This window comes from Anastrepha ludens, chromosome 3 (genome assembly GCF_028408465.1).
Source record: "Anastrepha ludens isolate Willacy chromosome 3, idAnaLude1.1, whole genome shotgun sequence".
Taxonomy (NCBI): Eukaryota; Metazoa; Arthropoda; class Insecta; order Diptera; family Tephritidae; genus Anastrepha; species Anastrepha ludens.
In genome coordinates, this window is record NC_071499.1 from 82364428 (window position 1) to 82941143 (window position 576716).

Consider the following 576716-nt stretch of genomic DNA (forward strand, 5'->3'; position numbering starts at 1 on the left):
ACCAATGACATACAGACAAACATTCATATTTATATATAAGAGAGCACGTAAAAGCTGCATTCATAAACTTTTGTAAGTGTGAACGGTCTTGTACTCTTCTTTCTTATTAAAATGATAATGAATTTCCTCAATCAACTGATCTCTTAAATTTGCTGACTATTATGTCTGGTTGGTATTTCATATGAAAGAGAAAGCATGTACATAGTAACATGCTACAGAAAAGAGAGTAGTCTAAAATCTATGAATATTTGGTTACCACCGCAGTTAAGCGGTGGCCGCCAAAGCCGAATGTGTTGGAGCGTGGCTACCATAAAAACCATTTGCCGTTCGGAGTCTTCTTAAAACTGTAGATCCCTCTATTTGTGGGGTCCGCTCTTCTATATTACTGTGCAATATTTTTAACATCGTAAGGAAGTTCCCTTCGTTCTGTGTTCCTGCCCTCATAAAAATATATCGTGTATCAAAAGATCAGCAGTGTACTAAAAGATTGCGAAACAGTACACCACGAATAGGATCTAAAGCCTTCATCTGAATATTATCTGTTGGGAGCGCTAGTTAACTTAATCTAATTCAACTTGAAGTATTCGATCAGCGAAAATAAGCCTACAGCTATTCTAATATTGAAACTAGCATTAATAACAAAGGGTCTAAAAATCTCTAAACATTGATTTAAAATTGACGCTTAAACACAAGAAGTTTAGAAGATAATGTGAGTAATTGTCGTGAGTTTGGTTCTCTATTGAGGTTAAATTTTCTTAGCGAAAAGTGAGAAACTTGTTAATTGTTAACCTCTCTTTTTATTTTTGATCCTTATTTTTCTGATATTGACTGGTGATAATCAGAAAAAATGCTTCTGTTTTGTAGCTGCTTGAACTATGAAGCCACCTTTCCGTTCTGTCCCTAGACACCGTCTCCTTTCTTTCATTCCGAACAGTTCCGCGGCAGTAACTAAACGAGAAAAATTATGGAGTGAAGAATCGTCAAACCAACCCATTCAAATACAAGTTGGGGGTTCAAATACTGTTCAAAAACAAAGTTCACTAAGACAGAAATTATATTCGAAGTATTTTGTATAATAACAAGTAAATGAACTACGTTTTTAACCAAAAAATGTACTTTTCTCTTATTGTAAAAAAATGTCACAAGGTGGTACAAAATCCTATTCGAGTTACACGACTACGCATGGATGCTTCTTACGGTAGCATTAGTTTGATTGGAGCGCCAAAATGGGTCTTCCGCTGTGACATCAACTAACAAAGAGATATTCAAAGGGTATTCAACTATAGAACCCCCATCATATGCAGTGCTAAGTCATTGGGTAGTGGCAGTGCAGCCTTCAGGCACCCCTAAGAATTAGGAGTTCCCGATCTCTTTTTCTACATAAAAAGCAATTGCATCCACCATTATGTATGCTCGTCTATTTTTTTTCATAATTCTGTTGTAACTCTCAACGATTAAGTAAAAATTAAAAAAAAAAAAATTTCTAATTAGAATCATTTTCCCTAATTGAACATTAAAATCAATTAGCTACGAGCCATTGGCGAACAAAGCGCGCCCAAGTCGTATAAATCGCCTTATGTCCATAAATTCGAAAAACCATAACTTTGAATTAAACTATTCGTATTCTCATTATGTACATGAGCGGCTGCAATCACTTAATAGTATTAAAATGACATAAATTAACATATTTGTATGTAGTGGGTCGTTCAAGTTATAGCGTCTTTTTTAAATTGTAATTAAACGTATATTTTGAATGGGAGGTCATTATTTGCTTATTGCCTGCCGACGTAGTCGTGTGGGATTTTGCAAGACTGCCATTTGATGAAACCGGATTTAAAATCCACAACGGATTATAAAACTGCGTACCTATTTTTTTTTTAATTCTGGTTAAAACTTTAAAGTTTTTATAAAAATTTGTGTAATTTTTTTTCTATTTTGCACTAAACTTTTATTTACATGACTTTGCTTGATGAATGAATTTTAATTTTAAGAAAAAATGTAAGAAAAAAGTAAATGTCACAACTTCACACATATTGGGAATTCAGAATACATTATTCCTAGTAAATTAAAACCCACGCATGAAACACCAAACGATTGAAAAAGCTTTTTCAGTAATGGCGGTTGCAATGCAATGGCAAACCTCCGAGTGTATTACTGCTATAAAAAACTTTCCCATAAAATACCATCTGCCGTTCAGAGGCGGCATAAAACTCAAGGACCCTCCATTTTTGCAAAAACGCACACCACAAATAAGATGAGGAGCTCGGCCAAATAGCGAACAAAGGGTTTAAATGTCAATTATTATTATTATTATATTGAACACCGGAGTATGTAGTAGAAGTTCCCACGCGTACGCAATGTCGATTCTCTGGTAAAATTTTGGATAACAATTGGACATAAAACCTAGCGTTTTCGGCGGCCAAGATGGTGGTTGGTTATGTGAATTCCCTTATCGTTACGTGGCTTGCCTCATTATTTTGTTGAAACCACATATCGTAAACATAGTATCATAGCGTAAAATGATGCATCAAATTTTGTACGAGCTCCATTGCTTATCTGTTTGTATATTGGATAATAGGGTGATTAATATTGCGCCTCCTTGAATGTTACGTCCGTTTACAAATCGATCGAGGCGTCGCTACTTACAGCGTCACTGTACGTATTTGAATTTAACTCGGAAAGTTGATGGAATCTCCCTATGAAACTTTCAGAGAGTTCAGACAGCATAGTCTCAGCTATTAAAAAAAAAAATATAAAAAAATGTGGGGAGGTTTTTTTCACAAATGCGAAAAAAAAATGTTCCCAAACATTTTGAATAAAAAACTAAATTACTTGGCAAAGTTTGCCAAAAAGTTCGAAAAACGGCAATCGTATTCCCAGCTGTATGTTCGTTCCACTTGCATCTCTCAAATTAAAGGGCTGGGGGCGGGTCAGCCGGCTCAAATTTTTGATCACTTATTTAGTTTAGTCTCTGTAGACGGATTTTAACGACCGAAAATTTCCACAATTACCATAAAACCGAATTTCCGCGGATCCACGATTTTCGTAGTAGATTTTAATTCCTTATACGGCTCTCGAGCGGAATCGAGTTCTTCGTAGTGAAATGATAATATTCTGCTTAACATCTGCCAAAAGGAATGTTGTCAAAAAACAAAAACAAAACAAAAACAAATACAGCTAAACGCAAAACTTAAACTATAAAGACCCTTACAGGCAGTAGCAATACGAAGTAGTAGAAGCTTAAACGATTTCAATATAGCGACCACTAGTACAATGAGGAGTATAGAGCAGCTGAGCAACCAACAAAATATTTTTATTTTTATTGGTTGATTATTTAAAAATCTTTATAAATTATGTAAGTATCAGAAACTCTTGTGATAGTAAAGAATTAGTAGCTGCATTTGTGACTACGACTTTCTTTATTTACCACCAAATTATCGTAAATGGCTTTTTGGCTTCTGTAGTCATTCTTATATGCCTCAACTCGACCATTTACCATAATATGAGTTTAAATTTAATTAATGCTCACAGTTATCGGCATTGAGACTTGGATTTGAAATGGAGAAACTTTGGTCAATTATTGTTTTCCAACCATTAATAAGCTACTGTTATTAAATAGATTTTATTTTACCTTCTGCGTTGATTTTATTATTGCAGCATTTGTAATTAATTGATGGCAATTCAAGATTGATTGGCGATAAAATATTCGCGCAACAATAGCAATTGTTCGTTGCGAGCTCTAGAGAAGTTGCACAGGTGTTACCTCAAAATGCGACTATAAAACTGAATTCTCCACTTAAGTCACGAGCACTTCCACTAAAACGAATTGAGGAGTGTTGTGTGGAAAGTGGGGCGAAAAGGCGGATATTTTCATCATTAGCTACACTTGAGTTAATTACCCGAAAGTACAAGCAATTAAACAATAACAAAACGAACAGCCAATGACCAATGAGGCGACACCTCCCCACTAACTTTCGCTCAAACAAACTTCGCAATAGGCCACTTGCAACGTTTGCAACATTTTCAACAGCTACAGCAGCAGCGCTCGTAACTGGCGATTGGTTTGGTCTTAAGTAGCTGCAGCCAGTTGCCAAGAAGTGCAAAAAGTGATGGGCTGGTTGTTTTTACTGTACCCTTTACTATTTTTCAAGGGCTGTAAGTACTAAGGCTTAAGCTGCATTTATAACGCTCATCGCTAACATGCAACAAATACTATGTATGCAACAAAAAAGGTGCAGCAATGAAATGGTCAAATTGTTTTCCACAAAAGAGGCACTTAATGTCTGGTAATACCAGTTATTTACAAATTTCGTGTAATCACAAAATAAAGATGAATTTCAGTGTAGAATCTGGTGAATTTGAGTTGATTTGATTTATAGGGGAAATATGGTAGGTAGGTAGGGTGGTTGTCGTAAGACACACTTAGACCTTCGGCAGGTCCATTGTGATACCACTGGAGCTTATCCTTACTCTACGTGTTCCCTTTCAAACCATCCGGTTGCTTTAATAAACGAGCAGAGCTTCGTTAGTTTTAGATGGGCTATATCCGCTATATCGGTTAGAAATGCTGTATCGAGGGTGCGCAGCCTTCTCCTAACTAGGCTTTCACACTCACATAAAAGGTGTCTGACTGTTTCCTCTTCTTCTGTATTTAGACAGCTTCTACAGAAGTCGAAGTAAGGTAGTCCTAACCTTCTAGCGTGGCTGCCTATTAAACAATGACCTGTTAATACACCTATCATTTTTCTTATAGATTCCCTGTTGAATCTTAGCAAGATCTTCGATCGACCGCTGTTCCAGTTCGGCCATGTCTGTCTGCTTAGTTCGCATGTTGTGAGGTTTTGCCAGATTGTATTTACCTTTTTGATGGTTTCCCTGTCTATAAGTAATTTACAAGTGGCTATAGGCATGGGTATCAGCGCCTTATCCGGTTCGAGATCGAGCGTTGTACCGGCTCTAGCAAGTTCATCCGCCTTACAATTTCCTGGAAAGTCCCTGTGGCCTGGTACCCAGATAAGGTGCACGTTGTAGCACTTGATACGTCATCTAGTAGTTTAAAACATTCTAGAACTGTTTTTGACGAGTGCGTTTTTGATTCCAGCGCTTTTATTGCTGCTTGACTGTCCGAGTAAATGAAGATTTCATTTGTGGATAATACTCTCGTTTTTATTTCTTTAAGCCCTTCTTTTATGGCAGTGACTTCCGCCTGAAATACACTGCAATGATCAGGTAAGCGAAATGATTGGCGTACTCCGAGTTTGTCGGAGTAGACCCCTCCACCTACTTTATTATCCAGTTTTGAGCCATCTGTGTAGATGTTTAAGTCATTTATCTTAACAATGAGCCCGTTATCCCATTTAAGGATTTATTAAAATTGATGTCCTTGGTCCTACAGAAATCCGTTGAGTTGGGAATGCAGGGGAATTGTTCTAAAATTGAGGAGTGTCCTCTTTGGTTCGTTCTGAGTAGGCCGATTTCTCTTAGGCTGAGAGTTGCTTTGGCAGCTGTTTGCTTACCGTACTGCTCTATTGGTAAAATGTTAAGCATGATATTTAGTGCATCTGTGGGTGTGGTTCTGAGGGCCCCGCAGATGCAAAGACTGGCCATTCTTTGTACGTGTGCCATGGTTCTTTTAATGTACAATTTATCTAAAGCTGGCCACCATACTAATATGCCGTATGTTAGGATAGGTCTGACAATTGCCGTGTAAAGCCAGTATACGATAGATGGGGAGAGACCCCAACTTAGTCCTATCAGCTGTTTACAAGAGTATAGTGCTATTGTCGCCCTTTTTACTCTATCTTCGACATTTGCCTTCCATGTTAGCTTTCGGTCTAGTATTAGACCTAGGTAGCGGGCCTCATCACTAAATGACAGTGCCGTTCCACCTAGAGTTGGAGGAGTTATATTTGCTATTTTGTGTTTCCTGGTAAATAGGATTAGTTCAGTTTTATTGGGGTTGACGCTTAGCCCATTTGCTTTTGACCAGTTTTCAACCATATTTAGTAAATCCTGCATGACTTCTATGAGTGTATTGGGGAATTCCCCCCTTACTACCATTGCAACATCGTCCGCATATGCTACTACGTGTTGTCCTCTCCCCTCTAGGCTTTTTAGCAATGAGTTTAGTGCCAGCACCCATAGGAGAGGGGACAGCACGCCGCCTTGAGGTGTACCTCTGCTAACTTTTTTCTTGATCTCTGAGGCCCCTAGGGTTGCGATCACAAATCTGCTCAAGAGCATGTTTTTGATGAACTCAACCAGAGCGCCAGAGATCCCGAAATCCGTCAGTGCCTTTATTATGGTATCCGGTAGGATGTTGTTGAATGCGCCCTCGATATCTAGGAAGGCTACCAGTGTGAATTCTTTATTATACATTGACTTCTCGATTTCTGTAACAAGTGAGTTAAGTGCTGTTTCAGTAGAGGAAATATACAATATAATCCTTTTTTAATTAGCACACTGGCTACTAGAGTACAATTCATTTATAAGACTTTCACACAATTACTAATATTTATAAAATTATTTACATGGGACCTATTTTTAAGAGCTTGAGAACTTAACATGATAATAGATATGTATAATTGACGCTTACACCCTTTTTTGGGTACTTGGCCGAGCTCCTCTTTTTATGGATTGGCAACTAAGTAAATACGGATTTTTTTTAGAAAATCAAAGACAATTTTTTCATGAAACGAAATAACTTTATTCTGTAATGTATTGCGCATTGTGGTCAATGACCTTTTGCCATCTTTCAGGAAGTATCATAATCCGACGTTCATAAAACTTCTGGTTTTTATTAGCAAAAAACTGAATCAGGTACGATTTGACATCATCATCATTATTGAAATTTTTACCACTCAAGGAGTTTTGTAAAGATCGACGAAAAGTAATCAGATGGTGCAAGGTCAGGAACATATGGTGGATGTGGGAAAACATCCCAACCAAGCTGCAATAAATTTTGCCAGTGGCCTTGCATTGTCATGACGGAATACAATACTTTTTCGATTTGTCAATTCGGGCCGCTTTTCTTCAATTGCATTGTTTAATTTCATTGGTTGTTCAATGAGGACATCAGAATTGATCGTTCGGTTGGGTGGTAAAAGTTCAAAGTAGACAATTACTTGTAATCTCACCAAACTGATAACAAAACCTTCTTCTGATTAATATCAGCTTTTAATGTTGTTTGAGTTGGTTCACCTGATTTTGTTGTAAACAACCCATTTTTCATAGCCAGTTATCAGTCGTTTTAAAAATGGATCATTTTCATTACGTTTCTATACCAAATCCCCGCTGTTAATGCGTTGCGCTAAATGTGTTTCTTTCAGTTCGTGAGGAACCCATGTATCGAATTTTTGAACATACTCAAGTTGTTTTAAGTGATTTTCAATGCATGTATGAAGCTTCCTTGCAATCTCACGTGTTGTGCTGTGATGATCCGAATCGATTATTGCTTTGATTAGGGCGTCATCAACTTCAACTGGACGACCAGAGCGTTTTTCATCTTTGTGTGAAAAATCACCAGAACGCAATTTGGCAAACCAATTTTGAAGAAATATGGGCCAATGATTCCTCCAACCCATAGACTGCACCAAACGGATGCATAATGGCTGTTCTTGAATGGGTTACTCTCCAGCCTAAATACGGCAATTTTGCTTATTGACATAGACATTGAGCCAAAAATAGGCCTCATGGCCAACACACAATAAGTTGGCCAGAGCGCGCCATGAACACTTTTCACAGAGCGTCGATTTCCGTAGTGTCCGATTTGTAAACGTTCTTGAGGCGCAATCCTTTCCATGATGAAGTGTTAATGAATACTGGAAAAATTATATGATATATTTAGTTTGACAGTTTGGATCTGCCAAGTAAACCCTATTGAAAAAGGTACCTCCAATCTGATCACTCTTTTGAATAAAACAATTTGTGTAACCTAGAAAAAGTGATAATTCTTTTCACATTAAAAAACCATGTATGTAAAATGTAATAGAGACCTACTTGCATTTCCGCAACAACTGTATTGACGATCTAGGGCTAGTGACAAAATGCGAAAACCCAAGAGAATATGTGAAAAATCCAAGCGATGCAATAAATGCTTTTTGAAATTACGTTGCATCATTGTGCGCCTGGGTATTGAGGCTCCCATGTTACCATCCTAAGGTTAATGTAGCTTTAGTCGAAAATTTTTTAAAAGTTATTATTGTAAATTCTCTACTGATGCCCTTGAGAAGGGGGTGAACATCAAAAAACTTGACAAGGTTCAGAGACTAGCATATGTTCTCATAACTGGCGCGATGTCAACCACACCATCGAAAGCATTATATGCGACATTAAACTTCCTGCCAGTAGATCTGCAGGCAAAATACATCGCGCGCAGCACGGCAATAAGGCTGAACACACTAAGCAAGTGGTCAAATAAGAGCTACGGTCACGGCAAAATCCTGGCTGGCACTTCGGAGATTCCCGGATTGGTTGACTATGCACTCCCGCCCACACTGGCCATTACATCGTTCACGACCCTCCTACCCTCAAGGGAAGAGTGGGAACGGGACGATGTAAGACAGGGCGAGTCTGTGCATGTATACACAGATGGCTCAAAGCTCGAGGGCAGGGTGGGTGGAGGTGTATACTCCGAGCATCTGGGGATCTCCTTCAGTTTTCGGCTCCACGACTACTGTAGTGTCTTTCAGGCCGAACTGATAGCAATAACGAAAGCCGCGACACTGGTACAGTGTGATGCGATATCCGGAACTGACAGCTAGGCGGCGATAAAATCCCTCACAAAGCAGTCGACAACCTCCAAGGTAGCCATGAAATGCCGCACATCTCTTAACGAGATGGCTGAGTCATTTCGCCTAAGAATAATATGGGTTCCTGGCCATCGCGACATTGAGGGTAACTGTAGAGCCGATGAACTAGCGAGACTCGACACCAAGTTGACCGATGAGTGCATAGACAATGACATAGGCATTCCCTTACAAACATGTAAGCTACTTATCCTTGAAGAAATCGTAAGGAAAGCAAACGAAAGATGGCGCAATGAAGCCACCTGCAAAATCGCCCATCAACTGTGGCCGACTCTTAGTGCTAAGCGCACAGAATCTTTGCTAAGCCGAAATAAACACAGTCTTAGCACACTGATTTCAGTCATAACGGGACATTGCCTAATAGGTAGTCACGCCCAAAGGATGGGTGTGCAAGCACACAACTTCTGTAGAAGTTGTCTTGATGAGGAAGAGGAGGAGACAATCTGACACCTTCTGTGCCATTGTCCTGCTCTATCCAGACGGAGATTTGCTATTCTAGGCAAACAATTTTTTAACGAATTGGAAGATCTCAGTTCCACAGAAATAGGAGATCTTCTAAAATTTTTGAAAAGCGCACAATGGTTTTAGGAGAAATAGGGAAAGCTCCCCCACGCGGCATCACAATGGGCTATGAGCCTGAGTGTGTCCCACAAGACAACCGCTTCAACCTAACCTATTATTGTAAGGGATGCAAAATTGGCACTTGAGTTGCAGTACGAAAGAGAGATGTGAATAAATCATTTCTACTTTTGAATGAGACTTGAATGAGGTAAAATCGCTTTTTTTGGGCAAAAATAGTTAAACTACTTTGTAAATAGCTTCAAAAACTCAAAAAGAAATCTTAATTTGATTGTTCCAAATAAAAATTGCGTTGCCTGTCATGCGTACCATGAAGGAAGCCATATACATATATCCGGGATTTAAAACTGTTTCTTGTTTTCCAATAAACGTGTTTTATATATGTACATACGTATGCAAATATGTACCAAACATCAATAAATGTGGAACATTTTTCGTCTACAGGTTTTGTCAAAAAAAAAAAAAATTCTAACGTCTAATTTTCATGCTGTCAGGATGGTCTTACCCCTTGGGTAAGATTTGGAATATTCAATAATTCAAACTGAAATAAAAGGCGTTGGAGAGGTAAATCAATGGAAAAGAAATATGTTGAACCTTTTATTGAGAGACCATCAATATGCAGCTGTGGGAGTGCCTTTCGAGGGTTGTCAGGCTATTTACGAAGCGCCACATGGTGATGCGTGAGCATACAACCGCAAAGAGGCAAAGCAGCGCACACCCACAAATATTCTTGTGCACATTCACATGAATACACACATAAGGGAATACAGGAAAAACCTACTCGAAAATGTTACACTTCAAAATTTGACATCATTGCAAGTGTTCAAAAATGTCACCAAGCAAGCCACAAGGGACACTCGGGACGCACACGAATCGGTCACATATGTGTGTATGTATGTATGTGAATATTGCATGCCGTATGCAATAACCGTTATCTATGCAACTGAAATGCTGCCTACATACAGGTATGTATATGCATACACATATAAGTATACATGTCTGCGTTTATCTAGCCGTTTGTATGTGAACACCTCCTAATATCGAAATAAATGATTGGCAATGCAATAGACATAGAAAGGCAGTCAGACAGACAGCCAGTTAGTGAGACAAATGGGCAAATGTACTTATGACCGGATAGCCGGTCATTTAGGGTTACGTTGCATGTTAACCACTCGTCCAGCTGGCTGGCTGGCTAGTTGGTTGGTTGCACCGTTGCATGTCAAATGGTGCCTACATACATGCTAGATAGAGCTCAGCTCGTTGCCGCTTATCTTTCGCTTGAGTGGCTTTTACGAGCCGATCGACTGGCATTGCGATTTTTTCCTTCATTTCCATTTCATTTCTCGCTGTTGTCCTCTTCTGATTGTCCACGGTGGGCATAGCGCCCTTCCTCGTGGTGATTCGGGTGTTGTGGTAAGACTGATAAATCTATGCTTGCAAATGTGGTAGGCTCAGCCAAATACTCACATGTACATATTTCTATATTTGTATGTGAGCTTGTGTGCGTTATGCAACGCATCACATGTTAATGTCACATTTTATTATCTGCTGCACACATTGACTTTGTACGAATGGGCTAACCATAGTGGACTCATTTGTATTTACTGTGAGTGCATACATATGTATGTGTATGTGTGGAGTATCAGAGCGCCTCGTTGTCATTCGTGGCTGTCAATTTGACAGTTGATTTATGATTTGCCTCTGATTGCAATTTACGACCCGTTTCGTGTTGCGCCGCCTCACACGAATGTGCTGAGGTCAACAACAACAAAAATAAAAAAATAAAACAGAAAAACATCAAAAACAAAAACAAAGATCAAACACCTTTAGAGTGTTAACTTTTCCCCGCCTGCGACCACTCACTTCTCTTTCTACCTCATGGCTCTGCTCTTCACCCACGCTCTGCGCCTCTGTTGTCAGTTTAGTATTCGTGGTGGAAAAGTTTTAATTGTTTCTTTTTTCTATTATTTCCAATTTTCAATTTCATTTCCTTTCCTTTTGCATTTCTGTTTGATTGTGAACATTTTTATGAGCTCAACTAAATAGTCAATGATTAAATGCGAATGTGTGTGTGTGTGTTTTTGTTGTACGATTCCTCTTACCTATACGCGGTTCCTCCTTACCCTCCTGCCCGCAATTCATTTGTGTGTGGGTCGCCTTAATGGCTGCATACATTAAATGTTTGTTGTTTTGTTGGTGCAGCCAATTAATTTGCAACCAAAGAGAAGCCCAGGCAACGAAATAACTAACCAGCCAGATAGCCAGTCAGTCACATGGACATGTGTCTGTCGCAATGTTCGTTGCAGCCAGGTGTGGCGTGTGACATTTCTCAGAATAGGTTTTGTGGCACGTACTTACATTAGTACTTACATAATATTTTTATTATGCTTTAGGTAGTTTTATGGGTTTTGTCATTTATTAAAAAATAGGCGAAAGGTCTGGTAGTTTGACTTTAATGGCTTTCATATTGACAATAGCGAACAAAACGTTTTCTATAATTTATTTCGTTGTTAGTGCTAATACTAATACGTATATATATGCTTATCTATATATTTTTTTAATATAAGTTTGGGGAAAAATGTTTGCCCAAAGGGTTTAAAACTGTTTTATGGTCGATATTTAGCTCCTGGACGATGCTGCGACTACTAACATGCCGGCCAACTTCGATTATTTCTGTGATTTTATCGACATTTTCGGCATTACCCACATTTTCTTAACATTAAAATGCCTGAACGGAATCGACGAAAGCAGAATTGCACGTAATTAACTGTTATAGTATTGGCATCATAAACACAATTCACAATTTCATTAATTTTTTAACAAATTTATATTAACTAATGCCCAAGCGTACTGGGATAAATATATGCGCTGTTCCAGGAAGTTTGAGAACTTAAGATTTCTCTTTTAAGGGTAATATCGCTATTCTTTCGGATAGCCAAGCGGCAATCCAGGCGCTGGACGCGACTATAACAACCTCTAAAGTGGTGGGGCAAAGTAGGAATAGCCTCACCAACTTGAGTGAAAACCATAGAGTAACCTTGATTTGGGTCCCGGGACACCGGAACATAGAAGGTAACGAAAAAGCTGATGAACTGGCAAGAGGGGGATCTGCCATGAATAGCACTCTTGCAGTACAAGTATTCACTCCACTAGGTGCGGTCAAGAACGCAATTTCCCTAAAATACCTTCGAATTGCAGATTGTAGATGGAGAGACCAGACGAAATGCAAAATCAGCAGAACGTTATGGCCCACCTACAACCTCAAGCAATCGTCGACATTAATAAACATGAAACGACGGGACACCTGTAGACTTACGGCAGTCATAACTGGCTTCTGGTCTATCGGAGAACAAGCCGCCAAAATGGGCAACCCTCACAACACATACTGTCATAGTTGGAAACAACCGGAGAAAAAACAAACAATCTTCCATTTCCTCTGTGAATGCCCTGCTCTATGGAAGGACAGAACGTTAACCCTGGGCAAACCGCTGTTCGAGAGTCTCGAGCAACTGTCTGGCTTAGACGTCAACAACCTAATAAGGTTCCTAAACCGCAAAGACTGGATATAGTCCTGCTGCAAATAATTGTTAAACAATTTGGTAACGAGGATGTGGCAACAAAATGGTGCGGAAGCGCTAGTTGGATTCTGTATGAATCACCACTCTAACCAACCAACCAACCAATACCTCAGAAGTATTTTGCAATGACACCTTTGCTTTCTACACTCAGTAGGAGGTTGATCCCTTCGCACGCAGTTTTAGTTCTAATTTTGGCTCTTAGTGGTAATTGTTGGAAAGCTTATTCCACTATTAATTTTGGAATTCTTTTGGTTATTAAAACCTCTTTGATTGCTGGTAAGGATAGTTTTTCATAATTTTTCATCAACAAATGTCCTGCCTTACAAAAGCCCTTATATTGTTTTTTAATACTAGGTTGTTCAATATGTTTTGCGATTCGATAAGAAAAACACAATTTTATAGTTTTAAATACACTTTATTATTCAGATAATCTCCCTGAACACTAATACACTTTTCCCAACGATATTCCAATTTATGAATTCCATCCCTGAATCTGGAAGGTCTGCAAAATACGCTTACACAGCTGCTATGGCCTTATCATCAAACTCATTTTCGAATATGTTTTTGTTGCATTGTTACCGAATGTGGCACCCATTGCAGCTTTCAGAACCCAATACTTTAGTCAAAATATTGTTTACACTGTCCAATGAGATGTCTAGAGTTTCTACTAAATTTTTTTCAGTCATTCGCCGATTTTTGAATACGACATCCTGAATTTTTCTACGATTCTAGGTTTATTTTTGTTTTTTACGTAAATTCGGCAACCCATCTTTCTACTGTACCAATTGATGGCGAATATTCCTTATACAGGACATTCATAAATTTCCTTTGCCTTTAAACCTTCCACAAATAAAAAAGCAGTCCCGATACTTGATTTTTTCCATTGTTGTGTGACACGGCGATACTAAATCGCTTCTAAACAAGGAAGGAATTGAATATTGAAATGAAACTTCACATACGTTCATATGAAAAGTTTATCTACACAGCAAAAAAAATTTAAGCTACTGAAAAGTCACATCCATCATTTGCATTTTTTAGCAATATTTCTTCAAAGGAAGAGTGTAAACCTCTTCGCGGATAACTAGAAATTAGACGGAAAGGTTGGTGGAGGAGCATTATGCAAGGAGCTACCCATCAAGCTCGAATTCAGGCTACTGGAGCACTTGCAGTGTCTTCCAAGCGGAGGTAGCCGCAGCCAAAGAAGCAGTTGATCAGTTCCTTACTTGTGCCACTACTGTCAAGATAGCTAAGCGAATTAGCGCCTAGAGCTCATTGGTGCGCTCGAAATATGCCGGGGAATGCCTGACCCGTCTTTCGACCACATCCAAAATCTTTGGCTAATTTTGGTCGTTGATCACAGAGATATTGTGGGAGTTTGCTTTGAACTGATTTCCCTGTAAAGCGAAAGGATTGGGGTTCCCTTGAAAACCTGTGGTCTGCTCTTGGACAGGTGGGATTCGCGTTAACTCAGCTTTCTGGCCACCAGCAGATCGGGGGCACAAGAGGAAGCTTCTAAGGCTAACAAAGCCGCAGCTCGTTGAATTTTGTGTGTATGCTTAGCGGATAGATATCCAAGCGCTGAAACTGAATATCGCATTTAGTAATTTCTGCAAAAGATGTCTGGAGGATGAAGTTTTCTTCTCCATAACCCAAACATAACTCTCTCTCCGCTATTCTTTCTTACTTCGCTCTCTTCTGTTTACCCCAGCAATTACAATGGATGGTATTACAAAAGTAATTAAAACGGACAAAATCTTGTATATTCGTACATGTGGGTCCTCGCAAGGGCAACCATCTTGCCTGACCTAACCTAACCAAGCAAAGCAATCGTTGGAAATTTGTAGGAGTAAATATTGCCAATTGTTTCAACATTTGAGACTGTGGTAGTTTTTCTAAGAACAGTGTTTGACTAGTATTACTTTAATCAATGATTGTATGTGATTATGTAAGTGTTTTTGAGCAAAAATATGCCTTCAATTTCAAATTCTTGCGCCGCTTAATCCTTCGCGTCGTTACATTTTATACTCCACTTGGAAATAAAATGTCAACACAAATATTCCACTTAACTAAGCAAGAAGCCACATCACTTGAATGGCGTACCTACCTCTCTTCTGACCAAGGCAAGCAGCTCTAATATCAATATACAAGTATGTATGTATGTAGGTATTCCACATTCATTGGCTTAGAGCGCCGCAATAACAGTTTGACACAAAGCCTTGCGAGCATTAGCTTCGCATCAAAGTATGCGTTCGCAAAGCAAAAGTTATAAGAAGTTGAAAAAGGAGCAATTTGCAATAATTTAACAATTTTTATGTTTATCTAAGGGCGACCAGGTGAAGTACAATAAATGGTGAAAGGGACAGAAAATTCACAAACTTAAAAGGACAAAGAGAGAAGAGCAATGGGAAGCGTACAGGAGCTAGCACACACAGAAGTAAACAGTATCTTAAGTAGTTTAACAAAAACAAAGACAATAATTGAATGCCCGCAGTTAAATAGCAAGACGTGGAAAGTGGCCAGCTACATAAAAATCACAATTTCAAATTAAACAGATAACTTTACCTAACGTACGAAGCACCAAAGGCGTTTTCACTGTAATTGAATTTTAAATACATTGCTCTATCAGGATATGAGCAAACGCACATATTCCCGTACGCCTTCGCCTTTTTCAAAGTACCCTGCAGGGAAATCAAATAGTGCAACGCTTGTGTGCTTCAACTGAATTGAGAATATTTACTTGTTAGTTCGCTTCCCTTCTCACTTTCGAAATTCGACAGATTAGTTAAAGTACCATCCAGTATTCCCTTTTAAATAATTCCGAAAAGTAAGAATCAGTTCACTTTTGATCGACATGGCCACCTTTCGTCTTTGCCCATTTTCTGCCACCGAAATATTTGTCTGTCCACGGCTTCAAAGGAACCTCTAGAATACTTTCCCGATAATATTTCGCATTAACCTTGACGCCAGGCTCGATGAAAACGATTGAAGAGCCCTCATCTGCGGTTACAGCGGCCCAACCATTACTTGTGGTGGGTGCTGTCTCCTGGTGGCTAGTCGATGACGCGTACGAACGGTCGATCAAATAAACCCTATCGTTTTGGGAGTTCACGAATTGCTCAATTTGGAAAATATTCTCGTCAGAAAACACATTGTTCGGAAATTGACCGCTTTCGGCAAAGTGAAGCAACTCCTTCGCTCTCTCAAGTCTGACTTGTTGCTGCTTTGGTGTGAGATCATGCACCATTTGGATCTTGTAAGGCTTAATTTTGAGATAATTTTTCAGTATGCGGCGGATGCCACTCAAGTCGCTTCTTCACTTTTTGAACCATTTGAAGTGACGTTGCAGTCTTTTGATGACCTCCTGCAATTAATACCGTTTTGGTTAATATGAATAAGCAGCATTTGTTTCGGGCATTCAATCGTTTTCGAGACAAGATCAAGGAGGTTATTGCAGCTAATGGAAATTTTATTGAATGATTTTATAGAAACATATAATACCAGTATCATTTTAACGAGTAATGGGGCGATAAACAAAAACTTTATTTGGTTTAAGTTGCTCGAGCTCACGAACAATCGCTGGTTGCGATTTTGCAGCCCAATATAATGCAATTCATTATTCCATACATTTGATATCCATTACTTATTTTCTTTTTTCGCGCTCACTCTCGGCAAAATGCTTCCGCGCGCATGTAAACAATACTCTCATTTAGCCAACTAACAGACAGCTAAGCTAAGTTGGTTACACTTCGAGCGCCGGACCCTGTAGTATAAGTGAGTTTGATAGAATCAGCTGTTAAAGTGGAATAATTGTAGAGATTTGTTTACATTTTTATGCCTACGAACAACTTTTTTTATTTAATATATTTTCTATTACTTGCTTATTTGCATTAACCTACGCTAACCTTTAATTTTTGTTTGAAAAGTATTCGCTTTTTTTGACACTTTCTTCTTCGTTCGCTCGAACACCTCAAAGCAACGCTTCCCACTGCAATCACCGCACCCTTATCGTTCTTAGCTCGATGACACTGCGGTAAATATTGACAGGGTGGAACATTGTCTTATAACTCAGACGGTAACCGGTTTGATTATTGGAACATTTCTTAATGTAAAATTTGTTATTTACATTTTTCTAAGTCGTCATCTTTCAAACTCGCAAGTCCAGCAATTTTTGTACAAAAAAACGTAGTAATCTCAATAATCTGCGTTGACTCAACAAATCCTTAGATTTTATAGCGGATGTCTTTACTACCCCAAGACCAACACTTTTATTGTCAAGAAGTATAATATATTTCAAAAAACGCAACTTAATGCTCTTCCTGGTTTGTTAAATAGTTTGTAAAAGTGGTTGAAAAAAGCGAATATCGTTTTACGATCGCCATTTTGAGATCACCACACCAGAAATTGTGGATTAAATAAATTTTAAGAGTGTAGAATAGTCAAAGAACTTTGTATCCCTTAGTAAATTGAAGCCGGAGAAGGCTTTTCTGTCAGCCAACAACGTTCTTGAGACGAGTTGTTAGGAATACGTGCATCATAATTTACATAATTACCTTAAAAAGGATAAAGGGACCACCAAGAACTGCATACTGCGAGTTTTGCGCTTGTAGTTTTCAATTCTTTATTCAGCCTAACTCTAGCTTAAGTTTGGCTATGTGGCGATTTGAAAAAAGGACCAATTCGCTTTCACCAGGACAAGGCCGGTGAGCAAAAATTTGCAGTCGCGCTGGCAACATTGCATGAATTAGGCTACAAAGTTCTGCCTCACCCAGCATATTCTCCAGGCGCTTAGAGCAATAAATGTTTGTTTGTCAATCAATGTTTGTACAGAAATCTTTACAGAAAGCAGTGTTTCGATTTATAGTGAAATTTTTAGATATTAATTAGAAGTGGCAGAATTGACTTGATTCTAAAACAAAAAAAATACCAGTCTAACGGTTAGACGCGATAGAAGTGAAACCTTCCGTAAAAAAAACTGAGAGAGAATGAGACGAAAGCAGCATTAGGAGCGGGATAATTATAGGTTCATTATAATATTGCTCTAAAGTTCATATTTTATTTTCTTCATTTTATTATTATTCATCCTCAATGTTTTCAATTTCAACAAATGATGGTTTCACATATTTCTCCCACTTTAGAGAGCTGAACAGACAGTGATTCTAGTTGCTGTGTATTCAGATCTATCTGTGGAGTTACAATACGAGCACCGTCATTTTGATTGTGCGGTTTTACAACAGATGGCGTAACTTGATTATTATTCCATCGATCCACATTTCCAAACATTCATTGGAGAGCTACTGTCGTAAGGCACAAACGTCAGTATAAGTTTTTTATTTGAAGCGTAAACAACAATATTTTTACCACACTTGAAAATGTCGAATTTCGTGCCAAATAATGTGTTTTTGCGGGGAATTCTTCTTCATTATTTTAATATGAAGAAAAAAGCAGCCGAAAGTCATCGTATCTTGGTGGAAGTTTATGGTGAGCATGCTCTATCTGAGCGAACGTGCCAGAAGTGGTTTGCACGCTTTAAAAGTGGTGATTTTGGCTTGGAAGACGAAGAACGCGAGAGTGCGCCGCCAAAGTTCATGGATACCGAATTGGAGGAATTGCTCGATCAAGATCCGGCTCAAACGCAAGAAGAGGTTGCAAAAACTTTGGGAGTTGATCAATCAACCATTTCCAAACGTTTAAAAGCCATGGGAATGATCCGAAAGGTAGGCCATTGGGTGCCGTATGAATTGAAGCCAAGAGACGTTGAACGCCGTTTTATGGCATGCGAACAACTGCTTCAACGGCACAAAAGAAAGGGTTTTTTGCATCGAATTGTGACTGGCGATGAAAAGTGGGTCCATTACGACAATCCAAAACGTCGGGCAACGTATGGATACCCTGGCCATGCTTCAACATCGACGTCGGCGCAGAATATTCATGGCCTGAAGGTTATGCTGTGTATCTGGTGGGACCAGCTGGGTGTTGTGTATTATGAGCTACTGAAACCGAATGAAACGATTACGGGGGATGTCTACCGACGACAATTGATGCGTTTGAGCCGAGCACTGCGAGAAAAACGGCCGCAATACGCCGATAGACACGACAAAGTTATTTTGCAACATGACAATGCTCGGCCACATGTTGCACAAGTGGTCAAAACATACTTAGAAACGCTCAAATGGGATGTCCTACCCCACCCGCCGTATAGTCCAGACCTTGCGCCATCCGATTACTATCTCTTCCGATCGATGCAACATGGCCTGGCTGACCAGCACTTCCGTAATTACGATGAAGTCAAAAAATGGATCGATTCGTGGATTGCGGCAAAACCGACCGAATTTTTCACAAAGGGAATCCGTGAATTGCCAGAAAGATGGGAAAAAGTAGTAGTAAGCGATGGACAATATTTTGAATATTAAATTTGTAACCATTTTACGTCAATAAAGTTTCAAATTACGAATATAAAAATACGGACGCAATACAGCAAATGCGGTTGCTATTATGAGCGTCGTAACGCGTATATTACACAGACGTACTAACATACACACAAACATTCGTAGGACGCTTTGCAAGCAAGTATTAGGTAGGATAGTATAGGTATACATAATGCCTTCTCGCTCACCGTGGCTCCGTAATACGCAGGCGCGCACCCATACGTACTAGCATAAATACAAACATACATGCGTGTGACGCTTGAACTAAACACCAAAGAAAGTAATAGGCAGTGTAGTATACATACTGCAATACTCACTATACTTGCGTGGCTCAGCAGTACGCAGCCACTCACATATACATACGTATATCAACATATAACGCTTCGTAGTGTCGCTTTTTCGTTTCATCGAGTCTCAAATCACTCCCAACGATTCTAAAGAAGTTTTCACTTCAAAAAAGACGCTATCCCCTCACACCAATTCGGTTTCCGAAAACAACATTCAGCTGTGCAAGAGATTCAGAGAGTAGTGAACAAAAATACAGACGACTTCGATAAGAAGAAATATTGCATTGCCGTGTGTTTGGACATCGCGAAAGCTTTTGACAGAGTGTGGCACAAAGGATAAAAGCTAAAAAACAGTTTACCACTTTACATATTTAATATCCTTAAAAGCTCCATGACTGATAGGCACTTCTTCATAAACTACGACGATGAGTGCTCTGACATCTTGACGGCGACAGCTGGAGTACCTCAAGGAAGCGTACTGGGCCCATGCTATACTTAGTATACATAGGAGATATAGCAACGCTCGAGGATCAATGATAGCTACATTTGCAGACGACACAGTTTTAATGTCAGATAACAACAATGAAGAAACAGCAGCAAAGAGACTGCAAGATACGCTATCAGCTACAACACAATGGTTTGAAAAATGGGGCATTGAGGCCAATAAAGACAAAGCACAACATGTAATATACGCGTAGAGAAAATCTGCAAGATATCCAATCCAAATTGGCTGGAGAAGACATAAAAATACACTCAAGTGCAAAATATTTAGGCATAACGATTGACTCAAAACTCACATGGAAAAACCACATACTGAACAAGAGAAACGAGATGAAAAGCAAATTCCGACAACTCTACTGGCTACTAGGAAAACAATCAACCCTAAGCTTATTTAATAAACAAATGATATACAAATCAATAACCAGACCGACATGAACCTACGGACTAGAAATTTGGGGAACTACCAGTAAATCAAACCTAAAAATCATACAGAGAAGTCAATCTAAGATGCTAAGAACAAACGCAAATGCAAATTGGCACATAAGAAATGACGATATTCACCGCGATCTCGGCATAGACACTGTCACTGAAACAGTAAAAAGAAGCAGTAGTAAGTATATCTTGCGACTATTAGAGCACAAAAACTATGAAATGAAACTGATACCGGAAATGGAACTTCAACCAAGAAGACTAAAGCGCAAAACATCCACAGATCTTGCTCGTACTGTAATATGAATAAAATTATAGAAAACTATGTTGTCAGTAAAATTGTAACTAAATGCCACCAAAGGCAATAATGTTCTCTTTCAAAGGGAAGGGACATTTTAATTCCAAACCCCAACACCAATTACTTAGTGTTAATATTAACAGATTGTAATTTATAATGGAAATAAAAAAAATAAAAAAGTAGAGGTGTTTGCCGAATAAAGTGCTCCCTTCGAATATATCAGAAACCCTCGTAACGGGGTTTACTTACTTATGACGGGCAATTACTTACTGAAAGATGATGTCGATGCACTCATGGCATGAAAACGATTTACAGACAGGAAAAGTTTGCTTCATCAGTAGAACGGCTTTCCCTGCAGGGTATTTGAGCCGCAAACGCACCATAAACAAGCATAAATACATTTGTTTAGATGCGTGTGTGTATGTGGATTGGTCGTTGTGATTTTTGCCAACCTTTTCATTTGCTTCAGTGGCTTTCACTTAAGTGCGCTCAACCAACTTTCACTCCACCCATTCTGGAGACTACAAGACGGCTGCTGCACAAGCATGTCGGGTATCTTCTTCCACCTGTTTAAATATTGATAACAAAGTGGCCAATCGCTCAAGTGAAAATTTACGCAAAATCGCACAAGAAAGCTCTTATTCTAGCGAAGACGCTTATGCGCAGTAACAAGCAGGAGCAGCAAGTGGAAAATTGCTTGGCAACCAGCTGGAAAAGTGTAATGAGTAATGTTAACAGCCACTGGGTTGGGCCCAAACTAATGCTGTTGACCTGCTGACTCTTTACTATACTTTGTTTTCATCTTCAGGCTTTCGATGTTACAAGGAGCAGCTATTTAGTTTCAGCCACAAGCAGCAAACTCTAAAAAACCGCTACACCGTACTCACTGCTCATAACTTTCAAGTCGGTGACCAACTCCTTGTTGACCCGAAGGCATTCAATTCTGCTTAGGAAATATTTATTATTTTTTTACGGACATACTTTTTCTTAGGGTCTCTTTTGCCCAACTCTGCATGGCATTTCGGTTAACACAGACACTTATTTAGATATATTTTTCAATATTTATTCGTTTACTTGTATTTATTTAACATGTTTTTTATTAGCTTTTTTATTTTGCATTCTCTTGGAAAATCATTGTTTTTGAAAATTAAATTTCCTCAGCTTCAGTTGAGTTGATTTTTCATTTGCCCCACGCGTTCACAAGCACATACATATACATATTCATGCCAAGAAAGGACTTGCATGTTTTATGATCTCCACTGCTTCCTTTGATTTAATTTTTTGTGTTACTCTTTTTTTGTTGATGTTTTTTTTTCTCTGGCTATCTAACTAACACACAGCTGCTGTCTTGTCAAATTTAACATATTACAACAGCGTGCAAACAAAGACAAACCTTCACACATTATTCGGAACATTTGCACCCGCAAACATCAACGCTGCCATACAAACTGGTCCAAAAACACACAAATGTATATATGCATGGTGGAGTAAAAACATAAAACGCAAAGCAGAGGAAGTTTGAAAATAAAATTGGAAACTTGTGAACTCGAATGAACAACCCTTTTTGGACCAGCGCATGTGATACGTTCAAATATGCGCAGGAATAATAAAATCCTTTGGGATATGTGTTGTTCGCCCATATGTTGTGGCATTCAGTATGGCTCTAAAAGTATTCAACATCTACATACTCGTACCTCTACATACAGATGTATTAAAGATTGTATAAATGTGTACACACATACATATATATATGTACTTAGGCTGAATAGCGCAGATTCCACTGCTATTGATAATTATGCACAAAACTTTGGATAGCAGTGGACCCTTCATACATATGTATATAAAGGGTGATTTTTTAGCTATTATCTTTTTAAACAGTTGGTTTAAACAGCTGACGCACGTTTCGTGTTTTGTTTCACTGTCAAACATCTTCACTTTGGTCTATAATTTAACCATGAATCGTCTTACAAACGAACAACGCTTGCAAATCATTGAATTTTATTATAAAAATGCGTGTTCTGTTAAGAAAGTTTATCGCGCGCTTCTTCCATTTTATGGTCAGTTTAATCGACCCACTGAAGCGGCTATTCGAGCTATTGTGACTAAATTTAGAACCAAATTTTCATTACTGGACATCAAACCACCAACAAGCTTACGTAGAGTGCGAACTGTAGAAAATATCGCAGCTGTATCGGCCAGTGTTAATGATGACCATCAATTATAGATTCGTCGCCGTTCGCAGCAATTGGGCCTCTGTTACTCAACAATGTGGAAAATTTTGCGAAAGGATTTAGGTATGAAGCCTTTCAAAAAACAGCTGGTGCAAGAATTGAAGCCGAGCGACCTACCGCAACGCAGAATTTTTGGTGAATGGGCTCTTGGAAAGTTGGCCGAAGATCCACTTTTTTATCGAAAAATTGTGTTCAGCGACGAAGCTCATTTTTGGACTAATGGGTACGTAAATAAGCAGAATTGCCGATTTTGGAGTCAAGATCAGCCAGAAGAATTACAAAAGCCACCAATGTATCCAGAAAAGGTCACAGTTTGGTGCGGTTTATGGGCTGGAGGTATCATTGGACCGTACTTCTTCAAAGATGCTGCGAATCGTAACGTAACTGTGAATGGTGAGCGATACCGTGAAATGATATCCAACTTTTTTTCCCCAAAACGCAAGAGCTTCACTTGCATGACATGTGGTTTCAGCAAGACGGTGCCACATGTCACACAACACGCGTAACAATAGACTTGTTGAGAGGCGAGTTCGGTGAACATTTCATTTCACGTTCGGGACCTGTCAATTGGCCATCCAGATCGTGCGATATAACTCCTTTAGATTATTTTTTGTGGGGCTATGTTAAAGCTCATGTCTATTCAGACAAGCCTGCTTTAATCAACGCATTGGAAGACAACTTTAAAGCATTTATATGTGAGATACCGGCCGAAACATTGGAAAGAGTGTGCCAAAATTGGACTAAGCGGATGGACCATTTGAAGCGCAGTCGCGGTCAACATTTGCTTGAAATAATCTTCAAACATTAAATTATATGGACTGTACTATCGATTTAAATATAAATTTCATGCATTTTTCTGAATTTTACGTGCTTTTTTGAAAAACGTTCCTATAGCTCTTAAAAAATCACCCTTTATATGCGAGTATAAGTGCATATGTGTATGGAAATGTTTAAGACAAGCCCTTGTTAAGCACTTCTGAGCCTCATATGCAAGGTGGCACAGAAGTAATCATACAATTTTATTTTTAATTCACTTTTTTACTAAATAAAGAAAAATGATTTTGAGTATTGAAAACCTTTATTTTGACTTTTACGCACTACTTTGTTTGTCTCTTCGGATACTACAGCTGTTTATTAGTTCACAAGTGTCATACAGCTATATGATTGACGTGCGACTCTTTTGCAAAAATTATAAATCATTCAATAAGGTGATTAATTTTACGCCACCTTGTATTTGACTACCATTCGGAAGTGCTTAGGTTCTAATCTCCATGCATGTAACACCAAAATGAAAGAGAAAGTGTTTTTTAATAGCGGTCGCACCTCGGCAGGCAATGGCAAACCTTCAAGCGTATTTCTGCCATGAACGTTTTCTCATAAAAAATATTTGCCATCGGGAGTCGGTTTAAAACTCTCTCTTCCTCCATTTGTGGAACAACATCAAGACGCACAACACAAATATAAGGAGGAGCTCGGCCAAACACCTAACAGAAATCTTCGCGCCAATTATTTATTTTTATTTATTTGTGTGTATTTTCAAGGTATCTGTATCAAATAGTTAAACATCACCTTTGAACAAATCTTTCTAGCGCACTCATTTTAACCGCACGCGTTTTTCGTTTGAAGGAACAAAGTAAATTTGTCTGCCTAAAATTTTAGTAGAAAAATTTAACCATTTGTTATTGTCATTTTGTAATAACCTTATTAAGTCCAACCTCGACAGGCGTTCCACTATGTAATGTCATCGGTTCAATATAATTTCGCATGACTCGATATTCAATTCCGCGGTTAGTGTAATCCTCAAGATCATGGAATAGAAGCAAAGAACCCAGATTTTAATGACAGTAAGCTGCCCTCTAGGCAGTGGCCACACTCTACCTGAAATTGAAATTTGAAATGTCGTGCCAAGAAGCACCGAGAGATTTGGTAATTCCTAAACCACTCTGGCTAAAAGACCCATTGCATTAAAGCTCTGGAAAGTAAAAGGATAAATAGTCAATGAGGAAAGGAGACAGAAGGAAAAAGATTTTTTTTTTTTTTTTTTTATTCCCCATTTATTTTATACATCTGTCCTTTGACGTTAAGTATGTTGTTTAACAATTTGGTCAGGATTTATATACATCGCTTAATGGCTAGTGTCAAAAGCGATAAAATTTAAATAAACGAAATAATAGCAATTAAATAATATACAATAATACAATACAAGTTTCACTTTACATGATTACATTTTACAACTATTTTTAATTATTTTTTTTTACATATTTATGGTTTTTTAGCATTTATCATACTAGGTCACTTGGTCGGGTTCTCTTTAAACGCCTTTTCCCGTTTCCTTCCCTTTCAAGAAGTTTGTTAATTTCTGCATTACTGTGTGTGCGTATTTTTCAAAATGCCTTGTTGTTATCTTTTTGATTTCTTCGTCTACTCTTGCTATATTAAAAGTCCTGTGGATGTCATCATTTTTCGTGTACCTGTCAGACATGGTCAAAATTCGAAGAATCTTTGATTGCTGTCGTTGGATTTTTTCTATATGAGTTTTTTTAGCCGTTCCCCACACCTGTAATCCATATAGCCAGATTGGTTTAATCATAGTTTTGTACACTAACAGTTTGTTCTGTATAGTGAGTCTGGATTTGGAGCAGACTAACCAATGAAGTTGTCGAAATTTTTCTTTTATTTGTTTGACCTTTTGCTTTATGTGGTGATTCCAATTTAGTTTGGAGTCCAAGTGAATTCCCAGATATTTAGTAGTTGATTCTATTGTAATTGCTTTATCATTTATTTTAATTGGAACTGCGGTAAATTTTGTTTTGTTAGTAAATATAACCTGTACGGTTTTGTCTTCATTTATTTTTAGGCACCAGTTATCAAACCATTCCTTAACTGCGTTTGGGTATTGCTGCAGTTATTCAGTAGCGATAATTCACCTTTTGTCTAATGCTAATAGTATTGTATCGTCTGCGAACGTAGCAATTGAAGAATTAGTTTCGTCAGGAGGTGGTATATCTGCGGTGAATAAAACATATAGTAGAGGGCCAAGAACGCTTCCTTGCGGAACTCCAGCAGTTATTTAATGAATACCTGAACATTGATTGTCATATTTAATATAGAAACTTCGGTCGGGTAGATAGCTTTTTATGACGAGATAGTAGTCAAAAGGTAGCATTCTTTTTATTTTGTGGAGTAAGCCTTCATGCCACACTTTGTCAAACGCTTTAGCTACGTCCAAAAATACTGCGGCACAGTATCGATTGTTTTCAAGGTCTGATTGGATTTTATTTGTAATTCTGTGGATCTGTTGAATAGTCGAATGTTTTTTTCTAAATCCAAATTGATGATCCGGTATTATACGTTTTTGGTCTAGAAGTTGGCTTATCCGATCATGCAGTAATTTTTCAGCAATTTTAGATATTGTCGGTAATAAGCTTATTGGTCTATATGATGACACGGTAGTTGGATCTTTACCCGGTTTTGGCAATGCAATAATCTCTGCCATTTTCCAGAGCTTCGGAAAGTATTGTAAGCGAAACATTGCATTAAAAACGTTTCGCAAGTATACATATGCCTTGGTAGGTAGCTCCGCTAATGCTTTTCCTGTTATCATGTCATATCCGGGAGCTTTTTTATGTTTTATTCCTTTTTTGATGCAAGCTATTATTTCGTGTGTATTCGTCCTTTTAATTTTTGTGAAATCATAGTGGAAATTGTTTTGGTTGTTGATTTTCTTTTCTTCGTCATTTGATAGAACTTTTTCGAAGTAATTTGCCGCTTTTTCCTCTTTTGTAACAGCCCATGAATTGTCATCTTTTTTTAGTGGTGGTTGATGTTTTATTTGAGTTTTTAATTTTTTAGTACAATACATTTCCATAAAGAGTAGTTTGTATCTTGATAGGGAGTCAGATTCTTCAAATAGTTTTCGATTTCTTTGTTATTTCTCTTATTTAAGGTATCCTTAAGAATTTTTGTAGCAAAGTTTAGTTTTCTCTTGTCGTCAGGTGATCTAGTTTTTTGCCATCTTTTTCTTAACTTTCTTTTTTCTATAATTTGCTGTTTAATAGTAATGTCAGTTGTTGGTGTATTTGTTCTATTTGCTTGCTTTGGTGCCGATCTGATCCCTGCTTCTACTACGTCATTAAAATGGATAATGGCATGTTCAATGTCAAGTTGCGTTTTTAATATCACATTTGGTATAAGTTGATCGTCAATATGGGGGCGGAATTTTTCCCAGTTGGTTCTGTCATTAAGTATGCGAAAAGATGTATCTATAGATTTTATATGACTTACATATTCAAGTAATATCGGCGAGTGGTCAGAAGAAAGTTCATAGCACGACTGAATTGTCAATTGGTTATGGCTTATGTTTTTAGTTATGCAGAAATCGATCAAATCTGGAATTTTCTTTATGTCAGTTGGCCAATAGGCAGGTTCTCCGGTACTTATAAATCTGCAATAGTTTTTGTTAATTGCGTTAATAAGAATACGCCCCTTTTTGTTGGTGAGTCTTGAGCCCCAATCAATGTGTTTTGCATTGGAGGAGATAGATACTGGTCCATTTTTGTCATAGATTTGTACTGTCGTGGATTGAAGATAAGGCGTTGAATATTGGAGTTGTTCATTGTGCATTATACTTGATTTAATAATTATAGCAGTCCCTCCGTGAGCTCTTCCATCAGGATGGTTTGTCACATACACTTTGTATTTAGGAAATTTCAGAAGACTTTTATCAGTGAAGTGTGTTTCTGCAAGGAAAAAGATAGGATAGAATAGAGGAAGTTAGACCTGTGAGAATTTTCCAGATTCTTTGATAAATCGGAGAATATCCTCTAGTTCGAGAGAACGAACTTTACTTGTTCTCATGGCATCGGCACCGAAAATGCATAGCCTTGCTATAGCAACTGCGGGACACTCACACAAAAAATGCTCAGTGCCATCCGCCTCAAGATAGTAAGACAGGCAAATCGGGTCTTCAATGATTCCAATAGTGGTCATATGCTGACCCCATGGACTGTGTCCTGTAATAATACCGACCATAAACCGAACGTATTTCATTCCACGTTGTAGAAGAAAGTCCGACAGTTTTCTGTTCGGACTTGTCACAAAATACTTTGCAGTCCTGCAGCGTTCAAGACCGGACCATCGCTCTTTATGTAAATTGCATACACAATCGCTGATCCACTTCTTGATTCCTGCAGAACTGGTTCCGATTCCGCTCTGGTCTCTGTGGGGGAAGCAATGATCCACAGTTGGCCAATTCATCGACAATTTCATTCCCTTGAACGCCGCAGTGTCCTGGAACCCATATAATTATGAGTTTATTCTGTCTTGCAACAGAATTAATCTTCTTTTTGCATTCTTGAACAATATTTGATATTTGCTTTCCGTTCTCCGGGGCCTTTAGCGCAGCCTGACTGTAACCATCTCCTCTCAATTATCCATTCTGCTACTTTCAGAACGGCAAAAATTTCGGTTGCCATTCCTCTCATAGCGATATGATACCTATTACTCCCGTTTAAGTACCATCCGGCTCCAGAACCTATTTCATTCTTGGACCCATCCGTAAGGAAAATATCCGTGAAAGCTCTTGCAAAGCACTCTGGATTAATTCATTACGTAAGCAATCTACCTACTTCAAAACTGGGTAAGGGCTAATCCAATAACACACTTTTTTTGAGTGCCTCGTAATATAACAACTGATCTTTTGGTCAGAGCAGATTGTGAGGAGTTCTTTCCTTGGTCAGAAACCAGTTATAGCACATTCTACTTCGCGATTGACGTGGCCCTTACGAAATGGATAACTATTATTTCACTCAATGTATTACAACTGTTCTAAAATTACGTTGCTCTCAGTGTCCCGGCATGTCGGTGCGTGCTCGTGCTGAGAAGCTAAGACAATTCACTCTCCCACTGTTTGGGACGAATGCGTGATTGTGATTGGCATGCATGATAACTCTGTTTTCCTTTGAGAAACATGTTGTGATATGAAAATCTAAGCTCTCCAACACCAATAATCTACTCTTTTTCACTCGGAGGCTTGCCATTGCCTGCCGAAGGCCGGCCAACATTAGAGAACACTTTCTGGATCATTTCGGTTTATCATGCATGGGGATTCGAACCTATGTACTTCTAAATGGTATTCTCGTACCAATTTACGTGGCTACGGCGGCCACCTAAAAATATTTGGAATAGAGACAGAAAAATCTCCTTTTATTAGCAACAAAGCAACATTGCAAAGCGCTTTGTGTTTACAACACTGTCGTTGTAGAAATCAGCTGGTTTTTGTGTTCAATGTCCAACTTCCAATTCACGTCAGATTGCTGAATTTTGACCAAAAGCAACGTCGAACGAGCATCGCTCAGGAATTGTTGAATGACGTCAACGATGATTGAGATTTACTTAAAAGAGTCATAATTGGTGACGAATCATGGGTATATGGTTATGACATCGAAACCAAAGCCCAATCGGCCTAATGGAAAAAAATAATAATCGAAAGTCGAATGCATGTAGCCCGCGTAATTCCTCTTATTTTTTGAGCACACTTCGTATATACATAAATAATAAAATCAAAGTTTGATTTTTCATTTCAAGTTTGAACCATATTACGGAGGTTCTGTATGATGCAAAACGAAGTCTGAAAACTCCAACGCTTTTAAGATTTTTTACATTGAGGTTTTTTCTACTTACCTTAAGCCCCTTTATCAGATATGTGTACAGTGTGGCATTATTGTGTGTATAATAGGACTATGAATAAGTTCGTTACGGTTTTACAACAGATGGCGTAACTTGATTATTATTCCATCGATCCACATTTCCAAACATTCATTGGAGAGCTACTGTCGTAAGGCACAAACGTCAGTATAAGTTTTTTATTTGAAGCGTAAACAACAATATTTTTACCACACTTGAAAATGTCGAATTTCGTGCCAAATAATGTGTTTTTGCGGGGAATTCTTCTTCATTATTTTAATATGAAGAAAAAAGCAGCCGAAAGTCATCGTATCTTGGTGGAAGTTTATGGTGAGCATGCTCTATCTGAGCAAACGTGCCAGAAGTGGTTTGCACGCTTTAAAAGTGGTGATTTTGGCTTGGAAGACGAAGAACGCGAGGGTGCGCCGCCAAAGTTCATGGATACCGAATTGGAGGAATTGCTCGATCAAGATCCGGCTCAAACGCAAGAAGAGGTTGCAAAAACTTTGGGAGTTGATCAATCAACCATTTCCAAACGTTTAAAAGCCATGGGAATGATCCGAAAGGTAGGCCATTGGGTGCCGTATGAATTGAAGCCAAGAGACGTTGAACGCCGTTTTATGGCATGCGAACAACTGCTTCAACGGCACAAAAGAAAGGGTTTTTTGCATCGAATTGTGACTGGCGATGAAAAGTGGGTCCATTACGACAATCGAAAACGTCGGACAACGTATGGATACCCTGGCCATGCTTCAACATCGACGTCGGCGCAGAATATTCATGGCCTGAAGGTTATGCTGTGTATCTGGTGGGACCAGCTGGGTGTTGTGTATTATGAGCTACTGAAACCGAATGAAACGATTACGGGGGATGTCTACCGACGACAATTGATGCGTTTGAGCTGAGCACTGCGAGAAAAACGGCCGCAATACGCCGATAGACACGACAAAGTTATTTTGCAACATGACAATGCTCGGCCACATGTTGCACAAGTGGTCAAAACATACTTAGAAACGCTCAAATGGGATGTCCTACCCCACCCGCCGTATAGTCCAGACCTTGCGCCATCCGATTACTATCTCTTCCGATCGATGCAACATGGCCTGGCTGACCAGCACTTCCGTAATTACGATGAAGTCAAAAAATGGATCGATTCGTGGATTGCGGCAAAACCGACCGAATTTTTCACAAAGGGAATCCGTGAATTGCCAGAAAGATGGGAAAAAGTAGTAGTAAGCGATGGACAATATTTTGAATATTAAATTTGTAACCATTTTACGTCAATAAAGTTTCAAATTTCGAAAAAAAACCGCACGAACTTATTCATAGTCCTATTATTTAACTATTACTTTTGTTCTGCACTTTAAATACTTTGACAAATGCAAGAATATTAATATATATGAACTCATATACATACATACATGTGTACACGTACACACATAAACATGCCTACATATGTATATAACTATCATACAACGAAATACTCTCCACACTTTTCATTTCCAGGAATATCCCAAAAAAAATGTCATCCTCCCCAAAGCAGATTTAACATGAATGACTAATTGTCAACCACTTAAGGTACTCACTTTTTTGGCTACGGCGCCCGCCAGCCGCCATCCTCTTAATGAGCCACAAAAGCGTCCAATTAAACTCATTTTGTCAGCACAGCAGTGATGGAGTATCCAAAAACAACACACCACACGCACACTCAACATGCGATACAAACGTAAACCAGGACGTAAAAAGAGGCATCAAATTTCCACATACAGCACAGAGTAAGAAAAAACATCAACAAAAACACCAACACACTTGAATGGGTGCAACGCAAAACAAAAACAATGAAAAATTATACGCACACAAACATACTAGAGGCACTCCTGCATATCCGCCTATCCACGCGGCAATCTACGGTCAATTTGTCAGTTGGAAAATTGTGGATGCATATGTAACTACATATGTACATACACACACACATGACGACGAAGGATGTGCGAGGAGTTTCATAGAGCAACCAATAGAGAAAATAATCAAAAGGAAGGGTAAGGAGAGAAAATGCGTTTTGGAAACATGTAAAATTTCCTATTTATTTATTTTGTGTGAGGGTTTAACGCGTTTTTGATTAATCGCCACGGCTACAATAGCATTTTTCATAAAGTTAACATTTTACTTTTTCCACCGAAATTCCAATGTACATACCTACATGTGCATGTGCGTAGCAATTTAATTTCCTTTAAAACGTGCAACGTTTCACATTTTTTGAGTTCATAAAAAACGCATTGGCTGTAAGATGTAAATGAGAAAAAGATAAACCCGTTCAATTTGATATATGCACATATGTATGTATGCGTGTATGCATGTATTTAAAATGGTACGGGCGTGATGTACCCTGTAGGCGATAAGCAGCATGTGGCAATCTGCAATACTTACTCTGAAATAAGCCAGATTACTGCCAGCTTCAAGACATCCAAGGCGCTGAGTAAGCAGCTAACAGTAAGTAGGTTAAAGGATTTGATGCTGCATAAACAACTCTTTCGAATGGGCCATGAATTTTTATAGGTTATGCGTGAAATGGTTTATTTGTATTTTTAGACGATCATACGCAAGCATTTCTGCATTCCAAAAGGATTGAAGGCACCTGCAGGCAAAAATTGCTACGTTAGTTAAAAAGATAGATATTTGTGGAAGTGTTTGAGGAAGAAGTCTTCAATCAACAATGAAATCTTATGCGTGCAAACAAAAAATATATTTCTCTTAAATATCAAGCATAATAACTGATTTGAAAAATTTTTTATACATGAAGGAAATAATATTTTGCACCCCTGCCAAAAGATATTTTAAAAAATTCTCTTCCTAATGTACACATTTCATTGAAAATATCAAAAATGTAAATACAAAAATTTTGAAATCAGTTATTTTGCGTGATATTTAAGAAAAATATATTTTTTGTTTGCACCCACCCATAAGATTTCATTGCTCATTTAATACTTCTTCCTCAAACACTTCCATAAATATTTATCTTTCTAACTAACGTAGCAAGTTTTTAATATTTTATGAGGGAAGTATATATATATGTATATATATATATATATACCCTATGACCAGAAAGCACCGGTAATGTTTAAATAAAACAAAACAGAGTTAAATTTCACGCAAATTTATTTTATCTCCTTTAAAATATGACCCCTTTGAAGCAACAAACACGTGTCAACGTTCAACCCAGTCCTCTATGCACCCCTGGTAGGCCGACATAGGGATGGCCTGCAGCTTCTTCGTCGCATTCTCTTTGATTTCCTCTATCGACTGAAATCTCCTTCCACGAAGTGGTAACTTCAACTTCAGAAACAAAAAGAAGTCGCACGGGGCCATATCAGGTGAATACGGTGTTTACACGATGGTAGTTACTTGGTGTTTGGTGAAATAATCCAGCATAATTTGGGCTCGGGGCGATGGCGCGCTATCATCATGCAAAATCCAAGAATTGTTTGCCCACATTTCCGGCCGGCCACGCAGACATTAATGATCCGATGGCGCTAAAAAGCGCCAGATGTGTGTCTTACAGTCCTACCAACATAAGAAAAAAATATGGACCGATTCCCACGTGCGCGGTTCGTTTAAATTAAACATTCCCGGTACTTTTCGATCATTGGGTATACCTATAATTGCGTCTTGATGTTTTTCTACACATTCGAGGGACTTACAATTTAAAGCCGACTCCGAACGGCAGACATTTTTTTTTACGAGGAGCTTTTTCATGGCAGAAAAACGTTCGGAGGTTTGCCATTACCTGCCGAGCGGCGACAGCTATTAGAAAAAACTTTTTCTTCACTTTGCTGTTTCACCGAGATTTGAAGCTACGTTCTCTCTGAATTCCGAATGGTAGTCACGCACCAACCCATTTGGCTACGACGGCCGCCTCATAGCCATAGTTAATTTAAACAAAAAACATTAAATTTAAACTTTTCGTTTTCACTTCCCAAAATGATGTATGCACAGTAGGCCGGGTCGATTTGTGGGGAGGCAAAAAAATCGCCCATTACTCAGTGAAAATCATATTCTAGAGATCAAAATAAGAAACTTTGCCGAAGGAACCATACCTCTAAAACGAATTCTGATGCCCCCCAATTTGGGTCGAAATTTTTAGTTTATTTTCTCATGTAAAGGCCAAAAATGGTGATATTTTGATATTTTGAAATGATTGTATGGGGAACCCCCCAGTGGAGTTCCAGGGTTAGTGGGGGTCGGTCATACATTTGGACTCGATTGGAGCACTCTAAATGGGTCAAAGTGGGATTTTTCGTTCGACCCAAATTGGGGGACATCAGAATTCGTTTTAGAGGTACATTTGGTTCCTTCGGCAAAGTTTCTTATTTTGATGCCTAGAATACGATTTTCATAGAGCGATGAGCGATTTTTAAATCGACCCGCCCTAATGCACAGGCTTGCATACATTTGTATTCACTTTTGGTGTTTGTTAGTTGTTTGTTAGTTACCTCTGAGGTAACTTATAACGCTAAATATCGTTGATGATTAAATTGTTATTGATGTAATTTGGATACATTTAATGAGTTTCAGTGAAGTGATAAGTGTGGCTGTTGTTGTGTGGGTTTTATTAGTTATTAATACAATTTTTATTCTCAAAATCAAGTCCTTAGAAATCTGTGATATGTGAAGTTTATAAAAATTTCGTAAATCTTACTTAATTTGATTAGGAACCTTAAAATCTTAATCTAAGAAGGTAAATTTTGTGGTTTCTCTTTTCAAATCAGCATTTCATAAATGTCTATATACCATATCGTTTCACCTCAATTTATGTATAATACATTTAAATGTATTTATTTTTGCGACTTGCTTAGCTAACTTAACATTTTTTTAGAGATCATTTTCAAGGATATTTGCTCTGTACATTAATTCATAGAAAAGGCCAAATTCTGAAGTATAATTCAATCGATATATAAATTTTTGAAATGAAACTTCTTTAGGCGCGTCGGGGGCCCCAAGGCAGATTGAAAATAGGCGAGTGAAACGGTAAGTTCGGAGCGCTACCGAAATCCGTCAAATGGGCGGGGCCAAGGACCAGCTGCTCCTTCCCACTCTCGCCTATTCTGAAATGTATATAGCACACAAGTAAGCATTGAAGTAGACTGGCGACATGCAGGCAACCGACAATCGACAACCGACAACGGGTATTATAGATAGCCATAGCCCGTGCAAATGAGTGCTGTGTGTGAGTATCAGATAAAGCGCCGATTGAATGTGTGTAAGCGGGAAAGCAATAAGAAACTGCTGTGAAGTAAATATATGGTAGGTATGGAGGAGACGAAGCGATACAATGAGTGCGTTTGCCAAACGAGTGACGATAGTTGAAGTAGAAGGTTGTAAAATGACATTTCAACCGTTTCGGTGATCAAAGCAAATTGATTAACGCGCCAAAAGTAGGCAAAATATACCATTGGATGTGCAAAGAAATGTCAGCGTCAAGTGCAACACTGCACCCAAGTGTCAAATTTGAAGCTAATAAGGACAAAAATAAATAGTACAAATTTATGTGGAGTGATATAGAAAAAAAAATATGAAAACCTGAATTTAACACGAGAGAGGGGGGAGAGATCTAAACCGGGGCTCCCATGCATGGAACAACCAACTTAGAAGTTTCACTTCTACCGTGCGTGAGTCTGACAGACCCTAGTTTTTATTTTTACAACTTCTCCTCTCTGAAAACGGAGCTAACTAGCTCTGGAAACTCAGTCGAAACTCAGAAACCTCGTACAAAACTGCCAAAATTATGCTAAGAATTTGGAACATGAAAACTGCAAACTATATTTTATCACTGTCTAGGAAAGACTGCAATACATTGGTTGGAGTAGGTACTGACGGGATACTGGGACTTGGGATTAGGCCAGAGCGCTGCGTGTAACTCATGCAGCACCTACTTTGCCACTGCCCTGCTCTCTGTAGGAATCGACAAATGTGCCTAGGATCAACGGATTTCTCATCCGTGAAGGATATTACTAGGAAAAGGCTAAACGGCTTGTTAAAATTCGCGAAGACGTGCATTAAGAATTACTTGAAATAATAGCTTCGGCTCCAGATACAAAACATTAGCTATCTAAGTGAAATCTCATCACCTAGCACTCCTAGGCCAACCACGCACCAATCCCATTCGGCTATAGCGGCCGCAGATTCGTCTAGAAATGATATTTTGCATTGAGGTACTAATTTCTACACCTACATAGTAAATATAACAGCCATCTCAAAATGATCTTGGGTTCTGTTGAAATTTTGGCCTCTTGATCAAAATGACGGAAATGGACTAATGTTTGAAATCTTTTTCACAGTAGTTATAGAGATGCAGAAAATTAAAAAGTTCCTAATAAGAGGTATTAAACTCTTATATAAGCCATCGTTAGAAAGGTTATAAGCCAGAAAGTAATTTTTCTTAAAAAATATTTCTTTAAAAATCTACTCTTTATTTTCCAAATTCTTTCCATATTTCCAAAGAATTTTCGGATAAGCTATATTCATTCAAAATATTTAAAAGTTGTATTTTAAGGGGGTAGTATGGTTAATTCGGTGTAAAACAAGCATATTTTTCCAAATTTTGTTTGTCGACACAGTTGATTTATTCAAAATTTTAAAATTACTTCATTATAAAGTCATATTTAAAGAATATTGTGTGAAATTTTCATTGATTTTTATGAAGAAATGAGTTGGTGGCAGCGAATCTTCGCGGACGTCTCATAAAAAAGTTTTATTGCGGTGTCCCTCAGAACTCATTACTGGATCAACTAAAATCAAAAAACCAAACACCCAAGATTTCATCAGCTAATAAAGTTTCGCAGGTAACAACGTCGAATTTTTTTTTTTTTTTTTTTTTAAATTTTTTAAAGCGCTTTGAAGTCAAAACACCGATTTTTCATAAAAAAAACTTGAAAACTTTGTTGTTTTAAAATATGACAAAATTTAAAAAAAAAAAAACTCGACGTCATTACCTCGTGAATAAAGTAAAGAAACAAAAAAACCAAATTTGAAAAGAATCGGTGCAGTAGATATGAATCTACAGTGGACACCGACCGTAAAAAAGGCAAGTGTGAGAAAAACGCGTTTAAAGATTTTCGGCAGCGTGAAATCCGGTTGGAGAGGTAGATACTTAATCCTTTGTGTCTTTGTCAATTTTACTCTAATGCACTTCAAACTTTCACACAATAATCTTAAGATGTTATAGAATAATTTAAAAAAAAAAAAAAAAAATGAAAAAAAAAAAATACCATACGACCCCCTTAAATAAGAGATTTTCTAAGATGAAGTATCAAAATCCTCAAAAGTTATGGCTGCTTGAAGATACACTACCAAACAGAAAACAATCGAAGGTAAAGAAATGTGTAATTAATAATTAGAACTTCTAATAATAAGAAGCATCCCAACTAAAATAATTGTGTTCAGAGCCGAACATTTCTTGAAGTACTATACATTTGTTAAAAGAGTCATGCCTTCTGCGGGTAGCTAGTAAATACTTCGTGGGAACAGTTATGTGAATTTTAAGTCCATACCAATTATATTGCTCATGCTTCGCGGTAAAGAGCGAAATATTAGTTTCTTCAAATTTTTATTAACAAATTGGTTAACTTCAGGCCTGGTTCAGGCCATGAACGCTTCACTGGATCACCAAACTCACTGCGCAAAATTAAAAGTCAAAGAAATACTTTCATTTATTATTCAGCATAGTATAAAAACTATGTCCGAGATTATTAACATATTTTTTTTGTGTTGTTTACGAAGTGTGCCGTTCGGAGTCGGCTAAATTTTATTGTGTAACATAATAAAACCCACACCACATATAGCAGCTCGGCAAAACACCCAATAAAGGGCGTAAGCGTCAAGTATATTTATATATGTACCTGTATATATGCCAGGCAGGACCAATTTTTATTGCGCATTAATAATAAAGTTCCTCAAATAATTATCAATGGTCAAATGCCAAACTTATGTTTCAAGTACCTTGCGACCTATGTAACACGCATTTTTTTTGCCAAAACAGTAAATGCTTAATTTATGGCAAAAGTGTAATTAATTATGAATTCGGCTAGAAGTAACACTAAATATTAATATTCATTTGTATACACGCATGCATTTATACTTACACATACGTCCTTTGTTAGGCCGAGCTTCGCCTCAAATTTGTGGTCGGCGTCTTGCTGCAAGCAAAAGTCTTGCTATAGTTTTGTGCCGCTTCTAAAGGACATATTTTTTATGTAAATTTTTTTTCTTTGCCCGCCGTAGTGCGATCGCTGTTACAGATGACTTTCTATTATTTGATGTTTCAAGCCAAAAGTAGGCACTGAATCCGGCATCGACTGCCTCGTAAGCACGCACAAAGAAACTTGTCCACGTCAGTCGTAGTTATTCGAATATTGAATGCCGATACAAATGCCATAAAATTTGCCATTTTCGAAATCGTTTTATGACCTCACTGTAGATGTAAAATTCTATTAGGAAAGTTGACTTTTTTTGTAATTAAATATTTTTTTTCTATATCCTGCACCCTAAACGCTTTTTCATTGGCATTTATTTTGTGCAACCAACAAAAAAAAAAAAAAAAAATGCTCACGCGACCATAAGCTAATAAATAATTTCGATTACGGAAGTACACAATTTTATGAGCCAGAATTTACGAGTGATGTAACTCATTATTGGAACTTTTTGAATAAACCAATAAAATTACGGCTTAATGACAATCTTATAACAATAACAACTACAATAACAATAGCAGTAGGAGCAATTAAACTTTACAACAAAAACGAATGGTACTCCAATGGCGATGCTGTTACCGCTGCAATTGTTGATCGAGCGGCCATAAAAAGGCAGGTGAAGGAAAGAAGCAAATTATGTGGAGTGATAGGTTTGCAGGTGAAAAGGGCCTTTGTGGTCGATTGCCACAGTGGCAGTTGTTAGAGCTATTGAAATCGAATTGTTTTATTCCCTGTGTACACTGACTTACTAAAATATTCATACTTTTTAATAAAAAGCTGCTATATTTCTAAAATAATATCATACATCTCAAAATTGGTTTCCACAAAAATATTTATTTATTATTGTACATAATTTACTATACACCCAATCCACATTACATTCAACAAAAAGTGATGACTTCCTGCCACATGGCCTTCGATTTCGCGCAAGTGTTGAAAATGGCTTCAATTCATGCTGGAACTGACGGGAATTGACATACGAAAACTTTGAGATTTTTTTCACACAAGTTATGGAGGCGCTAAGAATCAAAAAAGTTTTTAATAAGACGTGCTAAGCCCTCATATAAGTAAAAATTTGTTGATCCGATTTGCATTACGGTGGTATCGTTGGAAAGTTCATAAGTCTGACAGTATTCGTTCTTGATTGTCTTCATCATTTTTAGCACAAAATTGATTTTTAAAATAGTATACTTTTTAATTTTAAACTTTGTGCTCCATATTTCGAAAAAAAATTTGACTTAACTAAATTAGTAAAAATATTTACAAATTACCTTTTCAATTACATATTTAGAGATATAGTTACGACAACTTCAAAAGTTATGACGGTTTGAAGATGCACTGAAAACCAAAGCAAGAAAATTATCGAGTTTACAGAAAATAATTGCCCAAGATTTGCACCATGAAAACGCACCGTGCCACAAGGCTCATATTGTCAACACTTTTTTGACCACAAACTCGGCAAATATCATCAAACAACCACCGTATTTACCGGATTTAGCCCCCTGTTACTTTTCTCACAACTTAAATTGGCACTCCGTGGACGCCGCTTTGAGACGATAGAGGCCATTCGCTGAAGGAGCTGAAGAAGATCTCTTCAAACGTGTTTAAAAGGTGCTTTGATGACTGGACTAATCGTTGGCATTCAATTCCCGGTGCTTTTTTGATGAAATGTATTCCTATTTAAGCAATGAAATTATTTTTGGTTTTTGATTATATAGGGGTTTTCCATAAGAACGCACGAACTTTGTCTTTAAATTGAGTTACATTACCGTCTTTCATGGCTTTTGTTTTCAAACACATGCGATGAAATAATATGTAGAATATAACTTTGAGCTTTGGTGGTTCGACCTAGAGGACCACTTTTGAATGGCATAATCGCACAAATGTGGCTCAGTTTCATATAAACTTCGAAGAAATAAAAGCCGATTATACTGGTGAACCAAAATCCGCACCAAGTAGAGACTTTTCTATATGCAGGTGCGTTTAATGAATCTCCAGTGTATTTTCGTCAGTCCAAAAGGCAATATTGTCTGTTCACATATCTAGGTTAGGTTAGGTTAAATGGCTGCCCTAGCTAAGGGCGCACTTGGACAAATATTAAGAAATTCGTCCGTTGTGGTGCCATACATGGGAGAGGAGAAAGGAGAAGGGAAGGAAGAAGGAGCCTTGGGATTAGAGACGATGATGAACATACATTTTACGACGACGCCGACGGTGGCTGATTTGCGTTCGTAGTTAGCCGTAACAAGCTACTAATGAACTTCACCAAATTTATGATATTTATACCGGCTATACCCGCAGGCGTAGCGAAAAAGTGAGAGCTCAGATGTCTAAGTCTTTGCCAGACGAGAAGAAGGTGTTGAGATGATTCCACCTCGTCCTATAGACAGTTTCTGCAGAACGGACTTTAGGCGAGAGGCCCCATCTTTTGCCAATAGCGCCCCTGCAACCATACAAGGCTACTGTTGTCTTTCTGATTCTCTTCTCAATGTTTGTCTTCCACGTAAGACCTCTGTCAAGGATGAGTCTCAGGTACTTCACCTTGTCAGAGAGCACCAACGGAGCGCCCGCTATTGAGGGGAGAAACACTCTTGGTATTTTGTATTTCCTCGTAAATAAGACAGGCTTCGTCTTCAGACGATTTATCGATAGGCCGCAATTTGCGGTCCAATTTATAACTAGATTCAGATAACCCTGCATCAGTTCCATCAGAGTATCTAGAAACTTGCCTCTGACAATAAGTGTCACGTCATCTGCGTAGGCAATCACTTTACAGCCCCTCCCCTCCAGCTCTTCCAGCAGACCGTTCTGTTCACATATCTACTTAACCAAAAATTATCCTCATCACCAATGATAAGATAATTAACTTTCCGAAGGCAGCTTACGAAACATTTGGCATTTAAAAAATGGTGCACTGATTTTGAAAACAAATTCTAACAATTTCAACGGGTTTTGTAACATTCCATGGCTAAATCTCAAAACTACTCTAAATAAGTGTAAACGTGATAGCCGCTGATAGCTTTAGCTGGCGGCCGCAGTAGCCGAATGGGTTGGCGCGTGACGACCATTCGGAATTCAGAGATAACGTGGGTTCGAATCTCGGTGAAACACCAAAATGAAGAAAAAGTTTTTTATAATAGTGTAATGGCAAACCTTCGAGTGCATTTCTGCCATGAAAAAGCTCCTCATAAAAAATATCTGCTTTTCGGAGTCGTCTTTTTCCATTTCAAGACGCACACCACAAATAGGAGGAGGAGCTCGGCCAGACACCCAGAAAGGCTCTGCGCGCCAAATGTATATATATACATATATACAGCTTTACTTAGATGGCAGCTATTCACTGTCAAAGTTCGAGCGCACTTATAGAAAAGCCCTGTATTAAAATGCACAAATCAGTTCTGAACTAAACCTTTTCATTTGGAAATGGTATCAAATTTTGTGAAAACATAGAAAGTGTGTAAATACTGAGGTCAACTATTGTGTGTACACACATATATGTTTGTATGTATGTATGTATTTTTATGCGCATTGCGAGTGTCATCGTTAAAAAGTCATTAAATCGTAAAATTAACGACAACAATAACAGCAAGTTGCTCGCAACGAAAACGCAAATCGCACAGGCGCACATTTTTTCTTAAATTTTTGTTGCTTTCCAACAGTTTTGTTGCTATTTACATTACCCTACCCTACTATAAATTCATTAAACTAATTGTTTACTTACCAAAAACGAGAGCTTCGAATTGAAATTTAAATAAAAATAAAAATCGCATCAGTTTTATAACCCAATTAACTACGGACAGAGTGAGCAGGAAGCCATTGGGGGCGGCGCTTCCTCTGCCTTGAGAATCACACAAAAGAACAAGATATGTCTTCAACAATAGCAGGAAAGAATGCAGCTAAGCAGCTAGAATGGACACCTTCATTGGCTGTTTTTTGTTTTCTCAAGATTTTTTAATGCGTATAGTTACATACATATGTATATATTATACAAACATACATACATACAGATGATCATGAGTTTGTGTTTGGGAGTGCGGCTTGTTTATGTAAACATTTCTCAGCGCTGTTCAATAAAATAACGAATTTTATGAGCTGTTTTCCACAAAAAATGAAGAAACACTTCACGCAGGGGTACATCGGGGGGCCATTTACACGAAACAACAGAGTCAGTGGTCGTCTGCATTTGGCGGATGAATGTGTATGTATGTATGTATGTACATAGTGCGAACGACTGATCTGGACGCGCAGATCACCTTCGGTTTTTTAATTAGAGCAATGACGCACAGCTAGAAATACTTGGATGCGAAACGCATAGCCATGGGCGTAGATTATAAAAAAGGCGGTCCAATATAGGAGCGCAGGATTTGCAGCTTGTGAGGGGACACTTATGTATGTTTCTTTTCGATTTGTATAATAAAATTCAATATTGAAAAAATTGCATAGTAAATCTTTTAATTTAAATACAAAAAATATAAATATTTTATGTAAATGTTTAGGGGGTCTGAAATCCACAAGGCACTGATTCTATTGCATTCATCGAATGTGAACATGCTGTTTTAAGGCGGCAAGTAAAAATATTTCATTCGGTGGCCATAGAGGCCCAATATTGTGTACAAAACAGAATTCTCAAGGCCGATAATATAGTAAATCAAGATTACCCCACTTACTATTATTAGGTCAACCACTTGTGCAAACACAGACTGGTCTGCCTCCGAAACATCACTATATACGAGATCTTCCAGGTCGAAGATGTTTTGTCGAAAAGGTTCTTGGGATCTGCAGTATTTTTTTTTTTAACTACATGGTTTTATTTGCTGGATTACTTAGAAGTAGAGTTAATCCTAACGGTAAATTTTTTAATCTAAATCTAATTTAACTGATTGTTGGCCTGAGGGGTGAGTATCTTTTTTTCTACATATGTATCCCTAACTAACACGAGGCGATCTTTTCGTTGTGAAGTGAAATGCCGATGGTGTGTGGGATTGATACTTTTCTTTATGGTTAATTTCGTCATTTACCATGTTCGTGTTTTTGTCTTACTATTGGGCTGCAGATATTGTTCTAAATATCTTGAATTGTACCCTTCGTATAATATTGATATTAGTAAAACATGTAGAATAGCTTGACTAATTACCACGAAATCGCTGTGAAAACAGTGGCATAGATCTCGGCGTAAAAAGCATTGCTGTGGTCTGAAAGACTCAATGAGATTGACCCAGGTCTAATTTCACTGCTCATTTTTTATTCGCGTGTGAGGATTGGAATCTTTAAAAATGGCTATTAAAATTACCCGATTTACGATGCAATTTGGCGACTTAGGCTACTAAGCCACCAACGTAATTACTTCGTACCGGGTTCGACACCGCCCACTATGTACATGAATTTCACATGATTTTTTTCTAATAAAGGATGATTCAATGCTACCTGAGCGACCGGATTTATAACCGGCTAAGGATGCAGCAGCACTCCTTGCCATTGTGGGGACTATTTTATGCTATTCTACAACAACAACAAGGTTGCATTGACCAATATGTTTTCTTAACGGAGTTATGTTACTTACTTTTCCTTTAATTTCACAGCAGAATATCAGATTAAGTGCAGCGAATCGCGACCGGTTTTGCTAGTGATGTACTTAAAGGTTTTAAAAAAGTATTTGTTTATAGTTCACGCTACCGTCAACAAAGTGAATAATTCAGTATATATATTTACTTATTTAGATCTAATTTATTGAAAAGACTTTTAAGACATAAGTACTGAATAAACATACAAAAAACAGGCGTTTTTAATTTTAGCTGTAACACAAATTGAACATAAGATAAATCTAAATCCAACAACTTAAGAAAAAGTTAAATTCAGATGGAGTTTATTTATCGGAGTCTTAGCAGTTTATACTCTCATATTAAGGGCAACTCAGTTTTTCACAGCTTTTTTCTTAACCCCAAATCTCCAGATCCAAAGCAAAATAAAAAAAAAATAATTAGTCACTGGGTGTAATACCCCGTGTATTTCTGAGAGATCATGAAAAATGAGAAGATACGTAATTTCAATACTAAATATTTGTGTAAGTAATTTTTTTTTTCATTTAATACAATAAGGCGCAAAATTATTCGCCCTATAACAAGATTTCGCGAATGGTGTCGTACGTCAATGAGACAAGTAATGGAATGTGTAAAGGTCAAAATAAAGATTTCCATCAATCAAAACAATTTATTTTATTAAGTGAAAAGGTTAACAAATCAAAATTGGATGCTTTATTTTGCGCCACCTATTACTATCTGAAAGCCTGAGATACTATGGCATAAACGATGTCTGAAGTCATCCAAACTTCTTTTAAATATTTATAAGTCTTATACTGGAATATTGCTTATGCCTTTTCCTTTGATTTGAGCTAAAGAAATTGAATCCAACTATAAGCCAAACTGTAAAAAATTTGCAGCAACAGGATATTACTCCTTATGGGGTTAAGGGTAGTCAGAAAATATAGTCATTAAAGTATAATATCTTAAAAATATTGTCTGAAAATTTGAAGTGAATCCGACAAATATTTTTCGAGTTATTCAACAATTAACAAAGGGCGCTCGGGTGCTCCGGAGCCTTCGAGAGCAAGTAGCTAGCAGCAGCTGCAACCAAGCACGTATGAAAGTGGCAGATAAGCGCGCTGTTGAAGCTGTCATTTCTTGATATTTGACAAGTAGAAACCACGCCATTAATAAAAATGGAACGATACACGCTTAAACAACGTATTGAAATTATTAAAATTCACTATAAAAATGGTGAAAATTTGGCGGCGACGGTTCGCATTTTTAATCATCGTGAAGCACCTTGTCGGACCGCAATACAGAAATTGGTGACGAAATTCGAGCTGTTTGGACAAGTTAGTGACCCGTGCACGTCGTTCAAGAACAGCCGAAAACAATGCTGTTGTAGCCGAAAGTGTTGAAGAAAACCCAGGTTTGTCTATTTTTCGTCGTTCTTTGGAATTAGGCATTCTACAAACGTTTTTACATCGTGATTTGCATTAAGATTTGGGTCTGAAGGCTTATAAAGTCCAGTTAATACAAGAACTCAAGCCGGCCGAACATCAACAACGTCATGTCTTTGCTGATTGGGTCGTTGAAGTGCATGAAAATGATCCGGAATTCCATCGAAAAATCATCTTGAGTGATGAGGCCCATTTCCACCTCGTTTGGCTTCGTCAACAAGCCAAATTGTCGGATCTCAGAAAATACAAAAGTTATTGTTGAAAAGCCTCTCTATCCTCAACGTGTGACTGTCTGGTGCGGTTTATGGTCCGGCGCAGTCATTGGGCCTTACTTTTTCGAAAATGAAGCTGGAGCAACAGTTACGGTGAATGGATTGCGCTATCGAGAGATGATAAACGATTGTTTATGGGCGGAATTGGATGGTATTGTTTTGGACAACGTTTATTTTCAACAAGAGGGCGCTACGTGCCACACAAGCAACGAAACCATTGATATTTTACGGGAATAACACCTCTTATAGGAAAACCTTTTATTATATGGCACAGGAATAGATGACACAGTGTAACTAATTAAATAATTCGTATAACTCTATATAAATCGATAGAAAAACTTTAAAAGCGTTTTGCTCCAAACAATGTTTTTTTAACTGGTGATCACTGTAACTTAAAAACCGCTTAGTAGATTTCAATAAAATGTATGCTGCTTTTGAAAAACATAAAAAACCCGTGCCGATTGAAGGATTCTTTTTTTTCAAAAATTTCGATTTTTTTTAAACAATTAATTCTCGGTTTTTTTCTCGAAAATGTGAAAAATATTTCCTGAGGCCGCCATATTGTTAATTTTGGAAAAAAAAGTTTCGGTCAGGCACAAGATTATCTATTAATAAAACTAATTGCTCTTGTCTGATTGAGGAATCTCCAAGGACTTATGATGATTACCGCAAGGGCCTTTTGGAGAAACGGGTTCCACACAAACAGCGATAACTTTTAAAAAACTTTTGCTACAATCAAGTTGAAACATAATGTATTAATGCTATGTTTTTATTTTGTTAGCAACTGACTAGCAAAAAAAATCATGTGCAGCATCGTACATGTGGTAGAAGTGAAACTTCTGTGTGTGAATGAGTGTGAATAAGAGAGAGAGAGAGAGAGAGAGAGAGAGAGAGAGAGAGAGAAAGAGCGAGAGAGGAAGAGAAGGAGACAGGGATAATTTCAAAAGAAATTCAACAGTATAAAATTTGTGTAGCCAAAATTCGATTTTATTAACTATATATGCATTATGCTATCATCTGTTGGTGGTTCAATTGGTAATACTGATATAATTGGTTTGTGATAGCTGAAATATGAAATATATGTACGTGATTCAATATTTTCTAGATAACGTGTGAAAATTGCATCTAGTGTAGTTCCGGATTTTGTTGTTGATTCTTTAGGGTTATTGTTTATTTGCAAACCGAATGTTTCTCGAAGAAATTGAATCAACGGCAAAGAATCATTGGAATCAATGGAATTTTATCTTCGCCTCTTCCAAGTGCATTTGCACCTGCGTGGCTGTAAACCAGTAGTGAGCGGTGAATGAAATATATTATGTCATCAAGATTTTGGTTCGGTGAGGTATAGATGGCGGCTATGACAATAGTTTTTCCATTCAGGGTTTGACATTCTGCAATGCAAACATCGCCAACTGGTGTGACTGTTGATGAATATGACTGAGACTGCCGTGCAGTCATTTCCATGTTTGGTGTGACGATATTTACGCTATCGTCTTGATTGTGGTAGATTGCCACCCCGCCAGCTCTAACATTTAGTCGCTTATATTTGATGACTCAATTGAAATTTGGTATACTAATATCCTCGTTATCGTTTAACCAAGTTTCGGACAATAATACTATACTCGATTTGCGGATGACAGAGTCTGTTAAATCTGCGGAATGTGCTCGTAGGCTCTGACAATTAAGAGTATATACAGATAGCCCTCTTCTCTGAGTCATGAAATCAATTATTTGTTTATCCACAGTTTCCGATAGTCTCCGGAATTCATCTTGTAAATGAGACATACTGACTGATGCTCGTCGACCATGGTAGAATCTAAAATCATTTCCGTTCGTTATAATCCACAAGCCTTCAATACAAGTGACTCGTGATAAAGCAACGTAAACTAATGATTGGGAATGTTTTTTATCACATTCGTAAACAACTTCAGAATGCGTGCTTCCCTGAGACTTGTGAATGGTCGTCGCACAAGCACAAACTAATGGTAAATGTGATCGTTTAGCGTTAATCGTTTTGTTGTTGTTAAGCGGGATTGTTGATGTGCGTCGTCCGATTGGTACCGCTGTTTTACTGATATTGTGCGCTGCAACATGACCAGCAACTTTTTTTCTGATTTTTTCTCTGTCGCGTAACATTATGATATATAGCTCTCTTTCTCTCTATGTTATATATCTGTATACTCTGTCTTACAACGAAGCCTATGTCTTAGGTATAGAAAATGCATACCTTCTCCTTCTCTCTACGTTGTATCTTTTTTTTCTCTCTCGCGTAACGAAATCTCTAAACGTTACATTTTTTCCAATTCACTCTCCATTCTCGCTCAAATATCAGACCGCCGCTAAAGAAGTTTCACTTCAAAAAATTATTGAAAATCATAATTTTTTCGGGCCTCTGACTACCCCTAACCCCTCATATTAAGTTAAAAAATTATTTAGCTGCCACCACACCTAATATTGGGACTTAACAAAAATTTTATAAATGCTTTAGTTTAAAAAGGTGATGCATTTGGCTTATTCAAAACAATTTTTCGATTTTCTACTACTATTTATACTGCTAATTCATTTTGTTACACTCTGTAATCGGTGACTCGATGCATAATTAGCGCAAGAGTTAAGCATAAATAATCTAATAAATAAATATACCATACATACCCACATCTACACCATACAAATGCATGCATGCGTGCACATTTCTTACAGACTCATCTCACTTTTTTTCCGTGTGTTATTGGTTTAGAAAAATTTTATTAGAAAAAGTTGCTTGAACAAATTTTTTTACACTCCACAGCGATTTCTCGGACCACCTATAGAATACAAGTATGTATAAACATGCATATGTATATTTGTTCTAATTAAATATTCTGTATACTTCAACAGCTTTTCCCCCGATTTCCGCTAGCCCACTTGGTTGAGAAGCAATTCAATATAAGCCCAAGAAGGCGGCGAGTGTTGTATAGTTTGTTTACTCACAAAATGAGTTCGTTAGTTTTGTTCGTTTATAATTGGCTGGATTAATAAACAAATTTTTATTATAAGCAAAACTGCTAACGAAAATGCAAATTTCAATAGAGTTAATGCCTTAAGCAAAGCCAAGTAAGAGCAGTCAAGTACACAACGACGCCCGCGCTTATCGATTGCCATCATCAGCAAAACAGCAGACTTGCGGACTAGCAGCAGCAACAGCAGTATCCATCCGCAGCGACAGCAATAGCAATTTGCAGTGTCAGCAGTCAAAGAGGTAATTATTTATTTACATACAAACGCTTGCGTATGTGCATATGTATGCATACATGCATGTATTGAGCGTCTAATAAAGTAATCCCGAAAGTAGCATTTTTAATTAATTTTTAGGAGCCCTCAAATGCTGATGTTTTTTTTTGTTTTTTTTTTGTTTTCATTACAAAATTTCATTTGTTCCAATAACCCTATTTTCATATTCCAATTAGAATCCACCATCCATATATCTTTCAATTTCCTGTCCATATCATTAGCACCCAACTTTTCATTTCTCCTTTGTTTTTGACCCACTTTTTTTCTTTGCTTTTTCATCACTCCATTGTTTTTCTTCCATTCTCTGATTTTTATTGCTTTCGATTGAACTAATTAAGAAGATGTTTTCGGAATTTTTTAATTTAATTTAATGTGTGACATTTATGTGAATGCATTTGTTATCGCTGTTGCTGCTGTTCTCGCTTTGGTAGGTGCTTCTGCGTTTGTTTTTGTCGCTGCTATTAATGGGCGTATTAAAGTTCATTAGCGATCGTAAATTTTCATGCAAAGCAGGTAGGATTAGCCCTGTTCGAGACATTGAATTAACGTTTACGAGGAATTTTGGGATTTTATTCGAAATATGAGCGCGACAATTACACATACATACATACATGCATACATACATACATGCATGCTGTTTTATTATTATGATTTTTTTCTTTACATTTTCATGCAAACAATTTTTGCAAAAGTTTACTACTATATTTTCTATATATGTATGTGTGTGTAAACGGATTTGCATATTTATTTTTCAATTAATTGCTGAGAATTTACGATTATAATATATATAATTATATTATATTTTGTTAAAAAAAAATTCGAATGATATGTACGAGGGTCAATACTTATTTTACGGAACTGTCGCAATTGTGACTGTTGCTAAGGGTTGCATGTGCGTCTGCCCGACCTTTGCTCGAATCAGGCCTGAAGTCTTTGGTACTGATGTGTTAAGAAGTGACCACCTTGACTCCTTGGTACCACAAGATCTCAGATTTTTTCGGAGGTCGGGTAGATTTAAAGAAAATTGAAAAGGGCACCCGAGTGCAGTACAATGGACTTAATGTTGTCTCAGTGCTGTACTTGCTAGTTTGTCCCGGCAAAAAAAAAAAGGGTTGCTAAACAATAGACTAACTTGTCTAAGGAAAACTTGTTATTTGTTTAGCTTAAGCTGATGAAATGTTTCCAGAGCTTCTACGTGAGCTCGCTTACCAGTTTATTTATTTGAGTTTGATGGGTTGTAAGGCTTAAGCGCACATCAGTGTGATGCGATTAAACACCTTTTGATAAATTTATTGACTATTGTGATTAAAGAATTCTTGGAATGAATAACTTTCGAAAAATTGGTGGCTATTTTAATTGAGCCTTGTAGTTCGGGAAACTCTTGTAATGGATTCTCCTTCCCATTATTCAGGAGCTTATGTTATTTAATCGCGGTTAATTTTGTTTACACACCGAAAAAAAAATGTTTTCATTAGATCCCATGTAGTTAAATTGAAGTGCTTTTACTTGGAAAGAACAGCATGCTTATCCCAGATTTATTTGTCCTGCTCGCTGAGGACTGAGTAGTGTTCTGAGAATTATTTCCAGATATTTTTAATTGGCATCCGCTATTTCAATAACTCTCCCAAAAAGGTTAACGCCAGATACCGACTTCAATAGCTTCATAGTCTTACAACTTTTGCAGCAGCTCAGCAGCTGCAAACAGGTACATTTAACTTGCCGCTTCTCTTTATATTAGCCAGTGATTACATAGGGCTCCCAAGTATTTAAAATCTGGAGTTACCGGGGGTATGCGCTACTAGATCATTATCTGCCCCATTTTGGCCATCTTTGCCAGGAAAATAAACAAGTCATAGTATAGGCTAGGTTATAATGGTTGCCCGCTATGGGTAAAAATTAGGCCCCATGACCCATTGTGAAACCGGATGGTGGACTTACCACTATTTATCTTAAAACTAATGTGAACTGATCAAAAACTTTAGAAGACCTCAAGTGTCTATAATGCTGTTGTTCATTATTCGAATTATTCTTCGTTTTGATAGAGCAGAGGAAAATTGGACTTTCCTCTTCTCAATTTTTACTGCTTCTGTCGAATTCATGCGCCTGACGGCCTAGCTTCGTGGAGTATTTTTGCTACCATAAGTTCTGTTACAAGTTTAGTCCATCATAGATATTATATATATATATATATATATATATATATATATATGTATAGATATATATTTAATTAAGTAAATATTAAAAAAACAAAAATTTAATTTTCATTCGAAATAGCTTCCATGGGTATTGAGGTCTCTACTCAAACCACATATTGTTTGAGACTCTCCAAATTTCTGTGCTCTTTGTTGAACAGAGTACTGCTCAACTGCTTCACACCTTCCAAGACATCCTCATGGTGCACTCTTTCTGTCTTAACCTCTTTTTTGCAGAAATGAAGAGATGTAACGTCTTTACAAGACACTCCCCACCAAACCATTACGGAGGCTGGATGGTGGCCACGCTGAGCCCTTGGAATAACATTTTTTGCGTCTTTAGCAGTTTGTCATTTTGCTTATTAAAAACTTCATCTATAGTGAATTTTTTTTATCTGTGAAAAGAATATTTTCATGGCCGCTGAACGCGTGCCACCGAAGAAGCTGCTTGCATCTGCTGAGTCTAGTTTTCTTCAAGCGCGTTGTCGAAAGAGACCAGTTGAGCGACGGAAGGCTTTCATGTGGAGATAATCTCTAATTAGTCTTGACATAGATCAGGTCGATACATTCATTTCCCTGGACATGATTTTCTTTTTTATAAGGGGTCTTTCTGCGAATTCTTTCTCGAAATGCTTTTATGGTTGCACTGTCTGTCACTTCAAACGTTTAGAATTGTAATTTTCTGTAATTCATAAATCGCACTTGCCATGCGATTTTCCTTAGCGTCCCACTCCATTGTTAACGAGAGAAATTTGCCACGAAACTGAGTATAATTTATGAGTAGACAATGCATACGAACAAAAACAAAAATAATGGAACTTTTTTCTGCGAATTTGTTCTCGCCGTATGCGTTATAAAATTTGTAACAGAATTTATGGCAAGACTAAGTACATTTCCTCCCAAATAATCTGCAAGGTGTGAGCCTTGAGATGTTCAACTGCCATGAAGTTGCGTATCTATCTTTTACAGAGATCGTGTGCTATCCGGTACAATCAATAAAACTCCTTCTAACTGCTGGCTTTCGAGATGCCTTTCTAATTGCCAGACAGCCTAGAATAGAGTTTGAGCCACTGATTCCTCTTTTAACTTTGATGCCCAGCTCTCAGATGGCTCATCTTTACAAATGGCTGCACTGCCAGACAGCGTTTGCTAATTCTCTCTCCACTCTTTTTCACTTGGAATTCTTGTCTTAAAATAACACTCAGTCTGCGCTGTTCACAACAAAGCTTAACATTTATGATACGCAAGAGCGCATCTGGGTTTCAAGTCTCTGTTGAGATATCGCTCACGTTCAGAGAACAGCGAGTTCTGCCATTTCACGTATTGTAAGATCTGGAAGCAGGGTATTTATTTAGAATAACGTTCAGGCAATCAGGATATCTCAGGACTCCGTTTATGGATATCTTACGAGTAAATGGGGTCTAGATGATGCCAGTACCTAACACAAAATGTCCATCACTTAATATTTCATGACCACAGTGGGCATACCGGGTTCAACCGTATGACAGTCACGCATAAATCTACTTGACCATGCAGATCTTTTCTGTTACTGGCTCAGTAATCTGCATTTTGAAGTAAGATTTTTTATGACACATTTGGAGAATAGAAAATGGCTTGATTTGTCGCAAGTAAAACGAGAAAGTTTTTGAAGTGTTTCATTTACCATCTTAGATTTGTTTCTGATTTCAGCGGCTTTTATGGCATTGTAGTCTCTTCGCGGGAGGCTAACGAATTTGTGAGTCTTGTGCTTCCTCTTTCTCTTATTTTTCAGCAATGTACGATGTGAAGCCTATGGATTACATTCAGAGACTTACCATAAATAAAAAAAAAATACATAAGAACTCAAAGGCTTTCCTCTTTAACCACATTTAAATCCTTCAGATGCTCAACGAAATACTTTATTCAAGAATCGAAGACATATTTTTTGTACGCCTAGAGCATTCAATGCTTCAGCACACGTCCTTTGCAACACACAAAGGAGAGCATCGGAACTGGTGGGCGTGCGCCAAAGAGTACGCATTAAGGCAAACATGTGCCGAATATGAAAAGGAGGCGCAATGAGTGGAAGTACTGTATGTATGTGTGTCACGTTAATGCTCTAATTCAGTCATCCAAGCAACCAGCCGCATTTTTGGGTTAGTGATTTGGTGACTTCAGAGTGACGTGAGGGCAGCTAAAAAAGGGCGACATACCGCAATAAGTACAAATGAGCAAAATGCATGAGCGCGCGAAAAGCAAGCAAATTGGTGAGCACAAAAAAAAAAAATGAAATGGAATAAATTTAATGAATAAAGCGCCAAATATTTAAGTATTAAGAAGAGCCTAATTTTAGGGAAAAAAACGATTTTGAAGAAACACACACACATGCATACATGTAAAATTGTGTGCGCTTTTATAAATACGACTTCAAAGTCATTTACCGAAAGAGCAAAGCGTCGATTCCTTTCCGGGACAACGCGTCAACTCACCAGTTCAGCCAACGCCGAACGCTTAGTCAGCCCTCCAAACAACCAACCAACCATTCTCACATCGAACGACCAGTCAGCCAACTGTCGATTCAACCATCAACGCGAGTTTTTTTTTCTTTTTCTTGCATTTGTTAATTTTATTCAATGTTTTTTGGTTGTTTTTGGTTTTCATTTGATGCCTCGAGTTCATTATTCGCATTGCACAAGCAAAACTACGCCGAAAATTCGTCAAGAGGCCAATTAAATTGCAAACGAAAAATAATGGTTCATTGTTGTATGTAATGGCTCAGATGGCTGCAAATTTAAATAAACTGTGTAGCATACAGATTTACGTATATGTGTTCGAACATACGTACAAACGTGTGTGTAAATGACAGTGAAACTCACCGTGAATGTTGATAGGCGGTGGTGGAGAGCCTCTTCCGAAGGACCACCGTCGAGCGACATCAATACCAAAGCCGCCACTGCCAGCAACATCTAGTGCGGCTGGGTCACACGGGCCACACACAATTACATGGAACACACAACACACGCTTGGGTGTGTGGCTATTGATGTCGCAGCCACAACTTCCGCAATTGCCGCAAATTTTCGGTAATTACGCGTACAAATCTAATTTGCGCGTATGGGCTTGCAAATGTGTGCCGGAGTGTATGCACAGTTACATACGGGTTCGAGTTTGTTTGTGCGGCTAGTTTGTGCAAGCTTGATCAAAAAGTTCCCGGAACAACCGCAAGGTGACGCTCTAAGTCAACTGATTTGCGCTCTATTTTTGTTCTTTTTCGTCATAACTGTGTTTAACTTTCATACCAAAATTTGTATAGCCATTGATTGACATTTATACGAGGGCGGGTCAATAAGTCCGTGAATTTTTGTATTTCTGACCTCTTTACTGAAAAAGAAATACTGCTCCTGTCAACAGGCATCTGTCAGTGCGTCATGCTCACTGTTTTTATAGATTGAAACGGTATTGTATAATACGAATTTTCGCAAGAAGGTGAAACAGTTAATAAGGTTTATTACTTGGACGTTAGATTTGAAAGCATTCGTGGGAAACCAACTCAAGTACTTTGCACCATGATAAAGCACCGTCGCACCGAGAATTTTAGGCCAAAAACAAAACAAATAGCATTCAGCAGCCATCGACTTCACCTGATATGGCTCCCTGTTATTTTTTTCTGTTCTTTTCTGATCGAGCCACCTGCTTCAGCATTTTAACAGTCGAAAGGAAATAATGGAAAAATTTAAAGCGGCGCTGATGGCCATACCGAAAATGGAGTTCCACAAATGTTTCGAGTGCCAGAGCAAACGCTGGCATAAGTACGTTGCAGTTGATGGAGACAAGATGAGAGTATCAGTTTTGAGGCATAAAGTTGTATTTTGAGTTTTCTGAATATGTTCTGTCAAAAAAGTTCCGGGAATTCTTCAGTAAAACGCAAAATAATTGTTAAATCATCAAAATTTATTTTGTCGCCCTCAAACTAGGCTCCATTCAAAGCAATACACATATGTCAAAGATTAGTCCAGTCATCAAAGCACCTTTTAAAGGCGATCAAACTGATCTTCTTCAGCTCCTTCAGCGAATTCTCCTTATTGGCCACTATTATCATATCATATCTCAAAGCGGCGTCCTCGGAGTGGCAATTACAGTTTTGGGAAAGTCACAGGGGACTAAATCTGCTGAATACAGTGGTTGTTCGACGATATTTGTCGAATTTTTGTCCAAAAAGATGTTCACAATATGAGCCGTGTGAGACCGTGCGTTATCATGGTGCAAAATCCAAGAGTTTCCTTTCCCCCAAATTGGGCCGTTTCCTACTCACATTCTCTCCCAAACGGCGCATAACTTCAAAATAATATTCTTTAGAGTGCACAACACCATGATAATCAAAGAAAACGTGTAGCATGACTTTCACTTTTGACCGACTTTGACGTGGTTTTTTGGGTTTCGGCTCATGTGGATAGCGCCATTCAGCCGCCTATTGACTGTTGACGCCTCATCACCTGTTATGATGTGCTGAATAAACGTTGGGTCCGAATTCACTTGCTCAAGCATGTCTTCAGCCACCTTCTTGCGATGAATTTTTTTAAAGAAATTCAACTCTGTTGGAACGAGTCAACCAGCCACGCGTCTCATGCCCAATTGATGGTGTAAAATGTTGCGAATTGATTTGTGAGACACATTAAGGTTACGAGCTACTTCCCTCAAACTTAAATGCTGGTTTCCCAGCACCATTTCCTTGACTTTGACGACGTTTTCATCCGTTCAAGACGTTGATGGGCGATCCACGACTATCTCGGCCGTCTGCAAAAGCTTTAAACCACTCGTAGACCCATTTTTTTGAAGAAGCGCACTCGTCATAGGCTTTCTGGAACATTTTCAACGACCCAAATTTTCGACACACGAAATCCCGTTCAAAACACAAAATTTAAGACAAATTCTTTATTCGATATTTTTATTCATAGTGAAAAACGCAGAGCACACCTGCTGTTGACTGATATAATTAAATTTCAAAAACAAGTTAATTGACAGATCACTCTCAAACTCTGCTACACTATAGAGGACAGTTCTACCAACATTCCAACAAAAAAAATTTAGACTACACATCTGTCTGTACGCGCGCTTTTTAAATGAACGATTCCCGATATTTTTTTTTCCGGGAACTTTTTGATCAAGGTGGTGTGTATTAAAGATTTCTTATATACGTACTCTTATATATGTAGGTAGTTTACCCAGTAGTGTTACTTTGAAATTGCAGGCAGTCACTTTAAATGATTCTTAGTCAAATACATACATATACTTCTACAGATTAGCTTCCAATTACTGTATGGAATATTCATTATAATTTCTTTTCAGTTAGGATATTTTTATACATGAAGATCATGACAAAAAAAAAACATATTAGAACAACAAAACATAAAGAGCGACGTGCCGTCATTGATAGGCTTTGACATTATATCCGTCCGCTCACTGAGTTTAATTAATTTTTTTCCAAAATTGAAAATTTCAATGATAGTTTATGGACCATAGAAAATGAGCCGTATTCATAAAAAATAGGATGATATTTTTCGGAGGTTTGCCGTTGCATGCCGAGGGGCGGCCGCTATAAGAAAACACTTTTTCTTCATTTTGTTGGTCCATACAGGGAGATTTGTACCCCTGCACTTCCGAATGGTAATCACGCACTAGCCATTCGCCTATACCAATTAGCTGAGGCAATAAGCTTTAAATTGAACAGTAATCGCACACGTACAATTTAGATTATGCAATCAATATTAGATAGCTGAAAATGTTTTAATTTTGTTTGTGAACAATTCGGTGCGAGAAAAATGGAGAAACATTTACTCTAGAAAGAATTCTATTAGTTTATGTTATAAAACAGGTCAATACATACATTGAACTTTCTCGGAATAACTTGCTAATTCTTCGATTGGCGAGGTCAATTCCAACTGCGTTTCTCATGGAGATCCTCCACTAACTTTTCCCGTAGGTTGAGAACAGCGACCTCACTCCACTCAGCTATCCCAGTCTCTGACCTTTGATTATCGGTTTTTGGATGTGTATCAAAATAATTTGATTAGTAAAACAAATCTTCATTAAAAATGCATTGCTTTCTTTTTCCTCCAAGAATGGCTGAGATTTTGGAATGATCATTGGCTGTACCCAGTTGCTTGACTACCAGTTGTGGCATGGGAGTTAATACTATTTACCAGAAAATATAAACTACCTCACTTTAGACTTCCCAAATTAAACAACCACGTTCTCTTTTATCGCTTTTACGGGAAGTTAGGTGTCTTGGAGTGATACTTGACTTCAAACTCCATTGGAAGCTACAGAAGCTACATACTGAAAATTGGTCAACATAGCTTTCTACTCCTGCAAATCTATGTTCGGCAAAAAATGGAGACCCAAGGCCCATTTCTTTGGGTGCACAAAGTAGTGGTTGTAACAGTATGCCTGGTTTGGTAGGAAGCTCTCCGGAAGGGCTATAATACTACTAAACTGGGGCTATAATATAACTCAACAAGTATTAGCATCATCGGAGCATGTAAAACTTGCCGCAGTGCTGCCCTGAATTCCGTTTTGTACTTTCTTTTCATCGACTTTTACGCTATTTCCATCGCTGCTTAAAGTGCAATCAGGCTGCAACTTCTCAAGGGTCATGTTAGCATTTGAAGGCAGTTAACACCGCATTTCGTTGAACTTCGTACAGGTTCCTCTATCCGCAATATGAAGTTTGAGGGTCGTGCCAGAGCAACCTTTCCAAATAGGCAGGAGGAAAAAGCTGACCCGAAGCTGGTACCTCTCTCTTCACTGAAGGCTTCAAGATGGAATCGGTAGTCGGATCAGGGGGTTTCTCTAAATCAGCCAATTTCTCTATTTCCGTAAAACTGCCTTATACATCTAGGGTTTTTAAGGTAGAAGTCTTTGTGGTCCTATAGGCATGCAAAATGCTTAGGGGACATGCGAGCGAGAAAGATACAGGGTGGCTGATGAAAGCCGCTACCAAAAAAAAATTGAATAACTTTTTTTCTTTTTAAGTTATCTGTTCCATTTTTGTTTTAATTTGCAGATTGATCTTTAAAATTTATTAAAATGGATAACTGGGACACGCAAACAAGAATTTGGATAGTCCGCCGCTATCACGCACTGGAGGCCGTAGTTTTGGTACAGAGAGAGTACAGGCGGATGTTTGGCGGCGATCCCCCGAGCAGATGGACCATAATGAGACTGGTGAATCATTTTGCTGAGCAAGGAACAGTCGCAAGAAGGCCTTATCATCGAAACCCACCAGTTCGGACGGAGGAAACGATCGCTGCTGTAGCTGCAGCTATACAAAGCAATCCAAGGGTTTCAACAAGAAGCTTATCTGCTCAACTTGGTGTCAGCCGACAGTCTTTGCAAACAATAATGCACAAAGATTTAGACTTATTTCCCTACAAAATTCAAATGGTTAACAAACTGAATGCAGCAGACTTGCCGATTCGCTTGGAATTTTGCCAGACGATCCTGCAAATGGTGGAAGAAGACCAAAACATGTTAAACTGGCTTTTCATGTCTGATGAGGCCCATTTCGATTTAAACGGCAATGTGAACAAACAAAATTGTCGAATATGGAGTACTTCTAACCCACAGATACTCCACGAGACGGAATTGCATCCTCTTCGCGTGACAGTGTGGTGTGCGGTTTCTTCACGCTGTATTGTCGGGCCTTATTTTTTTGAAGAAAATGGTCACACCGTTACGGTTACTGGAGACCGTTATTTGAAAATGCTGAAAGAATTTTTCTATCCAGAACTACTCCGAAAGAGAATTCCTTTCAACTCTGTGTGGTTTCACAAGATGGGGCAACGTCTCACATAGCCCAGACTGTTACGACAGAGTTGCGACGAAAATTTCCCAATAAACTGGTTTCAAGAAACTCCGAGTTTCGTTGGCCCCCCAGGTCGCCTGACCTTACTGCACCTGACTTTTTCTTGTGGGGTTTATGTAAACAAGAAGTTTATAAAACAAAGCCAACAAATTTGGATGAACTAAAACAATCCATTCGGGCAACAATTGCGGCTATTCCTGTCGGAACTCTCAAAGCAGCAATGAACAACTTTTTACTAAGATGCCGCACTTGTGTCAACGAGCATGGAGGGCATTTAAATTCAATTATTTTTAAAACTAGTTAAGCTACATTTAATAAAATTTAATGACCTTCAACTTGAAAAAAAAATAAATGAATTCCATACACTAAAAAAAATAGTTATTTGAGTTTCTTAATGTAGCAAAATTCATCAGCCACCCTGTACTACTAAACTGGGGATATAATATAATTCAACAAGTATTAGCATCATCGGAGCATGTAAAACTTGCCCCAGTGCTGCCCCGAATTCCGTTTTGTACTTTCTTTTCATCGACTTTTACGCTATTTTCATCGCTGCTTAAAGTGCAACCAGGTTAACGGATGATGGTCTATGGATGCAACTTCACAAGGGTCATGTTAGCATTTGAAGGCAGTTAACACCGCATTTCGCTGAACTTCGTACAGGTCCCTCTATCCGCAATCTGGAGTTTGAGGGTCGTGCCAGGGCAACCTTTCCAAATAGGCAGGATTGGACCGAGGGAAAAAGCTGACTCGAAGCTGGTACCTCTCTCTTCACTGACGGCTTCAAGATGTAATCGGGAGTGTGAGCAGGGGTTTTCTCTAAATCAGCCAATTTCTCTATTTCCGTAAAACTGCCTATACATCTAGGGTTTTTAAGGTAGAAGTCTTTGTGGTCCTATAGGCATGCAAAATGCTTAGGGGACGTGCGAGCGAGAAATATAAAGCGTTTTTCAGTAAGAGCGCTTAAACTTTTTTTTTTAATAAAACACAAACGGTTTGACTTTTTTAACTAATTTTTTTTTTTATTATCGAGTTTGAACATATAACATACATTTAAGTATGAAATTCGATTTCTTTTGCATGCGGCGGCCATTCGACCGGTCCATTTCTGGAAATAATGCGCTCATCGAACTAACTCTTCAACAAATCAATTGTAGCGTGTGCTGTGTGGCTTGTGGCCCCGTCCTGTTGAAACCACATGTCGTCTAAGTCCATACCATTCAATTGCGGCCAAAAATAATCGTTTATCATGTCGCGGTATCGATTTCCATTCACAGTAACGAGGCGATCGTTCTCGTCAACGAAAAAATATGGGCCAATTACGCCGCCGGCATGTAAACCGCACCAAACAGTGATTTTTTCGGGATGCGACGGTGCCTCATGAATCACGTGTGGATTGCTTTCTGCCAAGTAACGCATATTTTGCTTGTTGACAAAGCCATTGAGCCAAAAGTGAGCTTCATCACTGAAGATGATTTTTCGACTTTAAACTTTCTTAACAGAACACCCATTTTTATAATGAAATTCAATGATTTGCAAGCGTTGCTCAAGTGTATAACGTTCCATGATGAAATGTATACTAATGATCTGACAACGCCATGATGCAGTCTCAAACTGGTCAACTCCTGTAAGGAGGAGATCAAATATCTTGGATGTAACATTTCTCTGATCTGGGTTCCAAGATATAGGAACATAGAGAAAAATGAAAGAGTCGACTGAATCGGTATCAGAGGTTATCCGCGGGCCTGTTGTTAAAGGGGAATTTCACAACTTATTTATCAAAAAATCACAGGTCTGATGGATCTCCATTTCTTTGTGTGTTATTTCAGAAACCTTTTGGTCCTATTGCAATAGACGCAGGGCCGTCATTGGATGATCGATTATGGACACTGGACGTCCCTTTCTGCGCCAGCCTATGGCAGTACGCAAACCTCAACCCCATCAATCTTCTCCATTCCAAAAATATCTCTGACTGGCTGTAGATATCTGCCTGATAGAGGTCTCATAATGGTATCGAAAAGGCGCTTTACTGCTACTTGGGGAGTGCCAGAGAGATACTTAAACATTTCGCGTACCTACCTTCTTATTTTTGTTTTTTGAGCTCAGGACCGATTTAACAGTAAAACAATAAATTCAATTATTGCTTTTATTTGTCGCTATTTTCCTCTCTGTTAGATGTCATGTTGCTGTTGTAGTAGCATAAATATTCTCCATAAAAATTTGGGGAATGCTGCTAGAGCCACATTCCTTGGTCGAATATAAACCCGGGCCGTTGCGGTAACGTTCTACGACTATCGCGGGAACGTAAAAGTCACCTCCAGAAAGTCATGAGGTTTTTTTCTTTCGAGGTATTTTCAAATCGGTCCAGCTCATATAAGTATTTGCATCTTATATATTAGAAATATTTTGGCGGAAGCCCAATCAATTTTATAATTTTGGTGAAACTTTTGGTGAGAGATCCTTTTTTTGGTGGGACACCCTAATGTAAATACTTATTTCAATAGTTAATAAAACTTGATGAGAATAGTTTTTCGTGGGCAAAGGAAAAATCACATCTACGTACATACAAACATAGAATTAATAAAATCTATCTTGTGTCCACCGCAACAAATCCATTATTTTTCAAAAAAGTTATTTTAAAGCAAATAAAGAATAGCATAAAATGATAATTGAAAATTCAAATATCAAAAATTCCATTGCCTTTAAGCCATTTGCTGTCACCAACCAAATACGTGTGTATGTATGTAAGTGTACGCGACTAGCAGCTAAGCTGACACATGCCAGTACTGTACGGTTAGAATCATGTATGTATACATATACATACATACCCACATACCTACATACAGACAAAGATACAGGCGCTTACTTGCATATCCCTGAACTGACACTAAGCTTAGTGAATAAGTGAATGAAATAGACAGAAATAAAACAAAGAGACTGAAATAAAAATTGAAACTGCACAAACTGATAACTGCTTTAGATGTGTGCAAGTCGATTTGTATGTAAGACTTTGCATGAATGAGAAATCGGATTAGAAATAAAACTTTTAGCTCGCAATTCTAAATTGAATGTTGAACTGAAAGTGAACTGTGGAATGACTGTTGGGTGTTGCTGCCCATATGTACTTGCATATATGTATGTGTATAAAAAACGAGTTACAATAAAATATGCAATAAAATACAACAATAAAATAAAATGTTAAAAAGTGAGAACTACACGTAAAAAGCACAACTTTCTCGAAAAAAAACTACAAGTTGCATATATATGCGTACTTTTTTGAAGTCTTTCAACCAAAATGAACTCATAGCGCAACAACCATTAAACGGAGAAACTAGTTCGCTAAAAGTTGACAGCACACATTCAAATGTATGTATACATACAACCCTACACATACATATGTAGGTATAAGTGAATGAGCTTAAGTGAAGACTATCTCCAGTTTAGCCAAGTCCAGTTTAGCTGTTGAACTTTCAAAGGATGACAATTCCCAGTGACGCAGTCACAAAAACTCAACAACACTCGTTCAATTTGCTTTGTATGCTTGCACTCGCACTCTCACTCACACCCACATTCACACAAGCACACATGCACACTGAATGACTAGTGGTCAATGTGCAGTGGAAGCAAATGTTGTCCCCCATTTCTTGTCAGTTTGTGTGTGCGGGAAAAACTTGTGACTTTTTGATTAGACTAATTCAATTTTGTTGCCGGCTGCCACACACTCATAAACTCAATAGCTCGGCAGTTCGCTCGTATATCTCTGTAATTCAGTTTGAATTTTTCTATTTTATTTTTTTTTATGAGAATATGTGGGTATGTCGACGAACTAACTGGCAATAGGTGCTCAGAGAAAAGCGGGAAAGATAAGGACACACAAGTAATTTTTTAGCAAAACTTTCGATTCAATAAATATACAAAAGTCACTATGACACATGCTCTTCTAGGTATATAGATAAGTACATATGCACATACATATGTATGTACGAGTATTTACATACATAGAATGACATGAATGCACAGCTGAGAAGAGGAAAATAGCAGTGCACCAAATAGCAATGAACGGACGCAAAATAGCAGAACTTTAAATTAAGAGACAGTAACTGCCAACTACTCAGGTCTTCCACTTCTTAAATGGTTCCTTAGTCACCTCAGCGTATTTTAGATACTTCAACAAATCTTTCTTAACTTGCTGACGCAAATTCATCAGAAACATCAAATGAAGGCATTTTCTTCTACAATTAACCTTTATAAGATAGAAGGTAATTTTTTGCCCTATCATCGACAGAAGCAGCAGTGAATAGCAATTCCAGGCTCAATCATCTGAGTTCAGCTTATACTCACAAAGATCGGTTTTAGCGCTCAAAAGTCCATGAACAACATAAAATGAGACATTTTTGTGGTGATAATGGGAAATGTAAATGGAGCAGAAGCATGTTAAGTGAGAAATAAAAATAGAAATCGAAAAAAGTGCAAAACAAATTTCAAATAATTAAAGGTTTTGAGGTAAGGATAATAAAGGATATTTCAATAGATGTGCCTGTTGTTTTTAAATAAAACATGTCAAAGTTTAGATTCTTTCAGGCTTCACTATTCTTATTCAAAATACGACTCTAGTAATTGTATGTGAAAAATAAAAATAAAAAAAAATAAATAATTGGCGCGTACACTTCTGTTAGGTGTTTGGCCGAGCTCCTCCTCCTATTTGTGGTGTGCGTCTTGATGTTGTTCCACAAATGGAGGGACCTACAGTTTCAAGCCGACTCCGAACGGCAGATATTTTTATGAGGAGCTTTTTCATGGCAGAAATACACTCGGAGGTTTGCCATTGCCTGCCGAGGGGCGACCGCTATTAGAAAAATGTTTTTATTAATTTTGCCTTCACCGAGATTCGAACCAACGACCTCTCTGTGAATTCCGAATGGTAATCACGCACCAACCCATTCGGCTACGGCGGCCGACATTTAAATGTCCACCATGAGCCGATTCATAGAAGCCTAATTGTTGAGAGCGTCGGAATAACGGTACTGAAGGTTGTTCAGCAACACTTTGCGCAACAGCAGCAATATTCTTAACAGAACGTCCAGATTTTGGTTTGTCAGTCCTTTTTCAATCCCCAAACAAATCAATTTCTTTAAATTTGTTATCCAACCTTTGAATTGTCAACTCATTTGGACGATTATTTCCACCAAAAAAAATTACAAGTTTTACAATATGTTGTTCTTAAAGATCGACCATTTTCATAATATGTTTCAATAATTTTAAAGTAGGGAGGCCGTCGTAGCCAAATGGGTTGGTGCGTGCCTATCATACGGGAGTGCATAGGTGCGAACCTTCGTCCACGAAACACTAAAATGATGATCTAAGAGTGGTGACCTCTCGGCAGGCAAGCGTATTTCTGCCATAACGATACATTTGCCTCATAAAAAAAATATCTGACATTTAGAGTCGGCTTTAAACTGTAGGTGCTTCTTCGTAGAACAACATCAAGACGCACACCACGAATAGGAGAAATAGCTCGGCCAAACACCTAGCAGAAGGCGTTATTATTCTTTTTTTTTAAAGCGTTGTTCTATTGTTCAAAAATATATATCTGTCTACTTCACAAATGTCAAAGATGACAATAAAAAAAGACACCGTCTAGAAGTTATTCACTACTGGCATCAAGCATCATCACTATTGAAGGATCCTTCATTTATAACCTAAAAGACTAGCGACCCCAGAGCGCTTAAAATATTTATGAAGAGCTTCCCTTTTTTGCCGAATTGCCAGCTAACAAAGCTAAGTGAAAAGTAAAGTAAAATTGGAGAAGGTTTTCTACAGCCGCACAGATATAATATTTTTACTTATCTTTAGAATACTGAAACTACCAATACCAGAGAAAATCGATGAGTTTTGGCTAGGCCAAATAGTTCATGGCTGTCATAAAATCACCCATTTTTTTCATTACTGTCGACAGAGTTCGATTGTTTCATAATTTAAAATCTTCACTAGCTTCTGCCCTCGTATCCACCATCAATTGAAACTATCAGCGAAGTTAAATACTTAAGTTATATACTTCAAATTTAAAATATTGAATATTTAGCAGTCTTAAGGACCTCTATGAAAATATCTTGTACTAATAATCCAAATAAGTATAATTCATAATCGAATATAAGCAGGTGGCAAAAGAAAAAATTAAGGCATAGGCATACTATTAAAAACAATTTAAGGAGTTACTAATTTAAAAACGCCTTCCAGGAGCTGATCAAAGTTAAAAATTAATAAATATAAAATAAAAAACTATAAAATATTTTTAGACGGCGTTTGCAGGTACAAATTCGTCGAAAAGGCCAGAGTCACTTTAAACTTATTTGCTTTATCCATGCACTACAAATTATATTTATATATTTCCTCAATCACCAATAACCAAACATTATGCCGGTTGACATTTTTCCCCTTCAAATCTCAAATTACCACTTTAAGGCACCATTTAGTCGGTTCAAGGCGTGCATAAAAGAGAATTTCGGTTGAAATCGATTCTAAAACAAGGTTTACAAAATATTTAAATGTTTGTGTTTTCTGAACAAACTTTCGTTTCCTTTGCTCGGCGGTAAGAAATTCCGCTCGAATAATAAGGTTATAGCTAAAACTGCGGCCTATTTTGAGTCAAAAGATACATCGTTCTACAGAAGTGGTATTGAAATGTTAGATCGGCGCTGGAATGATTGCGTTATTCTTAATGGAATCTACGTTGATGAATGAAGCTAATTTTGAGCAAAAAAAAAAAACGTTTTCCCTGTTAGACCCGCCACTTTTCAGCCCATGTTTTTATATGAATTATAAATCTTGCCTAAATGCTAATATTTTAAGGTATAAGTAAAGAACTGGCACCGTGTCACTGGAAAAAACCAAAAAGTGAGGTCCGAAAGAACTTCCGTGGTTTTTAAAAAACTAAAATTAAACTATGGCCTTCAAAAAACCATATTTTCAAATATAACGAAAATTTTTACTATAAAATTGTGCAATATTTGCCTGTGGCGCTTATTTTTTTTTTTTAATATGTACTTATAAATTTCAAGATAAAACAAATTTTTCATAAATATTCTGAATTAATAAACTTTCGTTAAATGCTCTCTGGGTTAACGATTGCGTTATGAATTTCTCTTCAACGATATTTCTGTTCTATTTCTGGCGCTATAGGCACCCTAGGAGGTTAGAACTTTCATAGTTATAATGGGGGAACCTTGCTCTTTTTAATGGGCCTGATGGGCGCACCTCCTCTTCCGCCCCCCAAACACCGATGGCAACCCAGAAGAAGACAGCAACCAGCGGCGGCAACAACTGAGCACGGTATTCTTTTTGCGCAGTCAGTTACCGCGTAGCCAATGAGATAGAGAGTAGGGGTGGGACTATTCGAATAAAAATTATTCGAATAATAAAATCTTTTATTCGAGAGGTATTCGTAATTCGAATAATATTTATTCGAATTTTTTATTCGTTTATTCGAATAATGCTATTCGAATACCTCACTATTCGAATACCTCACTATTCGAATACCTTACTATTCGAATACCTTACTATTCGAATACATCACTATTCGAATACTTCACTATTCGAATATTTTAGTATAGTAAACTATTCGAATAGTGAGGTATTCGAATAGTAAGGTATTCGAATAATGAACTATTCGAATTATTTGAAACGAATAGTATTATTCGTTTTATTCGAATAATGTTTATTCGAATATTATTCGAAAATAATCCCACCCCTAATAGAGAGAGCCGAGGGCGATAATTCAGCTATTATATTTGTTAATTTTGTAAGTGAAATAAAAGCTTGCGATTTTATAAAAAGAAAACCTGAAGCCATGCTTTCACATTATTGTAGTAATGGAAAGTTTAGCATTTTTTTATTATATATGCGAAAAGAAAAGACCCAGATAGAAAATCTTTCTTTTTCGAAATTTTTCTAAATTATCCCAATATTCGTATTTATTTCCATATATTTTTATCACCATTTGTTTAACCACAATTCTCAACGTTGAGACGTTTTATGATTCTTTGAGATCGGATGTTCCTGAGTCTCCGTAGCTTTTCCGCCGATTAAACGATCACCTTGACTACGCTGACTTCTGCCGTCAAACCTATCAAGAAAAGAACAGGGAGCAATTTTCCACGATAATATTATTTTAAAAAATGTTTAATAATTTACTTGCTTTTATGTCTTCTTATAGAGAAAAGATTGCTTATGAAATACAAAAACAAAAAACCTTTTTTGTTTAAAAAGCAATAGCAGCTACTCAAAAAGGGTAAAGCGACACTTTGCTCAAATTTAATCAAAATAACTCAGATGATTCTTTTAACACGAGGTAGGTAACTAAGGGGTTATTCAGTAAGAGGTGTTATTTTGATATTCAAAGAAAAATGATATTTTTTCATATAAATTATCGGATGTTTATTTCATTATAAAGCCGGAGGTATGCCGTTAATAGTGGAAAATAACATCAGGCAAATGACCACCACGACCATGCTTGCAGGACAATATCCTTTTCATGAAATTTTCTATAACCGAATCGAAAAGTGGCTGCCCCATGTCCTCGATAACCTCACGAATTCCATATTTGAGGTCTTGAATCGACCCTTGGCTGTTGGCGTAGACCTTTTCTTTCACGTGGCCCCAAAGAAAAAAGTCACAAGGCGTTAAATCACAAGATCTCGGTGGCCAATTGTGATCACCTCTTCGAGAGATAACACGGTCTGGAAACTTTTCCCGTAAAAGATCAATCGCTTTGTTGCTTGTGTGGCACGTAGCGCCGTCTTGTTGAAAATAAACGTTGTCCAGATCAATACCATTAAATTCCGGCCATAAAAAATCGTTAATAATAACACCTGTTATTGGAAAACCCTTCATATATCAATTTTAGTACTTACCATTCAAGGCACCCTGTATTTAAAAATTTCAAATCCACGCACTTATTAGCAGCAGTTGTCGATTGTGTTGTAATTCAGTTTGTCAAAGACTAGCGTCACAGCTTCGCAACTAAAGCGAAATGTATAAAATTATCTGCCACCCTCAGTGCTCAGCATGACAAATTTGGTATACTTTGATTGTATGTAGAGAGAAGCGCAGGAGACCGCCAACCAATATATAGTACATCAAACTTTTTATCAACTAATCCTTGCGAGTGAGACGCTTTGTGAAGTTTTAATACAAGCATCCATGAATCGAAAAAAAAAAAAATACAAAACAGCACAAACTCCAGTTCTCGACTGTTGAGGAAACCAAATTCCGATAAGCGCGCGGAAAGAAAATTCTTAGGAATTAGCGAAGTGTAGCGGAAGAAAACACGCAGTTGGTGGAAATTACTTCCGTTTTAATCGTATTGGTGGCTGCGACAATGGAAATAGCAATTGAGCGATGAGTGACCACCAACCGCATTGACAATCCAACCAATAGACCAATAGACCAGCAACAGTCAATCGTCTAACACACGGACCACACACTGCTGATGCTGCTGCTGCTGCCCCGATAGCTGTTAGCTGTGCGCTGCTGATCGCTGGCGTTTGCCAGTTGAATGGCCTTCAAGTCGGATTAGTGAACTTCCTCCTTCGTTATACAAAGCGAAAGTTGCATAAGGCCAAATACATGTATGTGCATGGGTACGTGGAAAATGTTACTGCCCAGCAGAATAAGGGCGATGGGCAAAAATAAACTTTTTTGCAATTGAGGCAAATGTTGATTATTAGTTTTTCCTTCAATTTTGTGGTCTTAATTTTTATATACTCATGGCACTAACTACAAGTTGAGCGCTTCAATATATGTGTGTGTTTTTTCTCGTTTTTTTTTTTGTTTTTTCGTTCATTCAGCTCTGTGGGCGCACAGTGCCATAGCCGGCCCAAATTTGGGCACTTGCTGCATTTAGCGCAATTGGAGGAGCGCAGTTGAGTTGAACTGAGTTGAGTTTGGGTTCAGTTGGTCGAATTATATTCTGAAATAATGTTTGCTTTTTTGCTTTGACCAACTAAAAGCCATTTCAAGTTTATAATGAAGAAAGTTAAATTATGTGCTCGTGCTGTTTTGCTACCAAAGGATTTTGGAATTTACCACTACCAGCAACTACGAGTACTATTAACTGCAGTCAGCTGCGCATTAACTTCAGCTGCGAATTATTATCGCCATTAAATGCATACATAAATTCGCAATTACTATTTGGACTTTAATTTCCTTGCTTTTTGGCAATAGAAAATTGCTCCGGCTACGTGCTATCTATACGCTGGAGTTATATGTGCATGCACGTGTGTGTGTGTATATATGTTGCATTTGTTAAATGAATTTAATGCAGAAATTTGGAAATTAACTGGCGTAAAATGCATGGTTGCATTTTAACTCAGCATTATGAGGTCAATTAGATTTATGTGCAATTTTAATTTAACTATTGGCTCAGTTTCGTTTGTATTTAGCTTTTGGTATGGAAAGTAGAACGCAAGCCAACTTATTCAAATTGCTTTGAAACTGTAAAGGTAATTAGCAATTCTTGTGGGAAAAGGTTCGTATTTCATTGGTGAAAATATCTCCTCTGAAACTGGGTTGTGAAAGTGTTTAGGACTGTGGCATTAAATAATAAGATTAAATTAAAAAGTAAATTGAAATTTAATTAAACATATCGTGAGAAAAAAATTTTTGCTTGCAAGTACAGCGGTCACACAATTTATTCGTACACTCCCAGTTTAAAAACAGGTACACCTGATACTTAGCACGATTTATACGAAAGAAAAAAATGTGAATATATTCGTAAAGAATAACATAGTTATTCAATATTTAAGGAAAAATAACTTCGAAATTTATATACATATAAAGAATATTTTATTAAAAAATAATAGGCAAAACGAGTACTCAGTACTTTGTTGGCCCGCCTCTAGCTTTAATAACTGCTTCCAAACGTCGATGCATATTTTGACGTGATAACGTCTTATAATTCGATTTAACAGGCTGCACGCACGAAAAAATGTGTCGTTACCTTGCTCATTTGTCGTTACCTTGCTCATTTATCGTTACCTTGCTCATTTGTCGTTACCTTGCTCATTTATCGTTACCTTGCTCATTTGTCGTTACCTTGAATGAACTGCAAGCGAAAGCGCGGAACGAACGACAAAGCAAACAAAGCAAACGAAAGGCAACGTTCGACATCTTGCTCTCTCCTACTTAAGTGAGCGTATATATGTATGTATATGCGCATATGTACATATATAAATGCACGTATTTGTATTTGCATATGCCTTCTTATTGATTATTATTAATTTGATTTACTTGAAGAATTTAAAATAAAACCAAGTTTGTTAATAATACCTGTTGTTTTAATGTTATTATTCTTAATTTTTTTATTACATATGAAGGAAAAAATGTATGGTAATATACCTTATAAGATATGTTGTATACTAATATATGTATATAAACATGCACATACATATACAATTTCGCGCAATTTTCAAAAAGAACAAATCTATATGTAAAGATGCATACAAATCATATGGACATATCAAATATTCGAATCTATTCCGTATGCAAACAAATGTAAGCTAATGTGCTTGAACTGCAAGCGAGAGCGCGGGACGAACGACAAAGAGCACAATCGGCCCCCACGTTCGGCAACGTTCGACATCTGGCTCTGTCCTACTTGAGTGAGCATATATATGTATGTATATGCGCATATGTAGGTATATAAATTCACATACTTGTATTTGCATATGCCGTCTTGCTGTGTGCATGGTAATGAACCATTTCTCTGTTGAGAATAGGACGATGATAGAAAAAGTAGGAAATGAAAGGGAGTGTCTTGAAAAAGGCAAATCGATGATGGTGCCTCTTAGTGTTGTTGACTTATTAACGTCTGATGCACAATCGAAATTGAAGATATCTTTCATGAATTTGATAAATGTTTCGTCATTTTTCACGTTTGTGTAAATGTAACTTGACCTATTCCATTGCAATTCCATTTACCTCCTCCTCTATATTCATACAAAATATCTATCAAACAAATAAAATTAAAATTTTGTTTTGAAAATTGCAACCATTCCATCAATATTTTCTTATGGCGTTGTCACGTTAAACTATCGTCAGTAAACCGACTTTACAGACAACCTCTTTTTTACCAATACTTTGATTTCATTTGCGGCAAATTTCTCCCACTCAACACTTAAAGCTGTCTTTGATGACGCCTTTGATGTTATTTTGCGCTTTCTGATTCTCCTTTCTAAGAGCTCCTAGACGTGCTAAATAAGCCATTCTTGCACGATATAAGATGAGTTTTTTGCGCCATTGTCTTGTTGAAACAAGAAGCTTTTAGCATCCAGTCCAAGTTTAACGGCACTATCATGCAAATTATTCTTCAAAATGTTTAAATACAGATATTTGTTCATTTTATCATGAATAAAAACCATTTTTCCTACTCCAGATGTAGCTATGCGCCCCCAAACCATTGCATTTCCTCCTCCTTGCTTAAGGGGGGCCTCTTATCAGTCGGCTTCAATAAATCGATTATTTTTACTGCAATCGATAGATATATTATAGGAGGATATGCCCTCAAAATTTTATAGCGGAATTCAAAGTGATTTCGAAGTTACAGGCCTCTGTGCCGTCCCTAGTGTGAGAATACTGTCTACTTTCTGAAAACTTTGAAACACGTTTTCTCAAAACCATGTTTTTGATAATGGCGTGTAAGATTAAAAAAAAAACGACGAAAGCTATCGTTTCAAGCCGATAATCTATATAAAGATACTTAAAATGCGCAACTAATTAAGTAACAAAATACAAAAAAAAATTCATTTTTAATCCTATTAAAAAGCACTTTTTTTCAATAATTAATTGTGTGTTCATTTTATCATATTCTTATACAAGAGTAGTCTATTATAAGCGAGAAAGCCTTCTGAATAAGAGTGTGTTTGAGGTGTGTTTAAGGTGAAAACTACGACCGCAATTTTACACGCCGTTTTACTAGCGCGCAACGAGAAGCTGTGCGAGATCCCTCATATGTCCGCCATTTTGTTTTTTTATTTATGTTAAAAATTGTTTATTACTCTTCAATCATGCCTTCAAATAAATGCAAAAGATTATTCCTGTGTGTCGCTTTTTTCGCCTCGAAAAAAAAATTGAAAAAAACACTTTTTTTGAAGCCACTGATAAGTGGCGATAGGAATACGATTTTTTCCATTAAGTTCCGTATTTTACTCTCGCCAAACTTTTGGAAACGAATCTGGCTCATTTATATAGCGTTTAGCGTTTGGCGAACTCCAATCTCTTCTTTCTGTTAATATCTGAAATGTAGGACTTGCGGCGTGCCACTCTGCTATGATAACCAGCTTTATGCAGGCAATTACGGACTGTTTGTGGGTGTATCTGTTATGCAAAGACTCTTGAATATTTCGGCGAAATATTGCGGAGGTTATTTTTCAATTTGCGTGACTGATACTACTATGTTGCGTTTCTCACGTGAAGTCAATATTTTTCGCCTTCTTGTTTGGCGGTAATTAGCTTCCACTTTACTAATATTAACGCAAATTAGCAATATCACTTTTCACCGCATTTGCTAATTTTTTGCCGATTTCGCTCAGATACTTGTTTTCCAAGTACAATTTAATAACAATTTTACGCATTTCTAATGCTAAATCCGCTCTTCGTCCCATTTTGTCACTTTCAATCGAGATATTACGCGCAATTGAAACTGAATCAGCGAGAAAAACTAAGAAAAACCAATTTTATTTCGTTTCCAGCAATATTAGTAAAAACACAAACGATTTTTACTGTTACTTTTTGTTACTGTTACTTTTGCAGCATTTTGCTACGTCTGCCTGCTTTCCTTGCAACCCTGCAGTGGGAGTTGAAATAACGGGAAAGCTAAAGTCTTTTACGTACCACGCAGGATGTACAAATAAATTGTGTGCCCACTGAAAATGCATTTGAAATGTAAATAGAATCAATTTGTTGGCTCCGTTTTCGAAATAACATTTTGCTGGTATTGAATCTGGTACATATGTACATATATACATTTATAATATAATATATCGCTTTTAATCATCTCTCCTTTCCTCTTCCATTTTCTTCTTTTGATTGTCCCACTGAACTTGAATTAGAATTCACGTCCCAGTAAGACTCTTCTACTTGGTACTCGCGTATATTTTATTGTAGTAAAATTTAATTCGGACCAAATTCAAAGAAACTCATAGACAATGAAAGCTTTAACTAATAACATTAAAAGGACGGACGAAAAGTTTGTCTTAACAATTGGGAAGTGGAAGTGAACCTGAATAATATTTATATTAATTGTATTATATTTCGTATTATATGTATCTAAATGAGGTGAAGACCAATACGTGTACCAAGTTTGTCTGAGTTGTATTGAGTCGTTGCCGAGATACAGGCATTTACTCAAAAGCGGTTGTGATAACACCCATTTTACCAAATTTTACTGGCGTCGTATTTTGTATGGGTTCAGCCTTTGTATTGAATTAGAGTAATTTTGCTTTATTTAGAACAGAGATATCAGGTTTTCTGCTTTATTTTTTTTCTATTCTATTCTATTTTTCCTCTTTTTCGGCAGAGAGTGTAGCTATTGACTGATTTTGCATATTTTCAATACCAGTCTGCCTTGAGAAAAGATTAACAGCAGACCAAGTTTCATTTAAAATTTTATAACATTTTTTTTTAATTTTTTTTTAAATATTTTATTTGTTATTTTTTTAATTTTTTTGGTTTTATTAACGATCCTTTAACATTTTTTAGAAGCGTTGAGAAATTGCAACAAAAGGGTTAATAAGCAAGTATTTCCGTTCTTGCTACCGGTGCGCGTTTTAATCTTCTTCAAGAAAAATTCGTCTGAAGTAAGCCTGATGCTGCATCGTTGATTTGTTTTTTTATCGCCATTTGTGAGCTATGGCAACTTTTGTTACTTCAGTCATAGTGGGGACGGATCATGCTGAAGGTCGCTATTTATTCTGTATAAAGTAAGGCGCGTTTACTATGCTCCGCAGAATTGTATTTTGCAGACGTTAGATAGAGGTGATATACTTTTGAGCACGCGTATCTTCCATTCTTAGAACATGTCGAATCCACAGTAGTCTTTGCGCTTTGATGAATTTTACAATGTCCTCGCAATGTATAAATTGAAGTACTATATTGTAACTCTTCGTTGGTTCACATTATGTTCCTGTAATTACCTCGTTTGATTAGTCTGGGCCTTATATGCTCCTGAGTATTTTTCTCTCAAAGACTCGAAGAGATTTTTATTCGGGTACTGTCATGGACCACCCTTATATACACTAATTTTACAAGTCCTAGATATTATATTATCTGCAATTTAAATAGGTGCATATGGCCAAAGTATGTTTTATTTTCAGCAATTATTCGGTCCTGAATGCACTCTCTAGCGCGATTGTCGTATGTAATTAGGACGCCTAGATCCTTCAATTTATAAACACCTTTAAAAATGAATTGACCTTCTTCTCTCAATACTTCTACACAACACCATATATGTACTTACTTGTTTCATTGGGCTCGTGCCAATTATCTTTGCTGTTGTCTCTATGTTTTCGAATAAGTCGTTAAAGTAATACTCCTTTCGAGCAAGAAGGGCGATGTCGTCTGCATAGGCAATTATTAAACCTGACCGATTGTGTTCGATTCGATGAGGTGGTGTAGTTTTTAATTGAATTTAAAAGATTACTGAGGATAAGCTGTTACCCTGACTCACACCGATGCTAATGCTTTCGCTGCATTCCTGCTGAATTGTTGCGTTTGCTTTTGTGTCCATTAAGGACGTCATTACGAGTCTAAAAAGCTTTCTGTTGACTCCAAGCACTGTAAAAACCTCTGGAATTTTTCTCGTATGATACTCTCAAAAGCTTGCTTAAAATCCATGAACAGCATATAAACGTCCATATTGTACTAATAGCATTTGACTAGATTCTGTTTGAGAACAAAAACTTGGTCTATTTTAGATCTTGAAAGTCTGAAGCCGCATCGATAGTCGCCTAAGATCTGCTCCGCTACCGAACTGAAGAATACCTTGTAACATATGCTTAGTGGGATAATTCCGCGATAGTTCTCACATGCAAGTTTGTCACCTTTTTTATGAATCGGTGTTACAGTACCGCATAACCACGATGTTGAAAGACATTTCTCTATCCACACAAACTTGTGTGGTTTCCTCTTAACTTCAATATCAAGGTTTTTTAAAATCTCTGCATAGATGCTGTTGTTTTCACTAGATGCTTTACCATTTTACTAAGGAGGTAATACAGCTTATTTAATTTCCAGTCAAGCTCTTCGCGTTTTCTAATGCCTTCACCCTAAATGCTTCCCTGTGAAACACCTGTTTTTATATATTTTAGAGTCTAATATGCATTTTCGTCTTTTGCGCAAAAGTAGTATCTATCACTACGACATGCCGAAAGCCAAAAACATGTAATATATCAAGAAAAATGGCTGAACGTAGCGCTCCTACGCTGTTTCATTCAAATATATAATATTAATTTTTGTTTGAGTTAGCGTGCGCATGGACAGGTGGGCGGACGACTTCTCCTGAGCATTCTGGTATATGTGTCTATATCTATCTCGATTATTTTATGCTGTTACATGCAACCATTAAGTGAACAAAGTTATAATAGCGGTAAATAATAGTATACTTAGATGAATTAAGTATTAGAATAGTACTCATACATATTTTTGACGTGATAACGTCTTATAATTCGATTTAACAGGCTGCACGCACGAAAAAATGTGTCGTTACCTTGCTCATATGTAGTTACCTTGCTCATTAGTGTTACCTTGCTCATATGTAGTTACCTTGCTCATTAGTGTTACCTTGCTCTTTAGTGTTACCTTGCTCATTAGTGTTACCTTGCTCATATTAGTGTTACCTTGCTCATTTGTCGTTACCTTGCTCATTGCCGTTACCTTGAAGGAACTGCAAGCGGAAGCGCGGAACGAACAAAGCAAACGAACGGCAACGTTCGACATCTTGCTCTCCCCTACTTAAGTGAGCGTATATATGTATGTATATACGCAAATGTACATATATAAATTCACGTATTTGTATTTGCATATGCCTTCTTATTGATTATTATTAATTTGATTCACTTGAAGAATTTAAAATAAAACCAAGTTTGTTAATAATACCTGTTGTTTTAATGTTATAATTATTAATTTTTTTATTATATATGAAGGAAAAAATGTATTTTAATATTTACCATATACCTTATAAGATATGTTGTCTATACTAATATTATAAAGAGGAAAACTTTGTTTGTTTGTAATGAATAGGCTCAAAACTACTGGACCGATTTTAAAAATTCTTTCACCATTCGAAAGCTACATCATCCACGAGTAACATGGATTATATTTTATTTTGGAAATAGGGCTCGAGATATAGGTCAAAACGTGGACCCGGGTAACCTTCGGATGTGTATGTACAATATGGGTATCAAATGGAAGCTGTTGGTGAATGCTCTAGTCCAGAGTATTTTTCATGCTGCTCCGTGACTAGGGTCTCGAGATAGAGACCAAAACGTGGACCCTAGAATGTGTTTGTACAATATGGATATCAAATTGAGGCTGTTGGTGAATGCTTTAGTACAGAGTATTTTTCATACCGCTCCGTGACTGGGGTCTCGAGATATAGGTCAAAACATGGACCCGGATAACCTTTGGTTGTGTATGTACAATATGGGTATCAAATGAAAGCTGTTGATAAGTGCTTTCATACGGGGTAGTTTTCATACCTATTGATGACTAGGGTCTCGAAATATATGCCAAAACGTGGACCCGCCGTGTCTTTGAACCTAATTAAACCAAACTTACACACATTGTTAAGTAGGTATTGAAGATGATTTCCGTATAGTTTGAATACCTATTGGTAGATAGGGTCTCAAGATATAGGTCAAAACGTGGACCCGGGTAACCTTCGGACGTGTATGTACAATATGGGTATCAAATGAAAGCTGTTGGTAAATGCTTTAGTACAGAGTATTTTTCATGCCGCTCCGTGACTGGGGTCTCGAGGTATAGGTCAAAACGTGGACCCGGCTAACCTTTGGTTGTGTATGTAATATACAATATGGGTATCAAATGAAAGCTGTTGATAAGTGCTTTAATACGGGGTAATTTGTTATGTAATGTAATGTTATGTTATGTTATGTTATGTTATGTTATGTTATGTTATGTTATGTTATGTTATGTTATGTTATGTTATTTTATGTTATGTTATGTTATGTTATGTTATGTTATGTTATGTTATGTTATGTTATGTTATATTATGTTATGTTATGTTATGTTATGTTATGTTATGTTTTGTTATGTTATGTTATGTTATGTTATGTTGTGTTATGTTATGTTATGTTATGTTATGTTTTGTTGTGTTGTGTTTTGTTATGTTATGTTATGTTATGTTATGTTATGTTATGTTATGTTATGTTATGTTTTGTTGTGTTGTGTTTTGTTATGTTATGTTATGTTATGTTATGTTATGTTATGTTATGTTAAAGTATATTATGTTATGTTAATGTTAACTCATTCTCTATATCCATACAAAATATCTATCAAACAAATAAAATTAAAATTTTCTTTTGAAAATGCAACCATTCAATCAGTATTTTCTTATGACGTTATCACGTTAAACTATCGTCAGTAAACCGACTTTACAGACAACCTCTTTTTTTTAATGAAATAAGTCCAATCAATTGGAAGATATGGCGGATTATATTATTTAAAAAAATTAAAATTTTCACTCACGATGATAGTTTTCGCTGAGTATGTTATGCTATTTTCTCAGGTTAATTGAATATAATTTACTTGCTTGCTATACTTTTCTATTGAGCAGAATTTTGCATGAGCAGAATGTTTTGAGCCCGAAGTCAAATCGGACCGAACATTTTCACGGGTACAAGAATAGTTAACGATTGCAAAAAAACATACTTTTATTAATAATAAGCGAAAGAAAGTCTGAGTTTGTAGATAACTAGACTTAAAGAGAAATGGAAAAAAAATTAAAAGTGAAGTGAAGCTATTATTATTTATATTCAAAAATTTTTTACACTTACACGAATTCTATGAAAAGTTTTTGCAATGGCCGGGTCATTTCTTTCGATTGCAATACATTTAAGTTGAAAGCTTATAATCTCTTTACTCACATCAGTGCTATGCCAGTTCAATATTAATTAAAAATAAATAAAATGTCGTTGCTTTTACCTCAAATGCATCTTTACAAGGTATTCAGGCTGGGTAATAAAAGACTGCGTCGAAAGAAAAATATACTTGATGTGGAGTTGTTGGGTGAAGTTGGAGCTTCCTGCAAGATTCGTATACAGGGTTTGATCGAAAAGTAATGAGCCTTCCCGCGTGGAGCGTCTGCCAAGCGATCAACCGAATCGGCTGGTAGGGGAAAATGATCGTTGGACCTTCCCCTTGCACTAGAAACCGGTCCCAGTTCGCTGGCAACAGCGGTGCAGTCAACATCGCTCCGCGCGGGAAAGCTATTTTAAAACTGTGTTAGGATTTTGCAGTGGCGAAAATGCAGCAATCGTTGGAGCAACGTTACTCGATCAAATTTGGCGAAAAGCTAAACAAAACGAGGACCGAAACCACTGGGCTACTCAAAGAGGCTTATGGGGACCATTCTCTGTCCAGTGCCCAGGTAAAACGGTGGCGCAAGTTGTTCAAGGAAGGCCGGGAGGACGTCGAAGACGAAGATGTGAACGGCCGTCCTCTGCACCACTGCATTGGCCAAGAGGGGGGTTCCGGTGCTTCCCCACCCTCCCTACAACTTGTCCTCTCCGGACTTCTTCTTGTTCCCGCGCCTGAAAAGAAAGCTGAAGGGGAGGCGTTTCGACTCCATCGAGGCGTTCCAAAAAACTGTGACAGCCGAATTGAACGCGATTCCGGCGGATGAGTTTAAAAAAAGTTTCCTGCAGTGGAAGGACCGCTACCAGCGGTGTATTGACGCTCAAGGGTCCTATTTTGAAGAATATTAGCTGGATAAGCTAAAAGGTTTAATGAAACTGTTTAAAAAAATAAGGCTGATTACTTTTCAATCAAACCCTGTAGATGGAGTGTTGCGCTGAATGAGTTGTACGAGGGCAATGCAATAATTATTTAGTTTATTAAAGAATTAAGATCTAGAATCCGAAGAGACTAGTTAATGGACCTAATCGTTCCGTGCATACATACAATACTCAAAGCCGTATCCGACGCATCGAATAAATGGACAAAGAAAGGAAGGAGGCAAAATGGTTTCACCACATCAGGAACTAGAGGGGAGCCTTACTCTCAAACAAGTGGGGGCCCATGAGCCTCCAGACCTAAAAAGATACTCTGATTCCACATTCTTATGGAAAGTGGCAACCATAATGCGAAGAAATATCTGATTTTATTTGAATAACCAACTGTCGTCAGCTCATTTGAAGAAGAAATAACCGTCAACTCAATAGAACATAACTAAAATCGCTGTAGCTAAGAAAAGCAATAACAGTAACTTATTTGAATATTTGTTTGTCGCAAATATTCTTCCGCTGAATTACTGTAATTTATATGTTCGAAAAGCCTACAACGCCTAAAATCAGGCTACAGCTTAAGGCTTGCGTAAATACACACATATGTGCACAATCATTCACACACATACATAGGCATATTCCCGTCATATTAACATATTTGCTTGTTTTTAGCAATCGGCATAAATTTTGTACACATACATATGTATGTTGTATGTTATTTGCAGCCTCGCCTACTTAACATACCGTAGTTTGCATTGTTTGTGCGTGAGATTAAGACGATTTATAAAATAATTTACGATGACTACTGTTTCTGCTGAATTGAACGCCGTATAGCGTACATACATATATGTATATGTAAGAATTTACGACAAACGAACGATATGACACTCACATTTGTGTGCGAAAACACATTTACATATAATATATAACGCTACTTTTGTGAATGTGTGTGTGTGTGACTGGCAGGTATTATGGTGACTTAAGCGAAACGTACGAGTATATCGTTGTGCTCAGAGGCACTTACTCGCTGCTGAGAGCTTCGCAAATGTGCTATCATGTGTAGACAGAATGTTAATATGCGTGAAAGCACAGCTTCCAAACGCTTCCGCGCTGTCTACGCTTCCACATATACAAGTTGTATGTACATAAACAACAACACAAATGCGCAAGCTGCTTACGATTCAAGGTATGTAATCTTATATATGTACATATGAACATACATATATGCGCTAATAATGCATATATGTATATGTATTAGGGCGGGTCGATTTAAAAATCGCTCATTGCTCTGTCAAAATCGTATTCTAGGGATCAAAATAAGAAACTTTGCCGAAGGAATCATAATATACCTCTAAAACGAATTCTGATGTCCCCCAATTTGGGTCGAACGAAAAATCCCACTTTGACCCATTTAGAGTGCTCCAATCGGGTCCGAATGTATGACCGACCCCCACTAACTTTGGACGGCCGATCCACCCATGCCAGTGTCACACCCCCTGGAATTCCCCTGGGGGGTTCCCCATACAATCATTTGAAAATATCACAATTTTTGGCCTTTACATGAGAAAAAAAACTAAAAAGTTCGACCCGAATTGGGGGACATCAGAATTCGTTTTAGAGGTATGGTTCCTTCGGCAAAGTTTCTTATTTTGATCCCTAGAATATGATTTTCACAGAGCAATGGGCGATTTTTTTGCCTCCCCACAAATCGACCCAGCCTAATATGTATGTATGTATGTATGCGTGCTAGTATATGTTAATTTAACTATACGGAATTTACTCGGATGCCTGCTTATTTTACTCTCCACTTATGAAAGTACAAGGTGGCACAAAATAATCACTATCGAAAGATTGCTAATTGACGTCGTCCGCCAAACATATTTGACACTTGTAAACTAGACAGCTGCAGCTTACAAGCAGACAAGCAATGGATTAAAGCTCAAAATAAAGATTTCCATCGCTCGAGATCACTTAATTTTTATTTAGTAAAAAAAGTTATTCCAAACCAAAATTGGGTGATTAATTTTGCGCCACCTTGTATCTACCCAAACTTTCACATGACCAATAACTTAAATCTACATCTGCTTGTTAAAGATTTGATACCTAATAATTTGCAACAGGCCTCTACAAAGCTGAGTTGCACTTACAAACCATATACTTAAGCTACTTATTTCTAAACATTATTATAAATATTTATTCAATAATTTTATTTAAGTACTTGCACAGTGAATCCTTAAAGTGCAGTATTTGCCAGCATTTTCTGCCACAAAATCAACTATCAGTTCAATCAACCGGCAAGCTTTGACCAACTGTTTGTTCAGCTCTGACTTTACAGCACTAAGACCACCACCACAACTCAATTCGGCTCAAACTTGGCCATTCTTATCAGCCGCATCACAGACCAGAAGCTGCAGTAGCAAATAATTCTTAGAACTTTCTCTGTTGACTTCACAAGCTCACTTTGTACGTCCAAGTCAAGTGCGTAAATCAAAGAAATCCTTCCTTAAACCTACTAATATTACTTACTTATTTAACAATGCCTGCGATAAGATGTAACAAGAGCAACAACACAAATGAAAACAACAATAACAACTACTTGTACTAGCTACCACGCCAACACTCAACAATCAGTGTAAACCAATGGCTAAGAATTTTACAAGTATTAATATTTTGCTATATATTCTTGTACATGCACAGCAGCGCTGTAAGGTGTTAAAATTGTGAAGTAAGCAGGAAAGTCAGTTATCAGGTTTGGTTCTTCGGTTTCTTCTTCTTTAATTTCGAATAATGCTTTCACTAAACGATTGACAGGCATTACGGCAGATAAAGCCTAGAACTCTGCTCGCACAAGCTACATATATACCATATACCTGCATTCACCCACATACACTTATGTATGTATGTATACGTATAAATACAGTTTATCGCTTTCAACGTCATTTAAATAGAGCTTACGAAAAGTTGAAGCAGATTCGCTTGTAAGTATTCGGCTATTAAATGTTTATTTAAATACAATTTTGTACAACAAAAATAAAAAATATTGTAATGCGGCAGCAACTTTTTCACGAAAAACACTCTTTTCACGAAAATATTTACATAATATTTATATTTGTAGTAATAAAATGCGTTCGGCAAATTGCGATTCCTGAATAACTCCAAAATGAACTTAATGCTTGAGAACCCCATTTCAAACACATATATTAGTTGAAATTGCCTTAAGTATTGGGTTGGGGAAAAAGCTCATATCGCTATTATATTTTTTCTAGAACTCTTTCTGCTCTCTATAGAACTCTTTCTGCTCTACAAAAATATCTTAATTGTATTTTTGAGTTACTTAATTTTTTATTAGTTTTGAGGCTTAGAAATGGAATACTCAGGAGGCAAAATCAACATTTTCGACAACTGCTCATCTTTGCTTTTCATCGCGGTCAAAAAAGCTGACGAAGCAGACCGGGACATTTGCGTCGTGTATGGAGCAGGTGTCATAGGCGAGTCTACAGCATGGAAATGGTTTGAAAAGTTCAAAACAGGCGACTTTGAGGTCGATGACACGTCTCGCAGCGGAAGGTCTTCTAAATTCGATGAAGTATGTCTCAAACCACTTTTTAAGGAGAACGGTCGCCAAACCAGTCGTGAATTGCCGAAAAAAAATGAACTGCGATCATAAAGCGATTCTCTATCGCCTTCATTCAATGGGATTTACCGAAAAATTGAGACCCAGGATGGGTGCCTCACGAGCTCAACGAAAAAAAAACTTTATTTGTTATCTTCAACATAAACACCACTTTTTGTACCGAATCGCCACAGGAGATGAGAACTGGTGCCTATACATCAATATGAAACAAAAAAAAAAGAGTGAGTGGCTCCAGGAGATACGTCCAAGCCGAGAGTCAAACCGAATCTTCACCCAAAGAAGATCATGTTATGTGCTTGGTGGGACTGGGAGGGCATCGTGCACTGGGAAATGCTCAAAAGGATGCCACGATCAACAAGGAACTCTACATTTCCCAGATACACCACCGCGTGAATGAGGCTATTCGACTGAAAATACCTGATCAACATGGGCAAACCATACTCTTTCACAACAACGCCATGCCCCATGTAGCATAAGTCGTCACAGCAGCAATCCAAGAGCTCGAATGGGAAGCCCTTCAGCATCCGCTGTATTCTTCGGACCTTGCACCAACCGATTGCCATATTTTCTGCCCCCTATCAAACCATATGAAAGGCGGTACCTTTGATAGCAAAGAGGTCCTTAAAAACTGGCTCACCAACTTCATTGATAGCAGTCAAGGCGATTTTTGGCGGAACGGCATCAAGAAATTGACCGAGAGGTGGGAAGAGGCGGTAAACTTATTTAACTTATTGATATAATTATTGTTTTTTGTTTTATAAAAAGTCTTCGCTGAAAACGCCACGAACTTATTCCCCAACCAAATATTTGTAGTGGAACCCATCGAGACGTAACATTGACCACACATTTTTTCGTTGCTATCAGTGGTAAGCACTATAAGCAAATGATTGACAACTTCTTGTAAAAGTGTCGAACGGTTCCGTCCAGATGGTGCAATAATCACAGAGCGCATTCTACAATCGAAATGAGCTTTTTAGGTGACCGAATTATCTCAAGAAATTAAGCTGCCAATTGGCCGCGTGCCTTGACTTCTGTTGAGGCGAACGCTTTTCAACGTTTCGAAACCATTGACGTGTTTTTTGCGCCTTCTACCTCGAAGATGCGGCGGAGCTGGAAAATATTGCGTTGACGCATTTGTGGTTTATGAATGAATGAATAAATGCTATTGCGCTACTGTTTCTGACACTAAGGATGTAATTTTGTTTCGATTTTTACTCTTTCGAGGTTTTCGGCATCCCGTTATTATATACCGGGATTAGTCACGGAATTTAGATGAAGATTAATTTAAAACAATTTAAATCACAAAAATTACATCAACAATGTTTGAGAAGCTTTACTGCCATATAATAAATAAATGAGTTTTAAGTATCCTTTTTTATTTAACCTTCGCTTTCATAAAAAAATTTTGTACATGGGCTCATAGTACCTACTTGGGTAGATAATAACTTATTCCTTTCAATTTGTATGAAGATTTACGGAGCTGCAAAATTACTGTTGCTCCAGCAAAAATATCGAATTCTTACAAACGAAATCGGGACTTCCTCGCTACATTTTTCATGAAAAGAAAGCACAAGGTGAGGTCGAACCAAGTTTACTCAATATATTAGTAAGGTGTGAAGATTTGATAGGCCTACATACACTAACTTCTTATCCTTCAAATGGTGAAATTTATAGCGCAAAAGAGGCTAATTCTAGAGACGTGAAGCAAGGCGAGTGTGTTGAGAAGCATTATGGCCCTCCTGACTTTGCAGCAACACAGCTCAAATCCTCAACTACAATGTCCTGAACGGATCCATAAGCAGTGTTCAAGTCCTCTGCTAGCTCTCTGATGGTTAATTAGCGGTTATTTTTAAACTTTTACTTCCCTTCATTGATGTTTTCGATAGTGACGGATTGCCTCTACATTCGTCATTTTCGATGGACTCACGATATCTTTTCATAAATTTTACATTGAACATTTAACATTTAGCATTTGAAAAGTTTTCGCTCCATTAATCCATTATTTCAAAATTTATTATAAACTCGTTGCAGGTTCAATCAAATCCATTTTTAAAAGCGTAAAAAATCGGAAACACGTGCAGCGGTAAATTTGCTCAAGGCGTCTGAACTTGTACAAATTCCAAGGAATAGCGATAAAATTTTGATTAGGATATTAAACACAGATGTGACAAAGTAACAAAGAACGAAAAAAAATATAACTCAAATCAATCACCTGGCGGAAACTTTTTACCAAAGTGGTAAAGGGTGTTTTTTTAGAGGTTAGGTTTTCACGATGAAATAAAACGTATATAATTTAATGTTATGGCCAAGAATTTAGCTTTATTATAAAGATAAGGGTTTGCCATTATGTTTTAAGAATGATTTCGGGCAAGTGGCCGCCGCGGCTGGCTCGAATAAATTCCAGCCGAGAGGCCCAATTTTCGACCACTTTTTGCAGCAATTGGGGCCGTATGTCAGCAATAACGCGCCGAATATTCTCTTCCAAGACGTCAATCGTCTCGGGCTTATCTGCGTAGACAAGCGACTTCACATAGCCCCACAAGAAATAGTCCAGCGGTGTTATATCGCACGATCTTGGAGGCCACGCCACAGGTCCACGGCGCGAGATAATGCGCTCACCAAAAGTTTCCTTCAATAAATCGATTGTTGCGTTGGCTGTATGGCATGTAGCGCCGTCTTGTTGGAACCAAAGGTCGTCCACATCAACATCGTCCAATTCAGGCACGAAAAAGTCATTAATCATGGCTCTATAGCGCTCTCCATTGACTGTAACATTATGGCCGGCTTCATTTTTAAAGAAATATGGACCAATGATTCCCTCTGCCCATAGAGCACACCAAACAATGACTTTTTGAGGATGTAACGGCGTCTCAGCAATGGCTTGTGGATTATGTTCACTCCAAATGCGACAATTTTGCTTATTGACATACCCATTCATCCAAAAGTGAGCTTCATCGCTGAACAAAATTTTCTTGCGATGCGTCGCGCGAACCGAACCATTATTTTCGTAATAAATTTGCACGATTTGCAAACGTTGTTCAGGTGTAAGTCTATTAATTATGAAATGGCAAACCAAACTGAGCATAAATCAAGTGACAGCTGTCAAAAAGACCATCTACGAAAAAAGTAGTGCCAACTTGAAAACCTAACCTCTAAAAAAACACCCTTTATATTACAAATATTACACACAGCTCCATAAAACAATCTCGTCGTAGATTATTTATAATTTGCGTACAAATCTTTGAAGCTCACAAATAAAGACCCAGACCGAAAACCCAATGGTAGCAGCAATTGAATGTATTTAAGGTAAGTTTTTGAACAATTTTTGATAAGAATATGAACTGACTACGAGTATACAATTTAAGGCGAGCAGATTTCTGTTTCCGATAGTGAAGATGAGTTTGAGTCTATTGGAGAGCCACAACGAGATGCTACAGGGTGCATCAAACAAAAAGGTATGAGGCATTGGGACTCCTGCGTAGTTATGATCTTTTGAAGAAAACTTTTAAACCGGTAGTAAGCACTTAAACGGTAGCAAATTATCAAAAGATAAATAGTATATGTAATTTGCTGTGCAGAAACGAGGTCATGACGATTTTTACAGTAGGGGCATCTATGTATGTAAACATGAAGTCTACCATCTACGACAGACACTACCATAATTAGTATACAACCCACAGCCGTACAGTAATGTTGATAATAAACATGATACATACGTTTTAGCTAGAAGAAGTTGTTATACTCGTAAGATTGTCTCAAGTGCAACACTTAAATTCACTACTATTGTACCAAATACCATATTTTGTTAAGCATTTTCAAGTCCAAATTTCTGGCACGGCTTTGTTTTTCTATACAAAGTCCAAATGTAATCATTCAATAAGAAACGGAAGCAAATAGAAGAAAAATTACCTATAAATATGTAAAAGAAAACTGACTTAAAATATGACCGGCACTAAAATGGCCAGCAAAAGTAATTAAAACAACAAAGCAAAACTGCAATATTCTCATTGAAATACGATTACAATCGCATTGCTTAAAATATTTATATCAATAAAAGGACAGCAAACAAGCGCACACACATTTAGTTTATTATTATCCTGTTATTTATCCTGGCAAAGCCTATTGAAGGCAAATAAAATACGGAGCAACGTAGCTGTGTTAAAGAAGGACAATTTATTTACAATTTTTCTGTTTATTTGTCATTAGATGCCGCTTTTCTGACCATTACACTGGCATCACTGTAACTTAGACTATTTATGGGCTAAAAGCTCAGCCACAGAAAAGGGTGTGTGAATGGGCGATGGAGGTCAATGATAGTTCCTTATTGTTTTGCAAATCTTGTTTTTTCGGTTTTTTTTTTTTTGTTGCCTAGCACAAAATACTTATATACAAGTATACGGAGTTTGGTAGCTAGAAGAAAATAAAAACCAACGAAAACACGTAAATATGTCATTGTCACAAAGGGACCTAGCAATGGGGTACATACATACATATAGTTTAGCAATGAGCCAGCCACCAGTTTGGAAGATACACAGGACCTTCGCTAACAGCCAATAGACTGGCGTAGTGTGGGTTTTCTACAAGGAACCGGCATCGTAGTCAAAAGGACACCAGCTGTACAAGACATAAACTTACTTGTATATGTGAGTGTGTTTATTATTATTGCCATAGCTATTTGCAGTCAAAAACCACCCATTCACCTAAGCATCCTCAAATCGTATATTTGATTTTACTGCGGTAGATGAGTGTGTTTTATTCTAGACGAATTTTTATTTATATAGGGTGTTCTATTAAGAATGTTTATTTTAATAATCGGGAAAATTCAGTAAACTGTTTGAAAAGTGGATTTATTTTTATTGGAGACTAGCTGACCCGGCGAACTTTGTTCCGCCCTAGAGGTGATAAAAAAGCAGATTTTTGATTTTATTAAGTTAATTTTTTCATTAATCAAGTATTCCAATGAAGCTTTAATAGATTGCACTCTTCAGTTAAGTACCTTGTGATACACGACATCTTTTATTTTATTATCAGGTGCAAGAACAAACAACGCAGATGGTTTTCCGACCCGTGAACATGCCACATATAATTGACCATGTGAGAAACATTGATTTTCTAGATTCAGACCACAAACTTTCAAGGACTGGCCTTGTGATTTGTTAATGGTCTTGGCGAATGCAAGACGGATCGGAAATTGAAGTCTTTTAAACTCAAACGGAAGATCGGGTGGGATCATCGAGATCCTCGGAATGAGAAGTTCTTCACCTTCGAATTTTCCTTCGAGTATCGTCGCTTAAATCACATTGTTCATCAATTTATTTACCACCAAACGCGTACCGTTGCAAAGTTTTGGTGGACTTATGTTTCAAAGCATGATTACTACGGAGCCAACTTTTAGGTGTAAATTTTAAGCCAGCCACATCCAAGAAGTTTAAAAATTCAATTGGATAGTTGGTGGCTTCATCTTCATTTGTTACACAGTCAATGGATTTGAATGCATGGTTCCAATGATATCATTATGAGTTATGTAGTTTAGGTCATCTACATCTTTATTCTTAGCCGCTCACTCAACCATTCATTATTTTTGTAGTTATTAATGATGTTTGGGAATACTTTATTGATAAGTTCGTCTTTCGATGAGACAAAGTTACAGAAATTCTGAGGAAATTAAATCAATCCGCCCGATTCGTCGACAGGTACTCGACAATTACCGATAGTCAGTAATTGCTCAGAGAAATCTTCAGTAGATAATGATACAGGTAATGCAACTCTCATGTTTGTTGTCAGCTGAAGTTTCTTCACATAGCGCCATAGATTCGATGATTTGATCTTGGAATTACTGGCAGTGTTTGGCGGAAATCGCCAGACAGTAAAATCATTGCGCCTCCAAAAACGTCAATAATGGCAATTTCTCTCTTTCACCAAAGCAGCACAATCCGGGCGTTTCTCCGGAAAACTTCAATGCGCCCCAATACTCGCAAATAATGTCCATTGGCCCAATGCAAACGCTAGGATGCAAGCAGTAATCAGTGTTGCAATCGAAAATGATCTACTGGTTGATCTCTGTTATTCGCTCGATGATTTCGCATTGCCAACCGAGCCGTTTCACGGGCTGCCTCGCTTTGCTCTTGTGATTGAGAAGCACGAAGTCGAGCCATACTCACGCGGCGCTCTTCACGGGCAATTCCTTGTGCTTCTACAGTCGTTTCATTCGCAATGTTTCCTATCCTTCTTGCATTACGGCTTTGTCGGGGAAGATTCGATCGTCTTGGTCGCGGCAATGGTAATGATGATTCAAAGAGAATACAAATTACTGTGATTATATATATCTGAGAAAATTTATATTATCAAATTTTCTACTTAACCATAGACAAAATTACGTTTAGCTGTCATTTGCGTTTTGTTATTACATATCAGATGCGTTTTTGTTATACCACATTTCATAGTGACTTCACGGAAACGCGTTCGAATAAGATAAAAAGTATCCTATGTCCGTCTCCTGGTTCTAAGCTACCTCTCCACCATTATCATGGAGATTATCAATATTATCCTATAAATTATTGGCGCTTTAACAATCTTTCCGAATAAATGACTTACATCGTATAAGGTCCTTCAACTCGGAAATGAGTTTTGTATTGCCGGCATACACCTTTAACTTCAAAAAAACGGCAAAGAAAGAATTGGTATATGCAAAAAAAAACACGTGGAAAGAAATCCAGTCTAATTGCATGTGCTTTATGGCCAATAGACCTTCGCGCGAGGCAATTCCTTTTCAAATTTCGTCTTCAATAAGGCGTTTATTTCGGCCATTACGGGACAGAGCCGAATAGAACAAAGAAAGCTTAAACTCCCTTTGTTTGACAACTTTCTCACCAGAGAAGCCGATTTTCTTCGTAAAATCACCATTCAGTTGTGGTTACTGTAAGATCCAGGCTTTAAGCTTTCGTTGCTTCTCAATGCCTGATGGCTTCAAATTATCTGCCAATTCACCAGGTTCATGAAACTAAATTTTCAAATTGTTCAAGTTCATTTAAGAATTTCACTTCTTGGTTAAAAATTGCATTAATTTTTGTTTATGTGAATAATTAAGAATATTTTATATAAATTTTTCCCCTTTTTATATAACAAAACAGAAATAGTGCTTGCCATTTTTTGGCTCAGATTTTCAGTAAAGGATTAAAGAATAAAATGAAGCAGTTTGCTAATCAAAACGGTTTACGTCCTCGGTAGCGTTCTGTAAAATATCAACTACAGCACCCGTGAACTTATTCAGACAGACCCTGTTTACTTAAACAAATTGTTCAAATTTTAATTTTATTTTTTATATCAAATTCTAACACAACAAATTTGCAAATTCCTATTTATCAGAATCCTATATTCGTAATAAATTGAATTATGTTTATATTTACCCCTTAATCTTTTATATGATAACTTGAAAAAAAAAATGTGTTTTAAGAAAAAACTTGTTTATTTTAGTCCACAAATATAAAACCCTTCCTTCAGGGATGTTTTTTGAAAAATACGAAATTTTTACTGAACTAACAAATATTTTGGTAATTGTGATTTTTATTGCTTAATAATTATTGTGTATTTGATCTCTGCATTTACGAAGCATCAGCATTTCATCATTTGTGCAATTTTCGTCAAGCCGCTCGTTGATTTTTTTAAGGTAAGTCAATAAAAGCAAAACTGACGAAGCTATAAGTATTTAAGCGTCCATTGTTCCAGGCCGGGCTTTTTTAACTGCCCACCTTTATAGTGTTTTTCTGAAACTTATTACTTTTTACGCTATAGCTCAAAATGTATTGGACTATTCATCTTCACATAAGCGTAGAGAAATCTCGTATGAGGTGTTTCTCTTATTTTCATTGAGAATTTATATTTAATGGAGCGGCTCCCAAGCCTAGCGTACACCGAGATATCCTAGATTTTTTTCACCTTCTCATATTAGCACGCCCACAAACGGGTGTTTGGAAGCTACCCAACATGATACTTAGGTGAAGTCTGTACCGTATTGAACCGTATAAAGCGGAATCTTCCAGGTTATTCCTAAGTGAATGGCGATCAGAGACTCTTCAAATTTTGTAGACTTCTACACAAGGAAACGTCCTCAAAGTTTTAGGAAACAGCATTAATACCGGTAATAATGTCAGCATTGAAATCCAAAGAAGAATCTCTCTCTGAGTCTTCTCTAGACGATCAAAACTTTAAACACTTTATTAGTCTCTCATCAGCCCCGTCCTATTGTACGGCGCAGAAGCTTACACGATGACAACATCCGATGAGGCGTCTTTTGAAGTGTTTGAGAGAATGATTCTGAGGAAGATTTTTGGACCTTTGCACTTTAGCGACGGTGAGTATCGCAGGCGATGGAACAATGAGCCTTTTGAGCTTTACAGCAATGTCGAAATAATGTAGCGAATAGTAAAGATTTAATGGTTCCGCGGGTTAGGTTATGCCGACCGAATGAATACAAACGCTACAGCTCTGATAGTATTCGATGTGGTAACATTTGGAGGTGGAGACCTTCCTTCTTTACGTTGAAAAGGAAAAGCATTGTATTAGAGAAAGACTTGGCTTCACTTGGTGTGCTCAACTGGTGTCGGTTAGCATGAGAGACGGTTTGTAAATTTCGGCAAAAATTGCTCTAGCGATTACCGCGCCATTCAAGAAGAGGAAGAACCGTCTTCACATAATCCGTAAGGTATCTCTGACAGCTTTTTTTATAATTGTTAATAATACAACAACAAATCTGTTACATCGCCGAAAACATCTTAAAACATGCGTCTTTCCCCCCCTAAATAAAGTTTAGACTTCTTCACTCTTTAGAACATCGCTTCAAAAAGTATGGGACTTTTCTTAATTCACTCTATTGGATGTTCATTAAATCGAACGTTTATATAAATGAACGAGTACTGTATTGCTTTTTGAATTCATATGTTATGAAAGCATTGCCGTTTAGCTTTAATTTAATATTTTGTTTTTCATTAAAGAAGGAACTGAATCACACAAAAATACTTTAATTCTAGTAAGCTTATTAAAATATTTACAATATACAAAATGGCGGTCTAGAGCTCGAAAATTTAAGGTATTTTCAGGAATTTTTTTTTTACAATAAAAAAATGAAAAACGATATTTAAATTTTTGAGGCTTTTTATTTAACTTCTTTTACATACAAAAATGAAAAACACATTTTTTTTTAATTCTAATATATTTTATAAAATGGCGCTGAAGTTGACCCTCCCGAAAAATTGGATCTGGACGGTGTTATCCATTTTGGCTCTTCTATTTATCTGAAACACAAAAACCAAAAAAATATGAATCAGTATGACTGTGGCTATGTCCCGTACTAGAATAAAGAAAAAAAAAAACAAAATTTGACAAAATGGCGCGGTTCTGAATTGGTAACTCTAAAAATCGTAGTTTTTTTCAGTTTTTTAATCAAAAAACTACGAAATAATTGAAATAATAATATGATTCTAGTACAGGCGATAACCATTGATGTTGTGAACGCATATTTAAATTTCGTCTGAAAAATCGGTTCAATAGTATTTTTTTTTTTTTTTTGACAACACCAGGACAAAAACAAATCGTTTCGAGGTAAATGAGTTTAAAGTTTTAGGTGCAGGAGCGCGCGGACCGCTCTCTACCTATTGGGAATTTCCGGATGAAAATTTCACAGTATATTCTTAAATTACCATGCTTTTGAAATATTGAAAAAACAAAAAATTGGTTGTTAGAAATTTCCAGACCACCGGGTCCCCTTAAATACTTTCTCTGGTGATATTGTATTGAAAAATCAAAACCCTGAAACAGAGTAAGCATACAAATACAGATAGTTGGTAAAATTTCGCTATGAATGACTGCGTGAAAATCATAATTGCTGAGAACGGCGGCGAATCGAGGTGGAAGAATTCTACCCAACAAACTTACTAACCGCTGAAAAGTTTTCACAAGATCACGCTTCAAGAAGGTGGAAAGTTTCTTTCAGACTGGAACTACTCAAATCGCATGAAATCTCATGTTTGATTAGATTACTTCATAACAAGAAGCTGCTTTGTATGGACCAGAGCAATCTATGAAATATTCTGGCACAATTCGCAAAACTCGCATCATTTCGGTACTGGGTTAACGCAATTTCTAAACGTCCTTCATTCAGGTTAAATCACAACACTGTATGACTTAAATGTCGCTAAATTCAAAATAGACGCTCTCAGTGGCACACCCGCTATATGGAAATGTCCATATGTGGAGTATGGCGATATGTTTGTGAACATGCAGGAAGGTATCTTGTTTGTGGCACCGGTCAAATATGGGGTAACCGTTGTTGTTAATGATAATTGCTTCTGGAACGCCCTGCAATCCATTAAATGGGCGACTCGAGGACGATTGAACACAATCATGGAAACCCACATAAGCACACACATATACATATACACATGTGATAATACAATGGTATAATCTTGCAGTTTGGTGCAGGATGTTGTACTAAGTGGCGCGCTTTGAATAACCGCCAGGCAATAAAAGCAGTAGAATCAGCAGAAGAAGCAGCAGTATCAGCAGAAGAAGCAGCAGCTTTGGCGACGGCAGTTGGCCCCACACAATCACTGACCGTAGCGAAATGTTATGGACAACATTATCATTAACGCTTCTGAAGTGCAAGGCGGAGCTAATCTTCTCGACGACGATTTAGGAGCGTGGAAGGTGTCATCAAGAACACAAATACACACGCACACATATACACGTGCACCCACACAGGCCGATGTGCATACATATGTATATTTATCTGCTAAGTTTAATAGCCTGCCAATGGCAAACAAGGCCAATCAGAAGGGCACTGCTTAACCTTCAAAGTACCTACAAAAAAGGTTCGTGTTGCTTTTGCTATTACTAACTGTAAGCTGGCGAGTATTAGACGTACATACATACATACATATGTAGCGCAATTAAAATGTTTATTTATTTACTTGTAGGAGCAAACATTAAATATAAATGCATCAGTTACAAGAATCTGTATTATTGCACACTCAAAGCAACCAAATGAAATATGTTTACATACAGACAAGTATTTGAAAACTAGATTACACAGGATTTTTGCCCTCTTTATTTAAAGATACGAGTTTTATGTTTTCCTGAGAGTGAACTTGCTACTTTTCATTACTTTCTTATATATTATTTAATGGTAGTGATTGGAGAGCTGACCTGTGCTGGCAAACAGATGGTCTTCTCACAGCTGGGCACTTATTTAAGTGGTTTTATGCGCAGTAAAGCTTGTAAAAGCCTAAATCCCTTTTTCATAATTGTTTTCTCTCTATTAGATATTCACATTCACTCACACACATTAGAGACTTTCATGTCTTTATAACAGTTAACATACATTAATTTTACACAAACTTACGTATCTAAAGGATGGCAAATGTTGGAAAACAAAACTGCATAAATGGTACCTTAGGAATTGACTGGCGTTACCTGAAGGACACTGCTCTAATCAACGTACGAAATAAGTTTTAACTATAGAGCAGGAAATGCATGCATTTTGTGAAAACTCAGTTCAGATCTTTAACAAATAAACTTTTTAATAGTCAGGCATGTCGCAGAATCCGGCACGGAATTGATTTCTGGCGGTAATGAAAAGGGATACCCGCTTTATTTGATGCCGCGAAATCCTATGAAAATTTGTTTTTTACGAATCTAAGCAAAACCGATATTCGAGTCAGCTGATCTTGTTTTTTTTTCAAAATTCTAGATGCTATTAGTGAACACTTTATTTAATTTGTGCGTTTATTTGCAGTTTTGTAGTTAAAAGAGTAACAAAAATTAAAATGTGTCTCGCTATTGTATTCTTTTAACACGTTGGCTGCCAGGTATCACCGGTGATCACAAAAAAAATCTACCCCCAGGTGCCAAGCAAAAAAAGTCATGTTCCCGTTTGAATTTTAACCAGATATTTTTACCAGGAATAAAAGTCATGCTCCTGACGCGTATGAGCACGTTTTTGTGCTGTGTTCACCGGTGACCACTTGCCGTTTTTTTAAAACTATTCTAATTTTTTTTTAAATGTGATCACCGGTGATCACATTTCGAAGAAGTAAATCAAAATAAATCAGTATCAAACTTGAGTTCATAGCGAGCAGTTGGTTGCAAATTACAGTGAAGTGAAGTTGTGAAGTTATGAATTCCGAGGAAATACGTGACGCGTTGAATTCAATGGAAAATTCCAGTGTTAGTGGTGAGGATTTTAGTCCAGATGAAGATGAGTACATCCCAGATTCAGGCAGTAATACAAGGAGTGATGACAGTATTGATGAAGACTTCGATGTTAGTGCTACAAATGTTAATAGATGAAGAACAGACGGAAACTACGACAGCATGGACCTCGCCTGCTACCGGAGAGACTTTCGACTGAAGAATTTCGAAGAATTTACCAATCCACCCCAGGTTTTGCAATATGATGCCGGTACGCCATTTCAATATTACAGAAAGTTTTTGACCGATGAGATATTGGATATTATTGTTGAAGAGACAAATAGGAATGCAAACTCTCAAGTAACTGGCATCGGTACTCGCAGCAGCAGTAGGATGTATATGTATGTGGAAAGATACTGATCGCCAGGAGATCATGGAGTTTCTGGCTATAGTCATGTATGTGGGAATGGTAAAATACCCTGCAATAACCGACTATTGGAAACCAAGCACATTGTTCAAAAACGCATTCGTCCTACAAGTTATGGCTCGTAACCGGTTCCAGATCTTGCTCAAATTCATTCACTTCGCAGATAATGCCCAGTCCTCTGAAACAGTGTCAAAAACTTATAAAATGCAAATATCTGACTTTCGTCAAAGCATTATCCTTTTCATGAGTGGAAAAGAAAAGGCTTCAATAGCGCGCTCATCTCCGCAGGGAAAACTCTTTTTAATAACGTCGACAGAAGCAACAAAGGATGGTAGGCGCAAGAGACATCGTTGCGGCATGTGCTATTCAGAATTAAAGACGACAAACTCATCGTCAGTCGCCAGGAAGAAGGCCAAACTAGTGGCAACATACTGCGCCCAATGTCGGAAGTCACCATACCTATGTCTTAAACATTTTCAACAACTACATTAAAATTAAAAACAAAAAGTATAGTTTTTTCTGTTTCCAGAATTGAATTGAATTTTCTCATTTTTAATTTCGTATTATTTCAAAACTTTGTATTTTACTATGAAATCAAATATTTTTTCTTTTAAAATAAACTTTAAATTTTCCCAAAACTCCTAAGCGTGTATCACTGGTGATGCATTGGCACCTAGGGGTAGTTTTTTGAAATGATCACCGGTGATACATTGGCACCTGGGGGTAGGTTCTTGAAATGATCACCAGTGATACATTGGCAGCCAACGTGTTAAATTGCGGACGAGTTACGGTGTGCAGAGATGAAGCGTCGAGTTGTGAGAGATTACATCAATCCTCTGGAATTGCCGCCATCTACAATTAGCTAATCTAGCGAAATTCAGACGTGTTGCTTAAGAAAATCTGTATTTTTGCATGGCTTTCTTTCAATCTTTGGTTTTATTTTATTGTACTAATTACTAAATAATTCATAAATCAATAATAGAAAATACAGTTATTCCATTTAAAGATAAAACAAAAACAATATAAATTTCAAACACAGGAAGGTCTTTCAACTTAGCAGTTAACAGCTTTAAGTTATAAGTTAAAAAAAAAATTAAATGTGAATCAGTACTTTGTATGACTGTCCCGAGCATCTATCGTCTATCTTCTCATAAAATTAATCAATTTTTGAATATTATGGTTCTACGGTATTTTGTTTCACTCTCCCAAATAAGGTTTTTGAGCACTACACGACCTTTTTCACTGTTTTTTGAAACCTTTTTCTTCATAATAGGACTATGAATAAGTTCGTGCGGTTTTTTTCGAAATTTGAAACTTTATTGACGTAAAATGGTTACAAATTTAATATTCAAAATATTGTCCATCGCTTACTACTACTTTTTCCCATCTTTCTGGCAATTCACGGATTCCCTTTGTGAAAAATTCGGTCGGTTTTGCCGCAATCCACGAATCGATCCATTTTTTGACTTCATCGTAATTACGGAAGTGCTGGTCAGCCAGGCCATGTTGCATCGATCGGAAGAGATAGTAATCGGATGGCGCAAGGTCTGGACTATACGGCGGGTGGGGTAGGACATCCCATTTGAGCGTTTCTAAGTATGTTTTGACCACTTGTGCAACATGTGGCCGAGCATTGTCATGTTGCAAAATAACTTTGTCGTGTCTATCGGCGTATTGCGGCCGTTTTTCTCGCAGTGCTCGGCTCAAACGCATCAATTGTCGTCGGTAGACATCCCCCGTAATCGTTTCATTCGGTTTCAGTAGCTCATAATACACAACACCCAGCTGGTCCCACCAGATACACAGCATAACCTTCAGGCCATGAATATTCTGCGCCGACGTCGATGTTGAAGCATGGCCAGGGTATCCATACGTTGCCCGACGTTTTGGATTGTCGTAATGGACCCACTTTTCATCGCCAGTCACAATTCGATGCAAAAAACCCTTTCTTTTGTGCCGTTGAAGCAGTTGTTCGCATGCCATAAAACGGCGTTCAACGTCTCTTGGCTTCAATTCATACGGCACCCAATGGCCTACCTTTCGGATCATTCCCATGGCTTTTAAACGTTTGGAAATGGTTGATTGATCAACTCCCAAAGTTTTTGCAACCTCTTCTTGCGTTTGAGCCAGATCTTGATCGAGCAATTCCTCCAATTCGGTATCCATGAACTTTGGCGGCGCACCCTCGCGTTCTTCGTCTTCCAAGCCAAAATCACCACTTTTAAAGCGTGCAAACCACTTCTGGCACGTTCGCTCAGATAGAGCATGCTCACCATAAACTTCCACCAAGATACGATGACTTTCGGCTGCTTTTTTCTTCATATTAAAATAATGAAGAAGAATTCCCCGCAAAAACACATTATTTGGCACGAAATTCGACATTTTCAAGTGTGGTAAAAATATTGTTGTTTACGCTTCAAATAAAAAACTTATACTGACGTTTGTGCCTTACGACAGTAGCTCGCCAATGAATGTTTGGAAATGTGGATCGATGGAATAATAATCAAGTTACGCCATCTGTTGTAAAACCGCACGAACTTATTCATAGTCCTTATATATGCCCACAAATTTTCTATTGGATTCTTATCCGGACCTTGAGCTAATGTATCCAATACGTTATTGCAATTAAAAAGAAGCCACATTCCGATAATGTGAGCTTTATTTTTTCTATCGCTGTCCTGGTAGAATTTAAACAGAGATTTGTATTCAACAATACATCGACTATTGTTGCATTTGCATATTTGTCAAATGGCATTAGAGAATATTCAAATATTGTCGTGCATCAATCCGATTCTCTATTACCACCAAATCAGCCATTCCCTTGCTGGATATGTATCCCCACACTATGACTGAAATTTTGCTAAATGTCAATGTCGTATAGCTGCCTTCACACTCTATTGAGTCTTTCGTTGCAATACAGCACGATTTTAGTCTCATCGCAGAGTATACTTTCACTCCAGTAGCTAGCTGGCTGAGTTAGATAGGTTCTAGCGAAAGATAACCGCTTTTCAATAAGCTGTGCAGATCAATTCGTCTCGTATTCTTTTGAGCAACTCGTTGAAGTATATAGTAATTCTTCTTTTGTACTTTTGCAAAACTTGCACCACACACTCATCTCTAAGCTCACCAGCAAGATTTCTTGTCGAAATCTACAGGTTTGCGGCTACTTTTCGCAACACAATACGTTCCGTGCCGGTCAGCTATTTTTCAATATATCACTCTAATTAATGCAAATATAAAAAACCACAAATAAGTAAAATTTAGTGTTTCAGTGACCGGCGTTTTCTGACTAATTTGGACTCTACGACACCTGAAACCGACAAAAAAGACTCTCGAATGTAAAAATCAATAAGACCATATTAGACAACAGCTAACGAAAATCTTTCCTATACTCAAATCCGATAGCGAGAGCATTGGACTCCACGACAGGTCTGAATATAAATAAATATACAGGGTTACAGGGAAAGTCGCCGTAGATTTATACATATAAGTATGTATGTATGTATATGTACAGGGTTTGATTGAAAAGTAATGAGCCTTCCCGCGCGGAGCGTCTGCCATGCAATCAACCGAATCGGCTGGTGGGGGAAAATGATCGTTAGACCTTCCTGTTCCACTAGAAACTGGTCCCAGTTCGCTGGCAACAGCGGTGCAGTCAACATCGCTCCGCGCGTGAAAGCTGTTTTAAAAGAGTGTTAGGATTTTGCAGTGGCGAAAATGCAGCGATCGTTGGAGCAACGTTACTCGATCAAATTTTGCGTAAAGCTAAACAAAACGAGTACCGAAACCATTGGGCTACTCAAGGAGGCTTACGGGGACCAATCTCTGTCCAGTGCCCAGGTAAAACGGTGGCACAAGTCGTTCAAGGAAGGCCGAAAGGACATCGAAGACGAACAGCGATCTGGTAGGCCTTCGACGACGCAAACAGACGAAGATGTGAACCGGGTTCGTGAATTTTTGAACATGCTAGTCATGCTAGTCTACGTGAGATCAGTGAAGAGTTTAATTTAACTTATTACAATGTGCGCCTGAAAAGAAGGGTGAAGGGGAGGCGTTTCGACTCCATCGAGGCGATCCAAAATACTGTGACAGCCGAATTGAACGCGATTCCGGCGGATGAGTTTAAAAAATGTTTCCTGCAGTGGAAGGACCGCCACCAGCGGTGTATTGACGCTCAAGGGTCCTATTTTGAAAAATATTATTTGTATAAGCCAAAAGGTTTAATAAAACTGCTTAAAAAAAATAAGACTCATTACTTTTCAATCAAACCCTGTATATATATATGGCGCTTACACGCATTTTGCGTTTTAGGCCGAGCTCTTGCTCTCTTTTCTGGTGTGGTCTTGATGTTGTTCTATGGTAATAGAGGGAAGTACAGTTTTAAGCCGACTTCGAATGGCAGATAAGTTTTTTTTGTTTGTTTTTAGAAGCTTTATCCTGGCAGACACCCGAAGATTTTTCATTTTCGGCCGAGAAGCGGCCACTAGTGGAAAATACTGTTTCTATCATTTGGTGATTCATTCCCAGAGTTTCGAACGTGGGAACTTCCGAACGTTAGTCACGCACCAAACAATTCGCCCACCCCGACCGCCATACTTAAGGACATTATTATTATGTTATTTATGATGAAATTGATTAAATGACGTGATGTTCAAAATTTAACCGTTTTCGAGAACACGATTTTAAATATTATTTAAAATATATATTTTTTTTGTTTTGCTTGTACGTCCACATTTTTTTTAAGTTCTACTTCAAAATCGATTTTTTCTATTTTTCCCAAGCTCTGACTGTTAAAAATGGATGTTTGGAAAATGTTTGAACTTATGTACGATTTTTCACTCATTTTCATTCATCATTCATTTCTCACGTAGATGGATTGCGGGCTCAACTTGTGGAGAATAAAATATCGTAAGAAAAAAAAAATACAAAATAGCTGTCTAAAAAGAATAAAACTTAAGAATTTAAACTTCTTTACTCATTATAATTCGTTCTCTACATGACCGAACATATTTCTTATAAAAATTCTCATTATTTTCCTTAAATTCTTTTCGGTTGTTTAAATTATGTTTTAATTTATATAATATGTTAAAATGTATTGTAAATTATTATTGAAACAGGTGGTATTTGGAATCGATGTTTCGTTATGGTGGACGACCTGCTGGGTCTTTGCAATTATATTTATTATTCTTAGAATATTACGCTCTGCTAATCCATAAAGGTAAGTCTATTGGGAGCATTAAGACTATAAAGGGTTGCCTCGGGATGGCGTCTCGTCACCTTCGTTATGGTTTTTCGTATTACCTACATACATATATTCTAGGCTTGCCATTTCCTTGCAACGCAAAGACCATCAACACTGACTCCGCTGTAATGAGGCCAGCTCTTCATGTATCGCTTGCTGGCGTGTCAATGAAGACCTGAGCGTAAACTCACAGAAGCCGCCCTCGTTTCTTTTACATGAAAGTAAAATAAGAAAATTAGTTCGGCCAGCCTAGGGACGAAAGCGTTTAAATATGCTAACGAAATGAAATTTCTGGTCGCAACAGCTGAAAAGAGCTTCATTTCGAATTCCCATCTTGTTAAATCTTACTAAAGTTTTGAGTAAAGCTATTAGAATCATGCGCAGCTGAATTTATGAAACAGATCTAGATACGTCACTAATTCCAATACAAAAGTCGTTAGCTTGCTAGCCAAACATTTTAAAAATCACGCCAAACTTCAGCTAAGTAAATTGCAGATGTTAGCGTGTATGTCTACTACAAGATCATTGAAGACTTGTCCGACGGTAGCGATAACTTTCCTTCCTAGAACTGAGTCCCCTTCACAATTTCGCACAAGTAGAAGAAGCCTTGAAGAAGCTGCGGGTTTTCGTTTGACATCATCTGATTCTTACGGTTGCTTTGCCTTACGGTTCCGTCAAGCTCCACAACCCACGATTACAAATGGAAATAATGAGGTCCTCTGCAGCAACGCTCACACCGCGGTAGGACCGTAGTTACACTTGAAGACGGCCAGACATTCGAGAGGGAAGTTCCGTTAGCGATGTACATGTTTTAATTTCCTGCACCATTCATTCCTCGGCACGATTTCAAACACACCTTGACTGGGGAGTTGCGGGTATTCCATGTTAATTAAAAAAAGTTATATAGCGAATAGGTTTCTAGGAAAAATACGAGAATTGGAAAAGTTTCGGCAAGTGGTGGGCAGGATAGGTAGATAGAATATTGATTCTCTTTAGATGGATTTTACATAAAAAACTAATAAAAGAATGCTATAACACTCTTCCCATACAAGAAAAAATATGAAAATGGTCATCGATGTGCTGGCAAATGGAGGTTCATCCGCTGTTTCACCGATATCGACACTTTTTGCGATCCTAGCAGTTTTACGTTCAGAAGAATATTAGTTGATAAAATGGGTACAGCTTTTTGGATGACCAATTAGGTAGGGCCCAAATATGCATTAGCAACTGCAACTTATTAATCTGTCTGCTGAGGTTGAATGCCGGATATGTTTGAAGATCCGTGAGATCGTTCAATATATTTTATGAGATTGTCTGACATAGTTTTTTTTAAGTCATGTATTTTATAACTCATTCTATGACTGCTAGAAATAAGGCAACCTTTAAGCACTCTCTAGCTTGGATAAAAAGTTGAAAAAAATATTTTTGGTAGCAGGATCCCTAAGTTCTGATCATACCAAAAATCTTATCTTTTAAAAGTCACATATTAAGTGCATATACCTATACTTTATCTGGGTACATATGTAAGTCATTTGGACACTTTTCGAGTTAATAATATGCAAGTGGCAAGGACTTCTAGCACAAATTCGTCTCTCTTCGAACTAACTCTACCACATCTGAGAAGGTGTAGTTTGGAACGAGAACCATTATCTCAATCACTCTGATAACTATGAAGAAAATGTCGTTCTTTTCGCTTTATTTCGTGAAAAGTTTGATACTAGACTAGGGATCAGCCGAGTTCCACGTCAAATCAGGTGCAAATGTCGCGCTATGGCATTTAACGGTTCATTAGGATTTGAGTTTTTAGCGCCATTTTGCCTTTCAAACCAAGTGTCTGTACAGTTGTAACCTATAGATCCTATCAAATATTCAAAAATTTAGCGCAAACAATTCCTAATAGGTGATTGAAATTCTTCTAAATGTTGCACAAATCGTCTGCTCACATTTGTGAGCACTAAATACTCCAACTTATCCGAGTGTAATAAATTTCGAAGCAAATTCACAAACAAGTTGAGGCAAAGAAATGCAAGTAGAGTGAAAAGGTCGGTCCAATGGTCAAGAAGCGTATTTGAACTCTGCAAGCGAGTGAGTGAATGCAGACATTCATATGCATTTATAGATATACATATGTATGTATGTATGTGAAGTGTGTACGCAAGTGCTCCACATGCATGAGTATTTGAAAGTGGCCAAAGGTCAGTAGCGTCAGCAAAATAAAGGCTAAATAAATGCAATACTGACTAACAAATAGCCTTACAAGGATACACGCAGATGCACAAGGATATGCTTATGCATATGTTTTCATGTGGTGAAATGTGCAGTTATAAATTTATATGTGTTTTCGCATGTGCATGTGGCTATTTACGATAGCATCTTAAAAAGTTGAAATTGAAACAAGTGCTTTATTACTTTGCTGAGAGTGGTTTTTGTGGCTTGAAATAGCAAAAACAAACCAAAAAAAAAAACAGAAAACACAACATTGGATTGCAACTTTAGTAAGAACAATACCGCAACGAAATTCAAGCATACATACTTACATACTATACTCGTACATACACACATAGTCAAAATAATAAATGCACAATTTTTTTCATATGGAGAAAATGCAAATGAACACGCAGAGAAAAAAATTATCAAAACTCAACAAGAACTTTAAGCCACATTCAACTTTCACTTCTTTATACTAAAATTTAATGGTCAATAAAAGTGCGTATATCAATTTTTCTTAAAAATGCAGATTAAAAACCTTTATATTTTTAAGGAATTTCGTCGAATTTTCATAAATCTTGTACAAAGTTTTAAACTTTGATTTGCGTGATATTTGTTGTATATAATTGGCGCGTACAACCTTTTTTGGATACTTGGCCGAGCTTCTCCTCCTATTTGTGGTGCGCGCCTTCATGTTTTTCCACAAATGGAGGGACCTACAGAATCAAGCCGACTCTGAACGGCAGATACTTTTTATGAGGAGCTTTTTCATGGCAGAAAAACACTCGGAGGTTTGCCATTGCCTGTCAAGGGGCGATCGCTCTTAGAAAAAATTGCTTTTTCCTTCATTTTGGTTTTTCACCGAGAGTCGAACCTACGTTCTCTCTAAATTACGAATGGTAGTCACGCACCAACCTACTCGATTACGGCGGCCGACACGATGGGATAAACCATATTTTTATAAAAATGTATGAAAATTAAAGAAAATAGAAGAAAAGCAAGTAAAACTGGTCAAAATACACTGTAGTTATTATTTTTACCGTGAGTGTATATGCACAAGCGTACCTACATTCGTGCAGTCGTGCAATAATAAAATTCCAAGTGAAGAAAATGAAAATGAAGACTATATAAAAAGCAATAAAAAAGTAGTAAACTACACCAACAATAAAATCTTGCGGAACGAAAATTAAAATTACAACAAATGCATTTGTTGTTGGTATTACAAAAGTTTTACGAAATGAATCAGCTTATTTTTGCCATATTTATTTCTTCATATAAACTCATATATATCTACATATGTAGATATGTAGGTATGTAGATTCGAAATGTGGGAGGCATACCAGCAGTTGAGTACTTTTGCAATGCTTGCCAAATATGCGCACTTCTGGTTCCAAAGAGGCTTTAAATTTAGTTCAGATAATCTAAAAATAATTAATTTAACATATTTAAGTGGTTACATATTTACACCTGTAGACTTAGGTTACATGAGTGATTGTAGAACATTTTCTGGAATATTTTAATTATGAGAAACGAATGCATTTATGCTTTCTCAAAATATTTGCACAGAATAAATTCCACTTCATTAGAGTCTTGTATTCACATTCATAAAACAAATTTTACAGTTTTCTTCAAAAAACACAAAAAAATATATCTTCTGCCCAAAAAGTAATCTGTCAATATAGCGAAAACGGTTCAATTAATGCGTATGGGAATAAAAGTTTCCGTCCTTTCTTAGCCACAGTTACGAATTATTTATATTAAAAAATTAAAAAATGCAAGATATTATGTGAAGTATGTGCCATTGGAAACTCCATCTTTCAGGCAGCATACGGATCCTCTGACGAAAAATTCGAGTCCTTTTGATTTTATCCAGTTTACGATGCTCTCGCAAGAAGTGAACCACTCTCCAATAAGGGCTAACTACATTGATCGGAGCAGATGGTAATCCGAAGGTGCAATGTCTCTAAATATTTGTGGACCGATTTACGAACGTGTGGTCTGGCGTTGTTATGCAGCAAAATCAGTTTGTCATGTCTACCATCCCATTCTGGCCGTTTCTCTTTGAGAGCTCAATTCAAACGCATTAGCTGTAGTCGGTAACGATCGCCAGTGATGGTTTCAGATGGTTTAAGGAATTCATAATAGATGGCACCCTTCTGATCCCACCAGATGCACAACATTACCTTTGATGCATGATTATTTCTTTTCATCAGCTGGCGGACTCCAACATTTTCGGATAATAGATCCAGTTTTCATCGCCAGTGATGATGCGATGCAGAAAATCTATTCTTTTCTGCCGTTCAAGAAGCATCTGAGACGTGTGGCACCCAATTACCTGCTTTCTGGTTCATTCCCATCGCGTACGAATGTTTACCGACAGTTGATCTGTCAACATCCATCTCTTTAGACATATCATCAAGGGTGCGACATGCGTCTTCATCTAATAATTCTTGTAATTCAGTATCTTCGAACTTTTTCGATGCCACTTCACGATCTTTATCACTCACATCGAAATTGCCACTTTGGAAGCGTCGAAAACCACTATTTACCAGTGATTACCGTAAATATTGATCAATATACGACACATTTCAGTTGCACTTTTCTTTAAAAGGTAATAATGAAGCATGACTTCTCGCAAATGCTGTTTTTTTTCGGTACGTACGTAGACATTTTTGACGTCATATAAAAAAGGATCTTTACGCTTTAAACGAATGTGAACTACAGCGATCGAGACCTCACATATACACCTTCAAATCACCAGTATTTACTGCAGAGCGAACACAAAAATTGTAACAGCAGCGACACATTTTTTACAAGGGCGAAAACTTATTCCCATACTCAATACACAGGCTGTCGAATTAAAATTTTTTTCTACATGTAAATTAATATTTTCGAGGACGTTGTTTGCACTGAACTCAAATCTGGAGTTCATCACATGAAATATTTTGAAGGTGGTTTGCTGACAACAACAACACGTGTGTAGAAAATAGGCCATTGTAATGTTTCCATTTTGATGTATAGATGCATTTCAAGTCCATCTGATTAACGAATTATTCCAAGTGTTGAGTTTAATTAAGTATTGGATTCAAATAAGTCCTCTGCTCTTAGGGTGCGAGCAGAGTGAGCGCTGATGCCGAGCGGAGCCGCGCCGAACTTATTGACGCTTATTTTCATGCGAGAAGAAAGTTTGTATATAACACAGTGAATGCGAGAATCAGCGCTGAAATTCTGTTTATTCCATGTGTTTTGCTCTTATGTCATTTAGTTTTGTTGTTCATTTGTGTTTAAAACATTGCTGTATACGGTAATGGATTCATCTGATGAAGAGTATTTTGCTTCTCCTAGTGTGATTAATGCAATTATTAACACAAAAGAGTTTGGAAAACATCCAATTACACTAAAAATTTGGTGAATTTCATCATTTATATTAGGATTTAAGAAAATATCCAGCTAAATTTCAACAGTATACCCGAACGAAAATTAAAACATTTGATTACATTCTGGACAAGATAGGTGTGAAACTAATCAAAAACTGGGCAAATTTTATTAAGGTGCCAGTAACTTCTTGCGAAAGATTGATAGTGACTCTGAGGTAAAATAATTATTTAATACTTTGTTTAATTCAATTATATTTCATGTAATAATTTGTATTTATAAAAAACTATTTGTGTATCGAGTCAGTGTAATAAATTGGCGACTTTTTTGCTGTTTGTATTTGGTCCAATAATGGCTCACTTCCAATTTGTATGGAGGCAAATGATGAAGTGGTTGGTTCATTTGTGATTTCAATTGGCACAAATGTGCTGGACTGAAAATGTCCTGATGTGCTCAAATCAATTGAGTACACGTTCTCAGAGGAGGTGCTAATTGGAGAGGAAATTGTTTCATAGCGTGAGCGTTCGTTGCGCAGTTCTGGCAAACTGTTGGCTTTGCCATACACATATTTGTACAGTGTATTCTGTATTTCCATACTGCATAAAATTTTTTTTCCGGCTCCAACTTCCGAATATGCGGCAGTAATGTTAAGAAAAAGGCCTCATCTTCGTCCAAGACTGTTTTTTTTCTGAATTTCTTTTTTCAAGCAAAAGTAATTTTTTTTTTCTATTTCTAACAGTTCGGCACTGCTGCTGTTCGCAGTCCGTTTCCTCTTTGGACATGATTCAGGGTTTGTTTCAAAGCTTTCATACATTTCCTCACTTTCCTCAACTTGTGATGTGTTGTGGAGGTCTTCATTTTCACACTCCTCCACCTGACTATTCTTAAGTTTCCCTGGCTTTAAATTTCCACTTAAATTTCTATATTTCATCTGATCCTTTAAAAAAAGGAAGGACTAGAAGTATGGCCAAGTTGAAGTGATTTGTGATGCAGTGTCACCAGCATCACCAGACTTTGGTGTTGGAAACTTCGTCAGTTCACTCCGGAATTGGGCGCGCAAATATTTCCATTTTTTCTTCAAATCTTCCTCTGAAAAAAGAAATTTTTTATAGTACAAACATTTTAACAAAAGACAATCTCTTTATTTAGATATTTGGCTACTGGTGCATCGTTTGCGTCGCTGGCTTTTTCGTTTAGACTTGGCAAATCAACTGTTGGACTAATTGTAAAGGAAACAACTCAAACGCTATGGGAGGAGTTATTTCCTGTCCATATGCCGCCGCCAACTAAAAACACTTGGAAGAAGTTGCAGCGCAATACTGGAATTTATGGAACTTCCCAAATTGCATTGATGCTATGATGGAAAGCACATACGTATCAAGTGTCCAGCAAGTTCTGGCTCAATGTTTTATAATTACAAACATTTTTTTTCCATTGTGTTTCAAGGTATTTCCGATGCCAACTGCAAATTTATTGCGATCGAAGTTGGAGGGTATGGTAAGCAAAGTGATGGTGGTACTTTCAGTTCTTCTCAAATTTATAAACTTTTAAAAACTGGGGAACTACAGGTACCGCGAAGCATAAGTCTACCAAATACTAACCAAACTTTGCCATATGTTTTTCTTGGTGATGAAGCCTATCCCCTTTTGGAATGTTTATTACGGCCATATAGCAGAAAAGACTGCACTGAAGACCATGAGTATTTTAATGCGCGCCTTTCAAGGGCTAGAAAGTGCATTGAATGCGCTTTTGGACTTTTAAATGCCAAATTTAGAGTTTTATGGAAACCGATCCTTCCCTTGCCTAAGTAATTATTAAGGCAATTTGCCTACTGCACAATATTATCATTGATCGAGAGGGTTTGGATGAAAACTTGAGAGAAGAAGTTGAGAAGCAAAACACAAATGAACCGCAAAATGAATTCAATGAAACTAGCATCAAGAATGGTAGATTAATAAGAGATCACTTTTGTAACTATCTATGCCTCAATAAACTCAAATAATATGTAATATTACTTACTTGGTACTTTTATTTCTGCTGCAACCGATGTCCACAGTTTTTCCACACAAACACGATTGTGATACAATTTGTTTTTTTGGTCCCACAAAGCAGGCCGGGAAAAAATTTCACTTATTATTTGATCGATATCCATTTTTATTTATTTTTAAACCATTAAAAAACACAACTGCACTCTAAAAAGTAAACATCAACAATGCAAAAAGCGCGCAAAACGCTTTGAAACTGTTTTCTCGCACTCATCGGCTTTGCTCTCTGCTCTTGTCGGCGTTCACTGTGTTATACACAAGCTTATTTGTATTGACTTGTATGTAATCTTTATCGCACTGACAATCTCGGCTCGGCTTTCAGCGCTCACTCTGGTCGCACCCTTATACATACATGCAGAGAACTTGCCGCTTTTGTCAAATATGTTTTTATTATAAACACTTTAAGGTTTTTCAACTCTTGTTATCTTATATATAAAATAAAGTCAACTTTTTGTGTGTGTTCGCTAACCGGCCATGTCTTTGCACCGAATTAAACCAAACTTACACACATTGTTAAGTAGGTATTGAGGATGGTTTACGTATAGTTTGGAAGCCTATTGGTGGATAGGGCTCGAGATATAGGTCAAAACGTGGACCCGGGTAGCCTTCGGATGTGTATGTACAATATGGGTATCAAATGGAAGCTGTTGGTGAATGCTTTAGTACAGAGAATTTTTCATGCCGCTCCGTGACTAGGGCCTCGAGATAGAGACCAACACGTGGACCCTAGAATGTGTTTGTACAATATGGATATCAATTGGAAGCTGTTGGTGAATGCTTTAGTACAGAGTATTTTTCATGCCGCTCCGTGACTAGGGTCTCGAGATAGAGACCAAAACGTGGAGCCTAAAAAGTGTTTGTACAATATGGATATCAATTGGAAGCTGTTGGTGAATGTTTCAGTTCAGAGTATTTTTCATGCCGCTCCGTGACTGAGGTCTCGAGATATAGGTCAAAACGTGGACCCAGGTAACCTTCGGATGCGTATGTACAATATGGGTATCAAATGGAAGCTGTTGGTGAATGCTTTAGTACAGAGTATTTTTCATGCCGCTCCGTGACTATGGCCTCGAGATAGAGACCAACACGTGGACCCTAGAATGTGTTTGTACAATATGGATATCAATTGGAAGCTGTTGGTGAATGCTTTAGTACAGAGTATTTTTCATGCCACTCCGTGACTGGAGTCTCGAGATATAGGTCAAAACGTGGACCGGGTAACCTTCGGATGTGTATGTACAATATGGGTATCAAATGGAAGCTGTTGGTGAATGCTTTAGTTCAGAGTATTTTTCATGCCGCTCCGTGACTAGGGTCTCGAGATAGAGACCAAAACGTGGAGCCTGAAATGTGTTTGTTCAATATGGATATCAACTGGAAGCTGTTGGTGAATGCTTTAGTTCAGAGTATTTTTCATGCCGCTCCGTGACTAGGGCCTGGAGATAGAGACCAACACGTGGACCCTAGAATGTGTTTGTACAATATGGATATCAATTGGAAGCTGTTGGTGAATGCTTTGGTACAGAGAATTTTTCATGCCGCTCCGTGACTAGGGTCTCGAGATATAGGTCAAAACGTGGACCCGGGTAACCTTCGGATGCGTATGTACAATATGGGTATCAAATGGAAGCTGTTGGTGAATGCTTTAGTACAGAGTATTTTTCATGCCGCTCCGTGACTAGGGCCTCGAGATAGAGACCAACACGTGGACCCTAGAATGTGTTTGTACAATATGGATATCAATTGGAAGCTGTTGGTGAATGCTTTAGTACAGAGTATTTTTCATGCCACTCCGTGACTGGAGTCTCGAGATATAGGTCAAAACGTGGTCCAGGGTAACTTTCGGATGTGTATGTACAATATGGGTATCAAATGGAAGCTGTTGGTGAATGCTTTAGTTCAGAGTATTTTTCATGTCGCTCCGTGACTAGGGTCTCGAGATATAGGTCAAAACGTGGACTCAGGTCACCTTCGGATGTGTATGTACAATATGGGTATCAAATGGAAGCTGTTGGTGAATGCTTTAGTTCATAGTATTTTTCATGCCGCTCCGTGACTAGGGTCTCGAGATATAGGTCAAAACGTGGACTCAGGTCACCTTCGGATGTGTATGTACAATATGGGTATCAAATGGAAACTGTTGGTGAATGCTTTAGTTCATAGTATTTTTCATGCCGCTCCGTGACTAGAGTCTCGAGATAGAGACCAAAACGTGGTATTGAATAAAGAAATAAATAATATGAGATTAGAGAAATAAATAATATGAAAACCATATCTTTTCTGTTCTAAACCATATCTATTCTATTTTAGTGTGCCCAGCGAAGCGGGCCGGGTTTGCTAGTTTGTGATAACTTTCTGTGAAAATAGGTAGGCTTTGATTGCAAATAAATATGTATATAGGGGGAAAATTTGGGAAAATAAAGGTAGGAAATTGTAATTTTGAAGGTGAAGCAACCAGTTTTATGTTTGGATTTTTTTTCCCGCACATCATCAGTCACCAACTAGATTTTGAGTTCATCATCATTTGGTAATTTATTGCTTCTCTGAACTGGATCGTCTCGCAACATTTAAGCAAGTTTTCAACAAATAAGGATACTGGATTCTCCCCACAACATTTTATTGCTGCATCATTACCAATTATGTTAATTGCTAAATTTCAAGCTAGAACTCCATATCAATTATTCAAGGCACTATGCTTTTCAGCGCTTCATTAAGAGCTTTAGAGATTTAGAGGGCTCCGGTCTCATCAGCACTTCTATTCCAACACATTTTCTATTGAAAGCGCGCTTGATGCTCAAAAGAAGGTAGAGTAGTCTCATGTTCTTCAAGGCAAGTAATGCAAATGGTGTTGTCACGTGCGTTTACCACACTCAGATGTTTGAAAACCGATAGCTCAGCTGTTCCACAAGTAAAAACTTTTCATTGAAAATATCAGGTCAGTCCATAAGTTCGTGCGTTTTTTAAGGGTGGTTTTAAAATTAATAAAGAAGATGTTTAAAGTATTTATTAATCAATAATATATTTTCCTTCATTATTTACAATGTCTTCCCAACGTTTAGGCAAAATTTTTAATTCCCTGCTCAAAAAACTTTTTGTCCTTGGAGCTAAAATACGCTTCGATATCCCTTTTTATAGCTTCTTTTGAGGAGTAGTTCTTGTTGCTCATATGGGATTGAAGTCCACGGAAAAGGTGATAATCATAAAGTGCAATATCCGGAGAGTATGGCGGATGCGGCATTAGCCCCATCCGAGCTCGTTCAGCTTGCCTAATGTTTGCCTGCGGTATGAGGTCTTGCATTGTAGTGGTGAAACAAAAATTTGCGTCTATTCACTAAAGACGGTCGATTTTTGTTAAGCGAAGAAGAAGTTAAGAAGTTCATAACAAACAATACCGGCCATATCCCACCAAATAGACAGGAAAATCTTCTTGGGGTGAAGGCTATCTCTAGGGCTCGGTTTGGTGGTCTGGTGTTTCATCTTTATCTAACCATTGACGTTTGCGAACATGATTATTGTAAAGGACCCATTTTTCATCACCAGTAACGATACGGTTCAAACCACTTTCATTTTCAAGCCGTTGCAGCAGCTGGGAACACACATTCACTCTCTGCTAAAGGTTGGCGACGGAAAGTCTATGCGGAACCCATTTACCCAGCTTTGAAACCTTTCCCAACTGAACCAGGTGCCTGTGAACTATTCCATGTGATGAATTTAATCTCTGAGCTATCATATCGACTGTCAAATTTGGCTCAGCTTCCACGAGTTCAAGTAAGGCGTCGGAGTTAAAGACTTCTGGACAACCAGCGCGAGGCATCCTCCACGTCGCAGTTACCACTTCGGAATTTTGAAAACCACTTTTGCGCAGTCCTTACACTCACGGTATCCTCTCCGTGAACTGTGTTTATTTCTGCAGCAGCAATTGTTGCATTTTTACCACTTTTATGAAAAAAATACAAAATATGCCTCTTATACGTGTTCGAAGATTCCATTTTATTTTTATACAACACGTGCTTCTATCCGCGATTAAAATCATTTGTTGAATCCACAGTATATCAAAGAAAATATAATATAAATAGTTCCGTTATATTCCGCGAATAATTTTTTGTATGCAATAATCGAACAAAAGTGAACTTATGGGTAAAATACGCACGAACTTATGGACTGATCTGATATACATATGTATGTCTGGCTAAGCCATTAGTTGAAGTAGCTCATCTTCTAGATTTTCTGGTAGTTGTAAGTAACTTCGACTTCATATGACTAAAGCTGTTAGCAAAAATGAATTAGAAAATCACATTTGTTTCCACCAGAAAAAAATCACGAATTTTGCAAAATGTTGTTCTTAAAAATCGACCATTTTCATAATAAGTTTTAATAATTTTAAAGCGTAATTCTATTGTGTAAAATTCTTCATCAGTCCACTTGAAAAATGTCAAATATGACGTAAAACGAAAGTATCGTCCAGAAATTATTCACTATCGACATCTAAAAGTCTCTTTTGAATAAATTTGGGTGTACACTTAAATAAGTTCATGTAAGAAAAATATCTTCGCAAGGCATATCTATACATATGTATCTTCGCAACTCCCAAACGCAAAAACACAGATTACAGTTATTGGAAGTAGGCATTGACATTATCCAAACTCTCACCCCTCATTCGCTCATCATAACGATAAAGTGCCATCTAATGAAGTGGAAAACGAAAGCTGAGTTCAGGAAATTCCCTCTTTGGCCAACTGCTACAACTGTAATATTCAAAAGCACATATACACACATACGTATATACTTATATATAGAATTTTACACTCACCCTCCAATGGGCATACGAATCAATTGTAAATATTTAATGCACGTCCATTTCCCACAGCCAACATCAATACAGATACCAAAGGTTTGATCAAATCAAAGGGTGTAACCAAGTGAACCCATAAGTTATTAAAAAGTCAATTTGACGAGCAAAGAAAAAGTTAACGGAAAAGAGAAAGAAAGTAAATACATATATAAATTTAAAAGCTTCAAAGTTAAGAAAGTTAAGAAAAATACATCACCAAAAGCAACAATAATTGGCAAATCAAAAAAAAATTAGACTCAATGAACCTATGTAAGGAGCAGAGAAACTGAAACAACCAGGCCAGCGATTCACTTGAGTGATGGACACCGCCGGGTGACGTGACATTAGATTGGCGTCCATTTGCCATTCATTTACTTTATTCAACAGATCGTGAATTTTATGGGCATCCTTTTTTGCACATCCTTTGAAACCACGACAAAGATTTTTTTTTTAATTTTTTCACTTTTTTGATATTGAAGTTTGATGTTTTTGCCTTTTTCCTTATGTTTCCGTTCGTTGAGTTTGTGTAACTCATTGGAAATTTATTTGATTTTAATATTCAATTTCTCCACGCCAGTTTGGGTATGAATGAAATGAGTTTGTCTTGGGTGCATAGTGGGGCTGTAGGAAATGTATAACATTTTCAATTTACGATAAAAATAAATTTAATATTACTTATTTTATATAATAAAAAAATAAAAAAAAAATAAAAAATATTACTTGACCAATGTAAACGCCCTTGAATTTTTCACCCATAGTTAGTAAACCTGATTTTTGTGGTTACCAAAAGACACTTTTAAATGCACTTTATCTGGGTTTGAAAAATGGCTTTGTTATTTTTCGGAATATTCTGCTTCGTCAAGTCAATACACTTCTCCAGTCGCATAAATGAAATATCAAACTTTTCACCTCACAAGTGGGTACGTAAAAAACAAGCTATTTAAAGGCTTTAACAGCTTCTTCAGGAGCTAAAAAACGTTGATTTCGCATTTTGGTTTTGATGTTCGGGAACAAAATGAAATCATTAGGTAACAAATCAGGGCTATGAGGCGGATGGCCCATTAATTCGTTCTTTTGAGCACTCAAAAACTGTCTTGTGTGAGCAAATACGAGACTTGGTGAAGGAATATTTGTCTTCAACGGTTGGTTTTCCCTAATTCTCCGAAAACGTCTTTGCCGACAAATGGTTGTGTACCACTCAGAATTGACTGTTTTAAGGTACTCTAATGGTACTCGTACAGTTGCGACATGACTATATATTCCGAAAAAGCAGGCAACCATTTGCGTTGAAGCGCTGCTTCCGCGAACAGTTGAACTGAGATCGTCTTGGAATACTCATACCATCGATTACTGTTTTATTTCCCGTTCGTATGCATAGATTCAAGATTGGCCAGATGTTACGATGTCAAACACGTGCTTTAAGCCACAGGGGCTTAATTTCTTCAACATTTCGTTACACAAATCAACAGGAATCCTTTTTAGGCAATTGTTAAATTATGCGGTATCCAACGAGAACAAATCTTCTTGACAGCCAAATATTTATATATTATTGAATGTTTGCTGACACCACTAATGCCCAAGGGCGATATATCACGTCTCAATCTTACGTTATCAACTGATGCACAGCATCGATGCTTTCTGGCACAATCGTTTTTGGAAGGCCTCATCAAAATTCATCCTACAAAGATCAACGGCTACGTTGGAACTCGTTTTATCAGCAAAGTCCAAACTCGAAATAAGTACATCAATGTACTCCTGCCATGCCGAAAATCGTAATAAATCACCGCCCCAAAATGTTTATGACTTAATTCCATCTTTTGGGCGCGACGAATTTTTCAACTCACAGAAAAAAGAACAGATAAAGTTCGTAAGTAAAACCGTTAAATAGAAGTTTATTACCAATCTCCTGTTTATATCTCCGAAGAAAAAACAACCCACCATTAAAGTCCGCATGAAAGCTCGTATAGCCGCTTACTGAGTTGGTCCGAATGCTCGAGAAGATGTAAAATATTGCATCATAAAAATTCGTTGCGCCGCTAAGGCGATGTTTAGTGTTCTAGGAATGAAGTGAAATGTCTTCGGTGCTTTTTTTGCTATGCTAGGTTTGGTTGAACTGGTTGACTTGCAGTCACGCTTAACCCAGTTCTGTTCATAGCGATACCAGATGTAGTTCATTAGTTATGTGTTTTGAAATAGTCCACCCGCATGATGCCTGTTTCTATTGCGAATTTAAGGAGAGATTTACAACCCACTGATAAGATATCTTCCAACCCATCAAACTGTGGTGCACCCAGATATTTTAGGCGCGTTTTGAATAACGCAGGACAAAGGAGCTACTCTACAGTTGCCCACGAGCCTTCCTCCCTTCATTGCCTGCCATCTTCGCTATCTGAGCTTCATATCTTATAAGCATACGAAGCAACTGGGCTATGACCTTTTAGCATGCCTATCATATAGTAGTTCTACAATATCTTCGTTCTAGTGATAGTATAAATCGAATTCGGCTGTGATCGTCATGTTTGCATATAATATGATCTTAGCATTAGTGTAAATGGACAATCTCTCCCATCGTGTCCTAAATCTTCTGATCATGTTTTCGTCTAGTTCGTTGTATAATATTCGTACCAACTTTGGTATTTCGTTGACAAGATCCGAAGATAGAGACTATGTTTCTCGCTATATGGTCCACTATCTCGTTCCTTTCAATGTCCTTATGACCTGGACCCCTATAGCTGACAATTCGTTACCAACCTTTTTACTGCTTTTAGGAACGATCTTGGACGTTATACGAGTACGTGACGATGTAATTGATTTGCTGGTTGACTGACTATCTATGTAAAAGTTAACTTTTTAGTTGGTACCAGCAGTATCACAAGCTCGGTAAGCTGCTTTCCAACTGCCAAAACCCCAACCAGGAATACACTGCAGTGATAAAGGAAGGAAGGAGGAAGCTTATGCGAGTTCCTCAGGTCTAAATCTGGACAGTATATCCCTGCGTCTCCCCCTCTAGTATTTTTAGAACCGCCCGTATAAAGCTTAAGTGTATTACGTTTGGAACTAAAGCCTTTACACCATCCTTAATTTTCGATAGTAATCTTGAACGTTTTTTCTCCTTTCAAATCCGAAGCAATAAAATATCTATTTTAACTATATTGTTCCAGTTTATCGATCTATGTCCATACGTTCTGTATGAGAGTTCGTTTAGGGCTTTTAGTCTTCATGCAGATTTCAACGCAAGATTTCCTGCAAAAAGATCTAACGGTGGAAGATGAAGTATGTATTCGAGGCCGGCGTTGGAGTCGTTCTTAGCGCTCCCGTTAAACAGAAAGCAGCTAGTCTCTGAGCCTTTGTTATAAGCGCGATGTATGGAGATTTTCTAGCTACGGCCTACTACACCAGAGTACCATAGAGTAGTATTGGTCTGACTACTGCTGTGTAGCACCAATGTATCAGTTCTTTTTTTACAATTTTATAATTTTTTTGGGATTTAAAATGTGTGAATCATACTATTTTCTTTAGACTTAGAGCGATTCACGTTTACTTATGCTTTTCATGCTGCCTTACTTAGAGTCTTAAGAGAACTTAATTTTAACTCAACTTATTTAAATTTGGATTTTACTTCTTCTAAGTATGAGTTTAAATCTATTTTAAATTATATTTTTAAATAAATGTATAACCATTTATAGTCTATAAGCACTGCTGTATTTATAGATAATTATTATTAAGTAAGAACAATCTTCTTCTTTTTTATATATAAAAATGAATGTTTGTCTGTATGTCATCGATGAACTCAAAAACTACTAGACCGATTATTATGAAAATTGGTATATACCTATATGTATTTTTCCACGGAGAAGGTTTGTAGAAAATGCTCATTGATGGCACTCGCCACCAAGTGGCGCTGCAGAGTAGCAACTTGTACCCCGTTCAACCGATTGTCATAAAAATTAGTATGACCATGTATTTTTACACTGAGGAAACGAATGTGACATGTTCATAGATGTGTGAATGTACAATGTCTCACAAGAAAGCATTCGAAGCGCTTGACCGTACACTGCGAGATTTGAGAGGAAACAGACGGGTCTTTGGTGGCGCACTCATTTTATTGTCTGGTGATTTTTGACCAACACTGCCCATTATACCACGTTCAACATCCGCTGATGAACTTAATGCATGTCTTAAATTATCAGTTCTATGGCTTCATTTACAGAAATTGACTTTGAAAACTAACATGCGTGTACAACTACAACGGGATGCATCGGCTGGAAATTTTGCAAAACAATTATTGTATATTGGAAATAGGCGAATGAAAATTGATGAACCTACACAATTTATCACCCTGCCAGCAAACTTCTCTAAGATCACAGAAAGCATCGACGAACTGGTGCAAAAAATTTTCCCCAACATTGCACAAAACTACAAAAAACATCAGTGGCTCAGTACGCGTGCTATATTAGGAGCCAAAAACATCGATGTCAATACCATCAACTTCACCATTCAGTATGGAATACTCAGTGAAACGACAACATATAAGTCCATCGATACTGTGGAGAATCAAGACGAGGATGTCAACATTCCAACTGCATTCTTGAATTCGCATGATTTGTCAGGCATGTCGCCGCACGTTCTTGCATTAAAAATTGGCGTACCCATCATTCTTCTTCGAAACATAAATCCACCACGACTTTGCAACGGAATCAGACTCTCACTCAAGAAAATGATGAACAATGTTATCGAGGCAACAATTTTGACTGGAAAATTCATAGGTGAAGACGTACTGTTGCCACATATCCCAATGATCCCGACGATATGCCATTCGAATTCAAACGTTTACAGTTCCCGGTGCGACTCGCTTTCGCAATGACTATTGACTAAGCTCAAGGACAATCGTTGCAAGTGTGTGGATTAAATTTGGAGAATCCATGCTTCTTACATGGGCAGCTCTACGTGGCCTGCTCACGTGTCGGAAAACCTTTTGATGTATTCGACTACGCACCAGATGGAAACACAAGAAATATTGAATATCCCACAGCACTTCAATAAACATCGAATTGAAACTAAACTTTGAAATGGAACAATTTTTTGGCTTAAAATGAATTGAATATTTGTGTACTGATTTTTCTTTAAAGTTATTTTTCTTAAATTTATTTTAGTTGTTGGCGTAGCAACGCGCGCCCGGTACAGCTAGAAAATATAAAAAAATAAATGGACCCCAAAAACGAATATACTTATAAAATTGCAAAACTAGCATAATGAAGTCTATTGAGATCTGTGAATACGGAAGGTGTGAATAATCTAAACTTTAACTTTATTTATTTTGTGTGTTGTGTGCTTTTAGAAAGATATTTGTGGCAGAGGCAACCATAAGTAAAAAATTATATTCGATTTCCTACTGGCGTTGGTGCCAAAATGCATTCCTCAACTTTTGGGTTCGCTTCTGTGAGTTTAATCGAAAATTTATGATTTCTTTTTTGCCATCGGCATCGGGGAAGCATAACTAATATTATATTTGGCGAACAGGGCCACATTACATCCATACACCATACGTAAGAGGGTGTTGGAGTCAATCAGCAAAACAAATATGAATATTTATTTGAAGTGCAGATGAAGCTTTCAATAAAGCGCAAGTCAAAAGAATCAAGTAATTACCAAGTTGAGAATATTTCTAGTGAAGCACAGATGTGTTCAGAATATGTATACTTACTTGTAAAATACATACATAGGCACATATTTCTGTATGTATGTGTTAATTTGTACTCATTTATGCATAGCAAAGGATGGGTATAATTCAAAGCGCATTAGGATAGGCTTAACGCAGCATTGCATTTTAAGGGTTTGGGCGTAGGTGAAGGGCGAAAGATGCATAATTCAAGCAGCAGTAACACTACCAACAACACTTACTCACACACTCACGTGTATACAAATACAACATTCGCTACTCAATCGAATCAATGGTTGTGCTATGCGATTGCATGAAAGGACCAATGAAAGGACGAATGAATGGAAGCAATAAAATTGCGTTGGCTAAAAGTCAATTTGGTCATAATTTATTGAATTTTAAAAAGGGTTCAATTTTTCCCAAGCCATGGCAAATCAAAAGTCGGTAGACAGGGTTTGCTGACAAGAGAGGGGGTAGGGAATATATGCGAAGTGGTGTGATTCATCTGCAATCGTGGCATTGTTCCCAATTTTATTTAGTCAGCTTTTGATTGTAAATAAATGAAACAGCGCATAAAACTTTAGCGATGGTCCCTCGGTGGCCGATTCGGCAAGACGGCAGAAGTAAAAAAAATTAAAAAGCAAACAAAAGTCGGAGTTGAACCCTTAAAATCCATTTATATTGTTTTTTAACAGTTTTTGAGGGCTGCTAATTTTTTTTATTTCTGCCTTCGACATTTTTGCGAAATTGGTTGCGGAAATGTTTTAACGCTTTGGGAATATTTATCATTCGTTTTCCGTTTGTATACACAGCTTGTTGTTCTTTCTATTCTTATAATATTTATTGCTGTCATGGCATGGCATAGCGAAGGCATCTCTCAGTTCGGCACACTTATGAATGATTTATGAATATTTGAAGGGGAAGCTTGCAATTATTTGATATTCTCATCGCTTTTCCTTACTGTTATTTCCACTGATGTCGCTATCGGAAAATATATTGTATTTTTCCTGATTTTATTGCGACATCAGTGCGGATTTATTAAGTCCAAGTTAAGTTACTCTGTTGCACAAAATGTGTGGAATTTAAGTCTCTACCGGAATTAACTTTGTTTTTAATATTTCCTATTCAGCGTAGACCATTTGAACCTAAATTTTTTACAACCTACGGATTATCTTGATCATAAATTTCTTATTTTACTCTTTTTCTCGCTGTTTTATTAACGTTAGTATTTGTTTTTGGAATTGTCCACGTTTTTTTGTGAAAAAAAAAAATGTTTGGGCTACGTCTTGGTGTTGCTTGGTATAGATGAGTAATCTTGGTATTGCTCGGTATTATGCTCAGACCTTGATCTGGTATTGGTCTTAGTTAAGTGCTCGATCTTCATTCTGTCCATGGATTTGGTCTTGATTGGTAGTAGTATTGATCGAGATCTTGATCTTAGCTTTGGCCTTAGCTACATTCTGGATCTTCGTTGTAGTCATGGTGTGGTATGGGTGTTGGTATTTAAGCGGTGTAGGTCTTGGTGGTAGCTTAGGTATTTATCTTGGACTCCGTTTTGGTCTTGGTCTTAATTATGTTTTCGATCTTGATTCTGGTCAAAGACTTTATCTTAGTGTGGTATTAGTTTTGGTATTAATATTGGTCTCTTTATTTTGGTATTAATACTATGCTTTGGTCTTCATTTTGATTATAAACTTAGTCTTGGTGTTGATATTTTTAAATCAGTTAATGGGACCCGGTGGCGTAGAAATTTTAAAAAACCGATTTTTTGTTTTTTCGATATTTCGAGAGTATCATAAGAATATACTGCGAAATTTTCATATGGAAATTCCAACTATTATAAAGGGTTTAGATGTTAAACCGGAGAGATGATTAACGATTTTTTATGGCCGGAATTGGATGGTATTGATCTGGACTACATTTACTTTCAACAAGACGGCGCTAGGTGCCACACAAGCAACGAAACCATTTATATTTTACGGGAAAAGTCTCTGGACCGTGTTATGTTGTTGTAGCAGCATAACATTCCACGTTCATATACGAGGAATGCTGCTGAAGTGACGGTCCTTGGCCGGATATAAATCCGGGTCGTTCCGGTTACGTAGAACCGACTGTCGTGAGAACCGTGTTATCTCTCGAAGAGGTGATCACAATTGGCCACCGAGATCTTGTGATTTAACACCTTGTGACTTTTTTCTTTGGGGTCACGTGAAAGAAAAGGTCTACGTCAACAGTCTAGGGTCGATTCAAAACCTCAAAAGATCGAGTGTAAGCCACTTTGCAATTCGGTTATGGAAAATTTTTTGAAAAGGATATTGTCCTGTAAGCGTGGTCGTGGTAGTCATTAGCCTGATGCTATTTTCCACTATTAACCGCATAGCTTCCTCATTATAATGAAATAAACATCCGATCACATATATATTAAAAAATAGCATTTTTCTTTGAATATCAAACTAACACCTCTTATTGGAAAACCCTTTAGATTTTGCAGCCCATTGACTAGGTAGAGAGCGGTCTACGCGCTCCTCTACTTCAAACTTTAAACTCATTTATCTCGAAACGACTTTTTTTTGCCTGGTGTTGTCAAAAATAGGAACTATTCAACCGAATCGTCACATCATCGCCCGTACTAGACCCATATTATTATTTCAACTATTTCGTATTCTTTTATTAAAAATCTAAAAAAAAAAACGATTTTTAGGGCGTCAAATTAAAAACCGCGCCATTTTGTCAAATTTGGTTTTTTTTATTCTAGTACGGGACATAGCTAAAGTCTTACTGACTAATAATTTTTTTGGTTTTTATGTTTCAGATAAATTGAAGAGGAGAGTCAACTTCAGCGCCATTTTTACAATTATTAATATTAAACAAATTTATTTTTACATTTTTGTATGTAAAAGAAGTTAAATAAAAAGCCCAAAAATTAAATAAAAATACATAACATTTTCGAGCTCTAGGCCACCGGGACCTCTTAAAAACGCAATATAAATTTATTTTTCAACAGATATTTTATTTATTTATTTCTTCAATACATTCTTAAGTTACAAAAAAGTAAATAACCAGAGTCTTCACTTCATTTCATACATCACAGTAAGTAATTGCAGCAGCATCTAAAAATAAAGCAATCAAAAAGTCTGCGTTCACTTTGAAAGCATATGAAAAAAGCTTTATAAATAACTATAATACAAAAACAAAAATTAATATTTTGACGCATAGCTACAAGGTTTTAGGGCTTCACTCAGTCTTTTTAAAATTGAATTAACCAATTTCTCCGCCAGTTTTTAAATTGGATTGAATAATTTATTTTGCTAATTTCTCTCTGGAGCTAGCCTAGAAAGGCACTACTCTTCAACTGCTTAACGAAAGAAGTACTATTGGGATACTTATCGAAGAGGTCATGTAGTGATAAAGACACATGTGTAACATGCAAGGCTACTGCGGCCGCAAATAAATAAGAAAAATACAAAGGAAGTGCTTAGCCTTTCAAAAGAGAATACCTCGCAGGCTATGGCTTGTAACGGGTGATCAATCATGAGGTGCCTTTTTCAATAGTTAAAAAAAAAAACAAAAATGTAAATTATGTTCAAAACCTTTATTTATCATTTGAAAGGACATTCTTTGACATTTACTTTTTGAATATGACTTCATTCAAATGTTGGCCGCAACTACGCTTAAGGTGGTCCATTCTGAAGGTCCAATTTTCAATCACTCGTTCGAGCATTTCGACTGGTATGTCGTGAATAACACGCGTAATGTTGGCTTCCAGAGCTTCAGTCGTAGACCTTGGACTTCACGAATCCCCAAAGAAAAAAGTCCAAAGGTGTGATATCACAAGATCTTGGTGGCCAACTCACAGGTCCTAAACGTGAAATCAGCTGCTCTCCGAAATGACTTCTCAATAAAGTCATTGTTTCACGAGCTGTATTGCAAGTGGCTCCGTCTTGTTGAAACCAAATGTCGTAGAGATCATTAGATTCAATTTCAGGTAGCAAAAAGTCCGATATCATGGTACGGTAGCGAGCACCATTCACAGTTACGTTGCGGCCATCATCATTTTTGAAAAAATATGGACCGATGTTTCCACCAGCCCATAAACCACACCAGACCGTTGTTTTCTCTGGGTGTAAAGGTAGCTCTTGAACCTGTTCTGGTTGCTCTTCATCCCAAATACGGCAATTTTGCTTATTGACGTAACCATTGAGCCAGAAATGCGCCTCATCGCTGAACAAAATTTTGCTCGAAAACAGCGGATCTTCTTCAATCTTTTCAAGAGCCCAATCAGCAAAACGGTGACGTGCAGGAAGGTCATTTGGCTTTAGTTCTTGTACGAGCTGTATTTTGTATGCTTTTAAATGAAGATCCTTCCGTAAAATTGACCAAGTTGTTCCATACGACAGTCCAAGTTACTGAGAACGGTGCCGAATCGATTCATCGCGGTTTTCACGTACACTCTCTGCTACTGCCGCTATATTCTCAATGCTTCTTGCTGGACGTGGTCTATTCGGTCGAGAATTATCCACCAATGAATATTCGGATTCAAATTTGTTGATGGTATGTCGAATAGTGTTTAAGGCAGGCCGATTATGTTGACCATAATGCGGTCTAAGCGCACGAAAAACATTTGTCACAGAACGCTGATTTTCATAATACAGTTGAACAATTTGTAGACGTTGTTGCGGTGTGAGTCTTTCCATGATGAAATGCCAAACGCTGTTCAACAAATCCACGAGACAGTTTGCCACAACTCGCGCGCGATCTGTAAAAAAAAACGCAAATGAAAAAAACTCCTCTTAATTGATCACCCGTTATAACTGGTCATTGGCTATTTGTCAGGCATTCATTCAGACTAGAAAGCTAGAGAAAGCACAGAAATGTCACTTCCATTGCAATTGTCCAGTCTTAACCAAAATCAGAGCAAGTTTTCTAGATAGACACTTTTTCAATTCTTTACGAAACTGTCCGGCGTGGGGATTGGAGCAATTCTGCTCTTCATGAGACTCCCTTGTAGCACAACGGTATCACAAGGGGCCTCTTAGGTCTAAGTAAGTTGCTCGCACAGACCGATTACCAACATAACCTAACCTAACCTAATTTCCCTGCTTCCTCAGTTGTAGTATTGGCCCATTCTATTGCCGAAATACTTCTCAAAGCCACTTTATTTGTTATTACATGCTGCCGAATTGTTTTTTCTAACAGATCACACAGATGGATGGATGAAGATATGGCCTGGATGGGGTGTTTTAAAATGTTTTGACGCGTTACGCAAGAGACAAATCTTAACGATCTCGGCTGTGCGTTTTGGGTCATTACTTTGTTGGAACCAAAGTATTCTGGATAAGCCAAGACTTTCGGCACTCTACTTCAAATACCTTTTGAAAATGTTCAAATAGCTTTATTTATCCATCGTCGATTTAAAAAATTCCAACAGATCTATACCAGTTGTCGATATGCAATCTCGCACCAAGATTCCACCATCATCGTGTTCCAACAAGATTTTGTTTCTCAATTCTTGGTTTGTATCAAACAATTGACGATCTCTTATCTCAAAAACAAATTCAATGTGCTTTCTTCTGCTCAGAAATGAAATGGCTTTCTTTGAGTGACGCTAGCATGGTATCCAGCTTCACGTAAAACTTTTCTCGCAGTATCCGCACAAATACTTTTTTACATTTTTGGTTTAGGTTTTCAACAATATTTGATGAAGTAATTTGAGGGTTAACCATTGCCTTATTGATTATGCTGCGCTCTTCTTGCACCGACAGCGTTCTTAGACGAACAGACCTGGGCTTAGATGTTAAAATTCTGGTTTGCTTGTACAATAATTGTTTACGTTCTCCCAATAGTTTTGCCAATATTTCGGAAAATATTTCTATCCTTCCACAATTTTATAATTATTTTTATTTGCGATACACTAATTTGTTTTTCTTAATTTTCCACGTTTTCAAATTATTACCACTAAATAAACCATAAAATGTGCAACTGAGTTTGCTAACCAAGTTAATTTTAATAACAAAAAATGAAAAATAAGCAAAAACGAGAAGAATTTCTGAGCAAAAAAGAAACAAAGTGAAAGTAGATTTTTTGGTTCTTGTATTTACATGTTGCTGCAATTACTTATCGTTATGTAAAAGATAAAGTGAAAAATCTTGCAATTTTTTCTCTTTTGTATCTTAAATATGTAATGAAGAAATATATACCTAACTAAATATGTTTTAAACTACATATATATGTAGTGTTTTTAATCAATTTAAAAGTATTTTTAAGGGGAACGCAAACTCTTTGGGTTATGTGTAGGCCTTCATATTGATATTTACATTGGTATTGTACTATTCTTGTTTTTAGCCTTAATGTGCGTCTTGCGCTAGGTCTTCACTTTAGTCTTGATCTGGACGAAATTTAGATCACAGCAAGCTATCAACCTCGGCCTCATTCTTCCAGAAGCCTTTAATGGCAGCTTCATGTCGAATAACCCCTTAAGAGTGGAAGGTGTTCATACGTTCATCGCCACACACCTGCCACCACGTCCATCTCTTCATTTGCACGCCGACAACCTGCCGGTATTATTTTCCACTTTCAGCTCGTTTGCATTACGAAAAACAACAATGGGCGTGGCTACAAAATGCGACAGACTGCATAACAGTGCATAACATTGCACTCCACTGATTGCATTAAATTATTATCTTTTTACGTTGCAACAATGGCAATAAAGGTGAAAGAAGCAAAAGAAGTAAAGCAAAATGGTAGACAGAAGCAACAAAGTCGAAAGTAAGTAAGGAAGGAAGGAAGAGACGAAGAAGTCTGTTAAAGATGCGTTAAAGGAAGGGAAGAGTTAGTTGAAATATAATAGGTGGCTGCATGCAACAGCAGTAAGTCATGTGAATGCGATAACTGCAACAGTTACAAACACAAACAAACCAAGAAGAAAAAGACAACAGAACATCAACAACATGAAGTAGGTGACTTGCCCCTGCATGCATCCGCACTCAAGCAGCGCTTAAATTATGCATTTAGCGGGGCGCAAGGCAACGCAGGCAAGTGTGACAACCATGTGGCAGCCATGGCCAACTCTGCAAGTGCAAGTGCAAGTGCAGCGCGAAAACAACGTGGGGATGCACATCACTCAACCATATACGTATGTACTTGCCGCGCGCATTTATACTTATGTGTGCACGTGTGTGCGGAACTTTCCACACGTATGCGTGTGCAACATGTAAGGCAGAACAGCAGTCTGAACGCTTTTGGGACGTACGAATACATAAATGTGCGTAAGCGCATACGTCGGCTAAAGTACTTTACAGTGTTTAAGACACCAAAAAATACACCAAAAAAGACACATAAAACACACCGTGCACGTGCTTGTGCTCATCACTTCAATTAATTCACTCACACCTGATATTCGTCGTTTAAAAAATTTACTCTTTACTTAAACTTTTTTCAACGCAGGCAGTAGACCAATCCGCACATTTTCGTTGTATCAATAGAGGTAATTGCATAGAAAATGTAGACTTTTCATATCTAAAGACGGGTGGTTTTGAAACCTATGGGAAACATCCGGAGATATACAAAGGGAATTGTTTAAGAGCGTAGCCACTCTCATTCATTGTTTTTATTGATGTCAAAAGCCTTCGTGCGTATACAGACAAGAACTAAAGTCCACAGTGCGTTTGAGTTCTTCTCTTCATATGAAAAAAAATCATTCTTTGGAAGGAAATATTCAGCACCGTCGACAAAAAAAAAAAAATTACGAAAAGAAAACGAGACTTTTTTACCACTTGAAACTTGCACTTTTTCATACCAAAATTCAATGCGTGTTTTTGCATGTTGGAGATTTTATCAATTTTTTTTTTAAATTCACACAAAGTGTGAAACTCTAAGAGAATGAACTACACCAAACACTGTAGATATGTTTCTTAGAAAAGCTTGCGAAAAACACTCGAGTAATAAAATTGTCGCATATATTTGGTAAATTTGGGGATAAATATGAAATCCATATTGCATAAGTATTTATAAAATAAAAAATAATAAAAAAAAAAATTTAATTACTCTGCAGTGTACAAATTCAATCCATAATTAAAATACGTGCAAAAAAATTCAAATTGAAATTAGGAAAAGAATCAATTTTGCAACTATTCGTCGCTACTTGATAACAAGCTGAGCGTTTATTACGGAATGGACCAAACATGCTATCATAAGTAGATATAGCAGATACTATCTACGTCAGATTTGTCCAGCTGATCTGTCGTGCTTGATTCAAACTATTAACGACCTCTGTTGGTTTTTTCGTTGTAACAAAGTCTGTTATTAGCCTTTGTTTCTTGCTTCATCGAGTTGGTGGCGCAATAATTAATCAAACATTTTCGGAAAAAAGATTTTTTTGTAGTTTAAGATTCAGTCTAAGGGTAGTGTTCTTAAAATTTGTTTGGCTAAAAATACATTTTTTTACATTTTTTTTTAACTAATTTCTAGTCAAAAACACTATTAACAATTGGAAAGCACTATCCGAAAAACTATTGAATCTAAAGTGATAAACAAAATCTTTTTCCAGAAAATTTTTTAAGAATTAAATTTAAAAATAACACGTTTTTTTAAGTATTTCTAGCCAAACAAACTTTAAGGCCGGCGGGCCAATTAGCTAAATTCAGTAGTTTTCGCGAAGCGTTGTAGGATGAGAAAAAAAACAATTATCCAAATGAAATTTTGGGGATAGTTTAATATATATTTGAACTAAAAAAAAAAATTGTACAATCTCCAACAATATATTGTAAGCCGAGTTATCAATAGATTCCCAGAGCACTACCCTTATACTGAATCTGAAATGACAAAAACAATCTTTTTGTGAAAAAAAAAGAAAAATGTGAAAAAACAACTTTTTTTTTTGGGGAAAAATATTTTTTTGTAATATTAGAAAATTTTTTTTTCGTAACAAATTTTGGAAAAAAATATTTTTTTGTAATATTAGATTTTTTTTGTTTTCGTAACAAATTTTGGAAAAAAAATATTTTTTTGTAATATTAGAAATTTTTATTTTTTTTGTAAAAAACTTTAGGTAAAAATATTTTTTTGTAATTTTAGGAAAAAATTTTTTTTGTGGAATCTTTGGGGAAAAATATTTTTTGTAATTTTAGAATTTTTTTTTGTAAAAAATTTTGCAGAAACATATTTTTTTGTTATTTTAGAAAAGTTTTTGTTTTAGTAAAAAACTTTGGGGAAAATATTCTTTTGTTATTTTAGATTCTGTCTGTGGGTAGTGTTTGACATTTTTTTGTTTTTTAACTAAAAAATACTTAAAACACCTGTGTTTTGAAATTTTTTTTATATTTTTCGTAAAAATGTTCGGAAAAAAATTTGTTTAGCTATTTTAGATTCAGCCTGATGATTCTTCCTAGAAAAATAAATTTTCTAACATTTTTAAAAATAAAAAAAAAAAAAACTTATAAAAACGTCCGTTCCTAACGTTTGCCTATGGTTTTCTAAATCTTTTGCTTTTTGAACCACCTATTTTTTTGAGAATGGTAACACAAATGACATGTGAAATTCATAATGTTCATAATTTACTTAAAGGTTTGACATTTACGAAATGGGACGCTATACGCTTGAACAAAATTGGGAAATATTGAAAACCTATTTCCAAAGTGATGAGTCTTCTTCTTCTTCCGCGGTTACAGTAAATGGCGAGCGTTACCGTGACATGCTCAACGAGTTTTTGTTTCCAAAAATTGAAGAGGATGACATGGACGACATTTGGTTTCAACAGGACGGTGCAACTTGTCATACTGCCAAAGTTACACTCGAACTTTTGGCTACCTTTTTGGAATTCCGATATCAATTGGCCGCCTCGGAGCTGTGATTTACGCCCGTTGGACTATTTTTTGTGGGGAGCCGTTAAGGACAAATGCTATGCGAACCATCCAGAGACGATTGATGCTTTAAAACACGAAATCGAAGTTGCCATTCATGAAATTGGAGCCCAAACAATCGAAAATGTGCTCAAAAATTGGGTTGATCGAATGGCCTACTGTAAAGCCAGTAGTGGCAGTCATTTGAACGATATTATTGTTTATTCATAAATGACGATGTTCAATCTTCAAAATAAAAAAAATGTTTGAAAAAATATTGATTAGTTTTTTTTTATAGTCGATTCAAAAAGCAAATTTTACATGGCCCACCCTATATTTTCACAACTTCTAAGATTACAGCTATAGCTTTTATGCCGATATTCATATTTTCAAACTCTCAAAATTTTGTGAAAGTCTAAACTCGATTATTGAAAAGTTAGTTTAGGTGTCCTTTTAAATTTTTTGTTAGGTTTCAATCTGAGGTGAAATTAAGAAAAGCGATGTAAATGAAGAAAAATCCTAAAAATCTGCGTACAGTATAATGTCTTAGGGTGTACTTTTACGCCCTTGCGACAGTTCTAAAGCAAATTAATTTATTTTTGTCAGTAAGTTGAGAAAACAAAAACAGTTAAAATATACTATCAAATTATATTTATAATTTCTTAGAAAATGTAGCTAAATCCAAAAATTGTATGACCACGTTTATCAAACTAAGACCACTGTATCGCGTCATGTAATGTTTTTCTATTCTTGCACCCTTTTTTACTTTCATTCGCACACTTGGCTGCTGTTAATGCGACATATTTGCCGCCTGTTGCATGCACCACAATGCGTGGAAGTGCAGCATGAAGCTAGTGAAGCAAAAAATTTACGAATAATACTAACAAATACCTGTGCAAGAGCACCAACAATAACAACATCGACTTAGTGCAACTACGCAAACAACCGCAAGACAGTGACAGCGTGAGGACTTAACCGGCAAATAGAAACAAAAAGCACGAGACATGTGAAGCAAGCAAAAACAACGGCAAGGCTGGTGAGAGTTAAGCTGAAAAGGAAAATAAAAAAAGACTCAGCTACGTTCATCGCCATGGTAGCGCAAAAAATGGTAGCTGTAGCCAACATGTCTAACTGCCACCACCACGCGTTGGCCAAGTGTTGCATGCACCATATTCGACACTGCAACTGCAACAGCAACTGCATTGCAGTGGCTTCATCACCACTCGCATCTCACTCCGCCATTCTTATGCCACTCAGTGGCACACATCATTTATGCAACAGCATGCGGCGCATTTATGTCTCCTCCGTGGCCACCAGTTGAGGTATAAATAAAAAGAATGACAAACAATGCCAAGAAAGGGGTGAACAAGGAATACAAAAAAGCATCTAGGTATCGTTGCACTTTTTGCAAGAGCAACAAAAACCATTTAATCGCTTTAAAACCCCCTCTTTGCGACGTATTGCACATGTGGCACATGCAGCCGGCGCATTTCTCTTTGACTCCGGTTTTGGCATTTATATTCCATATTCCCTTAGTTAATTTTGTTTTGTTTATTTACTTTATTTGTATTTGCCTTTGTGCCCTTCCTATTGGCTGCCACAATTCGGTTGCTTTGCCACACATTTTAATATACGGTACACTCAGTTAGTCCAACCAGCGAGTTCAAAATTAAGTTGTTGCACCAATTGACCCATCGAATTGCGCACAAAATGGCCAACAAATAATGCGCCATTGAAACTTTACCGCTTTGCAACATTGTGAAATTATTCGTTTGCACCACAAACAGGAAACTGCAGCAAATATGAAATACGATTATGTGTTGCCACAATAAAAGCGTTACAAATATATTTGCGGTGGCATTATGCATAATTTATTGCACAACAACCAAATCGATGATGAGTCGCCGCGCTGCAACAACAAACAGTAAGGTTACACCAATTTCATAATTTCCATTGTGTGCGGCAAGCTTTTGCGGCATGTAGGGCGAATGTGTAGTAAAAAGCATATTTGCAAAGCACCAGACACTTCGTACAGTCCCCGACAAAACGATAACAGATCAACATTTTGACAAATTTTGACTACCTTTTTTAGTGTTTTTTAGTTTCGAAATTTATACACAAATTATAAGAATTACATACACTTTTCATCACAAAACCATGGTTTTTAATTAGAATTTCTCGAAAAAATTGAAAAAATTTTGGTGACTCCCAGTCCCAAAAGTTTTGGTTTATTAAGTCCCAAAGGACAAGATGGCTCAAGCAAGTAGTGAGAATGCCCAGGGAGTGAGCAATAAGAAAAGCGTTTGAATTGTACCCGTTTGGAGACCAACCAAGAAAAAAATGGCTGAAAGCAGACCTTAAAAGGGTAAACGTGAGATATTGGAAGGTAGTAGCTTTGAATAGGAAGAGATGGCGCGTAGTTGTGAATGAAGCACTGGTTCATCAAGAAATGTGATGCAAAGAAGAAGCAGAAGTAGCAGAAGAACTTATTCAATTTTAGTACAATAAAGTGCAAGTTAAAAGATGCTGAAAATTTTCGTTGATTTTTTATAACTTCTTCTCTGACTACTGCCGAAAAGAAAGAAGAAGCCAAAAAGGAGGAATCGGAATCCGAAGAAGACGACGACATGGGTTTCGGTCTCTTCGACTAAAGGGCTCAACAGTAACAATTGTTGTATTGGAATTTTTCATATAGAATTTTTCAAATTTTCATATTTGATATATTAATATTTTATGTACACATATTGCGTTTTTACGCGATGAACTATAGTTTTGTACAAAAGTAATCAACATTAAAAAAAGATAAGAAAAATGGTAAAAACTGATCAAATTGTTGATGTGCTATCGTTTTATCGCGGGGTGTACTTACATGGCTACTTTGGTAATGTAGTTTTCGTGTTTGATTTCTTGTTTATTATGCCCATTGTTTTTACTATTGTTGTCGTATTTTTGGCAGTGAATTATGCGACCGCCCTCCAAATTCCGCTTTTGGAGCGGCCATACAAATGTATTTGTAAGCTCAAAAAGCTAAAATTGACTTTAAATGATCCTGAACCAACTTAGGCGGCAGTCGAAGTTTCACCACTTAACCTCCTCATACTTCATTTCGCTCTGTCTCCTATATGGCAAAGGCAATTATTTGGCTATAAACATAAATTTGCTGTCACAAGCGCATTGCGAGCGTTGCAAGCGAAACTGGGTTTGGTTACAATTTGGCGATGCATTACCAATACATGTGCAAAGGACAGCAGAAACATTTTCCAGCAGGCATAAAAAAACAAACAAAAAAAAATAAATAGGGGGATTCTCTATGTCTTGAACAATTGGTTGAAGTTTCAGTTGTAGAACTATTTCCATATAAGCACACAGATTATACACATCCAAATCCGACGTGGGTACGACTTGGAGACTTGTGGATTTAAGTTCATGTTTTTATATCTGTACCTCGAAAAACGTGGAGTACTTCCGTAAATCACAAGCCTAAGGGAGATCTGGTGCGGTCCACAAGTAAGATGACCGAATACACTATAACATGAAACCGCTTCTAAGCTGAAGAACAGGCGCCTTTCCTGCCACTCGCTCCGAGACAGACTCTGCACACTTCGGGAGGCCTTGAAATTGTACGAGCGGTGCCTTTTATATGTCCGGATTAGAGAACAAAAACAAATTTTAATCATGGAAAATCACTTTATTGTTTTTCAAAATATTCTCCATGAAGATCTATACACTTTTGCATGCGTTTGAACCAATTGTCGAAGCACTTTTGCCACTCTGACTGAGGTACTTCCAAAACATGCATTCTGAATGCCGCAACCGCTTCTTCAGGTGTCGAAAAACGTTGACCTCTCAGTTTGTTTTTTACGTACGGGAATAAAAAGAAGTCATTCGGTGCCAAGTCAGGACCCATTTACTCGATGTTTTGGGTGCTCAAAAATGCAGTTGTTTGAGCCGATGTGTGAGAGCTCGCATTGTCCTAGTGAAGAGTGATCCGTCTTTGGCGAATGGTTTTCCTAATTTCTTGGAAGACAACTGGCAAACAAATGGTTGTGTACCACTCAGAATTTACTGTTCTGCGTTGTTCTAGTGGTACGGTTGCGACATGTCCAGTTTTTCCGAAAAAACAGGCGACCATTTGCTTGGAAGTGCTTCGTGCGCGAACAACTTTTGTTGGATTTGGCTCATCTTGAAACACCCATACAGTCGACTGCTGTTTACTTTCGGGCTCATATGCGTCACGATGTAATAGACGTGTTTCGAAGCCCCGCGATCGTATTTTTTGAGCATTTCCTTCGACCAATCGAGCGATTGACAAACTGTGTAGGATCCAACGCGAACAAATTTTTTTGACAGTCAAATGTTTATGCAATATTGAATGTATGCTGGTCCCACTAATGCCTAAGATTGTCTCAATCTCACGATAGGTCACATGACGATCTTGCAATATCAGTTCGCGCACAGCAGCAATGGTTTTCGGAACAACAACTGATTTTGGGCGATCTTCACGAAATTCGTCTTGGAGTGAACTACGACCACGATTGAAATCACCATACCATCGATAAACACTGGTCCTTGATGGAGCTTCATCGCCAAAAAATGAATTAAGTTCATCCATGCAATGTTGCTGAGTTAATCCACGTCGAAAGTTGTAAAAAATAATGGCACGAAAATGTTCACGATTTAATTCCATTTTTGGACCGAGATGAATCTTTTAAGTTACTGTAAACAACACAAATAGCGCTGGTATTTCAAAACGTTCTGAGTACGTAAAAGCCAAAAAATGTCAAATTTTGCGATACAGCTATCAGTTGCCAGATTGCAACACCAGTGTTGTCAAATCCCGACATATAAAAGGCACCCCGCGTATATATCAAAGAAGTTATCCGAAGCTTCCGCTATTGTTAGCCCTTACCATGCCTCCCACGCAGATTGGGTACCTCTGCTCTAGCTGTGGTTGCTGAGGTTACCAGAATATACGGCGTGGAGGTGAGAGTAGAATTGAAGTTTAGAATGCTGATAGCTACTTCCTAAGATTTCTAAAACCCGCCTGCACCCATACCGGAGAGTCATTAAATTAACAACAAAATACATCCAAGACAATATTTCCAATACCTGAAATAATTACCACATAAGCTTAGGGTTATTGAAATCGCACTGCACAAAATAATATTACTTATCTCTGCTTCGCCAAATTTCTAAATTTTTCTACTTTCCCTTCAATCTTTCCAATTTGAATAATTTAATAGCGTTAATATGTTAAATTCTAATTTTATGTATTTGAATATTTCTATTTGTCATACGACCTTGTGCCAGTTGTTAAGTTGCTGCAATTACCCAACAGGGATACTTTTTAGCCTGTATATCTCAGTATTTTGGGTTTTTACATTTCCCCCTATTCTGTAATTATGCGAGATATAGAGATTCCCCTGAAAAAATTTGAAATAATATGAGCTGGCGCAAAACTAATCACCCTATCGGAAAATTTTTTTTGTAATTTTTGCCAATGGTGTCGTAAGTCAATCATATTTGACTATTGTGAACTATACAGCTGCAGTATGCAAACTCACAAGCAATGGAGCGCGTAAAGGTCAAAGTAAAGATTTCCATCACTAAAAATCTTTTTTTTAATTAGTAACAAATTTATTCAAAGACAAAATTGTGTAAATTTTAGTGAAGAAGTACTTGTAAGGGTAAGTAAAATACCCGTTTGAGTTGCATTTAGAGGAGAAGTTCGGCCAAACGTATAACGTATGACCTTCAGAGAGCACGCAGTGAAAGTCAGTACGAAAGGCGCCGTAGTTACAATTGCTCTAACACGGTTGCTGCCGAACATTGAGTGCAAGAAGGAGACTTCTATCTACTCTGACAGACTCCATCCTGTAATATGTCGTTTGGTCCCAAGACCAAGAAGCACACGTACGAGCGGCCAGGCAGGTTTATAGGGTAAGTGCTTTGCGAGTAGCCTGTGCATACCGGACAGTATGGGATGATGCAATTTGCGTGATTGCAGGAAAAATTCCATTGGATATCCGAGCACGTGAACTAAACCGTCTCTACCCAATGCAACGTGCAAAACCTACAAGGGGCCCAAAGTTGGCACAGCGAATGGTGTCACTTGACGAATGGCAGCGCAGGTAGGATCATTCTTCTAAAAGCCGCTAGACGCACGAACTTATCCCTAACCTTGACACGTGGCTACGGCGAAGACACGGGGAAATGAAACACTTCCTTTCCCAGATGCTGAGCGGACACGGCTGCTTTCAATATTATCAGCATAGGTTTGGTCTGTCCGCTTCACCACTCTGCCCTGTCTGCCCAGAGAAGGTTGAAGACGCGCGACACGTACTCTTCTACTGTCCAAGATTCGAAAGAGAACGTGAGGAGTTAGCCACTATCCTTGGAAGACAACCATGTGAGACTAATTTGACTGGCAGTATGTGCATTTCAAAACATTGCTGGGATGCTGCATGCAAGTTTTCCAAGCAAGTATTGCGGACGCTACACCAGCAGGACGAAGAAAGGGGAACAACAGAGCTGCTAGAGCAAAATAATATTAACGCCCTGTACCGCGTCTGATCACACCGAACTTCCCGACAAGTGATAAAGTTAACATGAAACAGTGTTCCAGAGGAGGTCGACTCAGACATAACGACAACAGTCACAGACACGACGGTAATGCATATGATATTACCACCCACTTTCGAAGTTGAATTTACTTCGTTATGGAATAATGGAGACTATCAGCGGCGTATAACCTGCATACGTCATAGATAGAGAGCCTGGACGCAGGTTTCTTTTGTTGTTGTTATCCACAATCTCGGCTCTAACCTCGATGTAGTACAAATGCCGTCCCAGGGTGGAAGTCGAAGAGGAGAGGTCTGTTTTTTGGCCTCAATTGAATGTTTCTGATAGTTTTATCCTCCCCTTCCCAAACAAAGAAAAAACACTGATATGGTAAGGCTTTTAATGCTTCCTCCACAAAAAGAAAAAGTAGTCAAGTATTGAAAGGAAATTATATGGCGACCAATGGCTTCTATTTAATTTTTTTTCTTTCATATTATGATAATATGTTTTACTTACTACATATAAGCTGCTGCGAAATATGCGACGGCATAGAAGGATTGGAGCAATAGTCAGCGCACAATTGCATACAAAATATTTCATCGACATACCCTATAACCAATGGTACTTACTGCCGCCTCAGCGTGTTGATGCGTATACACCATCGCAGCGCCTAAAAGTGTTCACGTTGCATGCAGCATCCAACTAAAGCTCAATGAGGGTTTTCACATTGGTGGGAAAGCTACTCGTATGACGACTACCAAATGCACATATGTACATGTCTTTTATTGCCCAAATTCTTTAACCCCTTATTCACTGGTAGGAATGTCCTTGCAGCCGCCACAGTGATATATTGCCATCATTTCGCCAAGCGAATCTTTTGCCTTGGAAATTTGCTGAGTGTTGAACGTAATAAAATATTCATATGCCACCATTATATCAAAGAGTTGAGCATGTGTTGCAACAGTAACTGTTAGCCGAGTGGCAGGCAGGCAGCTGGAGAGCCGCCTAACATAATGATACACACAAGTAGATATGCGAACATTCATATGACGGTCCAGCGGTAGACAAAAAACATCGCCCCCAAGCGCTCATTGAATGGATGGCACGGCGCTATGAACGCAGTCATGCAACAAAAATCAACAGTGAATACAAGGCCGGAAAGTAGGCAGAAAAAAATCACCAAAAATACACCGAAAAATGCAGATTCAACTAGCAAAATGGCTGCACTGCTAGCCCGCATGGAAAGCACCTACTGCAAGGACATTACACCTTGTGTGCTATCCATTGAAGACACATGCACACACCACACATACTATTGCAAGTGTATACATATACCTAAATATATGTGTATGTGTATGTATAGAGTGTGTACCTTCATAGGTGCATACATTTGTATTTGTGTTTGAATAGTTGTTTGCTTTGTTGGTTGTTACAGCTGTTGAAATAATCGTTTGCCGAAATTATGCTTAACAGTTGGCGCTGATGTGTGACAACTGTGACAAGTTGACGATGATATGAGAAATATATGTACACGCATGCAAAGTTTTTACGCACACACACATAAACGCAGGATACTCATAAAGGATTTTGCTGTGCAACATGGTGTAAAGGCAAAAACGTTTGCAAATGTTGCCCATCGTAATTTTGGTTTGTTTTGTTTTTGCAACGTGAACAAAGTTAACGACCGTGGAACATAGGGTGTCTAAAGACTAAGTGTGAATGCTGAATTCGTGAAAAAAACGTAAATATTCTTTTTTCAAAACGATGTGCTTGTATACGAGTATGTAGCGATACTACTTATGAAAATGGAAGAATCGCCTACGTTATAAGCACACAATAAGCTTATTTAGACACAATCTATTCATATATAATACAATTGACGCTTACACCCTTTACTTGGCGTCTGGCCGAGGTCATCCTTCTATGGTGTTTGGGTATGCGTCTTGTTATTTTCCACAAATGGAGAGACCGACAGTATTACGCCGGCTCCTGAACGATAAATGGATTTCTTATGAGGAGATTTTACGAGACCGAAATTCACTCGGAAGTTTGCTATTGCCTGTCGAGGCAAAGAGGAACTCATACGTTTAAAACAACACTATCTGACCTATCAATAGCTTAATGTTGAGACTCGATAGCGGTAGATATAGCGGAGGCTTATTTGATAAAAACAATGTAGGTGCTAGAGATTCTGAGAGACTTCGACTCTTTATATTAGAAGTGAGTAGCAGGGTCGCCACATATATCTATATAATTGATGCGTACATGCTTTGTTGGGAGCTTGGTCGAGTTTCTTCTGCTTGTTTTTCTTTTCTTGATTTTCTTCCATAAATGGAGGAGATCCTTAAGGGTGGTCTAGAAATTTCAAAAAATCGATTTTTTGTTTTTTCGATAATTCGAAAGTACAGTATCTTAGGAATATACTGTGAAATTGTCATGCGGATATTCCCAATTCTTCTACGGCCCATTAACTAGGTAGCGAGCGGTCCGTGTGCTCCTGTACCTCAAATTTTAAACTCATTTATCTCGAAACGACTTTTTACGGCCTGGTGAAAACCCGATTTTTAGAGTGTCAAATTCAAAACCATGTCATTTTGTCAAATTTTTTTTTTATTCTAGTAGCGGGATCTAGCTACATAGCAAAATCTTCCGAAATATTTTGCTGAAGAAGGTGACTTTGTATTCTGTAAAGATATACCTGGTATAATGGATACAATGGTATTACAAAATTACGTTTCTAATGAGTGGCGTTTCTCCATAGACTCGTCAAAACGGAGTCTAAAATGCGTTCTCTTGTCCAATGGGAATGAATTTGGGTCGTTGCCTATTGCACATTCTACTAAAAAGAGAAGAATATACAACTCTTGCCCTAGTTTTAGGTAAAGATAAATATGTGTAACATAACTGGCTCATATGTGTCACACAAAGTGACCCTGCCAATTCCCGGTCAACAGGACAATATAAACCCACCTCAATATACTTCTTTACACACCTCTTTTATCCCCGTCACACATAAAACTAGGGCTTATAAAACAATTTGTAAAAGGTAAACGGTCATTTTTTCCTTTGCCTATCAAACAAGTTTCCAAAACTCAGTGCAGAAAAGATAAAAGCGGGAATTCCTGATGATCCACAGATAAGATCTCTAATAAAAGACACGAATTTACGGACATTATGACAGAGATCGAGAAAAAGGCAGGGAATGAGTTTGCTTGACTTCTTAAAAAATTTTTGGGGAATAAAAAAGTTCTGATTATTCCTAACACTTCGAAAATATAATGAGTCACTTTCAAAATCTGGGATGTATTGTAACATGAGCATCAAGTTACTCTTTCTTCATAACCACTTCGGTTATTTCCCTGCTAGTCTTGGGGATCTAAGTGAAGAGCAAGGAGAGCGGTTCCACCAGGACCTTCGTACGATGGAGGCGCCCACAAATGATAACTGATTATTTTTGGAGCAATGAAAACAGCTCCTACTTTCAACTTCAAAAAGAAAATCAAGCAAAAATGCATTTTTTTAAGCTAAATAATATATCATTATCTTTAAATATTAGTGTTTTTCTATAAAAATACTTGTGTATCATATTTTTTAAGAAGTGCTGATACTGAAACTTCACTTACAGACTTGAAATCCTCATACAAAATTGGACTAAGATCATGTATCATAACCTAATCATCAGACATGCTGTTGTGTAGTGTTATAAAGTAGACCTTTTACTTCAGTATGAAAAAATTTTGTACACTTGCCATCAAGTAGCGATGAGTAGTTGCGAAAATGATTTTCATTTCGAATTTCAATTTAAAATGTTATCTGTGAATAAATACATATCGTCCCCTTAGTATTAAATTTTTTCATGTTTTGAGAAAATGAATTTCAAACTTTTTGTCGAAAGTAGCTCTCACTCAAATCTCGTTAAGTCTGTAAATATTTATTATTTTCGACGTTTTTTTTTTAAGACTGTAAAAAAATGAGTCTATTTTGTTAACTGACCAATTTGTATTATTATAATCATCCTTTTAGTGAACAAAAAAGAGGTGTAAACTGCAAATACATCAGATAGGCTATTTTATTTTTTAATGTTTTCTATTAAGTTTCTGATACGTTATTTTATTTTGTATGGTATACACTATTTTATTCAAGAAATACACCAGAATAATAAGTAAATTTAATGTGAATTTTTATTACTATAAAATTATGTTTTAATTACAGTAAGATCGTAAATTATTAGCATGGTCTTTATTTATTGTCGTCTTCGTCATCTTCTTCGAATCTGTCTGGTTCATCTAAACAATCGCAATTATTCCCTCCTTGTAAATTCAAAAAAACTGTCTGAGAGCCAGGAAGAATTACATTTTTTTTGCATAAATCTTTGAGATCCTTCAATTTTGTGTCAGAAATTGGTAGTTCTTTTTTATATTTGTGAGTTAATGTAAAATTTGTGACTCCTTTCTTTTTCATTCTCGAGCCATCTATATCAATCACTTTGAAGTCTTCGTTCCATTGTTCCTTGTATAACAACTGTCTCTTTTCACTTTTTATTACTTGGAGAACCTTAATTTTAAGCCAATTTACCCATTCATTGTTGACATTTTTCTTCAAGTTATGGTTGAATTTTGAGAACGCCGTTTTGAGATCAATAATATCACTGTAGTTAAGCCTTTCTACAGCGTACGGATTTTTTCGTCTTGCCAGTCTAAGTATAGTTGGCCATTCCTCTGGTGAATATACACAAATATTTCCTTAGCTCGTTCTATAGCCGAATGCATGGAATCTGCTTCCATTTGTGTGTGTCCACTTTGAAGATATTGAAGATAAATAATCGTTATTGAATTAAAATGCAATGAATGATTCATATGAGGCAATAATGTGGCAATTAATCTGTTTCTATTCTGTCCTCCACAGCAGTCTGAATACATAATAACATCCATACTGAATAACATCCTTTACTGATTCGGGTAAATTGTTCAGCATTTTTAATAAAGTGGTTCCAATTTCCTCTGACCCACGGTGACCATGGTTTTCATCCCACAAGAAACAATATCCAGAACCACTAGCTAAATCGTAAAATGTGTTGTTGTATGTGGCGAACTTTCGACTGTAATACAAGGTGCTTACATTGCTACATGCTACATGCTCTTTGATTCTTTTTTTTTGGCTAATACAGATATCGCGCAGTCTGACACGTGTAAAGTATTTAAAAAGAACTTTTTACAGACCTGTTTGTCATTTAGAAAGTATTTTAGAGTGTTCGACCGCCGTGATTCTCGCGTTAATGTCCTCTTGCACTTTTCCACTTTTATGTTATTACTAAGGAATAGACGTTGCTTGCAGTAATCGCCCAAACTCCAATAGTCTGCATTGATTTTCTTACGATCTTCTTCAGAGAAGTGTTCTGGGCATTTGTGATGACAGCTGCAATCAGCGGGCTTCGGTAAAAGTTCCTTAATTACTTTACCACTCTTTGTAACATAAGCCTTTCCTTGACTCCTGTCACTATTTCTTTTGTTCTGCATCCAAAGCTGGCTCTTACGCTATGGAATACAACAAATCCATAATTGTAGGAGACATCTTCTTAAATTACCTTTTAATTAACTCACCTTTCTTTTTCGTGTTACTGTCAATTCTAAATTTTCATCATTGCTTTCTTCCGCGATTTCGCAGAGCACTTCATGTTGCTTTACCGAAGATTTTTCAATTTTCCCCTCGAGATTATCCACCTCTTCATCTGTTTCTGGAATATAATAATCTGACGATTCTGCTGAAAACTCTTCTCCATCCTCTTCGTCATTTTCCGATATATTTGAATTAACTGGTTCCACAGATAATCCAACAGAGTTTGGAGCAAGTTTCACACATAGGGCTCCTGTTGATTCCGTCGCAAATTCTGTTGACAATTAATATACCTAAATATTCTTTCCTGCAATTTAAGATAGCAGATACTCACCAGAGCTTGACAAATCCATGATTAAATGAATGATTGAGAACGAATGAACGACTAAAAGATTATGAACGAGCGAATTTCAACAACGAACTGAAATCCTAAGTTGCACAAATTATTTCTATTGCATTTACATGCATGATAAAACAACGTAAGCATTGCATAGGCTACTTTTGTTTTTTGTAATTTTAAAACACATGTTAATTGTTCTGAGAATATAACGGCCTATAAGATTCATACTAATGAACAAATTGAAAATATTTGTTGAACAACAACGTATATCATTATACGTCATTTTAGGTGTTTGTGTCATGACAAAATTGATTTTTTTCCTAAAAGTTAAAATAGAGTATGTGAGTGTACATTACTATTCTATTGAATAAACAGAAAATTTAGTTTATGTAAAAATAGCGTATATGCGCTTACATGATTTTTAAGGAAAATAATTTAATACATATTTATACTAATAGGACTATGAATAAGTTCGTGCGGTTTTTTTCGAAATTTGAAACTTTATTGACGTAAAATGGTTACAAATTTAATATTCAAAATATTGTCCATCGCTTACTACTACTTTTTCCCATCTTTCTGGCAATTCACGGATTCCCTTTGTGAAAAATTCGGTCGGTTTTGCCGCAATCCACGAATCGATCCATTTTTTGACTTCATCGTAATTACGGAAGTGCTGGTCAGCCAGGCCATGTTGCATCGATCGGAAGAGATAGTAATCGGATGGCGCAAGGTCTGGACTATACGGCGGGTGGGGTAGGACATCCCATTTGAGCGTTTCTAAGTATGTTTTGACCACTTGTGCAACATGTGGCCGAGCATTGTCATGTTGCAAAATAACTTTGTCGTGTCTATCGGCGTATTGCGGCCGTTTTTCTCGCAGTGCTCGGCTCAAACGCATCAATTGTCGTCGGTAGACATCCCCCGTAATCGTTTCATTCGGTTTCAGTAGCTCATAATACACAACACCCAGCTGGTCCCACCAGATACACAGCATAACCTTCAGGCCATGAATATTCTGCGCCGACGTCGATGTTGAAGCATGGCCAGGGTATCCATACGTTGCCCGACGTTTTGGATTGTCGTAATGGACCCACTTTTCATCGCCAGTCACAATTCGATGCAAAAAACCCTTTCTTTTGTGCCGTTGAAGCAGTTGTTCGCATGCCATAAAACGGCGTTCAACGTCTCTTGGCTTCAATTCATACGGCACCCAATGGCCTACCTTTCGGATCATTCCCATGGCTTTTAAACGTTTGGAAATGGTTGATTGATCAACTCCCAAAGTTTTTGCAACCTCTTCTTGCGTTTGAGCCGGATCTTGATCGAGCAATTCCTCCAATTCGGTATCCATGAACTTTGGCGGCGCACCCTCGCGTTCTTCGTCTTCCAAGCCAAAATCACCACTCTTAAAGCGTGCAAACCACTTCTGGCACGTTCGCTCAGATAGAGCATGCTCACCATAAACTTCCACCAAGATACGATGACTTTCGGCTGCTTTTTTCTTCATATTAAAATAATGAAGAAGAATTCCCCGCAAAAACACATTATTTGGCACGAAATTCGACATTTTCAAGTGTGGTAAAAATATTGTTGTTTACGCTTCAAATAAAAAACTTATACTGACGTTTGTGCCTTACGACAGTAGCTCTCCAATGAATGTTTGGAAATGTGGATCGATGGAATAATAATCAAGTTACGCCATCTGTTGTAAAACCGCACGAACTTATAAATAGACCTATTATATTTTTTTGACTGACGTTTTGACCCACTTTGTGGAACTAGAATTTGACAAAATTTTGACCACATTTAAAATCGACGATGGAGAATCCAAAAATTCAATAAAAAAATAATAGCCTATGAGCACATAGGCTATTGTTATACTAAGGGGACGATATGTTGTACAATATGGCGCAAAATTATCGTGCAGTTTTGGTTTTAAATAACTTTTTTACTAAATAAAGAAAAATGCTTTTAAGTGATGCAAATCTTTATTTTGGCCTTTACGCATTCCATTCCTGATCTGTTTGTACTGCAGCTGGCAACTTGACAAGTGTCAAATATGATTGACGTATGACGTCATTCGCACAAATTATAAAATTTCCGATAAGATGATTAATTTTGTGCCACCTTATACATTTATGGATGGGATTTTAACTTGGCACAAGTAAACATTTTTTTGTATTGATTGTTTTTGTTTTATAAATAGGTAGCATGGATGTGATTGTTTGCACGGACTTTTGGGGAAATATTTGAGGTTATTTCACCATACATGAGTTTTAAATGTTGTGGGACATATGCCTTAATTTACCATGTCTCGCATGTATGTATATTATTTGTTTGTATATATCTATAATATAAAAATGAATCGCAAAATGTGTTGGTAAGCACATAACTCAACAACGCATGGACCAATCTTAACCATTCTTTTTTTAAAACGTTCCTTGAAGTTCAATAAAAAAAATTTTTTCGGGCGAACAAAAAAATACGTGTCTCATTATTTTGACCAGAGAGCAACATATTTGAGTTACATCGAAATCGAAGGACCTGACCCGAATAGCGCGGTTGAATTGAAATGGAAAGCACCTTAAGTAAATTCTAAAAAAAATCCTGCAGGGCTGAACAAATCCAAACATATTTTAAAAATACCAAAAGATAAACATTATTAATTTATCGAGAAAACCCATGTTTCTCACATGGTCAATTGTATGTTGCCTGCTCCAGTGTTGGAAAACCATTAGATTTGTTTGTATATTCACCAGGTAATCAGACAAAAAACATTGTAGGTAGGTATATCATAAAGCACTACAATAAAAATAAAACAAATTTTTGTTAATAATTATGATTCACTTGATTTACAATTAAGCGATTACTGAAAATACTTACTTGTATTATTTAATAATTCTTTATTATATCGGCTATTAACCCTATGCTAATAATAATAATAGTAAATAATTAATTATCTCTATGTTTTGTCATTGAAGCACCCACTTTATAAATATTTGTCACCTTTAGGGTCCCACTATCCCTTTAGATTATTTTTCAATCAAGTTTGAACCTTAAGTTCCCTTATTAGTTTGAAGCCCTCTGGCAAACATCCCAGTCGGGGTTTTTAGTGGGTCCCAAAAGGGTGGCCAAAGCTCGTGGAAGCGAAGATACTTAGGTCACCCGATCACTATGATGATAGGGCGGTGTGTGATGGTCAGCAGAGTACAAAGAGTAGGGGGGGTGCCTTGTCATGTCGGTCTCCTTGCCGCGGGGATGAGGCTTAAGTGGCGAGTTAACCCCATTCTATGGAGATTAACTTACCACGAACTAAGAGGGCAGCTCCATATAGGAATTGGGTATCCACTCAACCGCGGAACGGCGGAATTGGTGGCCACCCAAGTACTATGTGGAGAGTACCGTACCGACAACCTGGCAGGAGGTATAAAATGCATTTTCTTACAATGTGGAGGCTTAACAAGGATCTTTCTGCACGAGGTAACCCACTTCTGGGAAATCCTCCCGTCGAGCAATCGACGGCTCGGGCATCGGATGTGCAGGCCCGAACCCCACACTCCCCTATGACCGGAACTGACACCCAGGGTTCCGGAGGAAGCGAACTACTAGTGGTGAAACATGGCACATTGGCTATGCCAATGGAGAGCCGAGTGAGTGTGAGTGATACACCGCCGTCGAAACGATCTGAAGCAACTGAACAAGTTGTGGAGGATGTGGAGATGGCGGACAATCTCTCAGTAGACTCAGACGGATCTCTGGTACCGAGTAAGTCTTTGACAACGGTTAAACCTGGTGCGAATCAGGTAAGTACCGGTAAAAAGACCGAAGTTATTGGAGATTCGAGCGCAGGTGTTGGTTTAACCGCAAGGCAGATCAAACGAAGGAGACAGAAGGCGAGGCAAGCCGAAGCACTAGCTAAGGCAAAGACTCAAGCTCCGTCAACTTCGACACCTGTAACGGAAACGGGAAAGCGTGGCAGAACAGAGGATTCCTCTGTAGCGCTGCGCTCTTCCGGAAACGAAACGGGGTCTGTGCCAACGACCGGGAAGAGGAGAAAGGCAAAGAAGAGGAAAGTCGAGAGACGGAATTCGGAAATGCCTGCATCCTCGACCCAATCCAAGGCAGACAAACCTTTGCCTGACAAGGCAGAGGCTAAGGGACCTCAAATGTCGAATGACACTCTTCCGTCAACGTCTGGCGAATCATTCGCGAGAATGGCAGCAAAGGCAATGACGGTGGAGATACATACCGACAAACTAGATGGTCTACTGTCCAAAGGGCAACAAGACTATCTTGACAGCTATCTTTGGAAAGCTATCGGTGAGTCGAAAGACGCGCCGATGTTCGAGGGGAAAAGCGTGGTAGACGGCATCGTAAAGGTGCACTGTTCCAATGCTTTTTCCCGAGAATGGCTAGAAAAAGTTATAGCAAAGATTCCAGCCTGCGAAAACAGCAAGTTTATTCTTGTTGAGAGTAGCAAAGAAAGGCTGGTACGAGCGAGTGTCTGGATTCCGGGTCCTTCCTGTAATTCAGCAGAACTCCTCAAACGCATCCGTGTTCAGAATAAGGATCTTGACACGACTCTCTGGAGAGTATACTCGTGCACCAGGCAGAAATCCGCTACCACTTCGGAGGCGGGTTCCCACCTGGTACTGGGTATCGATCTTGGGTCCCTCAAGGTGCTTAAGTCGAAGTACGGTTGCCGTCCTCACCTACATCTGGGGCGGATCCAGTTCCGCGTCCAGGATAAGGTGGAGGACAAAGCGTAAATATACTCAGTCTCATGACTGAAGTAATATTTACACAGATTAATCTGCAGCATAGCAAAGCGTCTACGGCTCTCTTGTGCCGTAGGCATGCAAAACTGCAAACAAACCCACACATAATACTTATACAAGAACCATGGGTATGTCACAAGCGTATCTGTGGTCTAAGTGCTATGTCGTGGGGACAAATACTTCATTGTGAAGGGAATGTGAGACCGCGAGCATGTATTATCATGCCGAGGTTGATCGAACACACGATGTTAAAAGAGCTATGCTCTGGAGATATCGTTGCTGCAAAAATAAAGTACTGGAAAAGTGGGAACAGTGTCGAAGCTATCATAGTTTCGGCCTACCTACCCTATGACTCTGTACAGCCACCTCCTTCGAGGGAGCTAAGAGAAGTGGTCAAGTACGCAGAATCCAATAATCTGGGGCTAATAGTGGGCTGTGACGCAAATTCACAGAACATTGTGTGGGGAAGCAGCAAATGCAACCCCAGAGGTCTCAAGTTACTGGATTTTATCCTGTCATCCGATTTGGTCATCCAAAACACTGGTAACAAACCAACTTTTGTGACCAGAAGGAGACAAGAGGTGATTGATTTAACACTTACCAATAGGTCAGTTGGAAATCAAATCAACCGATGGCGAGTTTTGGAAGAGGACTCTCTTTCTGATCATCGTCTTATCGAATTCCGACTGGGAATTGACACAATATCAATACCTTCCGGTAGGAATCCTCGAAATGTGGACTGGGACAGGTATGGTGAGCTTGTAACAGAGCGATTACCAAACCTGAAAAAACTCAAATCAGCAGAAATGATTGAAGATGCTACTAAGAAATTAGAAGGTACTTTAATCAACTGCTTTGAGGAACTGTGTCCACTCAGGCAAAGCAGACAGGGGAAAGCGGTTCCTTGGTGGAACCCTGAGCTGTCGAAGCTTCGTGTACGGTCCAGGAAACTTCTTAATAAGGCCTTGAAGACCAAAACAGAAGAGGACTGGGCCAATCATCGACTTACACAGAGAGAATATAAGAAAAAAGTACGGCAAGCCAAACTTGAATCCTATAGAAATTTCTGCAGTAACGTCGAAGAAATGAGGGAAACAGCGAGACTTTGTAAGGTCCTTCATTTAGACCGCTCAGTAAGGCTGGATTCCATTCGAAAACCTGATGGTTCATACACCATTTCCAAATCGGAAACGTTTAATGCTCTACTCGAAACCCATTTTCCGGGTAGTAGAACTCTCTCTGAAGCTGAGAGTGGCATGAACAATGACGGTGGCAACGGTGGAACCTCTAGGTACAGCTGGTATATTGCTAGTCGGATAGTGACAAGGGAATCGATAAGGTTTTCCTTATCTTCCTTTGACAACTTTAAGTCCCCTGGACCTGACGGAATATATCCAGTAATGCTTAAAAAAGGAGGAGACAGGCTGATTGAGGCCCTGAAAAGGATCTTCACAGCCTGTCTTGCATTTGGTTATATACCATCCCAATGGCGACGCGTAAGAGTAGTATTTATTCCAAAACCAGGAAAAGATGACTATTCCCTAGCAAAAAGTTTCAGACCAATCAGTTTGACATCGTTCATGTTGAAAAGTCTGGAACGAGTGGTGGAGAAACATATTCGAGTGGGGGTATTGCCGAGAAGTCCACTTAGTAGAAATCAACACGCTTACCAGAGCGGAAAATCATGTGAATCAGCCTTACACGATCTTGTTAGCAAGATTGAAGCTGGGCTGGAAGCTGACGAATACACAATGGGCGTGTTCGTGGACATTGAGGGGGCTTTTGATAATGCCACTTTCGGCTCGATATGTTCTTCTGCCGAACGACACGGAGTTAATCAAGCCATTATAAAATGGATATACTCCATGCTCTCTGAGAGGCTGTTAACCGCTGGTGGGAGCGACGACGAGCAAATCACAGTCAGGGCCAAGCAAGGATGTCCCCAAGGGGGTGTTCTTTCTCCGCTGCTGTGGTGCTTCGTCGTAGACTCCCTATTAGCGGAGATGCAGGAACTCGGCTTTCACGTCCAAGCATATGCGGACGACGTCTGTGCGCTAACATCGGATAAATCCTTAAGGAGGCTTTGCACGAAAGTGCAGAGGATTCTTGACAAAATCGATGATTGGTGCATGAGACAAGGTCTTTCCGTTAATCCGAACAAAACAACCATAGTCTTGTTTACGAGAAAACGGAAATTGGATGGACTCAGTCTTCCAACACTGAAAGGTGTGACACTTGGTCTTTCCAACGAAGTTAAATATCTAGGAGTAATCTTGGATAAGAAGCTGACCTGGGAGACACACGTTTCACTGAAGGTGAATCGTGCATTGAAGATTTTTCAGCAATGCCGTAGAGCCTTTGGCAAAACTTGGGGTCTGAAACCTGCTGTGGTCCTATGGATATACACGGCACTTATCAGACCAATCATCACTTACGCTTCTGTGGTCTGGTGGCGACGGAGCATGGTTAAGTCCACAATCCGGGAACTATACAGTCTGCAAAGAAGTGTATGTTTATGCATCACGGGTGCCATGAGTACAACCTCTGGTGATGCCCTAAATGCTATGCTTAATTTGCTCCCCCTGGATCTTAAGATACAACAGGAAGCAATAAAAGCAATGTGTAGACTCCATAAATATGGTTTCTGGCACGAAGATGGAACTTCGGGACACAGAGAAATCTTTAAGTTGCTGTCGGAGCAGTATCCACTGTTTTTGGCACCTAAAGATGACCTGATACCCACAGTTTCGTTCGGAAGGAAATTTGATGTCAGATTTCCATTGCGTGAGCAATGGAGCAATCCAGAATGCATGCAGGGAGGTTTGACGGATATTTTCTTTACCGATGGGTCCAAGACTGAAATAGGGTCTGGAGCCGGATGGTACTTAAACGATAGTAATAAGTATCACTATGCTATGGGGGGAATGGCAACTGTTTTTCAAACAGAAGTTTTTGCCATCCTAAAAGTAGCCGAATGGATAATCGAGAGGAGATGGAGCGGGAAACAGATTGGAGTCTTCAGTGACAGTCAGGCTGCATTGAAGGCCCTGGAGAACGCGAAGCAAACCTCGAAGATTGTTCAAGAATGTAAGAAGAAGCTTAATTCTGTCGCAAGACAAAACAGGCTTGTACTTATATGGGTTCCGGGACACTCCGGTGTTCAAGGAAACGAAATTGCCGACGAATTGGCCAACCGTGGATCAGCGGTGCCCCCACAGGGGCCAGAGCCAATAATCGGAATCAGTCCCGCAGGAATCAAGAACTGGATCAACGATTATGTAGGCAATCTACATAAAGAGCGATGGTCCGGTCTAGAACGCTGCAGAACTGCAAAGTGTTTTGTGACAAGTCCGAACAGAAAACTGTCAAACTTTCTACTAAAACTTAGAAGGAAAGACATTCGGTTGATGGTCGGCATCATTACAGGACACAACCCATGGGGTCAGCATATGACCACCATTGGAATCATCGAGGACCCGGTATGCCGGTCCTGCTTGGAGGAGGCGGATAGCACTGAGCACTTTCTCTGTGAGTGTCCTGCCTTTGCTAGAGCGCGACTACGGGTATTGGGTTCCGATGTCATGGGAATGAGTAATATTCGTTCTCTAAAACTGGAGGATATTTACAGATTCGCCAAAGAATCTGGAAAATTCTCACAGGACTAACTATCTCTATCTCTGTCTCTATTCTTTCCTATCTCTTTCTCTGATACTTTTCTCCCTCCCTCCTTAACTATCTACCCCCTTTCCAGAGCTTTAAATACAATGGGCTTTTTAGCCTGAGTGTTTTAGGAGCCACCAAATCTCCTGGTGCTCCTTGGCTCGACCTCTTCAAATTCAAATTCAGGGGGGTTTAAGTATTCGAAGCGGTACCAGCTGCTGGTAGCAGAGGAACAGGAAGGCCTCCTCTGCGTTGGAAAGATCAGGTGGAGAAGGACTTGGCTTCACTTGGTGTGTCCAACTGGCGCCGGTTAGCACGAGAAAGAAACGACTGGCGCGCTTTGTTAAACTTGGTCAAAATCGCGTAAGCGGTTATCGCGCCAATTAAGAAGAAGTGAAGAAAGGAGCTGGGTGTATAACTATTATATTTTTTGCCAGCCTACTAATTTTTGAGGAGTTAATTAATCATTTTGTAATTTAATTATAATTGTTTTTTTTTTTTTTGTGGAAAACTCGCTTTTCGGATTCAACGAGCAATTCTACCTAGGAATTCCCCGCATAGCGCAAAACAAAAACTCAATTTGTGAACTAGTGCAAATATTAATTATAATTAGTCTGGTGTTCCACAGACATAAGTTTAGTTTACACCAATTTGACGCACTTTATATACATACATAAGGCCCAATAAGACACCATGTATGTGCTGTTCACAAACACCTTGTCGCCACTGTAACTGCTGTGGGCTAACTACTGCCGGTTGTTGCATTGCAATTTTATTCACTTTTGTCGACAATGTCGCTGCGTATCCTTGTGCTTGTTGAATGCCCCAAACCATACGCCCTCCTACCTCACAGCTTCCACACACACACCAATACACCTGCATGCACATCCAAACATTATAAAAGCCATTACAGTGTACGTATGTTTGTGTCTATCTTTCACGCTATCCAATGCATCTGTGGCCAACGACTACAGGCTGGCACCTCCTGCTAGCGCTCGATAATGGTTCTGTAAATGTTCGTGTAATAAATCAGTCAAGGGTGTTTTAAGGATATTAATTTCTCTTTAAAGTTGCATTTCGTTGAACTCCATTTTAATGTGTTTTATCCTTTTGACATTCTTCCGCTGCTTTTCACACTGGCTTTCGTGGCGTTGTGAGAGTGTTTCGCATGAATATCGGGTGCAGCATGAGAGCGTATGCATATGTGTGCGTGTGTATACGTAAGCTGGTTTGTATGTAAATCGCTCGTAAGTCCTTATAAGAATGAATGTGCTTATTCGCACAAGTTAAGCGTTTTATGTTTGTGCTACTTGTAAGTGTGTGGCAATAACACATGCACTGGTTTCTGTTTATCTTGCGGGCGTCAAAGGGTGTGCAGAGCTGTTGTCTACTTGCATTTGCACACTAAAATATATCCATCCTGAGTGGGAAGCTGCACATAGCCACAATTTACTGATCTACATATGGCCCTCTAAATGAGTGTGCGAGTATGACTTGGCTTTTTACTTGCTTGTACGTATGCGCTTAAGTACTCGTGCATATACACCACGCACATGTGATATGTAATGGGCGTCAAGTGCATTGTGCACTTGAAAATTTACTCTAAATGTTGGGGCGTGCTCAACCTTATTAAGTGGGTCGATTTGTAAGTGAAGTTGGATTTTCAAAACCAAGATAGGTACGGCGACTTAGTTGAATGTCTCTGTGAGTGGCATACCGACCAAACGTCTAGAGTTTTAAACAATGGTCAGTTCCAGCGCGCAGTTCTGCCATTGAAAAGTTGGTCGTAGTAAACTACCCTCCAACTTTTATTGTTAAATAATTAGAAAATATTAGTTTATATATATTATATATATATGTATTAGGCCGGGTCGATTTGTGGGAAGGCAAAAAAAAATCGCCCATTGCTCTCTGAAAATCATATTCTAGGGATCAAAATAAGAAACTTTGCCGAAGGAACCATACCTCTAAAACGAATTCTGGTGTCCCCCAATTCGGGTCGAACTTTTTAGTTTCTTTTCTCATGTAAAGGCCAAAAATGGTGATATTTTGAAATGATTGTATGGGGAACCCCCCATGGGAGTTCCAGGGGGTGTGCCAATGGCATGGGTGGATCGGCCGTCCAAAGTTAGTGGGGGTCGGTCATACATTTGGACTCGATTGGAGCACTCTAAATGGGTCAAAGTGGGATTTTTCGTTCGACCCAAATTGGGGGCATCAGAATTCGTTTCAGAGGTATGGTTCCTTCGGCAAAGTTTCTTATTTTGATCCCTAGAATACGATTTTCACAGAACAATGAGCGATTTTTAAATCGACTCACCCTAATATGTATATTATATATATACATATTTATATATAATTTGCGCGTACACCCTTTTTGGGTGTTTGACCGAGCTCCTCCTTATATTGGTGGTGTGCGTCTTGATGTTGTTCCACAAATGGAGGGGCCTACAATTTTAATCCGACTCCGAACGGCAGATATTTTTATGAGGCGCGTTTTCATGGCAGAAATAAACTCGGAGGCTTGCCATTGCCTGCCGAGGGGCGACCGCTATTAGAAAAATGTTTTTCTTAACTTGGTGTTTCACCGAGATTCGAACCTACGTTATCTCTGTGAATTCCGAATGGTAGTCACGCACCAACCCATTCGGCTACGGCGGCCGCGAAAATATTAGTTTGGGGAGAAATAATTCCACTATTTTCTCGCTAGAGGGCTGTAGGGATAGATATCTCGTAAAGTAGCGATCAAACAATTTAAAATTTATGCTCGTTGTCAAGGTGACATTTCACACTAAAACAATTCTTTGCTGTTTTTTGTTTGTTCCATTCAGTTGTGAGTTACAGGGTGTTAACAATAGAAGTCAACAAAGAGAAAATTCGGTATATTTTACAGCTTTTCTTTGATAAAGACGGAAATGCAAGCCAGGCCGCTAAAATCGTGAATGATGTTTATGGTGGCGATACTGTAACAGCTAATTACGTGCAATTTTGGTTTCGTCGATTCAGTTGAAACATTTTTGATGTTAGAAAAATCCGGACAAAATCACAGAAATAATCGAAGTTGACCGGCATTTTAGTAGTCGTAGCATTACCCAAAAGTTAAAGATCGACGACAAAACAGCTTTAAACCAATAGCGAAAAAAATGTATAGAAAAATAAAATATTTTTCTTTCCCCAAACTAATATTTCCAACGGAATATCCCTCTTTTTAAGTCGAAATCTTTTGAAGATTTGTATTTTAAATTTAAATCTTCCTTTTCTAGATTTTCAGCAGGCTACCACTAAATAATAACACGCCTCACTATTTCGAGGTGCAATGAAATTTCACGGGAATTTAATTTCTCACCATATTGTCAATTTCAAAAAACCCTCTACCAATTTCAAAACACCCGAAACTATGGTGGCAGGTCTTTTATAAAAATATCCAATCGAATCCCTATAGCAACTTTCTGCTTTTTAGATCTTGCCTTTAGAATATGTTGTATTAAATAATTTCTAGCACTTTCACAATATTTTTTGTATATTATATGCGGAAAATGTCCAATACCGTCTAGGAAAACAACTATTACAATACAAATCAACGGAATTTTCTAGTATCATAACTTCAAACTTGCACTTTATTATACAAAAATAGATTATAAAATGGGCTATAAAACTGCATACCAAAAATATTTCCCAAAATAAGACTTTTTCTAATTTTTAAATAAAGTTTCAGAATAAGATTTATATAGTTTTTTGGTTACATACTTTTATGTAAAAATAGTCAAAACTAATCAAAATATTGATGTGCTATCGTTTCGTCACTCAGTGTATATTCAATTATAAGTAATATTTGATAAACCTCGTATATTATACCCGCTTACATCAACTCGTTTTATTTTTTATCTGAGATTTCAGTAAGAACTTTAAGCAACTTACCTACCGACTAGTTAAACTATTTTTATTATTATATTATGATGAGATTTAGCACTGCTCCCTTCATATATTTCGGTGGGCCCAACTTCTTCAATAGATTTTGGTATTTGTTCTATTTCATGGAGTTTTATTCGCTCCTCAGGTAAAATATGTATACCCAGATATGCGTGCCCCTTATGCATCAGTGCTGGGCACATGTTTGGTGGTGTCATACTCCTTCTTCTTCTTCTTAATTGGCGCGATAACCGCTTACGCGATTTTGGCCGAGTTTAACAAAGCGCGCCAGTCGTTTCTTTCTCGTGCTAACCGGCGCCAATTGGACACACCAAGTGAAGCCAAGTCCTCCTCCACCTGATCTTTCCAACGCAGATGAGTCCTTCCTCTTCCTCTGCTACCACCAGCTGGTACCGCGTCGAATACTTTCAGAGCCGGAGCGTTTGTATCCAATCGGACAACATGACCCAGACAACGTAGCCGCTGCATCTTTATTCGCTGCGCTCTGTCTATGTCGTCGTAAAGCTAATACAGCTCATCGTTCCATCGTCTGCGATATTCGCCGTTGCCAACGTGCAAAGGTCCAAAAATCTTACGCAGAATCTTTCTCTCGAACACTCCAAGCGTCGCTTCATCGGATGTTGTCATCGTCCAAGCTTCTGCGCCATACGTTAGGACGGGCATGATGAGAGTCTTGTAGAGTGTTAGTTTTGTTCGTCGAGACTGGACTTTACTGTTCAGTTGCCTACTTAGTTCAAAGTAGTCATACTCCTTACATAACCTTTAAATCGGTTTGGGTTAAAGCTACCTCTCATTGATTTTGATTGCGATAAACCCTCTCTTTTTGAATAAAAGAGAATACCTTACCCCAGGCATCGACTACAAATTGGCGCTAGACCTATAAATGATCTCGCTAATTTACCTGCATTTCATTTCCAGTAATTCCTATTTGCCCAGGAATCCATAGGATATGTATCATACTGTTCTGGACTAAGATATTCAGCTTCTCGAGATATTTTTTCACCACCTTTGACATAACCTGGAAAGAGTTGATAACCCAGATTTCTCCGTGGGTATCAGTGAGGATAGCTATGCTGCAGTTATTAAGATAGAGTTCAAGGTTGAAGTAAGCACATCTTTTTTTGCCCAGACTTCCATTTAAAATATATTTGTACTCTTGTTAAGACCGAGTATCTGCACTTTCCTCGCCAAGGTACAAGTCCTTGTACCATGTTATCATGTTTTGTTTTATCTTATTGGTTTTAGATAACTCTTCCCAAGTCTTTTTACTCAGTTCAGTCTTGAAGCGTTTAACCTAGCTAAACAACAGTAATATCAATTCCCATATCGATGAGATCTCAGGGGTTAGTTCAGTAAGAAAGTCAAACTTCCTGCGATTTTGATGAACGTCTTAGTAAATGGTAGATTTGGTTATTCTTAGGATAGCCCTCCTTGCATGGGATTGGATATGAATGTGAAGAGGCGTGTGCTCTAGGAGAACCTACATTCATGTCGTGGGGCATGTACGCATGGCTCCTATTACGCATACACACGCAAGTCCTTTTATACTTTTTAGTGGGTTTATTTATTGCTTTGTCGTGCAATTCTCTCAGACCACTTCCCCGCAGGAAATTAAGGGCTTGGCTATAGACGTGCATATCCATTGCAGTAATATTGATGTATATCCCCAACTTTTCGCTTTTATCGATTTACACGTCTAATGACCTTTCTCGCCATTTCTTCAATGTGTGATTTACATACTAATTTGTGGGCAGATGTTATATCTAAAAAAATTACTTCTCTTTGCATTTTATCTCAATTCCATCTTAGCAAATTCGTTTAAGATGTTTGAGTTTGTATTTCCTTGTTACGATTGTCATATTAGTGAGGTTTATGTATGTTCAGCCTCACCTTATCACACCAAATGCTAATTAGTTTTAACCGTAATTGAGTTCTGTTACATAGAGTCTTTTCGAAGTACCCTCTACATATTGCGACTATGTCATCAGCATAATGAATGGAATGATTTGGAATGATGAACAGTTGCTGTCTAATTCTATCAAAAGTTCATCTACTACATCCACTTGCGGGCACCCTCTGAAAGTGTTTGACGATATGTTACCCTAGCTGGTTCTACCTTAGCATATTGCCGATCTTTTGAGGAAAGATTTTTAATACCTATCCTAACTATGAAGAACCGTATTTATGGCTAGATGTGCAGTTATCAAAGGCATCTTCTATATCCAAGAGCGAACATATTGCTGTTTCTTTCTTTTCTATACCTTGAAGCACATCAGATAGTTTATACAGCAGCAGTATCTTACCCAGCTGTATATGCATATTGACATTAATGAAATGGTGCATCTACCAGGATCATGGTACTACTCCATGAAGTAAGAAAAATTGAGCTGGAAGATTTAGGATGAAGTGTATCCTTCTTTCCTGCATTCGGTATAAATACAATTTTGGCCTCCTCCATATCTTTGGTATGTGCCCAAGTGCGATATTTATTATCGAAACCCTGGCTAGTAGTTCTAGATGCAGCTATATGCATTTCTGAAGCAATGCCGGAAAGACGCCATTAACACTAAGTGCTTTTAGCGACTCAAAGCTGTTTATCACCCACTTCAAACTTGGTGTCGCACATAATTCATGGGCTACAATCCCTTCATTCCTGTTAACTTTTCCTAAGGTTTCATTGTATTCTCTCTACCGGTATCTGTCATCATAGAGAGGCCTTGAAAGTGTTTCTGAAGAAGTAGTCAGACTTTTCGAACTTCACTTTCCGTAAAGACACCGTCTACTTTTATGAGCTTGGTCAAAGATATACTGCTCGCCTTCCTATTCACCTCATTGGAAAGAGTTAGAGCGCATTTGTATTAGGACCTGCCTCTAATTCTTTTTGACCTATATTGAAGCCTGTGCACAGTAGTAGTAGTCTCTATTCCCTCAAAGAACTCGTTTGGCAAAATTTACTTTACTTATTGGACTACTGTTGTCATATGCATAATCTGGCTTTATTAACATTTCTGACAATAATTTCTAACTGTATTGTGTTCCTAATGCTCTAATCTAAACTAGCTGACTTAGATTCATTTTTAGATTACATAATTGTTTATCTCATTCTGTCTTTTTTGGGTGCCGTTTGTCGTTTCATAGGATACTATCCAATTTTTTACCAGCTCCCTATTCCGAGTATTTCTGTTGGTCACATGAAGGACCTCTCGGCGTAAGGTCAACAAGTGTTGATGTATTACTCGATTGTGAAAGTGTATAATTTATTACTAGGAATAAATTCAAGAAGGTACTCACTCCACTGCTTGGCATCCGTGCTTGCCCATGCCTTGTTAGTCGATTGGCGTCGCATCCAAGTATTAAAGGCTCCTCTTCTCGCAGTATTCTACCAGCTTGAAGGCTAAATCAGGAGAAGCTTGAGTTTCATCTACTTGTAAATATGCTGATGTCACCACAACGTTGCATTGATATTGTCTGATAATAATCGGTATTTGTACCGCTACTAAGTATCCAGATAAAGACCTTAAAATACAAAGGAAACTCTGTTTTTAATCAATACCATGAAGACTATGGGGATATCACATTCGAAGTCCCACATTACCTGCGTGTTTGTTGCAGCTAAGCCCCTGTTCTGGCCTCTGAAGACCCAGGGTTAGCGGCTGCTGAGATACACATGCACTCCATCATAGGTGTGCTTGATCAAACCGGTTTCGAAAAATTATTTTTGGCTTGAAATTCACTCTACATATAAATTTGTAGGAATTTGGAACCAGTCGGTACTTAAACATCGCTGGTTTTGCATTTATCAAACGCTACCGTTCTATGAAAATCAAGATCACGAACCTAACCCGAGCAAGTTGTATGAAAATGTGATCTCGAACCTAACCCGAGCAAGTTGTATACAATTTCATTGCGAAATCACGTTTAGTTTCAGAACGATTTTTGATCGTTGCTCTATACAAGTGGAAACACTGTACATTCACTGCTTGTACTCATATACTCATACTCATACTCTAATACCCTGGCTTCGACTCCAGTGAATACTCGACTCATTCAATATTTACTGTGACCAGATTTTACTAAAAATTCCTCTTGTTGTTGTTCAACATTTGGTTTTTTATGAGGAGCTTTTTCAAGGCAGAAATATACTCGGATGTCCACTATTCCGAGGACCGACCGCTATTGGAAAACTTTTTGTTATTATTTGGTGTTTCGTGTCCGGGGTTTCAAATCCGTCCACTATCGAATGATAGTCCCGTACCAACCCATCATCGCTACGGTTGCAACAACGGCCGCCAAGTAATGTCTCAGAAAATGTAGGTGGTTGTTGAAGTCTGTGCTTTATACCACACAGGAGGCCTAGAAATAGCTTTCGGCTCTACAATTGAAAAAAAAAAAATACCACCAGCAAACTACTTATTTCGAATTTCAGCTTAGCATCTTCCGAGGAAACTGGAATACCGACGGATTTAATAAAGCCACTTATGAAACTTGAATCGAATTCATCAAAATAATTAATTTAGTATTCCTCTAAATATCAAAGACGTAAATCGCCTGCATTATGCAAGCTGATGTTGCTAATGAGCACATAGATGAAAACAATACTCCACCGTCGTCACTACCAAAAAATTAAAAAACTTCGGTACTGATAACTAATGTGACGTTCGAAAGGAAAAACAAAGACGACAAACTGTTGCAAAACTCGAATTCATTTCGAAATTACTTATGTTGAAACTTTAACTTTGCGCTTATCCCCACTTTTTTTGCACTCAAATGTTCGAGTGTAGTTTCCAGCTGCATGCACATTTCCGAAGCGCCCAAACTTGGAGCCTCCCCTCCACCAACCGAAAACACAACGGTGACATATGTTAGCCGCGAAGAACGTGTAATAGAGATTGTCATTATCGTTGATGGCGCTGCCGTTGTTTTTGTTGTCAATGAGTACTTATTGTCGTCGCTCTGATTTTGCCGTTATCACTCCCTACAATTCAAATATTCGATGTGTTAGAAAGTATCCTGCTATGCGGCATAGAGGGCACAAGATGTGACTTTGCTGTTTTGGAGGCGGCAATATAAAACTCATTACAGCAACAACTTTGCTCATTATGAACGCCAGCGCACAGCTATGTCAATGCGCTTTCTTCAACACCATTCTCTATCCTCCACCCTCCAGCATTCAGCTTCAGCAACTCGTACAGCATCTCATATCATATTTTCCTACTTGCCTGCTTTCATGATTTTACTGCCTTTTACGCTTATTACACTTTTTCTCTTATGCGCTGCTATTTGCTGGGTTCGTTTGTTGTTTTGTCAATTTGTTTGCCAGCCTCTTCATAATACTTAATACCTTTTTTATTTCTTACTCGACTCATTCGCTTTCCATTTCATTTTTTATTTTGTTTGCGCTAATTTTTTCCGCCTTCCACTTTCTGCCGAAGCGTATGTATTTCTCTACATACATACATACATATGTAAGTGCATATGTATATCTATATTTTTTTTATTTTCACTTTCACTGCACACATTCACTTTACGCCGATGCAGCATGAAATTGAAGTGGTACGAAAAATAGAGCCTGGGCAATAGGTACTCGTATTTGGTGCGCGCACAGGAGTTGTAGCAATGTCCTCCGTAATTGTACGATTGCACAGTGTATCAATATGTCTAAATTAGTGTGTGCCAGTATTCATTTTTTTCCTCAGTTTTCTTAACGAACGAGCATTGGTTGCCTAGCTTTAATTTTATTATGAGTTTATAGCATTTTTTAAATGAAACGCAAAAAAATCACAGATCCCCCAATATTTGTGCTAGCAATTTTTGTAACATTTAAATCGCTAGTAAGACAGAGTGGTGTGACAACTAATTCACCCCGTCTGCTAGTGATGTCATGTAAACGAATGGTTCTAAGCTTAACCCCGACAGCGTCTTCTCATGGCCACCAGTCTTACACCGCTGTTAACTGCCAAATGATATCATTCAAGTCGGCAATCGCAACTAATTAAGCAGTGAGTGGACGTGACATAAAGTAGTTCATAGATAATAATTTTCTTAAACTAGACGGCCACTTAACATTCTAATTTCTAGAGTTGTTTCGGTCATCAAAACTTTCTCACATTGCAAGTGTGTAGGTAAGTCACATTGCAGCGACTTGGTGGTGCCATTTAGCACTTTGATGATTGCTCAATTGTGAGGAGCCAAAAAGTTGAGAATAATTTGCATAGGTCTTACCGTTGATGACTTTGGCAACCGTGTACTGTCGCCTTGAGAGTGGATTTGATCCCAATTCGGATACAACAATACTGCTTATTAATATACCCAGTAAGCCAGATAAGAACCTCGTACCCAAAATAGATTATATTGCGAAGATCCCGTTCAACATCACTTGTTGACTTGTAAACCATTGTGGGAAGCCATCCAAGGAAATATTATTTAATATTTATATACATAGATGCAGATAGCAGAACAGTGTAAAAGTTTAATGCTCTCCCCCACTTTTCTAATTTGAGTCCAGAGATTACCTACCACTGCACGCATGTAAAACGGTCAAGGAAAATTAGTGTTTTAAATGTTCTTTGAATCTTGGCAAAACCTTTTTCGTCCTCGCCATGGTTCCTTAGTTAAGGTCGGCCCTCCTTCGCTTCGCTGCATATCATTTTTAATAGTGGAAGCATGGATCTCGTCTCAGCATCGACATGAAATTTCGGAAACTGGTCACTACATTAAAAGCGAAAGTGGCATGCTCTGTTTTCTAACTGCATATACATAAGCCATTTGTTTCCAAAACTTCAGCCCACTGTGAGAATTTATTTTGTAAATCATCTGCGTTCTCATATACATAGGTATGTAGTAGCGCAACATCATCGGCTTAGAACAGTGTCCAAGGCAATGCGTCTGGTAGTTTGCGTGTTAGAGTATCCGTAAACAGATTGAAAATAAGGGGACTGAGGCCGAAAACTGATGTACCCCACGTTTATGGAAAACTTGTCGGATACACCACTAGCACATAAGACTTGTGATGTCGCATAAGTACATATACTTCATCACATTTACAGCGCTTTATGAAATATGCTTTTCTCTAGGTGTCTTCCACACTAGAACTCGATCGAACGCCTTTTCAAGGTCTATAAATATGGCATGAAGATTCTTCGTTGCACTCAAGATTTTTTCACCTGGTGTCAGAATGTGGGAATGGTATATATCTGTTGCTTACAAAGCCAAACTGATTTTCAGTGACATGCGCCACTTCTTTGATACGGGCGAAAACTACTTTTTCTCAGGTTTACATCTATCATACAACGATAGTTCTTACGTTGTCTGGCATCACGGTTGTTCGTATTAAGCGGTATTAGGTGACTGTTGCGCCATGCTTTTGGTATACCGTTATTTATGATTTTGTTGCATTGAAAGTTAACGTCGTCATCTCTTAGCATCTTCTATATCTCCGCGGGTATTTTGTCTCGTCCAACTGCTTTGTTGTTTTTTTATACTTACCGCCATCTTTAAGTAATTATTCGATGCCCCTTAAAAAATCGATGTTTTTTTTGTTTTTGGATATATCTACATAGTTCGACTATCGCATGGGTTTAGGCTTGACTTCCATTCGTTATGGCTCGACTTCGAAACCCACTGAGGGTGTGAAGCACCAAGTGATACAAAAGATTTTTGAAGCGAAAGTGGAGAGAATGGAGAGTAAAATTTCAAGGCCATGCAACGTTTTGGGCATTTTCGTTCCGCGAGAGAGAAAAAAGATAAAACGTAGAGGAAAAGGAGACAGAGAGCTATACCTTATATATATCTTAGATACACTTTAGGCTATTTTTAATGAGTTTTACCTTGTGATTTCTAGTGAGAAACAACACTGCATATTTTTTGGCGCTTGTTTGTAGGTGCAAACTTGTAGGAAATATATTTTTGGTGCCTACTTTTTGGCGTTATATTTCTTTGATGCCTTTCCTTTCCTTTGGGGCGTTTTTGGTCCCAATTTTTTTGGCGTTTTTTGTTTTTGGTACCTACTATTTGGCGCTTATTTCCGTTTCATGGCTAGTGCTTGTCCGTACTATAAAATGCTATCAATTCCGGCGTCAGATTTATTAGTATTGCCTTGCGGTAATTTGTGTCGTTGCTGCGGTCCTGAAATCGCTGCGTTTGTGCGGGTGATAAAGGCTCGGAGAAGTGCGCGTTGTTGCCACGGTTTGTGTCCGGCGTTTACCTACACCGGTCAATCCTTCTCCTGTTTTTGTAAATTTTGTCTATTTGTATTCTCTGCAAATTTTGTAAATTTATTTAGATATATATTCTTTCTCTCTCTCTCTCTCTCATTCTCTCTCGGGTCTCTCCCTCTTTGTTTGTCTGCCTTGAAAGTTTCACTTGTGTTATGTGTACGACGCTACACGCACTTTTTTTCCTAATATTCTAATATTCCATAAATTGAAGGAGTCAACAAGTTGAACTCAGTCAAAAACCTAACAAGGATGTACGCGTCAATTATTTACATATATTTATGTTTACCTCCGGCAGAAGAACCCGCCAGTACAAATGCAGAGTTATTAATTTTTTTTTAAGAAATTATGTCCCCACAAGCCAAGGAGTATACGCCTATTCAGCAGCTGAAATTTCCGAAATGTCCCACTATACGCACCGTCTACACTCTTATTATGGGATTGAAGGAAAAATTTTTTTGTGAACTCTTATGGAAATTACACGCTGTTTGTGGAAAACAAAGCGAGCGAATTAATGAACGATGGATGCCATAGGAGAAGACGTGTGTACAGAAGATGGAAATATACACTCACCAGCAAAAGGATGCTAGGAGCTGGCGAACATCCTGATTGCAAATTGTATAGAACCGCTGAAGTGATGTGCAGAGAAGGCTAACACAAGCATTTCATAATCAGTTAGTATATGTATGTGTATATGTATGTATATGGTTGGGCTTACCAACACATACTCAGCGGTAACATTTTTTTAAATAGTAAAAAAAATGTAGACAGGAAAGAGTCGCAAAAAATAGAAAATTGCAAAACATAAATTTTGAGTTCGACGTCTTTTCGAGTGCAATGCGCGCAGCGAGAAAGAAAAAGTGTAAATAAAATTAAATGTAAAAAAAAACCATGTCAACACTGATGTAAAAGCCATGCATTTACACACACACACTGCGAGATAGAGATGTACATACACATATAAACACTAATACATATGCACTTGTAAGCCAACACACAATAAATACAATCTCGGCACGTCAATGTGTTTTGGCATATGCATGTGTGGGTGTGCGGTGTATAACACATACATACATATGTCACCAGCATGTGAAAATGCAAAACAAATAGTAAAAGCTCCCCTCTTTTTTGGGCAGTCATTACAGCTTTTCATATTAAGCACAAAAGCGGGAAACTAAAACAAGAAAAAAAAACAAAATCAAGAACTAGCTAAGAAGACATAGAAAAGTGGGCAAACAATGACAAAACATAAAGCAAAATGAATGGAGTAGGATACAAATGATAAAAATAAATAAAAGTGGTAAAACTTAAGCGCCAAGCGGTTTTGCAACACTCAAGCGAACACATACTTGCATACTCATAGTCGTATGCATGAACTCGAATAGGAGTAAAATTCAAAAGTAGAAAAGTACTGCAAAGGATTTGAGCAATGTGGCGCCGGATAGGGGGCCTATGAACAGAGCTACAGCCATGGCACTGTCCCTAAGCCAAGCATCTAAAACATTACGAAATGCTACTATGTTTGAAGTACAACCGGTCACAAAAGCTCTAGTAGGAACTGCTGCCATCTATTTGTATAGGCTTACACACAGCTTCTCCGGCACGCGCACTCCCAACGAAATCCCCAACAGCAGCAACGCAAGCAAACAACAGAAGACAAAATGTTGCTGCCCTCGAACAAAGTCAACGATGGTGGTGACAAACAGCCAGAGTGGCAGTTAGCGGAGGATTCTACATATATTCCACATATTTGTTGTTGTTATAGCCACAAATGCCTCGCATCGACCGCTAAGCATGCAACCAGAAACCACAAAATGAATGTTGTATTTTAATCCTCACTTTATTTTATCATATGTACTTGTATAAATATGGGAACGCGCATGTATGGCTATATGGATTAGTGCATGTGTATTTGTGGATACATATTTGCAGTTGTATTTACCGAAGCACGCGTCCATGAAATGAATTGTGCACGGATTTGTTCGTGGAATTGTGTTGGATTAAGTTGCACTATTGTTGCTATTGTTGGGATTAGTTTTAAAGCATCGTTCAAGCCTACTTTGATAGCAGTTCTTTGGTAGCTCTCACTTGTAAGATCTTTAACTTTTGTTTGTTTTAGTCGTTTGAAGATTAAAAGGCTCAGCAACATTTTAAGTAACGGAAATTTAAATTTAGGATGGAGCCCTCAGACTATGTAACGTTGATTTAACTTACATTGAATTCATATAAGTAAGTAAGTATCGCGCGGTAGTTGAATTTGATGTAAGGCTTATCGGATACCTCAGAAAATTCATAAAATTCCAACTCAAGAGAAAGAAGAGCATAATGTTTATCACTAAAAGATATTGGAGCAATAATTTGTAATAAATCAAAGCATAAAAACTATCAATGACATGAATTTCGGCTAAATAATTTACGTTAGAATCCATAAAAGTAGTCGAGTTTCTAAGTGGGGACCAATTCAAGCGGTATAAATTAAAATCACCGACGACACAAAGACGACTATCACCAGCGATGGGTTTACAGTGCGGTATGGAAGAACTCATGAAATTAAATTATTTGAGTATTGAAATATAATTATTATATATATTATGTTATATATACAGTAGAGCGTCGATTATCCGAAAGCCGGTCATCCGAAACGTCGGTTAACCGAAAGGAAACATGACACCTTTTTCGGATATAAAGAATAAAAAAAAGTATGTACAAATGAAATAGAAACGACTCAGAGAGCTACGCAAGGGAACGTCATGATTTTGGCATTTTCCGTGTCTTCATCGATAGCATGTTACAGCGTTGTACATATGTACATACTTGCTTTCTGTCACGCGCTTTATGAATTTAAGTTAGCATCGCAGTTCCTAAATATAATAGCGTCGGTGGTGTTATCGTGCCGCGAAGCGAACGCGCATCCGACGCCGACAGTTTTGTTTGGGCAATCTCTCATTAATTTCAGGATGGACACTCAAGTATTGTATGTATTCATTCCAGCGGTTAAAAAACATCAGATAGAAACTGGAGTCACTGGAAATATTTTATTAGTGATTGATAATTCTCCAAGTCATCCCTCAAACCCTTCACTTCAGAGAGAAGATGGAAAATTTAAGGTGATTTTTTTGCCACCCCGGCCAAGAGGAAGATAAAACAATTCTTGAAATCTACAAAGGTATTAACTTGAAGGATGCTGTTTACATGGCAGCAGAAGCGTGGGCTTATGTCAAAGCGACTACTCTAAAGAAATCCTGGAATAAGCTTTGTCCAGCAGTTGTATCTGAAGCTAGCCTTACATCTGAAGAACCAACAAATGAAAACTTTGTTTCAGAAATGGTTGAGTTGATGAAAGAGGTTTCATGATTTGAAGAATGTGACCAAGAAAACGTTCATGAATGGCTAGAATTTGACGAGGATGATCCTGGCTACGAATTGTTGACAGACGACGATATAATAGCACAGGTTCAAGTTCCTGAAGATGACGACGATGAAGACGAAATTAGTGATGACATCGTCTCAGCTGAAAAATGTCGGTCCAATGAAGAAGCCTTTAAATGATTTGAGACTGCTATTAAATGGTTGGGACACCAAGACGAATGCGATTCTGTGCAGTCTTTAAAACGCCTAAGAGATTTGGCGGCAAAAAAACGAGTCTCAAAACTTAAGCAAACAAATATGTTCGACTTTTTTTTTTTAGATTAGTTTTGTACTATTAAAAAATGTTTAGACATATGTATTTATGTACCGTGTGTGCAATCCCTACTTGAATGTGTATGTGACTATTTATAATATGTACTGTACTCTAGTGTATCATTAAAAAACATTGCATACATAATATGTATTCCTAATCCAATGACATGTTTTATTACCCTACCCTCAACAAAGAACTAGAATTTCGCAAATGTTCGTTTATCCGAAAAATCGATTATCCGAACACCCTCTGCACCAATTGTTTCGGATAATCGGCGCTCTACTGTATTATTATATGTAACGACTTAATTTTGAATAAACCAAAGTGACACGGATAAAATGTTTTCTTCATCCTTGACAAAAATCAACGTGAGTCAAACAATATGTTTTAAGAGGATATCAATAGAAATAAATATTAAACAATTTTATATATTATTTATTTGTATCTACTTAAACTTTAGTAAAAATTGTATTTTAATTTTGCTTTACAAAACTTAGTAATATATATAAAAAATCACGTGACCCAAAGTACAATAAAAAAAGTTGCTCCACGATCTGCATCATTTCTCCTTGAAATGTTGATGAATCTGTAAAAAGTAAAAAAAATTTTTGTGAAATACAGTTGTAGTTATACTCTGTCGAGCCGAATTTTTGAATTTCCAAAAATTTTGGTATTTACGGCATTTTAAAAAAAGTGCGGGTTTTATGGCATATATGTCACACTTTAATTATGTTTATAAAATTATTCAATAAAAATATATATTAAAAAAATCAAACCCATAGAGAAAACAATATTAAAGAAGTTGAATATTAAAAAAAAATCTCATAAAACAATATCAAAAACTGTATGAGTTATCATGCAGATCGTGCCGGAAAAAGTAGCTTCGGAAAAAACGAGTTTGAAATTTGAGGTACAAGAGCGCGTGGATCGCTCTCCACCTAGTTAATGGGCTGTAAAAGAATATTGAGAATTTCCAAATGAAAATTTCACAGTATATTCCTAAGATACTATACTTTCGAAATATCGAAAAAATATCGAATCTTGAATTGATTCTGGACGTTTGTAACCCCTTAAGTATTAGAACCGGAAGATGTATGCATCAAACCTAAATGTTTGTAAACACGAGCCCTTCAGTTGTGAAAGTGCATCATATCCTTACATTTACTTGATTCAAAAAAATATTTAGTAAGATATGTGTCCTATTCAAAAATGTATTACTCATACATAAAAATTCACCAATCTTCAGTCTCCATTACCTCACTGGTTGGATGACCGTTTAAATAGTTGACCCAACTCTAATAACAATGAACCGAAAAGATTATTGAAAGTAAATGAAACATAATAGGAATGAAGGCCATCATCTGTCACCTGCGTTTTTCCTTTTTTTTCATTTTATTCATATCACTGTACTGTGTGTATTCGATTGTTATGATGAGTAGAGCAACCTGGCTTAAACTAGCGCTATTATAGCCCATGCGGCTCTGCGCACAACGACATGCCAGCTCAGCAGACAGTCAACATGCTAGGCAACTAACTGATCCCACTCTTTTTTACAACATTTTCAAGCTATTTCGGCCATTTATCACAGAATCTGCGACAATAATGAAAAAATAACTGCCGGAAAAAATTCCGAGACTAAAGAGCGTGCAACCAAGCGACAAAGCAAATAAAACCATGAATGGGAATATTCTGAAAAATGTCCGATGGAATTAAAAATAATAAGTTAAAAATTTTTAGTGAGCAATGCGCGGAAAAAACTGCAATAAAAAAGCATAAGTAAAAGAGATATGTATGTACATATATTTTGGATGCACTGGCAATTGTTGTAAACTGACCTGGATATTATTTCTATACTCAGTTTTTTACTACGCCTTTGTCACCGCTCTATTATAGTTCATCATCGCTTCCCTTTCGTATCTAAATTTTATTTTACCATTTTCAAATTTTTCTTTTGGCCGCGGATATTTGTTTTATGAGGAAACGGCCAAGAGTCGAGAGAAAACTATAAAAATTCTCAACCAAGCAGCGGATTAAAGAGATTATGGAAAACGTTGCGAGAAATGAATGCATATTTAAAATAAAAATAAAAACATGGAGATAAAATTGAATAAAAACCATCTCACTCACCATCGGTGGAGGATATGCGCTTTTGTTATGTTGAACGCGCAGCTACCTGAAAAACTGAAAATAATTATGATTGTAAAAAATAGAATAGTGAAAAGTGAAATTACGACAGAGAATGCGCACAGTATCATGGGAGGATATGCAACGCTTTGATAAGCATAAGAGCAGGAATAAATAATAAACGAGTTGGTGCCGGCACAGGTACCCGGGAGGAAATCTGCTATGGAAATTTCTAAGAAATACGAAAACTATAATATTAGCCAACATATTGATTGCGGCTTACACCCTTTATTGTAAAATATACTAGGAAGAAATACGGGTTTGCTGAAAATAAATTTAAATAAAAAATGCATGGCATCTATGTAAAAATAAAAATAAGAAACGAGAACTAAGATGGATTAGTACATTGGATATAGGCCAAACTCTACACTTTCCAGCGTAAATGTTGGCAAAATTGCCCCAAAAAATACACTCTTACTTTTACTTCATTTTATTTTTTATTATTTAATTCTCAATCTATACCAATTTACATACGTTTTTAAAACCGTTTTTTTTTTGGGTTCGTAAAGCAGGAGAGTGGCTGTAGGGATTCTTTTTTTAATTTTGGATATGGATCCTGAAAGGGATTCTCGCAGCCGTATGTAACAAAAATTGTTTAAAACCCAACATACACGTCCATTTAAGGGGACCCGATGGTCTAAAAATTTCATAAAATCGATTTTTTGTTTTTTAGATATTTCGAAAATATAGTATCTTAAGAATATACTGTGAAGTTTTCATGCAGAAATTCCCCATACTATAGCTTCTACAGTCCATTAACTAGGTAGAGAGCGGTCCACGCGCTCCTGTACTCCAAACTTTAAACTCATTTATCTCGCAACAACTTTTTTCGGCCTGGTATTGTCAAAAAACCCAAAACTATCCAACCATATTATCTAAAATTTTAATATGGTGTTCACAACATCAATGGATATCGCACGTACTAGGGTCATATATTTCGTTTTCTTTTATTAAAAAATTAAAAAAAAAAAAATGATTTTTAGAGTGTCAAATTCAAAACCGCGCTAGTTTGTAAATTTTTTTGTTTATTCTACCAACAGTCATACTGATTAATACTTTTTGATTTTTGTGTTTCAGATAAATAGAAGAGCCAAACTGGACAACACCGTCCAATTCCAATTTGTTTTGGAGGGTCAACTTCAGCGCCATTTTTTAAATTATTAAAATAAATTTTTTTTTCTTCATTTTTGTATGTAAAAGAAGTTAAATAAAAAACCTATAAAATTTAAATACCGTTTTTCATTTATTTTATTGTAAAAAAAATTCCTGAAAATACCCTAAATTTTCCAGCTCTAGACCACCGGGACCCCTTAACAACGCTGCTCATCTGAAATCACATTTGCAGGCGCACTACTCCTGTTAATGCATATGAAATGCTTCACGAAGCAAAAGTTATGTAAAATTGTATTCAGCTAATAATAATTAATGTTAATAATAGTGTCAATGTTAATGTTAATGTGGGCTCCTTCGGTAAGTAACTAAGATGTACAGATCATGGAGAAATTACATACATATTTATTGCATTATTTGTAATCGTTTACATTACCGCAAATGAAAATTTTCACACAATAAGCATTACTGTTAGCACTTACATTTGTATATGCATACATATGTACATACTTATATAGAATTGCTCATAAAAACCGCGCTTATTTCGTTTTTTGTTTTTGGTTTTTTTTTTAAGAATAGTACAGATGAGTTAAGTATTACCCACGCTAATTACGATTGAGAATATTTTAATTAAAAAGTATTGTTTTATTTGCATTTTCACTCATTTTTTAATTTAAAAAATATTGGAATTGTCTTGTAATATACATTTGTAAAGTATGTACTTTTTGATGTTTCGTTGGACGAAAAATACTATTGAAAAAAGGAACCCATGACTCCGATCGATTTATGTTAACACCGAATAATTAACACTCAATTATAAGAAAAACAAACGGGCATGAGGGGACGTATAGTTCTCTTTTATTTTTATTTTATTTATTAAATTTTAAATGTCCCGAAAAATAGAATGATTTTCAACTAAATACAGAAATTGTTGTCTTTCCCTGTTAAAAATGTATATTTTTGTTAAGTGCCTTCTAAGTGTTAAGTACTTGATTTGAGCAAACTCGCAAATTTCCAGAAAGACCAAGCTCAGGATATTCAACGCTTGTGTCAAGTCAACGCTGCTGTATAAAAGTGAAAAGTGGCTTGTTTCGAAAGCGATTACACAGAAGCCTCAGTGTCTCACCAACAAACGCTTGAAAATAATATGCCGAATATTCAGGCTAATATAATAAGTAACGGAGAGCTGTGGAGACAAACGAACTAGGAGTCCATCTTTCACCAGCTAATACGCATGAAATAGAGTTGGATATGCCACCTTCATAGAAAACCGCTCCATAACAAGGATTACCCTAAATTGGAATCCTCAGGGAAGCAGAAGCCGAGGCCGGAAAAAGAACACCTGGGAAAGACGTATCTTCCATAGACACAGGCTGGAACAATGCTAAGACGATATTAACTAAGAGAGACCATGCTCATCAAAATAGTAATCAAGAAAAAAAAAAACAATGCATTATGTATTTCATTTAACTTTATATGTTTATCTATTCTCCTATTCTTCATCTTTGGCACATAAGTCGGTCTCACCCGCTGTAGTGAAAAACTAAATCCGACTAATCATGCTTTTGAGCTCCGTAAGTCTAATAAGTCTACGAAGTCATCTGCACATGATCGGGATTTGGTCCACGGACTCTTGACGTTTTTGCGACCAATCCCAGGAGACTCCAATGCATCTTCTCCTGGTATGCAGCGCTATAGCGCGGATAAGGTTGAGACATCTTGACCAGCTGCAGCCAGAGGAAAGGCACATACGCTGAATCCAACCCAGCTCTATCCTGAGCTTAATAAGGAAGCTGGGGTTGGATGAGGTAGAGGAAAGAAATTGAGTAACTTAAGAACGGTGAGTCTAATCGTCAATAGGGCTAATAAATCATACCTTGCCCCACCTTTTTATTGTGAACCTGATCGACCAACTTTTGAGGTTAAATCGTGTGTCCGTAAACTTATTCCGTTCTCTCACAACTATGCGAGTTCTCTTATGCTGGAAAGAACTAAATAAAGCGTTCCCTTATGTTTTTGTTCCTTTCGATTCCGATAGCTTTTGATCTCTGATTCGAGTATTTCTGGAATTTAGAGCAATTTCAATGATTTTAGGGTCAAATTCTTAAAATGCCCAAACTGATTGCACTTTTTAAGGAAAAAACTAAACGAGAAAAAAGCTTACAGCTAAAACGCCCAAGAACCAGATGATCCAATTCCTATGTACTCGTAAAATCGGCCGATGAGTCAGTGGTTGTTGTCCTTGGAATATTTTTTTTTAAAGATGTTATTGATATGTAGTTTTATAAATAGAATTTATTACTAAGAAAATCATTAATGGTATCACAAGCGTCGATACTGTGTTCGCCACTTGTTGAATTTTGCTATAATAAGGGCATTGCAACATTTTTATTCTTATTATTATACGAATAACTTTTATATCTTAATTTATAACTTGAATTTTTCTACATTTGTTAGTTTTAAGAAGTTCCTAAAAAAAGCAAAAATAGAAAATCGTTATACCGAAATTTGTAGACATATTTTTGGAAGAAAACTATTTCTGCTTTCCAGATATCTTGAAAGTATTTATATTTAATACTTCATTGATGAAAAATTACAGCAAATTGACTTGCCTTTCATTTCAAATTACCTTTTTTAATCTGTTAACGGATGCTCCACATATTCGACATTTCTGTGATCTACATTTTTTCTTTAATCCAAAACCGTTATTTGGCAGTATCTCGAGAACTATGTATATGACGGAAAAAATTATTTTAACTAATATATATGATGGAAACAGCAACCGATTTTGCATAAGAATTTAATGGTTTGATTCTCAGATAAAAAATATTTATAGATAAATCATCAAGTGATGAAGAGAGTCTGAAACTTAAGGTTTTTTTGAATGGCATTATCATACGCCGTATTTCAGCTTGGGTTGGGCTTTATTAAACAGATTTGATTGGCAACCAAGTAAGAGTCATCGTTCACACTTGAAAATAATCATACCAACGAGTTTTAATTATAAAAATTTTTAAGACCTTGGAAACTGTAAGTCGGTTTAAGGGTTTGAAATAAATAGGATTAAAAAATAAAGTTGGTTTCATCGCCTCTATATTATTGAAAGCAATTCCTATAGGGTTACCAAAAATATATACATATATTATATCCAAGCATTAAAGGAGCCAAACACTTTAGGTCGCAGATTGTCAAAGAAGCAACAGTGACAACTAAGTGAAAATAGTAAAAAAGCAACAGATGAAAGGACAGTCATTGTGGTGGCATAGCTAACTCAGCAACCTGCAACTTCTCAGCAAACTGACGCTGCAATGCGGTACGTGGGTGGCCCACACATTTATTCAAAAGCATCGTTTTGATCATTAATAGCACTTGCGGAATGGCATCAAGTAAAATTGAGTATAAAAAATATGATGCTACAAAAACGAAAGAATGCGCTGCAATTGCCACCACACAGCTAAAGGTGCAACATCAGCGTGTGTCAACGCTTTTCGGTTGACTATGCTGGCAGTTACGCACGTACATACACACATACATATACGAGAGTTTCGTGTGCGGTGAAGAATTTCTTTTAAAATTGTGTAGTAGTGGGATTTTTTCCCCATTTTCTTGCGCCTCCTGAATTGTCACATAGTAAAATGTAGTAAATCTTTTACATTTTAATTTTCCTAATTTAATTTCAAGACAAAATGACTTAATTAGATCGGCGGTAGGCAACAAAGCGAACAATGAAAAGCAGGAGGGCAATCGTCAATCGCCGCCAATGGTATTTGTGTGTGACAAGTGGTGACTTGTTTGCGCTTTGATCTTGTTTGCCTGCTACCGCACACATACAAATACATAGGTTGATACCACGGTCCACACACGCACACGGGTGCAGCGGCTTAAGGTCTTTGATCTTAGAAGGAAAAGATGCTAAGTTACCTCAGAGTTGATGAAGAGGGTACACAAAAAATAATAGAACAAAAACAAATGTTAATGAAAGTCAGGTGTTATTGGTCAAAACTTCTTTATATTATATTTTCCTTGCCACACCAGGAGGAGCAGATAAAAATCTTCCTATACGCTTACTGGCTTGCTTAATCAATTACTTTTTTCGTTTCGTTTTTGTGCCACTGACATTCCATAGTTTTCCAAAATACGCGTGTTCATCAATTCAGCAACCGCACTAATGTAATTTATTCCCGCACTAAATTAATAATTTCTACTCAATTGGCTACACGCGACATGACAAAAATCATTGAATAATTTTTCACCTTTATTGCCTGGGATTCCATCAAGTTTATGTGCGTCACTTAGTCTTTGTCCAGTGGGTGGGCATTGGCGCTTCCAGGGGGTTGCGATAAATGAGAGCATTAACTTACTCCGGGGGAGATTACGTGCGGGTTTTCTGTACTTCGTTTGCGGGCCACGTTTTGTGCTGAGTTGATTAAAGTGTTTTTATTATTTTTTTTTGATCCACTCAATCAGAACACTGGGAAAAATATTCCACAAAAACATTATGCTACGTAATTGACAGCGAAGTTTTCTCATTTACTGTCAGGTAAAAAAATAGATACATATTTAAAGCGGCGCTCAGCACAGAGTGTTTTCTCGCGACATACAGCGAGGTTAGTCGAAGCTTGATCCCACCTGCGGACATTAACCACCTGAGGTGGTCATATATCGGCAAGCCGAGGCAAGCCTTCCCATTATTTAAGCCATGAAATACATATAGGTATATTAGGCCGGGTCGATTTGTGGGGAGGCAAAAAAATCGCCCATTACTCAGTGAAAATCATATTCTAGGGATCAAAATAAGAAACTTTGCCGATGGAACCATACCTCTAAAACGAATTCTGATGCCCCCCAATTTGAGTCGAACTTTTTAGTTTCTTTTCTCATGTAAAGGCCAAAAATGGTGATATTTTAAAATTATTGTATGGGGAACCCCCCAGGGGAGTTCCAGGGGGTGTGCCACTGGCATGGGTGGATCAGCGGTCCAAAGTTAGTGGGGGTTGGTCATACATTTGGACTCGATTGGAGCACTCTAAATGGGTCAAAGTGGGATTTTTCGTTCGACCCAAATTGGGGGATATCAGAATTCGTTTTAGAGGTATGGTTCCGTCAGCAAAGTTTCTTATTTTGATCCCTAGAACACGATTTTCACATAGCAATGAGCGATTTTTAAATCGACTCGCCCTAATATATGTATATATATATATATATATATATAGTGTTACCGGGAAAGTCGTCCTCAATACTTACGAATTTTATAATTTGGGTTGTCTCTGATAAATTTGGTTACATGTCATGATGCCCAAAACTTAACCGGGTTTGAGATATTCGATTTTAAAGTTTATTTAAAAATTAATATATGTTTATTTTTGCTTTTACATTAACTCTTTTATATGTTATTTCAAGAACCCGATATGTGTTTTCTCTTTTTAGTTAAAGGATATTTCAGTTAAAAAAATTATCAATACAATTTGAGCGAAGTCCTGCGCGTTACAAATGACTGTTTGATAAAGATTTAAATTAACAATTCTTCACCCACTGTTTCTTACTTCACATCAGCAAAAAAAAAAAACAAAAATTGAATGAAGCTTTTCCGCAAACTATTTAAGAAACTAGCATAACTTTTTAGCTATCGAAAACTGTTTAATACTTAAATAAAAGACGTAACCCGTAGGCGGATTGCGAGCTAAACTAGGGGAGGGAAAATTTGTATAAGGAAAAAAAAATTGTAAAAATGCGTGACTAAAAACTTTACAATTTAAACTTATTCACCTATTATAATTCATTTGCCCCAATTCCTGATACAAATTCTCATTATTTTTCTTAAATTACTTTTCACGGCGCCTGTTCTTAAATGTTGCCTCGTAGCGACAGCTCGTATCCACATTATCGATCGGAGTCATCCCATGGGCTATGAAGTGTTTCATTGATTCCATACGTGAAAATCCATCGGCGTTCCTTGCCGGCCATAGTATTGGCCACCTCTCAATTAATTGGGATAACTATTATGTGCGCGCTACCTTCAGGTGGCCTTCTGAAACCCTCTTAGGCCTCTTTATTCCAATCTTCTCTCTCGATGTGACTACCAGCAAATATGAAATCATAGCAGAGGGAAAGCGATTAGCCACCACTGCTGTCTCTCAGTCTTTCCAAACGTCTCACCTCTTGCACAGTCTCGACCATTAAGTCGCATGCTGCATTCCATATATTCTTTAAGCCTAGCATGTGTTGCACGAATGTTTCCCGCGAATGAGGTTCTCCAAAAGCTCTGTACAATTGTTTTTTTTACAGAATGAAATTGCGAGCATGAGGATAAAATGTGGGGAACATCTTCTATAACTTTTTCGTTGCAAGACCTGGGTCAGAACGGTCTACTTCTCGATGTGAACTCATTAGTCAATGATTTAGATTAGAGATGCATTTGTGTGTCAGACACTTTTCTGTAAAATTATCGTACTTTCTCTGCCGCTCATCGATGGAGTTTGCTTTTATCGCTTCACGAGGTCTCTTACTATTGTATTTGGGCAGCTTGTCTCGCAAGTATGTCTAAAAAATGCATCCTAGATATTACTAGGGCTGCCTTGCCAGACACCGTTTTAAATGCATTACACACGCGTAATGCACACAACCGGTAGATAGACTGTTATCTTCGAAAGCAAGATATTAGCCAAGATCAGACAGCAATTTTGTGTTGATCCTCATACATTCACCATGAGCTTCGACAGTGCTGTCACAGTCGTGAATGCTTTTCTGTTCGCATACTCGACTTATACTTTCAATGACAGCCTCTATCTTTTATTATTTATACGTATTTTATTACGGGTTTAGGTTTTATTAAGATTTTTTTTTGTTATGTCTACCATTGTCCATTTCACTAGGTACTTAATTGGTCGAAGGGTCTTTAAAGTTTTCTAGTTCGCCATTGGTACTTTAATAGACGACAGAATTTTTATTACTCTCTCCAGCCAGTGACAATTTATCCTTAGCATTTGTATGAGTGGGTGGGGAAAAAATTCTGGAGCGTTTTCATATTGATCTGTGATTTGATTGGTAGCTCGATCGCTCTCGAATAGCGACCTAACTCTTTTCTTTGTCATTTCCAATGGTTGGTGTTGTTGTTTGAGAGGCTCTGGTAATCGTCTCTGTTCTCAACTGGCTTGAAGAGCGTACGTATGCTTGAGAGCATGCTTTTCATTTGCTGGTTAACATGCCATCTTTTTTTGCTCTTCAGATTTTTTCGCCGTAGTTTTAAGTGCTTCGCTGTAATTAAAAGAGTAGTTCTCTGCTAATATGAGTGGCTGTTAGGCTCAAAGCATCTCTACATAATGCAGGTTAATCCACAGTTTCCAGCTCTCTATTAATTTTTCTTCCCAAATCAGAAAATCAGCAGGGAATCCGTCTGGTTACAAATCCACACGTCTAATCGATTCTGCGTGTAAGGTACTCGAATGAATTTTGTCCGATAGCCCAGAAACGTAGGCTAGATCAAAGGGAGGCCTATTGGAAAATCATTTCAGTTTGAAATTAATGCAATCAGTGGTAATCCATGACTAAGTGGCACCAAAGAGTATTGCATGGGTCTTCATGGCATAATTCTCTGGTACAGTACATCTAATTGCCACAAACAAGTCGGGGCTTGGTACTTGGGCGATGATGTGGATAATAATCTACAGCGGTGTTCTCTGTAAGGATTTCAGGTGTTAGGATTGTTATACAGTTATAAACAGCACAAGCCTTATGGTAATGACAAAAAGTAAAACCATAATATTATCCACAAGAAGATATTGTCGGTTCCTAATGCCTCTTTTTTAAGTGGTATCCTTTTTAACCAATTAGACTTTCGAAGTTTAACGCTTTCTATCACTGACTTGTTATTTATCTTATTAAAATGTTTGGTTACTCCATTCTTCCGTTTTTTGTTTGTCGGACACAAAAATATGTGTTGCAATTAGATCCAATTCAAATGCAACTTTGTTGTTGGACAGAATACAAATTGTTTGCAAACATAGACCCTGATATATATATACTCGTATGCACGATGGAGAGAATAATGTGATGGCGCCTATCGTGGTCCCGTTACTTTACTCTCAGCGAATTTGACAACTAGTTACGTGATTTTAGCTCCAGTATGGCCAGATTACCATTTTCGTAACTTGATTTAGCATTTTTTTTGTTATTTAGTCTCGTAGTTTTAGTTCTTTCTTCATGACATTTTTCTAGCTGTTCTAATTAAAATGTAATGTTTATAATTTTGTAAAATATAAATTTTTTAATAATTATTTAAATAATTCACCCAGTTTTATTTAGCTTTCCTTTTTTTTAACATCTGGTGGCATTGCCCGCGATTGCAGGAGTTGTTGGTGTTCTTCTGCTTTCGGCAGTCAAATCTTTCTCTCGCTAATGCAGTGTTGCCTAGCTTTGGATATAAAAACGCACTAAAATGCCCATTCAGAGAAAATAACCCAACAAATTTTTTTTGAATCACTTAAAGAACTTTGTATGCGTGACAAATTGTCTTTAAAATGTGCGTTTTTTTTTTATAAATGTGTTATGCTTATGTACAATTTAATTTATGAGTTTTTTTTGTTAAGCGAGACTCTTTTGTTAAGGGAACGACTTTTTTGCTATATTTGAAGTTATGTATTAACTAGATAAGGTACTCTTTTTGTAAAAATGTCAGTATGGTTTCTTGAGCATTTTCTGGTATTTTGTTGCTTATTTTCACTATGAATACACCTCTTGATGCTCTATGTCTCACTAAGGATTGATGACCGCAAGAAACGATTACATCTCTATGGTTTTAATTCGCATTCAATAAATTCAAAGGCTTTTTAAAATGTGTAAATAGGTTTTCAATCTTAAGAAGAGTTGAGAGAAGAAGATTTAATATTCTTGCATAACCTTAAATGGAGCCAAAAATTAAATTTGCACTTTCAAATTATCAAATTTTATAAGAGTAAAAAAATTTTCATTAGCACTAAAATCTTCTCAGAGTGACCTTTTTTAACCTTTTTTTTGTTAAATAATATAGTTTGTTTTTTAACTTAAAGTTTCGGTAGCTTTAAATTAAAAAAAAGAAACAAACACGAAACTTAAAAATTTTTGCATTTTGGATATAAAAAAGCATTAAATTTATTGTGAAGAGCAAATGGTTGGCAACACTGCACAACTCGGTAAACGTGACGTCACGCACTCTTGATGGGCGCAATCTTCTTTCTATCATTCTTGACTCGTATGTATATTCATTCATATTGTCTTAAGTTTGACATGTTATTTTTCTTCTTTCAAGTTTATGAAACATTTTCTTGAATAAAGCGGCTTGAAAAAATATACCTCAAAGTAAATTTTAATTTTATGTGGCGCAAGCTAAAATAAAACTATTTTCTTTAATAACCACAAATGTCGGAGAAATAATAAACTTTTACTCTGCCCTTCGTTCCGAATCATATAAAATGAACTTGAAATCCATAGGTACCAGCCTTGTTCAATTTTTAAAGGTTTGCTCACTTGTGGCATTCGATTTTTGGCACTCCCTTACAAAAGGTTGCAATTAAGAAGGTGAAGAAAGTGGAACAAATTAATTCTTTTTTGGTAAAAATGGTGGCAAAAAAGTATTTGTTTACTTAAATGAAAACAAAGTTCGAAAGCTTTAGAAAGTTAATTTTACATACTTAATATTTGAATTTACGTAAATAACATATTTTATGGAGAAGGTAAATAAACATATTTCATATATGCCCATTTTTATGTGTATAAATAAATATATGGTAAAAAAAGCAATTCTTTCACTTAATCCAAGATTATATTTTGAGAATTAGGTTTTAAATTTAAAACCAATCGCGAAGTTGGGAAGTTTCGCCAATATGAAGTTATTATGTTATCCAAATAAAATAGGGTCATGATGAATTCTTTCATAGAAGAAAAGGATTAATCATACATTTGATTGACTAAAAAAATTTCCACATACTGTATTTCCACCTTATTTTACCACGTTTTTCCCAAGAGTTTCGATCTCCAAGTCACGATTATTTTTACATTACTAACAACATTCCCACATTGCTGTCATCGGCGCTGACATTTAGGTGCCTTGGACATGCAATAAGCTTTTCCCAGGGACTGCCGTATGCCGAGTAGTTGTACCATTAAAACTTTCACTACTCCATTTTTTAGCAATACTCAGAAAGCTGGTACTGTGCTTCGCTAAGCCTCCTCTGGACACTTCATCCCCCCGTGTAAAGATAGGCTTATTGGAAATAAGTTCCGTCAATCCCAACTTATTATAATGAAGCCTACAATGTTATCGCGCGCTTCGGGACTACACATTTATTCTCCCTGTTTGTAACTCTTTGTAGAAATGCTAGCTCTATGCAAAACATGAATACTTTCAAAATCAGTACATCATAAGGAATAAACCTTTTTAAATTCTCCATTAATATATCAATATGGGATTGCCTTAATTACTCAATCATGTTCTGACTTAAGCGGTTGCATTCCTAATCATACTAGTTCTGGACATACTGATACAAACTCTTCAGCTAATTGGTGCTTGTAAGCAGATCAGATTGAAAATGAAATGTTTTTTCTACACATTTTACGTTTCCTCCACTTTTACTCAAAATTTCTAGAGTTAGCAACCTAGTGCCTTGCTAAGAGAGCTGATTTGTCTAGAGGGCACGAACTGCTTACTGAGCAATCTTTTTATTATTGAATCATGAGTCTGGCATATGTATCTAAAGTTCCCTTCAAATATATAGTTGATTTAGCAAATTTCTAATTATTTAGTTATCACAATGAGTGAATTTGTTTGTGCTCGCAGTGTTTTGTGTGACTTCTTCAAAAAGTCAAGCACAAATTGTGCAGAGTTAAAAAGAATGTTTGATGGACACTTTTACACCGTCATCAGAGAGAGAGCTGACATAGTTGGAACATTTGTTTAGAAAAATGTACTATCTAAGTTTAACGATCGATGGGATGAGGCAGATCGTATTGAAAAAAGTTACAGCGCTTTGGGGGATAGTGAATTCAAGGTAATATTTAAAGATAATATTCCTACAACTTCAGGTGAACGTGGTCTATGAGGTCGACCCATCGCATGAAGTAAAAGAAGAAATCTAAAAACCGAAAAAATATGGATCTCGTACTAGAATATACATTTGATTTTATACACAACGCTTATGGGGTTAGGGGTAGTCAGAGGCCCGAAAAAATGAGTAATCAGTAATTCAGTTTTTTTTGCTAGTAGATTGCTTTATTTTACAAAATAAAACATAGCATTAGCTTTAGAAAAAATTAAAAAAATAAATTAATAATTGCAAAGGTTATCGCTGTTTGTGTGAAGCCAGTTTCTCCAAAAATCCCTTGTGATGATCATCACAAGTCCTTGGAGATTCATATAAAATCAATCGGACAAGAGAAATTAGTTTTATTAATTCTTGTGCCTGATCGAAGCTTTTTTTTTTAATTTTTCAAAATTAACAATATGGCGGCCTCAGGCAATAATTTTTCACATTTTTGAGAAAAAAAACCGACAACTAATTGTTATATTAAAAAAAATCAAAATTTTGAAAAAAAAAAATCCTTCGATCAGACACGAGTTTTTTATGTTTTTCAAAACCAGTATAAATTTTATTGCAATCTACCAAGCGGTTTTTAAGTTACCGTGATCACCAGTTCAAAAAACATAGTTTTGAGAAAAACGCATTTAAAGTTTTCCTATCGAGCGCCCTTTGTTAATTGTTGAAGAATTCGAAAAGTATTTGTCGGATTCACTACAAATTTTCACACAATATTTTTAAGATATTATACTTAAAAAAATGCAAAAAACAAATGCAGTTTTTTGAACATCTGATTACCCCTAACCACTTATGTCTAATATTTTCATACTGTCAATCAGCGAATCAGCTGAAGCGTCTGTTGTACGTATTGCATGCACCTTGCCCGGTTGCAGTATCGAAACTAATGATATTGGGCATTCTATCAAACACGAAGACCTTTTAGACCCTACTACAGCTCGGATTCTTCAAATTAAACTCTTACATAAGTACAAACATACAGGATACAGAAATATGGCTGTAATGGATCATCGAGTCAGAGTGAACTGCCTGGAAACCAAAAATATAATAAATAATAAACTTTGCTCTGACTAATAAAAAAAATCAATGATTGTCTTCTTCTTCTTCTGTTTATGTCCCACAAACCATAACTCAAAAATTATTCCAAAAATGAACCGCCAGCCTAAATTAGATTCTACTAAAATCTGCGCTAGTATATAAAGTTCGGGCTGGGCCGAATTTAGCGCTTCCGCACTTATTCAGAATACTCTTGTTTTAGGGCGGTGTTACTACGCGTAAACTATTCCATAATAGCAACGTGTAATGGCAATAAATAAAAATAACAAAGTTAAGAAGAATTGTGTTAACATTTCGTAAAACTCACGCCGTGTATTTGATTATTGCCAGAATTGACGTGGTCCCTTTTCAGTGGCTCCATATTCTCTGTTTCCTCATTCATTTCCAAAATTATTCACCACCAACCAATCACCCAACCGAAACACCCACACAACAGAATTTTAGTAAAATTGTTGTCCCACACTTGGCTGCTGACTTTACTGGCTGTCCCAGAAACTGCTGTCCCCCAAGCGTCGTCCGCGTGTTCTGCATCGGCATCAGTAGCCCCAGCGAAATGTCAAAGAAATAACAACAGTCGACATTCTGCCATCAACATTATTGGCAACAACAGCAACGTAATTAGAGAGATTTATGCATTCATTAATCGGCTAAGTTGTGGTGATTATTCTTCGACAGTATTGGTGGTATAATTGTAATCTGTGGAGGCTGCCGCTGGCACCTGCCCATCAGCGCAGAGAATGAAAGCTGGGGACTGCTCCGCTTGCACATGAACATGAACTGGGGATTAACTGTCACTACAAATGTTGCAGCAATTGCGGAAACTGCTGGGCCACAGTGCGCGTGTGGCTGATTGTTAATTTCCCTTGTTGTTGCAGTTTCTGTTGCTATCGCTGTCGTTTGCTGTCGGGCATCGGTGCCATGCCACAAATCAGTTTGATTAAAGCTTTTGTTACCTGTTTTAACTGTCGCATATTTATTTTGATTATATGCTTTTAATGTTTTTATTTTTGCATTTTGGTGCCTAATATATAGTATTCATTTCCGATTGCATTGTTAGCTGGTAGCGCAAGGGCAGAAGCCAGACCTGCAATGGCGGTACGTTAATTTCATTTTGGGTCACAGACAATGCGGCTTTTGTTTGTGGCACTGTTGTTGCCGTTATAGCAAAGAATTAATGTTGTGACTTTTCATTAAAAATTTATGGCAGTCATTTGATGTGACACAATAATATTGTTGCTTCATGTTCTCGGACACTTCCCGGTGACGGCTGAAAATAATGTAAATAATTTATTTTTCACGGCAAAAGATGGGACTTAAATAATTGCTGCGAGTTAATAATTTCTTAAATGAGGTCGGTCGGAGGGCGAGTTATCTTCCTAAGTTTTTATTTAAAGTAGAATGACGTGGAAAATTTGTTTTTTTAACAAATTTAAAAATTTTGTCCTAAACAATGCAGACCCAATTACTGGAAAAAATGGTACGGCTTATAAGATTTTATCTGCTTTTATTTGCTATACCTGTATTATAAAGGCGTAAAAATCAATGCATAGAAGAGGCATTAGACTCTGACACCCGGTAATAGAGAGCTTCAACAGTAAGGCACCACGTACTACTGTGGGCAAAAAGTATGGTTAATTCGGTTGTTAAATGAAAAATCTTTATTTATTTTTGTAAATCAATTTCATCCCATTCAAAATAATCCCCTCTCGATGAAATACACTTATGCCAACGATTTTTCCAATCCCCGAAACATGCCAAATAGATTCGATTCAGCTTTTATCTCCTCAATCGACTCGAAACGCGTTCCCCGGAGTGGTCTCTTGAGTTTTGGGAATAGCCAGAAGTCACACGGAGCCAAATCAGGCGAATACGGTGGTTGAGGAACGATATGCGTGGAATTTTTGGCGAAATAGTCACGAAGAACGAGTGCAGTGTGAGACGGTGCATTATCGTGATGCAAAAACCAAGAGTTGTTGGCCCATAATTCTGGTCTTGTTAGACGAATTGCTTCACGTAAACGACGCATAACGCTCAAATAATATTCCTTATTAACAGTTTGGCCAGGTGGAAGGAATTCATAGTGCACCACACCACGAAAATCGAAAAAAACTGTCATCATGACCTTTATTTTTGAACGACTTTGACGTGCTCTTTTCAGTCTGGCCTCAGCTTTAGCGCGATATTCGCTTGATTGGTCGGTTGTTTCAGGGTCGTAAGCATAAATCCAAGTCTCATCTCCCGTAATGATGCATTTGAGCTTGTCCTGATAGTCTGAAAGCATTGTTTCACACACATCAACGCGACGACTTTTTTCCAAGAAATTGAGAGTTTTCGGCACCTAACGAGATTTGACTTTTCGTAGGTACAAATGGTCTTTCAAAATGGTGTTCACAGATCCTTCTGATATTTCGATCATATCAGTAAGGTTCTTAACAGCCAACCGACGGTTTTTGAGCACTAACTCCTTCACTTTATTGACGTGTTGGTCATCTGTTGACGTCGATGGTCGTCCGGAGTGCTCCAAGTCATCAACACGTTCTCGATCCTCTTTGAAGTCTTTGTACCACTTATAAACATTTTTCTGCGACATGGTCGAATCACCACATGCCTTCTGCAACATGCTACACGTTTCCGCAGCCGAAATTTCACTCCGCAAGCAAAATTTGATGGCACTTCTCTGCACAATCAAATCAGACATTGTAAAAATCGAAAAATGCACTATTGGTCGTTTGGTAAACACAAGCGAAAATATATTACTGATAATGGCATTCACATGAAAGTTGGCCTAGATGTTATTAACAGTGCTGCCAACTCATGAAAAAAATAACTAGAGCGAAATTTTAATCCCGCGAAGTTTGACAAATAAATTGACCTTACTTTTTGCCCACAGTAGTATGTAAATTTGACTTCTCACCGACTAACGGGAAGCTGCAACGCTGGAAGCCTCCGATAGCGAAAAGCTCCTTCCCTTGGTGCTCCTTTGAAGAAAAAAGTTTAAGTAAGCATGAAACGTTTTTGCATTGTTTCTTTATAATTTTCCAGAAATAGAAGGACCTGCAGTTCTATGTAGACACCAAATGGCAAATAATGTTTTCTATGGGGACCTTTTTCATGGCACAAATGCATTCCAGTCGAGGAACGACCGTTATGCAAAAAACTTTTTAAATGTTTTGATGATTCATGCCCATAATGGGTTTTGAATCCGGGCCCACCTAATACTAGTTACGCACAAATAAATTCGTTATGTAATGTAGTTACGCACAAAGTTTTGATTTCAATCAAGGCACTCATATTATGTAATATCTATGTATTTGATGTATCAATTCTTTCAAAAATTGGTTTATTCGTAGGCTTGGGTATAATTAGAAGCAAACCGGAAAAATCAATGCGCATTCATTAAAGGTGGTGGCACTAGACCAACAACAATGTTCTGTACGTTTGATTGTCAAAGCAAAGTTTTGAGAAACTAGAAAACAAATAATGAATTCGCCTTGTTTCATTATGAGCTGACAAACTCAACTGCTTTACCAGCACCACCTTTAATAGGGAGTAGAGTACCTTCACTTCATTTTCAAACTTCTTTCGAATTCTTTAAATATATTTTTAATAGTAAATGAGCTCAAACTTAAATTATTTAAGCCATTTCAATGTCAATGCCATTGTTGTCAAATAAACACTTTAATTTCAATGACAAAATTCTTTTTCTTTTTTTTTTTGAAACCCAAAACATAAAGGCACGCGCCAAATACATTTTTTCTGTCATATGACCCATTTAAATTTAAGTCAGCCTAAGCACAATTTTATTGTATAGTATTTTTTTGAATTTATAATTTTGTTATTGATTTTTACTTGTAACAATGTTTAGTTGTAATTATATATTTTATTGATGAGAAGACAAAAAGATAGTATAAAATAAAGCCATTCTATCAGAAGGCGGGCAATTCAGTCTTAGCCTGGTAGTTGGAAGGCAGTCATTTGCCCTAACTAAATAAAAAAAAAATCTTTTATTTAAAAGGAACCCTTAGTCGGCAGGTTTGCTCTAAAGCTCTTCCCCGATAATAAAGACTTTTCAATTCGCTCTGGAAAAAATGTTGACAAATATTGTACAATATAATTTTAAGCTTTTTAACTTTTGATACAGAGATATTCAAAGGGGAATATATTCGTTTATTGGGAACATTAAAGAAAATACTTTCAATTTTTAGTACAAAATATACTTCAAAACAAATATTTTTTTAATAAAATTTTATTATTTTGTTAAAAATATTTAGGAATTTTTTTCCAATTTTTGAGCAACTGAAATAGCCGAATCTATAGGAAGTAATCCCTGGAAATTTCATGTGAGCTTCTCATATATTTTCAAGTTATTTTGAAATACATAGATGCAGCGAACTGTGAAAAATCAGTGCAAAATTCTGATCTAGCGAACCGCAGACCATCGTCATCTATTAGCGTCATAGCCCGGGGTGGGCTTTAGCGAAGATACAAAGTATTTTATTCGCATTTCATCACACAAATGACAACTTTGCTCACATCTTGAGACGCTTCTGGATTTTTAGCAATCATTTATCTTTAATGCAACTCTACAAAAAATAAGGCAATAGAGTCCACTCATAGATTTTGGGCATCCAATTAAGGGGGAAGTCTACTGTGAATTTTTCAAAAAATCGATTTTTTTTTTATTAGCTTAAAAAATACTTTGAACCCTCTTAAATAAGGTACAATATGTGTTACAGCTGGCTAAATTTTTCTTCGTTGAAATTTCGACCTTTTCCCGAAGCGCTCCAAAGCTTTAAACGCTGAAAACTGAAACTTTAAACGCATTTTTCTCGAAACTAAGTTTTTGTATACGGTGTACTTAAAACTAAGTACGGTGGCTTAAAAATTTAATTATATATTCTCTGTAATAGTGTCTCTCGTCTGACATAGGATTTTTTTGATATCGTTATTTGTTAAATTGTTATAAACAATAGTAACATCAATTTTAGGTAAAAAAAAAAGAAAAAAATTTCACGAATTTTTTTTTCAACGCCAAAATTTTTTATCGACATAATCCTACGTCAGACGAGAGTCAATACTATGTATATGATAACAATATTTTGTTTTTTTGTTTTAGATCACCGAAACGTAAGATTTCATGTACACCGTTTAGGCACCTAAGAAAAGCGGACCTGCGCTTGCAGAAGTGCCACAGCGGCCATTTTGAATATTTTGACTTAAAATTTTTTTTTCAAAAACTTAAATATATAATAAAGATAAGAGTTTAAATAGATTTTATGTACGAGCAATATTTTGTTAGAAATAAAATCCGGAAAATAAACCTGTTTTTTCCCTTGTCACAGTAGACTTAAGATGAGTGCTTCTTCCGATTAGATTTTCGAATGTCTTTCGTGTAACTTAGCTCTATTCAATCGAAAATTGAGCCTTTTGTAAATGTCTGCTCACAAAAAAAAAATGTCTGACACATCAAGCGAATTCAATTTTATTAACTACTTGTTGTAGAAATTGTTTAACTTTTTCTAAAATTTTTGTCATACAAAACAAATGTGAAGATTGTAAAAGTACGCATTTTGTGGTAAGTTGTGCATAAGGTTAAAGAAAATATTAGTGTTAAAGGGAGCAAGGGTAACAGATGCAAAGGCTCTGGTAATCGTAATAAAGCAGAGATGATTGATAGTGCTGAAAAAAAATCGTAGGTGCTCTGGAAGAAACAATAAAACAATAATAATAGCGGAATATCTGTGTTTTTTGTGAGCAAGGTAAAAAATGGTGACACTCTAAGGCTTTCAAAGTCCAAAAGTACCAGCTCATAATGCAGCAACGAATGATAAAGCAAAAGTACCAGCTACAAGCCGACAGAACCATTTCTTCAAAAGAATCGGCTGCTGACTAATGGATGGCGAAACATACATAGTTTTTGAGTTTTTTCTGTTTTTAGGGCAAGAATTTTTCAGAAGCAATGTGGGAAAGTTTAGAATATAAAGCAAAAAAAAAAAAAAAAAAATTTCATAAGCAAAAGTTTCCAAAAAGATTCTGCGCCAGTCCGTAATTTGAACAAAAAAAAAACAACGCTTTAACAATGACCGGACCTTCTAATGCAAAAATTTATGTGAAATTGTGCTTACAAAAGAGACTTTCCGAGACGCGCACAATATGCCAACTAACTTCGGGCCTAATCTGACGTCAGGTAATTACAGCAAAGTAGCTCTTGAATGGTACGAAACTCACCTAATTCTCCACCTAGTCAAGAGATATTGGGCTTTGGTGAACAGGAAACTAAAGGCAACAACGAAAATATCAAGTCAAGCCATTTTTTAATTTTAATTTCAATTATCAAGTAAAAGGTTATAAAAGCTAATAGACTAGAGATAAAAAATTACTTAAACATAAAACTTCGAGATAAGACTTAAAAGTGATTTGATTTCAGCTAAGATTTAAATAGAGATCTAAACAGAGGGAAATCCAGATCGAGGCGGACGTGGCTCGTTAAAATGAAGAGATTGCATGCAAACCCGACAAAGCTGCGTTGAACTCCTTCGATCCTTTACGAATAGACAGTATAAATTGGATTCCAAATTACAAATGTATTCCAACGCTGACATCTCTAAAGCATTATAGAGCGTTTTCCTAGTAAAAGGATCCTTAAGGTCTCGCGAGAGGTGACACCTTAAACAAACATGGAAATTCGCTTACCTTTCAAGTTTCATCCTGAATATACTATTTGAAGCATTATCGAAAGCGTTTCCAAAATCTATGTATAATAGAACTACCAAATTTAGTTAAAATCCGTTTAGCTCTCTCATCATTGAATATTTTTCTTTAACTATTCAAGAACTTCAGCATCCACGAAAAGTGTGCATAGTAGTGATTGCAGATATTTTCCCATTAACTTTTGAGCACAAAAACATTTTCCACTTGCGACGATGCCACGCAGCTGATAACATTTGTCACACCAACGCTGCCTTTGAACTCCAGGAGCAACAGAGTTGTAGAAAATTGCGCGGCAGACATTAGATGTCTTTTGGGTACAAAAATCCACACACCAACATAGAAAAACGGAAATAATATGTGAGTTGGGAAAATAGCTAAGTATTAGTAAAAGTATAGACTAACGAACGACACCTCAAGGAATCTTAACAGTAGCACAACAAAAGCAAACGCTGCGCCAGAGCGCCAGCTCAGACCGTCGGATATCGGATGTCGCGTTTTTGCTAAGCCAGCTGTTACGACACAAACGCTGTGGCATATTTAAGAAGCGAGACGGAAAAGTATACGTGAAAATGCCACAAATATGCATTAGGATGTCTGGGTACTTTTTTTTTGCGAACGAATTTTTTTTCTTGTGAGATGTGCGCACTTAGCCGCAACGAACTAAAAACTGCAACAAATATTTGGTGTCTAAGTTCAAGATTTTTATGCAGCAGACACTTTGGTTGCGCCCAAATTGCCAGAAACCAGTGAAAAATAAAAACAACAATAACAATTGGAACAAGGAAGTGACAACAAGTGCCGAGCGAGAGACATTTCCATTGTTAAGCTGCTGTTGTCGTTGTTATTGTTGTTGGCAGTTTTGCTGATAAAGCTTCTAACTACCAACACTTCTAACCTTTTTCTCTTAGGTTGCATACATACATACATATTAACTTGGGTGGAAGTTATAATATCTACTGGGTGTTTTTTCAGTTGCATGAGAACTTTTCGGTGACTATGGGTTCACAGCTGAGAATGGCAAACTGTTCAATAAGGTGTGAATCGTTTAACGCCAGAATTGTGGACATTACTTTGGGGAGGTATACTTTGGAAAAAAAAATCTCTTCGCGAAGTTCATAGATGATTGGCTGCAACATCGGCCCCTATTTCTTTTGAAATGAGGAAAGTGTTGTCGTTACAGTGAATAACGAGCGCTACTGAGCCATCCTGACTGAATTTTTGTTTGCAAAAATTAATCAGCTAAACATCGACGGCATTTCTTTCGAACAAAGCGGCGCAACTGGTCGTACAGCACACTTAACAGTCAATCGAACGGACCAAATAACTCGTAGTCGCAGCAGACATATGAAGGATCTCATAATCCAAAAATAAATTCCATGAAATTATCAATCAGATTATAATACAAAAAATTCATCTCAACAATATTTGTGTTTTTTATTATCATTTTGGGCGGCTGCTGTAGCCGAATGGGTTGGTGCATGATTACCATTCGGAAGTGCGTAGAAAAAGCTGTTTCTGTGGTTGTTGTTGTTGTTGCAGCAGCATAATACTAACATACAGGGAATGCTGCTGGAGTGACAGTCCTTGGCCGGATATAAATCCGGGTCGTTTCGGTAACGTAGAACCGACTGTCGTGGAAACGAAAAGCTTTTTCTAATAGCGGTCGTGTCTCGGCAGGCAATGTCAAGCCTCTGAATGTATTGCGGCCATAAAAAACATCCTCATAAAAAACTACATGTCGTTCGGAGTCGGCTTTAAACTGTAGAACGGGCCCCTACAGGGTGGAAAATTATCAAGTCGCACGCCACAAATACGAGGTGGAGCTCGGCAAATTACCTAAAAAGAATATAAGCGCCAATCATATACCTACATATTCGTATATATTATCACTTTAAGCTCTCAAGCTCTTAAAAAAGCACCCGATATATATATATATATACATTTCTACTTCTCCCTCCTTCTCTCTTCTCTTCGAGCCCGGAAAGTCACAGACTACACTTTGTATTATCGGATTTTGCAATACATAATGGCAATGACAACAACAATAACAACACTAGTAAAACTAACAACAATACGGCACTTACGTGTTTGTCGTAACGTTAAGTACTTTTACTAAGAAGCCAAGAAGCGGGTTGGCCACATAGTGACCCTTAAGCCATTGCGCTGCACTCAAGTTCTTCATTCGCCGAGTACATTAATGTCTGCATTGGGATGTTAGGAAATCATTAAGCTCATTACACATTCACATAAAAAGGACAGTTACATACATATGTACATAAATAAAATGAGAAAAATGCAGAAAAGTATCTCTATTGGTGGTTGCACTCAAAGCAGCCGCCATCAATGCGTCCAAGTGGACTCGTACTAAGCGCAAAGTTTGAAAAAGTGTAATTGCGATAGGAAAAGTGTGTACGCCTTTGGCGACCACGCGACCAATACCCCTATAAGCTCGACACACTTCTCCTTTCACGGAAATATCTCTCGCGAGTGTCCTTTCGTAAGCCACAAACTACTAACCGCAGTGAATTTACCACAAAACTTTTTTTACTTTCGCCAAAAATTTAATGAGTCTATGCAATTAGGGGGCACTAAGAGCCTTGGGGTAGCAAAAAAAAGAAAGAAATTTGAAAAAATTAGAAATGCAACGAAGAAAAAAGTAGCTAAAAAGCTGACACAAGACCAAAACTTATTGTTAGTTACGTAAATGTGATAAATATTGTTGTTGTGTTCCAGCACATTTCTCCCCCAGCTTTTCAGTAATGAGGTTATGCCACTTTTTGTGCCTTTTGCACTTCCTTGAATATCTCATGCTTTTTTTTACTTTTTTACTTTTACATGTACGTACGTATGTATGTATGTATGTATGTGTAAAGCAGAAAACGACAAATATGTTTGCAAAAATCGAAAAAAAACACCATCAGAAAAAAATAAAGAAAAGAAACGTGCAGCCACAAAAAATCTAAAACACTTTTCCGCTGATAAAGGAAGGAATAAAAAAAAAATATGTATGACACAAGGACAATGACGAAAATGCGCTTGCTGCGATAAAATGGCTAAGCGAGTGAAGTCTACGTCGTAGTAGCCCAAACGTTGGGTAGGGCAGCTTCTTTTGTGAGTAGAAAATTTTTCTGTCCTTAAGGCATCATTAATTTTATTTAACGGCTGTAAAATTCATATCTCCCCTTGGCACTACAGTTTACCATAATTTGCGGTTATCACAAAGCGTTAATAATTATTTCTTCTTTCATTTCGAAATGAAAAAAACACTATAAGCATAAAAAATTATGTTTGTAGAAAAAATTTGGATAAGGAAATACATGCTAACACAGCGAGCTCCTTCGTAAAATATGCAAATAATTTGTCAGCTAGTCGAGGCATGTTTTTTGCCTTGCGGGTATACCCTACCAGCTTTCAAGGTTTCAGAATCGTTAATACTCAAAACTGCGCGTAATCTTTGGTAAATTTGTCAGCGTGTTTGTTATGTGACAAAAGGGACATGAAATGCTCTGGTTTAGATAATAGTAATTGTTGAGTCCTTTTGAGTTATGACAGATAAAAGAATAAAATATTAGCCGTTTGACTAATTTGCAACCAGGAAATAAGTGAACAAAAAGCAACGGCGGCAAAGAGAGATATGGGGTGGTATTTACATACTAAAGAGTTTTTAAATTATGGGATACGAGTTTTTTGTATTTGACAAGACTGAAACTGAACTTATCATTTACATTATAAGAAAATTACTACCGAAATTCTGTGCTATATAAAGGGTGGTTAAATTTTACGGGCCGATGATGAATGTGAACCGTACCTAAAGGTCAAGCTTTTTCTGCATTTTATTTGATGTTTTTCAACTTCGGACTAACTCAATTTAAACCATGAAAAGATACACAATCGAACAACACGTTAAAGTTATTCAGGCTTATTATGAAAACAGGTGTTCAAATCAAAATGCATATCGCACACTTCGTGATTTTTTCGGTCAATTTAATCGTCCAAATGTGCGTACAATCGGAAAAATTGTGCAAAAGTTTGAGCAAACCGGGTCTGTAGGAGATGTGCAAACACCAATGCATGCTCGTACAGCTCGTACTGCAGAAAATATTGCAGCTGTTCGCGCTAGTGTGGTTGAAGAGCCGTCCACCTCAACTCGTCGTTGCGCCCAACAATTGCACCTCTCACGCTCGTCGTTGATGAACATTATGCATAAAGACTTGCCTTTACACGTTTACAAGTTGCAATTGACTCAAGAACTAAAGCCTCTTGACCATTTCAAAAGTCGTCAATGGTCAGAATGGTGGCAGGAAATGGCAACAGTGAATGACCAATTTTCGAAGAAAATCATCTTCAGTGATGAGGCACATTTTCACCTCAGTGGATTCGTCAATAAGCAGAATTGCCGCATTTGGGCGAATAATAATCCAAGAGTGATTGCCGAAAAACCAATGCACCTACAAAGAGTGACTGTTTGGTGCGGTTTATGGGCCAGCGGCATCATTGGGCCATATTTTTTCCAAAATGAGGCCGGTCGGTAGTTACTGTGAATAATGTTCGCTATCGTAGATGATAACAAGAGCTAAAGGATGAGATAATTCGGCACATTAACGGCATAGCACCTCAATTATGCCTCAGTGTCATCGAAAATTTAGACCATCGGATGGAGGTGTGCCGCCGAGGCCGCGGAGGCCATTTGGCCAATATTTTGTTGCATACGTAATTGAGCTATATCAATATTATCATAATAAAGAGAAATGAAAATAATTTCCTAAAAAAAGTGTACTTTATTCAAAATCAACACCGGTCCTTAAAACTTAACCACCCTTTTTATATGTATATAATTAGCGCGTACATCCCCTTTTGGGTGTTTGGCCTAGCTCCTCCTCCTATTTGTGGCGTGCGTCATGATGTTGTTCCACAAATGGAGGGACCTACAGTTTCAAGCCGATTCCGAACGGCGGATATTTTTACGAGGAGCTTTTTCATGGGAGAAACACATTCGGAGATTTGCCATTGCCTGCCAAGGGGCGACCGCAATTAGAAAAAACTTTTTCTTCATGTTGGCCTTTCACCAAAATAATGAACTTAAAACATTTATTGAATGAAATATAATATGAGAATGAAGAAAGATTTACAAGATCAAACATAAAAAAATATAAACAATTAAAAAAAACATCCAATCAAATGGTATTATCTAGATTTTCTTCATCGCTACGTGAAGAAAATTCTAGGTTTGGATCGGCAGGCATGAGCATTTCCAATGTTTCTGGCGGAAATGATTGGGACTATCTTCTTTTTATTTGCCTCCTAGAGCTCATTAAGAGGTCCGAACTTAAAAGGGGCGGTTAAAAATATCCCTGTTGCAATTTTCTCTAGTAAATTTTCGGGCAAAATCTAGCCGGTAAGAGCGGAAATGCTTATTTCGGGCTTCTGCAGCCTCTTCAGAGAGCTGACCAATTGGTAACAAAGCACTCTTTATTATGACAGCTCCATGAATAAGTATTTTGTGCATTGTGGGTGTCATGGGATGCCACGGATAAAGATCCACATATAATCGAGCAGTTTCTGTTGCATAAATATCATATTTTTCAGGATTAATTTTATGACCACTAGAAATTGTTTCTAGAATAACTTTCAGTCTATATATTAATTCGTAGCTGCTGCCTGTTATATCGGATGCTAATTGAGGATTGTCGAAAAATCTTCGGCTTGTGTTACCGTCATTGGTATTACCGAAATTCGCATTTGGCATATCTATTAACAATCCCGTTTCTTGGCGAAACCTGTCCTGGATCTCTTGTTTTCTCTCTTTCTCGAGGCTTTTTTCAGTTTCTGTTTTTCTTGCTCTACATTTTTTTACTGGCAACTTATAAGCCAAATGGAGAATGCTCTCAAATATTCTTATCCTGGCATGTAGTACCGAAAGGCCGAATTGAATAGCCTCGAAATTAACATCTATTGTTTTATCCAAATTGTTGAAATCCTTTGAGGTTGTGCCGCAAATGTAGCAACGACTGGTTGATGTGGTTCCTGTGGCAGCATTACAGACCTTTCCGTCAACCATTGTCATTATAAATTCGTGTTTCACTGAATAATGTTTGCCACTCAAGTCAAATTCTGTTGCAACCAGACTGTTTATCTGATTATTGACGTGGTTAATTTCTTGCTCCGTTACATCAGTAGTCTCTTTGATAAATTTAAATCTTATAGGCCGACAAAATCGAGGAGAAGATGGTGTTGGATTTTCCCATATAGTCTTTTCCATGTTTTGGCCGCATACTAATTTTACAGGAACAAAGCAGCTTTGAAAAATTTTCGTACCTGAATCCGTATCATTTTCAATCTTTTGTTTGAACTTGGTCTGTTGGAACCCGTCGCAACCCCATTTACAAATTAAATTAAGGGTCTCACATTCTTGGACCTTCAATGTTGTTCATGAGGTCAAACAAGTATTTTCTAGTCACAATCCTCATTCCCGATGTTCCCATTGAACCTACAACAAATAAATATTTCGCTTAATCCCTTGTAATGGAAAAGACCTTTTTCATAAAATTTTACCAACAACATTCAAAGTACTAAAATACCGTTTATCCGGACTTATCCGGATCAAATTCTTTGATGAATTGTCAAAACAAGATACATACTAAACAATTACAATCGAATCTTAACCGGATCTATCTCGATAGTATTACTTATTGACTAACAAATATTATTTTAAGAAAAAAAAAAGTAGTTTGAGAAGGTGTGTACTTATAGGGTTGAAAAGTTAACTTTAATACTTGAAAATTATAAAGATTCTAATTGATTTCATTCATTACTAACCTGATGCTTCAGAATCCATAACTCTTTACTCCACTGTTGAACACAAAAACATAAAATTTCACTTTTAAAGTTTGGGTTTTGCAAGAGTGCCGAGAACAGATAGCGTACACGAGGTGATACGATCGAACTCCGACTGCCGTTATCGTATGACAAATGCTTGTAGGGTCCGCGGGAGGGGCTGGCTTTTGTTCTCGGAAGGTTCAGGTACCTCAGGAAGTCAGTTTTGTAAATGTATTTATTGTTTTGTTAAATGGACTTTTGACCCCGTAGATCTTTCAAATACCTGCATGTGCGGTAAACCGGTTTCTTTTATACGTACTAGTATATACATATATTTTCTACAATGAGACTTCGAAATAAAACTAATTTATAATCAAATATAATAATAATATAAATAATTATATAAGACAACCAATAATCAAATGAGATTCAGACAACTAATAACCCTCCCTAAGGACTAAGTGAGAATGCTCACGGGTATTTTTATAGATGACTGCAGATTGCATAGTCATCTGCAGAGGCATGGGATATGGTCCACTGGCTCCTGCTGTTTCTGCGACCAATCTCCGGAAACTGCAAGAAAGAAGGATAAGACATATCGGCCAAATGTGGGCGGAAAAAAGGCACATGGGCTGAGGACAATCCTGCTCCATATTAGGTCTATTGAGAGAGCTGGGTTTGGATGAGGTACTGGATTGAGTAGAGCGCAGAAGAGAACACTAGGTCAAAGTGCAAACTTTCTTTGAGTGAAATATGTATATTTTTATAAAAAATGAATTGAACAGGAAAAATATTACGAATATTGTGAAAAGATAAAATGACTTAATTATTTGACTTAATTTTTATACCAATAAACAAATAGGAATTGAAGAATGAACTCGAATGTGAAAGACTCTGTATATGTATGTGCCAAATACAGTACTATCTCGATAATCCGGACACGCGGTAGTCCGGTCACATCTATAATCCGGACAACTGCATAATTCGGACAGTTTAACATTTTTTACTCTATAATCCGGACATTTTTCAAATTTGCTTCGCAATATGTACATACATATGTATTTTAATTTTTAGTTTGCTTTGTGAGTTTCTCGTAAAATAGCGGTACTTTAACAACAATATATGTATATGAAATGCAACAGCATAAATCACGCGTTGTGTTTATTCTTTAGTGACAAACTGAATTGAGTGGACATTATTATTATGAGCAGTGGAAAATTTAATAAAAGGGCTCATAAAACCCTTACTCTTCAGAAAAAATGTGAAATTTTAGATCTCCTTGATAAAGGAAAATCATTAAGATGGTTTGAAACAGAATTTGGTGTCAACAAATCTACTGTTTTTGACATAAAAAAGGAACGTGATGCCATTAGAAAATTCGCGACTAAATGTGAAATGAAATACAGGGTGGCTGATGAATTTTGCTACATTAAAAAACTTTTTAGTGTATGGAATTCATTTATTTTTTTTTTTCAAGTTGAAGGTCATTAAATTTTATTAAATGTAGCTTAACTAGTTTTAAAAATAATTGAATTTAAATGCCCCCCATGCTCGTTGACACAAGTGCGGCATCTTAGTAAAAAGTTGTTCATTGCTGCTTTGAGAGTTGCGACAGGAATAGCCGCAATTGTTGCCCGAATGAATTGTTTTACTTCATCCAAATTTGTTGGCTTTTATAAACTTCTTGTTTACATAAACCCCACAAGAAAAAGTCAGGTGCAGTAAGGTCAGGCGGCCTGGGGGGCCAACGAAATTCGGAGTTTCTTGAAATCAGTTTATTGGGAAATTTTCGTCGCAGCTCTGTCATAACAGTCTGGGCTATGTGAGACGTTGCCCCATCTTGTTGAAACCACACAGAGTTGAAAGGAATTCTCTTTCGGCGTAGTTCTGGATAGAAAAATTCTTTCAGCATTTTCAAATAACGGTCTCCAGTAACCGTAACGGTGTGACCATTTTCTTCAAAAAAATAAGGCCCGACAATACAGCGTGAAGAAACCGCACACCACACTGTCACGCGAAGAGGATGCAATTCCGTCTCGTGGAGTATCTGTGGGTTAGAAGTACTCCATATTCGACAATTTTGTTTGTTCACATTGCCGTTTAAATCGAAATGGGCCTCATCAGACATGAAAAGGCAGTTTAACATGTTTTGGTCTTCTTCCACCATTTGCAGGATCTTCTGGCAAAATTCCAAGCGAATTGGCAAGTCTGCTGCATTCAGTTTGTTAACCATTTGAATTTTGTAGGGAAATAAGTCTAAATCTTTGTGCATTATTGTTTGCAAAGACTGTCGGCTGACACCAAGTTGAGCAGATAAGCTTCTTGTTGAAACCCTTGGATTGCTTTGTATAGCTGCAGCTACAGCAGCGATCGTTTCCTCCGTCCGAACTGGTGGGTTTCGATGATAAGGCCTTCTTGCGACTGTTCCTTGCTCAGCAAAATTATTCACCAGTCTCATTATGGTCCATCTGCTCGGGGGATCGCCGCCAAACATCCGCCTGTACTCTCTCTGTACCAAAACTACGGACTCCAGTGCGTGATAGCGGCGGACTATCCAAATTCTTGTTTGCGTGTCTCAGTTATCCATTTTAATAAATTTTAAAGATCAATCTGCAAATTAAAACAAAAATGGAACAGATAACTTAAAAAGAAAAAAAGTTATTCAATTTTTTTTTGGTAGCGGCTTTCATCAGCCACCCTGTAGTACATACTAAATAAAAAAAATGTTTGATTATGTACAGATGTACATATTATTATGTAAGTATGATTGTACTGTATTTAATAAAACTATTTATGTACATACATATATCTGAATTGCGTTATGTTCATTTCAAAAAAACAACGTTTAGTTGAAAAACAAAAATCATCTATAATCCGGGCACCCCCATAATCCGGACGACCCCTAACATTACGGGTGTCCGGATTATCGAGATAGTACTGTCCTCACAAACGTTAAAAGCAGAATGAAGTTGAGTATTATCGTGGTTCGAGAACACAAATCTTTTTTTTTGTTGTTTGGTTTGCTTAAAGTGCATAATACTCAGATAATGTAACGCCAGTACTACCAAAATATGTAGTTTTCACAATCGATATACCAGCGAAGTTTGAATTCTCAAATCACCTTTCTAGTTGATCATAGTAATATATCATATTTCATTGTAAAATTTGAGAGCTGTGTTTCGGGATGCTTTTAATATAATTTTTTCAATGAAAAAGGAATTTAACATTTTCTAAGCAAGCCTGTGTTTCCTGCGCTAGTGAGAGCATACAACGTCGCATTGTCGCCTGAATATTGTATTATCAGTCTATCAATTTCCACGCCCATTTTTCAAAACACGAATTCTTCATTACGAATAAATTGAAAAGCATTAGATATGAGAAGACAACGCAATAAGCGCATTAATGACGTTACAACACACACACATATACGCACACACAAATATGTCAGCATAGGAACGCATACACTTGCATATATGTTAACATTTTCTTCGATTCGATTTTCCGCCGCATTGAGTTTCCTTTCAACGCAGAAATGAATCAGACGACAAGCCATCGATCCGTTCGCGACGAATGCTCACACACACAAGTAGAACATGTACACGAGTACGTAAATATGTATGTACGTTTGGATGTGTGAGCCTGCATATGCAGGTCCCGTCAATTTTTCACTCATTTGGGGCAATTTGTCAAGTTGATTATTTAAAATTGCGTTGAACAAGTGACAAGTGACATTTCATGAGGCCATGTGTGAATCAAAGAAGAGAAGCGTAGAAGAGGATACCCGTATACCGAAGCTATTGAGGGATGAGTATTTGAGCTGATATCTTGGTAGTTGATGGGGATCGAGTACAAAGGAAATTTTTGAAATTTTTCGCTTTTATATTCAATGCCAACGAAAATTAATTAACATGCGGCACTGTAGACTTCACAATCTTTCAATTTATTGAAGTCGATATTTGAGGGAAAAGTAAAAAAGTTGTACTGGGCTGTTGGCCAATCTTTGGATCTAAAGTGCCTGCAATGCACCGCTGACGCAGCATCATTTTTGAGTTATGCTTTTTTCGACAACTTCAACACTGTCGCCACGAACTATAAGTAAAGGTTCGATGCCACTCATTATTCTCGTTGTTGTATGTTGCTACGAGTACAAGTGTCAGCATAAGAAAACAAGCTGAATGCCAATAAGCGTGCGTACGTACATACCTATACATATGTATGTATGTATATGCACATACGTATTTTTTCTAAGCACACAAGCACACATACAGTGTTTGATTGCCTTAAAATACCCGTCTGGTGGTTCAATTAGCCGGCATCACGTACACGATGGTACTAATTTTTCATTTACCCGTAAAGGCAACCGACCAATCAGCCATTCCTTCGAAAGGAAACAATACTAAAATGCTGAAAGAAGCTGAACAAATACCCAATCCAAGCAAAAAATTAATTTTATAAACAAAAACTTTGAAAGTGGCCTATAAAGAGACTATAAGGGACTCTACCAGCTGTTGAACGACGAATGTCCACAACCACCTTAACGACCCACAAAATGTTCGTTAATTAAAAGGTGGCCGCGGCGATGCATTCAATGAATTGAGCAGTCTTTTCGCGGCACTAATAACGCAGCAATTTGTTCTTATGGCTCAGCAGTTAGGGGCGAATACGCAAGTGAGGCGGAATCGCTGCGGAAAGGATTGAATTAGTTTACACAGCGAGCGCTAACAGAAAGAAAACTTGACTTCTCCGCATGCCTCGCCCGTATCAAGTCCGCTTGACGAACTGTGCGCAAAAGTGAGAAATGCAAACATGGAGGACTTTCAATGAGAATCGAAGGTTTTGAAAAGCGAGCAAAAGTGACACGCCTTCTGTTGCGTAGGGCACAGAGCTTTGGGAAACCCCATCAACGAAATTGCGCTGTTCGAGAAGATATGTAGGCAAATGAATGGTAGAAAGAATATTTTTAACGACTTTTTTTTCGCATACAAAGTAGACGCTAATGTTATCAAAAAATTAGTAGGTATAATATAATAGAAAATATTAAAATTGAAAATATCCCAATAATAATTTTTTTATTGTAATACTATTGCAACATAAACAAAAGAATTATCTCATTGTGTTAAACATATAACCGGAAATATACACCAAAAGTCAAACGCCATGTCTAAGCAGGAATATTCCAAAAACCTGGCTGTTCTGAATTCAGATTCGGATACAGTACGGCATCAACCTTTCGAAAAGTGTTTATTAGTTCTTACTCATTTGTGCCAAACTATGTTATTCAGTATCAAAACTTTGTACCGAAATATGCAAAGCCAATTTGCTTTAATTTGAGTAAAGAGGCTTTGAAAATAATAGTTGAAATTAGTTTGTTACTGCTGTTCCGATAACGTCATGTAGTCGATATCTATACTCGTTAAAACTATTAGAGAAAAGTATCGATAATAGAAAAGTCTTGGAGAGAAGGACTTGATACTTTCCAGTATTGAACTCAATCGAAAATGCATTTTATAAAGGGTCGAAAAAATGAGTTTGAAATCTTTCGATTCTTCGTCATTTTTTCAGAATTTAGAATTGATTTCTTATGAATAGAACGTAAGCAACTCTTCTAAATAAACAAAAACAAAAAATATTGCAGCAAAAATCTTCGCTGTGCTGCTAAAGGTTTGCGTGCAGTTGAAACTTAGTCGTAGTTTCTCTTTTGATTAGTGGTTAGTTAAGCAAGAATGCCATCTACTCGTACAACTTTCTGAAAATAGTGGTTTTTCCTTAATCCGCGCCCCCTCCTTGTGAGCAGCCTAGTGTTGCCTCAGGTTCTCAACTTTTGCTTTAAGTTAACGCAGGGTTCAGATGTCTCATATTATAATATAAAGGCCGATTAAAAAAAAAATCGAACTAACATAAAAAAACGGCGCGATACGGGTCTTCTAATTTCGCCTCTATTTTCACCCGCCACTCTCAGAATGGACCTAATTTTTGCTAACCTGAATTTGTTCCACAGTGTTATAAGCGCTAATCTTTGATTTCATATTTTTAGACTGCACTTTGTGGAATATAATGATACCCTTCCGGGTTGATGCATGACTACCAATCGTAAGTGGTTCAAAACTTCGTACACTAAACATCAATTGATGGAAAATAGTGGTTGCTCTTCGACAGGCAATGGCAAACCTTCGAAAGCATTTCTGCAATGAAAAAAGCTGCTTATAAAAAACCATCTCCCGTTCGGAGGCGGTGTAAAATTATAGCCCCCTTCATTATATGGAATAACATGAAGGCGTACGCCATAAAGATAAGGAGGAGCTTGGCAAAACACCGAAGCAAAAGGTATAGGTGCCAATTATATATGTAAATATATAATGATAGATTTCCACCTTTTCTTTTTAATTAATTGAAATTTACAGTGACTCTAGAAATTTTAACTACGTGTAATTGCTCACTGAGAATCTAATGGCGATGCTTAGTAAAGAATTGTAGAAACGTTTGACACGTAGAAACGTTTGTAATTATGTTCATATTATAACTGACAGTACTATTTCAAAATACTCGTATACTTTCAACTAAAAGCTAATTACTGTATTATGATTATGTCACGTGCGTTCGCAAAATGGGTTCATAAAAATGTTTAAAGAATTTTTTCTGGAAAGATAGTTTGGTTAACTATATATTTATGTATGGTGCTTTATTTTTTAACTTTTCTTAATCTTTTTTCGTTTGGAATAATGATTTTTTTAACTTTCAGGGGGGATCTTGAGTAGGCACTTGGTAAAGAATATCTTTTATAGCGAGTACTATATCTCGAAACGGGATAATGTAAAAACGAAAAATTAAAAAGAATTTCGCTAATATTAAAAATACTCCTGAATTTAATCTAAAGCTAAGCGTACACGGAAGAGAAAAAACGAGAGACCCACACAAAAATCTTGCTGGAGTGGCATAAACACCTAATAGAGTTCTAGGAGAGACTCATATCCTACAGTATACGTAAGGTTCTCTGTTCACTAAATCGCGAACTCACTGACAACTCTACGCTCTATTTGGGGACGTAAATCTACTTTTTGCGCTACTGAGACGCTAGTAAAGTCTTGCACATGAATTTCGCCACAAATTGTTAAATTTTGAAATGCAGGCGGCATTAAAACGTGCTAAATAAAGTTGGAGTTAAGAAAAGTTTCCAATTAAATAGCATACAATTGTTATACAAATGTGGGTCTTCAATAAAGAAATCTATCAACAACAGGGAATAGAAGAACATTTAGTATACCTTTTGTTCTGCCAACATTTTCTTCTTTTTTTGTTTTGCTTGTCATACTGCAGCAAAAAATTCACAGCAGATGTATTTTAATCTTCTTAACACTCATGCCAGCAGCTCCAGCATTAACAGCTTGAGACAGAAAACTAACTCTAGACGAGAGGTAAAAATTCTCGACATCAATTTTTGAGAAAATCTGGTTAAACGTTTCAAACACGAAATACACACAAGAAATTTTTAGCACATACATATATCTATTGTAATATACAAGTACAGGGTGGTGCAAAATAAATCGGAAGATTTATAATTTTTGCAAGTGATGTTGCATGACAATCATATATGTCACTTGTGAACTAGACATCAAAATAAATATTTCCATCACTCCAATTCTTTTTTTTTATTTACTAAACAATTTATTGGAAAACAAAGTCGGATTATTAATTTTGCGCCACATTATAAAGGCATTGTAAAAATTAAGTAAACCATTTTTATAGCCGAATAGTAATACAGGGTGTCAAAAAATAATGTAACATACAGGGTGGGCCATATTGCGCTTGCTTTTTGAACCAAATATATTTTTGGGAATGGTATAAACATTTTTTTTTTTTTTTTTTAATGGAAATACTTTATTTGCAATCTATCTTAGAATACAGAGATTCAGCAAAAGAGATCTTATTACCTAATGACAGCATAGTATTTACACTGGTGCAAAACTACATAGAAAACTATAGAATTTTTTTTTTCTTTTTACAATTCTTATGCATATTTTATGTTATTAGATTTAATTTTTACTCGAAAATTGTATAACTTACTTCATGTATAACTTATATTAGAATTTTAAAATTTATTGGAGCATTTTAACAGTTTTATATTTAGCTCTTTTTTTTTATTATTATTATTAAATTGACAAATTTAAAGGAATGACAAGTCTAAGATATGAATGCGCTTTAATCGTCTAATTTCATTGGTTGTGTCCAACAAGCAAATAGCATTTGTGTTTACATGATTTGACAATCGTTCAATCTGTTAGAATATACTGAGATTTCTCTCTCAACAAATGGAATACCTAGATCCATGTGTATGGCTTCGTTTGTGATAAACCAAGGTGCATTAAGGGGGTAGTATGGTTAATTCGGTGTAAAACAAGCATATTTTTCGAAATTTTTTTTGTCGACACAGTTGATTTATTCAAAATTTTAAAATTACTTCATTATAAAGTCATATTTAAAGAATATTGTGTGAAATTTTCATCGATTTTTATGAAGAAATGAGTTGGTGGCAGCGAATCTTCGCGGACGTCTCATAAAAACGTTTTATTTCGGTGTCCCTCAGAACTCATTACTGGATCAACTAAAATCAAAAAACCAAATTGATTTCATCAGCTAATAAAGTTTCGCAGGTAACAACGTCGATTTTTTTTTTTTTTTTTTTTTTAATTTTTTAAAGCGCTTTGAAGTCAAAACACCGATTTTTCATAAAAAAAACTTGAAAACTTTGTTGTTTTAAAATATGACAAAATTAAAAAAAAAAAAAACTCGACGTCATTACCTCGTGAATAAAGTAAAGAAACAAAAAAACCAAATTTGAAAAGAATCGGTGCAGTAGATATGAATCTACAGTGGACACCGACCGTAAAAAAGGCAAGTGTGAGAAAAACGCGTTTAAAGATTTTCGGCAGCGTGAAATCCGGTTGGAGAGGTAGATACTTAATCCTTTGTGTCTTTGTCAATTTTACTCTAATGCACTTCAAACTTTCACACAATAATCTTAAGATGTTATAGAATAATTTAAAAAAAAAAAAAAAAAAATGAAAAAAAAAAAAATACCATACTACCCCCTTAACAAGTGTTCGTAAAGTCTTTGACTGGTAGCGTTGCAAAATCTCCACATTGGACTTACTAGCAGTTCCCCAGTTAGTTTTTTTTTTATAGCCGATTCAAAAAGCAAATTTTACATGGCCCACCCTATATTTGAAGACGCAATTTTATGGAACAAAAAAGCCTTTATAAACAGGGACCCACGTTCTAACGGTTTTGGCGACAAAGCAAATTATTATTTCCTGAAATAAAGAATGAACCCTGTTAGTTACCTGCTATTATTACGTATGTATGTATGTATAAACAAACAAATGAAAAATAAAAAACAAAGATACATAAGATTTTCAAAGTGCCTTCTTTGCATTTCCAATCCGGCACGACTTGAAGGATTTCCGCCCTTTTTCCATCTAAAAAAAGAGTTTGGTGTAATGCTCTCTAACGTCATGCTGGAATCGCGTTTGTTGCCTTTGGCCCAAAAGTATGTCGATCGACCATTGCGTTCTGCAATGTTCAGTAAGTTTAAAGAAGCGCCTGATAATCGGTACCACTCCAACAAAAACATGTAAGTATGAAAGGAGCTGAAACGGTTTAATTATTTTACGCTCGTTTTTAACTCCCTATATAAGCTTTTACGTGTATTCAACACTTTCTCTAAAATTGTTTACATTGACATTGAGCATAGCTGATTTAGACCCACGGCGATTTGATGAATAAGAACATCCGTACTTACAGTTTCGTTCTTCATCTTCAGCGATTTTAAATCGTATGTTGGAAATTGCACTCATCTTATTTATTTTAGCGCTGAAATAATCAATCAAATTTTTTATACATTGGTTACACGTTAGAGTATTAGAAACTATTGTTAGCTTTGAGCCAGTGAAAACCGTAGGTCTAAATTTGTCCCTTGAGAAGTATTGCAATGAACCCTGTTTCTACAAAATATTCTTATTTTATTCAAATATACAAATTTTTAAACTCCAATAATAAGAAGCTTACAACAATACTACTAACATATTTCGAAAATACGTTTTCTAGATATAAAGTGGATTTCAGTACTTCAAGTGAAATATGCAACACGGGATCTGGTTGAAGGAACCGCACAATTTCTGCTGATATCGGGTCAGGTTTGTCTGCGGCACATCGGCTATTAAACTGAACTTGACCTTTGATTCAATTATTTCAGACTCACTTGATTACATTAGATATATGGATATATGAATGAGGTTTGCACTTCGACCTGGTCACTTCATGGTCTTTTGTGCCCTCTACTCATCACAGTACCTCATTCAAGCCCAGTTCCCTTATTAAACTCAGGATAGAGCTGGGTGGGATTGAGCGTATGAGCCTTTCGTCTGGCTGTAATTGGCCAAGATGTCTTAACCTTCTCCGCGCTTTAGCGTTGCATTCCAAGAGAAGATGCATTGGAGTCTCCTGGGATGGGACACAGAAACGGCAAGAGTTCGTAGATCAAATTGCGATCATGTGCAGATGACTTCGCAGTCTGCAGTGGTCTGTGAGGATATCCAGGAGCATTCTCACATTATCCTTGGGGAGGGTTATGAGTTTCTTAAACTTCTTTTGCTTGTGCCCTCTCAGTAAGGATTTCGTCTAACGTAGCCCCATAGTTTGTTAACAGCGAACCTCCCTTAGCTCTAGCTCTTCACTCCTGTGCTTCTCCTTGATGGTGTGTTGTCCGATGGCAAGGAAGGGCTCGGTTCCTATTAAGGGCGAGACCACTGCCTCTCTCGCCAATGCGTCCGCTACTTCAGTTATACCCCTGTGTCCTGCAGCCCAAATTTCCCGGATGCAGTTGTTTAGTTGATTACATTAGTTTAATTTGAGCGTCAGGTTGTCAACTTTTTTCAAGGTAGCAACAGAAAATTACCCTGGAAGCTTTTACATTTTTAGTTGTACCAGGTGCTTTTGTTTTAGTTGCATGCGAACTTCAATATCGATAACTATGGTTTGAAAGCTGAAATTGGTAAACTATATTGATATTTCTGTTCAGTAAGGTTTGGCAAGATATCATGAATCACTTGACACCACAACAACTCTTCCAAATTGTGGAGCTATATTTTGAAAATGTAAATTTGTTCGCCAGCAAAGTGTTGAAGAAGTTGCCGATTTTTCGTCGTTCTCAACTTGCTGGCCTTTGCACTTCGATTATGTGGAAAATTCTAGATAAAGATCTTGGCTTACGTGCATATAAAATATATGTAGCTCGTCAAGGATTGAAGCGAAACAACCATCGTGTGCATCGCATTTTTGCTGACTGGACTCAGATTTATTGATAAGAGTAGGTAAAAATAGGATTAATCGAATGGATCATGTAACTCTTAGCCGCGGCGGACTTATGATGGATATTACATATATTCAAAAAATATATGCCATCTAACGGGATCAAATCGCAGCTCTGATGTAACCATTTTACATCGCTGAGATGACTGATACCACGATTACCGAACTTCGATTGATTTTAGCGTGGAAACAAGAAATCATTTATGATGATCCGGTAGACCTCTCTGCTAACCGAAATAAGGATTCCAATAGCATTTTCAAAGAAAAATGAGCCAATGCCAGCACCGCTCTGAAATTCATACCACACCGTCAGTATGTGAGTATGCATTGGCTTCTCGGTGATCACGGGCGCGGGTTTCCCAAAAACCCCACATAGACGCCGAAAAGAAAATACGCTTCGTCAGAGAAGATACTTTTTCGAAAAAAATCGTAGTCCATTTCGTGCTACTATATGACCCCAACAGAAAGGCAATAACCAAGCAGATGAGTGTGTGGCTTCAATTGCACCTTGTAAGCAAATAACACGAGGTCTTCCTGCAAAATTCGTAACAGGCTGGTGCGTGAAATGTTGTGCTGTTGACCCGATGGCGAGTCGATGTTCCAGGACAGAGTCGTACACTCTCCACTACGCCAGTCTATTCTCGTCAGTGCGCACTGTACGGTGGCAAGAATCGTAGCACGTCAGTCTCATGAAACTTTTGCAGAATCTTGCGTACAGCAGGCGCGATGGGTGCCCCATTTCAGTCAATGAATGCAATAGAAATGAATGACTGAGCCACTAGCGAATATTTTTTAAGTCAGTCAAAAGTACTTAGTCGTTTAAAGCGTATTTTAGAAGAAAAAACCATTTAATATGACTTTATCTTAATTTTGAACCAAATTAATGCTCGCCATTTGGTTCACTGGGTAATCGCATTGATCATTCACGCAGAAACGTACATAGCTGCGACGCCACTGTGCCTTAATTACAGGTCTCACATAACCATACGAAATACTATGTGCTTTATATACTCGTACTATATAGAAACGCATGAAAATTTGTATGCATTTGCTGGGTGTGTACAAACTGTTGCCCCCACCATCGTACTGAATTCAAGCACTGCGAGCAAGCATTGAGAAATTTTGCTATTAATAATAATTACATTCAATTTGGTCAATTAAAAGTGCATATTTGCAGCAGGCAGTCAACAAACCAGTATTTATTTATTCAACCATGCATTCATACACTTAGTTTTGAGCTTGTGCATGTATACGTATGTATGTTTGTATGTGTGCATATGTGCCCATACCATAAATGCATGCCCCTATCCACCGTTCACTCGTTTAGTGAGTTTGATTTATTCAGTGTTTTCATCATTTGAATACCACAAACAAACAAACACAGAATTATATTAAATGCAATACATCATACTCGTGCAACACGACTGCAATTGCTGACTTCATTTTATTGTTATTATTATTTATTATTATGTACTCTCGATTTGCGTATGCATTTTGAAATTTTTAGTACAGTTCATTTTTCACGTCTGCAACAGCCACTTTGGCATTGAAATCATTTCTCTTGACCTCCTCCTCTGCATCCTCAGGCAGTCAGCGCCTAAATTGGTTAACTTTTGCCTTGTTCTCCTTCTTTTTTTTTTAGGCAATAAAAGAAATCAATTAGAATGCTTTTTTGGGTGCAGCGTTTGCTTTCATTTTTCCTTTGTTGCTGTTGGTTTGGCATTAGCTTTTTTATAAAATATTTTAAGCAGTTTGTGTACATTTGTGCATTACTAATTGCTGTTCGTTGCAGTGGAAATAATTAAGTTGAGAAAGTATGTACGTAAATGCTTTGGGATAAGCAATTAGTTACCAAGCTGACTTTTTGCAAAGTAATTCATTACAAACGTTTCGAGGATAGAGGTAAGGGAACCATCAATGTATTTGTATTTTACTTTTTGAGAAAGAGAGAGCCTGCGGCGCTTTATTGCATATTTCTAAGTTTTGGCTATTTATTTAATTTTTGTTTAACTTTTTTTCTATTTGTTATAAAAATATAGTTCATATTGCAACAAAAACCATATAACTCAAATTTAACAAATTAAAAAAGCTCATTAAATTTTCATCAAAATTTCAAACATTTTAATCAGAATTTTTACAAAAGTTTACACAGTTTTATGACCCATTAGGGGACGGGCAGATAGCTGTAAAATTTCGAAAAAAAAATTTTTTTTTTCCTAAAATGTTAACAAAGGTTGTCAAAAAAGTCTTGCGGTATTTCCGCAAGCTTGTCTTTGCAAGCGCGTAGTTCTAGTTGTATTCGTCGCATCGATTCACGCTAGAGCTTTTTGGAAAGCTCTTTTCACGTGCTAACACGTGTTCGATTAATTGTTGTTTGCTTTTAGTCGTTCGTGAGTTATAGCGTCGCAAACATGGAGCAAAATAAAGAGCAAATACGGCATATTTTACAGTACTACTACGATAAAGGCAAAAATGCATCTCATGCTGCCAATAAAATTTGTGCAGTTTATGGACCCGATACAGTTTCCATTTCCACCGCACAACAATGGTTTCAACGTTTTCGTTCTGGTGCAGAGGTGATCGAAGATGCGCCACGGGCCGGGAGGCTTGTCGTCAAAAATTGCGATCAAATCGCTGAATTGATCGAAAGAGACCGGCATAGTAGCAGCCGTAGCATCGGCCAAGAGCTGGGCATGAGTCATCAAACCGTTATAAACCATTTGAAGAAGCTTGGATTCAAAAAGAAGCTCGATGTATGGGTGCCACACGACTTGACGCAAAAAAACATTTTTGCCCGTATGGATGCATGCGAATCGCTTCTGAATCGCAACAAAATCGACCCGTTTTTGAAGCGGATGGTGACTGGCGATGAAAAGTGCGTCACTTACGACAACGTGAAGCGCAAACGGTCGTGGTCGAAAAGCGGTGAAGCTGCCCAGACGGTGGGCAAGCCTGGATTGACGGTCAGGAAGGTTCTTCTGTGTGTTTGGTGGGATTGGCAGGGAATCATCCACTATGAGCTGCTCCCCTATGGCCAAACGCTCAATTCGGACCTGTACTGCCAACAACTGGACCGCTTGAATGCAGCACTCATGCAGAAGAGGCCATCTTTGATCAACAGAGAATTATTTTCCATCAGGACAACGCCAGGCCACACACATCTTTGGTGACGCGCCAGAAGCTCCGGGAGCTCGGATGGGAGGTTCTTTTGCATCCACCGTATAGTCCGGATCTCACACCAAGTGATTACCACCTATTTCTGTCCATGGCGAACGAGCTTGGTAGTCGGAAGTTGTCCACAAGAGAGTCCTGTGAAAATTGGCTCTCCGAGTTTTTTGACAATAGGGAAGCGAGCTTCTATAAGAGGGGCATTCTGAAGTTGGCATCTCGTTGGGAACTCGTCATCGAACAAAACGGCGCATATTTGACTTAAATCGCATTATTATAACCAATTTTATGAACAATTGAAAATTCAATAAAAATACCGCAAGACTTTTTTGACAACCTATATAATCCTTTAAGAATATGTTAAAAAATGTCTAGAACGTAAATTTAAGTATTTCTTGTATTATATCGACAACCGTGACGACTCTATTCTTTATGTTCGGGCGCTGGGAGAGGTACAGTTACGTTGCCGACTTTAAACGCGTTTTTCTCAAAACTATATTTTTCGAATTGGCGTACGCGATAACTCGAAAAGTTATTGACCGATCTCATTGCACTCATCTTTTTTATGATAATACTTTCTTAGTGAATTTGCAATTTCGAAAATTGTTCGAAAAAAAAGTTTTTTCGAAGCAAAAATAATAGGAAAATTCGCCCCAAAATAAATTTTTTTAAGCATTTAATAAACAAAAAAATTTTTGTTTGTTTGTATTCAGGTCGCTGTCGCCGATGCTACAATGCCCGCCGATTGAGAAGCACCGCTGCGACCTCCCTGGAAGAATTGAGTGTACATTCGCCATTTTAAATGATTAAAATATAAAAAAAAATTTTATATTATTTTAATGCATAAATAAACTGTATGCCAATTTTGAAAAAAATATACTGACTTCTTCATTTTAAATAATTTTAATGAATATCAGGGAAAATATGGCCGTTTACAGGTATTTGCCCTCCCTAATTTTGATATAATAAAGTTCAAGTTTCAAGTTACAAGTTTCGTCAGCACAAAAATAAAATAAAAAATAATGTTATTTTCGAGTTATTTTAAATTAACACTTTATTATGCCAAAATTGAATGGCTATACACTGCATAATCAGGTTTTTTTAAACACTTTGACTATTTTAAATTTGTTGAATATTTTTTCAAACTTTTAAATTTTATATAAAGTTCAAAACAATGAGTTGATAAGCCAAATATAAAAGAAATAAAAAATATTAAGTAAAAAAGAACTAAAATAGAAATTAATAAAAAAATAAAAAAATAACTAAATTATTAAAACTTTGTTAGATATCACGATGCTACTATTGTGAAGACAGACGTATTTTATTCCTCACGGGTAGTTTTTATTGGAAGCAGAACTCTTCCAATCACATCAAACACACAGCTTACCGCGATTTGGCCACGAAAAAAATGCTGAGAAAGTATCGGGTACGTATAACTCTCGTAGATCTATGCTTATGTTAGTTGTTAGCTCCCTTAAATCATCAGAAATAATTTTTTTCTTAATAATTTATCAGCACAATATTGCTCCAAAATCCTTTTCTTTTTTTTAAATATGCCATCACAAAATTGTAATGTCTGGATTATAAACTACGAAATAGCTTTGGAAAATATAAAACACAAGTCTCGAGAAGGTTTTATAACTCACTTTCATAGAATCCGTCCGTTTGTACTTTTGCTAATGTTTTCATTAACTTCAATTGAGCTGCTAATTCAATTCGCTTTCTTGTAGATTCATAACAGATTGAACTCTACAAAAGTTGAGTGTCTGATCGGAGCAGGAGAAATTTGTCACTTGGCATATATGTACGTATGGCAGGAGTCCTGCATTTATAAGTACTCGACCAGTAAATTCGCAAACTAGTTTAGCCAATACACCAAATTATGGTATAATCGCACATCCGTAGAATCTTTTAGCTGTTACATAACTGGCTTCTGACCACGCGTGCCCCATATATACATTTTAGAGTATTTAACGATATCTCCATAGTAGTGATCTGGAAAATAGCTCTTAAAATATTCTAACGCGTTTTTATATTACTTTGATTTTGACAACCAAATATTATTGTAAGTTCTAAGTAGGAGAAACAAACACTTTTCATGCCATATACTCATACATATCTTGTCTGTTAGGTGGTTTGGACCTGTAATTTTGTGACTGTTGTGCCGTAGCTGATAGATCAGCAGAGTATGAATATTCAACCACTGTGCTTGGTTAGCATACCAAGACTCTGAATTTACATACATTGATATGTATGCCATATTTCATCAGCATCTTCTTCATCATCATCACAGAAATCAACATTTGATTAGTTCGAAACGTCTAAAACTTACTGAATGCCGCAATCAAACTGATGCCATATTGAAGAATTTTTTAAATTTATTTTTATTTATAGAAAGAACGACCACCGCCATTGCTGCTACTTGAAATCCCGTTGTTGAATACACCGTTGGTGAACGCCATAACGCCCCTATATTTATTTCATTTATTCATTATTATTATTCATTTAGTAAATCTAGAAATCCAAGGTTTCTTACAGAATACATAGAACTAAGAGTATTTGTAAAAATTACATATACATTAGGCCGGGTCGATTTAAGGGGAGGCAAAAAAATTGCCCATTGCTCTGAGAAAATCATATTCTAGGGATCAAAATAAGAAACTTTGCCGAAGGAACCATACCTCTAAAACGAATTCTGATGTCCCCCAATTTGGGTCGAACTTTTCAGTTTCTTTTCTCATGTAAAGGCCAAAAATGGTGATATTTTGAAATGATTGTATGAGGAACCCCCCAGGGGAGTTCGACGGGGTGTGCCACTGGCATGGGTGGATCGGCCGTCCAAAGTTAGTGGGGGTCGGTCATACATTTGGACTCGATTGGAGCACTCTAAATGGGTCAAAGTGGGATTTTTCGTTCGACCCAAATTGGGGGCATCAGAATTCGTTTTAGAGGTATGGTTCCTTCGGCAAAGTTTCTTATTTTGATCCCTAGAATACGATTTTTACAGAGCAATGAGCGATTTTTAAATCGACCCGCCCTAATATACATACATGTTTCGATATTATGCATTTAAAACAATCATTAAGGGGGCCCGGTGTTTTAGAAATTTTAAGAAGTGGATTCTTTGTTTTTTTGAAAAAACCCCAATTTTTAGAGAGTCTAATTCAAAACGCCAGTTTGAAATTTTTTTTATTCTAGTACAGGACATAGGGCAACACCGTCTAGGTCCAATTTTTCGGGAGGGTCAACTTCAGCGCGATATTTAAAATTATCAAAAGTAAGAAATAATTTTTTTCCATTTTTGTATGTAAAAGTAGTTAAATAAAAGGCCTAAAAAATTTCATTAATTTTTTTTATTCCAGACAGCTTCTGCAGAACGGACTTGAGGCAAATCTAAGTCTCACCGCATGTACACCTAACGCACAATGTGCGGTAAGGATAACCACCAAATTCAAGAGCTACGGCTTTGTTAGCCTTAGGAGTTCGCTTAAGTGTCCCCGATCTACCTGTCGCCAGAAGGATCTCGTGACTTTGAACGTTTGCGCACTAGCCCAGCGCTTATTGACTTGACGCCAGACCCATCTTTCCAGGAGCGGACCGCAAGTTCTCAAGGGAACCCCAATCCTCTCATTCTGCGACGAAACCGTCTTTAAAGTTCCCTGTCTAGCCAGCTCATCAGCCCAGCAGTTTTCCTTTATGCCAGCGAACTCAAATGAGCCTGATATCGAAGTATTCGGATGCAATTGAGAGAGAAGCCAGACATTCCCCGGCCAACCTCGAACGCACAACCAACGAGCCCAAGGCCCTATTTGCCACTTAGCTGTCGGAGTAAATGTTTACATTCTTAACTGTAATTACCGAACTGAGCAACCAATCCACTGCTTCCTTCCCTCCTAGAAAAACACTATAGTGGTCCGGAAGCCTGAATAAGAGCTTGATGGAGAGCTCCACACAGAATACTCCCCCACCAACCCTTCCGTCCAACTTCGAGCCATATGTGAACATGTTGCCATGCCCTGCCGCCAAATGTTACACCCCGCCCATTCATCCCTTGAGGGAATATGAGTGGAAAAAGTTCCGCTCGAACCTAGCGTGGGTGATCCAGCACCATGGATGTGAACTCAAAACTTTTAAGAATGCTAGAGTGTCCGTAGCTTAAGTCTAGCTCATGGCCCGAACAACTTAATCTGCTTGCGCCGCGTACAGCGGTAGTTTTTCTTTCAATGTCCACGGATGCCACATTCAACATAACGTTAAGCGCTAGAGTAGGAGTGGTACCCCAGATTCCAATGGGGTAGACATTTGTATGCTCTCCAGGTTTTTAACTGATGCCATCCTTTCTAGCGAGTTCCACCACGTACAGCAAGATTGGTTTTATAATCTTTAGGCGAGAGGCCCCATCTTTTGCCGATAGCGCCCATACAAGGCGACTGTTGCCTTCCCAGTTCTCTCCTCAATGTTTGGCTTTCACGTTAGAACTCTGTCAAGAATAAGTCCCAGGTACTTCTCTCTGTCAGAGAGCACGAACGGAGCGCCCGCATTTGACGGGAGGAAAACTCTTCCACGTAAATAAGACGAAGAAGATTTATCGAGAGGCCCAGCAAAAAACTCTGAATATGCTTTGGAAAAAATACACTTTTCGGTTTAATATTTCGTCATGTTGCCGTTGCAATAAAAAGCACCAAAACCGCTTGCATCACATTGGGTTCTGACTCTTTTAACCCTAGAACACACACCCAGAAAATACCACGTAAACACACACCCGGGATACGTTTGTACCCGGGACCTTATTTTGCGGTTTTTTTAATGCTTATTCAACCGATTTCTATGATTTTTTTGTTAAATGTATATTTTAATATATAACAAATATTTTGTCTTTTGTTTCATTCGAATATTCCTACTGGTTCCAGCGATATGGGTAAATAAAGTCAGGACATGCAACAGTGGATTTTTGTTTTTGTTGTTTTGTTGTCCTGATAAATGCAAACAAAATAATATAATTTATAATAATATACTTGTAGAGTAACAACGAATACACATTTTGGTTTTTATTTCATTGAAATATTCTACCTAGTTCAAAAGATATGTGCAAAAAGGTCGCGCAAGGTATGGATACGTAGGTAGCAAATACACTGGTATAACTGGTTTTTGTATTTTATATGCAGCTGCAAGGGTTGTTTTCACACGAGGTGTTGTTATAAATGCTGCCTGTTGATATTTTCATTATTGTTTTGGTGCTCAAAAGTGTAAGAAGTGAAAATATAAGTGAAAATATAAGTGAAAATAAATATAACTGAAACTATAAATAACTGGATACGAAATGACTTCAAGAAGAAACGAATATTTATCAAGTGCAGCATATAGAAGGTAAAAAATGTAAAATAAGCAACAATGTAAACATATACTAATTTTTTTTATTATGCAGGCTAACTGAGGAACAGCGAGAATCATATATACAATCTTTATTTGATGAAATTTGTGACGATGACGCTCCCTATGACTTTGACTCAGAAGATGAAGAAGAAATTCAATTCAATGACATTGAAATTGCTGATGACGATGCTGAAGTTTCGCAAAGTACCGCAGAAGTATTACCTGATTATGCGGACTATGAGGATGATGAAGAAGACGATGAAGAAGAAGAAGTAGAAGAAAATAATGAATTACCTACTAGTGGCGAAAAATTTGTTGCACGTGATGGTACTGAGTGGATGAACGAACCAAATGTAAGTCGTCAAGTACTCAGACAAAATATTATAAGAGAACGTTCTGGACCAGCTAGATGCACTGAAATGTTGTCAATAGAGCAAACATTCAAATGTTTCATGAACGTTGAAATGGCTGATATAATTATGCGCCAAATAAGTTAGCAAAAGAAACTTATAATGCTTACAACAATGCGCATCCAAACACAACTCCTAAGTCATGGACGCCTGTGTCAATAACAGAGCTGTATGCATTTTTTGGCATACTCATTATGACTGGTGCGAACCAAAGCAATGGAGAACATGTTCGAGATTTATGGAGCGTCAAAAACTATCCTTTATATCGCGCCACAATGGGAGTCAACCGTTTCTGTTCGATATTGCGGTTCCTAAGATTTGACGATAAAAACACTCGTGCAACACGCTTACTAACTGATAAAGCAGCACCGATCAGTGAGTTGTGGACGATGATGAACAATAATCTTGCTGCACATTACAAGCCCAGCTCATGCTTGACGATTGATGAACAATTATTTCCTTACCGTGGACGCACACGGTTTACGCAGTACATACCGTCAAAACCTGCTAAATATGGTGTCAAGGTTTGGTGGATTTGCGATGACACAAATGCATATCCACTGCATGGACAAATATATACTGGCCAAGCAGAAACTGGTAGGGAAACGAACCAAGGCGAACGAGTGGTGAAGGATTTGTCTGTCAAATACCAAGGAAGTGGCCGAAACATTACAATGGACAATTTTTTTACGACCTTGCCAGTTGCAGAACTGCTTCTCATCTGGAAACTCACGATCGTTGGAACTTTGCGCAAAAACAAATCATATATTCCTCTAGAAATGAAGCAGAACAAAAAGAGGACAATTGGTTCAACGACATTTGGCTTCAAAAATAATGTGACAATGTGCTCTTATATTCCCAAAAAAAAATAAAGCAGTAATTTTGCTTTCGACCATGCATAATGATGCTGAAATAGCTGACAGTGGGAAACCTGAAATAATTGAATATTATAATCGTACCAAAGGTGGTGTTGATCGAATGGACCAAATGTTTGCGGAATATCCAACACAAAGACAAACAAAACGATGGCCACTAGCGATGTTCTTCAACATGTTGGACATTACAGCTCTTGCAGCCTACATTGTCTACGATTTGAATAACCCTATGTTGCCTTGGAGAACAAACAACAAGCGTAAGCAGATCCTGCGCAGCTTGGCTGAAGCATTGTGTATGCCCATTATTGAAGCCAGAGCCATAAATCGTCAAGTGACGCGAAATTTTTCGACTAAAATTGCTATTGAAGCATATTTCAACCGACCGCTGGAATCAATGGTGTCAACAGCAGCATCAACATCTGCCGCGGCGCGCACGCCAAAACCTGTGTCCGGACCTTGCTATTTATGTTACGCATAAGAGGAAAAACGCCGTAGAAAAACCAGAAAGCTGTGCGCCAAATGTAAGAAGCCAATGTGTCTTGAACATTCGGTCACATCAACAAATTGCTCTATTTGCCATGATTTTCCTCAGATATAAGATGGATTTTTATAATTTTTATAATAAAAGTCAATAATATAATGTGTGAAATGAATATTTTTAATTTTTCAAATAAAAAAATTATATAAAAAATGTTTTTTTTTATTATTATGAGGATTTTTACTATTGGGATACGAACGTATCCCGGGTGTGTGTTTACGTATATAATGTGTTTGGAAGGCTGTAGCTCCTGAACCAATGGTCCGATCAATTTTGAATTTGAACTCAAAACTAAATAATCTTCCTAGATCCGAAGTTAGCGGTATAGAGGTATAGCGGTTCAAAAGTTACAACACTTTGGATACATTTGTACCGGGGAGTGTGCTCTAGGGTTAAAATGAAAATTAACCCACGCAACAAATAATCCCATGAGTGCAGCTCCTTTTGCATATTTGGCATTTTTTGGACATTGCCGTATATCTTTAACGTTGGATCCACTTGGTAGGCCAGAATAACTTTTTATTTAAATTTAAAGCACATCTCTTAATTGATACAGCTCGGTCTGAAAGCGATAACCCATTTGGGTCTATAATATTTATATGAGCCTTTATTATAATGGTAGTATCGCCATCTACCTCTTTTATTTGCATCCTACAGCACCTCGTTTTTACATTTTCATCCGATTTTTCATTTCTACAACTAATGCAATACGTGGCTGATCCTACTTTATTTCAAATAATAAATTGTATCCTTCACTTAAGCCGCAATTTCTCAGCCAGACAACAAGACACTACTGGCATCTCCATCACCGATTCAGCAATAAGTTACAAACAAAAGTTGTGCAGCACACCACCGTAAATATTAATTCTACTGCAATTAATTTACAACTTGCCACACGTTTCATCACCGTCACCTACTTGCAACCGAATACTCTCCACCCAGGCTGACACCAAAGGTTGTGTTTGTAATGAAAGTGGAGTTCATTATTTTGCATTTAACGACCGCCAGCCGAGAGTGCCGAGTGAGATGGGATGGTCGAAATATGTGAGGTGTGGGCAAGCGCAAACAGCGGGCGCTGAGTAGCACTGAGTTGCAACATTTGTGCGCAAGTGAATGCGTGCAACTTGCGAGTTGTAGGTGTGAGCAATTTAATCTTTTTCGGAAAATCCCGTAAAAGCACCGGCGAGCAAGGAAACTGGCAGTGCGACCAAAACGCAGAGCGATTGAAGCTGTTTTTAGTGCTTTTGTTGTTTTTGATGTTGCTGTTGTTGTTGTTGTTGCGAGTAATATGCGTTTTTCCTTATGCGCACAATGAAATAAATCAAGATTATAATTCAAGACGGGTGAGCCGCATTCAACGCGCTTGTTTCCGTTTTAATTAGAAAATTGTTGCGATCCCAAGCTGCCACCGTTGGCATGAATCGCACACCAACAAGTGCACGCATGTGTATGTGTGTGTTTCATTTGCATTCTTTCCAACTCACCTCTGTTACTAGCTTAACGTTAGTGCCATTTGAGCGTTTCTTGTCGACATCTACACTAAATGGAAACGGTTGTCTAATGCTGCCAAATTCTACATCTCGCCTGTACTGCTGGTAATGGCAACACTTTTGTATGTCGTTGCTGTCAGGTTTTTCGTGCAGCACATTTTGGTGGCAAGGAAAATGAGTTTTTGCATTAAGCTTTTATATTACAGACGCTTTCAAAAAAACATTTCAAACAAAAGAAAATGCTTTTTCTATGCCACCTTCTAGTGCGACCAAGCGTTGAATGCCTTCAGATCTACTGAAATTCGAATCATATCAACGAATCCTGCGACGCAGTGCATTTGCCTATGTCTGTCAAGAGGTTTTGCCAAAGGGATTAGAATGCGCTCTGGATTTTCTGCCTACGTTACTTGCCAACTCTTTTACGTGCTTGCTGGTTGGTTGACAGACTGGCCATTTCACGCACTTTGAATTTTCATTTGCATTGGTTGCACGGCATTTGTGTGAGTTCACAGCTTTGTCAGTTGTTCCGGACCGGTTGTTATTTAAATCCACCACTTACCGGACGAAGGAATGAATGACAAAATAATAACGGGGTCGAAAGGACGAAGTTGTTCTTTTTATATGCAGCTATGTACGCTTTGAGTTAGTGATTTTGCACAAAGTTTTTATAGCTCGTCATAATCCACGTGTACAGGGTGAGCATAAAAATTAAATTAGTATTCTTGTTCATCATTTATCCTATTGCTGATGATAGACTGTATATTCACACAAAGTTTTATTCAGAATTTGTCAATACATCATCTATTACAAGTAAACAAAGATTGTCATGACTAAAAAAAGGCTTGTAGCGGCATTTTTGGGAAATTTTTTATATATGATTTACTAGTCAAACATTGTTAAGCTGTGGAATACGTCTGAATGGAGGGACCTACAGTTTTAAACCGACTCTGAACGGCAGATATTTTTATGAGGAACTTTTTCATGGCAGAAATACACTCGGAGGTTTGCCATTGCCTGCCGAGGGGCGACCGCTATTAGAAAAATGTTTTTCTTAATTTTGGTGTTTCACCGAGACTCGAACCAACGTTCTCACTGTGAATTCCGAATTGTAGTCAAGCACCAAACCATTCGGCTACGGCGGCGTAACAACTTCAGTTTATTGTCGCATCTTTGCTACTATGTTTTGTTTACTCGGTAAATCTTTTAATGTTTCAAAACTAATACGCTTAAGATCGCTAATCCCAAAGCGAATTTACGAGTGACTCAATCGACGTGAAACGGGTAGAGAAACAGTAAGAGGAAATCGCTACCCCTGCAAAGTGTATTATTTTCAAAAACCAATAACAGTGTAAGTGGCTTCAGAAAAAAAAAAATTATAAGAAATCGTCCGTGGAAATCATTAGAGTGAAATCCATGTTCCTCAGAAAACTACGTATCGCATTTTGAACGAGTCTTTAGGCTTTTCTAAGCGACTTCCCTAAGGCCTTTGATAGCCCTCTAAGGCGTTTCCCATATAATACTAATGAAAAAATTAGCCTGCATTGGCTTCCACTCAGCCTTCTAATGTTGGATCTCATCTTATTTGGTCGTCATCGACAACGTTAGGTCTCTTCCTTTCGCTGCTTACTCTGGGGGTTCCGCAAGATAGTATTCTGGGCCCGCTTCTTTCTGTTCTGTTTATCAACGATATTTACTCTTGCTTTTCGTCAGCAAGATTCCTGCTTTATGCAGATGACGCTAAGCTTTATTCGACGATTACTAGCTCCCTCGACTCTGAATTGATGCAAATTGATTTAGATAATTTCAGCAACTGGTGTATCAATAATCGCCTATCGCTCAACATAAATAAGTGCTGCCAAATTACTTTAAAGCGTGCCACTGTTATTGATTCCTCTTATCACATATCTAGAACATCCCTGTCACGTGTAAGTGGAATTAAAGACTTGGGTGTAATATTTGGTTCGAAGCTTACTTTAATAGTCATATAAATTTAATTATTGCCAAATCTTACGCCATGCTTGCTTTTGTCTTATTAATCAACTTAAAATCATTGCAAAGCAGGAGAATAATATTATCTTTATCTTTCATTTTCGACTTAATCCGTGGGCTGTTAACTGTCAGATGCTTCCTGAAAGGATTTTTTTCAATATTCCGGCAGAGCTCTGCGTAGGTCGGAGTTCTATGTTGGTCTTTCAAAATCCCTTTATGCTCAGAATACTCGTATTTCTAGAACCTTAATTAAGTTTAAAATTTGTTGAGATAGATTTTTTGTTTTCAAAAGATCACCTATTAAAATCTTTGAATATTTATTATAAATAGTTTAAGTGTACTACCTTTTTTATACCCTATTAACCCTAAAATATGTCCACTTAGCCCATAAGAATACATATATTATATTCAGTGGCTTAATAACTAAATAAATAAATAAATAATTCAAGGCTTTCGTCAGACAAGCTGACAAACGAGGATAACGCAGCATCTCATCCATAATCAGTTTTTGAAACGATTGATAAAAGGCTATTTATTATATTATACTTGTAAAGGGTGGTTAAATTTCAAGGGCCGATGTTGAATGTGAACCACACCTAAGTGTCAACGACACCGTTGGACTTCTTTCTTTGGGGTTATTTGAAAGAAAAGACGTACGTCGATAAGTCAGCAACAATTCAAGAGCTAAAGGATGAGATAATTCGGCACATTAGTGGCATAGAACCTCAATTATGCCTCAACGTCATCGAAAATTTGAACCATCGGATGGAGGTGTGCCGCCGAGGCCGCGGCGGCCATTTGGCCGATATTTTGTTCAATACGTAATTGAGCCATACCAATATTATCATAATAAGGAGAAATGACAATAATTTCTTAAAACAATTGCATTTTATTCAAAATCAACACGGGCCCTTAAAACTTAACCACCCTTTATATGCACAAGTAGGGAATTATTAACATGAATTTCCAGTTTGTTCTTTAAGACTGATGCCAAACCTGTAACCGCCCTAGCCCAGAGTATTTTTGCGTTACATGCCGGTAACCTCTCGGCTGTTTGTAACCATCTGCTGTACTGGAGCGACATAAAATTACAGATCCCTAGTCGTTATCAAGACTCCCGCCATAGAGTGGAATAGATTATCACTCTAAACAGTATTCTGCGTTGGTGCGTGATAATTTACCATTCGGAAGTGCACAGGTTCGAATCTCCGTGCCTGAAATACCAAATGATAGAAAAAGTTGTTTATAATAGCGGTTGCCCCTCGGCAGGCAAGGGCGTATTTCTGCCATTAAAAAATCTCCACATAAATTTGCCCTTAGCAGTCGGTTTAAACCTGCTGGTCTTTTACGTCAATGGACAAACTTGATAAACACCTAAGACCATTAAAGAAAATTTTAAAATGAAAAACTCGTTTAATTCGAAAAAGCTAAGTCAGGTGGATAAGTCGGTCGTGAGCTTATTTTTAGAATTACATGTTAATACTGTAATTTTCCCTTCTGCAGCAATCAAAGCCTGGTTACTTTAACCCACAAGTGAGCCTGGCAGGCTAAGAGAGGCTACAGATGGGCAAAACTGATGTTACCTGTCATGTCTGACCGACTGTCGCATATCCCCCTGCTATTAAGCAGAAGGAACTGTAGGCAGCTGGTTGGACTGATAACGGGCCACTTTCTATGGACGGAGCACATGCAAACAATACGCATTTCAGGCAGGCACTCTGCCCAGCATGTGGACAGGACCATGAGACGGCGGACTATTTTCGTGCGTCTACCCCGTCTTCGCTCGAATCAGGCTTCTGCTCTTTGGCACTGATGTGTTAAGAAGTAACCACCTTGTCATCACAAGATCAGCTCAGATTTCGGAAGTCGGGTAGATTTAAAGAAAATTAAAGAGGGAACGGTCTGAGGGCTGTACTTGCTGGTCTTACCCGACCAAACAAAAAAAATTAAAATTTTACTTTCACACTAAATGAAGAATTTAAATTAATTAGACTCGTGTTCCATTCACCTGTTAAAAGATTATCTCATAAAACAGTAGGTCTCACCGGCGCCACAAAATCAAGAGCGTGCAGAAATAAGAAATTGCAGAAGAAGCTCGGCCAATAGCAGTAATATATAAAGGTATGTTGTAAATTTATTTCATAGAAGGGTAAATGTTTTCCTTGCTACTTCTGATTAAAATCTCGTCTTATGTTAGGTGTTTGACCGAGCTCCTCATCGAATTAATGGTGTATATCTTGATGATGTCCTCGAAATGGGCGGACCCACAGTTGAATTTATGACTGGAAACTCAGATGGGTGAGAGATATTCGTAAAGAGGGCAGCACTCAACACAACTAAACCGTTTCAGCTGGACATTGACAGAAAAGCGGCTACAATGCGAGAAAAGACAGAACTTATTAATTTGACCACACAACAAAGCTCGGTATGGGTACATACATATATCTCTAGTCGTTTATAATATATACCTAATAATATTCAAACAAGAAAAATTACCCCACTCATTCCTTCAGGCCTCCACATACTCCAATCGATGACACAGAGTACAAAACTTGAATCCGATCGTCGATCGTGTGAAGTGACGAAGAGTACATTTTGGCAGCCCATTTCGTACACAATTACAAAAATTCAAAAAAATAGAAGAAATAATTTAGTTTGTTAACTATAAATATATACATAAAATGTACACTTATTTTACACCTTTAGCATCACCCTGTATAAAAAGTTTTTTGTTTTTGTGTTTTTTTTTTTTGGTACTGAGATTAGCGGCAGTAGCTTTCTGCTTCATTTCAGTTGCAAAGTTTGTTTTAAAAAGTTTTAATACTCGTCAGCCCCGTTGCTTTGCTCAAAATGACCCCCAACACACTTGCTTGCAATTAATCTCTGTTGTAATTTTGTCTTTTATTTCAAAATCCTTTTCCATTTTCAGTGATATTTTTTTCATTTTTATTTTTTTGCTTTTTGCTTTTCAACAATTTTTTTTTCTCTCATTCCAGTTCTTTAAAAAACAGCCTGAAACCAGCGAATCCACGAGTAGGCGCCCCAAGCAATGACAAATCGCCATTCGCGTAACGAATGAAGCTCGGCGGTAAGCAGTTTAATAAGGGAGTTTCTTTTTTTCTTCACTCGCTTACTTATTTATTCGCTCAGCCACGCTCATTCATCCATTCAATGCTTATCTTTAGTCTAATTTATCAGTGGCAGCGAGCGAATACGAACTGCATTGTGGTTGGCGTTTGACTTTGATGGAAAATGCCTGCATTGGCTTTCTTCTCTAAAGATTTTCCACACAGCCTTCGTTTTATCCTTTTTTATCTGCTCAATAATTTAGCGTAAAGCACTACCACACGTTGGGACAGGCATTGGGGAAGTCTAACTCAAGCAAGGGTGACACTGGAACGCCGCCAGAAGCGGCATATCGGTCTGTGTGGCGTATAAATAATCCGCTTTTCATGGATTTAGGAATACCGAAATGTAAATGCACTCACTGCAGAAGAGTCCCACAACTAAGCAGTCATCACCGACAAGGCAAGGCATCATCATCAACAACCACTATTAGCATTAGCACAAGGCTAGCGGTGAAAAGAAAAAAAATGCTGGTGTGGGGGTAACAGCGGTCGATTCCAACTTACACTTCGCCGACTTCTTTTGCTTATATGTACAACTTCTTTTGGCTTCATATGACATCTTCTTTCTGGCATCCCTCACCCACATGTATGTACTCTTATACACTGTCAAACAGTCATACAGTTTTCCATTCCATCGAACAGTGGTCGTGTCTTGCCTCTCTCTTTGCCTTCTGCCTTTTCTCTTCAAAGTCATTGGCCACTTAATCTAATCCACACAGCAACAACTGCAAGTAAATAAGTCCTCGCAATGCTGGTTTTCTGCACTTTCTCTCGGCTGCTTAGCACATTGAATGCAACACACACAAAGTACCCTCTAAGAGTTCTGCCATTTAGTATTGTGAAATCCCTGCAACTAGAGCGTATCTCCACTGCAGCCAATGCCGCTTTTATCTGTTGTTTTCTTTCAAGTCAACAACAGCACTTTACTCTGCATATGAAGAGCGCTTCTGCCTGTCTCACCATCCGCCTGCTCATTGTCGGCCATTCCATTGAACGTCTTGCACGTACTCCTCCAAAGGCACAAACTTTCTTTTTGTTGTGGCTGATAAATTCATAGGATTTTGCTGTGATTCCATTTGTCAAAGCGTCGCGCGTTCATTAATCATCGTCTCATCGGCCATTGAGTCACTCTTATGGGTCTGTCTATGTACCAGTTTGCCACTTATCTGGCTGTTTATTTGGTTGTTGATGAAGTTGACTACTTCGTTGACATAACATTCATAGAGTTCAGGTTGGATTGCCTTCGGCTTTGATAAGCGAATATTTGAAGATAAATTTAAGCAAAACTAATGCTATTTGTGAGTGTGCACGCGTGTATGTGTGTGTGCAAAGAAGGACAGATGGATTATAGCAAAAAAAAAAAGAATTTGAATAGCTAGAAGTCAATTCGGATTTTGTTAATGTTTCTGTAATTCCACAAAAGTATTTTCTTGTATTTGAACGTCCCTACATACTTACGCATACGTCATATAGAAATAGAATAGTTTATAAGACTCAGATAATATTTTTAATTAAATTTTTTCGTTAAGCGCTTAAGGCACAAGCTGAGATTCAATCTCTGAATGTTTGAAAAGACCTTTTCAATAGAAAGTATTCAAAGACGCTTGATAACCAAGAATGACATATATTACTTCAAATTAAACGGAAAAAATGTCGACCGCAGTAAATAGAAACAAAATTATTTAGATTTTTGATAGCGTTTTTTGTTTCTATGTTCACTGCTTAGATGGCCAAGCTCTATTCGTCGTCCCATAGAAGAATTAAAAACATGAAAGCTACTAGGATTTTACAAGTAAATATATATGCAGGTGTTTAACTGAACTCCTCCTAAAATTTTTAAAGTGCGTTTTGTCGTTGTTCCACAAAATGAAAGGATCTGCAGCTTTATGCCGCCTGCAAACGGCAGATGGTTTTTATGACCAGCTATTCATGAAAAAAATACTCTCGGAGGTTTATCATTGCATGTAGAGGGTGTCCGCTATCATTCGGAGTTTTATGCCAGCAGTGGGTCTCGAGCCTGGGCTTATCAAATGAGTTTGTGTGTATTAGCATTCGGTAAGTTTCGGTTTCAAAACCCATTGTGGGCATGCAACAAAAGAATAGAAAAAAAAACTATTTATTAGCGCTCGTCCCTCGGCAAGTAATGACAAATCTTCGAAGGTATATCTGCCACGAGAAAGCTTCTGATAAAAAACCATCTACTACTCGGAGGCGACATAACATGAAGATGAACACCACAAAATTGAAAGAAAATCTCGCCTCAACACCTAAAAAACAATATATGCACTAACCAGTATACAGACGTAGTTGAAGCGAGGACTAAATTTGACTTATACATGTAAGCTCTTCCGGCATCAGCTGGATCAAGTTCATCAGAAGAGAGTTCCTAGCGTTTCTATATTTTCTTTTATTTTACAACGATTTATTTGCTGTTTGCCAAAGACTAAGTACTCATTCTATAGAACTCTTTCTGCTCTAGAAAACTGTGTTGGCCATTCTTTTGAGTGATTTAATTTTTTATTAGTTTTGAGGCTTAGAAATGGAACACCCAGGAGGCAAAAATCAACATTTTCGACATCTGCTCTTGTTGTCTTTTCATAGAAGTAAAAAAGCTGCCGAAGCAGCCCGAGACATTTGCGACGTGTATGAGGAAGGTGTCATAGGCGAGTCTACACCACGAAATGGTTTGCAAAGTTCAAAAATGGAGACTTTGACATCGATAACAAGTCCCGCAGCGGAAGGCCTTCTGAATTCGAATAAGAGCGTCTCAAATCACTTTTGAAGGAGAACAGTCGTCAAACCAGTCGTCAATTGGCGGAAAAAATGAACTGCGATCATAAAGCGTTTCTCAATCACCTTCATTTAAAGGGATTTACTGTAAAATTGAGAGCATGGGTGCCGCACGAGCACAACGAGCTCTCCAGCTATCGAGCAACACGCGATTAGAAAATAGCGCTTTTGGTACCAAATCGTCAAGGGAGATGAGAAATGGTACCTAAACATCAGTATGAAGCAAAGAAAGGTGTGGGTGCCTCCAGGAGATACGCCAAAGCAGAGAGTCAAGCCAAAAAAGATCATGATATGTGTTTGGTGAGACTGGGAGGGCATGGTTCATTACATTGCCCTGATACACCGCGCGAATAAGGCTATTCGACTGAAAATACCTGACCGACAGGGTCAAACCATACTCATTCAGGACAACGCCTGGCCCCATACTAGGCAAGTCGTAAAAGCTGCACTCCAAGAGCTCGGATAGCAGGTCTTTAAGCATCCGCCGTATTCTCCGAATCTTGCACGGACCGATTACCATTTTCTCTCTTCTCCCTTTCTCCCTGTCAACTTTGATAACAAAGAGGTTCTCAAAAACTGGCTCAACAAATTCTTTGACACCAGTCCAGGCGAGCGAGTTCCAGAATATTCATGGTACTTTTTTTCGGGTCAAGGGAGGATGACGACCGAGCAATGGCTGAGTGACGTTTTCGTCACCTGCTTAAAGTTGCTGATAAAATTCAAGAGGTACCTAATATCCCGGAATGCTATAACAGCAGGCATAGCAAACAAGCCAAAGATAAGATACCGAAATTTTATCCTTGCGAGAGCAGGACAGCTAAGGAGAATGTGCTCAGATGATTCCACCTCATTCTCTAATATTACTAAAAGAGCTGATTAAAAGTATCACAATGAGTCGCTTTATGATTTTTCTCTATAATATCGTAAAGCCTGACCAACTTGGCAACCCATTCTGCAACTGCACAAAATTGAAAAATCTGTCCCCTTACTACAGTAAATATATGAAAGTAGGTATATATAGACAGCATACCTCCAATTCACAGTTAGCGAAATTTACGATGTGCTTTAATAATATTTTTTATAAATAATTCATAACGCTCAAGTAATTTGCATAATTTTCGTCAAAAAGTCACATAACATACAAAGATGTTGACCGCCACCGATACAAAAAGCGCAAAGCAAAAACAAAATTAAATGTGAACGTGTAAAGGCAAAACAATGGGAACATCAATTGAGCGTTTATTCACTCAGCAATATTTCAGAACGGTGTTTGTTGTTGTTGCCGCATGAAGACGCAATTATCCATTTATACGCGCATGCGTACCAACTCCACCTCCATTTAGCTTGACTGCACGGCTGCCGTCTTGGCAGTAGCACCAGAGCAAGATGATGTACGCATGACAAACCTACATACATATATTGCTTACGCGTACTATACATATGTACATACATACATATAATTACAGTTTCGTTGATATCCTACGTTGCACGGTTTAAAAAAAAAATTATTTATGCCAACATCAACTTTATAGAGAGTGGACAACAGAATTAAGAATTACATAAATATTATACATTTACTGCATTTAGGAGAGAATTGAGGCCAATTGTCGCACATGGTCACAAGTACTAGGGATGTCACGGATACATTGAATTTATTCAAGACATCGATATCTATTCTTATACCTACTTACTACTTCCGTGCTTTACGAAAATATAGAAAACACCATCAATTGTAGGAAAAATATAGCATAGAAGCTTACTCTAGTTGTCGAAAAAAATTTAGCAAAAGCTTCTAAAGCTGGATCTTCACAGTGGGAGTATTCAGAGTGACTTGTCTAAGTGGAGCGCCAGAATCACGTAAAATAATTCAGTGAGTGCAATTTTATTTATCTAGACCCCGCATGCTATAAAATGGCAACTTCTGATGTGCTTCATATGAAAGAGACATTCCTATGAGACCTGAGCTACTCAGTCATTCTCGCATAGTAAAATGTATTAGCTCACTTCAGAGCAGTACAAATCGTTAAGCTCTGCGCTCGGTTCCTGAAAGCAACTTTAATTCAAGAATATCAACAAGTGAGATTGGAGTGAAGAAATTACCACACTTCGTCCAGTAGAGCAGTGATAAAGTAAAGGTGTGTTAATATTATAGAACAATATCCTTCTCAATTCATATTGATATACGGGGAAACTGCAAGGCAGATGAACTTGCAAGGCAAGCTGCGACCAAGTAGATACTTTCTAGGAAGGAACGCATCGTTTTGATGTATGGCCCTTTTTAATTACCACTCAAATAATTTGTATGGAGGTGAAAGATGTAATCTAATAACGACTTGACGAATCACCAGGCAAACGTGTTTGAAAGGGATGAATAAATTAGCCGAGATATTAGGAAAATTGGCGGTATATAATGGCAATGTGTGGCATTTAAGCCCACTACTAGAAATCGAAGCACCAAAATCAATGTTTAAATCAAGTTGAAGATGATCCTAAAAAGCGTTCAGAGGACAACCTTCAAAACGTCGAGTCCCGTCATTACCTTCGCCACAATGTCAGCAGTATCAGAAGTAGCAGCAACCATAAACTTTCCGAGCGTTTAGATTTGTCAAAGCCGCGGTATAAGTGAAATCCAGGTGGACGGTAAGGTATAACCCTTCAAAGTGCTCTGAATTGCCGATCATTGGGTGGTCATCTTGTAGCGTTTACTTGGTTCACTTGATTTTCACAATCGCACCTGTTACTCATACAAGATGGATTTTGGTAGTATAAGTGAAACCGTTCGTTTCATCTTGAGCTCGCAACATTTACATGAGTTCAATGATAATGACTTCTTTGAGCTACGCATTGATTAGAAAGATTTCAACGGTGTAGAAAAATGTGCTCAGTACAGCGTTTTCAACCTCCTCGGTGAAAATACCACCTATAAATTAGGCATCTTTGGAGTTTATCATGGCATGGCTGGTGATTCATTCAAGTACTATGAAAGTCAGTTGTTTAGTACGGCAGAACACGTTAATGATGCCAAATCGCAGGGTAGCTGTAGTGAGGAATACAATAGCCCTGGATGGTTTAATAATTGAATGAATGCAATTGGCAACTATTTACAAGGGAAGACAGATAAGTTTCAAAGCGGGCAGTTGTTGGGACCCTTGCGGGTCAAGATGTACTTATACTATATAAGTCTTTACGTGCCCAGTGTTCAGATTTGTAAGAATAATTATGGAGCGACAAACATGAGTAAAATACTTGTTTAAATTTGCATTTATGCTTTTGGGGAAAGCTAAACAAAAAGAGCAAAAAAGGGAAGAGATTAAAGAAGGGAGGAATATCCGAAGTACTCAAGGTAAGTAGAAAAAAACCACTCCCCTTTGTCATTTGTCAAGAAGACAGATGAATAATTTTACACGATAGCTCAAAGCGTTAAACTTCATCATCATCATCATTCATAGCATTACAGTTCATTGTGAGCCTTAGCTTCCTCCATAGTCAGACTACGGTAATTGGCCACTCCTATGCTTCTGAGGTCGTCCCCAAAGTCGTCTGATCACCATTTCCGCGGCCGTCCTCTTAGTTTTTCATCAAGCATGCATCACCTAGAACTTTTCGAAGTATTCTTTCAACTTGCATTCTGCAAACGTGCGATTCCTTGTAGGAATTCCTCTATTTCGCTGTTATATCAGATGCGATATATACCATGTTCTTTTCGTACTGGACCCAGTATTCTCCTTAGTATTCTTCTTTCCAGATTGTTTAATTGTATTCGCTTTCATTGTCCACATTTCGCATCCGTACGTTGCCAAATTAGTGGTATTTTTTGTTAAAATAATCGCTCAAATGAATCGACAATTCAAAGATTAGTGACAAAGTCTCAAGAAACCGGTTCTGTCGACCATAGAAAAAGTACTGTCAGACCAAACAGTGGACGTCCTGTTGAGAATATTACTGCTGCAGCGCAAAGTGTTGCTCAACAATCTTTAACATCGACATCTCGACGTTCTCAACCATTCAATCACATTGGAGTTATAAATTGACTGTTTGGCGAATTTAACTTGTGATAATGGAAATGTAAAATCATATGTTGCTACATCAGGGGTGCCCCTGTGAGCATTTTAGGGCGTTTGCTCTTTGACCTTTTCATTAATGAAATTTTTTCTGTACGCATACGATTTGAAGATTTTTGCAAGTAAGAAGCTCGAAAATTATTTGAATAGTTTTCATCTATGCGTGAATGTTAAAAAGTGTTTTTCTGTAACATTTACAAGGAGGTAGTAAAGTAGTAGAAGTAAATACTGAAATCAAGGAAAAAAATCATTCGATAAATATCTAATTTTATCACCAACCTTTGAATTTTCGCCTCATTATTTCCACCAAAAAAGTCCTAATCATTTTCATAATAAGTTTGATTAATTTTAAAGCGTTATTCTATTGTACATCCTTCTAATTGGCAAAGAACACTAAAGAAAGCACCGTTTAGAAATTATTCACTACTGACATCTAGGCGTTACTTTTAAAACACGCTTTATAATTTTCGAATTTGGAGATAGGTACCTGTTCTCTGAACGACAATCCACAAGAGTTAGAAAAAAGTGTGCGTGAAATCCGAATTTCGAAGGAAAGGTACCGACTACAATAAAAAAAGAATGTATGTGATCGAATTCGTGAAAAAAGTAAGAACCAAGGCACCAATGATAAGATGAGTGAAAAAAAACACACATAAAAAATGGATAGTTCCGAGAAAAAGTCAAAGGCAGATTAAAGTTCGAAAAACAAGGCTGCGAAAATTGTATGACAGACTCGAGACACTGCTGAGTGCATTGTGATGAATAATGAAACTTACATCGAAATACGACATAGAATAGAGAGTAATACCATGTCTGCAGTAAGATGTAAATAAAAGAGAAAGTTGACAGGGTTATCATGCATAAAAGTGGAAAGTTTGGTGCGAAAATCCCAATATGGCAGGCTATTTGTACTAGTGATCTTCAAACTAATCTATTTAACATGGCGGAAACTATTTCTAAAAACAAATAATTTTAATTGTATTTTGAACCGATTTAGCTACTGCGCATTACCCTAATTCCAGTTTGGAATTACTAAAAAAACAACAAAATAGCAGAACCTGCCGCAGCAAACGGTACGACTACGAAACGGTGTGTACAGAACTTTATGAAAGGGATAATACGAAAAATTTGGAAGAAATTAGGAGAATATTTGTATGTGCTTTGTTCACTAATAGATAAATAAAATATCCTTTTTTATAAAAAAAATATTTAATCCCCTTGTCTATAACCAACTTTTTCGATATTGTTCTATGACCGGGGTACCCGGGTACCCACCTTATATAAAATGCGTATATGCGTACATAGTGGTACCCGCGGTTTTTTTTATATGTATAACTGAAACATCTGTAGCTGTTTGAACAAGTACAGTATTTTTCAGATATTTTTTCTTTGCATTTTCCCAGGTCTATTCTTATAACGTACCGGCTTTTCAGGTAGTGGCACGGTCCCCTATAAATGGTAGACAGATGTGCGACTACCCTAGCCCTATGACGTCAAGAACTGACATCATAAGTTACCTGGGTTGTGACCGCGTCTTTGGCGTATATTTCATTTAGTATTCGTTGAGTAGTTGAGATGTGTAGACGATTTCAGTATGATTCCAAAAAAACCTAATTGAGAAGAAAATGGAACAACTTTCTGAGCAAGAATTCGCAAGGTCAACTTATATAAAATTAGTATTTCGGTATAAATTTACGACCTTGATGAAAGTAAAAAAAAAGATCTGTTATGTATTTCATTATTAGGTTGACTGCTGTAGAGAAGTCACTGTATTTGGCCGCGTTACTGGGAGATAAGTCAGGCCCTGAGAGTTCCACGTCAGATAGTGAGGATTAAAAGTCTTTTCCGTTATTATCAATAATAATTATTTGTATGTAATTCTACATACCCTTTCTCCAATTTTACATTTTCAATATTGATTTTATTACAATTACAACACGAACAATACACTGGAATCAAGTGGGTACCCTGGTTATTGAACAAGCGCGTTAATTAGTGTGACCCCCAGGAATCAGATGTTATTTTCATTAAAAATAAAGTTGAAAGCGTAAATCGATGTAGAGTTGATCAAATAACGAGGATCCGGGCGAAAAAAAATTTGTATCAAGCAGTGTTTGCATTGTACTATCTCAAAGGTGGAAAAGGGTACCCGGTTATTGACCTAAGGGTTAAGCAAAAATGTTAAAATTCGCTGCTTTATTAGCTAAACAATGTGTGCAGTCTCTTTTTGGTGGAGTCCTTTGATGTCGCTCTCAGTACTTTCAACCAATCTGTACTTTCTTCTTTAGTCTCAAATTAACCTTCTACCTCGATTAACGGTGTGCGTCTTGGTGTTTTTCTACAAATGAGGGCCCAGCAGCTTCCCACAAACTTTCCTATTCTTCTGTATTTTATTTTCAAAAATCCAATTTCAATCGCTGTATGCCTAGTAGTATATCGATATTACGCCATAAACTGTGCACCCCTAACAATCATTGCCTGGCGCTGCAATACAAGCGACGCAGAAGCTCAAAAGGCGTGCTACAGCAGCACTGCAGCAGCAAAAACAACAACCAGGCAAACAATGGAATAGCGACGGCAAGTCGAAAATTAAATTAATGCCACGTAATTATTGGTAATTTTTATTTTTTGGCGAACCCAGAAATTGATTCCTGTCATAACTTATGCAAATTTCACATTCATTTTCCCCTCCACACCATGAATGTTGCTTGTCCGTCCGCGCATATGGTCAATCTCAACTCCGTATTTCGTGTTAAGCCGCTGTTATGCATTTGTTATGTATGCACATCCATATGTACTCGTATGCATGAAAGGCCATTGCGCCTGCGCCTGCTTCTAGACCATCAATCGTGCTTGCATGTTCAGCTGCATCAAATGATTCACTTTTTCGTGCACAATTTTCTGATCGCTTAAGTTGTTCTTCTTTCATGCCGTTTTATTGTAAATTCCATGAAACAAGTTATGCATACATTTTTGGGACAACAAAAGCTTAATTTACCACTATGTTGAGCAATTAATTAAACAATGTCTTGTAAACACTGAAATTTGTCTTCGGAGAATTCTTAAAGCTGACAAGTAAGTACGCTGTGGATCCGTTTAGTTATGCGTGCAGAGACCTGTTACGCTCGAGGCACAAGTAATACTTGTACATATTGGCTATATGTTCGAAAGTCCACTCGTTTTGGAAGTTTGAAGAAATCGTAATCAAATTTGGAAATTGGTTCGTGAAAATAACTACTTTCATATGCGATTAAATTTGCTTTCCAATTGACTTGCAATTGATTTCTTCCAATCTTCATAACAGTGAAAACACTGATCAGACAAAGCATAAGCTCGAAAAACTAACCAACTGGGGAATATGACGAGTAGGCCCCCACTTCAGTGTTTTTAAGTATGTCTTCACTTTTTTTGTGGATAAGAGACCGATCGTTATCATGCGGGAAAATATCTTTTTCGTATCTCACATGATCCTCTGGCCTTTCTCCCTTCGGTACTCGATTAAGATCAATCCATTGCTTTTGCTATCAGTCCTCAGTGAGGAATATTCATACAGTAGTGATTCCAATTCTGAAGATGTTTGACAGTGCACGAAACGTGCGTCAGCTGTTTAAACCAACTGTTTAAAAAGATAATAGCTAAAAAATCACCCAGTATTTTCAGTTGACTTCTTATTATACTCCAGCCAAGAAGTAAACCAATTTTCATAGAAATTTAAAGGAATAGCACAATTCTGGACCATCTAAGAGTCTATATTAAAGCAAGTACTCATTTTACATAATTTTTTATTGCATTTTAAATAATTAATAAAAAATCAAGATTATGGTGAAACTACTTGCTGCTTAAATTTTCGCACTAATGAGGGGTTGTAACACAGGTGCTATATACATAGGTTCTTCGTTCATTTCTAACCGAAAGAAGCTGAAACTCTTTAAAACAAATAATTAGGTCATGCATTACTTGTGTTATGCCTCTGAAGCCTAGGAGATGAAGAAAAGCTTAACATATTTGAGCGGAAAACATTACGTTGCATCAGTGGACCGATGCAGTTAGATCAAGTCGACTATCTCCTATATTACACCGATGAATGACTAGCCGAGCTAAACGGCTTCTAAATCGCCGACTACATCAAGTTTCAGCAATGAAATTGCAAAAAATATCTACAATAGTAAGTTGTGTGCCTTGGCTCGGCCAAAGAAAACATAGATTGATACAGACGCCAAGATGTTTGAGCTAAAAAACTGGAGGATGTTTGCAATGGATCGAGATTCTTGATCAAAGTTATTGATGGAAGTCAGAGTGCACTGTATGTGCCTTGTAAAAGCGGTCACCCAAGGAAAACCTGGATTGACACAGTTAAGACAGATGCCAAGATCTTTGGACTGAAAAACTGGAGGATGTGTGCAAGGGATCGTGATTCTTGATCAAAGTTATTGATGGAGGCCAAAATTCCGGACTGTCATGCCAACAATGATGGTGATGAAGTTGTAACAGAATTTATGGCACGAACAAAAGCTTACGAATATATGTATAAAGGGTATTTCAAAAGACGCGACTTGATGTTGTTTTAAAACAAAACATGTAAAAATAAAATTCCCTCAAGTTTCACTATTTTTATTCAAAATATGATTCCTGACTATTAGAAGGCGTTTTTCAATAGGTGCGCTTCAACTTTTTTCCGATAGGGAGGGCGAACGACGCAATATTTTTTATTTTTCGCTTGTCATTTGTAAACTGCACTAGTATACATTTTATCATGGAACGCTACACACTTGAGCAACGATTGCAAATCGTGCAAATTTTTTATGAAAATTTATAACTTTTCCAAAAAATCATCTTCAGTGATGAAGCTCACTTTTGGCTTAATGGCTTTGTCAACAAGCAAAATATGCGTTACTGGGCAGAAAACAATCCACACGCGGCGTAATTGGCCCATATTTTTTCGTTGACGAAAACGATCGCCACGTTACTGTGAATGGAAATCGATACCGCGACATGATAAACGACTATTTTTGGCCGCAATTGAATGGTATGGACTTAGACGATATGTGGCTTCAACAGGACGGGGCCACAAGCCACACAGCACACGCTACAATTGATTTGTTGAAGAGTAAGTTCGATGAGCTCATTATTTCCAGAAATGGACCGGTCGAATGGCCGCCGCGCTCGTGTGATTTGACGCCTCTAGACTATTTTCTTTGGGGTTATGTGACAAGCCGGCGACGATTTGTGAGCTTAGAGCCAATATTGAACGCGAAATGGCTGGAATTTCGGCTGATTTATGCAAAAGAGTGGTCGAAAATTGGGTTCAACGATTGGACTTCGTAAAACGTGCACGCGGTGGTCATGCAAAAGAAATCGAATTTCATACTTAAATGTATATGTTCAAACTCGATAATAAAAAAAAAAAAAATTAGTTAAAAAAGTCAAACCGTTTGTGTTTTATTCAAAAAAGTTCAAAAGTTGAAGCGCCCATGTGAAAAATTCTTTGTCTTCTTCTTAATTGGTTATCGCGCCACGATTTTGGCCGAGTTTAAAGAAGTACGCCAATCGTTTCTTTCTCGTGCTAACCGGCACCAGTTGGACACATTAAGCGAAGCCAAGCCCTTCTTCACCTGATCTTTCCAAGGCAGAGGATATCTTCCTTTTCCTCTGCTATCACCAGCTGGTACCGTATCGAATAGTTTGAGAGCCGGAGCGTTTGTGTCGATTCGGACGACATGACCCAGCCAATGTAGTCGCTTGATCTTTATTCGCTGCGCTGTGAAAAGTTGCATCATTTGAATGTCTACCGTGAGCACGTCTACAGTTAAAATTCGCCAATTAGGCAATTCATGAACGCCTCCTTGTTGAGAACGTCGAGATATCTATGTTAGAGGTTGTTCAACAACACTTTGCGCTACCACAGCAATATTCTCAGAGGAGCCTCCAGTTATTGGTCTGCCAGTTCTTTTTCTATCCTCACCTGTGGATTGTCGACTCGTTTGGATGATTATTTCCACCAAAAAATCACGGAATTTGCGATACTTGTGAAATCCCACTTTTATTGTTTACTCCTCGATATTGGCAAAACCTAAATTCTACCAAGCTTGATAAGATACGCTCAAAAATGGCATCAATGGCCATGAACGCTATTTTCTAACTACATATTATATTATGTAAATTAAACAAGCTGAAAAAAATCTCAGCCGAGAAGTAAGGCAATAAATTGAAACGACGGAATGCAATATAAAAACGCTGCAGGTAGTAAAAAATGCATTCATTTTGATTTTTAACTGCTTTAAAGCAATTTCAATGTGAATTCAATGCGAAATATTCCATGTATCGACAATGGCATTTTAATATGTACACATCCACACACATACGTACGCGTGCTTTGCATTGCAATACAATGTTTATGTCTCGCGCATATCTCATAAAATCCAGAAAATGTTCAAATGATAAAAATGCAACAGTTACATATAACTGGCTATGTGGCGCCACAGCAGGACACACAACTCCAACAGCTACAAACTGATTAATTTATTATTAAATATTCGTTGGAATTGCAATGCAGTAGTTAACTGGCCGTGGATGCACTGCAGGCAGCTGCGTAATAAAAAGGACACCGAGCAGCCGCCGGAGATGCGTAATACGTTTTAGGGCACACTTTGCCACTGACTGCTACAGTTGGTGGTGTTTGGCTGCTGCTGTTGGCGATTTATTAAATGCACGTCAAGTTAAAACTAATAAAGCGCAAAAACAAAAAAAAGCAAAAACAAAATATCATATCATCACACACACATTTGTACAAAAAATCACATTTAAACAAATAAAAAGTGCGTAAATTTGATTGAACAAAAAATGTACACCAATTGTGTTGACTTTCACACGCGCATCTGCGCATGTGCGCCACTCACACCACAACTGGCAGGAGCGCAACAGCGTTGGTAGGGGATTTCTCGCGCGCACACTGAGGTGACCGGTGGTAGGTGCTGCATGTACCAGTGGTGCGCTGCTACATTATTCCATTTTTATGTATATTTTATTGCAGTCGCTTATTTGTTTTTCAATTTCCATTTCATTTGTTTTCTGCCTCTTTTGCCTGCCGCGACCGTATCAGCATTTTCTCATTAAACGTTTATTGAATGTTGTACCGAACAATCTGGTACTGCTGGGGCTGCGATTGTCGTTGGCAAGAGCAAAGGGCAATGATTTATTTAAATACCCCCCATAGCCCCACTTACCGACAGTGGCGGTATGGAAGCATTACTTTGCCTTGCCGCCAATTCGGCCCGATTTAAGTACCTGTTGTGCGATAACTGCAGCGAGCGAAATAATCAAATTCATTCAAAAAACAAAAACAAAAACACCAGCCATGCAACTCATTTTTTCCAATTTGACTGCAATTTCGATTCCAATTTCTTGGCCACCCGCTGATTTTTATTAATCATTCGGCCATTGGTCACAATGCGAACGCTTACTTCAATTTTTTTTAATTTTATATTTTCCTCTGTATGTTATAAGTAGCGCCACAACAGAGGAGTAATACTAGTACAAGCATACATGAGCGTGGTTTCGGTAGCTACAATTGACGCAAGACTCAACATATGGTGCATTAAAAAAGTTCTGCTTTTTGTTCTTTTATCTATCCAAACCCAAATTCTCGGTTGTAGAACAATCCATTATGGATATCCATTGAAAAAATGTTCTATTTTGCAAGTTCCAAAATGACTGCGCTCGATTTCAATGTTAAACTCAACCTTTTACTTTTTGCTACCTATTTCGACACTTTATCAAATAATTCTTTCAGTCACTTTAAATAGGTATTTACTGAAGAAATAACTTGCATTCATGGCAAAGGCATTTTTTAAATTTATATTATTAAAGTCAGAATTTTTTTGGTTGGTACGTGATTATCAGTCGGTAGGACCTGGATTCAAAACTAAGGTTTTTTCGTCAAAAACAAAGGGTACTGCTTTGACAACCTGCAAAACAGCTCGGAAAGTCGATCGTTGTACCATTTTATCCTTAGTGTCGTGGGGCGATCGTTGCAGAGATAATACTTTCCGTCAGCCTTCTACTTCCCGAGACGTATTAAATACCATTGGGGATACTTCAACCTAGCAAATTGGTAAAGCCTGCTTTCATAAGTTGTTAAGTCTTCAAATTTGGCGAGAGTTTGCTTTACGCCGGCGATTTTAAGATATCTCTTTATCTAAATATCTGCTATATCTAAAGATATATGTCTCGAAGACTGCGCTAACTTGATAACTAAGATATATCAGCTTATTTACATTATTTTCTAAAAGCAACAGATTTTTGTTAATTTTCCATGTGTATAAAATCATTAACTTTTCGCGATCTATTTTACCCATAACATTTAATACCTAATACTATCATCAGCCATTCACCTCTTCGCTAAGGATAAGTCTTGAATACGATTAGAAATATGAGCGTAATTAAAGGATATTTTGACTCCAAAAAGCATTTATACTTACTAAGCCTCATTCATAAAAATGATATTTTTAAATGGGATAAATTTCGATCCGTTAAAGGAGATTCAGTAATATTTCCCGAAATTCACGGTTTGTCGAATTTAGTCATATTTCTCTATGTCCTCGTATAACTTTCGCTGTAAGACTCTGAGATTAGATAGCCTTAAGAGCGGCTATTATGAGCAATATAATTGATTTTCCAGAACTGTTATCACTCTGTTGTCTCCCCAAAGCCTTTGAGCAAGACAAGCCTGTTTGGTATAAAAACTATTGGACTGCATATGGCTTGAATGAATCAATTTATACGGTCCATGATTATTTAATATTGCAACAGCTGTAATAGATGTGAACTTATCCAGAGAGATATTCGTAGTTTTTGTGGATTATTTCAATGGCCAGATTGTTTATTTATTACTTGAAACTGTAGGAGCAAAGCCCGGAATAAATAACTAAATAAAAAAAAAAGTATTGCGGTGGCAAATATTGTGGTAAACTGGGCCATATAAAAACGCAAAACCAAAACGGATTTATTTATAATATTTACTTATTATTTACTGCGGCTGCCGTTACCGAATGAGTTGGTCCGTCGCAACCATTCGGAGTTCGGAGTACGTATGTTCGAATCTCCGTAAAACACCAAAATGAAGAACAAGTTTTTGACGTGATAACGTCTTATAATTCGATTTAGCCGGCTGCACGCACGAAAAAATGTGTCGTTACCTTGCTCATTTGTCGTTACCTTGCTCATTTGCCGTTACCTTGAATGAACTGCAAGTGAAAGCGCGGAACGAACGACAAAGCAAACAAAGCAAACGAACGGCAACGTTCGACATCTTGCTCTCTCCTACTTAAGTGAGCGTATATATGTATGTATATGTGCAAATGTACATATATAAATTCACGTATTTCTATTTGCATATGCCTTCTTATTGATTATTAATAATTTGATTTACTTGAAGAATTTAAAATAAAACCAAGTTTGTTAATAATACCTGTTGTTTTAATGTTATTATTATTAATTTTTTTATTATATATGAAGGAAAAAATGTATGGTAATATTTACCACATACCTTATAAGATATGTTGTATACTAATATATGTATATAAACATGCATATACATATACAATTTCGCGCAATTTTCAAAATGAACAAATCTATATGTAAAGATGCATACAAATCATATGGACATATCAAATATACGAATCTATTCCGTATGCAAGCAAATGTAAGCTAATGTGCTTGAACTGCAAGCGAGAGCGCGGAACGAACGACAAAGAGCACAATCGGCCCCCGCGTTCGGCAACGTTCGACATCTGGCTCTGTCCTACTTGAGTGAGCATATATATGTATGTATATGCGCATATGTAGGTATATAAATTCACATACTTGTATTTGCATATGCCGTCTTGCTGTGTGCATGGTAATGAACCATTTCTCTGTTGAGAATAGGACGATGATAGAAAAAGTAGGAAATGAAAGGGAGTGTTTGGAGTGTAAAGTGTCTTGAAAAAGGCAAATCGATGATGGTGCCTCTGAGTGTTGTTGACTTATTAACGTCTGATGCACAATCGAAATTGAAGATATCTTTCATGAATTTGATAAATGTTTCGTCATTTTTCACGTTTGTGTAAATGTAACTTGACCTATTCCATTGCAATTCCTTTTACCTCCTCCTCTATATCCATACAAAATATCTATCAAACATATAAAATTAAAATTTTGTTTTGAAAATTGCAACCATTCCATCAATATTTTCTTATGACGTTGTCACGTTAAACTATCGTCAGTAAACCGACTTTACAGACAACCTCTTTTTCTAATAGCGGTTGATCTGTCAATATCTCAACAACAACTCTTTAGACATGTCATCAAGGATTCGATATGCGTCTTCATTCAATAAATGTTGTAGTTGAGTATCATTCATTTCATATTCATCTCACGCTAAATTGCCCCCTTGGAAGCGTCGAAAACTACTCTTTACAAGTTGTATTTGATCAATATATGACACGTTTCAGCTGCACTTTTCTTTAAAAGGTAATAATGGATAATGAAGCAAGACTTCCCGCAAATGATGTTTTTATCGGGACGAACGTAGACAGTTTTGAAGTCTGATAAAAAAGGATCTTTACGCTTCAAACGAATGTCAACTACTGCAATCGAGACCTCACATATACACCTTCAAATCACTAGTATATTACTAGAGCGAACACAAAAATAGTATCAGCAGCGACACCTCTTTTACGAGGACAGCAACTTATTCCCATACCCAATACATTGCAACGAAAAATATGTGAACGAACATTAGAACATTGGTACGAAAGTACGGATAATCAATAGAACCTGCAGTGATGTTAAATACATATCGCATCGGCAACAGACTAAACCTAGACGCTAAGGACAGGAGACTTATCAATAAGCAGCTAAAAGGATATGACGGGAATGGGTCTACAAAGTTCATCGAGCACAGGCAAAGCGTATATAATATCTCTGAACAGACTGGAATATTTTATCATAAACATAACTGCACGAAAAAGTCTCTAGACCAATACCGCGTATTCAAGCCAGAGCCGAGCTAAAGACGAGTACTACGTCAAGGTGCCTGCTTTCATAAGTGGTCAATAGTTTGAGAGTATCAGGATCGGTGAACGAAGAACAATTACGACGAATAAAGACCAATATCGTAAATGATTTAGAAAAAATAGCATTTATGTGTGTGGTAAAGTCGAGTTTAGAGTCAAAATAAGCAGTGAAGTCTTAAATTTCTCTATTTGATTTTAGCTGATCATTAGAGGTACAATAAGATGTAAGAACAATCCTCATCACGTGTGCATAAATGGTGTAAAGAGCTGTTACATAATCTAGTTTTCAACAGGTGGTTTAAAAACAAGAATGTTGATTTTCAGTAGGTAAATGAAACGCTCTTCATATTGCTAGCCCTTCCATTAAGTTCTTATTTTCCTCCTTATTTATTGATATCAGTGCCTTGGGTTAACTAATTTATCTTAAAAAACGAGGCAAGCATTTGTATCCTTTTAGAGTTCAAATGCCACAGCAATAAAGATGCTACAGTACTGAACCCAATGCGCGAGCAATTAATGAGGCTCGAAACACATGTTAGAAAAATTGAATGAAGAAACGCCCATTCATAATGATACCGGCGCTAGACAAACCCCAAAAATAAAAAGGATACCGCCTTTAAAGTAAGGGAAGTTAAGAAATGTGCTCAATAGGAGGCTGGCACGTGAAGTATGAGCTCCAGCTGGTTTGTGTCTTCATTTACATATAAGATGTAAGTTATCTACATTTGATACATATACTCATAGGTGCCTTGTGTTCTAAATGTGGTTTTGTTTTTTATTTTGAAATAAATTTTCAAAAATTGTCTCATCACAACACCACACTTTGTGTGCTGCCACATATGCCAACACCAACTAAATAGTGATTAATTGCAGCCGCCGACATAATTAGCAGCAGAATTGCGGCTGTGGCGCAACCGCAGTGCACAAAAGAGTCATTGACATGCTCACACAATAACTGTACAGGGTGGACCATATGCAAGTATAGGTATTTTAAAAATTAAATGAAGAAAACTTAATTTTTGCTGGTAATTTTTGGATGTAATAGAAAGAACAAAGCAAAGGAAAGAATACCCTTTCATATACTTGTCTCTACGAACTTTGTGTTAGTGACTAGTATGTACTTCATTAATAGCTCGAATGAATCGTGAGACCCATTTAATATTGATACTACTCTGTTCTGGAAATTATTATCTCTTACTTATCCCGATGAGACGTCGACCTCTCAAATATACGTCTAACATTTGAATAAACTCCACATGATGCTTATCACCTATTCAAATCTCCGCCCAAACCAACTCACCCAAAACCGCTTTCTCGGTTGACCGAAAAAAGCGGTTTTTTCATTTTTTGATGAAATAAGTGACAATATTTGGTGACGCCTGAGCAGAACTTAATAAGACAGCTACAATAGCAACATCAATATCAAAGATATTAAATGTTAAGGTCAAGGCCATTTTTGCGTTATTCCCATAACATCGATCTTTGAAGTCACCACATAAAAGATGGCTAACAGGGTAACATTTAGAGAAGACCCCGTATGCATGGGCCTGTATTTGAAATATCATTTCCAGCCCCATTTTCTAAAAACTGCACTAATGATGGCGACGCTATAATATCCAACCCACGGCACACTCACACCAAACTGTCGGCGTATTATAATTTTGTTCACATAACAGTTGTATGTAGCAGCATAAGGAATCAAGATATACTATAAATACAAAGGAATCGTTATAGATATATAAGTAGACATATAAGTATATGCCAAAATGCTCAGATTGGTGGGAGGACTCTATTTAGCCAAAAAAGTGCCAGGAATTGTTCAATTAAACGCAAAATAATTGTTTAATTATCAATATTTATTTGTCGCCTTCAAAATAGGGTCCACTCGAAGCAATACACATATGCCAACGATTATTCTAGTGGTCAAAGCACCTTTTCAAAGCGTTTGTAGAGATCTTCTTCAGCTTCTTCAGAGAATTCTCCTTAACGGCCTTTATCGACTCAAAGTGTTGGGAAAAGGAAAAAGTCACAGGGGGCTAAAGCCGGTGGATACGGTGGTTGTTCGATGATATTTGCCGAGTTTTTGTCCAAAAAGGTGTTCACAATATTAGCCTTATGAGACGGAGCGTTATAATGGTGCAAAATCCATAAGTTTTCTTTCCACAAATTGGGCCTTTTCCTACGCACATTCTCTCTGAAACGTCGCATAATTTCCAAATAATATTCTTTATTTACCGTAAAATCATTTGGAACGAATTCCGCACCAACCATGCACATGATAATCAAGGAAAGAGAGTAGCATGGCTTTCACTTTTGACCGACTTTGACGTGGTTTTTTGGGTTTCGGCACATGTGGATAGCGCCATTCAGCCACCTGTTGACTGGTTTATATATCAACCTCATATACTCACATCTCGTCGCCTGTTATGATGCGTTGGATAAACATTGAATCCAAATTCCCTTGCTCAAGCATGGCTTCAGCCACCTTCTTCAGATGAATTTTTTGAAAGAAATTCAACGCTCTTGAAACGAGTCGAGCAGCCACGCATCTTATGGCCAATTGATGTCGTAAAATGTTGCGAATTCCCTCAAACTCAAATGATGATTTTCTAGAACCATTTCCTTGACTTTGTCGACGTTTTCATCCATTGAAGACATTGATGGGCGCACAGATTGGGGCAAAACTTCCTTATACTTCTCGTAAAGCCGTGTTTCTGATAAAGCACACTCACCATAGGCTTTCTGCAACATTTTCAACGGCATACATTTTCGGCACACAAAATCCCGTTCAAAACACACAATTTAAGACAAATTCTTTCTTCGCTATTTTTATCCATAGTGAAAAGCGCAGAGTACACCTGCGGTTGACTGATATAATGAAATGCCAAAAACAAGTCAATTGACAGATCACACTCAAACTCTGCGACACTATAGAGGACGGTTGTACCAACATTCCAGCAATACAAATTTAGACCTATATGTAACGCCCGCCTTTTAAATGAACAATTCCTGATGTTTTTTTGACAAAATGTAATAAATTTCATATTACTCGTTCGCAAGATAGTTTGGTATTAAAAATGGATGAAATCGATCAAAAACTACGCTCATCTCGCATGTAACATTAACTCTGAAATAAACGTGATATCTCTGTTAGAAATTATGCACCATTTCCAAAGTAATTAGAGCAAGAAAATGAATATGAGGTAAGTCAGGTTTAATAGTCAGTGCTATGCCCAATTTTGAGTACGTGCATGTATCTCGATAATCAATGAATAAAACTCGCCCAAACTTAATACATGTATTGCTGCCCACCTCATTTACATCCGGCATAAATATTATAAGGTCGATTAAAATTCTCGTCCACTTTCTATATCTTAACACTAAATTTCCGTCCGTACCTCCGATATTACAAGCTCTAACTCTCATTGTGTATGAATTTATTTCATTCCAAAAATTAACAGCCGGCCATACTAAATTTTACTAAGATGTTCGCGGGTGTATAAATTTGGGTCCACCTACCGATCTCCCGTCTTTCAGGTATGGCAGATTCATTTGTTATAGAGTCTAAGTCACCGTGCCCTTTTTTACAACTTTTCAATTTAATTTTTTCTTTCGAAAGCCAGTGTGGAACTTTAAACCGAACTAAATCTCCTAAGTACCGATCTCCTCCTGGTATGACCCTGTATGAACGCTCGGAAGGCTGGCTTTTGTCCGCCAATGCACCGTTTTGTGTCATGCCTGCGAACAGATTGCAGCTTCGTCCGAAGCGGTTTTATTGTATATGCGCATATCACCCTCAGTGCAGTCTGTGCCTTCTATACGATTTCTCCCCTACTGCAGCTCCATAGGGCAGAGCCAATGTTATGACGCTGGTTACCAGTCTCCGCACACTGTGACTTTTTATCGTTTTAGGATGCCAAAATTAAAAAAAAAAAAGTTCTGCGAAAATGATTTTCTTTCGGTATGTTGTGTAAAAATGACCAAATTTTACGACAGTGTACTCAAAATTTATCAAAACAATAGTTTTAAGAATGATAACCGTTTACAAACACAAGCCGGTGCGTCAATTGAATAATTTTTATTTATTATCCGAACATCGCTGTGAAGTTTGTCAAAAGATATAATACGAATAAGTATCAATTTCATAAAATTGAGTATTTGCTGATTAAATTTCAACAATTTTGTACTTCAGGGGTAAGTAAGAGGATTATAAAGTTTTTACTATCGATACAAATCCGCTCAGTAAAATATCACTGAAACAGCCATAGCTTAATATTATTTTTGATATTTTACTGAGAAAAACTTATATTGGTCCATCGAGTTCCGTCCATTCTTTAACAGCGAAACGACCTTTAGGATTCTGTGTTTCAGATACTGGAATGAAATTTTGCTACAATTTGCTACCACAGCTTTAAAAGAAGTTTTCATGGCGATTCCTCGGAAAGAACTTTTTGAAATTTGGCTGACGAGCTCAAAAGAAACGCGTCGTGATGCGGTGTTAGAGAAAATTTTTGCGGTGATCGGAAGAGACGTGGATACTAAAAAGCTAGGAGAGCGTATAAAAAAACTGTGTTACCAATTTTCTTCAAAGTGGGAGGGGTCTTGCCGAGTTAAGGCCCGTGTTCTAGCCCGTAATTATAGTTAGTTTTCCAAGAGTGAAGACTTGGGAAAATACCGTCTTGATGTTGGGCCATCAACTTCATCCTCTATTAGATCCAATGTAGGTAGACCACATGTGGCGTTTTCCGATTCTTCTCTTCGCACAAAGAAAAGAAAAGCAAAGAGTCTTTTAGCAGTATCAAATAGCGAACAAGTGTTAATGGTGGCAGAAATGGGACTTAGATCAAACGGTAAGAGAAATTCCGCAATATTATTTAAAGAGCTGTGTTTGTTTTCACCGTCAAGAGGTACTGTGTTGAAAAAATCTCGACTTTCAAAAGAGCGCAACAAAAGTTTATCGCCAGACCAAGCACTTGCGCTGATAACACTGCCCTGCATCGGTTTTGCGAATAAGATGCGACCTAGTGATCCCGAAGGGAATTTTCACGCTAAGAACGATTCCGAGTTCAAACATTTTTCATCACGTCAGGTTTTCGAGAAAAAGGGGGTTGAAACCCCTAAAAATAGCGTATTTGGCCATTTTTCAAAAATTGTGGAGCGGAACCCTAACGTGTTACGATCTTCGTTATTGTCAGTAATTGAAGGTTGATCTTTGCTCTTTGAAATAAGCCCAAACCCAAATTGTTCGCATGCACCCTTAGAGTAGGGGGTGTACTTTTTGTTTGAAAAAGAAACGCGAGATGCTATTGTGAGAGAAGTAAAGATTGTGGAAGACCACATTTCTTCAATAATTAAGATGGAAAATTTAAACTTTAAAGTTACTAGTACTCTAATTTTGTGTATGATTGACGGTAAAGTATGCAATGCACTTTCAGCATATACCTCATCTCAAGCGTGTTATATATGTGGTGCTTCAGCGAAGGATATGGATAATTTTAGCACTCTGTCGGAACGGAAAGTTCACGCAAACATGCTAAGATTCGGCATTTCACCACTTCACTCATGGATACGGTGCATGGAGTGTATGTTGCACATTGCATATCGGTTGGAACTAAGGACATGGTGTGTAAGAGGCGCCGAAAATAAGGAAAAACTGAAACAGAGGAAGGAAAGCATTCAAAGCAAATTTAGGAACGAAACTGGGCTTTTAATTGATATGCCAAAAGAGAAATCTGGCAATACAAATCACGGAAACACAGCACGACGTTTTTTTAGTAATGCAGAAGTCACTGCAGACATTACAGACATTAACTTATGTCTCTTAAAAAGGCCTTTCACCTTATTGTCTTGCTTAGGGTGTGAATTTCAGATAAATGCTGAGGCCTTTGAGGTATACGTGAGAGACACACGCGATCTTTATTTGAGGGAATATGAATGGTACAATATGCCAGTCAGTCTGCATAAAATACTGTTCCATTCAAGACATATAATATCGTCATGCATGGTTCCTATTGGTCAGCTTTCCGAAGAAGCGCAAGAACCTAGAAATAAAGATGTCAGAAATTATCGCTAATGGTATACAATGGAAAGTTCACGAACTCAAACCAATGAGGATTTATTGCACAGGCTTCTAATATCATCCGATCTCTACATTTGCAGCTTACGTAAGCCATCGAAAACCAAGCGCGGGACTTTGCCTCAAGATGTAATTGTTTATTGGCTTACTATTAATAAAATAAAGATTAGTGACATATTTATCATTGAAACAATTTATGATTATCTCCTTCATTGAGCAGTATAATGTAGTATAAAAAGGTACCCAGGGGCTGAATGAAATCTTTTTAATATTAGTAATAAGCCTCTAAGCTAAAGTTAAGAAATCTAAACAATTTGTATTTAAATTGGAACTGGAAAATGCTTTTAAAGTAGAAAATATGATTATGTTAAATTTTACCTTATATGTGGGCAAGGAGAAAAAGTGGGCGTATCACGCCCATTTTTATTCTCAAATCAGATTTAGGTATCTGCAACCACACTGCAAAATTTGAAATGAATTGCTCCATTGGTTTGGCTGTTATTAATTTTGGCATCCTAAAAGTGAAAAAAGTCACACTGTGCTCCGTTTGCAACTTCTCGGCTATCCAACGTTTGGAAGCATTCTAGAAAGCCCACACTACATTCTTGTCGGTTGTAGGTCATACATATATTCGTCATTTGGTCGAAATATGAGCCGGTCGTCTATTTATGTTTTCGTATGGACCACCCTGTTTGCGTGAATATGTACCTAATCATTGAAAATACTACCATAGAAGTAAGGAAAACAAACGCGAGAACTGTAACGGAGTTTAAAATATCAACGTGAATATTCAAGAAAAAAAATTACAGTTTACAAATTAACTTTTGTAACAATCCAAATGGCCGAGAAATTAAGCAAACCGTAAATGAGAAATAGCCAAAGCAATAAAATCCAAATACCAAATGACACCTAAGATACGAATATACCCGTGCACCATGTAAACTCGTATACTTTGGGATTATTTATGGGTTCAGCTACGCAAGTTGACCTCAGTGGCGGCGGCGTGTGACTCAATTAATTTGCCAGCTATAGTGAATGCATAAATAAAGCTGAAAATAAATTATGAAAAATTTTTAAATACAAAAATCAAAAAATATTCTTGTACATTTGTATTTAAATGCACGATTATAACGCCATGACACACATAAGCCGAGCTGGTTTTACATTTGTTGGTTAGCGCTGAAAATTTGCATTTTTGAAATTGCGCGAAAAGCACGTGCATTGAGAAAAAAATCAAATTAAAACGCAAATAAAATAATGCCTCTATAAAAAACCTCAATAAAAAGACGCAAAATTACAAAATCGCTATAAATATTGTCACACTTGCGCTTTTTAATGGCGATCCACAGCCTCCATACAAACAATTGTGTTTTGGGTAAATGTTTTCAAGTCTCAGCTCAGCTGCACAGTGGTAAAATTTGGAATATGCAGACGCATATCTTATTAATTAAATAATATTTCCTAAATTGAAAGAGTTGTTGTAGTTGGCATGCGGCTACAGCTAAAAGGAAAAATTTAAAAAACGGTTGTGCGTCTCATCTTATTATATTATATGTATAAAGCCGAATGCTGACCTCTAAAAAACTACGCGAAATAAAATTTCAAACGGCAGAAATGGAAATGCTGAGATGATTGAAATCGGTCATAACGCTGGACAGTGTACCAAACCTTAAAACCGCGATTGAGCAAAAAATACAAGAGAGCTATCTTCGCTGGTGTAATCAGGTCCAAAGAAAACCTGAATGCAATATTACAAGGGAATTCGAGATATCGTTACGATACCGAGGAAGCCAGACTGACTCCAATAAACATGTACGAGGCAGATAGAAAATGACGTGAAACATGCGAATTTAAACACCGAGACGAGCCAAGGTCCAAAAATTTGGCGAATACGAACTAGGAGAGCTGATCTTAAGGGGGGGCTAGGGTTAATTCCACTAAAAATATGCACTTATTTATGAATTTTTTTTGGAAAGATGGTTCATGTAAATTTATTTATCCAATTAGTATACTGTAAACTCATATTTCAAATATATTTTCAAAAATTTTCACAAGAAAATATACAAAATTGAGCCGTTGACAGCAGATCTACGCAGACGTCTCGAAAAAAAGGCAATTTGTCGTGGACAGTTTTTCTCAACATTGGATTATCTGAAATCAAAAAATCAAAGAGTTTTCATTAGGTAATCAATTGTCCGAGGTAACCCTGTCGAGTTTTTATTGAAAAAAAAAATAGTTTTCAATTTTTTTTAACATTTGAAGTAGAAGTGCGCTTTTTAGACGATAAATCGCATTATATTGTTTATTGTAAAATAAATAAAAATTGAAAAAAAAAACCTCCCAGGGTTACCTCGGTAATTATGTAGAGAAAGTGCGTACAAAATTTCAGGAAGATCGGTGGAGTAGATTCAGAGAAAAAGTGTCCACCGACTTGAAAAACGTCGTTTTCCAGAAAATCGATTTAAAGTTTTCTATAGCAGGTAGCCGAGTCGGAGCGGCCAACGGTTATAATGCTCTAACTTTGTGAGTTTTGCACCGATTGACTCAAAATTTGGACACAACATTCTTGAGATTATGTGCATTCATTTTCTCAAATAAACCAAAATCGATTTTTTTTTAGCCTAAAAACCCCCTTAAGGAAAATGGCGTAAAAACTAAGGAAAAGAAGAAAGAGTTGTAGTAAAATATTTTTACAAAGTTTCGGAGATTTTTTGTTCTGTAAGGGCAATTTATCACTAAATGTCAATAATAGGCACGATAACACCTTAATAGAAAGTTCAGGTATCCCACATAATTGTGTAATTAACGAATTTTCTCGGTATAGGTTTTAATTGAATTCGATTTACCTTACAAAAATTAAATTCCTTCTGAGTAATTCTCAATTAATATTTAAGTGAAAATAAATGGTGCGCAATCTTCCCGGCATCCCTGTGAAATCTGTTCAGTGAAAAGAACAAAGTCTGCTCAATGGAAAAATGAAATGGTATGAAAACAAAAAAGAGAAAACAATTTGAAGACAAATCCTATAATGAAAAGATTTACAAAAAGAATGTAATAAAATTAAAAAAAAAAAGATTTTTAATTTAAGATTTCAGAAAAATAATAATAAAATTTACATAAAAAAATAATTAATCTTTTTTTACAAATAGCCCTAAAACTAAGAAGGAAGTGGGGGACACATAAACGGGTAGTAAGATAGTTTTCCTTGCTTTGCGCAACACAGCGGACGGTGAAATGGTGTAGCTAATGGAAAAATGAGCACATCTACACAGACATGACCTAACTAATTTTTTTGTCAGCTTTATTTCTCTCCATTCATAAATAAATTCAAAATATTCTCAACCATGACGTGATAATTGAGTTAACTTAATTGTATCTGTGTGAACGTCAAAGTCGATAACTCATTAAAAACTTAATTGCCTCAATTAAAGTCTATGTTCATATGTATAAGTATAAACGATTTTAGCCAAGCAAGTGTGGCAGTTGTTTCTTCCTCGTGCTAACCGACGTCAGTTGGACACAAACTAACTTACGCTTACTTTCAAAGCTGAAACGTTTGTATCCATTTGGATGACATGACCTAACCAGCGGAGCCGTTGGATCTTTAAGCATTGCACTATGTCTATGTTCATAAGTTCATAGAGATCGTTACTCTACCATATATTTACTATGTTCGCCTTAGAAAACGCGTGAAGGTCCAAAAATCTTATAAAATAATGTTTCTCCTGAATAGTCAGGATGTTGTCCCCATCCAAGCTTCTGCGTCATATTACCTTTTCGATAGATAAAACTCAATTATCTAATTTAATGAGCATTTCCTGCATGTTCCTCTATATCCCACGTACATAATAGATATATCGTGAATAAGCCCATGCTTTGGACATTTATTTCGTGTATCCCCACGCAGATAATTACTTTTTATACCCGAACAGGGCTCGAGTCCCCACATCAATGAACGTACCACTCGTCACTGAAACATGCATATTTCGTACTTTGTCATATGTGAACGAGTGCTGAACGTACTCCTTTGATCGAACTGTCGACAGCCGCCCGTAAACGATCGAATTAAAGCAAAGATGTAAGTAAATTGTAAAAATATGTTATTAAATAAGGTTTTTGAAATAAATGTATTATGCTATAGGACGAAATTTGATAAACTTAATCCCACCCAAAAAGATGTCATGGCGGAGCATATGGCCAACAACCGTAGCTTAGCAAAAACTAAGCCGATGTGAGTGTCATCAGCGCATCCTACAACTAAAATTTAATTATAATTAGTAATATTACAATTTCAGATTTAAGTAGTGTTTATTTACCTCCAGGTATCATATTTTATACTTCTCTTCGCCAATTGTAGCACTGGAGGTACCGCTTTGGCGTCTGCTTTCGTTTCGAATTTATTTGTTGTAGAACAAATTCAAAAGCCTCTTTGGTCAGGCGGAATTGTTTCAGGAATCTGCAAGGAAAAGTTTGTAATTTTAATTCTTTCTTCAATTTCTCTATTTCTCCTTAATTGACCAAGAAATACAGGATTTCTTACAGATTGCAACAAGAATACTTAACGATAATGATAGCATCTGCTGCTGCCGAATGGGCTAATGCTTGACTATTATCCGATAGTGCACAGGTTGGAAGTACAGGGCATAAAACCTAAAATGATAGAGAAAGTTATATAATATGATATAATAGTTCATACTTATCTATATTTAGTTCAATCAGTGGAAGATGGAAAAATCAAAAGCCAAAAAATTTAAATTGTATTATACTCATTCAATGTTCTATGTATCGGAGCATAGGATGCATAAACATTCTAACCTACTCTAATATGAATAAATCATTCTTAAATACAACATTAATAAATAAAAATAAATGCGCTCTAAAAGAAGACAGCCAATTACAACACTGATGATATCCAAGGTAAAGCAGAGTGAAAGAATACTCCTTCCACTTTGTAAAGACATATCTTGCAACATACGAATCGAATCGAATTAAGCGACTTGAGAGTAAAACGAAGAAAATGCGTTTGAACTCGTTTAAATCTGTTAATATGGCAAAGGTAATGCGGCCTCAATATAAAGAAAGCAGATCTTACAAGTGAGTTAATAGTGACTTGAGTCTATATGGACCAGTAAAATCTGAAGGTAAACCGCTTGGGATACTTCAAATATACTCTAAATACTATATAAAAAAATTACTAAGTGATTACAAAATCTCAAATTCGAAAGCTCACGAGCAGACGGAAGGCCCTTTTAGTTCAAATAGCAGAGTACATTAAAATTAGACTTTTGTTTGGAATAGAAAAGCGACCTTATAATAAAGCCGGCGGCATCCACTGGCTCGCGTGACACTGACCTTCTGCAAGTAGTTTTTGACCGACTGCGACCTCTGCTTGCCTACGGGTTTCAGGCCAGTGCCATTCTTGAGAGTAAAATTTCAAGGTCATGCAACGTTTTGGGCATTTTCGTTCCGCGAGAGAGAAAAAAGATATAACGTAGAGGAAAAGGAGAGATAGAGCTATACCCTATATATATCTTAGATACACTTTAGGCTGTTTTTCCTGAGATTTTCTTTGTGGTTCCTAATTTCTAGTGAGAAATAACACTGCCTACTTTTTCCCGCTTGTTTGTTGGTGAAAACTTGTAGGAAATATATATTTGGTACCTACTTTTTGGCGTTATATTTCCTTGGTGCCTACTATTTGGGGCGTTTTTTTGTCCCAATTTTTTGGCGTTTTTTTTTTGGTGCCTACTTTTTGGTGCTTATTTCCGTTTCTTGGCTAGCGCTTGTGCGTACTATAAAGTGTTATCCATTGCGGCGTCGGATTTATGGGTATTGCCTGGCGGTAATTTGTGCCGTTGCTGCGGTCCTGGAATCGCTGCGTTTGTGCGGGTGATAAACGCTCGGAGTAGTGCGTGTTGTTGCCACAGTTTGTGTCCTGCGTTTACCTACACCGGTCGACCCTTCTCCGTTTTTTGTAAATTTTGTCTATTTGTATTCTCTGCAAATGTTGTGAATTTATTTAGATATATATTCTTTCTCTCTCTCTCTCTCTCTCTCTCTCATTCTCTCTTGAGTCTCTCCCTCTTTCTTTGTCTGCCTTGAAAGTTTCACTTTTGTTATGTGTTATGACGAAGCTACACGCACTTTTTTATTTTCGTTTTTCTCATTGACTTTTCATTAGAACTCTGCAGATGGTCGCTATTTAAAATGTTCTTTTTCTTTCCTCGTGTCTGCTGCAAAAATTTATTTTTTCACTTACCACGCACACTGTACCTTACCTCTAGCCATACTGCTGGCGCTTTAATAGCTTTTCCAACACTAAGAAATGTAACCGTTACCCCTCTGCCGTCACCATTACTGCTACAATGATTGTGACCATTGTCATTATTGTTGCTGCCAGAGTTGAGTATTTATTGTCACAGCACTTTTGGCATTTGTCGTTTCGCATTTACACGCCGCCCATTTCGCTGCCATTTTCGGTAGGTTGCGGCAGTTTATTTGCACATTATTAAATCGTTAATTATTGTGTGCTTTGTATGTATAATAAACACATATACATACATACATACATACATAAAAATGTGTATGTATAACTTTGCATAAGGCATTATAGATGTGGTCTGCGCTTTTTATATTTACTTATTATACTTTAATTTTTACTTTTATTTATTTACATTTGTGTTGCTCTTTGCTATTCGACCATTTTTGTATTCCACTTTTCGCTCGCAGTTGCGTTTGCTTCTCGTTTTGCACCCATTTGGCTGACGTAATTTATGCGCGCGTTTAAATACATTTGGCATTCATAATCGGAGCACATTGTGGCGGTGCAATAATACGCGCGTAATGATAATCGTCATTGTTCACTTCATGGTTTTCGTGGTGTTGACTGAATGTAGTTGTTGTTACTGTCGCCTGTATAGCCTGAGTGTGTTTGCGCTTGTGGTTGTACGAAACTGTGCAATAAAAGTGTGCGCAAACAATTTCAAAAGAGCAGTATGGGCATACAAAAATATTTCTCTACATGGATGATGTACTTATGTATGAATGAAATTGGCGAGAAACGGTAACTGCCAGCGTAACGCCATTCAACTGATAATAGCAGTCGGAGAATATCCTGCCGAAATGCATTTGGTAAGGGCCAAAACGTCTTCGATGAAGTATTCATAACATAAATTTCTACCAAACGGTAGAAAGGCAAATAAAATTATGCCGAAATCGCAAGCCGACGTGACATCCGTCCTGCGATGCACCAAATTTGTATTGAAATAACATTGGAACATTGAAATAATTCGCGAAGAAACTATGCACGGCTCTCGCCTTTCATAAATTTTAACTACTCATTCATTTCTGTTTATCTGGCAAGTTTCGCTATGTTTTTATTATTTCACTCGCTTAATATACATTTCTGTAATTCATAGGAGGCTTATGAAAAAATTCGTAGTTCATAATTTATTCCATTCGCTAGTAAATGTCTGAAAATTGTATTTGATATTTTGCGCCTTAGCAACACTATGTGGGATGAGCTATAATTCGATATTTTTATCGTAAAGTTTGGTATTTTCTAGCATAAACTTACATATAACGTTTTCACTTACGAGCTTTAGTTGTTCTTGTTTTAGTGAGTTGAAAAATTGACCTCGCGTAAACGGGAAATTAAGTCATGGAAACTTTCGTGTGATGGTTTATTACATATTTTCGGCGTGGATTTTAGAGGCAGGGGTGCATTGATCAATTTGGGCGTTGAAGCGAGCTTGCAGGATGAATTTCGCGAAAGCCGTCCGAAAACGGTTGCTATGGCAGTAGCTGCTCGTCATGTGACATATCGTAAGATAGTGGCATTCTTGAGTGTTGTGGGACCAGCAATATTCAATATTACATGAACATTTGGTCGTCAAGAAGATTTGTTCTCATAATTTCTTTATCCACATAATTTTCCCAAAAACGCACTCGTGTCGATTGAGAAATGTTGAAGAAACTCATCCGCCGTGGTTCAAAGCACGTCTATGACCTCGTAAGAATTGACCAATCTTGGATTTATGCATATGAATCGGAAACAAAACAGTATGGGTCCTCCAAGACGAAGTTAATCCAACAAATGTTGTTTGCAGAAGCAGCGCCTCAAAGGAAATGGTCGCCTGTCTTTTCGGAAAATCTGGTCATATCTCAACTATATCGCAAAAGAAACTTAAAGCAGTCAAAAGCTTGCCAGAAGCTTTTGGAGAATTAAGAAAAACTAATCGCCAAGGACAATCAATATTCACCAAGCAAACGAGGGCTCTCATCTGCTCTTGTCAGAGAGAGTTTTCGCGCATTAAAAAGATCAAATTAATGGATCATATGTCGTACAGCCCTGGTTTAGCACCTAAGGATTGCTTTTTGTTCCCGAGCATCAAAAATTCAACATATAAAAGTGGTATAGGTTGATTTCCGAAAGATATATTATTAACAACGTTTTACAGAAAAATTTCACAGGAATTATAGAGTCATATAGAGCTGATACAGGAATTTCAGTTACAGATTTGAAATTGTCATTAAAAATTGGACTAAAAACATGCATCATAACCCAATCATCAGAAATGCTGTTGTGCAGTGTTATTTTTATGAAATATCTCAACCCCATAGCTTACGGCTTTAACGGTTAAATTGTAGCCCTTTTTAAATGGGACCTCGAAAGAGATTAAAAAAGTCAATATCAGCGTTTAGTCATAATCAACAAAAACACTCTCAAAACGCAAAACGTTTGCCTTTCATGACCAAATGCAATTTTCCGAATTAATAGAAATCACAGGGAACCATATCAAGCGAATATCACGAGTGGTTATTGGTTAAAATGTGATTTATAGTCCAAGAGTGGATCCATGAGATAGTGCATTATCATGCAATAAACGCCAGCTCTATTTTTCTAATAGCGGCGGCCCCTCCGCAGGCAATGCCAAACCTTCGAGTGTATTTCTGCCATAAAAAAGCTCCTCATAAAAAAATATCTGCCGTTCGGAGTCGGCTTGAAACTGTAGGTCCCTCCATTTGTGGAACAACATTAAGACGCACACCACAAATAGGAGGAGAAGCTCGGCCAAACACCCAAAAAGGGTGTATGCGCCAATTATATATTCGAATTCGATGAATGCGATGCAACAAACGCTTCAGAACGCCAAGACAGAAAATTGAATTGACGATTTGGCCCGTTGGTACGAAGTCTTTGTGGACAACTCCCTTGTAATCGTAAAAATAAATGAACATCGACTTGATTTTTTACTTCTCCAAGCGCGATTTTTTGGGTGGTGGCTCGTCTGGGGCCTTCCATTCGGTACTTCGACGCTTAATTTCAGGTTCATGTTGAAAAGAATATGTTCATGACCAATTAAAACGTTGTAAAGGATGTTCTCGTCTTCTCTCGCCTCTTTAATGAGGCCTTTCAAATGTTTAATTCTGAGCAATTTTTGGTCCTCAGTTAACTTGTGCGGAATAAAACGTGCACGGACCTTTCGTAAGCCCAAATGATCAGTTAAAATGTGATAAATCTTGGAGATATTCGACTCCGATTTTATGAATTTCAATGATGATTTCGATTCATGTTTTTACGAACAATTTCGATGGAGTTTTCGGTGATTACTGATTTTGGTCGGCCCGTATATTCATTGTGATTTATGTCCTCAGAACCATCTCTGAAACATGTAAACGACGCATGAACTCTGGCACGAGATAGACAATCATCGCCATAAACTTTTTTCATCAACAAATAATTTGATATTAGCTCTTTGTTCGAAACTCATTTTTGTGCCGATGACACAAACATACTTACTCTTTAGACGCAATAATTTCGCTTCCACTGAACCGAATGTCACCAAGCTTTATCTGCAAGTCAGCTAGGGATGTAACTTCCAACGCACTAACTCATTAAAAAGATGGCGCCATCAAAAACATTTTTATGACGCCAGTCTTGATCATTTTGAACTTCACCTTGTAAAATCAAGACTCCAAAAATTATAATAGAGCAACGCTATGCCAAATATGGGCAAATGTCAAAAGCTTCGCTTCTAATTAAAATAAGTACTAATTCGACTTCTTTGTTAAAGATTAATTTCATGAGTTGATAGAAGAAGAGTTTCAAAAATAATTGAACTTCAAAACAAAAAACGAAACCTGGTTTTTTTGAATACTGAGCTTAAGTATTATTTCCAAACCTGGTGCACATTTTCTAACAACCAGTAAGTAGATATATGATGTAGGTATTTAAATTGCATTTCGAAAATATTATAGCGCACATTTCTTATTATTACATAGGCACCCCAACATACATACATTCTTCCATTTCCTCCGGACGATTTCCCACTGTGTCAACCATTAAATATTTAAATGTCACACTTTTATACAATATATCCACGCTGTGTGAACATTTGAGCTGACATTTGACTTTATATGCGCGGATAATAATCTGCATGAGCGTTAAAATCCCAGACGCAACGGCCCAGCTCAGTGTTGGAAATGACCAAAACACCCGCTCATACGCAGATCACGCGCATTAAAATCACTCGCTCAGTGCAGCTCTACTCTGCTTGAGTGTCATTTTCCACAGAAATTTTAATGCAATTTGCCTTTTTCATTATTGTTGCAGGTTTCGTTGTTTTACGAAATTATTTCACTTTTTATTGCTTTTATACATATAAAAAAAATATTAATAAAAATTGAGTGAATTTATTATTTTTATTATTGTCACGCAAGCTGATGCATATTAATTATTATTGTTGTTGCATTTATTGTTTGTTGCAATTATTTACATTTTGTTGATATTTTATGAAGTCCCGGCTGATTTATATACTTGACCACGTGTTACAACAGTCCAGCAGTCAAGCCACAATTCAGCTGATGTGTGCAGCAGCAGGAGCGACCGACCAGGCGTTTGGAGAAATGCGAGTAAGGTCGCAGTTGTTCTCGTATGAGAATCATTGAAATTAACTTAAAAGTGATGGCCTTAAAATTTGTGTATTAAACTATAGTTTCAAAAATTTTACCTTCTCACTGAAGTATTCCTATAGATTATAAATATTATCACTTAACCTTAAGCTCGTGAAAAGATATTATTAAGTAAACAATACGCCTATAACAACAAAAAAAATAAATTTACAAAATTATTTAATTAGTGTAACAAATTTCTAATAGAAAGTAGAACATAACACTGTACTCGGATTTTAATTTTTATTTTTTTTTGTTTTTTCTGATGAATATGATAATATTTGATCTCACTAAAATTGGGCTCCTAAATTCAATAGAGTCCTCCATTTTGTCAGACTTCTGGTCTTAATTATCGGGGTAACGGTATTTGAAAATGCGTATTAGCCTGCTGAAAGCTTATTTAGAAACAACATTAATCAGTCCTGCCATAAGTTCTGTTACAAGTTATGTCCAGTATAGATATGAAATTAATTAATTTTTTTCATGTAAATATCAAAAAACAAAAATTTAAATTTGCATTTGAAATGGTCACCATTTGCTTTTACACAAGCCTTCAAACGATTAGGCCAGTCAGGCATTGCAGCACGCACGGTTTCCATGGCTATCGACGTCGTTGCTCGAGCCAAAGATTGTTTGAGACTCTCCAAATTTCTGTGAGATCTTCGACAAGCCATGTTCTCCAATCCTGACAACAAACTGTAGTACAATGGATTCAGATCTGTACTTCTAGACGGTCAATCCTCTGCGGCTATGAGCCCAGGGAGATTTACCCACTGCTGGAAGATCCACAATTTCCATTGAAGGGAGTACTGCTCAACTGGTCCATTACGAATTCTAAGACATCCTCCTGGAACACCTTTATCACGGTCTTAACTCCATTTTCGCAGAAATGAAGAGATGTAACGCCTTTACAAGACACTCCCCACTAAACCATTGCGGAGACTGAACACTTGGAATAACATATTTTGCTTCTTTAGACGTTTTAGCATAGATTTTGTCGTTTTGCTTATTACAAACTTCTTTAACAGTGAAAGTTTTCTCATCTGTGAAGAGAATATTTTCATGGCCGTTGACCGCCTCCACCGAAGAAGCTACTAGCATCTGCCGCTTTTTCTTCAAGCGCGTTGTCAAAAGATGACCAGTTGAGCGACGGAAGGCAGGCCTTCGTGTGATCATCTCTAATTACATGGATGTAATTAATTACATGGATGTAATTAATACATGCATTTCCCTGGACACGATTTTCTGCTTTCCAAGGGGATTTCTGCGAATTCTTTCTCGAAGGGCTTTTATGGCTACACTGGTTCGAGCCACGCGAGGACGACCACTTCCTTTTCTGTCTGTCACTTCAGACGTTTGGAAAAAACGTTTGATCGTGTGGTAAGCAAACATTTATTAATATTAAGTTCCACTCAAGGAATGCAATCACTGCACTGCGATTTTCCTTAGCTCCCCAGCCCATTGATAATAAGCGAAATTTGCAACGAAACTGTTTATAAGTACTCAATTCATGCGAACGAAAATTTGTCACAGAGTTTATGGCAAAACTAAGTATATGATATCTTAAAGTTGTCCGATCTTGATGATTCTCAGGAATAACTGATGCTGTATTATAAAACAGCTCGCTTCAAAATTTTAATAGAATACCTATAAAACTGAGATAGTTATCCTTTAAAGAGTTAAAATTTAAAGAAATATTCTGCACAAAAAAAAAACGAAACAAGAATGAACGTTTTCGAATACCGTTATCTCGGAAACCGGAGGCAAGCTAACCCAGAGAAGTACGTCATTATAGTTAGAAGGTTCCAATAAAATGTGATTACGTATCGAGGCTTTTACCCAAATTTTGAGTTCAATTTTGAAATCACTATTGGCTTGCCAAATATTCAACGATGTAGACCTTTCCAACTTATTCTCATAACATCAATATTTAAAGACTGCCCCCAAAACACACAACGGGGGATCGCTTTGACATCGTCCTATTGGAACCAAAAATCATCCAAGTCATGTCTTCAATTTCAGTCAACAAAAAGGCGCTGAAAAATCCTATTTAGAATCTTCGTAGTGCTTTGGCTTGTTCATAATGATGACCAGGTTTTTGAAACCGTATACCCAGCATTTTCGTTTATCAGAAACTTAATTGCAATATTCAGCATAGCACCGACTTTGGAAGTCAATTTCCGCGATCTATTTCCAGCCCATCCTTTGGAATCTATTTAACTGAATCTAATCCAATAGAGGCCGCCGTTTGTTTGAGCGAGACTACTATATATTTGATAAGGCCCTACTGTGGGCATGAAACACCAAATGATAGAAAGGATCGTCTCTCGGTAGGCAATGGCAAATCTCCGAATGTATTTCCGGCATGAAAAAGGTTCTCATATAAAAAAACCATTTCCAGTTCGTTAGTCGCAAATCAAAAAGCTGCAGGCCCCGCCATTTTCGGAACAACATCAAGACACACTCACTTTCACTTGTTGTGTTTCTGTAAAAAAAAAAAGTCAAATTGATCGACAACCATGGTAATCAGCTCACGTGCTCCATTCCCTTTCAGTACGAATACACAGCTGAAACGTTTTCTTTAACCAAATGAAATGAAATATTGTCGTTCATTATTTTCATTTGACCATGAGGAAGTGACATCACACATATCTATAACAATATATCAGCACATTTAATCTGTACAATTTTATTTTGTGCCTCTAAATTTAAGTACAGATTAGGCTATACAAAATACATGGCACAATTACGTTCTGGATATTGTAGCAGGTAAAAATCCTACTTATCCAGCATTGACCCCGACATACCAAACATATGTCCGGCATGTGAAGATATCCCGCACGACACTAACTACTTCTTCACATGCCCTCTAAAACCTACTCAACTAAAACCCCTCTCCCTCTGGACCCAACCCGTCGAAACAGCATGTTTCGTGGGCCTACCTTTAGATGAGCCGGGCGAAGAAGGCCGGTGATATACCCTACACTGACGGGGATTCTATTACTGTTAAAACAACAACAACAAAAACAGATTCTTAAGCCGTACTTATTGAACTTTTCTGCTATATTCTTGGTCTATGCTCTCACATATTTACATTACAACATTTCTGAATGAAGTAAGAAAAGGCTATGGATATCCGTAGCCTCCAACCAACCATCCTGTAGAGCCATTGACATTGCATTCATTTAGCACAAGGGACTTTTATATGCCAAAAACAAACGTCGATTGTAATATCCCTGTAGTTAGCTCAACACGAGATAAGTGCAACCTCTGAGTGTATTTCTGCCATGAAACAGCTTGTCATAAAAAACCATTAATTTATCCATATTCAAATTTCTGTTTACACATTTTAGTTTTCATTCTTACTTTCATACATTCAACTTTCATACATTTCATACTTACAGAAATATTCCTCGACCAATCGAACAATTCGGATCACATCGATGTGACGTCATAAGAATCGACAGTTTTTTCGATTTCTTATAGAACAGGCTAATTGTATCGAACCCGAACTTTTCTTTTAATTAATTTTTTGTTAATTTCCACGGTTTTAATTTCAAAATTGAGGGCTATAGGACTTCACCCCACTCTCTTAAAATGTATTAAATCCTATTTCTCCAATCGCAAATGTGTTGTTAATGTTGATGGTGCGTCATCTTTCTTTCTTTCTTTAAGGGGGGAGCCTGCTTTAGAGGCGTCAAATAATCAATTTTTTTTTGCATAAATGTCTTTGTAAACTATCCAAGCATGTGTCTTCAAAATTTCAGAAGCAAATTCAAAATATTTTCGGAGTTACAGAAGAAATTGTGAGCAAGCGTCGAGCAGGTATACGAGCGGCCGGATCGCTCGAAGTGCGATTTCTCTTTTTTTTATTTTTACGATTTTTCCTAATTGGCGGGAAAGATAGGGAAAAAGTTAAACGTCCTATCGAAACGAGATAACATTGATTGTATTCGGAATTAAAATCTCTTCTAGTTGAATCTAAAAAACCTTAAGAAAGTTATGATTAACCCAGTTTTTGAACAATCTAAAGTGAATTTGTTTTTCCAAAAAAATGATTTTTTTTTTAATTAGCGAAAAATTGTTGAATTTCTGACTTTTTGCTTAATTTTCTTGGTTTAACTAGAAGCTATACTAAACTAAAATAAAATTTTTTTTGGGTTTTTGGTTTCAGATGAAAATTGCGACCTGCATCTTTCCCGCCGCACGACACATGCACACTCGAGGCGCCTCGCAAAATGCTTGTACCAGGCATAATATGACATATATTTTAATGAAAAAATTTGAGAAGACTGTTGAAATATATGGCAATAAAATCTGAAAACTTCGTTTCAATCGAATGTTACTTTCCTTCCCAACAAAAAACCACGAAAAAATCGATTTTTTGAAGCCTCTAAAGCAGGCTCCCCCTTAAATTTTTCCTTTATTTATAATGTTTGGCATTTCCAGTTGTTTTAATTACGCAAATTTTCTTATGTACAAGTATGCTGATGGTTTAAAGATATACTCGGTGACTGCAAATGCAGCAGATTATATAAATCTTCAAACTGATTTGGATAACATCATTGCTGGGTCTTGAGAAATCAGTTAAATTTACATATAGGCAGATCTAAATCGTAATCGTAAATCTATTACACCTGTTCACTACCATATCGGTGGCTCTAGATTTTTCAAGTGAATTTATTGATCTTGGTGTGGTATTCAACTCCAAATTATATTTTCAAAGAGAACCATGCTTGCATTTATTCGACGTTTTAGTTCGAACTTTGTTGATTCTTACACTTTAAAGATGTTATTTGTATATTTCTCTTGCGCGTTCGAAGCTGGAATATGCTGTCTTTATTGGGATACCATATTATGTTTGTCATATTAGTATGGTCGAATGTGTCTTTGCCTGTTATGTTTTGCGTTCTTTAAATTTCACTGATCTAATTGCATCCTATATTTTTTCGGAACTTGCTCATTATCCTAAAATCACTAGATAGTAGAAGAAGTATTAAATCCCTCAATTTCGTTTTCAATTTGATAAGTTTGGGGATTAACTCCCCATGACTAATTAGTGTCAATATTCCTCAGCGTAGCTTACGATGATATTTTCCAGTTAGGGATGGTTAGAATTAATTATTCTTCCAATACTCCCATTTCTAGAATTTTGAGAAAATTTAATTCGTTTTCCAATCATATTGGCCTAGATTTTTCTTCCACCAAGTGCTACTTCAAAATGTTATTAAATGAATTGTTTAACTAGATTCTAAGTATTCTATAATATTCATTCTCAGTAAACTGTAAGAAATGTTACGTTTTCTTCATCAAAATGAAATCAGTAAATTATCAGTTGAACTTATTTCTGATAGAATTGTATAGCATTGCTCTGTTTTTAATTGCCTGTAAGAAATATTGCATTTCTAGATTATTAATAATTAAATAAATAAAAATAAAATAAAATATGAAATATCAACCGCTCACTTTTACTATCATTTCGTGTTTCATGCCTGTGGTTTCGAATCCAGGAACTAGCGAATGGTAGACACGCACTTACCCATTTGGCTACGACGACCGGCATATGCTTATACAAACAAACGTACTAAAATTCTCAGAAAGATGAGAGGAGTCAATTTATCCATAGATGAAAGACCATTCGACGGCCCGTGCGCACTTGTGCTTTACTCTTGAAAAAAGTAAAGAAATTTATGCTTTTTTCAAAGTAGGTTGGTATTAAAAATGGGCGAAATCAGTCAATTACTACGTCCACCTCCCATGTAACGATAATTTACAAAAAAAAAAAAACAGAGATGGGGATAGGCCCAAGTCTCATCCATAGGGATGAAACCACGCACAATATCCACTTTATTCTTTCAAAAATGTTCTAAATGTCGCTCAGAAAGTCGCATTCGAATGTGTTTCTGTTCTATTGCTAGCGAATAGAATCCATTGTGCACACAGCTTTCAGAAACCCATTACTTCAGTCTAAATATTGCTTACACTACTCAATGAGATGCCTAGGGCTTCTACGGAATCTCTTTCAGTCGCTCGAGGACTTTCCAATACGATATTCTGTATTTCTTTTTTATGTCGGGTTTTGTTGCTGTTTTTGGACGTCCTTGAGGTAGATCGTCTTCAAGGCTTGTACGTTCAAATTCAGCAACCCATCTTTTTATTGTAGATACTAATTGAGGGCGAAAAGTCCTTATAAACTTTCAACACTCGTTCATAAATTTTCTTTGCTTTCAAGCCTTACAAAAATAACAATTCAATCACTCCGCTATACTCGATTGTAGAAAATACTGTGACACGTAGGTACTAAATGTCTTGTAGTCAAAGAATGAGTTGACAGATTGAAATGACACAAAACGTTCATATGAAGAGTGTACCAATATAGCAAAATAATGTAGGCTAGTAGCAATGCCCTCTCTTATCGAACCGCAAAATTTATTGAACAACCTACTATATTAGTCTTTATTGGAGATCGGGTAGTATTGAAAATGTGCGACATCGATCAATAATCACGTCCCCTCCCAACTAACAGTAATTTTCAAAAAAAAAAAAAACAAAGGAACGTAATTTCTCTGTTCTGATTGAAGCAAATCGACTCAAATTTGGTACAAATAATGAACTCTGAACAGAAGTGCAACTAAAATAAAATTAGCGGTGGTACGCCCGCTTTTGGGTAAATGTGTGTATCTTGATAATGAGTTCCACCTCATTTCAATCTGACATATATATTATTGAGACTGGATATAACGTCGCTCTTAAGACTAAATTTTCGTCCACTAGCCTGATACTACAAGCTATAAATTTCAATGCCTGTAATATTGTCTGCTTCCTCGGCAGGCAATGACAAACCTCCAAGTGTATTTCTGCCAAGAAAAAGCTCCTCATAAAAATATCTGCCGTTCGGAGTCGGCTTAAAACTGTAGGTCCCGTCATTCATTTGTGGAATAACATCGAGACGCACACCACAAATAGGAGGAGAAGCTCGGCCAAACACCCAAAACGGGTGTACGCGCCAATTATATATACATATATATATATATATACATATATACCTAATATATATACATATATAATATTAAATAGTGTCTGCTTCCAAAACTTGGTTGGTTAATGGTCAAAATTAAATTTTCCTAAAATGTGCGCGGTGCATAAAATTCGGTCCAAATCGAATTTAGCTTTCCTTACTCGTTAATTATCAAGTGTAGCATGCATTGCATCTGTCATCCACAAGTATGTAGGTATGTATGCATATGCATATGTCTGCGTTACAATTAAAGTAACTGCACTGAATAACAAATGCTCGCTACACTTTTTAACGATGTATACAATTTTCACAGAAATTAAAAATAGTAAATGGTAAAATTATTGAAAAATGTTAATATTTTCAATTTATTAGCTTTTACCACCATTCTCTCTCACTGTCGCGCCACGCTTTCTTTAATGAAAGGCAAAATACAATATTTAACTGGTAATAAATAAACTCAAAGCAATGTTGATAAATCGCTTGTAAAGAGCGATCTCATAATTAAGATCTTCATTAGGCCAATGCAAATTAATTGCAGGCGATCAATCTTCACACAGCGAATGAGTCGATTAAAGCTCCTCATCTGGCATGAGTACTCATACATTGACCGAGCCAGCGTTGGACCAATTTTAGCAATTCTACATCCACCATTCACCACACAGCAGTAGGCTAATCGCCTAACTACGCGGGTTGTTGTTGTTTTTTGTTATCTTTTTTCAGCACTCTTCCAGCTGTTTTAGTCATTAATTAATCAACAAGCCGTGCCCATACTAGCTGCAGAATAAATGGGTATGTGGCAGTGTCTATTTTGCTCAATATATGTGTATGTGTATGTGTATGCTATGCGCCACCATCACATGTTGCATACCACTTACTCGGCGGCGACATCCTGCTGTTCACACTAGAAAAATTAACTAGCAACTAAAATGTGGAAAAATAGAAAACGAAAATGTGGCCAAATCGGAGCAGCAAGAAATTATTAAATAAAAACACATTAATAATCGAAAATTAAAAAAAAAAAAATAATTCAAAAAAATTCATATTTACATATGAATACAAATATCTGTGTGCTTTTGATATAACAGCTTAAGTCGATTTGGTACATATTTCCGTAAGGCTCTGAATTGCCTAGAGAACTCGAAAAAATTAGTCAATTAATCATTCGTAGCCATAGCTTAAGGAACCATCTTCATATAACTTGAATAAAATACTAAATTTGTCTATGATAGCTAAGATTTGATTGACCTTAAGGTAAAACCTGTTAAAAACACTTAAGTTCTTTTGCCGAAAGCCCATTGATGCGTGCACATCTGGCTAAAATGGCGCTTCATTAGTAAAGCGAGTGCAAATACGTTGGTGTGATTTGCGTGAAATGGCAAAAAACTCAACGCATGCGCAACAGCGAATTATGATTTGGTTATCGATGGAATTTGGTGCGAGTTGGGATGACTTAGCGCGATTTAATCTATGTTTTATTGGGCTTAGCGAAATCGATTCATTTTTCACTTTCAAATGTCATTTCGAGTATTCTTATACCAGTACACATTACTGTACTAGGGTATTATAACTTTATGCACTTGACATATACGTAGTATATCATTCACAGGGTGCATATTTTTCACTGATTTCTTTTTCCTTTTTCCTTTTTTTATTTCGAGCCATTGTACACCCACGCAATGTCCGAGCGGAACTTTTTTCACTCATATTACCTCAAGGGATGAGTGGGCGGGGTGCAACACTTGGAAGCAAGGCATGGTAAACGTGTTCGCGGATAGCTCGATGTTGGACGGAAGAGCTGGTGGTAGAGTATTCTGCGAGGAGCTCCCCATCAAGCTCAAATTCAGGCTTCCGGACCACTATTGTGCACATTTAAGGAAGCAGTGGAATGGTTGCTTCTGTAATTACTATAAAAAACATAAATATCTACTCCTAGAGCCAGGCGGCAATGAAGGGGATTGGGCTCGTTATTTGTACGTTCGAAATTAATCGGGGAATGCCTGACTTCTATCTCGATTGCATTCGAATACTTTAATATCAGGCTCATTTCGGTTCCTGGTGACTGCGGCATAGAGGGAAACTGCTGGGATGATGAGTTGGCTAGACAGGGAACTTTCATCTCAAAATGGGAGAATTGGGATTCCCTTGAGAACCTGTGGTCTGCACCTAGAAAGATGCCCCCGTTTCAACTCAACGAGCGCTGGGCCAGTACGCGAACGTGAAAAGTCGCCAGATCTTTCTGGCCTCGGATAGATCGGGGGCGCTCGAAGGGACTTCTAAGGCTAATAAAGCCGCAGCTCTCGAATTTGGTGGGTATCCTTACCGAACATTGTCCATTAGGTGTCCGTGCGATCTGACTTGGTATTACCTCAATCCTATTCTGCAGAAGCTGTCTGTCAGCTGCTCTGCTCTCATCGGGCAAAGATTTAGACATCTGGGCTCTCACTGTTTCGCTACACCTACGGATATTACGGGTTTGAATATGAAACATTTGGTGAAGTTCATCAGTAGCTTAATGCGGCAAATTACGAACATAAATTATACCTACACATTCCCATAGTGTTACTTCCAATATATGCACCATTCCAATCTTCAATTGTCCGACACAGTGCTACTTCTGTCAGCTCCTTCAGGGCGGGCCACTTTCATTTACAACTTCTGCGCACTCAAATCTCTAAAGAGATCAGCTATTGAGTTCAAAAGAGAAAGCTTCGGGCTAAAACCACTGGTGATCGTATACTAAAACGTTTAGAATGAAACTAATTTCGATTATTATATTTTTATATGTTGGTAGACTTATTTCGAAAATATGTTGACGGTTTTATCAATATTTCATATTTAAGTTGTTTGTGAGAGGCATAAATAAGACAAGTGTTTTCCGTGTTCGGCGATTTTCCGATATCGACTCTTGGTTCTCCAGTACTCTTCCGTTGACACGATTGGGCTTTTGTTTCGACTGGTCGATGTCATAACCATATACCCATGATTCGTCACCAGTTATGGCCTTTTAAGCAAATCTGGATCATCGTTGACGTCATTCAAAAATTCAGCAATTTTAACTTTATGGGCATACGCTTCATGCCCAAAATTTCCGAAAATGCCGACATCCTCATCAACTTCTCTTATTGTGATTCGACAATTCTCCATAACAATTTTTCTCAATTTCTCAATATTTTCCTCTTTTGTTGATGTGCTCATTTATGTAACACATTTATTATTCTGCAAAATATGCTGTTTCCACAATTTTAATTTGCGCTCAAAGCCCTGAATTGTATCACATAAATTTTGAATAAACTATCCTTTGCCTATTAGCATCATCGAGAGATTGAGCCATATCGATAGCAAACCCAAAATCGATAAGTTTGATCGTATCAGCTGACACGGAACGTACGTTTACGTCGGTGAGTGTGCATTGCATATTTGAACAAGTCGCCGACAAGTGAGTAACTCGTCTCATAAATATGATCTGGTTTAGTATGTACAACCATTTTATTATATGAAGTTAATTTTATAACAATATTTTGATGAGAGAAAGTCGATAAAATAAATTTAAATTTAGAAATGTTTGATGTTGCTCATCCCTGGTATAACAGTGATATAAGTACTTATATGAGTTCTAGAGAGGATCGATTTGTATGGAAGCGAATTTTTTGACTGGCTCTATGGCATAAATTGATACAAAAAATAATTTGAAATAGTGCTTTCTTCGGCAAAGTATACCCCCGAGATATTCTGCTTCATAATTGTTAGCATTTAGTGGCGTTGAGTAGCCACTGCTGGACAGTGTTACGGAGCAAAAAATGGTAAATACGTAGTAAATTTCTGCTTATATTTTTGTTAGTAAATATTTAAAAAATAGTTTTTCGTGCGCTTGTAATTTTTACGCAATGAAAACTACTTAATAATAATCTTTTATTAAAAAACTGGATTCAAAAATATTAAATTTGATTCACTTACCTTTTGCCTTCAATTATACAAAGTGGCGCAAAAGTTATCACCCTATCGGAAAATTTATAATTTTGCATATGGCGTCGTACGTCAATCGTGTTCCTGTGTCGTACGTCCTGTAAACTAAGCAACTGAGATATACAAACCGACAAGCAATGGAGTTCGTAAAGGTTAAAATAAAGATTTTCATCACTCAAACTCAGTTTTTTTTATTTAGTGAAGAAGTTATTCAAAAACAAAATTGGGTGATTAATTTTGGGCCACCTTTTATAAGGTTTTAACACAAACAAACAAAAAAATCGTTTCTCGACTCCGCTTGGATTTTGTTCAAAGTCTCTCATTCAAAGCAAGAAAAGTCTTCAGCTACTGACGTATAAACAATTCCTTATTTAACATAAAAAAACTGCTTGGAGCCATATGCAGGGGAGTATTTAGAAAAATCTTAATTTTATTATTGAAATAATATTTCAAATATGAGTTTGAAAGACGCTGTCATGAAAGTGTAGAGTAACCATTCCCAAAATCAATATGTTAGCAAGCCTTAAAAAAGGAAAACAGAATATATAGTCGCTGTTTAGTGAGCTTTCTTGATCGACTGAATTAATTGGGTTTTGTAACTTAATAAAAAAATAAACTCTTTTTTTATTTTTGTAAAACAAATTATTCTTGTTTTGCGTTTATGTACATAAATTTACATAGAGCACAAAATTATTAATCAAAAGCAACTCATTATTCATTTATCTAAAATTTTCGTGTAAACTTAAACCTAAATAAACAAAATTGCTGCAAACTTTGAGCAAAAACATAGGAACGTCGCCCTTTGTAAATCGCAATCCAGTCAGCCATGTCTCATTTCACATTTCAACTTGCGCTCAAATGAACACAAGCACTCTTCAGCATACAAAATACGACTCTTTTTCATGCCAAAGGAAACAAAAACTAGCTGTCTGCGTTAAAGAAAAATTAGAGCAGCAACAACAACAGAAATACAAGCAATGCTATGGAATATCAAATTAAGTCATTGACACATTCCAAAACGCTATGTACTACAAACTACATGAACGCCAGGACCAAAGGAGTCAATCGTTGACTTGAAGGTCAACACTTAGCTGCTAAAGCATTTATGGTATATTGGAATCACTTATTGACAAACAAGTAGTGAATTTGTTGCAGACCCAACAAACTGTCGTCCTTTCAGCGTCGTCAAGCTTTGCAGTTACTTGTGAAGTTATTGTACAACGGATATTGACATGCCCATGATTACATAAACACCCATACATACATAAATAATACGGATGTAGTAAACACACACCGAATTAATGACACAGTCGGTTGCTAACTCGACGGTCATGGATTGGTGCGCAAATTTGTTAGCATGTAAAACGCTCTGGATATATGTAGGTTGAGCGAAAATTACCACTTTCAAATAAACATGCATAAGTTTATTTACCCAAAAGTAGACATTGCCTACTGAAGCTCATGCTGAAAAGGCTTTTATGTAGTTAAACGTACTCCTGAGCATACACATACATACTCGTATATTTAGTTTACTCCCAGGATGTTGTATGGGCATAGGAGAAAAACTAAAAGTAATTTCGTTGCTGTGTTCTTTCTTATTTAGCTCAACGCAATTTTGGCTGCAAGATATTGGGTGTTTCCAGCTTAGTTGAACATGCTTGCAACACGTGTATCAATTACACGCTAGAAGCAATGTGGGATGAGTTTTGAAAATAACGTATATCTGTGTATCTATAAAGAATGAGAGAGAATAGATGTACTACAGTAACCGTGTAAACATCGTAGTATACAGCTCCAGCTTCCAGCACAAAAAATACACCAAGCTACGTCGCTGTCTCCTGATGGAAAAACGCGAAACCAGATCGATCATGTGGCTTTAGATCTGGAAAATCTGCAATCGACCAAATATTCACAATAGCCCCAATCTTGGAAAAGACCCATGTAAGGAGAATCGACGCACACCATCTTTTCGTCGACTTCAAAATTGAATTCGACTGGATGAAAGAGAATTATCTATATGCCGCGATGTCTGAATTTGGAATCTTCACAAAACTAATACGGCTGTGCAAGATGGCGTTGCTCAATACCAGCAGCGTCGCCTGAATTGGGAAGGACCTCCCCGAGCCCTTTGATGCCAAATCTCGGTTTCAGACAGGGTGACTCGCTGTCGTGTTACTTCTTTAACCTGATGTTGGAGAGGATCGTACGAACCGCAGAACTTAATCGCTCAGGCACAATTTTTTATAAGAGCGTGCAATTGCTAGCGTATGCCGATTATATTGATATCATCGGCCTTAATAACCGCGCTGTTAGTTCTGCCTTTTCCCAACTGGATAAAGAGGCAAACCGAATGGGTCTGGTGGTGAACGAGGACAAAACGCAGTACCTCCTGTCATCAAACAAACAGTCGGCGCACTCGCGTATCGGCACCCACCTCACTTTTGACAGTTTTGATTTCGAGGTTGTAAGAAACTTGGTTTATCAATGAACCAGCATTAATACCGATAACAATGACAGCCTTGAAATCCAACGTAGAATCTCTCTTGCCCACAAATGCTACTTTGGACTAAGTAGGCAACTGAGTAGGAAAGTCCTCTCTCAACGAACGAAATTAACACTCTACAAGGCTCTCAGTATGCCCGTCTTAATATATGGCGCAGAAGCTTGGACGATGACAGTATCCTATGAAGTGACGCTTGGAGTGTTTGAGAGAAAGATTCTGCGTAAGATTTTTGGATCTTTGCACGTTGGCAACGGCGAATATCGCAGACGATGGAACGATGAGCTGTATGAGCTTTACGACTACATATACATGGCGTAGCGAATAAAGATACAGAGGCTACGTTGTCTGGGTCATGTCGTCCGATTGGATAAAAATGCTCCGCTCTGAAAGTATTCGATGCGGTACCAGCTGGTGGTAGCAGAGGAAGAGGAAAGTCTCATCTGCGTTGGAAAGATCAGGTGAAGAAGGACTTGGCTTCACTTGGTGTGCCCAACTGGCGCCGGTTACTTCACTTACTTACGAGACTTCAAAACTAGGCTCCATTATTGTAAAATTTTTATAGGCTATAAAACTGCATAGTCGGAATTTTTCTAAAAGTTGTAATAAAAAATTATTAATTTATCTTTATAAAACTGCATAGTCGGAATTTTTCTAAAAGTTGTAATAAAAAATTATTAATTTATCTTTAAGACAGTGTACGTACAGGGTTGCCCATATTCGACGGACCCGACGGATTTCGTTGACTCTTTGAGCCCATTCCAATCGACGTGGCTTGTCCGCAGGCAACAATCTTTGCGTCAATTGAATCTTATACGGGAATAAATACAAATCAAAGCGGATAATTCGTTGTAAAGTGGTCCGCGTAAAGCCCAACTGCTGAGAACGGCGGTTTTGGAATGTCCTTGGCGACGTCTCAACACTGGCCCGTACAAGAGCAATATTCTCTTCCGATCGCCTTGGTCGGTTTTGATTTGGCCTCTTTGGATTAGAAAGAGCATCACCAGTCAAAAACCTTTCGTACAAACGTTTAAGGGAGTTCTTAGAAGGCGCACTTTTCACATTATTTAATTTTTTATACGCACGTTGAGTTTTCACAATTGACTTCTTTTGTTGAATGTAAGTTTCAACAATTTGGGAGCGCTTGCGTGGCATGCACTGTTCCATGGTAAAAATCTGCTTGGACTGACGCTTCCAACGCGGTATATCATTAAGCGATCTGACATCTCTGTCAAAATATACAGGATTACCAGATGGGTCCGTCGAATATTGGCAACCCTGTACATTCTTACAATATATTTCGCTTCAAAACTTAGTCAGTGCGAAGCGTAGTCGAGAATATATCAGTATACATAAGTACGCGTGTATGTGTGTATGTAATTGTATGTAAATGTTTTTGTGATTTCCCTGAAATCTACCAGAAAACAGCGCAACAACTAATTAAATCTTCGCACGACACATTAAAGCACCAAAATTGCGGCCAACAACCAAAGAAAGTGAAAACTGCCAACAATCATTAGCACAAAAGTTTAAACGCGCAGCTGTGAATTGTGCTAATGAATAGGAAATGTCACACAGCAACAATACAACAAAAAACATACAGCTGTTGCAAGTATGCCAGCAACATATGACACAAGTGAATTGTCACTCAACACTCATGACAAAAGTTTTTTCCGTCGCTGTTAGCGGTGGCGTGGGTGGTGCCGCTGTAACGACGTCGACGAAATTTGCGACGGTTTCGCACAACAGGGAGGCGAAACTTGTAACGAGGTCATTTAAGGTTGTCAGCGTGCTGTGACACGCCCGCACGCCCACACATTTTCACAATATACTCGGCCTTGCTTATGTGACGGAATGATAGACGAAGAGTTTTTTACGCAACAAACTCATGCATGAGTTTATATGTCTGCATAATAATTTGCCTATTTGTGTGTATGTGTGGCTGCTTTAAGTGGGATTATATGTATGTTTGTTGGAGTCAATCCTTAAGGATGTGAAGATTCGTGAATTGTCACTTTGCCATGGGCCACGGTGTGAATGCTGTAATTCACATTACATTGATTAACATGATAGGCGGCCCATGGGAATCGACGCAGAGGAGAACAACAACAATTATTAGCGTGGAAAACGATGCAGAAGAGCTTTTATGGAAATTGATACATATGCAAGAAAGCATCACACATCTATATGCATATATGTATGTATGTATCTATGTCTTCCAAGGAAGTAAGTTTATACATACTTCAATCACCAACTATTATAATATCCATACGTACACATATATAATACATACATAACCATATATATGTATATACGTGTTAGTGTGACTATTATAAAGAAATGGGAAAAGTTTGCCACTATCGAAAATCGGACATTTCCGCAAATTGCACAAAGAAAAGTACTAAAAATAATCTCATAACTAAGCCACAAAAGTTGACCCGGACAGTATTCGAAAAAGAAAAATATTATTTGCTTACAAATTGCCGGATTTTTAACTTTTGACACACAAAGCAGCCGAGTGCCAAGTAACACCTAGTTATCTCCACCTTTTCTTTGTGCAGATGTGTGTGAGTGCGTGTGTGTTGCGTGACATGCCAATTATGGCAAGCGAAGGCGCCACCGTAAACAATATTATTTCATTTGTATGCGCATGTAAAGCAAAAAAATAAATAAATAAAAATACATATGCGTGTTACACAAAAGGCCAAAGGACTGTCAACACATTGTCAATAAACACCATGCCGATATTTCTGACACTTCTCTCCTCTGACACCCCTTTGTCTGTGTCACATTTGTGATGGGAAAATTGCGGCTGTCAGCAACGGTTCGATTTCTGAGTAGCTGAAGAAAAGTAAGAATATGTCACCAACAGTTAAGGCATCGAAAGGAATGATATGTATGTATAAAGTAAGATTAATAAGAATAAAAAAAAATTGAGGAAGAATGAATAGTAGCAGCGAATCGAATGAGGTCTGAACTCGAAAGGATTGCCTCTATGCTTATTTTGTATACTTGACACTTGTCAAACTGCTGTTGACTTCTTCGTATAGCCAATCATGGGAAATGCCATTGGCGTCGAGAAAATTAAATTGATTTCTTGCAAATGAGACAGCTCAAAAGGCTTGAGGTTATATTATATATCAGTTACCGTAAACAAAATGAAGCACAGTGAGACTATTTGTTATAGATTATAAAATAGCAAAGAGGTTGCTTAAGCATTTTAATCAAAAAATGAATTTAATTCAGCAAAAAAAAAATATTAAAACGACCAAAAATATGATTAAGGTAGTAGTCTGGTAACTTATTTTGAAAATTTCGAATTTCGGTTTTTTACATATTTTGAAAGTGCGATATATTGGCAATATACTGTACAAATTTTAGACCGAAATTCGAAATATTGACGAAATTATAACACATACATGAGAGCGGCTCGTACTTGCGCGCGCTAAGCCGCTAAAACTTTAAATGCGTTTTTCTCAAAACAACGTTTTTCCGGATGGCCGTCGAGAAAACAAATTTTCTATCTAACGGATTGAGCTGAAATTTAGATATGTTTTTCTACACATCAATAGTTCTGGCGGGTATTAGATTTAATTTATTTCGTCCCTAACTTTCCATTTTTTAGTCCGATTTGTACTTTAAAAAAAGGCAATTTTCTAACGAAGTCCGCCATTTTGTTATTTTTTGTCAAAATCATTTGATCTTACTACTCGCCAGAGCGACAAGCACACTGATTATTAAGCAATTTGTTTTTTCTGTTTCAGATGACCACAAGTGACGAAATCACGCCGGCCAGCCACTGTACCTCTTTTTTTTTTGCCGCTTGCTGCAGTGTACAAAAATAGTATCAAAACATTAAAAAAAAAAAAAATTTTTTTTTGTACACCTTCTGATACCTTTAATAACATATTAGAAAATCAAACCGATTGAATTTTATTTTCCCTTCCAAAAAATGTCCCAAACATGGCCTCAAAAAACGTGTAAGTTACCAGACTACTACCTTAACTACTCATTGTTTAGTTGAGGTAATGAAAGAACAACTGCCTTTCGGAGTCGGCTTAAGGTCTCCCCAGTTGTGGATCTAAACCAAAACGCACGCCACAAAAAGGGTATAAGCATGAATTATGCGCCCAAAATTAAGCAAACTGAAGTTTTGTAATTCTAGGCCAATTTCATTACATGATGACCCAAAATGAATCATCCAAAAATTTAAAAAAATTGTTTGGTCCCCTCTAAACTATTATGTGGCCTTCAAAAAGCTGGCTATATTAGCTAGTTTGAAATTCGCAGCATCCGAATTGTTGTCTAGAAAAGCGATACCGAACAATCTCAATCGCCTTGTACACAGAGGCATGCATCTGCATACAAGATGTTCGACTGTCTCTTCCTCTTTCATATCCTGACAGCTCCCACAATATAGTCATTGGATGGTGCCCCTACTCTATTAGCATATCTTCTTATTAAACAGCGCCCAGATATGACACCTACTACAATCCTTAGATCCCTTCTACTTAATTTAATTTACTATTAGTGCGTCAACTAATTTACTATTACGCGCCAATTATATATATATATAGTGCGACCCATGTTCCATCCGCGCTACGTTTCTCTACTCATAGCGCAGGTGCTTAATTGTTTCTATTTACTAAAAACTTACATGTTGCCAAGGGCAACCGACCTCGTCCTCAGTAATTTGGCACCCAGAGTTGATTAATAGAAAATACTGTGCAAATATTTTTAATAATTTGTAAAACTATTTTACTGTCTTAGAACAGTGTTTACACATAGGAGCTATTTCAGGGCTTCCTGACTATCGGAGTAAATGAAGATTTCTCTAACTGTGACTACGCTTTTATTTGGCACTAAAATACTTTTTTAGATTATAAAGACTTCGCCTTGGAATACGCTGCAATGATCAGGCAAGCGAAAGAATATGTTGGTGCCTCACTCACCGCTGAGTTTTGAGCCATCAGTATACATATATACTGACCCCGTTTTCACTATTTATTACACCATTTTTCCAGTCCTCTTTGGATGGAAATGGATTGTTGCGAGTACCAGGAAACATCCCAGTATGCTCGAGTCTCCCTGGTTGCTTGACTTGAGCATCGATGATTCCCTTAATCCTAGCGTCGGTTAGGCGGCTAGTTATCCACAATATATATCAATTGGCAGTAAATGCAGCATAAAATTTAGTGCCGAAGTTGACGTTGGTTTGAGCGCCCAGTAAAACTGAAGCTTGATAGTACGAACGTAAAAGACTTTTCAAATATAACGCCATGATCAGAGATTTCTTTTACTGCGACAATCGCAACATTTGAAACATAATAAGTTGAGGAAAGTGTATTCACGGACTTGAAAAACATCATGATATAATAAAGGGCGGTTAAGTTTCAAGGACCGGTGTTGATTATGAATGAAATATAATTTTTTTAGGAAATTATTGTCATTTCTCTTTATTATGATAATTCTGGTATAGCTCAATTAAGTATAGAGCAAAATATTGGCCATATGGCCGCCGCGGCCTCGGCGGCACACCTCCATCCGATGGTCCAAATTTTCGATGACGCTGAGGCATAATTGACGTTCTATGCCGTTAATGTGCCGAATTCTCTCATCCTTTAGCTCTTGAATTGTTGCTGGCTTATCGACGTACATCTCTTTTTTCAAATAACCCCAAAGAAAGAAGTCCAACGGTGTCAAATCACATGATCTTGGCGGCCAATTGACATCGCCGCGACGTGAGATTATTCGGCCATCAAATTTTTCGCGCAAAAGAGCCATTGTTTCGTTAGCTGTGTGACAAATGGCACCGTCCTGTTCAAACCACATATCGTCTACATCCATATCATCCAATTCGGGCCATAAAAAGTTTGTTATCATCTCACGATAGCGAACACTATTCACAGTAACTGCCTGACCGGCCTCATTTTGGAAAAAATACGGCCCAATGATGACGCCGGCCCATAAACCGCACCAAACAGTCACTCTTTGTGGGTACATTGGTTTTTCAGCAATCACTCTTGGATTACCATTCGCCCAAATGCGGCAATTCTGCTTATTGACTAATCGACAGAGATGAAAATGTGCTTCCTGCTGGTCTTGCGTGCCAATTTGTATTAGATCGATCTTATTTAAGTGTGAGTCACACTCGAAGTTTATGAAATAATCAACTTGAGGATCGAACATCAATAACATTCCATAACAGATATTTGAAGTTTTATACCAACCGACTTTAGTATGGTAATAATTGAGATATGGTGAGTAACTACTAGAGCAGTATACTTGAGGTCAATGAGCATTGAAACAAGAAAATGTTCTCCTCGAAACAAAAACATAGATATATCATACTATAAGATCAGACTGTAAATGACAAAAATTTACCGAAATTGCCTTGCAAGTATAGTTTAGGCTCAAAAATGTACGACAACCTGTTTTTGTTCGTGAGGTGGTACAGTCTATTGTACCTACTAGTGTCTTATATTGATCCGGAACAACCTTAAAGTATTTTCCCCTGAGGTGAAGAGAGAACTTCATATCAATCGTTCCACGTTCTACGGCTTGAGGCGCGCTGTATTCAGCCATACGTGAAGAGCGGAAGAACCCTTTGGAACGAACTTTTCAGCTCATTATTGTGATTATTACTTACCCTATTTTATACTAAGCTTCTCTACTACTTATCATCATCACCCGTACTAGTGACTTATATAATTTTCGTGTGCCAACGCCGCCATCTTCGATGTAAAAAGGATGAAAGTGCAAGGAAAGGAGCCTTAAAAGCAGTTAAAGTTATAGAGAGCGGTTTTAAAGTAGCCATTGGCCACTGTGTAATTTTATTAGATGGTTGTCCATTTCCCGATGAGAAGAAACGATGAGTTTATCTTCCTTTTATGGTATTTTCCGACCATGCCTGCTACTGAACTATGTCTCGGTATCTTATACAGGGTGGCTGATGAATTTTGCAACATTAAGAAACTCAAATAACTTTTTTTTTAGTGTATGGAATTCATTTATTTTTTTTTCAAGTTGAAGGTCATTAAATTTTATTAAATGTAGCTTAACTAGTTTTAAAAATAATTGAATTTAAATGCTCCCCATGCTCGTTGACACAAGTGCGGCATCTTAGTAAAAAGTTGTTCATTGCTGCTTTGAGAGTTGCGACAGGAATAGCCGCAATTGTTGCCCGAATGGATTGTTTTAGTTCATCCAAATTTGTTGGCTTTGTTTTATAAACTTCTTGTTTACATAAACCCCACAAGAAAAAGTCAGGTGCAGTAAGGTCAGGCGACCTGGGGGGCCAACGAAATTCGGAGTTTCTTGAAATCAGTTTATTGGGAAATTTTCGTCGCAACTCTGTCATAACAGTCTGGGCTATGTGAGATGTTGCCCCATCTTGTTGAAACCACACAGAGTTGAAAGGAATTCTCTTTCGGCGTAGTTCTGGATAGAAAAATTCTTTCAGCATTTTCAAATAACGGTCTCCAGTAACCGTAACGGTGTGACCATTTTCTTCAAAAAAATAAGGCCCGACAATACAGCGTGAAGAAACCGCACACCACACTGTCACGCGAAGAGGATGCAATTCCGTCTCGTGGAGTATCTGTGGGTTAGAAGTACTCCATATTCGACAATTTTGTTTGTTCACATTGCCGTTGAAATCGAAATGGGCCTCATCAGACATGAAAAGGCAGTTTAACATGTTTTGGTCTTCTTCCACCATTTGCAGGATCTTCTGGCAAAATTCCAAGCGAATCGGCAAGTCTGCTGCATTCAGTTTGTTAATCATTTGCATTTTGTAGGGAAATAAGTCTAAATCTTTGTGCATTATTGTTTGCAAAGACTGTCGGCTGACACCAAGTTGAGCAGATAAGCTTCTTGTTGAAACCCTTGGATTGCTTTGTATAGCTGCAGCTACAGCAGCGATCGTTTCCTCCGTCCGAACTGGTGGGTTTCGATGATAAGGCCTTCTTGCGGCTGTTCCTTGCTCAGCAAAATTATTCACCAGTCTCATTATGGTCCATCTGCTCGGGGGATCGCCGCCAAACATTCGCCTGTACTCTCTCTGTACCAAAACTACGGACTCCAGTGCGTGATAGCGGCGGACTATCCAAATTCTTGTTTGCGTGTCCCAGTTATCCATTTTAATAAATTTTAAAGATCAATCTGCAAATTAAAACAAAAATGGAACAGATAACTTAAAAAGAAAAAAAGTTATTCAATTTTTTTTTGGTAGCGGCTTTCATCAGCCACCCTGTAGTTATTCCAGAGAATTTTAGCTCAACCATAATTCGTTTTCCCCATTTAGCGCACCTGAAATTATTGACAAGCTCGCTTACAAACTCTGTACAACATTCCTTGATAGCACATAAAAACTGTACTCGTATTAAGTGAAGAATTTTACCTGAATTGCTGCTTCGACTCGCCGATTTTTGCCATTATTTTGGATAAGGGTGTGGTCACCATAACAATCGTTTTATTGGCATGGTTTCGATAGTCGGGAATACAAGGAAAATGATTAGATTCTTTAATTTAAATTTATTAGGACTTTCATATAAATTCTAAGAACTTCAACATGCACTACCTTTGCTTCATCGTGGGACTGCGCATAGCCAATTTTGCCTCATTGCTATTATTCACCTCCTCAGCAAGCGTTTGCCCAGTCATTTCGATTGAGCGATCTTCCACAAAATCAATAAGGCTTAGATTTTTATAATTCATGATGTTCCACAGCAATGGGCCCAGCATAGATCACTGCTATACTCGGGCTGTAACTACTCGATCGGCAGACTTATTTTCGCTGCCATAGCTCAGAGCTCTATCAGACGAGTATTTTACTAAGCCTTTATCAAAATAAACTGCAACGTTGCAGACTCGAAGTGAGTTAAAACTTCTCTTATTAAAGTCCATCTTGGTGTCCATTACAATTTAAAGAATTTGTGAACGATAAAAAAAAATTAAGCATTTTATTAATTGTACTGCATTTAACGAAATTTCTCTTTATGTGCATTAAAATGTCCCACGTTAAGTATGTATGTAATGTATATATCTACATATATCTTGATTGACTGCTAAGTTAAAAATTTAGTTCTCATGCGCAGCTGTCACCGTAGCGACATTGACATTGCTGTAGAGGAGCGTCCTTCGTTCACCACCCACACACACAATGAAGGATTTACTTGGCCATGACAGCAGTTTTGAAATGATGAGCTCTCCTTTTTAATAGAAATGTGGTACCATTAGAAAGCAGAATTATTTGATTAAAAAATAAATAAGAATTGCATCAACACAAAACGTTATTAAGCATTCAATTTTAGTTTGAGCAAAATCGAAAAAAAACGCAACACATTGCACATTGATAAAATAACACTTATTACGCTTATGAATGTTTTAGATTTTGTGATATTATGATAATCAAAAAGGTAAGTTTAAAAAAAAACACAGAGGCTGGTGCTTGTGCTTGACCGCAATGACCACTGATGGATTTTTCACAGCATTATGACACACTGTGGTATGGCTTCATACATTTTTTGGCAAAAAGTAGAGGGAGCGCATCTAGCATAAGTTAAATAAGAAAAGTTCCAAAAATTGTTTTACTCGGTCACTGTCTACGGATACCTTCCCTGGACCTAAAGTAAAAATTTCTGCATACGTACTTTAAGTGAAGAAGACATCGGCGAAAATCGGCGTATAGGTTTCTCATATGAAAAGTACCGACGTCATTAAAAATGGGTGAAATCTGTCAATAACCACGCCTACCTCTCATATAGCGGTATTTTTTAAAAACACAAAACTAGTTATTTCACTAATTGGGAAGAGAAGTTCGATATTTGGATGGACCTCCGAAGTTCCCATAGGACTGTATCCAATTTTCAGAAAGAGACTCGGCACCGCGATTTTGAATGCGTGGTTGGTCTAAGGTAGTAGATAAAAGTTTCAAAAAATTTTGATATAGGTTAGTCTCTCTTTTGTTCCAGTAGTAATGTCTGTTTTCGAAAGCGTTCCACTACACCCAATTTCAAAACCCGAGTTCCTACGAGGGATGGGTAGAGAAGAAGGGAAACAGTGGGAAAAGGCATAGGCTTCCGTGAGGTATTTATTCAGATAACTTTAAAATATATATTTTTCACTGCAGGACCTTTCAAGTGCAGCACATAGTATTTCAAAACCAAGCCGCAGCCAAGCGACGGGTATAGTCTGTGCTCTAGACCATTACAACATAAAGAGAAGCTATAATGCTGAAAAGCTTGACCGACACTGCATATTCTTGTCTGAAAGCGAGCCCACTGAGACATCCGATACCTGCGAACCTAAAAACCTTTGCATTTTTTACTAGTTCGGTCGCAAATGATTGCTGAACCCACAAAAGCTCGCCTCAATCAAAATAATCGCTTACTTACTGGGTTTTCACTGAGCATTGCTTGATTGGCTTACATGCAACCATACTACTACTGTATAGACAATCCTGCTGAAATTTCTCAAAAAGAAGTTGCTTCCATGTTTGTACTGATATACTTATGACTCTTTATATGTGATAGTTGAGATTACTATTAGACACTTTATAAGTACATTTAAGTAAAAATTACAAATATTACATCAATAGACAATTTTCCAAAAAAAATTTAGAACTTCTGCTGGTATAAAAATGTTCTTATCTTCCTTGGAGAATCCCTGAATTTGCTAGAAAACCATCGAAATACTCAAAACGCATAAATAACATTAATATATCACAATAGTCATAAATGTACGTTTGTATGTTTATATAGGGGTATCATATATCAAGAAATAGAATTCAAAATTCATGAAAGCACTCATTCCGACGCATCGCTGAGAGCACTCATTCGTAATTTTTGGTCGCTATAGTATTTTACCGTCTGGCATTTATATCATTGTTATTCGCTCTTTGCGGGTAGAGTGAATCTATTTACAGTTGTAGTTGGTCGGCCAGTCGACATGAGTCCCAAGTTGCAGATTTCGTAGATTGGATCACGTCGCTGACACAAAACATACGCACATATCCACCAGCGCTGAGAATAACACAATACCCTGTAGGGAAAGCCCCTAGTACCGAACTGATGTACTTGTAATGAATGTAAGAACATGACGAGTATCGTCCATATACATATGTAGTAAGTAATTTTTGTGCTTTTCATGGCAAAGACCTAGGTACTGCCAACTGTTCTCTGCCGTATCACTTTTCAATGGTCTCGAACCAATTTTTCCAAAAAAAGTTTAATTAAAAAATGAAATATTTAACAAAATTTCGAAGCATAATTTATCCTAAAAAAATATGTAAATGTTGAAAATAGCTTGAGATATTTCACTTTCACAAGAGCAAATTCGTTCTTGACTTTCAGAGAGTGTTTTCCATTGTAGAGAATCATTTTCTATAAGAATTCTGAAAGTCAGGCTACACGTTTTGAAGCCAAAACATACTGATTTTCTTTCAGAAGCATTATTGCTGAATTACTTCTAATTTGATGCTTAATTTTACTCGGAACTACCGTTTGTCCTCAGAGGCCTACATTCAAAAGCATGATACCCTGACCTCTTTTTACTAACTTATTAGGTAAGAATTAATTGGTCCTACACTTACCGTTGACTAATAAGCTGCATCAGATGTGTTCTACCTGGAAATTTGGTGACTACCGCAATTACACTATTCGTTAGAATGTTGAAGTAAAAATATATTTCGCAATTATTTCATACATTTTCGACTCCTTAGTATTATTGCAGGAATATCTCTACATTTTATAAAAGAAAATTAATATGTTCACATGTACTCTAATAGTGTATGGTTCATTCCATAAGTTATCATATTGCGGCGTCCTCCTTGGAATATAAATATATGTAGTATTTTGGCACAAAACAAACCTTCATCACGCATATCAATTATATTGCTTCGGAATCTTTAGCAATGCTACCCTTTGTCCAGCGTAACAACCTATCTCTTTCTGGCCCGTGTACTTTGAAGATTTTTCACATCTCTTTGATAAGATCCACGGTAACACCTCCTCATATAGCTACTTATTTAGCTCAAAATTGCCGGATAAAGCAACACTGGTAGACTATGCCAATGACATCGCTCTCGTGGTTACGGACAAGAAGCTAGACCACCTGCAGGAGAAGTGTAATGATGCAGCAGTTAGGGTCCAACTATGGCTCTCTGCAGAGGAGCTAAAGTTGGCCGCACAAAAAACAGAAGCGGTCCTCGTAACTGCGCGAAGAAAAAAAGAGTTCATGAAATTGCGGATAGGTGGCCATCAAATACTGTCGCAAAAGGCAATAAAGTATCTGGGCGTAGTGTTTGATGCACTGCTCTGCTTTAAGCAACTGTAGCTTCCAAAGCAGCGACAGTCAACGGTGCTCTTACAAGAATTCTTCCAAACGTAGGCGGACCGCAAGGCGCCAGAAGGCACCTCCAGGCAAGTGTGTTGGATTCAGTCATCTTATATGCTGCCTGCTTCTGTATGGGCAGGATCTAAGCCATCGAATGTTAGACCAGTAGCTCAAGTGCAGCGACGAAATACACTTAGAGTCGTGTGCGCATACAGGACAGTATCAGACGACGCGTCATCACTGGAAATCTCGCATTAGATATACTTGTGCAGGAAATGGGACAACTTTATGACAGACAAGGAGTAAAGCCGACAACTGAAGCGAAAGCTGCAGAACGTCTGCATTCGTTGGGAAAGTGGCAAAGTAGATGGGACTCGTCTGTTAACGGACGTTGAACCAATAGACTTATCCGCAAAATTAGCCAATGGGTGACCAGAAGGCACGGAGACGTAGACCACTATGTAGCCCAAACATTGAGCGGTTACGGATGTTTCTTGAAGTACATCCATCTTTTTCACATGTAGCATACGTCGTTCTGTCCAAGCTGCAAAAATGCAATAGAAAGCGCGGAGCACGTGTTCTTCGTTTCAACGAAGAATGCCGAACGCTAGAGTTAGTCTTGGGTGAACAGCTGAGTCCAGATAGCTTAATCAATAACATTTGTGCATCACATGACTGTTGGAACGCAGTTAAAAATTTTGCAAAGAGGATAATGTTGCACCTGCAACGGGCGGAGTGGCAGCGCAAAGCGAATAGAAAAACAAATCAGCCCTCGATAAGAGGTGGACTGTCTACAAACGGACGACAAATCACAGACGGTCGAGTCATAAGCTCACGACGGCATAAGACGGTATAATATTAACGCAACATCTTCTTTGCTGGAGATGCAAAAGAAACCTCAATAGCATATAACATCTACACATGTGAGAGGAACCTGAAAGCATGCCACACATACCACTGGTATGACGGCACAGAGACATTAGAAGACAAGCCTATGGCATGAAGCTTGGTACAAATATGGAGGGTGAATAGTATTGGTCCATTTTATGTACACCGTTCTGAGCCTTCCCGAAGTAATGCAAGTTAGTTCCGGGAAGGGAGTCTCCCCTGAAGAGGAGGAGGGATTGTTTTAGTGGCTACCCCATTCGACTGGATTTTTACTATAATCTAAAATATTTACTAGCATTTTTCATTAACAAAGATCATCAATTACTTCTTATCACTATACAAATTTTGAAAATAATAGAACTTCTTTTTGAAATAAATTAATTTTGTGTGTATGTTCGCTATGTGCCAAACTCCACTAAACAGGATAAGCGGGAATTAGCAAGCAAAGCAAAGATGAAAAATGTACATGGAGAAGGTGCGGGCAATATCGGCTGACGTAGCCGGGGTCATCACAGGGTTTCGTTACGAAAAAACTCAGATTGTGTTGCGGGAATACGAAAAAATGAACACAGTCTTCGCCCAGGTTGCTTCGTTCCCGCCTGAACAACAACTAATTGGAAAGTTGTTTGAATAAGTGTGAAACGAGCGGGCAGAATTCTGCTGCCGAACCATAGTGAAAAGAGGTGCACTACCTAGCAGACCCTTATTTGGCTCTCAGCGAATTTGACCGACGTCATTCGGTTGGTTTATTTTAGTGAAACACAAAACGAATGACGTATAATCCAAAGTTCTTCTCGATTTTTTTTATTTCACCATACCTAACGAGCAAATCTGGTATCTATCATCCTTGCTGCCGAGTGTCCAGTGACGTGGCGGCCGAAGTTACTCACTCAATTTCGCTTTTCACCATATCTGCTCTCAGCTCGCTGATATGTTATTGCGTTGCTCACTATTTTTTGAATGCATTCTTTCTAAACGGCTCTCTCTCTTCAAAGAGTAGCGCACGCCTGATATTTACCAGTTATTTAATTTATAATAGATATCGCATTTAGAAAGTAATCAAATAAACATTTTATAACCAGCGTATTAGTGCAGAGCTAAAAATTGGATTCGCCAGCTTAGGCTTTCCCTGCAGGGTACACGAATGTGTCCATACGCTTTGTGTGTATGTGTAAGTGTACAAGTGAATTACTTGCAACATACCGCAAAACATTTATTCATTAAACGGCAACTATGAATCACCAACAGCAGCGCTCGAAACAAAAAAAAAACTATTATAGGGCGCATTTGGACAAATTGTTGCCAGCTAGCAACCCATGCGTGCATATGGCCACATTCATAAATACATAGAAAACATATTTGAAGCGCATACTAGCGCTGCCTTTGTTGCAAGCAGAGCCAAGAAGAGAAACAACGCGATGCTGCAAGTAATTTGCGTTGGCATAAATTTAGCCAAACTGCTGCCAGCCAGGCAAACTACATAAATGAAAACAAACAAAATACAGCAGCAACAACTACATACAACGGCTAAAGCAGCAATCGCTACAACGAAAAACCAATGCCAACAACTACATCATATAACAAAACTAAATAAAAGAAACGCCAGCGATGAATGTTACCGTTGCCATTGCCGCCGTAGCAAGTTTTGAGTTATTCATGCCAAGAAGTGTTGCTTCCACCGCACGCATTCACATATACAATACATATGCGCCTACACACACACGCATACACATCTCGCGCTTACAGTTTTTATAGCACAAATTCATTTCGTAACGAATTCTCGTTGGCGCACAGCATCTGCAAATGTTGCATAAAAATTTCATATTGCTTGGCGTGGTTCGTTTCCTCATTTTTGGCATGTTTCTCACTTTTTCGTGCTATTTTGTTTGCCGAATTGTTACATTTTGCTCAACTAAATTCTCGCGAAGATTTCCAAAGCCACATAAGTGCACTTAAGGGGCACAAATGTTCACACATGCATAGATACATACATGTATGCAAATGTCCTGCCGTATATGTGTGTATGTGTGGGTAGAAGATTAAAAGGTTTTTTATGCATTTAATGAAAAATTACCATCGATGCCGAAATATAACTGTTGCCGGACGCAGCTGTAATTGGGCAAGAGAGTTTTAAATGGAAACAAACTCATAAATACCAATATGCATGTACATATAACACATGGGCTGAAAAGTCTCCGGCCAAACAAAGAAAACACTTTGTTTTTTGTTCAACATTAGCTTTATTTTCAACGTATCTTCCATCAATAATAACGCAATCATTCTAGAGCCGCTCTAGCATTTCAATACCACTTTTGTAGAAAGATTTATATTTTGCCTCAAAATATGACTCAGGTTCAGCGATAACCTCTTAATTCGAGCAAGTATTTTTTTTAGGTCTGCAAACAGCCAGTAGTTGGTGGGAGCCAAATCTGGTTAATACGGTGGGTGTGGGAGCACCGTCTTATTTGGACGTCCACTGCGTTGTGTGCCATCGGTGTCTCTACGGCCACATTTGAAGTAAACAAACAATCGTTTTATTGTTGTTTTTGATGGAGCAGAGTCCGCATAACACTTTTCAAGCCATTGTTTCGCTTGAACGGTATTTTTCTCCATGAAGAAGCAGTGTAAAATTAAAACACAAAATTTTTTTTGATACATTGTTTTGAAACTAACAAAAGTAGCGTCACTCTTAGCACAATAACTTACGAACTAATGAAACTAACCGAAAAAGAAGTGAATGCAATAAAACTGGTGTCATCTATATGTTAGGCCCGAGACTTTTCAGCCCATGTCTTAAATAACTAGACACTCATAACAATGTTGGAAATTTACTTTTAATGGAATAAAAGTAAGTTCCTGAGTCGATTCGTTAACTGTATTCAACTTTGCATATGAAAAGGAGGCGCATAAATAATCATCCCACCATTTTTGTGAATTGCATCGAACGTCAATCATATTTGGCACTTGTGAGCTAGGCAACTGCAGTATACAAATAGACAATCGATGGATTACGTAAAGGTCGAAGCAAACATTTTTATTGCATAAAATCAAATTTAGTATTTAGTGAAAAAGTTATTCAAAAACTAAATTGCCCCACCTTGTATTAAGGGGGTGGTAAGGTTTAGCGCTAAAAGAAAACACTTTGTTTTTGAATTTTTTACAGAAATATGGCTTAAGATACTTTAATAAAATCAGTTCCATGTTATTGTACAACTTTTCAATAAGTTTTTAAAAAATATTAATAATAAAATATTGACAAATAAGCCCATGACAGAGTTTTTTTGGAGATATGTTTTTCGAGAGGTGCTCTGCGGTGCCAATCGGCAATCGTCGTAGAATCATCTGAAACTAAAAAAGTCGAGTTTTTCAGTTAAAGTATGACGTAATGCTCCCCCCCCCTCCCCCCCCATTAATAAATTTTTTTTCTTTTCATTTTTGTAGTTTTGGTGGCAAAACAACGTAAAACGAGCATTTTTGGCGAAAAAATTCGCCATATTTGTAAGTGAAAAATAACCTTAAAAAAAAAAAAATAAAAAAAAAACAGTGGGGGGGGGAGGTATTTTTGATTTAGAAAACGTGTGCCAAATTTGAAAAGAATCGGTTGAATAGTTTCGGAGTTGTGATTGGCACCGACTTTTAAGAATTCGTTTCGGGAAAAACGCGTTTGAAAAAATGACGCCGACAGCCGAGCCCTAGGGAATTGCCAAGCATTTATCGATGCTCCGCATTCGAGGTAGAGTGCCTACAAAGGCTATAACTTTGAGTGTTCTGCTCCGATCCACTTAAAATTTTGACACAACATTCTTGAAATGATTTACTATAAGATGAGTGAAGAAAAAAATTTGGATTTTGTGACCCTACAGGCCCCCCCCCCCCCCCAATTTTTTCTACTTGTAAGATTCCGAATTTTTCGGGACTATTCTCGGGATTTTGATATTCATCAAATCAGCTGCTTTGATTAACATGCCGATTATCGCAAACTAAAAGACACAAATTTCGGTGTGGTTAGATCAAACGATAAAGTAAAAATCACTATTTAAAAAGGTGAAATTAAATGATGAAAATATTATTAATTGTTCGGCTTATGAATTGTCGCGTTGAGAGCAGGCAGTGAACAATAAAACCGACGTTCGCTTTGTGATGTGAACAATCCTTTCCATTTGGATACAGGTGAATTCCAAAACTTATTCCAGTTAAATCCAGACTTAGCTGGGGACCAAATTTCTTAGCTTAACAGTCAACTTAGAAGTTGCAGAAAAACAACAGTTCGACTGGAAAATATGTAAATTTTATATCTTCTAGCTTATTCAATTCAGAATTCTGCTTATATGTTTCTATGTTCTAGCTGTATTGCGATTTTGTTATCACCGACCCGTAGTCAGCAATAGTCGTCCGTTGGCCATAGCGTACAATGTGTAGGAGATGCAATCATGCGCTCCATGTTTTGCGCAGAGGTGAGGTTCCTTTGTCGTAAGTGCCACGGCAAGCTCCGAAGAAAAATTTGATTGAGTTGCTCGGCTGTGGCTCGGCTTCTTTAAGGACCTGGTGTCCTAAAGCAATATACACATGTATGTACAAAAGGTACTAAGTAAATATTAATTTCAAATATACAGTTATTTTATATTTCTTACTTTGCACAAATGCAATTGAAAAAACACTCAAAATTTAATTTAACTGCTTGGCTATTATGCCTTTTTGTTACACTTCTTTGAGATGCCATTCACTATCAGTTTTGAATAAGCTTGTGAACAGAACAAACAAGAAATACTGTAAAAGTAAAAAAAGTAACAATTGTCGAATAGTTTAAAGTTGGAGAATCGCACCACTGATATTTCATGATTGCCTTACCTGAATTTTCGATAATATGAAATTAAAAAAATTAAAATTTTCTAAAACATCTTGACATATGATCAAACGATATTTTTCAGTTAGTCTATATTTTAGTTATTGCATACTGGATACTCCATAGACATACGAATTTATACTGACAACCTGTAAATGTATTTCTGCCCAGCCGTGTAAGTATGTATGATAGATGTATTATCGGAAGCGCAATTATATATGTAATTTTTTATTTCTATTCATTTGAGCCTATTCCCGACTCTTTTGGATGAATTTTTTTTATCGAGATTTTCAGGATTTTAGGTATCGTTTTCTTCTACATTTGAGCATACAATGTCGTATGTCAGCTGCCGTAACCGGATGGGTTGGTGCGTGACTACCATTCGGAATTCAGATAGAACGTAAGTTCGATTCTCGGTGAAAGACCAAAATGAAGAAAAAGTTTTTTCTAATAGGGGTCGCCACTCGGCAGCCAATGGCAAGCCTCCGAGTACTTAGGAGTGCAATTAGACACAAGGCTAACCTACTGGGCGCATATAAACCATGCTGCCACAAGAGCTGCCAAAGTAAGTGGCATGTTAAGTAAGCTCATGGCAAACATTGGAGGTCCAACGCAGAACAAGCGAAAACTTTTCAATGGACACGACGAACTCGATTCTCTTATACGGATGCGAAATATGGGCAGATTCGCTAAGGGCGCAATGCCGGCGGAAAATTTTGCAATCTGTGCAACGCACCTACGCTCTCAGAGTGGCTTCGTCATATACAACAGTATCTGAAGCAGCGGTGTTAGTTATCAGCGGAACCATCCCTATAGATATTCTAGCACAAGAGCGCAAACGGAGATGGGAGGCAAAAAACACAGGAACCCCAGTACTACGTTTCTCCGATATTAGAGTCCAAACGCTTACACTTTGGCAAGCAAGATGGAACTCTGAACGGTATGGTAGATGGACAGCGAGACTAATACCCGATCTAAAAAAGTGGGTAGAAAGAAAGCACGGTGAGGTTAACTATTACCTCACACAGTTTTTGTCCGGACATGGGTCCTTTCGCAAGTATTTGTGGCGAATGGGTAAAGTGAGCCAACCAAACTGCATATATGGAGATACTGAGTATGATTTAAGTGCGAGGAGTGGAACGTAGAGAGAACAGGTCTGCAACGAGCTATTGGTGTATTTACACCTGAAGAAATTATCGACAAAATGATGAAAGACGAAGAAAAATGGAATGCCGTCACAAATTTTGTAGAGGATGTTATCCGAAAAAAGAAGCGCGAAATGGAAAGTCATGCTGAAGAGCATTGAGCATAGGTTTCTCAAAACAGGCGACCCTGGGTGAGTAAGTAAGTGTCCTTCTTAGGACGCCGTCTTGGCCCTCTACCTCGAAGCAATGCGGAAGCAGTCCCGGGGTGGAGGGAAAACTCCAAGAGAAGAGGGGGGATATTTTTAGTGGATTCACCACACACGTAGTAGCGACGGTTACTATATGGTGCGAAGGCATTTTTAACCCAACCTCACCGCCAAAACAAAAAAAAAAAAAAAGCCTCCGAGTGTATTTATACCATGAAAACGCTCCTCATAAAAAAAAATTCTGGTGTTCGGAGTCGGCTTGAAACTGTAGGTCCTACATTTGTGGAACAACATCAAGACACACGCTCGCTTTTTAATTTTTAAGCAATAATTTAAGCAACTGAATAAGCACACATACCCAATTTGTTTTACTTAAAATATTGTATTGCACATCGCTAGGCCTAACTATCGTCCATACCTTAAGCAGTTTCCAGATGACTTAAGTTTAGAGAAAGATAAGTAAAAATTAATGCAGTAAAGGGTGTTTGGTGAAGAGCTTGAGAACCTATCAGGTCAGTCCATAAGTTCGTGCGTATCCACACCCATAATATCACTTTTGTACGATTTTTGCATTTTTTGAACCGTACCGTTACTGGTGATGAAAAATGAGTTCTTTACAATAATCCTGTTCACAAACGCCAATGGTTAGATAAAGATGAAACGCCAGACCACCAAACCGACCCCTAGAGATGGCCTTCACCCCAAGAAGATTCTCCTGTCTATTTGGTGGGATATGACCGGTATTGTTTATTATGAACTTCTGGAACCAAACCAGACGATAACTGCTGATTATTATTCCTATCAGCTATCAAACCTGAATGAGGCACTTAACAAAAATCGACCGTCTTTAGTGAATAGACGCAAAGTTTTGTTTCACCACGACAACGCTAGACCTCATACCGCAAGGCAAAAATTAGGCAAGCAAATAATGAAGGAAAATATATTATTGCTTAATAAATACTTTAAACACCTTTTTTATTAATTTTAAAATTTTATGCACTGACCTGATAAATTAATAATAAGAACTCAAATATTATTGGAATGAATTTTTTTGTTTTTTATAATTTTGTAGATAATTTCATGGCATTTTTTTAATATAATATACGGAATAAGTCCGCCGCGGCTCCGAGTTATACGCTCAATTTGATCAGTCCTACTTTTGGCTACTTTTTTCAATAAATGTGAGTCCAGTCAGCAAAAATGCGACGCGAGCGATGGTCATTTCCCTTCTATTCTGGCGCGAGCTATATTTTATAAACACGTAAGCCAAATTTGCATATAATCGAAGGACATATGCCAACAAGTTGAGAACGACCTAAAATTTACATTTCGGCATCTTCTTCAACACTCGCGAACAGATTTATTTGTTCAAAGTAAAGCTCCACAATTTTGAAGAATCGTTCTGATGTTAACACGATTCATGATTACTTGCCAAACATTACTGAAAAAAAATATCAACACAATTTGCCATTCTTAGCTGTCAAATTATAGTTAGATAAGAAAAAAAGCCCGATATTTATAATCAAAAAGGGTTTTATAGTTTTTCTAACTATTGACCATGAAGATTAATATCACTTTGAATACGTTTGAGTGGATTTTGGAAGCACTTTTGCCACTCAAAATGGGGCATCTCCAAAACGAGCTCTTTAAAGGCCTCAGATTTTTTAAAATGTTGACTTTGCATTTTATTTTTGATCTGCGGTAAAAAATGCAAATTATTGCTGCCGAATTATAACTGTACGGCGGATGACTCAGCATTTTGATGTGTATAATGCCCTAAAATCCAATTGCTTGAGCCGATTTGTGAGTGCTTGTTTTGTCGCGGTCGAGCGAGATTCATCTTCTGCGTTTGATTCCTTTATTTTTTTTTTTAACACTTATGGTTCGATTATTGTTAATGAAACATAATTAGTGGTAATGCTCACAAATCCATAATTTTTCACTATCCACAATATTTTAGAGTCCCTTGTGCACCGCAATTGAGTTGTATCAACACTTTTTGTATAAATTGACACAAGTATTTTTGAGTGGTTGTCTAATTATGCGGTGTTCAACGCAAAGAATTCTTTTTGCTGGCCAAATCTTCATTCAATATTTCATGCATGCTTCAATTTGGCGATGTGTCACATGACGATCTTGTAAAGAATGATGGTAGTAAGAGACGCCCAAGATTTCAGAGTATTAAGTTTGATGACCTAAGCTCAACCATTCAGGGCCGTGGAGAGAGTATTCGGGCCCCTTAAAATTTTTTTTATTTATCAAAATGCGTATTATGTTATAGTGATATAACATTTAAACATTGAAAAACTCATTGATAAAATTTTTGCTAGAATTAATTATGAAATATTGATTAAAATGAATTTTAGAAAACTCTTCAGCAGATCTGAAATAAAAAACGCAGCTGAAAAAAGTTAAAATTTTTTTATTCATTTTGTGAGCCTTACAAATATTTGAAAATGACTGCCACGATGCTTAGAATTTTGCTTTTCTTGCTTTAGCTGAGGCAAAAGCTCTTATAATATCATCGAAGTCGAGTTTCCTTGCTAACTCAGATTCCAAATACAAAGTTGCCAAACCTGTTATTCGACTCTGAGCTGAACAAGCACGATGGTAGTCTTTGATCTTTGATAAAGCGCTGAACGATCTTTCGGCGCCGGCAACCGATACTGGCAGGGTGCAGAATATTCGCAAAGCAATGCAGATGTTCGGGAACAGAGTATCCAAGTTTTTAGCTTTGATGGCATTCAACAAGTCGAACGGAGACATACAACATTCCGAATTTCCAGTAAAATTCGCCTTGTACACACTCTTCAAGTGACACATCTCAATTGAGATTTCTTCCGACACATCAGAAGGGTATTTTTTAGCAAAATTAAGAGTTATTTCACACAGCAAACTTTTCTTGAAAGGGGCCACGCATTAGTTGCCGAAACATAAAAAAATTAAATAAAAGTGTGAAATTGACTGGGGAAACGAATTTAAAAAATTATTTATATAATAACATACCCAGTGAAAAATCAAAAATTTCTAATCTTTAAAAAGTATTATTGCTATCTCTACATTTAATTCTTTATCAACGTAAGGACAAATTGCTTTAAAGAATAACTACGTTTCAAAATTGGTCTTCATTTAAAATACAACTATCTAAATTTAATCTAATCATCACTATAATTATTAAGTACCTTATAAATCAGTAGCTTAAAATGTTCCATTTTAATAAGAGCTCAATAATATACACTTTTGTATCACTATATTATATTTATTCTTCGTAATCGTGATCATAAAATTCAAAAAAAGACTGTGACGGAACTATGGTAGAAGTATTATTTACTATATTTTTTCAAGCAGGAAATTTCTTGGAATTACCCTCGAGTCCGGGCCCTTCTGAAAACTCCGGGCCCGGGGGAAAAAGTAGGTTTAATTAGTGTATAAACTAAATTAAGCCTCTGCCATGTCATGTTTTAGTGAAAACGAGGGGTAAAAATACCCAAAGACCCAAAACAACAAAAACACGATTTTATGGATTTTTTCCTCAAATTTTCTCGAAACCATGATGTGATGGACACTTTTCAACTTGAGGATTGTGTTCACCGGCCAAAAATATATCGAAAACCGGTCCCAAGCAACAAAAAAAAAACGAAAAAACTCAGACTTTCTTCATCGTCGACATGAATATAGGTAATCCTTAGGATAGCTCTCTTCGATCTACTCCGGCTGTGAATGTAAAGCAGTATTAGTTCCAAAACGTCTTTCATGGACATCGTATCCAATACTTTCAGTGCTGGTGCATTTGTGTCCATAGGTAAGACAAGAGTTCGCCACTATGTACATGTCTGCGTGCAGCTCATATAATTTCATCACCTTCGATATGGGCAGTCGTCAAAGCGTAAAGGTCTAAAAATATTCCACATGAACAAGCACTCGCGAACATTCCAAGTGCTCTCATATCAGGTGTTGCAATTTGCTCCTTACAATAGAACGGCCATAATGATGGACTTATAGAGCGCTGTTTTAGTTCGCCGAGAGAGGACTTTACAGTTCAAGTGTCTACTCAATCCAAAATGGGACTTGTTGGCAAGACAAATTCTGATTGGACTTCATTCTTTTTTAGTTAAGATCTAAGTGCAAAATATATTAATTTGTCCGGGGAGCTGTATCCAGCTTTTGCTAAGCGTTCGCAGTACCCTGCTTTCCAACTATCCAATTAGGTCCTGACACCTTTCTACTAACCATACCATGTAAACTTTTGCTCAAGTTTAAATTAAATTCTGTGTTGTCACTACAACTTGCACACACACACACCAACACACTTGATGTGTATATGCAAGTAAATACAAACAATTTCACACTTAGAGAAATTAAATTAAGGAGACACTTAACAGGCCAACAGTGGCTCTAACAAAATATACAAATATAGAGGTAACAAGCGCTGGCTGCTAGTATAACGGCATGCATATGCTGCAAGTGTGTTGTTAACATTACCCTGGATCTTGGTATTTGTGTTGCCTGAGCAATCAAACTGCCAACGCGCGCGCGCTCCTCGCACACAGCTGACATGCAAATGTAATTTATTGTCTACAGCAAATTCCATACAATGACCATGCAGCAAGCAACTATAAATATGCATACATATGAGAATATACATACATACAAACAAACATGTATGTGTCTTCACAAACAACATGCGGCAACACCGGACAAAGAGTAACGGGCTGCTCACATCTCACAACTCACTTGCGACTGACTGGCAAAAAATTTCTAAAAACTACTTCAATATGTGATGTTGACCCACTTTCAAGGCAGCGGAGCCATCTTTTGCCAGCAGCGTCATGGTGCTGCTGTTTTCTCTGTTGTTATTGTTATTGTTATTTGCTATTGCCTTAGCCGACATGGCTGCTGTTGTGCTTGTGGTTGCCGGACGTTGATGTGGACATTGATGTCAACAAAGCGTTCAAAAAATATTGCCTGCCGTCACCCCTTTGCAGCACCCCCTTTTGGGCACTTTCGACGATACGATTCACTGGGTTAGTAGAGCTAACACATCAAATGACCAAATGGCCAAACGACCGAATTTCGGTGGACTAACCAAAATTTTCGCACACACACACGCATTCGTACAGTATACACTGGTGTTTTATGTGTGAATGGTTGTGCTCCTATCCACCATGAGCCCCGGTCAACATGTTGTCCTTCATGCTTACTACGATTGAGAACGAAACTTGACACATTCCAACGGCCGCAAATAGCTGAGCGAAGCAGCGGCAAAGGATGCGCTGCATTTATCTACACACAGCCATATACACTTATCCAGGTTTAAGCGCCTTGGCATATGCAATGCTTTAGCGATTGTTTGGTATTTGTCAAGTAAATGTGCGAGCCCGCGTGTGTATGAGTGGCCATGAGGGATAGAGTGTTACTTCGGAGGATCTGCCCATTTCGTCAACATGCAAATAAACAAATGCATACATATGCATAATTACATCAAACCACATATTTATGTATGTATATGTATGTACGAGTATGTGTATAGTATGTATAGAAGGAGCAGAGGTGAGCTCGCCGGCCAGTCAGGAGGTAGTCCACAGGTGATGCAAACAATAAAGCAAACGGGCAAAAAACCGACAGGAGCAAACAGTGGCACCGTGCTTTGACAAAACGGATCTGTGCTATTCCCGGGTTTGTGTACATTTTTAGAAGGCATATTTTGGGGCAGCTATACCCAAGATCAATGTATGCAAATCTTGCGAATGGGTGCGTGTAAAAGGTGTTTATATAATGATGATACCGTCCCCTTAGTATAACAATATCCTATGTGCTCATAGGCTGCTATTTTTTATTGAATTTTTGGATTCTCCATCGTCGCTTTTATATGTGGTCAAAATTTTGTCAAATTCTAGTTCCACAAAGTGGGTCAAAACGTCAGTCAAAAAATAATAAATATTTACAGACATAACGAGATTTGAGTGAGAGCTACTTTCGGCAAAAAGTTTGAAATTCATTTTCTCAAAACATCAACAAATTTATAGGCTATTTTAATACTAAGGGGACGATATAGTTAAAATAAGACTCGCCCAGTTGGAAGACCGTATCAAAAAACAAAATTTAATTTTAAAGGCCTAACTGTAAGTACTTCAACCAAGGAAGAAGTAGCGCTGGAGGGCGAAAGTCCTTTGGGCTGAACATAATCTCGAAAAAGGCGATCAAATATCTTGGGGTCTGGATCGACACAGGGCTTACATTTAATAAATGTAAGTTCAAAGGCGGCCGCCGTAGCAGAATGGGTTGGTGCGTGACTACCATTCGGAATTCACAGAGAACGTAGGAACACCAAAATTAAGAAAAACATTTTTCTAATAGCGGTCGCCCCTCGACAGGCAATGGCAAACCTCTAAGTGTATTTCTACCACGAAAAAGCTGCTCATAAAAAAAAATGTCTACCGTTCGGAGTCGGCTTAAAACTGTGGGTCCCTACATTTGTGGAACAACATTAAGACGCACACCACAAATAGGGGAAGGAGCTTGGCCAAACACCCAAAAAAGGGTGTACGCGCCAATTATATGTGTATATATATAAGTTCCAAGGCGGCTTCTGTCAATGGTGACCTCACGCCACTGATCTCTAATATAGGAGGACCTCAGGGAAATCGCAGATGAATACTGTCATTGGTTGATGACTCTATACTTCTTCGTCTAATCTACGGGAAATCACCCACACATACAGGCAAGATGCGCTGCGTGTAACTTGCGCGTATAGAACGGTGTCTGATGATGCAATCTGCGTAATAGCTACAAAAATACCTGTGAAACTCTTGGTAGATGAAATGTTTCGGCTCTATAAAGGGTAAAGAGCGCGGCCCACACCAGTAGAAAAAACAGCGGAACGACTGCTGACAATAGGCCGGTGGCAGCAGCGGTGGGATGAGTCAGGAAGCGGATGTTGGACCTGCAAACTCATAACACGTGTTGATTAGTGGTTAATGAGATAACATGGAGACACCGACTATCACCTTACGCTGTTGCTCAGAATACCTGTTGTTTCAGGAATACCTGCTCCGTTTTAAGCTGGCAGATAGCCTTTTCACAAACTGCCCGAATACTGACAGAAACGCAGAATACGTCATGTTTTATTGCGACCGCTTCACAGAGGAACAATCTATCCTGGAACAAGCCGTGGGTCGTCAACCATCCCCCAGCACCCTCTTACGAGATGCGTGCGTAACCAGCTGTAAGTGGGAGGGAGCGCAAACGTTCGCAGGTAAGATCATGAGGCGACTTTCCATATTGATTGGGAACGCAAAGCGATACAGCAACAGTTGCAGTAACAGAGAAGGCGGGCAGTTTCTGAAGAACCGACAACTAGCAGTGAGTGAAACACTCAATACAGTATCGTACAGAAGACAAGACGGTAGTGAGTTAAAAAACGATGGTAGTGAGTCCAAAAAAAAAGGAGGAATTTGGCAAAGTGTGGAAGGAAGAAAGAAAATCTACGAGCGAGATGGAAAAATAACGGTGCTGGCAGGAATCAGATCAGAAAATGATATCGGATATATTTTCAAAAACTCAAGTAAGCTTGCAGGAACAACAATCTATGTAGAAAGAGATCTTAATTTAGAGCGGCAACAAGACAAGAAAGTTATGATGCAGTTGGAAAAGGATATTATGGCGATTTCCACCAAACATCGAATTGGCGTCCAAGATGATAGGACGAAAGTAGCAAACAAATGGTTAAGGTGGAATAAAGATAAAAAACTGGTATGTGACGTGGACAATACAAATATTAATTTGCAACTTCTATATGAAAACAGTAATTTATAAAGAATATAATATAACCTTAAGTAAAATTAATTCACAAAATTAGAAAACGTCAGTCATAGCAAAATAATTAGCAAAAATAATCTTAAAAGCATTATAATTGGAAATAATTTAAAATGTGCACAAATTAAAATTAATATTATATTATTTCCTTTAATGTCAATGGCCTTGAAAACAAATATATCTTCCTTGAGTTTTTCGAGTATGTTAAAAAGCATGAAGTTTTTGAACTTATAGAAAGCCACCTAACCGAAGAGAAAATAAATCAAGTAAAGAAATATTTCTCAGATTTTGACACTTACTGGAAACCCTACGACTGGCTGGCAGCAATTTGGAAGAGCGTCTGGAGGTTGCGTGTATGGAGTCAAAAAAGAATTGCAAAAAAGGGCATACGCCATAGTTTCAAAGCCGAAAATGGAGTAGATATGATAAGATTCAATGTAAAGGATGACATAATAAAATTTATACCATTGTATATAAGAGAAGCAGCTTGGCACGAAGAAATTAAGGTGGTAAAGGATTTTTTCAAGGAAAGCATAGAGAAGATTTCAGTTCTTATGGGAGACCTAAATGTCAGAGTTGGAAATATACAACAGAATATCGAAGACATGTACGCAGCTATATTCTCAGGAGATATTGGATTTTTTTTTTTAACTTTATTTTGTATTCTGTCTATACTTTCAATTCTTAGAAGACTTTTTACAAATATTTGGTTACATTTAAGAGTGGCTTTGATTTAAGTATTAAAGGAATATTTCCAGTGAAATATCCTTTCTAATAAAGAAATTTAATATTTTATAGATGGCTCTTGGACGAGCTGAATTGGTGTTTTTCTTTTCAACCTTAAAAAGACACATGATGGTGACGAGGGTAGAGGCCAGTTCATTTGAGTGCGATTGAAGTCGATTTCGGTATTGACTGGTTACTTTTTTTGATTTTCTCTTTTATTGAAGGGATGTCTAAGACCCGATGAATTTGGGCATTTGTCACGTAGCACGGAGCGTTGACTAGGGTGCGTAGAGTCTTGGACTGGAAACGCTGCAGGATTTCCAAGTTTGAATTTGACGCAGTACCCCACAGTTGGTTCCGTAAGTCCAGACTGGTTTTATCACAGATTTGTAGAGGATAAGTTTGTTGTCCATTGAGAGGGTGGATTTGCGGTTTAGCAGCCAGTACATATTACGAAATATTAAAGCTAGAGCTTTCCTTTTTGTAAAGATATGCGTTTTCCACGTAAGCCGTTTATCCAAATGAATTTTTAGATATTTAGCACTATCACATTGCGGAATTGGAATACGGTTTAAGTTGACTTGTGAGCAGGTGGTTCTTTTTGTGGTAAAGGTTACGTGTTGGGATTTATGTTCGTTTACTTTCAACCGCCAGCTCCGGACCCATTTGGAGATTTTATTTATGCTTATTTGGAGCATATAAGAGGCTTCTATGGGATCCACTGCTGTCGCCATAATAGCAGTGACATCGGCAAAAGTGCCAGTTAGTACACCTTTTGTGGTTGGCAGATCGTGTGTAAAAATTAAATATTAATATTGGAAAATTGACGCGGTATTAAATAAACAATAAAAGCAAAAATGTTATGGCTTTCTAAGAAGACTATGATATAATTATATTGAATGGCAGAACAACTGGTAATGAGGAAAGATTTGACTTACATAAGTGCAGTTCGTAACTCTGTAACGATATATGTGCAGTTTCCCAAGAAGGTTTGAAATAATAGGACTATCAATAAGTTCGTGCGGTTTTACAACAGATGGCGTAACTTGATTATTATTCCATCGATCCACATTTCCAAACATTCATTGGAGAGCTACTGTCGTAAGGCACAAACGTCAGTATAAGTTTTTTATTTGAAGCGTAAACAACAATATTTTTACCACACTTGAAAATGTCGAATTTCGTGCCAAATAATGTGTTTTTGCGGGGAATTCTTCTTCATTATTTTAATATGAAGAAAAAAGCAGCCGAAAGTCATCGTATCTTGGTGAAAGTTTATGGTGAGCATGCTCTATCTGAGCGAACGTGCCAGAAGTGGTTTGCACGCTTTAAAAGTGGTGATTTTGGCTTGGAAGACGAAGAACGCGAGGGTGCGCCGCCAAAGTTCATGGATACCGAATTGGAGGAATTGCTCGATCAAGATCCGGCTCAAACGCAAGAAGAGGTTGCAAAAACTTTGGGAGTTGATCAATCAACCATTTCCAAACGTTTAAAAGCCATGGGAATGATCCGAAAGGTAGGCCATTGGGTGCCGTATGAATTGAAGCCAAGAGACGTTGAACGCCGTTTTATGGCATGCGAACAACTGCTTCAACGGCACAAAAGAAAGGGTTTTTTGCATCGAATTGTGACTGGCGATGAAAAGTGGGTCCATTACGACAATCCAAAACGTCGGGCAACGTATGGATACCCTGGCCATGCTTCAACATCGACGTCGGCGCAGAATATTCATGGCCTGAAGGTTATGCTGTGTATCTGGTGGGACCAGCTGGGTGTTGTGTATTATGAGCTACTGAAACCGAATGAAACGATTACGGGGGATGTCTACCGACGACAATTGATGCGTTTGAGCCGAGCACTGCGAGAAAAACGGCCGCAATACGCCGATAGACACGACAAAGTTATTTTGCAACATGACAATGCTCGGCCACATGTTGCACAAGTGGTCAAAACATACTTAGAAACGCTCAAATGGGATGTCCTACCCCACCCGCCGTATAGTCCAGACCTTGCGCCATCCGATTACTATCTCTTCCGATCGATGCAACATGGCCTGGCTGACCAGCACTTCCGTAATTACGATGAAGTCAAAAAATGGATCGATTCGTGGATTGCGGCAAAACCGACCGAATTTTTCACAAAGGGAATCCGTGAATTGCCAGAAAGATGGGAAAAAGTAGTAGTAAGCGATGGACAATATTTTGAATATTAAATTTGTAACCATTTTACGTCAATAAAGTTTCAAATTTCGAAAAAAAACCGCACGAACTTATTCATAGTCCTATTACATTGAAAGGTTCGAAGTTGAATCTGACCATATGCCAATTAAATTACTATTAAAAATAAATATGGTACTAAAAGAATTGGAAAACATTAACGAATTTATAGACATTAAGACTACTCAGAAGGGGAATAGTATATTAAAAAAGATATGCGACTAGCTGACATTACAACAATTTTCAAAGCAAGATGTCATTTCTTAAAGCAAAATGCTACCACGTATGGAAATACCCACACAATTTTTACTCTCTGCAATTTAAACAAGGAAGAATATATGCAGCTCTTCTAAGAAAGATGTCCGGTACTGAAGGAGATCAGAACAAGATGCCTAAACGCAGCGGAGTTAAATAAAGTAGAAGTAACAGATATATTTAGTGGCCACAATTGGAAAAGACTAGCTTGATTTATATATTCAGTAGGCCGGATCGATTTGTGGGGAGGCAAAAAATCGCCCATTTCTCTGTGAAAATCATATTCTAGGGATCAAAATAAGAAACTTTGCCGAAAAAACCATACCTCTAAATCCAATTCTGATGTCCCCCAATTTGGGTCGAACTTTTTAGTTTCTTTTCTATAACTCACTTAAATTAATTTTTTCATTTACATATGTTCTGACTAAATAAATTTTTTAAGAGAAAAAATAGATATTATTACAAATAAATAATAAATATTATTATAAATAAATAAAAATAAAGAAAAAACATAGCCTTTGAGCTGATTTTTTCATGTAAAGGCCAAAAATGGTGATATTTTGAAATTGGGGGACATCAGAATTCGTTTTAGAAGTATGGTTCCTTCGGCAAAGTTTCTTATTTTGATCCCTAGAATACGATTTTCACAGAGAAATGAGCGATTTTTAAATCGACCCCTCCTATTATTCGGCCTTACGCTATACCTAGATAATTTCTTATTGCAGATCAAGGTCGAGGATGGGATTTTTAAGAGTCCAAGTAATGGGTTGATAATTCAAATAATTTGATTTAAAAATTTAAAAAAAATCGAGGCTTATCTGTCCAGCAGATCTAGAGAATCAAAGAATATCATAGAGCAAGGCCAGTGAGTTTATTATACGCCTTGAGTAAAGTGATTTAAATTGTTAACAATCAACTGGCTCCATAAGATGGACGTAGCTCGTTAAAATGAAGAAATTGCTGAGCAAACCGATGAAAGCTGCGTTGAACTCTTACCATCCTTTGGATATAAACAGTATTAATTGGATTCCAAATTACTAAGGCCTACTCCAACGATGACCTCACTTGAGAATTATAGTTAATTTTCCTAGTATAAAGATCCTGAACGTAAGAGTCTCGCGCATATCGTCGCAGAAAGATCAAGTTAAAATAGGCCTTAGGAATAATGAAAAAACAACACCTAGATGCGAAAACTCATTTACAGCGGAAAGATGGGGCTTAGAAAAAGGATAAGTGGATGCAATCGGGTTTAGAACCTTAACGAAGCTCATGTGGAAACATTTACTGGTATTATCTGGTAATTTAGTTTAAGCAGACATGAATATTACTAATAAAAAACACCAAAAAAAGGGATCAAGAATGCTATCCTGCGGCACACCAGAGGTGGTTACGAAGGGGTGTGTCTTGATATTACCAATTTGGACCTATGGGATTCAGTTCGAGAGATAAATTCAAAAGGAAGCCTAACATTTCAAACTTCAGCAACTCTATGCGAAACCATATCGAAAACTTTATCTGTGCGGACAACGTGAGTTTTAAATGATGAAATGCAAAATTGGAAGAATTCAGCTAGGTTGGTAACCGTAATACGCCCACAGGCAAAACCATGTTGGTGCGGATTCATTATTTCTTTCACCACCTTTTCCAAGATTTTTGTAAGGTCTTCAAAGAGGATAAAAGGATAGGATTCATTCAGCACTTTCAGTGCGCGCAATGCCAAGGGTACCGCTTCGTTCATGATAACGATGCACAGCTTCACTGGAGAAACTGATTGAATCTACTACAGATAGTTTGAAGATATGCAAGGAAGGGATGGGCGAAATGTTTCCTCAATCAGCCTCAGTTGTTTCCGAGTAAACTCTTTTGAACCTACCCAACCCATAGCTCTTAAAAGGTTATGCAACATTTTCACTGAATGAATATCTTTCAGTTCGGTAAAGTATTTGACTTATCTATCATATGAAAAGTGGAGAGTGTCAGAATGCAAGCGATGCTTTAAAAATCAACTGATTTGTATTCGTTGCAATGTTCTTCTTCTTGTTGTTATCCTGTAAGGTAAAAGTAGAGACTTGCCCAACTTTTACCCGTTACGGAAACGATTCCATTACCTAGTGGACATGATCCATACAAACACTCAGTTATCAGTCACACGCCTCATGCATTCCAGTGGCCCTCTAATACACAAACTCTTTGAAAGGACATGGACGCCTAGTACGAACACATCTAGTGCACTTTAATATGTGATGCCAAAGCATGCATCTATATACATGCACACAAACACCTATGTAAATCTATACTCTTATGTGTTTATAGTATTACAAAGTTGTTTCCTATTGTAGCAGCAGTTAGAGGCACAACAAGTTCAGCTGGGCTGATGCTAATGGCCGAAACTATTAATTATATGCAATGTTAATATTTGTAATTTGCAATGCGTTAATAATGCCCACATGACTCATATTATACGTACATACGAATATTATATAACAAACGATTGAAGGAACCTCACTTTACCAAGATATACACACACGCTGGCATAATTAAAAGCTTAGCTATTTGTGGGTCTAGTAAACAGCTGGTGGCAAAATAAATACATTTAAAAGGCTGCTTAGGCAGTACCCACACATGCACACACCAACACATCCACGTCCACTGGCACCTTTAAGAGCAAACTAAGTGGTGAGACTAATTTAACCCATTAAAGACCGGTACCGCCTAACTAATCACATCTTAGGTATCTTGGAGTGATACCTGACTCCAAACTCCATTGGAAACTACATATTGTAAATCGGGTAAAGAAGGCCAGTATAGACTTCTACTCCTGCAAATCTATGTTTGGTAAAAAATGGGGACTCAAGACACAGGTCGTGCTGTGGATGTACAACGCAGAGGCTTTGCCAATTTTAACGTAAATGATGAAATACAAAATTGGTTTGGTGGGAAGCTCTTCTGGTGGGAAGCGAAGTCCACGTAATTGGGAAGGGTGCAACAGACTGTATGTATTGGCATCACCGGAGCATGTAACACTTGCCCCAGTGCTGCCCTGAATGTCGTTTTGCACTTACTTCCTAACGACTTTTACGTTATTTCCATCGCAGCTCAAAGTGCAATAAGGTTTTTAACCTTGGCCTCTGGAGGCAATCTCTCAAGAGACATGGTAGCATTTTCTGGCAGTTAACTCCGTATTTCTACGAACTTCGAACAGATCTCTCTATCCGCAAACTAGAATTTGAGGGTCGTGCTAAGGCAATCTTTCCAAATAGGCAAGATTGGATCGAGAGGAAAATCTGTACCGAAGCTTGCGCCTATGTCTTCACTGACGGTTTCAAAATGGAATCGGGAGTGTGAGCAGAGGTTTTTCCTAAATCAGCCAATTTAACCATCTCCTTTAAACTGCCGAATACTGTTGTGATTTTCAAGCAGAAGTCCTTGCGATCTTGAAGGCATGGAGGGAGCGTGGAGCGAGAGAGATATTAACATTTTCTCCGATAGTCAAGCCGCGATCAAGGCTCTGACGACGCGATGGTGCAGAACGAAACTAGTAAGCTCCTGTAAGGAGGAGATCAAATCTCTTGGGTGTGCAGGTAACATTTCCCTAATCTGGCTTCCAAGACATAGGAACATAGAGGGAAATGAAATTGCTACTGAGCTTGCCAGGAAAGGGACTGAATTGGCCTCAGAGACCTCCGACCCGGTCATTGGCACCTCCCAGACTGTTTCCAAAGGGGAACTGCCTAAATTATTTCTTACGAAAGCGCAGAAAAGATGGAGCACCATTTCTTCATGTGCTGTTTCGAAAACCATTTAGCCCCAATACAATATACGAAATACTCAGAAAGTTCTCAATTTTCAAACTCGTAGCTGTGTTTACCGGTCACTGGACGATCGGCACACATGCGGAAAAGCTAGGGTTACCATTTAACCCCCATTGCAGAAGCTGGGGAGACCTCAGAGAAGGATACTGCTGAGCACTTTCTCTGTAAATGTTCGGGTTTGGCAGCTAGACGATTAAGGTCACTGGGTGCTCCTTTTTTCGACAGGCTGGGGCGTGCGCCAGCCTAGATCCCATCAGTCTTCTCCATTATATCAACAGCTCTGGTTGGCTGTAAATATCTGCCTGTTGGAGGTCTAATAATGGTATCAAAACGGCGCTTTAGTGCTACTTGAGGAGTGCCAGATTGGCACTTCAACCATTTCACCTACCTACCTAATCACTCAAAAAAATGCTGCTTCCTAACTTTTACGATTACGGAGATATTTAAAATATAGATACCAGTATCAAAAGGTGTATCAGAAGATGTGTATCGATATTTTACCTTTTAATGCAAAAAGAGCAGCGATGCATGCGATTGAATATGAAAATATTTGCGTAATAAATAAAGCACAGAAAAAAGGCAAGAAAAATGCACATAGTGATGATCTATTCCAGAAATTTCTGAAAATATATTAATAATCGATCTAAGTAAATAAAGTTTATAAATTGAAGTATGTACTTACATACAAATATTTAGACTTACAGTCTTATTCTCAGCCTTAATCAGAGTCCCTTAAGATAATAAGTGGTTCCATTATTTCCCTAGCGGGCGGGACTTCGCTTTATGTAAAATCGTTCCAGTAAGGGAGAAGAGCCTTTCTGCTGAGTCTAGTGCTATCATAGACACAAATACATAGACAAATACTTTCTTGTCTCTTAATATAATAATTATAATAATTTATAAATTCATAAAAAAAATATTGGCATTCGTATAAATCTGGCAAATTTAAGTGGCTAAATCTTATGCAGTATCGAGAAAAGATACCCATATGGGCATCAATAGTATCGCCACATAGGATGCCAATAATACGATACCGGGATCCCGTAATTAATTTCGGGGTTTAGATATTCATTCAGTCCCCTTCAAAGTGCTTCTCAGCATCTCGCCCGCCATCGAGCAATACATCGACATGATCAAACCATAGTCCTTCATAGACAACGCCAGGCCTCATGTTGCACAAACTTTCAAAACTGCACTCCTTCTTCTCCGCGCCTTGCCAACCATATGAAGGGCGTTACCTTCGATAATAAAGAGGTCTTTAAAAATGGGCTCAACAACTTCTTTGACACTAGACCAGGCGATTTTTAGTGGAACGGCATCAGCAAACTGGCATTTTAAATGTGGAAATTTAACAAAAGAAGCAAATTCGACTTCTACCCCTTAGGTGTTAACGATAATTTCTTTTCAACATTCCTTCTTTGCCTCCATTTCATATGCTCCGTAAGAAATTACAAATGCCGAAAATAAAGACATTATTAAAAATATCGGGATACCGGTACTAGCATCCCTAGTGCATGCATACGAGTATACTTCTCTTATACAGGGTGGCGCACGAATCGTGCTACAAAAACAAAACGTAATAACTTTTTTTCTGTGTGAGTAATCGGCTTTTTTTTTTTATTTTGCAGATTAGTATTTAGATTTACAAAAATGGAGGCTTGGGATACCGAAAAGAGGATTTGGATAGTGCAGCGGTACCATGCTTTGCAGTCCATCATTTCCGTCCAAAGGGAATTTAGGCGGGAGTTTGGCGGCACTCCCCCGAGCAGATGGACCATTATGAGGCTGGTGAACATGTTTGCTGAATCTGGAAGCATCGCACGCAGACCGTACCATCGAGATCCCCATGTTCGGGTCGAAGCCACAATCGCGGCTGTAGCATCGTCAATTCAGGCAAATCCAAGAGTTTCGACTCGTAACTTGTCGGCGCAAATTGGAGTTAGCAGACGGTCATTGCAGCGGATAGTTCATGATGACTTAAACTTGTTTCCGTACAAAGTTCAAATCACAAGCAAATTAAACCCTCTGGATTTGCCTATTCGCCTGGAATTTTGCCAAAAAATTATTGAAATGGCCGAAGAAGACAACAACTTCATAAATTGCTTGTTTATGTCTGATGAGGCCCATTTTGATCTAAACGGCAATGTAAACAAGCAAAATTGCCGTATATGGAGTCAATCAAATCCGCAAATACTCCATGAGATGGAACTGCACCCAGAACGAGTCACAGTGTGGTGCGCAGTTTCATCAAGGTGCATTGTCGGGCCATACTTCTTCGAAGAAAACGGTGTAACAGCGACTGTAAATGGGGACCGTTATTTAAACATGTTGAAGGAGTTTTTTTATCCAGAACTGCGGCGAAGACGTATCCCTTTTAACAGCATTTGGTTCCAGCAAGATGGAGCAACTGCACATATAGCCAGACCGGTTATGGAGGAGCTCCAACGAAAATTTAGAAATAAATTGATATCCAGAAATTCCACTTTCCGCTGGCCCCCAAGGTCACCTGAACTCACTGCACCCGATTTTTTTTTATGGGGTTATCTCAAACAAGAGGTGTATAAAGCAAAACCAAGTAATTTGACTGAATTGAAGCAGTCCATCACAACAATAATTGAGGCGATCCCGACTTCAACCCTTCAGTGCGCAATGAACAATTTTCTCATCAGGTGTCGCATATGCGTGAATGAGCATGGAGGTCATTTACGTTCTATTATTTTCAAAACTAATTAGTTACATAAAATAAAATTGAATTATCTATACAATAAAAAAACAAAAAGTTAAATACATTGATTAGAAAAAAAGTTATTACGTTTTGTTTTTGTAGCACGATTCGTGCGCCACCCTGTATTTTATACACACCATGAACCAATGGACAAAATGGGTCTACTAAATCGATAATTTATCTTATTTTATTAGTAAGGCGAAGGTAATATTTCTTAGTCACCCATATTTTTCTCACTTGAAAAGTTTGTACTCTTCGGCAACTGATAACTCCCAGTAATTGAGGGAATGAGAGTGCGGACCCTACTACGCTAATATGGCTCCAATCTAAAGCAAAGAAAATTTGTTCAAAAATATTTTCATAACTCGTACTAAAAATGTCTAAAATTTTCTGAAAAATGTAATGGGTTCAATAAAATTAGTTTTAAATTTTCGTAAACCCCCTGCACCGGCCCCCATTCCATTGCCATTGACTGTTAATCGAATAGAACAGAAGAAAATATCGTTTAAGCTTGAAATTACAAGTATTTGATGCGCAGTGAATGAAAAATGTTTGCTAATTTCTCAAACTTTGCTGCAATTTAAATGAAATTTTAAGCTACACATTGGCATTGATTAATTTTCTCTCATTTAAAATACGAGTATCCCCTTGGCACTTGTCCTCGGCTCTTCCGCTTCGTTAGCTAACCTTGAATTTCCATTGTGAGTATTCGCACTTTCTCACATCTTCTTTGGCTGACAATAAAAATCACTTCTGCTATCAGCTCCAGCAATCAGTGGGTGCCGGGGGAGGGTTGGTATCCAATGAAAGTATGAAATGTTGCTTGTAGCGTCGGTAGTAAGTGGAAATGGATACCTGCTAAACTTCATTATTATAGTCTTTGCAGCGCATCAGCAGCATCAACAACAAATAAATAATAGCTAGCAGACAATATTAGCTGGCATTAATTTTAAATGATGGCGAAATATTCGCTCGTAGACTTGCCACGTGTACAATGTGATGGAATTGACTTCCCGAAGGCTTTGAAAACTTTGTGGAGTAAAAAAAGGGTGAGTTTAAATGAGTTTTTTGTGTGAAGCGCACTAGTTAATACTTAGGACTTCTTACTCCTTACAGCTATGTAAATAGATATATCAATATAAGAAATATGAAAAAACATAGTAAACTTAGAATGGAATGGCATTGTGAATGACTGAAATTTTCCCAATACTCAGAAAATATTTACCATTGTACTAAAAGCCTAGGAGAGAATTTAAAGGATAATGAGAGTGAGTTGAAGTGAAAATTCATTGTTCTGTTCACCTAGAAACTTCCAGACTCTTATGTGAACTCTAGCTGTTTGTCGAGGAAATGAGAATGTCGATCGTCCATTGCAAAAACATCCAACCCAAAATTATATCATCTATAGTAAGTCTGGCAAAAGCGGGACAGTGGCAGATAAAATGCTCTATGCCATCTTCAATCAATCAATCCGACAATCAATATGTCTAAATACACTAAGGACCGTCATCGATTTCCGAAACTTTTCCTTTCCTTTTCCGAAATCTCCAACGGTTCTCTTGTGATTTATTAGTGAAAGACTGCATTGTTTTTTTGGTGTAGTACTCGTATTAACATTCGAGGTCTATAGCATGAAAAAGGCAACTCGTCACCACTTGAACGTTCAATTCTCTCCGCCAGCAAAAGCAGATCAATTTATCAGACCTTCCATACCTGGAAATTTTGCTATGAGTCGAAATGAATAATGTTTGTACTGCGATTTTATAAAATTTTTTCGAAATTCAAAATTATCACGAAAATGAGGAGAGGAATAAAGCATTTTGTATGGGTTGTGTGAAATTTTAATATTTGTTGGTATTCGGAGTGCCAACGTTTAATCAGCTTGCACGAAAATACTACCGTTGTATTTTTTCACTTTGCATTTATTTTCGTATATATTCAGTGTGATCATAAGCCTATCAATGGTCAAGAACACTACCTTCCGAAAGCTCGTTTGTTTCATTACAATGAGATACTTCTCAGCGACGGCAATGGAAGTAAAAGATTTATAGACCTATATGTACATATTTTTGCAGAAATTTCTCGGTAATGTTTTGTTTTTAAAAAGTACTCTCAGATAGCCAGAGTAAGTATGGATAGAACAGTTTGTTGATGATCTGTGTGGCTTGATACTTATGATCGTCCCGCATTCCTCGTATCGTTAGTGATGTATCTTTCCTTTTCCAGAAATACCAATGAATCTTAACTCTTGAAAGTTAATCAATATCTTAGCTAATACCTCTCAAAAGAAATAAGAATTGTATCTCATAATACCTCTGTACGATTCCTAAATTCTATAACACAAAGATATTATTGAGTATTTATGATATGGTTGAACCATGAGTTTTACTACATTATAAAAAATGTAGTTTCATATGAGATTGCCTTTGGTGATCCTTCCGAACCTCATTGTGAAAACAGTTTTTTACAGCACATTCATAAAACTTTCGCCAACTGTTCCAGCAAAAACTCGAACAAAACATTGTTGACCAACTTTTATTCGAAGAAAAAGCCACACCAAATAGTTACATGCTCAGCATGCCATACTTGTATATGAAATTATAATTTTTTTTTACTCCAAGCCCCATACGTGATAAAGATGTCGGAGCGGATGGTCACCCGCCTTGAATTTCTGAGTTAACTGAGCCTTTTAAGCGAATAAATCGAGGTATTTCAGTTAGTTTCCCTTCAAGCTAGTGCTAGTCAAGTTCATTTGCCGAGATCTTTGAGTTGATGTTCTTGAGTTCAAGCGCACACTATAGGTAACAGCAACAATAACGTGTGTTGAGCGAACCGGAGGGGCACGAAGACAGCTTGTGTTAACAATTCAAATGGGAATTTTCAAACGTTTTTTTTTTTAATTTTACAAGACTAAAGTGGCCCAAGGCTATTTTTAGAAGTCACGCTTCAATGTCGGATCAAGTATGGAAGAAAGTTTTCTAAATAAGCTTTTTTACAAAATGTCATTCAAGCGTCATTTGCAAAAAAAAATTTTTTCGAAACAATTTTTCTTAAAAAGTAGGCATATTTTGTCTTAAAAAATTATAATTAAATTATAAATTTTTTTTCAAAATTTTTTTAAATTTTCTTTTTAATATAATAATAATGAAATAAGCAAAAACTATTCAGAAAAATTTACAATAATGCCCAAAATACTATGTTTAGCTCTCGGCGTTGTAAAACGTTTGTACAGCTGGAGCTAAAATTGGTAGGTTCTTTCGAAAATTTTTATTTTATTTGTGATAATATGCTTTCATATTTAATCCTTTTTACTTTTTGAGAATTTAAAAACATATGAAAATACTTTTAAAGCGATGCCATCAAGCTCAAATTTAGGCTTCCGGGCCACTGTTGTATTTTCCAAAGGGAGATGACCACATTTAAGGAAGCAGTGGATTGGTTGCTTACTTCTGTAGTTACTATAAAGGACACAAATATCTACTCCTGTAGCCAGACGGGAATTATTACTCTGGGCTCGTTATTTGTGCGTTCTAAATTAATCGGGGAATGCCTGACTTCTCTCTCGACTGCATCCGAATACTTCTCTATTAGGATCACCTGGCTCACACAGTGTCATAGAGAGAAATTGCTGCACTGATGAGCTGGAGACGGTTTCATTGCGAAATGAGAGTAGTGGTGTTCCCTTGAGAGCCTATGGTCACCGACATTGTCCGTGAGGGGTCTGTGCGGAGAGATTTGGAATTGCTTCAAGTCATTTTTGCAGAAGCTGTCTGGGGAACGAGGTGGAATCATCTCAGCACCTACTTCTCAGTTGCCCTTTTCTCGTCGTGGGCTCTTACTTTTTCGCTACATCTGCGAATAATGCGGATTTAACTTCGCTCTGTATAGTATCAAATTGACGAATTTTGATTATCTGCCCAAATGCGCCCCTCGCGTGGACAGCCATTTATCCTATCCTATCCTATCCCATCCTTTAGTAAATTTACACGATTTTTCAAACGACTTTTAGTCCGTTCTGGTACGCCAGTATTTAGTGAGTTAAACGAGTGAGGAAGTTTTTTGTTAAGCACTGGAATAGATGATGATGATGACACTACTTGGCGCTATCGCTTTTCTTTAATTGGTATAAAAGTGGCATTGCGCCAGGCAGCGCCATGTGTAGTGTCGATAAATTTCAGTTAATTTTACAGTTGTCTAATGCCGTGAACAACAACAAAAAATGAGATCGAACATAACTTAAGTCAATCATAATTTCACGTGCAGAATATTAGCATACTAGGGTGTAGCGCCATTTAAATGGAAGGAGACTCACGTCGTCGGCTCACTGTGCTCAGTTTAGGTGAATAAACTGCTTCTCACTCATTTATAAAATCATGATAAATTTGAATAATCTCGATTGTGCGCTCAAATAACTAGCAAATAACTGAAAGAATTAAAAAAAAATATGCAAGTCTATATAACAGTAAATATTATATGAACATATGTAAAGATTCCTAACGTCAACCGATTGAAATTCACTGCTAAGCCAACACATAGCTCAACCGGCTGAGGGATAAGAATGATTGGCCACCCTTCCGAGTAAGCACAAGAAGTTGCGTGGTATGTGTGTATGTATGTAAGAATATATTATATAAATAATGATAACTGAAGTTGACTATCAAACTAGCAAGCGTCAAGAAATCCGTTGGAAGGTGCGCTTTGAAAGCTGAAATTGATCTGAAAACTTGAGGCTGAGGAAACGAAGCCAATATTAACCATATTGAACTGCGCGAAGCAGAATTGACAGCAGCTGATCAAAGAATAGCTGAGTTTGAAAGTGGAGGATAACAAAATATTTATAAATAAAAAATTTACCTATTGCATTTTCGCTAAAACCATATAACAATGTAATATTGTTCTTTGCAAAAGGGAGGCTGAGACAAATTGCCACTAGCTAGAGCAAATTTATTACGTAAAGTTCACTGCGTTCACCCTGACTAACCTCATACATTTCCTCACCAGCACGACAATTTACTGTCAAATGAAAGTCGAGACGCGTCACTTGCCTTTCCTTGCCCTCGAAGCGCCTAAGAAGTCTGGCATGCAACATTCACAACAACAAGAACAACAATGTATGTTTAAAATGTTGCCAACAAAAATCATTTAGATGGGTGAAGACAAGAGCTTCCCGCTGTTCATTGAAACGATAACACATCAGTCAAATGTGACAAGTGCGCACCTCACGCAGCAACAACAACATGCTGCATGTTGGCAGCCTCGAGTGAAGTGTCGTAAAATATGGAATTGGCTCCAGGAGGTAGCGCGTGATTTTTTCTTCCTCCTTAAATGCTACCTCACTTCCACATCTAAGTAGCTAAAATGATTACTTTTGCACATTCCTTTAAGCACTCAATCTTCGATGGAGTTTACAGTGCATTGGTAGCTGGGTGCACCACCCACAGTGTTGTTGCTCTTGATCTGCTAAAACTCTGATTTTGTATTTTAAAATGCGTTCAAGCTAAGGTGACAGTTTGCAATCAGTCATGAGGAGCACACTCACACACACACACGCGCACACACATGCAAGTGCGTTCTTCATGAATATAAGACAAATACTTCAATACCGCTGGCGTCTGATTTCGCGCACTCATGCGAAATAAATGCGTAAGTCTCATAAAAACTTCTCCTAGCACACAAATTAAACCCCAAAATATGTATATGTGTATATATATATATCTCTACATATATGTGGACTTTCGGCAAAACAGCTTATGTGGCTTTAAAAGGTTTTGCTTTGAGCTCAATGAATTCCGATTTATCATAGAAAAATTTGGTATTTTATTGAGCGTTTAGTAAGATGGTTATTTTATTTACGACTATAAAGCCATAATAGATTAAAAACTTCGAGTAAAGCAAGTAATTTTGTGCCTTACTGACAAGAAGTGCTAAATCGGCTTAAGTTCTTTTAACAAAAATCAACAGATATGTGCTTACACTTATATGCGTGCATGAGGGTGTCCCGTATTTTGTTACTTCGATACGCTTGCAGTTTGCTAAGCTACTTTGTAGGCTCCTTCTATAGCTTTAAATGGTGCTTATTTTGAAGTGATTAGTTTTGGTTGCAAATTTCACTTAAATATTGTATTAAGGTAAAAACTCATAATACTAGGTGTAGCTATTAAATAGCAAAAATAACGCAGCTAGAACAGAAGGACGTATGCGTCAAACTCCAGTCACCGTCAGCTGTCTAGCGTGAAGCTTTCTTCTGCAAATGCAGTATGAACCCTCACTTGAAACTTGGAGAAATCGCTACTAAATCTTGACACTCGGCGGAAAAGTCTGGTTACACTCTCAAGACTCAATTCTAAACGCTCGAAAACACACTTCTGTGCAATCTTATGCTAAGCTTTACCGTTAATGTACTGAGTAAACCGATTGTCTTTAAAATGTTATAGATTCGGATATACTTTATGCATCGATGAATATGCATCATTGACTTAGTTGGCCGCACAGAAACGGTATGCGTAAACATAAATAGTAAAACGAGGATTCCCTGCGTTATAGTTGAAACGAGTTATTTACTACATTCGAATAGTGTTTATAAAAGCAATATTTTAGAAGGTGTTTGAGTCATTAAATTTAATTTTACTGTGAAAATAAACAATGTCATCGAAAGAAAAGAAATAGGCCCCTCTGAAAAGGGAATCACGGCAAACTTTTCAGAGAAGCAAAATATATAGAGAAATTGGCCAGAAATTATCTCCTGCACTGACACCATTCGGAAAGTTTTGAAAAAGAATGGCACCTGATCATATCGTGCGCAAGAAGCCATTCGTTTATTTTGTGTGCAGTGCTCTTGCGAAAATTTATGTGAACAAACCTCGTGAGTTCCGGGATAAGGTAATTTTCACAGATAGAATAAGGTTTGTATTTGGGGAATTAAGTGAAGTAAGATTATATGGCGAAAGAAAGGTACGGCACTCAATAGAAAGAATTTGATGGATTTGGTGAAGCATGGCGGTGGTGGTGCAATGACATGAGGATGCATGTAATGGGGAGGCTAGTAAAGATGTTGGCCGAATGGAATCTGTTGATCCGACTATATGCAATTTATTGAATCGAAAAATATGTTTACGAGAACTAACAAAAGTTCGATAGGTTAGGTTAGGTTGGCCTGGCTGGCTGAAAGCCATCACATAGACCTATTGGTTCTTAGTGGCACCAAATGGAGCTTGACCCTTACGTTTCCTTGTAGTAGGCTTCTTCTAATAAGCCTGCGTCTTTAGCGAATCTAAGTAAGCTCTGAAGCTTTAACCCCGAGAGACTTTCTTACCTCTCATATTGTAGAGCTCCTAAACATTTCATTCGGGTTCTAGCTAATGCAGGAAAAGAACAATGAAGGTGTTCAAGAGTTTTCCCCTCTTCTAGTTCAGCGTGTGCCGCTAACAAATTCTGGCCTGTCAGTAAATCTACAATAGTTCTGCTTTCCTTTCTAGACAGGGCTAGTACGAATTTGAAATATTTGTCTGTATTCTGTGTACACATGATTTTCGTGGTTTTACAAGTGGCTAGATTATTCCGCCTTCTGTTTATCCGTGTTTTCATGTCCGCAAAAGTTCGGTAAATCGATGGTATTTTATTCCCCACTTTTCTGAAAAATTTTAAAATTTCTTTAGATTTCATATAGTCCTTCGATATTTCATTTAGAAAAGTCGGTTAGAATTGCGGCGAGGAAATGTAAAGTAATTGAAGGAATATCAGTAGGAACTCCGCCCGCGATGCAGCAGGAAATTTGTTACTCAATTCTTACGCCTTTCGAAATCAGCTTAAACCTGTGGAAATTTTCAATGAGTTCCAGACTGCATAAAAAATGGGCACTCCGTCTCTTATGACTATTTGTAAGTGGCATCTATAATTCCAAACTGGATATTTTTCTATGGAGGACGAGACTAGAGAAGAACGGCCAAAATCGTCGACCAACGATATAAATGAGTCCCTGGTGAAATGATATGTACTGAATTGGAGTACTGCAGAATGATTTGCAATACACACAAAAATCTGCTCAATGGGTTCCACTAATTTTAATGAGAGTTAAAAATAAGCTAAAGTAAAATTTGTCCAATATTTTTTAAGAAAATTCGAAAGCGAAGAGTCTATCAACTTTAATATGATCTCTTACAGCAGTCCATGGTAGGTATTCATCTCAGACAGTAACTGCCAAATCGTATATTGAAAACTGCTTACCAAAAGTGTTCAAAAATGTACTTTAAAATAGGAAAAGCGATAACGCGCCAGCTCATACTGCTGAAATGACAACTAACTTAATTGCGCTTCCTGGCATTGAAAAAATTCGTTCGGATCTGGCGCCGAAAAGATAAGGAGATAAGAAATGCAAGAATTGAACTTATGGTGGTACAAAAACGCGATTTTGAGAACTGTTTTCAACAGTGGATTTACAGATTAAATACATTCATAGAAATGAATGATGAGTTAAAGGTGAGAACAAAAAAAAATTAATACTTTTTTCACTTCAGTTTGACAAACTTTTGTTAGTCCCCACGAATATGTAAATCGCGCTCTATAACTCACTCATCCCACCCGTGCTGGTGTATGGCGAAGAAGCATGAACAATTAAAACAACTGAAAATAAGGCTCTTGGAGTTTTCGTGAGAAAAATTTGGCTGAATATTTACCACACTTTGAGTGTTAGCATTGGCGAATACTGCAGATGATGGATAAATAAGCTGCATGAACTTTAAAACGATATAGACATAGTCGGACGGATGAGGCTGCCGCGGGGATGAGGCTTAAGTGGTGAGTTAACCCCATTCTATGGAGATTAACTTACCACGAACTAAGAGGGCAGCTTCATATAGGAATTGGGTATCCACTCATCCGCGGAACGGCGGAATTGGTGGCCACCCAAGTACTATGTGGAGAGTACCGTACCGACAACCTGGCAGGAGGGATAAAATGCATTTCTTTTCTTATGTGGAGGCTAAATAAAGATATTTCTGCACGAGGTAACCCACTTTTGGGAAATCCTCCCGTCGAGCAATCGACGGCTCGGGCATCGGATGTGCAGGCCCGAACCCCACATTCCCCTATGACCGGAACTGACACCCAGGGTTCCGGAGGAAGCGCATTACTAGTGGTGAAACATGGCACATTGGCTATGCCAATGGAGAGCCGAGTGAGTGTGAGCGATACACCGCCATCGAAACGATCTGAAGCAACTGAACAAGTTGTGGAGGATGTGGAGATGGCGGACAATCTCTCAGTAGACTCAGACGGATCTCTGGTACCGAGTAAGTCTTTGACAACGGTTAAACCTGGTGTGAATCAGGTAAGTACCGGTGAAAAGACCGAAGTTATTGGAGAGTCGAACGCAGGTGTTGGTCTAACCGCAAGGCAGATCAAACGAAGAAGACAGAAGGCGAGGCAAGCCGAAGCACTAGCTAAGGCAAGGACTCAAGCTCCGTCAACTTCGACACCTGTAACGGAAACGGGAAAGCGTGGCAGAACAGAGGATTCCTCTGTAGCGCTGCGCTCTTCCGGAAACGAAACGGGGTCTGTGCCAACGACCGGGAAGAGGAGGAAGGCAAAGAAGAGGAAAGTTGAAAAACGCAATTCGGAAATGCCTGCATCCTCGACCCCATCCAAGGCAGACAAACCTTTGCCTGACAAGGCAGAGGCTAAGGGACCTCAAATGTCGAATGACACTCTTCCGTCAACGTCTGGCGAATCATTCGCGAGAATGGCAGCAAAGGCAATGACGGTGGAGATACATACCGACAAACAAGATGGTCTACTGTCCAAAGGGCAACAAGACTATCTTGACAGCTATCTGTGGAAAGCTATCGGTGAGTCGAAAGACGCGCCGACTTTCGAGGGGAAAAGCGTGGTGGACGGCATCGTAAAGGTGCACTGTTCCAATGCTTTTTCCCGAGAATGGCTAGAAAAAGCGATAGCAAAAATCCCAGCCTGCGAAAACAGCAAGTTTATTCTTGTTGAGAGTAGCAAAGAAAGGCTGGTACGAGCGAGTGTCTGGATTCCGGGTCCTTCCTGTAATTCAGCAGAACTCCTCAAACGCATCCGTGTTCAGAATAAGGATCTTGACACGACTCTCTGGAGAGTATACTCGTGCACCAGGCAGAAATCCGCTACCACTTCGGAGGCAGGTTCCCATCTGGTACTGGGTATCGATCTTGGGTCCCTCAAGGTTCTTAAGTCGAAGTACGGGTGCCGTCCCCACCTACATCTGGGGCGGATCCAGTTCCGCGTCCAGGATAAGGTGGAGGACAAAGCGTAAATATACTCAGTCTCATGACTGAAGTAATATTTACACAGATAAATCTGCAGCATAGCAAAGCGTCTACGGCTCTCTTGTGCCGTAGGCATGCAAAACTGCAAACAAACCCACACATAATACTTATACAAGAACCATGGGTATGTCACAAGCGTATCTGTGGTCTAAGTGCTATGTCGTGGGGACAAATACTTCATTGTGAAGGGAATGTGAGACCGCGAGCATGTATTATCATGCCGAGGTTGATCGAACACACGATGTTAAAAGAGCTATGCTCCGGAGATATCGTTGCTGCAAAAATAAAGTACTTGAAAAGTGGGAACAGTGTCGAAGCTATTATAGTTTCGGCCTACCTACCCTACGACTCTTTACAGCCACCTCCTTCGAGGGAGCTAAGAGAAGTGGTCAAGTACGCAGAATCCAATAATCTGGGGCTAATAGTGGGCTGTGACGCAAATTCACAGAACATTGTGTGGGGAAGCAGCAAATGCAACCCCAGAGGTCTCAAGCTACTGGATTTTATCCTGTCATCCGATTTGGTCATTCAAAACACTGGTAACAAACCAACTTTTGTGACCAGAAGGAGACAAGAGGTGATTGATTTAACACTTGCCAATAGGTCAGTTGGAAATCAAATCAACCGATGGCGAGTTTTGGAGGAGGACTCTCTTTCTGATCATCGTCTTATCGAATTCCGACTGGGAATTGACACAATATCAATACCTTCCGGTAGGAATCCTCGAAATGTGGACTGGGACAGGTATGGTGAGCTTGTAACAGAGCGATTACCAAACCTGAAAAAACTCAAATCAGCAGAAATGATTGAAGATGCGACTAAGAAATTAGAAGGTACTTTAATCAATTGCTTTGAGGAACTGTGTCCACTCAGGCAAAGCAGACAGGGGAAAGCGGTTCCTTGGTGGAACCCTGAACTGTCGAAGCTTCGTGTACGGTCCAGGAAACTTCTTAATAAGGCCTTGAAGACCAAAACAGAAGAGGACTGGGCCAATCATCGACTTACACAGAGAGAATATAAGAAAAAAGTACGGCAAGCCAAACTTGAATCCTATAGAAATTTCTGCAGTAACGTCGAAGAAATGAGGGAAACAGCGAGACTTTGTAAGGTCCTTCATTTAGACCGCTCAGTAAGGCTGGATTCCATTCGAAAACCTGATGGTTCATACACCATTTCCAAATCGGAAACGTTTAATGCTCTACTCGAAACTCACTTTCCGGGTAGTAGAACTATCTCTGAAGTTGAGAGTGGCATGAACAACAACGGTGGCAACGGTGGAACCTCTAGGTACAGCTGGTATATTGCTAGTCGGATAGTGACAAGGGAATCGATAAGGTTTTCCTTATCTTCCTTTGAGAACTTTAAGTCCCCTGGACCTGACGGAATATATCCAGCAATGCTTAAAAAAGGAGGAGACAGGCTGATTGAGGCCCTGAAAAGGATCTTCACAGCCTGTCTTGCATTTGGTTATATACCATCCCAATGGCGACGCGTAAGAGTAGTATTTATTCCGAAACCAGGAAAAGATGACTATTCCCTAGCAAAAAGTTTCAGACCAATCAGTTTGACATCGTTCATGTTGAAAAGTCTGGAACGAGTGGTGGAGAAACATATTCGAGTGGGGGTATTGCCGAGAAGTCCACTTAGTAGAAATCAACACGCTTACCAGAGTGGAAAATCATGTGAATCAGCCTTACACGATCTTGTTAGCAAGATTGAAGCTGGGCTGGAAGCTGACGAATACACAATGGGCGTGTTCGTGGACATTGAGGGGGCTTTTGATAATGCCACTTTCGACTCGATATGTTCTTCTGCGGAACGACACGGAGTTAATCAAGCCATTATAAAATGGATATACTCCATGCTCTCTGAGAGGCTGTTAACCGCTGGTGGGAGCGATGACGAGCAAATCACAGTCAGGGCCAAGCAAGGATGTCCCCAAGGGGGTGTTCTTTCTCCGCTGCTGTGGTGCTTCGTCGTAGACTCCCTATTAGTGGAGATACAGGAACTCGGCTTTCACGTCCAATCATATGCGGACGACGTCTGTGCGCTAACATCGGATAAATCCTTAAGGAGGCTTTGCACGAAAGTGCAGAGGATTCTTGACAAAATCGATGATTGGTGCATGAGACAAGGTCTTTCCGTTAATCCGAACAAAACAACTATAGTCTTGTTTACGAGAAAACGGAAATTGGAGGGACTCAGTCTTCCAACACTGAAAGGTGTGACACTTGGTCTTTCCAACGAAGTTAAATATCTAGGAGTAATCTTGGATAAGAAGCTGACTTGGGAGACACACGTTTCACTGAAGGTGAATCGTGCATTGAAGATTTTTCAGCAATGCCGTAGAGCCTTTGGCAAAACTTGGGGTCTGAAACCTGCTGTGGTCCTATGGATATACACGGCACTTATCAGACCAATCATCACTTACGCTTCTGTGGTCTGGTGGCGACGGAGCATGGTTAAGTCCACAATCCGGGAACTATACACGCTGCAAAGAAGTGTATGTTTATGCATCACGGGTGCCATGAGTACAACCTCTGGAGATGCCCTAAATGCTATGCTTGATTTGCTCCCCCTGGATCTTAAGATACAACAGGAAGCAATAAAAGCTATGTGTAGACTCCATAAATATGGTTTCTGGCACGAAGATGGAGCTTCGGGACACAGAGAAATCTTTAAGTTGCTGTCGGAGCAGTATCCACTGTTTTTGGCACCTAAAGATGACCTGATACCCACAGTTTCATTCGGAAGGAAATTTGATGTCAGATTTCCATTGCGTGAGCAATGGAGCAATCCAGGAGGCATGCAGGGAGGTTTGACGGATATTTTCTTTACCGATGGGTCCAAGACTGAAATAGGGTCTGGAGCCGGATGGTACTTAAACGATAGTAATAAGTATCACTACGCTATGGGGGGAATGGCAACTGTCTTCCAAACAGAAGTTTTTGCCATCCTAAAAGTAGCCGAATGGATAATCGAGAGGAGATGGAGCGGGAAACAGATTGGAGTCTTCAGTGACAGTCAGGCTGCATTGAAGGCCCTGGAGAACGCGAAGCAAACCTCAAAGATTGTTCAAGAATGTAAGAAGAAGCTTAATTCTGTCGCAAAACAGAACAGGCTTGTACTTATATGGGTTCCAGGACACTCCGGTGTTCAAGGAAACGAAATTGCCGACGAATTGGCCAACCGTGGATCAGCGGTGCCTCCACAGGGGCCAGAGCCAATAATCGGAATCAGTCCCGCAGGAATCAAGAACTGGATCAACGATTATGTAGGCAATCTACATAAAGAGCGATGGTCCGGTCTAGAACGCTGCAGAACTGCAAAGTGTTTTGTGACGAGTCCGAACAGAAAACTGTCAAACTTTCTACTAAAACTTAGAAGGAAAGACATTCGGTTGATGGTCGGCATCATTACAGGACACAACCCATGGGGTCAGCATATGGCCACCATTGGAATCATCGAGGACCCGGTATGCCTGTCGTGCTTGGAGGAGGCGGATAGCACTGAGCACTTTCTCTGTGAGTGTCCTGCCTTTGCTAGAGCGCGACTACGAGTATTGGGTTCCGATGTCATGAGAATGAGTATTATTCGTTCTCTAAAACTGGAGGATATTTACAAATTTCTCAAAGAATCTGGAAAATTCTCACAGGACTAACTATCTCTATCTCTGTCTCTATTCTTTCCTATCTCTTTCTATGATACTTTTCTCCCTCCCTCCTTGACTATCTACCCCCTTTCCAGAGCTTTAAATACAATGGGCTTTTTTAGCCTGAGTGTTTTAGGAGCCACCAAATCTCCTGGTGCTCCTTGGCTCGACCTTTTCAAATTCATTCAATTCAGTCGGACGGATTAAATTACTCCAGCCAAGTTAGTGGCCCATGTCGCACGAATGAACAGACACGCTCTAGCTCTAAAAGTATAGATACAACGCATGTCGCGATGCTGGTAATAGAGGAAAAGCAAGAGGCAAGTCTACTCTGTATTGGAGAATCCAGGTGGAGGAGAACATCACCTCACTCAACATTTCCAATTAGTGTCAGATGGCGCAGAAGAGAAGCGATTGGCGTGCTTTGTTGGCCTTGGCTAAAATCGCTTAGACGGTTACAGCGCCAATCAAGAAAAAGAGAGAACTCCGACTACTCTAACCATAGCGAAACGATTTTTACTGGTGTCACCCAAAGATGATAGATTTATCAGGTTTGTCTTTAATTACGGTGAAAAAGAAAATTGTGAGAGAAACTTTGGCTGCCACACCATTTGAGGTTGCTTCGGCAGCCGAATTCTGCACGATCACTTCAAATGCATTCACACACAGCGTCCAATCATGCGTTGTTCAGACGGCAACGAAGTGTCATTGGTTAATTTTGTCATATATCAGCAATATAATCACCGTTTTTTTGTAAATACACCACAAGTGACCTCAGCCCATCAGCTGATTCTGTCAAATTCGCTGAGAGCCAAATAGCGGTCTGCTAAATAGGTAGAATACCTCTAAAAATATTTTCACCATGGGTGTCTCCAATATCAAAGCGATAACCGGCTCTCAGCGAATTTGAATCAAGCAGCTGATTCGATGACGTAACCGGGGTCATGACAGCGGTTTTCGTTTACAAAAAAACTGAGATTGTGCTGATAATATACGAAAAAAATCAACACAGCCCTCGCTCATGTTGATTCGTTGCCGTCTGAACTGAGCCCTGCAAGAAACTTTAAAATAGAAAGTTTAAAAAATTGTTTCCACTTTATGTTATTAAATAGGTTGCACTAATATTTTTTTACTATATAGTTAAAAAATTTAGAAATTTCTTTTTGCATATGGAATTTTAAAAAACTGTCGGAGGTATCCCAGCCTTCCTAGTTTTTACCAAAGGAACTTTATCACTAATTGTTGGTAACTTAAAAGTGGCACCCTAATGTGAGTATAAATACAAACACACATTTTCATGGAGAAGCATTTAAGCTCCTTTTCACGCAATAAAAAATATTGAATTAAAAAATTGCCCACTAAATTTTCACGCTTCTCCATGCATACTTCTAAGTACTTGCAGAAATTGTACATATGTATACAGTACCTTTGACGTGAAAGCTCACTGCTTTTTTATGCATGAATGTACGAAGAAATTGCGCGTTCGGCGTTTAACACTTGGCTTTCGTATCTTGCCAAGGGAAAATGATAAATGACTTCTTAATTTTGAAATATTTTCGGCGTCGCAGATTTGATTTTAATTGTTGGCATCCATCACAGTTGCATATGGCTCGTGCTTCACAATAATGGTATGGCAGTAATGTACCTGTATAAAAAACATTTTGAGAGGTTATTAAGGAATACTGGGTGTTTCAGCAAATGATTACATGTTAAATTGGATTTACTGAATTAAAATTATATACTTTGTTTTGGAGCTTTCACATTTTTACAGTTAATGAATGATGGAAAATTACCAAAACATTACACTTTATGCACTAATACGAAACGATGAGAAGTTCTTCGAGTGTAGTTATGGTGAGGCAGTCGACTTGTGTGGAGCAATTTGAGCACACACCAAAAAATATAATATTTGAAACTCCACGTATTTCCATAGCTAAGTTTACATCTATCTCAGAAAACTTTCGTGGCTGCTCACAATTTAAAATCTACAGGAGTTGTACTTTTCCAAAAACACTGCACTGCCGCCATATTGAAATAAAACTGTACAAAAAAAAAGTCATATATTAATATTCCCAGAAATCCAAAATTGTAGTCTGGGGCTACTCCATGAATTTCAATGTAAATTTTCGTTAAGGTAGTAGTAGTCTAGTCAAATACTCATTTTTTATAGATATTCTTTAGGAATTTTTTTCAAAGAAAATAAAATGCGATCGTTTTGATTTTATAGCATGATTCAATTATTAAAGGTTTGCTCACTAGTGACATTCCATTTTTGACACTCCCTTACAAGAGGCTGTATTTAAGAAGGTGAATAAAGTGGAAAATATTAAATCCTTTTTGGTAAAAATGGTAGCAAAACAGTATTTTCTTACTTAAATGGAAAGAAACTGCAAACGGTTTAAAAAATAAATTTTAATTAATATTTGAATGTAAATAATGGTTCAAATAGAAGTTATTACCGGAAATTGCCAAGTCTAATATTAAAACAAGAAATTATTTCACTTAATCCAAGAATTTATTTTGTGAATTAATTTTCGCGAAGTTGCGAAGTTTCGCCAATATGAAACTATTTTGTTAAAAATAAATAAATAATTGGCACGTACAATTCTGTCAGGCCGAGATCCTTCTCCTATTTGTAGCGCGCGTTCCATAATTTGAAGGACCTACAGTTTTAAGCCGATTCCGGTAGATGGTTTTTTATGAGACGCTGATTCATGCTGGTACTGCCCTTTGCTAAGCCTCCTATGGACACTTTATCCATCCATGGGAAGGTGGTCTTATTGGAAACAAGTTCTGTCAATCCCAACTTTTTTATAATGAGGTATGCAATGTTATCGATCTCGTTGGGACTAGCGTATTATTCTCCCTGTCGTAACTCTTTGGGAAACATTAATTCTGTCTAAATTACCGCAGAAATAATGCTTTGAAAATTTTCCACTCATCGATCTCGGATTGCGTCAATTACTCTGACTTAAGCGGTATGTATTTCATGTCATACTACCATAGTCCTGAACATACCGATGAAAACTTTAGCGAGTTGTTGCTTGTAAGCAGCCCATTTTACTCAAAATTTCTTAAGCTAGCAAACCAATGCCTTGCTAAGGGAGCCGATTAGTCAAGAGGGAACGAGAAAGCTGCTTACTGAGCAAATCTTTTATCATTGAATCATGATTTTATAGTATGTTATTATAGACATCAAATAGTATACAAAAGAATTTTTTGTTTTGGCACATTTTTTTGTAGTAGTGTGGCACCAAAGTTAGCGTCTTAAAAAAAAGATAGGTGGCTTGTCAATAGGAGTTTGGCTCTTCAGGACATCTGAAACGAAAAAGTTAAACTGATTATTATTCTGTAGGCTTGTCATTCTGGCAGTTACCTCGTTTTCAAAAGTGCGCCATTTTGTTATTTTTCAAAACAATTTTCCCATTGTAGCACAGCTCACATAACAGTTAAATTTAATTCGAACAGGTCGTTACTTTTTGGAATCAAACAAACTCATAGACAAAGAGAGTTATACTCGTAGCTTGTAACAGCAGATCGAAAGGCGGATCGAAATTTAAACTTAACATATAAAAAGTGTGCGAGTTGTTTGTCTATTCTTAATAGCATTTAAGTTGGAGGTAAATGAGCTGCGGAGCAATATATGTACCAAGTTTGGGCAAGTTTTATGAAACGTCGTATTTCTTTGTTCCCGTTTTTTTCATCATTTTTACCTAATTTTTCTAATTTTTCCTCATTTATAACAGATATATCACGATTTATGCTTTTTTGAAAATTATTATTACATGATAAATTTCGCTAATTTTCAATACCAAACTATCTTAAACATTGAGTAAAGTGTGTACCAAGTTTTACTGAAATGTATTAATTTTTGCGCAGGTTATCGTTTATTATTATTATTATTAATATTTCTTTCATACTCCTTTAGGAGCTTAAGAATATACCAAAAGTTTTCCAACATTTTTCTTTCTAGTCATCGGTCTCAGTTCTTTAAACGATTTTCCGGTTTCATTGCAAATAGTATTTTGCCAGGCATTAGTGGTCTCTTCCTTCTTGCAGATTCCAAGTCAAGGAGGCATGCCTTATTTCATCTTGAGGCTTTCGCAAAGTAAGCTCTATCCAACCATATATATGTATATATATTGTATATATCTTCTTCTTAATTGGCGCGATAACCGCTTACGCGATTTTGGCCGAGTTTAACAAAGCGCGCTAGTCGTTTCTTTCTCGTGCTAACCGGCGCCAATTGGACACACCAAGTGAAGCCAAGTCCTTCTCCACCTGATCTTTCCAACGCAGAGGAGGCCTTCCTCTTCCTCTGCTACCACCAGCTGGTACCGCATCGAATACTTTCAAAGCCGGAGCGTTTGTATCCATTCGGACGACATGACCCAGCCAACGAAGCCGCTGGATCTTTATTCGCTGCGCTATGTCTATGTCGTCGTAAAGCTCATACAGCTCATCGTTCCATCGTCTGCGATATTCGCCGTTGCCAACGTGCAAAGGTCCAAAAATCTTACGCAGAATCTTTCTCTCGAACACTCCAAGCGTCGCTTCATCGGATGTTGTCATCGTCCAAGCTTCTGCGCCATACGTTAGGACGGGCATGATGAGAGTCTTGTAGAGTGTGAGTTTTGTTCGTCGAGAGAGAACTTTACTGCTCAGTTGCCTACTTAGTCCAAAGTAGCACTTGTTGGCAAGAGAGATTCAACGTTGGATTTCAAGGCTGACATTGTTATCGGTGTTAATGCTGGTTCCTAAATAAACGAAGTATTTTACAACCTCAAAATTATAACTGTCAACAGTGACGTGAGTGCCGATACGCGAGTGCGCCGACTGTTTGTTTGAAGACAGGACTTCGTTTTGTCCTCGTTCACCACCAAACCCATTCGCTTTGCCTCTTTATCCAGTTTGGGGAAGGCAGAACTAACAGCGCGGTTGTTAAGGCCGATGATGTCAATATCATCGGCATACGCCAACAATTGTACGCTCTTATAAAATATTGTGCCTGAGCGATTAAGTTCTGCGGCTCGTACGATGCTCTCCAACATCAGGTTAAAGAAGTCACACGACAGCGAGTCACCCTGTCTGAAACCTCGTTTGGTATCAAACGGCTCGGAGAGGTCCTTCCCAATTCTGACGGCGCTGCTGGTGTTGAGCAACGTCATCTTACATAGCCGTATTAATTTTGCGGGGATACCAAATTCAGACATCGCGGCATACAGGTAACTCCTTTCCGTACTGTCGAATGCAGCTTTGAAGTCGACGAAAAGATGGTGTGTGTCGATTCTCCTTTCATGGGTCTTTTCCAAGATTTGGCGTATTGTGAATATTTGGTCGATGGTAGACTTCCCAGGTCTGAAGCCACACTGATAAGGTCCAATCAGTTGGTTGACGGTGGGCTTCAGCCTTTCACACAATACGCTCGCTAGAACCTTATAGGCGATATTTAGAAGACTAATCCCGCGGTAATTGGCACAAATTGCAGGATCGCCCTTCTTATGGATTGGGCAGAGCACACTTAAATTCCAATCAGCAGGCATGCTTTCATCCGACCATATTTTGCATAGGAGCTGATGCATGCACCTTACCAGCTCCTCGCCGCCATGTTTGAATAGCTCAGCCGGCAGTCCGTCGGCGCCCGCGGCTTTGTTGTTCTTTAGCCGTGATATTGCTATTCTCACCTCGTCATGGTCGGGTAACGGAACGACAATTCCGTCGTCAACGATTGGGGTATCGGGATCTTCACATTCTCTATGACATGCGCAGCTGTCCCCGTTTAACAGGTTCGAGAAGTGTTCCCTCCATAATTTAAGATTGCTCTGTACGTCAGTTACCAGATCACCGTCTTTGTTCTTACAGGAAAACGCCCCGGTCTTAAAACCTTCTGTAAGCCGCCGAACTTTCTGGTAGAATTTTCGGGCGTTGTTCCTATTGGCCAGCATCTCAAGCTCCTCGCACTCACGTATTTCGGCCTCACGTTTCTTCTGTCGGATAATACGTCTCTCTTCCTTTTTCAGCTCTCTGTAGCGATCCCACATGGCTCGCGTTGCGCCCGATCGCAGCGTGGCTCTATTGGCAGCATCCTTTCTTTCTGCGGCAGCATGACATTCCTCGTCGTACCAATTGTTTTTTCGGGCTCGCCGGAATCCGATTTCTTCTTCGGCGGCGGTACGTAGGGAGCGAGAAATGTTGCTCCATTGCTCGCGCATGCCGGTTTGTTGGGCAGTGCTCTCCGAGAGCAGGAGTGAGAGTCGAGTGGCGAATCTTCTGGCTGTCTGTTGTGATTGCAGCTTTTCGATGTCGAACATTCTTTGCGCAGGTAGATGTACGTTTTTTGCTGCACAGAGGCGGGTGCGCAGTTTGGCTGCAACAAGGTAATGATCCGAGTCGATGTTGGGTCCTTGTATATATAGTATATATATAATTGGCGCATACACCCTTTTTGGGTGTTTGGCCGAACTCCTCCTTCGATTTGTGGGGTGCGTCTTGATGTTGTTCCACAAATGGGGGGACCTAGAGTTTCAAGCCGACTCCCGACGGCAAATATTTTTTATGAGGCGCTTTTTCATGGCAGAAATACACTCGGAGGTTTGCCATTGCCTGCCGAGGGGCGACCGCTATTAGAAAAAACCTTTTTCTTTATTTTGATCTTCCATCGAGTTTTTTTACGACACTTACTAACGACAGATGGTTTTTATAAGAATATTTTTCACGTCTTTGTCCGTCGAGTGGCGACCACTTTTAGAAAAAAATGTTTCTGTCATTGGGTGTTTCATGCACGGAGATTCGAACCTACGTACTTTCGAATGGTAGTCACATATCAACCACTTCTGCTACTTCGGTCGCTTATGCTGTTGCCTACCGTAACATTAACCAAATTATAATACGGCATTAAAAAATATTTTTTAAGGAAAACGTCCTCAGTCATAATTTACGCTATACCCATATTCTAAAACTGAATTCTTCTGTGCTCTTATTTACCATTTTCGCTTCGAGAGTTAGGTGGCAACGCATACACATTCTTTTGAACACATTTTGTTTGATACCTGTATTCTAACTTATAATAAAACTTTGTTATTGGCAAAATTTTGTTTCTTTAAATTAGGTGGCAACACCTTTTAAAAATATTATTTTATTAATGCTATTCTCTTATTTACCTAAGCATTGATGTATCTATGCATACATATGAATTATTTTACAATTATAGTATTTTTGAAATTAAATTTTTATTACCAAAAAATAATTGGCATCACCAGCTGAAAGTACATAGTTTTTATTAAGGCTTGTAAATATACTTCATTTCATTTGATATCCACTTTTTAGTATTCAAATCAGATTTACCTTATTTGCAATGTCATATTTTTAATTACTATCATGTGGCAGCACCTTATAAAATATTTACGCTTATTTAAATACCATTCATTTGACACCTATATCTCAGTATTCAGTTCAGGTGGCAACATTATAAAAAATAATTTTTTGTATAATTTTTTCTTGAAAATTTTTACCCTCACCCTTGTGTAAAGTATTTTTTAATACAAGCAGATGGCATGCTTCAACCATCTGCGATCCATAGATTTTCCAATGGTGTCAAAAATATTAAATATTAAATCGGTGCAATAGTTTTTGAGTAATGCTCTTTCGAAAAAATTTCCTACCTTTTTACTAGTATGTGTTGTTGTTGTTTTGTATCCTTTATTTCATATAAAATTGAAATATTTACATTGGCATAATAATAAATAACAGAACGTACAACTATAAAATACTCGTAAGTTGAGAAATTGAGTTGAGTTTTGCGTTCAAGTCCATGCTAGCGGCTTAGCAACGTATGTTGTGAAGTCTTATCACTACTTTACTTCAGCTCCCTAAAGTATTCTAAGGTACACTATCGCTAAAGTGTGCTTATATATTTGGTTGCTGCATTTTATTAGCATTTTATTCTACAACTAAATTTTTTGGATGTTCAGTTCACTTATAAATTCACTAAGATTCCAAATTAATTACAGAGATTCTCAGGTAAAAGCAAATACACTTTTTCCAGTGCTCTGTTTTTCTCTGCTTAAAAAAAGTGTATAGTGATTTCAGTACTATGGCCCAGGAAGATATCTCCCGAGGTATTAAAGACAAGTAGTAGTTTCCTTGAGTAGTATTCAGACAGCATTGTAGCACAATTTCCTTCAAATATTGGGTATGGGAATAAGTTTCCGTCGTTGTTTGGCCAAAATTACGAATTATTTAAACAATCTCTCAGACAGCATATGGATTTTTCTAACGAAAAATTCGAGTTCTTTTGACTTGATCCATTGATTAAGCCGGTTTGCGATGCTCTCGTAAGAAGTGAGCCTCTCCCCAATTAGGGCTGACTGCATTGATCGGAATAGATGGTAAGCCGAAGGTGCAATGTCTGGGGAATATGGCGGGTGGAGCAAGATTTCCAATTCAAGATTTCTGGATCGATTTAGCAACGTGGACCTGGCGTTGTCATGTGGCAAAATCAGTTTGTCATGTCTACCGTCCCATTTCGACCGCTTTTCTTTGAGAGCTCGACTCAAACGCATTAGCTGTAGTCGGTAACGATCACCAGTGATGGTTTCAGATGATTGAAGGAGTCCATAATAGATGATACCCTTCTCACGTCGAAATTGCCACTTTTTACAAGTTGTATTTGATGGAGCGTGATTACCGTAAATATTGATCAATATATGACACATTTCAGTTGCACTTTTCTTTAAAAGGTAATAATGAAGCATGACTTCCCGCAATGTTGTTTTTTCGGGACGAAAGGAGACATTTTTGACGTAAGATAAAAAAAAGAATCTTTATGCTTCAAACGAATATCAACTACTGCGACCGAAACCTCACATATACACCTTCAAATCACCAGTATATTACTAGAGCGAAGACAAAAATAGTATCAGCAGCGACACCTCTTTTACGAGGGCGGCAACTTATTCCCATATCCAATATTTTTGAGGCTACCAGGAAACTCTTTCGTGACTCAAGTAAAATGCCATCATTAGCAATAATACCATCAATCTGGTGAGGTGAGTAAAGTTAAGGCGTACAAACTGCGTTCTGATTCGTGGTGCGCATTGCATTAGAGTAATATTGCATTTATTCTCGAATTATCCCTACAGCTTACATACCAAAGCCCTGTATTAGCGCCATCTGTCGTGAATTAATGCGTATTGCAATTCAAAAGAAACGAAAATATACAAAAAGCGTAGATTAGTGCGGTAGCAATGAAGGTAAATTGCTATTCAATTGCCACACGTAGTACGAAATTCGTTTGGAAATTTGATTTTAATGCGAGTATCCGTAATTTAACTTCCTTTCATTCAACAAAGATTCCGAGAAGGCGAAAAGAAAATTCTTGCTAGTATTTTTGTTTTTTTTTTTCTTTCATTTGAAAAATTACATACACATTTGCATAAGAGCAAAGCTTTCAAGGAATTCAAATCAAATTGCAATTGAAGGGAATCGGAATGGTTTTTGCCTGCGAATTTTTCTCGCTAACTGGATCTCTCTTCAAATATGCACAGCAAGGATATGCAGGAGTTTGCCAAATGTTGTCTTACATGTATTTGGCTTGAAAGTTTACTACATTGCTTCCGAGCATGACTAACTGACTGCGCGTTTGATTGCTTGTTGGCTGTTTAAATCTATGCTTGATTAGCTGTCTACTTGGGTCGCTGGCTTGTTGGGTTACTTTGGCTTAGCGTTTGCCTTGCGCTAATCGAAATACTCAGAGTCTGTTTAACCTGAAATGCGTTGAATTGAAATTCAGCACATCGTAAATAAATGCAATGATATCCCTTTGATCCTGATAAAGGCGTGCCAGTATTGGTGGTGCCCTTTTAAGTAGCTGGCTGCCTTCAGAAAGTTAACAAGGCGTTCGTAACATAGCGCCAAAGCGCCGTAGCTGGGTGGCGCGTACAGGCGTAATTGAAATTAAGAAAGTTTTTCTACGACGCCATGCCATTCGTGAGAGTTACTTGTTTCGTACATATGTACATACGAATACATGCATACATGTATATACTCGTGTTTTCCCTGCAGGAAACAGCCTAGTATAGAATCATTCTAATTCAGTTGCTGGTATTTAATAGAAGAAATCAGACTAGTTCGCATTGACCAGAATAATACCAGTATAAAAATGATTAGTTTTTCTGCGATTTAGTTGACTTTTTTAGCTAAGAAAGTATGTACTGATAAGCACACATAAAAGTATGGAATAAAAACACTATTTCCAAGTCTATCGAATGAAGATTATAATCAATTTACATTGGCAATTTGAAATTTATTCTCTTTATAAATACTATGAGGCTTGGCATGAGAAATTAATAAAATTAGAGGAACGGATTTAAAACGTCAAATGAATAAAATACAATGCAATATCTGCTATTTCTGCCACAACTAAAGCTTTTTTGCAAGCACTCGAAACAAGTTTATTTTCTAAAAGTAATTAAGAAAAACACTTCAATTGAATAAAAATCCGTTTTATGCAAAAGGGTCATCGCTGAAAAATCTTCGCAGCAACTGGTCGTAACAAATATGAATCCGAAATTCAGCAAGCATTAATTTTATCTGTGTTCCTAAAGTCAATACCCTAAAGTTATCTTCTTTATTAGCTTTTTTAAAGATTTTTTTATATTTTTTTTTTAGATTTAATTCTATCGGGTGATATTTTAGCTGTATGAGAACTATCGATATCGATAACTATGATTTGACTGCTGGGAATGGCAAACTGTGTTGACATTTCTATTTAGTAAGGTTTGGCAAGTCATCATGAATCGCCCGGACCCCTTAGGTGATCTGGAGCTCGAAAATTTAGGGTATTTTCAGGATTCTTTTTTTACAATAAGAAAATTAAAAACGATATTTAAATTTTTTAGGCTTTTTATTTAACTTCTTTTACTTACAAAAATGAAAAAACAAAAATTCTTTAATTTTAATAATTTAAAAAACGGCGCTGAAGTTGACTCTCCTGTAGAATTGGTCCTACACGGTGTTGTCCATTTTGGCTCTTCTATTTATCTGAAACACAAAACACAATAAAATTATTAATCAGTATGACAGTAGCTATGTCCGGTACTAGAATAAAAAAATTGACAAACTAGCGCGGTTTTGAAATTGACACTCTAAAAATCGTTTTTTTTTCAGTTTTCTAATAAAAAAAATACGAAATAATTGGTATAATATTGGAGGTTGAATTAGTTTTAAAGGTGGCACACAGATGGCGCTATTTATCACTTTATCGCGTTGGCAATACTGAATATATATTCATGACAAAGCCTCATCCCTAGGCTTTGTTTATCAGTATCTGTCATTTCGCTGAAGTATAAACAACGCAGTGTTTTCGTGCTCCGAGTATGTCAACTTTCGTGCCGTCGAAACGCAATTTGCGGGAAGCTTTGCTTTTCTGCTTCAATTTGAAAAAAAAAAAATACAGCCCAAGCCCGTGAATTGCTGCAGGAGGCCTACCCAGACCATACTCCGTCGATTTCAACATGTGAGTACTGGTTTCGACGATTCAAAAGTGGTGATTTTCACACCGAAGACAAGGAGCGTCTTGGCCTGCCCAAAAAGTTCGAGGACGCGGAATTGGGGGAATTGGTAAACGAGGACTCGTGCCAAACCCAAGAAGAGCTTGCTGAATCATTGGGCGTTGATAAATCAACCGTTTGCAAGCGTCTAAAAGCGATGGGAATGATCCAAAAGCAAGGACATTGGGTCCCGTACGAGTTGAAGCTGCGCGACGTCGAACGGCGACTTTTTACGTGCGAATTGCTGATCGAGCGACAAAATCGGAAGGGTTTTTTGCATCGGGTGGTGACTGGCGACGAAAAATGGATCCACTACGATAACCCAAAACGCAAAAAATCATGGGGTTTGCCCGGCCACGCATCAACGTCGACGGCCAAGCAGAATATTCACGGCAAGAAAATCATGCTCTGCATTTGGTGGGATCAGGTCGGCGTCGTATATTTTGAGCTGCTCCAACCGGGCGAAACAATCACGGGGGATCGTTACCGACTGCAATTGATGCGTTTAAGCCGGGCATTGAAAGAAAAACGGCCGGAAACGGTAAAAAGGCACGACAAGGTTATTTTGCAACATGACAACGCTCGGCCGCATGTTGCTCAACCTGTCAAAAAATACCTTGGAACGCTTGGTATACCACCCACCGTATAGTCCAGACATAGCTCCCTCCGATTATCATTTGTTCCGGCATATGAGTCTCGATTTGGCGGACCAGCGGTTCTCCTCGTACGAGGCTACCAAAATATGGGTTGAGTCATGGATAGCCAAGCAGCGGCCATAATTTTGGAGAAATGGCATCCGGAAATTGCCCGAAAGATGGGCTAAAGTTGTAGCTAGCGATGGCCAATACTTCGAATAAAATATTTTGTACCGTTTTTTCACAATAAAGCCCGAAATCTTCGAAAAAAACTTTTAAAACTAATTCAACCTCCAATAATAATACGATTCTAGTACGGGTGATAGCCATTGATGTTGTGCATAACATATTAAAATTTCTTCTGAAAAAAAATGAAGACCGATATATGTAGTTTGAATAGTTTTGTTTTTGGTCAACACCAGGCCGAAACAAGTCATTTCGAGATAAATTTGTTTAAAGTTTGAGGTACAGGAACGCGCGGACCGCTCTCTACCTAGTTAATAGGCTGTAGAAGCTATAATATTGGGAATTTCGGCATGAAAATTTCACAGTATATTCTTAAGATACTAAACTTTCGAAATATCGAAAAAACAGAAAATTGATTTTTTGAAATTTCTAGACCACCGGGTCCCCTTAATGCCAGAACAACGCTTGTCGAAAATTCATAGATCACTTCGTCCATTTTGCATGCGGCTCACTCTCTGGCGGTATCATCTTTCGAAATAAGGAAGGCGCTACCTTACGGTGAATAATAAGCGCTATCGAGCCATGTTGATTGAATTTTCGTGTCCAAAAATTAGCCAGCTAAGCATTGACCACATTTGATTCCAACAAAACAGGGCAACTAGCCACACAGCGCGCTTAAGAATCAATTTATTGGACCACTGATTGATGTAGCCTTGGCGAAGTTATCATAATTAAAAAAATGAATGCCATGAAATTATTCATCAAGTTAAAACAAAAAAACTTTTTCCCCAAAATATTTCTGTTTTGTATTATCATTTTAAGTTCTTAAGCTCTTAAAAACCACCTGATAGCACAAGTTTGTAGCAAGAAGAAAGAAGTTTCTTTTAGTTTTAGGAAAAATAAAATTCTGTATACACTTTTAATATGAAAGAGAATATTTTAGAACGTTGGACTGGAATGGAATGAATATTTTTTTTTTATATTTTAACTGGTCTAAAACTGATTGTTTTAGTAACATATTGGACTCGATTTTTTTGGCTAGTATGAACGGGTATTTTAGCAGGCATTTTGCTGATGCATTTCCCGCTAATTGGCATTTCGTAGGGCATCGCCGTATTAAAAATACCACTTGCTAGCAGAGGGAAAAATAGAGCACTGGTTGAGCTGAAAAGTGAACTGGTAGTACTCGAGTTTACAACTAGAGTTTTTCCCTGCAGGGCCACTCCTGCTAAGGCCAGCGTAACTATACATACATACATATATGTATATGTAAATGTGTATGCGTGTGTATGCGCGTTCGTGCTTTTTATCTGCATTTGGTGCGTGCTTGGGGAACACTTGAAAAGCGGCGCGCTTATCCCTCGGCAGCGGTTTCCACAAGCACATGTACGTGTATGTATGTATATATGTACTCCACAAAAACTTATCCACACAATTCGACAATTTCGGTTGGTTTAACTGAGAACTCGATTGCTTGTATGCTCACAAGGACAAACCGTCTTCATGTAAACGCTGTCGATGATTTGAATGAATGTGTTTATGTGTGTTATCCTTGCTCGCCAGCAATTATCACTGGGCGTAACTTTGTGCTGGGCACGTCCACAATCGCAACTGACTAAAACAAACTTAATGAGTCCTTGTGCTTTTCGCCACTTCTCATTCTCGCACTACTTCATCTACTTTTTTTACTTGTCGTCTTCGCTGATTTTGCTACTTGTATTTAACTTTGCTTTTCAGCTCTTTTTTAAATTTACTTTATCTTTGACACACTCACTCACACATATGGGGACAGTGCTTACACCAACGCCATGATTGGAACGATTTGGAAAGAAAAGTGGAAAACAAGTTTCTTTATTTGGTTGAAGTAGAAATCACAACGTGCCTGCCACACAATCATCTTCAATTTGAACAAAAGCATTCGTCAAATTATGAGCGATGTGTTGCAGATTTGTTGTTAACCACGAATGAAGTACAGTGGGTTATTGGAAAGCAAAAATTAAGGAGATGAAAAGGATCGACTGCTTTGGCAGAAGGTCTCAGAACAGTCTTAGAAATACAAATGGGCTGGCCTTTCAACAGCTATAACTTCTAGTCTTTTGAAATAATTCGTAATCTAAGTATCAATTCACAACGTATCTAAGGATAAATATATGAATCAATGTATGCATGAAATGGAGGTATGCACTTCGACTTCAGGGTACTTTGTGCCCCCTACTCATCACAGTACCTCAACCATACCCAGTTCCCTTCATAAACCCAAGATAAAGCGGAGTTAGGCTGATCGTATGTGTCTTTCTTCCGGCCGCATCCGGCTGAGAAATATCCACCCTCTTCACGCTATAGTGTCACATTCGAGAAGAAGGTATGCTGGAGTCCCCGGGAACTGGTCACAGAAACGGCAGGAGTGAATGAATCATATTCCAATCCTATGCGGATTACTACGCAATCTGCATTGACGTGTGAGAATGCCCGTAATATTTTGAGTTTATTCTTAAGGAAGGTTATGAGCCGCCAGAACCGCCTTTTATTATTACCACCCAGTAAGTACCACCCTGCCTGGCGCAGTCCCATAAGCAATGTCACGTCTCTCAGCCTTAGTTTAGCTTTAGGATAAATATATTAGTTTGACGAAAAACAAATCTATTATTTTTGCGTAAAACGACATTTCCGACATTTTTTCTTTAACATCAAAAATGTCTGAACGGAATCGAAGAATCCAAAATTGGCCGTGATAAGCTGCTACAATATCGGCACCATAAACACTATTCTCAATTTCAGCCTTTATCAAAGAAAAACTGTAAAATATATCGAATACTCTTGGCTCTCTCCAAAGTTGCGCTCTTTTAGTGCATACTTAAAGATTGACGCTTCGATTTATGGTTATAAGAAAAAAACTATGACTCGGCACATATTATTATTCTCTCCAATATGTGTGGGTAATTGAAATGGCTTTCAATGTGTTAGTATCATATGTTATTATAAATGTTTATGTGATTTTCTTGTTGGCCAAGGCACACATGTTTATTTTGCATATATTTTTCAATAGAAATGCATACTGAAAGAGAGAGAGAGAGAGAGAGAGAGAGAAGCGAGAAGTACTACTTTGGAAAAAGAAGGTTTCACGATAAACAAGTGCTCATATAAATGTTTGTACTTGAATAAACAAAAAAAATTATTTAAAAATACTTCATATATAAATAATTAACTTAAAATAAACTTGAGTATCTAGAAATGGGGGAAAAAATTAGAATTCAACATAAACATGCCCATAAGTTTTTTAAATTATATTAACTGTACTAGCAAAAATAATCCTGTATTTCCAAAGCAGTGTTCTGATGGTTGCCATCGTTGATTTCTTCCGTTTGATTGAAAATCAACACAGTAGTCAAACTTTCTCCCACAAAAGAAGAAAACGAATAAAGTAACTGTTTAAAATTGCTTATACGAAGATTGGCAATACGAATAAGAACCGCAAAGCGCGTCGCCAGTACGGGAGATAGGACGGGAGAGGGGATCCCCCTCTTCCGGCTCCGTCCTTCTCCCACGAACAAAATGTTTCCCTTCCAAATGTTTCCTTGTGTAAATAAGCACTATTGTTCTGGCATTACGATGGGAGAGATGAGAATTGGTTAATGGTTTGACTTAGAAACTTATTTAACCGGACCTTTAGATGAACGATACTTCAATTCTTGATCTCGATTTATGTAAAATGAAACCAGTAAAATAGATTAAGAGATTGTCGAGCATATTAAGGATTAAAGAAAAGTCTTTGAGTTGTTCCATCTTTCAGAAAACAAACCTCTAAAGAATTGACAAAAGCATTTTTTATTTTACTTTACATTACCTACACTAATGTTTTTCTTTAACCCTTCTTTGCCTACCTCTTGAGCTGCTTAGACAGATCAATAGACAGATTATCGCGAAGAAGCAATTTTATGTTTGTTCGAGAATATTACCACCTCAAATCAATATACATATTGTTCTTGTCGCAATCGAAAATCGAGATGAAAATCGCATTTTAACCATCAGAAATACGACGTATTATGAACGCTGAAAGCGACGAAGCGGGAAGTGTACTAGCATTATTAAAGATACACCGAAGGACACATGCGGCCGCCGTAGCCGAATGGGTTGGTGCGTGACTACCATTCGGAATTCACAGACAGAACGTAAGTTCGAATATAGGTGAAACACAAAAATTAAGAAAAACTTCCGAGTGTATTTCTGCCATGAAAAAGTTCCCTATGAAAATATCTGCCGTTCGGAATCGGCTTAAAACTGTAGGTCCCTCCCCTTGTGGAATAACATCAAGACGCACGCCACAAATAGGAGGTGGAGCTCGGCCAAACACCCAAAAAGAGTGTACGCGCGATTTATATATATATATATATATATATGGTAAGACACATGCTATGTAGTTGTTGTATTGCGTCAAAAGGAATCAATCCAGTCTGAATTATATCTAATATAAATGTTATATTATTCGTGACCAAATTCCATCCCAATATCTGAGATACGGGTTAATCCAGCGTTCCTTATTGCTAGCATTGACTTTCTGGTTGTTCGATCATATTCATATTCATATCAAGATTTTCGGCAGTATATACAGGGCCCGCCATCTATCGTTACGGATTTGAACTAGGTATTATTTGGAGAATGGTAACACTCAGCTGTCATCTGATTTGGCAGAAAATTAGTTTTATTCTTCCGCTGAACGACAATGGTTGTGTAAACGCTCAAAGAACTCTGGGAAATATTGCGACATTACTTTGAAAATCATGGTAAGGCTGCAGAATGTGTAGGAAAATTACTTACGACAATGGGAAGAAGAAAAGCGCCGAATGAAGCGTATGTGCGATGAAGCTCATTTCCATCTCGGCGGGTATGGTAACAAGCAAAATTGCCGCATTTGGGCTCAGAAAACCCGCACGCACTCGAAGAAAAGCCGATGCATTCACAACGAGTCACTGTTTGGTGCGGATTTTGGTCGAGAGGCATCATTGGTCTATTTTTCTTCGAAAATGAGCGAGGAGTGGCCGTAACCGCCAATGGAGAGCGTTACCGGGATATGTTGAACGAATTTTTGTTCCGAGAAATTGAAGAGGAGGATATTGGTGGCATTTGGTTGCAACAAGATGGCGCTACTTGCCACACAGCGAATGCTACGATCAATCTTTTGCGCACTGTCTTCGAAGATCGCATTATCAGCCGAAATTCTGATATCGTTTGACCGCCTCGGAGCTGCGATTTGACGCCGTTGGATTATTATCTTTGGGGTGCCGTCACAGACCAGTGTTATGCCAACAAACCAGCAACAATTGAGGCACTGAAGACCAGCATACGCGATGTCATAGCTGAAATACAGCCGCATATAATCGAAAATGTGTTGAAAAATTGGACCGATCGTATGGGAAGGATTGTACTTCAAAATAAAAAAACAGTTTGGAAAAATATTGAGTAGTTTCTTTTTTATAGCATTTTTAATTCCGTAAAGTTATATGGCGGACCCTTTACTTATATATATGTACTCGTATTTGTACAAGGGCACCGAAAAGCACTAGCGAATACTTTTAATGTTGCGGGCAACAGCTTTTGGCTTATCGTCGCATTTTCAACAACCAGCGAAACGTGCTGAAGAACTTTATAGGAGAAAAAAAGTTGTTCGCCTTGATTTGTTTTTTTTTTCTTTGACTCAAACCCCACTGCGCACACAGGCCTTTGCAGCACTTTTTTCGGCATTTGCCAAAGCAAAACTTCGGATAAGCCAAGCAATCGTCGATAAGTCACGTGGGCAGTGGCGCTGAAGTTAATTCGGGCGCCAGCTTTTGCATGTAGGCAGCACCAGCGGAAATATGGTATGAAATGAGAAGGAAAGTAAAAAGTTGCTGGCCGTTTGAAACGTGAGTGCTTTTATGATATTAGCGAAGTGATTGGTAGGAAAATGGAAAAAATGATGAAGGCGTAAGGAAAAAATTAATTCTATTTACCGAAAGATGTTAGGAGAAAGAGATTAGCTTCAATACATCCATCCACCTTGTTTAGTATTGGGAAGGTGGGGAAGGATGTGAATGCCTACACTGAGCATCCGAATGCCACAAGTCGACAAAGCAAAAGGGGAAAAAACTTTGGAAATACCATTAGCACGCGTCCAGCTTCAATTATTCATTAACCAGTAAGAAAATGTAGAAAAAAAGTAGATATTTCATACAAAGAGTATACGCAGTCAGTGTGATGTAGGTGGAAGATATGCTAAAAGTGATGAGATCGAATGAAATGAAAAGAAAGTTTTCTCAAATGGAAATTCACCAAGTTGGAAATTGAAGTTTGGTAAAACTTTCTGAATAAACATGTACGAGTATAATGAAAATAATTCCAAAATAAGCTCGCAGCTCATAAAAGAATCAACAGCAGGAATGAGAACGAAAAAAACAACAATAAATGTTCATCAACTGTTGAATCCGAACACAACAATCAGCCAGCAAATCTATTGTATTGGCGCAAATGAAGCGTCACAAGCCAGTATAGGCCAATGCACAAAACGACTCACCTTACCATAGACCGCAAATGTGTGGCAACATCATCATCATCAGCATCAGAAGCAGCAATAACAGAAATAGTAGTAGCTGCAGCAGCGTGCCACACGTTAATTAAGCTATAGTCACGGCTGAGTAATCGCACGTAAATTAAGCATTACATAGAGACCCTCACATTAATATACGCATATACACCAGTGTTCAGAATAATAGCAGTGCGACATATTGCTAATTATTGGTTACTTATCTATACTAATATTATAAAGAGGAAAACTTTGTTTGTTTGTTTGTTTGTTTGTTTGTTTGTTTGTAACGAATAGGCTCAAAAACTACTGGACCGATTTTAAAAATTCTTTTACCATTCGAAAACTACATTATCCAAGAGTAACATGGATTACATTTTATTTTGGAAAAAAATAGGGTTCCGTAAGATATTTGGATTTTTCGGACACAAACTGAAAAAAATCGTATATATAAAATAAAGTCAACTTTTTGTGTGTGTTCGCTAACCGGCCGTGTCTGCACCGAATTAAACCAAATTTACACACATTGTTAAGAAGGTATTGAAGATGGTTTCCGTATAGTTTGGATACCTATTGGTGGATAGGGCTCGAGATATAGGCCAAAACGTGGACCCGGGTAACCTTTGGATGTATATGTACAATATGGGTATCAAATTGAAGCTGTTGGTGAATGCTTTAGTTCAGAGTATTTTTCATGCCGCTACGTGACTGGGGTCTCGAGATATAGGTCAAAACGTGGACCCGGGTAACCTTTGGTTGTGTATGTACAATATGGGTATCAAATGAAAGCTGTTGATAAGTGCTTTAATACGGGGTAATTTTCATACCTATTGATGACTAGGGTCTGGAAATATATGCCAAAACGTGGAGCCGCCGTGTCTTTGCACCGAATTAAACCAAACTTACGCACATTGTTAAGTAAGTATTGAAAATGGGTTTCGTAAAGTTTGGTTGTAATTCGGAGCACTGGCAACGGGTACAGCGTTCTTTTGAACCAGCCATAATGTCGCTTACTTTTTTAACGCTTGGGGCGGAACTGAACTGTCAAATTGACAGTGTGAGTTACAATGTGTCAATATTTCTTTCTGATTTGGATGTCATAAGGAAAAAACGTAAGTGCAACATGTAAAAATTGTTTGTGAATTTTTTTGGAGTGGATTTTGGAACAGTGAATAATTTCTTACGAAATTTGAGAATTTAATGTGAAATCCGAAAGAAATGATGTGTTCGTGGAAAAAACAATTTTTTTCGTTTTTTTTTTTTTTTTGAAAAATATAAATGGATAATGGTTAAAAAAGCTCCAATGCTTAATAAAACATATAAATTGAAACGAAAAATTCATGGATGATCAGGAAAAAAGACGATTGTTTATTCATATGCGTTGATTTGAAATTTAAAAATAATCTTCTTTTTTCCTGATTTTCAATTTATATTTTATATTTACTCAAAAACAAATAGAAAAACAAAAAATATTGTTTATGCCAAAGCGCTTGAATAAAGAATAAAGAAATAAATAATATGAAAACCATATTTTTCTGTTCTAAACCATGTCTATTCTATTTTAGTGTGCCCAGCGAAGGGGGCCGGGTTTGCTAGTTTATATATATAAAGTCCTTTTAACCCTTTAAATAGCTAATTGGCGTTATTTGTTTTTTGTTTATTTATTATTTTTTCTTTCGTACGGTTTTTTTTTTCAACTTTTTCCATACAACAACAAAAATCATATAAATCAAACTTTGTGAGAAACTTTCAAAAAATCAACAAATTTTCATTAAAATTTTCAACTTTTCAGTCAGAATTCTTAAAAAAAGTATGGGTATGCAGTTTGGTAGTCCAATACATTTTGGGATAATATTGGGTCAGTTTAAATGGCTCAAAATTTGCATGGATCGAACATGGATGTGTGGCAAAAAAAAAAAAATTAACGCGAATTTCGGACCGCTTTATACCTGCATCACTTTTAACTGCATACTCGAAATTTCTTGAAAAATTCTGATTAAAAATAATGGAATTCTGTTGATTTCGCAAATATATTAATTTGAATTTTTTTTGATTTTTTAAATTTTGTGCAGAATTTCAAACTTTTATTTGTATGATTTTTGTTGTAGTATGGGGAAAAATTAGATTCTCGAAAGGTGCTCAACATACATATATCGATAAGCTCCTTAATGTCAACATTTCGAGGTTTGAATTGGCACACCCACAGTTAACATCTTCGGAAATAATGGAAAAGCTTACCGTCCAGGAGCATTCAATGCTACAAAAAAAAAACAAATTCTCTAGTTTGAATAAGATTCCAGCAGAGCTCTCCAAACACATAAGCGAAGAAATTGAAATGAAAGAAATCTCGGGGAATCGGAATAATTTGCCCGCTACATAAAAAAAGGCGAAACATTGCTCTGTGAAAACTACCGGCCTAGAATAGGCACAAAAATATTCTCAAACATTTTAGATACCTGATTTAAAACTGCATGTCAAACTCGGACTTGGTAGCTACCAGATCGGTTTTCAAGAAGGAAAATCAACGATTGATCTAATTGTCTTACTGAGGCAGATATTGGAAAAGGTTCGTGAATACGGTATGTCGACGTAACTTTGCATAGATTTCAAAGCAGCTTTCGACAATATAATTCGAAACCAGCTCTTCTTAGCGATGGCCAATTCGGTATTCCCTCTAAGCTAATACGCTTGACGCGGTTAAGGAATGTCATAAGAGCTCAAAACCATTTATTGCGAGAGTTCACATCCGTGAATGGGCTCCAGCAAGGGGATGGGCTGTAATGTCTTCTCTTTAATACTGTCCTTGAAAAGTTCAGGCGTAAGCCCAAAGGAGGATGCGGATGGCATACACGACATTCCATCCTCGGTGCCTAGTTTAAAGCAAAACAGCAAAAAACACAGGCTTACAAATAAATGAAACCTCAACTTAAGCACTTTTTTTATCTTCATCGGACTATGTCAGACTCAATGTTGGTCAAATAATCAAAATCGGTGATTATGGTTTCAAAATAAAGAAGACATTTAAGTAACCATTAATCATGACAAAAAAATTTCTGGGGAAATTCGTCACAGAAATTTGATGGAGCTCCACTGGTATTTCTCTTTTTCCAATCACCTAAAACACCGCCTTTTAGACAAAGGAACCAATATTTTAATATACTATACCGCTCAATTATTATTCTCACCTTACTATACGGTAATTAAACCTAGGCATTCAGAGATGCGGAGAAACAGAAGCTGCTGTTCTTTGAGAGGAGAGATCAGCAAAAAATCTTTCGCACCATATGTGATAAAGGTGAATGACGGAGGCGCTCCAATCTTGAACTCGAAAAATTGTAGGGTTCACGGGTCTGTAATAACCACAATATTGATCAACAGACTAAGATGGGCCAGTCATATATAACGGGCTAATACGGATTACCCACTCCAACTACAATAATATTTTTTGGAAAGTGTATAGACAGAGAAGAAGGTGCCGCACACCGCTCAGATGGATTGAACGAGACAAATGGAGGCATTTGTTGCAGCAGGAGAAGACCCGACCAAAGTTGTGCAGCCAATAATGATGATGATAAACTATATTTTTATAAAAATATTAAAAATTAAATAAGAATAAAAGAAAGTCAAAAACTTTTCAATATGCCGCACTACTATTGTTCTGAACACATGTGTGAAAACATATACACATACATACATATGTGCGTACCTACAAAAGATGGACATCTGCGAACGTTAACTGCTGACCCATTCAATTCGCCACATCCAACCTACAGTTTTGGTTAAGCTTTGTTTGGCTTGGTGCTTCATTGGTCCACTACTGACCACGCTGATTGATCCATTAATCTAATTTCGACCACAAAATTATACTTCTTTATGCTGCTTCACCAGTAGTAGGCAGTGCAATAACTTAATTTCTAACCCTAAGTGTGCATTTGATTTCTCACTTTCTCCGTTTGGCGGTGCGTGGCTTCCTGTAATTTACTCAGAGTGCTTTCTATTGATATTTGATATGTGATATCATAGAGTAATAACCTTTTTTTGAAGCGTAACGGGCTACCAGTTTACATGAATGTGGAAATTGACTTTAACTCGCTGTTGTTGTGAATTTTTAATGGATGCTTCATAATAAAGGCTTTTACTTCATAATTTTAGGTTTCTAGAAGCACTAAATGTGAGACTAAGTGGTAGGCGAGAGCATGCGTAATAAAGTATTTTGAAGACTAATTTGAAAATATTTTATCTTTCTTTCAGTAATATCCCAGGAAGTCTTAACTACACGTTCAAGGGTTGCGAAAGCTCGAATTACAATACTTTTGGCATAACTTAAGAGCTGGCGTAAATCTAATAGAAGCGAGACTACCATACTTGGAAACTAGTTGACCAATTCGATTTTAACAAACTGCATTGAAAGGGTTTATAATAATTTTTATACTCAATATATTCAATAAAATGAATGGCCACCATTAGCTACAATGGCTTCACATCTTCGAGTCATACCTTGAGTTAATAACCGCCTCCAAGTCAGCCGAATTTGCCTTCATCACTGCTAGACCGTCCATATTAGTTTTCCTTTGAGATTTTTCTCCACTAACATTTTCAATAGGGCTAATATCATGCTAGCGTGAAGGCCAATCCCATTTCAATCCCATTTTGCTAATTCCACTCTACACACCTTCGGCTTCGATATTTGAGATCGTTGTCTTCTTGTAAAAACCAAGGTTGACCAATTCTTTCAAATATTCTCATAGCTGATGGTTGTAAAGTTTTTTATTAAATTTTATTCATCAAAACTGCTTTCAAATTGGCTGCATACCCAAATAAACGTCCAACCCCTTTTGCGGATAAACCGCCCCAAGCCTGAATCTTAACTGGATGTTTAACAGTTCATTAAGTTGCCAGTTAAGTTATCAGCAGAACATCAGATCCGACATATGCAACTATTCATCCAAATGGAAGATTCATCCGTGAATATTACGTTTGCCCAGGTAGTAAGTAGATGTGCTACTCTGGCATTAAAATGCCGTTTTGGTACCATTATGAGACCTTCGACAGGCAGATATCTATAGCCAGCCAGAGCTGTTGATGTAATGGAGAAGATTGATGGGATTGAGGTTGGCTCACTACACCAGGCTGTCAAAGAAAGGAACACCCATAGATCTTAACCGTCTGCTTCTCTGAAAGATTCCCACAGCTTCTGCAATGGGTATTAAATGGTAAACCTAACTTTTCCACGTGTACGCCTATCACCTAATGACCGGTAAACACAACGGTAAGAAATTGAATAGCGTGGAGTCCATAGAACTTTCTGAGTCCTCGGTCTATTGTACTGGGGCAACAGCATTTTCGAAATAGCACATGACGAAATAGAGCTCCATATTTTCTGCGCTTTCGTGAGAAACAAGTTGTGAAATTCCCTTTGGGAACGGTCTGTGACCAATTCAGTCCCCTTCCTGGCAAGCTCATCAGCAATTTCATTCCCCTCTATGTTCCTTTGTCTTGGAACCCAGTTCAGAGATATGTTACTTACACACGCAAGAGATTCCTAACAGAAGTTGACTAATTTGAATCTGAGCCATAGCGTCGTCAGAACCTTGATCGCAGCTTAGATATCGGAAAAAATGTTAATATTGTAAAGGAATTTCCAATAACAGGTGTTAAACAGGAGAGATGATTAACGATTTTTTATGACCGAAATTGGATGGAGTTGATCTGGACAACGTTTATTTCACAAGACGGCGCTACGTGCCACACAAGCAACAAAACCATTGATATTTTACGGGAAAAGTTTCTGGTCCTGTTATCTCTCGAAGAGGTGATCACAATTGGCCACCGAGATCTTGTGATTTAACACCTTGTGACTTTTTTCGTAAAAGAGGAGGTCTACGCCAACAGCCCAGGGTCGATTCCAGACCTCAAAGATGGAATGCGTGAGGCTATCGAGGACATAGGGTAGCCACTTTGCAATTCGGTTATGGAAAATCTCATGAAAAGGATATCGTCCTGTAATCGTGCTCATGATGGCCATTTGCCTGATGTTGTTTTCCACTATTAACAGCATACCTTCTTCTTTATAATGAAATAAACTTCCGATCATTTTTATTAAAAAATAGCATTTTTCCTTGAATATCAAAATAACACCTCTTATTAAAAAATCCTTTATAAATGATTTTTTTGCGCACCACGAATAAACTCTGCCTATGCCAGGTTACAATAAACTGAAACTACAACATTCGATATGAAAAAAGTGAAGTGAAAATTATAAAGTGAAGTGGGCCGAAAATAGCACCTTGAGGAACACAAGAAGAAAGCCGGAAAGAGCAGAAAGCATTTTCGAGTGCAAGTACGATGGTGCTACCAGATAAATATGATGCGGTCTCAGTTAGGAAGGTGGAATGGAATCGCGATTTTGGCCGAGTTTAACAAAGCGCCCTAGTCGGTTCTTTCTCGTACTAACCGCCACCAGTTGGGCACACCAAGTGAAGCCAAGTCCTTCTCCACCTGATCTCTCCAACGCAGAGGAGGCCTTCCTCTTCCTCTTCTACCCCCAGCTGGTACAGCATCGAATACTTTCATAGCCGGAGCACTTGTATCCAATCGGACGACATGACCCAGCCAGCGTAGCCGCTGGATCTTTATTCGCTGCGCTATGTCTATGTCGTCGTAAAACTCATACAGCTCATCGTTCCATCGCCTGCGATATTCGCCGTTGCCAAAGTGCAAAGGTCCAAAAATCTTACGCAGAATCTTTCTCTCGAACACTCCAAGCGTCGCTTCATCGGATGTTGTCATCGTCCACGCTTCTGCGCCATACGTTAGGACGGGCATGATGAGAGGCTTGTATAGGATTAGGTTTGTTCGTCGACAGAGGACTTTACTACTCAATTGCCTACTTAATCCAAAGTAGTACTTGTTGGCGACCGCTATTAGAAAAAACGTTTTCTTAATTTTGGTGTTTCACCGAGATTCGAACCTACGTTCTCTCTGAATTCCGAATTGTATTCACGCACCAACCCGCCAGTCTTTTACAGCCTAGAAATCATAATTGTCAACAGTGACGTGGGTGCCGATACGCGAGAGCACCGACTGTTTGTTTGTTGACAGGAGGTACTTCGTTTTGTCCTTGTTCACAACCATACCTATTCGCTTTGCCTTTTTATACAGTTTGGATCTCCAGCATCAGGTTAAAGAAGTCAAGCACCCGATGCAAGCACCTTACCAGCTCCTCACCGCCATTTATGAATAGCTCAGCCTGCCGTCGGCGCCCGCGTTCTTTAGCCGCGTTATCGCTATTCTCACCTCGTCATGGTCGGATAGCGGAGCAGCAGTTCCGTCGTCAACGATTAGGGTATCGGGATCTTCACATTCTCTCTGACGTGCGAAGCTATCGCTATTTAACAGGTTCGAGAAGGGTTCCCTCTATAATTTAAGTATGCTCTGGATGTCAGTCACCAGATCGCCGCCTTTGTTCTTACAGGAAGTTTATAGGTAATGCTAAACTCAGCAAAAATCAGCTTTATCTTAACAACAGTCGCAAATAATTTCGAAATTTATTAAAAATTAATATTAATGGCTTTTGAGGAGAACAGCTGAAATACCATCAGTAACCGTTGTGGATGAGCGTTTCAGAATTGCAATCGATTCTTGAACGTCATCTTCTAGGGGAAGATACATTTTATTATAGTTTTTTAGGAATTTTCGTGTCTGTCAAGATTTACGAACACCATCTTGCCCACTAATTATATTCACGTTGGCAAATCCAGAGGCTCGATAGGCAAATTGTTGTTAGTGTAGTATACTTACAAACATACATATATACATATTTGTTAATACTTTTGGATACATTTTTGTGTTTCACCGACTTCCTCTCCTAATTTGTGGCATGCGACTTGATGTTGCTCTACAAATGAATGGACTTACAGTTTTCTATCGCCTCCGAATGCCAGATGAGCTTTTCGTGAGAAGTTTCTTCATGACGGAAGTACTCTCGGATATTTGCCACATCCAGCTGAGGGTTTACTAGACTAACATTTGGTGTTTCATACCGACAGTGGGTTTCTAAGCTTTGATCAAACGAATAGTAGTCACACACAAACTCATTCAGCTACGGCGGCCGCCAGTCGCACGTTTACATAACTCAATAAATATTTACTTATTATCTTATTACACATATTTATTGCTTTATGCTAATATATAAGCCATGCAACAAGTCGGTGCCTCCCAAAGTTTTTTTAAATCGCATATCTAGAAAATCAATTGATTTAAGTCGAAAAGCACCTCCGCTGTCGAATAGTCTATGGAAATTTCGGTTTCGCCCACATTTTCACGGCACAGTTATTAATGCTTTCAATTAAGATTTTAACTCATTTTCGACCCTTTCATTTTCGGCCAGACAGCAGCAACCGCAACAACAATAATAACAACAACAACAACAGTTCCGCCTGCTCAATTCAGTCAAAGCCAGCTGGTGCCAACTCGCCCGATTCATTTATTAATTTGATACTTCTTTGGCTGCCTGCAAGGGATCACAAGCAACATACACACATGCATACGTATGTACATATTCATACACATACCTGCACAAAGTTTTAGTCAGCAGAGGGAAGAAAACAAAAGCGGCAAAGTGAAAGAACACACGATTGGGCACACTAGGCTTCTAAGCGAAAGAAAGAAGGGTCTAATTAAACTGGGCTTTAGTTACACTTCATCTTAGCCTCTTGGCATGGCAGGGCGCGCAGGTGTCTCTTATACCAAATTGAAGTTGTTGCATTTGAATATTTGTATGGTTGTAAGCAGCCTTTGATTGTTGTTTTTGTGGTTGGTCAACCTTGCAGAGGCAAACTCCGCCACTTTCCTTGTTACTATCGTAGTTTTTGTTGTAGGTCTGCTTATAATGTTGCTATTAATTTCCTGTTAGTCATTTCGGCCAGATGAAAGGTGACTATAACCTTCCCTAATAATGTTTAAGTATTGCCAAGCACATGCAAGGAGTGGTTTATAAATTTATATGCGCGTGTGTTTGTTCGACTTTTTTTTATGAATGCTCTTATCAGCGCATTTGTCATTCATCGTTGAACTTTATGCAAACGACCTTTCCTACCTTTCCTATATTCCCTACACCACTTTCCACTTGCGTATCTTTACCGCCCCAGCCAACTGACTGCTAATTTGCCTGTCCGTCTGCTTGTTGCCTCGCTGATGTTAATGTAGTTTGTCAGCTGAATTTGTTGCTGGCATATTTATCCAGCCTTAGGTAATGCTCGGCTACCAGAAAGTGACATTATTTGTCTTCAGCTGCGCATATATTTCTTGAGGCCTTCTAATGGAAATATTATTTAGGTGGTCGGGATTAGTATGCACAGTTACTTAGCCGTATTCAAATAAGTTTAAAATGTAATATACTATTCCAGTTATCTTGTATTATCAAAATTTTATTACTCTTTTTTTAGTTGTTCACTTCTTTTATTTTTCCATTTCTTCAAAATCGCTGCCTACTTTTGCACCTAATCGCCTGAGTGTTGGCCGCTGTTGTTCCATAATGACGTAATAAAAATTAGTTAGCCGTTGCTGTTATCTCAATTAATGCGCACGAAGTGGCTATAAAAAATTACAAACCTGCCAACATGCCACAAAAAAATTTTAGTTTACACATAAATAAATTAAATAGTAGTGTTACAAAGCCACGTAGACCAGTAGTTGTATAAATAGACATACAAAATTTTACTTGACCACCACAATTTTTTTACTCTAACTACGGCTTCCAGCTCATTTTTAGAATTCTCCCAAATAAAAGGTTTAGCCGTTGGCGGCACTTTTTATTTTTTAACTTAGTTTTTCTACTGTTTTTGTTTTTATCTTGCTTTTTATGCACTTTTAATGATGAAATAAACGTGTTCATTGAAATTAATGAGTCTCAAAATGCGTGCCACACACAAAGAGTAAGCAGCGGCCGCTCCATTTGCGCCCAAATGCACCAATGAATACCTACAAACATGTGCATGTACCTGGAGCTATGTAGATATGTACTTACACACACAAAAAGTTATATAAAAATAGGCACAAGGTAGGCACATTTTTGTACCAAAATGCGTGTTAAAGTCAGCTAATTGAAACGTTTCATGAGGTTCTCAAGCGGAACCAGCTGAAAGGCGGGCTACTTATTGTAAAGGGTATTTCAAGAGCCGCGCCTAGATGTTGTTTAAAAAAACACAAAAACATGTAAATAATTAATATTGGGGCTTAACTATTATTATTCAAAATGCGGTACTTAATACTTATCTTTAAAAAATCACATCATTTAAAGGTCCACCCTGAGCACGTCTACCGATAAAATTCGCCAAACAGTCAATTCATGAATGTCTAATTGTTGAGAACGTCGAGATATCGGATGAAGGATGTTCAGCAAACTTTTCTGGACAGTTTTTGGTCTGCCAATCCTTTGTCTATCCTCGTCAGAACCAGTTTCTTGAAACCTTTCACGAACTTTTGAATTGTCGACTCATTCCACCAAAAACAGAACGCATTTTGACATACAACTGTGGGCAAAAAGTAAGGTGAATTTATTTGTCAAACTTCGCGGGATTAAAATTTCGCTCTAGTTATTTTTTCCGTGAGTTGGCAGCACTGTTAATAACATCTGGGCCAACTTTCATGTGAATGTCATTATCAGTAGTATATTTACGCTTGTGTTTACCAAACGACCAAGAGTGCATTTTTCGATTTTTACAATGTCTGATTTGATTGAGCAGAGAAGTGCCATCAAATTTTGTTTGCGGAATGAAATTTCGGCTGCGGAAACGTTTAGCATGTTGCAGAAGGCATTTGGTGATATGATCATGTCGCAGAAAAATGTTTATAAGTGGTACAAAGTCTTCAAAGAGGGTCGAGAACGTGTTGATGACAACAGATGACCAACAAGTCAATAAAGTGAAGGAGTTAGTGCTCAAAAATCGTCGGTTGACTGTTAAAGACCTTACTGATATGATCGGAATATCAGAAGGATCTGTGAAAACCATTTTGAAAGACCAATTGGGCCTACGAAAAGTCAAATCTCGTTTGGTACCGAAAACTCTCAATTTCTTGGGAAAAAGTCGTCGCGTTGATGTGTGTGAAACAATGCTTTCAGACTATCAGGGCAAGCTCAAATGCATCATTACGGGAGATGAGACTTGGATTTATGCTTACGACCCTGAAGCAACCGACCAATCAAGCGAATATCGTGCTAAAGGCGAGGGCAGACCGAAAAGAGCACGTCAAAGTCGTTCAAAAATAAAGGTCATGATGACAGTTTTTTTCGATTTTGGTGGTGTGGTGGTGCACTATGAATTCCTTCCACCTGGCCAAACTTTTAATAAGGAATATTATTTGAGCGTTATGCGTCGTTTACGTGAAGCAATTCGTCTAAAAATACCAGAATTATGGGCCAACAACTCTTGGTTTTTGCATCATGATAATGCACCGTCTCACACTGCACTCGATCTTCGTGACCATTTCGCCAAAAATTCCACGCATATCGTTCCGCAACCACCGTACTCGCCTGATTTGGCTCCGTGTGACTTCTGGCTATTCCCAAAACTCAAGAGACCACTCCGGGGAACGCGTTTCGAGTCGATTGAGGAGATGAAAGCTGAATCGAAGAAGGTGCTGATGGCTATACCGGAAATGGACTATTTGGCATGTTTCGGGAATTGGAAAAATCGTTGGCATAAATTCACCTTACTTTTTGCCCACAGTAGTACTTGGCAAATGTAGTGTCACAAAGTCACATAGACAAAGGTCAAGTTGGCACAAAAAACGGTACCATCTAGGAATTACTTGCTACTGATATGTCAGTCTTTTGAAGCACCGTTTACTATGATGGGTGATTTGAAGAAAATCGCTCCTACATTCAAACCTATAAACCGAACTGGCTTTTTAGGGTAAAAAAAACACAATAGACAAAAACTCAAAGAAGATATATATACGTTGGAGAGCATTATTGGTTCAACATTATTCCCAGCAGATTCGGTGTCTACATACAATTTTGAGAAAAGCAGTCCACTAAAGCATAACTCTAAGGTCAATTCCGAGCCTCCCAGTGAAGTTAATATGAAGATTAATATTGACCTAAGTGTAATGAATGATGATTGTTTAAGACAAACTTTTATTTTTAATATCTATCTTTTATTTAAAGAACTCCTAGATGGCGTTACAAGGCAAACTATATGCAATTATTTAATATTAATATATAATAGATATCGTAGGTATGTAGGTATATAATTTTTTGAGAGAAAAAACAGTTAAGTTTTACAAGACATAACACATTTATGTTTCCCTTTTTTTCTAATCATTAATTTTCTTTTACAAATGATTTGACATTTGGCAATTTACGATTATTTTGGCTTTAGATCTTCTTCTTCTTTTTCGTAGTTCTTTATAATATGTTTGCAACTGGTTTTCTTCACACAATTTACAGACATGTGTACATATAAAATGATGAACATTACATAATAGTTACATTTCCGTTGATGTTGAAACCCAGCTTTCACCCCATCTTTTTGGTGGACGGCTTGGCCTGGGTGTTCCAGATGATATAAAATCTCTCGCTGCTCTAATAATCCTGTCGCTTCCAGCCCTTGTCACATGATCGTTCCAAACTCAACTTCTTGTTTTGGTAAACTTAACGATGTCGTTTATTGTGTTGATTCTAATGCAATTGAATCGAGTTTTTCCAACGATTAATCGGAGTACTTGCATTTAAGTTTTACGCATCCGTTGTTTTGTTTTTGAGTTGTTTGCTGTTGCTTAATCTCCATAAATCAGTATAGGCCTGATTTATAAAGGGTAATCAAATCAGAGGTATCGGATTTAAATTGAAATAAAACAACGAAAATTCAAATTGATTCAACAATATTTAAAATTTTTGTGCAGAACCATTCATGAAATTTTTTTTTTAAATAATCTCTTTCAAATGTTGGCCGCAACTGTGTTGTCGGTCATCCGTAAACATCAATTTTTAATGACTCTTTGGAGGACTTCGGTCGGTATCTCGTAAATAACTTTAGTAATGTTGGTTTCTAATGCCTCAATCGAAGCTGGTTTATCCGCAAAGAGTTGAGGCTTTATACACCCCCACGAATAAAAGCCCAAAGGTGTGATAACATACTATCTTGGTCCGAAAGGAAAGATAAATTACTCAATTGAGGCATAAGTCTTTCCATTATGAAATGTCAATGAATACTGAAAAAAATGATGTGTTCAAGTTGACAGTAGTCAAAAAACACTATTGGAAAAAGTACCTCCAGTCTGATTTATTTATTTACTCCCCCATATTACATTCCTGAAGCATCCCGCAACACATGCACCCTGCATAAATCGTTCTCGAATCTCTTAAATAATATCGCGTTCACTAGATATCTCTACTCTTAGATATTTAAATTTCATAGTGGAACAGAATCAAGATGCACACCACAAATAGGGCGAGGAGTATAAGCGTAAGTTTATTTATTTTTATATTTCAAAATTATTGTACATCTAATTGAATCCTTGGAAACTAATTTTTTTCCTTTTTCCTTTTTCTTTCTTCTTTTCTTTTTCTAATTTCTATCTTCACTGCCATAACTCAAACCTAATCTTCGTATTAATTAAACATTTCCTGAAAACTATAGTTAATTTTTAAAAACACCGGGTCTGCCTTCCCGTTTTGGAAAGATTATCTTTCAATGCCTTAGTCAAAAACCCATGGTTTCTTTGAAAACTTTATCTAGGCATCATAAAACTGAATTATACCAACAAGTCTTTTACAAAAAGAAGTAATTGAAAGTAAAATATATTCCTGAACAGGTTCAGTTCATTCCTTCCATAAAGCACAGGGTTGCCCATATTCGACGGACCCGACGATGACTCTTTGGGCCCATTCCAATCGACGATGCTTGTCCGCAGGCAACAATCTTTGCGTCAATTAAATCTTATACGGGAATAAATGCAAATCAATGCGGATAATTCGTTGTAAAGTGGTCCGAGCAATGTCCAACTGCTGAGAACGGCGATTTTGGGATGTCCTTGGCGACGTCTCAACACTGGCCCGTACAAGAACAATATTCTTATCCGATTAGAAAGAGCATCACCAGTCGAAAACCTTTCGTACAAACGTTTAATGATGTTCTTAGAAGGCGCACGTTGATTTTTCACAATTGACTTCTTTTGTTGAATGTATTTAAATTTCAACACTTTGGGAGCGCTCGCGTGGCGTGTACTGTTCCATGGTAAAAATCTGCTTGGACTGACGCTTCGAACGCGGTATGTCATTAAGCGATTTGACGTCTCTGTCAAAAGATACAGGGTTTCTGGATGGATCCGTCGAATATTAACAGCCCTGTAGTGTGCAGTATAGTGAATAATTTATTTATTAGGCTAGTTTTTCCAAGATGAAGAAGTGGCATGAATATTGGATCAGAGTGGTGTGCAGTGGCAGCCAGGCAGCCGTGATGGCACTAGAATACACTCTTATATCTCCTAAAGTTATACTGCAATGTTTGCGTTCTTCGAAAAAAATGTTACACTTCCACGATGTACAAATTGGTGAATGTTGCACTTAACCCTATAAAAAGGCCAGTTTTTTGACTACTCAGAAATTAGTAGAAATTAGGTGCGCGTTCCCTATTATTACAGTTGTAAGTAATCAGTAATTTTTAGTGTAGCCAACTCCCCTGGCAAAGCTTCTTAAGGGACAAAATTGGTCTCCTTTACTGAGTGTGATATTTTTAAAACCGAGCACATAATTTTTTTGCCAGATTACACTTACGAGGGCGGTTCCATAAGTATCCGTGTCTGATGACAGAAGGTGTTCCTGATTTAGTATTAGCATCGTGTGCTGCCTTCTATCACGACGACGAAACAAATTTCAGACTGATTGATAGGTTAGTTTGGATTTACCAGCTATTCGAGTAAGACGTGTTTTGAGATTTTTTCTGAAATGAAAAAAAAACAGTATCGTTCGGTAACTCGTTTTTTGTTTTTGAATGAGAATCAATGCGAGGAGATAAAAGCAAAGTTGAATGCAGTATATGGGGATACTTCGCCATCTATGACCACAATTAGATATTGGTTCAGCGAGTTTAAACGTGGGCGAACATCCGTTTTTGATAAAGAGGGAGATAAAGATGTTACCGAGGAAATCATTCAAAGGTTCACGACATGATCTCGCTGATCAACGAACGAAAGTAGGCCATGAAAAAATTGTTGTCCCGATGGGTGCTGCGATCGCTCACAAGCAACAACAAGCGGATGCGGCTGTTAACTTCGAAGTAGTTTTTGGAGCAATTTAACCGGGATCCGAAGGAATTTTTCCATCGAGTTGTCACCGTTGATGAAACCTGGATTCATCATTACACACCAGAAATTAAGCAACAATCAAAAGAATGAATTTGTGCCGGTTAATCTGCTCCAAAGAAAGTGAAGATAGTCACATGGGAATGCGAACAGCGTCATGCTCACGGATTTTTTAGAAAAAGGAAGAACGATCACTGGATAATACTACAGTGAGTTAATGGACCGCTTTTACAAGAAATTGAAGGAGACACGGCCATTTCTGGCAAAAAAGAAGGTGCTGTTTCGCCACGATACCGCACCAGCACATTCATCCGGAGTTATCGCCGCCAAACTGCATAAATTGCGTTTTGAATTGCTGCCTCACCCCCACGTATTCACCCGATTAAGCGCCCTGCAACTTTTTCGTGTTCCTTAACATGAAGAAATGGCTCGCGGGAAAAAATTTAGTGCAAACGAGAAAGTCATCGCCGAGACAGAGGCGTATTTTGGAGAGTTCGATAAATCCTATTTTTAGAAGGAGTTAAAAAAATAGACGGAGCATTGTGAGAAGTGTATCTTTCTGAAATGGGGCTATGTTGAAAAAATAAAAAAAATTAAAATGGTGTTTTCATTTTTAACACGAATTCTTATTGAGCCCCCCTCCTGTATTACAATCGAGCATTTGAAAAATAGAGGGCAAGGAAAAGGTAAAATTGTTTGGGAGAAATAAAATCGCTGTAAATTGCGGCGTAATGCTGTGGCGAAGAAATATAAGCTTGAAAATATATGGATACCAGGGCACTGTGGGGCTCAAGGCAAAGGAACTGAAGGCTGAATTTGCAGCTTACTCAATTGGACTAGAACCAATTATCGATTCAGACTCTACAGCAGTCTCTCGGTTAATTCAAAACCACTTAAACATAACACACAGGTCAACACCTACATAACAACTAAATGATTCTTGAAAAATCCGAGCTGTAGAGGAACTCCATAAAGCTATTCAAGAAATGGGTTACGATTGCTGGTTAGATTGAGCGCGGGGCAACATACCATAGACATCATCGTCAACCCACTATGTGTATCTTATTTGCAGGAGGTAGACAATTTAGAGCATTCTCTCCGCTGTTTATTCGGCACACATTAGACTAAAGAGGTGTTTCCTTCGATAAAGTTACTGATTGATAAAGTAGTCGGGCAAGTTTAAAGTGGAGTTAGCAGTCACCCTCTCTCTCGGTCTACCCACCCACACTTTCAGTTGTTATTTTACACCTTATGTATAATGGATATACAAACCTTAGTGTTTGTGTGTTCATTAAAGATATCCCTAACATTCATCAATGCACCCCACACAAATATTCGTTTTACTGTCAGTGAGAAATTTGTATACTCGTACGCTTGGTCGAAATTAATCTCATAATTCATTCGAAACCAGCCTAGCAGCTGACTTGTGTAGATATTTTACCTTCCATATACTCATAAACACTGGCTGAAATCAATTAGTGCAGAAACGAATACTGGCCATCAGCATCATCGTCCTCGACGACAGAATTTTTTTTTTTTGTTGCTCAACTTACGGCTGAGAGCTGCACATTTTCACCTGTGATTATGCAAATTTCCGATCTTCAGAGGACAAATTGGTCAAACAAGAAGACTTGACGATGAACAGGAAGTAAATTTATATGTAGATGCGCTTGAATGCAAACAGAAACAAATGAACGCTTAAGCAGTTGGTGCAAGCGTAAATCTATAAACGTTTATGCACATTTCCATATGTATGTATGTGCCTATGCATGTGTACAACCGCTTATGCACATCTATAAGCAGCCAGATTTGTTGTGGTTCTGGTATCGCTCATAAATTCTAGATTAGAAGTAAATTCTATATCATTTGCGAACGCACACAAACACTCAACTCTAAATTAAATGTGTCTGTGAATGTAGGTGAAGCTGTAGTAGACGGCCATATGTTTTAAGTGAAGATTATAGGGGAAAATTGCTTCTTGTCTACGAATATACGGGTTGGTGTTTGCTGAAACTAAATAATGCGGCCAAGGTAGGATTCGCCACTCATTACTGCAGAGACAGGCAAATCTACAATATGACCCGTAAACCAAATTAGGATCGCTCAGAAGTCGAAGTCGTTAACGAGTTTATTTGAAGAAACATTTACGATTAATCCTAGAAAATGTGTATTATGATTCCAGAAGGACTACACAATTTTAATGTATTTGTGGGTTTCGTCTGCTTCTATATTTCAAACATAGATTATGAAATAAAGTAGCTCCGTGCATTTGTGCGTATATCTTTAAAATTCAGAGAGGTTAGAATTTTAAAGATATACGCACAAATGCACGGAGCTACTTTAGGTTAGCCTGATTGGCAACAAGCCACGCATAGACCTTTTGGTTCCTAGCGATACCAGATGGAGACCTCTATGAATACCGAAAGTAGACATCATATGTCAGCACTTGGCGAATCTAAGCAGCGCTGGGAGATCCGCTTTTGAGACATCATCCAGACCCTCAAACAATGGGGCTCCCAGGCATTTTAAACCTGTATTTAATAATGGCGGACAAACTCACAGAAGGTGTTCTAAGTTTCTTCAACATCCGCTCTGCATTTCCTGCATTTGTCCGTGTTAGCAATCCCTATCTTGTACGCATGTGGAGCCAAGAGATTTCGTGAAAGCGTAAGTACGAATTGAGTCAGTTGTTTGTCATTAGTTCTACACATGACTTTTGCTGTTTTGCATGTGGTCAGATTAGTCCACTTAGCTTCCTCTCGCCTTTTCATGTAGTCGTCCATTTCGTTGTATATTGTATTTAGCGGTTTTGGTATGTCGTTCTCTTGTTCAAAAGGTAGTCTAACAGCACTTTTTGCTATCTCATCTAATATTTCGTTCCTCATTTGCCTCATAATGCCTTTGTGACCAGGTACCCAATAGATATGCGGCCTTCTGTTTGCGGCTAGTCTTTCTATGGCCCCCCTGCTCCGTCGAACATTTTTGGACTTAATACAATATGAGCTCATTGCTTTTATTGCTGCTTGACTGTCCACGTATATATTATATTAATTGTTGAGTTCTTTCTTGTTCTAGTGTAGGCTAGCTCCACGGCTTTCCCCACAGCAAAAACTTCCACTTGATAGGCTGCCTTATCCCTAATTTTGAGCAGTAATTACCCGCTCCCACTCCGTCTAAAGTTTTAGAGCCGTCTGTATAGATGTGAAAAGTTCTATGGCCAGGTTTCATGCCTTTGTGCCATCCCTCCTCTTCAATTGTAGTGCGAAACCTTCTCTCCCAACTAAAGTACATAGTAATGAGTTTCACTTTCCTATTGAGCTGTGACCGAAGGTTCTGCAGGTGAATACCCTCGCAGCCACTAGCCTCCTCGCCTATTTCGCTGCCAGGTTTTCCGCCATAAAGTCAATAGGTGGCATGCTGAGTATCATTTCCAGCGCCGCCGTTGGAGTGGTTTTCATCGCTCCAGTTATGCACAGAGCAGCGAGTCGTTGAATCCTTTCTAGTGGCATTGTGGTAAAAGGCAAATAAATCAATAAATAAATAATTAGCAAAAAAGGGATATTTCCATAAAACTAGAAGTTTAAATAGAAAAGAAGGCGCCCTTCGAAAGTTATATCTGAAATACGAGTATGTATAACATAGGGTGACCAGATAAAACTATGGGAAAATAAATTTCAGTAAAATAGCAACGGTGTGAGATATCAACTTTGTTCTGTTAGTTCTGGCTTCATTGCCGATCAATGCATTCTCTTAAAATGGCCAGTTTGGCTTTACTACCAGTGTCTCAAGCGGTCGGTCCAATTTTTCGTGACGGTCCAATATATACGGTGTTATTTCGTCCACCGAATGGGCTGGTGCGTGACTACCATTCGGAAGTGTACAGGTTCGAAACACCGGGAACGAAACTCCGGTACTTCCTCGGCTTACAATGGCAAACCTCCAAGTGTATTTCTGTCATTTGGAGTCGCCGTAAACCTACCATTTACGGAAAAGCATCAAGACGCACTCTAATAGAAGAATGAGCTCAGCCAATTACTCAAAAAGCCCGTAAGCGCATCAAGCTAGGTTGGGTGAGGTTATGGTGGTAGTCGGTGTGTACGACGAAATCACTTAGACCTTACAGGTCCGTTGTGATGCCACTGTGCTACACGGGAACCTCATTTACTTTCCTTTTGTGGCTCTTAATGAAGCGCAGGATTAGTCCCATCCTCACGCTAGACAGCTTTGTAAGAGAATTGAAAAAGTATTTACATACCTAGACAACCTACTCTGATTTTAGGTAAGGCTGGACATTTGCAAAGGAATTACTCAACTGTTACTTCCACTTCCTCGGCTCTACAACTTCTACAACATTCATGGAAGAACATTCCTAGTCTCAAGGACTGCGTGTTATAGCCAATGATATAAGCCACGGCTTTCGAGATATCATCTCTTGAGGGGCTAAGCAATTATTTTGTATTTTTCTTGTTTATTTGCGGCCATAGTAGCCAGCTTTTCGCATGTACCTTCATCTCTCCATGTCCTATTGGCCTCTTGAATAATGTAGTTTACTCATGGCTATAGGTATCCCATCGGTACTTTTATCACTGAGCAGTTGAAGAGCAGTACCTTTCCTGGCTAGCCCGTGCATCAGCTGCGCGAGCGGTCTGAAGTTGGTTACACTTCGAGTGACGAACCCGGTAATGACTGAACTCGAATTAGGCAGAAATGTTTACGTCTGAATACAATTCTGGCGCGGTTTGAAAATAAATCCTAATTCTATTTAAGAATTTTATTTTAAGGATACAAATTAAGATTGACTGATATTTCAAAATCATGAAAACAGAATGTCGACTTTTTAGTTCAGTTTTCATAGGCATAAAATATTCATTTTTCGAGCCACAATGATATACCTAATTTTGAGTGGTGGTAGATTTGAAGGCAAGGAATACCTATGTAACTCAACTTTGTTCTATCTCGACTTTAGCTGTTATTCTTTGTGGGCACATTATTTATGGTAATTTGTTCAAAGGCACTGATTATGAGTTTGAAAATACCGAAAACGCAATCAGAGAAGCTTCTCAAGGACTAATGCTTTGCTGGGTACATACGGATTTCTTTACTTATGCATGTTTGTTGTTGTTTTTGTTGTGCGTACGTCGCCTATAGGAGCACATTTATTGTTATGCACAAATGCATGCAAAAACCACTCGCCGCAAACGATCAACCCACAAGCGACTCCTCTTACTTGCAAACACGCTCAAACACACATATGTGCATGTGTCCGCCGTGGTAATTGATTAATTCTAATTATTAAGAATTTAGCAGATTTGTTGCGAGCAGCTGGCGCAATACCCTAGTAATCACATGAGCTATCGGAATGCATCAATATATACAGGGTGCCCCTTGACTGAATGAAGTTTTAAATTTAAGGTTTCCACCTAACCGCAGAGGGTAATTTAGTCACGTTGACGCAGTGGAGGGGCAACGTGCGGTCGCAATCGTAGCGTATTTCAAGGCCAATAAATCGCGTACAACTGCTCGTCGTAGATTTTATTCGCGTTACAATATTTCAACGCTTTCATTCATTTGTGGGTGTGCAGGTTCAGGGCAATAAGTTCGGTTGCAAACAGCCCACGACCGGGGCCCACCCGGACATCGAGAACAAATGAATATATTGAACTCGTCACTACGAGGTTGCTCGATAACACTAGTTAATTTAACTATGTTATAACTTCTACAATTTTTCGTCGATTCAGACAAACTAAGACTTCAAATGTAGGTGAGAAAATTGTCTTTCAGAAAACTTATCTTATGTCGATATAAAAAATTTTTTTGTTCCAGAAAAAAGTTAATAAACTTTGATAATTTAGTAAAAAAGGTCAAAAATACCTTTTTTTTAACTTTCAACAGCGGTTTTGCGAAAACTACGACTTCCATTGACACAAATTATGTATTGCCATGTAGGTTATGTATATGCCTTTCGAAATTTATGCACTTCAAAGAAATGGCGCGCACTGTTTTCGAGATTGTAGGTAATAACTGCACTTTTGCCCAAAAAACCGGTTTTTTTGGGAATATCTCGGAAGCCGTTCTCTGAAAAAAAAATAAAATTCATTTTTGGTTTCAGCGACCTCAAATTAGTTTAAAAAACACCTTTTGATCGAGGACCATTTTTGGTGTAAACTAGTGTAATCCTTGTCAGGCCGTGCGCAAGAAAGCGGCTGCCTTGGGTCTTCCAAAAATTATTGTGCAAGAAAATAGTCAAAATTTAAATATAGTATGTACGTGAAGCGCTTAAGCTCAACAATTTCAATTTGCGTAAACATATCTGCAGTATATAAGCATTGTGTACTGTATATAGGTTCCAGGACGCTCCGGTGTTTAAGGATACTAAATTACCGATGAATTGGCCAACCGTGGATCAGTGGTTTCCCCACAAGGGCCAGAACCAGAATCAGTTCCGCAGGAATCATGAATTGGATCAGTGATTATGTATGCAATTTACATAAAGAGCGATGATCCGGTCTAGAACGCTACAGAACTGCAAAGTGTTTTGTGACAAGTCCGAACAGAAAACTGTCAAACTTTCTATTAACACTTTGAAGGGATGATATTATGATTTACATGGTCGATATTCTTACAGGACACAACCCATGGGGTCAGCATATGACCACCATTGGAATCATTGAGGACCCGATGTGCCTGTCTTGCTTGGAGATGGCGGATAGCACTGAGCACTTTCTCTGTGAGTGTCCTGCCTTTGCTAGAGCACGACTACGAGTATTGGGTTCCGATGTCGTGAGAATGAGTAATATTCGTTCTCTGAAACTGGAGGATATTTACAGATTTGTCAAAGAATCAGGACTAACTACCTTTATCTTTGTCTCTATTCTTTCCAATCTCCTACTCTGATACGTTTCTCCTTCCCTCCTTGACTATCTACCCTAGTTCCAGAGCTCTAAATACAATGGACTTTTTTTAGCCTGATTGGTTTAGGAGCCACCAAATCTCTTGGTGCTCCTTGGCTCGACCTATTCAAATTTCAATTTCTCCTAATGGGCAGAAGCTCAACAGCCACTTCCCAGTCCAAAGTGACGGTTTGCTATGCATTGTGAAGCAGTGGGGTAATTGGACCGTACTTTTTTGAAAATCGTCGAGGGCAAGCAATTTCTGTAGACGGCATCTCTTAACGGCGCACGCTGAACGATTATATTATACAATACCAGTAATGAGAGACCATCCTTCATTCATTGCACACACATGGTTTCAGCAAGATTGCGCCATGCCTCACATGGCCAGAGAGACTATGGCAATACCGCATGATTTTTTCCCTAACAAACTGAAACGCCGTTTCGGTGACATATGCTGGCCATCCAGGACTCTTATCCCTATGGACTTCTTCTGTAGGTGTATCTCAGAAGTAACGCCCATGAAAAAATCTCAGCAACCTTCTCACCACTAAAAGAAAACATCGTGCGCGTAGTTAATGGTATCTCGACTTCAAATCTCCAGCGAGTTGTCATTGAAATAAACTTTTGTCATTAGTAATTAGATTTTATTTAGTTTTTAATTCCTAGTGCCGCCACCTCGCACCCTGTACCTTCTATAATATAGATATACCTGTATATATATATGCACTTACATACACAAATACAACGCATGCAAATACGCAGCTGTTAGTTTACGATTATTGAATATTTATTAGTCAATTAAAATCTCAGCAACATAGTACAGTGAAACTTCGATATAACGAACTTTGTTAAAAATAAAAACTCAATAGAGCAAATTTAAAGCTGAGTCTCCTGAACAAACCACGTTGTTTCGATATGATCCATACAAAAATGTCTCATACATTTATAATGAAGAAATTTTGAGCATGAAAATCTTCGAAGTGCCAACTCAAAAGCCTTTACATAGCGAATCCTGAATGTATTACGATTAGAGTGTCATTGGCAAAAGCCTCGAGATAAAGAAAATGTACTGCGTTGAGTGCAAATTGTCAATATTATTTTAGTTTAGAAGTCAAAAAAAGTAATGCAATGAAGTGCAAGTCGATTTGCCTACGCGATAAAACGATAGAAACATTTTTCAAAGCGAAGTGTTTTACAGCGCATTATATATTTAAGGAATTGACATTTTTAGAAAACTATATTGATAGTTTTATATATTATATCAATTAAAAATTCGCCATGATGTGTTCACTAATGAAAAATAAAAGCCAGGAAATAAGAACTAAAAACAAAACGAAACTATAGCCGTAAGACATTTTTTCTAAAATTTTTCATTTTTCCTTGTATCGAGTGCATCCAAACCTAACCAAACTCACAACGGACCCATTTCGTGGTGTAAGTGGCATCACTGTCTCTATGTGCGATGCGGCTGCCAAACCTTGTATAGTGAGTTTCAATAGTTAACGAAGCATTTGTCCAACGCATTCAACTTCATTATACCGAGGTTTCACAGTGACATCAAGCTCGATACTGCTAGACCCCATCCCCCGTAACAACCCACACCTCTCACCGATCTAGCCACTGAAATGAGGTTGACCTGAAAAACCACAGGGATTATTATCTGTAATCCCTTGCAATATCTGTATGTGTATGTGTTATGTCCGCAACTCAACCAATACCACCGCAAAACAACTGCACATTTGAATAATCAAATACACGCACATTCATACCACAATGGTCTATTCCACTTTGAGGAGTCATTCCCATATCATTGCCGGCATAATTGATTTGTATGTATGTATGTGTGTCCTCAAGCAACGCTTACTTCGAAAATGTTTCACAAAGTAAAACAGGAAATTTGAAAATTAATAAGGCGTATGCAATTATTGTCGCTAATGCAGTGCACTTCCATGTTGGAGGTTCGCTTTGACAGTACTATTACTATTTTGTCCAATATGAACTAGTGCGAGAGTGCCTAGCTAATCACCAGTTCAAAAGAAGCCGAAAAGTTGCAAGGTCAAACCACACAGCTTTATAATATTTTTTATTAAACTGCATGCAGTTAATATTTGTTATTTGAGTGGTTAGGTTTCCTGCACTACGCTCTGCTGTTTCTGCAGCCAAGAATGCTGAAGCCACTTTTTTGGTTTTTGGAAGAGAAAAAGACACCTAAATTCCAAGTCTGAACTGTTGTGTTAATGTTGCTGAGGAATGGTTTGCCAAAAGCTCATAATCTTGCTCTGGATAAACCCGAGCAATTGCACAGATAGTGAACTGAACTTTCCTTCAGCTCCATTTCTCTAAAATTGCGACATAGGTATATTGTTGTATGCTACGGCGGCCGCGGCAATGGCAAACCTCCGAGTGTATTTCTGCCGTGGAAAAGCTCCTCATAAAAATATATGCCGTTCGGAATCGTCTTGAAACTGTAGGTCCCTCCATTTTGTGGAACAACATCAACACGCACACCACAAATAGGAGGAGGAGCTCGGCCTAAAACCCAAAAAGAGTGCACGCGCCAATTATATATATATTAAGCCAGGCCGATTTGTGGGGAGGCAAAAAAATCGCCCATTGCTCTGTGAAAATCATGTGCTAGGGACCAAAGTAAGAAACTTTGCCGAAGGAACCATACCTCTTAAACGAATTCTGATGTCCCCCAATTTGGGTCGAACTTTTTAGTTTCTTTTCTCATGTAAAAGCCAAAAAGGGTGATATTTTGAAATGATTGTATGGGGACCCCCAGATGAGTTCCAGGGGGTGTGCCACTGGCATGGATGGATCGGCCGTCCTAAGTTAGTGGGGGTCGGTCATACATTTGGACTCGAATGGAGCACTCTAAATGGGTCAAAGTGGGATTTTTCGTTCGACCCAAATTGGGGGACATCAGATTTCGTTTTAGAGGTATGGTTCCTTCGGCAAAGTTCCTTATTTTGATCCCTAGAATACGATTTTCACAGAGCAATGAGCGATTTTTAAATCGACCCGCCCTAATATATATATATATATATATGTTTCACCTCGCTGCATGCTCCTTGTCTCCAAGTGTGCTGTGAGAACCGCGATTAATTTTGTGATGTTGGGTCGGCCGTACCGCAGCAGTTATTTGGTATTTGTTACATTATATTCAAGCCATGTCTACACTTTGGAAATCGTCCATCGTCTTCTTGCAAAACTCTAGGAGCGCCTTAATCTGGTTGAAAGGAAGTCCAACTGGATCCGCTTCGACCGAGCTTAGAGGGGATCCTGGACCAGCAATCTCATCCGTTTTCTCGTTACCCTTGATATTCCTGTTACCTGGAACCCATACTAGACTATAATCAAGCCGTTGACTCAGCGAGTTAAGTTCCTCTGTACACTGCATTAGAAGTATGGAAGTTACATTGTGTAAGTTTACCGCCTAACTATCCGCCAAGATAGCTATCGAAACTAAGGGCGCTTGATGAGTTTTTCGTTCCACGGGTATATTCGAACCATACTTCTTCCAGAACGAACAAACTTCTGTAATCACCAATTGCGCCCAAAAAATTGCAATCTCGGTCTGGAAGGTACTTATTTTTTGTACAACGTCATCATTAAAGGAGGTGTTTGATGAATAGATCAACCTCAGAAATGGACTTGTACACTGATTTAAACCCTATGAACTATTGGTCCCTATAAAACTTGCCTCGAGAACCATGGTTTCCTTGACTGAAATCAATTTCCATTATTAATGTCGTCAAAAAGTGGGAATTTCCTGCAATATGTATACTGTGGATATTAGTTGCATGACTTTTGTTCTGCCTTCACCGGGTTTGATAAGGAAGAAAAGCAGATGGAACTGCTGGTAAACTAGGACAAACAAACATCCATCGCTTCTTTTCCTCGGTACCGATATATATATATTTTTTTTTATTTAGAAGGGGATCTCCTTTACTTGGAGCTGGAATTAGCACATGGAAACAACGTTAGCCAGAAAATTTAACGAAGAATCACAACTACATACATTGGGCTGAGTAGGCGTTTTAGACTTAAAGTACATTTTTGAAAAAATATGAAACGCCTCTTGGTTGCTCGAGAGAAAATTGGAACGGTACATTTCTGGGTATTTCCTCTAAGTAAGTACGAACTCCGCAGGTAACAGGGGATATACACTTTAAAGCAACATCGATAGAGTTCAGTGAATAGAGAACCAGTGACTCTGCTAGACATTTAAGTTCTGCGATAGGAATGTACAGTCTGTGTCAGAAGAAAATAACCTTTTTTTCCTGTAACTTCAAGATATATTTCGTTCTGCTTTTTGCTGCGTAATAGTCCCACTCAAGGGCTACGACGCTAGTACTAACTAAAATTACTGTAGTTCGAAACTTTCCGGTAAACGCAACAAAACAAAAATGAGTGAGAACTACGCGAAACATTTTTAGGCGGTATTTTTATGCACGCATTCGAAAGGGCAGAAATTATCTTACGCCGCGGCTGCAAAAGTGATTAAAGAATCAAAAAAGTTTATTGTAATGTGGAATCAGCGGTATGAAGTGTACAAAAGTTTTGATAATTTCTCCAAGCGCGACTGGAAAAAAGTGACGATAAAAAAGCAGGATAAAGTGATCGTCCAACTTTTTAAGCGGGACCCTTTTTTGTGACTACGCCAAGCACATAGGCCAATCCATGATTTAAAGCAACTCCTGCGTCAAATTCGCAAAATCAAGTCCTGTTTGTCGACGAGCTACGCAGAAAAGCTGGTTCAAAGCATGAAGAAGAGGGCAGGCTATACTCGACAACGATGAAGACTACACAGCTTATTGAGTAATTGCGACTCTTAGTTTTGTACATGCTTGTAAAAAAAATTTAAATATACATATATCTTTTGTATTTCATGAAGAATTGCGGTTCCTTTTTTTTGACACAGACTATATAACAATGCTCTGGCTCTGAAAGTATTCGATGTCGTACCTACTAGTGGTGGCAGTGTTTCAGCATTGACGATCACTACGCGATCGGTATGCAGCATTTGAATATTTCACTAGTAAGTCTAAATGTATCACCTCACAGGAGCATTACGCCAAACTATAGGGCTGACGACTTTTACTACTAAGTGGTTTCTCCATGTATATAATCTGCTCTTGAAGAGGAAGACCTTAAGTTAGCTCAGCGAACTGTTTGCAATAACTGAAAATAACTTGAACTCCCTTCTATGGTAATGGTCTGAAGATTGATTAGTTGGAATTATTTCTTACCTCTCTTACTTTTACATACCCCTAGGAAATAACTATAGGGTGGGCCATATAGCGTCTGCTTTTTGAACCACCTATTTTTTTGAGAATGGTAACACAAATGACATGTCAAATGTGTTCATAATTTACTTAAAGGTTTGACATTAACGAAATGGGACCCTATACGCTTGAACAAAATTGGGAAATATTGAAAACCTATTTCCAAAGTGGTGAGTCTTCTTCTTCTTTTCTGATTTTCACATCGGTGGCTACGTCAATAAGCAAAATTTTCGGATTTGGGGCTCAGAAAATCCACACGTTACTGTAGAGAAGCAAATGCATCCACAACGAGTCACTGTTTGGTGCGGTTTTTGGTCTGGCGGCATCATCGGGCCATTTTTTTTTTCGAAAATGAGCGAGGATCCGCGGTTACAGTAAATGGTGAGCGTTACTGTGACATGCTCAACGAGTTGTCTCCAAAAATTGAAGAGGATGACATGGACGACATTTGGTTTCAACAGGACGGTGCAACTTGTCACATTGCCAAAGTTACACTCGAACTTTTGGCAACCGTTGTTGAAAACCGAATAATCAGCCGAAATTCCGATATCAATTGGCCGCCTCGGAACTGTGATTTAAGTCCGTTGGACTATTTTTTGTGGGGAGCCGTTAAGGACAAATGCTATGCGAACCATCCAGAGACGATTGATGCTTTAAAACACGAAATCGAAGTTGCCATTCATGAAATAGGAGCCCAAACAATCGAAAATGTGCTTAAAAAGTGGGTTGATTGAATGGCCTACTGTAAAGACAGTCGTGGCAGTCATTTGAACGATATTGTTTTTCATTCATAAATGACAATGTTCAATCTTCAAAATAAAAAAAAAGTTTGGAAAAATATTGATTAGTTTTTTTTTTTATAGCCGATTCAAAAAGCAAATTTTACATGGTCCACCCTGTAGTTTTGATATTAATGGCTTGCGAAAAATTCCTTATAGCCCACAACGGTCCTCTCTCCTTAAATTCTTCTCATCGACTTTCTTCCTTTCCTTTTTTCTACACGTCTCAGGCGTTTAGTAACAATGCTTTAGATTTGATTGCTTGAGGTCGTACTGAGGTTCTGTGAATCATAATTGATCAATAAAGATGGTGTAATGCACTTTTAGCTGGTCTGCAAAAGAATTAACAGTTCTAATATTTTCTCAACTCACTGATATTATTTAATTGGTCAAAAAGTAGTACAAAGTTGAAAAGACACTCAAATTTTTCTGTACGCAAATCTAATCGATTAACAAGACAGAATGAAATTCTGTATGTGTGTAACCTCTTCACTCTTCGGTGTTCTCTCTACGTCTAGTGTGTTACGTCCTACATCATTTTGATTGTTTTTCATTTGACAAAATATGATTACACTATAGAATTCAACGGTGAATGAATACTTCACATAACTGATAGAAGAAACTCGAACCAACGAAAAATATTGCCAGCTCTTTTGCCAGCAATTTTTAACTCGTTTACTAAACTCCTTCCCACTTAACATCCACTCGAGTGTATTTGTATGTGTTTAAGTGTGCTGAAGGCTTCGCGAGCTGAAATTCTTATTCATTCTCATATCACCAACGCCTGCAGCTATGCAACACTGCAGCCACCATTAGTGACAGGAACAACTTATGTTACTTTACATCTTGCCACAGTCGCATGCAACTAAGTAATGCAATTTGCTGCATGCAACATGCCATAAGTGCTTATGTGAGTCTTACAAGTCCCACACTAACAACAAGCCGTTCAGCCAAGCAGCCAAACAGCCAAACAGTAAACGAGCGCTACCAGTTTTTGCCAAACTTTGCGCGCTGTTACCTTTTGGGAATTCCGTCATCTTTATATTTAAGCATCTACTTTGTCTGTGAGCAACATCACTCCTCAACTCTTCACCGATCCTTCATGGGATTTCATATTTTCGTACGTTCATTTTTAAACTGAAATATGTAAAGAAGTTTTTGATTTGAGTAAGCTCTTTTGTACCCAATGTTTGTATTAGCGGTAGGATTAAAAACCTTGTGGTAATCTTTGGTATACCTCTTTATTTTAGCAGAAGTGTAAGGCATTTCGGATTTAGCTTAACATCGACCATATTGAACCTATTAAATGGAGAAGCATTTGACATTCGGCAAGCAATGGCAAACCTCCGAGTGTATTTCTGCCATGAAAAAGCTCCTCATAAAAATATCTGCCGTTCGGAGTCGGCTGGAAACTGTAGGTCCCTCCATTTGTGGAACAACATCAACACGCACACCACAAATAGGAGGAGGAGCTCGGCCAAGCACCTAACAGAAGTGTACGCGCCAATTATTTATTTTTTTTTATTTGACAGATTTCACAAGGGTTTTATATTCTAATTTCACTCAACACAAACAACCGTTAGCTGTTATGAAAGAGGGTATCTCCCAGATCAGATTTGCCTAAGACAGTACTAATGGACTATGAATAAGTTCGTGCGGTTTTTTTTCGAAATTTGAAACTTTATTGACGTAAAATGGTTACAAATTTAATATTCAAAATATTGTCCATCGCTTACTACTACTTTTTCCCATCTTTCTGGCAATTCACGGATTCCCTTTGTGAAAAATTCGGTCGGTTTTGCCGCAATCCACGAATCGATCCATTTTTTGACTTCATCGTAATTACGGAAGTGCTGGTCAGCCAGGCCATGTTGCATCGATCGGAAGAGATAGTAATCGGATGGCGCAAGGTCTGGACTATACGGCGGGTGGGGTAGGACATCCCATTTGAGCGTTTCTAAGTATGTTTTGACCACTTGTGCAACATGTGGCCGAGCATTGTCATGTTGCAAAATAACTTTGTCGTGTCTATCGGCGTATTGCGGCCGTTTTTCTCGCAGTGCTCGGCTCAAACGCATCAATTGTCGTCGGTAGACATCCCCCGTAATCGTTTCATTCGGTTTCAGTAGCTCATAATACACAACACCCAGCTGGTCCCACCAGATACACAGCATAACCTTCAGGCCATGAATATTCTGCGCCGACGTCGATGTTGAAGCATGGCCAGGGTATCCATACGTTGCCCGACGTTTTGGATTGTCGTAATGGACCCACTTTTCATCGCCAGTCACAATTCGATGCAAAAAACCCTTTCTTTTGTGCCGTTGAAGCAGTTGTTCGCATGCCATAAAACGGCGTTCAACGTCTCTTGGCTTCAATTCATACGGCACCCAATGGCCTACCTTTCGGATCATTCCCATGGCTTTTAAACGTTTGGAAATGGTTGATTGATTAACTCCCAAAGTTTTTGCAACCTCTTCTTGCGTTTGAGCCGGATCTTGATCGAGCAATTCCTCCAATTCGGTATCCATGAACTTTGGCGGCGCACCCTCGCGTTCTTCGTCTTCCAAGCCAAAATCACCACTTTTAAAGCGTGCAAACCACTTCTGGCACGTTCGCTCAGATAGAGCATGCTCACCATAAACTTCCACCAAGATACGATGACTTTCGGCTGCTTTTTTCTTCATATTAAAATAATGAAGAAGAATTCCCCCCAAAAACACATTATTTGGCACGAAATTCGACATTTTCAAGTGTGGTAAAAATATTGTTGTTTACGCTTCAAATAAAAAACTTATACTGACGTGTGTGCCTTACGACAGTAGCTCTCCAATGAATGTTTGGAAATGTGGATCGATGGAATAATAATCAAGTTACGCCATCTGTTGTAAAACCGCACGAACTTATTGATAGTCCTATTAGTATAGAGAGTATTTTTTTACGGGGCATTAAAGTTTTAAAATTTTGCGCAAAAATACCAATGGCTTATCCAAAATATTATGTATATTATAAAATTACTTCAATTATAATTCATTGCCTCAGACTTAAATTATTGACTTTAAAGAGGAATTTTTTGACAGCATATTTTAACCCTGTAAACTGTAACCCTACTAAAATATGCATTTTTGACCTTTTCTCTAAGCGGTTGTTACACAAAAATATTAAAGAAGGCAGTTCAGGGTTAAACCGTTCCACAAAAATTTAAACAAACAATTTTATTGGGAGTACCGTAGACGAAAAACTCACAGGGATTAAGGGTGATTCATTACTTCATTACTATTATTTTTATTTAATTTTTTTTTTTTTAATGGTTATAAATTTGTTAACTCATTTTCCTAATGACTCTAATTTTATATCGGAAATAGTATCTCACGTAAAGACAAACTCAACCTTGAACGCTCCACTAGCAAAAAAATATATATTACCTATATGATAACGTACGGGTACTAAAACCATCAGGTTTTCTGCTCCAAAAGCACTTGCAATAGCTCGCAGAAAACGTGCCGAAACTTTTTCAATTTTCATTTGATTTTATAATTTTTTCTGCCTTAAGCAAATATTGCATTATGCAATGACGCCGCCATATGAGTAAGAGCATACGTACATATTACCTAATATGTATGTACGTGTGCCAGCGCAGCGTTGGGAAATCTGAAAGTCTTTTATCCTCTTTCCTTCGCGAGCAAACTTCTATGTATATGTTGCTACGACAAAGTTGCCTCTGATCTTAATGCTGCAGTTCGCCGAAAAAACTTTCTTGCCGCCTTCACTTTTCTCATTCTTCATATTGCTATTGCAGCTGTAAAAGAGTCGAAAAGTGATTTTTTCTGTTCTGCTTCAATAAAAATGCTTTGTTGCTTACATATATGCATACATACATACATTCACACGTCATACATAAATATTTTTCTTGTCGTCAACCTGGAAGTCCTGCTCATCAGCTTCAACAAAAAAAGTTATAAAGCCATATTGAAAGTTTTTGCGATTTTTGCTTCACTGATGTTCGCTATACAAATTTTTATTGGCATATGTTTTGAAATTTAGCTTTCGATCTTTGGTATTACTTCCAACATATACTTTATTATGCAACAGTGAAATATTAGCACACAATCAAATAAAAAACTTAAAATAATAAAATTTTGACGTATTTTTCGTCTGACGACCAACAGGTTTATGTTGTAAGTAAGAATCGCAACTCCTTAAAACAGATGTGAGGAACTAAGTTTTCAATAAAGAGATAAATATTACTGATACTTTGTTAAAAAAAGTAACCTTCACAATGATCTTTGAATCGTTGCATAAGCTAAGCAGCATGATAAATTATCCCCTACATCAGTGGTCGCCAACCCGTCGATCGCGAGCTACCGGTAGCTCGCAAAGGCAATTCTGATAGCTCGCGCTGCTCACGTTGCAAAAAATCCAAAAGTCTGAAAATCATACCAGTATTAGCAAATTTCAGAAATTTTCATAATAAATAGATAAACAGCCGACAAACACGACGCGAAGTCGCGTCTCTGTTCTGGGATCGGCTGGAACCGATTAGCGTGTTCGAGAATTTTTTGGCTTTATATATACGCAATGCACGTCGACATTGCGCTCAGTTTAATACTGAACGGCATTATCAACGTTCTGCGTGCAGCGGTTGGCAAGCAGTAGTAAGAAGGCGAAGTCACACCATTTCCATTCGGAATGGGAAGAACAATACTTCTTCACAGAAGTTAAAGGCAAAAGTGTTTGTTTGTTATGTAATACATCTGTGTCAGTTCCTAAAAAAGGAAATATTGAGAGGCATCATAAAACTGTACATTCGAATTTTGAGAAGGCATTCCCGTTAAATTCTGCCACCAGAAAAGAAAAACTGAAACATTTAAAAATCCAGTTAATTGGATAACAGTCAATATTTTTGAAAACAATCGACAAAAATAAGGCTGCAACTGAAGCATCTTATAGTGTTTCCCAGATAATTGCACCAAAGAAACAACTTTATGAAGACGGGGAAATCATAAAACAAGCATTTTTGGACGCTGCAGATTCTTTATTCGCCAACTTTAGAAATAAAGACGAAATAGTGTCTGCTATAAAATCTATGCAACTTTCTGCTAATACAGTGATGAGGCGAGTAGAAGTAATGAGCAATGATATTTTTTTACAGTTAAGAAGTGACTTAGATAACTATTTATTTTTCACTGCAACTGGATGAATCAACAGATGTAGTTGACACCTCACAGATGGCCATATTTGTCAGGATGGCTTTTAGTGATTTTACAATTAAAGAAGCTCTTTTGAAGTTTATTCCACTCAAAGGACATACTATTGGGCTAGAGCTGTTTTCTCATTTAAAAAATCTCATCTCTTCTGAGAAAATTCCAATATCAAAAATGGTAGGCCTGACAACTGACGGTGCTCCAGCTATGGTGGGTTGTGATAAGGGGCTCGTGGCGCTATGTCATAAGGATGAAAGTTTTCCACAATTTCTTAGTTACCACTGTATTATACATCAGCAAGCATTATGTGGAAATTTTCTAAACTTGAACAACGTTATGAAACTGGTGGTGAAAATTGTGAACAAGATTAGAGCTCAAGCGTTACAAAGAAGATTATTTAAAACCTTGGCTGATGAAATTGACTGTCAATACGGAGAGCTACTTTTTCACTCTGAAGTGCGATGGTTTAGCAGAGGACGAGTGCTCAAACGTTTCAATGATGTCCTGCCTGCTATACTCCAATTTTTCAAAGAACGCGATGAACCGATTCCTGAACTGAAAAATTCGACTTGGCTCAGAGATTTTGGTTTTCTTGTGGACATTACAGAGAAATTAAATGAGCTTAACTTGCTATCTATTGCTAATCTATTAGAGCCCTATGACAGTAAATATCATATGGAAATAGTTTCTAACTTGAAGGAAAACTTCAAAAATCGTTTCAGGGATTTCAGCAAAATTGCTTTAGTGACGCAATTTGTTGTTTCACTCTTCATGGACATTGATATACAACAGTTTGCAACTTGTGTTATGAACAACTTTGGCGAGGACATTGCTGTGACAGAAATGGAACTGATTGCTTTTCAAAGTGACTTGACTTTAAAATCTTTAGGTTCAAATACAAAATGTATATGGACTTTAGTAAGTAAAGATATGTAAGTATTCAGTTTTATGTCGTGTTGCGTTGAAAGTGAAAGCGTTATTCAGTTCAACTTATTTGTGTGAATCTTCTTTTTCCAATATGAAATTTATTAAAAATAAATACCGCAATCGGCTTACAGATATACATTTGGATAACTGTATTCGAATAACTGTAACAAATTATACTGCAAATATTAAAAAAATGATCGATGAGTCAGAATGTCAACCTTCTCATTAAATATGCTCTTTTTATCTGCCCATATTTTATTTATGTAATAATGTACTATTACTGTTTTGTTGTTTTTTTAAGTCGCTTGTGATTTGCCATTATGACTGCAAAAAATTTTGTTACGATTGATAGGTGTGAACATGGATGTAGTTATGCATAAGTATAAGCACTATAAGTCATAAGTTTATTATATATAGAACGTATATTAGTAAAATAAATACATGTATTGTATGTCGACTGTCGAACTGTGTATTATTTAATTTATGTTGGCTTGTGCAAGTAGCTCGCTGTTTATTTCAAAATCTTGAAAGTAGCTCAACACATTGAAAAGTTTGGCGACCACTGCCCTACATCCATAAAACATGAGTAGCACTTACATATTTCGCTCACAACTAGCACGCCATCAATTACCTGATCAGCTTCCTTAGAGCTTTCCATAAGAATACTTAAGTTAGGTTAGGTTAGGTTGACCTGGCCGGCTGAAAGCCATCACATAAGATAGAGTTTGACCCTTACGTTTCCTTGTAGTAGGCTTCCTGTAATAAGCCTGCGTTTTTTGCGAATCTAAGTAAGCTCTGAAGCTCTAACCCCGAGAAACATTATAAGCTCTCATATTGTAGAGCTCCTAAGCTTTTTAATCAGATTCTAGCTAACGCTGGGCAAGAACATGGAAGGTGTTCAAGACTTTCCCTCTCTTCTAGTTCATTGCAAAATCTGAAGTTATCGTAGTTTGTAATTCCCATCTGGTATGCGTGCGCCGCTAGCAAATTGTGGCCTGTCAGTATACCTACGATAGTTCTGCTTTCTTTTCTAGACAGAGCTAGTACGAATCGGACGTATTTATCTGCATTCTGTGTACACATGATTTTCGCGGTTTTGCAAGTGGCTAGATTGTTTCACCTCCTGTCTATCCGTATTTTCATGTCCGCAGCGATGTCTTTGTATACCGTATTTAAAAGTTTCAGTATGTCGTTTTCTAGTTCAATTGGTATGTAAACTGCGCTCTTGGCAATCTCATTTACAATTTCGTTTCCTACAATACCCTTATTTCCGAGTATCCGGATAAGAATACTTAAGTACATCAGAATTTCTCCACATAAATAAAAAAATATACTTTGGAAACGAAGCAGCAATCCATTATTTTTCCGCAAATGATTTACAATTTTATGGTCGACCTTTAGCTTATGGGTGATGCTAAAACTACTTACATGCTGGTCAACTTTGATTATTTTTGTGATTTTATCGCCATTATTGACATTTTCTTTAACATCAAAAATGCCTCAACAGAATCAACGAAACCAAAATTGCTCGTACTAAGCTATTACAGTTTGGGCACTAGAAACACCATTCACAATTTCGCGGCCTGGCTTGCATTTTTGCTTTATTAAAGAAAAATTTGACTTCCATTGTTAAATGTCGCCTTTATAACGGTCATAAACTTTAACTTGTTCGATCGATACTTTACGAAATATCGATCACTACAGCCATCCACCAAGAAAATAACGAATTTCCTTTCCCGAAACTAATATACTTACGAGTATATATAGTCCTACCATAAATTCTGTTAAAGATATGAAATTATAATACTTTTTTTAATGAAGTTAGTTTCTTTAATCACGTAAGTATTAAAAACAAATTTTTAATTTTCATTCGAAATGGTGACCATTAGCAAGCAGCACGCACGGTTTCAATGGATATTGACGTCGCTGCTCGAACAAAATACTTAAAATTCCCCGAGGTCTTCGACGGGCTATTTTCTCCAAATCTGACCGCAAACTGTAGTCCAATGGATTCAGATCTGGACTTCCAGACGGTCAATCTCCTGCAGCTATGAACAAAGGAATATTGTTTTTAGGATGGTTTTTGCTTTATGGGCTTAAGCGCAATCTTGCTGGAAAATCCAATGCTCTCCATTAAAGAGAGTACTGCTCAATTGCTTCACCAAGCCTTCTAAGACATCCTCCTGATACACTTTTGCCACGGTCTTCCGGTATTTTTCACAGAAACGAAGAGATGTAACGCCTTTACAAGACACTCCCCACCAAATCATAACGGAGGCTGGATGGTGGCCACGCTGAACCCTGGGAACAACATTTTTTACGTCTTTAGAAGATTTAAGAGAGATTTTGTCGTTTTTCTTATTAAAAACTTCTTTAAAAATGAAAATTTTCTCATCTGTGAAAAGAATATTTTCATGGTGCCTGAACGCGTGCCACCGAAGAAGCTACTAGCATCTGCCGCTTTTTCTTCAAGCGCGTTGTCAAAAGATGACCAGTTGAGCGACGGAAGGCTTTCATGTTGAGATCATCTCTAATTAGTCTTGACATAGATCAGGTCAATACATTCATTTCACTGGACATGATTTTTTGCTTTCTAAGGGGATTTCTGCGAATTCCTTCTCGGACAATTTTTATGGCTGCACTTCTCTTTCTGTATGTCACTTCAGACGTTTGGGAAAAACAAAAACAAAAGAAAGATAATTTTTTTCTGCAAATTTGTTCTCGCCGGATGCATTGCAAAATTGTCACAGAATTTATGGCAAGACTAAGCATATAATTGGCAGTTAGACCCTTTATTAGGTGTTTCGACGAGCTTTCTCTCCTAATTGTGGCGTGCGTCTTGATGTTGCTCAACAAATTGAGGGCCCTACGGTTTTATGCCACCTCCGACTGGCAGATGGTTTTTTATGAGGGTATTTTTCACGTCATTGTCTGCAGGGGGCGACCGCTAATAGAAAGAACTGTTTCTTCCATTTGATGTTTCATGCCGGAAGACTCGAACCTGATCACTAGTGACGCCCTACCCATTCGAAAGTGGCAATCCCTGATAGAATTTTTTAGATTAGATGCAGTTTAAATTCTCGGTCTTGAAAAATGGCACACCATATCATACAGCTCGCAAAAAATAGTTTGCTTTGACACTATGTTAAATAATCGTATTAGCTAATAACATATTTATTAGCTATGATTAAACATCGCGTTTGTGCGGATAAAAAGTGAACCATGAACCTTAGGTGTAAGACCAATGTCGGCTGAACCATTCGTAACGCACAGTCAGCCACCACCCAGTGCCATAGAAAAATGGTTGGACAGGATGCGAAATTCCAGGTCCACCTGAGATAGCCCAAGTGGCCATTTTTTTGAGTTTAAATTCTACTATTAATCAAAAAGTTTCTTCGTCTTCTCCGCGATTATGGCAGAGTTTAACAAAGCGAGCGCACACCAGTCGTTTCTTTCTCGTGCTAACCGGCGTCAAGCCCTTATTCACCTGATCTTTCCAACGCAGAGGCCTTCCTCTTCATCTGCTACCACCAGCTGGTATCGCATCGAATACTTTCAGAGCCGGAGCGTTTGTATACATTCGTATGACATCGCCCAGCTAACGGAGGAGTTGTGAAGCTCTTATGGCTCATTGTTCCATCGCCTATTAGACACATCGACACCAGAGCGTAAAGGTCCGAAAATCTTCCCCAGAGTTTTTCTCTCAAACATTCCAAAGGACGCCATATCGGTTATTGTCAACGTTCAAACTTCTGCGCCATATGATAGGGCGAGCATAATAAGAGCTTTAGGAATGATTAGTTTCGCTCATCGAGTTTGGGGACCTTACTACTCAACGACCTACTTAGTCCAAAAAGATTCTCCGTCGAATTTCAAGGCTGACATTTTTATACAGAAATTTTACTCTTTCTAATAAAGTCAGAAATCCTTGAAAATATAATTTACTAGCGATTTTTGTAACATTTTAAAAAACAAACCAGCCGTTGGCTCACCCTTTATAATATTTACGCACAAGAAAGCAGCGATACCAAAATGTTGCATCGTCCGTATATGCATTTCTTTTGCCAATTTTTGCTAAGTTTCCACCTCGAGCCCCCACTAAATTTAGTATATCCATATAAGTATTTATATTATACTCAACAGTCTATAATTAAAAAAGATGTAATCATGTAAGCAACTCTTTCACTAGAAGATTCTACTTTGCAACAGGAAAAGTTTCCCTACAGAGCATTCCCTAAAAATTCCACTCATAAAAATATTCATATTCATATATGTCAGTATGGTTTACTGTACACAGTACAGCACAGTTACATAGACTTCCTTGTATAACCACACGGATAGCCGAAAAGTTCCTTCATCACTCACGCCCCCCTACCGATAGCCGCTGTGCAACTCGACACATGGCCGTGTTCGCCTATTGGCATACGGCGCATGCTGCAGTTGCTCCATTAGACTTTCTCACCAAGCAGCAGTCAAAAAAATTCAATATGCATGTGTGTGTGTGTGTGTGTTTTCTCGCAATAACGGAAGGATTCCGGATGTTTGATACAACCTCACATCGAAAGTTTATAAATTGCGGTTGTGTTGTTGTTACTGTTGAAAGGGCCACCGTACACCGTGGGAGTTCGCTTGGCAAGAACCAAAAACAACAATAACAACTATGCATCACGGCAGCCATCATTGTCGGAGGTGCATTTTGCGCGTTGTTTCTTTTTTGTTATATTTTATTTTTGTAACGCAAGTGAGGAGTAAGGGTTAGTGTCGAAAAGTTTAAAACTCTATTGTGGTTAAGCATCAGTTTTATCATAAATCCACAATGATGCCCACCAACTGCGTATACATATATACTATATACGAGTATGTACGTGAACATTTAAGTGAGGCAAGGGACCAAACTGTAAGAATGAAGTAAAAAAAAAGCTAATGCGGTTATATGGTAAAAGTCTTCACTTTTGGGTTGAACCTCTTTGCATTTTTCGATGAAATGTTGGAAAATATATTGAAGTGTTGATATTTTAAAAGTCAATGTTGATAACTTTCGCAAAGTTTATTTACTGCTGCAATACAGAGTTTTGCTTGCATGCAACTTTTGTGCTCTTATTTTGGAGTAAATTTTTACACAACGCCAATTGCCGGTATTACAGTACTAAAGATGAAAAGATTGCGATGTAAAAATAAATGGGCTAACAGTAAGCGTTTATTTGCTTAATACTACAGTGATGAGAGGAAAAAAATTCCCACTTGTAGTTTTTGGTGCACAAAAATTTATTTAAATATTTAATACCTGGGCGACTGAACTTTGCTTGGCGTTTATCGTTTAATTTTTTTGAATAATAAATAATAAAATAAAAATACCACAGTGTGGGTATCAAATGAGTGGTGTTTTGGACAGCTTTACGCGTTAAATGGGCACAAATTTCCAGTAAGGCCTCCATTTGCTAGTACAGCACAAAGCTCAGGGCTGAACATTGAAATCGTCCTGAATTAACCATTTTTCATGCATGACACGTTACACTTAGTACATGTAACACATAGGCGGAAAAGTGTCGAACCATCTTAAGTTTATTACTCAAAAGTGCCATTATCGCTCTCACAGTACCCCATCAACTGCAATACAGTTATGCCAGTGTTTGATCCAGCTACATTTCTGGAACTCTATCTTCGATTTTTCCATTACTTCTTTTCGGCTTTTAAACTGCCGAAGGGTCTCTCCGTAGTGGTATTTTGACTCCCTCAAACAAAATTGCAGGGAGCCATATCAGTTGAATTCGATGCTTGTTGGATGTTATGCCTTCCGTTAAAAATTCACGGATGATGATGGCAGTGTGTAACGGAGTTTTATCACGGTGCAAAATTCAGGAGTTTTTTTCCCATAAATCCTTTCCTTTTTGGCTAATCGCTTCACGTAAACATCTCATAATGCCCAAATAATTGTCCTTATTAAGGGAACCCGGTGGTCTAGAGCAAGAAAATTTCACGATTTTTTTTGCCATTAAAAATTAAAAAAACGATATTTCAATTTATTTGTTTTAAAAATAATATTTATTATTTTAAAAATGTCGCTGAAGATGACCCTCTGGAAAAATCGGACCCGGGCGGCGTAAATGATTTCGAGACTTTTTCGGGTACACATCTTAAACACAAAGTTCAAGAAGAATCTTGGTTGGTTGGTTTAAGGGTGGCCCCGCATCGGAGTGCCACGTAGACCGCAAGTTGGGTCCGTTGTGTAGCCCTAGAGCTCATTATGTTATATGATTTCCCCACCTAACCGAGATTTTTATTGTAGATTTTGGTCAAAGATATTAATTCGTTTCAAGAATTTGATGAGAGATTCGATTTTCAAGTTCGAGAGTACTGAAAGATTGTCAATTGTTGGAGAGCCTAGAAGAGCTAGTCCACTTCTGGCTAGACCGGGACAACTGCACAGCAAATGCCTGCTCGGTACTTCCTCATCTTCGTCCTCGCAGTATCTGCACAGGTCGTTTTGAGGAACCCCGAGCCGACTTGCGTGAGTGCCCAAAAGGCAGTGGCCGGTGATAAGAGATATGATATGCCTTAGTACGTGGTTCGAAAGACTTATAAGGGTTTTTGTCTGTTTCAGATTGTAGGATGGCCAGATTTGTCTGGTCTTAACGGAAGTAGTTTCCACTGGCCACCTCCGATCAGAAGAATCTTAATCAGAAAGAATGCAGCTACGGTCGAAACTAGAACAAATCGAAAAAATTAAAAACTGGCAAAATGGCGCGCTTTTGAAAATCAAGTTCGTAAAATCAGGTATTTTTTCATTGGTTTTTTGTGTAAAAAATACGAAATTATTTTAATAAAATTATAGTTCAGTTCCGACGATAGTCATACATGTTGGGAACAACATACATATAGTATTCAAGTTTCAAGTTATTCGGTTTAATTTTTTTCCTCGCCGTGCCCGAAAAAGTCGTTTCGAAATAAATGAGGTTAAAGTTTCAGGTAGAGGTGCGCGCGGATCGCTCTCTTCCTAGTTAAGGGGCTGTCGAAGCTATAATGTAGGAAATTTCTACAGGAAAATTTCTCAGTATATTCCTAAGATCGATGTTTTGAAATTTCTAGACCACCGGGTCCCCTTAACTGCCTGACCTTTTGGCAAAAAATCGAGTTGTAAAATATCATTGTAGTCCACAGAAACCGTGAGCATAGCTTTATTTTTTGACTGAATTTTGAATGATGTGGTTTTTTTCGGAGCTCTCCACCTACTCGCCTAATGTCTGGATTGCGTTTCGTACTCATTAACTCACACCTCGTCTCCAGTAATTACGCGTTTAATGAATGTTGGTTCGGGTTCAGCCTAGGATCTATTTAACGATATCAAAGCGGCCTCTTTCAGATCCTTTGCCAGCTATCTGACGGTTAAATTGCGGTTGTTAAGGGGACAGATACCTGTAAAATTTCGAAAAAAAACTTTTTTTTTTCATGAAATGTTAATACAATCCTTTAAGAATATGTCAAAAAAATTTTAGCACGTAAATTTAAGTATTTCTTATACATATTATAGATCGTCAACCGTGACGTCTCTATTCTTTGTGTTCGAGCGCTGGGAGAGGAATTTCCATGTATTCAAACTTTAGATGTGTTTTTCTCAAAACTGTATGCCACTTTTGAAAAAAATATATTGACTTCTTCATTTTAAATAATTCTAATGAAAATCAGGAAAAATATGGCCGTTTACAGGTATCTGTCCCCTTAATCTACTTTTCTTTCACTTTGGTTCGTTGGTAGAGGTGCTGTCTGAGTGACACCCCAAGACTTAATTAGCACAAAAGGTGCCATTTTGGTACACCACTAATAGAACCACTGCCGTTTTTTAGTCAAACCATCTTCATTTGACTATAAATCTGCCTATGGCATCTATTTTATTTCTTGTAATTTCGACCAAGCTGTTCATTAAGATTTTCCCCCAGCATTCTATGTCGTAGAAACAGTCTGGGTACTTTCACTTTATTGATGTTTTTTTTATTAGTTTTCGATATCGACGGCATGCCACTACGTTCGTCATTCTTGATGGACTCACGATCTCTTCTGAAGGATTCATGCCACTAGTTAACGGTTTTCGCACCATTGCACAGTGGCAGATTTGAAGAAAATAGCGGCATAAATTAAAATACTGTCCGTAAGGACTTGAAATTTAGTACACGTGATTGTATTTGTATATAGAAAAATTGGAAAAAGTTTCAAACGTATCAGGCCACGCCCACTCATACCGCCCATATAACTCATATAAAAAAAATTTAATTTTTTACTTAAAATATCGCTTTTATTTAATATTCTTCTGCTTCGAGCTCATATGAATATGCATTGAATCTATTTTTAACGCAAAATTTATTTCAAACTCGTTGTTGTGGCAGCAGAGATTTGGGGATTTTTTAATGTAATCACATGGCCCGAGATTATTCTCATTATATGTATAATAAATTTCTTAAACTCAATAAAACTTTAATAACCCGAAAACCAGAAGCATTTTAATATAATATATATATTGTGTTTTTAATAGAGAACAAGCGGTTTTCGACTTTGGCTTCGGCTTTGACCATAATTGGCCATAAACATTCAGTTCAGTTTCGGTTTAACTCCAGCCTAAAAAAGGTTAATTTTTGGGGTAACATTTTTTTAAATTTTTTTATTATAAATTTGTATAAGCTTGTAGTATTTGTAACATTTTTTAAACAGCCAACATTTTATGTTGAAAAATTTCTTTGGATAAGTTTTTTCTAGAAACAGTCGCTCCTCAGCAGGCATTGGCATGTCTCCGAGTGTCTTTCTTCCATAAAAAAGCTTCTCAACCATTTCGAGGTGAAGTTTTACATCATCCATTCGTAAACCAATATTAAGACGCATACCGCCAATTCGAGGAGAAGCTCAACCAAACACCCAGCATAAAGTGTAAGCTCCAATTATATATTGTGACGAATTCTGAACATTCGCGAAACGGCTGGCAATAATACTGAAGAAATGAGATACTAAATAGAAAAATAAAATAGAATGCCTGATGACAAGTCAGAAGTGGCCAGAAAATAAAGGGTGGTTAAGTTTTAAGGGCCGGTATTGATTTTGAGTAGAATGCAACCCTTTTAGGAAATTATTATTATTTCTCTTTGTTATGATAATACTGGTATGACTCAATTACGTATTAAACAAAATATTGGCGAAATGGCCGCCACAGCCTCGGCGGCACACCTTCATCTGATGGTCCAAATTTTCGATGACGCTGAGGCATAATTGATGTTCAATGCCGTTAATGTGCCGAATTATCTCATCCTTTAGCTCTTGAATTATTACTGCCTTATCGACGTACACCTTTTCTTTCAAATAACCCCAAAGAAAGAACGTTGTCAAATCACATGATCTTGGCGGCCAATTGACAATTGACGCGCCGACGTGATATTATTCGGCCATCAAATTTTTCGCGAAAAAAGCCATTGTTTCGTTAGCTGTGTGACAAGTGGCACCGTCCTGTTGAAACCACATATCATCCTCATGCATATCTTCCAATTCGGGCCATAAAAAGTTCGTTATCATCTCACAATAGCGAACACTATTTACAGTAACTGCCTGACCGGCCTAATTTTGGAAAAAATACGGCCCAATAAAACCGCCGGCACATAAACCGCACCAAACAGTCACTCTTTGTGGGTGTATTGGTTTTTCGGCAATCACTCTTGGATTATCATTCGCCCAAATGCGGCAATTCTGCTTATTGACGAATCCACTGAGGTGAAAATGTGCCTCATCACTGAAGATGATTTTCTTCGAAAATTGGTCATTCACTGTCGCCATTTCCTGCCACCATTCTGACCATTGACGACGCTTGAAATGGTTAAGAGGCTTTAGTTCTTGAGTCAACTGCACCTTGTTGTTGCACCATAATGTTCATCAACGACGAGCGTGAGAGGTGCAACTGATGGGCACGACGACGAGTTGAGGTGAACGGCTCTTCAACCACACTATCGCGAACAGCAGCAATATTTTCTGCAGTACGAGCTGTACGAGCATACACTGGTTTTTTCACATCTCCTACAGACCCGATTTGCTCAAACTTTTGCACAATTTTTCCGATTGTACGTACATTTGGATGATTAAATTGACCGAAAAAATCACGAAGTGCGCGATATGCATTTTGATTTCAACGCCCGTTTTCATAATAAGCCTGAATAACTTTAACGCGTTGCTTGATTGTGTATCTTTCCATGGTTCAAATTGAATTAGTCTGAAATGTCAAATAAAATGCAGAAAAAAACTTGACATTTAGGTGTGGTTCACATTCAACATCGGCCTTTGAAATTTAACCACCCTTTATATTGTGACGAGTTCTGAACATTCGCGAAATGACTGGCAATAATACCGAACAAATAAAACTCTAAAGCAAAAATATGAATGCCAGATGACGAGTCAGAAGTGGCCAGAAAATACGAGTTGCAACATCTTGAAATTACGATATTTGTTAAGCACATGTAAATAAGCAGAGTTGCATGCGTACAAATTATTCATATTAGTTGAGCGAGTGAACGAGTAAACGTAAAATAAAGTGATTAAACATTGGTATTAACTAATGTCGTCATTAGTTTGTGACTTTTATTTAGCAATCCAATGATCCTACTCAGAGAAATTATAGAGTCTTATTTTTGGAGGCAAACGTAACAAGATATTCCCTTGAAGTAATAAAATAAAATGAGATAATGCAAGAAGAGAAAATATTAATTAAGATAATTAAGTTCAATTAAGTTAAGTTAAGCTTTATGTTAAATTAAGTTAAACTAAGTTAAGTTAAATGAAGATAACATAAGGTAAGATAAGGTGGTTTTAGATATAATAAAGTAAAGGGTTTTCCAACAACAGGTGTTATTGGTTAATGGATTGCGCTATTGAGAGATGATTAATGATTTTTTATGGCCGAAATTGGATGATATTGATCTGGACAACGTTTATTTTCAACAAGACGGCGGCACGTGCCACACAAGCAACAAAACCATTGATATTTTACAGGAAAAGTGTTATCTCTCGAAGAGGTGATCACAATTGACCACAGAGATCTTGTGATTTAACACTTTGTGATTTTTTTCTTTGGAGCCACGTGAAAGAGAAGGTCAACGACAACAGTCCAGGGTCGATTCAAGACATCAAAGATGGAATTCGTGAGGCTATCGAGGACATAGGGCAACCACTTTGCAATTCGGTTATGGAAAATTTCATGAAAAGGATACATATTGTCTTGTAAGCGTGGTCGCGGTGGTAATTTGGCTGATGTTATTTTCCACTATAAACGGCATACCTTCCTCTTTATAATGAAATAAACATCCAATCATTTATGTTAAAAAAATGGAACAATGGCACATTTACAAAAATAGAAAAATCCCATTATGATACCACAGTTAAAATTCATTTATATGCCTTGTCGAGCCATGAATCTCATTACGAACTATATTTGTATAATATATGTATATTATCCTGAAAACGTACCTCCAGGTAGCACAACTAATTCATGCTCTCTTCCCCTCTACCCAATAGCTACAGCCGGTGCTGCATCTGCGAAAAGACACGCCTAGTTTTTGCACATGTGAAAACGACGAATGGATAAAAACTTTTAGCATGCACTTTTTTTAAGTTTAACTCCTAACCACTACAAAATACGTTTTGTCGTCCTCCTTAGAGCAACCATCAAATACAACCCTCCGAAGTTTAATTTTTCAGGTCATTGCTCACCTAAGCAACCTGCTCACATACTCTCCTGGAGTATAAAATGCCTGACGTCAACAAATTTATCCAGATTTGCAATATTTCTTCTGGCATATCTAAGAGTTTTGTTTTTGTTTATGACACGTTTTGGCATACAACACCATTGTTGTTGCTATTGAAGCTTGTATTTCTTTATTTCTTGCAACACCCCAACTTTCGCGTCATTTATAAATTACTTACGGATGCAGATTGTAGGGCATGTTGCAAATACTTACGGAGTCGTCGTTGCTGTTATTTTTCGCTGCACCTGCGGTTATCCCTTCCTAACGAACTACCTTTCTGCGCATGCAAAAAAATAAGTGAGTAAAAATAAGTCCAGATTTTTTTTTTTGTCCAAAAGGCGCAGCTTTACGCTTTGATTTGTCGTTGTCGGCGCCATGTTTTCTCCCGCTCGACTTTTGGTTTTTACTTATTTTGGTTTTTGCACTGATTTTAGCTGTTTCTGTCGTAGCTCGAAGGTTTTTCAACAACTTGAAGTTGTTGTTTACAAATATTCTTGTTTTTTCTTTTCTTTGTATTATATCTTGTATTTACTTTGGAATTTTCAGCAAACTGTTTTGCCACAATTCGTACCACACAGTGTTTTTCCCCATCTGTTGGAAGGTATTTGCAGGTAAGGAACATTTACCTCGTTTACGGTTCTCGATGTTTTTTGTGTTGTTTTTATTTTTGGTAGCAGTTGTGTTGGCGTTTCAGTGATTTGGTTTTCATTTTATTTTTTAATTTCCAGTCTTATATTTTCCTCTCAGCAACACATGCATACATAGGCATGGAGGACGACACTCTGGTCGTCACACCTATCCTATATACATACTATATGTGTGTCCCCCTTTGATTTACCTTAGTGTACAAACTTTGCTTCAACAAATTTTCGAACATATTTCGTCGTCAGAAGTTTGGTTTTACCATTCTTGCTCACACAATCTCTGCAAGAATAACTGTTACTAAAGATGAGCACAAAGCAAAATATTCAGTCACGATAGAGTCCTATTCAAACTTACCCTTCTTGATTCGACTTGTGCGTTCTATGATCTCTAACTGTATATTAGGTAGTTACTCATCGCTAAAACGTGTACATCTACTTCATTAGAATACCACTGTGGAACAAATTCAGGTTAGCAAAAATTAGGTCCATTCTGAGAGTGGCGGGTGAAAATAGAGGCGAAATTAGAAGACCCGTATCGCGCCGTTTTTTTATGTTAGCTCGAATTTTTTTTTAATCGGCCTTCGAAGTTTGCAGTCAAATGCCGATTTTCAGTATATTGTTTATATGGGTTTTCGGCTATAACTCGTCGACTAATTGATATTTTTTCAATCTGTAAAAGCCAAATTATTGCTAGAGACCTGTGCAACAATTACAATTTTTGAAAAAATTGATTTCGAAAATTGTTATGGTACTTATGAAGCAAAATGTTGGAAAAAATTTTTTTTTTCATGTTTTTTGAAAATATTTTCCACTAAACTAAGTGTTTTTTACTTTTTTTGTGGTCTATAATATGCTTCTCAGTTTCTTTATTGAATTTCATTTGAAAAAAAAATTGTCTTAGTCGATAATTTGCGCTTTAGGCATACAGTCATAATACAAAACTTGCGTTTTTTGAGCTTAATATTAATTTATTTCTCATTTTTTATTTACCAATTTTGTTCAGTGTTGGTTTTGAAGAAACATAGAAAAAGAAAATATAAAAATATGGAACAAAACATAATTTTGAAATGTTAATAATGAAAAGTTTTAAGTAGAAAAATAAAATAAATTAAATTAATAATTTGGCCAGCTGCCGTTTAGCAGGCGGCTGTGGATCAACATCACTGCTCTCTCTAATGTCTTGGTCATCGTCATCATCATCAGAGAGATCGATTATTTCGTCCAACAGATATTCTGGATTTTCATCTGTGTCTTCCCCTTCTTCCTCTGTTTCCTCGTCTTCCTCTTCTTCAAAGGTGTTTTTATACCACCAGCAAATTTCAGCGAGTATCGCATCTGGAGATTTCTTTCCTCTGTACCTGAAGCGAAAATAGTTTTCAATCGTTAACATATTTAAATTGTGCACTCTGACCAAGATATTAGAAAAATCTAGGAATTCAAAATATGCACACTCTATAGTTACCTTATTTCAAATGGAAGCGCAGTTTGGTGATGACGTTCGCCTTGCTCATCAGATTCAGTTGGCAACTGTTGAGCGAGTTTTTCAAGATTTTGAGCAAGTTCTGACAGACCGAGAATTAAATGCATGGCTCGCATTGAAAGCAGTCATCAAAGGACTTTTGGGTAAGGAACGCGAAGAAAACTACAGGCAATCTGTTGCAAACATGTTGGCAGCTTTCGCTGAAATTGGGGTTAATATGTCATACAAAATTCATCTCTTGCATCAGCATCTTGAAAAACTCGCTCAACAGTTGCCAACAGTTCGAACTAACATAAAAAAACAGCGCGATACGGGTCTTCTAATTTCGCCTCTATTTTCACCCGCCACTATCAGAATGGACCTAATTTTTGCTAACCTGAATTTGTTCCACAGTGTACTCCTAGCCAAAATGATATTTACCAACTAATCATTTGACAAATATTGATTATAAATAGCCAACCAGTCATTTGACAAGTATTATATTTAGTATATATAGAGAAATTGCCGATCAGAAACTGTAGGGCTTATTCTTGTACAAAAACTAAAGCGCGTCGAAGTAAAGCTCTCGATTCCAGGTTGTAAATGCCAAAAATTCGAAAATTTCACTTCCAATTCGAATCATTGGCCTAGTTTTAGTAAATCCTCGTTTGTCTCTTCATCAAAGGGATGTACAGGAATAATATTGGGTTGGGGAATAAGTTCATAGCGTTTCTATATTTTCTTTTATTTTACAATGATTTATTTGCTGGTTGGAAAAGGGTAAGTATTCGTTCGATAGAACTATTTCTGCTCTACAAACCTATGTTAATTGTATTTTTGAGTTGTTTAATTTTTTATTAGTTTTGAGGCTTAGAAATGGAATACCCAGGAGGCACAAATCAACATTTTCGACACTTGCTCTTCTTTGCTTCTAAAGCTGCCGAGGCAGCCCGGGATATTTGCGACATGTATGGAGAAAATGGCGACTTTGACGTCCATGACACGTCCCGTAGCGGAAGGCTTTCTGAATTCGATGAAGAAGGTCTCAAATCACTTTTGAAGGAGAACGGACGCCAAACCAGTCGTGAAATGACGGAAAACATGAACTGCAATTATAAAACCATTCTCAATCACCTTCATTCAATGGGATTTACCAAAAAATATAGAGGTACCTCACGAGCTCAACGAAAAAAAACATAGAAAGTCACCATCAACAACACTTTTTGAACCAAATCGTCACGGGAGATGAGAACTGATGCCTATACAGCAATATGAAGCAAAGAAAGGAGTGGGTGGCTCCAGGAGATACGCCAAAGCTGAGAGTCAAGCCGAATCCTCATCCACAGAAGATCATGATATGGCTTAAAATCACCAAGGTTGCGAATTTCAAAATCGGTTTTATGACAAAAAAAATTACAAGCTATAATGATGACTATTAGATTATACTGTTGCTTAATTTGTATATTTTTAAACCTTGGCAGGGCAGCGCACAGAATTCTTTATTTTTTTAGAAATATTGCTTAGTAATAAATATCTTGCAGAAAACCATCAATTCGGGAACGTTTTCCTAAGTTTCATAAAATGCGCAAAAAACCAAACAAAGCTCAAATTATGAGCTTTGTTTAAAACATGGGTATATTATGTATCTATATTGAATAAGCAATAATGAAATCAATACATTCAAAATTTTCTACAAGCAAAATACGTCAAAAAATTAAAGAAGTTGCTGTTATTGAGCATACAATTTAAGAAATTTCAAAATATTTAGAACTCTTATAATCGAATTAACGTAATATGTACAGAACAAAAATTATGTAATGTAATACATATATATATAATGTTGAATACCTCCATTTATGCGTATTTTATTGAAATATTGTAATGTTCCCGAAAATGATCAACCGTTCCCGGAATGACAAAAATGCTCTCGAAATGATGATATTGATATAATTAGGTAGAAATAAGAAAATATTTAAATTATGAACAACGGTTTAAATAACAAAGTTATTTATATATTTATTTTTTTGCAAAACTTATTATTTTTTGGAAACATCAATATCATTATCAAAATAATAATATTCTTGCCTTTTTTCTTTTTTTAGCGTTGGTGTTGGAATAATACTGATTATTTGCTCGAAATCAATATATGATATATCCTTAGGTTCCAGCATAAATTTTCTAATATTGTTACGCACAAATTTCAAAAAGGTTACTAAGATTTCTCTATCATCGTCATTGACACATGTCTGGCAGGTAGCAACATATCTGAAACAAAGATTTGGCTTCTCAGTAGGAAATTTAACAAGCAAGAATGCCCCAGGGGATACGAGATTTGGATGTATATTTTCTTTGCCATAAGATGTATTTGCTTCAACATCAATCTGTTTAACTTTAATCTGCTGACGACGAGATATTGTCTCTAAATCTTTATTGTCCGAGGAAGATGACCAGTATACAGATTTATAAATGCTTACGCTATTTTTAAATCTTAAATCGTTATCTGTGATCATGGGCTCTTCGTCAACAGGAGATTCAATTGCAGGCATAAAAACTTCCTGAGGTTCAACTGCACTCATATTACAAAGGCTAGAAAGATTCGATGTTTTAGCTCTTTATGAAAATGTTCGTATCGATATAATTGTATTAAAACGTCTAGTCCTTTTTGCCAGTACACTTTTTTGATGTCCATTATACCTGGAATAGCATCCAGAGACTTTGGAACGCGGTTTTTCTCCTCAATCACGTTGTCTTCTGGGATTACTTTTATTCGATAGCAGCATTTTTGAACAAATCGGCGAATTCTGAGGCTGTTCTAACATCATTACCCATCAAGACATGTCTGTTAGCTGTTCTTTTTAGGTTTCCTCCTACACCATCCATTAGGCCTTTGGATGGCCACCATGACCAGCCTCGCCGTTTTTTCTATAATATTCTCTGTCCTTAGCCCGTTTAATTTCTTTCTGCTCTTCAGTCATCTTATCCAAAAACTTTCTTCTTCTAGCATTCGCCTTTTATCTTTGGCGCAAATAAGCTGCACTATCCTTTTTAAGCTTTTTTTTAGATTTTTTTTTATTTTTTTTCTTTCGTTGTAATTATAAAGAAACAAAATTTTAAAATAAATTTATTAAAAAATTGTAAATGATTCGCCCTTAGAAATAATAATCATCATTCCGAGAACGCAACAGTCATTTCGGGAACGTGTCATCATGTCCGGGAACGTTTCCGAAATGACCGTTCACGAAATGACGATTTCAAATAAGCGCGCGCTTTGATTAGACGGCGGCCATCTTAAATGCGATCTGGGTTTGCCAATAGGAAAATATGTGAGTTTACTTTGTTATTTCGTGTCGTAAAAAAGAATTTCATCAATAATAATAATTACGTTCACGAATTGACGGACTATTGATGTACGCTCTACGAATAATGAATTGAAAGGTACTTACCATTTAGATTTATTTTATTTGACGATAAATACTCTGACAGCCCGCTTTGTTATTGTTTTCTTCTTCGACTGACGCTAGACACCGAATGGTTGCATTCACTTACAATTATTTTTGATCTATTATCGATAAGTTCACTGAAATGACTTGTGCGGTATCGGACAAACTATATTGGACATTTTTATAGTTAAAAATAAATAATCTTTTAGTATCATTTCTAAAACTAAATTTTGTATAAAAAATACGGTGTATTAAGTAATGAAATGGGTAACTTACCTCAAATTTTTATATTAAATTTTAGACTTGTTATTGAAGATTGTACATTAGGACGCGTTCCCGAAATGATTATCCATGCATGTATATTGATTTTATTTAAAATTTGCTTTATTAATTAGTTATATTGTTTGATGTACACACAAAACAGGTTAATTGAAGTAATTTATTAGTTTTTTTTTTCTCAAATAAGTCAAGACTTAAGACATTAAATTGCTAGCAAAGCCAATTCTGCACCTTGGAGATTTTGAGCCATATATGTTCGGTGGTACTGGGAGGGCTGAGGATATTCGACTGAAAAGACTTGACCGATATGGTCAAACCATATTTCTTCACGACAACGCCAGGCCCCATGTTTCCCCTCGTTCACTCCACTCGGGAGCATAGGGCCTCGACAAGACTCAGTCTTGCGTTGGTTTCGTTAATCTGTTTTGCTTTCTGACAGGGTACGTGATTAGCCTGTCGTTGCTATTAATTTAAAAAACTTAAATTCCCCGTATAAACGTCGGAGAGTACCTATTTTAATGACCATTTGTGCATATGTATACTCAGTTGCCTAGCAAAGCTTTGTACCCTATGTAACTGTACCCAACCCTTCGCAATGTGCTCCGCTACCAAGAAAGCTTAACCACTCGAAGAGTCACTACTGTTCCCCATACACATATGAACATAAAACCATGACGTTAAGAAATCAAAATGGTCTTACTTAGTTGTTTTTGTCAAAGATGCCAGACAATTTAAAATTTCTTTTCTTCGCTACTTTCCTATTTGCCACACGGGATTCGAAAAACGTCTATCTCATAAAAGAAGAAATAACAGAGTACTTAGCATATACGAGCACTAACGACTGCCTCGAAGGTATAGCATATTTTTCTCAAGGCGCTCTTTTCCTTTACTCACCCTTTAACGCACTACCAAGATGCGAAAAGCTTCGAGGCATGCAAAGCTCCCACATTTTCGCCCCTTCCAATAGCGTTGCACACCTGCCTCACACCTGTTTACTCGCAGCGATGTAAGTATCTGCATGCAAATTTACTTTCTTCTTTTTTTGGCAATTTGCTTTGGCAGTTTACTGACTTTTAGCGGTTGGTAAGTATATGAAAAGTTGGTTACTTCTTCAGCATCGCTTTTTCTATTTTTCTTTTTATACATGAAGCCTATTTCCTTGATAGTTACTACCAACATTCCTTGGGGTAAGCTCCTTTCTTTATGCTTTTGTTGCCATTTTGTTACTTACAGCAGCAAGAAATTTGTGGAATTCGTATTTGCATTTTCCATTTTTTTATTATTTTTAGCTCCCTTGTTGTTTACTTACTTCTTTGGCGTTCGTTCACTTCATCAACAAAATTCAAGGAAGAGTGCAAGTCAAATAGAAACAAAAATCAGAGCTCGGCATTGGTTTTCTTCTTGGTGGGGATGGAGGGCGTAAAGGAATTTCAGATGAGTGGTCATTAGAAGTACTTGCTTATATGCATAGCAAGTAAGTCACGTAATTTGATTTTGAAATTTGCAATTGAGAACAACAAACTATCAGCAACTATCACTGAAGTAACTTTATTGGAAAAATGTATCAAATTACGAGTAAATTAAGTCCTTTGATAAAAAAACTTTGATTACAAACTATTTGAAGGAAAAATTACTAATTAGGGGAATAAACTTACATATTTCTATATATATACTTACATAGACGTACATATACTAGGGTGTCCCATATGACATTATTTCTCTAATTTCCAAATGCATACTTTTCAACATTTCTTACTAATGCCATAAGAAGCTCAAATATAGAATTTCATCTTTCCAGCATTATTGAAACCAGTACCGAACGAGCTTCGAAATTTAGTAAAAATCATGTTTTTTCCTGATATTTCGGTCTGCTATAAAATCACTATAAATACAATAAATTAAGTAAAAACTGTGAATAAGCGAATAAAGTAAAAATTAAAGGAGATGAACTTTAATTTTTAATCGAAAACATAAAGAATAACAATCAGTTATGGTATTTTTTTACAATCCGGATTTTCTATGCTCCTGGTGGTAAGTCCGTTAAAATCTTGCATTAATTTAACAGCCCTTAGCGCAGTATCATTCACAACTCTCAAATGATTTATTCTTCCATCTTCTTTTAGAAAACTGTCGTCGATCGGCAGTCGTGATAGAAATGGTTTGCTCTTCTCCGATAGAAATCATCCAGTGTTTTGTCTGTAAAAAAGGAAAAATAATTTAAATAACGTTTGCTAAAGTCTGAAGTTTTGTCCTTGTTGAAGTTAGCAATCGTTTTCCTTTTAGTTTAGTTATCAACTTCATCCTCAAAAAGTGATAATTTTTTTTTGTACTGGAATGTTGGTACAACTGTTCTCTATAGTGTCGCAGAAATTGAGCGTGATCTGTTATTTAGCTTGTTTTTGGCATTTAGCACCGCAGGCGTGCTCCACCGTTTTCACTATGGATAAAAATATCGAATAAAGAATTTGTCTTAAATTTTGTGTGTTTGTCACAAAACCTACGGCGAGTGTGCTTTATCACAAACACGGGTCTACCAGTGGTATAAGGCTTTTGCAGGGGGCCGAGAAGCCGTGGAAGATTTGATCCGATCTGGTTGCCCCTCAACGTCTTCAACGAAAGAAAACGTCGACAAAGTCAAGGAAATGGTGCTGGAAAACCATTATTTAAGTTCGAGGGAGGTAGCTCGTGTCGTGACCTTAGCGTGTCTCACCAATCAATTCGCAACATTTTACATCATCACTTGGGCATGAGACGCGTGGCTGATCGACTCGTTCCAAGATAGTTGAATTTTTTTCAAAAAAAGACACTGAAGACATGTTTGAGCAAGTGAATTCGGCCCCAACGTTTATCCAGCGCCTCGTAACAGGTAATGAGATGTGGGCATGTCAGTTTGACATGCAAACCAGTCAAAAGACCCAAAAACCACGTCAAAGACGGTCAAAAGTGGAAGTCATGCTACTCGCTTTCTTTGATTATCATGGTGTTGTGCACTCGGAATTCGTTCCAAGTAGTTCTACGGTAAATAAAGAATATTAATTGGAAGTTATGCAACGTTTGAGAGAGAATGTGCGTAGGAGACGGCCCAAGTTGGGGAAAGAAAACTCATGGATCTTGCACTATGATAACGCACCGTCTCACAAGGCTCATGTTGTGAACACATTTTTGACCAAAAACTCGACAAATATCATCGAATAAGCACCGCATTCGCCGGATTTAGCGCCCTGTGATTTTTTCCTATTCCCCAAACTCAAATTGGAGCTGAAAATGATCCCTTTACACGCGTTTAGAAGGTGATTTGATGACTGGACTATTCGTTGGCATATGTGTATTGCTTCGAATGGAGACTATTTTGAAGGCGACAAATTAAATTTTGATTATTAAGCAATTATTTTGCGTTTTATTGAAAATTTCCCGGTCGATTTTTGACAGAATGTATATATGTAATATACATACATATATATACAAGGTGCGTATGGTTTTTGAGGGAAACTTGATCCTGGTCCGGAAACGAATGCATGGTCGAATCCAACGCTCCTTATTCATATTGACCATAACGTTATTAATTGCTGCCTTCAGAGAAAAAATGGTGTTATGAGGATGCTTATTGTTTAAGGCCTGAGGAGTTAGGTGACCATAAGTTTGCTGTTATGTGATCATGGAAATTTTTAGGCATCCAAACTTTTGTCGTCATCGCTTTGTGTGAAGCAGCGGAGTCTTGCTGAACCGTGGATAAGGCCCTCAGAAATATTAACCCGTCTTTGGTGTTGAAGGGTCCTCATCAATGGTCGCTTGCACATGTTGAATAAATTCTGAAGATCGAACAGTGCCAGCACGTTCCCGGTGCTTTTTTGCATTTTGCAACAGATTCTGCAGATTCCAATTCACAGCGAATCTTATGAACGAATAAAGGGGCGCTCTTAAGAATATCAGAGATTTCTAAATTGATCTTATTTGCACATATAAGCTCAAAGCCGGACATGAAATATCAAATTATTGGGTATGGGAATAAGTTTACGCCCTCGTAAAAGAGGCGTCGCTTATTTTTGAGTTCGTTCTAGTAATATACTGGTTATTTGAAGGTGTACCTATATGTGAGCTCTCGATTGCAGTAGTTAATATTCGTTTGAAACGTAAAGATCTTTTTTTAACTGACGTCAAAAATGTCTACGTTAGTTCCGAAAAACTGCTGAAATGTGTCGTATATTGGTCAATATTTACGGTAATCACGCTCCATCAAATACAACTTGTTAAAAGTGGTTTCCACGCTTCAAAATTATTAATTTCGACGTGAGTGGTAAAGGTCATGACGGGGCACTGAAAAAATTTGAAGATATAATACTTAACTACAACAATTACACAGACCGACAAAATTTAACCAACATTCAGACCCAGAAACCAGACTATATATTTCCGAAGGTTTATGATGCGCTGAATCCAAATCTGGCCTCAGAATTGCTCTATCAGCTCTGGTTTTTGAGATATCCAGCCTAAAGGTGCAAAAAACACCGTTTTTGCCCATATTTGAGGTTATGTAGCCTTGCAGATGTTTTCTTTCACCAAAATTAAGGGATGGCATCTTTAAACACAAGCTTTTTTTTCAAATGGCGTTTTGTTTGCTCAAATGTCATTTTTTTTCGCTGAGATATCGCATTTTGAAATTTTCATGTTTCTAAATTTTCCTACACCTGGAAATCGGTTGAGATAACATAGATATGTTATAGTCGATTACTAATTTTCTTGAATTGAGTCCTATTTTTCTTAAAACTTTGTCTCACACCATAAGTGTGCTAACTCACCAAACCCCTACACTATCTAACCCACGGGTACCGAGTCACACACAGCCCTAAGCCCTAGAAACCACCCCTACCATACCGCAAGCAGGCTAACCATCTTAACCCTGGGGACAGCGTTTACTCGCATATTTTTTTTTTAAATAAGTCTTATTTATCTAGATATCTCACAACACAGATATCTCACAGTGACAGATATCTCACAGTGACTAAACTCACTGTCTACAGGCCACATGTTGCTAAAACGGTCCAGAAATATTTAGAGGGGCAGAATTAGGAATCTTCCACCACCCGCCGTGTTTCCAAGATATTGAACCTTCGGATTACCATCTGTTCCGATCAATGCAGCCAGTCCTTATTGGAGAGCGGTTCACTTCTTACGAGAAAAGAGAGCATCGCAAACTGGTTCATTGAATGGATTAAGTCAAAAGAACTCGAATTTTTCCTCATGTATTATTTAATTGTTTAAATAATTCTTAGCTTTGGTTAAGAAAGAACGGAAACTTATTCCCATATCCAATATAAGAAATAGTTTTCTAGTGGAGCTCCACCTTGGCCGGCAGTGGCAAACCTTCAAGCACATATATTTCTGCTACGAAAAACGTTTGTCATAAGAAAAATTTACTCTACGGATGTGCGCGACAATCCTATTGTGCAGTTCAAGAACAGTTGTACCTATGTTGTTTATGGATTCTGCTCTAAGTGCTCCAGGGTTGGGCAAATTTTAACTGTACTGAGTTACCTTTTAATTGTTTTACGAATTATATTAAATTAAGTTGGTACTATATTTAAAAAGAAATGGGTAGGTACAAACCATAGGCAAAAATATTTCTAAATCAAAGGGGAATTACTGAAACTCACACAGCTTAAGTACATTTTATTAGCAGTTCCTCGGGTGTTGTTGTTGTTTTGCATTAGAAAAAGTTTAAGTAATTCTTTGAGGACAAAACTTTCTAGTGTTGTTATTGCTTTTACAAGCGCAAGATCGTATGGAGATGTTGCTACTCAATAACCTAACGAACTCGTACGTGGTTGCTGTTGATACATTATTTCGAAATTAACTTTTGTAAATGTTAACTTGGCGGCCACCGTAGTGAAATGGGGCGGTGCGGGACTAACATTCGGTAAGCACAAGTTCGAAACGTCGTTCGTGAAACCGCAAATGATACAAAGTTGTTTCTAATAGCGGGCGACCCCCAGCTGGAAATGGCAAACCTTTGAGTGTATTTCTGACATGAAAAAGCTACTCAAAAAAACCAACTTCCGCTCGGAGATGGATTCCTTAATTTTTCTGCTAGAGCTATTACCATATTAGAAATCCATCTTATGTACTATTTGTGACGCTTTTTCTAGCCAAATAAATTCATTAGCAGTAAATTATCTTTATTTCTATCTCTTTTTTTTGTACTTTTATTTTAGTTTACACGCTCAAAGTTCAAAGCCGACATCCAGCTCATTTACCAGTCTTAATTTTCTCATTTGTTACTATATACTTTAATGTCATAACAAATACGTAATCCTCACTTCAATATAACTTGCATACATACATAATAACCGCTAAGCTATATTTTCTTGAGACATTTTCACAATCGCTTCCCGGACTTAGTCTATTTAAGAAGTTTAGTTAAAGTTGTGATGTCAGACAACTTTATTTGCACTAATCCTAAACTGACAGGCAACACAGAAAACTGCGTGTACCAACAACCACTTCATCAGCGTCGAACAGCTTGTACGAGTACTTCATGTGTGAGATTGAGCAACTTGTACCACTCCATGAAAGTGCGCCAAGTAATTCAACTCGTAAGTCAAATGCACGCGAAAAACACATAGCTGACAAACATACATATATACATATGTAGGTAAGCGTGTTGGCGCTTGGTGGACTCAGTTGATAGCAATGCTCCCCTATGATGCCCACATTCACATTCTGTATTTGCTTTCTTAGGCGTAGTCTACTTATACTTGTTTTTTTTCTGAACGTTGCCAGCGAGAAATTGAATCAAATTGCGGCAGCAGCAGCAGTGAAAACATTTGTTAAGCAAACCAAATTGCAATCAATTGGCTGCATTCACGCATGCGCAAATACACATGTGCCAGTGCATGCACACACGTATGTATGTGTCAGGTTACTTCAAGCGTAGGCAAAGATTGCTCTGCAGCATCTCCACGAGAACCTTTGGTATGTACGCCATGTGCGATTCTGTGCCTACTGCCTTGGCGTCAGTTGGCATGTTGCAGTCACCCACGCTAAGAAATGCCGAAGTGAATGGGTTTGTAGGTATGTAATACGCGAAGCATATCTGTACGAATGTATGTATGTAGCAAGAAGAATTGCCTTGTCGACGTGGTTGCATGTGAGTAGTGGGCGTTCACTGAGTCGGCGAAATGTGTCTGCAAAACACGCGACTGCGCAGGCGAATGAATGATTTGATCCACGAATCAGGACAAAAGAGTTTAATGTGAGTAAAAAACTGTTATAAATAGTTAATCTTAACAATTGTTGTGCTTGTTTTAAGTATTGTAATGCAAATGTAATTCCTCGTAACCATTGTTGAAATGGCTTTAATAGATTCGCTCGCAATGTAAGCCTTTTGACCCTGTCAACATAAATGAGTATGACAATGAGATATCGTGCAAAAATTCACTAGTCCCCTCAAGTGTTAGAATTCAATCGTAGCGAAAATGGACACACATATGTACGAGGGTTTCATTTTATATTTCTGGCCCAATACTCGTAATGAAAACACAATAAAATAGAAATGAAAATGACGACCCATTGGTATGTATGTGCACTTAGGCAAGGAAAATAAACTTTCACTGTATTGGAAAAGTTGTTCACTTACGATAACGTCAAGTGAAAACGATGATGACACGTAATGGGAAGGCGCAAATGATGTTGAGTGTTGATGCTGAGTGTTTGGTGGGATTAGCAGGGAGTCATCAATTACCCAAAGGCAGTGTTAGGTGAGAGTAGCAGGGAGTCATCTACTGGGAGTCAGCAATTCCAAAATCAAAACATCTAAACTAAAAAAAATCAATCAATCTAACTAACCTAACTGATCAAGTGGAGACCCCAGAAATCTAAAGTAATATCCAAAACTACTGAAGGAGAATTCGGAAGGCATTCCCGAGCCAATTTAGATTTTTAGTCATCACGGAATCGACTGTTTCCTTAGTAGGAGGTAAATACTATGCAGAAATATGCATATCTGATCCTCTAATGGCAGTCGGTTCATTAAATTCGGTAGTAGCAAAACCCGCCCGCGAACTAGACTAAACCCAAGTTTGTGATGGAATATTTTTCATCTATCAAAGGATAGGCTCAAGCAAAGACGTTGTTCCTGTTAAGGCCCTGAAAGTCGTCTCTCAATCAGAAATCAATAAACAAGTCCTAGTCCGGAATAATATTAAATGTCTTAGATCAAACACTACAAAAGAAAACGCTATCTTTGTGGTCTGATTCACTCATGATAAATCAAGTATAGCTTGACACTAAACATTTTTAGTCATGCGCATAATCATGCGGTATTCGAAATGGTACATTCTGCAGAATTCTATATAGAAAATTTTATAAATGATGATTCAAATAGTCTAAGATCCGGCTGCAGATTTGGTGTAGTCATCGAGTACATGCTGAAATCCACATTTTTACCCACATTTATGATTAGGAGAATAAAAATTCACCAAGGTGCCAGTAGAAATGTGGCCGAAAGTATTTTTAATTAAATTATTGTTAATTGATTTTGCGGGAAAAATTTCATTAACCAAGTTTTCAGATAAAATATCGTTCGGTTTACTGCAATAGGACTGTAAAGACTTAAAAAAACCGTAGTTGCCGTTGCGCGCTTAGCCGCACCTCTCCGCAGCCAGGTATAAACAGGTATGACTTCGATATATTTATACATCCATAACGTATATTGATCTGTTATAGATCAAAATATAGCTAATTTTTTTCTCATTATTATGATATACGGCAACCTAATTAAATCTGGCCGCAAGTTAGGGTTGCCAGCAGTTAAAGATGGGAAAAATTGAAGGTTGAGTGAGAGGAAGCTAGCGCGTAACATCACTAGTCTAACAAGGATAGCGACATTTTAAGGCTATTGCGCATGCGTCAGATGCTGGTGTTCTCAATCACCAGTTCAAACAATAGCAAGATCGACCAAAGAAATAAATACTCCAAAAGAATAATCATTCTTTCAAAACTACAAATTTTATAAATACAACAAAAAATTAATATTGATCAAAAGTAAAGCCAAGGTTACTATGTAAAAAAAAATTAGAAAAGAGGTTGACCCACACACACATCCACACATCCACATTTTTAATTTTTTTAACGGGAAGTTAAAAATTCTATTGTGCAAGTACTGTATGAAATAATTTTTGATTTTATTGAAGAAATCAATTATTTGGTACATATAGATTAAACATTCTAGTATATGGAAAATTAAAAAAATATATCTTGTAATTCCGTGACTTATTTTTAAAAATCTGAATCATCGGAGCTTTCATTTATACTATCATCGCTGCTATCACTTTCATCGCTGCAAATATCAGAATTGCCGTCATTATTGGAGGATTTGTTTGCAGAATCACACAGCACACTCTCCACTTGCGTTGGAGTTGAGTCTCCCAAGAACCATGTAGGTTTTAAGAAACCATTTGATACCAGCCAACCATTATTTTCCGCGCTGAACTTGATACAATTTGGCTCAGTAGCATTTAGCCACATCGAATTAACAAAGATCGTCCGCAATAATTTTTGTTTCAACGATTTCCAGCACGGTGGAATATGAGTTGAGTCGAAACCTTTAATTCTTTTCATAAATTTTTCATTATTTTGTTTTGAAGCGTACATTTTGTTAAATTATAAAAATCTTGCGGCATTCACACTTTGGCACTTTGGAAGTCCATACATAAGGCACGTAAACTCTTGAACTGTATCAATTTTTGCTTCTTCAAAGATGTCATTAGGATTCGTCAAAGACGCGAAAACTTCTTGAATATGTGGTTGCTTCATAAATATTTTAAAGGGCCGAATTTTCCCTTTGTTAAAGAATGCAGCCGTATAGTCGCAACCCGTATACGTGAAAAGCAGGAAGAGCAAGACATAAAGTAGCGCCTAATTTTATTGACAAGTCCGTACAATTTATGTAAACTTCGTCCTTATTATTACTTTTTTTTGATGTGCTATTTGCCAGCCAAATTTGCAAATTTGAAAATTTATGCATATTACCTAATAGAATTATTAAAACGTCCTTGTCTGCTGCTTTCACCAAAATTTTTGAATTTTCAGGACAAGTCGACGTAGAAATCATCGATGGTTTCTATTATTTATATCAAATTGGTGCTACTTTGCCACAAACATTTGGAAAAGTAGCAGAATCAATATTGATCAAACTTTGCTCTAGAAATGCTGCGGAAGTACATATTATATTTGATAGATATTTGACGCCTTCTATTAAAGATTGCGAGCGACAGAATCGAGAAGGAGTTGATATTCCATACCCAATTAATGGCCCTTTGCAAACAAGACCCAATGATTTTTTAAAAAGCCTGAAGAATTTCCGTTTCAAAGAAGCATTGGTAAAATTCTTAGCAAATCATTGGATCGATGATACTTTTGCAACAGTATTAGGAAATAAAAAAATTTGTATTACTGTTGGCGAGCAATGTTTCTCATATTGTTCTGCTGCAAATCGCGTAATGCAAACTGAAGAAACGGAATTAGCATGTCAACACGAAGAAGCTGATACAAGAATTGTTTTCCACATGAGCAAATTACCTGAAAATTCAAAAATTTTGGTGAAAGCAGCAGACAAGGACGTTTTAATAATTCTATTAGGTAATATGCATAAATTTTCAAATTTGCAAATTTGGCTGGCAAATAGCACATCAAAAAAAAGTAATAATAAGGACGAAGTTTACATAAATTGTACGGACTTGTCAATAAAATTAGGCGCTACTTTATGTCTTGCTCTTCCTGCTTTTCACGTATACGGGTTGCGACTATACGGCTGCATTCTTTAACAAAGGGAAAATTCGGCCCTTTAAAATATTTATGAAGCAACCACATATTCAAGAAGTTTTCGCGTCTTTGACGAATCCTAATGACATCTTTGAAGAAGCAAAAATTGATACAGTTCAAGAGTTTACGTGCCTTATGTATGGACTTCCAAAGTGCCAAAGTGTGAATGCCGCAAGATTTTTATAATTTAACAAAATGTACGCTTCAAAACAAAATAATGAAAAATTTATGAAAAGAATTAAAGGTTTCGACTCAACTCATATTCCACCGTGCTGGAAATCGTTGAAACAAAAATTATTGCGGACGATCTTTGTTAATTCGATGTGGCTAAATGCTACTGAGCCAAATTGTATCAAGTTCAGCGCGGAAAATAATGGTTGGCTGGTATCAAATGGTTTCTTAAAACCTACATGGTTCTTGGGAGACTCAACTCCAACGCAAGTGGAGAGTGTGCTGTGTGATTCTGCAAACAAATCCTCCAATAATGACGGCAATTCTGATATTTGCAGCGATGAAAGTGATAGCAGCGATGATAGTATAAATGAAAGCTCCGATGATTCAGATTTTTAAAAATAAGTCACGGAATTACAAGATATATTTTTTTAATTTTCCATATACTAGAATGTTTAATCTATATGTACCAAATAATTGATTTCTTCAATAAAATCAAAAATTATTTCATACAGTACTTGCACAATAGAATTTTTAACTTCCCGTTAAAAAAATTAAAAATGTGGATGTGTGGATGTGTGTGTGGGTCAACCTCTTTTCTAATTTTTTTTTACATAGTAACCTTGGCTTTACTTTTGATCAATATTAATTTTTTGTTGTATTTATAAAATTTGTAGTTTTGAAAGAATGATTATTCTTTTGGAGTATTTATTTCTTTGGTCGATCTTGCTATTGTTTGAACTGGTGATTGAGAACACCAGCATCTGACGCATGCGCAATAGCCTTAAAATGCCGCTATCCTTGTTAGACTAGTGATGTTACGCGCTAGCTTCCTCTCACTCAATCTTCAATTTTTCCCATCTTTAACTGCTGGCAACCCTAACTTGCGGCCAGATTTAATTAGGTTGCCGTATATCATAATAATGAGAAAAAAATTAGCTATATTTTGATCTATAACAGATCAATATACGTTATGGATGTATAAATATATCGAAGTCATACCTGTTTATACCTGGCTGCGGAGAGGTGCGGCTAAGCGCGCAACGGCAACTACGGTTTTTTTAAGTCTTTACAGTCCTATTGCAGTAAACCGAACGATATTTTATCTGAAAACTTGGTTAATGAAATTTTTCCCGCAAAATCAATTAACAATAATTTAATTAAAAATACTTTCGGCCACATTTCTACTGGCACCTTGGTGAATTTTTATTCTCCTAATCATAAATGTGGGTAAAAATGTGGATTTCAGCATGTACTCGATGACTACACCAAATCTGCAGCCGGATCCCGTACTATATCTCGTTTGACGTAAGCCCAAAAACAACTTCTGTCAAATTCTCTGAGAGCCGAATAACTGTTTCTTGTCTGGCAAACCTTGGTAAATCTATTATCCTTGGTCAACACACTTGTTTCTCTCACAAATGAACTGCACACAAAACACAAATCAGTAGTTCGGCGTTCGCGTATGTGTACTAAAGCATTTCTCTTCATAAAGAGCGTACAAACCTCTGTGTTTATGTTTACTCTCCGTCGAAAAAAATTTTCAACTTAGCAACACGACACAAATCGTTTCACAATAACGAAAAATTCGTATATTTATTCAAAAAAAAAATAAAAAAAATAAAATTTCACTAAAAACACAATTTGTACAATATTTTGATTTTTTCTGTTTTTTATATGAAGAAAATATTTAAAAACAAATTTTTTTTGCTAAAAACTTTCTCCTAGTGGATCCCTATAATATGAAAAAAGAACGAATAAAATTGGCCTCGTATCGGCCAAAAAAAATGCGTACAAACGAACATCATTTCATTTTTATATACATATATAGATATATATGTATTCTCATAGACAAAGGATCTTAGGATGTTTTTCTTATTATATATGCGAATCTTTGCTTTTCATTGATGGCATTATGAACGGTCAAAAGTGCGGTAACATTGTAACGAGTTCAATCAAATCCATTATAGAAGACCGCATTCGGTGCATGCCATCTTTTAGGATCAAAAAATTTGTCTACTTAGCTTATCGGTGCAACAATTGTTTTCAGACTTCGGAATAAAGCGAATGAATTGGCCAGGGAACTCTCCAAATTTAAGTCAAGTCAAACATTTGTGGCATGAAACGAAAGGGAAAATAGCACAGCATAAACCATAGAAAAAAATACGAAATATTCTGGAGAAAGTATGGCAGAAATTATCTAGAAATAGTATCGCGGGCGACTAAGGCACCTGGACCAGCGCATTTAGTTTTTACGATTTCCTTTAATTAGTCCTTGGTATTAACGAAACTCTATTTTTATTATCCGATCTATGTCGTTGCGGTTTCACAGCTTTACTTATTCTAATGCATCGAGAAAATTGTTTAGAAGGATTTATGGTGCTTCAGAAATGAGCGATCATTTTGGCAAATAAAAAGTGAATTGTTTAAAATACGTTTAGGTACGGTAGAAAACCCTATAGTCCCATTCGATAGTTGATTTTTTCAAATGAGCTTCTATTCCGTTTCAATTTTCATTTGCACCAATAATTTCGAGTATCCATTTTTGTATTTATCTTTATGAAATCATATGCATATATTTGTATGTATGTCCATACACTTACACAAACTTATACAATAAAATAAATATTCAACTACGAGTATTTGGACAATCTCATGAGACACAGCTTTTACCTATGCAATCACGCCTTCAGACCAATCAGCACTTTTTCAACAAGGAATGAGAAAATTTTAATACTTCATTTAGGTTTATATGCTCGTTTATTTAAGAGGTAAGCAAAAGCAATGGTGATTGCTCTATCTGTGTAAAAAAAATTTTAGAAATTTTCTCTAATAGTAGTCGCCCACCATAAATTCGAAGAGGAACTCAGCCAAACACCTAAAAAAGGTGTAACCGCCATTTATATAAATATATATATACACATATATATTAAGGTGCATAGCTCTCCACACAAACAAATGTTACTATTTTCCCATCACAATTATAAAATCTATTGAATTCTGAGACTTCTATCAAAATATTTCCGAAAGATTTTCGATATATAAGGCAGAAGGATAACTTGTATGGCAAATATTGACCGATTTAGACTTCTAAAGTGCTATGGGAAAGAAATTTTCTCAATTCTCCATTCACGAACAATTTGTCCCTCCAAATATCAATACACCTGTTGTGTTGCAAAAATTGTTACGCATTATTATTAGGCAATGGCAAACCTCCGAGTGTATTTCTACCATGAAAAAGCTCCTCATAAACAATATCTGCCGTTCGGAGTCGGCTTAAAACTGTAGGTCCCTCCATTTTCTGGAACAATATCAAGACGCACACCACAAATAGGAGAAGGGGCTCAGCCAAAACCCAAAAACGGTGTACACGCCAATTATATATACAGTGAAACCTCCCCTTGCGGACACCTCCAATAAGCGGACACTCCCCATAACTGGACAAAAACTGAGGAACCAAACTTTATGTTGGGTTTTTAGAACGAATTCCACTCTAATAACCGGACACTCTAATAACCGGACGCGGACACTTTTTCTCATTTTTTTTGTTCTAATCACCTCTCGAAAGCGGACGCGGACCTCTCGGTAACGGACAAGCAAAATATATCGGTGAACAAATGTGTAAAGAAAACAATAAAAACCTCTCATAAGCGGGCGCGATACTCTAATCCACGGACAGTGTTAGTTGAAATAAAAGATATTAAAAGAATATGGATGGGCGGTGATAACGTCAACAAAAAGAAAAAGTTCTTAAACGCGGATGGCTCAAAAATTGACCATTTGAGTTTCGAATGGTTCGTTAACGCCAGAAGCAAAAATATACCAATATCGGGTATTATTATAAAGGAAAAAGCAAAAGAAATCCCTGGCCGATTAGGCATTCAAAATTTTTCTGCGTCAAATGGTTGGTTGGAGAAATGGCGTAGGCGTCATAATGTGACTTTCAAAAGAATATGTGGGGAATCCTCCGATGTTAATTTCGAGGATTGTGTGCCAATATGGTTGGAGATAAAGAAAAGCCATTGGTTATCGGAAAAGCAGCATGCCCACGCGCCTTTAAAAGAGGCAATATAGGAAGTTTGCCAGTGGAATGGAAGTCAAACCGGAAAACTTGGATGTCTCGTGAAATTATGTGTGAGTGGCTAGAAATGCTTGATAAAAAAATGGGCTGCCAGAAGAGAAAAATTTTATTATTTTTGGACAATGCTACAACTCACCCTCGAGATTTTAAACTAGATAACATAAATTTGATCTTTTTACATGCTAATACAACATCCGTTTGTCAGCCCCTAGATCAGGGTATAATACAAAATTTTAAGTGTCATTACAGATGCCATATAATCAAACATATTTTGACAAAATTAGGAGGCATTCCAATGGACATACTTTCAAAAACTTTTGACGTTTTGGAGGCTGTTCTTTTTATTAAATCTTCATGGGACAACGTAACGGCAGAAACAATTAAGAATTGTTTTTCGAAAGCCGGGTTTCAAAAAGCTCCGCTTGAATGTTCTGACTTCGAGGCAGAGGATCATATTCCCATATCGACACTAGCGGCTTTGATAAAGATTTTAAATGAAAATCAGCAAGGTCAGTATACAGAAGAGTTTTTGTTAATCGACGAAGTTGTTAATACAGAAGACAATAATATTGACGTTGTCATTGACGAAATTAATACTGAGGAATTATCTGACGGAGAAAGCGGAGACTCAAATCATGTATGTGTCCAGGATGAATGTCAGATCAAGTCATATCCTGAAGCATTAGAACAACTGCGTCGCATTAAACAATTTCTAAGAGACGATATTACTGGATTCCAATACGCCAAGACTCTAGAATGTCATATTGAAAACCTTTTTCTGAAACATAAACAGGAAAATCTACGACAGACTACGGTATATGAATTTTTGAAGCCTAAAATATAAATATGTTCAATCAAATATGTATATTCAAATGTGTAAATATACTCATTGTCCCAATATAAAAATGTACATACATACATATATATTTTTCAATAAATATGAAAAAAACTGAACGTACCATAAAAGAACATAAAAAAATTATTTAAAGAGGTGGGATAGTAATTTTAACCTGGAGTTTTTTTTCAACCCCCATAAGCGGACACTCCCCATAAGCGGACGAAAATTGTGGAACCGTGAGTGTCCGCTTGTGGGAGGTTTCACTGTATATATACATGTATTATTATTATTATAGTCCATTAGAGAGATTCCTCAATTTCTAAAAATTCCTCTGGTTATGTCGCCAAGATCCTTATGGGTTCGAATCAGTGCCATTCTCCATTTCCATATTCGTACATTTGAAGCCCAGTTGTCTGGTGACAAGATACGGAGGATAGTTCTAAAATATCGGCTCACAAATATTTGCAGCTTCCACGTCGCAGATACAGACACCAACCACGTTTCAGATCAATACAGTAGGACAAATTTAACATTTGAATTAAAAATTCGTAGCTTGGTGGGAGTCGTTAGCTGCTTACAAAACTAGATCTTTTCGAGGCTTGTAAGTTCAATTCATTGAGCACTACAGTCGTACAGCATTAGGAATTTATATTTGAAGTATTGGGCTTGAATAATAATGGAAATTTGGACAACATTGGAAACATTTTTATGCAGACTTTTTAGTCTTAAACTCTTCTATCATCTGAAGGTTTTTGTGGGAAAAATATTCTTAAAAACTTTAAATTTTATTTATAAGAAACACGATTTTTGATGGTGCCTTCAAGTCAGACCAAGTGGATCAATCTTAATATTTTTCAAAATATTGTATTTTGACGAAAGTCTTAGATTATAATAAATTTTATAATAGTTTATAGTTAAAATCAGCAACTATTTTGGTGAGGCTGCTTATTGTATATATAAAGGGTGATTTTTTAAGAGCTATAGGAAAGTTATTTAAAAAAAAACACACATAAAATTCAGAAAAATTCATGAAATTTTTATTTAAATCAATAGTACAGTCCATAAAATTTAATGTTTGAAGATTATTTTATGCAAATGTTGACCGCGACTGCGCTTCAAATGGTCCATCCGCTTAGTCCAATTTTGGCATACTCTTTCCAATGTTTCGGCCGGTATCTCACATATAAATGCTTTAATTTTGTCTTCCAATGCGTTAATTGAAGCTGGCTTGTCTGAATAGACATGAGCTTTAACATAGCCTCACAAAAAATAATCTAAAGGCGTTATATCGCACGATGTGGGTGGCCAATTGTTAGGTCCCGAACGTGAAATAAAATGTTCACCGAACTCGCCTCTCAACAAGTCCATTGTTACGCGTGCTGTGTGGCATGTGGCACCGTCTTGCTGAAACGACATGTCATGCAAGTCAAGCTCTTGCATTTTGGACAAATAAAAGTTGGATATCATTTCACGGTAGCGCTCACCATTCACAGTTACTTTACGATTCGCAGCATCTTTGAAGAAGTACGGTCCAATGATACCTCCAGCCCATAAACAGCACCAAACTATGACTTTTTCTGGATACATTGGTAGCTCTTGCAATTCTTCATGTTGACCTTCACTCCAAAATCTAAAATTCTGCTTATTTACATACCCATTGATGCAAAAATAAGCTTCGTCGCTGAACACAATTTTTCTATAAAAAAGTGGATCTTCGGCCAATTTTCCAAGAGCCCATTCACCAAAAATTTTGCGTAGCGGTAGATCGTTCGGCTTCAATTCTTGCACCAGCTGTATTTTGAAAGGCTTCACGCCTAAATCCTTTCGCAAAATTTTCCACGTTGTTGAGTAACAGAGGCCCAATTGCTGCGAACGGCGACGAATCGATAATAGATGGTCGTCATTAACACTGGCCGATACAGCTGCGATATTTTCTTCAGTTCGCACTCTACGTAAGCGTGTTGGTGGTTTGATGTCCAATAATGTAACAGAACACGCATTTTTATAATAAAATTCAATGATTTGCAAGTGTTGTTCGTTTGTGAGATGATTCATGGTTAAATTATAGACCAAACTGAAGATGTTTGACAGTGAAACAAAACACGAAACGTGCGTCAGCTGCTTAAACCAACTGTTTAAAAAGGTAATAGCTAAAAAATCACCCGTTATATATATATATATATATAGGACGGGTCGATTTGTGGGGAGGCAAAAAAATCGCCCATTGCTCTGTGAAAATCATATTCTAGGGATCAAAATAAGAAACTTTGCCGAAGGAACCATACCTCTAAAACGAATTCTGATGTCCCCCAATTTGGGGCGAACTTTTTAGTTTCTTTTCTATAACTCATTTAAATTACTTAATATTTTGAAATGATTGTATGGGGAACCCCCCAGGGGAGTTCCAGGGGCTGTGCCACTGCCATGGGTGGATCGGCCGTCCAAAGTTAGTGGGGGTCGGTCATACATTTGGACTCGATTGGAGCACTCTAAATGGGTCAAAGTGGGATTTTTCAAAATTTGCCCCTACCCAAAAATTTCAGTGTTGACTCCTACATAACTTCTTCATGCAACACGTATACGTCCCGTAGAACATAACCCTAGTGATCACCTTCATTTCACCACTGTGTGATGGCTATACAAAAGCTTTGTCTTATGCAAAAATATATGCATATATACATACATACATACATACATATATATAATACATACAAATGAATGTAAGGAAAATTTTCTTCCCATACGAGTTCACTGCTCCTTTGGGTATTTAAATAATATACAAACACATATGCCTAAATGTGCATATCTGTATGTGTATGTGTGTAAGTGACGAGTTTCCTTTTATGAGCATAGAAATGATGCTGCTTTGCTTTTTGTGTTGCCATTCAGTGAACGTCCCCGAGTTGCTATAAATTCACTCATAATACATACAAGTCGAGAATGCAAAGCGGCAAACGTTCTCGTAGTGCACAAAAGTTTCAGCTATAAAAGGCAAAAGCGAAATTTCATCAGCATAAATTTTTGTTTCGTCTGATTTTTGGTATTTTTATTTACTTTAGTGATTTCTTTTTCGTTTTGTATTGTTATTTATGTATATCGTTTTTTGTGTTTTTTTTTTCCTATATTCGTGATTCCGCATGAGCGCAAAGCACAATGGTAACAAAATTATGCCTCAATGCGAAAGAACCTTCTTTTTTCTTGAAACGATTTTGTTTTTGTTTTAACAGTTTCGACATACAAAGTGGCTACTTGTTCGGGTTACTCCCGTGGGGGGGCCAACCATAAAAATGTAAATTTCTCTAAATTCACAATTATGGCCAAAGCAATACAAAGTCAGCATAGGGGCCAAATCCTAGTTAAAGCCCAAATGCAATTTACAAATTCCAAAGTAAAGTATTTGCCTTCGTGGCGGCGTCTCCGCAACGGCTCAATCAACAGCTCCCATTTTCTGCTTCACTTACACATACACATACATACATACATGCGTGCATAAATTTAATATTATATTTTGTGCCCATTGTGCCCATTGTGTTTATTGTCCTGCGTTCTTTGATGCCCGCATTATTTCCGTTTATTTTACTCATATACAATTCATTTAATACATATATAATTTTGTGGATATATAAATCTATACACTCTAATATAAAAAAACCGTCCCATTTATAAATCAGAATATCCTAAGACGACATCTTTTGGACTTTTGTGCTAAACTTGGTAAATCTTTTGCCGAATAATACCGACAATTTCAAATATTAGATGCAGTGAATCTTCCACATAACATACCTTGATAACCATATAACAGTCTTGTTGCTGAATCCTCGGAAAAAACTTTGTTGTTGGGAAATTTTCTATACAAAAATGCGTTATAGACATAACGAAGAAATTTCGTGCATAAATACGTCTTGAATGCAAGTATATAGTATGCAAGTCCCGTTAGCAAACGCCTCTATATAACGAAGTGTCGGCCCGTAAACCTTAACACAGCAAATTCTGAATATGTTGACAGTTAGGAATTTAGAACGAAACAGATAATATGAAATTAAAAACAAAAATAAAACTATACGTGTATTCAAAATTTTGAATTTTTCGTTGTATCAACTTGTTTATATTACATAAATATAACGAAACGGTAGATATAAAGATGGATATGTCCAACACCTGCAATTTCTTTATGTCGAAGTTTCACTGTAGTAATGATAATCTATGCCATACAAAATTTTACGAGGTGACAAGCTTTTTCATTCGGGTAGAGAAACGCTTAATGACGATAAGAGACTGAGTCGAGCACGGAGTGGATTATATAAAAATAACAACAAAAAATAATGTATGATTGAATTAGAATAAGGGACTTTCCCACAGCTCTGCATCGCGTTTTGAGCGGACTTTTAAGTATTCGTAAGCTCAATTTAAAATTTGCACCATGCAAATTTACAGATGATGAAAAAATTTATCGAAATTATTAAAAATTTTACTCTCGTAAAGTCTCCAACTTACTGAAAACTTTCGTTACCGGTGACGATACATGATTTTTGAATAAGAAAAACTCGAAACTGAATTCGTGCTGCTGAATGAAACCCATCAGATGAGGATCACCCTAAAAAAGTTGTAAGAAAACGCTGAAAGTGAAGGTTATACTAATATATTTTCCACAAATTTAAGGTAATTTTGCATACGGAGTATATTTAGCCAGGCCAAACAGTCATTGAAGGTTTTTATTTGAACGACTTGAAACCATTTGTGGCAAGAATGCATTATATTCAGCCTGAATATCGAGAAACTTGCAACTGGCCGTTTTTGCACAAAGGGGCGTTCAAGTAAAAGGATAATTTGTGTGACAACTCGAAATAGCGTACAAAATTGTTTGTAAAATATTAATAAAAAACAAATTTTTTTCTCACGAAATTAGCTTATAAAATATTGATCACAAATGTTTTTCTCACAAAATATACCTTAGTTTTTTCCATATGTAAAAAGTTCGTTTTTTTTTAGAACAGAATATTCGATTATATTGCACTACTTTGGCGTACTCACTTATGCATAAATTCACAATTTATTTATAAACAAAAAATCTTCAATATGCCGGACATGTGAGCATTTATTTCGTTTAACAGACTTAAGCACACCCCCACATGCACACACCCTCATGCTTAGGCGCTCGTTTCTTCTGTTTTCTTCTGCTGGCTGGCTAACTGTAGGCAATAAACTTGCTAATCTTTTTGATTTTATGCCTCGATATTATTTGCAATTTCATTGTGTTTCGGCTTAGAAGATAAACATGCCAACTCCAGCGCCAGCGCCAGTACCAGTACCAGCATATCAAACGCCACGCATACAAAGGATACTAAAAGGAAAAGTGGTACTTACTGTATGGGTGTTTGTATGTTTGGGAGTGTGAGATTTTGGTACATTAAAAAGCAAATAAACTGTCTGGCATTATGATGAAATATGAAAATGGGTGTAAAATTTGAAATTTTGGTTAAATCATAATAAATGGCTTCATTTCTGCTGCATACAAAATATGTAATAAAAGTTTTTTTTTTCTTTCAGATACAGTTAATTATATTTATAGTGCTTTTATTGCTCAGGTTTGAATGATAAATGTATGAAAATGTTCGCAAATTACAAATAATGTTTTCTTGAGAATTTTTTATGGTGTTTTTTCGCCTTTGTTTTTTTTTATTATTTTGACTAATCTAAAAAAATGTTACGACTCAACAATCTCAAGTATTATTACTTGAGAAAAGTCGTAAAAGTGTAATAAATTTACAAGATCTCAGGATATTGTATTCCTGAAAATCAGTGAAATTTATTTATGTAAAAAGTTTCTTATATTCACGCTCTTTTGCACAGGGTATTATAAGTAAGTACCATAACTGCACCAAATAATCGATATATACATACATACATACCCTATAATCAGAAAGTACATAGTTCTTTCTTAAGTTGGTAGGACTGTAAGCCACACATCTGTCACTTTTTAGCGTCATCGGATAAGTAGAGTCTGCCTGGGCGGCCGGAAATGTGGGTTTTGCGTGATGATAACGCGCCATCGCACCGAGCCCAAATTGTGACGGATTATTTTACCAAACACCAAGTAAATACCACGGTATCCATTGGTTTATTTAAACATTCTCGGTACTTTCAGATCATAGGGTACATGTATACATCAAAAGGATCAGAATAATGAGAGGAGTTGATTTAGCCATGTATGTATGCTCATTCATCCGTCCATCGTGCGCCCGAGCAAAAATTAATATAATATATTTCAATGAAGCTTGGTAAGCGTATTACTCTTTGTTCCAAGGTATAAATAACGGTTCAAATCGATCAATAGCCACACCCACCTAACATATAACGGCAATTTACAAAACAAAAAAAGAACTTGATAAACCTACGAGTATAATTGGCGTCCCCTCCTATTTGCGGTGTGCGTGTTGGTGTTTTTCCACACGGCCTACAGTCATAAATGATTTTTTAGAAGTAGATTTTTCAAGGCAGAAATACACTCGGATTTTTGCCATTGCTTGCTATTAGATAAAAACTATTTATATCATTCGATGCTTTAAATGCACTGCGGGGTTTGAACCCGAGTCCTGCATGCAGCAACTCTTTCGGCCACAACAGCCGCTCGTGACGTGATATCTGTTATAAAACACTAAAATTTGTTAGAAATGATGAACGCAAGAAAAGATATATGACAATGAAAAATTTTGATAAAGTGCCGTGACACTCTCACTTTTGAGAAGATGCGTGTATCTCGATAAGGATTTGATAAAACTCATCCGAACTTGATACACGTATATCACCCCACCTCATTTAAATCCCACAAAAATATTGCTGAGATGGGATAAGAACCACGCCTATTTTTCATATTTTAATACTAAATTTCGGGGCTGGGATTCGCAATAATGTATATTGGGCATTTTTTGGCAAACTATAAAGTCTTTATTAATGAAATTTGGTAGAGATGTTAAGGAACAATCTTTATAATTCCAAATTATTCGGGAAATAATAATTTGGTAATTATTTGCCTTCAACGTGCCCTCGGGAACTTCACTATAGTTTGGCACATTACACTATATTATATATTTTTTAACACTTCACTAAAATTCACTAAATATACACTCACACGCGTGTTTTTACTTATTTTTATCTTTATATTCGAATTATTTTCATTAAAATTAAATGCAAATGCATTTGTCCATACAATCACTTTCCAATTTTAAACGCGAATAAGAAGAAGATTGGAATGACAGCAGTATGGTGTTGCCGGATGTCCGCAAATGAAAACAAAAATATGAACAAAAATGAAGTATTTGAGTTAGTGTTAATGATGGAGATGGTGGTTATTGTGCCTCCTTACTACACACACGCATATGACGTTTTAATTTTGGGTTCAATGGTTTTAAGGAAAAGGAAAGGAGTTCTACGCAAAAATACTGTGGACTGTGTAGCCGAAGTTGGACTGATGAGGACTATTTTTTTGAATGGAAACGAGTTTTTTAATAAAGACAGCTACAACCACCCTATTTGTTTTGCAGACATGATAATCGAACTTTTGTGGAGAAAATCTGTTTATAAGAGGCATGAGGACCCGTATACAAAACTGATCGAAGCAATACAATACACTTATAAACCGTAATTTTTGGCTTTTAATTACTTTATTATTTTTTGTGATACGCTTAATATCTTTGTTTTTAAGTTTCGATGAGTAGTATGTTTTTATTTTCAAAAATATTTCTCAATTTTAAATTACAGCAAAAAATACTGCAATTTTACAATCAACCCTCCACTGAACATCTCTGCATACGAACTTCGTTTTTATTTCAGGTGTATGGCAACACCAACTTTTCGCTAAATTACAGAACTTTAACATTAAATTACTTAAAAATTATAAGCCTCCGGAGGGTACGGTTTTCAGTTTTAAGATGGGAATACACCCCTATATCCCCACCTTTTAACCTATTTTCAAATTTTTTCAAAACAATAGACATTATACTAAATATTTCCAAATTTCGGTCCGTCCCTCTGATGTTACAAGCTTTATCTCTCATTTTGATTTCAAATATTAACAACCATTTCAAATTCAATTTCACTAAAATAGATGCAAGTCTATAACAAAGGCCGAGCAGGGATTTTGAAGGTTTAAAAGATTCAAAGGCTAAGTTCCGAAAGCATTATGTAAAAATTACGATTTTCTTTAACCGTTAGATAGACATAGGTAAGAGCACTTATCTTTTTACTCTTCTCTACAGGTCCCGCACTTGCCCAGTATACAATTATGAGATAAAGAAAACCCATATTTTACTACCATTTGTGAATACTAACGATTATCTTAGTTTGATTAAGTCCCAAAAGTGGTCGCCGCTCTATGTTTTAAAAAATGTAGGCCACCATTTCGTTGCTCTCTGGGTCTCACAAAACAAGTTTTACATTTCCTGCGATCGCAGTTGCATATTCACGTTATTGCTAGCTACGCCTAAGGAAAAATAAAATGTATATCGCCTTAAACTAAGCGGATTTTGTGGACACCAGACGCTACTTTCAAATTTCCGCTTCCACCAAACGTAATTTGAAATTTTAATTATCATGGTTGAAAACGGAACTTATTGCCGATGTTGATTTTTATTTGCACAAACATGATGGAGAGAGATATAGAAGCTACAGACGAAGTAATGTTGAATATTATATAATGGCAGAAACCCACGGCGATTAGACTTAACTTTATAACCGCAATTTTTCTCTTTAAGAACGAGGCATTGATGAAATATTTTTCATCCATAAACACCTTATTTAAAAAAATGTATATATAGACATGCCGGAAGCACGAAACACATTTTCAGTGGAATTGATTGAACGGAAGGGACTGATAGCTTCAGAAAACACAGATCAACAATAGTCCAAATTCACCGCGTTGTAAGCACCATCAAAAACGCTATGGGAGAGAAGAAGGTATGTTTCGCCGTTTTCCTTGACGTGTCACAAGCCTATTCTGCTTTAAAAAATTAGCGTGTGATACGCCACACAAGAGAGCATCTTGCAGAACCTGATCAATCCGCTCTACACACAAGACCTACCATCGGCAAACCGGTATGTAAAGGCCATATTGGCGGTTAATACTGCGCTACTTGCACAAGATTTTGTCAACCAGGTTGCCTCTTGGGTCAGAAAATGGAGGATTAAACCAAATTAGATCAAATTAGCCCACACAGTTATTTCTTTGAAAAATACAGAATACAAAACCCATCTTCATGGATGAATATTCAATGAAGCCAAATACTTTGGTATTATACTCGATGCAAAACTGCGCTGGAATGCGCACGTAAAAAAGAAACGTGACAAACTCGATTTGAAACTTCTAAAAACTAGATTTCCTAATTGGGCGGCGCTCGAAATTATCAACTTTCAACAAATTAGTTATCTACAAACACATTTTAAAGCCTGCCTGGATCTTTGGCATCCAATTGTGGGAATGTGCAAGCAAATATTACGTTACTTCCATTCAACGTCTCCGAAGTAAGGTTCTTCGAAACATAATAAACGTGTCACTACATATGAAATAGTGATCTGAGTAATGAATGAGTGATCTGTTACTGAGGTGACGAAAGAATTTGCCATAGCTCAGAAACAGCGTCTCCAGAACGATGTCAACGTGGCCGCATCCAGCTTACTTCAGCTGAATACTACGCAAAGACAGCTAAAGCGCATAACAACCGCAGACCTCATGCAAAAAAGGTAGCATACATTACAGTTTTACTCATACTATATGTCGTTCGTACATATATTTACTACATAAAATGCTTCCTTAAAAAAAAATTTAATTAAAACTGTTTGTTATACTTATAGTTGTAATACAACAATGTCTTGTTGATTGTATAAAATGCGTTAATAAAACAAAAAATTAATAATAAAAAAATTGTTTAAATAAATAAAATAAATAAGTTCTCGCTGTTTTTTTTTAATGAAAATGCAACTTTATTCTGAAAAAATGGTTACAAGTGAATCATTGAAAGTATTGCCCTTCGCTGGCTATTACTTGTCCCCATCTTTCTGGTAGATCTCGTATACCGTCGTGGTAAAACTGTTCATCTTTTGAGGCTATCCACGGATCAAGCCATTTTTTTATGTCTTCATATGTCTTCCATGTGCCATCGATCGGAACAGGTGATAATCGGACGGCGCAATATCTGGAGAATATGGCGGGTGGGGTCTGATTTCCCATTTCAGTATTTCCAGGTAGGTTTTAACGGGTTTGGCAACGTGAGGCCGAGTGTTGCCATGCTGTAGAATCACTTTTTCAAGCCTCTCCGCGTATTGCGACCGCTTCTCGCGCAGTGCTCTGCTCAATCCCATCAATTGAAGTCGATACCGATCCCCAGTGATGGTTTCGCTTGCTTTTAATAGTTCATATTAAATAACACCAACTTGGTCCCCCCAAATACATAGCATAACCTTCGCAGCGTGAATATTCGGCCGAGGCGATGACGTAGAAGCATGACCAGGCAGTCCCCATGACTTTCTTTTCTTTGGATTGCTCTAATATACTATATCCATTTTTCATCATCCGTCACGATGCGATGAGGAAAACCCTTCCTTTTTTGCCGCTGGAGCAGTTGTTAACAGGCGTAAAAACAACGTTCAACATCCCTTGGTTTTAACTCATAAGGAACCCAAGTGCCCTGTTTCTGAATCATTCCCAAAGCAATCAATCGCTTGGAAATGGATTAGCGGGTAACTCCTAATACTAAAGCAATCTCTTCTTGCGTTTGACATGGATCCTCATTTAGCAATGCTTCCAATTCAGCGACTTGGAAGGTTTTTGGCCTTCCTTCACGCGGACAGTCGTCAACATTAGAATCACCGTCTTCGAAGCGACGGAATAATTCTCAGCACGTTGTTTCACTTAAAGCAACATCTCCATAATTTTTTTGTAGCTCTCGATGCGCTTCAGCCGCATTTTTGAATGAAAGAGAAAATCAACACTTCCCACATATGACGATTATTCGGCACAAAATCAGACATTTTCACAAAACCAAAAGTATCATATGTGATACCAAAACAAAATCACTAATGTGTCGAAGCAGTTTGCTTACCATAAGTCTAAGTTTGGTTTATGTTAAAATCGACTAGCACACACTGCCGGCGGCATCTATTGACAAACAGCGAGAACTTAGTTGCGCACCTAATACGAGTAACATAAGAAACTAGTTCGAAAAAGCTTTAGAATGTCTTTATTTTTTTAATTAAAATACCTCTAACCCTGCCTATACAACAAGGACAAGAATAGTATGTTGAAATTGTTGAATTGAAAAGGCGAAAATATTTCGCACAAATTCTCAAATTCTTTAATATATATAGATACATACATATATTTATATATTGTATGATATATATCTACATGTATGTAATACAATATATATAGTTATAAGGTGAAGTCCAAAATAAACCAGACTGAGCTAAAATAGAAACGAGAGGAGTTTTGTTCTGATAACTGCGAGTAGGTAGGTAGGTTAAATGATTGAAGTGCCGGTTTTTGAAACCATTATGAGAAATCCAATTTTCCGAATAGATAGAAGTCACAGGGAGTGATTGATGGTTAAAATGTGATTTCTAGGCAAAAAATCAGTCACAAGAGTGGAGCGATGAGATGGTGCATTATCATGCAATAAGCGCCAGCTTCCTCCTTCGCGGTATTCAGGGCGAATTCGACGAATTCGGCGAAAGCGATGCAACTGAAAATTGCATTGACGATTTGGGCCGATGGCACGAACTCTTTGTGGACAATTCCCTTGGAATCGTAAAAACAAATGAGCATCGACTTGATTTTTGACTTCTCCAAACGCGATTCTTCGCATTGTATTCAACTGCAGTTGAGTGGAACCCGTAGGAAAGGCGTTGCAGAGGAAGACCGTCCAACACATGGAGACAGATGATAGAGGTGGACATGGAGAAAACGAATTAAAAATGTAACGAAATCAAATTACTGGCGCAAAATCGGGACCATAAAGAATAAAAGAATCAAATATATAAACGCGATTTTTTGGGTGGTGGCACGTCTGAGGCCCTCTATTCGGCACTTTGACGCTTAGTTTCAGGTTCATGTTAGAAGCACCAGCTACAATGTTGTAAAAAAAGTTCTCGTCTTTTCTCGCCTCTTTAAGGAGGTCTTTCGAATGTTGAATTTTGAGGAATTTTTGGTCCTCAGTTAACTTGTGCGGAATGAACCCTGTACAGACCTTTCTTAAGTCCAAATGATCAGTTAAAATGCGACAAATCGATGTTTTGGAGATATTCTACTCCGATTCCATGAATTTAAACGTTGATTGCCGTTCATTGTTGATAAATTTACGAACAATTTCGATGGAGTTTTCGGTGATAACTGATTTTGTACGTTCATTGTCATTGATGTCCTCACAACCATCTCTGAAACGTGTAAACCACTCGTGAACTCTAGCTCGAGATAGACAATCATCGTCATAAACTTTTTTCAACAATTCAAATATTTCCGTGAACGTTTTACCAATTTTGAAACAAAATTTGATATTAGCTCTTTCGAAACTCATTTTTGTACCGATGACACAAGCATACTGACACTTAAGGCGCAATAACATCGCTTCTACTGAACCGAGTCTTACCAAGCTTTTACTGCAAGTCAGGTAGGGATGTATCCTCCAACGCTCTAACTCAAGATGGTCATCAAAAACATTTGATTGACGCCAGTCTTGTTTATTTTGGGGTTCATCTTGTATACATATAATTGACACTTACTCAAAACCACGTGCATGCAAAAAAACGTATTGCCATATTTTTTCTCTTGATTAGAGCGATAACTGCTTACGCAATTTTGGCTGAGCTTAACAAGTTGTTTTATTATTACACTTAAAATATTTTCGATGTTATAAAAAATTATGCTGATGTGACCCTGGGCAATGGCTACACTGTTTGGCTTTTACTCACTTCATACATGCACCACCGAAATTAGGTACCGTATACATATTGACAAGTTTTGGCTACTTATTTGTTAATTTCTTTTTGTTTGAATTATTTGTTTAAAAAACATAGTTGATTTTATAGCAAAGACTGTAATAATCATTCAAGAAATTTCCAAATTTCTAAACAGAGTTAAAAAAAATTGGTACGAAGTTTTATAGCCCAGATTTTATCTCTCACGATGTTCCCATTTTCTCCGTATAAAAAAATATGTCGTTCACTCGTTATACTAGTGTAGTTAATTCCAAATAGTTCAGTTCAATTGTATTGTATTTACAAACTAATGCTAACCACAGGCGATTTCAATTCATTAGAGCTCTCAATCCATTAAATCTTTTGTGTATACATATTTATTTAGTCGAATAATGCGAACCACTTTCGTCTATTGCTCTTCTGCATATTCATTTCCATTACAATTCACTTCACTCGGATTTTAACGAGCTGGCTCTTCCGCTGCTTCGCAGCTCCCCAACTACAATTGAGCTGCCTAACGACCAACTCATTAGAGTAATTGAATTCTTTAAATGTATTTCTCGATTTGACGTTAAGTTGTCGACTTAGAAGCGCATGTGTTTCAGTTGTTTTGAGAAACTCAGCAAAAAGTGCAAAAATACAATATTTTAACACTTGACTGCACAAATATGTGACAAGTGAAGCTGTGAGTGTGAGTATAGCCACCACATAACATAAGAGAGAGGGGCAATAGAAAAGAGTGCTGACAATGTGCTACATGGAAGGTTTTTCATCTTCACAACGAAACATTAGAGCCTAAGTGCTGGAATTCCATTTGCTCAGTTCGCCCATCCAACAAACACATTGTAACATATTGTAACGAAATGGCAATGGAAAACTGAAGGCAATAACAACGAAGGAGCGTATGGAAATTCTCTATGAAGCGAGACCAAGAAGTAGTTATTGTAGTAAATATGTCGAAGAACACCAATCTCAATTACCAAAATAGCTTATAACGTCGCGGGAAGACAACAAAGCAGCTGTAGTGTAGGGAAATAAGACAAATGAAGGTTAGATGGGCATAATGGAAATAAGCGTAGAACTACAGAAGCGCTTGAGCTAGTAGACAAAAATACAACAAAATAAAAATAAACAAATTAAGTAGCAAAATGAGAGTGTCACAGCGAAAAGCAGTGTTGAGGGTTACGAGAAAAGTTGATGACAGCACTGCAACTCTGTCCACGACTCTGGCATGAAATCATCTTGAATAGACAAGATGTCGAATATATTCATAAACTCATGGCACAGGAAAGCAAAACAAGCAGGAAAAACACCAACGACTACAATAAAGTATGAGCAAAATATGCCAAAAAAAAAATAATAATACAAAACACCCATGGCACAGAAGGAAACACAATAATCATAAAAGAAAAGTGTATTGTCCTGTTGAAGAAGATGTCCTGCAAGCATCAGTACTCCCGTAAACTCATTGTAAATCTCCCTACTTGTTGTATGCTTGTATATAGGCACAGAGCAATATACATATGTATGTAGGTATACGCGCTTGACTTTTGAACGGCTGCTAAAGCTGGTCAAACATTTTACTCGACTTGAAGTATTATTTTGAATATTATGAAATACTCAGTAGCTGCGGGATGTTGAAACAAAGTTTTTCTACCGTACAGATTAGAATGCAGTAGCAGTGGCATTAGCATAAAATGTAATAAAAATCCAGACACAAACACACATACATATGTATGAAGACATGTAAATTGTTAAATTAGTAAATTCGCGCACAGCGGTGAAAACACAATAAATTCAAATTGAAATGCTGGCAATTTGGTTACATTTTGTAGAACTGTATAAATAAGTATTTGCATATAAAACGACTGTCCCTAACTTTTTTATGATATTAGGGGTATTCGCACAAATCTCATTACTGCCAGCGAGATTGCTGTGAATACACTCACACATTGAACTTCGACCATTACTGGGTTTGACTTAAATTAAGTCAAATACGAAAAGGTACTATTAGACTGAAGATAAAATACTTGTTCGAACTAAAATCGTAGGAGCAGATATTTCCGAGAACTCATTGAATTATATGGGGGTAATACCCCATGGTTCGTTTTTTTGCTCTATTTTTTAAAAACAATTTTTTCTCAATTTTTTTTTTTTAATTTTTTATACATTTTTTCGGATTTTATTATAATTATTCTTAAAGCTTAGGTCTTCGTTACTGAAATGTGTCTTTATTCAAGTTTGCCATGAAGAAATGTCTATTCTTTGGAATTGTGTTGAATAGCTGGAGCCTACATAGAAAGACATTTGAATGATTGAATGAAAATGAGGTGTACACTTCGACCTCACTGTGTACTCATCACAGTACCTCATCCAAAACGAGCTTTCTCAATAATCGTAAGCTGGAGCTGAGTTGGGCTGAGCGTTTGTGCTTCTATCCGGCCACATCCGGCCGAGATATCTAATCCTTCTTCTCGCTATAGTATCACATTCGTAAATAAAGTATGTTGGAGTTTCCGAAGATTGATCACACAAATGACAGGAGTAGCTGGACGATATCTCACGCCAATGCAGATGGTAGCACAATCTGCAGTGATTTTTGAAAATACCCGCGAACATTTTCAATTTGTTCTTAGGGGGGCCTATGACTTGCCTGAACCTCTTTTGATTATATTCCCAGTAAGGATTTTGTCGAGCTGCCGCCGTAACCGAATTAGTTCGTAGGTGACTACCATTCGGAAGCGCGCAGGTTCGAATCTCCTTGCATAAAACACCAACTGATTGAAAACGGTTTTCTAATAGCGATCACCCCTCGGCAGGTAATGGGAAACCTATAAGTATATTTCTGCCATGGAAAAACTCCTCATAAATAACCAGCTGCTATTCGGAATCGGCTTTAAAACGTTGGTTCCTCCATTTGTGGAAGAATATCAAGACGCACGGCTCAAATAGGAGGGGGAGCTCGGTCAAACACTGAAAAAAGGTGTAAGAGCCATTTATATAACATATTCGCCAAGCGTAGACCCATAGTTTGGTGCTAGATAATGTCTCGAAGCTTTAGCTATTCGCTTCTAAGCTTCTTCTTGATATTATGTTGTCCCATGTCAAGGGGTTATAGGACCTCCTTCTGCGTGCACCCTTTACTTGTTTGAAGTTGGGTAGTACTGTCTACCGTTGCAATATCAGTATCCTTGTCTCGCACATCCAAAAGTTTATCGGCTTCATTTAAAAGCTTTCGACATGCAGTTCCTCTAAAAACATCAACTTGATAGTTTCTATAAACCAATTTCAGTTTTTTTGTTGCGATCTGTTGGTTCTTTTTCATCCCGAAACAGATGATTGATGTGCTTTTGTATCACATGTAAATCAAGAATTGTGCGTTTGCTAATTAATTAGGCGTCATCAGCTTCATAAAGAAGGGGAGAGTTAATTGTATTCTGACATGACATGAAATTCTATTGTTTACTTAAAGAACAAAAGGTTATCTAATAGTTTCTTAAAGCTGCATAAGCTTTTAGCCTCATACTGTGCAGCAAATTTGTGGAGTTTACATTGACTTTGATAAGGCTTTTGACGGAGTTTCTTATAATTTTTTCGAACGAATTAACTTGTCTGAATTTTCATCCTAATACTGTAGCACGAATTAAGGCTTATTTAAGTTATATGCACTGTTCGGTGGTTCTTGACAGCATTTCTTCTCGCTATGCTTGTTCAGGTTAAGTTATCTTGGGCCACTATTATTTATAATATTTTTTAAAGAAATTTTTTAAAGAAATTATCTATAGCTTCCTTTATCCAAGAACTCTCTTATATACCGATAACCTCACGGTATACTCTATAGTATCACATTTGTGCATTGGAGCAGTTCAGATTTGTTTGGATCCGCTAATACATAAGAAATTATTTGCCACTTTTGTTAGGTCTCGTTTAGAATATGTTTCTATTATCCGGAAACATGCCCAGGCGTCCCGATACATGGCGATCCTTAAATGTCTTATAGCCTATGCCATCCTATAAATCTCGAATTTTACTCATAAGTTTAGAATTATTTCAGATTGGATAGAATTTATTGCAAAATTTCTAGCTGGAGCTATGGACTGCTTCGACTTATTCATAGCTAAATCTAATTATACCATGTATGTGCATTGAGTCGAGCTCTTAGAAAAATTAATCGAATTCTTGATATTGGCATCTCATTTTTTGAAGGGATATTAAACATTCAAGAAACTAGACTCAAGGTTTTTTACATGCTTCATCTCATTTCTGATCAATAGAACTCAGTTTCTTCGCTTAAATAGCGCAGATGTTATATTCTACCTCAGGATTGCCTCAAGCCCAATTCTATTTTTGATTTTTGTCAATGACATCCCTGAATCCATCAAAGAATCGTCTTGTCTAAAGTACACAAATAACTTGAAAATCCTTAGAAGCATAAAATCGTTCTCTGACTGCGTTGAACTCCGTAAGGATTTGTGAAATTTACAGCCTCGATGTGAAATTAATTAATTACTTCTTTGCACAGTAAAATACCAGGTTATGTCTTTCAATAGATCAAAACACATAACGATTGGTAATTCAAAAGAACTTATGAAAAAAAAGAATCTAGGTGTTATATTTACAAATAAGACGTATTTTCTCAAACACATTCAACTTCATTATTACTGTTGTTGCTTTTATCATCATCTTGTGAGCTTTGGCCTGCTAAACAGTACGTCTTCAGGAAATTTGATGTCAGAATGCATTCAGGGAGCTTTGACGGATATTTTCTTTACCGATGGGTTCAAGAATGAAATAGGGTCTGGAGCGGGATGGTACTTAAGCGATAGCAATAAGTACCACTATGATATGGGGGGAATGGCAACTGTTTTCCAAACAGAAGTTTTTGCCATCCTAAAAGTAGCCGAATGGATAATCGAGAGGAGATGGAGCGGGAAACAGATTGGAGTCTTCAGTGACAGTCAGGCTGCATTGAAGGCCCTGGAGAACGCGAAGCAAACCTCAAAGATTGTTCAAGAATGTAAGAAGAAGCTTAATTCTGTCGCAAGACAAAACAAGCTTGTACTTATATGGGTTCCGGGACACTCCGGTGTTCAAGGAAAGGAAATTGCCGACGAATTGGCCAACCGTGGATCAGCGGTGCCCCCACAGGGGCCAGAGCCAATAATCGGAATCAGTCCCGCAGGAATCAAGAATTGGATCAGCGATTATGTAGGCAATCTACATAAAGAGCGATGGTCCGGTCTGAAACGCTGCAGAACTGCAAAGGGTTTTGTGACAAGTCCGAACAGAAAACTGTCAAACTTTCTGCTAAAACTTAGAAGGAAAGATATTCGGTTGATGGTCGGCATCATTACAGGACACAACCCATGGGGTCAGCATATGACCACCATTGGAATCATCGAGAACCCGGTATGCCTGTCATGCTTGGAGGAGGCGGATAGCACTGAGCACTTTCTCTGTGAGTGTCCTGCCTTTGCTAGAGCAAGGCTACGAGTATTGGGTTCCGTTGTCATGAGAATGGGTAATATTCGTTCTCTAAAACTGGAGGATATTTACAGATTTGCCAAAGAATCTGGAAAATTCTCACAGGACTAACTACCTTTATCTCTGTCTCTATTCTTTCCTATCTCTTTCTCTGATACTTTTCTCCTTCCCTCCTTGACTATCTACCCCCTTTCCATAGCTTTAAATACAATGGGCTCTTTAGCCTGAGTGTTTTAGGAGCCACCAAATCTCCTGGTGCTCCTTGGCTCGACAGTTTCAAATTCAAATTCAAATTCAACGTCTTCATACTGCTCGCCCTGTTGTTTTCTCCTTAAATTTTTTCAGTTTTAGTTGCTCTCGGTCTTCTTTCACTTCATCTATTCATCTCGATCTTGGGCTCTTGAACTGCCCATTCTTATAACGTGGCCTAAGCATCTTATTCGTTGCCAATAGATTTTCTGCCTTGACTAGTTCCCCCAGTTCACACGCAGCATTCGTCTTTCTCAATTCTGACCGCGCCAAATATTTTCTTTTCACAAGTTTGTAGTTTTGTCTTGTCTTTTTCACTCAATGTCCATGTTTCGGCCGCACTAAACAAAAAGGTTGAACTACTGTTTTATACAGTGCCAGCTTGCAAGGTCTTTTAAGGAGTTCTGATTGGAAGAGTTTTATAAGTGACATGGGTGACGTATTAGCTGCTGGAATTCCTACGTCCATTGTGGGGCTCCTTGTGTTATATGTTATCAGTTTGCGGCCAAGATACATAGGTCAACGTTCTTATTACTTCAAATTTGTGTTTTTCAATTTTAATTTCTTTCGAGACGGTTTGCATTTTAACTTAGAGAGTAGCATATCGGCTTTAAATATATGATTGTACATAGGTGTATAAAGTGACGCCTAAATGTCGGTAGTGAATAATTTCTAGACGCAAAGACATGCTTTTCAAGGCTGAATCTGATCCAGCATTCATCAAATGCATCATTACTGTAGACAGATCATGGGTACGACGAGCAATCCAGGCATCTGGCGTATGAGTGAAGAGCTCCGAATGAACCAGGGTCAAACAAAATTTCTCGTTTTGTAATAATAGATCAGAAAATAAAATACTAAACACAAAAATAAAAAATTTCTTTTCCTTTCCGGTTCACACGCTTTTACAGAAACGCCCAAAAAACACCATTTCAAATGAAGCGCGGGTCTTAAGAAAATATTAACTTCAGTTTCATAGCAATACAAAATTATAATACATACATATTTACATAGTTCTAGGAATCTGTTAGTATATATATTTATTCCTAAGGGAGGTAACAAGCCCCCTAATTCTCCAAAATCTTACAGACCAATCAGTCTATCGTCGTTCATGTTAAAGACAATGGAAAAACTACTTGAATACCATCTAAGAGAAGAAGTAATCTTCAAAAAACCCCTCCATAAGCTGCAATTTGCTTACCAAAAAGGGAAAACCACAGCCAAAGCACTGCACACACTCGTTGTCAATATAGAAAAGGTTCTAAATCAAAAAGAAATAGCCCTATGTTCCTTTATGGACATAGAGGGAGCCTTCGACAACGCAAATTACAAATCCATGGAAACAGCACTCGAAAAAAGAGGTGCAAACCCAATATTAACTCACTGGATAAGCCAAATGCTTAATCAGAGGATTATTAAAGCCTCGTTAGGACAAGCTGAACTTAATGTCACAACAGTAAAGGGATGAACGCAAGGAGGAGTTCTTTCTTCACTGCTATGGTCCCTACTAGTTGATGACTTGGTGCAGCACCTACACAATAAGGGATTTATAACCATTGGTTATGCAGATGACATATCTGTTATAATAAAAGGCAACCATGAAAGGGCACTAACAGACTTAATGCAAAATGTCTTGAACGCAACATGGGAATGGTGTAAAAAGGAGGGGCTGTCGATCAACCCTAACAAAACCACAATTATCCCCTTCACAAGAAAAAGAAAGTTGGAGTTTCCTATATTGAAAATAAATGAAACAGTGATAGAACTAAAGGAAGAGGTCAAGTATCTAGGTTTAACCTTAGATAAAAAACTCACTTGGGAATCACATATAAATAATATAACAAAAAAAGCTACGAAATCCTTGTGGCCAACCAAACAATTACTAGGGAGATCCTGGGGCCTCAGCCCTAGTATGGCCCTCTGGATATACACCCAAATGGTTAGACCAATCATACTGTATGGGGCACTAGTATGGTGGAGCAAATCTATCCAACAAACCGCGATAACCAAACTGGGAAAAGTACAAAGGCTTGCTTGCCTATGCATCACAGGGGCTATGAGAACTACCCTAACAGCTGGCATGGAAGCACTTCTTAATCTCCCACCACTTCATATAGCAATCCAAGAGGAAGCAGCTACGCAAACATTCATGCTACACATGAAAGAAAATTTCAAATTAGGCAACCTCACCGGTCACCTAAGTATCCTAAATAAAATCAAAAATACCATAAGCATGGCTCAAGTCTCAGACCACATTGACCCACCCTCTGTTTCACAAAAGGGTACACAGTTACCTTTCCTGAGAGGATCGAGTGGAAAACAAACCCAAAATGGATGAATGATGATTCACAAAAGTGGTACACTGATGGATCAAAAACACCTTATGGTGTAGGAACAGGAGTAGTGGGGCCCATATTCCACAAATCATTCACTCTCACCAGGGACACAACCATCTTCCAAGCGGAATTATACGCAATAATGAAAGCAGCAAACATCATGCAACGTAGATACCACAAGAGAGTAAAGATTAGAATACTCTCGGGCAGCCAATCAGTTCTAAAAGCTTTAGATAGCTATGCCTACAACTCAAAAACTCTCTTAGAATGCCACAAGGCACTCAATAACCTGGCATCCAATAACAATGACTCATTAATTTTGGTACCAGGACATGAGGGATATGACTGCAACGAAAAGGCAGACTTTCAAGCCAAAAAAGGGGCAGATGTAAACTTCATCGGACCTAGTCCCATGTTTGGATTCAACAAAAATAGCTTTAGGCTGACAAAAAGTAAAATACTGGGCCAAAAAACTCTATTAAATCAGCATTGGAACAATGTAGAGGGTCTTAGACACTCCAAAAAGTTCCTAAGTTTCAACGCTAAAAGAGCTAACATGGCCCTCACGTTAAACAAAAAGAGCATTCGCACTCTCACAGGCGCCCTCGCTGGTCACTTCACCTGCAACAAACACCTACATACATAAATTAGGCATAACTAACACCAGCACCTGCAGATTTTGCTGCGAAGATGAGGAGTCTATAGAAGATCTCATTATCGAATGTCCGGGGTTGACGCATAGAAGGAAAAGGTTTTTAAACAAGTTCATGCTTACAGATGAAGACCTCCAATCACTCCCTCAGAAGGAGCTGGTACCATTCATAAGCATACTTAACAGTCAATAGACAGCATGGGGTGCACAATAGATCAATATGGTCGCAGTGCTAAAGGGCCATACCTTAACCCTTTACTACCATTAACCATTAACATACAACTAATTGTTGAAAGAAATAATGATACATAAATAAATACATATTATCTTAAATTACTTGAAAAGTAAGTATTAGTTAGTTTTTGTTTAGTCAGTAAGAAACGTTGCACTCACCGATGATAAATAACGAAACAAATAAATGATTGCAAAATGATAAAATTCCATCTAAACGTTAGCCTTCCTGCATCGTCGCTTCCAATACTTTCGCATAGCAATGAAACTCAAATCTAAATAAGCGATGACGAGTTTTATTGCAGTGTCCGTTGACTTCATAAAATCAAGTTGCACGTACAAAGTGTTGAGAGTGTCAGCTGCATTAATGCCATCATTAGACGACCGAAGGACACTACTATACAACCACGTTTTGCAAGTATACGCGTACATTTTCGTCCTTACAAACCTAAATACATAACTGTTTAACGATTACGCGCAGGTACTACTAAGCACTGCCAACATGACTACTTGCATGCGCCTTCGCATTTGCACCACACCAAACTGTGTCGTGCAAGTAAAACTTTCCATTGCACGTACACGCAAGTTGACGCTGCCACCCCAACAAGGCTGTCAGCTTGCACTTCACATTATCCGACAATGACGCCCCGCACTTTGCTGACGGCCAGTTAATAATGTGGATTTCTACGTTAAAATTTTCTGACACTTTGATTTACGATGCGCGACGCTTCATTTTCTACTTCACACGAAAATCTTAAAAAACAAAATACTATATTAGCCCATTTCACTTGCCCAGTGTAGTATTCTCTATGTATATCTACATACATATGTATGTATATATGCACGCGCAGCAAACCGATGTGTAAGCATTTTAAGTGTTCGAAGAGCAGAAGATTTCAGCTCGTTTGCCAATTATAATTTCTGTTCAAGCAAATGGCGATGGCGCTCAAGTTTTCGTGCAAAAACCTCAAAAAAAAAAGTGAAAATGAAATATATAACAAATTGCAGTTACCAAGTCTACGGGGAATCAACTCAAAGAACAGCTCAAGAGTATGAGCTTCTACTCCCTCTATACACTTGTATGATCTTGAGCTCAGCAATGTTTGACTAATTGTGAAATTGTGAAATTTTCTATTATTTCCAGTTGTCAGTGTAAATTACCAAAAGCTCGCAGGCAAACAAGTCGTCACAGCTGCTACCTCCCCTCTGACAAATGTCTGCCCATCTTGAAAATGACCTTGTCATTTTTCGCACACAATAATGATATTCTATTCTGTTTCTCCCCAGCTTGCGTCGACTACTCCCTGTTGGCTGTTGCTGCTGATGGAAACACATGTTTGCGAGTGTTGGTGCTCTGCAATGTTCGTATGCCGCTTCACTCAATATTTAGGCTTAGGAAACTGATTTAGAATGTGATTAATCACTTTTCATGTTCAAAGTTTAGTTTTCACTTAGTTTTTCATTTTTTTTTTCATTTTTTTTTTTTTTGTTTATTCTGTTTCTTTCGGATGGTGGTACGGGTATTGAGCAAAAAAACAAGCTCGTATTTGCAGCGAAATTTCTAGTACCATACACCTCCTTACCTACATGGACTCCCATCAGTGAACAAACTCAAGTACTCTCAAATCGTCACTTACATTTTCCACGACGCTTAAAAGCTTATTCCCAAAGTGAACATTGTATTTTACAAACGGGGCGTTTATTTCAAAATCTGAAATGAAACCTCAACCGCGCTTTGGTTCGCGTGTGTGCAAAATACTTTGCCTTGCCGTTGATCTCGACAACTCAATATTCCGCACATGTTTGGTTAAACTTTTGCACAAAAGTTTTGATTCTACTTTGAGCAAATTAAATTTGGTCGACGACGCATTCCCTCACCCTCGTAATAGTGCCTGATCTGGGAACAATGGCATCCGCACATAATTGTCGCTCAAACATATTCTACTACTGGGTGTACGGTCTGCACTTTACAAGAGATCGTTTTTTTTTTTACAAATATTATCATAAATTCGATAGTTGTGAACATTCAACGACATTCTCGGCCGAACAAACGAACCATTTATTCTGCCAGCATCTCTAAACTCTGTTCCTACGTAGACCTGTACGCTTAGGAAAGCAATAAACGCACGCTGCATTAAAGGGGCAGACAGAGAATTGAGAAAATTAATTGAAAATACTTCTCTATCTATCAGTAACATAAAACATTATGGCATTACTTCTGCCCCACCCTGTGCTAGCTCGTACAACCCACGGCCTTGACAGAATGGCGTGCGACCCACTCCCTCAGACAGTTCATATTTCGCGCTTTAAGCTCGGTAACAATACCTATGCCATCTGACTGCCTGAAGCCGCGATTTGACTCCAAGAAATATTTTTGTTGAGTACCCTAAAGTTATTAGGTGGACCATTAAAAAGAAGAGTAAGATTTTTAAGGCGCGCGTCATCTACGCATTATAAAACGAGGCACAAATTTTGAGGAAAATGTTATCGAATTTTGTATAATTGGGTGAACTTTTTGGAAAACCCCGATAGAACTTCTGCCGCTGGCAATGGGGTTTAGGAAAACTAAATTCAAAATATTACTAAAGAGTAGGTAAGAGGCTAGGAAGTAATAAAATATGGGTTGTGTCCGCTTACTATGCTTATAAATTTCAAAACTATGCTGCGAAAATTTTAGATAGTGGTGGTCAAGATAAAGTTGAAAAATGAATCGTAATATTAGGTTAGATTAGGTTACTCTGGTTGCCACTCTCCACGAGGAGGTTGAGGAGCCCACTACTTAAGGCACGAATGTCCCTCTATTTATCGATGTGGTAAAATCGCTTCGTCTTTCTAATAACAATATCGTGGATGGCTGCGGATTCTAAGTCTACCAGACATCCAAAGAAGTAAGAGTTTATACAGGGATGCCCTCGTTCCTATAGCCGCGAGAAAAGTCATTGGAAGGAAACCCCATACACTTCACATGTGTCCCCATTAGACACTGCCCGGTGATGTTAACAACTTCTATACTAATGGAAGGGCGGTCTAAATTGATAAAGGAGCTAGTCCTGAGCACATTCTTTTTAACGAGACCTGTCTAGTTGCCTCGCAGGTGGCTCCGTTTTCCATCTACTGCGGACTTGCACGGAGTAGACTGACTGGAGCTTGATTGGTTGATAGATATGCCCACATACTGGGCAGAATAGACTGACATAAAATAGAATCCCTTCTTAGCAAGCTCTTCCACGATGAATTTTTTCAGGAAATTTTCTGTGTACAGGGGAGCTCAAACAACATTCGTGGTGCAATGCTTAGTCATTTCATTAAGAATAGCTGATGCGGATGCAGTACTTGGTGCGGTTGAGATTATCTGCTTGAGATTATCTGCTTGACCGTAAGAGTAGATCGTGATCGGCTGTGCTGCAACAGACCAGTCTCTGAACGACAACGTAACACTTCTGTGTGGATGCCACTTCTAATCCAGCCTTGAGCTATCAGTAAAGATAACCACTCACCCTGGGTCATCCTGTTACGATTACGATACTTCGAATATTTCCTCTATTATCGGAGAACTCCCACTTCGTGATCGTTATCGATCTCATTTGGCCAGATTTGCCAGCAAATTATATAGTTTTTGCGTTGACTAGCTACATTTATAGAGCTTTTCATAGAGAGCGCTCGATATTCCCACTATTATTTTTCTTACTTCCATGCGCGTTTGATGGCATTATATGTGGAAGTTAATTTGTCGCAGGTGGCCAAAGCGACTGCGCTGTAGTTGGCGCATTCTAGTGCGCCACTTTTGTAAGGCTATCATTGAGAACAAACGCAATTCCTCGTCAGTCTTCGAAGTAATCAGAGTCCATAATATCGCCGGACCCAAACCATCGAACACTTTCGCTATAAAGAGGTGTCTAATGGGTCTGCCTTGGATTTTTGATGCTTAAAATCCCCCAATTTAGCTTATTAACGAAGCTCTTAAATCAGAATTTTTTCCCGAAGTTGGCTTTTGGGCACTGAATTTGATAGTATTAATAATTTCAAAGCAGTTTTCAATAAAGTAGTGTTCCACGTTCCCATAACAGTCGGTTCTACGTTACCGTAATAATCTGAATCTATATAACACCCAGCAGCTTCTCCCCAAACATTTATGTCGAATATTTATCCTGTTATACTAACAACAGTATAGGTTTTCTTGGTCTAATGTAAGGAGTAAATAGTTATAATCGCCAAATTTGCTTTACTAATATTACCGCTATTTTCAAAGCTCAAGTGCACTTATTGAAAAATCCTTTGCATTTCTAAGGTATCAAAATGCAAGTCATACCTTGTCTTACAAGTCCCTTCGATTGAGATAGTGTCTAAGAGTTATGTAGTTTAGCCATCTTTAGTAGTAATCGGTGGCATTTTAACTCTAATTCAGAACTGAATGTAACACCGGTTATCAAAGATACGGTACCGAACTACTCCACAGCCGACATGACAGTTGACACTTTTTCTTACAATTAATGGGAATGAGAAATATTTTTTTTTTGCCATTCTAGCTGAGCGCGACCGCTATCCACTAAAAAACTCCATTTACTTCAACAATTTGCAATGGAATGCACCATAACCTAGTACGCGCCAGTGAAATGAACCTGTCTCTGTGTTGGTGTAATAGAGCCTGTCATGCGGCACGTTTGCTGCAACGGTTTTTTCTGGTTGCTATATAATTTCATGCCGCTTTATCTTGTCAGTGAAATGGTCAAAAACAAAAAGAGAAAAACACAATAAAATAAAAATATGTAAAAGAATGTTGCAAGTTGAAAGCAAAAATCCAGGATATGACAAACGTGAAAATAGCGCAAAAGAACTGAGGGCAGATTTTTATTTTTGTGGTTGTTTTACTTTGGTTCTGCTGCATTTTTTGATGTGTTGTTGCCGCGTATTTCCGTCATCATTCAGCCACTCGGCATGTAAGCTGAACAAGAAAGCCTTTCCGGAAATGTTGGCATTTTGCTACGCAAGAACGTTTAACGGAAAAAATCCAAGCGCGGCTTTTATTTGATGTGGTGCCGCAAAAGCAGCTAAAGCCAGGATATGAATGAGCAGTAGCATAGGAAGCAAGGATAAAAGAGAAAAGTTCACTGTACACCCAAACAAAAAAACACAAAACACACAAAACAAAACAAAAACAAAAAACACAAAGCAAACAACACTTCAGCGCGTACGTTACAACTGTGGGCGGCATACTTAAGAGCAGAGCGCTATGTAGATCGAGTATTTGATGGGTGTAGTTAGAGGAAATGAGGGCGCTCTACATACTTACCAAAGGTTAACTACGTATGTATCTAGGTGGGCGCACTCTCCTGCTGTCTCCCCTAATTTGCTTCTTGCCTCGGTACTTACGATAAGAATGAAGTCCCCCGCACGCGTAACTTAATTCTGCGCCATCAACTGCGCAGACTACTTACGGGAGTTAGAAAGCGTTGCAACGCTCCGAAATCTTTGTGAATGGCAGCATAAAAGACGTGCTTGAAATATCGCTAACACTACTATGTAAAAAACAAACACTAAAAACAACAACTACAAGCATGATATGTCAACGTGTCGGCCATTTATCATCGAAGCAAAGGTTTATCCATTCTACTTCGCTCATGCCCTTGCTGCTGATGCGTGATGCGGATACTTGTTGGCTAGTATCCTTTACCCCACTTTAGAGTTTGGTTTATTTTTATAAATTTTTCGCATTTCTATTTTCTTTTCCATCCCATGTTTCGCTCTAATTTTCTTGTTATAACAAACTGTAGTCTACCCAGAGCTCGGCACTTTTCAACTTATTTCTCTGCTCCTGCACGAAAAGTAGCGAACGTTAAAAAACTATGCAAAGAGAATGTGTTGCATACATTAAGGGCGACATGAACGCTGTTTTTTACTTTTACTTTTTCTGCTTTACAGTGCAGCATACCAGCAATCATTTTAGCTGCACGTACACACGCACTTAAACTTCGCGTTTATTTTTTATTCGCCTTTTACATACTTATTATTCGCGTGTCTTCGCCTAAAAGTGGACTAACTGTTAGAGTTTTTTTCGTAATTTTTTATTTTTATTTCTTCGCATAAAATTAAACAACATTTTTCTTATTCATGCAACCAACTCATGAGATAAGAACATGAAAAATTCCAACGGAAATGAGGGACACACGTAGGGATTTCTTCAAATAGCTGGCTATGCCACCAGCAATGACTTCTAGTCTTCTGCACCATCCTCCTGTAAACGAGGTAGGAGTATCACATAAAATTAATGCACTGCAGTAATAAATGCTTTTATGAAAGCATATTCGTCGTTCGTCCTTAATTTAAATTTATACCAAATGTTGTGCATACAAATTTTATTTACCAAATTCATTCATTCATATCCTCTTTTATATGACTGCATCCTGTGGAAGAGTTGATATTTATGTGCCGCATTTCGTCGCTCTTTCATAGTGAATCGCTTTTGATAAATGCTGCAGTTTACTTAGTGTGTGCACACACTCGTACAAACATGTTTCCGTATTTTTTGAAATATTACCGTCTTTAAGTATTTAGCAAAATAAATGAGTTGCGCAAATATATTCGTTCAGATGAAAGGGAAGAGGTCATATATTATCATTACATTTTTGAGTTAGTTATGAAAGATACTACGTAGCTTTTTAATACCGATGGCATTACGATATGAAAGTGTAATAATTTGTGTAAATATATGGTAGTCACCGTATGACCTCCTTATACCCCTACTGACAGTACTACGTTGCACACAAGACACCATAAAATATTACAGGGTCCGGCACTCGAAGTGTATCCAACCTCAGCTGTCTGTTAATTGGTTAAATGACAGCCCAGAGTATTTTTTACAAGCACCCGGAAGCATTTTGCCAAGAAGAAACGCAAAAAAAGAAAACCAGTAATGGATTTCAAAGGTAATAGTGTGATTGCATTATATTTGACTAGAAAATCACAACCAGCGATTGCTCGTGAGCTCGAGCACCTTAAAGTAAATAAAGTTGTTGTATATTATATCGCACCATTACTAATTACAATGATACGGGTAGCATCGCGGGAAGTCATGGGGGTGGTCATCAAAAGAATGCAACGTCACTTCAAATGGTTCAAAAAGTGAAGAAGCGACTTGAGCGAAATCCTCGGCGAAGTGCCAATCAAACGACGAAAGAACTGAAAATATCTGTCCGTAGCTTCCGCCGCATCTGTCGGATGCTGAAAAATGATTTCAAAGTCAAGCCTTACAAGGTCCAAAAAGCGCATGATCTCACACCAAAGCAGCAACAAGTCAGACTTCAGAGGGCGAAGGAGTTGATTCGCTTGGCCGAAAGCGGTAAATTTCCGAACATTGTGTTTTCTGACGAAAAAATTTTTCAAATTGAGCAAGTCGTAACATCAGAGTTCATTTTAGAGGCATGGTTCCTCCGGCAAAGTTTCTTATTTTGAACCCTAGAATACGATTTTCACAGAGCAATGAGCGATTTTTAAATCGACCCTCCCTAATATATATATACACCCTTTTCGGGTGTTTGGCCGAGCTCCTCCTCCTATTTGTGGTGTGCGTCTTGATGTTGTTCCACAAATGGAGGGGCCTACAGTTTTAAGCCGACTCCGCACGGCAGGTATTTTTTTGAGGAGTTTTTTCATGGCAGAAATACACTCGGAGGTTCGCCATTGCCTGCCGAGGGGCGACCGCTATTGGAAAATGGTTTTCTTAATTTTGGTTTTTCACCAAGATTAGAACCGACGTTCTCTCTGTGAATTGCGAATGGTAGTCACGCACCAACCCATTCGGCTACGGCGGCCATGCGAAATATTATAGGGAAAGTATTCTGAAGGTTGCTTTGAAGCGTGAGCAGACAAACATTTCGGTGGCAGACCAAGGAAGTTTCAACAAGACTCGGCACCGTCTCACAAAGCTCGAGTGAACCAAAAATTACTAAAAAACAACGTTCCGAACTTCCTAACTGCCACTAAATTTACTAGACGCGAATCCGAAGGAGTATTCTCTTTGGGCCATTTTGGAGAGCGAGGTCCGAACTAAAAGATTCACCAGTCTCGAGGCGCTGAAAAAAACCATTTTCCGCGAGTGGACCAAAATACCAGCAAGTCACATTGCGATTCGTTTCTGGACCGTCTCAAGGCCAAATTTATGGCCTTTTTAATAGGTTACACTTTGAGTGCCGGATCCTGTATAAAGACACCACCTATTGACAAACTTTGACTGTTAAGTTATTTTTTTTTTTTTTGTGAAATATTTTTTGTAAAAAATATAATTCATTCTGTAAAAAAACTCAAAGCAGTCAAAGTTTTAAGCTTGCGAAGATTTATAAAAAGTCAACAAATTTTCATCAACATTTCTATTAAGAATTAAAAGAAAAGTAAGTACGCAGTTTTATAGCCCATTCAATTTTAGTATAACAAAGTGTGCAAGTTTGAGGTCGCTCAAAGTTCGCATTGATTTTTGATAATTTTTCTCCCTAAAGTTATGGCGCATTTTCTCCAAATAACGAGTGCACGAACCTTTTTTTATAGGGAACTTTTATGTGTAATTTCAATGATGATAGATACCAGGTTTGGTGAAAAAAAAAATTTTGAAAGGAACTTTGGATTCTACATCATTCGTTTTTTGTTTCACAAAATTTACCTTTAGCTTAGTGAAACACAAAACGACTGACGTCGGCGTATCTGTCAAATTCGCTCAGAGCCAAATAACGGTCTGCTAGGTAGTACACCTCTAAAAATCTTTCTCACCATGGTGTATTTTCCATATGAAAACATAGCGCATTACAAAACGCGGCAAACGATAGTACATAAGCATTTTCCCAGTTTTTATTATTTTCCTTTGTTTTTTTATTACTTATTGGTGTCTAAAAATGTATCTCATTATCTAACTAAAGTCATATAAATCCAACTTTACATTCCATTTCTGCGTTTTTGATTGGATTTCCAGAAAAATTTGTAATGCGATTCTATAGATTATTACATTTTGTTATATTAAAGTTCAAGTTTGCAGTTGCTTAAAAATACCGTTAATTTTTTTTTTGTTAATTTTCCCTGATCATGTTGTGCATTCCCTCCTTATAACAAATGCACGACATTTATGGAATTTTTCACAATTTTATTTGAAATTATTATTATTAAAATTGGATTTAAATATATACTTTTTTTTTTATTACACGATGAGTACTTTTAAACAAAAATAATGAGCATTAAAAAATATAAGTAAAATAATGAAAATTAGTCAAAATGTTTCTGTGCCATCGTTTTGTCGCAGACTGGAATTATTTGGCCACTTTGGTAATGGAATTTATGGTTTTTGATTTTTTTATTACGCCCATTGTGCTCGTATTTTGTTGAGTGAGTTATTTTAAAATTTCAAATATAACTTGGATTCCCAATTTTGTAGACCATTGCATTTTAATGCAAGCTTCAATTACCTCAGAATTCTCTTTAATTTTTTGTATTTTTTCCTGACTATGTTGACTTCAAATGAAAAAATTGTAAATTTCTGTGTTCACAATGTCGCGAGCTGTAGACTACAAATCAGGCATTCAATCGAGGCAAATCACATAAGTGGGGAGTTTCAAATTATACAAACTCTGTGATCCACTAGGTTATTACTATACTAGCTCCATATACCATATATTGGTTTTCACATTTTGATCTACATGTCAGATGACATGCCCCCTATATATCGAGGTTAACATTTCTGCACTTAAAGCAATTATTGAAGTGGCATTACAATTCAAAAAAAGCTCTTTGGTCAGGTGAAAAGTCGAAGTATTTAGGAAAAAAATGTACGCTATTAAAGGACACAAAAACATGCAGTGCAAAACTAAATCGTTGACTTCAGGGATCCCATGCCACCAAACGGCGGGATTATGACGAATCATAAAAATTGTCGAGTCGGGCCGAAATGGAGACACTTATCCTATTTCCCAGAAGTGGGAGATTAGTAAGAAACCTGTCTCGAACCAATTGCTTATAAATAATTATAACTAAATTATCGTTGAAATAAAGAGTAAAATGTTCCGAACTTTTCACTTCACCTACTACTCGCTACTGTAGTCTCTGTACACTTGTGCTAGGATTAATAGCAAACAATGTTATGAGCCATCAGCCGTTAAAACAGAGGACAAACATAGTTTTATATGTACTAATAAGAGGGAGAAGTAAGATTAATATAAGTACATTAGGATTCCTCACCAAGAAAAGTTGGCATTTGTCCACCGGAATCAAAAAATTTACTACATTTTAGACAATCGTCAAAATACTTCGATACTTTTAAGATTTATGTTACATGATCAGGGCTGGGATTCTTTATAACTAAAATAAGTTCTTAAAAATATAACCTCAGAAACAAAATTTAAACTAATAAAAACTATATAATTTTTTTTTTAATTGTATCAATAGAATTAGGAATTTGTTATTCTATTTTTAGTTTTTTTTTTGGAAAATAGGCTCAATGAAAACATGAATAACTGAACCAAACATTAATTTGAACCTCTAAGGTATCATTGCAAAGATTTTATCCCAGCTTGTATTTGAGAACTAGCCTGTTAACGGTCTAATTTTTTTCTTCTTGTACACCTTCTCCATATAACGAATGCGCACCATTTTTTTCATATGGAAGCAGCAACAGCAAAAATGTTGTGAAAAATCAATGTAATTTTTTAGTTTTTTCAAATTTGCGCTTTATCAAACCAACGGACTATAAATCTGAATATTCAAAATTATTGTAGAAATTCTGAAAAAAGTGCGAAATTTTAATTAAAATTTGATTTGATAGATTTACATGTTTTTTGGAGAAGAATGAACAATAATTTCATAAAAAAGATATTAAAATTAAGTCAAAAATAAATAAAAAGTCAAAACTTGTCCATAAGTACCTGTTTATAATTATTAAACGCGTTTTTGTACGTACGCAGCATTAACACCGATGATAATGTCGACTTTGAGATCCTATGGGGAATCTGTCTTGCCAATAAGTGCTATTTTTGACTAAGAGGGTAAATGAGTAGTAAACTCCCCTCTCGACAAATTAAACTCTCGCTGTATAAGTCTCGCACCATGACAGTCCTTTTGTATGACGCAGAAACTTGGATGATGACAATATCCGTCGAGTTATCCCTTGGAGTGTTTGAGAGAAAGATTATGCGAAAAATTTTTAGACCTTTGAAGGTTGATGACGGCAAGTATCGTAAGCGATGAAACAATGAATGGATATAAACCTTCCGGCTCTGAAAGCATTCAATGCGCTTTCTGTTGCTGGTAGAAGATGAAGAAGAAGAAGGTAAAATCAGGTGGAGAGGGACTTGGCTTTACTTGGTATGTCCAACTGGCGCCGTCGAGGATGAGAAATAAAGGACTACACATTTTCTATACTTAGCCAAAATCGCTTAAGCGGTTATCACGCTACTCAAAAAGAAGATATATATGTATGACTTATGTACTGAATAAATTCAGTTGAATTGATTTTTATTTCTCAAACAATAATTTGTATTTATGTGAGAAAAAATAACACTCCAGAAATGAGTATTACATTCGATGAAAAAACTAAGAACTCAAAAAAAAATTATTATTTCAAAGCAATCAAGTAAAACTCTAAAAAATAAGTTTGAATTAAAAAATATAGCTCCCAAAATAAGTTTTATTTTTGATTAAAAACATATAATTCAATATATCGCACCCTAAATACAAAAGGAGCACAACTCAAAATTTTCCACACTCGAGCTTGACTTGTTTACAGTAGCACAGAAAACAAACTATGTGACATATCACGCTGAAATTTGCCATGTAAGCTTATAACAGTCCTACCAAAAAACAAAAAATTTATTTTTGCCATATGTCATCCGCCGACCGTTTTATTGATAACGTCTTGTTCATATTTGAGCAGAAGTACATTTTGAGTTGTGACCCTTTTGTATTTAGGGTGCGATATGTTTGTATTATCGGAGCGATTAATTAAAAATCAAAATATGGTTTTTGATATAGTTTTTTGCAGATATCGCGCACAAATTTGTAAACCGTAACAGATGCAATAGAGAGAGAGAACTTAAAATGATAATAGAATAATACAAAACATTTTCTTTATTACAATCTGGTGGAAAATTTCATAGTATTTTTTTTTAATATGATATCCGTCATTAGTCCACTCCTTTTTGAATAAATCTATATAATCAATCTAAATGAATTTAATCAGCAAAACTACCACGCAAACGATCGCTATTGGCTTTAATTCCTCCACGAGCTATATTTTATAGGCACGGAAGCCGAGATCCTTTCGTAAAATTTTCCGCATATTCCAAAGGCAAAGGCCAACAAGTTGATTACGATGATGAATCGGCACTTTCTTCAACACTTCGCTCTATCAAAATTGCGAACAGATTTAATGTTTTCAAAGTAAATGTCCACAATTTGGAAGCATTGATCTGATGTTAAACGACTCATGATGACTTGCCAAACCTTGTATATATATAATTGGCGCGTACACCCTTTTCTGGCTGATTGGCCGAGCTCCTCCTCCTATTTGCGGCGTGCGTCTTGATATTGTTCCACAAATGGAGGGACTACAGTTTCAAGCCGACTCCGAACGGCATATATTTTTTTGAAGAGCTTTTTCATAGGAGAAATACACTCGGAGGTTTGCCATTGCCTGCCGAGGGGCGACCGCTATTAGAAAAAAGCTTTTTCTTCATTTTGATGTTTCACGGAGATACGAAACTACGTCTTCTGAATGGTAATTACGCACCAACCCATTCGGCTACGGCGGCCGTTAAACCATGTTGCCCAGAAATATCAACACAATTTGCCATTCTCAGCTGTGGAACCATAGGTATCGATGGCGATAGTTCTCATGCAGCTAAAATAACACTTGGAAGATTTTGATTTTTTCCAATAAAAATTTTAAAATAGTGTTTACTTTCGTTACCGAAATTTCGTGTGACTCGCCAATCCAAGGGTGAAACCCGATAAACCTTCAATTTTTAGCATAAATCTTGATTTTTTTCTAGAAACCTATATTTTATGCTGCGCCCAAAAAGGCAAATTTTTTAATAAGCAGCTCTTTGAAGTGGATTCATAGCCTATTGAGAGGCAACAACTAACATAAACATAAAATTTTCCCTTATTTTCAATACGAGAAATCGGCCCGAAGCCTTTGAATTAACGGCCAATACAATCAAGATTAAAAGAAAATAAACATTCCTTGTGACATGTGGAAAGTATGTATGTGTGTATGTTTGTAAGTTATTCTTTATTTCTTAATTCGATTATTCGATACTACCATAGCTCACACTAAACGACCATAATGTTGCTGTCAAAGCACAATTGTAATAAAATTTCTACCCCAAATCGTTAAAGATTCTGTCGGAAGCATTGGGTAGAAGCAAAAAAGACTGCTTTTATTGCAATAATTGTAGAGGCAAGAAATTCAATTTAAAAAATTGACCATAAGTCAAATTGAATCATGTGAGAGATGCTTTTATGGGCCAAGCCGGCGTTGCATGCAGCACACACACACAATTGCAGGCGCACATAAATATAACAAACATTCAACATATTACGGACTAATAAATATAAATCAGCTTTCATCAGCAATTTTGCTACAAAGAAAAATGGGAAGGCGGTACAAGAAGTTTCAACTTATTCTTACACAGATACGTAAACACACAATTACATATTTACACTTGTGTTCACATAATTAAGTCACTTCATCTTTTGACAATGTTCGCAACATTTTTCATGATTTCAGTTTTGTTCGTGAATTTTTTATACAAATGTAGTTCATTATATAGCAAAATATTTATAAATAAAAAGTCCAAACTTTGTGGCCATTACTTTACCTAGAAAAAATGTTTTTTTTTTTTTTTTTTTTTTGGTTTTTTTTTTGGCTATGACACTATTCAGTTCTGAACGTCGAATGAAAAAAAAATTGTCGAAATCCAATGGCATTCTCTATCGACTTTAAACTTACACTTTGTTACTAAAATTTATTGGACTATAAAGCTACGTACCCAGGACTCTATTCGAAAAGTTCTGATACAAGTTTAATATTTTTGTAATATTTGTATGGGAATAAGCTTCCGCCCGGATAAAGACGATGTCGAACCCTTGATGGTATGTCTAAAGAGTTGGATGTTGACAGATCAACCGTCGGTAAACGTTTGCACACGATGGGAATGATCCAGAAAGCAGGTAACTGCATGCCACATCAATTGAAGGAGAGGAATATCGAGAGACGTTTGGTGACGTGTGAGATGTTTCTTGAACGGCAGAAAAGAAAAGGTTTTCTGCATCGCATCGTCACTGGGGATGAAAAATAGATCTATTATGATAACCCTAAGCGTCGAAAAAGTTGGAGCCTGCCAGCTGAACCAGGTCCATCGACGGCGAAAAAAATACTCATGCTTCAAAGGTTATGTTGTGCATCTGGTGGGATCAGTAGGGTATCACCTATTATGAATTCCTTAAACTATATGAAACCATCACTGGCGATCATTACCGACTGCAGCTAATGTGTTTAAATCGAGCTCTCAAAGAAAAGCGGCCGGAATGGGATGGTAGACACGACAAACTGATTTTGATGCATACAACGCCAGGTCACACGTTGCTAAATCGGTCCACAAATATTTAGAGGAACTGAATTGGGAAAGTAGTTACGACAACGAATTTCAATAGTAAATGACGCAAAGGCTATAAAAAATTAAAGTGGAATACAGATGACGTTATAGATAATGAAGATATGAAAGCAAAGTACAAAGATACGATTGAAAACATTTTATTTAATGGAAATAGCACAAATAATGACTCAACTGAATTAGATATTGAAGATCAATGGAATAAACTGAAAGCTGCAATCATAAAAGCCGCAAAGAATACTATTGGAGAGAAAAGATCAGTAATGAACGAATGGTATGATGAGGAATGTAGAGCAGCTAATTATGCGAAAAATGAAGCTAGAATAATATATATGGAAAGAAAAGCCACGTACAAATAGATTATATTATGAAAATAAAAGAAAAGAAGCTAAGAAAATAATGCGGAAGAAGAAAAAAACATGCATGAAGCGGCGAATTGAACAAATTGAAAGCGATTTTAGATTTTTAGAACAAAAATGTCAGAGCTATGTATCAGAACATCAAAAAACAGACTAAAACATTTCAACCGCGAACAAATATATGCAAAGCAAAGGATGGTTCCATAATCAGCGAAAAACAACAAGTAATAGATAGATGGAAAGAATATTTCAATGAACTACTTAACAAAGCAAACTACGATAATACAAGTAAGGGGGAACAAGTAGCACATACGGCCGAAATCTATGTTGAAGAACCTAGCTTTGACGAAGTACTATTGGCTATAAGAAAATGAAGATGGAATACCCGCAGAACTTCTGAAATATGGTGGGCAGGAACGACATAAACAAGTATTCACCTTACTAAACCAAATATGGCATTCAAATGAAATACCCACTGGATGGGCATCAAGCATAATACGAGTAGTACCTATACACAAAAAAGACACAAAACTGAATGCCCAAATTACAGAGGCATATCTTTACTTAATACAGGTTATTAAGTATTTACTAAGATTCTATTTGAAATACTGAATATTTATGCTGAAGACATCCTAGACGATTACCAATGTGGTTTTAGAAACAACCGCTCAACGATTAATCAAGGTTTTACTGTCCACCCACGCGATGGTTAGATGACGTCGAATCAGATCTTAAGCAAATGAACGTACACAACTGGAGAAATGTAGCCATGGATAGAATAAAGTGGAGAAAAAATGTTGATGAAGCTATGGTCCACCACGGATTGTGAAGCTAAGAAGAAGAAGAATTGAGAAATCTTGTTCCGATCAATGCAGTCAGCCCTTATTGGAGAGCGGCTCACTTCTTATGAGAGCATCGCAAACGGGCTCCATGAATGAATTAAGTCAAAAGAACTTGAATTTGTCGTCAGAGGAATCCGTATGCTGGCTGAAAGAAGGGGTAAAGGTGCAGCTTACATTCTTCACATAATATCATGTATTATTTAATTGTGTAAATAATTCGTAACTTTGGCTAATTTGATAGAATGTTTGGAACATTTATTTATAAAGTTTTTGTTATGCAATTAACTATATTTTTTACACAAAAATTATTTCAGTAAGTGACTTTATTGTGTGAGCTCAAGTGTATGCCTCTCTGTCCAATACCTTGCTCGCTTTTCAGTAGTGCAGGTTATGTGCATGTGTATGTGCTTGCGTGTGTCGATGTTTCAATACAAGAAAATAAAGAATGGCAGCCAATAAAGAGGAAAGAAAAAGAACAAAAAATTCCACTGTTGTAGTTGAAAATAAATTGAGAGTAGCTGAGCAATTATAGCGGCGTGCGCGGATGTTGGCTGAAGACGAAAAAACGCTCCGCTCAAATGGAGCAGCGGCGAATAAATGGAATCAGAAAATGAATAATGGCAATTGCGGCGAGTAAATCCCTACGAACAACCGATTGCCGTCAACAGTCGAGGAAAACGCTGAAAAGTGCTGGCTTCTTGCGAAGTATCAAAGCGTAAAGCACATTAATGTTACGGAGCTAAAATGGCTTCATCGCAGCAGTGGTCGTAGAGGATGAGAACGCTTTGGATTGAAGGCAGCGTTGCTTGCCATAAATTTAGCGAATCAGTTCATCCAATTAGTAAAAGGCAACAAAGTTGATAAATAGATGCGGCAAGCAGGAAAAGAAGCGCACAAAGCACAAAGAATAATAAAAAATAGAAAATAACAATAATAATAAGGAAAAATTGCACTCAAAGCAAAGAAGCTGACTGCAGAGCAAATATTGCGACAGTAATGCCGCAAAATCATTAAATAAAAAATACCAATGCCTGCTTGAGAAATATGTGTATGTATATGTATGTTTGCGCTATGTGCCGATGAGTGTGGATGGATGGCGATGTGTGTTGCAGCTGACAATGGGCAAATACGCAGGCATACTCGCACTCACAAAGGCAAGGAGAGCTGAACGCGGAGAAGAGTGAAATCTCTCGTACTGTTTGCGTTGGACAGATTCGGCCATTCAACATATTGCTGTGCCAAACCATAAGCATTGCCGCGCTACTTGCGTGCTTGTCGAAAGCTTTGTTAACAGCTGCTGCGAATTTGTCGTGACAACAGGCATTGGCAGGACGCATCCATACAGCCATTTATCCTGACTCGCTGGCTGGTTGCCTTCTTGAGTACTTTGTTGCCAAATGCTCTCTACAGCGCTACATACGCTCTACTCCTTATTCGTTTGCTTTGCTTTGCTGCTCAACCAATCTCTACAAAGTGCTGACAAAGTAAAAATTATTTGTGCTTTCAAACGCACTTCTTTGTACGCTTTCCACAAATTATGACAAATTACGATTTCTTGTTTTTTTTTTTTTAATTTCCTTCAATGCCATTTCGAGATTCCAGCTCTCTGGAAAGGGTTCCGCTGTGGACTCACCACTTCCGTTTGATAATTGAAATGAAGTCAAATGATGCACTGCAGCAAAGGTCACGCAGCACAATGACACTAATGTACGAACGGCATGCTGCATAAGGAAAGGGCAAGCAGCTGACGAAGGACAAAAGTGTTGATAGTAACTTCGACTCAAATGAAATTAGTTGGCAAGTGCATTAGAACATGCAAGTACAACAAAAAGTAGGACGAAAAGAGTCTGGAAAAAGGAGAAAAAGTTAGCTAGAAAAAAGGGTTATGTGAAATTTCAATTAAAGAAATATTATTACCCCTATTTTTTTACGGCTATAATGTAATTACTTTTTACTGAATATCTATTTTAAAAATTTGAACCCATTCAGTTATGGAGCGGAGATTCACTTCTATTCACTCCCAATATATTTAATGAAACATTTTTCCAATCGTTTTCGACTGCAAACTTTAGGCTAGCGGCAATGCAACTTGAAAAATTAACTTTATTCATCAACGTAATTTCCATCAATAAGAACGCAATCAATCCAGTGCCGCTCTAATAATTCAATACCTTTTTTGTAGATCGATTTATCTATCGCCTCAAAATATTCCTTAGTTTCAGCGATAACCTTAATAACCAGCTATGTGTTGGGCCCAGGACTTTACTGCCCTTTTGACTTTGAATGAAAAAATTCGTTAAACTTATAAAAAGTCGGTTGTTATGAATAAAAAATTAAAAAATCCTTGAACTTGAACTGAAGAGGTGTGCACGAAGCTGTACGCAGGATTGAACATGATTGAAACAAGATTGGACTGAAAAATTCTTCATACGAGTTTCGCGCATAACTTCATTTATTGGAAGAAACATTTCTAGTATTTAATGGCGAAATAATTTCTTACATTTCTAACTTCTCAATGTTGAATACAATCGAGTTTTTGGAGTGAAAGATGTTCGGCTCTTTTTAACATTTGTGTAAATTTTTTATTTTAATTTTTCAGAAAAAAATATACGTTAAGAAAAATATATATATATGCATAAAATCATTTTCTGTTTTTCAATTTAAATTTGTATATAATTTTTTTTCTCAAATTTTCAAAATAAATTACACTTCAAAAAAATTATTTTCTTTTGTACAAAGTTTGTGGAAAAACATTTTGTTTTTTTTGTTTTTTGCCATTTTTAAATATATATAATGTATACTTCGAACGAGTCAACGAATACAACTCAGTTGAGAGACTTCTACGTTTCTTTATTAAAAAATTATTATTATTTTGCCGCCAAATACTCCGAGTTTTATGATTCACATCGAAACAGATTTGCTTCCGTCTTGCAATGTTTTATTCTGCCAAGTCGCAGGCTTTCGCGCATCCTTAAGGAAGGAGAAGTGGAAGGATATGCAGCCTCTTAATGCTTTTACTTCTGAATCCTTGTCTGTGTTCATACCTTCGTTTTTAGACAATCTTAAGAACAAAAAACTTTCGCCCTGCCTGAACTCTCCTGTTAAATCAGAATCACACGATTTCGATGCTAACTTAACAATTAAAGATAATCGAAGAAATTGATAGATAGAAAATAGGCATACAATTATCTTCTCCCGGCTAATGGTAAAAATCTCCAGACATCCTTCCCAACAAAGTCTTTACTTATATAAGACGGCTTTGAGCCTCAAGGCGTTTGCATGCCGAGAACCGAATCAACGAGAGTCGTTTGTAAAGTTCGTGCAAAGTCAGAGAGATGGCACTATAGGCGCGTATGTTAGTAGCATCTCTTAGAAGAACACACACCAAGTTTTAGCCTGATCGGTGTATTTCTTTGTGTTTGACATTCGTTTGAATCAAGAAAGTCGAGAGATTTTCATTTTCCATCACCACAACGCACCAACTTACACCTCAGCAGTTGTGTTCGCAAAATTAGTGGAAATATAGTTCCATCTCGTTTCACAGCCCCCCATTCTTCAGACTTGTTTCCCTCAGACTACTATTTGCTGCTTAATTTGAAGAAATGGCTGGCGGGAAAACGATTTTGTTCAAACGGGAAAGTGATTGCAGAAACGAATTGTTATTTTTCAGACTTAGACAAATCCTATTTTTCGGAAGGGATCAACCAACTAGAACAGCGTTGGACGAAGTGGAAGAGCCTAGAATAAGACTATGCCGTAGTTACTTTTGGTATTGTAAATAAATATTGGTGCGGGTTTTATGCACGAAAGGACTCAGTACAGTAAAGACTAACATAGTGAGCGCAACTTAACTACAATTATGGCTAATGGTATTTTTTACTTACACCTAGGCAGAAGTCAAAGTGTATTTGCCATCGCACTAGAGTTGGATATTTATAATACTTAACTTTTTTTTCTATTATCTACTTACATATAAAAGGAGGCTAACGTCATGTAACAATTTTTCCTTGGCTTTGCTGGAGTAGAGATATTTCCGACAATTGTATTTATGGCCCAATTTGGTCCAAGTATATCATATATATTTTTTTTGTTACTTGAGAAGAATTCTTTTAGTAAAAAAATGTGCCTGCTGAGGCATTGGACCTTTAATAAAAAAGATCTGTGGAAGAGAGTGGGGAAACCTTAGAGCGGAAGCGTACTTTGACTTAATGTTGATGTAATTTTCATACTTATTTTTAATTTAACAGAAACTTATTTGTAAGCATAATTGTTGGAAAAAGGGGAAGGCGACGAAATATATAAACACGGTATAACTATTTTTTTTTTTTTTTTTTTTCGAACTCCATTTATTCCATACAATCTGTCATAACAATAACAATAAGTACTATTTTTACCTACAATTTAAATAAGAATAGCTTAGAGTAAGAATTCCCAGTGGAATTCGTTACTTAATAATGAGCAACATATAACATATACATATATTATACAATTTTACAACTTTTGCATTTACGTATATTACGGTTTAAATCTTTGCATTAAATCGTTAGGCTGACATTTTTTTAATCTTGAGGAGTAGCTTATCTTGGAAAGGTTATTTGCTCGATTATTCGGATGAGTGGCAAGTCGGTTGTTGTATCTCTGGCTGAGGTTGTTTATTTCTTCGAAAACTGTCGTAACTTTTAGGTCACGGTGCAATATCTCGTTTCGTACAAACCATGGCGCATTGGCACACATGCGGAGCACCTTTGACTGAAATCTTTGCATGATTTCTAGATTTGATTTTGCTGCTGAGCCCCATAATTGAACGCCATACGTCCATATCGGTTTCAGAATAGCTTTGTAGATAAGCACCTTATTGTCTAGTGTAAGTGCTGAATTGTAGCCGATTAACCAGTGTAGTGATCGCAATTTCAGTCCAAGTTGCTTTCGCTTTAAAAATATATGCGATCGCCAAGTAAGACGCCGGTCTAATAGAATATCTAAATATTTGGCATTATCTGTTTGTGGTATTGGAACGCTGTTAAGAGATACGGCAGGACATGAGCCATTTCGAAGAGTGAATGTTATCTGCGTCGATTTGCTTTCGTTAGCTTTTATGCGCCATTTTTTCATCCAGCCGCTAACACTGTTAAGGTTTTCTTGTAGGTAATCAGAAGCAATTGAGGGAAGGGTACTCCTGGCCATGACGACTGTATCATCTGCATACGTGGCTGTATATGTGTTCTTTGATAGTGGAAGATCTGCCGTGAACAAAGTGTACAAGACGGGTCCTAGAACACTTCCTTGTGGTACACCTGCTCTGATTGCGTGAAGGTTAGTGGTTTCGTTGTTTACTTTAACAAGAAAATGTCTATTTTGCAAATATGACTTTATGAGCATATAACAGTTGTGCGGTAAGCCCTGCTTAAGCTTGTATAGCAGGCCTTCATGCCAGACTTTATCGAAGGCTTGCGTTATATCTAAAAATGCCGCTGTACAGAATTGCCGCCTCTCAAGTGCTTGTCTAGCGAAATCATACACACAATTAACTTGCTCTATGGTGGAGTGATACTTACGAAAACCAAATTGGTGGGCTGGAATGAGATTTCTTTGCGCAATTATTGGATTTATCCTTTTTAAAAGCAGCTTTTCGAAGAGCTTGGAGGCAACAGGCAATAGACTTATTGGCCTGTAATTGGATACCACGCTCGGGGTCTTCCCTGGCTTTTGTATAAGGATGGTTTCAGCAACTTTCCATTGAGTTGGGAAATACTCTTGTTTTATCATCGCGTTAAATATAATGGTGAGGAATTTGTATCCACATTTGGGCAGTTCTTTTAAAACCTTACTAGTTATTAGATCGTAACCTGGCGCCTTTTTGGTTTTGAGAGTTTTGGTTGCTGCGTATCTAACTTCTTTCCAGGTAAATCGTACAGTCGGAAAATCCATTTGAAACGGAGCTGAGAGAAATTCGTTAACTTCTGAGTCTACCTCCACACTTTGACTCGGAAATGGTTGGAAAACATTTGATAGGTGTTTGGCAAACTCTATTGCTTTTTGTTTATCAGTTTTTGCCCAATCTCCACTACACGTTTTTATCGCTGCGTTGTGAGGCGTTGGTTGTGAGATCTTTTTCGTTGCCTTCCAGAGTGAGTAGTCAGTAGCTTCCGTGGGTGACAAGTTGGATAAGTATTCATGCAGTTCTGAATTTTTTGCGTCTCTTATAGTGTTTTTTAATTGTTTTGTGAGCTTATTTAATAGGACTATCAATAAGTTCGTGCGGTTTTACAACAGATGGCGTAACTTGATTATTATTCCATCGATCCACATTTCCAAACATTCATTGGAGAGCTACTGTCGTAAGGCACAAACGTCAGTATAAGTTTTTTATTTGAAGCGTAAACAACAATACTTTTACCACACTTGAAAATGTCGAATTTCGTGCCAAATAATGTGTTTTTGCGGGGAATTCTTCTTCATTATTTTAATATGAAGAAAAAAGCAGCCGAAAGTCATCGTATCTTGGTGGAAGTTTATGGTGAGCATGCTCTATCTGAGCGAACGTGCCAGAAGTGGTTTGCACGCTTTAAAAGTGGTGATTTTGGCTTGGAAGACGAAGAACGCGAGGGTGCGCCGCCAAAGTTCATGGATACCGAATTGGAGGAATTGCTCGATCAAGATCCGGCTCAAACGCAAGAAGAGGTTGCAAAAACTTTGGGAGTTGATCAATCAACCATTTCCAAACGTTTAAAAGCCATGGGAATGATCCGAAAGGTAGGCCATTGGGTGCCGTATGAATTGAAGCCAAGAGACGTTGAACGCCGTTTTATGGCATGCGAACAACTGCTTCAACGGCACAAAAGAAAGGGTTTTTTGCATCGAATTGTGACTGGCGATGAAAAGTGGGTCCATTACGACAATCCAAAACGTCGGGCAACGTATGGATACCCAGGCCATGCTTCAACATCGACGTCGGCGCAGAATATTCATGGCCTGAAGGTTATGCTGTGTATCTGGTGGGACCAGCTGGGTGTTGTGTATTATGAGCTACTGAAACCGAATGAAACGATTACGGGGGATGTCTACCGACGACAATTGATGCGTTTGAGCCGAGCACTGCGAGAAAAACGGCCGCAATACGCCGATAGACACGACAAAGTTATTTTGCAACATGACAATGCTCGGCCACATGTTGCACAAGTGGTCAAAACATACTTAGAAACGCTCAAATGGGATGTCCTACCCCACCCGCCGTATAGTCCAGACCTTGCGCCATCCGATTACTATCTCTTCCGATCGATGCAACATGGCCTGGCTGACCAGCACTTCCGTAATTACGATGAAGTCAAAAAATGGATCGATTCGTGGATTGCGGCAAAACCGACCGAATTTTTCACAAAGGGAATCCGTGAATTGCCAGAAAGATGGGAAAAAGTAGTAGTAAGCGATGGACAATATTTTGAATATTAAATTTGTAACCATTTTACGTCAATAAAGTTTCAAATTTCGAAAAAAAACCGCACGAACTTATTGATAGTCCTATTAGTTTTTTTTTGTCGTTTCTGTTTCTGGTGCTTTGCCATATGCGCCGAAGCTTGCGTTTTTCTGATATTAAAATTTTGACGTGATCGTTAATGTGCGCTTCAGCGTGAGTGTGCTTAATTTCCGGCGTAGCGGTCCACGCAGCTCTTTGAATGCAGTTGTTGAAAATCTCAACGGCCGTGTCCAGATCAGAGTTGGATTTTAGTGGAATATTTAGGCACAGTGTATCCTCGACTAGTTCTTTAAAGTATTCCCAGTTTGTCATTTTATTGTGTAGCTTTGGTGTCATTTCCTTTTTTTGAAAACAAGAGTTTATTGTTAACAGCAAAGGTGAGTGGTCTGATGAGAGATCTAAACATGTGTCTATGGAGACCTGATTTTTAGATACACCTTTGCATATGCAAAAATCTATAAGATCCGGTGTTTTATTTGGGTCACTAGGCCAGTAAGTGGGTTGTCCTGTTGAGACGTGGAATAATTTATTGACCTGCATTGCTTTGAGGAGTTCGCGCCCTCTTGGAGTTATTAAGCGTGAGCCCCATTGCGGATGTTTCGCATTGTAGTCGCCACCTGCTATAAATCTAGGTCCCAACGATTTGAAATACCTTTGGTATTCAACGCTTTTTATTGATTGATTTGGAGTGCAGTACACAGAAGCAATCACAAGAGAGCTCTTTCCATCTGTGACTGTTATAGCAGTCGACTGTAGATTGTAATTTTTAGTGTTTCCATGAACCATATGCGCAATATTATTTTTGATTAAGATGGCTGTGCCTCCTCTTGCTGTACCAGCAGGATGATTTGTGTGGTATAAATCATATTTTGGAATTTTTACGTAACATTTGTCTGTCAAGTGTGTTTCAGATATTAACATTATGTCAATATTTTTATCTGCTAGAAATACTTCCACTTCATAGCGGTGTTGGATGAGCCCATTGGCATTCCAAATTGCAAGCAGCAGCGGCCTATTCATTTTGGAACATTCGGAAGCATGGCTGTAAGCAGATTGAGTACAGTACCCATCTGTTCGACTAGAGTTCTGACCATTCTTTTCAGTTCTTCTATTTCATTATTAGTTTCTTTCTGAACAGTACCTTTTTCAGTAGTTGGTTGTGGTTTTTCTTGTGCTCCATTATTGATTTTCAGAGCTTCCGCGTAGGACAGCGTGTTTTTTGTTATTGCGGGTTGCGAGATTTCGGAGTTAGGCACAACATTTGGCAGCTCTTTTTTTCGCAGCGTTGGGTACGTTCTTCGTTGCAGGTCTTTGTAAATAGTGCAACCCTTGTAATTAGCGGGATGGTTACCATCACATAGCACGCATTTAACTTCCTTTGAAATACCCCTTTTTGGACAGTCAATGGTTAAGTGATTACCAACGCATTTAACGCATCTTGGACTACGATTGCAAAAGTGCTTTGTATGCCCGTAGCGTTGACATCTTGTGCATTGTGGAATTTCGCGCCGTTTTCTTGGTGCTTCAAATTTAATTTTTGTATAAAGCAGATTATCGCATGCATATAACTCTTTATTTTTGTTGCCTACTTTGAGGCTAATGTAGAACATTGGAAGCGGTTTTTTTGTTTTCCATTGACGCATATTGCAAATATTTACCACTTGGTGGCCGAGGTTTTCTATTGCTTCACAAATGTCGTCTGTGGGTGTCGATGAATGCATACCTTTAAGGACTATATTAAAGTTACGTTCTTGTTTTAATTTATATGTATGGAACTCAGTTTTCTTTTCCGCTAGGGCCGCAGTTATTGCAGTGTATTATATTACTTTGCTGACTGCGGTTGGATTTTAACCTCGCTTCCTCCAGTAACTTTTAATACGAAGCCATCTACGGCAACATTTAAGAGTAGGTCTTGAAGTGGCTGGATGTTGCTCACTCCAGATACAAATATCGGTGGGGGCCTAGGTTCCTTGCGCGTTTGAGGTGGGGGGGTACTACGATTGATTTCCTCTTGGTCGAGTACTGCGAATCGATTTGAGTTGCTTGCAGATGGCGATGCTAGCCAGTAGTTATCAAGCTTTGATTGTTTTGTTTTATTAGGTGTAAATTTACCTGGACTAGATCTCCCGCGCTTTGCAGGCGTAGCACCTTTATTCATGTTTTTCAAGTTATTTGTGATACCTTTCGGAGAGGTCGATTTATCTTTGGTTGTTGGTGACTCACACTGAGAGCTCCAAGCTTTTTTTTGTCTGCATGTTTGATCGCTTGTTTGCGCAAACTTTTGTTTGATTGGCGACTGAGCTGCGTACATGCCTTTATAAGTTTAATGTAGTGTATAAAGTAAATTTACGTTTTACAACACTGTATTCGAATGTCAGCTGCTTTTCAGCAACGTGAAACAGCCAAGGAACATTCACAATTGTTCTTTAACAATTTCTTCTTTACAATCGCTCCATATAAAATTGCAGCAAATTCTTTCGTAGACAATCTTCCAACAATTATGTACCAACAGCCAACTATGAAATTCGACTAAATTTAGTTCACTTCAATTATATTATTATAGAAAGATTGGCATGGCATATAAATGAGCTGAGTGTTATCTCTAAGGCATAATTTTTTGTGGCCATAAATTTAAGACATAGACTTCAACAATATTTTCCTTCAGCAGAAAGGCGGGCCATAGAATACAGCACATGCCACAAACAATCTTTTGCGAGCCAAGTTCGGTGATTATGTTATCAGCCGTCTTGGCGATGTCAATTGGTCACCACGGAGCAGCGATTTGACACCGTTTAAACTCTTTGAAGGGTGCCGTGAAAAGCGGATTTTATCCAACCAATTTAGGCTCCTCGTCACTAAGGTCTTGGAAAACAGGATTAACAGGATACGTTACTACGAACAGCTACAAAGAAGCACTCACATGAATAAGAGGAATACTTGCTTTTCAAAACAAATATTTTGGAAGCAGCAACAGAAGCCTTAGGTGAAAGGTCAATAACAAGCAATAAAACAGGGAAAAATAAAACGCCTTGGTACACGGAAGAAATTAAACGAATAACCAATGAAAAAAAAAAAAGCTTACTTGGAGTATAGGTCGTTGCAAACTGAAGAAAGTGAACAATGCTACAAAGAAATTAAGGAATCCTACAGGGAAGGTTTTAGAAAATCGATGGAACGAGATTTGTATGAAACAGGAAGTTCGAAGTAAATGAAATTGTCAAATTACATCCAATAAATATTGACAAATGGGAATCATATTTTAAAGAGCTATACAAAAACAAAAACGACACCACGACAACATCTGATTCTTGCTATGAATATGAAACTGAAAGCGAAGTGGTAACGCTTAACGAAATTGAATATGCGATAAAAACTTTGAAGAACAGAAAAGCACCTGGCTGAAATATGGCGGAATACAGCTTCAACAAGAGCTTATAAAACTTTTCAATATCATCTTGAATCACGAAGAAGCTCCATCCCGATCTTTAAGAAGGGGAAAAAAGACGACCCGCATAATTACCGCGGAATAACGCTCCTGCATTCCACCCAAAAGCTTTTCACAAAACTCCTATCATCAAAATTACATCCATACCTACACCGGCAAGAAGAACAGCAAGGATTTCGTAAAAACCGATCAACAAGAGATTGCATTTTTATCCTACAACAAATAATGGAAAAATCAATTGAGTTCGATTGCCCAGTCTTCATGTTTTTTGTAGACCTTAAAAAATCTTTCGACCGAGTCAGGCTGAAGGACGTCTTGGAAATTTTAAAAGAGAGAAAAGTTCCTCGACAAATTGTTGAAGTCATTAGGAATCTCAATACCAATTGCACAACTAAAGTTATGGTAAATGAGAAATTCACCAACAGTATAGAGTGCACCACAGGAATACGAGAAGGGAATTCATTAAGTCCGCAACTTATTAATCTAATCATAGATAAAATTATTTCTGAAGTTAACCAACTTCAAGGCTACAAACTAAACAATCAAAACATATCAATAATTTGCTATGCAGATGATGCAGTTTTAATTGCTGATAGTGAAGATAATCTTCAAAGGCTCTTGTACCGTTTCGTTACTACTGGTTTGAAATTTAATATGGAAGTTTCAACTGCAAAAACAAAATCAATAGTAATATCTAAGGAACCAATAAGGTGTAAGCTAGAAATTAGCCAGAACATTATAGAACTAGTAATGTAATTCAAATATTCGGTAATAGATGTTTCGAACGATCGGAACAGCGTCACAGAAGTGAGAGAAAGATGTACAAATGGTGCAAAGATATCAGGTTTTCTGCGAGATATTATATAGAAGAACAAATGTATGAATATAGAAAGCAAAACGTGTGTGTACAAAACAATCGTAAGACCGATATTAACATACGGTGCAAAAGCACGTGCGGAGAACACAAAAACGAAACAATTATTGCGCTCTACAGAAATGCACACATTAAGGACGATAGCAGGAAAAACGAGGAGGGATTGCTGTAGAAACCATGATATTAGAATCCAGACGAACACCGATGACATTGTCAAATTTATAAGATCAAGAAGTCGCGCATGGAACGACCATGCTTCAAGAGCCTTCAACAACCCATTAATTAAGATTGCACGTGACGGAATTCCAGTGGGAAGGCGACGTCCTGGAAGACCACCGAAAAGATGGGCGCAAAGCAGGATACCATCTTCAATAGAAAATTAATGTCAGTTATGTATTTAAATATTACATACAAAATTCAGTACTACTCGTATTAATATGATAAATTATAAAATTTTGTATCTAAGAAATTGTGTAAAGAAAAACAGGTACGTCCTAAATAAAAGAAGAAGAAGAATAAACCAATAGTATACAGAAAAAACTTGATTTTTATTCATGTTTTGAATTTTTAAAAAGAAGCCACTATATGGACCACCCCGTACGTTCGTATAAATAAGTGGCGCCTGAGGTTGTTGGATACCCTTTCAACAAACCTTTCCTAATTTCTATGAAATTGGGTACATTTTACCATTAGTATAAAGAAAAAGTGTATAAATAGGGAATACAGTTAAACGAGGTAGATCTGATACATCATCAAGCCTTTAGTCCATTTTGGCAAGGAAGCGGCACTAGTAGATGGATTTAAAAATAAAACTATGCGATAACGAGAACTGTTTGTTGAAAAAATTAAACATTAGAGCTTCAAATTTCTGTCGAAGTACTAAAACTTTTAGTTTTACTGTATTTAAATTCCATGAGAAATTTACCTCTGTCTAGTGCTGCAAACAGGAAACTCTTAACAGTTCAGATTTACGATAAGTCATTGAAACCAAAATGCTCACTAAGCCATTTGTTTAAGTTATCTGAAAATATGTATTGAACACCGAACACGCCAAAAAAAAAAGAAAACCAAGAAAAGTAGGCGAAAGTTTTGTAAATCAAAGCTAATCACTGTGACAGTTTAGAGCTCAGACACACACCTCCAAGCACAAATGAGTATCGTGATAATGATCGAAAACGTTTTACAACAACAAAAAACACATGTATGTACCTGTGTGTATTATCCGTTACAAAAAGGTGCATAAACAACTGTCTTCACCGATATGTGCACTTGCAACACATACGAGTTGGTATTTGATTTCATTTAAATTATGTTGCTGATCCAGCAATGAATAACAAACAAACCTATTGACATTTACACGAGAGTCGTACAGAAAAACACAATAGAAATAAAGTGGCCCCACGTGGTGCTAAACAAACGAGTTGCCACCAATGCCACAAACTGGCGCGTTGGTGAAACCAAAACACCAGTAATGAATAGCATCTGGGAGTATACATACATATGTATGTGGGTATGTGGGTATGTATGTATGATGAGAAGTGGTAACAATGGAATGCATGCCGGGTGTCGATGATTCAAACAACTATTTTGACAGTTTCTCAGTTGCTGGACTAGTGGCGCCCGTTCAACCAAAACCATTTAAATAAAAAATAAATGTAAATCTAACAGTGTTTACCTAAAATTGATTGTTATCAATAAAAACATAAACGTAAAACAAATGAAACATTCAAATGGAATTGTAAAAATTATGCGCCAACATTTGCGTTAATTGTCAAATTGACAGGTGAACTGCGAGACAACAAAATAAAATGCATTGCATACAAAATTAACAATGACAAAATGTCATAATAACAGCAATGGCGACTGTTTCCATTGAGCTGCATAACAGTGTTACAAAAACAATCAACTACAAGGGTAAAAACAAAAACAAACCGCTGCATAAATGCATAGGCCAGTGGGTATTAGTGAGGTGTGTTATTGTATGAGGTGATCTAGGAAATTTCACCTTAGCTTGTGGGACAGCTGGAAAATTTCAATTTACTCTATGTACGAGTATAAATACATCATATGAATGAACTTTTTAAGTGACCTATTGGAGGTCGTAAATTTTAGTCGACTAGTTCACCAAAATATGTCTGCATATTTTCTGACACCCCCAAATTCTCAACTATTTCATAGAAAACCAATTCAAAATTTTGATACATAATATTATTGGAAAGAAGAATTTGAGTATCTTATAAATCAAGAATGGCTTTTGCGAAAACACTTTGAATACCTGGAAAAAAGTTGCAATCGGTTCGAAATTTATGCAATTTTTGTTATATTTTCAACTTTGGTAGATTTTTCTTCTAGAAAAAAGCCTTTACATTTAAGGGGTCCTGGGGGTCTAGAGCTCGAAAATTTAGGGTATTTTCAGGATTTTTTTTTTACAATAAATAATGAAAAACGATATTTAAATTTTTTAGACTTTTTATTTAACTTCTTTTACATACCAACATTTTTTATTTTTTATTTTTTATTTTAATAATTAAAAAATGGCACTGAAGTTGAGACCTGGACGGAGTTGTCCATTTCATCTCTCCTATTCATCTGAAACGCAAAAACCAAAAAAATTATTAATCAGTACGACTGTACCTATGTACAGTACTAGAAAAAAAACTGTGACAAAACGGCGCTGTTTTGAATTTGACACTCTAAAAATCGGATATTTGTTTCAGTTTTTTTATAAAAAAACGAAATTATTCAAATAATAATATGATTCAAGTACGGGCGATAGCCATTGATATTGTGAACAACATATTAAAATTGCAGATGATTTGGTTGAATAGTTTCTTTTTTTGTTTGACAACGCCAGGCGAAAAAAGTCGTTTCGAGTTTAAAGGCTGAGGCTATCTAGTTACTGGGCTGTAGAAACTACAGGGCCGTCGAGGGAAATCCGGAAAACATTTCGAAAGCTTTGGAGTAATAACGTTAAGTCTAAAACCGCTGATAAAGGGACATATTTTTAGTGCATTGTTTCCTGATTGACATTGGAGTGCCGGAGTAAGTGCTAGTGAAACGATGAGTCGAGAGCAGGACAGAAGAGCTGCGATACTAGAGTCACTTTGCGCCGTAAAAAGCCCTAAAGAGATAATTGAGTGGTTTGGCTACAACAAAACGCAACCCTTGATGAACCGCGTGGCTACTGGAAGAGAATATGTGTTTCAGCAGGACTCCGCACCTGCTCACAAGGCAAAGAAGACTCAGGCTTGGCTCCAGAATAACCTACCCTACCACTGTTCACCACATTTTTGGCCACCTTCAAGCCCAGACTGCAATACTCTTGATTATTACGTGTGGGGCACAGTTGAAGCAAAAGTTAACGCGAAGCCTCATAACACTAAGGACGCTCTGAAGACAACCATCGAGGAAGTGATGACCACAATGGACAAAGAGGAGGTAGCTCGCGCATGTGGGCGCTTCAGGTCCCGGCTGGAGCAGGTAATTGCACGAGATGGAGGATACATTGAATAATTTTCAACTATGATATGTGTACTCACATTATACAAAGTTAAGTGCAAATAAAATATTTTTTGAGTAAATATCCAAGAGTTTTGTTTTTAAGTTCAACATTCCGGATTGACCTCGACGACCCTGTATAATATGGGAAATTTCCGCATAAAAATATATTCTTAAGATAATATACCTACTTTCGAAATATTGAAAAAAAAAACGAAAAAATCTTTTTTTTGAAATTTCTAGACCACCGCGTCCCCTTAAGTCATTTTCTATCAAGAAAATTTTATTCTGAGTAAAACACATCGATGTTAAATTTAACCAAATATTATGAAATTAGGACGATTTATACAAAGAGAGAAAATAATAAAATTCTTAACTGCAATGATAATTCTCGGTTCTGTGAAAAACTAGGAAATATATCTATATAGGTATGAGCCAAAATACAAATGTAATAAAATGTTTAGGCCTCTGTAGAAATTTCGAAAATTCAACTTTTACTGTTTCTAAGTATGGCATCCCTAAATATTACTTACGCAAAGGATTTCAGTGGTCAAAATATCTAAGTTGTTTTTGTGGTTTGAGTGGCTATGCGTTCTGCACTGGGACGCACTTAATTAGTGTCTAGCACCGTTTCAATACCACACTCCTCTATTGTTTCGGTAGTTGAGTTTCCAGGGAAGTTATTTGTTGTAGCCGCGTGCTCCCCTACCTTCCAGTGCCCTGTAAAAACCGCGGTTGGCCTTCAGTTTTTGGGTCATATGTACCCAAGCAGTTGTTTGGTATTCGATATTTTATAGTCAGGACATGTCTTGCTGTACATGGCAGAAATTGGTAGACTCTTCCATCATCTGCTTACAATGCCCTATTAGTGAGACTCTAGTTCCGCCTTAATCCGACTGAAGGGAGCTTCTACTGATTCTGCTCGAATTTAAGAAAGATCATAGCTTAGAAATCTCATTCGCCTTCTCGTTACCCTCGGTGTTCCTGTGGCCCGAAACCCATACTGAAGTGATATGAAGTGATTGACTGCGTGAGGTGAGTTCCTCTATATACTGGAGTACAAGTTTGGAAGTTATATTGTGCGAGTTTTAGCCCTTTTATAGTAGATTGACCATCTGAAAAGTTTTCTAGCTTGCATGATGCCAGAGTTGGCTTTGGGAAGCCCACTGATCGCTAGCAATTCGGCCTGGAATAGGCTAGGTTTGTCTGAATCTGCCGCATTGATTTGGATATACATAGGTACACTATTTAAATATTTATCAAGCGTGTTAAATATTAAAGTGAAAATTAAAATGACGGTATTACTTGCAAATTTGCGTACTGCAAAATAATATCATTGTTATCTGACACGCTTTACATCATTACACCATGATTTATAAATTGTATTATGCAGAACATTAAAAATTCGGATTTATTTCACTATCCGTATGGAAAAAAAAATCATACCGAACAAAAATAGCTGCTATAGTGGCCCCCCAAGTAAGAATATATGTATGATTCGAGGTGTGTTCAAAAATTATCGCGAATTTTGTGTTTTTTTTACAAATTATTTATTTGTTCATTGATATCTATTTTCCTCTTCAAAGGAATCCCTATGAGATATTATGCACTTGTGCCAACGATTTCTCCAATCTTCGAAGCACTTCAAAAAATCATTTCTTTTATTTTGTTCAGGTCTTCCTTCGATGCCGTCTTTATCTCGTAGCTTAACGTCGTTTTTTCATGGGCCTCTTCAGTTTGGGGAACAAGAAAAAGTCACAGGGGGCCAGATCTGGGGAATACGGTGGCTGTGGCATCATTAGTGTGTTTTTTTTGGCCAAAAAGTCGCGCACAAGCAACGATGTGTGAGCAGGGGCGTTATCGTGATGCAAGAGCCAATTTTTGTTCTTCCACAAATCTGGGCATTTCTGGCGGATTGCTTCGCGCATGTTGCGCATAACTTGCAGGTAATATTCCTTATTGACCGTTTTACCCTGTGGCAAGAACTCATGATGCACAACGCCCCTGCAATCGAAGAAAACGGTAAGCAAAACTTTTACATTCGACCAAACTTGGCGCGCTTTTTTCTGTCTTGGTTCATGCGGCAGCTTCCATTGAAATGACTGAGCTTTGGTTTCCACGTCATAACCATAAACCCACGATTCGTCACCAGTTATGACCCTCTGGAGCAAATTTTGGGTTGTCGCGGACAGAGTCCAACATATCATTAGCAATGTTCATGCGATGCTGCTTTTGGTCGAAATTGAGCAGTTTTGATACGCATTTTGCGGCGAACCGTCTCATGCCCAAATCATTGAAAAAAATCGAATGGCTCAAGCCAATCGATATGTCTAGGCCCTCAGCAATTTCTCTAACGGTGATTCGACGATTGGCCAATACCATTTTCTTCACTTTATCAATTTTTTCGTCTGTTGTTGAAGTGCTCTGGCGTCCGGCACGCTTTTCGTCATTCACATCTTCTCGGCCTTCTGAGAACATTTTGTGACACCGATAAACATTGCTTTGATCCAAAGTAGTTGCTCCGTATGACACAGTCAACATTTGGAATGCATCCGCGCACTTAACTTCGTTTTTCACACCAAATTTGATACAGATTCTTTGATTCCATCTTTTTGAATAGGTAAAAATCGAAGACGAGCCGAAACACGTGCAAGCAAAGCAGCTGTCAACAATTAACTGAACATTCAAAATGGCCGAGCTCGTCGGTATGATTGAGAGACATGAATACCAACATATCGCCACAAAAAAATCGAAATTCGAATATACGTAACCTGCAAAAATTCCAAAATTGCGATACTTTTTGAACACACCTCGTAAAATATATTAAAAAAATATATTAAATTATATTATATATAAAAAAAATTCTGAGCGTCTCCGCTACATATCTTTAGTGAGCTATACCCATTCCAGAGAACAGCCTTATGCAAATGGTTCTAAACGTTTTTCTGGCTAAACCTCAGTTGCTGGACAACCCATTTCCATGATTTTATTGACATTTTTGAGGATTAGCTACCAAAGCGTACCCTATTCGAAGTGCCTACGTATTACCAGAATGGAACCATAGCTTTGCTGAAGCATTCGATATTTCATTTCCTTCAGTTTTTGTGCCTTTCAAAGCTAAAGTTTAAGCAATGATAAATCATAAAACCCAAGGAATTATGTACGTCTATGCTGTGAACGCTAATCGAGGTGGCGCGCCTAACGTCTGTTTAAAATATCCCAAGTATATCCATCTTTAGCCGTAGCATTCCTTTGTAATATTGCTTCATGGTTCCATCGGATAATATTTAAGCGAAATATGTACAAGCCTCAAAATTCTACAAACCTATGGACGCAAGTCTGGTAAACACGGTGGCCAGTCTAGGCACCTTATTTTTCATCCAATTTGGTACGTATGGTACGCTGATGAGTCCTGCAGAAACTTACATGACTCAGAATGAAATGGATTTGTTATTCACGAGTTACACAGTTGTAGTCCATATTCGAACGCAATAACTGCACTTGTATGCGTGGTGGATAAGCCCGATCTCTAACAAATTTCATATTTTGACTTTTTGAGTTAATTGTATATAAGTATACACAAAATTTCATTAAAATCGGAACACTTTTAATTTTTCCGCACACAAGCGTAATGGGCGTGGCAGTCGTCCAATTTTCAGCATATTTCAGCATATTTCAGCTTTCCTTTTTCTACAATAAATGAAGGGCTTATAACAAATTAGAGCGAAATTGTACTACGCTAATTGTTTTTGATGGTTGCTGTAATGGGATGAGTGCAGTTAGCGACGTGTCGCGGTGCCATAGTCGTGTGAAGTTTCAAGAAAAAAATAAGGGATTTCAGGGGAACAGTTTTTGTTTAAAATTGCCAAGAAATATAAGGAGACTAGCTAAGCACAAGGAGAAAATTATAAATAAAACAGCAACGGTGTGAGGCAGCCCTTCATTTAAATTTCCATATCCTCTTCATTGCCGTTGCTACAAGCGCTCGGTCGAATTTTTCATGGCTCGGTGAAAAGTGTGGGTGCTATTCCGATTGGAACGTATTAGAGGTTGACTTCGAACTCATCCAAAATGGGTGGTTTGACAAGATAACAGAATAAGCAGGATAAAGATTTAACACAGCCTCAGCGAAAATGGCTCGAAGTTTCCAGCATAGCAGCGACCAATTAATGAATGCCCGTTATAAGATGACCCAGTCAGAAAATTTGACCTTCAAAATCTCGAAAGTTTCACCGCTTGTATGACTTGTAGCGTCATTTTTTGCAACCACAGCTCAGTTAATAGACTACTTGTGGTTTTTCATAGCTCTAATAACAGTAATATGTTTTGGCCTAGCCGAAATGGGTGACAGATCTTTTCACGATATTTCTACGGGGTTTACAGTTTTACGTAGTCCCCGAAGAGCAGATGGTTCTTTATGAGAAGCTTTTTCATGGCAGAAATACACTCAGAGGTTTGCCCCAGCCTCGAATGTCGAGGGGACACTGCTAATAATATAGAAAAAACCTTTACCATCATTTACTGAATGATAGTCAAGCACAAGTCCATTCGTCTACGGTGGCCATTGAAACATAACAATTGGATTATTGGACTACAAACCACAATGACGGAAAAATGGCCTCAAACCTTTAAATTTATTTTGTCTCTCTAAGTAAAAGTAGACAAATTTTCAACTAATAAAATACTATTAATACTCGTAGATATCGCTTTAAACTTTTGCACTGCTTAAAAAACAAGTTTGAAGACATTGCTGGTGATGAACTGGGAAAAAACAAGGTTCCTCCTGTCATCAAGCAAAAATCTTTTTTGCTAACAAACGCTTCTTTTAACTAAGTTGCCAAGGTGCAGGTAAAGTGCTCTCTCGAAGAAGAAAACTAACACTTTATAAGGCTCTATCATGCCCGTATGACACAGAAGCTTGGTCGATGACAATATCCGATGAGGCGTCCCTTGGAGTTTTTGAGAGAAAGATACTGCGGCAGATTTTTAGACCTTTGCACGTTAGCAACGACGAATATCGCAGACGATGGAACAATGAGCTGTATGGCCTTCACGACAATGTGGGCATAAATGACTCCGAAAGTACTCGATCACCAGCTGGTGATAACAGTGGCAGGGAAAGGCATCCTTAGTGTTGGATTCTGATGGAGAATTACTTGGCTTCACTTGGGGTGTCCAACCGATGCCGGTTAGGATGAGAAAGAAACGACTAACGCGCCTTGTTAAACTCAGTCAAACTCGCTTAAGCGGTTATCGTGCCAATTAAGAAGGAGAAGAAGAAGAGGAAGAGCTAATTTCTGCATACTTTTATGCAAACAATTTCTTTTTTTGGGTGGAAAAGAATTTTAAGTGTTATAAACAGCTAAATTTTTACCATTGATAAACTTGCAAGGAATTGAAAAAAATATTGAATTTGAAAATATGAAATATTGAAACACCGATTTCTTGGGAACACCTTTTTAAGTCAAATTATTGCATAATAATTGCTAAAGAGTTCTTAAAATTTCCCTTTTTAAATATGCAAGAACATAGGTACATGGTAGAGAATGCTACAAGCAAGTATTGTATTTTAAACTCAAAATAATACACTTATGCACTACTGTGCCAATGCCGGATTCACTTTGAGCGTTTTGTCTTGGCTCGTTTGGGTTAGCTGCTCGCCAAGAAACAAAATCAGGTTTTTACTACCTCTAAGCGATATTTAATTTTATGATGCAGACGGTGCCATTTGTTTGTCAGAGACGGCTGGATAATACGCCTAATTCCACTGGCACAAGCGGCAGCCAAGCTTACAAACTACGATTTCAAGCAAAGAGAAACTGAACATCAGCTCATTTGCTTTCTTTTGTTTAATAAGTTTATGACCCTTATTTAGGCACTCCAAATCACACACTCGTATGATATTAAAATCCGATATAGTTCCACAGCTATTGGAAAGGCTCTTGTGGGGTCACATTACAGTATTTGCATATTGGAAAAGATTTTTATAAAAGTTCATCGTAATATCAACAAATAAAACGTATTTAATTGACATAAAACAATAGCATGCACAGTGCATGTATGTGTGTATAGATGCGTGTAACACGAAATCACATAAATAAATCAAACAGAAATTAAATGACTTGTGCTGAGTGAAGGACACGCCCCATCTAGTCAACAGATCGTTAAGAAATCGCTTTACTTCGCCTTTTCTTCGCTGACTTCTGCTTCACGAACTTGTGTCTTTTATTTTGTGAGTGAAGCAAAGTAAATTTTATTCATGTTGTGGTTTTTGTTGTTGTCATTGTCAGTCATAAATGAGGCGCATAAAAAGGGTCATCAACGTTAAACGGAAATGATTAAAATGATTATAGAAATGTCCACAATCGATTGAGCCAAACTTTGATGGCTGCTCGGGTGGCTAAGGAGTTGTCGTTGTTGTTGTTATTGCTGCCGCTTTAGCTGCTCGGGTGGCTAAGGAGTTGTTGTTGTTGTTTTTATTGCTGCCGCTTTAGCTTTTAGTGGATTCGCGTTAACATCTCTTCGTTTACTCTTCCCTTTGCGACATAATGACGGGAATTGATATGAAATTTATGAAAACCGCCAGTTAGTCGGGCACTTAAGTGGCTTATTAACCATGTTGTTGAGTCCACAGCTCTGTCGAAAGTGCACTCAAATATTTTGATTGTTTTAAAGCCATCAATTCTATTTTTCTTCGCTTCTTTTATTATTTCTAATCATTCTTGTTTTTAATTTTCGTATGACAAGAGTAAATCATGTTTTGAAATTAATACATAAGCGAACACAGCCGGTAAGAAATACTTATCTGAAGAGATCTGCCGTCGTTTTAGCTATCTAATTTGGCCAGCTCTTTCTGCAACAGCAGCAATATTTGATATTCACCTTTTTGTTAATAAATCATACACTTCACTGGCTCTCGGCTGAAGTGAAAATATTTTCCTTATATCTTGTGCCGCTTTCGTTGTAGGTCCGCAAATTTGATACCACTTAGTAAATTAATACTTGTGTTCTAAATCTAATTTTATTGAACTAAGAAAACTAATTCTCCGCTTTTCTGCGAAATTTTTGCCGTATTGGCTTAACTTCGTTGGCCGGCGAACGCCTGTCATCACGCATTTGTGTCATTGGACAAACGAGTGCTGTGCTTTACGTTTCTCTTACAAGGTACGTTTAGTTTAATATTTCGTTTAATAAAGTCTCATATATCGAAACCTCTATGAACTGGCGCCATATCATTTGTTGTAGTAATTGAAGAATGCTTCAAAATTTGGTCGCAAGTTTTAGAAGAAACTGATCATATTTGCCTTACGTGGATTGAATTTTAGTCGTCTTGCAGGGGGCTTAAGGAGAATTAAAGCAAGTGAAATATGGTTTTTATTAAATATACCTATGAACTTATAATTAAGGGGTTAATTAAAAATGAAGAATTAAACTTTTTTTTTTGCTAGTCAATGGCTTTGTTTTACAAAAATTAAAAACATAGCATTAATACATCATGTTTGGTCTTGACTTAAGCAAAATTTCAAAAAAAAAATTTTAAAATTGTGAAAGTTGTCCCTGTTAGTGTGGAGCCTGTTTCTTCAGAAGTTCCTTGCGGTGTTCATCACAAGTCCTTCGAGTTTTATTAATATTGGGTAGTTGAAAAAGTCTTTTCTTATTTTGTCAATAGATGTCGTTGGAGTCATCTATCTCCAGTGCTACCAATCACATTGTGTCATGTCATATGGTGTTAGAAAGGCGACATTTTAAGCTTCATTTAACCAAAAACAAAATTAAATTCGGAGAAGTTGAAAAAAAGTTATAGCTGTTGAAAAATGAGTGAAAATAATGAAGAAATTCACTATATTTTGAAATTTTTATATAAAAAAGGGATGAATGCCACGCAAGCCACCAATGAAATTTGTGAAGTTTACGGAGACGATGCTGTTGTAGTTCGTGTAGCACAACAATGGTTCGCTCGCTTCCGTTCTGGAAATTTAGATGTGAAAGATGCACCTCACTCCGGTCGACCTATCGTTGAAAAAGTCGCTGAAATTATGACCACCTGAAAAGATTGACCAGGAACGTCACGTACGCTTCCATGACATCGCCAAGGCACTAAACTTTCATCATCAAACGGTTTTGAACCATTTAAAAAAGGCTGGTTACAAAAAGGAACTCGATGTTTGGGTACCACATGAATTGTCTGTGAAAAATTTGCTGAAACGAAATGAAATCGAACCATTTCTGAAGCAAATGGTAACAGGAGACGAAAAGTGGATCAAATACGACAATAATGTGCGAAAAAGATCATGGTGCAAGGATAGTGAAGCTCAACAAATGGTCGCAAAGCCAGGATTGACGCCTCGAAAGGTTATGCTGTGTGTTTGGTGGGATTGGAAAGGAATCCTCCACTATGAGCTGCTCCAGCCTGCTCGAACGATTGATTCTACACTTTACTGTCAACAACTGATGAGATTGAAGCAAGCAATCGAAAAAAAAACGGCCAGAACTGATCAGCAGAAACGGCGTCGTCTTCCATCAGGACAACGCTAGGCCAAAACTGGGAGAGCTTGGCTGGGAAGTTTTGATGCATCCACCATATAGCCCTGACCTTGCACCATCGGACTACAATTTGTTTCGATCAATGCAGAACTCCCTTAATGGAATAAAGTTGGTTTCAAGAGAAGCCTGTGAAAATTACTTGTCGCAGTTTTTCGCCGAGAAACCACAAAAGTTTTACACTGATGGAATAATGTCTCTAAAAGAAAAATGGCAAAGGTGATTGACCAAAATGGTACATATTTGGATTAATAAAGTTCATTATAAATATAAAAAAAAATGAGTTGAAGTTTGATTAGAAATACGAAAAGACTTCTTCGACTACCCAATAGATAATCTTGTACCTGATCGAAGCTTTTTTTTTTAATTAACAATATGGCGGCCTCAGGAAATATTGAAATATTGAAATGTTTGAAAAAAAAATCCTTCGAACAGGCACGAGTTTTTATGTTTTTATAAATTTTATAGAAATCTACCAAGCGGGTTTTAAGTTACAGGGATCACCAGTTCACAAAACATAGTTTTGAGAAAAACGCATTTAAAGTTAGTTACTTGCTCTCAAACGCTCTGGAGCGCCCGAGCGCCATTTGTTAATTGAATTGTTGAATAATTCGAAAAGTATTTGTCGGATTCACTTCAAATTTTCACACAATATTTGTAAGGTATTATACTTTAAGAAAATTAAAAAAAAAAAACAAATCCAATTTTTTGAAAATTCTGACTACCCATATACCCTTAAAGCTTCGCAACGACTTGAATCACTGCTTACAACTACACAACTGCAATCAAAAGTACTAGTTCCCTATTAAATTGGCCCTAGTTTGCTTTGCAGCTGAAGTAGTTCGTCTACTATCCTTTTTCAATTGTCAGCCTCGGCATCATTAATAGTACCAGTTAACAAACTACCCAAACCTCGTATCAGTAGTGTACAGGTTAATAAATTGGTCCATTATAGACCCAAAAATTCTAGTCGAATTCGAAAATCTCCCGCATTTCACGAGTTGAGAAAATAATTAAATATTTATAAATAAAAGTTTCAAAAATATTTAATTATGAATATGAATAAAGAATTACACAAACTTGTTTCTTATATTTAAATTTTCAGCTAATCTAATTAAATATAAATATACACATTTTATAAAACTCACATTTAAATTCTGTTATTCTATTACGTTTGATTTTCTATTTAAATGTATTTTGATAGATTCCAAGAATAATCTTTAAAATAAATAAATTAGACTTATTGAATTCCCTTCTCAGATGATCAACTCTCTCAATAATTATATTCGCCTAATTCTAGGTCATGAAGCATCAAATGATAAAAAAACAATTTTCCAATAGCAGTCGCCCCTCGACAAGTAGACTCCTTATAAATAAAAACCATTTGCCGTTCAGTGGCGGTATACAACTATACAGGGTTCGGCACTCGAATTGTAACCAATTAAAAATTACTTTTGCTCGATATGACTACCTTTTGCCTTGACTATGGCCTAGAGACGGTCGAGAACGAATCGGAAGCTGCCCGAATGTGACTTGCAGGTATTTTCACCAACTCGCGGACAATGGTGAATTTCAGAGCCATTGTGTGGACGTTATGTAGTTCGGAACGTTTTTGAAGTGAAACTTCTTTAGGCGCGTCGAGGGCCCCAAGGCAGGTTGAAAATAGGCGAGTGAAACGGTAAGTTCGGAGCGTTACCGAAATCCGTCAAATGGGCGGGGCCAAGGAGCAGCTGCTCCTTCCCACTCTCGCCTATTCGCTCTCTCTGTCGCTCTCTCGCATCGCAAGCGCTGAACGATGTGAGGGAGCCACCGAGACACGCCGAAATGTATATAATATAGCACACAAGTAAGCATTGAAGTAGACTGGCGACATGCAGGCAACCGACAATCGACAACCGACAACGGGTATTATAGATAGCCATAGCCCGTGTAAATGAGTGCTGTGTGTGAGTATCAGATAAAGCGCCGATTGAATGTGTGGAAGCGGGAAAGCAATAAGAAACTGCTGTGAAGTAAATAGATTGTAGGTATGGAGGAGACGAAGCGATACAATGAGTGCGTTTGCCAAACGAGTGACGATAGTTGAAGTAGAAGGTTGTAAAATGACATTTCAACCGTTTCGGTGATCAAAGCAAATTGATTAACGCGCCAAAAGTAGGCAAAAAAAACCATTGGAAGTTCAAAGAAATGTCAGCGTCAAGTGCAACACTGCACCCAAGTGTCAAATTTGAAGCTAATAAGGACAAAAATAAATAGTACAAATTTATGTGGAGTGATATAGAAAACAAAATATGAAAACCTGAATTTAACACGAGAGAGGGGGGAGAGATCTAAACCGGGGCTCCCATGCATGGAACAACCAACTTAGAAGTTTCACTTCTACCGTGCGTGAGTCTGACAGACCCTAGTTTTTTTTTTTTTAGCCATTTTTAGTTTACTCGAGCTTTGTGATACGGTTTCGAGTCCTGTTGAAGCGGCGCAAACCATTACCTGTGGCGGGTGCTGTCTCCTGGTGGCCAATCGATGACTCAAATTCTCGTATGAATGGTCGGGCAAATAAACCCTATCGTTTTGGGAATTTACGACTTGCTCAATTTGAAAAATTTTCTTGTCAGAAAGCACAATGTTTGAAAATTGATCGCTTTCGGCCAAGCGAAACAATTCCTTCGCTATCTCAAGTCTGACTTGTTTCTGCTTTGGTGTGAGATCATGTGTCGTTTGGATCTTTTAAGGCTTGCCTTTAAGATCATTTTTCAGTATGCGGGGTGTGCTACGGTCAGATAACTTTCTTTCGCCATTTGATTGGCACCTCGTCGGGGACTTCGCTCAAGTCGCGCCTTCACTTTTTGAACTATTTCACGTGACGTTGCAGTCTTTTGACGACCACATCCATGACGTTTCGCGATGCTACCAGTATCATTGTAACGAGTAATGGTGTGATAGGCAAAAACTTTATTTACTTTAAGGTGCTCAAGCTCACGAACAATCGCTGGTTGTGATTTTCCAGTCAAATATAATGCAATCACACTATTACCTTTGAAATCCATTACTGATTTTTTTTTCGCATTTACTCCCGGCAAACTGCTTCCGCGCGCTTGTAAACAATACTGTGGACTGTCATTTAGCCAACTAACAGACAGCTGATGCCCGTGCTTCAGCTGCGCGAGCAAATTGGTTACACTTCGGGTGCCGGACCCTGTAGTTTGGGGAAGACAAATCCATTATTTTCTCGGTGGATGGTTGCAGTGATCGATATTTCGTAAAGTATCGATCAAACAGTTTAAAGTTTATGCCCGTTGTAAAGGTGACATTTAACAATGAAAGTCAAGTTTTTCTTTAATAAAACGAGAATGCAAGCCAGGCTGCGAAATTGTGAATGATGTTTATGGTGCCGATACTGTAACAGCTAATTACGTGCTATTTTGTCGATTCCGTTCCCAGAAAGTATCTGCTCACAGTGAAAGAAAAATGAAAAGGATTCTTTCACGAGTATGAAGGACCAAAATTCCAAAGTATTTACCTAATTGATTACTTATTTATATATGTACATAGCACCATGGCGGCATGCACCAACAACAATCTTCATACTTATGTGCACAGGGATATGGGTAGAATTATCAGAGTAACAAGCAGAATATTACAAAAAAATCAAGTTACTCATTGTCCACCCGCCTTTATGACACTAATAATTGGAAACGTGTGCTCGTCGTTTGTCGCCACCAATGTGGCTGCAATCTCACAGATTTTATACGCCAGCATACCTCCCCATCGAGGCAATAAAGTCAGGTCCCTCCGTACATATACATATACATATGCCTTATAAATATTTAGCTCGCCTTGGTAGGCATTTACCGTTGGCAGCCAAGACATGTTCATACTTCGCGTATGTGAATGCAGAAAAAGTCAAATCCTTCACAAGTTAGGTATTATCGGCACGTGTGGCCTGACAAAGCCTTCGTTGATTGCCGTGTCGATTTTTAGTTTTCGACAAGCAAATGTTCTAGTTAGTGAAGGGAATGACGGTATCTGCGGGTGGAACGCTGTTGTGTGTAGTTGTAACTACAGCTGCAGTAGCAACCCACATTCGTACGAATGCACGTGCTTCGAATATAAAAGTAACGGTGCACACAAACACACCAATACAATGTACAAATGCTAATATGGTATATAGAAGTGGAGATCTAAAATGATTGCATACTATTGGGCGCATAAGCCGGTTAGCATTAAAAATCGATGTCAATGGCATATTTCTTTAGGTGACGTGCATGTAATCACATTCACACATACACGAACATAACAGCCACTACATAAAACATAGTTCATAAAAGCGTTGGCCTCAACCAACCACCTGCGCTTCACCAATTTGTGACGTCTGCTGCAGTGGCTTTCTCTCAATAATTGTCGTTTGGAAGAACATTCAAGCATTGATTTCCCAACAGATGCGAAATCGTTTTTTTTTTGTTTTACTTCTCTTACGTCGCTTTCTACGTCGCATTTTCTTAACACTATAAATTCCCAAACGTGTTAATAAGCTTTGAATTACGTGTATGTGGCTGATGTGATTGCGATGCAGGGAAGCTGCAGAAGATTGGTACAAAAATGAGCAATACCTAATCTCCAAATAATGAACTCAATGCTGTAGTGCGTGTCTACACGGCTTCATCAACACTTATTAGCTACAATGCAACCCCGAAAAGTTGCATGAAATATCATTGCGGCTTATCAGTAATTTGATGCGCGCAACACCAACTTGCAACACTAGCTATTCAAGCAAAACAAAAAAACAATCGCCATCAACCACCTTAATACACGGCACCACCCCTTTTAACATTTTTTCGCCCCGTCCTTTAACATTTCACGCATCTGTCATTGTCATTTAGAAAAATTGTTTATATATACGCATATCTGATATTTCGTACATGCACATACATGCACACATATGCATACATATATGTATAATGGTAAATGCATAAAAGTTTTTTTTACGATAAACATCAACAACTGGTTAATAGAAGCAGCAAAATCTAATGTTGCAGTCATTCAAAACTGTTTGGCTCATTCCTTCAACAAATACATTAAGTATCGCTTTCATCACCGCTACTTGCTGCACTCTGTCCTTGTGAAGTTAAATGTGCGCACGTGCAACATTATGAAATATGACTCCCCTTTGACCCGCGCTCTGCCATGCGCTTGCTTCAGCAAATGAGCATCGGTGTTGTTGCTGCAATTATGAATTATATACATATGTATATGTATATGTATTAGTATGTTACGTATATGTTTACTTGGCATAGCAATTATTTTTTGTTGTTATTAGTAATTTATGTTAATCAGCGGGTACTTAAAAAATGCTACTATGTAATTTTGTAATGCGTACCACTAATTGAGTGAAAGTGTGAAAAATATAGCAATTATGTTATTTAGCTAGAAGGTGACACTTTGGTTTGATTGACGGCATTCCGATTTAATTAAGATGTATAAGTTTCTTTTTTTTCTGATTTAGGTGATAATCCATCAAGGTATGCTTAAATTATCTAAATAATGTGAAAGTACAATTTTTTGTTGTTTTGAAGAGTTTCTTTAAACTTTTTTAATATCATGTTTTTCCGAGCTATTAAGCAAATTATAAAAAAGTGTAATAATAATTTTTAACATTATAATAAACTAGGGGAGCCCATAGATTCGGTATATTTAAAGTGAGACTACAATTTTTAAACGAAAGAACAAACAACTCCTGGTGTTTCATTTTTTATTTGTTATAATTTTTTTTAAATATATGTGACCTGGTCTATGAAAAGGTACCTTACGTGTCAAAAAATCATTTTTCACTTTTTTGTTGATTCGAATAGTGTGTGAAAGGCTCTTTAAAATGGTGAAAACCAAAAGAGTACAAATACGAAAAAGACTAATTTTTTTGTCATGATACAAATTAGAATAACGAAGACAATAATTTGTGCAAATTAAAAACTGAACCATTCCTGGACAGTCTGAGGTGTAATGAATACGATACTGAAGTCTGTTTTCAAAAAATTTTTGTCATCGGGTCTTATAAGTTTTTTTTGGCATGGATGTCGGTACAAAAGCTAACTTATGTTTTAGAACGATTTCTGCGATTTGCATTAGCTTTTTCTTCTTTATTTATATATAAAAAAAATGTTTTTCACTGCTTCTGTGATTTTATTGATACTGATGCTTTCCATTTCAATTCAACCGGGCTATTCGGGTCATGTTCTTCGATTTCGATGTAACTGAAATATGTTGCTCTCTGGTCAAAATAATGAAACACGTATATTTTTGTTCGCCCGAAAAAAATTTTTTTTAAGAGTTATCGGCAATTTTGTTTTTCGCCTCAAACTCGATTTTTTTTTAATTATATAAGAAACAAATTTTTTTAAATGCCCATAACTTAGTCAAAAATGAACCGATTTTAATGATTCTGGGTTCAAAATAATCATCATTACTTACACTAGCGACTTCATGTAGAAACAATTGCAAAACAGTAGTTGAAAATTTTTTATTTAGCAAAAAAGAAAAAAAATTGAAATTTTTTCGAAATTCAAAATTTCAAAAAGTTTATTTTTTTTTTATAACTTTTTCCAAATCAAGAGGGCACCTCAAACTTCAATTGAGCTGAATGCCCAGTAGCTAAAATGAGTTGCTTTTGAGTAATGAATTTTTGAGTAAAAAACCTGTTTCGCACTTTTTGCAAAATAAAAAATTTTGAACTACTGTTTTGCAATTGTTTCTACATGAAGTCGCTAGTGTAAGTAATGACGATCATTTTGAACCTGGAATTATTAAAATCGGTTCATTTTTGACTAAGTTATGGGCATTTAAAAAAATTTGTTTCTTATGTAATTAAAAAAAATCGATTTTGAGCCGAAAAACAAAATTGCCGATAACTCTTGAAACAATTTTTTTTCGGGGGAACAAAAAAATACGTGCTCATTATTTTGACCAGAGAGCAACATATTTGAGTTACTACGATATCGAAGAACATGACCCGAATAGATCTGTTGAATTGAAATGGAAGGCATCCTAAATAAAGTGAAATCACACTTTTTTGCTGTTTTGAAGAGTCTTTTAAGCTTTTTTAATAACATTTTTTTCCGAGCTATTAAGCAAATTAAAAAAAAATTAATAATAATTTTTAATATTTTAATAAAATAGCGCTTAACAAAACTTAATGGAGGGGGGGGCAAAAGTGGTCGCGTACGCTGATGATGTGGTGTTAATGGCATCAGGACTGTGTCCCAATACGATCAGTGGGATCATTCAAAGGGCGCTAAGTGAGCCTAGCTCTTGGGCTACAGGCTGTGGCCTAAGTTTAAACGCGCGTAAAACAGAACTAATGCTATTTACGACCAGATATAAGGTACCAATTTTTACTCTACCAAGCATTAAAGGACAAACCCTCTCACTTTCATCCAATCCAAAGTACTTAGGGGTAATTCTGGACTCCAAACTTAGCTGGAAATTAAACCTTGAAGAACGGGTAAAGAAAGCAGAAATCGCTTTATATGCCTGTAAACGTATGCTGGAAAGAAGATGGGGTATTCAACCCAAGTATACATTATGGTTGTATAAGGCGGTTATACGACCTATTCTGTCGTATGGCTCGGTAGTTTGGTGGAAAGCTCTAGGGAGAGAGTACAATTCCAAATTACTCGACAGAATACAAAGATCAGCCTGTGCAATAACGGTCGGCGCAATAAGATCTTGTTCTAAAGAGGCTCTCTATGCACTGACACACGTTATTCCAATAGACCTACATATAAAGAAGACGGCAACCATGAGTGCATTTAGGTTAAATGAAGCGGGTCGCTGGAAAGAAAAAACTTATGGTCACGCTAGTCTATTGTTGCGCAAAGCTCAGTTAATCTCGGTGAGGACTGACTACATCGTCCCGACGGTAACTTTCAATAGGAATTTTACCACTCTCTTTCCATCTAAGGAAGAATGTAATAAGGGATTCTCTCTAAACAACTTCAACACCACAGTAAAATGGATTGTGGTGTTGGAGTTGGTATATATTCTCACAGACTTGGCATTGAAAAATCTGTGCGTCTCCCTAATACCAGTAGTGTCTTCCAAGCAGAAGTACTGGCAATTGGGGAAGCTTGTAGGCTACTAATCGCAGATCCCTCTTTCAAGGGCAATATCGCTTTTTTTCGGATAGCCAAGCTGCAATCTAGACACTGGGTTCAGCTACAACAACCTCTAAAGTAGTGGAGCAAAGTAGGGAATAGCCTCGCCACCTTGAGCGAAAATCAAAAAGTTACCCTAATTTGGGTCCCGGCACACCGGAACATAGAAGGTAATGAAAAAGCAGATGAACTGGCAAGAGGGGGATCTGCCATGAATATCGCTCTTGCAGAATCGGTATTCACACCATTAGGTGCAGTCAAGAGTGCAATTTCCCTAAAATACCTCCGAATCGCAGATTGTAGATGAAGGGACCAGACAAAATGCAAAATTAGCAGAACGTTATGCCCCACCTACAACCTCAAGCAATCGTCGGCATTAATAAACATGAAACGACGGGACACCTGTAGACTTACGGCAGTCATAACTGGCTTCAGGTCTATCGGAAAACAAGCCGCCAAAATGGGCATCCCTCACAACACATACTGTCATAGTTGTAAACAACCGGAGAAAAAAGAAACAATCTTCCATTTCCTCTGCGAATGCCCTGCCCTATGGAAGAACAGAATGTTAACCCTGGGCAAACCGCTGTTCGAGAGTCTCGAGCAACTGTCTGGCATAGACGTCAAGAGCCTAATAAGGTTCCTAAACCGCACAGATTCGAAATAGTCTTGCTGTAAGTAACTATTAAACAAGTTGGTAACGAGGATGTGGCAACAAAATGGTGCGGAAGCGCTAGTTGGATTCTGGAAGAATCCCCACTTAAACCACCCAACCAACCAACCAGGGCTTTGGGCTCCAGCTTCGCTTGCGTATATTTAAAGAGAGACTACAATTTTTTAAACGAAAGAACAAACAATTCCTGGTGTTCCCTTTTTTATATTGTTATAATTTTTTTTTAAATATATATATTTTTTAAATCAATTTTAATAATAATTTTTAACATTATAATATGAGCCGATTTCTTTGAAATGGTATAAGCCTATTTTCAAACAATATTATTTAATGATAAAAATGCTTGCAATTTTCTATGAACTTTTATTTATAAACTTTTTCAAAAAAATTTCTTAAAATTTTCTTTATTTTTATCATCACAAATTTTCGTAGTTAATAAAGTTACAAATATAATTACTTTGAAAATGATGTAAGTCCACCTTCTTCAAAGCCATACTAATATTTGGTTCAAAATTGTGCTACATAATTTATTTAGTGCACTTTTATTTGTGTGCAAACATTGTAAATGACCCCAATTTCCCGGAATTTTGGGTGTTCCCCGTTTATTATAGAGCATAAAGAGCTGATGGCCTCTGCAGCCAATGCTCAAACATAATTTTAGTACTGGTATTCATACCAGTCACTAAATAATAATAATAATAATAATATTGAACATAAAGTCATACAGGGGTGCCCAAGAAATTGCTTATTGTTGCTTGAACTATTTAGAAAATGTAACTTCGCAACAACATGTAATAAGCTACAGCAATATGTGCACTAGACAAAATAGAAATTTTAAATTGGCAGTAATGTGGCTTAAAGTTGTTCAGTCCCCCAAGAACGGCGTAAAAATTATCGACCATAATTTTTTTATTGTGGGCACTCTTATCTACCAAATGGTGTGAATTTTGGAAGTATTGCGAGTACTATAAGAAAAAAAGATTAATTGTAAATCCTTAAAGACTATTACAGGTACTATCATAAAAGAGTGCCGAAAATATAAAGAGTTTATTTGGCGTAAAATGAAACAAGCTGATTTTGTTTCTACAAAACCTTTGAAAGATGCGATTCTAAGAAGGCCAAAATATCAATGGTGGAGAAGTAAATAGGTTGAAATATATTGAACAGAGGTTTTAAAAAGCAAACCATATAAAATGTTCTATAAAACTTAACTTAATGACCACAGAACTTTGGAAATATTGTACACCACGTTTATACATCATTACAGACCCTTTTCTATTCGAAACATTTACAGATATGATTGATTTATTACCATATATCATATATCCCTACAATACATCACGACTATTTTCGAAAACTCCATCATAATGAAATTAAAATATTTTAATAACAGTCTAAATAATTTTGGTTGAATAGTAAATGTTGAGTTAGTGCCTTCTTATTTCGTTATTTTTTTATTGTTGAAGTATTTAAAAAACATTGGAGGATGATTCCATGTGTAGAAGTCCCCGCAAGTGGGGAAAGTTACTGACCACCATTCACTTGGGAGTGGCCCGGACGATTGTTCTGCATATGGTGCAAGCAGCTCACAACGTCCGGGATTAGCCCACGTATCCTCTGGGTAGCTTCCGAATACCCGTTCGGAAGTGAGCTAACGTGAGAAGGCGAAGCATTCCAGGATAGCTGGTTGTGCACTAGGCTTGGGACCCGCAACTTAAAAAACAGTTGGTACGACGAGGAATGCCATGATGCCGCAGAAAGAAAAGATGCTGCCTATAGAGCCACGCTGCGATCGGGCGCAACGCGAGCCATATGGGATCGCTACAGAGAGCTAAGAAAGGAAGAGAGACGTATTATCCGAAAGAAGAAACGAGAGGCCGAAATACGTGGGTGCGAGGAGCTTGAGATGCTGGCCAATAGGAACAACGCCCGAAAATTCTACCAGAAAGTTCGGCGACTTACAGAAAGTTTCAAGACCGGGGCGTTTTCCTGTCAGGACAAAGACGGCGATCTGGTGACTGACGTCCAGAGCATGCTTAAATTATGGAGGGAACACTTCTCGAACCTGTTAAACGGGGACAGCTGCGCATGTCATAGAGAATGTGAAGATCTCGATACCGCAATCGTCGACGACGGAGCTGTCGTTCCGCTACCCGACCATGACGAGGTGAGAATAGCGATAACACGGCCAAAGAACAACAAAGCCGCGGGCGCCGACGGACTGTCGGCTGAGCTATTCAAACATGGCGGCGAGGCGCTGGTAAGGTGCATTCATCAGCTCCTATGCAAAATATGGTCGGAAGAAAGCATGCCTGCCGATTGGATTGGCTGAAGCCCACCGTCAACCAACTGATTGGACCTTATCAGTGTGGCTTTAGACCTGGAAAGTCTACCATCGACCAAATATTTACAATACGCCAAATCTTGGAAAAGACCCACGAAAGGAAAATCGACACACACCATATTTTCGTCGATTTCAAAGCTGCATTCGACAGTACGGAAAGGAGTTACCTGTATGCCGCGATGTCTGAATTTGGTATCCCCGCAAAACTAATACGGCTATGCAAGATGACGTTGTTTAACACCAGCAGCGTCGTCAGAATTGGAAAGAACCTCTCCGAGTCGTTTGATACCAAACGAGGTTTCAGTCACGGTGATTCGCTGTCGTGTGACTTCTTTAACCTGATGTGGGAGTGCATCGTACGATCCGCAGAACTTAATCGCTCAGGCACAATATTTTATAAGAGCGTACAATTGTTGGCGTATGCCGATGATATCGATATCATCGGTCTTATCAACCGCGCTGTTAGTTCTGCCTTCTCCAAACTGGATAAAGAGGCAAAGCGAATGGGTCTGGTGGTGAACGAGGACAAAACGAAGTACCTCCTGTCTTCAAACAAACAGTCGGCGCACTCGCGTATCGGCACTCACGTCACTGTTGACAGTTATAATTTTGAGGTTGTAAAGGACTTCGTGTATTTAGGAACCAGCATTAACACCGAGAACAATGTCAGCCTTGAAATCCAACGTAGAATCTTTCTTGCCAACAAGTGCTACTTTGGACTAAGTAGGCAAATGAGTAGTAAAGTCCTCTCTCGACGAACAAAACTAACACTCTACAAGACTCTCATCATGCCCGTCCTAACGTATGGCGCAGAAGCTAGGACGATGACAACATCCGATGAAGTGACGCTTGGAGTGTTTGAGAGAAAGATTCTGCGTAAGATTTTTGGACCTTTGCACGTTGGCAACAGCGAATATCGCAGGCGATGAATCGATGAGATGGATGAGCTTTACGACGACATAAACATAGCACAGCGAATAAAGATCCAGTGGCTACGTTGGCTGGGTCATTTCGTCCGAATGGATACAAACGCTCCGGCTTTGAAAGTATTCGATGCGGTACCAGCTGGTGGTAGCAGAGGAAGAGGAAGGCGTCCTCTGCGTTGGAAAGATCATAATTTTTAGTTATTGATCGCCAATAGTTTTTTTTATGTTGCTAAATAAAAAAAAAGAATTTATCTATCTCCCATTTGGAGCCCTTATTGCTAAGAAATTGACCACCATCAATTCTCTATCCTCAACATGGGTTTTCCAGTTAAAGACATATAAACTATTACCAACCTAATTGATTTCACAATTAACATGTCAAATTGGAATATTACAAAGCATTTTGTATGTGAGCAATTTCATATTAAGCGCTAAGTCATCACTTTTGCTGGAAATAGTTTATTTGTAGCCCTGAGTGTAAAAAGAAGTAAACTTATTTTTTTTAAATTTAATAACTTAAAAATTTATAAAATTTTGGTGTGGAGTTTTTTAAAGTCAAATATCATCTTCGTTTTTGCAACAGGCCTACATGTGTGAATGTAAAGAATGCTCGAAACTTTCACATCAACGACATCTTCGAGCTAATTCCAGCTTGCACTAAAATAATATGACTAATGAGATATAAATATGCATATCCAAGTTATTTTTAAAAAGCTCAGATTAAAAATTTGTCTATTTTTTTAAATATTGAACAAACTTTTAAACTTTGATTTGTATGATATTTGTGGTAGAAAAGGGAAGTAATCAAAACTGGGGAAATATTTTTACCTTTTTTGCAAATAAAAAATTTAACCCGATGCTTCACGCTGTTGAGATATTTTGAATAATGGTACTTGCCCCCTTCTATACATCGCGTTTATTCTCTGAACGTATATTGGTTACGTGAAAATATTATTTTTTAAATTATTCAATTTATTCAATCTTACACAAATACCTTTGCAAAATACTTAAACATAAATTTCACGTCATGGTTATTTTTATCACTTCAAATGCGTATCATTTACCCCATCAAGTGAATAGACTACTTTACTGCACGTGCATGCAATCAGTGCAGCTTCTTGAAATTTGATACCTTACCCTTACAGCGCTCACACTCAAACCGTTGCGATATTGGAATTTACTACCGAAAGCTGCTTTAATCGGCCACACAAAATTGATTTTACAACTGTTCAGATTTTTAAAGGAACAAAAAAAAAACAAAACACCAAATTGCGGTAAAAGATACTTTCCATTCATTTGCACAAAAAAGATTGTATGCTGCATACGTATACTTGCATGCATGTATGTACGTATGTATGTATTTATTGCAAGACTAAATGGGGTTTGTTTGATCAAAGTCATTGAGATTGTCTTAAGGTGTGACCCTGTAATGAATAAAAAGTTCGGTTATCGACTCGTATTATCATTTTGTTCGCCCCGCCCGATACTAGCTGGCCACCCTAATGGAGTTCTATATCCAACCCCACTTGAATGCATAGCAAAAGAATGGCGTTAGAATTTTTGAAATCATTTTATACATATTTATATACAAACGTATTTATATGTGTGTAAGTATATGAATGAGTTGATTGCTTGCGCTCTACTGCCCTTGCAGAGAAATTGACTTGTTCCAAAGCTGGTACTCTTATTGTACATTTGAAACCGACGACGATATTACCTTTCTTCTTTTCATCGCACGAACTACTGGTGCATTTCACAATACAAACACTGCTTAAATGACCGTTCGTTAGTAGTGTCAGGTGAAACCGATTGCTATAACTTCACATAATATGATTTTTTCGTCAAGAAACTTATTTCGCTCTAGGTCTAGTTAAGAAAAAATATGATTTCATTAAGAAAAAATAGTAAGACCTTTCGGTGAGACTTGAAAGAAAAGTGCGTGTAGCGTAGTACACATAACAGAAGTGAAACTTTCAAGACAGACAAAGAAAGAGGGAGAGACCCGAAAGAGAATGAGAGAGAGAGAGAGAATAAATATCAAAATAAATTCACAACATTTGCAGAGAATACAAATAGACAAAATTTAGAAAAATAATACCCGTGGTATATCAACTGCATATATATAGCGTCTGCCGCCAACGCGTACTGCCACAGCACGATCTGTCGTATTCTAATTATACGTTGCTCCTTCTCGCTCCGATGTATTAACGTAGCGTTAGAGCCGTGCGCACATATAGCGTCTAACACTACGAGTATAACGTGCATAGACAAGGCACGCGCATGCGCAATACTATCTATCCTATTCTAACAATATGTTGCTCTCTTTCGCTCTACTATAGTAATATGGCGTAAGTGCTGTACATTTACGTGTCACTCTCTTTCTCTCTCTGTTATATTCCAACGCCTTGTATATAATGTAAACGTGGTTCTCTCTTGCTCCTACAATACGAGTAGCGTCGTACGACTTAGACTAGAGCCTTATCGTAAGAGTGGGAGAAAAGACGAAAGACCGCACAAAAGGGAGGCGTGAATAGCCTAAAGTGTATCTAAAATATATATAAGGCATAGCTCTCTCTCTCATTTTTCTCTACGTTATATCTTGTTTCTCCCTCGCGGAACGAAAATACCCAAAACGTTGCATGGCATTGAAATTTTACTCTCCATCCTCGCTCGTCATCGACGGCTAGGAAGATTCACTTCAAAAAATTATTTCAAATGTTACATCTCAGGAAACTATTAGGACACAACGTAGTAAAAAGAGAAGTACTGTCGGATAAATATCCCTCACAAAATAATTACTTTCAATAGTGGAAGATTATTCTGCGAGAAAATTTCCTTCAAGCTCACATTCTAGTTACTGTACTTCTGCAGTGAAAGAAGCAGTTGATTAAGTGATGAGCGATGTCATGTTGAATGATCCAAGTATTTTGGATAGTGACGTAAGCTTTTCTGATTTTTTTTTTTATTTGTAGTCATAGGATAAAAAGTTAAAAAATATATATTTTGATATTTATTCAATATTGAAAATTTTGGAACAGAGGGCTTCAAAGCGAAGTATCTTCGGTTCTGTTTAACAGTTTTTAATTTTTTAAGTAAACTTTTTAAATTTTTTTTTTTCAAAAAATAATGTTTTGTAAAAATTTTTGGAAACATTTTTCCTTCTCATTTAAAAAAAACTAGTCCAAGATAAATCTATAAAATGCTGTAGTTTCATCAACGGTTTGGTGCCTGATTAGCAATATGGGAGAAGCAGAAATTTTACAATAGCTCACAACCATGTACAGATTCACCTTAATTTATTTCGTTAGCCAAGCGCCAATTAGAGCCCTAGAAGCGTTTAGATGATTAGCTTCCCTTTTGGCCATATCTGAATACTTAAAAACTTAGCTCATATGATTTTACCTGACCACAGAGACATTGCAGGAAACTGATGCGAGATTTTAAAGTGAAAGTATCCTAGGTAGACAGGAGACCCGTGAAATGGTTTCTCGCAGGTATCTTTTTCGATTACCTGTTGTCTACTCCTAGAAAGATGTGCTTCATGTCAACTCAGCGAGCACAGAAAATACACTAACTGGGCAAGTACAACTTTCTGGCCAGGTGTGAATCGATGGCATCTGAGGAAACTGCTAAAAACATAAAACCGCAGCTCATGTATATTGCTGGTGTCCAATCCGGGCATTGTCCGTTGGGCTTTAATTCGGCGAGGCTTGGGCTTACTTCGAGTCCATTTAGTGACAGCTACCTTTAAGATGATATTACAGCACCTTCTCCTAAGCTATTTTGCTAACGCAAGGCGTAGATTTTGTCATATTTGCCCTCACTTTTGCTATGCTTATAGAAATAGCAAGTTTAGATTACACTCGCCTGCTGAATTTCTTCACTAGAACGATGCAATTAACACTCCAATTAACAGTCATCGTTCGGTTAACTTGCTCCTTATTTATTCCTCTATTTTCGTGCGTTCCCTTTCTTTGCAAGCAAATTTAATTTCTCTTCCAAGTGGGTATTCTTGTGGACACTCAAGCAGCCCATCCTAACCCAGTTTTATTTATTTCATTAGCTACGATTTTTAATATTTTGCAACCAAAATTTATTTGTATTTCGTTCAAAAAATAAAGTTTTCCCTGCAGGGACGATTTCAGCGCACCAACTCAACCCACATTGAATTTTTACTCTTCAACTCTAAAACTAGTAAAATACTCGTATTATGTGTATGTGCCACTTCTGTCGGCTTATCACAAGTAGTGATCATTGATTTGTGCGTTGGCTTATCGTTGGCCGGAGATAAACGAATTGTATTTGAAGCACTCCATGTCTAATGGTCGTTGCCTACTTTACGGCGGCGAGCAATCGTTTTTCAAAAGATAGAAAAAGAAAGTGGTGGAAAATTGCAAAAATTCCACACATTCAAAAACGCATATTTTCTTGCCAGTATACACGGAAATTGAACAATATAAAAGTACGCACATAACCACACAGGCATACGCGCGCACATTTTCACCTTAGTGGGTCATGTGCATATTAGGGATGACAATCGCGGGATCTCGGTATTTTTTAAATTCGAAAAATCTCGGGATTATTTGCCAGCAATCTCGGGATTTGCTAGGCATATGAAATGAAGGTAGAAAAATATCTTTTTTTAGCAAAAAACAAAACAAACCTGACTGTAACTTTTTAGTAAATATAATTGAGCGTTGTTGTTTTTGTTTTCTTTTTGATATAAAAAGCAATAATTAGTGCATATGTGTGTGTGCCTCTGTTATAGAAAGTAAGAGGAATTGTTGGTTTTTTTTATTTTAATAGGACTATGAATAAGTTCGTGCGGTTTTTTTTCGAAATTTGAAACTTTATTGACGTAAAATGGTTACAAATTTAAAATTCAAAATATTGTCCATCGCTTACTACTACTTTTTCCCATCTTTCTGGCAATTCACGGATTCCCTTTGTGAAAAATTCGGTCGGTTTTGCCGCAATCCACGAATCGATCCATTTTTTGACTTCATCGTAATTACGGAAGTGCTGGTCAGCCAGGCCATGTTGCATCGATCGGAAGAGATAGTAATCGGATGGCGCAAGGTCTGGACTATACAGCGGGTGGGGTAGGACATCCCATTTGAGCGTTTCTAAGTATGTTTTGACCACTTGTGCAACATGTGGCCGAGCATTGTCATGTTGCAAAATAACTTTGTCGTGTCTATCGGCGTATTGCGGCCGTTTTTCTCGCAGTGCTCGGCTCAAACGCATCAATTGTCGTCGGTAGACATCCCCCGTAATCGTTTCATTCGGTTTCAGTAGCTCATAATACACAACACCCAGCTGGTCCCACCAGATACACAGCATAACCTTCAGGCCATGAATATTCTGCGCCGACGTCGATGTTGAAGCATGGCCAGGGTATCCATACGTTGCCCGACGTTTTGGATTGTCGTAATGGACCCACTTTTCATCGCCAGTCACAATTCGATGCAAAAAACCCTTTCTTTTGTGCCGTTGAAGCAGTTGTTCGCATGCCATAAAACGGCGTTCAACGTCTCTTGGCTTCAATTCATACGGCACCCAATGGCCTACCTTTCGGATCATTCCCATGGCTTTTAAACGTTTGGAAATGGTTGATTGATCAACTCCCAAAGTTTTTGCAACCTCTTCTTGCGTTTGAGCCGGATCTTGATCGAGCAATTCCTCCAATTCGGTATCCATGAACTTTGGCGGCGCACCCTCGCGTTCTTCGTCTTCCAAGCCAAAATCACCACTTTTAAAGCGTGCAAACCACTTCTGGCACGTTCGCTCAGATAGAGCATGCTCACCATAAACTTCCACCAAGATACGACGACTTTCGGCTGCTTTTTTCTTCATATTAAAATAATGAAGAAGAATTCCCCGCAAAAACACATTATTTGGCACGAAATTCGACATTTTCAAGTGTGGTAAAAATATTGTTGTTTACGCTTCAAATAAAAAACTTATACTGACGTTTGTGCCTTACGACAGTAGCTCTCCAATGAATGTTTGGAAATGTGGATCGATGGAATAATAATCAAGTTACGCCATCTGTTGTAAAACCGCACGAACTTATAAATAGACCTATTATAATAACACAAACAAATATGTATTAGAGCCTACTACTTTTCGCTTTTTCCACTTAAATTTTACGAGATTGGAAATTATAATATATGAACTTCTTTCTACCAGAAAATAAATTTGTTTACTTTCTAAATTTTTTAAATCGCCTTTTTTCGACATACCATAAATTACTTTATCAGATACAGCCCCCTACAAAACGATAGATCCCCAAATTTGTTTACCATTTTTAACTATTTTTCTCTTCTTCTTTTGAATGTTCATCATTTTTTAAAAAAGTAAAGCGTATTTTAAAAGAAAATCCGTATAAATCTGAACTTTAAATCCAAAACTTTTTACAAGAATTAAGAAAATTCTACAAACTTCTCATCCCCTGTTTTAATTAGAATTTCTAGAGAAAAATCTGGTATGCAGTTTTATAGCTTATTAAATTTTAATGTAATAAAGTGCAAGTTTGGAGTTGCTAAAAGATTCCATTAATTTTAGGCAGTTTTTACTTTAACGGTGTTGCGCACCTTCTCCATATAAAAAGAAATATATTCGTTTTATGCTTTTCAAGCGATTTTGACGCAAATTTTTTGGAGTTGTATTATTGCAGAACAAGGGACTCCAAGATTCTAATAACGATATCTCGAAAGTCCCGGGATCATAAAAATTGGAAAATGTGCATCTCTAATATATAAGTATACTTATATACATACGCGAGGTCACTGCGTATTAGGCCGGGTCGATTTGTGGGGAGGCAAAAAAATCGCCTATTGCTCTGTGAAAATCATATTCTAAGGATCAAAATAAGAAACTTTGCCGAAGCAACCATACCTCTAAAACGAATTCTGATGTCCCCCAATTTGGGTCGAACTTTTTAGTTTCTTTTCTCATGTAAAGGCCAAAAATGGTGATATTTTGAAATGATTGTATGGGGAACCCCCCAGGGGAGTTCCAGGGGGTGTACCACTGGCATGGGTGGATCGGCCGTCCAAAATTAGTGGGGTTCAGTCATACATTTGGACTCGATTGGAGCACTCTAAATGGGTCAAAGTGGGATTTTTCGGGGGACATCAGAATTCGTTTTAGAGGTATGGTTCCTTCGGCAAAGTTTCTTATTTTGATCCCTAGAATACGATTTTCACAGAGCAATGAGCGAATTTTAAATCGACCCGCCCTACTGCGTATATTTGTTAGCTTGCATCAAATCGTTTCTAATGCCTTTTGGAAGCGGTGAAATGAAATGTGTACACGAAATTGACATACACCACTCCTACACACAGGCACACGCAAATGCGTCAACACGAAGTCAATGGAAAAAAATCACGCAATTTCATCGTTGCCTCAGCTGCTCTGTCATTTGCTTTGCCACTACAATTGTAGTTGATGCTTTCCATTTAAATTCAACCGGGCTATTCGGGTCATGTTCTTCGATTTCGATGTAACTTAAATATGTTGCTCTCTGGTCAAAATAATGAGATACGTATTTTTTTGTTCGCCTGAAAAAATTTTTTTTCAAGAGATATCGGCGATTTTGTTTTTCGCCTCAAACTCGATTTGTTTTAATTATATAAGAAAAAATTTTTTTTAAATGCCCATAACTTAGTCAAAAATGAACCGATTTTAATAATTTTGGCTTCAAAATGATCGTAATTACATACACAAGCGACTTCATGTAGAAACAATTGCAAAAAAGTAGGTGAAATTTTTTTATTTAGCAAAAAAGAAAAAAAATTGAAATTTTTTCGAAATTCAATATTTCAAAAAGTGTATTTTGTTTTTTTTTATAACTTTTTCCAAATCAAAAGGACATCTCAAACTTTAATTGAGCTGCATGCCTAGTAGCTAAAATGAGTTGTTTTTGAGTAATGAATTTTTGAGTAAACACCCTGTTTCGCACTTTTTGTTTTTTGCAAAATAAAAAATTTTCAACTACTTTTTCGCAACTATTTCTATATGAAATCGCTTGTGTAAGTAATGACGATCATTTTGAACCCAAAATTATTAAAATCGGTTCATTTTTGACTAAGATATGAGCATTTAAAAAAAAAAAATCTTATATTATTAAAAAAAAATCGATTTTGAGCCGAAAAACAAAATTGCCGATAAAGCTTGAAAAAAATTTTTTTTGGGCGAAAAAAAAAATACGTGTCTCATTATTTTGACCAGAGAGCAACATATTTGAGTTACATCGAAATCGAAGAACATGTCCCGAATAGCCCTTTTGAATTGAAATGGAAAGAATCTATATAAGAAAATTGTTTTTAATTGCTCATAGCTTAGTCAAAACTAAGCCGATTTGAATGATTCTGGGTTCAAAATAATCGTAATTACTTACACGAGCGATTTCATATAGAAATAGTTGCAAAAAAGTAGTTGAAAATTTTTTATTTTGCAAAAAACAAAAAGTGCGAAACAGGGTGTTTACTCAAAAATTCATTACTCAAAAACAACTCATTTTAGCTACTAGGCATGCAGCTCAATTAAAGTTTGAGATGTCCTTTTAATTTGGAAAAAGTTATAAAAAAAACAAAAATACACTTTTTGAAATATTGAATTTCGAAAAAATTTCAATTTTTTTTCTTTTTTGCTAAATAAAAAATTTCAACTACTTTTTTGCAATTGTTTCTACATGAAGTCGCTTGTGTATGTAATTACGATCATTTTGAACCCAAAATTATTAAAATCGGTTCTTTTTTGACTAAGTTATGGGCATTTAAAAAAAAATTTTTCTTATATAATTAAAAAAAATCGAGTTTGAGGCGAAAAACAAAATTGCCGATAACTCTTGAAAAAAATTTTTTTCGGGCGAACAAAAAAATACGTGTCTCATTATTTTGACCAGAGAGCAACATATTTAAGTTACATCGAAATCGAAGAACATGACCCGAATAGCCCGGTTGAATTGAAATGGAAAGCATCAGTTTCAAGTTTTTTCTTTCTCCTGCTGATTCGCCTTGCTTTCATTCAAATATACCGTTAAGTCATTTTTTTGCCGAATCAACTTTCTTGGCGCGTTTCAATGCAATTTTTCAAAGTTTCTCATCTGCATCGTTGCACATACCCACATGCATGCATGTACATACGTAGAGAAATTTTGGAACGTAGTAGCGTTGTTTTTGTAATTGCTGTTAGTGCATTACTACATACTTTTGTAAATTGCCCGCCTTAAGCTGTGACTAGTGCGACTACAAAGTAAAATTTAGGGCATTGCCTGCACAAAAGTATGCTACGAATTTTAGCCTCTTATATGCACACCAAAACACATACTGGCACACATGTAGATGCTCACACTTATGCGTCGTTCGGGGTCGCAAATGTTTGAAAAAAAAATATATGCACTCGTATGTGTGTATGCGTTGTCGCTCAATTTCCTTTGCATTCCAACCAGCCGTCCATTGGTCTTTCGCCCTTTGTGCTCGTTTTGCTGAGTGTGAAGAATGAAGATTAATCGTCGATCATTTCCGTTCGCTCTTTTTCATCGGGTAGCAGCAGGAAATCCTGCAGGAACTAATCAAGAGCATATACAGTTCCACAGCATTGCACATACTCCATGACTCGTCGTAAGTTCAACAAATGTTGATAAGGGGAAATGTTGCGAAAATTGTAGTAAGAAAATTTCTGAGAAAGTGCGTGGGGTATGCCCAAATAAATGGAATGTTGGTGTGAATTAATTTCCACAGGGCAATTCATAATTCACGCACTTATGAATTCAAGTAATGTATGTATGTTATGAATATAATATTGTAGTATTCATAGAAATATATATATATATACATGTACACCTTTTTCCATTTAATGGTGTCAACCAGGAAGTTGACATAAAATATAATATTAAAACAGCCGAGGGATTTGTAGCTAGGGTTGGTAAACTTCACATGAAGTAGAGTTATTTATTTCATTTTAGTACATACCTTCTGCTCAAATATAAACGAGACGTTATCAATAAAACCGTCCGCGGATGACATATGGCAAAAATAAATTTTTTGTTGGAAGGTACGACTGTTATAAGCTTACATATTTCAGCGTGATATGTCACATAGTTTGTTTTTTGTGCTACTGTAAACAAGTTAAGCTCGAGTGTGTTTTTCGAATTTAACGATGGAAATTCTAGTTGAACAAAGAATTTGTTTGAAATTTTGTTATTCCAACAAAATTTCGGCTTCAGACGCCTTAAAAAAGTTGCAGACAACCTATGGGGACTCTGCTCTATCGCGTGCACGTGTTTTCCAGCTGTACAAATCGTTCAAAGAGGGCCGTACATCGGTTGAAAACTTGCCTCATGAACGTCGTCCAGCAACATCAGTAAACGACGAAAACATCGGAAAAGTAAAGGAAATTGTGCTTGAAAATCGCACAAATCGCAAAATCGGTTAACGCTGAATATTATTTAGACACTTTAAAGCGTTTACGCGAGAACATTCGTCTTAAAAGGAAGGAATTGTGGGACAACAAGTCATCAGCTCACACATCACGTCTTGTTCGCGATTATTTGAACAAAAATAATGTTAATATCGTTCCGCAAGCACCGTATTCGCCTGATATGGCTCCATGGGACTTTTTCCTGTTTCCCAAGCTCAAGTTGCCGCTCCGTGGAAAACATTTTGAGACAATTGAAGTCATAAAAAAGAATTCGAAGAACACACTCGAGCTTGACTTGTTTACAGTAGCACGGAAGACAAACTATGTGACATATCACGCTGAAATTTGCCATGTAAGCTTATAACAGTCCTACCAAAAAACAAAAAAATTATTTTTGCCATATGTCATCCGCGGACCGTTTTATTGATAACGTCTCGTTCATATTTGAGCAGAAGGTAAATAAAAAATTATCATGTTCAAATGATCGTGTGGAATCATTTGGATGAATTTTAATTTTTACCTCACAATGGGGGGCACCACCGTTTTATTGAAATTCCAAAATTCAATTAATTGTTATTAGAAGAAGAATCTGCAAATATGTCTAAAACTGCCATGCATCCTCTAGATACAGATGTATTCTTTTTGAGGAAGCCTGCTTCCTCGAGAGACGAGTTCAGGATTTGGACCATGAGCAGCAAAGATTCCCGCGGACTTCTTCTCGCTCCAATTTGTCCTCGAATTCCGAGTCTCACACGTATTTCTGGGTCGAAATTTTGGACTAACGCTCAGTTACAGAAGCTGATCAGATTATCATATTTATCTACTTACGAGATATGATTTAAGCTTCTCGACCCCATTGCCGATTTGGAACTGAAGAATCACTAGTGATACTTATCGATGAAATTCGTATCCGCCTTTGAATGCGGCATAAAAAAGCAAGGCGAATCCCGCTGTTTACGCGATTTACGGTGTACACCGTAGGTACTGTGTGAAAGACTAAATACCGTAATCAAGTAACTGATTATTGCCCTATAAGTGAGTCTGCCAACCTAGAAAATTATCCCCATTTCCACAGTAGGTCCAATGCCCGAAGCAGCCCTAGACAAACAATTCGGCAATCAAAATCTTTTTGTTGGTTTTGACTTTTGATAGCACGAAAAGAGCTCCATATACAATGCAATGTTGTATAAAGTAGAAGTAGAATAACTTTGAGCATGGCCAACGACATGAAGGAGCGCCTATCCAACTGATCAAGACTGAACGAGGTTTTAGGCAAAAGTAACTAACTTTCTGGATTCTGATGTTTAAAAACCTAACAAATGCTGTCAATCTGAAGGGGCAAAAGTGTCATATTAGGTTGGGGAGCAAGTTCGTAGCGTTTTTATCGAAGACTTTTATTTAAACAAAAAACAATAATTATATCAATAAGTTAATCAATTATATATTCGCCGTTGCTATTTAACACCTCTTCCACTCTGGTCTGGTGTCAAAGAAGTTGTTGAGCCAGTTTTTTAGGACCTCTTTGTTATCGAAAGTAACGCCCTTCTTATTGTTTGAAATGGAGCGAAAAAGATGGTAATCGGTCAGTGCAAGGTTCGAAGAATAAGACTGATGCTGATGGTCCTTACATTCGTGCTCTTGGAGTACGGCTTTGACGACTTGTCCAACAGGAGTATGGTGTCCTGAAAGAGTATGGTGCGACCATATCTACCAGGTCTTTTCAGTCGAATAGTCCATTCACGCGGTATAGCTGGGCAACGTAAAGCGCCTTGTTGGCCGTGGCATTCTTTTCGAGCATTTCCCAGAGCATAATGCCTTCCCAGTCCCGCCAAACACATATCATGACCTTCTTTGGATGAAGATCCGACTTGACTATCGGCTTTGACGTATCTCCTAGAGCCAGCCACACCTTTCCTTGCTTTATATTGATGTATAGGCACCATTTCTCATCTCCTGTGACGATTCGCGTGTTGCTCGATGGAGGGTTTGATGCTGAGAAGCAATTTGAAGGCAACTTTCTTTGTTTTTTTCGTTGAGCTCGTGAGGCACCTAGGCTCCCCATATTTCGCTGAACCTCATTGAATGAAGGTGTCTGAGAACTGTTTTATGATCGCAGTTCATTTTTCCGCCAATTCACGACTGGTTTGGCGACTGCTCTCCTTCAAAAGTGATTTGAGACGTTCTTCATCGAATTCGGAAGGCCTTCCGCTGCGAGACGTGTCATCGACGTCAAAATCGCCCTTTTTGAACTTTGCAAATCATTTTCCAGTTGCATTGTGTTGCGTTGTGTTGCATTGTGGTGTATTTGTTGCTATATTTTCCTTTGTTTCGCTTTTCGAAATGCACAAGTATATGATATATAGTTGGCGCTTACACCCTTTTTGGGTGTTTGACCGAGTTCCTCCTCCTATTTGTGGTGTGCGTCTTGATGTTGTTCCACAAATGGAGGGACCTACAGTTTCAAGCCAACTCCGAACGTAACATACTTTTATGAGGAGCTTTTCCATGGCAGAAATACACTCGGAGGTTTGCCATTGCCTACCGAGGGGCGACCGCTGTTAGAAAAATGTTTTTATTAATTTTGCTTTCACCGAGATTCGAACCAACGACCTCTCTGTGAATTCCGAATGGTAATCACGCAACAACCCATTCGGCTACGGCAGCCACAAGTATGTGATAGTATATGTAAATTTCAGCTGCTTATTGGCTATGGCACCAATAATTGATGACATATAAACTGTGGGCAAAAAGTAAGGTGAATTTATTTGTCAAACTTCGCGGGATTAAAATTTTGCTCTAGTTATTTTTTTCATGAGTTGGCAGCACTGTTAATAACATCTGGGCCAATTTTCATGTGAATGTCATTATCAGTAATATATTTACGCTTGTGTTTACCAAACGACCAAGAGTGCATTTTTCGATTTTTACAATGTCTGATTTGATTGAGCAGAGAAGTGCCATGAAATTTTGTTTGCGGAATGAAATTTCGGCTGCGGAAACGTTTAGCATGTTGCAGAAGGCATTTGGTGATTCGACCATGTCGCAGAAAAATGTTTATAAGTGGTACAAAGACTTCAAATAGGGTCGAGAACGTGTTGATGACTTGGAGCGCTCCAGACGACCATCGACGTCAACAGATGACCAACACGTCAATAAAGTGAAGGAGTGATGATATGATCGGAATATCAGAAGGATCTGTGAAAACCATTTTGAAATACCATTTGGGCCTACGAAAAGTCAAATCTCGTTTGGTACCGAAAACTCTCAATTTCTTGGAAAAAAGTCGTCGCGTTGATGTGTGTGAAACAATGCTTTCAGACTATTAGGACAAGCTCATATGCATCATTACGGGATATGTGACTTGGATTTATGCTTACGACCCTGAAGCAACCGACCAATCAAGCGAATATCGTGCTAGGGCGAGGCCAGACCGAAAAGAGCACGTCAAAGTCGTTCAAAAATAAAGGTCATGATGACAGTTTTTTTCGATTTTCGTGGTGTAGTGCACTATGAATTCCTTCCACTTGGCCAAACTGTTAATAAGGAATATTATTTGAGCGTTATGCGTCGTTTACGTGAAGCAATTCGTCTAAAAAGACCAGAATTATGGGCCAACAACTCTTGGTTTTTGCATCACGATAATGCACCGTCGCACACTGCACTCGTTCTTCGTGACCATTTCGCCAAAAATCCCACGCATATCGTTCCGCAACCACCGTGCTCGCCTGATTTGGCTCCGTGTGACTTCTGGCTATTCCCAAAACTCAAGAGACCACTCCGGGGAACGCGTTTCGAGTAGATTGAGGAGATAAAAGGTGAATCGAAGAAGGTGCTGATGGCTATACCGGAAATGGAATATTTGGCATGTTTCGAGGATTGGAAAAATCGTTGGCATAAGTGTATTTCATCGAGAGGGAATATTTTGAAGCGGATGAAATTGATTTACAAGAATAAATAAAAATTTTCCATTTTACAACCAAATTCACTTTACTTTTTGCCCACAGTAGTATGTATCGTTATGGTTACTACTACGGTTAAGGTTATGGCCTTATGGCATGGCACCTCTACTTTGAGCTTTACTCAATAGTTTAAGGCGGGGCTATGATTATGCGTCAATATGTTAGTTATTGTTTGAAATGAATAATTGAAATTTTTGTACTGTTTTTTAGTTTGTTTAAATACATACTTCACTTTTTTGTATTTCACACATAAAAGCAAATTTTTTTTTTGTTTTGAAGTTTCAATGTATTTGTATGACGTTTTCATATGTTTCCTAAGTGAGGCTTTTTCATGCACAATTTTTTCTTCAAATTTGTTTTTGAAAAATTATCGTTTGTAGCTACTTTTGAAGTTTTTGACAATAACTTTTTTGTGCATTTTCTGTTGTGGTCCCTATCTACCGCATAAAAACAAGTTGACAGGTGACTGTGAATTTAAAAACTCTTATAAACGGAAATAAATAAAATAACTGTTTAAAGTTTAAAAATTAAAAATACGCTTTTAGTTGCGAAAGTTTCAGCATTCAAGCTTAAATAGTTGCAATAGCAAATAATTGCAAAATTTAACATTTTCATGTAAATGTATTAACAGGCATAAAATGTCAAATTCATACTGATACCGCACTTGATCATGTCTTCGTATTTCAAATATTTTTTCTGGTAACATACGTATCTGCATGAAAACGATTTCAAAATATTACAATTTTTGACATTTTTTCTAACAAAAACAGATATGAAAGATTCCTTTTTACTCAGCCATAAAAGAAATTCTAAAAGCTTTCTTTAATCAAAAGTGTCATCAAATTTTGCCTAGGTCAGCCTTTTCACAATTTACGAGTGTATGTATGCATTTTGCATATCACAAACTACCACTACAACAATAAGTCAAGATGGCACAAATATTCTAGTATCGCACCAACGATAGCAAACAACAATGTACCACAAAAAAGAGGAAAATAGGAGCAAGAAGCAACTTGAAGCGATGAATAAACTCCCCAAAAAAGCAATCACATCATAAACTGTAATAAAACATCAGCAACATTTTTTACATAGCATACCGAAAATGATTTATGTATGTTTTGTGTCAAGCGAGTACACATATCAACATCCTGCAGCAATAGCAGAAGCAACAACAACATCAACAACAACACCAAAAGTGGCACTTAAGCAACAATAAAAGGCATACAGGGTGCTAAGGGTATACCATACGTTCAATCATGTAAGCACCAGTACCTCTATATGGCTATTTGCAATAGTCGAACCAACCACTACCAACCAGCCCATGTTTAAGCTTGAATTGAGGTTGAGTCAAATTGACTACATACACTTACAAGTATTTGTGGATGTACGCTGACTTTGTTGTTGCTAAGACGGAGGCATTTTTCTGCATCATCACGCAGAGTATAAGCAAGGCACAGGATAACCTTTTGTTCAAAGGACACAAGGGATTCAGGATTTACTCTAACACAAGTCTCTACCGTAGTTGTTGTTGCTGCTGCATAGTCGTTGATAAACATTTGACGCATTTGCAATTTATGAACAATGCAACAACAACAGCAACGGTTACTACGATAACAAGAGACAACAATGAGAATAGCGGGGAAAAAATGAACTGTAATAAACCTACAGAAGAGACATTAACAGGCCGGCCAAAGGCAGCCTGTCGTTATTCTCACTCTCCCTCTCTCTCTGTGTCACACGCTGACCGAAGCTCAGAATCGAAGTATGAACATATTTTCAATGTACGGTCTTCCTGGTAACTAGTGCTTCTCCGCATCCGCACATTATTTTTATCATTATCATTTACAGCACAAAGCTACAGACACACATACACATACAAAATGCCTGAGTAAATTATTCTACAAATGTGTGTGCATGACTTTTTTGCCGGTCGAGGGGTTGAAGTGTAATGAAATGTATTCGTTGCACTTTTGTTATTTTTCTTGGTTTTGTTGTTGTGTAATAGCACAGCTCACTACACATCAGCTGAGCATTTCACTTCAGCTCATTTTTATGAATTTTCAGGCTTAATAGCCCTGCAGATATTAATGAACTACAAAACGTTGCACTTTTAGGTCACAGGACACAGGACAATGCAAAAAGGGCATGCACTCGATCGTACTGCTCAGTGCAATGACCAGCACTGGCATAAATGGGTATGTATGTAAGTGCATTCAAGTAATGGAAACAAAAGGAACATAAATATGAAATAGACACTTCAGCAGAGTTCAAAAGGGACAAAAACAACAACAATACAATATCATCAGCATTGCTCGCCATGGCTTGTAAATTCACTAAGGAAGAGTTGCACTGTAGTTACATTTCCACCAGCCTTGACTAGACATAATCTCAACTCTTAAGTCCACGTTGGAGTATCCCGACCAACGTCCACCTACGCCAGATAAGACAAGATATTTAAAACGATGGCTAAAGCTGGCCACAAACAGGGCACTATTCCCAGCGATTTGAGCCTAGTCCGTAGCACACACAGTGTACACAAATGCATAAACCATCATTTCGTTGCGATCGTCGATCAAAAAGTGGATAACGCGATTGCTCTTGAAGTTATTTACATGTGCATTAAGAAAAAAAAAAACAAAAAACATATTTTGAATAATTCATTTTTTGTGTTTATAGTGAAGTCTCATTTTTGAAAGGATCTATAAATTCTTCTAAAATTTTTTTATTAACACTTGTCATTTTTCCGCTTACTCTTACCTCAACGGCAGTCATTAAAAAAATTGGAAAATCCACAAACTAGCAACAAATCCCAAGTAAATGAAAATGTTCAATTACTTTGGCTTTGTGCCCGCACTTCCCCATACACGGTGGTTTTTCTTCCAACTGCAACAAATCGCTGGGAATTGTACCCTGTTTGTGGCCAGCTTATGTTATGTACTTGTCATGCCATTAAGAGAGTCTTCGCTGATGTATTGTACTTTGACGTCACATAATGGTAATTAAGATGTTTTCAAAAATTTGTGAAAAAGCTTGAAAATCAAAAAACAGAATATTTTTGAAACATTTTCAAACATTTCAAAATATTATATTTGGCTAATCATTTTAATTTTTTTTACGTATAGCAGTTTAAAAAAAAATGTATTTCTTAGAAAAACAAAATAATGCTTAAAACAAAAACAAAAAATTAGTATATTTCAAAATAACATAGTAATATCGCTAGTTTCACTACCTTTATATTTGCAAGGTAGGTACCAACCTACCACTCCTCAAGTAGCACTAAAGCGCCGTTTGGATACCAATATGAGACCTCATTCAGGCAGATATCTACAGCCAATCAGAGCTGTCGAAGTAATGGAAAAGGTGGATGGGATTTAGGTTGGACCACGTACGAGTCCTCAGGACTTTATTATAAAGAGTTTTCCAATAACAGCTGCTGCTGGTGAATGGATTGCGCTATCGAGAGACGGTTTACGATTTTTTATGGCCGAAATTGGATGGTATTGATCTGCACAACGCTTATTTTCAAAAAGACGGCACTACGTGCCACACAAGCAACGAAACCATTGATATTTTACAGGAAAAGTTTCCGGACCGTGTAATCTCTCGAAGAGGTGATCACAATTGGCCACCGAGATCTTGTGATTTAACACCTTGTGACTTTTTTCTTTGGAGCCACGTGAAAGAGAAGGTCAATGACAGCAGCCCAGGGTCGATTCAAGACATCAAAGATGGAATTCGTGAGGCTATCGAGGACACAGAGCAGCCACTTTGCAATTCGGTTATGGAAAATTTCATGAAAAGGATACATATTGTCTTGTAAGCGTGGTCGTGGTGGTCATTTGCCTGATGTTATTTTCCACTATTAACGGCATAGCTTCCTCTTTATAATGAAATAAACATCCGATCATTTATATTACAATAAAAAATAGCATTTTTCTTTGAATACCAAAATAACACCTCTTTTTAAAAACCCTCTTTTAAAACCCAAGAAATGTTCATAGAAAGGTTTTCAAATTTGTATAACTTATAATGCAACGATATTTGAATAAAGAAATATGTACTCGTACATTACATCTATTGGCAAATCGATCGAAGCTTCATCGTAAACAGATCCGAAAATTTCCATTGGTTCGCCGTAGCCGAATGGGTTGGTGCGTGATCACCATTCGGAATTCACTGAGAGGTCGTTGGTTCGAATCTCGGTGAAAGCAAAATTAATAAAAACATTTTTCTAATAGCGGTCGCCCCTCGGCAGGCAATGGCAAACCTCCGAGTGTATTTCTGCCATGAAAAAGCTCCTCATAAAAATATCTGCCGTTCGGAGTCGGCTTGAAACTGTAGGTCCCTCCATTTGTGGAACAACATCAAGACGCACACCACAAATAGGAGGAGGAGCTCGGCCAAACACCTAACAGAAGTGTACGCGCCAATTATTTATTTTTTTTTTTTAAGAAAAAATGTGAGAGGGGATGTTTTTCAGATATTTCAAGCAAAGAATTCCAAAACATATTGAACAAACAACTAAAATTTTTTCCAAAATAATTTATGCAAAATGTATATTGTATTCCAAAAAAAAGTACCATAACAAGTTATATATAAACATATATATATGTATATATAATTGGCGCGTACACCCTTTTTGTGTGTTTGGCCGAGCTCCTCCTCCTATTTGTGGCATGTGTCGTGATGTTGTTCCACAAATGGAGGGACCTACAGTTTCAAGCCGACTCCGAACGGCAAATATTTTGTATGAGGAGCTCTTTCATGGCAGTAATACACTCGGAGGTTTGCCATTGTCTGCCAAGGGGCGACCGCTATTAGAAAAATGTTTTTCTTAATTTTGATGTTTCACCGAGATTCGAACCAACGTTCTCTCTGTGAGTTCCGAATGGTAGTTACGCGCCAACCCATTCGGCTACGGCAGCCGCCAAATAAGTTATACAAATATTAAAAGGACAGAAGATATTTCACAATAGAAACAAATAGTATTTTCAACATTTTCAACATAAATCTCCAAATTAAAAATTATTTTTCAAAAGTTTTCAGTTTACTTCGTAATGTACTCAAGCCTACAAATAAACCAATTTTCAAAAAGATTCAGTACAATACATAATAATGGATCCCTTGGCATGGAATCGCGACTTATACAGAGCAGATAGAAGTCACACCACGCAAAATCAGGCGGATGATTTCACACTGAGATGCTGCAATTGACTACAAATCGCTTGACAGACAATGCGAAATGAGCCGAGGCCTTATCCTGGTAAAGAACCTACCTGTATGAGTTCGTTTCCCCTCATTCATTCTGGCATTGCAGCAAAAACGGGAAGGTAGTAATGTTGGCTAACAGTTTGAATTTCAGAAACGCGATTTAATATTTGAACCATGTCATATTCCAAACAGAATGTCATACGTACATTGGTAAATATTTGATTAAACGCACTTTATTTATTTTAGAGTTATTTTAGTTTATTCAGTTTGGCAAGTTTCAATGCAGGGAATTAATGCATTAGTTAACTATTCGTTTTTACAATAAAATTCTTTTTGTTGTTGTTATTATTGTAATAAAGAGTTGAAATATTGCAGTGTATGCAACTGAAAAGATTCAGCTTGGTTTTCTTTCCCCCAAAAATTAGCTCGATCATTTACAACGCAATGTGTAATGACTGCACTCTCAAGCAGAACAACGCAGCAATTCAATTCTCAATAACCTTTGTAATTGGAGTGGTTTAGGAAGAACCCTCTGCTGATGTATAGCTTCAATTTTAAAGCCCCAAATTCATAATTTTCATACGGTTGTGGAGCTCCAATGGGAAACTAAGGAAATTTGTACTTAAATTCGATTTGACCGTTCTTCAAAAAATGGATGCCAAAAAGGATATTTGGATTGATTAAAAAAATAGGAAATCAATACGCTTACGTAAAATAATAATACTTCATCATTTCAAAATTAAAAGAAAGCGGAATAGTAAGCATACACTTTTCTATATACGTAAACATTTTGACTAACAATAAAATGCCATTTTTTTTTCCTTGATATCTCTTTCCAAATTAACAATAAATAGTTTGTACATGAAATTATTTATATAGTTATGTATATGAAGAAATACCGCTCTTAATCAGAGCATAGGACGGACACAAACTCAGACCAAAGTGAGCGATCTTTTGCAATTTTTCGAATTTCATGCCAGGAACATCTTGATTGGTATTCCGCGTGTGTTGATCGCATCCAAGTTGTTCGTGGTCGTCCTCTTCTTCTGGAGCCTTGAGGATTCCATTCTAGGGCCCTCTTTGCGATCTCATTGTCTTCTTTGCGTAAGGTATGCCCAATCCAACGCCATTTCCTTTCTTTGATATCAGCTACGAGGGGCTAGCACATTGAAATATTTAAACGATTTTCGTTGGTGATAACTCTTGGCCAAAATATGCGCAGACATCTGTTCATAAATGTTTGTAGGCTATTGCATATTGTATCCGTGACTTTCCATGTTTCGCACGCATAAAGTAACACTGGTTTGATGCTTGTATTGAAAATTCGCAATTTTGTTTTTGTGCTGATATGTCTTGATTACGAGATTCCATTGATCCTGTGGAAAGCGTGGCGAGCTTTGTGTATGCGGGAACTTACATCAGCTTCCGCTCCACCATTTTTTGACACTATGCTGCCCAGGTAGCAGAAGTTTTCGATGTCCTCAATTGTAACCAGCGTGCCACCCACTTCAAGCGTCAGTGCGTCCTGGTTTGGAGTTTCGATACGTATAAGCTCGTTTTTTTTTTAAGCTGACTCGTAATCCAACTTGGCTTGCATATCGTATTAAGGCAGTAAGTTTAGCGTGTGCTTCAGACAATTTGTGTGTCAAAAAGCATATATCATCGGCATAATCCAGATCGCAGAGCTTCTGATATGGGCGCCAATGAATGCCCGATGGAATATCGATATTTGTTTTTCTTATAATGTCATCAAGTACAGTGATAAATAGCAGCGGCGACAACACACAACCATTGTGAATACTGAACAACTCGCTCTTTTTGCCTTTGAAGAGTAGACTGCACACAGCTCCCTCATAAAGTTCTTGAATGATGGTGACGATTTATTTCCTGTACTCCATTAGTCCTCAAGGAAGACCAAATTGAGTCCCTGTTCAAGGTGTCAAAAGCGCGCTCAAAATCCACAAAGAGTAGATACATTGGCGACCGCCATTCTGCTGACTGCTCTATAATTATACGCAACGTGTTAATATAATCTACACACGATCTTTTGGGGCGAAAACCATTCTGTTCGGTGCGCAATATGTTGTTGAGAACTGGGGCGATTCTCTCAAGAATGCCATAGAGATCACAAATTTCTTCTACTTAGCACAAATTTTATAAAGGATCAGAAAACAATACTTAAAACATAATATCATAGCACAAAATTAAAACGCCTGGTCTTCATTTTCCCCTTTTTATCCAAAATTTCTTCTGGCTTGGTTTCCATAACTTTATGGATGGAAAGCACAGTGAGCCGTAAGCCTTTCTGCGCAGTTCTTACATACAATAAATTTTCATAAATTGCAAGCATGAAACTGGCCTCTCATTTGTAGCGGTAGTAACCGGAAGAGTACATGACAGTTTGATGACAGTTAGGGAACGGGATCGCTTAGCAAAAATTTTAGTACAAATTAAAAACTTTTAGCATTTAAAAACATATTTATATATTTTAATTTTTAATACTCTAAGCAGATAAGCAATATTTTTTGAAAATTTGTGTTATTTAAAAAAATATTTGCCATATTCTTACTTTGAGCAGTCTTCTTGGTATGTTTTCTAAGCATGACAATAGATCTGCATATTTTCTTGTTAACACATTGATATTTTGAAAACATACCGGCTCAATTTTCATAGAGCTGTGATAATTTTAATGATTCCAGCTACGCCATACACTAACAGGACAGGAACAGAAAAAACCAACTAAGCCTCTGGTGAAGATCTTTGTCAAATCTGCTTGGTGTTAAAGTGTTAAATTATTATCATTAATTTTTCTTTTGGTTTAGATATTTCGAAAGTATAGGCCTTTAAGAACATACTGTAAAATTTTTGGAAGGATATTCCCGGTATTTTCGATTCTACAGCCGTTTAGCAGGTAAAGTCAGATTCTTCACGCGGCGGCATCATTGGAAAATATCCACTCCCCAAACTTTACACTCAATTATCTCAAAATTACTTTTTTCTAAAAAACTGTTACGGAATCGTCTGAAATTTTAATTTGTTGTTCATAACACCAATGGCTATCGCCTGTACTATATTAGAATCATATTATTATTTCAATTATTTCGTATCTTTTGATTAAAAATTAAAAAAAAACGATTTTTAAAGTGTAAAATTCAAAACCGCGCCATTTTCTCAAATTTTTTTTATTTTATATTTTTATTCTAGTACGGGACATGGTTACAGTCAAACTGATTAATAATTTTTTTGGTTTTTGTGTTTCAGATAAATAGAAGAGCCAAAATGGACAACACCGTCCAGGTCCAATTTTTTGGGAGGGTCAGCTTTAGCGCTATTTTTTAAATTAAAAAAATTTTAGAAAAAAAATTTTAGAAGTTAAATAAAAAATTTAAAAACTGTAAATATCGTTTTTCATCTTGTTTATTGCAAAAAATCCCTGATTTGTCGAGCTCTGGACCACCGAGACCCTTAAGGGATGGTAACAGGTTATATTCAGTTAGAAGGCCGAAAAGAAGCGAATTTTCCAGAATTTTTTCTGAGAAAACTTTTACATTTATTGGTTTAAAAATTTCTTATGTTTTGTCAGCTGATCTCCGGGAGCTCCTCTCAAAGAAGAGGTTTTGCGGTGACCGCTATATCTCTGAACTGAATCCTCAGAAATTAAAAAACCAAACAGATTGCGTTTAAGTAATGTTAAATCTAGGAAGGAAGGAAGGAATAAGCGGAATAAATTTTTTTGACCAAAAGGCGCTTTCTAAAAAAAAACCATTTTTGACCAAAAATTCGGCCTTAAATTGCTTAAAAAATATTTATCGGTGAGAAAAGATCTTCGACTAATTACTAAAATATATATTTAAGAAGCTCGTGCTAAAATTTGGGACTAATCGGTTTAGCCGCTTTCGAGTAATGTTGGTCACCGACTATGAAAATACCATTTTGAGAAAAACGCGTTTAAAGCAATTAAGGGGTTACATAGGTTTCGTTGGTTCAAAAAATCGATTTATTTTTTTTTTTTGTTTTGCTTATTACTTTCTACAACTTCTCAGGAATATTATCCAACATTTTCAAGTCGATCCGAATAATAAGTTCGGAGATACAGCCTTTGAAATGTGTGCGCTCCAAGCCACTTTTATTGTTACTCAAAACTTTAAACGCGTTTTTCTCGGAACCGTGTTTTCAAAGTCGGTTGTCAAATGTTCTCGAAAACTACTCAACCGATTTTGATAAAATTTTACACAGGTGTTCGAAATACAATTTACTCGTGCTTGAACGAAGGATTTTGTTTTTTTTTTTTTTCAATTACAACTATTTAAAAGAAAAAAAAAAATGTCAAGCAAATTTGAGCGAAATTTTCATTTTTTTGCAAAAATGTCTGCCAAAATTCTACAATAATTTTTACTTTTTTTCTTTCCTTCATTCAAGCACGAGTTTATGGTCTTAACTAAAGCACTTATTTTTGTTTTTTCGAGGGGTCACCGAAAATGACGTCACAATGGAGGAGTTTTAATTTTTAATTTCAGAAATTATTCTTTAAATGTGTATCTATAAGACAGAAAAAAGTTTGAATTAAATAAATAATTGTTTACATAGAAAAAAAAATATTGAAAATAGGCCTTCGGGTAACCCTTAACATATGTAGGATAGGAACGCCTTTTCAAATTTGCGTGTAACTTCGAAAAAATTCACCAGAACGATATTAAATTTTTTCTCTGTATTCTTAAATATATGTACATTTAGAAAAAAATTCAATTTTTTGAAATTTCTAACTGTATATAACCCCTTATGGCTCAAAAGGCGATATTCTAAGTTGTGAAGAAAGAAAAGAAAAAATTAAAATAATGCATTTATACCAAAGTAATCGTTCGAATATGTGAGGCGGTTACTTCGTTTCGGAAGCACTTAAGTAACGTCGGCGTTCCACAGTATTTTTCTGCTTCCGTAAATAATTTGTTGAAAATCTCGTCAGTATTTTCAAGTTTCGTTTTCAGTTCTTCCAACACACAAAATCCAAGCAGCGCTCGAATCAATTTAATTTCTTGTAGATTTTCGTGATGGTTAAGACTAAACTTCTCACAAAAAAAGACATTCGGTGGCGCCATTAAAATTTAGGTCCATCCATTTGAGAAAAAAAAAACGAGACGCAACCCACAAGTAGGAGGAAGAGTTCGATCAAATACCCAACAATGGACAACTTTCAATGTTTTTTTCACAATCGGACTAAAATATTTCTCTAATGATACTCGCAACAATATTTTTCACTTTGGGGTGTTACTAACTGAACTATTTCAGCTGGCAAAATATAGCTGATTTCTTGCAAGTTCTTTCTTTTTGTATTGATGTATTTATTACAATACTTTAACAAATAATATTTATTTTTCTTGTTAAGTGCTTAGAAATAGAAGGGTTCTATTAAAAACCACCAAAGGACATTAACAGATGCATCGTATTCGCAAGAAAAATATTCACAAAGAAAAATATTCTACTGTTAAGACTGAGGTGGAGAATAGGAGCAAAAATACTCAAGAAATATGCAAAATCACCCAAACCAATTGGCAAACCGTTTACGTAGTACAAGAAGTAGTAGCCGTCTGCGAAGAAAAGATTTACCAGTCTTTTAGAAGGTAACGTGGGAATACTGGGTTTAGGTGTAGGATTTGAGTCGATACTTGTTCAAATTAGTTGTAAAATGTTATAACTTATTTTTAGACTATAAAAAGCGAATTCAAAAAATAAATAATAAATAAGTAATAATAATTTGCATTAAAAAATTCTTAATATTATATTACAAACATTTCCATTAACTAAATCTGGTTTGCGACTCTTGTACTAAAACACTACACCGTGCAGCAGCTGGCTTTTGCAATAAAGCATGAACTGTCACTGCATATTGTAACAGGCAACAATGCATTGCACTCAATGCAACAACATATCAATATGGTAACATTTTCAGTATCCGCATGCACTCCCACTAAATGCGAATGCTTGCACACACACTCATGCACATGCAGGCACATATGCGTGAAGGCAGAAGAAGACAAGCGCTGCGTGGTTGCTCGTTCATATGAGCTTTGTCATTGATGAATTGCAATGATAATTCGAGTTGTTGTTCCAATTGAAAATTCGCAATGTAATCGAAAAATGAAAATTGGTATTTCGCTCTAGGCGCTGTGCTTGTTGTAGCGTTTTCTAATCGTTTCGTTTGCACAAAAATTAAAGGACACAAATGTTCACATTTCGAAATGATGAGTAGCAGATTATGTAGATATTCCTATGCAATATTACTGCCCTGCTGCGTAAAGTTATATCAGCGAGTACAGATTACAATCTAAATCCTATCTGTAACCAAATCCACTGTCTGCTCAATATCCTCATCGTTACTGGTGTCAGCTGCGTGCTACAACGATAAATAGATATCATCAATGCATTTGTATTGATAGTTTCATGTTATTTGTTAACTACATTTTTTTTGTTTTTGTTATTGCTTGTGATTCATATTACTATTACTATTTTCCGATACTGAGGATATCTATGCAATCATTGCAATATTCTACGTTGTGTACGTGCTTTGTTGCAAATTCACCCAATTTACTGGCCTACCCTGCACATTGCAATTAACTCGACTTCATGCGAAAATGTGCAATATAGACAAATGTAATTACATATACGTATGTATGCGTGTATGTGTAAAAGTGGGTATGAGAATTGCACTCCAACGTAAAATATATACACACACATACACATATGTATTTGTGAAACTTATTTGCCTTCAATTTGAGGCACCTTTAAGTACTCACAAATGCCTCTTCCTTGTCGTAGGGTGGTGAGAATTTAATTTATGCTTATGCAAATATTTGCAATGCACTTCAATTTAGATCGTATTAAGGAAAATTTTCTCAAGCAAAAACAAGAGTATTTGAGTGAGGTTCCAACAGGCACGAACAGATTGCACTGTCACAGATTTCAATCGGTAGGAGTAAAATTCATTTCTTTTTTCTCTAAACATAAATAAACACCAAATTCTTTAATTGAAAGCTAAGCCTAAGTTCAAAATTAAATTCTATGCATAAAATACTGTGTTTTCATAGGAATATGTTATTTTTGTACTTCAATAATATTAAATAATCCGCCCGGAAGACAACCAGCCGTTGTTATTGCGTCATGCCTTTATACATATAGTAAAATGAGAGAAAGAGAAGGGAAGCATTTGATTTACTGAAAATATTTATTCTTAGAGTAGAGTGTGTTGCAGTAGTGAACCATCAGGTACTCCTGTGCAATTATATTTTTGTCACTTGATATTTTGATTTTTTTTTTTTTTTTGGCGGTGAGGTTGGGTTAAAAATGCCTTCGCTCCATATAGTAACCGTCGCTACTAAGTGTGTGGTGATTCCACTAAAAATATCGAAATATCCCCCCTCTTCTCTTGGATTTTTCACTAAACTTTTGGATTAAAAGTTGTCGCTTGTTCTGCGTTGGACCTCCAAGGGTTGCCATGAGCTTACTTAACATGCCGCTTACTTTGGCAGCTCTTGTGGCAGCACGGTTTATATGCGCCCAGTAGCTTAGCCTTGTGTCTAGTTGCACTCCTAGGTATTTGACCACTCTTTTTGTCGATCAAGGTGCATCGAGTACTTGCATATCTACTTCTAATGGGTACGTCTGTTCGTTAGAAGGACTATCTCTGTTTTCTCTGCTTTTTGACATTGGCAATTTTTTCTTGACTGGCAGTTAGGATGACCTTTTCGAAACTAAACGAGCCTTTGTATAGTGCAATAAAATTTGGAAGTATTGCGTACTTACGTGCGATAAGTGTGCGATAAGTAAACAGAGTTTAAGGGGGGAAACCGGTTTAGGAGGCCAAAATGTTGGTGTTTTTCGTAAAATGTTTGAACAAAGAAGGAATAATCAGAAATTATTTAAGTTTAGAGGATATTTTACAATATTTATATTTTTAGGTAGACTTTTAAACTTTTCATCTATTTTGCTTAAAAAAATATATTTTAAATAATAATACAATCCCAGAATTAGATTTGTCGTTCTAACTAACGCGCGCTACGGTGCGGAACGGACGAGCAGTCACTTAAGTGCTCATAGAATCGGGAATAATGCGAATTTCGCTTTAAAATTTTTACCACATATTCTTGAGTAGTTATACTAACGATTTATGCAATAAAACCAAAATCGAATTTTTTATCAATCTAAACCGATTTCCCCCCTTAAAAAATATTTAACAATTATTGAAAAGCAACCAACTGAAAATAATTTAACAATTTGGAGATTTATTCAATGTTCAATCTTATATATAAAATAAAGTCAACTTTTTGTGTGTGTTCGCTAACCGGCCATGTCTTTGCACCGAATTAAACCAAACTTACACACATTGTTAAGTAGGTATTGAAGATGGTTTACATATAGTTTGGATGCCTATTGGTGGATAGGGCTCGAGATATAGGTCAAAACGTAGACCCGGGTAACCTTCGGATGTGTATGTACAATATGGGTACCAAATGGAAGCTGCTGGTGAAAGTTTTAGTACAGAGTAGTTTTCATGCCGCTCCGTGACTAGGGCCTCGAGATAGAGACCAACACGTGGACCCTAAAATGTGTTTGTACAATATGGATATCAATTGGAAGCTGTTGGTGAATGCTTTAGTATAGAGTATCTTTCATGCCGCTCCGTGACTAGGGTCTCGAGATAGAGACCAAAACGTGGAGCCTAGAATGTGTTTGTACAATATGGATATCAAATTGAAGCTGTTGGTGAATGCTTTAGTTCAGAGTATTTTTCATGCCGCTCCGTGACTAGGGCCTCGAGATAGAGACCAACACGTGGACCCTAAAATGTGTTTGTACAATATGGATATCAATTGGAAGCTGTTGGTGAATGCTTTAGTATAGAGTATCTTTCATGCCGCTCCGTAACTAGGGCCTCGAGATAGAGACCAACACGTGGACCCTAAAATGTGTTTGAACAATATGGATATCAATTGGAAGCTGTTGGTGAATGCTTTAGTTCAGAGTATTTTTCATTCCGCTCCGTGACTGAGGTCCCGAGATATAGGTCAAAACGTGGACCCAGGTAACCTTCGGATGTGTATGTACAATATGGGTATCAAATGGAAGCTGTTAGTGAATGCTTTAGCTCAGAGTATTTTTCATGCCGCTCCGTGACTGAGGTCTCGAGATATAGGTCAAAACGTGGACCCAGGTAACCTTCGGATGTGTATGTACAATATGGGAATCAAATGGAAGCTGTTGGTGAATGCTTTAGTTCACAGTATTTTTCATGCCGCTCCGTGACTAGGGCCTCGAGATAGAGACCAAAACGTGGATCCTAGAATGTGTTTGTACAATATGGATATCAATTGGAAGCTGTTGGTGGGTCTCGAGATAGAGACCAAAACGTGGTATTGAATAAATAAATAAATAATATGAGAATAAAGAAATAAATAATATGAAAACCATATCTTTCCTGTTCTAAACCATATCTATTCTATTTTAGTGTGCCCAGCGAAGCGGGCCGGGTTTGCTAGTATTTTTATAACTTTCTTAGAATAAAATAAACATAAAAAAATGCCGAGTCTATTTACGGCAACGCTTCGATTGATTTGCAAATAGGCGTAATACCACCTTGATTAAAAAGTTCCGGGAACACTCGCTAGGTGACATTCTACGTCAACTTATTTGAGGTTTTTTTGTTAAGTTACCAAATTTGTGATTAAATTTGAGGTTTTTTGTTAGGTTACCAAATTTGTGATTAACATTCCTGCCAAAAACTTTATCGCCATTGCCTGGCATTTGTAAAAATTACGCCGTCTTGAGTAAATATCCCCCTACACGTGTTTTAGATTTTTTACAATTTTTAAAATGGATATGAATTTGCAATAACGAGTTTATATTATTGTCAATTTTGCGTTAAAAAACGGATTCAATATTGCAAAAACCTGAGGAATGTTGGGACAGTGCTTCGGTAATGAAAATCTAAAGAAAACAGTCGTTTAGGGGTAGCATGAATGCTGCAGCAGAGATCGTGAACTTACTGACCGAGGAACTTAGTGACAGGATGTCGACATCAAAAACTGATGAAATCATCAATAAAGTGAAAGAAAAGTTAGTCAATAACCGCAAATGAAACATCAGGGAGCTGGCCGAGGTTTTTATGAATTACATGGGGTATTGTACACCACGAATTTTTGCCAAAAGGTCAGACAGTTAAGAAAAACTTTTATATGGGCGTTATGAGACGTTTCAATAAAACAATTTGCCAAAAAAGAAAGAATTTGTTTAAAAACGTCTTCTTCTTGATTGCCGCGATAACCGCTTACGCGTTGTTTGCCGAGTTTAACAAAGCGTGCCAATCGTTTCTTTCTCGTGCTAACCGGCGCCAGTTGGAAGAACCAAGTGAAGCCCCGTTCTTCTCCACCTGATCTTTCCAACGTAGAGGAGGACTTCCTCCTCCTCTGCTACCATCAACTGGTACCGCATCGAATACTTTCAGAACCGAGGCGTTTGAATCCATTCGGACGACATGACCCAGCCAACGTAGCTGCTGAATCTTGATTCCCTGCACTATGTCAATGTCATCATAAAGCTCATACAGTTTAGCGTCCCATCGACTGCGATACTCGCCGTCACCGTCGTGCAAAGGTCCACAAATCTTTCGCAGAATCCTTCTCTCAAACACTCCAAGGGACACCTCGTCGGATATTGTCATCGTCTAAGCTTCTGCGCCATGCCATTGAGAGCCATGTATCGTGTTAGTTTGGTTCGCGAAAGAGAACTATACTACTCAATTGCCTACTTAGTCCAAAGTAGCACTTATTAGCAAGAGAGACTCTACGTTGGATTTGTGGGAAAGCTACTCATGGATTTTGGATCATGATAATGCAATGTCTGGAACGAAGTCACCTGATATGGCCCCCTGAAATTTATTTCTGTTTGATTGAGTCAAAAACCTACTACGGGGAAAGCATTTTAAAAGTCGATATGAAAAAATTGAAGATGGCTCTGATTAAGCATATTTTATTCAGTCAAACGTTACGACGTACACGACTGAGTACGATCTGATGTTACAAAAACTAGACACGGGAATCTCTTCCACTTTAAAATAAATTTGCAAATTTTTTCAAATCTTTTATTTCCTCTTTACTGGCGCCTCCTTTATAATGTCTCAAATCGTTTTATTTTTGTTTTATTCGAATCTTTGTTTATGATTACTGCTACAGCTCCTGTAGCTGTCCGGTGTTCTCTAGTATCAGACTTAGGCTGTTGGGATTCGCGGAAGATTGACGAAATTGCTATCAAAACAGAAATTACTTTAAAACGGTGAATCGCACAATTAATTTACTCTTGGTAGAACAGTGCAAAAAAATAACCAAACGTAATAAATTAAAATAAAATTTAAGTCTTGTTTTGTTGAATAAAAGTCAAAATTATAGGCCTGGAGGACAGCGTGGACAAAGCTCAATTGAAGTCAGAATTTTAATTAATAGTAATCATGAAAAGGGTAAAAACGTTCGGGAAATCGTAGAAATAGTGGGTAGACCCCGTTTCCACTGTATACGACGTGACAAGGAAACAAAATCAGTGGGAAATAAAAAGAAATCGAGACCACCAAAACTGTTTTTCGATGAACGGTGGAGAGTGCAACAAATTAAGAGAAATCCAAATTTGAGCGCTCCAAAGCTCACAGCAGAAGTCGCCCAACACCTTAATATTAACTGCAACCCCGAAAGTATACGTATACATGTAGTGATGCGAAAAAATAATTATAACGGAAGAGTTGCACGACAAAAACCTTTCATCAACGAGATTAACCGGCACAAGAGAATAAAATTCGCAAAGCGTCATGGGGATAAGGATTTCGAGTTCTGGAATCACGCTTTATTTGCAGATGAAAAGAAGTTTAACATATTTAGGTCCGATGGACAATCATATGTGTGGAGAAGACCTAATGAAGATTTGCTGGAAAAAAATTTAACGTCCGACAGTTAAACTTGGAGGTGGGTCGGTAATGGTATGGGGTTGTATTTCCGCTGTTGGTACTGGTAATATAAACGGCAGTATAAACCACAACAATACCTAACAATTATGAAAGAAAATTTGGTCCAAAGTGCTGAAAAGTTAGAAATGAAGTACAATTTCCAGTACTATCAACACATCGATCCCAAGATCCCATTCTTTTGCTGAACTTGGCGCAAGATAAGTAAGATAAGTAGAAAACGGCCCAAAAGGTAAATAGACTGGTGTTTGTTTTTCCATCAAGCCCACCAATGCAATGTCAAGGTGCGTTTCTATTTATCTGTCAAGAGGTTCCTAACCAAGTACATACAGTATAAGAACATCTGCATAAGGTGAGTTCAACATTAAAAAGAACAATATTTGTATACGTTGAAGCTATGAAAGAGTATGTTTCAGATAATGCAAGACTTGCAGGGAGCAACAAAAGCATAGGGGCAATCATTAGCAATAATTAACCTCTTAAACTTTCTAGTTCTACGTAAACAATGAATAATGTTTGACCACTCTTTGAATCACATAAATTATACTTTGTTCACTTTAATAAATATATATGTATGTATGTATAGTATGCAAACAAAAAACAGTAAAAAATTAAAACATAAAAAATGTGCGTACATATTAGGCAATTTCCTTAAAGTCAATGTCTATTTATCATCACTATTTAAAATTACCTCTGAAGTCAAGTGTTGAGAAAAGTTCACTATGACCACTCAAGTTGAATTGATTTATTGTACCAGCTGTAATAATGCCAATAAACAGGCAAACTTTTTCAACACAAATACATATATATATACATACATACACATATATACAACGTGTGTATATATGTAACTTAGGAGGAAGGCATTGCATGCAAATTTTATCACCTTCAGAGAATTTCTGCTCATTCCACTCTCCTGTTTATGGAGCTATACGTAGCGTACGTATGTATGTACTCGTATACAGAGCGCTTTGTGAGACAATGCTCGTATGTTTGACCAGTCTGCCATCAATATGTTTATTTGATGAGATTGAATTTTGCGCATTCATTGGGAAAATTTGTGTAGACCCAAAGAAAAATATTTGATTTTGAATGTAAGAATATATTTGAAAAAAGAAATAGGTCGCAAATAGTTATTCAACTGCATACATTTTAAGTAACGGAAATAAAGCGCCCAAGGTTAATGCACATGGGAGTTAAGAAGTTGCTCAAAAGCTCGGCCATTAACTTGAACTTCGAGGTTAGTCACAAGTAGACAAAATTATTTTTGAAAGAGAGGATTATTTTAAAGATCCAAGATTTGTAGACGGATTTAGTTGAGGAGCCAAAAACATCAGTTTATATAGAGAATATCGAAGAACTTCTCCATATCATGAGATGTAAGGGCAACGTCACAAAGGGCAGCCCCAGATGAATAGAATTTTAACAGCCAATGTCAAGACTAGGTTCTGAAGCAGCTTTTAATTGCCTTTAGAATATGAAGAAAGTACTGGGAAGTGGTTCAAAATGTTCTCATTTCCAAAGATTGGCATAATTTCGCTCCCTTAACGAACTTAATATAGATTTTATACAGATTTTAGCGTAAAAATGGTAGCGCCTATGCTAAGTGATTGGTAAGTAAAAGCCAGCTTCAATTAAGCTCTCTACCTCATCCATTTCTATCATAAGTCTTCTTTGACACTTTTTAATCTCATGACATTAAATATTCTGATATGCTGTATTCAAGTTTTTTCTTACCCAGGATAATAAAAATTGGTATCTTCATATCAAGGCCGAGCTTCTCTTTATGCAGAGAACTTGTGATTAAACGGATTTCGATTGGTAATTCTGTAGTTATCTCATCAGCCAAAGCAGCGTACACCGGTTTTTGATGCACTGTTTCGATTCTGCCGTATCGAGCTCGAATTAAGAACTCCGATTTCTTCCATTTTCTAGCCTGAGCAATCATTAGAAGTGAGTAGTTTCTTTGCCAAGTAGGGAAAGGTTCCAATTAGCAGAGAAAATGAGCGAATTCCTGATAAGGCATTAGCTGGCAGTCGAACGAAATGCCCGATAAAGACAGGAAAAGGCAAGAGGAACTATGCCCTATGACATACGGGCAAGTAATGATTATATAAAAGTCATGGTAACAGATTTTTTAAGGAATACTGACAAATTTTCAAAAAAATTGTACATATATGAATATGTTGTAGATAAGAAGGAAAATTCCTAATTTCTAAATTAACTAACAGCCATTAATGGTATTCAACAGTAGCAAACCGTTCTTACTCTGCATATTCGATTCAGCTGGTTAATTAGTTAACACTTTTATAGTCAAGTTTAAAAATATTTTAATTAAAGCTTTTTTCATTTTGAACACATTTCGTTTAAGACCCATACTTTTTCTTAATATTATTTTCTATTCAGTTTTGTAAGTTTTTCAATTAAAAATTAAGTGGCAATGCCGCAATACTATTTTGTACTGAAACTTATCATTTAATACCCATATTCAAAAAAGTAACACATTATTGTAAATAGTGCATATATTTCTATAAAAATTGTGTGGCAACGCCACTAAAAAATATTGTTTAATTAAACCTACATCTCAGTATTTAAATTAATTGCAACATAAGCTGAAATATTTTCATAAACAATTAGATGGCAACTCTATATAAAACATAATTTGGTCTAAAATTGTTATAAAAACATTGGCAGTGATGTCCACATTTTGATAATTATTATTAATAGGACTATGAATAAGTTCGTGCGGTTTTTTTTCGAAATTTGAAACTTTATTGACGTAAAATGGTTACAAATTTAATATTCAAAATATTGTCCATCGCTTACTACTACTTTTTCCCATCTTTCTGGCAATTCACGGATTCCCTTTGTGAAAAATTCGGTCGGTTTTGCCGCAATCCACGAATCGATCCATTTTTTGACTTCATCGTAATTACGGAAGTGCTGGTCAGCCAGGCCATGTTGCATCGATCGGAAGAGATAGTAATCGGATGGCGCAAGGTCTGGACTATACGGCGGGTGGGGTAGGACATCCCATTTGAGCGTTTCTAAGTATGTTTTGACCACTTGTGCAACATGTGGCCGAGCATTGTCATGTTGCAAAATAACTTTGTCGTGTCTATCGGCGTATTGCGGCCGTTTTTCTCGCAGTGCTCGGCTCAAACGCATCAATTGTCGTCGGTAGACATCCCCCGTAATCGTTTCATTCGGTTTCAGTAGCTCATAATACACAACACCCAGCTGGTCCCACCAGATACACAGCATAACCTTCAGGCCATGAATATTCTGCGCCGACGTCGATGTTGAAGCATGGCCAGGGTATCCATACGTTGCCCGACGTTTTGGATTGTCGTAATGGACCCACTTTTCATCGCCAGTCACAATTCGATGCAAAAAACCCTTTCTTTTGTGCCGTTGAAGCAGTTGTTCGCATGCCATAAAACGGCGTTCAACGTCTCTTGGCTTCAATTCATACGGCACCCAATGGCCTACCTTTCGGATCATTCCCATGGCTTTTAAACGTTTGGAAATGGTTGATTGATCAACTCCCAAAGTTTTTGCAACCTCTTCTTGCGTTTGAGCCGGATCTTGATCGAGCAATTCCTCCAATTCGGTATCCATGAACTTTGGCGGCGCACCCTCGCGTTCTTCGTCTTCCAAGCCAAAATCACCACTTTTAAAGCGTGCAAACCACTTCTGGCACGTTCGCTCAGATAGAGCATGCTCACCATAAACTTCCACCAAGATACGATGACTTTCGGCTGCTTTTTTCTTCATATTAAAATAATGAAGAAGAATTCCCCGCAAAAACACATTATTTGGCACGAAATTCGACATTTTCAAGTGTGGTAAAAATATTGTTGTTTACGCTTCAAATAAAAAACTTATACTGACGTTTGTGCCTTACGACAGTAGCTCTCCAATGAATGTTTGGAAATGTGGATCGATGGAATAATAATCAAGTTACGCCATCTGTTGTAAAACCGCACGAACTTATAAATAGACCTATTATTTTTTTTAACAATTACTTTTTTTGGATTCCAAATGAGTGGCAACACTCTGCTGAAAATAGTTTTATCATTCCCACCTACATATGAAATATAAAGTTCATAATATAGAAAATGGAGATGTGAACGTGTGCAACTACGATATGGATTACTATGTTGCACATCAACTCGGTAGGGATGTAGTTGTGACAAACAATAATTGTCCCAGACATAAAATGCGTTAAAATAACGTGGAATCTCCTTTTTGAAAAACATGCGCAAATCTGTAATTTTTTTCCTAGCTAAACACCCGTAAAAAATTTTAAAAGATAGGAGTAAAATCTTAGGAAATTTTTCTTATAATCCAGGACAACCAAAGTATAGAGCTGGGGAAGAGGATCATAGCGTTTTTATATTTCCTGTTTTTTTACAACGATTTGTTTGCAGTTTGGCAAAGGGTAAGTACTTTTTTCATAGAACTCTTTCTGCTCTACAAAACTATGTTAATTGTATTTTTGAGTTACGTAGAAATGGAATACCCAGGAGGCAAAAATAAACATTTTCGACACCTGGTCTTCTTTGCTTTTCACCGAGGTCAAAAATCTACCGAAGCAGCCCGGGATATTTGCAACGTGTATGGAGAAGATGTAATAGGTGAGACTACAGCACGGAAATGGTTTGCAAAGTTCAAAAACAGCAACTTTAACGTCGTCCCGCAGCGGAAGGCTTTCTGAATTCGATGAAGAAGGGCTCAAATCACTTTTGAAGTGGAACGGTCGCCAAACCAGTCGTGAATTGATGAAAAAAATTAACTGCGATTATAAAGCGATTCTCAATCACCTTCATTTAATGGGATTTAGCAAAAAATTCTGAGCCTGGAAAACTCACGAGCTCAACGAAACAAACGAAGAGAGTCGCCTTCAAATTGCTTCTCAACATCTTGCCCGCCATCGAGCAACAGTGCTTTTTGTACCGAATCGTCACCAGAGATGAGAAATGGTGCCTATACATCAATATGAAGCAAAAATGAGTAGATGTATCCAGCAGATACGCCAAAGCCGAGAGTCAAGCCGGATCTTCATTCAAAGAAGATCATTATATGTGTTTGGTGGGACTGGGAGGCCATGGGGACTAGAAAATGCTCGAAAAGAATGCCACTCTCAACAAGGAGCTCTACAATGCCCAGCTACATCGCATTAATGAGGCTGTTCGACTAAAAAGACTTGATTATCAAACTATACTCTCGACAACGGCCAGGCCCCATGCTGCACAAATCGTCAAAGCCGCACTCCTTGAGCTCGAGTGGGAGGTCCTTCACCATCCGCCGTATTCTCCGGAACTGAGCTCAGATTAGAGAATAAGAGTCTAAAAGGACTGTACCTGCCAAACACTACAGTTCACACGCCGGACGAGGTCCTAATTGGAAGGGTATTACCTCAAACGGGCAACGGAGACTGCGAAGCCATGGTCAGCCGACTCATGTCGCTCTTGCGAATTGGCCGCAGTGACGTCAATATATCTGCTTTTTAAATGTGATACTAATTCGAAAATACGAGATTGATCAAATGAAGAGCGCTTACATTCACTATGACCTAATGTTCTCTTAGTATTCATAAGAAATTAGGCCGGAGCAATGTATTGTGAAGAGAAGAGGACACATTATATCTTGGAGTTGAAGTAGATATCTCACAATATCTATCGACCAAAAGATGGTATGCAACTTTGATTCAGGGATTTTAATAAATTTTATATTGACTTTTTTCTTTGGACGTTTTTTATTTATTTATTATATTTTCAAACAAAGCAACTTCATGCAATATGCATCCATATATATGTGCGTAAGTGTACAAGTATACTCGTAATTATATAGATTTCAAGTGCTTAACTTACAGTCACTTCTCTCACATCAACCAGCAGCCTTAGACATTATTCAAATTTATTGCTTTTAAATGCAATTTCAATCAATTTTAAATGATGATTTACTTTCCAAAACTCAACGGTTTAAGTACTTGCAAATTTACAAAGTGTCAAAATTGTGTGTTGGCACTTCCTTCCGGCCAAGCAAACTTTCACCAGCATTAGTTGGCAGTAAAATTAGACCATATGAAGGAATATACATATAATATTTATCAGCCAGCGCAATGATAAATGACCAGAGTGATGATTTTCGTATAAAACTATGATGTACGAGAGTGAAATCAAGATAAATGGGCGGTTATTCAGGTGTAGCCAAAGACTAAAAACACACCCATTTATCTAAATACAGGCATGCGCAGCCATAGGTGAACGTGTAAGGGTATCTATAGTTTAATTGTAGGTATAAAATAGAAATATATTTATGCCTCAATTTGCTCAAATAAGCTGATTTATGGGCGCTCTTTTTTCAAGGAAGCACTAATTACTAAGTTGGAAATTTATAAAAAACAAACAATTCAAACCAATATTCATTGTTCATGCGGTTTGATAAAAACACACAATTTTGTGGTTCGAAATTCACTCTATTATTCAATACAGTCTCACTGAGCATCAATACACACGAAATTCCAATTCCATGAAGTGAGAATATGAAAGGGCTGCAAAATACGCCTCCACAGCTGTTATGACCACATCATTTGATGAAAAACGCTTCCCACGCATTCATTTTTTTAGGTCTGGAAAAAGATGGAAGTCACTAATGGCCAAATCTGGTGAATACTGTGGATGCTCCAACAATTCGAAATTTAATTCATGGAATTTAATTATTGTCAAAATGCTCCTGTGACACGGTGCATTGTCCTGATGAAAAATAATTTTTTTTCCTTTGGATCTTTTTTCACGATTTTTTTCTTTCAGCTAATCTAAAGGGTTAGATTAGATTAGATAAGATTTGTGAGGGGTTGGACAAGTCCAAGCACTCAGTCAATGGTCCATTGTACTACACCCGGATAGATTTCAGTAGAAAGAATAGAGAGATAGGAAAGATAAAACGTGGGTGGTAAGACGGAAAAATTAGTTTGAGGTCACTCTTCCACAAATCACTTGGATTCATTGATGAATTTTAAGAGATCCGGAAGAGGCGGAGTATCAACTTTATTCATACTCAGTATATCGCAACCCTAAGTCTGATTCTGAAAAATGCAGGACAGCTACAGAGAAAATGCTCTGCAGTGTCGTCATCCTCAAGACAGTATAGGCATATCGGGCTGTCGACGACCCCCATGGCCGACATATGCTGACCACAGGCGATGTGCCCTGTGGTTACACTCAACAGTACTCTCTGAGCCTTTCTGCTGAGTTTTAAGAGAAAGTTTGCTATTTTCCTGTTTGGTTCTTTCACAAAGCACTTGGCTACTCTGCCCGAGTTCAACCTAGACTACGTCCTCTATGGGCAGACCTCATGAAGTCGTCAATCCATAGTTGAATCGTTGCGGAATTGACACCTAGAAAGGATTCAGGGTCTAGTGGCATACTTGTAGAGCCTTCATTAACCAGTTTATCAGTAGAATCGATACGGAATTGACACCTAGAAAGGATTCAGGGTCTAGTGGCATACTTGTAGAGCCTTCATTAACCAGTTTACCAGCTAACTCGTTCCCTGTGATGCCACAATGTCCAGACATCCAAATAAGACTAACTTTATTGTGTTTTGCAACACTGTTCAGTTTTGTCTTATATTCACCGACTAACTTCGAAGAGCAGCGTGGGTTAGAAAGAGCTTTCAGTGTAGCTTAACTGCCACTACAAATTCGATTTCTGCTACCCCGCTACTTTTTCTCTCAGTCCACAAACAAAATTCTTTCGCATCCCGAAAAACTGATACTACCACCTTCGTGGCCGATATCTGGACACGAACTCGTTTCGGAACCGAAGGATCAGGTTCACACCACTCTTTAGCCTCTTATTTTGAATTAAGATCATGGGGATAGACCCTAGTCTCATCCATAGTGATGAATCGACGCACAAAATTCACTTTATTCTTACAAAAATGTTCTAAATGTTGCTGAGAAAGTCGCTTTCGAATGTGTTTTTGTTCCATTGTTTGCGAATGCGACGTCCAATGTGCACACAGCTTTCTGAAGTCCAATACTTCAGTTAAAATATTTCTTATACTGCTCTATGATATGACTAGGGTTTCTACTAAATCTCTTTCAGTCTTTCGACGATTTTTCAAAACGATATCCAGTATTTTTGTTTTATGATTTCTGGTTTTGTTGCTGTTTTTGGACGTCATTGACGTGGATCGTCTTCAAGGCATGTATGACCCTGTCTTTCTATTGTACAATTGATGGCGAAAAGTCCTTATACTCGTACACTTTCAACACTCATTCAAAATTTCTGTTGCTTTTAAACCTTCCAAAAATAAAATTTCAATTATTCCGCGATGCTTGATTTTTCCATTTTTCGATAGTAAATGGCTTGTAAACAACGAATGAATTGACAGATTGAAAAGAACCTTCATATACGTTCAATTGAAGAGTTTACCAACATAATAAAAAAATGTAGGCTAGTAGCAATGCCCTGTCTTATCGAACTCCAAAACTTATTGGTATTCATGTATATTAAACCACTTACATTAATAACACAGTAGTAATCGTATATATCATGTCTATGTTATCTTAATCGATTTTCAGGTGTAGGAAAATTTCGCAACATGAAAATTTCAAAATGCGATATCTCTGCGACAAAAAATGATATTTGAGCAAACAAAACGCCATTTGAAAAAAGAAGGATTGTATTTAAAGATGCCATCCTTTAATTTTGGTGAAAGAAAACATCTGCAAGGCTACATAACCTCAAATATGGGCAAAAATGGTGTTTTTTGCACTTTTAGGTTAGGATATCTCGAAAACCAGAGCTGATAGAGCAATTCTGAGCCCAGATTTGGATTCAGCGCATCATAAACCTTCGGAAATATATAGTCTGGTTTCTGGGTCTGAATGTTGGTTAAATTTTGTCGGCCTAGTTCCATTAAACACGAAAGATACGATTATCGTAAAAACTCAAACTAATAAATTAATTTTAGTTATCAATCCGAATTTTGCATGGACAGAGAAGCAGATATTAGTTTAAATTATTTCGGATACTTTTCCTTGTAGACTAGTGTAATTTTCATTTATGCTTGAGTACTAAAAATTGTCTACTTTCATCTTCGTCTTCATACAGGGATGTATGTTTTAAGCCCCGAATATACGGGGACTAGTTGTCTACCAATCACGAAAGTCTCAGGATACCAAAAATTTGTTACCATCACACGCATACGTAAAAGGAATGCTTTTTTAAATTCTGAAAGTACCGAAATTAAATCTCTACAAATCCCGAATATCCTGGTAGTTGTAAACAACTAAACCCCTTATATTCAGGATTTTGTAATTTCTTACGAACCATATGAGATGGACTCAGAGACCCACATTTTATTTCAAAAACTGCTATGTATATCGACTTTAACCCTTTAGCAAATATGGTTTTTGTTCTCTTTTTCTGTTTAAGATCATTATTATTCCCACGCCACTCTCTATTATTATTATAATTAGGAACTGCTACCAAAAGAGAATATTTTGCAAAGCCTGCGGGGGTACCTTATATTATAGGAATTTTTAAAATTTTTAGCACATTCTGGGGTTTATTGTTCTATTATTTATATGGAGGCGCAGCAATATCACCAAGGTGGCAGCCGTTTTCTGCCTGATGCAGGACATTTACAAATAATGCGTTCTGTTTTCAGTGTCCATTTGACAGAATCTATCTGCCGATTCATAGTCTCAGATAGACCATTTTTATTTTAGTGGTGTCGCAGGCTATAAAAAAAAAAACAAATAAATAACTGGCGCGTACACTTCTGTTAGGTGTTTGGCCGAGCTCCTCCTCCTACTACCTACAGTTTCAAGCCGACTCCGAACGGCAGATATTTTTATGAGGAGCTTTTTCATGGCAGAAATACACTCGGAGGATTGCCATTGCCTGCCGAGGGGCGGCCGCTATTAGAAAAATGTTTTTTCGCAGGCTATAGTGCCCTGTAAAATAACCAGTTAAAAAACTTAAGTCTATTTTGCCGAGTGAAAGTGACTTATCAGAAATCCCCCTGTATGGCGTTAAGAATTTTCTCGCTTGTCGCTGACCGATAGAATTTCGGCATTGTTCAACGAATTTCTTCTCCTCCCACTTCCTAAGAAATTCATTAATGTGGCTTTTTGTCCAAAGAAAGTCCACAGAGAGGCTCAGGGTGAATTAGAGGCATGGCAAACATGATAGCTAGATGGTCCGCCATTTCTTTTCCCTCATATTCCTCATGTCCAGGAACCCAACTTAATAATGCTGTGTTGAAGTTCTCTAACAGTTGAAGTTCTCTACTAGTTTTGAGGAGATTATAATTGATAGAAGCGATTTCAAAACCGCCTGACTATCTGAAAGTATGTACATGTGGGCTCCTCTTATGGGGAGGCATTCCCTCACACATATCTTAATGCATGTCTTTCTGTTAGAAGATAGTTGGATAAAACCCCATTTAAATCGGTTTTTTTATTTTATTTGTGGGCAAAAAGTAAGGTGAATTTATTTGTCAAACTTCACGGGATTAAAATTTCGCTCTAGTTATTTTTTTCATGAGTTGGCAGCACTGTTAATAACATCTGGGCCAACTTTCATCTGAATGTCATTATCAGTAATATATTTACGCTTGTGTTTACCAAACGACCAAGAGTGCATTTTTCGATTTTTACAATGTCTGATTTTATTGAGCAGAGAAGTGCCATCAAATTTTGTTTGCGGAATGAAATTTCGGCTGCGGAAACGTTTAGCATGTTTCAGAAGGCATTTGGTGATTCGACCATGTCGCAGAAAAATGTTTATAAGTGGTACAAAGACTTCAAAGAGGGTCGAGATCGTGTTGATGACTTGGAGCGCTCCGGACGACCATCGACGTCAACAGATGACCAACACAAGGAGTTAGTGCTCAAAAATCGTCGGTTGACTGTTAAAGACCTTACTGATATGATAGGAATATCAGAGGGAACTGAGAAAACCATTTTGAAAGACCATTTGGGCCTACGAAAAGTCAAACCTCGTCTGGTACCGAAAACTCTCAATTTCTTGGAAAAAAGTCGTCGCGTTGATGTGTGTGAAACAATGCTTTCAGACTATCAGGACAAGCTCAAATGCATCATTACGGGAGATGAGACTTGGATTTATGCTTACGACCCTGAAACAACCGACTAATCAGGCGAATATCGTGCTAAAGGCGAGGCCAGACCGAAAAGAGCACGTCAAAGTCGTTCAAAAATAAAGGTCATGATGACAGTTTTTTTCGATTTTCGTGGTGTGGTGCACTATGGATTCCTTCCACCTGGCCAAACTGTTAATAAGGAATATTATTTGAGCGTTATACGTCGTTTACGTGAAGCAATTCATCTAAAAAGACCAGAATTATGGGCCAACAACTCTTGGTTTTTGCATCACGATAATGCACCGTCTCACACTGCACTCGTTCTTCGTGACCATTTCGCCAAAAATTCCACGCATATCGTTCCGCAACCACCGTACTCGCCTGATTTGGCTCCGTGTGACTTCTGGCTATTCCCATAACTCAAGAGACCACTCCGGGGAACGCGTTTCGAGTCGATTGAGGAGATAAAAGCTGAATCGAAGAAGGTGCTGATGGCTATACCGAAAATAGACTATTTGGCATGTTTCGGGGATTGGAAAAATCGTTGGCATAAGTGTATTTCATCGAGAGGGGATTATTTTGAAGAGGATGAAATTGATTTACAAGAATAAATAAAAATTTTCCATTTTACAACCAAATTCCCCTTACTTTTTGCCCACAGTATAAGCTATTGATTCCCGCCCCTGCTCCACCATCTTCTAATTTCGACCCATCAGTAAACATTTGTGGATGTTGTAAAAAGCTGAACTGAGTGTCCCTATTTTTTTATTTTAACTCAAATGAATATGTCTCAAAATCTACTACTTTCTGGAGTTCTTTCAACCACGAAATACATTTGTTTACTCTTTAAGGATTTTTAGATCGAGCTATTTCGACTCCCAAGTTACAAAGCGTTATTTTTTCTATATTACTAGGAATTTATTTACAACTTTACGGTCTTATGAATGCGCTGAAACACCATTTGCAATCGCTGCTTCAGGTTATGGATCTACTTTTTCCATAGCTGCAGGAATTCATAAAATTCATTTATTTGTTATGTGGTAGGCGGCTTCGCTAACAAGATTGATGCAATTTTTGGGAGTTACGTAGTTACAAAATAACGAATATTTTAATTTTGGTACTAAGCCCGACTTGTAATAATGAGATCCCGAAAATGTCAATACCATCTCTAGTGCATACGAGTACATACATATGTAAGTAAATATTGTATATAAACCGCTTACATAAATCAAACAATTCAACTTCGAGCAATCTTTGTAAATTGTCATTAAACAGACAGCCGCACAGGCTAACCAATGAAAAATTTACGACTCAGAAAATGTTCGCATTGCTTAACCCATTTCATAAATGGGCCAGTAATGTCAGCTAAATAATCATAAAATGGCCAGCAGCCGCGATGGTGGTTTAGACAGCAAAATGTCAGTCAATAAATGCATGTGAATGCGCATATTGTTGTTAGTATTGTAGCTGTTGTTACTGACATGGCATTATATCAATTGGGAGCATCAGTAAATTGGTTACAAAAAATATGAAGCTGCCTGTACGGGCTGTGAAGCATACTTATATTGGCTTGTACATATGCATATGCCACTATACATACATGTAGCGGATGTTTGTATGTAGGTAAGTGTGTTTGTTTTCTGTGCTGGCTGCTGCTGGCAAACCAGCTGCCCAATCCGCATCTCAGCTAATCGAGAACTGTGCCAGCCAAGTGCGGGCATTTGCCAATTGCTGGTCTCATAAATCTTTCGACAGACGACAAGTAAATGAGTATTCAAATATGGTAGATAATGAGAGTACTTGGTGGGTTATATATGTGTGTATAATATATTTATAAATTTTAGGGTGGTCGGATGGAAAAACGACTACATCGGCGTGCTCTCTAAAACGTGGTATGGTCGGTCGAAATCATCGCTGCTGCAAATCGCCTAGTTCTTTTACTTCTACATTTAAAAAGCACAGAAAAATCGAGCTCTTAGGTTACAATCTGTGCTTTTTTTTCTCAAATACCTAAAATATGGTAAACCGCAAAATTTGTTTTGACAGTCATCGAATTCGTAACTAAGCGAGCTCTTGCAGTAACGCCCACTCGGTTACGGCAGCTGCTTCAAATTATATCACAAGAAAATAACCGTCTTTTTTCTTGTAAGGTATATTTCGTTCTGATTTTTACTGCATAATAGTCCCACTCGAGGGCTACGATCTCAGTCCTAACTCAGGTTAGTGTCGTTCGAAACTTTCCCGTAAACGCAACTAAACAAAAAAGAATGAGAAGTACGCAAAGCGTTTTGAGACGGTATTTGTATGCACGCATTCAAACGGGCCGAAATTATCTTACGTCGCGGCTGCAAAAGTGATTAAAAAATCAAAAAAGTTTGTTGTGATGTGGAATCAACGGCATAAAGTGTAAAAAAATACTGCTGACTTTTCTGAGCGCGGCTTGAAGCGAGTGACGACAAAAGAACAGGATCAAGTGATCGTCCAACTTTTTAAGTGGGACCCTTCTTTGTGACTGCGCCAAGCACGATCAGTTCTTGTTAAAAAGCGAATAGATGTGAGTATCCACACCATCGAACGTCGACTGAAAGAGGCTAACATAACTTACCACTGCTCTCAGAAAACACACATTGAGAAACAACAAAACCAGAAAATGGCGTCACAGTATTAGACTGGCCTTCCCAGTTCCCAGACGCCAACCCCATTGAAAATGTGTGGGGAATTATGAAAATGCATCTTGCTGTAAGGCCAGTCCATGATTTAAAGCAACTCGTGTGTCAAGTTCGCAAACTCTAATCCTGTTTGTCGACGAGCTACGCAGGAAAGCTGGTTCAAAGCATGAATAAGATGTCAGGCTATACTCGACAACGCCTTTCCTTTTTTCTGACATAGGCTTTATGTATGTATTGTATATATTTGGCGCTTGCACCCTATTTTGGGTATTTGACCGAGTTCGTCCTCCTATTTGAAGTATGCGTCTTGATGTTGTTTCACAAATGGAGAGACCTACAGTTTTAAGCCGACTCCAGACAGCAAATGGTTTTCATGAGGAGCTTTTTCATGGCAGAAATACACTGGAAGGTTAACCATTGCCTGCCAGAGGGCGACCGCTATTAGAAAAACCTCTTTTCTTTATTTTGGTGTTTCACGGAGATTCGAACCTATGTACTCCAAATGGTAGTCGCGCACAAGCCCATTTGGCTACGGCGGCCTTTAAATTAGAGATAATTAATTGAAAATTCTGATAGAACTGTTCACCTCTTGAGGTCAAGCATGTATATACCCAATTTTTGGTAGCCTCAACAGACAAAGCGTTCTGAATTGATCGAAGCATGTGAGAATCCTCCCATCCACTGTTTTCCAAATAGGTTTTAATCAAGGCTGTAAGATTGCATTACCCGTCCCTTCAGTCGTTGTTCCAAAGGCAACGAAGTAAGATGAGTAGTCATCATCATCATCATCATCGGGGAGATGTACAGCTCGGGGTGAGCTTTAGCTTCGTTCATGATTCATTTCCATTCATTTCTATACTCGGTAACAGTACTCCAGTTGCTAGCACCCTGTGTTTTACATGAGTAATGGCTACGTTAATAGTTTCTCATATCAGGAACATAGTCCCAGTTTTCAGCTGATTTACTCAAATTCGCTAAGTCGATTATCCGTCTAATACTGGCCACTCCCTCTGAAATTTTTCTATCATGAGTTTTATAAGGTTGTAGTTGAGCATTGCCAGTTGGAAAATATATGACTAGTGCACGATCGTCCATTCCAGCTGATTTTTGTTCAGTGCCCGTTTCAAATTGTTGAATTATTATCGATAGCCCTCAACATTAAAAATCTTATTCGGTTTGAGTAGCCACACCAAATTCACCTCATCACCATTGAATCAGGCATATCCAGTCGGGTTTCGCTTTCGATTTTCTACGTTTAGAGTTATCACTATACATAACTACTTTATACCATTAAATTAGCATCTAAGATATACAAAATAACCCTTCGGTGCTTCCCACTAATTGAGTTTTGTAGGCACAAAAGTTGACATAGTTGGAGTTCAAAAAGAATATATTGTTTACGCTTCTATAGGATAACACCTACTTATATCGATAGCCTAATGAATGAACGTTTCAATTGCAAATTCCATACTACAATTAACCTCTGTTCAAAATTCTTCAAAAAATACTTTGACATCCAATACAATAATTAAAAATTTCTAGACATTTTTTAATGCGCCTCATAAAGAATCTTCGTTCTTCTCGCTCCACTGAAGTGTTAACCATTTGCCTGAAGAAACTTTTGTCTCTTTTCGGTAGCATGGTGAGTACGTTCATTGAACATCGTAGACACAGACAACTTAAATAATACTAGAGATATATGAGGGGAAATTAAGATCGAGACTTTTTTTGTTAAGTTCATTGACGGACCTAAAAATAGGTGTATAAATCCAAGCAACTTGCATTGGGTGTTGTCATCGTTCAAACTTGTGCATCTTAGACCCTAGAAAAACATGATGAGTGACCGCGAGATATGTGTTCCATGAGCGAAGGCTGACAAGGTACGAAAGAGTTAACTCTTTTTATGGTATGTGCTACCTTCGTCTCTAATCCATTTTCACCAGAACGAACGACGCTGTCGTTGAGACCTAAGACATCAATATTAACGACATATGCCATTCAATATGATATCTGAGTGATTTGTTTTTGCAGCTCGTACAATATTTTGGAACTTGAGATTAAAGAAGTTACGTGATAGGCAGTCTCCCTGAAGTTTTCCTCATTTGATATCAAACGACTGGGAGTTGCTCTTCCCAATTATGTTGGAACTGGTGCTACGAATATTGGTTGAGTTTTATAGCCTATTTATTTTATGGAGAAATACACCTGTGTTCACAATAATAGCAGCGCTAAATAATGCAAAGTCTTAACTAATTTTTTTATTTTTTTTATTTTATAAAAATATAGTTGATACTACAACAGAAACCATATAACTTAAAGCTTAAACTTTGTACAAAATCTTCCAAAAATTAAGAAATTTTCGCCAAAGCTTCAAACTTTTTAACCAGAATCTCTAGATAAATTTCGAGTATGCTGTTTTAAAGCCCATTCAATTTTAGTGTAATATAGTGCAAGTTTAAAGTGGAAAAAAATTACGTTGATATATCTCAATTTTTTTTTGCTGGTGGTCTTGCGCATTTTCTCCATATAAAAATATTTCGAGCGTTCGTTATATGAAGAAAATGCGCAACACAGTCAAGAGAAAAAATTGCTAAAAACCAAAGCGAATTGTTTGTCATTTTAAACTTACACTTTACTGCACCAGAATTGAATGGGCTACAAAACTGCATACCCAGAGTTTTTGCAAAAAAATCTGATTAAAAATTTTGAAGTTTTCATGAAAATTTATTGAATTTTTTTAAATTTTCTTCCATGATCGAAACTTTGAATTGTATGGTTTTTGTTGCAGTATGAATTATACATTTATAAAATAATAAAAATAAGAATTAAAGAAAAAACAAATAAATATTCAAAATTTTGGAATATGTTGCAGTGTGCCAAAAAAGTTGGCCTCAGAGCCCATCTTAGCTAAGGAGCCAGAGGTCTCGTTACCCACAATACCCACGTATCCCGGGATCGATGTTAACATCAGACTATTATGTCTACCGACATAGTTCAGCCTGGATTTAAAGGACTCGACTACCCCTGATGTGGTTGGGAGCTGTCTAAGGTCATGAGCGCAGCTTGGCTGTCGCTTCAAACACATACAGATCTGCCTCGCCATCGGTTTTCCAAAACAAAGTTCATCGCTTCTTGAACTGCATACACCTCCGCTTTAAACACAGATGCAAAGTGCGGTTTTGCCCTGTTGGATTCCACGTAGGCCCCAGAGCCGGAGCCATGCTCGGTTCTGGAGCCATCCGTGAAAATGCGAAAACAGTGTTTGCTGGGCTCATTTTCAGAGTTTGACCACAATTGAGCCTCTGGCAGCTCCACACTGTATCTCTTTTCAAGTACGACTCTGGATGGCATGGAGTCAAGGGGCATGAATAGAATCGTTGGATCGCAGTTCATGCCTTCTCTGTTTTCCAATGCTGGGCAAGGACCGTACCAGTTCCCATTGTGTTTCAGCCTGTAGATGGCCTTCAAGGTCTCTGCTTGGATGAAAGCATCAAGTGGTGGTAGACCAACCAAACCATCTAATGCCGGGCCTGATATAGCCGGAAAAGCTCCGGTGCAACAGATGGTCACAATGCGTTTTAGTCCCGATAAGGCCCTTCTGACTCCCACGAGAGAGAGTTTACTCATCCAAACCACTGATGGATAGGTCTTATTATTACCATTTAGATCCATAGGATCTTGCTAGGAGACCCCACCTTATCCCAAAGACACCCTTGCACTGCCAGAGGGCTGTCAGTGCTTTGTTTCAACGTGTGACTTCCAAAGGAGTTTACTATCGAGGATTGCTCCTAGATATTTGATTTCCTACCAGTCTTGGTAGGGTTTGCCGATAGCCCATTTGCTTAGCACCAAGTGTCAATCATATCCAGAGTTTTCTGCATTTTCCTACAGATGTTCATAAATGAAGGGCTTGTTACCAAACAGCCAACGTCGTCCGCATATAACACAGGCCGACAAAATTTAACCAACATTCAGACCCAGAAACCAGACTATATATTTCCGAAGGTTTATGATGCGCTGAATCCAAATCTGGCCTCAGAATTGCTCTATTAGTTTGAGTTTTCGAGATATCCTAACCTAAAAGTGCAAAAAACCCCATTTTTGCCCATATTTGAGGTTATGTAGCCTTGCAGATGTTTTCTTTCACCAAAATTAAAGGATGGCATCTTTAAATACAATCCTTCTTTTTTCAAATGGCGTTTTGTTTGCTCAAATATCATTTTTTTCGCAGAGATATCGCATTTTGAAATTTTCATGTTTCGAAATTTTCCTACACCTGAAAATCGATTAAGATAACATAGACATGATATATTCGATTACTAATTTTCTTGAATTGAGTCTTATTTTTCTTAAAATTTTGTCTCACACCATAAGTGTGCTGACTCACCACATCCCTACACTATCTAACCTTTGGGTACCGAGTCACACACAGCCCTAACCTCTAGAAACCACCCCTATCATACCGCGAGCAGGCTAACCCACATAACCGCAAGCAGGCTTACCCACAAACTCCAAATTTACATACTATTAATCCATATATTTCAGGCCCTCAAACCCAAGAAAATTAGTAATCGACTATATCATGTCTATGTTATCTTAATCGATTTTCAGGTGTAGGAAAATTTCGAAACATGAAAATTTCAAAATGCGATATCTCTGCGAAAAAAAATTATATTTGAGCAAACAAAACGCCATTTGAAAAAAGAAGGATTGTATTTAAAGATGCCATCCTTTAATTTTGGTGAAAGAAAACATCTGCAAGGCTACATAACCTCAAATATGGGCAACAATGGGGTTTTTAGCACTTTTAGGTTAGGATATCTCGAAAACTCAAACTAATAAATTAATTTTAGTTATCAATCCGAATTTTGCATGGACAGAGAAGCAGATATTAGTTTAAATTATTTCGGATACTTTTCCTTGTAGACTAGTGTAATTGTACGTAGATTCCAGCATCGTTTTCAGTGGTGAGCAGAGGATCGACCACCATGCACTAATGGAGACAGCACATCGCCTTGGGGGCAGCCTCTAGTAACCCCGGATGACACCAGCAGATCTTCCTCTGATCACACCGTGACTATTCCTTAGGCCAGCATCGAACGAATCCAATTCACTAGCTCCAAGGATGACTATAACTTTTTCTCGAGAACTTCCAAAGATTAAGTTTTCATGAATATCTGCCCGTTGAGACATGAGCCAGGCCCAAAGCCAGACTGAGAAAGTCCAATGACTTCATTGATGTTATAATTTAAGCCGACCTCGAATTGTTTCATTGAGGAGTGTTCTCTGAGAGTAGCAGCGAATGTCGATGCGGATGTTATATGATAGCAATATTTTTTTTTTATTTTTATAAAGCTTCAGGAAAAGTTGTCGAGCGTATCAGTAAAACTAAAATAAGATCTGTAAAGACTAGATGAGATTATTTCCGAATAAAATTGCGCACCTCCAATATCAAAGGTTATTTTCAACGGCCAAATGCATATGAATTAACATTTTATGCTGCAAAAAGGTTTGACACTGCGCCTAAAAGCAGATAAAGTAACAACATTTTTAGTCAACTTAATTAATGACCTATAATGACAACACCAACCAGTGATAACAGTTATTGCTATGTAAGTACGTTAATGAAACTACAAATGAAAGCAGTAACAACAACTTTCGCATGTGCTGCATAACAACATTCGATATCAGTTAACGCCATTTGGGTACAACCAACAGTCTTACCCGCGACTACAGTTGGAGTTTCAAATTTGGTTCGCATTGTTCTTGTTAGTGCTATCGTTGCGTAGCAATCACTAACACTGTCGAAACTTTGCAACGTTTAGACGACAGTTTTCGAGTTGAGTACATTTTAAGTTAATTTATTTTGTTGCTGCCCCAGCTAGTAAACACTAATCAACGCCTCGCTACGTGTCCTCCGCAGCTTTCGCGATGCTCATACTGCAAATAGGAAATACAGCGTTAACAGCAGCAGCGGCAAGAAAAATGTCTACAATCTTTTGATTGCCTTGTCAGCACATTTACACACGCAGATACGCACATAGTTTACTGTGAGTGTGTACGCTGTGCCATCAATAACAGCGCCTTGTTCATCGTCTCCTAATGGCTTGTTCACAAAAATGTTGCCAATCGATTCGTTCAGTTGCTTAAATGTTGAGTGCCATCATTGCTACTGTTGCTGCAACTCTTCTGCTACAACTGCTACTTGCAGTCTTTTTTGTAGTTTTTGTTTTTATTTTTGTACTATATGTATTCTCGTAGTTTTGATGTTATTTCTGCTGTTATGTCCACGACATTTGATCGATGGGAAAAGTGTTGTCCACATTTTCGCGTTGACCAACCATTGCACTCACAGCGCCGCTGGCCACTCAGCCAACCCACCAACCAGTTCGATAAGTTGCTTTTGCTAGCGCCAGGCAGCTTGTCAATTTCTCATCGCAATTTCAGCTGCGTCCACGCCAGTCACCAAAGACCCAAACAGTGTCGGACAAAATCAACTGCATAAAATGGGCCGTCCTCCTAGTCACCACTGCGCAGTCACACTGCTTAATGTTACAGGCAAAGGAGTAGAGTAGTAGTGAGTGCAGTGGCAAGTCGGGTAAGTTGGGGAAAATGACATCGAGTGTTGATCGATCTTGGCGCTTTAATGAGATTTCCGCTTAAACATTTCTTTGTTTTTACTGAAGTCAATGTTGCCACTGGCATTGCTTTTAGAATTACAATGGAATTTTCCGTTTACGTGTGCGAAATGTGTGAATGAAATTAGAAAGTTTTTTGTGAAGTGACAATTAGTGAATTCCCATTCCATTTATTCTTTTAAAATATGAAGTTGTATAGGTATAATATGCCTGTATGTATCTTCGTCATGATTGGCCCGATAACCGCTTAAGCAATTTTGGTAGACTTCCACTAAGCGCGCCAGTCGTTTCTTCCTTTTGCCATCCGAATCCAGTTGGATACACCAAGTGAAATCCACCTAATCTTTTCAAAGAACCGAGACCTTCTCCATCTAATAGGTCCCGCATCGATGACTATCAGAGCTGGAACATTTGTAAGGTGAATCTGCTGATCAGTGGTTTAATATTCAGAGGTAGACAGTGCAATCTGCAGATGTATGAGGACTACAGATTTAAGATTTATTTATTTTTAAAATTTTTTTTGGTGGGTGAAGTAAGGTTCAAAATGCCGTTGTCTACTGCGTCAACTGTCGTACTGTGTTGTGCGGCCAATAAAACAATCCCTCCCCTCTTCTGGGGATACTGCCTTCCCGAGACTACCTTCTGCATTATTTCGGGAGAGCCCAGTCGTCGTCTATGAAATGGGCTAGTTCTATTCGCTCACGTCTGGGTCCTCCATGCTTATAGCCAGCTTCATGCTATGGGCTCGACTGTGCGGCTGCGCTTTTTGTACTGTGTCGAGGTCGCCGAAAGCAGCATGGCCGAGCCCACCACTCTTTAGAGCGCAAGGATTTAAAAAGAACACTATTATGACATAAAAGATGTAGCACTGCATAAGAGGTTGATACAATGTAGTTAATGTAGGTGGAAACACTTAATTTCGAGCCGATATAGACACCAAAATCCTTAAACTCTGAAAACGAATTAGGAAGTGACCGAAAATTATAAGAAGAGACCAAACTTTCGAATGTATAATAAATATATGGAGTGAGAACACTTACTAGCTGATGCCGGTTGCAATAAGAATGTTATTTATCAAGATCCGATTGAAGAGCAGTCGAACCGTTCAGATATTTATTTGCAGGGTATACCTATCTTGCAGTCATCTGCTTAGAGAAGAAATCGATATGTTTGGAAGCCGGAACCGATATCATTAATGAATAAAATAAATATCAACGGTCTCAAAATTCTACCTCAAGGAAATCTTGATGTCACGCCAGAATTATTGTGCATCGAATGCTTCTGGGTCATAATTCGTGAAATTGCATAGAAAAAAACGGTCGGGTGCTTTTTTAATGAGCCTATTATAACATAAATCAGTAGCCACCAAAATTGCCTTTTATAATATACCTTGCACCCAATAATGAAAACGCAATAAAGTAAATATTAAAGTGGCTTTGTTGTTTTTCAAAATATTCTCCATAGAAGTCAATATGCTGCTGGATTTGCTTAAGCCAATTTTCAAAGCACACGGAAATGGATACCTCCCTCACATTTTATTTTTGATATTCGGGATCAAAAATGAAGTATTATTGGCCGAATCAGGGCTGTAAATCGGATTACCTATTTATTGGACCTTTGAGTTATTTTAAGCCATTATTAGCTTCTTAATATATTCAGTAAAATACTTAATATTTAATTTAAGCAAAAACACGTATTCTTTGAGGTTACGAAAAGTTGTCTTCTCCATCTTAGAAAAAAAAAAAAAATCTCTTCCATAGACCTGATTATGCTAAAACTCAGATATTTTATTACAATTATATAAAAATCAGAATCAATTCCACCATTGGACAAATGATCAAGCAATATTTCACAATTACGCGATATACGAGGTGTGTTCAAAAAATAAGAAGAATTTTCAAATTTCGCGGGCTACGTACATGCGACTTTCGATTATTTTTTTTTTTATGTTGGTACACTCGTCTCGAAGATATGATCACGGTTTTAGCAACATTGCGCGTTAAGGCGCTCAAGGGCATACCAAAAAGTGCATATCAGAACTGCTTCGATGGCTGGAAAAAACGCTGGCATAAGTGTATTATATCTGAGGGGGACTACTTTGAACGAGATAAAATAGAAATTGACGAATAAATAAATATTTTTTGAACGTGCTTCATGAAAAATAATAAAAATTGCAATAGCTTATAAATTAGTTGCCTTAGCGCTTTTTAAATCAATAAAATAGGGCCAATAGTTATCGAAATTTTCAAATTTGCATTAAATGCTACACAAAACTTTAGATTTTTAAAAGTGGTTAAAACATTTTCTTTTTTAGAAAGTATAGGAAAATTTGTGTACATCATATGGCCACTGATTTATAATGGGTTCATTAACCCTTGTGTTGCCACCCCAAAAATATTTACATACTCTGCCACCCGGGTAACCCGACGACAATTTTTTGGGTATAAGTCTCTATATCGCGAAATAGTTGTATACATTAGATAAATATTTATTTATTTATGTTGTAAGAACATATTTCCAACTGAATACATCAAGAATATGATATACGCAGGCAGCTGCACCCTAAATTTCTTGTTTTTGTGAAGGCCAGGTGGATTGAACTTGAAAGGTAAACCAAAAGGTCGGTCTTCCTAATCTTTTATACCTTAGCAACGATGTATAGACCAACGGAACACTTGACTATTGATAAACAGCTTTTTCCTTATCGAGGAAGAACAAAGTTTACCCAATACATGCCATCAAAGATTGCTAAGTACGGTCTCAAAGTATTTTGGGTGTGCGATGCAAGTAATGATTATCCGCTGAAAGGGATTTTTTATACAGGCAAGCAAGGTAATACTCGAGAGGTGAATCAAGGAGAGCGGGAAAGAAAGAAATTGTCGTCGCTTACAAAGGATCTGGCCGAAACATTAGCATGGGCAGATTTTTTACAACGTTACCTCTGGCTAAAAGTCTTCTTTCTTGGAACCTTACTATTGTTGGTACTTCCGAAAACAAAACGTACATTCTTCCAGAAATGAAAACGTCGAATTCTAGAGAACTTTTATCAACTCTTTTTGGCTTTCATGAACAAGCTATCATGTGTTCCTTCTTAGTAGGATGCATTACGATGCTAACATCACTGATTTAGCACATCAATAACCAGAAATTATTTTGTTTTACAATAAAACCAAAGCCTGCGTTGATACTATGGATCAAATGTGCATGAGGTACTGTACGCAACAGCGAACTTGTAGATGGCCGCTAGCTTTCTTCTACAATATGTTGGATATTGCTTGTGTTGCTGCTTACATCATTATGAAAATAATAATATACTTTCCAACAAAAACAATCGACGCAGAACCTTTTTGTGCCAGCTTAGAGGTTGCTATTCCGGTGATTCAAGAGCGAACTTCCAACCAGCAGGTTATGCGAAACCACGCAACGAGACTTGCAGTCGAAAGTTACTTCGAAAAACCAGTAGCGGTGGTAGTACCTGCTGACAACCAACATCGAGACGTCACTGGCAGAAAACCTGTAGTTGAGTCATGCTACATTTGCAACGAGCAGCCTATTCGTAAGCGAAGAAAGACAAGGGAGTGTTATACCGAGTGCGAGAAGCCCGTTTGTGATGAGCACTCAGTAAAGATGAATAAATGTTTACATTGCGATCAGTAATTTTGAATTACGCTACAGATTAAACATTAAGATGAGTGCAAAAAGTAAGGTTAATTTATTTGTCAAACTTCGCGGGACTAAAATTTCGCTTTAGTTATTTTTTTCATGAGTTGGCAGCACTGTTAATAATATCTGGGCAAACTTTCATGTGAATGTCATTATCAGTAATATATTACGCTTACCAAACGACCAAGAGTGTATTTTTCGATTTTTACAATGTCTGATTTGATTGAGCAGAGAAGTGCCATCAAATTTTGTTTGCGGAATGAAATTTCAGCTGCGCAAACGTTTAGCATGTTGCAGAAGGCATTTGGTGATTCGAGAAAAATGTTTATAAGTGGTACAAAAACTTCAAAGAGGGTCGAGAACGTGTTGATGACTTGGAGCGCTCCGGACGACCATCGACGTCAACAGATGACCAACACGTCAATAAAGTGAAGGAGTTGATGATATGATCGGAATATCAGAAGGATCTGTGAAAACCATTTTGAAAGACCATTTGGGCCTACGAAAAGTCAAATCTCGTTTGGTACCGAAAACTTTCAATTTCTTGGAAAAAAGTCGTCGCGTTGATGTGTGTGAAACAATGCTTTCAGACTATCAGGACAAGCTCAAATGCATCATTACGGGATATGAGACTTGGATTTATGCTTACGACCCTGAAACAACCGACCAATCAAGCGAATATCGTGCTAAAGGCGAGGCCAGACCGAAAAGAGCACGTCAAAGTCGTTCAAAAATAAAGGTCATGATGACAGTTTTTTTCGATTTTCGTGGTGTGGTGCACTATGAATTCCTTCCACCTGGCCAAACTGTTAATAAGGAATATTATTTGAGCGTTATGCGTCGTTTACGTGACGCGATTCGTCTAAAAAGACCAGAATTATAGGCCAACAACTCTTGGTTTTTGCATCACGATAATGCACCGTCTCACACTGCACTCGTTCTTCGTGACCAAATCGCCAAAAATTCCTGATTTGGCTCCGTGTGACTTCCGGCTATTCCCAAAACTCAAGAGACCACTCCGGAGAACGCGTTTCGAGTCGATTGAGGAGATGAAAGCTGAATCGAAGAAGGTGCTGATGGCAATACCGGAAATGGACTATTTGGCATGTTTCGGGGATTGGAAAAATCGTTGGCATAAGTGTATTTCATCGAGAGGGGACTATTTTGAAGGGAATGAAATTGATTTACAAGAATAAATAAAGATTTTTCATTTTATTCACCAAATTCACCTTACTTTTTGCCCACAGTAGTAATTATTTATATGTATGTCTTTCTCTATTTATTACTTTTATTCTTTACTTTTATTAATTTTTCATGTATGACTGGCTGTGCAAATAGTGCAATGTTAAAAAGTCAACAAAATGTACGCTCGGGTACCCGAGTGGCAACACAAGGCCGACAGTTTTTTTTGCGCGATTTTACGAATTCTGAGTGTAATTTCTGTTTAGAACTTAAAAAAAATTAATTATTCTCTCAAATGCTTCCTCTGTTCTACACAGCTCTTACTGATAAACCATTGCAAAATGTTATTGAATAAATTAATTATTTAATTAATTTCCCTAATAAACTGCACGAATTGTAAATTGGAAATTGTATTATTAAATAAATAAATAAGCACATATAATGGCCAAATGTTTACTGCTAAACTATTACCATTGGTATTTTCGCATATACCACTACTAAAAATTCATTTTCGAAAAAAATATAAATATGAAATTATTGTTCGAAAATGTGGACCAAAAAGCTGCCCAATTATACATACATATATGTATGTAGAATTATGCAAACCGCTTCATGAGACAAGCAAAATCGACAACAGAATAAAACATAAAATTGCATGGGCAAAACATAAAACTATTTAAACCTCCCCACAACCATTTATCCAAATACAGCTTGTGTTAGGGTATTAGGGCATCCACATTAAGGCATCCACAGTCATATGCCCCTTAACATAAAATATGTGATAATATATGTATGAGTACCCATGTGCATATGTAATGTGTGTATGTGTGTATGTATAGGAACATAATATAATTTTGTGTGCTCACGTGTAAGAACTGGCTTCCGTATGCATTCGCATTCACAAATGTCTAAAAGGTAAGGGACATTGGTGGAACTGGTTGACCAGGTGACCAGTGGAACATTCAGTTAGTTCAACAAGCTAACCGGCTGGCTGGTACTAAACACATTGTAGGCTAATTAACGATTATGCTTTGCGTACGTGCACACATGTAAATATTTTCCAACTAGCAACACTATGACACCAATGCCAACTAAAGCAACAAAAATAATAACAACAACAACACAACTACAAATGTAATAATGCCAACCAACTTTGACCAAACTAGGCAACAAGCAACGGCCAAATACGTGTCTGTGTATATGTGTATGTGTGAATGGAGTAGCAGGCAGCACACTTTCGTTCCAACAACTGTATGCCGAAGTGCTGGCAAAGGTTGTCGATTGAAACCATAATTTACCGATGCGAAAGTACGATAATTTCCGGCCACTTGACTAACAGTAGCAGCAACAACAAAAAGAGGCAAACAGTAAAGCATAAGTAAGTCAGCGCCAGCAGCAGTCGCATTAGCACCAACGGCATCTAACTAAGCCTTGGCTATTTTAGGCATTCCCGGTGTGCAGTTGTGTAGTTGTGTGGTTTTGTTGTTGGCCCGCCAACTCTTGACACTAGTAAATATGGCCAAATAATATCAGGTGAATAAAGTAATTAATTTATTATAATGTGAAAACAGTTGACCGCATGGCCAGACACGCACTCACACATGCACAGACAAACAAACAAACAGAAGTACGTACATACTTACAAGCCGAAAGTCCCACTTTTCACATTTGTGCGTGGCATGTAGGAAATTCTGTTGCGGCCAAACAATGGAAATGGGGTAGAAAAATATGGAAACGAATTGCATTTTATTTTTCTAAAATTCTGTTTAAATAAAGTTTAAATAATAACAAATTATCCCTTTTTTAGCAACACTAATGTTTTCAGAAATTTCATCGGAGAGTATGCACGCGAAATTCTAAATTTTTCAATACAAATACCATATGCCCCTATCTGATGAGCTAAAGACAGCGAGGTTATGGTGGTGGCCCCCATTTAGGATATTCGCTGACCAGGGATGGGTAAGACGACATTTTGACCAAATCAATTAATAAGTGTACATCTGTTTTAGGCTTTTCTGTCGTCGGAAAGGCGTCATGCTGTCCCAGTAATTTGAATGTAAGTACGTACTAGAAAAGAATTTTGAACTCAACAATTGCGAAACTTGGACCTCAAAGAGAACCTTACCTTAAAGAATTAAGGCGAATAGCATTCGAAACGCGGTAGTTAGTACAACTAAGCTTACTAGTATTTTAAGCTCAGAAATCAACTGAATTAAAATGTTTTAGTTCATTAGGTTCGAAGTCTGGCATCATCTGACATCCGTGGAAACAGGCATGGTCAGGTTAAGTTAGAGCAGCCTGTGCTCTTTTTTCAAGAGTGGCCAGAGGGGACCACTAGAATATCTAGGAAGAAATCCCTACATGTCCTTCTACAAGGACCATCCCAGACTTTGGAAGAATCCTGTCAGTGCCCCCAATGAATATGTGTCTGAGGTGCGCAGATTCTCGAAGAAATGGTCACCAGGAAATCTGAAAAACATTATTTGAAGTGCTGGGCGTACGCACAGCAAGTGCTTAATGGCTAATACCTCTATGAAATCAATATGCGGTACTTCCAACTTACAGCGATTGTTAGAGCAACGTTACTCGATCAAATTTTGCTTAAAGCTAAACAGTTTGTACCTCGAGGAAGCACTGTAAACGCGGCATTTTACAAAGAAGTGCTCCTTCGGCTGAAAAACCCCTTTGCGCGGGTTCGGCCCGACCTCGTCAACAATTGGACCCTTCATCACGACAATGCACCGGCGCACACCGCCTTCCTCTGCACCTCTGCATTCGCCGAAGTGGGGGTTCCGGTGCTTCCCCACCCTCGCTAGAGCCCAGACCTGTACCCTCCAGACTTCTTCTTGTTCCCGCGCCTGAAAAAAGAAGCTGAAGGGGAGGCGTTTCGACTCCATCGAGGCGATGACTGTGACAGCCGAATTGAACGCAATTCCGACGGATGAGTTTAAAAAATGTTTCCTGCAGTGGAAGGACCGCTACCAGCGGTGTATTGACGCTCAAGGGTCCTATTTTGAAGAATATTAGTTGTATAAGCCAAAAGGTTTAATAAAACTGGCTCATTACTTTTCAATCAAACCCTGTATGTTCTGTTCAAAGAGCTTAAACACTCTCAGTGCTTTTTTCTCATCGAATGTGAAAGCGATGCTCTACAGATATTCAGATTTCCGCACTTGTTGTTAGTATTTGCCTTCTCCTCATCCTATGAGAATAGCAATCTTGTAGGGGTTTTTTATACTTCTAGAAATTCCGACTCTTTCCTCGCACAATCGTTTATATTCCCATTTCTCGGAGCACCACTGTTTATCGAAACCTAGTATAGATGGGCAATTAGCTGTTGAAGAGATCTGTAACTTTTTTGAAGACTGATCGAGTTAGTCGTTGCCGATCTATGATTTGCTATATCAATTACTCTTAGATCCCAGCCTGAAAAATTCTATCGCTTACTGAAGGCCTGTAAGCTTTTCTCAAGGAAAGTTGCTAAGAGTCTTCGTCAATTATCCGCAGTTTGTTAGCTGCTTCCAGTTTTAGAACTATTAAATAATATGATACAGCTCTTTCGATTGCGGCATCTCTTACTGCTGCCAACAAATCAGCACACTTAACACTTATTTTTAATTTTTTTTTTTTTTTTTGTTGTACTGGGGAAAATGTGAAGCGTAAAAGAAGAGCAAAACAATACACTGGCTAATCCGAGTTATCTGTCAGGGTTTTTCTAGATAAAAACAGATCTGAGTGCAAGTTTATTCGCCCTGGGTCGTGGGCCTGCGCGTGGATTAAGAGGAACAAGTTTTCAGGGCCTTCACATTTTGAAAAAAACAAACTGTAAAAAGCGTTCTGCTGAAGCTGGCAGAAAAATAGTTCCTACTTCTTCTTCGCGCAAAGAAAGACTAGTCTTAATTATTGCACGGATAGAGGAAAGGGTTTATTGAAGATGATGACTAAATGTATATATATGAAATCATAGGAAAATGTTTTATAGTGCCAATTTTATTTTTAAATCGTCACATCTCGTACATATAATTCGTGAGTTTTTCCCAGCGCAGTGAAGAGAAGCGCATAGTTCTACAGGGTTGCTTCGAAATTCCTACATACTCGTATAGCAGGAAAGCATTTCAATCAATAAAGACTCCTGTTGTATAGAGCAAGCAGTGTTATTTGGCACATTAGAAAGGTAGACACACCTTGGTTAGTAAATAATGGAATAATTTGTGAATGCTTTGAAAAAATGAAGAAAGGAAAAAAATCAATTGAGAAACTTTAAAATTTCAAACAATATTACGATATTCATTACTATGAAAATGTCACAAAGATGAATCGAAAAACTCCTACTTAGTCTAGCTTAGAGTGTGAATACGACTTGTACTTGTACAATGGCCCAGCAATTCCACTTACTGGCACGCAATTAGAGCGGCAGTGAGACAACAGAACGCATAAAAATCAGGACAAAATTTATAGTAAATAGGAAACCTAAAAACCCTAAACTTTTAAGAATTTTTTCCGTTTTATAAATAATAACATTAAGAAAATAAAATTTACACTAATATAACAAAGTCGCTCATCCTGATTTATTAAGCGATGTGAGGTTGGGCATTGTATTTCACCTTCCGTCATCGCTGCATTAAGTAACCGGGCAGTATATCTAGCGTTTATCTAGCAATTATACATTTTTTATTTCTTTTTTGATTTCCACAGTTGAAATAACATCCGTCAGTCCTGAAACCAAGATGGCTCTGTAGTGCTCACCAATGGCCGAAATGGTATTTCCAGTGGCATTTTCAAGGAAACTTTAATACCACATCGCCAAAATCCGTACCAAACTGTTACTCTCTGAAGATGCATTGCCTTCTTGACGATCACGTGTGGGTTTTCCCCTGATTCAGATCTAGCTGATTTACTTGTTGCTGAGATGAAAACTCACATTGTCAAAAAACATGATTTTGACTTCTTTTCAATAAATGCACTGTTTGGGCTCCATAACATTGATTTTGGAAAAAGTTTACAATATTTTCCAAGGACTTTGAAACATAAGGCAGGCCATTTCGTTTTGCAGAGATATGGCAATGACTTTCTGTTTGTGTTCAAAAAAAAAACATTACATGGGTACCCTGTATGCACTTGATCCATATGTATCAAGCTTAATGAAGGCTACGAAAACTACTTCAGAAGTGCTGCTTGACGAAGTTAAATCCTCTAAATATATAACCAACTAAAAGGTGGCGCAAAATTAAGTATTATTTTATTTTTGCATAACTTTTTTACTAAAACGTCATATGAATTCAAAAAAGCCCTAATTTACAAAAAATTCAAAATCGACTTTTTAGTTGATTATCATGTACCGTATCATAATACATGTTCCTTTAAAATTTTATAATCCAACAACCAATAATGACGTTGGTATAAACAAAATTCGAAAAGCCCTAAGTGCAAGCGTCACAAATTTGCCAACCAAAACTGTAACTTACGCCTTTAGAGAAATAATAAACAACAAACACAAGAAGGCATTTGCCCTATGAAAATGAATAGCAAGATTTATGTAAAGTTTTCATCTTTTTACGAATCTAATTTCTTTTTGTTTGACTTTCTTTTTGGGAATAATTTTTTGTTTCGTTGGTTTGTTATCAAAATAAAAAATATATAATAATAAATTGGATAATATCCATTCTAATATATTATTATATTATAATCAATTTAATGCAAGAAATAAGCAAAATATTTTGAGAAAATTACCAAAAAACAAGCTTTCTATTTGAGTTACGCCCTTTTCGATTTCAAAAAAAAGCTAATTATAGAAGGCGTAAGTTTCATATATCTGTAAGTAATACGAAAAGTAATATTTTTTCTTCAAATACTGATTCTTTTATGAAAAATAATCTTAACTTGAGAAAATATTCAAAAATTGTGCCTTATTTTTCATTTTAAAAGGTTTTTTGCTTCTCCTGTAAAATTTTTAAAATGTAACTTAGGGCTTTTTTGATTTCATGTGACGAAATAAAAAAAAGTATTTTGAGTGGTGGAAATCTTTGTTTTGGCCTTTGCGCGCTCCATTGTCTTTCTTTTTGTATACTGTCCAGTTCACGGTTGTCGAATATAATTCACGTACGACGCCATTTGCAAAATTATAAATCCTTCGATAGAGTGATATAGGGTGCCACCTTGTACGAGGTGTGTTAAAAAATAAAGGTGTGTCGCAAAAAATATTTACTTATTCATCAATTTCTATTTTATCTCCTTCAAAGTAGTCCCCGTCAGGTATAAGACATTTATGCCAGCGTTTTTTCCAGTCATCGAAGCAGTTTTGATATGCACTTTTTGGTATCTCCTTGAGCTCTCTCATTGATTGGGTTTTTATCTCCTCAATCGTGGCAAAACGCCGTCCTTTTACGGGTCTCTGCAATCTTAGGAATAGGACAAAGTGGCAGGGAACCAAATCTGGTGAATACGGTGGCTGAGGCATGATAACGGTGCTGTTTTTGGCTACAGATGAGTGAGCAGGTGCATTATCATGATGCAAAAGCCATAAATTTTTTCCCCACAATTCCGGGCGTTTTTTTCGTTTTGCTTCATGCAAACAACACATAACTTCAAGATAATACTCCTTATTTACCGTACGATCGTGTGGTAAGAACTCCTGATGCACTACACCATGGTAATCGAAGAAAACAGTAAGCAACGCGTTGACATTTGATCGAACTTGGCATCCTTTTTTTGGCTCTCCTGGACTCTTCCATTGGTACGATTGGGCTTTCGTTTCGATGTCATAACGATAAAGCCATGATTCGTCACCTCTTATGACCCGTTTAAGCAAATCTGGATCATCGTTGATGTCATTCAACAATTCCTGAGCAATGCGCATGCGACGTTGTTTTTGGTCAAAATTCAGCAATTTTGGAACGAAGTTCGCTGTGACTCGCTTCATGCCCAAAATTTTCGAAAAGATTGCGATACCCTCATCAACTTCTCTAATTGTGATGCAATGATTCTCCATAACACTTTTCTTCACTTTCTCAACATTTTCGTCGGTTGTTGATGTGCTGGGGCGTCCAGAGCGAGCGTCGTCATTCACATCTTCTCGACCTTCTTTGAAAAGCTTTTACCACTTGTAAGCACTTTTTGACTCAGAATGCTCTCACCGCATGCCACTGTCAACATTTCAAGTGTTTTTGAGCACTTAATTCAATTTTTTACACAAAATTTTATGCAACTTCTTTGATCCATTTTTTTTTCGGTAGCAGAAAATCGCCTAACAGACTTGTCTTATTTATGCCACGTACAAATAAACTAAACGTCCAATGTACTAAAACCGTGAACATATCTTCGAGACGAGTGTACCAACATACAAAAAATTATAATCGAAAGTCGAATGTACGTAGCCTGCGAATCTTGAAAATTCACCTTATTTTTTGAGCACACCTCGTACCAATTCAGTTCGACGCTCGCTCTAATTGTATTCAAGCATTCAAGCTATTTTAGAACCATTAAGCATGAAAAGTAAGAAATGTACGTCAATTAGTTTGATATATGATTTCGTGTATAAAATGTGTCAATCTGTAATAGGTATATAAAAGGGTTGTATACTTCCGGCCTATATTTACAACCATAAAATACTGTAATTAATTAACTCATATGCACTTATTAATGGTAGCCTTAAAAATGTCGAGTCAAATAAGGCCGAGCTAATAAAAATACGATGAATTGCATTTCCACCTTTTTTTGGGTTTGTTCACGCATTCTTGCCACTTACACGCATTTAACGCTTCAATAATAACACAAAAAATGCTGTATTTTGAGTCACTTTACAATACATTTTTTCCCTCTACTTGGTTCGGGTCACACCTTGTGCTGTCGTAGCACACCCTGCCACACCAATCGAAATTCACTAATTACAGAAACAATACTGGCTGGAGAATGCATAATGTTGCACGTCCAATGTTTGTATGTATTTAACAACCATTTTTTAGTTTAGGTGTTGTCGAATGTGTCCGTATACATTTAACATACAAGCAACAAACTTACATATTTTGAATCAATTAATTAGTATATTTAATGTTTCACAGTTAATTAATTCGAAGCACAGTAATTAATAGAGAAACTTGTTTTGTTACATCGAAATTTCGAGTGGCTTAATTAGGTGAAAATAAAAATGCATAAAACTATTTATTATAAATCTTCTATGTACTTTGTATCCGCAGGGAGGATTCGATCCTATCGATAATAGGTGATGCACAATTACCCTCCATTATAAACTAAACACCTTACTTCCATTGCAGTTCACTGACATTCTGAAGTCGTAGATAACTAATGGGTACTTCAGAGTAAAGCATAAACGTACGTAGTGAGAGAAATATCGGCCGGAGTACCACAAGACAGTATACATGGACCGGTAGTGTACTAACTCAATACCTCAGACCTGCCCACAAATCAGTTTAAATCTTACCTCAACCCCGCAATGTGGTACTGCCAAATACCTAGGTATTCATTTATCTTTGCCAAACGGAGAGCTCTAGGATTAAAATTCCAAAACATGTAATGACTATTAAACCGTAAATCCCCCATCTCAATGGGCAACAAGCTTATCTTTTACAAATCTGGGCTCAAATTAGTCTGGTCTTTTGAAATCCAAATGTGGAGCACGGCTGGTAAACGCTCCGTGGTACTGGACGAATGCCCAATTTCATCGGGATCGCTTTAATCAAAAGGAAATAAACAGTTTAACCATCAAATACAGAGATCGGGTTCAATCGCCCCCAAACGTACTGGCTTCTACTCTCATGTCACCATTGCGTGTCTTTTTAAGGCTAAAAAGGAAAACACCAATCCAGCTCATCTAAGAGCTACCTGTAAAATATTAAATTTATTTACTAGAAAGGATATTTCACAGGAATCATATCTTTAATATTTAGGTTATGTTCAAGTGGTTGACCTGTGAGACACACTCAGACCCATAGCCCATTGTGTTGCTGCGAGGGGAACTTGTCTGTATCTCTCCTAAACTAGTGTGTAGGTAGGTCGGTTAGATGGCAAGATTATCACGGGTACACTACAAGTAGCAAGAGTGCCGTTTTGACATCATAATTTAGAACACTACTTGAGAAAAATTGCCAAAACTTAAGGGCAGATAAACCATCTAAAGTCATCTAGTGCTGTGGAGGAGAGAAACGGAATCTAGGCTGAAGAGAGGCACACTGAAAAACCACAAGCGGCTATCCGGCAGACCCGGACATTTGTGAAGAAAGTGTTCAACAATATCTTTCTCTGTCGGATCCCCACAGATTCTGCAATGGGGTCGTTCAAGCTTTCCGATCCCCCAGAGACCGGTGACCATTGGAAATTGAGTGGCGTGGTGCTGGGGATTTAGGTGAACTGCTTCTGTCGTACTGAAGCCAAAGTGTTTTTGATATAGCACACGGTGATGTTTGCCATGGGGAGAACTGAAACTCTTCCCTGGCAAGTTCTTCGGCAATTTCATTTCCCGCTATGTTCCTATGCCCTGGAACCCTGATAAGATAAATGCTTTCTACACATTTGAGGTGTTTGATCTCCCTCTTACAGGAGTTGACCAGCAGGCAATATGGTGACGATAGGGCTTTGATCGCAGCTTAACTATTGGAATATATATGTATTTATAAACCAGTGTGTACTGTTCAAACATTTTAGAAGATTCCTGATTTCCGCAAAGCTATAATCTACCTAGTCATTAGAAAATTGTCTACCTAAAATAGTAAACCTACGTCTGGATAGAGCAGGGCAATGGTGCAGAAGGTTCGAGCTCATCCTTTCCTCTTCCTTATCTAGACAGCTTCTGCAGAAATCATCTTCTGGGCGTGCCTATCTATTAGGCAATGTTATAACTGTTACAAAAAGATTGAAGAAAAAGAAACTTCAAAACATAGAAATAACTTATGGTGTTATTTATACTTATAACATTTGAATAAAAATAAATAGCCGTCATAACAATTTCTTGTAGGGATGTGGAAGATAGTACGACAGCTCAATTTTGCTGAAGAGATACTACAATGTTGAGTTCATTGAGCCTATTAACCAAGGCCTTAAGTTCAAAAGTAAGATGGGTAATTGAATAAAGATCTTACTTTGAGGTGGAACTTTGTCATAAAAGTATGACCGATACACCTCAACAAGAAGAACAGCCCGTAAACAAAAAGTAAGGTACCTTTTTGTTTGATATCAACTTGAACTGCATTTGATATTCACAACAGCATCTCAACAAGCGGATTATAGCGCTCTTAACTTACGAGGCACTTCTTTTACATGGAGACTTTTTTATATATCAAGTTGAGAAATTAGTAACTCTCCACTTTATTTCAAAGGACTTCACCACTTGGTATCAAATTAAACAGTCCTCTTTTTTTATTTTATAATTTTAATAAATTAACTAATTATATTGTATTTTATTCAATTTGCGAAAATTATACTCTAAAAATATAAAATAGTGCCGGCCAAAAGATGCAAATTATAGAATTTGTCTTCTTGTTTTTACAGCAACGAAAACGATGTACAAGTACGATGTTATGCTGTCGCTTCCAAGAAATTATGACGAAACAGAATCCAAAAGATTATACAATAATGAATTTATTCAAAAAACAAAAACCAGGCTTACGATTTCGGAAACACTAAGGCTTGAAGCTCATTATCGTAGATCATTCTCAGATTCCTTTGTTCGAAATCTAAAAGATAGACTTTTAAAAAATAAAGATATGTTACACTTGTACTACTTGGCTTTCAATGACGTATTCTCGACAATACCTCGTTACCTCTTGACGATAATTCTTTAATAAATATTAAAAAATTTCGAAATTTTTTTAGTGATGACTTCGAAGCCGATTTTGGGGAAGTTCAATTGCCATCGAGACAAGGGAGACTTTTTAGCAGTCACTTTTCTTAGAACATAATTTAATTATTGGCAAAGCATTTTTTTTATAAAATCTCTGGCATTTGACACAAAAACAAACAGGAGGGAATGTAATTAAAAACTATGAAGTCACATGATGTATCCAAAGTTACTAAAATTGCTGATGTGGAAAGAATTTTAGAAACATTTTTTGCCATATTTCCCGGCGCTAATAAGCAAAGAACGAAAAACCTTCAGCAGAATCTTTTTTTCGAACACTCCAACCTTCCAAGTTTCTGTGGCATACAACAGAATGAACAGGATAACATACTTATAAAGTGAGAGTTTCGCTGGCCGAAAGATGACTTTAGTACTCGAAAAGCATTGAAAATTTGAAAAGGTCGAACCAAGGAGCACCAGGAGATTTGGTGACTCCTAAAACACTCAGGCTAAAAAGCCCATTGTATTTAACCCTTTCGAACCTCCTGGTACACCATATGTACCACTAAATGTTTATATAGAACTAAATCCCAAAAATCGATGCCAAACTCAATATAAAATGTACCAAAGCAGGTTTTTTATGTTATCTAACGGTACATGGAAACATTAATTTATTTTCTCTCTCGTAGCGTGCACAGTTTTGAGTGAAATAGCGAAGGTTTCTGACACGTGTTTAATTTTGTGCTAAAAATATTGTAAAAGAAGATGTGAGGTACCAAAATAATTAATCATTCCCTCTTCAAATGTAAGTATAAGTAATGAAAATAGTATTTTGATTTGTATATTCTTGAAGGGTTTAAAGGCCGTGGTACTTATATGTACAAGTAGTCTTTTGTAGCGGTACCTATGTGTACCAGCAGTGCTTATTTGCAATAACTAAGTGACCTCTTTTTTTTATAAAGTGAAACCATGTCGAAAAAACTAAGGACAGATAAAATAACGGAAATGCTGCTGGATGAAATACTGGATTCAGATTCCGAAAATGTAGAAAGTGATTTTTCCAGCGGAAGCGATGACAATTATGAGCCGGAATCGGGTTTGCAGGACGAGGAATCTAGTTCATCTTCATCGTCGAAAAGTGAACTGTCAGAAGTTGAAAGCACCGTTTCGATGGATGAATTAGAAGAACTCCATCAACAACAAGGAAGGTTATGGTCTTCTCCTGAAGGAAATTTTGTTCCTAAGCATTTTGTAAGAGAATATCGTGAGTGTAATATAAATCCAGGAATCCCCCGTACTTCTTCGGCAATCGAAATTTTTCATAAGCTGTTTCCTAGCCTATGCATGTACATATATCGTACAATGCACAAATGAGCGCTTTGATGAATTTCGAACAGCAAAAAAACCGACTAATATTTTAAAAACTGATGTTGGAGAAATACAAATTCTCCTAGGTTGTATGTTTGTTATGTTACAAAATTCCGGCATTAAAACATAACTGGTCAAACCATCCGTCCATGAGTAATTATTCTATTAAGTCAGCTATATCTCGTGACCGCTATACATTTTTATCATCAAAATTATATTTCGCACCCCCTCAAAAGCCGATGGGCTGTAGCAAAACATAATATGTAGATGATGTTGTCGAGTGTCTGAAAAATACATTTCAGAAATACCGACAGGATAGTACTAGGCAGAGTATTGATGAATCAATGACGAAATTTAAAGGAAGATCGTCCTTAAAACAATATACTACTTAGTATGCCACTCAAGCCAGTAAAATGTGGTATAAAAATGTGGCTGCGATTGGACTCTGAGACCGGGTATACATATGATTTTAATATATATAAAGTATGATTAGAGAACGTGATGTGACGGTAAGTTTCGATAGATTTTTTACTTCTGTGAATCTACTTGAGACTCTAGAGCTCCCAGCTTTGGGAACATGCATACGAAACAGAAAAAATCGACCAGTATTAGATGAGAAATTAAAAGAAGTGGCCTTCTTTGCGTTAAGCGGCAAGATACAAAGGAAGTTATGGTGCTAAGCAACTGCCATACGTCAACAATGACAACAGTTAATAAGACGTTGAAAGATGGAAAAAAATATCAGTATCATGCCCTGAATCTATAAAGTTTTACCGAGAAGCAATGGGAGGAGTAGATCGCGCCGACCAAATGGCAGGAATTTACGAATACGATAGCAAGTCTACAAAATGGTGGAAAAAGGTTTTCTACCGTCTACTACTGTTTTCCTGGATAATTTACTGGGACCTTAGAAGAGAAAAACTTCCTTCCATCGAATTTCTAATAACATTAACTGAGTCATTAATAGCAGAAGGTAAGAACACTGCAGCCGTCCGCAGATCCCAATCATCAGGTCGTTTATCTAAACGTCAGAGACATCTGGGAAACGTATCTTTGCATTTGCCGGTGCCAATTCAAACTCGCAGACGCTGCTTCCAATGTGCGCTAGAAAAAAAGGAAACCAGAACAAAAAAAATTGTCAGCAATGTAATATACCACTTTGAATGAATTGCTGTGCCACTTATCATACTGAAAATCAGTAGATTCCGTACATTTTTTATGAAGCTAAGATACTTTACATTTATTTCGAATAAAAATCTGTTTGAATAAGAATACTATTTTTGTATAACTTGAATTTTTCACCATTAAATGATATAAAAATTTAATTCTATACTTAGTTTTACTACTTGTCGATAGAGGACTGATGGTACACATGTAATACCACTCAAAGGTACTGATGGTACAATGTTGTACCACCCGCCCATTGCCCCTCCCATGACGAAATTGGGAAATTTTTAAATGCACACTTTTCAGTTATCAGTCATCCAATAAGTTGGAGCTAGTTAAATTATTTTTATTTAATAGGCTGAATGCCGGTTCGAAAGGGTTAAAGCACTGGAAAGGGGGTAGATAGTCAAGGAAGGAAGGAGAGAAGTATCAGAGAACGAGATAGGAAAGAATAGCGACAGAGATAGAGATAGTTAGTCCTGTGCGAATTTTCCAGATTCTTGGCAAATCTGTAAATATCCTCCAGTTTTAGAGAACGAATATTACCCATTCTCATGGCATCGGAATCTAAACCCTTTAGTACTCAATCGTCTATTTATTTATTTATTCATTAATGTCTAACAAAATTCAGAACAGACATACAAATTTACAATATTCAATATTAACGAGTGTAGTAAAATTAGATTATCGACCTAAAAACCATTAAATTGCTAAAAATATATACAGTTACAATTGAATTTTAACGAAACTAATAATTATAAAACTCAAATAGCATATATATACAAGGTATTATTCTGATTTCTAACATAGAAAGTAATTTTTTTATTGCATTTGAAATACTCGCTTGGCCCTAGAAAGGTCCAAATCCAAAAAGGTTGGGAGATAATTAAGGCCGGACAACGATCGAACGAGTGGCGCATTAGCACTATACACTATATAATGTCCAATGCTAAAAATCTTGCAACGGCGAAAATGTCTGCAAGGAACATTAAACAGTATTCTTTCTAGAAGGACCGGGCAGTCAATTTTGCCATTAACGAGATCAAAGATAAATGATACTGCCTGAAAAGTACCTCTGTCATTTAATGGAAAGAGACTAATCAAACGACAGCAGGATTCGTCTGATGGTTTTGGGTCAGAGAAATTGAGTGAATGTAGTGCAAAACAAAATCACTAGAACATCTAATTTCAGCATACACTCATCAGCATAGAGAAGAAAACTAGCAAAGGAAAAAACACTAACAAATATCATTAATAAACAAAACAAATAACAAAGGTCATAAAATACTACCCTGAGGTACACCAGAGGTGGCGATGAACTAATATATTTCGAAGAAACTGCATTGATAACTACAGTACAGCATCTCTTTATTAAATGGGATCGAATCCAATCAAGGAAAGTTGAATGAAAATAGAGACATGCCAATTTAGTTACTAAAATCGTATGGAAGATTTTATCAAAGGCTTTAGAGAAATCTGTGTATATCGCGTCAGTTTGGAAACAATTCTGGGAGCCTGCGTGGAAATCTTCAGAAAACCCAGATAAGTTAGATCACGTAGATCTTGCAACTACGAAACCATGCAGTCTAGGACAAATTAGACGTTTAACGTAAAATATAACTTATTTTTGACAACACATGCAAAAAGTTTAGATACAGCAGATAATTTGGAAATTGGCCTGTAATTTGCAATATCGGTTTTATTACCGCTTTTGAAAATTGGAGTGACTGAAGTCAGCTTCCAATCATCGATAAATATTCCTTCAGCCAAGAATTTGTTCAAAATTAAACAAAGATACAGAAAGCCCGTCTACATCCAAATGAATCGAAGTCAACTGAAGAAGACAATTTCCTCAAGAAATTATGGCGAATGGCTGCCAAATGTTCTTCCTGAATATCTTCATCAGACACGAGAATAGGTGAAAGGAAATCGGCAAATAAATTCGCTGCATCACTGACAGACCAGGCAGTTACGTCCCTATAAAAAATAGTATTAGGAATACAAGAGGCCTTTTTAATCGATTTAATATATCGCCAAAAATTCTTCGGATTAATTTTTATATTAAGCTCAAACTTGTGAATGTAAGACTTATTTAAAGTACGCAATTTATTCCCGTGGAAGCTAAAAAAATCATAAAAGCGAGTTTCTTTTCTTAATCTTTCTTTTCAATCATTCACTCTCACCAGAGACACCACCATTTTCCAAGCAGACCTATACTCAATAATGGAAGCAGCAAACATCATGCAACGTAGAAGCCACAAGAGAGTAAAGATTAAAATACTCTCGGACAGCCAATCAGTTCTAAAAGCTTTAGATAGCCGTACATACAACTCAAAAACTCTCTTAGAATGCCACAAGGCACTCAATAACCTGGCATCCAATAACAATGACTCATTAATTTGCGTACGAAAAGGCAGACTTTCAAGCCAAAAAAGGGGCAGATGTAAACTTCATCGGACCTAGTCACATGTTTGGATTCAACAAAATCAACCTAAAACCAAAAGTAAAATACTGGGCCAAAACTCTATTAAATCAGCATTGGAATAACGTAGAGGGTCTTAGACACTCCAAAAAGTTCCTAAGCTTCGACGCTAAAAGAGCTAGCGTGGCCCTCACGTTAAACAAAAACAGCATTCGCACTCTCACAGGCGCCCTCACGGGTCACTTCACCTGCAACAAACACCTACATAAATTAGGCATAACTAACACCAGCACCTGCAAATTTTGCTGCGAAGATGAGGAGTCTATAGAACATCTCATCATCGAATATCCGAGGTTGGCGCATAGAAGGAAAAGGTTTTTAAACAAGTTCATGCTTACAGATGAAGACCTCCAATCACTCCCTCAGAAGGAGCTGGTACAATTCATAAGCATACTTAACAGTCAATAAACAGCATAGGGTGCACAATAGATCAATATGGTCGCAGTGCTAAAGGGCCATACCTTAACCCTTTACTACCATTAACCATTAACCATTCTTTTCTTAATTTGAACTTCTCAAAAAACTTATTACTCAAATTTTTATCTAGACTGACTGCTTGACCGGAAGTACTTCATCTTTTGTCCACATTCAGCAACAGATCCATTCGCTTTATTTATTTATCGAACTTAGAAAAAGTAAAACTAGCAGACGAGTTATATCAATATTATTGGAATACACCAACAATTGTACGCTCTTATAAAAAATGGTGTCTGAGTCATTAAGTTCTGCGCCACGCATCAGGTTCAAAGAGTCATACGGTAGGGAGGAATTCTCTCTAAGATTCCATTTGGTATCAAATGACTCGGAGAAGTCTTTTCCAATTCCAACAATGCTTTTAGTATTGCTCAACGCGATTTTACACAGACGTATTTATTCAGCAGAGATACCAAATTCAGACTCGCGGCATACTATATAGGACACTTCCTTTTTTACTACCAAAAGTGCCTTTACAATGGGCGAAGGGATAATGCGAGTAGGTTCATATTTTATGAGGTATTGTCAGTATCTTATTTGCGCCGGCTTCCATGGCTTTATTATTCTTAAGACGCGCCGTATTCGTCATGGTCGACAGTTCAACGACAGTCCCGTGATCAACAGTGGATGGATAAGAGTCCTTTTCTTTTCTGTGACATCTACTGCTATCACAATTCCGTAGGTGGGGAAAAAGTTCCCCAAGTACGTTCTGGACAGCAGGCAACAGATGCGGCCTTTGTTCTTACAACAAATCTAAGGAATTCACTATTGCCACTAACTGATGGCGCAAGTGTTTTTGTATGAATTATCCGTTTCGCAAACTTTTATCGACCTATTTAAGATTGCATCGTCATTCACTATTCTATTTCATTTATTACATATACTCAGGGCCGTGGAGAGAGTATTCTGGCCCGGGGGAAACTTGAGATGCGGGCCACTTCAAATTTTTTTTATTTATCAAAATGCTTATTATGTTATAGTGATATAACATTTAAACATTGAAAAACTCATTGATAAAATTTTTGATAGAATTAATTATAAAATATTGATTTAAATGAATTTTAGAAAACTCTTCAGCAGATCTGAAATAAAAAACGCAGCTGAAAAAAGTTAAAATTTTTTATTCATTTTGTGAGCCTTACAAATATTTGAAAATGACTGCCACGTTGCTTAGAATTTTGCTTTTCTTGCTTTAGCTGAGGCAAAAGCTCTTATAATATCATCGAAGTCGAGTTTCCTTGCTAACTCAGATTACAAATACAAAGTTGCCAGTCCTGTTACTCGACCCTCGAGTCCGGGCCCCTCTGAAAACTCCGGGCCCGGGGGAAAAAGTACCCAATCCCCCCCCTCTCGTTGGGCCTGCATATATAGGGTTTTTCAATAGGTGCGCTTCAACTTTTTCCGATAGGGAGGGCGAACGACGCAATATTTTTTATTTTTCGCTTGTCATTTGTAAACTTCATTAGTATACATTTCATCATGGAATGCTATACACTTCAGCAATGATTGCAAATCGTGCAAATTTTTTATGAAAATAATCGTTCTGTTGCTGCTACTTTAAGAACATTACGGCCATTTGACGGTCCATTTAACAAGCCGTCCCGTTTTGGGGTTATGTGAAGTCATTGGTCTACAGTAACAAGCCGGCGACGATTTGTGAGCTCAGAACCAATATTGAACGCGAAATTGCTGGAATTTCGGCCCATTTATGCAAAAGAGTGGTCGAAAATTGGGTTCAAGGATTGGACTTCGTAAAACGTGCACGCGGTGGTCACGCAAAAGAAATCGAATTTCATACTTAAATGTATATGTTCAAACTCGATAATAAAAAAAAATTAATATAGTTAAAAAAGTCAAACCGTTTGTGTTTTATTCAAAAAAGTTCAAAAGTTGAAGCGCTCTTACTGAAAAACCCAATACTTTTATATTTCATATTTCTCTCAGACCACGAGGGGTGCCACAGAATGATCAGCTCTGGCTTTTACAACTTTACTTTGTATGATATAAACTTGTTTTTTTGCAGATTGCAAAAAACTATCATAATAATTAATTGACTCCAACACACGATATGCGCACCGGGCATTTGGTGGGATTCAATCCATAAATTAATTTTCGCCGCATTTTCACACATCCTTTCATGGCAAATTAAATATGCTTAATTGACATAATGATGTGAAATTGCCTAAAATATTTTCGCCGCACAAGCAAGACGATACTACAGCAATGAAATACTCCACTAACAGTTTATGCCCCATACACACATACTTGTGGTGCATGCAAGCATGCATTTGTATAGCTATAAGTGTCCGAGCTGGGTCTGATGCAGTGGCGGTATTAATGGTCGGTTAGCCGGTTGAATCGGTTTATCAGTGATTTAGTGCATTGGCTAAGCACATTGAAGACAGTGCCACCACTTCCCCAGCTCGCGTACTTCATTGGTCAGTTGAGGGCTCGCTTGCAGTGGTCTCTCTAGCCGAATATGTAAACTGATGCCGTCGATCCTCCACTACCAGTAAGTTGCCATTCTCTATTAGCACTGGTCGGCTAAGAAGTGAATGTTTCAATGCGACCATTCACCACTCAACGGACTCAATTGGATTTGCAGGTACAGGCGTTGGCTTTGCACTTGTTTGGTTGCACGTTCTTTGCACCATTCTTTTGCGCTGTTTTTACACGACACTGCGCTAGCTAATAAATTTCTCTAATCTGACACGATCTTTGGCGGTTGATCAGCGTTGTTGGCCAGCTTGCCAAGTTTGCACAGTTGCTTCCACTGGGGATAACTGCGCTGCTCAATGTTTGTATTGCTGCCTTCATTTCCTTAGCCCTTTACCCATCCGCGCGTACGCCATCATTTAGGTACATACTTGTAGTTGCGCAGACGACACTGCCAAGCGAGTTGCGCCGAACTGAAATTGAAGAAGTCGCGCGAATAAATGAGAATGTATGGCTTTGGTGATAGCGATAAGAAGCTGAAGCCACTACTTCTACTGCCGCAGCTTCTTACTTGTACTCCTGCTACTTCACCACTTCACCTATGGCCACCTTAGCATTTCATTATTTGAACCAATGCGCCAATGACAAGAGGAAACGGCAGGGTAGCTATTCCCCAGCGATCATCATCACCCAATCCTATCACCGTTATTGCTGCTGCTGTAGCTGCCACTGTAGCTTCTCTCCTCGTTGCCATCGCAGCAGATGCGATGTGATGCAATGCGATAATTATTTTGTCCGCAACTCACATATCACCGACATGTCTGTGGCTCAATTCTCTTTTTCTCATCGCTTGCCCGGCATAAGCACATTTAGTGATTGCCGTCGCAGCTGCCACATTTGGCCTGACGACCGCTTCTGTTGGACACTTCCATTGTGTTCACTTGCCACTGTTGCAATTGAATTCAGGTAGCAATAATACCACCACCGCAACAACAACATTAAAAATTATACCACACGAGTATTTCGGCACATTAACGCCACAGGTGGTCCGAGGAAGGCGCCCAATACAGCTGTAGAGTTTAGGGATGCGGCCGCCAATAGTGAGTGGAGTGTATCTTAGCGTATCGTAGCACTGAAATACGGTATCCGTGAACGTGTCGGCAAGTGTTGCTGGCAAAGAGATTGTCTTATCGAACTCCAGGCGCGGTCTTAGTAGCAGCCACACTTGTCTGCCCGCATATACTCATACATGCTTACATATGTACGTATTGTTGGCAGTACAGTCCTTGGTGGCGAATCAGCTCTGTCTACTGGCATTCAATTTGCACGTTTCGTGGCGCACTTTTTAAATGCAGCAACTGCTGCTGTTGTACTGATTGTAATCGCTATTTGGTAATGAGCCTGTTTTCGTCATGTAATTACACAGATGAATCCATTGCATATCGACGGGGTAAGATTGCGTAATATTTAAACGGTAAGAAAATTTCATTGTGGGTAAATGTGCATATAGAATAGATAAACGTCGTAATTACCTGCACGATATTTTGTTACGGAATATCTATTCACTCAGTTGTTTCTGGCAGTTCTGGAGAGGCCCACAGTTTTAAGCCGAGTACGAACGAGGAGGAGGTTTGCCATTGCCTGCCGAGGGGTGGCCGCTATTAGTAAAAACTATTTTTCTATTATTTGATGTTCTTGCGCAGAAATTCGAGCCTACGCACTCTCGAATGGTAGTCACGTGCCAACCCAAATGGCTACGGGGGACGCATTTCATTTGTAGCCTTGAGTATAATGAAAAGTAAACTGGAAAATTTTGAAAAAAAATGTTGAGATTTATTCAATGTTGTTATATTCAACAATAGTACAGAATTTTTTGAAATGAAATATCTTCTGTTGCTTTTACCATTCTTATAAACTTGTTTTTTTTTTTATTTTGTAGTACGAAATATACTTAAAAAATATTTGAAACAAAAATTATATTTTATTGCTCAAAGTTTCTTGTAAATAATAATAAGAAGTGAACTAGAAAACTGTTTAAAAATTATATGTTAAATATGTTAAATATTATATTATAAGGATTTTTTAAGCGAAATGTCTTGGGTTCTTTTACCCTTTCTATGAATATATTTTTTTTTAAATATCTTCGGTTAGTTAACATAGGTATAACCTTTTTAGACCTTTAGTTTTTAGGACGAAATATACTAAAAAAAATATGTGAGAAAAAAATTATATTTTATTCTTAAAAATTGTTTAGAAAGAATAATAAGAACTAAGATGGAAAAATTTTGGGAAAAAAAATTTTACATTGAGATTTATGCAATGTTGAAAATTATAGTACAGTTTTTGGAAGCGAAATATTTTTCAGTTCTTTTATTTTCAGTTCAACTTATTGTTGAAAATTATAATACAGAGTTTTTTTAAGTTAAAATTTTTTGTAAATAATTATTATTTTTTAGAATAAAACATAATAAAAAAATTATTTTCGAAAAAATATATGTAGAATTTATTGTTGAACATGTTTTGGAAAGTTTTTTTTTCAATATTTGAAAAATATACTCCCACAATTTGTTTTCTATTTTTTCAATAATTAAAAATTGTTAATAATTTTAAGAAAACATTTTGTTCGGTCATTTTTGAAAAGCACTCCATCTGAGATTTGTTTCTTATTTTTTTATTAATAGTTGATACTATTATCGTCATTAGCAGACAGATAGATGGATTATGCGGGAATAAGAATGTCAACAAGCCACGGAAACACCAACATAAAACATATCACTTCAACAATCAAAAAACAAAATTGCCGAAAGAGCAAATCAAATCAGTCAGTTATTTTACTGATATAACCATTGCGATATCTTGGTCAATAACTAGACGATACCAGAAAAATGTAATCAGTGAAAATGAACACCAAAAATGTCAACAACTTTACGCTACATGGCAAAGAAATTGAACTAGTCTAAGTGTATGCGTACCTATGCAGTAAAATATCCGCTGAGAATAGTGCGGAAAGGTATATTCTGGTCAGAATAAATAAGCCACTGGCGCATATGCATAGCTGCACCAAATCTGGAATTCATCACAAATATCCATCCAAACAAAAATTATTTAAATCAAACGTCAACTCAGTGCTGCTCTATGGATACCAGACCTGACTTGTAACCGACCATCTAATCGGAAAATGTCGAATCTTTTTAAGCAGATGTCTCCGGTGTATTCTCAAGGTGTGGTAGCACAATGTCATCAGCAATGATGATTTGTATAAAAAGTGCAACTGTATCAAATTACGAAAATGGGGTTGGATAGACCATACACTGCGAAAGGATGCTACGGAAGCCTCAAGAGACCACGACTAAGGCCACAAGGAGGATATCGTTACGAAAAGAAATCGTTGAATGCGTGTGGGAAATCATGTAGCAAATTTAAATTGTTAGCCAGAAACAGGACCAGGTAGAAATGCCCTATTGAGGCATGTGAGATAAAGGAAACGATGATGACGATGGCTAGAACAATTTATATATGCACTCAATTTCATGATTGTGTCTAAACACAATCTTTAGTACAACTAAATCTACTTATATATTATATAAGGTGGCGCAAAATTAGTCACCCTTTCGGAATATGTACATATATTTTTTGTAAACAACGACGTACGTCAATCATATATAACACTTATGAACTAGACAACTGCAGTATACGAACAGACAAGCAATGGAACGCGTAAAGGTCAAAATAAAAAATTCCATCCCTCAAAATCTTTATTTTTATATTAAAACAAAAATGGATAATTTATTTTATGCCGCCATGTACATATAATAAAAATATATGGCTCAAAAAATACTGAATGAATTTAAGAAAACTGTTTTGAGCTTTGCCAGCATCTGCTCTGCCATGTGGCGATACATTCAAAATATTCAGAGAAATTTATTTTTTGTTAAAATTCGTCTCAAAACTTTTTTTTTTTTGTTTTTTTTTTTTTTGTTACAACAAATAATTTGAGTTAATCCTCAGCAAAATACAATTCATACTTTTAACTGATTTTTATTTATTAATTAGTTTAAATCTAGAGGTTTTTTACGTTTGAGCCTTCGTTTCCATTTTGTATTATCGTTAAGAATCAAGGCTTCATTGTTCACATGCTTGCTTAGTCGCTCTGCGTGCGACTTTGCAAATTTCTTTATGGTTGCCGTAACCGAATCAATATTGAGGTCACGTTCTAGATCTTGCGTCCTAATGTACCATGGAGCACAAACTGCATGCTTGAGTGCCTTAGTCTGAAATCTTTGTATATGCGCTGTGTTACTATAGCTGATGCAACCCCATAGCTGAATCGCATAGGTCCAGATAGGTTTGAGAATTTGTTTGTAAAGCAGTGTCTTGTTGGGTGCGGATAACGCTGATTGCTTACCCATTAGCCAATGCATATTTTGGAATTTTAGGTCCAGTTCTTCCCTTTTCTGCGGCAGCAATTCATAGCACAATTCATGCAGTTTGGTGGCGACACCTCCGGATAAAAGTAATTCTGCTTTATCGTGCTGAAACAGCACCTTCTTTTCCCCCAAATGCGACCGTGTCTGCTTCAATTTTTTGTGAAAGCGGTCCAATAACTCATTGTATTATATCGTTCTTCCTTTTTCTAAAAAATCCATGAGAATGACGTCGTTCGCATAACAAAAAATCGTCGCCATGAACTATCCGGCCGATGGGACTGTCTTCGCCTTCTTTTAGAGCGGATTCACCAGGACAAATGTATTATTTTGATTGTTGCTTAGTTTTTGGTGTGTAATGGTGAATCCTGGTTTCATCAACGGTGACAACTCGGCGTAAAATTCTTTCGGAAAATTTGCTAAAATTGCTTCAAACACTGCTTCGAAGTTAACAGCCGTATCCGTTTGTTGTCCACCGTGAGCAATTGTGGAACCCATCGGGCCGAAAATTTTTTCATCGCCAACTTATCCTGTAAAATATTAATTGCCATTCCGGTTGACACACCTATGGCCTCTGAATACTTTGCGATTTTTCGTTCGCTGATCAGCGAAAATCATGTCGTGGACTTTTTGAATGATTTCCTCAGTAATAACGTCTGCCAGGTGTCCTGGTTGCTCCTCATCAAAAAGGAATTAAATTCGTTGCACCAATATCTAACTGTGGTCACAGATGGCGAAGTGTCCCTATAGACAGCATCCAACTTTGCTTTTATGTCCTCGGATTTTTCCCATCCAAAAACAAAAAGCAAATTACCGAACGATACTGCTCTTTTTCCATCTTAGCAAAATCACGAAACACGTCTTACTCGAATAGCTGCCAAATCCAAACTATGTAATTTATCAATCAGTCTGAAATTTTCATTTGATAGATGGCAGCACACGATGCTAACACCAATTTCAATCAGGAACGCCCTGTGTCACCAAACGTGGATACTTATTGAACCGTGGTTCACTGGTTTACAAAGATAGCGACTTATGACATTTGAGTCCAATTTTGTGTTATATCGTAAAAAAATCCTAAAATTTAGTAAAAAATAATTTTCTGCAATTTCAATGCAATTTTAATTAAAAACCAAATTATTTGAAAAATTTCGTTAAATACAGGGTCCGCCATATAACTTTACGGAATTAAAAATGCTATAAAAAAGAAACTACTCAATATTTTTCCAAACTTTTTTTTTTATTTTGAAGTACAATACTTCGGGTTAATGATGGAACACAACTTCATTCATATGGACTTTGTACAGCGTCATACCAAGGTATTTACGCAAAATTCGTCTCAATGATGTCTCCGAAATGTCCAATTGTTGAGAACGACGGTGAACTGATGTTCCTGGTGATTCACGAACACTCTCGGCCACAGCAGCAATATTTTCGGGTGTACGCACGGTATTTGGTCGATCACGCGTTGGTTTGTCAATAAGCATCCCAGTTTCTCTTACTTTTTTCGCAAAGTAACGCACATACGCTTCATTCGGTGATTTTCTTCTTCCCATTGCCGTACGTAATTTTCGTACACATTCTGCAACATTACCATGATTTTCAAAGTAATGTCGCAATATTTCCCAGCGTTCCTTAAGCGTATACACAACCATTTTCGTTTAGCGGAAGAATAAAACTAATTTTCTGTCAAATCAGATGACAGCCAAGTGTTACCATTCTACAAATAATACCTAGTTCAAATCCGTAACAATAGATGGCGGGCCCTATATTAAGCAAAATTGTAGTCAAACTCCTAAATAGTTCCTACACCGCCATTATGTTGGAAAACTCTCTCATAAACTTTTGGTAAGAAATTAAATTATCATTCACAAAAATGATTTGGAAATCGACTAACAATATACATACGTGCGGAAATAATGGCCATTTAGTTTACTCACTTTTTTTCAGAACGCAAATGAAATAAACGCCAGCTAAATTTGGGCAATTCGAAAATTGTTCTACTTTCTTGATATTTGATTTCATATTTGGATTCAGAGGTGAATTTTACATACAAACAGTTTTATTTAATAGGTCTATTTATAAGTTCGTGCGGTTTTACAACAGATGGCGTAACTTGATTATTATTCCATCGATCCACATTTCCAAACATTCATTGGAGAGCTACTGTCGTAAGGCACAAACGTCAGTATAAGTTTTTTATTTGAAGCGTAAACAACAATATTTTTACCACACTTGAAAATGTCGAATTTCGTGCCAAATAATGTGTTTTTGCGGGGAATTCTTCTTCATTATTTTAATATGAAGAAAAAAGCAGCCGAAAGTCATCGTATCTTGGTGGAAGTTTATGGTGAGCATGCTCTATCTGAGCGAACGTGCCAGAAGTGGTTTGCACGCTTTAAAAGTGGTGATTTTGGCTTGGAAGACGAAGAACGCGAGGGTGCGCCGCCAAAGTTCATGGATACCGAATTGGAGGAATTGCTCGATCAAGATCCGGCTCAAACGCAAGAAGAGGTTGCAAAAACTTTGGGAGTTGATCAATCAACCATTTCCAAACGTTTAAAAGCCATGGGAATGATCCGAAAGGTAGGCCATTGGGTGCCGTATGAATTGAAGCCAAGAGACGTTGAACGCCGTTTTATGGCATGCGAACAACTGCTTCAACGGCACAAAAGAAAGGGTTTTTTGCATCGAATTGTGACTGGCGATGAAAAGTGGGTCCATTACGACAATCCAAAACGTCGGGCAACGTATGGATACCCTGGCCATGCTTCAACATCGACGTCGGCGCAGAATATTCATGGCCTGAAGGTTATGCTGTGTATCTGGTGGGACCAGCTGGGTGTTGTGTATTATGAGCTACTGAAACCGAATGAAACGATTACGGGGGATGTCTACCGACGACAATTGATGCGTTTGAGCCGAGCACTGCGAGAAAAACGGCCGCAATACGCCGATAGACACGACAAAGTTATTTTGCAACATGACAATGCTCGGCCACATGTTGCACAAGTGGTCAAAACATACTTAGAAACGCTCAAATGGGATGTCCTACCCCACCCGCTGTATAGTCCAGACCTTGCGCCATCCGATTACTATCTCTTCCGATCGATGCAACATGGCCTGGCTGACCAGCACTTCCGTAATTACGATGAAGTCAAAAAATGGATCGATTCGTGGATTGCGGCAAAACCGACCGAATTTTTCACAAAGGGAATCCGTGAATTGCCAGAAAGATGGGAAAAAGTAGTAGTAAGCGATGGACAATATTTTGAATATTAAATTTGTAACCATTTTACGTCAATAAAGTTTCAAATTTCGAAAAAAAACCGCACGAACTTATTCATAGTCCTATTAATTTTTCTATTTTGAAACTTGTATGCATTTTTGTAAAATACAGTTCGAATAGCTCGACTCCATTGTCTAGCGGGTGAATGTTTAGCGGGTGAATGAGAAAAAAGTGTACTCAGATCACATTCGGCAACGTTATAAAGGATGGTTAAGTTTCAAGGGTCGGTATTAATTTTGAATAAAATACAATTTTTTCAGAAAATTATTGTCATTTTTCTTTATTATAATAATACTGGTATAGCTCAACTACATATAGATCAAAATATCGGCCAAATAGCCGCCGCGCCCTCGGCAGCACACCTCCGTCCGATGGTCCAAATTTTCGATGACGCTGAAGCATAATTGAGGTTCTATGCCGTTAATGTGCCCAATTATCTCATCCTTTCGCTCTTGAATTGTTGCTGGCTTATCGATGTACACCTTTTCTTTCAAGTAACCCTAAAGAAAGAAGTCCAACGGTGTCAAATCACATGATCTTGGCGGCCAATTAACATCGCCGCGACGTGAGATTATTCGGCCATCAAATTTTTTGCGCAAAAGAGCCATTGTTTCGTTAGCTGTGTGACAAATGGCACCGTTCTGTTGAAACCACATATCGTCCACATCCATATCTTCCAATTCGGGCCACAAAAAGTTCGTTATCATCTCACTATTCGTTATCATACACTATTCACAGTAACTGCTTGGCCAGCCTCATTTTGGAAAAAATACGGCCCAATAATGCCGCCGGCCCGAAAACCGCACCAAACAGTCACTCTTTGTGGGTGCATTGGTTTTTCGGCAATCACTCTTGGATTATCATTTACCCAAATGCGGCAATTCTGCTTATTGACGAATCCACTGAGGTGAAAATGTGCCTCATCACTGAAGATGATTTTCTTCGAAAATTGGTCATTCACTGTTGCCATTTCCTGCCACCATTCTGACCATTGACGACGCTTGAAATGGTTAAGAGGCTTTAGTTCTTGAGTCAATTGCACCTTGTAAACGTGTAAAGGCAAGTCTTTATGCATAATGTTCATCAACGACGTGCGTCGTTGGGCACGACGGTGCAGTTGTTGGGCACGACGGTGAGTTGAGGTGGGCGGCTCTTCAACCACACTATCGCGAACAGCAGCAATATTTTCTGCAGTACGAGCTATACGAGCATGCATTGGTGTTTGCACATCTCCTACAGACCCGGTTTGCTCAAAATGTTGCCCAATTTTTCCGATTGTACGCACATTTGGACGATTAAATTGACCGAAAAAATCACGAAGTGCGCGATATGCATTTTGATTTGAACGTCCGTTTTCATAATAAGCCTGAATAACTTTAACGCGTTGCTCGATTGTGTATCTTTCCATGGTTTAAATTGAGTTAATCTGAAATTGAAAGATGTCAAATGAAATGCAGGAAAAGCTTGACTTTTAGGTGTGGTTCACATTCAACATCGGCCCTTGAAATTTAACCACCCTTCATAAAGTTTGATCTTTGGTTTATTGTATTTAATTTTTGATATAGTATTAACTATACGAGTATATCTAAAAAAAATATAAAAAAATAAGTAAATAGTCGAAGCTTTGTCATGTGCCGTGATGCTATTATTGCGAACAAAGCTGTATATGTATAAACGTATGAAACAATATCCTAATAAGTGTAAGAGAAAAACATTCCGCCACCTGTTTGCAACCTTAAATTCAACAAGTAGAGCACGGTGTGCTGTCTGCTGCCATACGGCCTGCAAATGCCACCTACCCGCGGCGTTTACGCATTTACTACGCATTAGCAAGTGCTTCTCGCACAGCTGCACAATCCAACAATTTGCATAATTTTACTTTTTTATTGTTTAGGGGCATTTGAAAATTAGCGTCTGTCCGATTTTTGTTTGCGCTGTTTTACAAAGCGCTTACTTAATTATTATGATTATTATTATGATTATTGTTGTAATATTCGTTGATGCCCAGGGTGCCACTAACAGACAGTGACCGCCAGAGACTTGAGCGTGGTAATTGTCTGCTAACTAATTGTTTTTGTTACGGGTTACTGCGGTTCATATGATAAAATATTTATATGTACAGGGTGGGCCAAATAAGATATACCAATGTTAAGCAGAAATAACTTTTGCAATAATCAATTATTTTGGTTAATTGTTTTTATGCATTGAATATATTTTATGGAAATTATGTATGAATTATTACATCAGACAAATGTCCACCATTTTTCGCGATACAAAGATTGGCTCTTTTTAACGCGTTTTCCATTACACCACATAATGTTTCTGGTTAAAGGCTCACTATTTTGTCTCGAATATTTTGCTTCAGCTGTCTAATAGTCTTTGGTTTATTAAGATACACTTTGTCTTTTAAATATCCCCATAAAAAGAAGTCGGGCGCAGTCAAATCTGGCGAACGAGGTGGCTAAGAGAAATCTGAATTTTTGGAAATCAGACGTTCGCCAAAAATTTCACGCAGCTGGTCCATAGTTTGCCTAGCAGTATGCGCAGTTGCTCCATCTTGTTGAAACCACAAATTAGGATACTGCTCCGCCACTGGCCGCAAAAAGTTTTCAATCAATGTTCTGTAAGAAGCTTCTGAAATCGATTCCGGCGTTTCATCCTCATTTTCGAAGAAATATGGACCGTTAACTCTAGTGGCCATTACACCGCACCAAACAGTACATTTAGATGGGTGCAACTGATGTTGGTGTGTTGCCCTGGGATTTTCAGAGCCCCTCAGTCTACAGCTTTGTTTGTTGACATAACTATTTAAATGGAAATGCGCTTCATCCGACATCAAAACATTCTTTAAAAAATCAATTTGTGTGGCTAATTGCGTAAAACGAATAGGGTATTGTAGTCGTTGTTGGTGGTCTTGCGGTAACAGTGCTTACACAATTTGAATTTTGTATGGGTACATCTTAAGATCCAACTTTAAAATTCTACGCAATGTCGTTCTGGAAAAGCCCAATTGGCTGGAACGACGGCGAGTTGAGACAGATGGATCATCCGCAACACTCTGCCGCACAGTTTCCACGTTGCCTTCAGTGTGAATATTTCGATGGGCACCTCGTCCAGGACGGTCGGCCACTGAACCCAGTTCCTCAAACTCCTAATCATGAAGGCTGGAGGAGCTGATCTGGAATTAAAATGTGCCGATATTTACGATGCGTTAAAACAATTGATCGTTGACAAGAATAGAAAAACTCGATAATTTTAACGCGTTGTGTTAAACTGTATGGTGCCATAATAAATTTCCAACAATTCAATTATAACCTACGAAAAGAGAAAAATAAATATGCCAAAAAATAAAAAAGTTATTTGTGCTTAACATTAGTAGGTCTCATTTGGCCCACCCTGTAAGTGTTGGAAATTGGGGTGAATGTTCATATTTACAAACATAGTGCGGATATCTCATAAGGTCAACCTTTTTTCGAGCTTTAATTGTTTTTTTTTTTATAGAACTTGATGGGTTTGTACAGGATTATCCAAAGTAAATTTCCGGATGAGCCTAAATCCTAAATTTTTCATTTGCATCAACTGAAGAAAGTTAACATTGAAAGTTCAGCTTGGATTGGTGTATACAAACATATGTATGTAGATGCTCATTTGCTGCAAGTGGTTATAATCCACAAATGTGTAGATTAAAGCTCTCATTTAGATATTTACTATGTCCGCCTATATTTTCATCTAATGAGAAACCTTACAAGGCATAAAAGAAGAGCTGGTTGATCCATCAAGCACTTTCAGAAAAGACGAAATTATAAAAACCATTACATAAACTTTTTACACTGTTCAGTTGCAATTTTGCGTTCATAAAGTGCGGTTTTTGCTGAAGAGTAAAGGTTAGAAATAAATAGAACCTCTTCAAAGGTTGGAGAGCTGGTTTTTGAAGGCAAACCAAAGAGAAAATTGTAGCTAGCTATGTTGATGAAAATTTAAAAATCAAATCGAAAATCGAAAAAAGCCATCCAAGTATCCCACCTATACGAGATATCAATTAGCTGGACCAATCCTCAATGTCAAGACAAGAAGAAACTAGAAAAACGATCCTGAAAAATTTATAAGTAAAATTACGGTTGAGTCGCGTGCACGCTTTTAAGAAAGTTTATTGTTTTGATGCTAAAAAGTCTAAAAATCCAAAGTTCTCTGCCAAAAATAAAAAATACTCCCACATCATCTGGGCTAGATCGCCAGCATTGGACTGCGATGTTTTTAAGGCATTTTCTTTGAACAATGGAATGCCACTTATTTGGAAAATTGCAATACAAACAATTGACAGAACATATGTAGATCGAATTCGGATGAAATTTTGGAAAATGGGGAGAGAATTTTTTTGGAAACAAAACAAAAAAATGTACAATATATTAAATTGTATCCTACAAAATTAAGAGCAAACAGTAGATTTAGAAAGATTTACGGAAACAATTCTTTAAGCAAACATTTTCTGCATTTTTTCAAAATTGTGAAAACAATTCTAAACAAAATAAACAAATTACTCTTGTTTTTCAAAAACTTTTGACATATTATTATATACATATACGTCTGTTAAAGTGTGAACTTTTCTTTGTCCTCTACTTTTTCGTGTTCGATTCTGAAATAAGTTGAATCAGTTCCAAAAATTCTATATTCAAGGAAGGCAAAATAGGCCATTTTTCTCTCATTTAATTTTCAAATTTCTTTTGGAGAAGATTTATATAGGATGGGTTGCCCCCGAAATCTGCTGACTACTTAAAACGTTAAAAAATGCGTGTTCTACGCAACGATAAATACATACGAGCTGTGTAGGCACAAAACATGCTTACAATTTGTACATCGTGGAAAGCTAAGGAAAACACCATTAGTTTTCATTCGGTATTTCTACCGTGAATCAAATCAAACTTATTTCACAGGCGATGCGTTGTTGCTTCTTCAAGCCTTTCATTGATTCTTCTTCAAGAAAGCATTCTTGGGCCACAATTTTTTGTTCTCTTTATTACTGAGACTGGGTACCTCTGTTACATGATGGAAAGAATAATGAGATGGCGCCTATCGTGGTACCATTATTTTGCTTTCTGCGAATGAGTGACGTCGTGTTGGCACCAGTATGGGCAGATTACCATTTTCGTAATTTGATTTAGCTTCTTTTTTTTGTTATTTAGTCTCGGAGTTTTAGTTCTTTCTTCACAACATTTTCCTAGCCTGTTCTAATTAAAATGTAATGTTCATAATTTTTTTAAATATACATTTTTTTAATTAGTTCAATAATTCACTCAGTTTTATTTAGTTTTACTTATACTTTAACATCTGGTCACATTGCCCGCGATTGCAGTTATTGTTGGCGTTCTTCTCCATCTAGCAGTAAAATCTCTCTCGCTACTGCAATGTTGCCTGGCTTTCGATATAAAAACGCACTCAAATGCCCATTTAAAGAAAATAATATACCAAATTTTTATTGAATTGCTTTTAACATGTGCATTTTTTTCAATAAATGTGTTATGTTTGTGTACAATTTAATTTGTGAGTTTTTTGTTAAGAGAAACTCTTGTCAAGAGAACGACTGTTTTGCTATATTTGAGGTTATGTAACAAGATAAGGTACTCTTTTTGTAAAAATGTCGTTATAGTTTCTTCAGCAGTATTTTGTTGCTTATTTTTACTATAAATCAGCCAATGTGACGTCACGCACTCTCTGATAGTTTCTATCATTCTTGTCTCTGTTATATGTATGCTGATGATCTTAAAATTCCTTCCTTTAAAACCTCATCCGATTCTGCTAATTTACATTCTGACGTGACAAATACTTCGTGGCTGATGTAAAAATCGGCTGTTGCTTAATATTATATAATACCAACAAATCTTTACGCGTTCGTAGCGTTCGTCAAAGACACACACACACACTTTCCATATATCGTGCCGTATGCTCGTTCGGTCTTGGAAGACTAAGTGTTGTTTTTGATTTAACAGCCATGTTAATTATGTTCTCTCTCGTTCATGCTCAATATTAACATTTATGTATTCGATTCACCAATCCTTATACACGTTCCCTTTTGTGCGTTATAATACGTTCACAAATAAGTACAATAGATTATCCACTTTTACGTGCTTAACTCCCAATCCGTAAATAAAAAGCGTGATTACTCATACAAAATTTCTCTCCCGAAATCTGAGATTATAAACTAATCATAGATTATTGCCATACTTTTTTACGTACAACCCTATGAGAGAGAAACGTCAAAGTAAAAACTAAATAAAATGGGCGCCGGCAAATAAAAAAGGTTTGTAGTATTATATCTTAATTATGTCGTTTAAGGATTTCCTCCAACAGTTTACCCCCACCAGCAAATTGTTACGTTAGGTTGACCTGGCTGACTAAAAGACATCACATAGACCTATTGGTTCTTATTGCTACCAGATGGAGCTTGACCACTACGTTTCCTTGTGATATGCTTCTTGTAATAAGCCTGCGTCTTTTGCGTCTCTCATATTGTAGAGCTTCTAAACATTTCATTCGCGTTCTAGCTAGTTTAGGGCAAGAACAAAGAAGGTATTCAAGAGTTTTTCTCTCTTCTAGTTCATTGCAAAATATGCAGCTATCATTGTTTGCAATTCCCATCCTGTATGCGTATGCCGCTAACAAATTGTGGCCTTCCAGTATACCTACGATAGTTCTGCTTGCCTTTCTAGACAGGGCTTGTACGAATCTGGCGTTTGTCTGCATTCTGTGTACACATGATTTTCGTTGATTTGCAAGTGGCTAGATTAATCCACCTCATGTCTATCCGCGTTTTCATGTCCGCAGCGATGTCTTTGGTCTATTTAAAGGTTGTAGGTATGTCGTTTTCTTGTTCGAATTGTACGTAAGGAGCGCTTTGGCAACCTCATCTACAATTTCGTGCCCCGCAATGCCCTTATGACCGGGTACCCTCTAGAAGTGTAACCCTCTGTCTGTAGCTAGTCTCTCTATGGCTTCCCTGGTCCTAAAAACGTTTTTATTTGAAATTTCATATGAGTTTATTGCCTTTATTGCCGCTTGACTGTCAACGTATATATTTAAGTTGGAGTTGCTCCTTGCTAGTGCTATTTCTGCAGCCTTTCTCACCGCAAAGACTTCTGCTTGAAGCATATTGCAATGGTCAGGGAGCTTAATTGGCCGCCTAATGGCCAGCTCTGCTCAATAAATCCCTGCACCTATTCCGTCCATAATTTTCGAGCCCTCAGTAAATATATTAAGCGTACTGGGGCTAGGTTTCATATCTCTTTTCTACCTCTCTTCTTTTATTGTTGTTCGGGATAAATTGCACAATTAAATTAACTTTTAATTTTCCTCATATCGTTAATAATAATTAAACAAACCAAAAACACTTAAATATTCCACCAAACCAATTTCTACCACCCTTCAAAACAGTATTGACAGTTGGTTGTCATGTTAATCTGCCATATGTGAACGGGTAGATTAATTTTGTGGATTTATTGTTAATTACTGCATATGTGAACGTACTTTTAGTCAGATCCAAGTTAGAGTACGCAAAGCAGTTATTTGGAAGATTTACAATAAGACTTAACCGCTTAGAGCGAATTTAAAAATATTTTCTTCGTTTTGCTCTCCAATCTTTAAACTTGTCTACGCCATTACTTATACATCATTCTCGGTGCCTATTAATGGGTCTGAATTTACTTGAAGAGAGAATATCTTTCTAGCGTGCTCATTAGTTGTCAAAATTATAAATATGTAGGTCGATTGATAGGTCCTTTTTACATAAAATTGCACTCAAAGTCGCCTCCAGAGCCAATTACGATGAACATACTCCCACCTCTCGTTTATGTACAGAATTAAATCTGGTTTCCAGTGCCTTAGATATTGATTCCATCAACTCAGAGCTACTTCAATCATCTCTGAACTCTGCTGGGAAAACTGCATTAATAGTCATAATTTAACTTTAATTTTATGCAGAAAAAAACCTTTTCTAATTTATTGAATAAGGTGCAGAGATCAGCGGAATTAGCAATATGTGGCGCCATGAAAACCACGCCATCCATGGCTTTGGACATTATGCTACATCTGCCACCCCTAGATCTCTTCTGCAAATACTCAGCGGCCTGCTCCGCTTTAAGGCTCAAAGCGAGCTCACAATGGAGAACTGTCACACATGGACATTCAACCATTTAAGACTCCTACATGGATATACCCAGTGACTGTGATTATCACCCTCCCATTCTTTGCTTCGAAAGGAATTTCCTTATGAAAATCCCTTCTAGACTGGAATGGCTTGAAGAAGATCCAACACCCAACACACCCGTTAAGATCTACACGGACGGATCCAAAATGGACACCGGTGTAGGATCAGTCAGGGTTATTTTGCGAAGAGCTTTCTATTAGTGAATCCTTTAAATTACCGGATCACTGTGGCGCTTTTCAAGCGGAAATAAATGCTATTCATGAAGCCTTAAAATGGTTAAAGATAAACAGAATGTCATCAACGGATATCTGCATTCTATCAGACAGCCAAGCTGCCCTTCGAGCCCTGGATGCATTCCAAACAACATCAAGGAGTGTCTTACGTTGTCGCCAATCTCTAAATGAGATGACCAAGCAATATCGTGTAATCTTTTGCTGCGTCCCAGGCCACAGAGTTATACCAGGGAACTGTAGGGCAGACCAACTTGCAGGAGAAGGTACCTGTATGCTAGACATAAGTAATTTTATGGAAATATCTCTCGCAACTTGTAAGCTTCTCATTAAGGACGCATTAATCAGGTCTACAAATCAGAGATGGATTAGCGTTAACACCTGTGAAATTGCTAGGCAAACATGGCCAAGGCTAAATTCACGTCTGTCCAAGAGTATTATAAAGCTGAATAGACTTCAAATCAGGACCTTAGTAGGGGCCCTCACAGGACATTGTCTCATAGGAAATCATGCAAGGAGATTAGGCGTTTACACGCATGATTTCTGTCGTAGCTGCAAAAATGAGGAGGAATTGGAAACAATTCAATACCTTTTTTGCACATGCCCGGCTCTAGCCAGAAGCAGAAACCGATTTTTAAAATCCTACTTCTTAACGAATATAGGTAATCTATACACTTCAGGTATCAACAACCTTTTACGCTTTGTCAAAAGCTCAGGATGGTTCAATATGGAGAGGGAAATGTAGCCCAGCCCCCGCGGCTCTCAACGGACCCATTCCGTGGTCTAAGTGGCATCGTTGTCTCTATGTGCGATGCGGCTGCCAAACCTAACCTAACTTTAATTTATATATAGTTTAAAATTATGCGTATCCTGTGAGAATAATTGCATTTAAGTACCTTAAGTGAATAAATAAATAAAATATAACAAATTTCAATTAAAGAAAATGAATCGAAAAACTGTTTCTATAAGTTTAATCCCTTATTTGTTTTTTTTTCTTCTACTTATAGAGACATTCGCTTCTGCTCCACAGTGCATGTAATTCTTCTAATGCTGAATACAAAACATTCTAATTTCAATAATTATGAACACGCTAATATAAATATAATATACACATATACATATATCATACACGCAATGTGCTATTTTGATTGTCTGCCCGCCTAAATAGGGAAGAAAATAAATTTTCCATTCACTCAGTAGCCCAACAAGTTGCCCGCTATTTTTTATTGTTCAAATTGTTTATGATAATACTCGCAATAATTTAATAAACATTTAATGTGGGTGGTGCTGGCAATGAGAACGCTGGAACAAAAGAAATGTGGCAACATAAATATCTCTTAAAACATTTAAGCGATAAAATCGGAATTATGGGTCGCGCTGCCCATTCACTCATTCGTTCATAATGCAAATGATTATGGTGCTTTAATTAATTATACGAAACATTTTACATACATATGTATGTATGTGTGTTCATGTGGGTTTTATGAAAGCACTGTAAAATTATTTAAAAATTTATTTCAAAAATGAAACAATTGAGGGCACAAGCGTATCTAAGAAATAGGGTTAATGCAGCCTCAATCGCTTTTTTACTTCAAGCGAAAGCGAAATTTTACTCATAACAGTGGCCTATGTTTAGGCCGAGCTTATCTGCGCACTTATTCTTTGAGTTTTTGTTGTACCACAAATGGTGGGCCCTACAGTGGTCTGCACTGCTCTGCTCAGTAGCTGAATTTAGTCAGAATTCAACCATTTTTCTACATAACATTTCACCTTTACATTTCTGCAGTAAGTTTTGAACTCAGAATCTTCGTGCGATATACCATGCGCAAAACCACGCAGCTATAAGAGCCGTTTTATCATATTTATATTCACAAACAGGGCGTTAAAGCGCATACTGGTAACCACAGCGGCCGCATATTCGTAATCCTGCAGCGCTTATCACTCAGCCGCTGAAATGTGTGGGCTGTAAATCCAGGCTGCAGCAGTACAAATAAAAAATGATGGAAATATTTAAATGAAACACATTATCAAGCATACTGAAAATTTAATTTGTTTATACATATGTACGTATGTATGTATGCATATATATAAAAGTAATATTCTCTACATATTTTCCTCTGTATACAAAACTTTTAACTACTACTCCTACTACTACTACTGCTACTCATACATATGTATGTATATGTACGTGTATATGCATATGCATTAACACAGATATGTATGTATGTATGCATGTTGCGTTGAATGTCGTTCTATTTGCCTCACAGATTTTATTCCTTTGTTCTTTTGCAGCCTCACAGCGCTTTGCAAATACTTTGCTCACGAACTCGCTTTAATCTTATTTGGTCGAAATGGTCAACCACATCAAGCATCAAAGAGATTTTACGCTCATCAACAACAGCAGCAGTGGTGGCAACAACCAAAAAATCGTCATCGATGGCTTTCAGGGGAACAACAACAACTAACATTTGGGCATGCTTCACAAGCGCACACCCAGACACATATTAGCAAATAAGCAACCACTGCGGCGTCCTCCCGCCACCATTTAATCCATTCAATTCTTTCTACTATTTGCGTTTGTGTAAATACTTCCGTTTTTGTGCTAACCGCATAGTGTTTTTTTAAGTTTAGCTTCTCTGTTTTGATCAGTTAAGCATATCTTTGGCAAATGAACATGAAAGAAATTGAATACCAGAAAACCAGTAAATAATTAAAAAAGTTTAATCGAATAACTAAGTATTTTGTTGTCTAACCAAGTCGAAAGTGGTAAATATGAGTAAATACATACTATGTATGTCCAGCTAAGTGCTGATTGGCACAATACTGCTCGTCGTTCTAATTTTTGCAAGTGATATAGGTAAAAAACGGACGTGCCCTCCTTCTTTCCTTACCCTCAATGGTGTAAATATTGTAAGTACAGATAATCTTAAATTCCTTGGCATTATATTCGATCCCAAATATTCCTTCTCACAACACTGTAAATATGTTAGGGAAAAACTATATATAATATAATA

The 576716-nt window shown here is 37.5% G+C and overlaps 1 pseudogene; it reads left to right on the forward strand.

Moving 5' to 3' along the window:
- Nucleotides 1-225120: 225120 nt before the first annotated feature.
- LOC128857576 (ficolin-2-like) lies at nt 225121-228002 on the forward strand (annotated as a pseudogene).
- Nucleotides 228003-576716: the final 348714 nt, after the last annotated feature.